Source organism: Vanessa atalanta, chromosome 16 (assembly GCF_905147765.1).
Source record: "Vanessa atalanta chromosome 16, ilVanAtal1.2, whole genome shotgun sequence".
NCBI classification, from domain to species: Eukaryota; Metazoa; Arthropoda; class Insecta; order Lepidoptera; family Nymphalidae; genus Vanessa; species Vanessa atalanta.
Window position 1 is genome coordinate 679730 of NC_061886.1, and position 470883 is coordinate 1150612.

Genomic DNA, 470883 nt, shown 5'->3' on the forward strand with positions numbered 1-470883 from the left:
TCACGATGAGTTTTTTATAGTTAATGTTAAATAAATTATTTTTTATTTACTTTACTAGCAGTTGATTATTTATTGTATAATAAACATAGCTTTACAACTATAAATGCTAATTTTAAGTCTATTTTTAATTCGTATGGTATATCTATTTGTCCTTTTAGTCAACCATCGTTGTAGTGGCTCTTGAAATTCTTCTATGCAGATATATATTTAATTGATTAGTTATTTATTTAAATATATTACTCGTACATCAAAGGGTATATTGAATCAACAAAATTATATTCATAGTACAGAAAAATAAATATATAAATAAATACATATGCGTTAGCTAAATTATTTAAAAGATAGATAGTCCAGACTCGGCTGACATATACCTATATTATTATATGTTATACTTTTATATATTATTGTTAATGAGAAAATAAAAAACTTAAATAAATCCAAGTCATTGTATCTCCCAGGTGGGCCCTCGCTCGAGACGGATGTTCTGCAGATGTTTGCAAGAGATACGGGAATGCGACGTGCCACTTTTAATTGCAGTTTTCACTCAACGCTATCAGAAACTGTCTAGTGTGATGTATCTACACTTTTACGGAATAGAAACCGGAATGTATGTTTAAAATAATACATAAATTTGACATAAGTGTTGATTATGATTTTGAAGCGGGCAACACTATAAAAAAAAAGAAAAAACACTTATTGGCGGGAAAATGACAAAATCTGTTCTGGATGCTGGAACCAAGATTGTTATAAATTTATCTTACGTAAATATATGATTTTAAAGACAAATAACTATTACATTATATGATTAAACCACTATTTATCTAAATAATTTTAAATGAAGAGATGTATTTTTTTAATACAAATAAAAATGAACCATACTTACAATAAGTTCAGTTAAAGGTTTGTATGTAATTTGTGCATAGTATAAATCCTAGCCACTTTACGCCGTCTGTACGCTAAACTACGCAATGTGTTTTAATGCATTTTATATAAATAAACAGAGTGATTCAAGAGAAGGGTTATATGTATAATATACAACGCACCAAACACACCACATAAGGAATTAAGATAATTTTTACAGTTATTTAAAATATATAAGTAAATAAATAATAAATATCATGTTTTCGCATATCATGTAAATGATTTATAAATAGTTTGTTATTCTTGCGTTTATTCCGTTTTTTAAATCAAAACGTAATTTTTCATTGCAAATATTATATTTTAACCATAAACTAAAACGTATCTCCGGAAAGTACTTTCGTGTTTGGTTTCCAAAAGCGTGTCCGTATGGCACGTATGGTAAGAAATTTCGGAGACACATTTTTTATCTACCAAACCACGTATTAACAATATTGAAATGTATATATTCGTATTCCATAAATAATACTTATTGTACTAGTATTCTTTTGTTTTTAATGGCAAGCAGATAAGTGAATGAGTCACGCGATGGTAGGTGGTCACCGTTGACCATGACATTGATATTGTATAGCGTTAGCCATGACATTGTGAATAATTTGCAAACCATGACATTTTATTATACAATATGTAAGTAGATCTGTATCAGATTATTGCAATTCGACATTATTTGTCTGATTGAAAAAAAAATGGTACTTAAATATGAGTTCATTGTAAGCCTTTCAACTGATAACCATGACTATTCTATACTTATTAAAGACGTAAAAGTATTTATTACCAGAAAATATTTAAATCTTTGCTATCATAAGGTTAAAAAAAACCGTTAAAGAAAGTCTGTGTTAATAACCTTATCGGTTATTAACGACCTCTTGGGAATGAAACGATCGCCTCCAGGTCATTTAAAAACATGATTTTTTGCCAAAAATTAGAAAAAAAAAATAAAATAATCCTGAGTTCCTTTCGCAGATTTGAGGTGTCTTCGAGCCGTTGGTAGAAATTTGTCCATCAATAAGAAAGTGTAATACTCTTTGTTGAATAAATATATTTGAATTTTTTTTTGTATGTAGGGTTCATCTTCAGCACGAATGATCCATTTTTTTATCATTGTGTGATTTGACATTATTCCTGAGTGCTATAGGGTATTATTTATATCATAATATTTTCTTTATGCCCCGTGCGAGTCACTTGTAATAGGTATAGCCTTGCCAGATTTAGTTGGTCTACTAAAATTAACCTGGGATTAGCTCACACCCTCAGTACCGAAACCGAAATACCCTAACTAATAAATATAGCATAGCAGCATAGCAACCACGATTGAGTAATACATACTCAATGTGGATTTAGATTCGTCACTAGAATACATAAAGTTCAATTAATTTTATAAAGAACTTTCAAAAAACGATAAAATATTTTAAAATTAAGTCTAAATACTTTGTTAAAGTTTCATCAGTCTACTACTAGACTTCCAGTTAATAGTAGATCGTTTGCCAAGATATTTTTTTTTATTTTAATGTGATATTGTATCTACTGTTGGTTGTCCTACTGAAAATAAAATAAAACAAAATCAGTCTAATATTATAAGCGCAAAAAAATATCTCTATCCGATTGTTTACTCGTTAAAACAAAGCCGTTAAACTATTCAACCGATCGTAATTTAATTCGCCGGAGGTAGCCTTAAACTTGGAAATAAGTATAGAGATATTTTATGGAATTCATGTAAACATATTGATGTAGTCTGAGATGCGATGCTAGTTCAGAATTTAATGTTATATGCCATCACAACAATCTGATAAAAATCTCTAGAAATTTTATAAAAATTAAATTGTATATTCCTTTTATTTATAATATAACAGTTTTTGTAAAGGTTTGGCGCATTGGTGTTTTAAGGAGTGGTTAATATTAACGACGCCAACGTCTATTGATGAGGGTGATCACTTACTATCAGGTAGGCTGTTTACCCGTCCGCTTAAATCAATCATAAAAAAAATTATCCAACGTATCAAACATGTAAAAATCGTAAATAATATAATGTAAGGTATGTTAAAGGCTAGGCTTAGATGACCCAATGAGCTCAGCGGGTAATTATAACATTACATAGTATAAAACAAAGTCGCTTACCGCTGTATGTCCATAAATATGCTTAGATCTTTTAAATTACACAACGGATTTTGATGCGGTTTCTTTTAATAGATAGAATGATACAAGAGGAAGGTGTATATGTCTAATACATGCAAAATATAGTAGAGAAACACTGATATTTTTAGAGTCTAAAGACTGAAAAACTGTGAACGTTGTAAGACGTGTAGTATATTTAGTATAAGCATTGCACCCATGCGAAGCCGGGGCGGGTCGCTAGTATATATATAAAAGTATGCTACGTTGTCTGATTTATATACATCCATATTATTTTAATAAAATACATACGAGCAAATGGACCATCTTAAAATGGTCATGCAACCGCTCAAAAATATTGGTGCTTTAAAAAAAATATTAACCATTTCCAACCAAATGCTCGTAAAGCAATGGCTCACTCACCCATCAAATCAGTACTCAACAATACTAAGTATAACTGTTTAGCTAGAATATATGACAGTAGATCGTCCAGACGTACCATCATATGATATATGATAATAATAATAATAAATTAATAAATATCCTGGCAACCAACCAATATGTCAACATGTAAAAATTTGGGCTGTCATAATATTATTTAAAGAAATTTATTTAAAATAGTTTAAATCTAATTTTTAAAACTGAAAAAGTGTAAAACAGATATTTTAAGACCAATCATAATAAAATATACATACCTATATACAAACATGAATGAATATATATCAACAATAATGTGGATTCTAACAAAAATTAAAGTGACAGTGTCATAACAAAAATAATGTTTAAAATCGAAGAACATGTTGACAAGAGCCAGACAACGAGCGCACAACAATCCATCTCCGGACTCGCCGCTCAGCTCCGCCTCACAGGCACAGGACCCCACACAAGGAACTAATCTAGTGTCTGCAATTGCGTCGAGCTCGAGCGACGAGTACTTCTCCCCGCCGATGTCGCCAACACCTGTACGTCGAGCGGGGAGACGCCGGCCACCGACGGGCTTGGGAGCCAGAGGCCAACCGGCCTCGAACGGAGTCCCCGCTTTCGGTGGTGGTGTGCAGCGCATGCGATGGACACAACCCATTAATGAAAATGTCATGCGCGCATACTATGGGGCTACAGAGGGGGGAACTAACCTCACGGCGTACCGTGTTAGGATGCTCTCTCTGTTTCAGGCGCTTGAACCGGCTATCAACGTCTCGGCTCAACGACTGTCGGATCAGGTGCGGGTCATTCTGCGTAACAACAGGCTGAGTGACACCGTGCTTGATCGGATTCGCTCAGAAGTGAGTAATAGCGATGTCACTTCCGCCCCGTCACAGCCTGTGGTTGAGGGACCACTTCCTGCAACACCACAGGGCTCGGATCATGTTGATGAAGGCGAGGGTGATATGGCTATTACAACAAGTAAGTACAGTGATCAACTGAGGAGCGCACTGGGGGATGCGATTCGGGAGTATCGTAACACTTCCGCTGAGCTTAGGCCACGGTTGCCACGTTTGCCCATGACTAAACGGAATAGGGACCTAGTGTGCACTCTGGATTCACTGCTCGCAGATTATTTTGAGAGCAGTGAAAATCTCGAAGATACACACTCAATTCTGTTTTGTGCGGCTGTTGCAGCATGTCGTGTAGCCGGTGTTACATTTGAAGATACCGAACGAGCTACACGACCAAAGGCTGCTGCACCGGCCTGGCAGAGCAGGATTGAGAAGCGTATTAATGAGACCAGAGTGCTCATTGGAAAACTATATTGTTTTAAGGAGGGGAATACGCGTCCACGTGTAATGCGTTACGTGGGGCGGGCCTTCTTGGGGACTGGTATCATTCCGCAAGAATATCCGTCCCATGTCGTGGAGCGTATTGACTTCCTAAAACAAAAAGTTTATGCATGGGCGAGCCGCATCCGTCGGTACAGGCGGCGAGTGGACCGTTATTACTTGAATCGCATGTTCCAGAACGATCAAAGGTGGGTGTACAGAACGTGGGAGCGACTCGACCAGGGTGTGAGCGATGGGTGTCGCCCAGATGATGACGCCACGAGTACATTTTGGCGCAACATCTGGTCGGTGCCCGTCGACCACATTGAAGGTGACTGGATGCGGGAGGTCAGGCAAGCATGCGAGCCTTTGGAAGCGATGGGAGAAATTTCCATCGCTTCTGAAGATGTAGCCGCTGCAGTTCGGTCCGTTCCCAACTGGAAGTCTCCGGGACCGGACGGGCTGCATAGCTTTTGGCTAAAATGGCTGCGCAGCTCGCATGAATGCTTGGCATCTCAGTTCCAGTCAGCTCTAGAGTCTGGGTCGCTACCACAGTTTCTTACCACTGGAGTCACCCACCTGCTCCATAAGTCAGGTAGTGCAACGGATCCTAAAAACTATAGACCGATTACTTGTTTACCGACGGTCTATAAACTTCTTACCTCCATTCTGAGAGATAAGATTAATAGTCACATACAGAATAATAGTATTTTGTCTGTCTCTCAGAATGGATGTAGGGGTGGATCACAAGGCACTAAGGAGCTACTCCTCATTGATATGATCATTAGCCAACAGGTCCGTCGTTTTCGAAAGAGTCTGTCGACATGCTGGATAGATTACAAGAAGGCCTATGATTCCGTGCCGCATACATGGCTCTTGAGGGTGCTGGAGTTGTATAAATTAGATACAACTCTATGCAGTTTCTTGAAATCATGTATGGGGCAATGGCGGACAGTCCTTCGCTATCCAGGATGTCGAACGATTCATGGTAATGACGAACCGATAAGGATTGAGCGGGGAATATTTCAGGGCGATAGTTTGAGTCCATTGTGGTTTTGTTTAGCCTTGAACCCTCTAAGTACTCTGTTGGAGGGTTCAAGGTTAGGCTATCGTTTGCGGAGAGGAGGTAAAGTAATATCCCACCTACTTTACATGGATGACTTAAAGCTCTTTGCACCTTCAGGTTCACAATTAATGGAGTTACTAAAGGTAACAGAAACTTTTAGTAATTCTATTAGAATGGAATTTGGAGTTGACAAGTGCGCGGTTATGCATGTAGAGCGAGGACAGATTATGGAATCTGACGGATTACAACTTTCAGATTCCATAAACTTTAGATCACTGTCCGCAAACGAATCATACAAATACTTGGGTGTGTCGGAAGCGTTAGGCATCAATGTGACCGACATGAAACAATCACTGCAGGAGCGTTTCTTTGGTCGCCTGAAAAAAGTGCTCAAAAGTCTTTTGTCGGGTGGCAATAAGGTTCGCGCTTTCAATGGTTGGGTCATGCCGGTCTTGATGTACTCTTTCGGCATACTCAAGTGGACTCAAAAAGAACTAGACGCCTTGGATAGGAGAGTCCGTGTCCTGCTGACTGCATATCGGATGCATCATCCTCGGTCTTCGGTGATGAGATTGTATATCCCACGGAGATGTGGTGGCCGAGGCTTTTTAAATGCCAAGACCCTACATAACCGTGAAGTATACAAACTCAGGGAGTATTTTCTCCACACTGACTTGGATATGCACCGAGATGTAGTTACAATGGACAAGGGGCTAACTCCGCTCTCCTTAGGCAAAGAGAACTGGCGCACACCCGTAGTACTAAGTACTGAGAATCGCAAGGGGGTATGGAAGAGCAAGGAGTTACATGGACGCTTCTATCGGGCCCTTCATGGACCCGATGTGGACTTTATGGCGTCCGTTTCTTGGCTACGGTTCGGTAACCTATTCGGTGAAACCGAAGGTTTTGTCTGTGCAATTATGGACGAAGTTATCATGACGAACAATTACCGGAAGTATATTGTGAGGGATGGCACGGTGGACATATGTCGGGCGTGTCACACTCCGGGCGAATCCCTTAGACATATTATTTCCGGTTGTTCTCGTCTTGCTAACGGAGAGTATTTGCACAGGCATAATCAAGTGGCCAAGATTATCCATCAACAACTTGCACTTCGATACGATCTTGTGGTATCAGAGGTACCATACTACAGGTATGTGCCCGACCCAGTTCTCGAGAATGGTCGTATCACACTGTACTGGGACCGATCTATAATCACTGACAGGGCTGTTGTCGCCAACAAGCCTGATATAGTGGTGATAGATCGGTCAGAGCGCCGCACGATAATTGTTGACGTCACCATCCCTCATGACGAGAATCTCGTGAAGGCTGAGAAAGATAAGCAAATAAAATATCTCGACTTAGCTCACGAGGTTGTCGACATGTGGGATGTGGATACAGCAGTTATTGTGCCAATAGTCGTTTCAGCGAATGGCCTAATGGCCAAGAGCCTCGACCAACACCTTAAGAGGCTCTCGTTAGGCAGCTGGGTCAAGGGCTTGATGCAGAAGGCAGTACTCCTCGGCACGGCACGTATTGTGAGGAAGTTCCTCTCTCTGGAGCCCTGACCACCGGTGGCTTGGACCCTGTTCCCGCCACTGGTTGGCCTCTGTATTCTATATTTTTAAATATATTTTATAAATTTGTATTTTATATTTAAAAATGTTATTATACATGAGTAAAAATAAATAAAAATAATAAACTTTATTTAAGATAATTAGCATCCAGTGGGTTAGTAAAAATAATTAAAAGCTTACAGTCTATGTAAGTAAAATCTTTATTATAAATTAATATTTCGTCACAAGTTCGTTGCCGGTTATACATAAACGAACGATATGATGCACAATTGGAGAATCATATCTCTTAGCTATCTTCTTTAGGATAAAACATATATAAACAGCACCTACATACTTGTAAAGCAATTATTTACGAAAAATCATAAATCGTAATTTAACTTGTTATTTTAAAATAATAATCTTTTATAATTATCTTATATATACAACTATATACTTAATTACATACGACTCTTTAGTTGTTAAGTTAAAATAATATATATATGTTCAGACAGGTTGGTTAATTGATGGCTACGAATCGTTGATCAAGATAATGGAAGTCTTCGACTGGTTGTGTAGGCTTTTATCTAGATTAGATGCCTGTTAGGAAGGAAGAAATAAGTTTACATCGTAATAAACATTTATAATTAACGTACATTGTTGTATTTTATCATGTTAATTTGTACTGTTAGTAACCGATCAAAGGAAAAATTACGGATGTACATTAAAAAATATTTATTAACCTTTAATAAATATACAATTATTTAAATTTAAAGCATGTACAAAAAAAAAACAGTTTCTTTTTTGAATATAATAAACATTTTAAAATTAGGATGATATAGATTTGTTTTTTATAAAATAATCTAAATAGTAATAAAGAGTGGAACCATTATTGAATTGCTTACCGGTTCTTCTTGGTAGAATCTACATTTCGAACCGGTTTTAATATCTATCGATGTCTAAAGTTCAGTGAGGCTATTGGAACAAAGTTTATTTTGATTTTGTTTATTTTAAATATATATATATATATTTATTTTAACTGCGATACCAATGATGATATTTATATTTGTCTCAAACACAAAATTGAAAAAACATGAAACTCAATTAATGTGACATTTTATATTTAGAAGAAAATTATAATCTCAATTAAATTCATATCTCACTGCGGCTAAACTAACCTTAACATATTATATTATCTATGGTAAAGGAGTTGCATGCTTGGCGTTTTATTGGAACATAAACGTATTTATCGACAATTCATCTCATTATGGATCGAGATCAAGACATGTGAAAGTGGCAGGTTCGATTTGGGTCACAGGTCCGCTCCGGACCCCTTGGCTATAGCCCACTACGCCAATCGTAACACTTAGTAGGAAAAGTAGGAATATTGATACACTTTGCATTGTTTAATTACAATATTGTTAAAAAATATATCAGAACTCATACATAAGAGACATTTTATATTTTTATTTATACGAAGAATGGTAAATTAGTTATAATATCGTATTGATGATTATCACCGTCCATAGCCCACCTTAGGTCCTATAATGCTATATGCTTTATGCCTGTAATAATATTGTTTAACAGTGGACAATTTTATGAGCTTGTTGAACTCTTCCTCTCTATAATAAGACCTCTCCTTTTAGACAGTCTTGGAACTTTTCCACCACGACGCACGATGAGTTTTTGGTTACATGTATTTCAACATTTCAGCGTACATATGCACGAAATATAGTAACCAGTATTTGTACATAAAAACATCATACGAATAAAAAAATAAGAACATAGCAGCAGAACCAAAGAACTTTAAAAATAAATCGACTTAAAAAATAACTACCTGTTAGCCCTAAAAAGTATGTAATAGTTTAAATAGGCTTTTTTTTTAAACTATTAATACTATATAGATTAAGTAAATTACACTGTATATAGTAAAATAGTGTATACTTACAAAGGCGAGCGTCTCTAAGTCAGTAATAAGGTAATCAGTACAACTGACCTCTAGTTTTTGTAACGCTAGTCAAAGTTAAATAAACTAATTTAGATCGAATATAGACCCTCATTGGTCAATAACGCGTCATCGGCGGCCATTAACCAATAACAATATAATGACCGAAACACGCGACGAATGTATAAACTCCTCCTTTATTATGTAAAATTAAAACTTAAGCAATAAAGGAATTGAAAAGTACACAGAGTAACTATTTAGTTTCTTGCCGGTTCTTCTCGTTAGAATCTAATGACGATTCAAAAGTGCTTTAATGGGCCTACTCGAATAAAGAATATTTTGATTTTGATATTAGTTGCAATATTTGCAATTATAGGTCATAAATAATTATATAAGTACATTCTCAGTTCCCGGTTTCTTTTTTCTTTGCCAATCAACGTTGATAAATAAATATTTACAAAAAATACAAAAATGTTGCACATTGAAATGCTTATAGACACTCCGTGTAAAGATCAAATGCCAGATGTCAAGGTTATTTATGTCGTAATTCGTTCTATATGAGATATGTCGCAATGAACGTCGACATAATATTGTGCAAACCCACTTACGAATTTCAATTTAAATACATACTCAATACAATTATAACTAAATATAAATACTAATATATACTAATATTAAATACAATTATAAATAAAGCTACTATATCCTGATATTTTTTAGTAAAGTATTATAAAGTAAAATTAAAATACAAAAGAAACAGCCTCAAATTGTCTCGCTGTTGGTCAAATCGACCTTTTGAGAATGGAGTTTGAAGCTTGGCTTGTTTCCAACATCACGCTGCTCAAATGCGGAGTTGGTGAGTAAACTTAAGGCAGAAGAATATCATCTAACACATGGATTTCCTCTTATTGTATTCTTTATCAGCGAGATTAATTTTAAGCACACATTAAGCACATGAGGAACGAGTCAGTTTTTACGTAGTAATATTAAATATTAATTAATCCGCTTAAGTTATTTAATAGTATCATAATAATATTCTCCACTAATATAACGCTATTTTGATTGATCAATCTAATGATTGAAGCTTTTGCAATCGTTAAACCATCGCAGTCAATTAAAATTCATCGTTATACAAACGGCACGTGTTTAGGGTTAAAAGTACCGAGGTTGAAATAAAAATAAATATTAGGGTGATTCAAGCGCCTTACTAATTACACAGTTCTTAACTTTTACTTATAACGAGCTGAATCTTTTATTTAAGTTGTTATTGTATATACTTAAAGTAATAGCAACGTCCTGTAAATGTACAACATTTGGGCTAAGCCCTCCTTTTCCCTTTAACAAGGAGGTAATATAATTAAGTTAATTTTTCTAAGTATATTAATTTTAGAATATGATATTGACTTGGTTTTATAATAATAAGAGTATATAGGAATATGTTAATCGTTGGTTAAAATATGTATTATTAAGGTTTTTATTCTACAGAATTAAAAACATATTGTAACTAAGAGTCAGGTTGACTTACAGACAACAATTATAGTACCTATATACGTAGACCTTATTGAAAGCCGCAAGTACATTTTTTAACATAACAAACTTAACCTAAGTGCGTTGAATAAAGACGCAAAATCCTTAACTCTATTGTTCACTCACCTTCCAAGTACTTGACACCCTGAGTGAGGGGTGAGTGGAAATCAATGCACGATTTTGATTAAAATATACATAAATCAAAATTTTACTAAAATAGACTTTATGATACGTGTATTAAGATATATTTCTTGATACTCATAAATAATTGTCTGAAGATGTGCAGCGTCAATTTTGTCGTATTGTTGGCTATAAGTAATTAATATTATGTAATATAATAAATGTTCTTCATATTGGTTTTTGATTTTTAAATTTGCAAATTAATCTGAAAAGGGGAAAAGAATTACTACTGCAGAGATCTACTTTTACAGAAGAAGCTTTTTTAAGCAGAGTTATTCTGTAACGACAAATTTAACATATATTATTTATAGCATGAGAGCCGAGATGGCCCAGTGGTTAGAACGCGTGCATCTTAACCGATGATTTCGGGTGCAAACACAGGCAGGCACCACTGAATTTTCATGTGCTTAATTTGTGTTTATAATTCATCTCGTGTTCGGCGGTGAAGGAAAACATCGCGAGGAAACCTACTTGTGTCTAGTTTCAACGAAATTCTGCCACATGTGTATTCCACCAACACGCATTGGAGCAGCGTGGTGCTCCAAACCTTCTCCTCGAAGGGAGAGGAGGCCTTAGCCCAGCAGTGGGAAATTTACAGGCTGCTAATGTAATGTAATTTATAGCATAGCCAGGAAGACGGGCTAATGAGCCACCTTATTGTAAGTAGTACCATTGCTCATAGACATTGACGCCGTAAGAAATTTTAACCTTTCTAATACCTCACCAACATTGGGAACTGAGATTTTATTTCCCTTGTTAGTTAAACTTACTCGGCCTACAAACTGATTTGAAAAAATGGTGGTACCTATATGGGCTTGCTCAAAGCCCTACCACCAAGCTAAATCTTGATAAACTATAATAATAATTTTAACATCATATTGTGATGCCTATAAGAACTGCGTAGTATTGGTAACTACAGGCGTTGACACAAGTGACATAACATCTCGGAGCACCGACGTGTATGGTGACCACATACCATCATGTGGTACATTAGCCATTTCGCCTCTGTTTTATAAAAAAATACAATGTATATAAATTACACGATTTACTACCAAATATATTTAACAACGGTATCGTTGAATAAATTTCCACCGTTTCAGCGTTAAACTGATGAAAATATCTGATCACACACCCTATTTAGTGTGTAAGTCGGTTTTAATCACTCCACGTATAAGTTACGAACCGATTTCATCCAAGATATAAAGAAATGCAAATTTTAATTATACATTATGTACGTAAAGCTTTATTTTTTTAATTTATACTAATATTTATATATTATGTAATATTACAAATGTGAAAGTAACTATGTCTGGCTGTCTGTCGCTCTTTCACTGCCAAACCAATGAACCGAATTTGACGAAATTTGATATGAAGCAAACTTGAGCTCCAAGGAAGGACGTAAACTACTTTCTTGCCTAACACATGACAACCAACCCCCAAACCGCGAGCGAAGAAGCAGGCGACAACTAGTTCAAAATATAAAAGATGTGTTGGCTGTTTGTTGATGTTATAATATACGACTATAATCAGAATCGGTCCTTATTTTCTTTTTACTAAACACATTACGATGATACTTATTGATGCTACGTGTACCCTCATCCCGAGGACCGCCTCTCGATCACGTCCCAGACGCCTCGATGAATGATGAATGAACGATAAATGAATGGCTTTCAATTCAATAGGATATCCCTTTTATTTTACATTTTAATAACCTTTGACGCGCGCCGTATCACGATTTGGTTTTTCTTTTGGTAAAAGGAACTATAAAAATAGTATTTTTTACAAAGGGCTAAAGAATTATTATAATTGTGAAGCATATCTTTGCAATGGCTTTATAATATTTGATGTAAACGTATTTAGTTACATTAAAGTAACTGCCCGTAATTGTCCTGCTGCTGGTGTTTGGCCTCTTTTCCGTTAAAGTAGAGGGTTATCTAAAGTAGGAGCTTATCCTACCACGTTGCTCCAATGCGCATTGGTAAATAAGACTGACGCAGGTTTCATCACGATGTTTTACTTCACTGCCAAGCATGAGATGAATTACAGACAAATTAAGCAGATGAAAATTCAGTAGCGGGTGTTAACATACCTGGTGGTTTTGAACCCACAATCATGATTAGTTATCCAGTGGTTAGAACGCTTGCATCAAGCGATCAAGGTCAAGATCATCTCGGCTTTTTATCCAAAACACACAGGTTTTCTCACGATGTTTAATATAAAGCATATATATTTACTGAATTTATACTATAATAAAAAAAGTAACAGCCTTCAATAATCCCATGTCATATTATTTAATATAAAGGCTAAAAAAATCCATATAGTGTTCAAAGTGTAACTTTTAATATTGTCGTTTAAAAAACGCTGCGCTTAATTTGTGCTTAACGAATGGGAAAACTAATAAAATATACGACCGTTGATACTTATTCACTATCAGAACTTTGGATTGGATTTGGAACACATAAAAGTCGAAATTTAAAATTTATTGATAAATAACAAGTACAGTCGTCCAATCGAAGTAAAGTGTCTCAAAGGGATTTAGTAACACTAAGATATTACTTTATAGATGTAATAAGAGTTTGATTATAATAATAAATGTTTACAGCGAAGGTAAACACACACATAATAAAGCTCACACGTACAGCTGCGATGTGTTTAAACATAACGGACTAATTACTTGGTGGTAAGGCTAGGATCCACCCACTCATCATATATCCCAACGCCATCGCTAATACTCAGTATTGTTGAGTTCCGGTTTAAGGGGTGAGTGAGCCAGTGTAATTACAGTCACAGGTTACATAATATCTTAGTTTCCAAGATTGGTGGTACATGTATGGAATAGTTAATATTTCTTACGACACCAATATATGTTCAAAGGTGACCACATATCTTCAGATGGTCCAGTTGCCAGTCGCCATTAAATGTATATTTTTTATAATTTATACACTTGGCTTAATAAATATATTTAGCAACAGAAGCTTTAATAAAATTTAATTCAACGTTAATTTTCTAAAAAAAAATAAAAAATCACAAAATTTTATAAATGCATAAACAGTTTTGGTGTGTTTGAGTTGACATTTATGATATTAGTAAGGTTATATAGAATATCTTAATAAAGCCTTATTATATATTCACACATTAATAATCATTTTACGGAATATCAATCATAAATAAAGTTTTATTGTATCGTCACGCTTCATCACAATTTGCAATACACATACAGATAGACAATCATTTCTCTACCCGTCGCGTCGTTCCCACTTGACGGTTCCCAGCGATTCCCGTAATTTTCGCTTGATCGACTGCTCGGTATTTCTATAATATATTTACAATATTTGAATAGTCAATTTACAGTATTCATTTAGATATAAAACTGCCACCAATGGTTTAATATAATTATTTATTTCTATCAATTGAATTGTAGCTCCAAGAAAGTACCGTGCCGTTTTTTATTTACTTTATATATTTAAATATAACTATATATTTCATTAAATATAAATAAGAGGAGTATGCAAAACTTTAGGTAAAATTAATTTCAGTTGTGTTGCTAATGCAGACCAGTTCACGTGTAATTTGAGCGTGATTGTGTTACAAATATGAAAATAATAATATGCATACATGTTTGTTGGACGCATATTAATAGCATGTATTAGCAAAATTAAATTGATACCGTAAAAATAAAATTTTAAGGTAATCCTTAAAATTTTATTTTTACGGTATCAATCTAGGTAAGATAATCCTTTGTACTGTAATAACACTTTTAATTTATTTTACCTAAAATTTACAACTAATGTGTTTGTTGTTGTACCACATTAATTAGTTTCTAAATATCTTCGAATGGAATACATATATGGTATCTGGAAGGAATCGTTAGTTAGGCATAATATAATCCATAGTCGTTTGGTAATACGTTATTATTTATTAGACCTACGCAATTTTTCGTATTTTTACTATGTGGTGTAGTTTTATATTACTAATTATGACAATATGTTTATGAATATATGTCTTTATATTATTTTATTCTATATTATCTAGTTTAATATATGTAATGTGTAATTATATATCGATTATTTTTAACCAACTTACTTATTTCGTACCTTTATTAAAGTTAGATTTATTTTTACTTTACACTTCATATATTATAAATAAAATATAGAATTACCAACAGATATACATTAAATAATGTATAAATTTTGCCTCGCTTACATCAATTTATCTTAAGGCGATACATTTGATAGATTTTTTGATGAACATCAGTAGTTGGAGATGTATAATATCCACCGATTATTATTGAGTAGAGATTTAGATTAAAAAATAATCGACTATTTTAAGCCTTTATCATTAAATAAACAGAACATATATATATAAATTTAAAATGAAAAGTAGAGAAATAAAGAATACATGCACTTTCTGAGTTATGTCACATTAAAGCGACTTTTATATAGCAATAAGAAATCCATTCTCACAAGTACATTGTACTCGATAACATTGCGATGTCCCTACAACTTTTTCGAAGCCTAAAATCGCTGTACGAACTAACCATTTTTTTCCTGTCTCTTTCAGACGCACGTATCAATAGCCCGTGGGAGTGAGAAGGGAAACTCTAGCGACGCCTCAGTTTACAACCGTCTGTCCCGCGAGGAGGTTGTTGCCGATTTGCTATTGTTAAAGTTTTTGCGGCATTTTCTAGAAAAGTGATACAAAGTGCTGGATACAAGTGTTGAGATGGAGAGGTGATAAAGTGATTGTGTTATTGTGAAGTGTTCCAGTGTGATAGAGTGTTTCATTGGATGTACGGCAGGTGAGCGGTTATGTGTAGTCTTGTATCGCTTCGTATATTTCGATAAATGTTTTAATTCGTTCCAGCGATATTTTTTTCCGTAGGTTTCTTTAAACTTATTAAGTTTGCCGTATATAGAATTATTATTAGTTTAACACTCACATATTTTACGCTCAAACATGGAACTACATTCTTTCCAATAAGCATATTATTTTACTTTTGTAAAATGATAAATAAATCTATAGTTTTAATATAAAATTAAATGTACTGCTCAAATAGATAGAGAAAACATATTGATAAGATATGAGGCACGATGCTCAAGGAAGGAGCTTAGAGTCTACGACGCAATTTTTTAATTTGGGTTATATATACATATGTATATGATAATAAATAGATAATTTGATAAATTTATGTTTTTTTAATGATATCGTTATATTATCGTAAAGGTCGTAAAGCTAAAATAAGCAATAAAAATAAATCAACAACCTGTGAATGTTCAAATCAACCAACTCTATTATTTATTATAAAGATATACATCTCATGGCGTTGCTCTACTTTTATATTTCGACACAATTTTGTTGTGAATACTGTAGGCTATTGTTATGTTGACAGTGAATACTAAAATAAATATAACATATATTTATTAACAATCGTACTTAACCGGCATATTCCTACTTCGCCTCCTGGTGACGCAATATACTTTACATTTTAGGTACTATAGTTAGAATCACGTATCTGTATAATAAAATGGATTGAACTTTTTGCAGTACCAATGTTTATGGATAGAGCTTAGTTTACTTGCCCGTGTGTCTTTTTAAGAGAATAAAGGTAGATTTAAACCATTTTCAAATCTAACGTTAATTCCTTAAAAGAAAAAGTCACGTTACAAATTCTTCTAAAAAACATAAATAATAACGACTCTACAATTTACACATTTTAACTAAACAAATAAGCTCCGACGTGGTATTTATTTCTTATCATTATAATATGCTGGTGTCATATATAAAATCTTTAACGATCAGTAAAAATAAATGATATTACATATTATACTCGTTACGCTATCAGATGATCTAAGATCATAGCGAAGACATCAACGCGCTCGAGTCCCGTCACACAATATATGTAATACCATAGAAAATATTAATCGTTCTTGTACTAACATAATACGACATGCATTATAATAAAGATGTTTTTATATTCTTTTATATGCCATAATTACTTTGATCATATCATGTCATACGGATAGTTTTTCTTAAGGATTTAAGCCTGCGATTATGATTATGCGATATTTGTGCAGATCTATGAAACATTTTGCATCATAAACGTTGCGTTCAATTATTTTTGGTATTTTACTGACACCTAATAAAACAACACTCCGATATATACATATATATTCCTTACTAAAATTTCATTTCCGCCTGCAATGTGACGGCCATCGTAAAATTATAGTAGGTACACTACGATAATAATCTTATTCGTTTTGCATAAATATTTACACTAATAAAATATAACGGCTAATATATTATTTATTGAATTTAATTAATACCTGATTTACAGGTAATTTATGTATTTATAATATTCAAATAAAATATTGAAATTATTTGGTATAATTTAATAGGCTTTTGTTTTCTTATACAACTATATTCCAAATAGAAATAAATTATATAAGAAAAATCACTATCAAAACATACTTTACATATTTATGTAATACTTACAAAATATATATATTTACTTATGTAAAAAAGACTTATTGATTACTGATTTAACTATAAGACTTTGAAATGTTAAACCTTCATCTTGTAATGTTAAGACGTAGGGACATATAAATAATTTTGTGAATGTTCCATTTTAAGAGAACACAGATCCACCATAGTTTTAAAAATCCATTTATTATATCGTGCTGTCCAACCTTAATTAATTTTATTTAATGCTAGTTATTCTATAATATTATATCTTAATAAAATTAAATGTTACTAGTTTTTAAACTGAGAAGCCTGATAATTCAATCTCAATTTTTCGAATTATTTTAATAAAAATAACCAAAGTACTACTTTACTTAAACGCTCCATCGTAGCAACCATGATAAAGGTTACATATTGATACGAACAAAAATACTAAAAGAGTTGCTCCAAATAATTCAGATTGCAGAGACCGTATAATAAATATGTTAGCACAAAACAACCTCATAAACAAATCAATTTTATCTCAAACACTACACACGTAATAAAATATACGTTGGCTTTTTATTTTAACAAAACTTTTCGTGACCAATGTATATGAAGACATGAAAACGTCACAGACGCCCATAAAACGCATTACGATTCTAAAATATATATTCAAAACGAAATTGCGATTTAGAATCTTATTACAACTGAATAAGCTTCAAAATGACACATGCAATATTAGAAAATACATCGCTTGCAACGATTAAAGTTCAACGCATCTAACTTTAAATACGTCCTTATGTCGCAGACGATAAGGTTCAAATTAATTTCTCGATTTCAAATAATCGATATTATAGACTGTGATTTTATTATTTGCAATGAAATTAGAAACTTAATTATTTGCGGAGGTTTTTACAATAATATATTGGCAGGGGTTCAATTCCAAAATTAGGAATAGTTTATGAATAAATTAAACTTTTTCTTTTTCCTGTATATATCTGGAAGATATAAAATATAACTATAAAACACTATAAAATTACTGGTATTTAGGGTCGTTTAATATTTTTAACGTTACATTAATACTATTTAAAATTGTACCAAAAACTTAAGATCACAAAGTAATGGATATTTTAACTCAATTGTATGTGGATTTGTTACTTTAAGACTCTGACTAGTAATGATTTACTATTCATGAATCATTGCGTATAAGTTTAAGCTGATTGGAAAGACCTCAGTCGCATTTAACTTTAAAGCAAATGCGTTGATTATAATTTATATATGTATTATTAATGGCTTCGGTCACGGCGGCTAATCACAAGGGCCAGAGAACTACACAGAACATATTCTAGTGCACGACTGTGTGTGCATATCCTAGTGCACTCACTCCACTCTCATAATCCGATGGGACGGCAAATCCTTCACGTCCGATAAGAATTAAGGCACAGGACCGTTTTTGGGTGCTTTCCGAGACACGGCGCACTTGCAACATCCAGACTCCGGGCTGTTACTGAGAATTTTTCTATGGAGAACCCAATAACTTTTTACTGACCCGAATTGGGGTTTAAACTCATTACCTCGGGACCTGTGGCATTATGTCTAGCCACTGGACCAACGAGGCAGTGTACGTTCCAGTTTTACTATTTAATCATTTAATATCCCATTAAACATACAAAATAATACAGTATTAGAATATTGTTTTATTATCGGTATTGAACAGTTTTTATTTTGAGTTGAAGTTTAGGTTTTTATGATGACTTTAAGTACCTACAACAAAAGCGTTAAATTTTTAGATTATCGTTACGTTCCTAATATCATAGTTTTAGAGCATTTTTTTGAATATCTTAGGTATTTTTTAAATAAATGTATTTGTATTAAAATAAATATTTCAATGAAAATCAAGTTAAGAAAAAAAAGAACAAATTATTTTACATTACCTTTAAACTCCCATAACATTATTACATGAAGTTTAATAATAGTTGTAATATTACAGTATAGAGAATAATAATTATTTTTTGCATAATATATTACTTATATAATTTAAACGATTTTGTATTAAGCAAATTATTTATTAAGAAATTCTGCTAGCATTCTTGCCAACATTCCACGCGGTCAACATTTTTACAGTAATTATTTTTAATTTATATTTTTATATATTTAAGTACTTAATGTTAATAATTCTTATGTAAACAATTACATCAGGAAACAAACAGTGAATTTATTATTGAGCTAATTTTCTATATATAGCTTTAATATCTTATCAACGCCATTAAAAATGTTTATGTGTGTACATTACAAACACATAGTCAAATTGTATTAAAGAGATTACTCATTACTTTTTGTAATTACATATTCAAACGATATAGCATCAATTGAGGCTTGAGGTCCTGAAGATCTGATGTATAGTATCTATGATTTTAGACACCTGTCTCCACAATTATATGTTAATGTAGCTAGGTGATTAGACTTAGTTAATAAATATGTTCATTATTTGTAACGATTATGTTCAGGTTTTGTAAAATCGATGACAGTGTTTAATTTTAAATTAATTTGAATACAAGATATTTATAGTTTTATCAAACCTGACATAAATTATTTATTAAAAACATTACTCATTGAAAATTTAATACATATGTATATACTTTACAATATTGTACACTGCAATCAGGATTTTATAAAAATATATTCATAAATATTAATGAAGATTAAGGAGGTTTGAGTAAAAAAGTTCAAAAAAGAAAAACGTCTTCGCATTTAACTTATTTATTTTTAAGTGATTTTCAATGAATTCTTATCACAAAATATCCTAAATTATTAGAAATGAAATAAAATAAAAGAGTCGATAAAACGTGTCGTGTTTTTTGTAACTTTTTGTCTTTTCAAACAGGCCTACTGGTGGCAATTTCTTTTTCTTTATTAATAAATATTCTTAAATTAAAAATATATACCTATATTCGATTGTATATTTAGATTTTTTCTTGAGATCATCTTCGAAGAAGTCAGCAGGGCTAAGTATATGCTAAACCGTTATATCTCTATACAAAGCGGACCCACCCTTTCTTGCTAAATATCATGGGTAAGAAAATTTCATCGTACGTGCGCACAATTTACTTGTACTTAATAATCTAATAGTCCGCTTCTTAAAAAAAACAGCTTACTCGAACAACGTTACCTAATCCACTTACTTCACAAATCTATTTGAATAAAAGACAGGTTTTTTTTTTTTGATTTCCTAACTGAAAAATCAACTACTACACAAATATAATTGCCTAGTTGCCTAATAATAGATAGCGTTGGTAGGCTATTAAATCGCGACAACGTTTTGTATTATCAAATACCATAAGTTTAGAAACAAATTTGAATTTACAATCGTCCCTTCGACGACAACGACGTCCTAAGCCGAGGTCCGGCCTCGCAGTATGACCCTTAGGACGCGGCTATTCTGAGCCATTAAGTGGGTTCCCAACATCCAGGGATTGACTAATTTAACCCGCCTACTCCGCCCGGAGACGCTGTGTCCATTAGAGCCATCAGCAATACAAATTTCGAAAAAAAAAATTACAATCTAGAATTCAAAACAGTAATTCACTTATATTAAAGTACCACGGCTTGAAACAATCAGTGAGTGTTAAAGTAATATACATAAAAATTACACCAGGAGAAGCAGCGCGTTTTGGAGAAAGTTTTAGCATATAATATTATTATGTAAGTGGCTGCACTTCAGAGTTTCACCTGCGCTAAATTTACACTATAGACGTGACAAGCGTGAATTTCATATTCGTGTTTTATATACATTGAAAACTTAAATATATATATACTCGTTTATATATATATATATATATATATATATATAGTGCAACATTTTCATTTCAAATTAAAACTGGATTTGATACCAACAAATATAATAATCCAATTCGTTTTATAATTCAATACAAAAATAAATCAAACAAGAACCAAACGAAACGATAAGGTCCAATAAAACGAGCCACAATTAATACAACCATTTCGCTTACACGGTCACTGACCCTGTCCACTTTTTGTCCGTCTGTTCGGACAACATTTTTCAACCAGCCACATGTACGTACGATATTAACACCAACAATAATTGCGGACAATTACAATACTTGCTACTTGGTAATAGGAGACAAAATGGCGTGTCAGCATTTAGACAATTTAACAAGCACACGCGTGTACGATAAATCTCTCTACAAATCACCGTATTAATTAGACCAAAACTTGTTTATTTCTATAATTCTTACACCAATTATCTTATTTGACACCTGCCTAGTTATAATATAACTATCTCCTATATAATATACCAGCTGGGCCCGCGACTTCGTGCGAGATTGAATTAAACAAAAAAGTTATTGTTAGTTTACTCCTTAAAGCATCAGCCTAAGTTACTCCTTAAAACATCAGCTTTCTCTAGTGAAAGTCCCATCAAAATCGATCCAAAGATTAGCCGGAACAAACAGACAGACAGACAAAAATTGATAAAAATGTTATTTAATTTTTATATGTACCGTGTATACATACATATGCATTTAGTAAAAAGCGGTTATTTTAATATTACAATCAGACACTCCAATTTTATTATATGTATAGATATAGATGTATTCTGATTATACTTGGTCACCTTCGCTCATTGACACTGTAAAATGTATAAAACACTTTTCACACGAACTGCGCTGCGCTGCCAAACACAAGACCTAAGATGTAATGTCCCTTATGCCAATTACACGAACCAGGGTCCATCATTTAAACCGGAATATAACCAAACAGACATTACGTGTAGTTTTTGAAATGAAGAATATAATGATCATAACTTATATTTATATATGTATCATAATTTATATACGAATATAAAATTATTAATATATAAAATTTTCAGTAGACATTTTTTAAATGAATAGAATTCAAATAAAAATAGAGTCAACATTGGCCAGTGGATGAAATACCCTTGTGCTCATTCATCTCTCAGTAAATTATGAAAAACAATATTGTATATTGTAAATAAACATATATGTATGACTGTATGTGTTTAATAAAAATCTTCCTACCACCAATCCGCATTTTAACATCTTGGAATAAGCTCTCGTAAAAAACGATACAGAGTAACAGCCTGTAAATTTCCCACTACTCGGCTAAGGCTTCCTCTCCCTTTGAGGGGAAGGTTTGGAGCATATTCCACCATGCTGCTGCAATGCGGGTTCGTGGATACATCCAGAATTTTGTTGAAGTTAGACTCATGCAGGTTTCCTCACGTACGTCAGAAAGTATATTTTTACTTATAATTTTTTTTTAATAAAAAACATTTTTTATTTCCGTAATATTTAATAAAATAATATTATTAAAAAAATATTAAACTATATATTTTTTGTATTATATATATATAGAAGATTATTTACACTGAAATAACTATAAACCTGTTATATGTCACCACATATTGACAGAACATAAAATTATTTAATGTTGGATTACATTTAATTTGGATGAAACACAGTGTACTTATGTTACATGCTCCACCACCAGGAAGTTCCTGGGACAAACCACTTATCTCTCAAGTACGAATAGGTCGGTAACCAGCTGTATGTACTCTCGGTAACGGGATACGGGTTCGGTATGAACTTCGGCAATTCCTCCTTACCGAAGAGAGTGACCTCTAGCGTCGCTTTGAACGAAAAGTAGAAACGAAACTCGATGAAAGTCACGCTTTTGAAGTATACGAAACAATCTCGTCTGTAAAAGATAAATAATATTTATAAATATAATACTTAATGAGCGGGGATGTGTCATTGGTTAGAACGCGTACATGTTAACCGATGATTGCGGGTTCAAACCGGGTTGAATACAATAATGGTAACTAACGGTCTAACGTCCTTAAAATATGCTCCCTGGCGGTCGCCCGTGTAGTCGCGGTGGCAATGGTGCTCGATCCACACCGCCGCGTTGGTGCGCGAACTCACGTCCAGGACGATCGTGGCGCAGTTCACTTGCGCCACTTGAGCCATAGACATCTATACGAGGAATAGTATAACAATTAAACTTTCGCGGTATACATACTTATTTTGGCGATATTATTCTGATAGCCAGAACTCAAACTCAAATTCCTTTACTATTTATAGAAAAATACACTTACTTATTGATAGTCAAATGAAATACTACCACCGGTTCGGAAAAGAAAACACCCTGACCTGAGAAGAACCGGCGAAAGAAACTCAGAGTTTGTACTCAATGTGAGCGAAAAAATGTGTTTATTTACGACATCGCATTATAAACCTCTAAATGCATAATGTATCTCTACTATATTATGCATGTATTATACATATAAACCTTCCTCTTGAATCATTCTATCTATTAAAAAAGACCGCATCAAACTCCGCAAGATCTGTTGCGTAGTTTTAAATATCTAAGCATATAACCATATAAGGACAGACAAACAGGGGGAAGCGACTTTGTTATATCATATATAGTGATGCAAAAGTTTGGGTGGATGTTTGTTACGGAATAACGCAGAACGGATGACGGATCTCAATGAAATTTGGCAAAGGTCGGATCGGTAGATCGATTATATCGGCAATAGCAAACAAATAAATGTATAAAAATATTACGTTTGTTTCTAACTTACAAAGAAAAATCCTTGAGCAAAATTCTTATTGACAAGTAACTCAGAATTATCCTTGTAGAGTACAGCCCCTCTGGTCCTTCGATCACATGCACCAATTTCTTTCGGGACTTGGAGTTTAGCTTAAAATAAAATTAAAATCTTTTAATTATAAGCCCTGTCTAGGTAGATCATAATATAATCTACCACCAAGTAGGAATACTATGTTAATAATTAATAGTATTATTGTGTTCCCGTTTTAAGGGTAGTGAGCCAGTGTAACTACAGGCACAAGTTACACGTCATCATAGTTGCCAAGGTTTTCAACGCATTGACAATGTAAGGAATTGTTAATGTTTCTTTTTTTTATGGCATTGGTTGGCGGACGAGCACATGAGCCACCTGATAGTAAGTGGTCACCACCGCCCATAGACAAAGGCGCTGTAAGAAATATTAACCATTCCTTACATCACCTATGCGCCACCAACCTTGGAAACTAAGACGTAATGTCCCTTGTGCATGTGATTACACTGGCTCACTCACTCTTCTAACCGGAACACAACAATACAGTGTACTGTTATTTGGCGGTAGAATATCTGATGAGTGGGTGGTACCTACCCAGACGGGCTTGCACAAAGCCCTACCACCAAGTAAACCATTTTTGACCACTTACACTCAAGAACCCATATGGTGGCAAAAACCCTACCACCGACTAGATAGGTATACCGTTAATTTACCGTTTATTCGACCGCTGAACATATACATGATAGTGGGTCTCTATTAAAAAAAATATCGTATTTAATTTGATATTCAATTATATTTACCGTTATACATAATAAGTTTGATTGGAGACACTCTTCTGAATATAAGCGCTTGGTCCTCCTCCCTGAGTGTGTGAGGAACATATGAGATGATTTCATCGATCCACTGCAGGTAGTCGTGTATATAGAGAAACCGAGTGGGTGCTCCGCAGCCTGGACCGCGAACGCTGAATCCCAACTATAAATCACGTGTAGGTTAACATGTATACATACTTTTTACTGTTTATTATAAACAAGAAAACATTTTTTTTTTGCTTACGGATAGAAAACCTGTCTATGATGGTATTTAGAAGCTACCATTGGCTGTCCCTTACTTAACAGGAGGCTACGCTTGTATTAAAGGCTAGGCTGTGCTAGTATTTCAATAAAATTGAACGTAAAATAGATTATACTGTACACTATCCATGAGCAAAACTATTAATGTAAAACTCCTTAGGCAGATTCAATAGGTGGATTTTTCACGATTCAGTACATGAGAGAGAAGATAGATATGAAGTAAGAAAGAGACAGCGATGAACATATTAGAAAAGTTTCAATTCAATCGCGGTGCGACACGAGCTATTTGTTGTATCATCACGTAACTATCACAAAGAGCGTTACGTGTTACGTGTCTGCTTAAAATATGCCCAGCGTGCCAACATAATCGTCGCGACCGAAGTTATCGTACTCGTACTACGTTCGCAGTAAGATATTACTGCAATTCAAAGCAGTATGTATATGCGCTTGCAACGAAACGTCGACCTGCACTGACTTATGTAACACTCGGAAGCTTTATTCGGAAAACCGACTAGCGGTCGGAGCATGAACGTCCAAAACGTTGAGGCATTAATAAACACATTGTAACACGTAACAAAACGTTTATACGAAACAGTAGTGCTATTAGGAACTGAGGTACTCAGTAAACAAGTAAGAAGTACCGAGGAACTCAATTACATATACGAAAAGACTCACTTCGATATAAATTTTAATGTATTCTATTTAGTAATTTTATGTTACTCGGCACTCTTCTTGTCTGAAGATTAATGTATCGACATTTCAAACTTTCGCCTTGGTTTTAAAGTAATCAATTTTGTCGCACTGCTGCCAAATGCCTCTTAACACCTCATAAATCATTTAACCCGATCTATTAAATTTGAGTTAAAGACAAGAAAGACACAAAGATTTTCCTTCTCTAAATATACAAAATACTCACAAGTGTCCAGTAGCCCCAAGACTGTCGCGTCACGAGCGCCGCGCCGCCGTCCCACACGCAGGGCCGCGTCTGAGTGGACACCGCGCACAGCGGGTTCTTTGGAGACATCAGCTTGTGGTTCAACTGTAAATTATATCGAATACGAAAAATATTAAACTGCCTTCAATGATAACAGAAAATGTGCTAAAATATAGATATATTTTACATTATAATCTTCGTGTTCATTTCGAGTAGAAAGCAAAAAAACAGACAGACAGACTGAGAATTCCACGAACACCAATAACACCCCAAGAAAGACAATATTTCAAGGCAATTAATAAGTCCCAAAAAACTCACACAAGAACAACTGCTATACTTAAATTGTAAAGATTTGTTCATAAAAAAATATTAGAGGATAAATTAATTTGTGGTTTTAATTAAATACTTGATAGTATAATAAGGTATAAAAGGATACTTAATGATACTTAAAGATAAAGGATACAAATAATCATTTTTTACGATGTTTCTAATACCTTGTGCTGAAAGTAAAATTCTGCACACTCCTGATTGCCCATGTAGTTCATTTTCAACATTTCCTTCTCAACTTCACCTGTCTCTGCGATTAAAAGATAGATAGATTGCATTAATTTTGCCGATAGTCCGAGCATCCAGAAAAAAACACGAAGAAAAAGCCTGCGTCTATAGTAAAATTTACTTACATAATTTATACGGGTAGGTCTAGAAGATTAAATTAAATGAATGGTAGGGCTTTTCCCAAGTCTGGGTAGTGATACTAGTCAAATATTCTACCACGAGCAGCAATACTTAGCGTTGTGTTCCGATTTGAAGGGCGAGTGACCAAGGAACTACATACATAAGGTACATAACACCTCAGTTCTCAAAGTTGATGAAGCATTACATAAACAGCCTGTAAATTTCCCACTGCTGGGCTAAGGCCTCCTCTCCCTTTGAGGAGAAGGTTTGGAGCATATTCCACCACGCTGCTCCAATGCGGGTTGGTGGAATACACATGTGGCAGAATTTCGTTGAAATTAGACACATGCAGGTTTCCTCACGATGTTTTCCTTCACCGCCGAGCACGAGACGAATTATAAACACAAATTAAGCACATGAAAATTCAGTGGCGCTTGCCTGGGTTTGAACCCGAAATCATCGGTTAAGATGCACGCCTTCTCACCACTGGGCCATCTTGGCTCCCTCGATGACGCATTGGCGATGTGGTAAATGCTTAAAATTTCTTACGTCCCTCTACCAATGCTAAAAGAATGTAGAATGTATATCCGACCAGCGAGAAATGCAGTTCGTTTCCACCAATTAAATTATTTAGTTATGTTAATTAGATACAATTACCTAAATCATTATATATCCTGCACGATAACACGCATTTTTATCGTCTGAGTAATCTTTATTAGGTAAAACGCTTTATTTATTAATGTATTTTTAACATGAGATTTAAGTTTATTGATTGGCAAAGATAAAAGGATTTTGGATATAACATTATAAGATCGATTACCTTACTCAGAGAAGGTTGAATTGATTTTGAGGAGACGGAAACCCGTTGTTACAACACACGGTTATGTTTTTTCTCCATTTTTGTTTTCACCTTGCTATAAGTTTACTTTGATGGTAATGTTATTGTGAATATTGCTACATCCCGAAGGGACTCTACATCGAGTAAATTGCCCGAACATTTTTTAAGAATGAAAACATTTTGTATCTTTATCATTACTCTAATACATCATAACATACTATACTATGTAATAAGAAATTTTAATGATACCTTTTGTTCACCAATGCACCACCAAACTTGGGAACTGATATGTTATGTTTCTAGTTCTGTAATTACGCTAGCTCACTCATCCTTCAAATTGGAATACAACAACACAAAGTAGTGCTACTTGGCTGTAGATTAGTGGGTGGTACCGTTCCGTAGGTTTCGTTCCATTATCACAAATAATTCTAGGTAACTCAATGAGTGCAGTAATCCGATAGCAGCAAGAGCGCTGTTCAGCGGGATCACAGTTTATAATCATCTGTGAACAACTTACCATCTGACATTTTGACTACAAACAAATCTGTGAAAGTCCCCGCGCCTTTTATTGGCAAACATACCGGCAGCACTGGTGCTGAAAATATTTAAAGATATTTTTCTAGTGACCATATCCTTCAATTGGCATCAACTTTGTACTACACGCCCTCTATCCTCATCATCAAGCCAGTTTATTAAAGACAACGACAACAAAATAGCAGTCAATAATTATCCTACAGCTGCCCAAAACCTTCCCTCGTCTTTTGGATAAAGTTTTGAACTTATTCCACCTCACTGCTCTTAATACATATGGAAACGCGTGGCAGTACTAAATTCCACACATACAGATTTTCTCATGATCTTTACCTTATCCAACGAGCATGACATTTAAATTATAAACAAAATATAAGCACGTGATTCTTGCGTTGCCTGGGTTTGATTACACAATTTTCGATTAAGATCTTATAACTAGGTCGTCGTGGTTTTGATTTATATAATTATTGAGTATGCTTACCCCCCGAGCCTCCTCCATACTTTTGTATTTGTAACAAAGCTATACTCGCTAATGTGACTCCCTCGGTGTACTCCGACGGGAGATAATAACTTTCTAAGTCCAGAGAAAATTTCTCAGTTTTGCTCTGCCATACGATGTATTTCGTATTATTCCTGTTAGAATAACAAATAATTTGTCATATTTAGATTTATCCATAGATGTTGTATAAAGTCGGAAAAGAGTAACTACTGAATTTCTAAAATTTTATTTTTGAAACAAATGCTGCTAAAATTCTTCTGTCCACTGTCAAATCAATGATGACAGAACAACAACACCCGTTTATTTATTAATGCCTACTACTAATATAGGCTTGATATTTAGAACAGACTTCAAAGGATGGAACATTAGCATGTAAATTTTCCCACTGCAGGGCTAAAGGCCTCCTCTCCCTTTGAGGAGAAGGTTTGGAGCATATTCCACCACGCTGCTCCAATGCGGGTTGGCGGAATACACATGTGGCAGAATTTCGTTGAAATTAGACACATGCAGGTTTTCTCACGATGTTTTCCTTCACCGCCGAGCACGAGATGAATTATAAACACAAATTAAGCACATGAAAATTCAGTGGTGCCTGCCTGGGTTTGAACCCGAAATCATCGGTCAAGATGCACGCGTTCTAACCACTGGGAGGACATTCATGATTCGTCGGGTTTTTTTTCATACATCCACAACACATTGTGCGATTTCAATATTTTTTTTGTTTCCTGTATAAAAATAGGTAAAGATAAAAGAATCAATTGGAACATAATTAAGCTCTTATCTAGCTCATATCTAGACTTTTAAAATACTATGACGTATCAATATTTGAATGGATAAAATGAGTTGTTTCATCCATTAAATCTCTTATGTGGTCAAAACTATAATTTTACTGAATCGGGACGGAAAAAAATTAGTGAGGTTAAGGCCGCTCTATAAAATCAACACCGATGAAGCGAAACCGCATTGTGTAAAACCACAACAGATTATATATCTTTGCAAACCACAGTTTTTTTTTTTTACATTATATAATTACAACTATTACAGAACTATGAGTGAGTGAAAACAAACTGTTAAGAATAAAAGTAAAAGTCTTAGATTATATATATATATAGCTAGATAGACTACAACAAATGAACTAAAACAAACGATCCAACTTTATTATCTTGGTGTGCGTGACAGCTACACGTGAAACTCGCCAAAAATTATACTACTTTACTTTACTAGTGTGCGTGTATTTAGTTGCCAACTATCTATCTAGACATATATATAGCCAAAGGTATATAAATATATTATTTACATTAGACGTTCAGGCTGTATGCGAGCGATATCTTCAGCGGGTGCTATTACGTAATTTGGATGAATAAGAACTCCATTAGTCACTGCAAATCTGGTCTCACCCCCTAAATCTACAATTAAAAACAAATAAATTTGAATAATAATTTCTACTTTCCCTTTCTCTGTCTTAAATTCCGTTTTTTAGTATTCATTATTTATTAACTTCTGTACTACTTTAAAATTTTTGGCAAAACACTTAGTCTTAAGGTAGTGTTTAAATGTTAATATAGTTACTGGATAATTGTATGCCCAGTTAATTTAATCCCAATAAAATCCACGAAAAATTATAGCAAACAAACAAAAGAATTGTTTTTTTTAATAACAAGCGTAAACCCGCAGTGGTACGCAGAGTGTTTTATAGCAAGTGTAACCACGCAGTGGTACGCAATTCAATTGAACACCGGCGTTAACAATTATCTGAGTGACATATATATTATCCATTTCACTTTATCTATTATTAAATAAAACAGCTCTTGACGATGAAATTTTACATAAAAAACAGAAAAACAATTATCAAATTATCAGTAAAATAATTTTATGAAGAATATAAATTTAAACCAAGATAGTAGAGTAGTTGGAACACGTAAATCTTAGCTGAAGGTTGCGAATTCAAAAATAAGCGCGCTGATAAAGGAAAACATTCTGAGAAAATTCAAGAGCAGATGAGACTTTCGCTTAACGGGACATTTACAGGCTGTTACATGGTCTTTTTTTTCAATTGTATTCCCACAATACTGGTGTAATTAGTAACGCTTTGACGCCTCCAAATTCATCATCTTAATGATGATGAAGGCGAGACTATAATTCAGAGCAGAAATAAAGATACATCATTCATAAGATTTGAAGTTCCAAAAAATATACTCTACGTAATTGCTTTTAATATACGTTTTTTTTATTCTTTCTACAAATACTACGTGAAGCAAGCGAACAAATAATTATTACTGTAGTAATCTGATTGGAAACTGGCACAAGAGACACAACATCCTTAATAACAATGTTACTGTCGCGTTTAGGATATAATATGATTAATGTTTTTGACAGTGCTAATACTTATAGTGACCACTTGTCATCGGGTGGCCCATTTGCCAGTCTACCGGTATATAAAAAAAATTAGAATACTCATATCCACTTTAATTTTAACCAAGATCTCGACTAACGATATCTTGTCAATTCCCTGTCAAAGTCGTTTATTTGTCTTTGCTTCCCCGTGATTGGATAAGACTATAGATAGAATGATCACACATATCTTCTCTATAAATAAACTTACAAAATGAGTGTTGAACTATTCCAAACCACGGAAATCGGCCTATATCTGGAACTTTGCCTTCTGGCGTTGCTTGCTCTGCGTCTGGGGCACAATGCATGCTCTCCCATTTCACAGCACACAAACTCGCTGTAATACGAAGTCTCTATAATAGTATATGTAATAATAGAAACCTTACTTTAAGGGTATAACCAATAGGAGAATTATGCAAGACTCCACCACCTATATAAATGGACTTCATCACATTTCTATCAAAATGTCAAGAACCGTAAGTAACGGCTTACGAAATGTTCTTATTATAAAAAATGCCCTCAATCTTCTAAAATAACGAAAACGGATCTACTGAACCCTCAACACTTAACTTATGTTTGGTCGTTAAATTAAATGCAAAGTTATTTTCTTTTTTTAGTAAGTAGGTTGCTACCAATTAGAGACAAGATACATTAAATCGGTCATTGGTTTAGTTGCTAGCTATGGGTGCAGATCTCGCGTTTCTGAGTTCAAATTCTGGGTCAGATCTGTAATTGAGTTTTTCTGTCAATAATATTCTCGGTAAAAGCCCGGAAATTAGAAGTTGGCAGATTTTATAGATCCGTTTCTTGGAAAGGTGTTGTAACATCGCCTAAACTCCCTCTGGTCATCTGACTACCGTCTCGTTGGATTAGAGGGAAAATCGAATAATATTTGTTAATCAGACCGATTACAGTCCGGGATGTCCCCTATGGCCAATCCACTAGACCAACGAGGTTGTCTCTTGACCTTTATGGTCTGACGTATTAATAATTAATACATACTCATTTGATTAAAATATCGACGTGTTTGTCATATTGGATCTTCAATTAATTATGTTAATTTATTTTTTATTAAAAAAGATTATAATATTATCAGGAGTATCAATGCTTTAAAATAAAAAAAAAAATGTTACAAGAATATAAATATAAAAAGTCAGCCTGGTATAAATTAAGTTATAGAGTGTTTAAATTAGGGTTAATAGATATTATTGAATTTATATTCCTGATCGAATATGACTTTTGTGACCAAGCTGAAAGGTTATAAGTAATTGTATAAGAATACACAAGTGACAAACACAGTGGATTCCCTCGCTTTCGTAGTCAGATGGAACGAAAATCGTACACAACGAAGACGACCGTTGACGAGTAGCCCCGGGTTCGATTCCCGGCCGAGTCGATGTAGTTATCTATGTTGTCTTGGGTCTGGGTGTATCTGGCACCGTCGTTACTTCTGATACCCATAACACAAGTGCTTTAGATACTTACTTTGGAATCAGAGTAATGTTTGTGATGTTGTTCAATATTTTTTTTTTTTTATGGAATTGCTTGGTGGACGAGCTTATGGGCCACCTGATGGTAAGTGGTCACCACCGCCCATAGACAAAGGCGCTGTAAAAAATATTAACCATTCCTTACATCACCTATGCGCCACCAACCTTGGGAACAAAGATGTTATGTCCCTTGTGCCTGTGATTACACTGGCTCACTCACCCTTCTAACCGAAACACAACAATACAGTGTACTGTTATTTGGCAGTAGAATATCTGATGAGTGGGTGGTACCTACCCAGACGGGCTTGCACAAAACCCTACCACCAAGAAATTTATTTATTGATTATTATTTAAATGAATACTGTTATTGTTATAAAATAGTTACATTCACCTAACAACTGGAGATAGAAGCGTAAGGCCGGCTTCAGTTGTTACCCAATCACGAGACTAGTATCATTCACGAGAGTAAAACTTTCCTTATGCATCACATACATTCAAATCTGTTGATGCATTTAAAAGGCATCTTGGAATTATTACAACATTTTTAGGCAGTAAAAACGCTTGAATAAAAACTAAGTTATAATAAAGATTTTTTTAATAATAATAAATATATAGAGCTTAAAATAAAACTTACCATTTAATCGTGATAATAAAAATAAAATAAACAAATATCGTTTTAACATTTCCGTTGATGTGATAAAAAACTTTATATCAACGCTCTTACGTAACTCACATTTATAATAAAATAATATCAACTATATGTCCATGGCATATATATTTAACTAACATAGTTATTAACTTTACTTATATCTGATGTTTCTTAAGTTCTATTAGAAACTAAATGGCACACACTTTTGGAAACTAAATGTTTACTTTTGTTTACGAATACAGTGAAGCATATTCTCACGGAAAAACGACGGTACGTTTCATAAATTTCCGGAGTTTATAATAACGACAGTTTTGGGAACTGAAATTTGACTAACTGCCCATCCCGACTTCGTACGTCTAGAATTTACGGTTTGATATAGCCGCAGCAATGTTTAAGCAGTTAACGATTCCTAAACTCAATAAAATGTAACATCCCTCTGTTAGAGTATAATATTACGCTTATTTACAAGCAAAATAAATATATCTTAGCCTGAGTTTTTGCTAGAATAACACAGCACCCGTGTATATAGATGTCTTAAAAAAATACATAATTTGTATTGTTTATGTATTTTTCAAGATAGTAAATCAATGAAATGTTCAATATTTAGGCATAAGATGTACAGAAACGATTATCATGTCATAAAGAAAGTATGGAAGAACAACATTACAGTGTTAGAGAAAACGAAAAAACATACACATTGCGTGTACATTCGAACTCTCTAGAGCAAATAGAAATCTTTTCTTTACAGTTTAGTGATTGGGCAATAAGTTTATGCCGTGTTCAACAATGGTATCAACTGACAATAGATAATATTTTTTATAACATACTAATCAGCTATTAGAACATTGTCGTCGTGACAGATCTTTCATCAATCACACAATATGCAGACATACATAAATACAATATCATTATTATTTTTTTAAATAAACAAATACCCATCGCCGTGTTGGTCGTGTCGTTGTTGTTTATATAATTTAGGTTTTTTTTTTTAATATTGCTAAGTGGATGAGCAAAGGATAATGGTAAGTGGTCACCACCGTCCATATAAATAAACATGCATATGCATGGCAGTGTAAAAATTTTTAACATTTCCTTATGTCACACCAGTGCGCTAAGTATTTCTTTTTGGCGGTAGAATATCTGATGAGGGGTTGATACCCATCCAGACGGGCTTACACATAGGCCTAACATCAAGTAAGTATTTTATTCAATGCCACAAAAATTATTAGTGATAGTCTCGCGCTTATATTAGCTTCACGTGTATATATTTAATTCAGTATATAATAAAACAAGAAAAAATGTTCTTAAGTTACTTTTGAATGTTAGATTGATCTGAATGGTTAAGAGTATCCGATCAAACACTGGCTCGTGGAAACGGGACTCATGCCTACTGGTACTCGAGTTTAGGCATATTTGGTGTGATCGACGAGTGCTATTCTCACTTGGTAAAACATTACAGTCGCACACACTATTTTAAATTATATTTAATACTAGCTGTGCCCGCGACTTCGTGCGCGTTTGAATTTAATAAAAAAGCGTGACTTTATTATTATTTTACATATAATTCTAAAATAAGTAGCCTAAGTTACTCCTTATTACATCAGCTATCTGCCAGTGAAAATCCCGCAAAGTCGGTCCAGCCGTTCCAGAGATTAGCCGAAACAAACAGACAGACAGACAAAAATTGTAAAAAATGTCATTTAGGTATATGTACCGTACATACACATGCATTTAGTAACACACAGTTATTTTAATATTACAAACAGACACTCCAATTTTATTATATGTATAGATACACACGTTCTCGTTAATAGCACATACTTAATAAATATATAAAACTTTGATTTTTTTATATCTAGTTATAATCTCTAAGCTGAGAACGCGTCGAAAAAATTGTGACCAACCGTTGATCACTAAGGACACGCGCACTAGTAAAGTAATATGATGTTTGGAGAGTGTCAACGTATCTCACGCACACCAAGAAAATAAAATTGACTCTATATTTAAGTCTTTTGTAGTGCGATATCTATATAAAAATAACCTAAGATATAATATAATATTTATTTTTACATATAAATATTCATTCAATATCAGCAAACAAAACAACACTGAATTAAACAGTCAGGTCCGTTTAATAAGCATGCCATTATCGATCACGAAGTTCGACCCTGTAACGGACTTTGCTTTATCACTTGCCAGATACAAAATCATATCTGCAATTTCGTCCGGCTCGGATACTCTGTTCAGAATAGTTTTCGGCATAAAATCGTCCCACGACCCAGTCGTTCCATAAAAGTCCTTAACATTGTCCATAAAATCAGTCCGAACCGGTCCAGGACTTATCACGTTTACTCGCACACCGTGTGGTCCCAACTCCTTCGCAGCACAGACTGTGAAATGATTCAATGCTGCTTTTGAGACGTAATAGTTAGTTAGGCCTGGACCGATGGGAGGTATAGTTCCAGCAATACTTGATATGTTCACAATGTTGCCCTTAGTTTTGACCAAGTATGGTGCAGCCAAGTTAGATAAATGAACAACGGCTCTAAGATTAGTGTTCATAATAGTGTCGTAAGATTTCATCATATCGGTGCCGAGTATACCACCATTAGCCATAGTCATACCAGCATTGTTGACCAATACATCGATATGACCATTCTTCTTAACGGTTTGATCAATAATGCGTCTAGCGTCGTCGTCGTTGGAAACATCTGCGCGAAGCACGAGCGGTGAATTACACTGGGCGGCCACGGCTGCAAGTTTGGTCTCGTTGCGTCCCACCATCACCACGCGAGCGCCCTCTTTGCTGAACATTTTGGACGCGGCAGCACCAATACCTGAGCTGGCTCCCGTCACGATCACAACTTTGTTCTTGAAACTCATTGTGATGATGTTACTGCAATACTTCGACCATGAATAAAGCTGATCAATTTAGATCTGCCCTATTTATTAATCTGATTCAAGATCACTGTACAGTCAATTGAACTCTGTAGATAAACGTTATCATAGAATAATTACTCAATTCTAATTGTATTATTTTTAGAATCTCGTGCACTTTTTGTATCGATATATTTGTTTTTATCTATCTATTTATCATCAACACTTATGTTGTTAACGTTACTTTTATAGGCCGTAATGATAAAGAGAGAAGCATACATTATAAATAAAAGAGACATTTCTCATTCGTTTCAAAAAAAGGATATCGTCTCCCATTTAAAAAGTTAACAATGTTTTGCAATACGATATGTGTTTTGTTCAGTCGCATTGATTGATTAGTTAATATATTGTTACGCCCTCATTATTTAAATTTCTCAAACTTCACAACACTTTACACTATAACACTTCTTTCTCGTTTGTGTCCAGACAAACGAATGGCTGGTTGTCCGACTCTAATTATAATCTTAATTTCTAGTCAAAATAAAAACCGTATTATTAATCAAAATAAATATTTAAATCTTAACGGAAAGAATCGATTGAAATACTAAAATATTTTAAGGATATAGTTTGTGATTTATTAAAGTATCGTATATTTCCGCAATGTATTTAAATCTAAATAACTAAAGTCAATAACAATATGTATGTGCCTAATAATAACAGATGACATTGTTTTAATGTTTTTTTTTTACGGAATATTTTAGTTATACTGGTCAGAGGTTAAATATTTAGCGATAACGAGGATCTGTTGTTTTCGACTGTCAACCTCCTCGAGGTAATATCACCGGACATACCTTAGTATTTAAAATCGTATTATTTTATTTGATAGTAGTCAATTTATGTTTCGTTATAACTTCGGTAAATTGAGCTAACATTGTTTACGTTGGTTTTAGAAAGTATATTCAATTGTTGTACTTCTAAGTTGTAAGTATTAAAAATACATACAGATAAATTCACAGCAGTTTCTATATATTTCTTCTTTTATTTCTTTTATAGATAAATTGATATTTGATAATTTATAGGAACATAATAAAATCGGAAAAATTAAGAGACTTTTTTATTTATATATATATTTATATATATATATATATATATTCACTCGTAAAAGAAAATAATCTTTTTATTATTCTAAAACTATCGGTTCGAATTATTTACAAAAAATATTTTTAATGAATCTAGTAGTATGTTAATTAATTAAAATTAAAATCACATTAATACTATTTGCAAATAATATCAAACTAAATTTAATTAATAATTTTTTGATATCTGATCTTGATCTTTGACTTCATTATTTGTATGAGTTGAACCCTTTACCTCATTTTTATGCGATAAGATAAAACTCAATTTATGTCAATATTATTATCACTGAGCTACATTGCGTAATTACATAAAACATAAGAATGTAGATCTATTATGTACGCTAAATACCAAGTTTGTTATCAGAGGATCATATGATCTCAGAAATAAATCGGTAAGTTTTCACAACTATGATTTATATTGATCGCTTACAGGGCCGGATTGAGGGGAGAGAAACCGGAGCAACTGCCCTGAGGCCTGCATATGACAGGGGCCCCACAACAGATTCCGACGAGTTCGTCGGAATCTAGGAATCTAACTAATATCTAGTATTATAATATTAGTTGATGATTCCGACGAACGTTAAACGTTAAAGTATAATAATGCTACTAATCATTGTTTTAAAAGTTACCGATACAAGTAGATAAATTATAAATTACTGACAGAAATTCAAATTAATTCATAATATAATAATTAAGGCCCCACTTCTTTGTGGCCCCAGGGCCTTCAGACTTTTAAATCCAATTATGATCGCTTAACAAGAAATATTAAACATTTTTACATCGCCAATACGCCACTAGACTTAAGAACTAAAATTGTATGTCCCTTGTTAGTAGTAGTTACGCTGAACCTTCAAACCTGAATAAAACAATACCTGAATACTGATGCTTGGCAGTAGAATATCTGATGAGGTATTCTATTCTGGGTAGGTACCACACCTACCCAGACGGGCTGGCAACAATCCATTTTGTGTAATATAACCGAAAAAAAAACATTTCATAATCTATTACAATGAAAATAACTTATTAACTTTGAATATAAATCATATATTATAAATCAGATACTTTTTTATTATCATTATGAGAACAATTTAAAAAAATATACTGAACCTTTTTTGAATTATATCAACTATTAGCCTCAACACTTTTTGATTAAATAACTTTGATAACGCTTCGTGAACCCTAATAAATCGTCTGTCAAGAGAATTAATTTGCTCTTAAGAGCATTGTTAATTAAAATACGTCTCGTCCGCAGGGAATATTGTCTTTAAAAGAATAATTAGGACCGACTTTGATATTCAGTAAATAAATGTTCATGAAAAATCTTTATTTTGTTGAAATTACTGAAGTATGGGGTCCGGATTTACTAAAATATATTCTCAAGTAATTCAAGGAAGCTAAGCTAATCTAAGGATATCAAGAGTAATGCCGACTGTTGTGTAAATATATATTAAACAAGTTGTTTTATATATTAAACAATAGAAAAAAAATATGTTCAAAACATACAAAAATCATAAGTGTATTCCCAAATTTGGAAAATGTTTTTTGTTCGAATTTCGACCACTGACCGTACTCTAATTTATATAATCTTGATACTTGTAAAGTTTCTTTACGTATATTTCATGTTTACATATAATCTTGATACTTGTAAAGTTTCTATACGCTTACTTCGTGTTTATAATGGATAGTAAAGTTAAAATACATTATATACAAATGTCCATTGTCTCCTCGACCCACCCACGTGCTTTGCTTGCTTTGCTTGCAGTAGTTAATATTTCTTTGACCTCAGAATACAGAGTACAATATAAATGACATAAGAGTATATGACAGTTGAGTACGCACGCGGATGCACTTTAGGTTTTTTTTTTTTTTTTTTTATGTCATAAGGTGGCAAACGAGCAGGAGGCTCACCTGATGGAAAGTGACTACCACCGCCCATGGACATCTGCAACACCGGGGGGCTTGCAGGTGCGTTGCCGGCCTTTCAGGAAAGAGTACGCTCTTTTCTTGAAGGTTCCCAAGTCGTATCGGTTCGGAAAAACCGCCGGCGAAAGCTGGTTCCACAGAGTGGTTGTGCGAGGCAGAAAATGTCTTAAAAATCGCGCTGTTGTTGATTTTCGGACATCTAGGTGGTGCGGGTGATATTTGGAATTTTGACGAGATGTCCGAAGGTGAAATTCAGCAGCCGGGATTAATTCGAACAATTCCTCGGAACATTCCCCGTGATAAATTCTGTAGAAGATGCAGAGCGATCCAACATCTCTACGCAAAGCCAAAGGATCAAGCAGATCGGAAAGGGCTTGATCGTCGATAATTCGAGCCGCTCTACGTTGGATACGGTCAAATGGAAGGAGCTGGTACTGGGGAGCACCCGCCCAGAGGTGAGAGCAGTATTCCATGTGAGGCCGAATTTGCGCCTTGTATAGTCTTAGACGATGGGCCGACGTGAAATACTGTCTTGCCTTGCTGAGCACACCAAGCTTTTTTGATGCCAATTTGGCTTTGCCTTCCAATTGACCGCGGAACTGAACGAGACTCGAAACATCAACGCCAAGTATTCCGATACTAGCTGTAGCGGCTAACGGAATGTTCTCGAATCGTGGAGATACGACAAATGGTGTTTTTTTAGCAGTTAACGCGCAAACTTGCGTCTTTTTGGGGTTGAAGTGAACTAGGTTTAGCCGACCCCAGTTCGAGACTTTGTTTAACGAAGACTCGATTTCAGATACAAGTTTGTTCCGGTTTTCTTCGACGTTTTCCCGAGAAATATTAGCACGGCCGGTGTATGAGGTGTCTACGGTGCTGTCGTCTGCATAGCAATGAATGTTACTGATTTGCAACAAGTCATTGATATGCAGAAGAAACAGAGTGGGTGATAGAACGCAGCCTTGTGGAACACCAGCATTGACGAATTTTAAGTCAGAGCATGCACCGTCGACAACGACCTTGATGCTCCGATCTGCCAAAAAACTGGTAATCCAATTGCATAATTTCCCGGGAAGCCCATAGGAAGGAAGCTTCGAAAGAAGCGCTTTGTGCCACACGCGATCGAAGGCCTTCGCTATGTCCAGACTGGCTGCTAATGCCTCCCCTTTGCTCTCAACTGCTTCCGCCCATCTATGAGTAAGGTAAACTAGAAGATCACCGGCTGAGCGACCCCGACGGAAACCGTACTGGCGGTCGCTAATCAGCTGGTACTCCTCTAGGTACCGCAGGAGCTGGCAGTTTATAATGGACTCCATTACCTTGGAGAACAAGGAGGTGATGGCTATAGGCCTATAATTGGACGGGTCTGAGCGGTTGCCCTTTTTAGGGATCGGATGCACCAAAGCAGTCTTCCAGGAGTTCGGGACGACGCCGAATGCATAGAATTGCCGGAAAAGACGCGTTAAGACCGGCGCCAACTCGGGAGCACAAGTCCGTAGCACGATTGGAGGGATGCCATCGGGTCCACTCGACTTATGAATATCCAAGGAAAGGAGTGCTTTACGAACTGCACTTTGCCGGAATTTAACCTCCGGCATCGTGGTATCACACCGCGGGATTGTTGGTGGTGACTTTCCTCGGTCATCCAGAGTCGAGTTCGCTGCGAAGAGAGAGCCTAAAAGATCAGCCTTCTCCTTCGCTGTATGGGCCAATGACTCACCGTCCTTGTGCAGAGATGGTAAGGAAGGCTGACAGAAATTCCCTAAGACAGCCTTGGCGAGAGACCAGAACGCACGTGTTCCTGAAGGGAGGCGCACCAGTCTCTCGCCAATTCTGCCAATGTACTCCGTTTTCGCCTTAGCAATCACGTTTTTGAAGGACCTAGAGGCAGAGTTATATTCCTTTCTGATTGCGCTGGTATTTACATCACGAGACGCTGATGCGTTAGCCCAGTCTTGGTAGCGTTCCCATTTTCTGCGTGAAGCCGTTTTCCAGAAACGACCAAACCAGGGCTGGGACTTGCCACCGATGGGGACCGCAGAATACGGAATGAATAGTTCCATACCCTGAAGTACCACATCGGCAACAGAGTCAGCAACAACACTCGGATCATCCGGCGAGAAACAAACCTGCCCCCATGGGTAGGATGCAAAGAAGGACCGCATCCCATCCCAATCTGCTGACCTGTAGTGCCACACTCGGCGGCAGCCCACGAAACGAGGTCGTGAGTAACGCGCAACCGGCACTGTACTTCGGACGAGACAGTGGTCCGACGAGCCCAGAGGGGGTTCGACGATAACCTGGTAGCCATCCGGATGGGAAGTCAGCAGAAGGTCCAACAGGGAAGGTGTATGATCCTCCACGTCTGGTATTCGCGTTGGCGAGGGGACTAGTTGTGTCAAATCATATGCTAAAGCGAAGACGAGAACAGATCTACCCGCATGATCGGTAGTGCGCGATCCAAGCCATTCGGCATGGTGGGCATTAAAATCGCCAAGAATAACGATCTCTGCGGATGGGATCTGCTGCAGTACGGAATCTGTAGCCATTTGGACGTGCTCAACCAGTCGGTCGGTTTCGGCATTACCGCTATGGGACCTATAAAGGCAAGCGTAGATTCGCGGATGGTCGTCACAATCTACACGCAGCCAGATAATTGATAGGTCCTGTCCTTCAAGGCTGCCGAGGCGTCGAGAGCAGATATCATCTCTGACGTAAACGCACACCCCAGCTCGTGGTACAAAGGAATGTTCCAATTTATACCCGGGGTAGGAAAGAAAAGTCGTATCGGCAGGAGAAGATATCTGAGTCTCGGTAAGAAAGAGCAAGGCCGGCTTCGCCGTCTCAAGGTGAAAGTGGACGGCGTTCAAGTTCGAGTTGAGTCCCCTTATGTTGCAGAAGTCCACAGTGAGGGTGGTAGGGGTTGCCTTATGATGCCTGCTCCGCTTACCCCGAACAGTGGCGAGCGCAAAATTGCCCCCCCCAGAATTCGGAGGGCAGCCTGGGCATCCCTGCTCAGGTGGTGTATGTCCTGAGCATGGATGCCCAGAGAGGGATTCTCCACCGCAGTCGCTGATGGTACCCTCCTGGGGTAATGTAACCAAATTCTGCACAACCATCATGTTTAAGGGGGGGGGGGGTATCGGGCCTCCGGGACTCTCACATACCAGACGAAACGCGGTAACATAGCTACCACTTCACGCCGATTTTAAGTGAGAGAGTGGTACTTCCCCGGGCGTGCCGGCCCATTCGGCTGCAACCCGAAGGTATGCAGTGTGGCACCACTTACATACATACCACTTACTTACATTAGTGCGCATAAGAGCCACGAGCATTTAAACAGAACGAAAAGGTGAGATGTGGACAATATTTTGATTTAACAAACGACCTTACGATATTGGCAATAACACTGATCTTTCTTTGTTTATTCTATTTATTATACACAAAGTAAAAATTAAAAACTTAATGCTATTTAAATGATGCGTGTAGAAATGCGTGACTTATGTCAGAAATAGTTTTATGCCAATCAACCTTTAGACTAGCGGGTAAGATTAATGGTATTAAAATCATTATATATATCTTTCAGTGAATTATACATAAAAATATAGCTCAGTTCAATGTACGTAGTTGCATCATTTAACGGATGCTTTCTCGCGTCTGATTTAATAATAGGAAATGATGGAGATTTCCGGATTTCAGGCGATAAATTAATACAAACGCAGTTACGTACTAACAGTCGTAAAACTTAAAGTTCATTAAATTAAATGCAATATTAATTTCAATAGAAAAATATACAATTATCTATGACGCACACTTCTAACACAAATATTAAAAAAAAAACAATATCTATACACAACAGTACTATCGTGAAGATATCGTTTTACATGTGACGCGAGAGTTCATGACATTAATAAAGATTGTTTGACGTATATCTCTAATTAACTAATTATTCTCTTCATATAAAAACCGATGAGTACTTTGTAATTCAACAAATATCACGAGCAATTATACTTGTTTAATTAATATTCGCCGTGACTTTTCTATTGTGTGGGACATATTTCAAATAACCACTCGAATGGAATATTCTGATGACTTTTTTACCCTTGATAGGCTTGCGTTTGTCCGTTGTCTTGCCTGATGTTAAGCATCGACACGGTCTACGATGTCACACTTGCCTATAGCTTAGAAGATACCTGTTAACTCTATATTTGAAGACTCAGACAGTGATTAATCATAATATTATATTTCATTTATTTAAAGAAAGCAGACTTATAATCTGTATGTATATATGTGTTACTTCTATACATATTTAATGAGTCGCCAATGACATCTAAAGCATTATTTTTCTTATGCCTTTTACACTGGCTCACTCACGATTCAATTAGAAAAACAAGAAAATTGAATTTACTATTATATCTTCTGTCACAATCCAAATGTTTTATCCACTAGATTATTTTAATTTTGTACCTGATCAAATAATGTATCATCAACTTCAAACAAAGGAAGGCCCTGTTCGGTTGTCTAAGACAAAAGGTACATGCGTTAATATAAGCTAAACAACACTTACGGATTTGAATGGTTTGTTTAAATACCTCGAGTTTGTCTACTAAGATATTGTTTCAACAGAACGTCTTGGGTCGATTTTGAAACACTTTCTCCTGAGATGGATATCGTCGTGATAAAAATTATAATATATAAATCGTTTAAATATTTATACATATGTGATATTTGTGCTAGGTATATATACTTATAAATAAAGTCCTGTGTCAGTTGCAGTTGAAACACTTTGAAGTATTATACAAAACATCTATCCAGTCCTATAACTACTGGTAAGGCTGTTTATTTTTTTCCTTTTTTATAAAAATAGTTAGACAAATATATCATGATTATAAACATTGGCGCTATAAGAAATATTAACCATTCCTTAAAGATATAAGGACTAGGATAGGATATAACATCTTAGTTCCCAAAGTTAGCGGCGCATCGGTAATATGAAGAATGACTAATGTTACTAACAGTACACTGGTACTGTTGACACTGGTCAATGGACAATGTTGACCACTTACCACATGTGGCCTACTTGCCAGTCCTCCTACCATGACATAAACAAATACAGATATAAACAATTAATCGGACGGTTATGTTATTTATATATTGTTCAGAAAACTCACAATTATCTTCACAGCTTATCCATATTAAATAAATGCAATATTAAAAATAAAACAAACATTTATTCACACTGTAAGTGTGCGCCTGCGCGTGTTTCTGTTTGTACGTTTGTGTGCGTGTATCAGATATAAGATAAAATAAATATGCCAAAGAAAAAATAATACTATTAAGCCGAAATATTCTTGACACACGATCTTGCAACATCACCCTACATTAAAATAAACCTTTATGCATTTAATACATCTCGCATTAATTACAAGGCGCTCTTCCAATGATAGGTTACTATTATCCGCTGTCATGATGTGTCAGGCGTCATGCGAATTTACACTTAATGTCCGTTCCGTAAAATATATATTCGATTAATTTAATACGATCTTCTCTGACAGAAGATGATTGGTATTATTTTAATGTGTTTAGGGATCCGCGTCCTTATTTCAAACTTCGAATCGTTTTTAATATATTAACTTTTTTTAGACACATTCCGAAGCGATGGTAATACCAGGTAGATTTGGTATGACGTGTTAATGAAATGACTACACAAAAGCTTGCAAACCAATTAAATTTAGAATATTAAATTTGAACTTGAAATTAGTTTTTAGAATAAGTTTTACTCCCGCAGTATATTAATCAATATCGAAAACCACTTATTAATTGCAAGAAACACTTTCAAACGTCTACTAAGAATAACTTGTTCGACAAACAATTTTTTTTTTAATACGGGCTTACTGATCTTTTCCAGCACAAATTCCGGATTTAAATCACGTTGATATACCAAGATCGAATTATTTAAGTACTGCTCAGTTCTCAAGATTATGTAATTCATAAAAAAGAATAAATGATGGTTGATTTTAATACTGGATTAAATGAAATTGTACATAATTAGAAAAAAAATATCAATATATACTCTCAAATATGAAAATATATTAAATTTCACGCAGACTTTTGTTTGATGTGCAATTAAGTTTACCAGGCCTGAAAGCCTCCTGTCCCGTGTGATGTGTCTGAACTCTCAGTCCGTTTACAGTCCCATCCCATAAGAACTGCTCAATCTGCCTGGTCGAAATTCGAACCTAGCATTAGCATTATTAGCATTAGCAGCCTGTAAATTTTCCCACTGCTGAGCTAAAGGCCTCCTCTCCCTTTGAGAAGGCAGTTGGCGGAATACACATGTGGCAGAATTTCGTTGAAATTAGATACATGCAGGTTTCCTCACGATGTTTTCCTTCACCGCCGAGCACGAGAGGAATTATAAATACAAATTAAGCACATGAAAATTCAGTGGTGCCTGCCTGGGTTTGAACCCGAAATCATCGGTTAAGATGCACGCGTTCTAACCACTGGGCCATCTCGGCTCTTGTTTTTTTCAATTTAAACCTAAGTATTCTCTATTAATGGTCTTTTTCATTTCATAACTCACTCAACTTTATAGTCTCTAACAACAAATATATCTTTATAGCTAATCTTACAACATAAAAAAGATTACATTATTATTTATTTTAAAACGAATAGTTGAATGTAGGAATCAAAACAATACAAATCCATAACAATAAGTCTATTAAATAATTCTTACAATAAAACATGTTAAGCCCACGCGTATTTTTACGATCGATGTGAATTTTGAAATACGATTGAGATTCGAAGATGGTCGTTGTACGATTTAAGCCGTGTCCGTTATGGGAGTTTTAAATACAAAAATTACTTGCGTTAAATCGATATGAAGAAACGTGTCTTGACTATATCGTTTATTAAATAGCGTTTCTCTAGGCAACTTTTCCGCTTACGTGAACGTGAGTTAGCATTTAGACTCGATTAGCAATAATGTTTACTGTCCGACCAAAGATCGACTTCTAGTAGTCAAAGCCAATTAATCGACTACCGCCACAACCTTAAAGAAGGCTAAAAGTAAGTAAAATAATGTTCTTCAAGTCAATGGTAACTGTATATAAAGAACTTAATCAGTTGATTTGAGGCCTTTAGCCATTATATTTTTCTATGCTTATTATTATATTCTTTATTGCACTAAAATATGTTACAATCATGGTACAGTAATATATGTACAGGCAAAGGTGGACTTATCTCTAAAAGAGATTTCTTCCAGTCAACCTATGGAGGTGAGTGACAGGGTGATGTAGCGGGCAAAATAGTGCATACTGTAGTATAAAGAAATATGAAAATATAAATACTTACATAAATAAAAATATAATACATAAACATACATAAAAATACAATACACAAAATACATATACTACGTATATTATTTATATATACTATATAAATACATATACATACATATTTACAAATCGGTGTTAATTTAATATGCAAAATAAAACAGAAAAGACATGGGGAGAAGTAAGGTTAAGATGAAGGGTTAGCTTGTGAGAGAAAATAATGTTTCAAGCGGCTTTTAAATAAATCAATACTACTACTGTTTTGGATGGATTTCGGCAGGTTATTCCACAGTATCGGAGCTCGTACTGTAAACGATTGCAGACGAAATTTTGTATTACTCCTAGGCACATCAAGCATCGAAGTGATGCAAGAGCGCCTGGAGCGTATGGGAGTGGGTAGGAGGTTGATCCGGGAGCTAAGGTACGAAGGAGTATGCGGGTTATTGAGTATGTTGAACAGGACTGAAAGGATGTGCATATCTCGGCGAAATCGGATAGGGAGCCATTTAAGTTGAGCGCGGAAATGAGAAACATGGTCATACTTACGTAGCCCGAAAATAAAACGAATAGCGAGGTTTTGTAGGCGCTCTAACTTATTAAGTTGCTCCTCCGTCACATCTAGAAAGCAGGCATCGGCGTAGTCAATAATTGGGAGAAGAAGTGATTGAGCGAGCATAATTTTGGTATTGAAGGGGAGAAAATATTGGAGACGTTTGAGAGAGTGAAAAGTGTAATGAAAACGCTTACTGATATCGTTGAGGTGAGCAGTCCAGGACATGTTGCAGTCTATGATCAGGCCCAAATTTTTTACTTTGTCATGGTATGCTATTGGAACCCCAGCATACATGACACAGGGTACAGATGACCAGTCTATTTTACTTCTTAATCTACTGCTACCAACAATCATGGCCTGAGATTTGTCGGGGTTAACCAATAAACCAAAGGATTTAGCCCAGGACTGAACAGCCGAAAGATCTTCATTAAGGCAATTAACAGTGTCAGACAGCTCACTCAACTCAAAATGACGATACAACTGCAAATCATCTGCATACAGATGAAAGGGAGAAGAAATAACACGCGATATATTATTAATAAAAATAGAGAAGAGCAGAGGTGAGAGAACGCCACCTTGAGGAACACCGGCAGTAAGGTTTGTCCAATCAGAGGATGAATCCTTTGTTTTTACACATTGCCGGCGCCCGAAGAGATAGGAGTGGAACCAATCAATGGTAGTTGAAGAGATGTTAACTGCTCGGAGGACACCGAGAAGAATGTCAAAATCAACAGAGTTGAAGGCATTGCTGAAGTCCAACAAGGCAATTACAGTAAGCTTGGTATTATCCATAGCATACCGCATGTCCTCAGTTATATTCAGCAGTGCTCCAACAGTGCTGTGGGAAGGTCGGAAGCCGGATTGGTAAGGACACAAGAGGTTGTTGATGGTGAAATAGGAATAGAGTTGCTTGTGAACCACAGACTCTAGGACTTTAGAAAGGATGGGCAGTATAGATATGGGTCGGAATTGCGAAGGGGAGGAGGGATTGGAGGTTTTTGGTAATGGAATGACATAGGCATTCCTCCACAGTGATGGAAAGACATTGCACGATAGTGAGAAATTAATAATGTGTGTGATCACAGGTGCAATATCCTCCAGCACAGGAAGAATCATGTCCAGGCTGAGATTGTCACTGCCGATGGCTTTCGTGGAGATAGACCTGACATTCCTCTTTACGGTATCCTCCGAAACTGGTTCAAAAGTGAAAGGGGGTAGGTCTGGTGGGACAAGACGAGACAAATAAGACAGGGTAGCTGTTTTAGTGTCATTATCTAGTGTGATAGGCGGAGTGGTAAAGTGATGATTTAAAGCATTGAGATCCACAACAGTTTGACAACTATCCGTGGTTTTGCCCACACCTAAAGACCGTAAGAATCCCCAAACTTGCGCTTGAGAAAGATTCTGAAGCGTTAAGTGAATATAGCGGCGTTTGGCATCCCTACACATTCTGTTGCAGATGTTACGAAGTTTTTTGTATGCGTCAAGGCCTTCCTGCGATGGAAATTTTTTGTGTCGGGCTTTTGCTCTATCGCGTTTAGCCATGGTTCTTCTGATCACCGGCGTTAACCAGAGAGCAGGCGCGTGTTTCATTCGCACTGGGCGAACAGGTGCATGGACATCATATAAACGTATCAGTTCAGCAGTCAGTGATTCAACCATGTCATCAATATTATTAGTTGACAATAGAGGTCCCCAGTCAATATTTTTTACATCCTCTCTCAAGCGTTCCAGGTCCATATGCTTAAAGTCGCGTAGAAGAAAAACCTTGCCTCTAATCTTGGGAGGTCGCACTTTGTAAGTGATGAAAATTAGGTCGTGATACGAGAATGGAGAAGTCATTTGACCGTGAGAGAAAACAAAATTGGGGTTAGAGACAGTGATTAGATCAAGTTGTGTAGGCCTGCTGCTTGGAAAGTAATGAGTTGGAGAAGTCATGGGAAGAAGGTTTAAATTCAAAGATGACATTAGCGTTTTCAAGGTTTGTGCTCTGGAGTCATTTTTCAAAAGGCAAGTGTTTAAGTCACCCATGCATATAATGTGATCGTACAAGGGGACAAAATTTTCAAGAAGGCTTTCTAATGTGTTAAAATAATTTATCTTATCACTTGGACAATATAGCACTCCAAGCAAAATTTTTTTATGATGTACGACTACCTCCAAGAAAAGATACTCAAGATAGCCTGTGTATTGAGAAGGGGAAGAAGAGACTACACTGACAGGAATGTTGCTGCGAAGGTAAATACCAACGCCACCACCACCCTGAGCAGTGCGATCATTGCGGAATAACTGATAACCTGGAAGAGCACAACTGGTAGATGGAATTGACGGTTTCAACCAGGTTTCGGACACAAGAATTCCGTCAACCACGCCGGTACTGAAAGATGTGAGAAGATCAGAGTAGTGAGCTACTAAGCTCTGTGCGTTAATATGCACTAAGGAGAGGAGGTTAGTAGTATTATCAAATATTTTTGACAATTTCACTTCAAGTGTTTCAGAGTCTGAAATTGACGTGTTGTTGCTACTTGAAACACTCATAAATTCATCCGATGAACAAGAAAAATATTCTTCATCCAACATTATATAAAATATATAATATATTAAAAATATATATATCTATGTATTTAAAATAAATATATAAGTATTTAAAATAAATAAATACAAAATTGCTAATTAAAAACATTACACAAACCTCAGACATAAGTTGACCTTTAAAAAAAAAAATCCATTACACTTAAGAAATGAACACAATGTACATCAAATATAAATAAAAATAAAAGTAAGTTTTACCAAAAAAACAAAATAATTAAAAGTAAGTATCAAAGTAAATCTAATATTAAAATGACAAAAAAAAAGGTATCTAGTATACATAAACAAAGATAGACTTAAAATTTGTACAGGCTCAAAAGGTCAGAATCCATAGCAGTAAATAGTGACATTTGACAGTAGTTGTTATATGAACATCAAATTAATAGGACAGGTAGTTAAAAATAAAGTTATAAAACGTTAATATAGTTCAAAATAAAAGTTAAGTTACAATAATATAAATTAGCAATACCCTGCAATGTAAAAGACAGCGGCAGAGTGATATAAACCGACCGAATTGCGAAGTTATAAACAAAGTACCCGTGATCAGTTGTGGCAATTTGGATGCTGAGCGAATAATTGTTTGAGCTCGGAAGATGATGTAATCTTTTTCCGGGTATTGTTTGGAAGAAGGATGACAATTTCGCCGTCTACTGACCAACACTTCTTTATTCCAAAATATTTCCGAGCTTCTACGAAAACAGCTTGACGGGACTTGGTCAGAAATTCTGTGACTGTTATTTTGGAACCCTTCAGCGCCGTCTTGGCCTTCCATACTCTGGAGCGAAAGTGTACGGAGGTGAAACGAATTAATATAGGACGCGGAGCATCCCTCTTCACCCCCAAGCGATGGCAGCAGTCGATCACTTCAGGTGCAGCATCTGACATCTTCAATTGGCCAGTTAATACAGCTAACGTTTTCTTCATGACCTCTTCGCCTTGGTCTTCTTTAACACCATGGAGGAGAAGAACCTTCCTACGACACTGAGAGTCTATGCGATCCAACCCATTTGCAACAATCTCGATCTGGGCTTTGAGTAGTCCGAGCGATTTCCACACAAGGGACTTGAATGTGTAAAACTCGGCAGACAAGGACTTTATTGTTGGATTCGTAGGAGCAGAGGCGCTTGATGGTACCAAATTTCTTTCAAATTCTTCCATTCTTTGGCTGAACATCGCAGAGAGTTCCTCCATCCCTTTAACCAGCTGTTCAACAGGAGTATCCATTTCTCAGTGGTGTAATAACTTATGTGAGAGTGTAGTGATGGTCCACTAATGCTTAGGTAGTGTAAGTATTAAAACATAGGCACTAATGTATTTAATAAAATTAAATAAAGATAGAGCTTTGAAAAGTACGACTGTATATTTTCACTATACCCGCAAAAAAAAAAAAAAGCTTTACTTTTTTTTATTGAATAGTGTTGTAATTACTTGTAGTGGTGTTTCATTTAAATTAATTAATTAAAATCAATTGATCAAAAACCCTTCGACTTCGGCGAAAACTTCCCGTCTTAGGTTTGGGCGGATATCAAATCCGGCAAACATTCGGTCGACCAATAATAAAATATGTGATCCAATTGACAATGGGAGTGACTTTCCGCCATAACGAGCCAATCGTCATAGATGGAGTAAACAAGTTTTTATTTAATAATATAGGTATTCATTTCAGTTTTAATTTACAATTTTTGAATCGGTTTTTTTTATTATATAGGTACGCTGACGAGCAAATGGGCCCCAATATGTTGAGTGGTCACCACTGACCATAGACATTGGCGCTACAAGAAATAAACAGTAACCATTCCTTACATCGCCAATGCGCCACCAATCTTGGGAACTAAGATGTTCGTCCCTTGTACCTGTAGTTACACTTACTCGACCCTTCAAATCGGAATACAACAATACTGCTATTTCGTGGTAGAACATCTGATGAGTGGGCAGACAGTCTAGAACACAGGCCTACCACCAAATAACCACTAGGCAGCCATATAATACTGATATAATATCAAACGTACACTGAACGAAATATAAAGGCCTATTGTTCTGATAAATAGCTAAAAAAAAGCTTAAATTAGGATAGACTAACAGTTATTAATACAATAAAATGTTTAATATAATAATTTAATAAGGCCAGATAACGTATAATATCAGAAACTTGATAAGATTAATAAATTATTATCCACTGGTATCTGACCGCGTATGGTTTGAGGACGAGGGTGTGCAGGTGTTGGAGATAAAAAGTACCATATGTGCTATTCCAGACACCCTATCACCTATTCATCCCGAATTTCATTCAAATGCGTCCAGCTGTTCTGGCGGGATTTGATGAACAAACATGCATCAATCAGAACTTTCGCAATTATAATATCAAAATATAATGAATGATGTCCGCGAGTGCTCGTGACCACAACAGATGTTAGTTACATTGTCGAAACGTCGAGCAAAATAACATAACATATACGTGTGTATATATATTTTCATTAGCCAAGTAATGTCGTTAAGATATATAAGGTAAATCTTAAGATTTTCCAGTAAAACCTAAGATTTACCGACATGAGTTAGACTTCTAACATTCCTACCTTACCTTACCTAACATATAAATCATTAAATTTACCAAGTGAATGACGGTAAAAGTTCAAATCCCAAAGTTTTTTGGACATTTACCATTCATAATCGGTAAATCTTAGGTTTTACCGGAAAATCTTGAGATTTACCGTAGTTCGAGCATTTACAGTAACATGTATATCTTATCGTTGGTTTTGTAGGTGGGTAATTTGCAAGTCATCGTTTTATACAATGGGTAATCGAAATGAAAGTGAAATAAAGGTATCTTAATGCTATGCTGGCCTAAAGCTGCTTCTCTCTCTCTCTCTCTCGTCTCTTTTTGAAGAGAAGTTTTGATGTAATTATTGAACATAATATTGATTTTGTTGACTAGCCATTTTAACCTAACAGATTTTTTACTAGAACTATCCTATTTTATAGTTAACGGTAAATTTACCAAAGCCATAAAAAAGAAACATTTCATACTCTTTTGTTTACACACGAAATGGAAATAATTTTACGACCGGCAAAGATTTTGTGACTGCTTTATTGTTCACACTAATAAAATGGTAGCTATAAAACTACTAATTAGGTTGTAAAATAAATATCAAATAAAGTTAATACTGACTTTGAACCAATATAGATTAACGTAATTTAACGAATATATCTCCTGCGATTTAAGTATAAATCATTAGAAAAACTGGAAGTTACAAAAAAATCCGTAAAAGTTAATTTACGATAGTCTACTCAATGGTAGGACTATATATAAATTTACGTATTCCACACGAGTCGCTTATAGCTCTGTAATGTTATGCACAACTAACAGTTCTAGATTAATCTTTGTTTATAATACAATAGTATTTCTCGTGACTTTATAAGCGCTTCAAATTTACTTCCAAAATACCAAAGACATCCTCACAGACATTCTATTATTCTTCCGAATATATACTACAGATTTGATTTTAAACAACAACTTAAAGTCAAAATTGCTCCCTCCTGCAATTGGAAACAATTATGAGCTATAATCATAATACAACTCCCTCCTTGGCTAATTCATAAGGCGATAAAACCTGAACTACTGAGGTCAAATCACAGACCACCCAAAAAAAAGTAGTACGATGGTTAATTTAAGGTATTTCTGAAATTAAATTCTCAGTTGCGGTAAAAATGACAGGTTCATAAAGCCATGTAAATCTATACTAATATTAAAAAGTGCGAAAATAACTGTTACCTAATGTTGTCTTAGATTTTCGCGATTATTACACATTGAAATAAAACTAGTTTTTAACGGATTTAATCGCGTTCGTGGTCACGGTCAGTCTGCCCGTGACCACGAACACTGCAAAGTGCTCGAAACGTCGGGATGTTAAAAAAATAAAAATAATTAATATACGCGATTAAATCCGTTAAAAACTAGTTTTATTTTAACTGTTACCTCACTAACCGATTTAAATAAAATTTTATATGGAGATAGTTTGAGTCCCGGAGAACTTTTTTTAAATTCACCTCGAGGGAGTAAAATGGGGAGTGAGCGTTTGTGTGCTATTGTATACTCAATAAACAAGACACAACAATACTAAGTATTGAGGTATGGCGGTAGAAGAAATGATGAGCGCATGGTACCTGCCTGGATATGCCTGCAGAAAGCCCTACCACTAAATAAGTATAGAGTCTCGTGTGCTTTTCGAGTGCACAGGTTAATAATTCTTTTTTAGGACAAAATATTAGCTCTTAAAATAGGATCCTAGAAAACATTCAGAAATTATCAATTGTTAAATTAAAAAAAAATTGTTCATTGTAAATTTTGACAATTAAAATTAATAAAGAGTCTCATTTGACTTTGAGTATTTGATATCTCAAATAGACGAAGGCTTTCATCCTTCCGAACGCTAATTAATCCCTATATATACAATGTGAAAAACATGCATTTAATTTTATTTTTAAAAGCAAAATTTTTCACGTACCATTATTTATTCCGAAACAAGTTTATATCGAGCTGCGGCCGTTTCATTTGTCTCTTTCACTTTCTTCAAGCACAAAAGAGAACAAAATACGAGTATCATTGAAGCACGCATGTCCAAATACGGCGAGGAAAGTTAAAGATCTCTTTACCGGGTGCGCGGGCGCACGCTGACTTTAAGGCTAAGGTTAATTGATATACAAACAGCAACGGTTTACTAATACTTTACCGATTTCTAGAAGGATTATTTTTTGTAAACATTTTTTAAAACGATCATGAATGGTTTTGTTGTGGGTGCATGTTTACATAGTTAAATTTATTTATGTAAGCACCTTGAAATTCCAATGAAGTTATGGTCAAATGAAACGTATTTAAAAAAAACATTCGACTACAACATTTACAAAATCATTGCTGATAAATTTTGTAAGCCTGTGAACGCCTACTCAAGTAGCTTACGAGTAAGTGAATTTTCATTTCATAATAATAATTTTTAAAAATGTTTAAGGGGAGGGGGATTAATTTAATCCATACGTCGGACAGACAACTAGTTTCATATAAAGCTACCTTTGGTCATATCATTAGATATCTATTCACTCAAAATCAAATATAATCTTCAGCTAAGTATGTTCTATGTTGCTAGTTTATACATCCAATCCACGTATACAGGAAAAAGTTAAACATCTTATGTCTCATGGAGTGTGTAAAGAGTAGTGTGCAGCTATTACAGAGCTAGCGTCAATCTGAAGATGGCCTCAGGTGACCTATCAGTTCGTCTGCCTATCTTAAACAAACTTAAAAAACCAAACACACTGAAATCGTTGAAAACCTCTATTATACAAATCCTACAATCCAATTTCTATCTTCAACGATTTAAAATGTATTGTGTATTATTACCTTTAGGGCTAATAATGATTCTATCTAATATTATTAACTTGAAAGTGAGTTTGTTTATTTGTTACGCTTTCACGTCTTAACCACTCAACCGACCATCACGAAATTTGACATACACGTCATCAGGGATACAAAAGTGATATTGAAGATGTGGACGGCAACATTTTTAAATTAACTAAGACTAAACATACGTTTGATTCTCTGGACATAAAATCTAATCTCATAACATAATACGTCACTCGACATGATACTTTGACATCACAATAACTTATCATTCAAGATGTTCGGATTAACATATATTATACTAGCAGATCAGCCAGTTTCTGTGGCTCCGTTATGAATTGAATTATATTGTACTATATATATATGAAAACCTGGCTGCGCTCGGGTAAAATAAATAAAACTGAACAACTACGTTTTATCCTTTACATTTCATATAACATATAACTTTTCCATAAACGTTGATCTATAATTTATTGTAGATCTACAGTACCCTGCACGATATTTTTATTTGGAACACACTTTCTGAACACACCGGTAAACGTCAAACATGGCCGCCTGTTGAACTGTCATGTCAGTTTTATGGATTTAATATCGAAATTGCCATTAAAATAAGAATTGAATTAATATAGAAATATAACGATTATACGAATTTTACAGATATATATTGTTGATTATTTTTTTTACGATCCATAATTGTGGATATTCGGTCGGGTGTATCGTAGACCTGCACATAATTATCAGTATAGATGGTGTTTAGCCAAAAACCTGCTCTGAAACACGCTGTACATAATGATAAACATTTCTTTCAGCGTTTATGGCGTGATATTTTTGTTGATATATATCATCACACCACCCACTGGATTAATTAAACTACCATACTTGTAGTGTACACATATCTGTAATAACATAATTAGTATTATATTTATATTTCATATGAATATATATTATCTGTGTATTTATGTATCTGTCATTTCGAGTGACACACATCGCGAAAAGCGCGGGAAATTGAGATATATAAAAAATGGCGCGCGGTGAAGACGGTGTGTGTGCACAGCGAGCTGATATTAAAATATAATATCTATTTAATGTAACTTGTAAATCGACCTTACATGTGAACATTACAATACTCATTACAATTCATTTTATTGACAAGAACTTATAGTACTATGACATTATTTACACAAAACGTCAGCTCGATTTAAAAGACTAGTAATGCCATCTAGACAAATAAAAATAAAACTAACTCACGTAAATTAAATTAAATATTTTAGACAATAGATCATATCATGCAAGTTGTATATTTCATATGAAAAAGAGTAAAAGAAAAACGTTCGACTCAAGAGTTTATTAAGACGTACAAGTATGATAGTTACTTCAACAGGTATCAATATTTTTACTTAAACATTTTAATTAATTAGTATTACTTTACTTAAACCGTATGGTAAATAAAGTACGTGAATTCACACATAATAAATGAAAATATATATTACCAAGTATTTTTACAAATAATATACAAAAATAATCGGTTACATTAAAACGACTTATTTATGGTACGCGGTTTAATGGATTCATTCAAGCCCAGGTAACCATCAATGAATTTTCAAGTGCTTAAATCAAAGAATGAGGTCTTTGACTATGTCTGGGACTGACTATAAATAATTATTATTTAAAACGATACGAAAAAATATTAAGCATATCCGTAAATAAATATTGCCATTTTAGTATCAATAAAAACGTTTTTGGCATTTACAATATCAAACGTGTTTTTCTCAATTAGATAAAAGATAAGATTTGAATTATTCAATATATTTTTTTCTATTTATATATACTAATTTATACCTTGAATTATACGTGTCGTGTGCTAATTATATTGATTTTTTGAAAAAAAAAAACTATCTATGGAAATGCCATAACCATCTTTATTTTAGACTAAATAACATCAGCTTATGAACGGTCGAAAATATGAAACTCTGATACTGGCATAAAATTACATAAATATACTGTACACGCATTCCAAAAAATTAAAAATATAATTAAGAAAGAGATAGAAACAAGAATTCTGTACTAACGTTCCGTTATCTCTTGCTAGAAATTCCTTCCAGATAACCTTTGCTTTAGGATAATATATTCGAAACGAAATATTAAAAAATTGGATAGATTATTTAATATATATATATATACGTATATATATTTCGTTGTTGATTATTATATATCTATTCAATATGTAACACTATTCCACTTAACGATTTATACTCACTTTAATTTTACTTCCAACTTTTCGATAACAGTTATGTCGTCATTCAAACGTCATTATTTCGCGAATCCATAGTGAATACCACAGTATTTAAACTCCCGTCCAATTATATCGAGTCAATTCAATGACAAATATTATTTATTTATCTGTATTCCTGTTTTGGTTGGAAGAGGGGGAGACCGCTAGTCCTGTGTGCAGCATTGGTTGCGATTGGTTGGAGGATTTTAATGTGAATTTTCGTTTCCAACTGATTTAAATTTAATTGTAAAACTTGACCCACATATTCTGAAAGTAAAGTATATTACACCACGCGGCTCTAATATGGGGTGGACACACATGTGGTAGAATTTCATTGAAATTAAACATTTGCAGGTTTCCTTAAGATCCGCCGAGCACAAGATGAATTTTAAACCCAAATTAAGCACACGTTCTTTTTAGCATTAGCAGCCTGTAAATGTCCCACTGCTGGGAAAAAGGCCTCCTCTCCCTTTGAGGAGAAGGTTTGGAGCATATTCCACCACGCTGCTCCAATGCGGGTTGGCGGAATACACATGTGGCAGAATTTCGTTGAAATTAGACACATGCAGGTTTCCTCACGATGTTTTCCTTCACCGCCGAGCACGAGATGAATTATTATAAACATAAATTAAGCACATGAAACTTCAGTGGTGCCTGCCTGGGTTTGAACCCGAAATCATCGGTTAAGATGCACGCGTTCTAACCACTGGGCCATCTCGGCTCTCGTTCTTATCAAGGTGTAAATAAATATTTTCAAAAATATACAGTATGAATGTATTAATGAAAATAATCACCAGAATTCGACTTTAAACTATAATTCGTTTTAATTATGAACACCATAGAGTTTCCATCTACAGTTGTAATAGTTTCCTATAGGCATCACTGACTTATAAGGAAAGATGCCACGCCTATAGTATAAATTGTTTCTTTCATACTAGGAACCTAGATCTTGCTATGACTAGAATAACTTAGAACTTAATCGATTCTTAGACCTGTTGACGTGCACTGAAGTTCCCTTATACACGTCAGCTTGACATTTAACGTATTGGTATAATTAAAAGCTCACGATGGGTGGAGTTTCCGTTTATTGACTATCGACCGTAAACTATTTCAATTCATCTAAAGCCTTATTTACTTTACAGCTCTGTGCAAGTCTGTGTAGGTACCACTCAATCATTAATTATTCTAATGTTGCACAGTACTGCTTAGTATTGTTGAGTTATGGTTTGAAACGTGTGTGTGGCGATATAAGGAATGATTAATCTTTATCATAGAACCAATATCTATGGGTGGTTGTCGCCGCCATCGGGTCAGTCAGTCTGACTATTGTTCAAAAAATGTTTCAATCGATCATTCATTACCGCCTTTAATTTTGTATTGTTGTAATTATTACCTGAACGATTATTTATGAGCAATTGGCTTCCTCGTCCAGCCGTTTAATTTAACACTCTGTAGTTCCGGGTACAAACCAAAAGTCAGGCACGTGAAAAGAATGAGTTTTTCCAGCGTAAAATTTGAAGTGCTTTCCGACGAATGAAAATTTCAACACTGGCAACAGGCTTTAGTAATTACTGACTTTAATAACTAGAATACTATACTAATCAGTACCTTGACTGTTATTTTCGATACAATTTATATTCCGAGGTAGCTTCTAAATATAAATTAAATCATAATTAAAAGTTCGTTATTTAATGCCCTTCTTTAATAAAGAATGTTAGTTTTAGTAACAAATTAGCAGCCCGTAAATGTCCCACTGCTGGGATAAAGGCCTCCTCTCCTTTGAGGAGAAGGTTTGGAGCATATTCCACCACGCTGCTCCAATGCGGGTTGGCGGAATACACATGTGGCAGAATTTCTTTGAAATTAGACACATGCAGGTTTCCTCACGATGTTTTCCTTCACCGCCGAGCACGAGATGAATTATAAACACAAATTAAGCACATGAAATTTCAGTGGTGCCTGCCTGGGTTTGAACCCGAAATCATCGGTTAAGATGCACGCGTTCTAACCACTGGGCCATCTCGACTCTTTAGTAACAAAGTCAACAAGTATTTCGATATCATATATGTATTTTGTAGCTAAGAGTTTCTGTCATCGATAATTCATTAAAAACACATAATAAAAACACCATAAGTGTCATATCTTTTTTTTATCCGTTCGCTGCACGTCTCTATCTTGAAATGATTTTTTTTTATCGTGATGTGGTTCGACGGGAGTTTTCTCTTCATACACTGTTGTCATATAATTCTTGACTTGACACGACTTGTATCATTATTTGTGGCATAAATATGTCACATTATAATATCATTCCTTTTGTGCTTGTCTTTTTTTTATGGCGTAGGTTGGCGAACGAGCAAATGGGCGGCCTGATGATAAGTAGCCACTGCCATAGACAATGGCTCTGTAAGAAATATTAACCATTCCTTACGTCGCCAATGCGCCCCCAACCTTAGGAACTAAGATGTTATGTCCTTTGTGCCTGTAGTTACACTAGCTCACTCACCCTTCAAACCGGAACACAACAATACTGAGTACTGCTGTTTGGCGGCAGAATATCTGATAAGTGGGTTCCAACCCAGACGGGCTTGCACAAAGACCTACCACCAAGTAAATAGTTCGAATTCTTAGTTACATTATATTTATAAATATGATATCATAATAATAGACACATATTAAGTAAAGTAACTTTTGATTGTTTCGAAATACAAACAAAATATAATTTATTGAAATGAGCTATTCGAAGCACTTTAAAAAAAAAACTTTTGAAATGCCATTTTACACGATTTAATGAGCTTCAGTTTTTTGGTAGATTAAACGCCAAAAGAATAAAATAGAAACTCAGTAGTTACTCTGCTAATCAAACAACATTTTCATTAAATAAATATTGAAATGAAATAAAGTTTTTTTTTATTAATAAAGTAAATAAAAAACCTTAATTTATCTTTTGTATAAATCTTACATTCCATTAACAGATATTCCTTACATATAATATATAATTGAATAGAATTCGTCGTTAAGGCATTATATAAATAATGTTAACTAGATAAGCAGCGCCTTAACGTGTCGTAAGGCGTATTAAATAACTCATGGGACGTATTACCATCAGATAAGATGATGTACTCATTAACACCGGCCGTATGAGACGCGATCTCCTTAAGGCCTTATTAATTCCTACTCATGGTCTTCGTACAGAGTATATTTACATTATACTTTTATTTACTTATCTTAATAGTATATTTAAAATTAAATTAAATCTATAATCTACTTTGCTGTGTACGTATGCATATAAAATGTATTCTTTATATTAATATATTAAGTTACTAAAACTTAACATGACTTCGAAACTTAGTTAAATGTATTCTACTGTATTTACTTAAAGTTATAAATTAAATAGGAGTCTGTGAATGACCGATTGCTTGGCTAAAGCCTCCTCTCCCTCTGTGTTTATTATGATAAATGGATATAAATCAAACACGCTGCTCCAATGCTGTTTGGTGGATATACATGTAGCAGAATTTCTTTGAAATAATACGCATGTAGATTTTCTGGCAATATTTTCCTTTACCGCACAGTACGAGATATAGATACTTGTCTGGATTTGAACCCTAAATTAACCATTAAGATGCAACTATTCTAACCACTGAGCCATATCTGCTCTTTATTTTATAGCAGTGGGAGAAAATATTTATCTAGATTATTCTGTGTGCAGCTAATCTGTGTTATAGTTAACGAGGTTACATAACATCTCGGACTCGGCCCCACATGGTGTTAATCTGTATTTTACCAAATTAAGACGTTATCTTCTTAACGACCAGTTTTACTGCTTATGTCAAAACAAGTAAGCCTCTTAAAAGTTCATCATAACTTTATAAATGATACACTTTTTATGCTATTTAAAATTCCGGTTTGAATAGTACTCTGCTAGTGACGAACCGTTTCAAAATTTGAAGCATGCGTGTGAAAGAGAAAAAATATAGAAAAAAATAAAAACGTTAGTCGAGTGGGCCTTAATAATCCTAAAAAAGTAGCAAGTTCGTTTCATTTTCAACGAATCAAATTAAAAAAGACATATCCAAGAAGAATTGTACTTACTTATTGATTGTCAAGGGGAAAATCTACTACCGCTCCGGAAAAAAAAACACTGCAGATCTGAGAAGAACCAGCGAAAGAAACTCTGAAGAGAATCACAAAATCGAAACAACGAGTATACCAACGGGATAACTATATTTATTATAAACTAAATCGATGACACAGCTCATATACGAATTATAATAGCTTAAATTCACAAACCTCTCACCTATAACCTATCGTAGTATCATATAGTCTCAACAAACACACACACGTTTCAAAGATACATTCATTATTTTTATTCATAGCAAATCTCTGATTTCTCAACCGCTTTAATGTACTATATTAGAAATATTATATTATTAGATATTAGAAATTTAAATGTACTATATTAAATGCAAAATTTTTCTTTGAACATCGTTTTTGGTATAATATACGTCCTATATAAAGTCATAGATTTTTTTAAATGGCGTCGGATTTCATTTTTCGTTCTTTTAAATCAACAAAAACTAACAAAAAACCAAATTCTAAACAGATAAATTAGTCAAATGAATAGTGTTATACAGACAAATTAATTATGCACAAATAAATCCGACCCAATACATTCTAATTATTTATTGAGTCTCAATTTCCATGTTCTGTGTAATTTTATGTTTAATTTACATAAATACGAATATTAATACATAAATTACGCGTAATAAATTAATAGCTGTATAACATAATTATCAAAAAGGCGGATTATGTCCGACGAGATTAACATTTTTATAAGTAGAAGACTTATTCAGAACAAAAATGTCTAAATATCTTTCTGTGAGGCCCTACAGGTCAATGGAAATTTGACAGATTAATTAACTTTTAACGATATCTTCCTTCTGATGGGAAACAGCGATGAGGCCAGTGAAAAGTCTCTCAGCGGAGACTGGCTACTCGGGATGATACAATAAAATACAAAAGTGTGTGCATGTGTGTGTGAGCCTACTCCCTCATGTTTGTAGTCAGATTTGAAGATAATCCGATAACACTGAAGGGAATATTGGTATAGACTTTATGTGGTTTTCGAGACAAGGATTACAATACCACAAATTTAGACGCCTATAAACCTAATACCCAATACATTTGGTACCATGGACCTCACAATCTTTCTCCTAAATCAATCTACTAGTTGGCAACACACCAGTATTGATAAAATAATCGTTTTGCGACGGTTGCTAACTCTCAATTTAACTTGGTACAAACCGTTTCAGTAGATATCACCTATATTCTAGCAGCAGTAGTTGACTATACATACCTTAGTTCCCAAATTGGTGGCGCCAACCTATGAGTGGTGGTTACCATGTACCGTCAGATGGCATATTAATCGGTCCACCGGGCATATTCGGGCATATTTAAAAAAATAATCTTAAACAATATAATTGAAAGCATGAATGTTTTTTTTTAACATTTGACCAATCTTCTTTCAAGTTACGCAGACTAATCCTATAAAAGTAAACACTACATTATTACTTGCCTAGTCATTATTTATATGAGCACGACAATAATTTCCATTTATGTGTTTACTGTTTGCCTTAATCTGTTTCTATATTTTGTGAAGCTTAACTTTAATTTTAACAAACAAAATCAACAATCGCTGGATTGGAACAGTAAAACCTACGCTTTGAATGAGTTAAGTCTGTAATAAAATCGCTAAAACTTTTCGACGGCGACAATAAATTTGAGCAAAAGCCTTTTGAAGTATGCATCTGTCGCATTATGTGTAAATTTATGGCCTGTCATATGTTCAATTCGTTATAAGATTTTATTTTCAAATATCCATGAATTAGCTTTACATCCAGGCATAACACGGAGTTAATAAAACTCGTGTTCCTCAAAGAGTTTATTACGTAAAATGTTACGTAATAAATCAAAAAGAAACTTTATTACAATTGGAACTTAATTTTGTCCACTTTTTCGTCGTATTTTTTTTATTGTGAACGAGATGAAATTCAACCTAAAGTTAAATATTTAATTAAATGTATAAAACTATTGTAGCAATTGTGCTAACATTTTTGGGTAACACCCATTTACCAGTTATTCTACTGCCAAGAAATTGCTCAGTTCCATTTTGAAGTTTTAGTGGACCAGTATCATTCGTTCGGTGGTGAGTTATTGTGCAAGCCCGTCTGGGCAGGTACCACTCATCATATTATATTCTTCCACCATTCAGTTGTGTTTCGGTTTGAAGTAGTATCTCTACTACTAATCCTCAAGTCCATCAAGACATAACATTTTAGGTCCTACAGTTGGTTGTGGATTACCCTGTTAAAAATTGTCTAAAATTTTTGTCAGAGCTAAAGGCTATGGGGCTAAAACTTATATATCACGTCTGCCATTTTCTATGAACACCTATTTTTTTTAAATTCATTAAACTGCCTATGACGTAACACTTAAAATTTCACATCTGTACTAATAGGATAAAGTCGAAAGTAACTCTTTCTGTTACCGCTTAACGCCTAAACCGCTGAACTGACGGTTTGTTAAGCGGTTAAAGATTTATAAATTTTGCACGACTAAAGCCGCAGGTTCAACTAGTATGGAAATAAGTCTACAGGCAATGCAGGTTACCCAAAAAACTCTTATAAATATATATAATGTTTCTGATAATTTATCCCATCGAGTCCACGGCTATTATACAATAACATATGTAATAAATATAGTAAATATGGGTATAAGATATAGGCAGTGAATCTTCTAATACCTAAACCTTATCGTATATTAATCATCACAAATAGTTTTATTGTATTACAAACTTAATGCTTACCTACTAATTCAAAATGGCCGTCACGCCCACCACGTCTCACCCACATCTGTCAGATATTTATGACGTCACAGTATCGTAGTTTGCATTATTTATACGATTGTAACGCAAGAATGTGGTCACATAAATTATAATGTTATGTAAACGGGCGTTTTTAATAAAATTGGATTAGAGTCGGTTGGACGCAATAAAAAAATTAATGAGTTTATAAACGAATTGTAGAGTAAACATACTTACTGAATATTTTTTTAACATCATTTTATATTAATTAAAAAACTAACTGCATTATTAGTCTAGCAGCTAGATATAGGGCCTCAGATCTCGAGGTCCTAGATTCAAACCCCAGGTCAAATCGATAAAAATATATGTTATTGAAATATTTAATATGGGATTTCTCCATCGAAAAATTCTCAGTGACAGCCCGGGTTCTGGAAGTTGGAAGTGTGTAAAATCCCGTGCTTCGGAAAGCACGTAAAACCGTTGTTCCTGAGCCTCAACTCTTTCCGGCCGTGTCGGATTAGCCTTCATCGGATAGAGAGTACATCTATGTTTGCACACACAGGTTTACACTGCAATATATCCTTCGTAGCTGCCTGATCTCCCTGAAGATTGGCCGACATAGCCGAAATTAATAAGTACGACATAATTATATTAATTAAATGAAATATTTTAAAATTGTAAAATTGAAAAGACATGTAGTCTCAATTCCGACCGAGTTCAGACCAGCAATTTTAGCAGTACCAATACTTTCTCATGCTTTCCGAGACGGGAATGTAACGATGCCTACTTTCTAACTCGAGATTTCTATACAGACAAACTCAATTACTTCTTAAGGGGTAAAACCTGAGTCAGACCCAGGGTTTAAACTCAGGACGGTATCAGCAGCTTTATAAGCTACTCGACATGAGACAGCTATAAGCAATCTTGCCACCCAAGCAGGCTGATTCGAATCGATTGTCATTAGTGGGATAATATTTACCGACACCGCACGCTTTTACGTTTAAGGTAAAAGTCGTTACTTAGCGCACAATTTGCAATAAAAGTCAAATATCAAGCGTTCATGGCCAATTTAGTTCTCATATTGTTTTTGCTTTCATTTATTAAAGCTTCCGCGTGCCACGCCATGGAATTTAAATGAGTTTTTTCATCATTCACACACTCCGATTATATCGGTATGGGTTTTTTATTATGCAAACATCGTATTTAATGTATTGATCTCAATGTGTGATATTTGTTCAACGGCTTTTATAGATGGCTTTTTTTTATTCCATACAAGAATTCAAGTCTGTCTGTTTCGCTACAGAATTTTTAAATAAAAAAAATACTGAATATAAAGATTAGAAAAAAGTTTTCTTTTCAATTATTTCTGTTTAATCTATTCCGAATGTTCTGAATAGATTAGTGAATTGAAGACATCGCGTGTTTCTTAGCCGGAGATTGTGTTCAAATCTACACAAGCACCATTAATATTGCATGTTCTCTTGTGTTTATTGTAATGAGCACATGCTTATCAATCATGTCACAGTGGAGTAATGTCGTAGAATATGCTCTAGACCTTCTATAGAGCAAAGAAGACATTATATTCTGTTCCAGGGCATAGGTAATTTCTATCCATTTTCATTAGAGTTCTTCTATCCGAGAGTACTTAGGTAACAAATATCCAAAACATATATTCTTTCGAAATTATCATACTATAGTAAGATTTGCGAACCGCCTCAGTATCACACAGCTGCAATTTATTAATATAGGAAATTGTATATACATATATTTTAAGTCCTATAGCACGCAGAAATAATGTAAAAAAAAATTTGAATATGATCATTAGCTCCGCCGATTACCCTCTACGTACAAACAAACAGATTTTACCTCTATATATTATTATAATTGATTATTATTTATGTTTAACATACATTCTATAGCCATAGCCGAGATGGCCCAGGGGTTAGAACGCGTGCATCTTAACCGATGATTTCGGGTTCAAAACCAGACAGGCACCACTGAAATTTCATGTGCTTAATTTGTGTTTATAATTCATCTCGTGCTCGGCGGTGAAGGAAAACATCGTGAGGAAACCTGCATGTGTCTAATTTCAACGAAATTCAGCCACATGTGTATTCCGCCAACCCGCATTGGAGCAGCGTGGTGGAATATGCTCCAAACCTTCTCCTCCAAGGGAGAGGAGGCCTTTATCCCAGCAGTGGGACATTTACGGGCTGCTAATGCTAAAAAAAAAACATTCTATACGTATGGCATATGTATTGAGAAATAATTTTCTAATATCAAATAAATTTTAGCTTTATTACTTAAAACATTTGTGGAGACTTTATGAAAGGCACATGACATAACATATTATATAATAGCGAAACATATAAGTTATATCTAGCTTATTCGGTTTTATATTAAATTTACAGGAAACCAATAATAATATGAAAATAACTAACATTTAAGTTGTTATCCTGGAGCGCACTTCTCTAAGATCTACCACGTCAAATGTTGAAATGTCTTACTGGGATACGTTAAATCAAAATATATCTATTCAAGTAGGCTTTTACAAGCACTTTTGAATAGTTATTTTACACAAATGTGTAATATGTTAAGCTACCACCAGTTCGGAATGTAGATTCTACAGAGCTGAACAAACAGAAAAACTCTGAAGTTACTCTTTTTCAACATTTGAAATACTAAGTTATGTCAGTTACATACAATATAAATATATTTCAGCGTAAAATTATAAATACCGTTAGATTATAATCTATCTCGCGAGATTGTGAACTGACAAAATAAACTCGGAGCTGAGAAGAACCGGCGACAGAAACTCAGTGGGATTTTTTTAAATGACTAATTTTACAATTATTGTTTTCATACAATAATGAAAAATATATTTTTGTTATTTGAAACAGCCTGGAAGCGATCATCGTATCATCATCAAAATAATATAAAGAATCAGTATCAGCTCGACGTTTTTTTATCACATCTATAATATTCATTTGGATAATACACAAGTCACATTTCGTTCATATGTAATAATTATTTTAGCCATCTCGTATATCATAGTCTGATATTTCACAATGATATTCTACGGTGAGTATCCAGTTCCTTCGTACGGACTTATTATCATATACTATTACTTGGTGGTAGCACTTTGTGCAAGCTGGTTAGCCATCACCACTCATCAGATATTTAACCGCCAAATAACAATACTTAGTATTTTTTTGTTCCGATTTGACCCAGCCAGTGATACAAGGTACCAGGGACATAAATCTAAGGTGTTACGGTTGGTGGCATGTTGGAGATGTAAGAAATGTCTAATATGTCTTAAGCGCTAATGTCTATTCTGTCTCTGGGCGGTGGTGACCACTTACCATGAGTTGGCTGTTCTGCCTGCCCACCATATTTTTTTTTTTTTTTTTTTTTTATGTCATAAGGTGGCAAACGAGCAGGAGGCTCACCTGATGGAAAGTGACTACCACCGCCCATGGACATCTGCAACACCGGGGGGCTTGCAGGTGCGTTGCCGGCCTTTCAGGAAAGAGTACGCTCTTTTCTTGAAGGTTCCCAAGTCGTATCGGTTCGGAAAAACCGCCGGCGAAAGCTGGTTCCACAGAGTGGTTGTGCGAGGCAGAAAATGTCTTAAAAATCGCGCTGTTGTGGATTTTCGGACATCTAGGTGGTGCGGGTGATATTTGGAATTTTGACGAGATGTCCGAAGGTGAAATTCAGCAGCCGGGATTAATTCGAACAATTCCTCGGAACATTCCCCGTGATAAATTCTGTAGAAGATGCAGAGCGATCCAACATCTCTACGCAAAGCCAAAGGATCAAGCAGATCGGAAAGGGCTTGATCGTCGATAATTCGAGCCGCTCTACGTTGGATACGGTCAAATGGAAGGAGCTGGTACTGGGGAGCACCCGCCCAGAGGTGAGAGCAGTATTCCATGTGAGGCCGAATTTGCGCCTTGTATAGTCTTAGACGATGGGCCGACGTGAAATACTGTCTTGCCTTGCTGAGCACACCAAGCTTTTTTGATGCCAATTTGGCTTTGCCTTCCAATTGACCGCGGAACTGAACGAGACTCGAAACATCAACGCCAAGTATTCCGATACTAGCTTTAGCGGCTAACGGAATGTTCTCGAATCGTGGAGATACGACAAATGGTGTTTTTTTAGCGGTTAACGCGCAAACTTGCGTCTTTTTGGGGTTGAAGTGAACTAAGTTTAGCCGACCCCAGTTCGAGACTTTGTTTAACGAAGACTCGATTTCAGATACAAGTTTGTTCCGGTTTTCTTCGACGTTTTCCCGAGAAATATTAGCACGGCCGGTGTATGAGGTGTCTACGGTGCTGTCGTCTGCATAGCAATGAATGTTACTGATTTGCAACAAGTCATTGATATGCAGAAGAAACAGAGTGGGTGATAGAACGCAGCCTTGTGGAACACCAGCATTGACGAATTTTAAGTCAGAGCATGCACCGTCGACAACGACCTTGATGCTCCGATCTGCCAAAAAACTGGTAATCCAATTGCATAATTTTCCGGGAAGCCCATAGGAAGGAAGCTTCGAAAGAAGCGCTTTGTGCCACACGCGATCGAAGGCCTTCGCTATGTCCAGACTGGCTGCTAATGCCTCCCCTTTGCTCTCAACTGCTTCCGCCCATCTATGAGTAAGGTAAACTAGAAGATCACCGGCTGAGCGACCCCGACGGAAACCGTACTGGCGGTCGCTAATCAGCTGGTACTCCTCTAGGTACCGCAGGATCTGGCAGTTTATAATGGACTCCATTACCTTGGAGAACAAGGAGGTGATGGCTATAGGCCTATAATTGGACGGGTCTGAGCGGTTGCCCTTTTTAGGGATCGGATGCACCAAAGCAGTCTTCCAGGAGTTCGGGACGACGCCGAATGCATAGGATTGCCGGAAAAGACGCGTTAAGACCGGCGCCAACTCGGGAGCACAAGTCCGTAGCACGATTGGAGGGATGCCATCGGGTCCACTCGACTTATGAATATCCAAGGAAAGAAGTGCTTTACGAACTGCACTTTGCCGGAATTTAACCTCCGGCATCGTGGTATCACACCGCGGGATTGTTGGTGGTGACTTTCCTCGGTCATCCAGAGTCGAGTTCGCTGCGAAGAGAGAGCCTAAAAGATCAGCCTTCTCCTTCGCTGTATGGGCCAATGACTCACCGTCCTTGTGCAGAGATGGTAAGGAAGGCTGACAGAAATTCCCTAAGACAGCCTTGGCGAGAGACCAGAACGCACGTGTTCCTGAAGGGAGGCGCACCAGTCTCTCGCCAATTCTGCCAATGTACTCCGTCTTCGCCTTAGCAATCACGTTTTTGAAGGACCTAGAGGCAGAGTTATATTCCTTTCTGATTGCGCTGGTATTTACATCACGAGACGCTGATGCGTTAGCCCAGTCTTGGTAGCGTTCCCATTTTCTGCGTGAAGCCGTTTTGCAGAAACGACCAAACCAGGGCTGGGACTTGCCACCGATGGGGACCGCAGAATACGGAATGAATAGTTCCATACCCTGAAGTACCACATCGGCAACAGAGTCAGCAACAACACTCGGATCATCCGGCGAGAAACAAACCTGCCCCCATGGGTAGGATGCAAAGAAGGACCGCATCCCATCCCAATCTGCTGACCTGTAGTGCCACACTCGGCGGCAGCCCACGAAACGAGGTCGTGAGTAACGCGCAACCGGCACTGTACTTCGGACGAGACAGTGGTCCGACGAGCCCAGAGGGGGTTCGACGATAACCTGGTAGCCATCCGGATGGGAAGTCAGCAGAAGGTCCAACAGGGAAGGTGTATGATCCTCCACGTCTGGTATTCGCGTTGGCGAGGGGACTAGTTGTGTCAAATCATATGCTAAAGCGAAGTCGAGAACAGATCTACCCGCATGATCGGTAGTGCGCGATCCAAGCCATTCGGCATGGTGGGCATTAAAATCGCCAAGAATAACGATCTCTGCGGATGGGATCTGCTGCAGTACGGAATCTGTAGCCATTTGGACGTGCTCAACCAGTCGGTCGGTTTCGGCATTACCGCTATGGGACCTATAAAGGCAAGCGTAGATTCGCGGATGGTCGTCACAATCTACACGCAGCCAGATAATTGATAGGTCCTGTCCTTCAAGGCTGCCGAGGCGTCGAGAGCAGATATCATCTCTGACGTAAACGCACACCCCAGCTCGTGGTACAAAGGAATGTTCCAATTTATACCCGGGGTAGGAAAGAAAAGTCGTATCGGCAGGAGAAGATATCTGAGTCTCGGTAAGAAAGAGCAAGGCCGGCTTCGCCGTCTCAAGGTGAAAGTGGACGGCGTTCAAGTTCGAGTTGAGTCCCCTTATGTTGCAGAAGTCCACAGTGAGGGTGGTAGGGGTTGCCTTATGATGCCTGCTCCGCTTGCCCCGAACAGTGGCGAGCGCAAAATTGCCCCCCCCAGAATTCGGAGGGCAGCCTGGGCATCCCTGCTCAGGTGGTGTATGTCCTGAGCATGGATGCCCAGAGAGGGATTCTCCACCGCAGTCGCTGATGGTACCCTCCTGGGGTAATGTAACCAAATTCTGCACAACCATCATGTTTAAGGGGGGGGGGGGTATCGGGCCTCCGGGACTCTCACATACCAGACGAAACGCGGTAACATAGCTACCACTTCACGCCGATTTTAAGTGAGAGAGTGGTACTTCCCCGGGCGTGCCGGCCCATTCGGCTGCAACCCGAAGGTATGCAGTGTGGCACTACCACTTATTGGTACTATAAGAAAAAGTCAGTGTTAAGGTATACACACGGATATTTTAGGACACTACACGGAAAATATCAGTATATTTAATTAATTACACTAAACTAAAAGACAATATGTATATTCATAATATAATAACGAAACTGGTTAAGATTCTATTGGATATTTTGGCCGACACATGTCGACAGGTGAAGTTGATTAAATGATTGTGAAACAGTAAATGTCAGAGCTATTTTAATCACGAGTTCTGCTTTCACAACTGCAGTCCTTGCAAAATTTAACAATGTTATATTTTGTGATTCGTAAATAATTAAGATGAATGTGGATTAAAACACAAGCAAGCACCGCTGATATTCAAATACATATTAAAATGGACATTCGAAACGCTGATAGTTTAATATATAAAATTTAATAAAATATTTATACTCTAAACGAAGCAATTTAAAAAAATGTTTTCAGATAAGCCTAACAAATTACCCTTTTATATGAACGCAAAATGTATTGACTGAATGTTATTCAGACCGCTGGTTAAGCGGCGCTGTTTAGTAAAATGGCTCGGCTATTAATTAAATGACTAATTAAACTAGTTTTATGTAATATTTCTACCAACCCGCCTTGGCACAGCGCGCCGCTGGAGCCAAAACGCTGCGGCGTGGTGCTTCTTTTTATAGAATTGTCCGAGTCAAGTGCTTAGTCCAGCCGTGGAATATTTATGAGCTGTAACTAATAGTCGAAAAAAGGCAACTTAATTCAATTAAATAAATAAAAGCGGAGCCGCTGATAAACTCTAGACATTATTTAAAACAGAATTTTATATTTTATCGCCGATACAAGCATCAGCCTAGACGCAAATTACACGTATAATCTAGTTAAACCTGTCTCGTGTGACTTGTTTTCTTCGTGGAATCTCTAAAAGGTGAAAAATTCATAGCCAATAGAGTCATTAAATATACTATAATGAGATAAATTTAAAAGCACTATTATCATCTCTATGTAAATAAGTATTAATGTTGCTGATAAAATGAATTGGGACAAATTGCATTTGAAACTTATAACCGTTTATTTTCGACACTAAAAATTCGTAATATTTTAAAATTGTTCATAAATTTATACAAATATTATAAATAAAGTAAATTTGTTTGTATTTATGTAATGACCGGAACTAATAATCTTATTCTAAACTTTTCAACTGATACTAAGCTTATTGCTGAGTTCTATATGATATAAATTATAGACATTTGTATCACGCCATTTTCTTTTTTAATAAATTGCCCCCGTGTAAAGCCGGGTTGAGCCGCTCGTGTATTATATTCTTAATATGTTTTTGTTATCTGTGCGTAAACCTTTTTAACACGGTCATCGCTGTGGACAAGTTCTATAAATAAGCATAACTTTATCAATTTATTTTCGCGTAGCGTTGATGATGGTGGATTTGTTAAACTGAAAATACAAATAGCCAATTCCAGTGGAAGTAGGAAATAAGATAAATAAACATAAATCTTACCTAATTTTAGATAAATATACATAAATTTACGTCTTTCATTTGATTTGCTAATAACTCAGTTATATTGTGTATTAATAAGAGTTTATGATTAATATATCTCTATTTATAATACAACACTATTGCTCTTAACTACTTATTTCCACTTTTTATTTTACTTCCAAAATTTCTGATAAGAGTTTCGTCGACGTTCAAAACGCCATTTTTTCGCAAATCCTTAGTGAATATCATAGATTAATCAAGCTCTCGACCAATTATATCGCGTTAATTTGCTATCAAATGTTGTATATCTGGCTTTTTTCCTATTATGATTGAAATACAGTATATAATGAGAACTACAGCTTACAAAATGATACAATATAGAGTCCATTATAAATACTGAAATTAAGATTGTGATGCTGTTTAGTTTTGACATAGGCAAATGGGACACTTAATAGATATTGGTCACAACTGTCTATAAATCTTGGCGCCAATAACCATTTCTTACAAAACCAATTCGCAAACGACCTTAGGAAGTCAGCTGCCTTTTGCCTGCAGTTACACTGGTTTACTCACCCTTGAAGCTGAAACAACAATACTAAATGAACCCTTGAAGCTGAAACAACAATACTAAATAAACCCATTCATCATATATCCTACATATATGATGAATGGGTGGTACACATATAAAAATAACTGAAATCAAAATAAAGGAAAAGTAAACATTTGGATACTCAATAATTCTAAAGCTAAACAGTTCACATAGTTCACGGCGCATTTACCACTTTCCAAAGTGGCTTACATGCGCGTCTGTTTTTTTTCCAAAAAATTTAAAAACTGTAATTACAAAGAGCCGACATAGCTCAGTGGCTAATTCGTGTCCGAGGACCGGTTTGGCGGTGACGGAAAACACGGTGAGGAAACTGTCACATATCTGACGAAACTCTGCCACGTGTGTCTCTAACCCGCATTGGTTTCTTCACGCTGCGTTGAAATAAATTGCAAACATTCTCTTCAAAAGAAGATAAAGCCGTTGCGAAGCAATAGAACAATTATAGACTGTAACTTTTTTTTTTTATAAAACCGTAGTCAAGTTTAAAGCCCAGTTAATACTATGTTCAAAAAACTTCAATATATGACAATAAAACCAAACAAAACGTAAATAAGTTTATTGCTATATAAAATATGTTACGTATAAAAAACATAAACTTGTAACTTGTATCAAATTCATTCGTCATAAATTTTTTGTCAAATAAACATTATATTTTGTTTGATACGGTTAATTTATTTTTTTGTGAATTGTGCAAATCGTGTTAGTTAAATAATTTTAGCAATCACTGTATACATATATATATTACTGTTGTATTATTAAAAGTAAGATTATAGTTTTATTAATGTACTATAGATATAAAATAATAAAAATAAACACATTTTTTTATGGTATTTTTGATTTGATTTTTCTCTAATTTTATTGTAAATTGTAAACACTATTTTTTTTTTAAATAATTCAGTAAGGGCAACAAAAACAAAATAATGCTGAAGCTTATTAAAACACAAGTTTGTTTAAAATTTCGTAACGAATAACAGTTTGTATTATATAAAAAAAACTTTTAAGAATTGTCTTTCAAATTGTCCTCTCTATTTTTTTGGATTTTTAATATAATAAATTCAAATATAGTATAAAGTTGGTTGAACTCATTTTATGCGGAGTTAAACATGATTTTTTTTTGTGCCGAATCAAGGTAGGTTTATAAATAATACAAACTCTCTTTTGAGATACGCATAAAATTATTTTATTTACATTTATTTGATGATATTTTTAATAGTGATTCTTCTGAGGTATTATCCTGTGACTGACGTGACCTAATGGTCTTCCTCTATTTTATACCACGGAAGGGCTAGGGCCCACTCGAGCGTATATAATACCTTATTGTTAAGAAGCTAAGTCTTCCTGTTGCAACGGGTGTGCATTTGCGACATAAGCGAAAGCGGTTTACACGTTTGCATAGACAATGTTTAGTTTGATATTTAGTTTTAATGTGAAATATCTTTCAGCGCACGTTGGGGGTTACACTGACTCGTATCGTATGACGTAACGGCAAGCGGCATGACGCTCTCTTTTAAATAATCATCTGTCAGATTATGTCCTTGTCACAAAGTTAAACAAGACTTAATATCATGATTAGACAATAATCAACCTTAATAAGTGCTGTTAATACCGAATAGTTGATGATTCATAATTTAATAACACTAATTTCAAGTCGAGATAATAAAGATTCAATTACATTTAAAATAGTTATAAAACCCCGATTAATCATCGGATTAATATCGTATCAATATCGAATCACATACAGGCCCGTGTTAATTTTACCATGTGACCCCCCACGGTTGTTTTAACGAAGTAAAAGTATTAAGAGACGTCATGGGGCCTAAATGTTGCTTGTTACAAGCAGGTCCCGTAACTATATACAATATTTACAAAAACAACTCGATCACTGAATAATTATTCTATATTTATTTAATATGGAAGCAATATACTTACATTTTGATAGTACATTAGAAATTACTATCAAGTCTGCAAAGAAAATACTCAGATCCAATACCGGTGACGGACACTCACTTTTTTTTTATTTATGGTTGCTTACCATTTAATTTTTATAGTAATCCTCAAGACTCATACTCACTCTACCCAATATGTCATACATAAATACATCAATCAAATTTAAATTGCAAATAAATAAACTTAATAAAATATTAAATAATTATTGCACCAAACCACATGGTAGAAGTTAGGTGGAATACGATACTTCCTTAAGAGGAGAGGAATACCATTAATAAGATATTTATGAAGAATTCCTTCAATTCATTTGACTTAGTTCACTTAAATACCAACAAATCGACGTCACTGTCAATCTGACGTCACATCGTTTATTAAAACATTTGACAGTTAATATAATCGCTAGCGCTTATATGCAACCGCAACCTAATTACATCGAAAGATAATCGATAAATATGTAACATGATCGAAACAATAGCAGTATCGATCGAGATGCGCGCGCGATTACATTCGTAACGTTTTGCATATGACAACATATAATTTCAAATACGAGGTGAGTTCGAATAATTGAGCCTTGTGACACTGTGGTTATAGAATACGCGAATTTAAAATATTTATTATTAGAGTGCTTTTAGAGTGTTTAGTAGTTCTTGTCTATCTAACCTTATATCCTATCTTTATAATATTATATATATTTATAACCTATCTTTATAATTTGTGATAGGTGTGTAACTACAATTTACAAATAAAAAAAATCCATGCCTTTTAAGATTTGCATCAAAACATATTAATGAAACAGTCTCCTTTTAAGAATCTTAGTGGTTAGGGTTTGTACAAGTCCGCCTGGGTAACTACCACCCACTCATAACATATTCTACCGCCAAACAGCATGAGCGTGAGCTCGTGTAACTGCAAGCACAAGGGACATAACATCTTAGTTCCTACTTTATAAAACAAAAAAGAAGTTTAGCAACGTAGTCCACCACTGTGGTATATAATGCTGCATAGCTACACGTGTGCTTCTGTTTTTTTATGAATTACTGAATATTCCTATTTACCCTTACTTTGCTATTGACAATTAAGTAGACAGTGATACTATAACAATGTTAAGATCCGCGCATTATCCACTGGGCCAAAATGGCTCTGTACATTCAAAAAATCAACTCCCTTGTACGTTTTCCACTACCCGCAGAGCCGGATCTACCATATGGCTTTTTGGGCTTCAGACCAGGGCCCCGTGGATTCAAGGAGGCCACAGCTAAGTCAATTCAAAGTCAAAAATAGACGATAATGCGAAAGACTGAAAGATAACTTTATTAAATTAAACAGATGTAGGTACGTATGGCTTGTAGCCCTGTGAGTCCTGCAACTCATTCAATTAATTGAATTCAAGTCTACGTTCAGGTATGTCTTAAATAGTGATAGCCCAGGTCCCCTTAAACTTACGGTCCGGCCCTGACTACCCGAGAACTGCAATAAAGCATAACGTTCCGAAAGTCTGTATATATCCAATATATATCGGAGTATACCAACCATTAATGTGATGAACAAAACTGTTTTTCATACAAATTTTATTTAAGTTTATACGGTTTAACAGGCTCTAAATAACGAAGCGTCTATAAATTAATTAAAACTATATATCATACATTATGTAATTTAATTGTTAACAACGTATCCAGCCGTATATAGTAGTCACGGTAACCGCAGTCGTTATGAGAAAAAATCAAAACAAATCGTTCCCAACGATTTATTAACGCATGCGCAGAGCATTCTTTAACGCCATCACCGTATTCAACGGACAAGATAAATTACATCGGCACATTAATCAAAACATTATTTATTAGTTCATAAATCTTTTAAGCTTAATGCGATATCTCATATCGACATTTTAACGCGCTTATATAACCGCGTATGTGAGTATGTGTTAAGAGATTTTTAACGGTAAAGTACTTACGAGTATAGTTTATTCAATTATAAGTTACTAACTAACTCCTCGGCTTCCCACGGGTGTAATTTGTTTATAATAAAGAAAAGGTTTTGATACGTATATAAATATAATTCGTTCGTTTTAGCATTCAGAAATAGAATATGTAGCTTAATTCCAGTGAAATTAAAAAAAAAAAATGGGTTATTAGTATCGGAATTTACCCTCTAACAAATGAACAACATACAAACAAATAAATTTAGCTTTTTATAATATCGATGTAGATAAAAAAACTTAGGGGCTCACGTGTTACGAGCCCTATGTTTCTTTCTGTTACCTTGACAACGTGTACGTACTTACTACGTACTTCTCATAACGGACTATACTCAAAGTTTAAATAAAAAAATCAATTACAGGTGGTCTTAACATGATGAGCATAATATGAGGAATAAATGCGCTTCCAAATACTTTATGCGTTATGAATTTAAATGAAATAGCAGGCGGTCGGAGGTAGGAATGTAAACAACGCGTGCATTCGTTAACTAAACGATTCAAATTGTAACAAATGTATGTTATGTAGACATGTGACCAGCGAGTAGTAAATCTTGTATATTTATATTTATTTATTCAATGAAAAAAAGAGGGAAAGATCGATGGAATTCACGACGTTTCCGAATCTATATCTATCTATAAATATAATCTATGATATTACATACGTGCAGTTCACGTCATTGAACACACAAAGAAAAAATACTTTAACATGTATACGTATAGTTTATTATATTTCTGACTTCAACTGATAGACTAAGGGCTGCTACTGAGAAAATTTTGATAGAATCACCAAGATCTTATATCAGCCCGACCTAGGATTTTACCTCAGGATCTACGCCCACTAAACCGACTTAATATTGTTTTTCGTTAAAAATTAGCTAACCTTAGTGATAGTCGATAGACAGGGCTGGATTTAGGGGAAAATAATCAGGGTCTCCACAATACTAGATTTGATTTTTTTCACTAGACATTAATAACGAAACACTTATAATAACGCTGATATTTGAATATTCATTTACTAATAAAATATGTAACAATTTTTTCCCTTTAATTACTACTTTTCTTTACTGATAATATTTATAACAATTTTATTAATTTAAATATAATTAATATGAATTAATTGTTTCAGTGATGGCGTAACCGCATGGGAGGGGGCGCGCTGCTCGAGGCGGCTGCGCGCGGAGACGCGGGCCGCGTGGCTAGTCTGATCCGCTCCGGCGCAGACGTCGATGCGACTGACGAGGTAAGTAATCCTATTATATTAAAAGACAATATACACAATACCCATACCAACCGTGTCCCGTTCAGTGAATTTTCCATTTAATGTTAAACCATCTGACCTTTTAAATATTCCTATGTTTAAATCTTTGGTCGCATCGAGCAATTAATTCCGAGTAAACGTAAATGGGACTAAATACATCGAACTTCTAAGTTCTTGATTCACATTCCGTATCGTCCGTAATCCGTTGGGATATAAATTTCGTAAAATGTAAATTATGTAAATTACGAACTTCCCTACAAACTTTTCAACCATCCCGCATAGGAGCAAAGTGGTGGAATATGCTCCAAATCTTCTCCTAAAAGGGAGGCCTTAGCCCAGCTGTGGGAAATTTACAGACTGTTACTGTTGTATACAAACTTTTATCTCCAAATTTAAAGCACAATAGTGCGTTATCTTAAGCTAAAAGTTTTAAGAGTTTTATTTAATCGATAGGAACAATTTCTTATTTTAAGTATTTTTCACGTAATACGTTCTCCAGCAAAAGTCTGACATGGAGATTTACTTTAAATGCCGCGTTCTCCGAATGGCGTGCAAATTGATAGCACAAACACACCTCTATCTGTAAATGGCGCATTCTTTAGTTAATCTAGATCAAAGCCTATTCAGTACTTCTCGAGATAAACCCAAACCCAAAAGTGTAGACGGCCTGGCTACATTTTAGTGTACTCTATAACTACGTAATATATCGTATGCTATGTAGTTAAAATTCGATAATTTTTACAAAATTATATATGCAGTATCTCCAAATAATATATGTTTATGGCTCAGTCTCGTATCAGAAAAATAAACTTAAAGGTCGGATCCGTTACGGAAAAGTCGAAGCGAAGAAACAGCGTAAATATCGCCTCTTATTCCTAATTATATCTTTGTTCAGCTTACAATTGAAACACTTGACCTTTGCCACCGCTTTAAGCCTCATTGACGTAGTTAGATTGGAAGCCAGCATGTTTCTCACAATGAACAGCGTTGTATGCTCGCACAATAGAGCAACACTGTACGCATAAACTCGAAAGCATACCATCGTCAAGTGCAAAAAGTAATAACATTGACAATAATACATATAACATAATATAAAAACTACACGCATCATAATAGCTAAGGTATTATTGTAAAGTTAACACTTATGGGTGAGATACGAAAGATATTTATAGTGAGTTCTCCCAGGGTATATTCGAAATACAAGAGGAGTAAACACAAATAAACAACTTTGACATTTGATTGACGCGTTCGCATCGGTCAAGATCTAGAATAGTCTATGGTTTTCATTATGTACGGCGTTTTCAAGTCGTCGAAGTTATTATCGAAATTTTGGAAGTATAATTAAAGAGGATATAATTAGTGGGAAAGTATTGTATAATTTTGTTATTAATTAAAAATACAGGTTAATTAATTATAATTATAAAGCAAGTCAATTCATTTCGTAGTTTACCAACACAAATGTCATTACTATGAAAAGAAAATGTTGTTTATATATTTTTGTTATCTAAAGAGTTTTTAATAATTCAACATTTTATAAATAAAGATATATTGATCAGTAACTGTTTATATTGCACATCATAGATGAATTATTTCAAGATCGTATGGAATATGAAATTCTAAGGTGTGTTTACACGTGATTCGTTCGGAATAGGCTATAGTAACGTCTCCACGTCTCCGCGTGGACTCTTAGAGAGCGCAATTGTGAGGCACTGCGCTTTGATCTAACCGCCCCGCATCTGTAAGAAGTATGCACATTGCACACTTATACAAATGCGCTCCGGTTTACCGGCTTAGGCTTCAGTCCGCTTCAGTTAAAGAACAGTCGTTTAACAATTATCGCTGATCTAATTTCTAATCTGTTAACTTATTAACAGTAAATAATAGGTTGCGCTTTACTTAGTTATGTGTGCGCCGGTCCTTAACACTTGCCTCTAAACAAACTAACCATGCTTTGCACGGAATACGTAAAAAAAGCATTTAAATAATTTTCACAGACTTAACTACACAAACAGTGAAATTTGCAACATAGTTGCATTTGTAAAGGTCCTCTTTCATGTTTAATAAACATAAGTATTATTACCATAATGAGCATTACAGAAAGAAATGCCCTACGCCATATTAATCCTTTCATCGAAATATACAGAATGAATAAAAAACCCATCAAAACACGTCCATGAATCTTATTACCACATATAATTTGCCACATGTAATAAAACGAGATGTTACTCTGAATTCTGCTTTGTCAGATGCCTCAAAACCAATTACCTAGTAGCAATATACATGTTTAATGTACAGACGCCCCGTGGCGAATGAATTTTATAGTCTTGCATTCGAATATATTTCACAAAATCTATTTTATTTGCTCTGTTATAGAGACTACAATTGCAAACGCTTATTTTAATCTTTTAGGGATGTGCAGACATAAATCAAGATGATGATTTTTTTATCATTTAAGTTTCAGAAACAATGCACAATACATTTGATTTGATCTATTTAAAAAAAAAAATATGTCAAAAAGTATTGTTGTTCTGTGGAAACTTTATGAGGTCATAAGTAACATGGCGGATTTAAGTTACAATATTATTGAATATATCCATATAATAACTAAATTCAATTTCCAAATGTTATTTTCCATGCATCTACTAAATCACATTCTAATATGATTTAATGCCCATTTAAATTACAAATAACAAAAGTATTAAAATATGAATGAAATAAATTACTAATATAAAAGTAAATGATTAGGATGTTGTCCAAAAATTCAAACAATTAAAAAATTAACAATCAAAGGTGTATAAAATAAAATTCCCAAATCAAACTACATAAATTTAAATATAGTAATATTATGCTACAAATATTAAAAATAAATTTCTGAACTAAATCTCACACGCAATTGCAATGACGTTGTATTTATTAGTTTATTTTGCAATCAATAAGAAAGTCTCGTAGTCGATGAAACCTAGAATACGCTTGTGAAAATAAAAAGAACCTTCGATCAAACGTAACCTCGAGGCGTAACATTGGTCTGAACCAATTTGCTTTTAAATATCTTTAATTCTTCTTAATAATGTAAGTTATTGAGTTAAAGACATACGATTTAATTTATTACATGTACTATTACAAATAACGTTTAGTATATTTGTATTGTAACCAGCATCAATTTCAGTAATGTCGGTAAAGCGGAGAGTTTCAAATAATTAATGTTTAAAATTGACTGTCAGATTAAATCAAGTAAAAATCCTAGAAAAGCTTATTAATTATCGGTGTTGCAAAAGCATAATTTATATTTTAACGGTTCAGCATGAAAATAATATACCTTCAAGAGCGAACAAAAGATATTTCAATTTCGAAATAACAAAAATGTGAACGATTGTAGTATTGTTAATTTTATTTTAAATTCTGACTAATCATTTCAGCTTGAATTACAAACTTTTCACTGGCAACCTTCACAGAGACTACATGTTTTTTTTTTTTAAATTAATTACAAATCTAGTATCATCTATCTCAATAGTAAAAATAATATAAAAAAATAAACCTAAAATCCTTTTTTCACAACGTTTCAAGCTCTTATACGATTAATGTTTGTAACAATTTCTCACCACTAAGAAAATACATCCAAGTTAAATCCTGATATCGAGATACTGCTGTTGTCTCAAGGAATATTTGATGAGCGAATGAAACCTGTCCAGGCGGACATACGAAGTCAAAAAAATACTAGCTATATTAATAGACCATGACTGACTGAGAAACTCAGGAGAGTTATTACAAAAATAAACAAAGTTAATTGTTGATCTATAATTGTCGGTCGCTCATTTTTCCCATGGCGGGTTCCTCATCAATCATCAAGTCGACGCTTACAAGCGCTGTGTTGCCATCGTTCAAATATATTCAAAGTAATAAATAAGAACTGTCGACTACAGATAATTTAAAATAATTTGATTGTTCCTTTTTTGAATATCAAACAATAATGAATGGAACTTTAGAATTTCGTTTTCATGCTTCGTTTCTCAAAAATACGACGCCTTCATTTAATTACTAGTTTATCTTTTGGTTAGAAAATAAGTACAGATTAAAATCTTTATTAGGGAAAGATATACTTTGTTTTGTTAAACTTGATTGAAGTATTTCTTTATAATTCACTACGATAATGCGTATACGATTCTTCTTTTTAAAAAGACAATATTTAACCATACAGCCAGAAGTTAAGTTTGAGTATGAGAATTTAAACAGAAACTGTATAAAAATATCTTTATAACAAGGGGAAATATTAACAAAAGTCGCCAATCCACGACGTCAAAAATTGTACTCCTCTTTAAGCATTACAATTCTTTTAAAGTATTCATTAACTGAACTATAAGCCTTATACCTAACATCTAAAAGCAGGAATCACAAACTCCAGTTAGATAAGCTATCGAAACAGTTTTCAAACATAAGATCAAATAATTATTTCGTCAAAAAACAAATAAAAATAATTGATAGTGTATTAATATACTCGTATATTTTATAATAAGAAATTTTAGTCGTGTTGTTAAAATAATGTATTGCCTTATTAGAGAACTACTCTATCATGAATATTAATTTAATTCATAACCAAAAAAAAAGTATTAAATATATATATTTTTTAAACAACTAACGACAACGTTTTTCTAACATAATTAATAGCGCGCTGTCGACAAATCATGACGGCCATGTAATATACGGCGGCAGAACACTACAATTATATCAAAATAATTTGCATATCACATGATTTAATTTAAAATTCGTCGAGATTAACTTTTACTTTACTTTGATGATGGCTACTCAAATGGATTTTGATTATATGTATCAATTTCGATATATCGAAGCTTTCAAGTGGCTCTTATTAACATAATAGGACCCTTGTTGCTTTAAAATAGGTATTCAAATTGTACACGAGCAACTTGTCTGATGGTTAGCTGTCGTCTTCGCCCCCCAATAATACACACCGAATGAAAATTCTTATAACCAGGATATATTATATACATATATAATTGTATATACCTAATAACTTTGTATTTTAAATTTTGGAAAAAGAGTAACTACTAAGTTTCTTGTCGGTTCTTCAAGGTAGAATCTACATGCCGAACCGGTGGTAGCTTAACTTATTTATTTAACTTAATATAGTTTTTAAAATGACGATTCAAATGGGCTCATAAAAACCTACTTTAATAAAGTAGATTTTGATGTCGTAAGGAGTTTATACAACTACTTCCAATGTCAATGTGCTATCAATTTAAAATGTTCCTTCAATTGTTTTATGTTAATTACACTGACTTACTCATTCTGCAAATCGGAATGCAGTTACACAAATTATATTAGAGAAATTCTTTAAGAAAATATTTCGACAGATATTCAAGACTCTTTATTTCGTAGAAGCCTTGGTTGATATTTAATACGCAGTTCCTGTTTCCTGCTTTTTATGAATAGATTACGTTACAAAATATTTATTTGACGTTCTTCAAATATAATATTTTTATTTGATTGCGTAAGGAACTTGTTCATATTTCTACTTTCTAGCCTACACCGTCGTTAACTTTCAGATTTAGTTGCGATTGTCGATATTGAATCTGTGGAATTCATGTTTTAGAACGGACTAAAAATATTTTACTGCGATGTTTTTTTTTTATATATAGTAAAAATATAATTCAACCGTGATTCATTATATATTCGTATGAAATTTACAAATAAAACGGTTTCTATAATTTAACCGTTTTTGTTTTTCTTTTGCATAAAACAAAACACAGTTATAACATAGTAACATTATTCGTGCAAAATTCCAGTTAAAAAAAATCCAAACATCTACGCACATACACAAACTTACACGATGTATTATATACACATATAAATATCGGTTATCTCTTGGTTATATTCATAATAAATCCTCACAATCTATAACTAAAGAGGTCAAGTGTTAAGTTTGAATCAAATAAACGTTGTACATGATTGCAATCATCAAAAAATGTATTGATTTTCGTTAAAAACCACGTTACGTTTATTTATTCGATATCGGAAATGTTATCATATGTCATCTAGGCGCAACTGAGACCATATCAGGGGGACCGGGATCATTAAAAAAACTAGTTCAGTAACGCTGACCGGTTTAAGTCTTGTTAAACTTTTTCTTGTATTGACGCTAGGGCTACCAAGCTTTCTGTCGAACTTAACACATTTTCAAATCATGTAGCTAATTCATTTGTAAAATGTCAAACATTTTTTTTTTTAATAATTTGACTGAGGTATATTCTATACATACATAAATATTTTCCATTTGTTTCAACGTATTTCATTATACTTCATAATAAATATGGTGGGACACAGTAATCCTAACTATAGGTTTTACGGCTAGATAGAAATAAAGAAGGATTTAACCAGCGACTGACACATTTCGTGCTAGGTAATTTCACTATGGCTTAAGGCACTTTAAAATATATTATTGTATGCACAAATTTATAACAAATAAATTGTTAAAAAAATGAAATTATGAAATGCCTTTTAGGATTTTACAATGTTATTTCTTTGAGTATTAATTCTCTAGTTTTTATTATTGGTGCTACGGACATTTTATAAAATAAAATAAAATATTATATATATTTATATTTTTTATGCAATATGACAATTTCAAAAATTCATATTTCTAGCCAGTTTGTCCGGATAAGTTTCTATTCAAAATAAACTAACCACAGATTCACATATAAATATTACCGATACGAACCGTAATCGCAAACAAAAATACATTTTAAAATAAGAATAAATATTTTTAAATTTTTATATTTATATATTTTAGATTGGTCAATTAAAATTCGTTTCATACAAATAAACTAATAGCAGATAAAAAAAATTCAAAAGAGTAAAAACGTAATTTATTATGAAGATTCCTGGAAGATTATTTAATTACTTTAAAGCCATTAGTAACGTTATAATAATTATTTTTAAGCGGCATAGCAAGCAAAGAACTGCCAAAAAGGCAAAAGGCCACTGATTTAAGTGGTGATGTTAGCATCACTAATAACTTACCACTGCGTGAATTATAAATAATGACATTTACTATAGTATATTTTGTTCCCTCTTATCGCCAGTAGCATCTTATATGTAACATGCACCTCTAATTACACTAGCTCACTCAACTTCATAAATCATACCGGAATAGAGCACCACTACGGTGCAGGAAGCTACCTTATAACCAAAGTCCTGTCAACATGTTTGCTAGCTATAAGAAATTGTTTTTAAAAAGAATAATATAAGAAAAAGCTAAGACATGCGCCAACCCTCGGTTTAGTGACGTTATATTTTATAGTAAAATAGCAGAACCCGGCAGACGTTTTCCAGTCGGTGTATATTTACTAATTGTCAGGACTATCGGTTAAATGTTTTAGACGTATGGTTAAATAATCTGTATTCTCATACAAAGTACATTATTTTACTTGGTAGAGCTTTGTTCCAGCACGTCTGGGTACATACCACCCACTTAACAAATATTCTACTAATAAACACCAAATCTTAATATTCTTGTGATCCAGTTTGAAAGGCGAGTGAGCCAGTGTAACTAATTGTTAATTCTCTAGGTTGGTTGCAAATTAGTTATGTAAGAAATGTTTAAAATACGTCACTAATGTGGTGACATCGTTTGTCTCTTTTGCCAGTCCGCCCAACGATGCAATAAAAAAAAAAAAACAGAATAACAATTTTATTAAGTTCAGTTTAACTGAGCACACAAAAATATCAACAATTGTATAGTTACAGCAAAATGGATGATATATATCGCAGCCAACTGATTAAATTAGCCATTTAATTAACAGCCTAGACTCTTTACTAAATAGCGCCTTTCAACTAGCGGCCACAGAAAAAAGGTATATTATGCTTTTGAATATGGGCGTGTATGTGCGTATTTGTGAACTTTCGTATGCGTGTGTGTGCGTGAAACACTAATGAGTCAATCTAACGAGTATGCATTAAACCGTCCCATACATAAAAGCTATAAATGAAAAATATTCCTCGACAGAATTTACATCCTTAATAATTCTTTTAATGATAATGATAAATTTTATAATTTAATTTTTCGAACAGTAAAAACACTGGAAATGCTACGTTTATACCAAATTACTTTTTTTAGAGTTGCCAGTCAATATTTAAAAACAAGATCGTTATATAGATAATAAAAAACGCGTAAAATATATATTAATTAATATCAATGCAATTCGATTCCTTTCAGAAATATTAAATTAATTAAAACTAGTATACTCCTACCAGTTATCGATTTTAAAAATAAATTAATATTTCGTTCTGCAATAGACGTTTTTGTTATTCTGGAGCGTTTTAAATGCGCCTGTAATTGGCACTTAATTAAGACAGCATAAAACTAGTTTCGTTTCTAGACAAATTCAATTACTTTTTTTCAATAAAAACTCAATTTGTACTATATTATTAGATTAGTAATAACGCTCTTATGAAGTTATTTCAATGAATTATGTCTTTAGGTTAAACATCCACTGATAGCTTTACGCAACGGAACTATCACTAGTTTTCATATTCAGAAATAGTAACCTACTGCATAAAATATTCCTTATATAGTGTCCTTCCTTGATATATTATAGATGATATATTTTTATAATATTTATATGTCACTCGCCCGCTAGGTCTTACAAGCATCTCTCTGTGTGGCTTCTGGAAGAGGTAACTTTTTTTAGGGACCGCCTTTTGCATGCATTACCGTCTGTAGCATATGGGTTTATGGGGCACGTTCATAGGGCCCTCATTGTCAAGGCCCCTCGAAAGACTTACACTCGGTACGGCTCACATTGAAGGCTCCGTGAAGTAACATACGACAAAAAAACAATTAAAAAAATATGTCGTGTGCCAGGGCCCTATATTTCCGTGTGACCTAGGGCTCCGGCATGGACTGAGATGGCACTGTGTGCATATTTTATTTAAGCGATATTATGTATTAGTGTTCTTGTTGATATTATGTATCTTTTAATGCAGAGATTAAATTTTACTTCAATGTTAGATGCACATACGGAAAGATGTACTCGTACATTCTATCATTAGTATTGAGTTTAACACGGTCTTATTTTTTTTCTAAATATAAATCTGTTAAAAGTTGTAATAATATCTTGGTAATGTAATTAAAAAAAATGTTCCTATATAACCTCATATATATATATAATATAACCTTTTCAAAAATAAATGTGAACTTAAATGTCGTTTTACGCAACTTCCTTAAGCATGTCATATTATATTCAAATAATAGTAAAACAACAATAGTAGAAAAGGATAGTATATCTTTTAAGTTATATAATATTTTCCTATTAAATATATTCTATACGTATGCTATACTATTCTTTGCTATAATTCACTGGTCGGTCGGACTTCCTGTTCACGCTTATAAACGAGAAACCGAAAGTATTATGACTATATTAACTGCTAAGAAATTTTACATTCATTTTTAATTTATCTAATTTACATCTTTAATAAAAAAGGCGAGAATTAAATGCAGCTTCACTAATTCGTTTTATATTTAAACGTTTTTTTCACATCTCAACGGATTCTTTATAAATGACAACAGTTAGAAATTATTTCTAAATTTAATACTTAGTTTAATTTTAAAAGTCGTAAACTGAAGATTGGAGCTTAGTGCAGGTTTGTGAATACACATTTGGTAAAATTTCCCAGTTTGGCAATTGGACAATTAGACTGTAAAGATACTACTAAGTAACGTTGCTAGTGGTGGATTCAAGGAAGGTCTACCATGCTCAAATCAAAAGCACGTGAATGCTTCAGTGACAAATCTTAAATTAAACTTGATAGTTATTATTGGAAAACCTCTTTAACAACTTATTTCCAAAACTAGAAATCATTGAGAAATTTACGAAAAGTAGTCCAACGAGGCGTGTAATGTTTTAAGCAAAATAAAAAAATCATGTGCATCTGCAACTAATCAAAGATAATAACATTTGGACATAGACAATTTTAACAACAACGATAACCATGCGAGAGGCGGGGTTATTACCAACTCTGATAAAACGAAATACGATCCATATTGCATCTATTCAAAATACCTGAAATTTGAATCACCAGTACAAAAAACAACTCGATATAATTATTTATATGAACATCTCCAAAATCTCTTAATACGTCACTCCCTAAAATCCAAGCCATACATACATATAAACGCTAATTTACCAACACAATAATCATTAAGTTATTTAAAATCATAATCAGATAACAGGTTCGCGCTCGTTACTAATGTGTATCGGAACAACAAGAAATGTTATAAGCGAGTTTCGTACTTTTTGTGTCCCCTTAATTAACGGAGCGGCATTTTGTACAGACGTGTTTTAATTTATAAAACATAATATGCAAAGTACGATTAAGCCGGCTGTCCATTGATACGAATCGCTATACGAAGCGTCTGGATATATATTATATACTATACAGCGCAGCACAACTCTACCTGCGTCTTTCTTTATTTTGAATAAATAGGCAGGCTGGTAGATGGGCCACTTGATCATAAGTGGTCAAAACCATACATATTGACAGGGCCGGATCTACAGTATGGCTTTTTGAGCTTCAGCTCAGGTTCTCGTGGATTTTAGGGTCCTCGGGTAAGTCAAGTCAAGTCAAAGTCATAAATAGACGATAATGCGAAAGAATCCATAATTTTATTAAATTAAGCAGAACGTATGGTTTGCGAATCCTGCAATTAATCAAACCCATTCAATAATTTTAATTCAAGTCTACGTTCAGATGTGTCTCCAGTATGTGTCTTAGTGGAGCCCCTAAGTAGTATTAGCCCAGGGCCCCCTAAACTCACGGTCCGGCTCTGCATACTGATAATTTAAGAAAAATAACCTAAGATGCCCAACGCGCTACTTCTGACTGTTGCTACATTGGGTCACTTAACTTTCAATCAATAGGAACAGCTGATCCTTAAATTATTTTAATCATAATCAATTCAGTGGCGCAATTATGACGGCGAAGATAATAATCAATGAATTGTAAAAAAAGTGGTAAGCGACTACAAAATAACAAACGTTGATTTTAACCTATCAGGGGCACAATTCTACTAACAAATTGGGACAATTGTTATATCAATCGAATCGAAGCGTAAGCGTTGCCGTTTCCTATTTTAATAATACAACGATCCAGTTGCGGTTGGAATAGAATCGGGAACATAACGCAACCGTTATAAGTAAGTGGAATTCGCAACTATACTCAAGAACCACGATGAAAAATGCAATCCGTGAAATTCTAAAAGGAAATTAGCCAATTCCACAGGAGGTAAATATTGTAGAATACAAATGCACTCTATGCCGTCTTTCACAGTCTGATGGAACAGCAATCTGATAGTTAGGAACTAACGCTATACTAACACTTAGCTGACAATGAAGGAGGAAGCTAACAAGCCGATTCAGTTACTAGCTGTTGGTATCTCGATGATTAAAGAGTTTTTATAGTCCATGCTTATCATTATATGCAGTAGCATTAAACAATCGAGGACAAGAAATCCAAAAGTAGAGTACACTTTGGCACCATTTTCTAAAATCAAGCTTAAAATTGTCATTTCTTGAAACCAAATATCCCCTAATTTTAGATGGTATATTATGTACCATGGAAAACGGTAAAAGTGGAATACGCTACTACTTGGGGTCTACTGGGAGTCCGGCTTCAACGAGTATAGGACTCAATGTTCCCGAATATGAGGTCAAAATTATATGTAATTTCCGTACACATTCTGTTATTCATAACATACTTACTATATTATGATATCTAACTCAGGTGTGGCTGCAGCACCCATACGAAGCCTTAGTAAAAAAAAGGATATCTGCCTAGCTTTTGTCCTCACTGAGTAACAACAATACCACTACCACTAGTGGGCAAAGAATATTTTTTGTTAGAAAACGAATTCAAGGTTCAAACCCCTTGAATTTAAACATGGATATTACCAGTATACGTCACCATATCAATCATGAACAGAAATCATACAATTAAAATATTAATCATTGGTTCAAATCTGCGATCGCATTTGCAGATTCCATTCTTTCCACTGGACCATCCCGTATGAATATTACTATAGATTATAACCGCAAATGTAATTCCGAGATGACTCCAACTCTAACGGTAGTTTAACGACTCATAGACGGAACTTATTACTTTGAAAATTGCAAATATTGTTTAAAGCGTAATTTTATTACGTTACTCACTAACGACTTGCCCATAACTATCTTTATATATATATATATATATATAAAGTACATCTACTAATACATCTACTATACATGTGTATGTAGCGAACTCCTCTCATACAGTAAGACCTATTTTTTCACAAAAACGTTAGGTTTATAGGTCAGTGGTCACCGTTGCCTATAGACTTTGACGCCGTAAGAATTTTCCTTCCGTACATCTTCAATCGCGATATATTTGATAAGTCGGTGGTACTTCCCAATCGGGCTTGCACAAAGCGCTACAAATAAATATATGTCAGTGTAAATAATAACACAGAAGTTTTCTTAATAAACAGCCGAAAGCTTTAACGCTGATTAAGAGCGGTCTCCAAATTAACAGTTTAATTTTCATTCTACTAAGCAATGACTGTCCATATGATCAATGCTACATATATACAAATAAATAACAAGACAACATACCAGGGCTGTCATAGCCCATTCCGGGGTATTCCCTAGGGCATAAGGAATTATGGAGAATTGATGGACGACCTTTCTTGACTCATACCTTTTCATGGCTCCAAATTGCGCAGCACCGCCAGTAACATTACAGAAAAAAATGACATATGACCTGACAGGGATATTTTGGGGCTAGACATGAGCGATATTATGGTAAAGTCGGTAAAATATTATACGATGAAAGAATCTGAAATACACCAGCCAAGCCGTATCCGCTCCGCCAATACTTAGTCTATTTTTTAACCGCGAATGTAGCTGAGCTGAATCTCGCTAATCCATTAACATGGAAGCCGCATTGCAGTTTGGTATCAAAAGTTGCTGTAGCTATATTATCTATACATTTTTGTTGGTAGAAACGTTCGTTTGTACATTTTAAAATTAAAATTATGAAAAACAAATTAAACCTAAAAATATTAGATTCGAAGTTATAGCATAAGTTCCAAACCTTCTTAAGAGTGAAGGCATTTGCCCAACAGTGGAATATTTACAGAGTATTACTACATTCAATATAGAAAAATTAGTCATACTATATATAGTTAATTATATATTCTTAAAAATCCTATATTGATTAAATTATCAGAAAACAATAACATTAAAATATTATAATTTAATAGTAAAGTTAATTTATTAATCGTAAGATTCGTGCTTAAATATAGGTTATCATTGTTAACGTTACCATGAATTATTGTATTATAATTATAAAGACCGGTCGTAGGGTTCGTAAACACTGGTCTCGGTGAATACCTAGCCAATTACTACCAAACAATAACACTTTACGTATACTTTTCCAGTTTGAAGGATGAGTGAGCCAGTGTAATTACATGCACATCGCGTTAACGGTTTATGAAGTAATTGTTCATTACTATAGTTCCCGAGTTTAATGGTGAAGGTAACCACTTACTTTATTGCATATTTGCTAGGCATCTTTTCTAAACAAAAGAAAAATAATAATCACCACAGATTATAAAACAGAAGGTAGACGGAGTGCATGATATGTTAAAGCGAACCAACAAAATAAAATACAAAATGTGATGTTGTCCAATATTTATTATTATTATTAAAATTAAAAGCGAATGAAAATTCCATGTTAGTGCGAAATGACACGTCTTTTTGTTAATACGTCGATAGTTTTGTCACATAAATTAATAATTATAGATGTATTAACAAATTATTTATTCTGAACTACATTAATTTCATTCGCTTTTTATCTTATTGCTCTCCTTTAAAGTTCCGTGCGCACCATCTATTTGCGCGCGCATTTTGTTTTATAATCTGTGATGTACACTATTTAGTCTTCTTTCACGTTACGAGCTTTTAACGTTACAACAGAAAAAAAACCGTTACGAAATACATATTCACGTGTTTTAAACGAGCGGTACAAAGTATTTATTTTACTGCAAAACAAACATAAATTATTAAAACAATTCGTAAAGCTTTCGCCTATGGATCAACTGTTTAAGAACGCCATTTTGTTTTTTTACAAACAACAACATCGTATTAATGACATTTCGTAACGTTTTCTCAGCTATGCAATAATTACGCAAGGTGTCGTTATATGAAGGACAAAAAACGAATAAAAATAACTATAACCTTTTCTACATACATATATATAAAATATATGAACATATTTGATAAAGCGGTATAGTTAATAATATTTTTAGTACCGTTAATATCAAAACTAATTTTCGATTAACATATTCCATACGATTTTCATCACACAATCACTTTCTATCGATTCGCCACCTGCCCGTTTGCCACCTATACTATAAAAAAAATATATATCTTCTATATTATTACATTCAATTTTATATATATACCACTTTAATTTTACTTCTACTTCCGATCTACGTCAACTATTAAAACACAATTTTTTTGTGAATTCGATAAACTAATCACGTCAATTTAATCTGAGTTATTTTTTTTTCTCGTCCTGTGGTAGGAAAATTGCTAAAAATATTTTTATTTTTTTAAAATGATTCAACTTTTAAGCAAAAACTTTTTATTTTGTGCACTCTAAGCTAATAAATAATTTCGTCGTGTTTCACAGAATGGATGCAGCGTTTTACAACGTGCCGCAGCGGACGGGCACGTGGACGTCGTGCGTGTTCTTCTGGAAAATGGTGCAGATCCCAACAAACAGGATAATGTGGTAAGTCTACCTTATTTATATCGTGTATCGATTTTATATCAAATATTTGGATTCATAAGCGTCATGCCTTACAATGGATGCTTTTTTATTATTAAAATATGTATGTAATTATTAAAACACGCTTAAAACTCCAGCATCATTAAACAAAAAAATATTTATTTATATAATTATTATTATGATGAACAGGAGATACATATATCTGTTATATTTGCTAAATTATCAAAAAATAATATTTTTGAAATATACTTGTTTTTATTTTTCGACTATTAAGATTTACAACAAACACTTCATAAAACTGTGTAGCGTTAAATGTCTATTATAGTCCAGTAAAATAAGTATATCGTAGTTAAAGATTATATTCTTTTCATTCCAATTCTCAATAAAGGAATAATTGGACTGTGTTGTGCGGAAATGTAGCCCAATTAGAAGCACTTATAAAGAGGAAATCTCTATTATAGTAACAGTAATCCTGTAAAATTATATAATATTATTTACAAAAATATAATATATTATTTTAAAGACATTTCTTAACATATTTCATTTCATATCTTTGATTTTCTCTTTAAATCTTAACAAGTTTTGGTTTAACTTTTACATCTTCTATCACGCAGCACGGCAACACTGCGGCGCACGAGGCGGCGTGGAAGGGCTACTCTCGCACGGTGGCGCTGCTGGCGCGCCGTGGGGAGCTGGGCGCGCGCAACGCGGCCGGCTTCGTGCCGCTGCACCTCGCCACGCAGAACGGGCACAACCAGTCCGCCAGGGAGATCCTGCTGGCGGGCGCGCCGCCGGACTTGCAGAACAACGTGAGATTCATCCTCTATCCTTGTTTATTAATTTATATAAAATTAAAGGATTATGTCAAATAAAAATAATTATCATAAATAGGTTCATAATTGCCTATAAGGTTTTTCAAATATGAATAAACATTAGAAACTTCTAAGAATACATTTCTCACGTTACAGTACGGTGACACATCTCTCCATACCGCGGCACGCTACGGCCACGCTGGAGTCACTCGTATCCTCATCTCCGCACAATGCCGTGTGTCCGAGCAAAACAAAAACGGAGACACCGCCCTACACATAGCCGCAGCCATGGGTAGGCGAAAACTAACTCGAATACTCCTCGAGGCCGGCTGCGACAAATCCCTGAGAAACCACCAGGGCGAAACCGCTAGAGACATCGCTGCAAGAAAAGGGCTAGAAGAAATCATCAACATCCTTAACACGCCTGTAGCGAAGCAGCCCAAAAAGAAAGAGAGGCATAGAGATAAAAGTAAAGAAAGGACAATTGATGAACCGGACGATGCGAAGAAAAGAGACAAGAGTAAGGATAAAAAGAAAAAGAATGTTCACTTTGAGAACCCGGCACAAGTTCATTGGTCTCCATACGGCTGTCATTACTATCCGGATCCTAAATATTTCCCGAAGCCGAAGTTAAGCTCGTTACCCACCGAACCGTTAAAAAAAGGCGAGCAGTACTATTTGGACTTAGCGGGTAATATCAAAAAAGGTCCAATCGGAGCTGGGTATACGTGTTACTGTGCACCGTTTTTCAGGCATATGGAGGAAAAACTGAATGAAGACAAGAAAGATTTGAAACGCCATATAGATAGAGCTCATGAGAAATTAGACCAAAAAGTGACAGATTTGGAAATGAAAACTCAAGGGCAGATATCTGAATTGACTAGATTTGTAGCTGCAGAAAGAGCTATGTGCAAAGAAAGACATAAGCACCTGGAGCAGTGGTTGACAAGAGGCATGATGTTCAGAGCGTCGGAGAGGGTTAAAAAATTAGATTTCAGTCCAAAAGGTTCTGTAGATATTCCACCGATAAAAAGAACAAGAAGTTTAGAACTCTTAGATGCGAATAACGAAGAATGGAATGATGTTAATAGAATTATTCAGAGTTTTAACGAAAATGTAGAACAATGTGAAAGTATTGCCAAAGACCTGGATCAAAAACCAACTTCTAAGAGCTCAGATGGCCTTGACAGTAGATCACCACCCAGTCCAAGAAGAAAGCATTTACTAAAAAATTCAAAAAGTAGTGATCAATTAGACGCAGGATCTGCATGCTCCAGATCTCCTTACAACCTTACACCGTATGCAAATTGCAGTCAAGACTTATCTCATAATATTACAGCGGAAATACACGTTAAATCAAATAAAGTTTCACTTTCACAATCACCGGTATCAGACGTGCCAATATATAATGACAGATATATTGCCCCTTGTCGACAATCTGCCACAATTTCGCCGAGTAGCAGCAATAGATATTCGGAATACAAAGCTAACGATCCTGATGACGATCCCAAATTAAATCAGCCATCGGAAACCCGTAATGAAACCACATGGAAAAGTCAAGTATTACAGAGGACTGCGGATGACATCCGTAAAAGGGTGATTCTCGAAAAAGAAATGGCGGATGTGTTATCAAGACATACAAAGACATTGGACATATCTCAAGATGGATACATAAAATTTCCAAAACAACCCGATTACCGAGAAGAAATTAACGTTGAAAAAGAACCTCGTAAATCGGTGCAAGAGCTAGTAGCACAAGTAGAACATCAACAGAGGTGCACTTCACCAGAACGTCTGCCCTTACAAAGAAAAGTTATTGAAAAAGAGATATCAATGCAAGTTGCTCAGCCGAGTGTCTTAAAAATGCCTCAACAACCAATGCGACCGGCACCTGTATTGAAAGAAAAACCACCGAAATCCAAAAGATTTAGCCTACATAACCTCATACCATTCCCAACGAGAAAGACTTTCCAAACCCCACCCAAGGAAAATGGGAACAACTCGGAAAGTAGCGATGATGAAGATAATCCAATTAGAAGTACAAATCAACCAGGTCCCATGAGAAACACTAACCTACTCCAAACTCTACCTCTACCGAACTACGAGACTATGTCTACAAATTCTCAATCACCAGCTCCTCAAGCACAACCTCAAAGTTATCCGCATGACGCTAGGATGATTCCAAAAGACGCTTATTTCCACGACATATCAAACAGGCCTGTACACCATCAGATGCCTTACAGAGATATCGAAAATGGACTACCGTATCCACAATATCCTTGTCAGAAGCAATACGAGTACAGTGAACCCGGAGTGCAACAAAATCAAGTCCAAGGTCGAAATAGAAACCCTATATACCATCACCAGACCGGAGTCTTCAACGCAATGATGCAAGATCATATAATGCGGGAAATAGAACGGATACCACATTGTTACAGTGACCATTTAGATCAGAATACAGAGGTGGAGATTGCTAATCAGAATGATCACTTTCGCAGTAATTACTACGATAACCGTCCGCCAATGTACCCAGGATTCAGAGGAAATCCACATGGTTTGAGAAAACCAGCACCAGATCATAACTTGTTGCATAGCCGTCTTCAATCTCTGGCCATAAATACACATTTGACGGAAACTCAAAGTCAAACTGATAGAGAGTCACATAACGATTCTGGATACAGCACAAAAGTTTATGGCAGTTCACAAGGACCGTCTCCAAGTCTATCTGGTCACGTGGATGACAACTTATCAGGGCAGCGAATTAGCGTTCTGCCTAATAAAGATGGCGGACAACTGGGTGCTTCGAGCTTAGTCTGAAAGACAAAATTATATACGTAATGTTAAAGTCTGAGCCGGCCATATTAAAAAACCTATTTGTTTTTTTTTTTTAATATTAAAAAATTAAATTCGACCGTTTTTATCGCACGCGCACATTCTAATTAGTGACATATACTAATATAATGAAATTGAAAAATAATAATTACTTAAAAAACATCATTTTTTTTATATAATTTTAAATAAAGTACAAATTTTAATTAGAAACGAAAGATGCCATGTTTCACAATAATTTGTTAAGTTAATTAATGTAATAAGTAGGTGTAGTGACTTATACGTTTTGTAAAAAAAAATGTAAAATAATTATTGTTTTGTACGTAATTCAGTCAATTTGTTTCTCGAATTTCAAAAGAATTTGAACAATTTATATTCTAAATCACTTTTACTGTATTGTCAAGATATCTTATAAAAAAGAACCGTAATCAAAGAATACGAATAGAAGCTAAAACTAAAAAAAATTATGTTATCATTTATTTTCAGAGACTTTTAATTTTGTAATTTGTGCAGATTCTCTTGAAATTGACGATAACCATTTTAAGTGTTTGGATTTTGTGTATACTTATATTTATTATATTATCTGTGAATGTTTGTACTGATTTTATTTTAATAAATGCACTTTGAGTGACACATCTGTAAATTTTGTTTTTTTACTAATCTCTATTTTGAAATTAGAACACGCGTCATTTTTAAAGAACAACACTTCGAAAATTTACTAAATAACAGATTAAATACGATGCTATATTTTCGAAAATCCTACGGAATTTTTAAGGATACACAGAGAGCAATAGTTAAATTAAGCACAAAATCGTCAATGACATACGCGCGCTCCATACTATCCAATGAGTACATAAATACTGCCAAAACATGAAATCACAATGCTAATATGATTTAAGTTGATTCTGAGTGTTGAAATATTATTGCCCAAGTTAAATATTATTACATACAAGGATTTTTGACTATAAAAAGGTGAACATACATTAAAAATAAACATTGTTGCTCTAAATTATTTATTTACAGTTCAATAAAAATATTTACAAAATATTGATTTAGGAAACAATAAAATATAATGTATATTATATTCTTAAAGCAGCTCTCTCCCCCCAACTGTATTCCTTATAAAACTCCCTAATAGTCGTGTGATAAAGGGGCACGCCTGTTAGAACCGAACACCTCGCTGAAACGATTCTGACCCCGACGTAGTCCCCAGGCTTCGCACGCCTCATGCCTTCCTCCGAGGGTATTTCGGTCTGATCGAACACCACTTTTATGTAGAATTCATTCCTACCCATTATCTGCCCTGTTTTTGGTACAACGCCTTCAACTAAAACTAGGTGAACGTTTCCTATTTCCGCGTCGTTCAATTTTTGACATTTCCGCCTGTATAGTTCAATCATTCGACTGTGTCTCTCTTTTTTTACCGACTCCGGTACGTCGTCTTTATAACGCCGATACGCTGTTGTTTTCTGAAAATATTAACGTCACGTTAGTTTTATTGATATCGATTTTAGGTACCGATGATAAAGTAGCCGATGATTATGGCTAAGGCGCACATTCTTGACGGATATTATCTTACTACCAAAAAGTTATATTGCACAATTGTACAGTACTCCTTATTTAATTTATCTTTAGGAAAAATTTAGTACGTTAAGGAACTTCGAAATAGATGATTTTTGGGTGAGTTTATTATCAAGGACGACCAGTAAAAATATGAAGTAAACATGTGGAATGTTGGCATAAAAAAAATGCCTTCAAGACATACCCCCAAGGTGCGCCAATAATTGTTTCACTTGAAAAAATAAATTTTTATTGACCCGACCTAGGATTTTAACCCACCCTGGATGAGAGTTTGAAGTTCCAATTTGATTTTAATAATATCATAAAAAAGTTACATTTTGATGTCCTTATCTACATTTCAAAAAAAGTTAAATGGGCAACTCAATTGGACGTTACTTCTGATTTTTAAAGTTAGTCTACATTTAACATTTACGTAGCCACTTGTGACTGTATCCTGACAGGCAAAGTTAAAATACACGTATTGGATTATTAACCAATATAGTTACCTCTCTCATGCTGTAAGGGAAAAGGAACGCGACGTTGTATTCGACAATGTCCATCAAGGAGAGCGTTTCTTCGAACTCTTCGTCCGTCTCGCCGCAGAACCCGCAGATCATGTCCGTGGACAAGCCGACTGAGAATAAACGATATATTTTAAACATTAGTTACATTAAGTGAACATATTTTAAATGCCGGACAAAACCTTCGAAATCAACCCGATACCGGAGAACCGGTTCGTGTGAACCCACCAAAATTTATATAAGGTCTTCTTTGAAACAGATCAGAGAGGACACGGGGTCGTCTTTGTTACGCACACGATGCTCCTCTCATGTAAACTTCATGAAGTCCATATTTTTTGCACTGATAATTTAATCTAATAATAAATGTCGCAATGACGATAGGCTTTTTGCGAAACTTCAGAGGCAACACTGGTAGATTCTCGGTAGGCTGTGGTAACCTGGACGAGATTTTGGCCCGACTGGGATTCGAAACTGGAACGTGACAATGGTCTGGAACACGCACCGCCGGGGATGGCGGCGCGCACGCGCTGCACGAGGCGCAGGTAGGCGTCGCGCCCGTAGCCGCGCCGCATGCGCGCCAGCACCGCGCTGCTGCCCGACTGCGCCGGCAGGTGCACGCTCTTGCACACGTTGGCGCGCTCGCGCACCACCCGCAGCACCTGCGCCACACACATCAGCGCCCGCACACGCGTCGCGCTGCGCCGGTCTTACGGCTACCCTGCCCGGTTTGTCGTAAAACCCGGCAGGGGATCAATAATATCTGACCGCGATTGTGAAATGTTTAAATATATCAAAAGGGTACGTATTCATCGGGCGTAAATGAGGTGAACCGTATATGTTTGTATATTGGCCTAAACATAGTGGACCGGTTCGTGGAACGCTCGGGAACAGAACCGCAAAGTTGAGCTACATGACCCGAAAATTCTCTTGAATGTCAAAAATTACTAATCCCGTTCCCGATTTTTGACTTTTTGATAGAAACCATTTCAGGCTTATGTCGATGTCGATACTTGCCTTTTTAAAATACTCAATTTAAATATAATCATGGAAAACTCGCACAGTCGACTATGTACATTATATATTATCAAAATAGGTCCCTATCGTTCGGGTTGCCCAGCGTATTGTACAAAATGGACAACTACACAAGCTTGGGTGAAATATCAAGAAATCATTGGACCGATTCTCATGAAACTGGACATGGTAGCTCATCATGTTTTTGATCTGCTACGTTACTACTTATTTCTACGAGATGCAAAAGCTGAATTGGTAACTACAGAGTTACCTTTATATGAAAATATAAAGGTCAAAAAATCAACAGCAAAAACGTACATATAATTACGTAATGATGCATGTATATGTAGGGTTGGTGCATGTTAACGATTTCAGAAATGGTTAATATCTAATAAAATGTATATAGACCGTGATGACCACGTGGCTTCTTGTGACCCAATTACGATACGATAAAAGACGGTATGTATGTACATTTATAATGTATCATCATCATTATCTACCTATTGCTGTCCACTGCTGGACATGAGCCTCCCCCAGAGCACGCCACGTTGCTTGCCTCTGCTTCCCTCATCCAGCTAATAATTTTAATGTATCCATAAATCAAACTTACCTCATCGGGAAAATCTTTGGGATGTGCGGCGGTAAATCTTATTCTCATTTCTGGATCAACGGAAGACACTTTATCTAATAAATCCGCAAACCTGAGCCCACCTTTCTTGTGTTTATACACTGTTTTGAACCCTGACAAAATAATACATGTTTTTGATATAAGTGAGACACTTACATGCTGTTACTCTATATTGTACTTTAAGTTTACTTTATTTTTTTACCTTCAGCTAAGTGAGTATCAAATTTCTCAGTAGGTTGAGTGACGTCCCTGTAACTGTTCACATTCTGTCCCAGTAGGGTGACCTCCTTCACTCCACTCTCGGAGAGATGCCGCACTTCGTCCACTATAGAGGACACCGGACGCGAACGTTCCCGGCCGCGAGTGAACGGCACGATGCAGTACGTGCACATATTGTCACAGCCGCGCATTATTGAGCTGAAATATATAACAACATTCATATTATATAAATACATATAGAGTCTAAATATATGGAACCCCTTAAAGTCGAAATTTCTAAATATTCTTTCATAACAGTTGTTGAAATATAAACCTACACCCATATATCAACTTTCTTTCATCCATATAATCAGTTTGACAAATATATACTAATATGTATTATATATGCGTGAGTAACTCTGTCTGCCCCAAATGCATCCACATTCCCCTAATCAAATCCTAAACAACACTTTAAAAATGTGCACCTACAGTTACATTCACTACATTCTATTTACATTGAAAAACACTTATTTTTACATACAAATGTAAACTGAATAAAAAGCTTGCAAAACTTCTATTTTTTTTAAATTCTGGGGCCTCATTCAGCTTTACTGCCCTGGGCCGCTGACAGGCTTAGTCCATCACTGCATAGGCTCACTTTTATAATTTGTTGATTTGTGTGATATAGGTATACTTGTATAAATTTCGTGCTAGTATAGCTGCATGGGCAGCTCCTGATTTTATAAGTATAAACCAACATACATAAAAGCAGAAATGTTATCTTGATTCAATCTAACGGGTACAACATCTGCATAGGTTTCATCTAATGACAAGAGCACATTGACTGCTGTTTGTCCGCTCTCAGTCAATGCTAATAAGCGTGGTAGATCTCTGTAACTGTCTGGTCCGGCGACTAAAAATATAAAAAAAAATAATTATAAACAAAATCTAATGTAAAATATTAACTCTTTTATAAACTTAATAACAATGTTTCACCTAATATGGTTGAAATAAGTTTTTGTTAACAAAATATCCTACATCACAAAGCTGTTATGAGAACTTAGGAATTCATTTAAATTCGATATATATGTACTTAGTGTTTTATTATAAAATAATCAAGAACTGATGTAATAAGAAAGAATAGTGCGCAATATAGCTGAGCTATAAGAAAATTGCAGGGTATAAATAAATCTAAGGTTTGTTTAATATTCAAGTAGGCTTTTACAAGTGATTTTGAATCAAAATTTTACAGAATTATATCGAGTTAAGCTACCACTAGTATGTAGATTCTAACTAGAAGAACTCAGTCTACCGATAAACTCAGTTGTTAACACCATCCAACATTTAAAATACAAAGTTAAGTTAGTAAAACACAATTTTATATAATATATTCTGCCTGACAGTGAATAAGTGTTAGTTCCACCTTTTTTGAAGGCTATATTATCTTGTGTTGAATAATATGCTTTATTTATTAAAGTTTTTTGTTTAATCTATATTCTTTATTCAGTACTTAATTATATTTTGCAGTTTATGAATTCTTGCAGTAATCAAACAGTAATATCTGAATAGAGAAACATACCCACATCCACAGCCTTTTCTTTTTCAATTAACTTCTCCTTCAATCTCTCTGCCATACAACCCAGAATCCCAATCTTCACAGGATTGTTTCGATTTTTTGATAAGGCACGTCTGTTCTTGAAACCCCTCAAATGGTCTAAGCGGTGCCATATCTTATTCTCAGCTCCCTCTCTGATCGCACAAGTCATAACTAGGAATATATCCGCTTCCTCTTCTACTTCAGTCTTCTCAAATCCTTCATTTTTTAATATAGACCAGACGATTTCAGTGTCGTTCAAATTCATTTGACAACCGTAAACATCAAAATAAACCCTTCGTTTTGAAGTATTCTGAATGTTATCCGGCAAATATGGTATATGAGGTGGATGTGTAAGCACTTCCGGAACTTCACTTGAATTTACAATAAATTCTTTTAATCCAGGACCTTCTTTTAACTTATTTTTTAAAGTGCTAAGTGGTGCATTTGATTTGCACCGACATTTATATGATGCCCGGACGTATCTCAAAAGTCGCTTTCCATTTTGCAAAAATAACATTGTGGTTAGTGTATTAAAACAAATATGAAATTATACTTGTGTCTTTTATTCTATAACAAATATTACAAAATGTAGTAATCAAAATAACCTATAAGTAAAACCATAACATCTGACATTGACACTTGACAGTTGACACAAAAATCGTAACATTATGTCATAAGTGTAAATCTCACCGCATAATCTTCTTTAATATAAAACTAATTTTTTTTTTTACTTACATTACTTTCACTCATGTGTTGAATAACTGTCTACGAATGAATATAATGTCATATTATTAAAGTAATTTAAGCCCAAATAATAATATTCCACTGAATTATAATCTTTATTAATACTAAAATTAATAAAAAGTAAGTAAAAAAACACCATTTCGAAATTTAAGTAAGAGTTCAAAGTTATTTAATAATATTTAAAAAATCTATAACAACATGCAACTTTCATGTAATGTAAAACGCATTAAAAATAAAAAAACAAAATGGCCGTTTGTTGAGTTATCATTCTGAAATCTTTATTTGCGTTGTATAGAAAATGCAAATACCAATCTGTTTCTTTTTCTTTAATGATTGAAAAATAAGGAAGATAATTAAGATGAGCAGTCGCTACAAAGAACACAAAGGTATTCGAATGTAGATATTGTAAAATGTAAAAATTAAAGCAACCTTTCACTAGATCTTTTACTTAAATATATATATTTTTATTTATCTTTGCCAGTGTTTTCGCATTGGCAGGGTCTTCGCGATCAACGCGTGATGATTATAGAAAGTACAAGGAGAAAGATGAGAAGCGGTCGAAGTCCAGATCGAGGTCTCCTAGGCGAAATCGTTCGCCGCCATCTGCCTACAAAAATTTATCTGAAAGACCTAGCAAAAGTCGCGACAAAGGAATAGAATATGAAGGTACAAAATTATCTACTCAAATTTTCTATTTCTGTTTTTATTTAAATACATTATGGTATTAGAATTATTCAAATGAAGTTAGTAGCTTTAAAATGAACAGTGATTTTAAAGAATTTCAAAGAATTTAAAGTTTTATTTATAAATACTCAAAAAAAGAATTCCACAATAATTGGAAGTTATGTATTATATTGTTTTGTCCAATGTTTTCTTAAATAACGTAAAAGGATTCCAACCAAACAAATAATTATTTTAGACAAGAGACGATATTCTGGCGATACATGGGAGGACTCTGATGAAGAAGTACCAGCACCACCTCCTCCACCTCGTATCAGCAAAATTTCCATTGGTTTTTCTAAATCTAAAGCACCAATAAAGATGACTCTCGGTGCATCATCAAAGCCCATGGATAAACCAAAGGCAACAGTAGCGTCTGTGTTCAATGCTGATGATGATGATGATGAACCTGAGGAAATGCCAGCTGAAGCAAAGATGAGGATGAGAAATATTGGCAGGTCTGTATTCCACATTTTGTATGTCTTCAAGCCCTTAATCAACAAGAATTTATTGTTTTTATAAACTAATTTTGACTCAATAATTTCCACAGAGAGACACCAACTTCAGCAGGCCCCAACTCGTTTGGAAAAACCAAACAAGGCTTCTGCGATGCCAAGAAAGTATTTGAGAAGAATCTAAAACAGGCATTAGAAACTGCAGATAAACCACAAATCAAGTTCCCTCAGACAATCTATAAGATTAAAGGGCCATGATAATTAATTTATAGTCTGTATGTAGAATTTATATAATTTGTTCATCTTATTAATTAGAATGTAATCATTTTAATAATATATATTTCTGACTAAAAAAACACCCTTATTTCAACTACATTACTAAGAAACTTAGCGCAAGTCATAGTTTTCAATAAATTAGCAAAATCATTCAAGAATTGATTGTTTATTAATTAATTTTAAGGGATATCATTCTGGAAAATTCTATCTGCAATCATGTTGTAACATTCCTTTTTTTATTATGCTTGTTATAGATATTCGTCAATAATTTATCATAATATCCTCAAAGCAATTGATCTTGTTTGGAAAGAACCTAACATTTTATTTTTAGGAAATAATCAATTCTCTTGCAATGCAATAATCTATTAAGAATTTACAAACATATATTTAAATTAGTATTAAATATAGTTTTTCTGGATAATAGATTGTGTATTTATATTTTGAATTGAAGCTAGAATTGAGCCATGTATTGGATTCAACTCTGTTAATAAATTTTTGTTTTTAAAATATTGTTAGCCATAACTATTGTGCACCTACTAAACATATTGAGTCTGTTTCAATTTAATTTGTAGAAATAGTAAAGCAATTAGATAAATTCTAACTTGTTTGGTTTCTTTTTTATGAAATATAATACAAATACATATTTTTAAGTATTTTAACTAATTAATTTGAAACGGGCATTAAACAGTAAAATTTAGAAAGCAATGGATAGTTTTATTACATAAGCATTATTGTATATTATTTTGAAATCTGACTCATTATAAGACTCGAAATGAATACCTACTGTCTTTTATTTGGTGTTTTATCCAATTTCTAATTTTTTTTATGGCATTGTTTGGCAGACGAGCATATGGGCCACCTGATGGTAAGGGGTCACCACCGCCCATAAACAAAGGTGCTTTAAGAAATATTAACCATTCCTTACATCACCTATGCGCCACCAACCTTGGGAACTAAGATGTTATGTCCCTTGTGCCTGTGATTACACTGGCTCACTCACTCTTTTAACCAGAACACAATACAGTGTACTGTTATTTGGCAGTAGAATATCTGATGAGTGGGTGGTACCTACCCAGATGGGCTTGCACAAAGCCCTACCAGCAAGTGAAACATTACATATATTACTTACTTACATACATATATATATTTCCTAATCAATGTTTTGAGAATAGAATGAAGTATTTTTTGCTTCCAAACCTAATACTTTTGTCTCCCTAGTAGTCATTGCCAGGAATTGTTTGACACAACTAAATTTAATGATTAAATGTGAAATTACTAATGCTGATATTGTTACGTTATAATTACATATTTAATGTATATTATGCAATGAATAGATTATAACAAGTTTAACTTTATTGTAAGAAAGGGATTTCAATATTAATAATATTCAAATATAAATATAATATGTTGCACAAAAAGTATGTGCCAGATCTGTTTCAAGTATAAATAAAACAACTTGCTTGGGTTTTACATTAATTTTTTAATTAAAATTTACTTCCTCTGCACATTTTGCGGTCTCGCCATGTCCCTTGGGAAGGTACTCTTGGGTGGTGTACGAATACGCCTGTCCTTCTTAGACCTGTTACGGACTACCTTACTGTGGATAGCACATGAGACGCAATAGTGCAACTTTGCATACAGCTTAGGGAGCTGGAATGCTGAAAGTAAAAGAAGTTATTGTTATAGAAAAATTATAAAAATATGATATGTGTATATTATATATATCAGTTGTAGATTGATTAATCAATTATGTTGTGTTTATTCATTCTTAGGTTATCCTACTATATATAAAAGGCACTAAGGAAAGAATATAAGAATATAGGCCTCAGACTTTAATTTAAACAACAATCATCAATATTTTTATTATAGCTGATTTTTGTTTGAAGTATTAATTCATTCTTATTAATGTTTTCATAGTTAATAAAAATATTCATTTTTATTGACTATGAAAACTGATTGGTATGAAGGAAAATTCACCAAGAATATTTCTAAAGATACTACAGAACATTTATACAAAAAATATTAAAATACATCATTAATATACTTACAAGCATAAACGGAGGCCTCGTTGATGTCTCTGACAGCAGCCGCTTCAACAATGTTTCTGATCACAAACTTTTTGATAGCCTTATCCTTTGGCACGCAACGCGCGCAGTTGGTACATCTTACAGCCTTAACGTGCCCACGCCCATGTTTGGCCCGTCCTCCGTTACGGCGTTTGCGAGTCTGAAAACAAAATTTCTTCCTTGTAGCCACATGTCTTTAGTGCTCGACAACCACCACGCGTTCAATTTTTTATCAATATCACTGAAATTTCTTATTAATTTGCACTAGACGCTATTTATATTAAATTTCCATTTGGTTAAAAAGTTTTTGAAAGATATTTTATTGACAATATATTAATATTTTAAATAAAAAGTTACGCACCATTTTTCTAACCTCCGATACGGTAAACGAAGAACGACGGAAAAGAATCTTTTGACAGAGACAATTGCGAATGAACGATGTCAAATTTCCGGTCATAGAGTTATGTTAGTTGTCTATAGAGTTTGTCTATCGCTTCGCTACAAACCCTTTTTTATTATTATAAATTGTATTCATAACCTTAGACTATACTGATAAAATTATGATGCGCTGTGTTAAATTTAATACAATTAATGCATTTTTTTAACACACTGTTGATTTAATTTTATGATACTTTTTAATACGCGTTATGAGGTGAAGTTTGTAAATGCTAAACCATTCGTTCATTCTACTTATGAACTCCGAAAATTATAAGTTATCTGTTCTTTTTACCTTTTATTTTACGTTTTTGTATATTCTGTCGTCATTTCATTAAAAAAATATTTCATTCAATCGTTGCATGTAATATTATTTTTGTTGCTAAATAGAGCTAGATTTGTATAAATTATATTTGTTTAGCTTTTTCTCGAATTTTGAATAATATTACTAATATAGCTTCACTTCGTTTTTTTAAAACCGTGCAAAAATATTTGTGTGTCGTCATTGAGTGATCATCTGAGTGCATAATATCCATTTTATCATAATCAGTGCTATAAAAATTCTTCAAATTGCGATGTGGCGCAGGTAGTTAATATTAATAACCGCGTGTGAAATGTCACAACATGGATGCCCGGAGAGACTTTCGAATAGATCGAAGGGCTTTCAGGAAGATGGGACGAGCCAACCCACGATGGAAGTTTTGGTCGAAACCCTCACTGGCACCGCGTTTGAAATGACCGTATCGCCTTCAGACACCATTTTCGCGATTAAGTCCAAGATATTTAGAGTAGAAGGTGGGTTTTAGCATATTCGTATTACACAATCTTATTTCTAGGTAAGAAAACGACTTGTTTATTATGCGTCATTCCAACAAAGGATGGCTTTGTGCTACGTAAATTTAAACAAATGCAATATAAATTAATGTTGAAAAAACATTTATGGAACATAATTATATGAATATTATTATTATAAATACATATCAGTTCAAAATAATAATTCTTAAATATGTTTTTTGTAAAGAAAATGGAAATATTTGTTTATAGAAAAATGTTTACATAATTATTTAAAATAACTTAATGAGTTGAATATATCATTCAATAAGTAAGTCGGATTGTTTTTCTGTTTTAATGTGGCAAGGAATAATTTCCACAAAGTTTGATGGAATTGTTGTCTTGAGTTTCAAAACCAACTCATTCCTCATATAAGTAATTATAATAAAATTAAGGTAATAGTCAATTATGATACCTACCATTTCATCAGTTGTAGGTGTAATTGGACAGTCTAGTTCATGAATGTTCCAACCTACAGAAACATTAATAAAATTTCTGGCACAGTTTGAGCGAGATGTCATGCTCCACTTCACTATATGGTATGGGTCAAATTGACATTCTAAAAATAGACAATTTTCAAATATTGTTTCGGTGTATTTGTAATGGCCTCTAAAAACTTAATGTTATCGAGAGATAAACCCTTCAATACAATCATCCAGCTTGCCAATAACATTAGAAGAGTTTGATTTTCTTATTAATTCCTCAGAAGTGTTGCAATAAAATCTAATTTAATATATAAGACATGATATTATTATTAATTAAAACAAAAAGATATTTGTATTGAACTATCATGAAACAGATAATATTTTAAACACATTTTAATGGTTTTTCTCTTTTAAATATTAATAATTCTTATTATGAAATGTTTAAAACTATTGGGGAACTTAACTAAACGAGTGTCTTACAAATACACAATATATTTTTTAAACATTTTGATATTGAAATAATCTATATATTCATAATTTTATTATATTAGAATGCTATTATAATATCATTAATAAAAGTTTTTTTTTATAGATTATTATTAGGTACAAAAAACTTACACAAATAATAAAGAAACTAAAATTATTTATGAAATTACATTTTAAATTATTTTTATTTTGTTGTTCATGAGGTTGAATTTAATTGTTTTTATTGTTCCATTTATTATTAAATAAAATAAAAGAATTATAATGTCACCATCTGCAATAAATATTGGTAAGCTTATTCCACACAGGATTAAGAAAATTGGCAATTTAATTCTGTGTGTTTTGGCTGTATACATGTCAAATTCAATTGCTAAATTAATCAAATTGGCTGACCGTGTGGTGACAATTGAGTTCTTTATAGTTATTAGACACATTCAATCATTATAAGAACATTATTCTTCATTGTTTTACAATAACTCTACAACTGTTCATTGAATATTTTGAACCAATTAAACAGTTTCATTTGGCCAAGATGACAATTTCAATTTCATATATATTATTAACTATTATTCATAATATGTGTTATGAAACAAACTTAACAATACAAGTGTATTGATAATCAAATAGTAAGGTTTGATAATTGGTTTTAGATTTTTTTAATTTACAATAATTAATTTAGTGTTCATGACTTTTTACGCAAAGGTCACTGTGATTTCATGCCTTATTTTTACAAGATTGAATGAGTGCCAATTCACCTGTTTCAAATTGTACAACACGAGGAAATGAAAATATTTGTTCTTAATATAAATACTAGTATTTAAAATATTTTTAAAGAAGCTGCAGACAAACAAGCTATATAAAGTATGAACAAATATTATATGTTATATAGTTATCATATGTTTTATAGTTTATCAACCTGAAGCTATAAAATATATATATTGTTGTTATTATACTTGTTAAATATGTATAAAACTATATTGAAACAATAATTATATGAATGACAGACGGTGAGTCAATGATTCATTCAGATGTATTTCCTCATTGCTTTCTTGTTATGTGGCAGAATGTTTTGTATGATAAACGATTGAATGATGTTGATAGATTTAATATGAAATGAACAAATAATTAATTTGAACAACTTCATTTTCTTTTTTAGCTACATATATTTATTAATACTATGTACTCTGCTTACTGCAGCACTAGATCTAATTTGGATCGAGCCAGTAAAAGTAATGAAATCTATCGATGAAGTTTGAGTGGTTCCCCCGTGCTGGTTGCAGGCATCCCGGTGTCGCAGCAGCACCTGCTGTACAACCTGCGCGAGCTGGACGACGCGCGCTCGCTGCGGGAGCACGCGGTGGGCGACGGCGCGCGCCTGCGCCTCGTGCTGGGCCTGCGCGGCGGGCCCGTCTCCACGCGCCGCCTGCCGCCCGCCGACCCGCTGCGCGACATCGAGCGCTTCCTCTACCCCAACAGATCGGATGAGTGCGTTACGAACGCTTTATTATATCATTCATTCCCGGTCCCGGATGTGCACAGGTACAACCAAACAAAAAAAAGATCTAGTTTTTGTGCCAGGAATCTTCACATACATATAAAAACTTACCAAATTTTTCCAATTCCAAGCACATGGCGGACAGATGTACTAACATTAGTTTATATCTATATAGAAGATTATACATTTCATTTTTGCTGTTTCTCGAGATTAGTTTTTCCTATATATACCAATATATATCTTACTATGTATAACCAAGTTCGAAGCTTCCGAACTGTCACATTTCATTACCGTCTGTTTTGGTTGAGTCATGATGACACACAGCTGAGTTACTTTCACATTTATTGTATTATTTAAGATCTTGTTACAACTTGCAAAAAAAAAACGGATCCGTTAAAATCCATACCTTTACTAATTTTGCAAAGAGGTTAATTTGGTTTGTCTGTATGTTAGGGTTAATTTCCGGAATTAAAAATTTAAATAGTAATTTAATGATTTTACTGCTTGAAAGCCTTATTATTCCTGAGTGCTACAGGACATTTATCATTGTTCTTATTAATAATTTTCGTCCGAATTTGGGGCGGGTAGCTAATACCGTAGTGGTACACAGGTGTGGTCCGAGTAATGCCCCAAAATTGAACCTTAAAAAAAAAGGTCACATTTGAAAAAAAAAAAATTTAAAAAAATGTGCAAATAATTTATAAATCTTTCTTGTATTTGAGATCATATCTCGTCTATGTAAAAGCAAGCAAAAATGACCATTAGATGACTTAAATATCAACTGACTAATAAGCATATAAGACTTCTATATGAACTCATATTTAATAAGATTGGTAAGTTCATTAGCTGCGACTGCTTCTGGCTGTATATAAAATAAACTTCAATCATATCATATAACAGTAAATAGAGGGAAATAAACTTGAATCATATTTTAAAACGGTAAATAGGGGGACAAAGAATTTGAATACTTCTCCAAATGTATCGATGAATAAGAATGAATCTACTACTTCCTATTGATAATTATACAACACAATGGATGGACGCTATGTGGATGACTTAACATTTAAGTCATTGCAAATTTTTTTTTAAATCGTAAAAAGAATTCAATTGATTTTGTCCAAAAAAATATCCGATCGCCATAGTAATTTCCGGGTCTATAATTCTTAACCCACGTTCATAGGCCGTGAATAGTATTCAATTTTGTAATGAACTACGTTTCCTGGGCTTTGTGCGAAACCATCATTCTACCTCCGAACGAAAGTACTTATGCCTGTGGTTAAACTGCCTCACTCACTCTCCAAACCGGCGCGAGCGAATGGATGAATACCCGACGAGTGGGTCGCGCCCAAGCATGCGCACAATATACGGTGACTGGTGCGTTCCCCGCAGGGAGGAGGGCGAGCGCGGCTGCAAAGCCACGGTGCTCGTGTTCCGCGAGGGCGAGCGCGTCAACCTCGTGCGCGTGCGCGAGAACCGCGACGGCACCTACTCGCCGCTCGAGCGCGCCAAGTGTGAGTACACTATTAATTTTTTTTTCTGTGCTCTGAGTCACGTACATGAAAAATGTATTTTTTGTTTATCTCGAAAGGAATAGGGTTTATAAAAATGATGTGACGATGATCAGGGAATGTCACATCGTATTTAAAATTACTTAAAATTCTCCTCTCGTCATAGATTCGTCGTCCCCTAGCCGACCGAGCGCGAGCGGCGCGACCGGCGGAGGGGGGGAGGGGGGCGCACTGCGGGACAACGCCGTGACGCTGGGCAAGATGCTGGAGCTGCGGAGACGCATGGAGACGCTCTCCGTGCGCCGGCGCGCCGACCACCGCCACGGTCAGTGCTCCGGGGCGCCGCCCGAGGTCAGCGGGCCGGCCGACGGTACTGACCCCCCACCTGCCCCCGCAGGCGAGGCGCACGACATCCAGAAGACGCGGAGCGAGGAGACGCTGTCGGCGCCGTCGCTGCTGGAGGACGCGCACTTCGCGCCGCTCTACGACGGCCGCTACACGCGCTACGACTACGACTGCTCCTTCGCCGACCGCTACACGCTGCTGCCGCCCATCGCCACGCGCGCCGACTCCGACCAGTCCATCCAGGACTCCGTCGTCGAGGTGCGTAGCGAGCGGTGATTCCACCCTCGAAGGGTCACCACGTGCACCATCTTTTATTCTATCATTTTAATGCTCCTATAACGACTCGGCCGTGTGCGCAGGCGTCGCTGTCGGAGGCCTTGGCGGGTTCCATATTGGTGAAGGCGCGCGAGGACGAGCCTGCCATCCTAGAGGAGTGCGACGACCCGGAACCGCTCGCTGCGGACCTGCCCGCTGAATACGGTGAGCGTCACATTTGGATGAAAAATTGATTCATATAAATCAACACGGAGCCCCTTCGGCGCCTCGCGGGGCCGATAAAGCGAGACCTCCAGTGGGACTAACGTACCCCCCCCGCTCCGCAGGCGCGCCCGGCGGCGCGTGGCGCGCGCGCGGCTTCGGCTCCAGCTGCGCGCTGGCCGGCGCGCCGCCGCCCGCCGCGCCGCGACACGCGCGCTTCTCCTCCTCCACCTCCGACCTCGAGCAGCTCAAGCGGAACAGGTACGCGCCCGCCCCGCCCCCCGCCCGCCGCCCGCGCGCCCTCGCTCACCGCCCTCGCTCCCGCAGGATGCTGCCGGCGCTGAGCCGCCACCGCAACCGCGAGCACCTGCACCTGAGCGACGACGGGCTGGACCTGCGCCCCGCGCGCCGCGCGCCGCCCGCCACGCCCGCGCCCCCCGCCGCGCCCGCCGCGCCCGCGTCCCCGCGCAAGGCGGCGCGCGCGCGCTGCGGGCTGTGCCGCAAGCGCCTGAGCGTGGCGACGGAGCACCGCTGCCGCTGCGGGGCGCAGTTCTGCGCGCCGCACCGCTACGCGGAGGTGCACGGCTGCGCGTACGACTACAAGGCGGACGCGCCGCGCCACCTGCGCCGCGACAACCCGCTCGTGAGCGCGCCCAAGCTGCCCAAGATATAGGCGCGGGGCGCGCGGGGCGCGCGGGGCGGGCGGGGCGCGGGGCCGCCGGAACACTTTCGTCGTAAATCATCTTCATGTAATTTTTGGGAGGCGAGACTCTGTACGCTTCGAACGTCCTTCTCGAACATTTGAGTGTGTCTGGACTGATTTTGAGTCGTCTTCGGACGGACACTCGCTCGATTTTATTTTTTAAAATTTGCAGCGAGTCCGTGGGAGTTGAACGAATTGTGATATAATTGACCTAAATTAAGATTAAAAAAATGTTAAAAAATCATCTGCCATGTGTGTTTTTCGTAATGAAATTTAATTGAGAAAAAATTATCAAAAAAAAAATTATATAAATAGAAAATTAATGTTACAAATCCTCCATATCGCCCTTAGTCGATGGAGGTGCTTCGTTTGTGCTAGAACACTGATTTCTATTTTGTTGTATATTAAATGTAATGTTAGATTAATTGCTTGTAACGATTATAATTTTTGCGTGTAGCGGAACGTATGTGCCCAGAGATGTATCGCATACGGCCCGTGGGTCGGTATGGCCTGGTCACGCTCCGCGGGTGCCGAATGGGCCAAATTTATTATTATCTGTGGTATACTTTTGTGGTTATTTTTTATTATTATTATTAGAAATTTCATGATTTGTATTAATTTAGAATCTTTACTTTATCGTATTTAGGAAATTTATTTTTGTAATGTGTATTATAGTATCGTTTTCACTAACCATTATTAATGACGAAATCAAATCTATAAATTGTCATGCTTGAAGGTTGCTGTTATTAAAAATATATTTTATATATAAAAATATATTTTGAATCGTACACCTAGTTACAAAACGTTTTTCTTTTCAACACAATATGCTTTTCCTAATAAGGCAACAAAAAAAGTTCCTATTTCATAACTAAATTGTCCGCACGACGAAGTACATGTTTGATGATATTACGAAAGAATTTACTGTTGTTTAAATATTGAATTTTCACGATTTAATATAACAAGACTGTTGACAAATGTACAATTTATAAACTTATATTTTATGTATAGGGCATTCGACTATTCCTAAACTGAAAATAACATAAAATTCTATTAATAAAGACATGTTACTTTACGTACATGTTTCACGCGTTTATAGGGTTGCCATATATTTTATTACTGTTTTTTTTTTTGTTTAATTTCAAAAATTTAATTAATAGCATGAGCTGCTTACTAGATAGATACAGAAGTGCCGGCTTAATTACGGCAGAGAAGTTACAATTAAATACGATCTTGGATTTTTGAGCATCTCGCCAAGTAACTTAAATGAACAAAAATTTTTGTTGTAATACATTATTTTTATTTATTAAATAAACCAATATAAATGCAATGTTAAATAACGTCAGAATAACTGTGATAGAACCATAATCAAGGTTTTGCGCATACGATAGATAAGAGATTAAAGATCCGTATGAAGTAAAAATAGTATTAACTGGGAGAGCGAACTTGATTATACTTCGCAGTTTTATCTTTGACCGTTACTAAATTGTTTATCTTTGAAATTCGAAATAATTTTAATTTGTTAATCTTTGCTACTTATATATATTTGGCTTTAAAAATATAATAAAATGTTCTTTAAATAAAGAAAAACTCCTAATATGGCAACCTTAAATGTTTTATGTATTATACGAATATATTTTTTAAATAAATTCGATATAAAACCGTACCGTTTTCCGTTTGGGATTATTTATCTTCGCAGATAAGATTCATAGATTGATGTGTAGGAATCGTCTAATATCTTGTATTGAATGTCCCTTATTGCATATGCATAGAGTTCATTTTAGACCGTTCGGCGCCACGGTTTCATTCTAGACGATATTTTATGTTAATACATTTTATTTGGATAATAGTTTTGGCTGATTTCGAAAATAAATATTTTAAATGCGAAAGCGAAATATCACCTCTTTTATTAAAACAAATTACAATATTAAGTACTGATTTTTATAAATATACAATTGTTTTATTTAAATAACAACGCCATATACCTTAATTTATCGTTTCTCAAACTCATTGTCACGAATATGTCAATAAAAACCCAGTGTTGGAACTCATCGGGGATTTTGGGATTTACTCAAGGGTGCAGATTAACATAAGGGTGCATCTTGCACCCTGTTTACCTCCACCAAAGGACAGCCGACCAGAATAGTAAAAAAATATATACATCATATAACCTTTTCTTTTCTACCCTCTAAACTTCAATAACCAAAGGTTCAACGCTCGAGTAAATCCGCATTTAGCATCGTGCGCTTCCGTTCTATAAGAACCATAAGTAAGTAACCGCTAGTAAATGGTCACCACTAGACAAATCAACGACGCTGCTCCCGTGCAGGCTGGAGGACAGCGGCTGCACGTGTGGCTGAATGTCATGGTCACGTTTTTAAAAGTTTGAGAAAGGATGGCTTAATTATTAAAAAATAATATTTACAAAGAAATACAACTTAATATGTAGCAACAGTTATAAAATATAATCTGAGACATTTCTCTGTCATTTAGAAAATTAATTATGAATAAAATTGGCACATTTTTTTCATTTATAGGATTATTTTCGAACAATACTGTACAAATAAATTTGGCACAACGAAGACATTTAAAATAAACCATTATTTGAATATATCTTGGAGCACAGATAACTTATATGTTATCACATAATGAAAAATGACCCTAAAATAATTTTAATAAATGCCTATTAATATATATTATTCAAGGTTTGCATCACAAAACCAGTCGGTTTTAGTCATTTAGTATATTTGACGTCGGATATTTTTATGCCACAAGTAAATATCATGGCGTTTTACCCTTCGTCCCGATAAATCGGTAACAAGGAAAATTATTATCAGAAAACCTGATCGTCGGTCTCTCTCAATAAAGATTCAAATATTTCAACTAAGCTGTCTATTCCGTCTCTGAAATTAGTGTCAACTTTTGCTTCGTCCTCGTCATTGAAGAAAGCGTGCACGAAGTCTATTATCTTCACGGTCCCCCACGGGTTCGGGTTCGGGGAGTCGCTCGACAGCTGATCCAACAACGCCCTGTAGTTCATTTTGATCTTCGACAATTTGTCTTCGTAATTATGCTCGAAGGAGTGGCTGTTGTTCAGCTTCTCCAGGGCCTCGGTCCAAGGAGACCTGATCGGGGGAGGCGAGGAGAAGGACTCCCTGGTGAGACTCATCGGAGATATGGGGACGGAATTGACTTTTCTGTAAACGGGGCCCTTGGAGGAGATCTGACCGCTAAAGTTGGAACCCGCCACGGGACTGTGCATCGAATGAATCGATTTTCTCCGGGGTATCGACGGCTGGCGACATTGCATACGTGATCTGAAACAGAGAAACTGCCGGATGACAAAAATAGGACGCAGCATTCGACTGCCGACATCCATGTCATGTCATGGCACTCGATTCATTCCAAATTTCGTAAGATCGGCGGTCGCTCGACACTCACGCGGGCGGCTCGTCGCAGCAGGCGCGCAGGCGGGCGGCGTCGTACACGAGCAGCAGCGACGCGGCGAACAGCGACAGCGGCCGCGCGCGCGCCGCCCAGCGCTGCAGCGCCCACAGCGCCGCCAGCAGCTGCAGCAGCAGCGCGCGGCACACCGCGCCGCCCGCACCCCCCGCGCCGCCCCCGCCGCCCCCGCCGTTCAGGAAGTTCTTCACGGCTGCGCCGAGAATTATCGTTACTACGCGTTCTGAGTTGTCGGAGTCGCAGTGAGGCCGAGCGCTACGCCGCGTCGTCTCCCTGAAGCCCGAAGATCTTTAGACGACCGAAGAGGATAACGACAGTTCAACGATTCGTTAACCTGTTACATATGTTGTATGATTTCTGTTTATGTGCGCTCTCCGCGGCACAATCTGAGAGCACCCCGACGGCATATTAACGTTGATTATACGAGCCTGCTACTCTAATAGGTGACGTTCCAAAAAGGCGTTCGGTGCGAATTCTAAAAAGACGAACCCCGGGAAGACCTCCTTTTTAGAAAATCACTACATCATCATACTTATACCGAGCACATTTAAAGCAATACTAATTACCCACCCATCAGTTACAAGTCTCAACTTTTTTTTTTTTTTTCTCGCTGGAAAAACGCGTTACGCGCTTCCCCCACGTGATGGAAGGTGGGGGGGGGGTGGGACTCCCCGGAGCCCTGGACGCCGAGTGCGCCGGGATCGCTTGCGCATGCTACCGTGACGCCCTGAAATATACAAGTCTCACCTGTCCTAACCATGGTCCCATGTAATTTCTTTCCGTAGTCCTTGTTGTACTTCTGCAGCTTACCCGTGGCTAGCTTGTACACTTGGTAGCCGGGTATGCAGAAACCATATTCTTCTTTACATTGTTTGTACTTGCTTTGTTCTTTCTTAATCTTCTCTTCTGTTGCGAGCGGATCCCATGTTCTTCTGCCTATAGTTTTATCAGATATGATTTATATAACATAAATCTATTATAGTATGACATAGCTCGTTTATGAAGACCATAAATGTAGCTACAATTCTTACATTTATGCAAAGTTTTTCGTTGCATATTTTCATAAAAGATTAAATTAAAAATATAAAATCACAATAAATAGATTTATTTAACACTGTACCCAAATTCCTATTATGCAACTGAATTTCGCGCTTGTTCTACCTAACCGGATGAACTCAAATCTTCGACATTTAAGGCTTTTATCAATACTGTCTAATATGAGTGTGGGTCCAAACTAAGGTAAACACTACTAAGATTTCATGAGCTCATTTGTTTTTATAATTCATCTCGTCCTTGGTGATGAAGGAAAACATCGTGAGGATTTTTATGTCTATTTATCCAAAACCTATTTATTAAGTAGATAGCCTTTTTTTTATGCAGTGGAAACATTCAGAACGATACGTGGGCCTTAACTAAGGAGTGAACTCACGTTGGGTATTCTTAAACTAACCAAAAAATAACCACTACGATGGCCATCTTCGACAAGGACCGGAGCGACCGCTTTTCTCCACTCGTGGCTTGGCGGAGCTCTCTTCTTAAGAGGGGTAACAACGTAACCCGTTTTGGAGTAGCGTTGTAATCTTCTCAAGCGAAAGACATTTACACGCCGTTACGTTACTTGGTCTAATTACTGACTTGGGAATATTTACCAATTTTCACATCCATAATACACGGTTCCAGCATCCTCTCTGTTAAATCTTCTAGCATGATGTACTCCTGTTCGTATCCATTGTAAGTGAACTTCTTGCAGCCGTAATACTTTGGGATGTACTTCCTAAGTTCCACCAGATCTGGATCATTGGAAGACCACACCCGGGAATAGAAATCTACTTCTCGCTTCTGGCATTCCTTTATGATTGGTTTGAGGACTCTGCCGTTGCTACATTGGAGTAATCCTGTGTGATATATTATTCTTGTTAGAAGGTATAGTTATGAGTTTTTAATTTGATTACAAGGCGCCTGCCTAGTAGTAGTAGTAGTAGTAGCTATATGGTATTGTAACCTGACTGACTGCGCGATGATATTGCACACACGTACTCTATTTCCTCAGTTCAATTATCAACTGGGACGGGAAACTGCCACAACTGACGAATAAGACGAATATTTATTAATCTAGATTGCCCCCCACCTTGAAATAACTACTAATTTCTTTCTCCGGTCTACTATTTTCGCAATGACCTAATTAGTTCGATTATCCTCCGATATATCTACACAAACAGAAAAGTCAGTCGATTTTTACAACCTTTAAAACCTCAATAGCACGAGGGTATATGGGTCGAGCAACAAATGAAGTAGCTGATAGGGCAAGACAGTGCAATGCAAATGCAAGATGAAGCGCAACTTATTAAGAAAAAACGCAATTTATATTTTTTTGTAATTTATTATATATTGTTTTAAACGAAAAGGATAAGGTCGTCTACGATTTCTATACAGTTGAGTATCAACCTCTATCGTCAATTACATGTTTTTTTTTTAATTCGTCGCCGCAAAAGTAGCAATTTCGATCCTAATCAATGACAAACCTGACACTTAACTATTGTCTTCTCTTCTCCTATATTCCGTTTCCTACATTTTTACGCTTATCTGATGGTGCTAACAGGAATATTAATAGCACCTCGATAAATGCATAACTGTTTGAAAAAATTCGTTACCCATGTACCGCGTGTCGGTCTTGTCATTCTTGTGTCCAGCGACTTGCAGCTCGAAGGCGTGCACCTGCAGCGGGCCCGACGGCATGGCGAGCGGCTTGGCCATCATCTCGTCCTCTCTCGGGCGGAGACTGTAATGCACCTGAGAAATATTTCATTTTTAATACGAGCAACACTCGTGACTAAAGTGAAACTACTTTTTGCTGCCAGAAATGAGTCAGATTTCTAAAGCGTTTTACAATTAACTTTTTTACTCTAATCTTGCCCAAGATTACTTCGAAACAAATTATATTTAGGAACATATTTATTTTTTCTAGGAACGCTATTGAGATGTTTTTTTATTTATTGTCAAACCTACGTAATACCGAGGGGTCATATCAAAACAAATTGTTGGGTTACGCGTATTTTAGAATTCCTTGTTAATTTCTTGGTACTTAAGTTTTTTTTTTATCATATTACATATCTTACTTCGCTCGTTAATATTTCGTAACAGGATATTTAATAATCACCACCAAAAATGGACATTATCTTACTTAATTTTCCTACTTTGATTCACGGTTGGGATTCCCTCTACTATCAAAATACAGAATTAAATAATAGCAAATTTTTTTTTAAACATTTTTGGTTGAGTATCAATAGAATATTTTAATTATTCATAAAGTTCATTGTAAACATAAATTTTAAAAAAAAACCGTATTTACCTGATAAATAGACCTTTGCCTTCGCACCGGTCTTCGAGTCTTCGGTCTTTCGCCCACATCACTCATTTATTTCTTTCTGTAATAAACACGTTAAAATATAAATAACGCTTTTTTTCGTCACACACAGTTTAATGAATAGAGTAAAAAAATTAAATTGTCCAAAGAATAATTTTTATTAGAAGAAACACAATGAAATCAAAGTAGGTAGATGTTAAAAATGTTAAACGTCGGTTGTTAAGCTTTATTTGTTATAATATACATTAACAAATGATAGTTATAATAATGATGATGTCATAATAAACTGTTGATTTTAGAATAAATAAAATAAGATCTGTATTGTTAACGGTCAGGTCAAATTAGATTCAGAGTCACAATATATTTAAAAAAAAAACATAGATGTATTAAAAAAAATACGTTAATCATTTATTTTATTCAAACGAAGATTATTTGTAAAACTACATTATATTAATTTTACAAAATTGAAATATAATATATAAAATATTCAAACATGAGTCGTATTGTATATCTGTAATTCATTACAAGCTCTTCACGCAATGATTGAAACAGTTCTTACCTAAAGGATAACTATACAGTTATAGTTTTAAAAAATATAAATAACACAAAGTAACTATTTACCTTATAATAAACGTTGAAGTTACTATTTTTTAGACACTTTTGATTGTTTTCTTTTATAAAAACTGACTGATAAAAGAGTGATATATATATTTATCTAATCTGCTATAAATCAACGTTGTCGGAAATTTATCGGTTTTATAATTCGCTCATCGATAACAGGATATTTTAAAGAAAAATTGTGAAACGTATCTACCGTGTCTTACTGATTTTTTTTATCAACATCTTCACATATTTAGAATAAGACATTTTTTTATAAAATAACAAAGTATATGGCTTATCTGGTGGTAAGTGTAGCCATATTTTGTTGACTAAAGTTATATGATTTGTGCCTATATTACAATAATTGTTTTTAAAAAATATAAACAAAATAACGGATTGCTAGATATACCACTTATGTCCATAGATTTATCTTAAAAAATTCTCTCTTATGTATTTAAAATTCTACGGATTAAATCTAATCTGTATGTATGAATAGAACCAGTTAATATTGTAAGATAAACTCTTATCGATATAAATAATAAACTACTTAACACAACTTTAGTACTCATCGTAAAACTGAATTTGTTTTATAATAATGATACTATTCGTATAATCTACATTTTTGTACCTTATACGGTTTCCTTTGTGACATTGGCATTGAGAGCAAAAAAAAATTTACTGCGGAAGTTTATCAACACAAGCATTGGTATAGTATAACTTATCGATATAATAGGATTTTTTAATAGATAATTTCTAAAAGGAAACAGCTATATTTCAAAATTCGCCTTATAAATAAAAGACTATTCAATCAAATACATATTTATTTATCTATCTAAATAAAACCATATACAACTTTTTCTGTACGTAACTCGATCATAAAGTCCCATTTCGTTCTTGACCACATTAACCCTTTCATTAATTCTTTACACGGCTTGAATTATCTAAGTATAAATATCACATTTTGCAAATTATAATTTTTTTTAAACTGGTCCCAAGATATAAGGCAATGGATTTAATTAGTCTTTCTAGAGAAAAAAGATTGATTAATTATTGTATTTATAAATTCCTTCCCCACTCTTTCTTCCATATTTCCCTTCGCTAACCAATTTGTCTATAATTGTTACTTGTCTAAACACGGGGTTGCCAGTTTTCTCTAACATTACAGCTAAAATAGATTTCTTGTTGTCTAAACCAGTGAAGTCAGCTAACTCCAATGGACCCATAGGATAACCTGCACCTAACTTCATAGCTGTATCGATATCACGAGCTGAGGCATCACCTGAAATATGTTTAAAATTTATTAGAGGTAGGTATACCGAAATGTAAAAGCTACTCCACACATTCTATAGTACACATTAAGTATAATGTATATTGATTGTTTTTATTTATGTGTTATATACATATGGAGATGTAACTCACCAGACATAGTTCATATAATACCTGGCCTCCTCATACACGCATCAATATAATAAATAAAAACATCAGTAGCTATTCTACTCATTTTATTTATTCAAAAAAAAAGTAGCTTATCATAAATAAATACAACAGTGTTACCACATTAAACTGTTTATTTGTTCGCTCATCTCAGCATTATGTCGGTGGTTTTTTTGAAAATATACTTATTAATCAGAGAATATTTTAAAATTGTTACATACGCAACATTTTTTACTCATATGGACAAAGAGAAAATTTGTCTTGATTTTTTTTTACAAAAATCTATTGTCACTGGCTATAAATTTACTTAGTAGTTTTATATTGTATCGCGTTATCAAAGCCGGCGGATACCTATATTATTTATTATTATTATTATTTATTATATTTCCATAAATGGATGCACTGAACATTTTATTGAATTATTGTGTAAAGTAATAAAAAAATCCTTATATGACTGACCAAAATCGAATATAATTATCATCGTCATCATTCAAAATTAAATTTAAAATATTCTTTATTCAAGTATTCAATAAAAGCACATGAATCGTCTTTTTACAGAGTTGAATTTATTTGTCATCGCCACTGCCACTTCACCCACTGCTCGGTATAGGCGTCTTGTATGTGCCACGTATCACCAGCCAGCCATCTTATTTGTTTCTTTCTTTTTGTTTTTATATTAACAATAAATATGTTTGATTTGATATATATTTTTTAATTATATTCATTCAATTTAGCGCTTTTCCACCTGTTATACTTCCTTTTTTTTTATTCATAGGCGAACGCGAAAATGGGCCATCCGATAAGAGGTCACAGTCGTATCAAATTTTAACCATTTCTTACATAATGAATGCGCGTCCAACTGAGATGTTATGTCCCTTGTGCCTATAATTACTGACTCGATTCAATCTTTCCTATTGAAATTACTATATTTAGTAATTTCAATGGCTTCTCGTACCAGTCGGGGTATGTAATGGATTTCTGTCGCGAGTATCTGAGCATTATGAAACTCGATCCAATGGTTCTGGAAGCCGGGCCGAAAGGGTTTCAACTGTCGAAAGTATGGAATCCAGTGATAAAGTTACGCAAACCTTTGAATAATAATATAAAAAATTCGCGAATTGATACGGTGAGTTTCGTTTGTAAAACACGGGATCGAGTTTCGAGTGCAAAGTGTGTAGAGTGTAGTGGTAACCAGTGTTTACGCAGCAAACGTACAAGAAAGGAGGTAGTCCGATATGGACACTTCTAACGCCGTCAAAATCTACCTGCAAACGTCAGTCTCGTGAACAAGACATTCGTAGATAATGTCGAAATATCGAGCTCCACCAAATAAAAATAAAAATGTTATTTTAAAAACTTACATATATAGTTATTATTTATTAGTCATTACTATACAATGTCAGAATATAATTACAAATACATTGAATATAAAGGGAAAGTTGTAATTACGTTACGATAAGGCAAACGAACGAACTCAAATTATTTTAAATGCACAAGGTCAGATAAAGACGTTGATAAAAACAAGCGAAATTGTTGTATAGAAATATAATAAATTCGCTTCGAATTATTCATGACTTTACATTAAGCTTTCAAAAATTACAACATAATATAAGCATTTTCTTTAATTTAAAAGTTGCTAGGTGATCTGGTAAACGAACCACACGACGGTAAGTGGTCACCATCGCTAATAGACATTGGCAATGTACGAAATGTATTCGTTAGTAAAATAACTATTAATTAAATTAAAAAAAAAAGTTAACTGTTTTCTTTCTGATTGAGTAATATCTGATTTTCTATTGAGGGGAGGGGTGTCATTACTAAGGCTTTGAAATCGTATCCCTGGACGTGGTCGGTATGATATGGAGCGCTGCTGTTCGTAACAAATTTAGTGAGTCTTTATCACAATAAATGTTTTCCTATGATTGGAGCGTTAGCAACAATTATGTTATCGTCGTTGTCCTGCACGCTTCAGTCTGTTTGATAGGTAATCTACCCACGTGGGTACCTAAAGCAGACATTGTATGCGCCACCTATCGTACGCAGATGGTTCTATTTTAGTCGTAGTGCACATCACGCAAGCGATATATACTTATTAAAACGCTAGTTACCATATTGCGTAATCGAAAACTAGGGGGGGTTTTGTTACTAATAATAATAAAAAGCAATGATACAAATATAAAATATTTAACCAAAACATTAATTATAAATATCTGAATACAAAAATTGATTTATATTAAACATTAGAAATATAGCAATCATTTCGTATATTTATAAAATCCCTCCCCAGTCTTGATTCCAAGTTTTCCCTCAGCAACCATCTTCTCTAACAAGTCTATTGGTTTGAATACGGGGTTATTGGTCTTCTCGTACAGAACTTGTAGGACAAATTTGTTAGTATCCAAGCCTGTGTAATCTGCTAACTCAAGCGGGCCCATGGGCAATGACGCACCTAACTTCATTCCAATATCTATATCCTCCTTTGACGCGTCACCTGGGAAAACAGATAAAATAAAATGTTCAAGATACAATTACAATTTAATTCTTTATAAATTTTAATATTTATAAACAAAATATATATATAATTTATTGTATATATGTTATATAAAAGCCATCAATTCATAATGCCTAATTATATATTAAAAGAATAACAATAAATATACTTACATTATATAATAATTATTTGGAATCATGCATTCATATATATTATTTATATCACTCAAACAAAGCCCCAAGTCCAAATAAAGTATATAATAAATACATACAAATTATAATTATAGTATAACCATATATTTGTATAGAATACACAGCAAAGCCCCTAGTATTGTTTGCAAACTTTCTTATCTACCCATATAATGTGATGTGCAGGTAAAACTTGTGAGCAGAAGAAAGCTTAATTATTATTTTTTATTTATAACAGGAATGCTAACAAATAAACACCTGAGGATAAGTTACAACCATCCACGCAATAACACTTTGGAAAATATTAATTATTCCCTACTCCACATACCAATCGTCATAAACATTGTGCAGACGGTGTTTAGTTGAACAACATTGACTTCTATGTATTTGAAAAAATATGTTGAAAAATGTTTTCTTTTTTGTCTCATATGATTTGTCATTTCAAAGAAGAAAACAGTCATTTTACTAATCAGTCCCTAAGCAACTTATATATAGCTGATAACTTTGCTGGTTAGGTACAAGTGCCACCAACCCACACAAGCATGAGTAAGTCCTTCTTCCATATAATTAAAATAAACATGTGCAATTTAATATATGTGGCAGCAGTAAAACCGATATGCCTATTACCTATCAAATATACACTGCACCCCAATGCATGTGTTACTCTGTTCACGCCCAAAAAAAAAACAAATGTTTTGAATTTGAATGGGTATACGAATGATGTATATATATAATGACCCAATTGATATTTGTTATGATAATGTATAAAGCACCATACAAAACAAAATGAAATTTAAAAATAAACATGTATAGAAGAAAAATCATAGTAATATAAATTACACATCTCAAGGTACAAGACAGATTAAACATTATTAAAAAAAAAAATTCAAGTTTCAATCTACATTTACAAGAAAACTTTTGTAGTAAATTATGTAATGTATGTAAATTTATGAATCATATTTTCTTTCTCATACATATGTTATATTCATAACCTAGTACTAAAAAGACCAATATCAATAACCCTTAATTTTGTTAATAAGAAAAGTAACAATGAACTATTTGTTGGTTTATGTATCATATGCCTTTTTGCATGCATGGATGAATTTAATTATTTATTATTTACCTCTCTCATACATCCTTAGTGCCTCAGCACTGTACGGTCCGAGCAATCTGTTGACCACAAATCCAGGAGTGTCTTTGCAAGTAATACAAGTCTTTCCAACAGATTTGCCCCAGGCCATCATAGTTTGGTATGTTTCTTCAGATATATGATCACCCTTAATGACTTCCAAGAGACGCATCACGGGTACAGGGTTGAAGAAATGAAGACCTCCAAATCTGAATATAACATTAACATCATATTGTTAACTTTTAGATAATTATGGGTTATGGCTCGGGGCTTTTTGGCCTTGGCTTTTTAAACTATAATTTTTTGTGGCTATCTAATCATGTCTAATGACATTTTTTTATTAAGGCATTGGTTGGCGGACGAGCATATGGGCCACCTGATGGTAAGAGGTCACCACCGCCCATAGACAAAGGCGCTGTAAGAAATATTAACATCCAATTCTTTACATCTATATCACCGATGCGCCACCAACCTTGGGAACTAAGATGTTATGTCCCTTGTGCTTGTGATTACACTGGCTCACTCACCCTTCTAACCGAAACACAACAATACAGTGTACTGTTATTTGGCGGTAGAATATCTGATGAGTGGGTGGTACCTACCCAGACGGGCTTGCACAAAACCCTACCACTCGGTGGTAGGGCTTTGTGCAAGCGGCAAGCGGCGGCGGAAGTGGTAAGGTTTTGGCGAGACTGGAACAAGACCCCTCTTATACAGAGACTTTCTTAAAGCATAATTATTTGATCTCATGATTTGAATTAGTAAATTATGTTTTGTATTAAATACTAGTTTCTGTGTGTTAGGAGAGTGACGGGGGTGTTAAGTACATTTTTCCAGGATGAAAAGTAACCAATATCAGGCTACAATTTATATCCATGCTGTTTTATTCAGATTCATTCAGTCTGCAATGACTACCAGCCATATCTATCCAAACTATAAAATGTATATATTAGTTAGATACCTGTCCTTCCTTTTGATACCCGCTCCAATCTCATTAATTGAAATTGATGATGTGTTACTTGCAAGAATGGTATTTTCAGGACATAGCTGAAAAGAAAATGTATGGATTATTGGACTGTATATCAAGGAGTGGATAACTGCTGGTTCATAACTGGGCATCCCACCAGTACTTACTTTTATAATTATTCTTCTGCTCAGCGGTGAAGCAAAACATCATGAGAAAACAGTTTTGAATTATGCAAAATGTTTATTCTCCAATGCAATGTATGAATTAATTAGATCCAAACTTTTATTTTTAGTGGAAAGACATTTGTTTAGAAGAGCAACATTTACAGTCCACAATATTTTACTATTAGTACAATAATCGTTAACAAGTTTACATATATATATTAATCATGTGCAAGTAATTTGTTATAAAAAATTATTATACCATAAAACAAGAGGTTAGTTTTTTGTTTAATACTTTTAATATCAGTTACAGAAACCAGAGAGAAATCACATATAACAACTAGTTAAAACTAGATCAAAAGAAATTAGTATTTGAAGACATACCTGATCGAGTTTGTTGAACAACTCTTGCTTAACATCGAGCCTCTCAACAATAGCTTCAACAATTAGATCAACATTAACTCCATCTTCTATTTTAGTTGAAATTTTAATTCTGTCACTTGCTTCTTTAACAAAAGCTTCAATCTTTGCTGGGTCATCTTTATACGCTTTTCTAGCGACCCGATTAAGATTATTCTGAATAGATTTCTGAGCTTTCTCCAGTAATTCTGGTTTTAGATCTATTATTGTTACATTTTGGCCAGCTTGTGCTGCGACCTATTGACAAAATAGGTAGTAAAGAATATATACAAATATTTTAATGCAAATATAATTTAATGTTCTATTTAAACATATGTTTAAATAGAACATTAAATTATATTTGCTTAATTTGAATATTTAAGTTGTACAAACATGTTTTAATACTTTTTTAGAAAAAAAAAAGAATATTATATATACGTTCACTCAAAAATCTATGATGAATATGTTTATACAGTTTAAAATATAGAAATAAAGCATTTCATATGAATAAAGTAAAATGAACTAGATTAAAATAAAATTAAGATTGTTTTTTTTTTTTCAAAAATTAACTTACCTGAGCAATGCCAGATCCCATAAGACCCCCTCCGACAACCGTGACCGTTTTAATAGCATTTAAGGACGTGGAATTAGAAAAGTTTCTAGTAATTCCTATTAATTTGTTCATTTTGTATTTAAATATATTGAAATGGCGACGCGATAACTTGCTACTAAACCGGTATAATGTCTAATTCAAAGTCCATTCACTCACTCCGTTTGTTGTACGAGATAATAAAATAAATTTACACGCCTAAGTTGAATAATAATATCACTTACCTGCCATATATTGTAGCGATACGGCAACGTAAACAACACATTTTATCAACCGTGAGATAACTAATTATCACTAAATGATAAAAAAAAAAAAATTATGTATTTGTTAATATAGTTTTAATTCACTTTTACAGTAATATAAGTTTTTGTTCGTTGTTATAAAGTAAATTTACTATATAAAGCACATCTTGTTACTATCCATAAATAACAAATCACAATATATTTTAAAACTAAATTTTCGAATTAACTATACTAAAATGGAAAATTTATGAACTTTATTTAATAATCATATTAACATTTAAAGCGGTACGAAAAATCAACACAATTGTTAATTGTTGTAGTTAAGTTGTCAAAGTTTATATAATCTTTGCTATTGTTATAAGATGCGAGCCCACTAGAAAAATTCACACAGTAGTTCTAAATTCATACGCATTTCTAGCAGTCTACTCCTTCCCTAGGGTTGGATTTCTCTAGGAAGAGTAGGCCCAGGCGGGCCTAGAATGGCAAAACTTGGGCAGCTTCTGCAATAGGCCCAGCAACGTATTAAATATCAGGAGAGGCACCCGAGGTGTCAAACCTGCCCCTATCGTTTCCGATCAATGGAAAGAATCTGTAGAGTTATATGTTGTGTAAAACCAAGGAAACCTAGAAATCAGCCTACAGGTTACAAAATGACGTCCTTATCAATTTATCAAATTCTGACTGTCTGTCTATTTAAAACCGAGAACATTGTTGAGACCAAACAGAAACTAATTGATGAGCATTTCATTTCATTCATGTACACCAAATAGCCAAGTATATGAAGATATTTCAAAGGACTTCTCGTTGAACATCAACGTCACCTACTTTATACTACTAATTCTGATAATATTAACTACAAATCCTATGATTGCCTAGCAGACCTGGCAGATCTATAGAAGGGGTCCCTCAGGGTTCCATAATATCTCCTATATTATAGTCACTATTAACAAATGACAAATCTAATATAAATGACAATGCTGAGTTAACTCAAAGCGTGATACGGTACTAAAGGCGACGAAACCTTCCACGGATGTTGTAAGCATAGTTTTCCAACTTAAATAAATAAGGCAATCCGGAAAAAAATCCTGCGTAATCTCAAATCTATTCGAATATCTAAGAAATATTTTAATTCAGAATGCATATAGGTGCATGATTATAGTGGTCGATTTTTAACTGTCGCCATTATATAGACTTTTAAATGCCATACTAAAATTATCTGCAATAAAGCAGCGTTCGTACGTCCATGTTATAAACTTAAAATTTGCGGCGACAAGCGACGGATGGGTCACACGAATCTTATAGCTTATACAATTGTATGTTTCATAAATACACATAAGTATAGCAAGATCTGACCTCGGTCGTGCGACTTTAGGTGTTTAATTAGCTACCAAGCAAACCAAGTAATTAAAGACAATGAAAAAATAAAATCTTACATAATATACACACTAGGCTCTAATTATCAGAATAAGTGATAATCATTGTATGTGCAGGAGACGTATTTTCTAAAATATTATAGATAGGAGTTATTCAAACATATATAATATTAATTTAAATTATATTTCAAAAATTATAATAAAGGCATGATATATAATTTGTTTGATTTGTAAGATAGCTACCAAATATCGCCGTATATGCTGATTGTCTTGTATGTACTCGGCCTTATTACAAAAGTTATCTTATATTTTTTAGTTGGACTTTGGAATACTTTTTTTTTATTCATATACTTAGAAGTTTTTCTTTGAACCGGTACACCGGTTCTAACTACTGTGCATCTTTATTAAATATAATCTTTTAAGTAATTGGTAGTAACAAAATAAATCAAAATGATCCAGTTCGGAGTAATTGCAAGAAACTTTTCTAGTTCTTCAGCAGTACAAAGTGCAATTAAAAATGTTACAGTTATTGGAGGTGGTTTGATGGGATCTGGAATTGCTCAGGTATTCAACATTTGTGTTAATAATATTTTTAATACTTTACTTTACCGGCGATGTGCAGACTTGTCTTGGAGGACTCGACTATCCTCTAAGACTCATCTGTTAAGCGAAATAAATGCTTCGTATTGCCGTAGTTCTCTAGAGTCGGTGAATGACCTGGAGTAAATGTAGGTATTAGAGATCAACGTGTTCCCAGCCAGATTGATGGTTTAAGCATATGTTTGAGCTTCTTGCAGGCAACGTGATCGACACGGCTCGTTTGTCATCGAAGACCAAAACTACAATTACAAACATTAGTAATCATTACATATATGTACTTTTTTTTAGGTCTCTGCTCAAGCTGGTCAAAATGTGATTCTAGTAGATGTCAGTTCAGATGTTTTAGCAAAGTCACAAAAATCAATTGGCAACAACTTGGGCAGAGTGGCCAAGAAGATTTACAAGGATAACCCTAAAGAAGGAGAAAAGTTTGTGTCTGAGTCCATGGCTAGAATCAAAACAGCAACAGATGCTGTGAGTGCAAGTCAAGGCGCTGATCTTGTGGTTGAAGCTATTGTTGAAAACATGGACATCAAACATCAGCTCTTCAAAAAACTGGATGCGGTAAACATTAACATTTAGCTTTTAAATTTCCATTTTTTTTAAATGTTATTATTGAATTTCCACAAACAGTGCTGTTAGTGCTATTGTTATATCTTATTTTTGTGATTTTAATGTGATTGCATGTTTTTTTTTAATATTGAATTCATGTTTAATTCCAGGCTGCTCCAAACCACACCATATTCGCATCTAACACCTCCTCTCTCTCTATCAATGAAATTGCAGCAGCTGTAAAGAGGAAAGACAAGTAAGTTGATATGCATACATTTCTCTGTTCACCCTTCTTATTTATTACAGGTAGACTCTCTTCTCTTTGCTCAATCAAGCATGACCAAAAATACACGCTGTCCACACTTTCTGTGGCACTGTAGTGTATTATTTATTTAACATTATTAAAATAGAAACAAAACATTATCAAAGAAAATTTAGTGTAGTATGCTGGCATCTATCTAACCCTTCCAAGGCTACTAATAATTGAACCTGATGATGAATCACCACTATGGTGCTTACAATCACAACCAATCCAATCGTACAACAACCAATCTTCGGAATTGAGATGTTATGTCCCTTAAGCCTGTAATTACACTCATTCTACCTTCAAACTGTAACAAAACAATACTAAGTATTGCTATTTGACGGTAAATATGTGATACCAAGTACCTATATCAATGTCTTATAATATTATCATTCCAGGGAGACTAATGATGAATATATTAAAGTTCTATCAAAGTTTAACAAGTTTTTGTCAGCTTGTCCTCCTTTTTCACTTTAATTATCACTAATTTCATGAATTAATTTATTTCAAAAATGAATATTAATTTATGGAAAGTCGTTTAAAATTAACAAAAATGATAAACTAAATTAATTAATATGTATCAATTAGTATTACAATATTTTTATACATTACTTTGCAATTTTTCTTAACAAACAAAATATACAATATACTAACTATGAATAAAGCCAAGCCAGTGGGTCTGAGTGTCTGGGGGGAGTGGGAAATCATAATATGTGGATCTAAGTTGAAGGTCTGGTTGAAATCCGGAGTCTTATCTTATTATGTGATTTATTTGTGTTTAAAATTCATAAAGACACATAAATATGTATGATAAATAACACTTTAAAAAACGAATAAAACTAAGATATTAAATTTCCAAGGTTTTCATTTTAAGATAGTTGCATTCAATGAAATTCTACATATACCCAATTTTCTTTACAGTTAAATAGCATAGTGTTTTAATACTTCCTCTAAATTGCCATAACAGATGCACATGGAACAGCATGCTGTTTCCTTTTTAACAATATTATGATATTACTAAATTATTTATAAAATGACAGGTTTGGAGGTCTTCACTTTTTCAATCCAGTTCCTGTGATGCGGCTTTTAGAAGTGGTCAAAGGTGCAGAGACATCTACAGCCACATACGAAACAATGATGGCATGGGGCAAGAGTGTTGGCAAGACCTGCATCACCTGCAAAGATACACCCGGCTTTGTTGTTAACAGATTGCTGGTACCATACATTGCTGAGGCAATTCGTCTGTTCGAACGAGGTATATATACTTTTTTAGTTTTATCATAAAAAGCATCCAACATATTCATTTTACAATTATTATATTATTGATTACAGTATGTCAAATACAAATTATATAATTATATCCTCTATAATAACTATGGAAGTACCTTTCAAATTAAAATCTCACTTTTGTGTGTATATTATGTTAATTATTTATTATTTAAACAATAAAGTACACATTCAGATAAATGGGCCTATTTAGCTCTTCTAGGGTCTCCACCATATCAGTTTCTTTGAACTTTTATTTATTTAAATAATAAATTCTGATAAATGAGAAAAAATTTAACAATAAGAAAAGTATCTTATTTTTATATTAACTTTTTTTTTACCATTGTTTGAATTTGAATTAATTTATTGAAAATAAATAATTCAGCTTTTTAATAATTTATTTTAACCTAGTTCAAAAATAAATCAAGACTTTCTATTAATTTTCGCTCCAAGACTCAAGGCATATGATTCTGGCCCTATATGTAGATTTTGAAAATTAATTTCGTTATTCTTTATTTTATAGGTGATGCATCAGCTCGTGACATCGACATTGCGATGAAGTTAGGAGCAGGCTATCCCATGGGACCACTAGAATTGGCTGACTATGTTGGTTTGGATACAAACAAGTTCATCTTAGACGGATGGCACAAAAAGTACCCACAAGAAACCTTATTTAACCCGATTCCTTTACTCAACAAGCTGGTATCTGAAGGAAAACTCGGTGTTAAGACTGGAGAAGGTTTTTACAAGTATGAAAAGAAATAAATAAATGAGTTTGTTACAAGTTGAAATTTTATAAATATTTTTCTAGTATTGTTGTAAGAGTAATCGATTGGTATATTATATTTATTGAACTTCATATTATAACTTTATTAAAAACTTTATATTTTTTAATGATGTTTTCTTTATAAATAATCATTAGCTTAAGTGATATGATTTGCCATGTTTTACGGCTGATATGAACCATTTCTGATAATGATAATATTTGGAGCCGAAATTCTAATCTAAAGCTAATAAGAATGTTCATTAATACCATTACATTTAACTTTCGTTATACAATTAGAATGTGATTAAAAAAATGTGGAATAAAACAATAGCAAGCAGCTGATCTTCAGCAAATAACTTGTTTTTATATTGTAATGGATATTTTAACCAACTTCAAAATACATCTTTCAAGATGAATTGATAAAAAGAAATACTAATATCCCTATTTAACTACTTCAGTTGAATACAAATCTCAAAAATGGCTAAAATATTTGTGCCTTAAGTGGTCTATCGAATTTGCTATTTCCATATTACCGGGGGACTCATATATTGTTGAGATATTATAATTACGTTATATTTATTGTCAGTGTTGACTTTGTTTTTTTAAATGTTGAAAAAGAGTAACTACAGAGTTTCTTGCAGCTTCTTCTCGGTAGAATCTGCATTCCAAACCAGTGGTAGCTTCACTTATACTAATTTATGATAAATATTTTGATTGTGATAAATGGTGTTTTTAGAAAATATTTAGTTGAGCTAGTAAACCTCATTTTAAAATTCGATTACCAATTCCGAATTTACATTTTGACACTAGCATTTCTTTCTTTCTACAGATAATATTCTATGTATATAGCTTTTGTTTTAAATAGATATCAAATTGTTACATACATGTTCAAGGAATGAATAGTAAACAATTATTTTGTTAATAAAAACTTTAATAATATTATCTTTAACTATTTAAACCTAGTTACATATCATAATCATCATCTTCACGTTTCCTTTTTTGAGATACTTCGTCAACTTCCATTTTGATAGGGCCTTGTGATGATGGCCCTGCTGTCACACGAACTGCTGGCTTGGCAACCACCTGTAAGATATAAATCACAATTATGTTTTATATCTTAATATGTTATCCTTAAAGTAACCATCTGCTCAGATGTTACTGTGCATGAGTGTTGAAACAAATAGAATGGAATGAATTTAATTTTCCTCTTGGATGGGAGTCAACGTTGCCAATTTTCTATTGTAATATATAATGAGGCAAATAATAAAAATATGAAAGTATATCATTTTCTATATAACATTACTGTATATCTGCCTCTTTGATACCTCATCCCAACTAACAGAACACAAAACAGATTGCAATTAAATTACGCATTAGGTAGACATGTCTGAATAAGGACAAATAAATGACATGAATGGCAAGAAAATATTGTCACTCATACATTACAAATATAAGATTATCTCTCAATTATTTAACACATATTGATTGAGACATTTGTTAGCAATGTAGTACAAGTGTGTTTTTAAATTGTAGTCATCGCAATTTTATGTGACAAGTTTGTTTCTAAATGATATAAAGTATGTTATTAGAAATACATATTCAAATTCCCACACACCTTACTGCTTGATGTGAACTTCAACACAGGTTTTGGCACAACACTAGGTTTAGATGTGACATTAACTATGGCTCCCGGTGGTCTTTTAACAACAACATTCTGTGGTCCTCCAGGTTTTGATGTGGTCACTGTTTTTATGGTTGGTGTGGTGGGTATTGATGATTTTACAACCACTTTCTTTGTGGCTGGTTTCAAACGGTAATTACATGCAGATAAGCAATAGCTGAAAAATAGGGAGTCATATGAATAGAATATAAATATAGGAATTTGTATGGATTGAAATATGTTAACTACTCTTGCATTCTACGAGATAAGAAAATATTGTATAGAATGGTGATTAGACAATCTATTAAAGATCATGGCATAATCGAGGTACTACTTTTTTCCTAATTAAAGCAAACTATTTTAACACATACGTAATAAGGACACATTGAGTTGCACCACAAGATTAAAGACAATAAATGAAAATAATGGAATAGTAATTAAATTCAAGATGTTTAAGAGTTAAAATTAAATCTTACCGATCTGGCGGCAAACGTAGTCCACAGTGTGGTTTAATTAATGGAAGTGGATTCACATTTTTAACTCTAGCCAGTTCTAAGAGTACTTCTCTTGGAGGTGGACTCGTGAACGATTTGTCTAATTGCATTTGAACCGCCAATCTCACGTCGTCCAAGTCAATCGTCTTCTTCTTCGCGTGGTTAGCAAAAACCCTTGCATCGTCTAGCACTGAGGTAACATACCGATATGTGAATTCTAGGAGCTGGTTTACGACTCTTGGTTCGTATTCCGCTATACCAACTTCTTTCATTATGGACATAATAACTTGCGCGTCTTTGGGTATGTGTTTCATTTGTGTGCTAACTTTCGATTTGTCTTTTTCCGCCATTTTTTCTTCTTGCAGATTAACTTAATAGTACACAAAATAATTAAAGTTTGTTAAACTTATTATTTTAATTTAGAATACTTTTGTTTATAACATTTGTTTTCTGATTCGTGTTTTGGTAAAAATAACAAATTCACGTCCGTCTACGAAATTAGCGTTAGCGATGACAATTGACAGTTGACAATTGACATTAGAGATCATCAAATTTCATTCATTGGATCTTTCATACAGCCAACTCATACAGACATAACTATTCGATTTATATTATCGGGTTGTTTATTTTTTTTTTTGCAAAAATATCATCAATTTAGTTCTTTAATTGGCGATTGTAGAAAAGCATTATATAAAAATTTGCCCTTGTAAAATATACTCTTTATCCAAAGTTTGATTAGTTTTTTTTGTAAATTTTGCCGAATAAATTGCTTGAATCCGAATGCATAATATTTAGAATATATTTTACATATATCTCATTGATATTTCCTTATATTATTTTTTCATCAATAAATATTAAGATGACTGAAACTTAAGCCACCGTGAAATTATTATTCCTTCGTTTTTGTTCTAATACAGGATAAATTATCGAAATATGATAAACTAAATAAATAAATAAACCGAATTCAGTGTACATTATTACATGTTATCCAATCCACCCAGATATCTACCGACTCGCCTGTTATCATGTACTTTCGTCCACTTGTCAACTTTTCCTAATATTACACTGCCTGCTATCTTATTCATAATTTAAGATGTATGATAATTTATTTCCCAAAATAATATAACAATTCACTTATATGAGAAATTATATTTTCTAATAATGTAATCTTACGCCAATCGAATCATGCGATAATGTCTATAATTTTATATGTCGTATAGACACGACAATTTTAAAGTTTTATTATAAATTTAATTAAATAAAGTATTCAAATTATTATTAAAAATATAATTAATAAAAATAATCTCTGTCAAGGTAGTCAATTCAATAATTGATGTAATCGCACCCTACCTTGTCACTATATTTAATAAATGTGTCCTTAGTGGCGTGTTTCCTGACCTCATGAAACATAGTAGAGTATTACCAATATTTAAATCAGGTAGTACATCAGACCCCAACAACTATAGGCCCATCTCTGTACTACCAACTCTTAGCAAGATCTTTGAAAAGTTATTACTAAATCAAATGCTAGTTCATTTTAACAATAACAAGTTGCTACACAAGAAACAATTTGGATTTACAAGGGGTCGCTCGACAACTGACGCTGGTGTTGAGCTCGTTAAAAATATTTACAGGGCCTGGGAGGAGTCACAGGATGCCTTAGGGATATTTTGTGATTTATCTAAGGCCTTTGATTGTGTGCAACACGAAACTTTGGTCAGGAAGCTACGTCATTATGGAATTAGGGACACTGCACTCAGTCTTCTGATTTCGTATCTGAGCAATCGCATTCAGAGGGTTGATGTAAATGGAAAGAGATCTCCCGGGTCTCCAGTTACTGTGGGGGTCCCTCAAGGATCAATTCTTGGACCATTTCTTTTCCTTGTTTATATAAATGACCTGCCACATCTCCTAGGTGATAAACTCGAGATAATATTGTTTGCTGATGATACTTCTTTAATTTTTAAAATAAAAAGACGTTTTTCAATATATGACGATGTGAACAATACTCTCTCTGAAATAGTAAATTGGTTTAGTGTTAATAATTTAATTTTAAATAGTAAAAAGACTAAATGTTTTAAATTCACTACTCCCAATGTAAGATGTGTCAAAACGAGTGTACGTTTAAACGGGGAAGCATTGTTTTATATGGGGAACGATGTTTTAGAATCAACAGAGTTCCTTGGTATGACAATAGACTCTAAGCTCCAATGGGGCCCCCATATAAATAAATTGGCGAATAGACTTAGCTCTGCAGCCTATGCGGTAAAAAAAATTAGACTTTTGACTGATGTGGATACGGCACGCCTTGTGTACTTCAGTTATTTCCATAGTATAATGTCGTATGGCATCCTACTCTGGGGTAATGCAGCTGACATTAATACTATTTTTGTACTGCAGAAGAGGGCTATTCGTGCAATTTATAACCTGGTCCCAAAAAATTCGTTAAGAGGTAAATTTAAAGAAATTAAAATAACGACTGTCGCTTCTCAATTTGTTTTTGATAATGTTATGTATGTACGCAAAAACATGAATGATTTTCCCAGAAATTGTGACGTACATTCTATTAACACTAGGAACAAGAATAAACTTGTTACTCCAAGTACCCGATTACACAGGGTTAGTAACTCTTTTTTGGGGCAATGTATACGTTTTTACAACAGGATCCCAGAAAACGTTCAAAATTATTCAATTATAAAATTCAAAAGAGTCGTTAAAGAGCGTTTGTGTGCTAAAGGATATTACAACACTAATGACTTTTTAGTTGACTGCACACCTTGGGAATGAAGTGATCGCCTCCAGGCTGTTTCAAACAACTAAAATATACTTATCATTGTACCTACATGGAAAATGGTTAAAAAAAATTAAAAAAAATATATCCCGCTGAGTTTCTTTCGCCGGTTCTTCTCAGGTCCGAGGTGCTAAATTCCGAACCGGTGGTAGATTTTTGACAATCAATAAGCAAGTGCAAACACCTCTATATTGAATAAAGATTTTTGACTTTGACTTTGACTTTAATAAAAAGTACTCATGTGTAGGCATTCTTTGATTTAACATCTCTTTAATTCTTTATACTTTTTAATAACAATAAATCGCGTTACAAAATTAGTGGAAATAGTTAAATTATCGTCCGGAGTCGTTTAAAAAAATAAAATATATTTTACTTTATGGCAGGGGTTTTGTGCAAGCCTGTCTGGGTAAGTATCATCCACTCATCACATATTCTACTATTAAACAGCAATTTTTAGTATTTTTGTGTTCCGTTTTCAAGAGTGAGTAAACTAGTATATCAACAGGCACAAGAGACAAAACATCTTAGCTTCCAAGGTTAGTGAAGCATTAGAGTATATATAAGTAGCTGGCCCGATCCTCTTCCTTCCTTGGCAAACAATTAAAGGCCAACAAACACCAACCTCAGGGGAGAAAGGGCCTTTAATAATAATAATAATAATATGTTTATTTCAAGAAATTAGATCCCATAGTTTTGTTAGTAGAATGTAACTTATATTTAAATGTTAGTAAATTTATAAACTATTACAATTACAAAAATATTTATTACAATTACAAAAATTAAAAATCAATACGATAGCTGGGAGCATGCAGTCCACAGCAATACAACATATAGGGACAGTCTAGTCTTCCTGCTATCATTTTTAGGATGTTGTTTGGGCTGTCACGCACTCGCTGTACAAGAGATGCCGCTCTCCTCCTCATTATAGTCCAAAGCAGTGTACACGAGCCTCTGCAAACATGGTGGAGGCACTGCAAGAACGAGACAGCCCCATCAGCACCCTAAAAGCGTCATTGTATTGAGCACGAAGGGCTCCATATGCTCGTTTCGTATAATTCCTCCACAAAGAACAGGTGTAGAAAGTATTACAAAAAGCTCTAAACAATGTAATTTTCACTTCTTTTGCACACTTACCAAACCTGCGGAATATCATGTTAGCTCTGGCCGACAGAGCCCTTCGTTCTCGTTCAATATCCATATTGTCCTTGAGATCTGGGGCGAGTATATGGCCGAGATACTTAAATGTATGAACTCTTTCTTTAGCCCAGCTGTGGGAAATTTACAGGCTGCTAATGCTAAAAAAGGCCAACTAATACGTAATGGGTACTTTTTTAAGATAATCCTGTCTTCCTAACTTCTCTTGTTACCCGTTTTACTTTAAGTTAAGACGTTAAGACTACTATCTTTTACTCATCAAAATTCCAGCCAAAATTCAAGATTGTTGTTTAATGGTTCCAGATATGATTCTCATGACAACATTGTTGTACCTAAGCCAAGATAATTTTAACTTGTAAATACAATAGTATAATTACCAAATATTAGGAAGTTTACACAATAAGGTGGTACTTTGTAGTAGAGCTGTGAACCGTCTGGGTAATAACCATTAGTGTTGCATATCGATAGTCCACTATCGATAGTTAAGGTGTTAGAGATAGTGTCGATAGTCTTGTCACGTGTCAATACTATCGATATTCTATCGATAGTACCGATAGTATCGATAGTTCCCCATGAGCAATACTATCGATAGTATTACTTTTAACCTAAACTATCGATAGTCCAAAGCTATCGACACTATCGATACTATCGATAGTCACAATAGTATCGCTACTACCAATAGTATTGCTTACAGAGAACTAGCGATACTATCGAGAGTATTGCTGACAGAGAGCTATCGATACTATCGATAGTACTATCGATATCCTGAATAGTTTTCGAGGTCAACTATCGATAGTTCAACTATCAATATCTATGGACGGTAGTGACCAATTATGATCGTTTCTTACTTATATCATAAAAATAAACAAGGTGATAAATCAAACAAACTATGTATAATAACCATTTTGATTTATTCAGTTAAAATATGAAATAACTTACGTGTACAGTAAAAATAAGTTGTTAAAGATAGTCATCCAAGTGTCAAACCAAGTACCGCTAGAAGCCGCTCGGCCTGCGTTCAACGTTGCTACTACCTTAACCCTTGTTTTAATACTAAATACATTCTAAAGATTACATTATTGTAATTTGCAATAGGTACATTAACATATAAATGGACAATTTGGACGTACAGTTGTGAATTATTTATTTACTATAGCGATAAACAGAATGTCCTATAGATAGCGCATGTTCTCTTCACTTTCGTTCCATTCAACTTATTTTACATGTTTATATTTACACATCCCTACTTACATTTAGATATTCTTTTAATTATTGTATACAATGATCTTCATAGACTTTCATATTGCTGATACCAAATATATATTTTTTTACTACTAATTGAACAATTGTTCATAGTATTATTATTGTTAGCTTTTTCGTCCGCTTCATAACATTCCTTCTTATGAAAGCGACTGCAATAGCTAACAATAATATAGAATTTATTTGTTTATATAATTTCATATACGATTTCAGCCGATAAAAGTGTGACAGAGATAACGATCATTATTTCATACATTAATATGTGTGGTAAATATAATTATCTCGTTCTGTCGTTAAACCACAAACATAATGCATGGAAGGCATTACCAGAGACATCGTTATCTTTTTCTTTTTTGTAACGGCTTTTGACATAAACTTTTCCCGCTCATTCAGTATAACAAAATGTCAATGTCACAATGACGTACGACATGGAACAAAAGTAAAGTAACATATCTCTATATGGAGCGGCAATTGAATCAAACGGTTTGCTTGTAACAGTAAATTAACCTATCTATTGAAACGTCCTTGATATGTTTCGTACAAGAAATAAGCGAATCGGCAATTTTTGCGCTCGAGGAGGGAAAATTGGAAATGTATTATTGCTTTCGATTTATAATATTATAAGTCGTATCTCAAACTTGATTTCGTTTATCGCATACTTAACAATATCTCAATACGACGTTGACATCGTAATGTCGGCGCTACACATTCGCGATTAGGTTTCGTACGAATCTTCGTCGAATGAGTGGCATTAGAGATAAAAATGCTCTTGTATTTTTTACATATAGTTTAGTATACGGTAAACTCTTCTTCACATACATCTCCGCCCAGCATTATTCTATAGCTAATAAATTGTGCTATTTGCTGAAACCACCCGATAAAGACTATCAACATTCTTTGTTTTCACTTATCATATAATTATATCACCTAGTGAGGTTTCAAACAATAACCTACGACGTACCTCACACGTTAAGCCATGTATAATTTCCGTTTCATAAAAACTGTATATATATCTAAATATACATTATAATAATGTCATATTCGGCTTCTAATTTCGATAGAAACATTTCACTACATTTTATAACTTTAAGAATAATATTTGGTTAACAAAAGCTGTCAACGTATCGGTGTGTCCTCGGCCTTAACGCGTGAGACCATCTATTACACTACTTAGGTAAAAATGTACTTATTCAACTACATCCGTACATTCGATACGATATCGTCAACAACGCAACTAGGTTTACAAACTACTTATGGAAAACTATGAACATCACAAAATCCCGAGTGACTATCTCATGTGTGTCTACGAAACAGATCGTGAAGTAATCGAATGACCTCGGAAGTCGGCACGCACGCAAACACAACGGCACTACCTCACTAACGAAACGGCGAGTACGCGAGTACGTAGCGAATACACAAAATGGCACTGCACTTTTAATTCGTTCTGATATTCATCGATATATTGGCAAAATGGGATCAGAAAATAGATTTTTCACGGCTCAGTAATTTGCAATATTTCATACTTACAGGTCAATAATAATAATATAGTAAAAAAAAAACGGATCGCGTGATTAAAAACAACATAACAAATATCAAGCTCAACTCTTTTATTTCTAATAAAATTAAATAAAGAATAAAATAAACTTGCAAACGGAAAAAACGCTTTCGTCACGCCGCCATCGATAATATATTACAAAAATATCCAAACGTATCAAATTCAGTCCGTATCGTGAAAAATCACCAATATTTTATTAGCAAATTGCGAAAGGCACTCCTTCATGCAAATCAACTCGGGGTATACGTTTAGCAAAATCTGTAATGTCACTAGTGGGTCGAAGATGGCGCCTCGTTATATTATTTCCTAATAAAATACACGATTTCACCCCGCGGCCAGTTCCTACTCACAATCGAATTCTCCGTCGAGCTCGAAACAAAGGAACGAGTAATATATATACGCAAACATAACTTACCCTATATATTATTTAGAAACAGGAAGAAACTACAATTAATAGACAAGATAACAGTTCCCGAGCGAACCGAGCGAGTCGACTTACATCGTTACTGGAGCGAGACCTCGCGGGCCCCGACGTCGTTATTGCACATTAAACCGCAATAAATATATACATCAGTTTATTTATTAACAGATTGATTGGAATCGATCACAGCCCGTCCGCGCCCAGACTCTCGGCTCACGTCTCGGCGGTCAGCTCCACTGGCACCTGCGGACATTGAGGGGCGTTAAGCCACGGAACATGTTAGATGAGCCCAAGGGCGGGGGGGCACGCACCTACGTGGTGAGCGCGGGCTGCCCGTGGTCGGGCGGCGGCGCGGCGAGCCTGTGGGGAGGGGGCCTCAGGGGGCACGCACCTATGTGGTGAGCGCGGGCTGCGCGTGGTCGGGCGGCGGCGCGGCGTGCGCGGCGGGCGGCGGCGCGGCGTGCCTGTGGGGAGGGGGCCTCAGGGGGCACGCACCTATGTGGTGAGCGCGGGCTGCGCGTGGTCGGGCGGCGGCGCGGCGTGCGCGGCGGGCGGCGGCGCGGCGTACTCCACCACCTCCTGGTAGATGAGCTGCTTCCACTGCTCCACCGTGTGCTCGCGCTCGTCCACCGAGTGGTCGTAGGACGCGGGCGCCGGCGCGTTGACCTCGCCCTCGTCGTACCACACGTTGATGTAGGGGTGCAGCAGCGCCTCGTCCACCGAGATGCGGCGCTCGGGGTCGATGACCAGCATGCGCGACAGCAGGTCCCGCGCCTGCGACGCCTTGAGGCGGTTGTGCTCGCTGGAGTCGGAGGGGAACAGGATGTCGGGGAACAGGCGCTCGAAGCTGTAGCCGGCGTAGCGCGGCCGGTTCTCCACGTAGTTGCGCACGGTGGGCTGCAGGCGCGCCATGAAGGCGGCCGACGGCGTGCCCAGTTGCTCTGCGGACGGCGAGGCTCGCATCAGAGAGGTCCGCTTGGCGACACTCCGGTCGGTGGGTGGTCGAACCCCACGTTCGACCCCACGTTTTATTACAATTGTATACAATGTCTCGTCGTCAATCGTTTCGTTTAATAAATTTAGTTGAAATCTGTTTCTACTGATACTTGCGGAGAGGTTTCCGACATTAGTTATTCTCGACACTTAAGGTGCGCCAGTTGTACTAGATAATTAATTACATAATTATGTAAAAGCTATTTTAAACTTTGTTTGACAATAAATATGTCAAAAATAAGTTCTTTAAAATGAACAAAGTATCATGTTATTACGAAATGCCATGTGAGTCTTTTAAACATTAAAATTTTAATTAAGTTGTATCAGCATCAGCAGCATCTCATAGAGACATTTTTATCATTTGGTTATTACGTGCTATACAAGTATTGCTGAACTATCCAATTAGCCCAAAAATGGCCAATTAAATTTATTTTTCCATTATTAGACCTATTACTTATGTTTGGTAGATTGGTTACTTGGTTTATGATAATCTCGAGTATGCCAGTTACCTATAATTTTGTTCCACTGGTCGATGTGGTCGGTCCCCGGGAAGAGCACTCCACCGCGAATCATCTCCCCCATGATGCAGCCGACCGACCATATGTCCACGTTCTCCGTGTAGCCCATACCGAGGATTACCTGACACGATTGAATGCAAAACTCATTGTACATACGGATTTTATTCCAGATTGAAATTACTTACTAGTTCCTAGAATAACATTAATTTCAAATTTTATAGGTAACAACACTTCCTCGTTATTAGAGACAATGTTGCCATTGTATCATGTATCATATTATAAATCAGCAGATTTAAAATTACTATAATATTTTTCTAATGGTCTGTACTGATTATCTTATTTTTGGCTAAGGGCACTAATCCATAATATGATTTTAATCAGTAAAAAATATGCTATAACTTTTTCTGCTGAGTTTCTTAACTGATCTTCTCAGCAGAATATTTGTTCCAAGCCTTTACTTTAAATTTTAAACTTCTAAAATGATTCAAAAGTGCCTGTAGAAGTCTACTTGAACAATGAACATATTTATGATGATATAATGTACTTAAAGCTATAAGATAAAATAACGCTTAAAAGCTCACCTCAGGCGCACGATAATATCTGGTGACGACGTATGGAGTCATCATGAAGGTAGTGCCAGCGGTACGCGCCAGACCGAAGTCGAGGATCTTAAGCGTGCAGTCGCTTTTTACCACTATGTTGGACGGCTTCAGGTCCTGCAGCAATGTATTTTACATTTATTAATTATTTTATATACATTTACATAAAGAAGAAAAAGAACTTATCAAATAATTTAGGCCGTTTTTAAGCAAAATTATAATAATAATAACTTAAAAATGAATATTTAAAAAAATCTTATCATTTTTTATTTCTCTTTAAAACTTTTCGTTTTAAAAATACTGTTTGGAATAAAAATCTTACCCGATGTATAATTCCAGCAAGATGAAGATGCTTGATGCCACACAGCATTTGATAGAGCAAGTAGCTCATACGCTCGTGATCCAAATCCATTTGAATCACTTGGCATAAATTGGCATCCATCAGCTCCATCACCAAATATACGTCCTGAAACTCCTCAAGGCTCTTCTGTGGCGTGAACGCATTTAAGAGACCGATTATCTGAAAATATTTCATTGGTTGTGATATAACTTACTAAAAACCACGAATCGAAATTCACGAGAGATCTCGAGGAAATAAATTTAGGATGATATCGTGAGTTTTGAGAAAACTACGATAGGAGTTAGATTGCTTGTGAAACTTACATTTTTATGATTGACAAGTTTCATAAGTTTGAATTCGCGGTAGGCGCGTTTCGCGTGCGTCACGTTCTGGAAAGGCCGGGATAGCTTCTTGATCGCGACATTCTGCTGTGTCACCGTGTCATACGCGGCGCTGGAAGACGGATCACTTTCTCATTACCTCAGTACATTTTCAGCGAATTTAAGAAATTATTCGCGTTCTTTAAACACCTTAGGTTAAGTTATAATAATACGTATATAAAATAAAACCAGAAGAAAACCATAAAATAGACATATTTAATTATAATTATAAATGCCAAACGATAAAAAATAAATAGATATAATAACATAAATTTAAAAAGCCATGCTAAAGAAATATATTTTAATAAAGTAACAACATAAAAAATACGTAAATTCCTTATTGTTGAGACATGTGCCCGATCGCATATATGTATATTTTTGCTATTGTCACGTGGACCGATGAGCTTCTTTTTTAATATTTGTGTGGGCACAGGTTAATCATACATCAGCAAATTTTTCTTAGATTATTTTTATTCATTTAAATGAAACAAGTTTATTTTAAAACTTTTTGAATTATATAATATATTATACTATATTGAGGACAAGCGGTTGTTATATAAATGTTGTATTTTCTTAAATGTAACATTTTAATAAAAATACATAAATTGGAATTAAAATACGCTTGATAAAGGATCCAGAATTTTGTAGTTTAAAAAAAATATGGAACTAGTTCAATTTAACTATGTTATGACTTTTTCTATAGTACTTTTAGAAGTAAACTCATGCATTTGTTATTGGGTTTTGCAGTTAAATGACTTTGTGTTGAACAATTCGAATTCAATAAAATTTAAAGGAGGAAAAGGGTAAAATTGTTATTAGATACCATAAGGCTAGCTGAAAATGATGGTAAATATGCATCTGTTAGTCAGAAAGACATGTTATATGAATAATAGTAGATTGATGATATTGTAACGTTAATACCTTTCTGTCTTCTTCTAAAAAAATCATAATAGACATGATGAAGTCAAACTAAGCAAAGATTTGTTCAGCTCGTCCTAATCGATATAAGTATGAATGGAATATGAAGTCGATCATTTATGAAATAACTTTGTAAATAGAAGATTTGGAAGTCAAACATAACACGTTTAAAATTGGACATCCCTTTTTATCTCAGACCAAAAGTACCAGATAGACGGAACTCGTAGAACTTTTGAATTACCAATCATCTTGAACACCATATCTTAAAAATTACCGAAAATTAATCTTTCGATCGATCGAATCGAATCTTTTTTTTAAATTTATATTTCATAAAATAGGTATACGCGGCTAACCTTGTAAATACACGTCTGCCACGCACACTAACAGCTTAATTTGGCTTAACTAGTTTGTTCTACGTGCGCTGTTATTCTTTTGATCTGAGGATAAAGTTTATGGATAAACGCGAATTCAATACCTCAATGTCCCAAGTCTATAAGCAATGATAATAATGAGTGATTTTTTCTTTTGTTTCGAATATAATTTTGGTTTAGACAATTTGCAAGACTGATCCAAACAAGAACTCTTAAAATACGAGAAGAGAGAAATCTCGATCACCAATGGCAACCTTAAATGAAACCTCGAAGACGTTGCGACGAATATTAAGAAAAATTAGTTTTCACAACCAAAGCGGGGTATGAGTGGAAACATTGAAGCACAAGCGTTTTCCAACTGCGTCGCTTACCACACCATGCCCTGCGCGCCCGCGCCTCGACGCACGAGCTCTGTGTACCGCGTCGGTATCGTGAACACCGTGTCACCGAGTGTGACAGAGTAATACTGAACCATTTCTACTCAGCTAACGTTATAACTGGATCAGCTATAAAGAGAAATATACTTTATATGGACAGCCGGTGGGCTGAGTTTCGGTATGTTTCTGAACGACACTTTCTGTCATTAAATATTTGTGTACCTAAGATATTTTTTGTGTATTATCTTTGTAAGAGGAGACAGATTTATCGTGTAAACGAAATTACAGATTCGAAACATTCATTAATATGGCATGCCTTCATAAGTAGGAGAAATTAGAAGAGTTTTGATAATCACAAAGGTTTAATCAAGTCCAAAAATTTGTTGAGTTTCATTTGGAATTGTTTGCGTAACGGAAGGGAAGGAGAACATTGATCAATGATCGAATGGATTCTATATGAGATTTCAAGAACAGTGCAAATACGTGCATGCAGAGAAATGATGGCGTGCGGAATTCATGTGCATTACAGTGACATATGTATATCTATCAAGTATAAGCTGAGAAAAGTAAGAAATAATTTCGACAAAACACGAATACGTACATAAAAAATAAAAAAATATCACTATAGAAACATAAAATTAAATCAAAGACAAAATAAATAGTTCTATAACATACACTCAGATCTTTTACATAAATGACGTAATATATGTATTTTGTAAATTAACTAAGATCTTCTTTCTGAAAAGCTGAAAACAATGCACAAGAGAAATATTATTGCAAGTAGTTGTACTTATAAATTCCCAGATCATGCGATGATATTCATATTCTGATGTGTCTGTATGTACACGTCATACACGTCATGCATGTATTCTACAATATTTTGTCATATCTTAAATTTTACAAAAATCCCAAAAAGATGTTATACAATTGAAAATCAATTTTGGCAGCAAGAAAACTATATCTAGAGATAAACTATTTTCGTACAAGACGTTCCTCCCCACCCGATACCCTTTTTCCTCATCATAACCGTAATCTATATGCCTACGTCCATATCCATGTTCCAGGCTATATCATTGGCAAATTTCATTACGATCACTTCAGTGGTTTAAATCGTGATCAAGTTACAAACATGGGTTACCTTTACATTTACGATATTAATAAAAGTATATGTAGATTATTTTAAATCTTAAAATCTCATCAGTAGTTTTTTCGAAACAAAATTGTCTAAATAGGACACAACATTTATTTAAGAAGTTTTAGAGCCACTGTATAATAAAGCTAAGGAATTGTAATTAACTCACCATACTATGCCCTGTGCTCCGGAACCGATAGGCTTAAGGTTCTGGTAACGTTTGAGGATCGTGAAGCGCGTGTCGCCGACCTCGACCGTGTAGAAGTGTGGGTGGCGCGGCGGGGCCGACATGGCGGTAGCTGGCGCCGCGTGGGGCATGGACCACCCCTAGCTGTTGAAGACAGCGAAATTATGTTGTTTGAAGAAAAAGAAGAAGCAATAAAACGTAATAAAGTAAAAAAAAAACTCTTGTAGAATTTAATAACGCTTTTAATATAAAAAAATGGTCTCGTTCAAATTTTCGTTATTCGTTCACCTGAATTTTATTTTTAACGTAGGCTTATTTTCATTTCTTTTATTATTGTAGCAACTATTTCTACGATTAATTTTTAGTTTCTAACAGAATTAACAGCCTCAGCCAGCAAATAAAATGCAAGTGAAATGTCTTTCCGCTGGCCTAATATGAAACTTTTTGAAGGATAAATTTCGTACTCTAGCAATGCTTTCAGGCAAGAAATATATAAGCTAGGCCTCAAATATGCCTTCTACTATTTTTGAAAGTTTGTGTGTCTATTTGATATAATATATCTATGATCATTATTGTATAACGATTTAAGTTTATTAAAGAAAAAAAATATATAAATATTAATATAAATGAATTTTTATAACAGGAAATTTGTATCTGTACAAATAGAAATGGAATGATAGAGCAAGTAATTAAGTAAGTCACACAATGCCTAGATTCTAATAAGATCTTAACCCAACCCAACCTACAATTCTCTTTTACGTGACGCCGCTTGGTTTTAAACTAATAACATTATACAATATTTGAAGTACCTTACTTTTAATAAATGGTCCGTAGAGAAGGAGCGCCGGTCTCCATAAAGCGTGCCACGTAAGTCGGTCTTGCTGTCACACGGTACGGCAGTTGAGACACTTCGCTGAGATTATTATCTGTAAATAAATAATTAAAACGGAAAAATTAATATATTTAAATTTATAAGATATTTTATTTTTCAAAGTAATGAGAACGCTCGGGTTCACATACGCGAATTACAATAGAGTTACATAATTATATGAATTTTAATAAAATTCCATTTTAATATTTTAAAATCTTTTAATCAGTAGTAGTTTATTCGAGGAGATCTTTAGAGATCCTTGTTGCTGAATGTTTCAATATGACTCGAGACGTTAACGCGGCCTCGAATAACGAAATGCACGAGAAAGACGTCAGAAAATATGATTAGAGCATTAAAAATATGATTTCGCAACTCATTTCGGTTTGTGATGAAATTGCTAATTTGCATCTTCAAGTGGCAATCTGACGTCGCCGGGAACTCGCGCTGATAAAATGCGATACAATTATAACATATATTTATTTATATTAAAATCATGTTTGATTATTATAAAAAAAAAATCAAAATCAAAATATACTTTATTCAAGTAGGCTTTTACAAGCACTTTTGAATCATCATTTAACAAACTATTTAAAGTAACGCTACCATCGGTTCGGAATGTAGATTCTACCGAAAAGAACCGGCAAGAGTCACAGTAGATACTCTTTTTCAACATCTAAAAATACTGCCATGTTAGTTAAATACAATTATATATACATATCACATAAATAATGTTAATAATTTTCATAATTCGAGTAGATGAAATTTGTGGTGCTTTTTTGCATGCACTTGGTGGCAGGGCGTTTTGCAAGCCTGCATATGTGCGGGTGCGGTACAACACAGTTAATAGATATTCCTGCCATATAGTTATAATTGGTATTATTGCTTTTCGGTTTGTGAGCCGGTGTAACTATAAGAACATAACGCCTATTTCCGATGTTGGTGGCGCATGGGCGATGTAATGTATGGTTAAAATTTCTTATTACAGCGCCAACGTATTTGAGCAGTGATGAGCACATACCATCAGGTGGTCCATTTGTGCTTCCATGTGAAAAAAAAATTCTTATAAATATTTTTCTAAATTTAAACCTAAAATCATGCCTAATTCAAGATATAAATGAATTTTTTTATAGACATTGAATGGTTCATATTCAGTCGATGTGCCGTGTTCATATCGTCAATAGCGTGGACTGTAACAGCTGGGTCGCATTAACATACAAACTCACGCCAGACCGATTTGCATTTAACAGTACGTTGGCTCAAGTTCGGTTTAACTTCAGTTATATTGCAGGCTAGATTTAGAAGACTATCTTGAATGTGTAAATTATATACACGGTCGGGAATCTGTAGGTCTTGTTTTACTCTATGCTAGGCCAGAAATGGAAATAGGCTAAAAATGGTTGGTGACCATTTTTACCAACCGTTTATTGGAGTAGTGATACGCCTACATATGTTACAAAAATAACATAAGCTTTTATTATATCTATCCGAGTTTATACGTCAGAAGCAGTTCTTTTCAAACTAAATCTCCTGAGTAATGGCTCACCCGTTTCTTTTGATGACGAAGAAAATGTATCTTACAATGATAACAATGCCTTTGAAACGAGTAATATCTCTCTGTAGTTTCTCAAGTAATTCGTAAAATGAATATCTATTCTAGCTATTGTCTATGGCTACGAGTAGGTGAGTTTAGGACAGTTGATAAGGCGCGATTCACAACTATCTATCGAAAAAAAAGGTTAGAAAGTGTTCAGAAAAGATTTATCTGTCATTTAATCTACAGTCTCAAATTAGCTAAAAACCTCAAAGCTATGAAGAGAAGCTATCGTTTTTCCAACTACCTTCGCTTCAAAACCGTGGACGCGTACTAGACCACTCATTTATATTCAAATTAGTCAATGGGGTCAATATAATCATCTGTTGTCTAAAATAATGTTTCGTGCTCCTACAAGATGCAAATCAAATCAAAATATACTTTATTCAAGTAGGCTTTTACAAGCACTTTTGAATCGTCATTTAACAAACTATTTAAAGTAAATCTACCACCGGTTCGGAATGTAGATGATATACCGAGAAGAACCGGCAAGACACTCAGTAGTTACTCTTTTTCAACATCTAAAAATACAGTCATGTTAGTTAAATACAATTATATATGTATGTTATGTCTTCTGACTGGAAGTCAACAAGCATGTCTCCACGCATGCTTCAGAGCATCTACTTCAGAGCACATCTTTTATCGAAATATTTGCTCATTCACGTTATGGTCATCCATCCCCAACGAATAGATTAATTACTACCTACAATAGTATATGTAAAATTGCAAATTCCTTACCTTATAAATAATAAGGACAAAAATAATTCAACGGTTCATCCGGACATTGACATTTTTAATGACAATAAACGTAATTTTAATAAAAAAGCAATAGTGTATTATATTGTACATAAATAATAATTTAAAGCCTATACTAATATATTAACTCTTAATATTTATCCTGGTTTTAAAGTTTGAACATTTAATAATAATTCAAATCTTATATTTCCATGATGACATTTTACAAATTCTAACAATGTATTTAAATTCACAATCGTTTATTTTATTATTATTATTTTTAATTTTATAATGTTTTATTTTAACAATTAACTTTTTATAATTATCGTTTTTACAATGTTCACTTTTATGTCATTTTCCAAGTAATTTTAGAACAACTGTAAAAAAGTAGGTAATTACCAAATTAGTTATGATGACTCTTGGTTTATTGTGTATTTTTGTTGTACTACTTGTTGGTGCTGTCAAATAAATAAATAAACGAAAGAAATAAACATGAATATATATTATATATGATATTAATATTTAACCATTTGGTTTAGTGGATAACCTATAAATGAGCAGAATCCGTATTCCTAGAAGCAAAGGCCGGGTTGGACCTGTTGATATTTAGGTGGAAATAAATAAACGATTACTTTGAAAATGCAACGAACGTATATTGTTAGCACAAAGGTTACAAGCTTACGTGTAAATCACCGATTAAGACAGAGGAAAAAAAAAAGTGGTCAACTTATAATAAATAAGGTTACGTTCTTATATGCCGACAGGGCCAGTAAAAGGTAATCGGGGTTTTCTGTCATTAAATTCTCAGTAACAGTCCGGAGTTTGAAAGTTGGCACCATTTATACTTCCCTGTCTTGGAAAGCACACCGCGCACACACAAAAAGACTACAGTCTTTTCAAATAAAAACCATGAAGGCTACTTTTAAACATTTTGCCATCAAATGCACTCATAATTTGTCTGTATTTAAATTTTAATACTTTTTACATTCGCTTCACGCAAGAAACATTTAATATGAAGTTCTTTAGAGCCCCTGTTTGTTGAACTTCAAAAGGGAGGATTATATATAACGAGGTATTCACTTGATTTGCGTTTGAAATGGAGTTGTAAGACAATATTAATCGTTACAGTGGCAGTAATATTTTCGTGAAGGACTGTTTGGTTTTTTTATTCAAATCTGTGTTTACCTCTTTTGAACACTTACTTTAGGCGGTAGGGCTATGTGCAGGGCCGTCTGGGTGGGTATAACTTAAAAAGAGAACTCAATTATTCTATCACCAAATTTACCTACGAAGTAGACGAATTTGGAGGTTTACTTTACAAAAATACCATTTAGTAGTTTTTTAAACGGTCCAGACATATAATATGTATGATATATACATATGTACAACGCACTGGACGTGGCGTTCCGAACGATCGCTGTGTTCGACTGAAATGAACTGCAGACTGTTCACCTGACATTAGTGTGGTTTTGCCATTAATTCAGTGTAGGGTGATTAATAATTCGAAAATCCGTATTAAAGTATGAATCTGGATTTAAACAAAAATTATCCAGTCAAGTAAGTAAAATTACTCGTTGTATAAGTGGTAAAAGACTACAACACTGTTAAAATACGTTTAACGAAAAGCGAGTCATGATATTTCCGGCGCTTACGACATATTGGTCGTAATAAAACTTTAACCTTATAAGCGATCTTGCGCTCTTTTAATAGTTTGATTAGATGACAATGAAGATTTATCGCTGCAGCGAACTTAAATTCTAACTCTAACCAGTAAATAAACAAATTATTTAGATAAACATTTTTCTCCATCGTATATACTGTCAATGGTAATGTACTTCAAATTAGTATTCAATGTAAAATTAGTATTCAATATAAACAGTTCTCTAAAGGGTAAGAAGGTGTACGTTCATCTCGTGTTAAATTTTGTAGTGCATTTGAGTCGCCTTTGACACGTCATATGTGAAACTAACATGAAGTAGCCTTAAGCGTCACTTGTTTATTAAAAGAGGTTTTATGTAAGAAATTATTTTTATGTGAATTTTCGAGAATTAAAAAAGTAAAAATATTGTGCAACTTGTATTATTACCTATATTTTTTACAATGAAACTCTTGACACTGATGTTAATATCATTATATGATGTTAACATTGTTAAATTAAAAAAAAAAAATATCGGTCAAGAGTTTTATTGAAAAAATGCCTTTTCATACAGCCAATTAAAATAAAAAAAAAATATCTTCTCCGAGTGCACCTCGTTCCGTTTATGTGTCAAGCGCCGTCAACTCGAGCTCAGAGGTAGATAATATTATGAAAATTGTATGAGAGAAAATTAAAAACATATATTTAGATTAAAACCGACGAGGAATAATATGTACGACGTGGGTGGACATCAATATAAAACACTAAAGAGAAACTACTTATAAAACACAGTTGCTTTGAGTGGTAGTGACAATTTACTTAAACTAACATTGCGATCTGACTGGTCAGATCTGTTTGATTAAATAAATAATATTAGTGTGAAACGGTTTCTATTGTGTGGTAGATTTTCATGAAACATATACAACTTTTTGAGTAACTACAACGGTTTAAACTTGTAACTCTCGTTTACTTTAGGAGACGCTAAAGCAAATTATGGTTGAATGTGATTCAAGCCGCTGATTGGCGTCGTTTGGTAGAAAGGCTAGGCTCTTAATTGAATGGTTTATTAAGTTTTTTTTGTGGTAACGGTATGCGGATGAGCAAATGGGCCACCTGATGGTAAGTGGTCACCACCGCCCAAAGACAATGGCGCTGTAAGAAATATTAACCATTCCTTACATCACCAATGCGCCACCAACCTTGGGAACTAAGTTACACTGGCTCACTTACCCTTCAAACCGGAACACAACCATACTGAGTACTACTGCTTGGCGGTAGAATATCTGATAAATGGGTGGTACCTACCCAGACGGGTTTGCACAAAGCCCTATCACCAAGTAGGTTTTTCTAAGTATCATTATAATGTAATTACAATCAGTCTGTCTCAAAGTTTACAGTATTCATTAATAACGCCTCGGGAAATGAATAACAAATGCAATTAATTGTAAACTTTAACTAGATTAAGGTTTCCCAGTTGCGATGTTGGATGAAAATTAATATTTACGGGTACTTTGACTTTCTTGGAACAGGAATGAGGACTTGCAAAAGTCATCGATGTTTAGAGCGCAGGCAAAGTTTGTCAGTGAACAGTGTTGATGTTCACTCCACCGAGTGGCTCAATGGATGGAACACGTACGGCGTAAGTAGTAGCGTCTTCGATCTTGGACTTTAGGGCACACAACATTAGCCCCTATTGGAAAGTAAAAAAAGACCAAGAGCCAGTCGAATTCGTGCACAGTTAAAAAAGTCCTCATTGACTTGCATGTTAATTTTTGTTGGACTTTATAAAATATAAATATACTGTGAAGATTTTGGGGCTCTCGTAAGAATACGCGAGGGCCTTGCCTCAGGCCCAGTTAGCCCATTATGGTAAAGACGGCACTGATCTTAATCTAATAATCGTTTTTACTGGAATCTTTGGTTGGCGATAAAGCCACCGCACTTTGGTGATGCAAATGTCCGTAGGCGATGGTAGTGACTTTCAAACAGGTGAGCCTCCTGCTCGATTGCCACCTATGCCATATGCCTGCGTATCTCTGTGTGTGACTCACATAGTTATTTTTTTCTTTTTTATTGTAGTAACTACATAATTCCCTTCACTACATGTCACAGAGTAAATGTTAAATGAAAGTGTTTAAAACTGATACGTTTAATAATAATTTTACTCTACCTACGTTATAACTACAGTTTCGCGCTGCCATTTTCGCACACACGTGTAATTTGTATCATACGAATACGAGCACTCGTTCACACACCTAGACGACACATAAAAACGTCAATCTTGCGTTGTCAATATTCGAATGCAATTTACAGCGTGACGTGACGTACGCTGTACGACACATATAGAATGGTTTGGATTTTACCTAGCGAATATACTCTATTATGAATTTACATTATCAATACATAAACACAACTATTATATATATAAGAATAGTTTCATGGTCTATTATGTACTAAAGTCATTTAATTATTGATAAGTATTCATACATTACATACACTAGAGAAATCGCGTGCTTGCGAACACAAGAGAATCAGAGTTGTTTGTTTTTTATAATTATAATAATCAGCGTTATAATTATGAGCTTTTCTATTTGACTCTATAGGTACACTAGGTTCAATTGGATGGATTTTAGTCGTAGTTGACCCCGGTTGTTCGTTACATTATTGAAATAAATTTAGTTGCCACCACACATAAGATATTTGTATAATTTGTAGATAACGACGTCAATAAAACAAGATGTTTACTACATATATAAATATATATATTTCACGTATATTTATGAGATGAAATCCCTAATCGTGATTGCACCCAATAATTCAACGCTGACGTTTATTCTCGCGTCGAATCGAATCCCAAAAAATATTATTTTTCATTGCCCTCACAGCTACGGTTTGAAATAGGATTTTTAGATTCAGACTCAGCCCCTTATGATTATTTACGACCGTCCTGTCCCATTGACGGGAAAGGGTCTGATGGTGGATTCCGACCAATTTTGTACTAACTTAAAATTGAGAATCTTGCCTTATTACTATTTTCTAATCGACAATATTATTTAGAAAAAGGCAAACAAGTACTAAATGTTTTTTTTTTAAATGAGATGAATATATCGTTTTAAGTACGTCATACAATTTACTTTTTAAGCGACTTCAAAAAAAGGTGAACTATTTGCTTTTACGAATAATTCAACAAATACAATAAACATCTTTATTACGTTACTTACAAGTCAATCTTTAAATATATGTTAATAAAAAAAAACAAAGGAGGTTTTATACCGGAATACTATATAAACTATTAAGTATATAATAAAGGAAAGTATAATCTTGAATTTATCATTCAGACAAAACTTTCTGAATGATATTCTCATTGGCATAAACTTATATATCTCTAACATATTGTATTGTTAACTTTAAAGGTTAAAACTAGAAGCTGAGTTTCAAAGCGGTCATAAAACACAAACTTTGTCGTCGGATACGTTTCTGCATTTTATTAATAAAAGGACTTATATAATTATATTGACAATGTTAACGTTTAAGTATAGTGTAGTTCTTATGTCTTTTTAGGTATAATTAAGTCATCTTTGTTGCCATTCGTTAATGTGTTTTGACAAGTAGCGGAATCTGCAACGAACTTAGCTTATGAATGGTTGGATGGTTAGTTAACTACCTTTTTAAAAAGAATTTCGTTAAAGTTGGACACATGCCTGTTTCCTCACGATGTTTTCTTTCCGCCATTCACAAAATGAACTATAAATTAAGTACCCAAGCAAAAATCTGTGCCTGCCTCGAACCCGTAATCAGTGGTTAAGATGTACGCGAATCATCTTATACGAATCTATTTCTATATAAATGTGAATTAATGTGTCGTTGATTGTAATCTATACATTTCAAAATTCGTCGTCGTTAGTCCAAAAGTCAAACACTATTAATTTGAGTCAACAAAGTAAGTATAGTTGAGGATTTATGAAGTATCAGGACGTGGGTGAAGGTTTCCGGATTATTAATATCAATGTACAATAGGTGTCACGTGAGTTGGGATTTAGAGGTATTGAAACGTACTCTGGGTATTAGTATTTAGGGGTATTGTAGTGTCGGAAAGAAGTTAGTAGATATGTACATACAAGATAGAGATAGCTATAGTACATTACTAAGATTGTATAGACTTTATAAGTATTTATTATTTTAATTTCATTACTAAGAGGTGATTACTAAGAGGTGATACTTACACAGAATTTACTAAATTTCCCTCAAACAATTTTAATAGAGAAAACTATAAATAAATCTGTACAAGTTATACATTGATTCTGTAACTACATTTATTGTTACATCTTCACGCTTAAATTGCTAAATCGATTTAGATGAAATTTTATATGGAGATAGTTTGAGTCCCGGGGCAGGACTGGGTTACTTTTTTAATTCACTCCTCTGGGAAGGGATGAAATGGCGAGTGACGGTTTGTGTGCTGTAAGTAAAGGTTTATAAATGTCGCGCGGGTAAGGGCAGGTTCAGCTAATTTACAATATAAATTAAAATGTTTGAGGTATATCAATAACGTAATATTATATCATAAAATGTTTAAATTTTATGTTTTAAAAATAACCTTAGTCTAATAATACCAAGATCGTGTAGGCAGGGCAATTACTTATCCAATCTGCCCCTAGGGCGAGGCGTCGACGGAATCTTGATACACAGAATCAATACGAATGAGTTTATCTATTTTACTTTTAAACGCGTTATTTGTCACGGATCATTCGCCTGTACAACTTTATTTAATGAATAATATGAGGTTTTTCATATACAAGAAAACCTTCGACGATCGTTGTCAGCCTATATTTAACATCGAAACTTTTTCCATAAAACCTTACCTTTGAAACCTTTTCCAAAAATATCTCCTCGTTTAGCGTAAGCGTTATTTATTTGAATAAAAATTAATTTAATTTTGTTGTCGATTATAAATCACAATCACACAGATTAATTTTAACATCTATAAGCACTTTTGATAGATTGTATTATAAGTATTTATTTAAAATAATATAAGTATGTAATGGGTTATTTAGTTAGGGGGGTACAACCTACCTTCGTGTAGGAATACTAGTAGGGTCAGTGGTCAATTGTCATGTCCTTACTCTGTATGATGATTTATCTAGCTCTCGGCTTTGAAGAAAAACATCGTAAGGGAACGTGTACGTGCCAGTTGGAAATCTTTTATGTACCACCAATCCTTGGTATCAATCCTTATTAGAGCAGAGTGATGGGATAAAGTTTTTTTTTTTCAAATAGAGAGGAGACCTAAGCACAGCATTGGCACTTTTATAATCAGGTCTTAGTCTTTTTTTTCTTTACTTTCTTGTTATAACAAAAGTAATCTTATTTTTAAACTATGTTATGAGTGGGTACCTACGAAGATGGGCTTGCACAAAGCCTTACTATTAAGTCTACTAAACAAGAGGCTCGTGCCGACTCCGTTCTATTTTTTTTGTTAAATATAACCTGGATTCCGATCCACCTATCATTCCCAGTCCAAAAAAACAAAAAAAATCCGTTTAATGACACATACACACACGCGTACAGAAGATTATATCTTTAAAGATACTAAATAAATGTACAAGTACTAGGAGTGCATATAAGCGGAGATATAGAATCATTTATTCGCGCCCCGCCGGCTATCATCGCGGGTTACGCGCGGGGCGATCTTTGAATGCTAATTCTGCAATCGATACGTTTAGCTTGTCGACTCGTTACTTCGCCCTCCTCTATTATATTAGTACTCGCCTTTTAGTCAACTTTATTCAGAGGAATAAAATAGCCGTTTTCACAAATATTCTATACAAAATAAATAATTAAATATATAACCATTTACTAGATAGTAAATATTTAAACACGATTGGCTTATTATATAGCGACGAAACTCGAATAACCAATACCATCTTGTTAATACACCCAAATCTAGGACAGAGCATTCAATGAAAACATACTAGTTTGACGTATTACGACGACACTGCGAACGCTGTAATGAAGTAATCGATACCATACAGCACGTACATGTTGCAACGGATATTAAGTTTACGCTACCAACGATAAGCTTTGATATCAATTTACAGGATCGTAGGTTCGAATTCAGTTATGCACTTACGGTTATTTATTTATCTGTAAATTCGATTAAATTTCATATGAAGGAAGCCTGAACCCCGAGGATCCTATTTTGATATACAAACATACATACATGTCCACCACCGACTAACCCCTAAAATGTAAGCGAATACGCAGGTGACATCTAGCAATATACGATAGTATAGTGATGTCCTTGTTGAAAGTTTCTACCTTTGCTATAGGATAATTTAAAAAAAAAAAACAATGTTTCAAGGCTAGTTCTCATATTAAATTATAGATTATATTAAAGACGGGCTTTCCCCGTTCCAACTCCACCCATCAATTTGTACATAAATCTTTCGTGGGGAGAGAACAAAACGTTCTAACTAGCGCTGAGCTGAACGAAAACCGTGAGTAAACAATGGGGCTGGTGTGTTTAAATGGTGTTTAGGGTGCGGTTGCCAGCCAATATTCTTTTCAAGCATAAACGAGGGTATTTTTGGATTTAACTTTGAACTTCTGGTATGTGGTTTGCGGGCGATTGGTTTCGCATTTCATCACAATATGACTGACGTGCAATTTAAAAGTTTGTAATCTAAAAGATTTTCTGAGATTTAATTCAAGATTTTTTATTTATAATAGAATAAAACTTATTGGTTTGTCCTTTTTTGGGAAAAATGCACAGAAGAAATGAGGTTACGGTTAGATACTAGTCTAGAAATTAATGAAATTTGGTATGAAACTTGAATCGCAAGGACATCGGCTACTTTTTTATATCTAAACGACGACTGCACGACTGCACTCCGTCCTCCTCCCCTCACACGTGGGCGAAGGCTAGTACGAAATATTTTTTAATTTCTTACATTTTTTTAAATTACTACCGTAGATATATATTTAAAATTAAAACATTTTTTTTATAATAACAGCTTTTTCAAGAGAAAAAATAATATTTACATGTTCAAATTCCACTCGAATAACCTCATGCGCTGCAGCCTCTCAGAGAATGATTCGAAAGCAAATATAAATTTTCAGCAAACATATCTGCAGCTTCGTTCAAAACCCCTTGGGAACTATCACATAATCCTCCAGCGCTCTAATACTGATTACTTTCTTTTCTAAGAACATATACGTTTTTTATTTACTTTTTCTTAAATATAGAAGGAGGTTAATTGTTTCTAGTGTTTAAATCTATAAAATTTGTTATATATTACTAGAGTTCCCGTCGCAGGTTAAAGTATTTATATTAATTTAGTAAAAATAATATATACAGTCTAAATAAATATGAACGCTGATTATTAAATCAAATTATAAGCTATATTATGGAAGTCAACCAATCAGTTTTGGTTCTCTAATTGGGGGATGATGACAGAATTCCTTACGATACTTTTCATCAAGAGATGATCAGTACGTGAAGCTTTTAATTAGGAAATAACAGGTAATGTACGAACAATATGTTTAAAACGTTGTGGGTGAAGCGTCAAATATACAGCGATTGGCAGGTACAATGTCTAGCGAATAAAGATAGATAAGAATCAAAGAAGCAGCCAGCCAGAGGATTTGATAAATCGCTCCACCGCCCACGAAGATCCGACCGTATATCTTGATGCGCCTATTTTTGTCACGGAGGAAAATTATAACAAAAAATATCTTGACGGCCGTCGGTCCTAAGCAAAGCTTTATTTTATTTTTGATTGATGTATTTTTTATAAAATATAAGCAAACTTATATGGACTAGTTTCTATCAGCGGCTTCACTTGCGTTTAAATTGAGGGGCTAGGGATCTAGGGATCTAGGGCTGATCCTGACCAGACGTCGGTACCAAAGTGCCCAGGTACCCAATATTATTTTCTGTATACCTTACAACGTGTATGAAACATTTCATATTAATTCGTTGAGAACGTTAAGACGTTAAAGCGTAACAGACATACAAACCCTTTTACGCAATTATAATATAAGGATAAGTTAAATTCACCTCAACGTCTCAGCCAACAGCACAATATTACAAACCGAACTTACATGCAGATTTCCTTTCAGAAACTTTAATTACGAGCTTCCATTTAACTTAACGTATTTGTATGTTTGTAAATCTTGCAATTGAATTTACAACCAGTTCAGAAATCATTCGATTCAAGTTTGTACAAAATTTTGGTGCTGGCTATCAATAGATAGGTATAATCTATATATATAATGTTTTTTTTCTTTGTACCTCTATCACGTGAAAACCATTGAGACTAAGACCTATCGACGCGGAATCGTCCGTAGTTGCTTATTGACTATTAATCTTTGAATTCCCTTTTTCTTTTTTATATATACATAATAGCGGCCGGTTCTGGCTTCGCTCGGGTGCAATGCTGATACTTAATATATATCATATAATTATACATCCTTATTGAGGGCTATCTCTAAGAGATAGACATATACCATCGTGGACTTTTTTTAGACCTTTTTACGGTGTACAATAATGTATTACATTATTTTGATCTATCTCATAGGGTTCGGCCAACGTTTACAATGTAATGTATGTAATGTCGTAAATAGATTACGACATCACATTAGAAACCTCTAAAATTATCAGTATTTTCTTCGACTTCAACCACTCTATCTATTAAAAAACCGCATCAAAATCAGTTGCTTATTATTACAGATCTAAGCATATATAAGAAGGGAAGGAACAGACAGTGGGAAGAGACTTTGTTTTATATTATGTACCACGATGATACCAGAAAACCCGATAACAATTTATCGGATCGACTCGAGGGTTAAACCCATAACCTTAGGATCTGCGCACTTATAAGCTGGATAGACCAAAGAGGCACTCAGGGTATTAAAATAATATATACAACTCGAATAGGCTACATCATAGTGAGGTTAGAATAGTATAGAATTGAAACAATGTTATGTTAACCGTTGCCATTAGGAATCCTTTATTTATAACCACATATTCTCGGTATAACGATGCATTTCCAGTGGTCGAACAAGAAATATTATACATATTTTAGAGCCACGTCACAATGGCGGGCGTGGGTGATGTCTCATATATTTTAATATCAAGCCAAGCAAGTACGTAGCGTGTCCATATGATGTGGACTTAACGGTTTTTTTTGTTGTCTTGAAAGATTCGATGCAAACATATATTTGAAGAAAATAAACAACTTAAGAGAATTAATATAATTAAGTTTACAGTAAAAGTAAAGAGATAATGCAATGATGGAAATAGAAACGATTACTACGAGAAGCTGTAACTGTGGGTCTACGCATACCGTAGCGCTGCTACGAATGTGTACGAGCTACGTTCGGTATTTGTTTGAAAATTCTAGTAATGTTTCTCTTTGTGAGAATAAATTTGAAAAATGTAATATTTTAGAAAACAAAATCCTACCATCACTATTTGCCCTACCATCTACCATCGGTACATATCAAGAATGTTTACCATTGTGTAAAACTTCAAAAAGTACCATTATGAAAACAGATCAAAGTTTTATATACTACTTTTATTTAGATACTTATATAAAATTATATTGTAATAATATTCTCACCTAGAATGTGATTAGAAATATTTTAGGCTATTGTGACGTAATCCTCCTTTATACATATATATATTATATGTACGTCCTATACTTGCAAACACTTTGACCTTTTCAAGAACACGTCCGCATGCGGAACGAAATGAGATATTCATTCCGTTGCGAGGCTTGTTCTGAATTAGACATGTCTGTCTTGTCCTCCGGACTCTAAAAATAGCAAATGCTGAATGTCTCTGATTATGGTATTTCTTTTAAGAATGCAAAAATTGTTTTGCTTTTATCACATAGTATATTTAGAGGGTCTGTACGTTTATCTATCAAGATCTTTACTGAGTAAGAAAATTTGAACTGTTTCATTCTGAGCACGTTTAGCCGTGGATATGCCTGAAATATTTTCAGCTTTGTGTTACAGTATATGCCTCGGAAAGCACGAAGGCTGTGGTCCATGTATCGAATATATTTTTGAGTGTGTCTGATGACTACTTACTTTGTGAAATATTTTTTTAATAAATATATACATATATATTAAGGCGAAGTTATCCTACTTCAAATAGAAATACATTTACTTTGTTTTTATCATACAGAAACTCTAGAAAAGTCAAACATAAACCCAAAGATTAAAAAATGCAAAAATTACGAAAAAAAAATCTTATTAAAGTTATCTATTAAAAAAAAATTAAAAACTTGAAATCTGTTTTTCCTTTCTAACGTATAAATCATAACGTGACTGACGTGACGTGGACGTTATGAAGGCAATACAAATATTAATATCGAACGCCATTTATTTCCATGTAAATGAACGACATTCAGTTGATATGACTAAATTATACCAAAATCTAAAGACACACATATTACCATAGAAAAAACATCAACAAACAGATAAATCCCTCGACACCCCAGGAAGAAATCAAATATAATTTACGACTCACCATAAATTAAACGCATCCATTTTGCGACATGAAATCTCGTTTACAATGGGAGCGCGACATCTGTAACAATAAATGGTACTTTGAATATAAGTCTCATTGAGTTTATCTTTTTTTTTTTAATACGATACGAACAACCTTCTATGTGAGGCGAGATGAGTCCGTAGTCTGTACCGGGCAAGCGATATTGTAATATATTTCGCTCAGCGTTGAAGGAAAACATTGTGAGGAATTTTCTATGCGTCTGAGGAAATTCTCTCACATTCCTGTGTGTAATGTACATATTTTAACCAAACATCCATACAATAGAGTAGAAGAGGATCTAATCCTTTAGAAGAGAAGGCCAGTGGTGGGATATTTTAATGTCAGTCAATTATCTATTTTACAAACTGGTGTTGTACATACATGTAACTCTTAATGTAAGTTACGTTTGTAGTTTATTCCTTGCACGGTTATGAAAATCGGTTCAGTATATAAGACATGTTGTTACATCATGTTTTTGTGTAAAATAACTGGTGATTTTACGGTTACTATTGCGATAAACCAGTAAAGGCACTTTGCTAAAAATTGTTGTTAATATTTAATTATTTTCTATTACAAAGCTTGTCAATATAAGTTGCAAGTTTATTGAAACAGTGTCGTTTGAAACACGCCAGGCTTTAAACTGAGGGGTACCCTTTTGTCGGATATGTCACTACAGTGGACGTCAGCCTTCATGTATTATTTTTGGGACATGTCACTGCTCTGGACGTGAGTACATGTATTAATTATTTGTAAGCTTGTCCTATACATTTGTCGTATAATGTAGGTCAAATTTTTATACATGAGTATTTATTTAATACATCGTTTTAATAACCAATATTTGCTGTTTCAACTTAAAAAAAAGCCTTTTTTGAGGATTGCCAGACCAAACATATGTATTATATTTTATGCGCTTTGAGGGTAAGACGGCCAACATCTTGACGCCCTCTTATGCCATCATGCCTTTTCGCCACCTCTCTACAAACCCATTTATTATTAACTAAGCTCTATTTTTAGGGTTCCGTACGTTTAAAAGAAAAGAGGAAAAAAGGTCGGTTTTTGTCAGCAGCGCAGAGGTATATAAAGTTGAAACGAATACCAAATACTGAGATCTGCGGTCCCAAGGAACTGAAAAATCATATCTCTAAGTCTACGCAATATCGCATTTCCCATACCTTCGACGGGAAGCAAAGAAGCAATATATTGTAGTTCAAGTATAGGAAAGGATCCGAAAACCGTAAATTCGTTGTTACATCATTATCAGTTTGTCTACCTGTCTGGGGGGAATGGAGCCCTCAGTGCGCGAGTTCGAAGAGCACTTGCCAGGTGTTTTTTTAATTTATTTTCTCCATATATATATAATGGTTATTTTCAATTATAAAATATTTCCATAAACATAATTATAGATGAGATTGATTTTGATGCTCCCAAATGATCTAATTGGTTGCACAAATATTTGATAAGGTATTATTAATTATGGAGATTAGCGGATTATTGTGTTTTATTATGTGTGATTATGCAAAATTATGATCAAGTATTCATGATGACAGTTGAAGCTAATAATCGGATCATTTAATAAAACTATACACTATTTATCGTAAATAAATTCCATAGAATTCTCGCACTCGCTATGAGCACACAGCAATTTTTTTCCACGTGTCGTCTGCGTAGGTTATGACCGGTAGGACGAACTGGTTGAAGACTCGTTCAGGCACTGGTGTATTGGCGATGTGAAGACTTGACGTATTTTCCCAAACACTTCCCAGCCCAGCTGAAGCCTTCTATTAGCTTCCCTCCCGAAGTTGTTTTTACCTAACTATTTACCCGAGGTATACGTACTCTTGAACAACTTTAAGAAGTATAACGTTTACAGAGATCGGCTCTAGAAAATTATAAAATACAAATTCAACAATGTCTGCTCTCTATTCCCTAACTCATGTAATCCGATAAGACATCAAATCCGAAGTAGTCGAAGAGTACTGGCAGTTCAAGTAGCAAACGTTTTACATGCTTTTCTAGGTAGATATTGTATAATACGAATTTACAATTTAAATTCTATAACAGAAATAAACCAGTAATACTTTAGAGACTCGACCAGGGAATCGAACTTAGGCCCTCAGTATCTAGAGCCTTAAAATCTGGCCACCAGACCAATGAGGCAGTTAATATCCATATCAAGAGAATATCAGTAACATTCATTGAACATATATTTGAATTCATTGAATTTGATTTTAATCTGATTAATTTAACATTTAACTTTTGGGTCTAGTCGCTTTTAGTTGATCGGTTACGATAAACCTCAATTTCTTGTAAAGTCAGCTTTTATAAGGAGACAAGTAAAATAATATATTTTAAATAGACTTAAATAAAAAATATTGGGGCAGATCAGACCCACTCATCAGATATTCTACCACATACATACATTAACATGCCTGTAAATTTTCCACTGCTGGGCTAACGCCTCCTCTCTCTTTGAGAAAAAGGTTTAGAGCATATTCCACCACGCAGCTCAAATCCGGGTTGGTGAATACACACGGGAATTCATTCAGAATTTTGTTGAAATTAGATACATGCAAGTTTCCTCGCGATATTTTCCTTCACTGCCGAGCACGGGATGAATTATAAACACAAATTAAGCACATGAAAATTCAGTGGTGCTTGCCTGGGTTTAAGTCTACAATCATCGGTTAAGATGCACGCCTTCTAACCACTGAGGCATCTCCGCTCTGATATTTTACCGTTAAGAAGAAATACTTAAAACTGTTGTGGTTTGAAAGATGACTAGGGCAACTACACGAGGCAGAATATCTTAGCTACCAAAGTGAGTAGAGCATGGGCTATTGGCGATGGTGACCAGTGCTATTTTAATTGTTTAATTTGTGTGCCCGCAACATGACGTGCAACACTAAATCTTCTAGCGTAATGTCCCGTGTCATTGTCGTGCCATCTGACACCCAGTGTAGTCATATACGCAACGTGCCTCTTAATACGTCCCGCAAGGTGTACTCTTGCCTCTACTTTTTTTTCTATTTTGATCTATATTATCTCTCTCTATGCATGTCTTTTCCCACTATCATCTATATGCTGATGATTTTCAAAATAACCTACCGAATATTATATAATATATATAAATATTCTGCAAAAATATGTAAATAGTGTAAATACATTAATATAAAAAAAACACGTCTGTTCCATCAAATATATTTTGCCATTAACATAATATTAGTATTAATATTTTGTAATAATATAAAATCAATTTTTCCAAAATGTATACCAATAGTAACAACCCCTTCAAGTACGTTCAAAGCGCGATGTTTATCCGTTCGAAATAATTTCTGGCTCGTGGACCTTTATGATGGGCGGAAAGGATGCTCGATTAGAGGTAATCGAATATCGATATACCGGAACACCCCTAAATATATCCAAACAATGTAATCTTTTTGTACAAAGAAGTTATTTGATTTTTTATTTTGTATTGTTTGCTCATCAAAATCTCGAGATGGGTTTCCACTGAAAAAGCTATTCGTAAGACTTTTCGAAATAACAACAACATTGTGAATATTTTTTTGCTAACAATTTTAACATAAAAACACATCGATGTTACGGAAATTGCCAATATTTCTATTGTAATATTAAACTTTGTAAATATTTATTGTAAAAATTAAAAAAGTACATTTTATCAATATAATTAAATAAGTTGCGACTTTATTAAGGAGATTCGATCGTCGAACCTTAAATTTAACACACCTAAGCACACGCCACTGCCACCTAACAATTATAACGTAAATTGAAAAAAGCAGATAATGTGTGGAAATAAAGTTCCTGCGAGTTTACCAACCGCTTCAAATCCTTTCGATTTACCGCAACTTCAGGCTAATATCAGACCGAATCAGCTCAATAAATATTGTCAGTTTTCAATTTTAACAGAGTTTATCGTAGAACGCTTTTCAATTGATTAGAGCTTTGAAATTTAATTTAGATTGAACAATAATGGAAGTCCATCAATTTAGTTCTGCGGTTGCGTGAAACATTCCTAAATATAATCAAATACGTATCTGTGTAGGCATAATGTAGTTGAATAACTGTGAAAATTTAAAATCATATTAATCAAACATGTAAACATTCGGGGGTAGCTACACTTTACTGCTTCAGTCTACTTGAATAAAGTATATTTTGATTTTGTATGGCATCATATATACATAGATTTATGATCCATTAATAGGACAATGTTATTAAATATCTAAAACAGCGGTTTATTGGTAGTTTATTTTAGATCCCATTCATAAACTAGGTCTTAGTCGAGACCTTGATAATTTTACAAATAGTCGAATGATAAAACTTCCTCTGTGATGTATCAAAATTTTTAATTAAATGTCTTTATGTTTGCTATTATTATTTTTATACATACTTATTATGGTTCCAGCCAAAATTACGAAAGTTAAAGGTTAGTTTCGAGATTATCTATTGGCTTATACACGTACAGATCTTCTACGAAGCTTGTAGGTTCAAAACCGGTCACAAGCTATTGACTTTTCATGTTACTTTTTGTTTAAATGGTTTATGTTTTAAACATTATATTACTTTAATTAATGTATCGAAACTAGATAGTAACTCGCCCAAACCCTAAATGAAATTCGATTAACCGAAATCCGATCTATAAACGGATGAAAATAGGACGTTGTACTTAATACTAATTCAAAAACTTCGAGCCTAAAACTTTCTCTGAACAAAATCCTCGTTACACTTATAATGATACTAGCTGTTCGCTTCAATTATATTAAAATTATACTCCGTGATTTATTCAAATACACGATTTTATATAGAATAATAAAGTACGCTGAATACAAATGGAATCAATCAAAATTATCTACATTCAATTTGGCTCTTACAAGCGTTTTTGAATCGTCATTTCAGAAGATTAGAACAGCCATGTTCATTTCTTTCCGCTAATTAAATTACACACACACACACACACACACACATATATATATATATATATATATATATATATATATATATATATATATATATATATATATATATATATATATATATATATATATATATATATATATATATATTCAACCCTATTACTCTATGTATATTTATATATCCTTAACGAATATCACCAAATTGTTATATTTTAGTGTGCCTACATGTTCGAGTTTATGTTTGACAACAAAGTGTTTTCAATATTTCTTCGAGGGATATTCAATCATTCCGAACAAAAGTCAAACAATATAATATTATAAAGTACTCTATTTGTACAAAATTACGACACAAGTCGTTATTATAAATAAAACAAAACTTAAGCCGAATATCTGAGGTGATAACAAGCGAAGCATGTGATAATCGTTCATTGAACTGTTATATGTCTTTGAAGTTGAAACCACTCTTAAAGGGTTTTGTTCGTCAATTTATGCTACCGGGTTAATGACCGAAAATGATTTTTTTTTTAATATGGTGTATGCGGTCATTGTTTGTACTTACTAATATTACGAAAACATTAAGTACTTAAATATGTTTTCATAGTATTAATAAATAAAATATATAAACATGTATTTCATGCTGACAGTTTCCTGTAGATATGCCTGAACGGTGACGGTTACCAGAACAAAAAAATATACCTTTGATAATTTTTTAAGCTATATATTACGCAGGTAATCACGCAATGATGGCAATCATTTAAATATATAATTAAAAATTATTTTAAAACGTGCCCTAAGTCTTGGCCTACCTGCGAAACCCTTAGTGAATTGGCTACGCTGCCGTATAGATAATACCGCCCTGTGAAAAATCCTTAAACATATAATATCAGTAATTTGATATTTATTATTCGATCTCGTTGTCACAAAAGGCTATATTCTCCGTAATACTATCAAAGGCAATTTTTATGATACATCTCGATGTGAAAACTGCCTTAAATCGTATAAAACAACGTCACTTAAACCTCCCGTAAAAATCTCATAATCCTCGTTATGTTAATTTATTTCGAGAGCTGAAAAAATAAAATCTCTTTCGTCTCGCTGATTCTATTTTTATTTGACAAATAAAGCGGGAAACTAGACTCTCGTTTATACTGAGTTTTTCGACTTTTCCTCTTCCATTCAATTCTTATTTTTAATGAAAATCCTATTAACATAATCGTATTCAATTTAAGAGAATAATAAATAATTGGCACACTTAAGTGTTTGTTCTTTGAACAAATTTATAAATAGTTCTATACAACATAGAAGTACAGTTTTATGTTATTAAAATTCGTAAATTTTCGTTTAGATAGTATTTAATATAAGATTAGATTTATTAATTAATTTAATATCTTCTCGACCCGACTCCGAATGGGATTTCATCTTGAAATATTATTTAACCAAAGAACGATTAAGACATCATTGAATAACACAATATGAGACGTGCTGAGGTGCTGGAACTTAACTTCGAAAGTCGAAGAAATTGATATCGGTTAACAGCACCATCGATGCCCAGTAGGGGCACGTCTATCGCTAAATCATTGCAAGAACCACCATGACCTCATTAGTACAAAAAATATTTTATCACAACCAGTCGAGTCATTTGGAATATGAGTCACAGTTTTGCAAACATCATAGGTAACAACTTTGTAAAAATATATTTTTATCTTATTCGTAAATTAAAATTGAAAGTGTGTTTTTATTTTAAGCATAAAGCTTGTGCTATGACAAAAGCTGAAGTAGCGAGTATCGAACGAGATATATTAAGTGTTTGATTTTATACATATTTTTTTGAAATAATCATTTTTCTATAGAAGTGTTGTTCATGACCCTATATCTTTTAAACCGACTTAAAAAATTCGGAGGTTATCAATTTGGATGTATTGTTTTTTTTTTGTTTGTTACCTCAGAATCTCTCATATCTGAATCGATTTGATTTTTTTGAAGTTTGCCTTATTCAATTTGGAGTTAGTTTATTTTAATTAGAAATTTGGTCCTATCCTATGCTATATTCAAGTGCTTTTCTAATCCTACGCTAAATAAAAATAATAATTGTGTGCACTCTATATGCAATCTAAAAAAAAAACTACGCAGTATGTAGATATTTAATAGTCCTTATGCAAATATAACTGATGTAAATGAGCCAATTTTAAGATTTACCTTAGTTCGAGCTTTTACAGTAACATATACACATTTTCAAAGGCAAAATGATGCCAAACGGACCGCGACTAACGCGTGCCATTAACAAAATGGTTTTAGAGAGAGATATTGAATAGCCGTTCGAATTGTATTGGTTCCAAGCGATAAACAGATCAGTCTTAATCTATTGTTATTCGTAAATATCTACAAAACGAAGATTACGTTCATTGAACGACCTTTTTTTTAAATGGGTATTCAGTTGAGATAATGAGGCAACTCATAGTAAGTGGTCCCCTGCCCCGTAGAAATTGGCTCAGTAAGCGTTATTAATCATTCTTTACATCGCCAATGTGCTAAGCTAAAGCTAAGATATTATCTCACTCGTGCCTGTAATTACACTGGCTCACTCAATATACCGGAGCACAACAGTATTGCTATTTGACGTTAGAATTTGTGATGAATGGGTGGTACCTTACTTACCTCCAAATAAATTCTAAGCTTTGTAAAAGTCGGGTGACGAGAGCAAGTTTTCTGGATATTACTTACATAAACACAAGAACCTAAATGGATGTTAGTATATTATTGTTACGATTAATATCCTTAGGAACCATTAGAAAAATCACTAGAATTATTTACACGTATATGAATTTCTTATGGAGAAGGCTTTTATAAGTTAGCGTGACAATAATTTGATATATCTCCAAAAAACAGAGACTATACGTCGTGTCGTTGTTATTAACATGATGAATTCGTTTTGATGTAATTACTTGTACGATTCCATCGGCGGGGTCGCCATAAATCATTTGTAATTCAATCGCACGTGCGTGTGGAATAACGGCTGAGTGGCGGGATCGATACCCGAGCAAGGCCATGACACGCGTTATACACGCATATTTAATAAATAATGTTCAATATACGTTGTTTGTTCTATTGAATAGCTTGTGTATCAAAAATTCACTTCATTGAAATAGGATCTTAATATGTTGTGTGGTAATCTGTTCTTAATTTATGCTACAGACAAACAGCAATAATATAAAACACCAAGGTGGGTAGTGCGATGTTGGTGTAAGGGAAGGCTTAAAGCGCCAATGACTATGGTTTGTGGTGATCACTTACCATGAGGACGTCCATTTAAAATCAAAATCGAAATATTCTTCATTCGAGTAGACTCATCAAAATCATTTTTAAATCATGTTATCATGTGTCATGTAACAGTGTTAAATTAAATATAAAGCTAATTAACGATAATAATTATAGCGCGTTAGTATCAATTCGAAATGTAGACTCTATCGAGTACCGATAAACCGCCAAAGAACTCATTATAAACTACTCTTTTTATTACATCAGACCCTTCGCTGGTTCCCTGATCCCAATTGCCTTTAATTTCAACCGCCACCAACCACCTGAGGCTATTTTTTAATAAATAAACCAGCAACGTATATTTTCAAGAAAATCCCAATACGTATCATCCCCTCCAGTGGAGCGAACTTATATTAGGAAACGCGATCTTACGTCTCGCCGTTAGCCAGGCCGCATATTGTTGAACCACTGACTCTTCATTTTACTAATACTAATATAAATGCGAAAGTTTCTATGGCTGGATGTTTGGTACTTAACCACCAGAACAGTTGAACAGATCTGATTGAAACGTGGCAGAGACAGATCTGGAATAGGACGTAAATTGCTTTTTATCTTGGAAAAATATATCAAACACTTGCTCTATTCGTCCCCCCCCCCCACGGGCGAAGCCAAAGGCATTAAGTAGTACCCAATAAGAACTTCAACCAAATAACTTTGCCTGACTATGTCTCTCTTACGTACACTTCACTTCATCATCGGTTTCATTGTCCAAATTAAAATGAAGAACACGGACTACCTTCCATTAACATAATATGATCTTTGTATAATCTAATTACGATCTTTTAAAAGAAATAAAGGAAGACAACGTCGTAAGTGGGAAGACGCCATAAAAAGAATAGCAGGTTTTACTCGGAGAAGAAAGACACAAGATCGTACTGTGGCAAGCTTTATGGGAAGGGTATGGTGGGAAGCAAGACAATCTTGGCGAAACTGGTGTCCAATATTAAAATTTAGTATTTAAGAAAGAAATGTATGTATTATATAAGATTGTTAAATAAAGGCAATAATTATTATCTTAATCAAGACGTCTTCGATAAAATTAATCAACAAACTTTGCTGAAATCAGGGTTAAAAACAATTAATTTCTAAGTAATAATTGTATAAATATATTTGAGATATTTTTAGTATATTGAACTCACAATATAGTAATATTATTTATTACTTTCCGGTTTGAATATTGTGCGAGCCAGCGTTATTACCGGCACTACGTAGTTATTAAAATTACATTTAAGATCGCGAGGTTTTCAGCGCAATGACGGTGTAAGATGATTAGGTAATATAGCTTTTATGTGTTATGGTTGGAGGCGACCTTTATTTAGACGGTTATTTCAAAAATATAACAATAAATAAAAAAAAGGGCTCCCTAAGACTAACGATATAACTATTACGTCTCTCTATAAGATGTTTTTACAAACGAAGTCGCGTGCGTTTAGAGCATTATTTACAATTGATTGCGATCTAATCGGCGACATTTACGGTTTTTGTTCGCACTCGATCGAATTTATCAAAACAGCCTACCTTGCCAAGAACTGCCCACTTAAACTTATCCATAAAAGCATCAGACAAATTACAACTCTATCTCGAAATATATATGGTTGAAGTTCGTGCGTCATAGTTGAAAATAATTATGCCCTTAAATTTAGAAAAAACTGGTTAGGGAATCTCGCCTTTCTGTGACGGCTATAAGGTTGAAAATAAACGTTGATAAAAAATATTAAAAAAAATGTGTTAGAAGGTGATATGTTTTCTTGCCGCAATGTCAGAGGTCAGAGTCTAAAATAATTTTCATTTAAAAAAGCTGTTTATAAAAGTATTCAAGATGTAGTAATTTAAAACCGAGTTCAAATTATACATATCAATTCGATTGTATTGAAAGGAAGGAAAGTGCTATGCTCCCCCCACCCGTCCAGGCGGCCTGTTTCTCTCCTTCACTCTATTTCTCTCTATTATTTACGGATTTATATAACATTATTTTTTATTAATAATATTTTTATTTCTTTTTATTAATTTATTCTCAAAAGTTAATTATTTATTCCAGATTATAATTGATTCAATTATGAAGTTTGTTACTTCTGAACTTTTATGAACCGATTTAAATTACGGAATAGCCCATTAGGAAGTAGGTAGTAGACGGTAAGCATTATAAGGACAACCCTTCTACTCTCTACCAAGCTTATCAACAAAAACCTCGTAATGGCCACATGCATAGTACATGATCCGGTGGCTTAGTGTTCCTGAATAAGAAATCTAAAGGTTGGTAACATTGTATAATTTATGAATTTCAGTATCACGATCATGCAACAATGCTTTCACTTGGTGGTAGGGCTTTGTGCAAGCCCACTGCGTAGGTACTATCCACTCAGATATTTAATCGCCAAACAACAAACTTAATATTATTGGGTTCCAGTTTGAAGGGTCGAATGAGCCAGTGTAACTACATGAAAAATGGACGTATATGTAATATCTTCCCAAGGTTGGCGCACTGGCTATTTGAAGAATGGTTAATATTTTTACATCGCCAATGTCTATGGGATGGTGGTGACCACTGACCGTCAAGTGTCCAATTTGCCAGTTCCAACTACCAATATAGAAAGATATAAAGATACAATACAACGAGCAGTTATGTCCCTCCGCTTAGAGCAAATGAAGCGTCTATTGAAATCCGGGCGGGGTGAGGTAAGTCGGATTGGCAGGCGGCAGGGAGTATCCTATACGCTGTATTATTATGGATTCTGTCGTATAAGAGACATAAGCTTGTTAATGAACTCTGAACTACTTGTACTACATGGGCTCGATCATGAGGTGCCTTGTGCCTGGGCCGTAAACTTCATAACAAAAATAGTATAATATTTTATAATAATGGTGTAATGACCTATAAATATAATCTTATTTCAAATAATATTTCACTCTTGTATATCATGCGAACCCGTTTGAGTAGGTAACCCCCCAGTCGTCATATATTTCATTGCCAAACAGCAATATTTGTGTATTGTTTTATTCCGGTTTGAAAGGTGAGTGACTCAGTGTAACTACAGGCACAGTGGGCATAACATATCAGTTCCCAAGTTTGATCGCATTGGTTATGTAATAAATGGTTCAAATTTCGCACGCATTGTCTGTGGGTAGCGGTCACCCTTTCAGGTAGACCATTTGACGGTCTACTTATAGATGAATAAAAAAAATTCACTCGGTGGAATTGAATAACGAAACCGTTCCAACATAATAAATTATATCAACATTTTCTAACAATGCTGGACGAAAAATCCAAAGAGATAAGTTGCTGGCGATAAATTTCGACCGAACATAAACCAGACTGAAGGTTCAGGGGGAGAATACATTTATATCTGACGTGACGTAATCGTTGTGATTTATTTTGTGAAAATATTCTAGATTCATCGGCTGTCTAGACAATATATATATATATATATAAATATCCAACAAGATCTGCCTATTGTTTGTAGGTTAACCCTCAATTGCTTTGATTCCAATTTTACTTTAGTACAACTTATTTCTATGAAAACCTCAAAAAGTTACTCTTTGTTGACGGCGCTTGGATATTTAAAACTTTATTAACTACGACTCTAACGGTTGAATTAATTTAATTATTACGATTATTATTTTCTGTGTTTCAAATAAAATAAAAATTTGACTCCTTCAACATACGCTAAACTTTTTACGGTAGTTTACTTTCTGTATTATTTTAAGTTGAATTGACATAAAAAATAGACCAAGTAAAAAATATATATATGTTTATTTTTACTAATTAGCTACTGGAAATAAAAATAATAATTTAACAATTTCCCCTCCTCGTCATCGAGTCGTGTCGTATACGTCTCGTACGATATAAGTGCATTTAAAACTCTTGAAACCCGCAAAGTATGCGAGGGCGCAATGCGTAATTGGACACGTGACGTCAGCACCTCGCTACGAGATTTCCGTAACGAAACAAAGCAGTTTTACGAAGTGCTTGCCATGTAAGAAAATGGTTCCCAATATATATTTTCATTATATCTGTACATATATAAGAGCCAGCTAAATACTTTACATGCATTTATTATTATATATTTTTCTAATTTAGTCTGCATTCGTAGTAGTGTTTTTGATTGCGAGCGAACTAATGTCTTACCTTGAGGTAAACAAAATTGGGATTAATTCATTCAATTTTTTCTTTTAAAGTTAGCATACAAAAACAGTCTTCAACTTGGTGATATTAAAATAAATTGACTAGCTCGGGACCTGCGGCTCTATACCTAGACAATGAACTGGTAGTCAAGTTACGTTATAAAAGTATCATGATATATTCCGTTCCAATTTATTCGAGCACTCCTACGTTTTAAGATTTCCATTTTTGTAAGTATAAGTTGAAAATGTTCAGAAACTCGACGATAATGATATTTCAATTTCGATGATCCGGATCGAAGCTACCCCCAGACATATTTAAGGGCGATATCACAGTGACAACACAGTGATATGAAACATTAAATGAAACCATTATAATGCCTTATGAGAGAAAGGGATAAAAAATTGGAAATAGCGTAACTTTTTCAATTTAAATTTAACACAATTAAATTTTTGCGGTAAATGTTTGCTATTATGCTTTATGATAACATAAAAACTAGTTTAAAACTTCATATAACTTTAAAGATTAAAGTCGACATCGTAAAACAAATTAAAATATGTAATTTGACGAACACAGTCGTTTATAAAAATGTAACAGCCTATACCTATCCCACAGCTGGGTTAACGCCTCGTCTCCTTTAAAGGAAATGACTTGAGCTTTTTCCACGTTGCTCTAGTGTGGCTTTCTGGATGCACGTGTTTTAGAATTTCATCTGTCAGATGCAGTTGTTCCTACGATGTTTTCCTTAACTGCCGAATACGAGATACCTAAATTTATATATCTTTCTCCATCTGAGAGTCGTATATAGTTTTTTTATTCATATCAACGCGTGATTAAAATGGACGCGATCATGGTTACAAGAAATATTATTTTCTACATCCTCATAATACTATACAGCCACTTAATATCCGACTTGGGTCTACGTCCACAATAGGCATTATGATTGAATTATTCTGAATCTGTTCGTCTATGTCCACGGAGATTACTATTCTAATGAAATTTTCGCGTAACATTGAATATGTTATACAACACATTCAAAGCTATATAGCGCTATATTTTCAGTGGAAGACTGGTCGAAGGGTGTACGGTTATTCCCTTGTTTTACGATATATTGTTATGCTTATTTGAAGTCGGGTCTGAGTGCATTTTGCTGTTGCGCTAATAAACTGTCCGCCATTCAAATTGTACATAATATTTCATTGATGCTATATAACTATTAATAGAACTAACTTTATTTTAGACACAGGCCTGACGACTACGGTACTTTTCACTTTTAATGATACTTGAGTTTTTTACCGGTTCTTCTCGATATCTTCACTTTAAATATGACTTGTCAAAAGTACTTGTACGATCCTGTTTAAATAAATAACTTATACTTTACACGTTCAAAATCTTCACAATATGGAGAAACGTTACATTTCCTTATTGATTGTAGAAAATATATCCTCAGACATAAGAAGAAAAGTTCATCCTTTTTTTTTTATTTAATTTGAAATGAAGCACAAACTACGTGGCTACGATGGAGGTTTTACTAATTTCCAATCTCAATAACCTCCCCATTTCCTTTCTAAAACACGAAGCCCTACGGTTACGAAAGAACTCAGTTACGCAGCGATCTTAATTTTTTTGTGTTGTTTATTAATGAATTTCAAAAATCTACCGCTGACTTTTAATAAGACAAAAGGACTTTTTTTAAGCAAAACACTCATTGCAAATCTTTAAGTAATTCATCAAACATCAAAACTTATAATATTTTTTTGTAGCTTACGTATGTATTATACTACTAAGAGAAAAAAACATTTAATAGATATACCATAATATTGTTTAGGACCGAGTTGATGAGTGCTTAGACAAGAATGCTAGCCGAAACACTAGCGGATTCAAACCCGGATTAATAAACAGTCCTTGCTCGGGAATAAACGAATATATCGTGAAGAAACCTGCATGCGTCGTTTTAAATTGTGCCAAAATATGTATATCGTTTAATTTTCCTCGTGAAAATACAAAAAAAATCTTAAAAATAGTTTCTATGATCAGCGCTAACATATGTATATCTAACGAGTGACTTTAACTGAACATGTTTTGATATAATTGCATTAAAGTAAACTTTAAAGTACAATCCACTTGGATCTTATACGATATGTCAAAAGTTACGATAAAGACTGACTTCCTTCAAACGTAATAAAGTTAAAATTCTATGGCGCCATATACCCAGCTACTTCATTCCGAACTATTAAGATAAGTGTTCCTAACACCGCATTGAGATGAATCACGGAGTAGTGCACCGACAGATTTTATTTCTCATTTTAGGGTTCCGTACCTATAAAGGAAAATTTGAACCCTTATAAGATCACTTAGTTGTTCGTCTGTCTATCCGTCAAGACCGTTTTTCTCGGGAATGCGTAGAGGTATAAAGTTAATACCAAATACTGCGGTCCCTTAGAACTTTGAAAAGAGCCTTTTGAGCCTTAGAGCCTTGAAAAAAACAAAGCTCTAACTGCTCAATCACGCAAATAAAGGCTACGCAATCAAAAGATATGATAGTTTTTGTCGCAATTCCCATAAATGCGTATTAACGGGAATCAAAACTTATACGGTACTTGTCGTTGTCTGTTTGTCTATCTGTCTAGTGGTATGGAACCCTCAGATCACGAGTCCGAATCGCACTTGCCCGGTTTTGTTATATCAAATTGCTGTGCCATTTATATAAAATCTATTTCACACACCACTAACGGGTAGCAGCGTGGTAGAGCTCCATTATTGCCATAAATTTAAAGTCAGCATCAAGTGAGATTCTAATATTTATAGTACTTGCACGGCACGAAGAAATTTCAATGAACAATACTTAACTTTATGCTAAGTAAATATACAAATATATAAAAATATATTGAAGAACTCAGAATCACGTTGACGGTTATAAAACTGTGTTACGTACGAATTTTTAAATTATATTAATGCTGAAGTATTGCATTAAGTTTCAAACCATCTATACACTTAAGCATGTATAAAACTAATCTTCCAATACCTGCTAAAATACAGGTACCAACCGGTGCTTACTTCAGCGGCATTGGCTTTGGCTTTGTATGCTTAAAATAGATCTAGAAGACTTAATTAAGCATATTTTCTTTACAACATTTAGTAACAGTCAGCTCGAAACTCGGACGAAACCGAAATAAATAGCTTTATAAAAAAAACTCTTCATAAAACTAAAGACTGCGTGCAGACGCTGGATTCAGGAATAAAAACGTGACTTAATCTAATATCACTCTAATGGATTCCTATCCTGAATGATAAGCCGTCGCAGAGGTTAATGGACGCATTTATAATTCCCATATAATTACAACTGTACCTTCATACTTGCTTTAATGAACTCTTATAAAGAGTTACCAGTCGAATTCAATTATCAAATAAAGGGGTCAAGTGGAGAAAACCGCTACGCTTTTATGTCTATAATTTTAATTTAGAACTATTTTTTATTCGCATCTTCGCCCTCTGAGGGGTTCGTAGATGTTAGGATTAAGGTGTAAAAAGCATATGTCCTTCCTGAGTTCAAGCTTGTTTCATGCCAAATTTCATCAGATTCGGTTCAGTGGTTTAGTCGTGAAAGCGTATAATATTAGTAAAGATTAATTTCATGTCCGACAATGAAGAAAAATATTGTTAGGAAATCACGAATAACCCCGCAGAGGTGGAACAAAAATAAATAAATAAATAAATAAATAAACAAGCTTCAAATCTCCGTAACAGGAGGCCTTTATCCAATAATGGAACATTTTGCGGGCTGTCTTTGACTTTGACAATTATCTAAAATGAGGGGGCATGGGGGCTGTGCAGTTCATCACCGATAGCAACTGACTCCTTGTAACTTTAAATTCATATATAATCCTAGTAGCCACGAGTACTGTTAATAGTCCACGTCTAAGAAGAAAAGACTATAAACAAAATAAAAACTATAATTATTATAAGTTATGAAAATTAAAAAAGTACAAAAACTACAAAAATTAATTATTATAAGTTATGAAAATTAAAAAAGTACCTCTGTACATAATTCAATAACATTGCTACAATTAAAAATGAAAATTACTTGTAAATTAAACAAAAAAAAAATCAGCTTTTCATAACAATATATTACGAGAGCATATGACCCACTTCGTATTGAAACAATAATAAAAACATTCATTTTATGTTCTCATTCAAAAAAAAAAAACATACAAAAAGTAGCTTCACGCTCAACGCTAAACTGGCGAGTGCTATAATCGTTGCATTCCACCGGTAGAGCTGTAATGGGTCGTCAAGACCGCGTGCCGTTGTGTCGAACGTGCCAACGCCCGCTGAACCACGTAAGAGCGCTGCAATTTAAGCGCTTAACGTTCTAGTTCAGTGTGCCGGTCTATTGCAGTTGATTTTTGTAATTAAAAACGAATTTCCCTTACAAAACTTTTCTTTACATTTTTAAGTGAAATTTGTTGAAATTCTTTTAAATCTTATATAGGTAGTTGTTGAAATTTTTTTAGAACTCGTTGACCTATATTCATCAAAGTTACTATTAAACTTATTTAGTTATAACGACGATTGAAAGCCATCACAACATTATTAATTTGAACGTAAGTATTTTTATCATTAGTGCCCTCAATGTCTTAAATAACAATTAAAAGTCACGTATTAACAAATGACAACAAATATTATTTTAATATTTAAATAATTATAAATGAAATTAAACAAAAACTAATATCAAAAAACGTATAGATGAAAAATATTTTATAATTGATGAAAAACAGCCACATGTTTTAGACTAACTGTGTCTCTATTTTCATTATTAATTAGCGATTACATTTTTTCAATCAAACCGATTAATAAAAAAATAATATCTATAGTTAAAAAAAATTTACAACATATACATATAATATAAATAAATAATAAGGTACTTAAAGCACGTTGAATATTACGTTGCACTAATGTTCGACGATGAAATTTTATTCTTTCCGTAAAGATGAATGATAGAATATATTTTCGAAATTCACATTGGCGTGAGAGGGGTACATGACGGGACAACGACCTCGTAACAAGGTCACGAGTGCAGTGGTTCCCTACATTGACTACGCTTTGCCGAGTGCAACGACAGGGTTAGCTCGCGATGAGAATGTAACAATCATTTTAAGCACATTTAAAGTAATATCAAATCGGCTTATCGATAACGCTATATTCCTTATTATGTATTTGAAAACAATTTAATATCTTTGCAAGTTAAATTTTAGGGTTATGTCTAACGAAAATTACTAGCTTGCTAAATGGTTTAGTGACATAAAAGTTTTTAAATGTTCCGCTGTTGGGCTAAGGCTTCATCTTCTTTTGAGGAAATTGTTTGGGGCTTATTTCACCACGATCCTCTCATACGTGTTGATGGATAAACATTTAGCAGATTTTCACCTGACACATGCAGGTCTTATCATGATACTTTCCTTCACAGCCGAGCCACAAAATGAATTAAAAGCACAAAATGACCACATTTTTTATTTATTTTAAGTTACACCATCAACTTATCACTAAGTACTTAACTAATTTTAATGCTTGTCCGGGTTTGAAACCATAATCTTATTTTAAGATTTACGTGTTCTAATCTGTACTATTTTGCACACACATTTAAAAATGTATTTATAAGAAATCCCTCACAAATTAACCACCAGTAGTAGCACCACAATTTATTAGGGCTTTGTGTAAGCCCGTCTGGCTAGGTATAACCCATTCATTAGATATTCTTTCACCAAACAGCAATACTTTTTATTGTTGTTTTTGTTTAAGTTTGAAGGGTGAGTAAGATTGGTGGCGCACTGGCGATGTAAGGAATGGTTAATATTTCTTAAAGCGCGAATGTCTATGGGCGTTGGCTTCGACTTAACATCAGGTGGCTAATTAGCTCCTATATCTACTATTATAATCATATATCGTCTCTACCCATGTCATAAAAAGTATTGTTTAGTGACAAGCTTTATTTTTTTCGTTTAATTAAGTAGTGGAATTAATATCGGTGAATACATTATTGTTTATAATTTGTAACGTTGCGTTACAATTCGTTGCGAATTACTTTTCTGTTGTTGTGATGGAGCGTAAATTACTTCGCCAGAATCCATTATTCAAATATCATGGTACTTTTTTACGATTAAAGCATTTTGTAGGAACTTCCATTCCATTTATTTTTCGCTCAATAATTCTTTGGATGTAAATCAACGTTACAAACAACAGCCGTGATAGTCTAGTGGTTACAAGACGTAAATCAGAACCGATGACTGAGTTCGAAACCGGACCATCAAGCATCACTGAATTAATGTGCTTAATTTATATTTATAGTTCATCTCGTATTCGACGGTGGAGTAAAAAAATCGTGAGATAATCTCCAAGTGGTGGATGAGAATCTGCGAGGTGTTCAATCCGCACCTTTGGACCTTCTCCAAAGGGAAGAGAAGGCCTTAGCCCAGCAGTAGGAAATGTCCTAAAGCTGTTACTTATACCTACATACGTAGCATATAGGAGACAAGCCGAAACACAATTCAACTATATAAAAATAAGCTAAAAAATCACAACAAGTTTGCGCATCATTAGCTCGAAATGACTCAGCACAAAATTCTACCACATTTATAACTATTGTACTATCTTTTTAAGAGGGTAATTTTTAGTGCTGGTTCAGTTTAATTATTAATTAGAAAAAGTACTTGCGACGCTGAGGACTGACGAGAGGACGGGGCAGAAGTCTATCGAATGGAGAGCCCTTCAATACGCATCCCTAGATTTAAGTACAATTCGACAGCGGATTGCGGTTAGCATTTCTGTAAAATTTTAAACCTTAACACAAACTTAATAAGGTTGAATTTTGCGTACAAAATTTTAACTTGTCGTATAAGTACATAACTCATTCACAATTTTTTATGATATATTTTTGAATTTAAATTTCTCGTTTTCAGAAAAAAAAAAACTTTTCAGCTGAAGTTGTCGGATAATTTTGGAAGTATTACGCATACTTTGACAATAGTTTTTATTTGAATTTTACGGAATGTTTTAAACACTAGAAAAATGAGAAAATAATTGTTTTAACACTATTTTTGAATAAAATGTATCTACACGTATTATATATGTACGTGTATAACACATACATAATAAATAAGGTCCTACTTTAAATGGTTAAACAATTCCAATATCGTAAGGTTGACGAGCGTAAGGCTAAATCACATAATGGATTCAATCTTCAAAGTAAGGGTTTCCTTCCAAGGACAAGTTGAGAGCTAGTAGATAAAGGGTAGCCTAACATGAGGAGCGAGGGCTCTTCAATGCTTATTGGCTGCATATCGGAGATTGCGTCACAGTAGTGAAGTTTGCGGAGAAATGAGAGAGATCAATACAAATGCTACTGGCTCTGGAGACAATGAGGATTAGGCCAGATTTTATCTTAGTCATTGGAACTGTTGGATCTATTTCCGAAATATTATCATAACGGTGCAAAGTTTTATCTATATAAGTTTAATATTAGTAATAACTTATATAATTTGAACATATTTTAAATTTTCGAATATATATTTTTTAATTTATTTTCTTTGTTTTGAATTATGGTAATAATCTTCCCTCGAGTTCCTAAAAAGCTGATCAGAGTAAGATTAACTAATGCGACTAAAAACTGAACGCTTATTGATCGACTATATCGCATGCCATCGACCGATGACAATTCAGACTTCACTGGAATTAATTGATCTGACTTTAATTAGCGTTTCAGAATATTAATAAGAAATGAATTAATAGTAAACGGCGTATGATTCGGCAGACCGAACGAATTTATAATTACGAAGATAATATTTTTAAATTTGGAACTAGAAACTAACTTGGTTGATAGTTATAATATGGTCTTCCAGTAATTGGAACTTCAGCTCCAAGTGACGTGGAAGATGGCGAGCCAGAGAAGTTATTTATAGTTGCTGACATCAAGGCTGTAGCATTTCTGTTGGACGTTGCGCAATTTTCAACTGCAGCCGTTACATAAAAGCCAGTTAACAGGCGGCCATGATGGGAGCGGATATTGTAAAGAGCGCTCCTATTTACTTGTTTATAAAGTTGAATGTTATTTTATAAGACTTTAAATTACCATATTCACACTTTGAATGATAGATCTCGCTGGTGCTCCATCATACAATATGTTTATGTATTCACATCGGGTTTTAAACTAAAAACTTTTATATTTAAGCGTATTATATATCAACATTTCGGAATATATCTATCGAGAAAAACTATCAAGAAACAGTTGTTACTCTTTTTTAACAGTTAAATAACATTGGTGCGTCGTATCTCCACTAACTTCTTACTTATATATTTAGTTTACTTTAAAAGAGAGATTATAAACAAAATCTCTACCAATAAATAAGTATTTTTTATTTATTGGTAGAAAATAGTAAATACTAAGCTAATATACCAGAAGAAGCCGCAAGTTTCGGCGGTTTGAGTATGTATTATGTATTATTTGAACGTATCTGCGTTTTTTTTTATAATGCTTAACTGAAAATAGTACTTAACAAATGTACATAAAACTTACACCAGAAATTGGAGCGCTTTTTGAAGGTTCGACCTTATATAATTATTATAATAAGCAGCCAATCGTCAATTAACGTAACTTTCATGTTCTTGGGGATTAAAAAAAAATGTCTGTTTTCAAGAGTACAATAAAATAAAATAAATAAAAGAAAACATTAAAGCTACTCAATTTTCTCGACTAACGAAATCTCAAGTTTACATACCTCCATTGTTACGTTAGTAATTCCTCAATAGGACTTTAAGTTACGCTCGCGATATGAATGCGAGTAAAGGGTCCTACGAGATATAAAAGACGAGTGCAAGTACTGCACTGTTTCGAAGAGACAAAACATCTCTGAAGGAGGCTAACATTGAGATTTTGGCACAATAAGATTCTACATGTAAGATTGTTTTGATTTTAATGGGCCGACATTTTCGGTGTAGATCTGGGGAATTTCAAATGCAAAAACTATTTTGGGATAGAGTGTCGACTCAAATCCATATGTTTATCAACCACCTTGCGGTGTAGCGTGGTGGTTAAAGGGGTTCTCGACCCAACAGTGGGACATTTACTGTTAGTGTATTATGTGTATAAAGTGGTTTTTTATCATTAACATTTAACATTGAACAGCAAATGTAAAATATTAATGTTATTTTTTATGTTTTTTATCCTCTTATATGTGTTTCATTGCAATTGTTCACAATCATTATTTTTTTCCTTTGTGAAGATGGTTTGTGATCCATCAGTGCGGGCTAGAAAAAATATTAGCAGATATTTGTGACACGCATAGATTTCCTCACGATGTTCCCTAAGCACAAGAAAATTCAGTTGTACTTGCCTGGGTTTCAACCCACAACGTCTGTTAAGATAAACCACGCATTCTAACCAAGACCTATGAACTATTTTATACTGTATAACTAAGTCTTCCGTACATTAATTTGCTCCAGATGGCAACAATATAAGTAATTCTGTCGAAGAAGATCGAGTACCCAAGTTACGTATAACAAAAACTTAGTAGAAATCTCTAGTTTTATTCCCTATTGTACTTTTAATAACGGAAACAATAAAACATTGTTATCACAAATATAAAAGGAGGAATGGAGAGTGCGCGCGAAGACGATTATTTCTGAATAATAAACCATTCGTATAGAAAATACAAAGAATATTTTAGACTGGGACAAGGAATGAGAAAATGTGGCAAGGCTTCGCGAGGAACGAACGACCTACTTGCTTCCGTCCTATCATTTATAAGGATATTATATAATACTAATATTTTCATGTAAATCTCGTTGAGCGTGATATGTATAAAATTCAAATACATTCAAGTGTTAGTAACGGTAATCAAATTTGACCTTTAAGTATTTATTTGGTGGTATTTGTATTTTAAAAAAATGTGGTCTAGAGTTTTAATTTTTAATAACTTAACTTGTGTTCGGCGATAACGAAAACGTCGTGAGAAAAACTGAAAGCATCAGATAAAAATCTGACATATATGTTGGTATTAGAATGGATTGTTTCAACGTGGTGGAATAGTTCCAAAACATTCTTCAATGACCTAACCTAACAAGCTTTCACTAATAATACTAACTGTAAAAATATAAGAGTTTCAAAGAGTTCCAACAACGGCATCACCATCACGAAAGTGTATACAAACGAAAAAGCGAGCAGAGGAGCCGACTACACAAACACAGATAGCTGAAATAAAAAGGTTCCAAGGATGTGTAAAGAGCGAACGCAATGAACGCGCACAAAAGGATTACAGGCGAAGGAACTCGAATAATATTATATCCTACAAAGCCTGGCCTACTTCCTTAAAATATTGAATATTGTTTAACACTATTTTATATAGAAAAAAAAAACGCCTGGTTTTTGGTTCGGTTTCCATCACAGGACACTAATTATTGTGAAAAAACAGCATTGTAAATCTGTTTATTTAAAAAGAGCAACTATGCGAGTTTCTTGCCGTTTCTTCTCGCTGGAGGCTGCTTTCCGAAACGGTGGTAGTATTTTAATATTGACGATTCAAAAACGCTTCGTTGTGAAGTTTACTTGAATAAACTTGATTTGATTTGATTTATTCGATGTTAGAAGATAACTAACTATAAAAGTATGCTTATCTCTTGAAGGGATTTCTTCTAGCACATCCACGAAGGATGAATAATAAGACAGGTAAATTAGAAGTGTATATTTATAATTTCAAAGACTTATTGTTTTAAAAAACATTTAAGATATTCCTATCATCTCCAAGTATGTTCCGAGACCAATTTCAAAATATTCATTTTTTTTAGAATAACTTACAAACGAAAATGACTCTTGTCTGTGATTTAAGAGTAACCGTATCATAAATATTTTACAAATATTGGTCTAATCTCGTGCAGAAAAATTTGCGATTTTAAGCGAGACATGTAATTTATTTACAGTCACCGCTGCGGGCATTTCGTAAATAACGCCGCTAAAACTAGAACAGAACCTCGGAAACTACAGGCAGGGGAAATGTAGATCTTAAAAACGTCTATTGAAAAGCCAACAACACCGCGTGCATAACTTTCCAACACACCACGGTAACATTAGGTTTATAAATAGAAAATAAGTGTCTCAAAACTAAAACGGTATAAAAGTCGAGTCATACCATATTAAAGCTTACATTTTGACTCCTTGGGAATTAAAATAAAATGTATTTAACATTACATAAAATAAATCCTTCTTGAATCCTTATTGAAAAACAACCAATACTTTTTACTGATTCCGATTCTTCCGATTGAAAACCGAAATCTTTAGACTTAAAGTCGACTTCTTCTTCTTCTTCGTGTGCTTCATTACTGAAAGTCGTGCTTGTTCTGAAATGCTTTCACCATGTGGCGACTAGCTTCCTCCACTAGTCTCAGGGCAGTCGGAATATTGAGTCCCGTTATATTTTGAATCTTGTCGGACCAGTGACAATTACAGCCGACTATTTAATCAAAAAAGTGATAATGGAATATGTACCAGTAACGAAAGATACATATTGCTATTCGGAATTAAATATTGGAACAGACGTTAGTTTTTATAAATATTATATATTAAAATTTGCACAATTAAAGTATCATGCAATGAAGGCACAGAAGGACTTAAAAACTAGGCTAAGGAGTGCTGAATGTCTCCTCTCAAGCCTGCCCCACTTTCTCGACAATATTGCGAGAATAGATATTTCTTATGCATAAAGCTTTGAGATTTTCATCCAAGTTCGACGTCCTTCGAAATCAATAAGGCTTGCGGAAAGTTTCTCAGAGAAAATCAGTTTTAAAATTTAGGACGACTTAAACATAAATAAGTACCATTATATCGTTTAGTATAATTATTGTTGTTTAAATAAAATATTCAAGAGTATTTCAGTTATAATTATCTGAATAAAATAATAAGATTTTTTAGTCTAGTTAAGAGTATTGTAAGGATAAAATCAATTAATTTTAACGATTGCTCTCCTTTGTGTCGGGAATACGAATAACCTTATTCGCTGGTATAACGTTAATAGGCTTTTGACCTGTAAGTGTGTAGGCCGATTGCTTAGTTGGTGTAGCTCGCTAATGGTTAGCTTATCAGGCCTAAGATCTCGAGGTTCTGGATTCATAGGCAATGGTTTCGTCAATAAATTTGCAATGTTGAAATTGATAGTGATTACACTGCCGCGTAGAGATGAGCACTTAACTATTTCTGGTTGATGAGAATAAGGGAATAGGTTGTGTATTATGATCGGAGCTGTCTTGTTGTCCAAATCGTCGTGTCCAAAATAAGTCAGGAGGATAACATGATCATCACATAATCTATTATAATGTTACAGCTACATGGGGTATCATTTAAATTCAGCGTTGGCTTTTGGAAACCAACTTGGAAGCTGAATGGTTTAAATGGAAATTTAGGACTATTTATTTACTATTAGGATGTTTTTTAATTAAGTATTGTATGTTAAAAAATTTTTGTCAGGTTTGTTATTAATTTTTGTTTTTTCAATTGTGCCGTGTCTTAAATAAACTTTTCCTTCTTTCTTTCATTACCTAACAATCGGGTTACAGAACACAGAACAATACAAAAAACTTTTCTCATTTTAAAATTCATAATTTCATAAACATAAATTTGGGGTGAGTCTACTACTCCTGATCGATGTTATGTTATGTGATGTCAACCTGAATGATTCCGGCCGCGGCGGAATATCTCAAGAGACCAGCCAGTTGGCTAGTAGTTAGCCACATAGTTACGTGGGACATGTTATATACTATATACTGTAGACAAGTGCGCAATGAGTTCGAGATACAGGACTATAGACAGTTCAACTTTCAGACTCCGGGCTATTTTTGAAAATTTTTCTACAGAAAAACAAAACAGCTCTTTATCCAGCCGACCCAAAACATGGGGTTTATACTCAGGAACTCGTGATCTGCGGCCTTATCTAGTCACTCGACCAACGAGACAGTCACACAACACATACATTCATATATACATATGTGTTAGATGTGACTGCCTCGTAATGGTATTTGTGAAAGTCAAAAGTGCTTTTAACAGGGATTTCATTATACAAAATTCCTTGGCAAAATCCATTTCGAAAAATAATTCTATCACCAGGTGGAAATTGATGGTAGGCGACCAACTCACGTCACGTGACCTCCAAGTAGCTTTTAACCTCCGTACATAGGTCGAATAATTGCTGAAAGGTTTCTCATTAACCGTCTGAGAAAATACATTATTGCCGTTAATAGACCATTTCCTCTGCCCCAAGGTTGCCTGGAAGAGATCGCTCTTCAGCGATAAGGCCGCCTTTTGTGCCATGCTTTATTTTGTTAAATTTATTTCCTGTGTGTTTTACTTATCTTGGTGTACAATAAAGAATATATTATTATTATTATATTATTATTATTTTATAAATTTCGTGAAAACATTGTTTGTTATGTCGTGCGTGGGTGTCGACCTTTGATTTATATTGTAAGGTTATATAGGACAAGCTGAGCCGTTTGAAGATAACTTAAAAAAATATATGTGTATTTTCATTGTTGTTCCTCTGCGCGACTCATGATGTATCTGAGACATCACTGAGTGATGAAAACTTTACGATTTTTTTCAATAATCATTTGTACTCTTGTTAGTTCACGGAATTAAGATTGTTTGCAAACAGCCGTAACGATAATACAATTTAGTTCAATTGTGTTCATTTCAAGAATTGATTTAATATGATGGAAACGTAATAACATCATCAAAATAGTCCAAAAACATATACCATCAAACAAGTATGAGGCTTGAAAACACTGCCTTGTGAAAATATTCACTAATTGCTCCCTATTTCGAATGGCTATCGTACTCAGTGTCATTAAAATATAATAAAAAAAAAAAAAACAAAAGATTGTGGAGCATCGTGATGGAATAAGCTCTTAATCTCTTCAAAATGGGGGAAGACCTTAGCCCAGGAATGAGTTATTCACGGGATGTTATTTTACTTATCTTTAATCATAATTTGTGTGTGTGTTTATAGACTGGTATTAATACTCGGTATAATTAATCGAAAAAAACTCTAGGTCGATGTGACTGTCTCGTCATGTGTATACTTAATGTAAATAATGAACGGACGGACTGCAGTGTGTAATAATGCAAAGTCATGTTTAATCTAATATGCGAGGCCAAAAGGTTCGGCTACAGTGATTGCTGCTATCATCCTTACATAGTATAAAACAAAGTCGCTTACCGCTGTCTGTCCCTTTGTATGCTTAGTTACGCTTTTTACTAAATGCATACGTACATATGTACACAGTACATATCAAAACAACATTTTTTTTTATTTCAATTTTTGTCTGTCAGTTTGTTCCACATAATCTCTGGTCCGATTTTGACGGGACTTTCACTGGCAGATAGCTGATGCAATAATGAGTAACTTAGGCTACAACAATAACTTTTTGTTAAATTCAAACGCACACGAAGTCACGGTCACAGCTAGTTGTAATATTTTAATTGTTTCAATATAGGGTATCAGTCGGAATGCAACTTTTATGTAGAAAATAAACAACTAAATTTATTTAAATAAATAGCGAGTACAATACAGATATGTTCTTAATTTATGAAAAACAGATACCAATTGTATTCTAGTACCATATTACTAGTAGATATTGAGTTAAATATTTTTATATAGATACTTACAGATAACTGAAATGAAGATGAATTATATAGAGACTTGTGTGTGTTGTGTAGAAAGTAAAACAAAAAGAAATATTTCTTTGTGTGTGTTCTCTTTCAAAATGTTTTACGTTGATTCTTATTCTACCCGTGTGAATTCGAGACGGATAACTAGTTAATTATCAAAGTTTAGCGTCTTAAGCAATTCGTCTGACATCCCTCTACACCGTAGCAACCGCTGCCATTATTGTTTATTATTATTACTCTTTGTTACCATTTAGTACTTTTATCACACGTCGGTTACCAAAAATTATAATTACTTACTATACGGTTCTAATTCAGCAGAAATTATCATTTTCGTTATAACAGAAACTTTATGTTATTACATATGGATATTATAACCCGCTGTCAGTTGGACTCAACCTTTTCCCGTCAACCATTCTGCCAGCGCTGTTTATATAAAATTTATACTAAAATGGACACGGCGTACTTTTAACCTTTCAGAAAATCATATAGGTTGCTCTGTCAATTTTAATTATTTATATATCACTTGGTGTCGCCCGCGGATTCGCGGATTTTAGATATAAAAAATGTAGCTTACGTCCATTCTCGGGGTTCAAGCTTCATACGAAATTTCATCAAATATTTAGTTGTTCAGCCGTGAAAGCGTAACAGACAGATTTACTCTCGCATTTATAATATTAGTATAAATATAGAAACAAACTATGACATGTTTCATCAGACCTATATAATTAAATATAATACAAAGAGTAACCACTTACTTTTTAACTTATTCTTCTCTACCTTCTGAACCAGTTAGCTCTACATTTTATTAATCTTAATCTTATTACTTAAATAAAGAATTATTCGAGTTTTGAATGACTTAAAGAGACGTATTGGAATATCCTATAACAATGAAACAATGTAACTTACTTGCCGAAAGTGTTAATATGCTTTGATATTACAGCCACTACTTAAACATAATCACTGGTTGTAAGAATAACACCTAAAAGTTCATAATTGAATAGACGGGTCGGGTAGTAGCCGAAATAGAAACAATTTATAAATTCAGATACAAAATGTTTCCAAAACTAAATACATTCACACTATGAGCGGTTGAGGAACAAAATTGAAACCGAGACAGCTCTAACGAATCCCCGGCGCTCAATTCCCGGGACATGCCATCCGCATGGCTCTATCCAGTGACGCGTGAAACTCACAATTACACGTCCAATGTCAGACTGACATTGAACTAACCATTATGAACCTTCCCACGATAGAAATAAGATCGTGTAATCAAAGGAGGAAATATTTATTAATATTGCGCTTTCCGTTTGTTTGGGCTGCAGAATTGAGGTTGTTGAACTTCCTTTATCAGAATAGAGTTTTGTTCGACCGAATTGCGGTTAAATGTATTAGAAGAATAATTTAAACTTCTGCTTACTAGCAATCCGTACTAAAATCATAAATGTGACGTTGATAACGTGTAACCCTCTACAAAGTACGGTATTCTCAATTCGACATTAGTGAAATTGACAAACTGGCAAAATTGTACAGGACGAAATATTGTGTAAATAGATTTTATATACAAATAAAAAACTTAAAGTTACAACATAATTAGAACCTGCTATCAATTGAATTGAATTGATCAATCAATTGAATCCAATACGCTTTTAAAAATACATACATTTTATTTTAACCAATCGAAAGGAAGATAAACGTCATTTAATTGTAGGTATCCTTACCAATCTGTTGATAACGTTCAGGAACGGAATCTGTAACAAAAATAAAAACTGTATTTAATATTTTCCATTAATTTCATTTTTAATTAAATATCTTAATTTAGGCGCGAAATATTAAATAAAGAAATCTAATTTAAATATATTTATGTCATCATAAAACTTAACTATTTACGTTATCCCAGATATATGTATATAGATTAGATAGATAACTATTACATTGCGGTTAGCACAAAATTCCTTTTCCTTGTATCTGCGACACCTGGTTGAGAGTATTCTATTCCACGCTGGAGGAACCTCATAGAAATATATATATAGACGAATTTAGACGGATGTACATATCACTTCAGTTTCGACGACAATGAATTTTTATGTTTAGCATAAAATATGTTTTGAGTATGGATGTGGATGGATATAGAGGTAGGGGACGACCCAAGAAACGATGGATGGATTGTGTGAAAGACGATATGGTTAGAAAGAATGTTACTTGTGAGATGACGTCTGACAGAGAAGTATGGAAGAAGAAGACATGCTACGTCGACCCCAAGTAAAATTGGGATAAGGGCAGGAGGATGATGATGTTTAGCATGAAATAACTTTACAACCAGGATTGGCTCCAGAAACTCTCCAACAGTATAGATATGATAGTTTTTATACTAAAAGCTTGTTCTTTTTTCAATTGGGTTTTATAGCGGTCGGTTAATATAAGAGTTTCGAATAAATTGTCCAAATATATTTTTTTCTGTTCCATTTATATAGACAGTGTTAGCACAAAGAATGTTTTATTTGCAAGGAACTAATGATATCTGTGGATTTATAAAATATTAATCAAATTAAAAGGTATCCACCTGACGATTTCTTAATGAGATAATTGATAATGGATGATAATGAGATAAATGTGTGAAAATTCTTTAACTAAATATTAACTTCAAACTCCAAATAAACGAACTATCATCCAGTGAATATTGAGATTAAAACTACCTCGCGAAATGTTACTTTAAGCTTAGAAGTTGTTTTCATAATATCAGTTATTTCAGGATATTAAACGAAAACTTTCACGCTACTCTTTAAGTACAAGTACGATACGAATATTACTAACAACTTCAAAATTAAATTAAATAATTATATATTTGGTGATACTTCGTCCTTTTTAAAATTATTTTTATGACCCGCACGGCTTTGAACGGGTGCGATTTTTTTTTAAAGAAAAGTTGTATATAATATGGTACAAATATAATTTATCTCCCGTAGCACTCAGGAATATTATAGCTTTCAACCAGTAAATAATATTTAGGATCGGAGCATTAGTTTCGAAGATTATCCTCTACATATAAAAGACAATTTTTACCTCTTTATAAAATCAGTACAGAAGTAAAGATGCGACAATTTTTTAGATTTAACTGGGATTTATATATAAATTAATTAATCAATATTCATACATTACATTACATTAGCAGCCTGTAAATTTCCCACTGCTGGGCTAAGGCCTTCTTTCTCTTCGAGGAGAAGGTTTGGAGCATATTCCACCACGCTGCTCCAATGCAGTTGGTGGAATACACATGTGGCAGAATTTCGTTGAAATTAGATACATACAGGTTTCCTCACGATGTTTTCCTTCGCCTTCGAGCACGAGATGAATTATAAACACAAATTAAGCACATGAAAATTCAGTGGTGCCTGCCTTTGAACCCGAAATCATCGGTTAAGATGCACGCGTTCTAACCACTGGGCCATCTCGGCTCTTCATACATACGAGCAATGAAAGAAATATAAATAACTTCTAAAACCGTCAATGCGTCGCCAAAAATTTATTTATACTAATAATATAAATGCGAAACGGACTCTGTCTGTCTGTTGTTTTTTCAGAGCCAAACCAGTGAACCGAATTTGTTGATTTTTCTTATGAAGCAAGCTTGAATCCCAAGTAAGGATATAAACTAAAACACAAGCGAAGCCGCGGACGACAACTAGTATAATATAGTAGAGGAATATTTAGTTGAGACACAGACACAGACTTGTCATAGTTTTATATATAAAGCCTAGAAACAGTTCGTAAATTCATTGTAGTGGCACGATAGCGACCAAGAGCAAGTTAAGCCCTTTGACAGCGAATAATCTGTAATACGAATTGTTGTTGAGTATAATTAAATGAAACTATTGCAGCTCAAATATCTGCATTCCTATAAAATTAGGTTTCATATTCGGGAATAGGCAATTTAATTATGGTGGCAACAGGCTTTAGCCGAACATATTTAAGTACCACCAATGCATCAGTTATTCTGCTACCAACCCAAAGGCCATAATAACGCAAAGATTTCATAAGAATATAAATACTTGGTGGTAGGGCTTTGTGCAAGCCCGTCTGGGTAGGTACCACCCACCCATCATATATTCTACCGCCAAATAACAGTACTTTGTATTGTTGTGTTCCGGTTAGAGCGGTGAGTGAGCCAGTAATCACAGGCACAAGGGACATAACATCTTAGTTCCCAAGGTTGGTGGCGCATAGGTGATGTAAGGAATGGTTAATATTTCTTACAGCGCTTTTGTCTACGGGCGTTGGTGACCACTTACCATCAGATGACCCATATGCTCGTCCGCCAACTAATACTATAAAAAAAACCCAATAGTTAACAAGTCACACATATACACAATAAATTGCCTTAACCTATACGAACCACATACTAAAACGAAAAAGAAAAAAAAATTAAACACTAAAATTAAAAATAATAATAAAATAAAGTTTAATTCTCGCAAGGACTGGTTTACACCTCTAACAAATATACATGTCTATGGTCGTTGGTCCGCCGTTAGTGGCCCACGTTTGCCTTCTTACCCGTGTTTTATTTTTCAGATCAGTTACACTTTAGGGCGCATTTTCATTGGTCGATAAGGCCCGCATTCGGGGTGCGGGAGATTTCTGTAACGCATGCCATAGGGCCCGCAAAGAGTTTATCGTTTTCACTGGTCGTCAGAGCCCGCATACGGGGTGCGGGTGATTTCTATAACGCATATATAAATATCAATATATGAATGCGGATATCACCCGCACACGTTTAATCGACCGAGTTATCGACCAGTGGATTTCATTGGTTGTTAGCTCGCATGCGGGTACTCCCCGCAATCGGGCTAACTACCGACTTATCGACCAATGAAAATGCGCCTTTATTTTGAATGTCAATATAGTTTGATAATAATCATTACTTAGACAGCTATTATAAATGCAAAAGTACTGTAAAAACATAATGAAATTTGACATAGCGGCCGGACATAGACATATAAATATATAAAGTCGTTGTGAAATATTTTGAATAAAAAAACTATCTAGATTATCCCCCTTAATACTCTTGCATCCAACGGATGGAAGCTCTGGCCTAATTGAATCGGCCGATGTAATTGACCTATCAAAGCTTACGCATATCCTGTTAATTATTCAAATGCACTCTGTCTCGTAGAATTTTAATGACTTTTTTTTTACTTTTATTCAATGCTAGCTGAATCGCGAGTTTCATCCGCGTTAAAAATGACAGGTCGTGACACCTCATGGAACGTTGCGTTTGTTGGAATGTTTATAGAGCATACATTCCTGTCCAAAAAATGGTCTATCAAATACAGAATATATATTTTTGAATGCGACTTTCAGTTTAAGTTACTAGCTCATATAAATAAAAAGTGTCCCATCCGGTTATTATCCGTTTATGGATTTGACCCGGTAAGTGGCCTTGCGGTCGGGTTCTACGACTTTTTATTAACAAAAAATATATAATCTCAATTCACCCATACGGAGTCGGGACTAGCAGCTAGTTTTGTATAAATCCAATGTGATTCGTAAAGGCAGCATTATTGATGAAACCTAGATAACTACAATAAGGAGCCTTAGTCGAAATCTGTTAGTCTCAGCTATTGTAGAATGAAAATCCCTTACTTATAATCAATCGTGCTTGAAACCTCTGACAGTATTAAAGGTCGATAATCCTTTGACATCGTAAAAAAGACTAAAGCTAGGGATCTCATCTCTTTACATTTTTACAATTGAAACGAGCATATTGTACCCACATTCGATGGTATTACGAATCCGAAATACGAAAATACGAAATCGTTATTTTTTGGTTCGGTTAAATTATCTTTTGTTTAAAAATAAATTAATCTTCAGTATTCAGAGAATATTGTCCTAATTCGAAAAATCGATAAAAAACGGTTCCTCGCTCTTTAGGTTCTAAAGTTGGTGGCGAAATACGAATATACATATAATTAAAACTTACGCCGTTTATATAAACGTTTTAAATATTATATCATGGATAAGTGTCTCGAACAACGTTCGAGTATCCGATTAAGTTAGAGTAGTATTTTCGCAGTATTGTAAAATAAAATGTTATGATCGCGGTTAAAACTCGATTTTATCAAAATGTTGCAAGGAATTGGTAAATGTCAGAAAGTGCCAATTTGATTTTTTGTGATCGAGATAAAATAAAAAATATAAGAACTTTAACCAAGTAGGTTCTTACAAGCAGTTTTGAATCGTTATTTTACAATATTCAATGTTATTTTTTTTGTATGTCATAGGTGGCAAACGAGCAGGAGGCTCATCTGATGGAAAGTAACTACCACCGCCCATGGACATCTGCAACATCGAGGGGCTTGCAGGTGCGTTGCCGGCCTTTAAGGAATGAGTACGCTTTTTTCTTGGTTCCCAAGTCGTATCGGTTCAAAAAAACCGTCGGCGAAAGCTGGTTCCACAGAGTTGTTGTGCGACGCAGAAAATGTATTAAAAATCGCGCTGTAGTGGATTTTCGGACATCTAGGTGGTGCGGGTGAAACAAAGAATTTTGACGAGATGTCCGAAGCTGAAATTCAACAGCCGTAATTAATGTAATCACCGTATCATGGAAAGTAAGGGGCCGTAAATGTTACACGGGCTACGGTCTGCTTCCCTTTTGAGAAGTATGGAGCTAATTCCACCACTCTGCTATAATGCGAGTTGGTTGATAAACATGTGGCAGAAGTTTATTGAAATTAGACATATGCAGGTTTCCTCGCTATGTTTTACTTAACCTGTATAACCTGAATTATAACCAACGCGTACGAGCATCCGATAAGAAAACTATTATTAACTTTTCCCTAAAAATTAAATTACACAAGTATATTAATTAAAAATAATTAAGATATTAAAAAATACAGATTTTTAAATTCAAATTTATTTTAAAGTCTAGACTCTAGACTATTACGCTATATACGCAAGGATGCGGCGAATGTATTAACGACTGACAAAGGCTCTACAAATAGTTCGTGCACTTCGGACACAAGCCGGACTTGTATCGAGTTAATTGCATCGCCCTATAAAGGTATATACTTATGTAGCGTATCAATTTCCGCTTGTCTGTAGAAACCATCAATATCAATTGATCAACCGGGTATATACTTTAGATTTTGCACTAAAATATTTTTGCTTCGAGTGCGATATTTCTACACATTACATATTTATAGATACAATTTTTCTTAGCTAAAGGAGTTTTACTTACGTCACAAGAGCTAAGTGCATAGCAGATATGTGTATTAATATAAAAGAATTTGGTGCGAGTATAAGTCGATTTTTAAACTTAAATCAACACCAACATTATTAAATTAAGTAAGTAGTCGCAGAGATATTTCCTTTATATTAAAACATTCATTTAATCTTTTAGTAGTTGTCAACTGAAACAAATTTCCAAATCAGTTGCAAAGTTTGGTATCGCGTTGGTTAATGAAGCCTAAGCTGTGTATTAAAGATTCATGACTGAAAACTTCATAAAGTTTTCATCGAGATATTTTCCTTTGGAACACAGCGTAAGGGAAATTGTTTACATAGAAATTAGTCTGTCCCGTCTTCGTACGGCTGAATAAGGTTCTAAATAAAACGTTTCTTTCGTAATACCATATAACTGCATTGGTTCACAAGGCAAGCGTTCTCCCATTCGGCGTGATGTTCTCCGACATCTTAAAAAATCGTTGTCATATTTAAAAAAAAATCCACAATTCCATAAAGAATTATATACAACTAATATTTCTGTATAAATACGTCCATTTGCGATTGATTGAAAATCCGTTTGGTAGTTTTTTAGTTAAGACCGACTGACGCGGCGGGAGGATTTTGTTTGTGTACTGCATAGTAAAAATACATATATTTTCATAAATTTTAAAGATTTTAGTATTTTAGTGTGTGAAAATTCTAAGAATAAACTGCAGATATTTCTTCGTAAATTAACTTAAAACATATATTTGAAAAGATAAGATTTGTGCGATTGATTTTTCTTAAATACGTACGTGAGTGTACACATAACAATTATTTACATCCATTAAAAAAAGTTTACCAACAATTCGAACAACTGTCAAATATCACACTACACTACAAAGTGGTTTAAGAGTCAACATAAATCACATAACTCTCGAAGTATGATTTATATTCAAGATAACGCGCACTTTATGAATATTCAGTGCGGGGTCGCGAATAAACATAGACGCTATGTGTTTAGACAGAGATCATCCCGTTTGTATGTTTATTGATATACGTGATATCTACACGATAAGCAATGTGCAATGTTTAATGTGTACTATCATCGTCGGAACTGTCATACTAAATTGTTATCAGCAGCGATAGTTGCGTAGAATATGACGGTTAGACGCTCTTATATATATATATATAGATCTCTTTTGATTATAATTATGTATGTCTAGATGACAGCATTCGAGAGCCGAGATAGCCCAGCGGTTAGAACGCGTGCATCTTAACCGATGATTGCGGGTTCAAACACAGACAAGTACCACTGAATTTTCATGTGCTTAATTTGTGTTTATAATTCATATCGTGATCGGCGGTGAAGGAAAACCTCGTTAGGAAACCTACATGTGTCTAATTTCAAAAAAAATCTAGAACATGTGAATCCATCAAATTTGAATATGCTCCAAACCTCCTCCTCAAAGGGAGAGGAGGCCCAAGCCCAGCAGTGGGAAATACAGGCTGTTATAGTAAAAAAAAAATGTGTTTGTAACATTTACATATATTTCAGCCTTGTTGATAGAATTCCAGAAGCTTAACTTTATTTCAAATCCAAGCGAGCATCAACTTCAATTCCTAAAGGGTTTAAGGTATACGTAATTACACTATACTATACTACACACTCGAAATTTAAATATATTTAAAGTAAAACATTAAAAATATATATTAAATATATAAACTAGCCGATAAGACAACACAATAAGCAAAGTACATTCATTCGTTTAATTAAAACAAGTATCTTATGCGTGTCAGTAAAGAAGACCGATCGAAATAGAGATTCACGCTACATTCGAGTCGCCATCTGTAACAGCCGTCATTAACCCTAGATCAGTCAAGAGCTTCCTCTTTTTAAGAAGAAGATTTAGACCTTATGCCACCGCGCTACTGCAAAACTGGATTGACTTGTGGCCCTTGGCCGGTTTTATTTAACATATGATGGCGTAGTTTCGTTGAATGCCTTCAAATAAGGTTAACGTGTTCTAATCATTAGACTATCCCGGCTTTTTGTTGTAACCCAACATAAAAAACACTTCACAGATACTATATTGCAAGCGTATCGTCGTAGTTTACATAAAATACCACGCTACAGTCTATCACCCTTTGCTTCGCTCTATCGCGCCATCGATCGCTACTTTTAACCATTTACATCTTGAAAATAAAACGGTAGTTATGTTGAAGTTGATGTATAGAATAAACTTCTATGCTTCCCCTTAAGAATAAAACTATATAAAACAACTAGTTACCGACCGCGGCTTTGCTTGCGTGTAAGGGGGAGCGAAAAGGTGTTAATTACTTAATGTCCTTTGTATATGGAAAAGTTTATAACCAAAATATTATTCTCATAATTACGGTGCTTTAATTGTATCGTTAAGGAGTGTCTCAGGGAGATCTAATTAAAATATTCTTCATCATCATCATCAGAGCTCACATTGAACAAATGGAAAGTCTGCGATCTTATAAGGTAGCCACACGACAAAGAGCGTAGTCGAATACATTACACTTGAGACCAAAAAAAAACACAAATATTAAACAAGATATTACTCAGAATATTTGTGTTATGAATATTTTGTTATAACCATTTAAAAGAATCATAACAAATAATTTACTTTAAAGGCCACACTATGCATACGTATAACAGCTGTCGTAGGAAAATCAAAAGAATAAATATACAAAGAATTAATTTCTACGTTCTACTATAAAGTACAAAATTTTCACATACAACCTTTTACACAAAAAGTAACGATATGTTAAAAAGTAGAAACTGAAATGATTTTTAAATTCATAAAGTGAATGAGTTCAAATCCCATCCATTTGGAGATCTACTCTGTGTTATCAAACCCACTCGCTTTGATTACGAGATCGTATCTCGAATGTACATATGTCTGATGAAAATGGACCCTATATAAATGCTATCGTCCGGACATAACCGACGTGAAGCACCGTTTACGATAGGAGTGCATACATGCAAGTGCGTAATTTGTATTGTAATTATAAAATGGTATTTTAGTTATTATAAGTATTTAAAACGAGATATTAAATATGTTTTTTATTTGGTGGAGTTTCTTGTTCACGAGAGTCACGTGAGACTCGTGAACAAGACAGACTACAAGAATTGTTGGGAAATATCCCGTTTTAAATACTTATTGTAATAAAAATAACCAAGTTAATTTAAAATCTGGTATTTTTGTTGTACTAGTGATTGATTTTTTTTTTATTTATAACAGTCAGCAAAACGTCCTCCACCTAAGGCTTGAGTTTGAACCCACAATCTTCTCTTAAGAGTCAAGTGTAAGTTGCATTTATATTATCTCGACTCTATATTTAGGCACGCTATACTGTAACGATCTATAAACTGTAATAAAACAAATCTTTAATAAATTATATTCATATCTGTCGACATAAATAAGTAATAAGTGATTGTTGATACAAAGTTTTCATTATAGCTGTTAATTTAAAATATAATTACGGATATGAAAAATAAAATTAATTAATTTAAAATAATAATGAAGCGTTTTGCCGATATTCGATTAAAACTATCTGTAGGGGCTTTTATGTTGAAGAAAAAATGATTTAAGTCTGTGTAGTACTGAAAGACCAGTCGAATCAGATCCTCTGGGACGGTAATAACTGGCGATATTATGATGTCCTCTTGAACGATTTCGATGACGACGGCAACGACGGATATTTTCAATGGCCAGCTGAGATATATTTTGAATCCTCAAGTGTATGCGCGCTAACAATATATTTATGATGTGATACGTGTTACATAAGTTAGTGATAAAAAATCAAATCAAAATATACTTTATTCAAGTAGGCTTTTAAAAGCACTTTTGAATCGTCATTTAACAAACTATTTAAAGTAAAGCTACCACCGGTTCGGAATGTAGATTCTACCGAGAAGAACCGGCAAGAAACACAGTAGTTACTCTTTTTCAACAAAAATACAATGTTAGTTAAATACAATTATATATTTATATTATGTTAAAAATACATACATTTTCCTACATCATATATTATAAATTAAAATACAAAGTGGGATCCGGTCGAGGTTTAGCCGGCGGCAAAAGAAAGGTGGGGCAGCTATACTATGTGGCCTATGTAAGTCCAGCAATAAGTTATCTTTACAAAAAATTTGGATGGATGGATGAATACAAAAAAACCCTTCAAATTATAATATTAGTACGATAATAGGATATAACTATGCATAGAACAAAAATATAACTATAGCTAGTAGTAAAAAAAACCTTCCTGGACTTAACAAATATATCTTCTTTTAAAGTAGAAAGATTACGAAACTTTATACCCCTCACCACCCCACGCTACCCGGCGGTTTGACGGATAATACATACATGTTTCACAATTTCACGACACACATGCAGCTTTTCTCACGATGTTTTCCTTCACCGCAGGCCACGAGATGAATTGTAAACACATCACTTAAAAGAAGTCCGTGCGAGCGGTGTGTCGGTTTCTAAACTCAACTTAATGGTTATAAAAATAACAATAGTAATTCATCGCTGAGATTTTCTTTATATTATAATATGTATCTAAAAGTAAAAAGAATAATTTCAAAATTTAAATTTGGAATTTCAGAAAAAAATATCAATACAATGGTATCAACCTATTATTCCTAAAATTACAATTCCGGTTAGGTTTATTGGCTACACAACACCTAAAAATTTTACTTAAATAAGTCTCAAAGAAAAAAAGCAAGGCAAAAACACGTGCTTCGACATAAAATCGCCAGTAAACCACGTTAACCGTAATTCGAGCCTTTGAAGGGTGAGGGACGTTGTTACTTCATTTTCTACACCTTTAAGAAACATTGCGGTTATCGATGTTATTTGTAAGCTTAAAAATATCGTAGTTGTAGCTGTGATTTTATCAAGTTTTGTGCTTGTTCTAGCCTATCTGAATCTATAATGTAAAATATATTATAAATGTGAAAATAACTCTGTCTGTTACCGCTTCACGTTTAAATCGCTGAACCAATTTAGATGAAATTTGCGATGGAGATAGTTTGAGTCCCGTGGAAAAACATAAGTCATTATTTTTAATTTATCTTTTGTGTAATAAAAAGTAAAAGTTTAATAAATTTTGCGCGGGTAAAGCCGCAGGTTCTGCTAGTATTAACTTGATTTTAGGATATCGAACAGCGTAATCAACAACATATAAATTTTATAGTAAACGATAAATGCACTATACATATATGCTTATAAAATCGATTTTCCTGATACTGAGCTACTAAGCGCAGAGAGTTAAAATTCTAAATTCAAAGAGATAATGTTCCGTTAGAAGTAGGAACGGTCAGCTCGGTAAAAATAATTTATATTCTATTTTTAAAACAATGAGTTAATATCAACACGAAAATCAGTAATAAAATAAACGACACACATTCGTCAGATAACTTTAGATTATACTTTTACTTAAAACGTCTATTGTATCGTATTCGATTTGAAGAGCATCATGTTTAGTAACTAGAATCAACCACTTCACGATAAAAATACCTTCGTACGTTCATCCCTTCAGTGAATTACACTCTTCTACGTTATACCGATCTCACCGAAGTACATAAGCTACACACTACTCATATACTCGTAGGTCGTGTGCGTCACATTCTAGTCTATAAAATAATATTCAGGCCGTACATTCAGTTTTTATACATAGTACTTTTTATTTTTACTACTTTTTTATACCATATATACTGCTACTATACTTACTTACTTATATATATATATGTATACTATAGGTGATAAGTGGGCAACACCACACATAGACATGTCCGCTGTAAGGAATATTAACTACTCCCTACATCGTCAATACAACGCCAACTTTGGAGCAAAGATATTATGTTCCTCGTGCTTTTAATTACACTGGTTCACTCATTCTTCAACCTAGAAAACAACAATATTTATTGCTGTTTGTCGAATATGGGCGACTTCACCTGATCAAAATTTATAAAACTTTACCTATAGCACACAAACCGTCACTTGCATTTAACCACCAGGAGGGTTAAATTAAAAAAAGTAGCTTATGAACTCAAACTATCTCAATCCTAAATTTCATCTAAATTGGTTCAGCAGTTTAAGTCTGGAGAGGTAACAGTCAGAGTGTGTATTTGAAAATATATAATTATTATTACATTTTGCATTTTTTTAGATTTCGTTATATTAGTAAATTTAAAAAAAAACATATAAGGTTAGGTTAGGTCAGTAAGGTAGGTTAGTTTACAGTTTAATATAATGATACTACATAGGATTGAAGACTATCACATGGTGCAACAGGCAATTGCAGTTTCAGTCAATGGGTGAACGTGACCACTTAGCGGAAAGTAATGCCTCAGCTCGTCTGCCTTTAAAAAAAAACTGAATAGTTATTCTATACTGGCTTTGGTATATGCTACTTCTATTTCAACCATCCCTACAGGCTCACTAGGTCTATCACCAACATTAGACTTTAACTTAACTCCTTAATGGGAACACCGATAGACGGACAAACTACTTAATGAGCATAACACGTCACTACTTATAGTTTCATTATATATAATACGCGAACAAGTGCCGAAAGCGGTGAAATTATTCACCGGCACGGCCTCAAAGCCGCGTCGTTAGTATGCGAGCGAGTCGCGATCGTAATTAAACACGACGGAATAAGTGAATTTTGAATAATTCAGCTGCCGCGGACTTCGGGGGCTTAACTAGATTACTTTCATCCCTGAAATATTGATATGTAATATACATAAACATACTTCACCGGGTACTAACTTTCAGTATTCGAGTCCGTTAAAAAAATAGTGAAATTGCTTTGGACGTAAGATATACATACCTACAACTACATATATGATTAAATTTAAGTGATATTGACAAACCTAAGGTTAAAGATTGATTTCAAGGTATAAATACCCACTATTGTGTACAAAGCGATTATTATACAATTAATGCGTTAATGATTAGTATCATGTATCATTTGGTAATTAAACGATTGCCTCCTTGCTAATTCTTTGTGATTTGATCACAAATGACAAAAAGCCGCTGATTTTCACTCCCTTTCACCGGGAACTGTTAGTAGCATTTGATTTGACGATCAACATTGAACAAAGGATTAATTTGACTTAATTCTTACTTATGGTAGTATCTTAATGAAACTTGTAATAATTTATAATTATTATAATTTACTTGGTGGTAGGGCTTTGTGAAAACCCGTCTGGGAAGGTACCTAGACGGGGTTTTACCTACCACCCACTCAACAGACATTCTGCGGCCAAGCAGAAATACTTGGTATTGTTGTGTTCCGGTTTGAGGGGTGAATGTGCCAGTGTAAATACAGGCACAAGGGACGTAACATCTTAGTTCCCCAGGTTGGTGGCGCATTGGCGAAATAAGGAATGGTTTAAATTTATAACAGCGCCGATGTCTATCGGCGGTGATGACCACTAAATATCTAGTCGCCCATTTGCAGGTTTCCCCTTCCTATTACATAAAAAAAAAATACTTTAATTATACTCAAAAATACGATGATAATAAGTGTTATTTATTAATACATAAACAATACATTCGTTTCACCTAACTTCACAGTACACGCTATGTTTTGCTAGAAGTTTTTTAAACAATATTTAAATTAATTCGCGACGAGACGTCGGAGACTCGCCAACGGAAATAAAAAATATATATGATATTTTCAGCGCGCTTCGTTTATATAATTCTAAAAAGTATATGAAGTTTATTCGCCTTGATGTGGTATAAGGAATTTCACGAGTATGTTTGATTAAGACAAAAATTAAAGTGCCTCCTCTACTTTACAAAATGGACACCCCCTCCTTAAATTATAAAAAAAACTGTATGGTATGGTATAGTGTTTAGACGCTTTATTGAATTTCAAGTCATTTAATTGCATTGAATTAAGAGTCCACCGAGTAAGTCGTCCTCATGGATGATGCCTTTCATATTCACAAGAGGATCCTAAGAAACGTTTACAAATAATCAATTGTAAAATTTCAAGGAATCGTTAAAGGACTTTACGTGTTATATTACAAAACAAATGAACGAAAATTGTATAGGAATGCAAACAATCCAAGTCATTTCAAATAACATTAATTATATAGATCTTGTTGTGAAACTATAATTTTAATATTTGAAGTTTAAAAAACCCGCTGGGATTTTTTTCCCGATACGGTTTTAGGTTTTAGATTTGTTTATTTCCGAACCAAAGACAATGTTGTCAATCAATGACCATGAGAATACTTCTATATTAAAAACGAATTTAGATTTTCACGGTGATACATAGTACAGTGTTAATGTAATCAGAGGTAGCTTACCGCTGGTACGTAGTCGGGTTGAAGCTTTATATGTAGTATTAAAGCGGTTTTAATAACGACGTAAAAATAAAGTAAAGACGCAGTCCTCCCACTCTCTCAGTCCACAATTTCTCTTAATTAAAAATGCAAATCAGAGAATCCGGAGCAGGTAGAACGAGACGGTCGATATCCTCATCCCTCAGGGTGTAAAGGGGTGAAGGGATAAATATTCAGAACAATAATGACGCGCCCCACGCTCCTAGCAGGATAACAAACTGCCTATCTACTCTATGTGGAGGGAAATTATATGAGAACGTAGTTAACCTTATATTCGTCAAAGTCCTATCCACATTGTTAAAAGAAAAACCTGATAGTGATAATATTAAATTGAAAAAACCTTATTTAGCTAAAACTTAGGAATTTTAAAATTTCGTCAAAGAACCATAAAAATGCTTTGAAATCATTTCTTTACATTGAATAAGTTTCATTAAAATAACTTTTATTAAATCTTAGAACAAAAACAAATAAAATTATGAATACTAGATTGTGCTGTTACCTACTCACTGTCAACATTGTGAGCGAAATTAAAACTTGATTCAGTTGCTTTGGAAATTTTATAAAACTTAATAAATAATATGCATTTGGTACACACATACTAAACACACGAAGTTAAATAAAATCTTTTAAAAAAAGCGCGAGCATTACTTTGATTTTCATTGTACATAGGTGTACATATATACAGGATACATAAATTTAATTGTAGATTTTTTTTATGTCACAGGTGGCAAACGGGCCGGAGGCCCACCTTATGGAAAGTGACTACCACCGCCCATGGACATCTGTTAAAGATAAAATATACTTCAATCAAATTTGCTTTTCCTTTCTACAAATTTTTAAATTACATTTAATAATTTATTAGAAAAAAAAGGTAACTACTGTGTACCGGAGCTAGCATTAAGCTAAGTCTACGAGGTAATTATTTTATGAGCCCACGTTTAAGCATAATATGCTATTTTATAGACACTCCTATTCGAGTATAGTTTAGTTTCTTGATTATTTTATTTTTATTTATACCAAACAAGTTTCAACAGTCAGTTTTATTTCATTTAGTTTATATTAAATTGAATCTTCTATCCCGTGCAACCGATCACCATCCCAAATGAAAATCACATCACAATTGATAGATAAACGTGTCGAGTTTTGCTAGGCTATATAACTTTATACGACCATAAGGAGGAGAGCAGTAAACATAAACTTGAACAAGGGCACTCATCGTGTATTTGAAACTGGTCGGTTAGTTCTAAATTAAACGCAGACGCGACGGTGGGCGCAGATAAACAATTTAATAATTCCTGTGCCTCAAGTCACGTGTGAGTAGTGTAAATCTTTGTCTGCAGGGAGGACGTGCAGCGTTGGGAAGTCTACACACGTACTAGTGTAGAGAGACATATTTACGATGCCTATTCAGCAGTATTTAATTTACGAATATTACTTGTATCTCACTAATATAAACAACTACGCTAAACTGAAGGCTGAAAGGATCTAAATTATATTTGACTTATTATGTCTAAAATCTATCACCACCCCACTCCAAACGCAGGCGAAGCGGTAGGCGGAAACTATTGGTATATCCATCAAAGATTCTTTTCTATAAGAAATATAATAAGCCTTCTCAAATTACTTTCATTCATTCAATATTCATTTCAATATAAATAGTCGATTTTTTTCCAGTATCGCATTACCATTTAAATCAATTATATTATTAGATATTTATAATCATATTTTTAAATTAACAAGTGATATATCTTTGCTTCTTACTTTGAATGGAAATGTCTACAGTACGTAATTATGTATATAATACAATTATAATGAAACAGAAAAAAAAAGCCGTTACCTCATAGCTAAATGCAGCGGAAACATTAAAATAATTTTACAAATTTTCTTTGAGTAACTTTCAAAATAAGAATAGCAAATACAAGCAAAAAAAAAACATTTAATTTTCGACACCATGAATGTAATTAATCACCTCAAGCGGTATAATGACAGCTAATTGATATTGAATGAATTCGATGCATTCGATGCAGGATCGATATACCCTACGACAAAAAAATAACAACCAAAAACCTCTAATCCCTATCATTTTTTATGACAAGTATAATATTACTTACAATATTCACCCTATTACAATTCCAAGCCCCGTGAACGTAACACAACGTTATAACTACATTAACTCAACACAAATTACGAAAATTAAAATGAATTTAATTTAAAAACCACTCAGTAATCTCGTTCCGTCTCTGAAAAGGCTTTTGACCTGTATTCATTGAAGCCGTGGCAAAGATTCTACTTACAACAGAACAGACAAATTTTAGAAGTGAAATTGTGCAGGCATTTAGCTGTTTAAGCACTACAAACATTGTATACCATTGTATTTGCTTCGAAATTTCGTTATGTACATGTTTTTTTATCATATAGGTTGACGGTTATATATTTATTACTTATTTTTTGTATATGCGGGCGAGCAAATGGGCCACCTGGTGGTAAATAGACATTAACACAGTAAGAAATATTTACCATTCCTTACATCAATAATGTGCCACCAACCTGAGGATGTTGTGTACCTTGTGCCTGTAGTTACACTGACTAACTCACCCTTACACACAACAATAGTAAAACAATAAAAATATATTGCTGTTTAGCGGTAGAATATCTGTAATAATGCAAAATAGTAGGAAAGAGTAATGATCATATACCATTAATCACTAGTTTTAAAACTTTGAATTTTCATTTGTATTTTATTCTTTGTATCACACGAAATAAATAATATATAACAGAAAATAATGCCATTTCTATTCATTCATGTTCTGGCTACAAACACGGATTATTTTCATTATTATTGCAGTCAGCGCTTATCTCTACAAGAGTGGAAAAGGTATAATGAAGTGAGAGAGAGAAAGGGATAGAATGATATATTTCTTATATTTTGTTAATAAAGATTATACATGTAAAAAATTTAAGTATACAATGTAAATTGCATAAAACGAATTATAATTCGAGTACTTATTTCTTATTGAAGAATAATTACTAATCTCTCATACGTCTATTTTATGTACGCAAGGAAAACATTACACGCCTAACAGCGTCCGAAACGATTACCCCGGTTAGTGATGTGCCGCAAACGGAGTAACGAACCAAGTGCTACGAGAAGCGTTCTCGACCCTATCCGAGGTACGATCACATAGATCTCACCCTCAGGATTTACTATTACTGTTTACTGTTATTCGGAAGAAGAGGAAAGTGGTCTGACGTCAAAATTAAAGACGAAGTCTGCTATTCACACTATGTTCGATAACGCTGTAACGTTAATAATTCACCCCTAAACCGAAACTCAGTAAGTGTATGTTGATTTAAAAAACTATATTAATAACGAGCTATACAAAGCCACCCCTTACTCTTTCAAAATATTAGATCAATGAGGACGTTTCAATTGAATTAAATATTTATACAACTATATAAAATACTATTTACACTTTAGATAAATAAATAAATAATTTATACATCAATCCTAACATTCACGCAGCACAATTGTTTTTCTTGATTTAAGCGACATAATACGTCAGTCCTTCTCAGCATTAACGAAACATTTCAAAATGAAATTTCTACAATCCCGACGTTAATTCAATAAAACAATTTAATCTAGCAAATAGCGAGTAGCCAAGTAAATACAACTTCCCACCGGACCCCGACGCCAGGCGTCAATGTACTTGACAATTACTGGACATCGGACAAACACGAGCTGGATACAGCGATGTTAGACGTTTATTAAATCTGCAGTCTCGGTTGGTTATTTTTAAAAGGCTATATTTTATTATTTATTATTGAAAAATTGACGGCAACCGTTGTCTGTCAAGTATTAAACTAAAACCTTCTCCGTAACGTGTTAAATCGTCTATGTATATTATATATATTTTATGTATATTGGTATATAGTAGGTTTTTCAGTAAGATAATGTAAAAAAAGTCTCCTCATATATTATAGATTTAAAGATGCTTTTTAATATTAATATCTTTGTATACTATATAGTAAGTCGCCAGTAAGTCAGTTCATGTTAGTGATGTTAATAAAAACACGTTGGAAATAGAAATAAAAAAAAATTGAAACAAATATTAAAAAATAATTGTCTAATTTCGACCATAGGGCGAACACTACTTTATTTAATATGTCTTGTTAAGGCTTACTTCGTGGCGGGGCATGTATTCTACCGCCAAGCAGCAATACTTAGTATTCTTATCTTCCGGTTTGAAGGGCGAGCGAGGAAGTGTGGTTATCGGCACAAGACATAACATCTTAGTTCCCAAAAAATATATGCTTCACAGTTGGCGCTGGACAGTTGTGACCACTCACTACCCGGTGTCCTTTTTGCTGCTTGCCTACCTTTGTCACATAAACAAAAGTTAAATAATAGCAAGTTTATATAGTTCATGTATTAAGGCATAAGTTAAAATCCCAGATCGGGTAAGTAAAAAGTTACGAGGTTATATCGTAGTTCGTCTGTTAGGTTATTATCATCATCATCATCCAATACTTGTTTACTGCTGGCCGTAGGCTTCTCCTATTGCATGCCACTGTGATCTACCTTCGGCAACTCCAGCTCCTGCAAGCCTTGCGCAAATCGTCACACCACCGTGCCTAAGGACGTCCTACACTACGTTTGCCGAGACGCGGTCTCCACTCTAGAACACGTTTTCCCCGACGGTTATCGGTTCTACGACAACTTTGTTAGGTTATGCGATACACTAATTACCATTGTAAGTTAATATTCAAACCGAATTTATTATTCATTAATTTACACTTGTGTTTCTAAAATTATAATAATAAGTAACTATATATAATAAAATTTTCCTTCTTTAAAAATAGCCTCTCCTAACGTCCTTTATTTTCTTGTGACGTAAATAGAGGCAGCCATTTCGGACGCAAGTGTCGAGTGTCAATGAACTACGCAATTACTGGACCGGGCATGTGAACGTAATGTCTGTTTTTGACACATGTTCTATGTATGGAAATGTACGTGAAACGTATATACGTGGGGTAATTATTTTTAGATAATATTACTTTTAATTCAATGTTAAACACATTGAAACATTGTAGTACTTATCAATTATATTTGCAGTTACGTCACGATTTATTTTTATTTCATGATATTGAATATAGTATACCAGTTGAAATATAATATTTTGTTTTATGAAGTAAAGTTATTTATTTATACTTCCAAGGTAATGAATGCCCCCTCCATTAAAGAACTGCTTAATTTTACACTACTAGAGATAGAGAACTTAATTTAGTAATTATCAAGCAATTTCCATAATCTTGTTTGAGAGAAGGGTTTACAAGGACAGCTACAAAGGAACCGACGTCATGAAGAAATTTATGACTGCAATTAAGGAGGGACCGGTTACGTTTAGGTATCCATTTTATCTATGTCCCACTCAATTTCGTTGCATTACAGCCATTTGAAGATTATAATCAATACAATAAAAATGTTCAATCATTATCTATAAAATTTAAATCTTAATATTTTTTTTATGTACATTTTATTCACCACGCTTAAACGGCTGAACCGATTAAGATGAAATTTGGTGTGGAGTATTTGACTCCTGGGGTAGGACATATGCTACTTATAATTTATATTAATTCACCCATTCTCGAGAGGGTAAAATAAAGAGGGAGGTGACGGTTTTTGTATATTTTTATTTTATTTTTTATGGATCTATAAGTTAAGTTTTACAAATTTCGCGATGGTTAAACCGTTGGTTCAGCTAGTTATTAATAAATATTTAATATAACAGTAAAATGTTTATGCAAAAAGGAAACTCAAAAACTAACGGTCGGTATAAGGAATAAATATGTATAAAAAATCCATATAATATATAAAATGATTACCTGCCTTTGTTGTCTGTGCATCAAGCGTTAATCTCTAGATGAACAGAGCGGCAGTTGCCAAGTGAGCGTACATAGATAAAAACATATTAAAAACGAATTTAATATAAAATATAATTTCACAATAGACAATGAACGAAATATAGAAGTTGGTACCAGGGAAAGGTTTTTCAATTTCATTTATTTTTCAGAGATTCAAATTAAGAAAAAAGTTTATCAACTAATATTTTATTTCGTACAGAGTCGAGACTACATTAAAGAAGTCACATTTTTTATTACAATACATATTTTCGTATAATACGTAAAATATTATTCGGTGTCCTTCTTATCTTCTTAAGTTACTGGCTTAAAGCAACAAAAATATAAATTATCTCAGCATATCTGCAACATCTGTTATGTAATAGTTGATTCTAATTAATACATATTTATTATCGAAATAATTTTAATAATTTTCGCCCTGCTAGCACAAAAAAAAAGTGACTATAAATTGTGTCCAATCCAATGGCAGTAATATGAAAATTTTATTTTAAATTTACTACGCAGTAAATTAGATTAAATAACGAACAGCAAATTAACCGCAGGCTGCAAAATTAGGTGAAAAATATCATCTATTAAAAATTATTATTGACATTTCCTGATTTAGTAAAACTTACAAGAATATACTACAATACATCAAACATCTTCCTCTATTGTTAATATTACAAGGTATTACTATCAAAATACGGAAAATATAATGAGTAATTTACGACGTCTCGCAAGCTACGAAGCGTAGCTACTAAATAGCTACGCGATGTAGAGCTTTACTTTATTATTAAGAACATTTTATGGTAGAGATAAAACATATTTCGACCTTTATTAAACGTATTCTTTTAACTTTACATAATATAAAATGTATGTATTTATATTTTATAGCACAAATAGAAAGGCAACAGTATAAGTAAATATTTAAGACCTTTACGTAGTGAGATTATACTTACTTCTATCAAGCTACGAGTATATGACTATGCTATGTTTTGAATATATTTTAATGCTCGTAATAGATTTTGGCTCCATTTCTGAACTATTCCAAATCGCGTCGGATTCATTGCCAATGAAGGAAAGGAGGAGACGAGATAAGATTGAAAAAATAGAGACTGCACTTGTGTTCTTGCTAACATGTGCACTATCATATATCCTGCGCAGTTAGATGGTGATGGATGAAGTTAGATGGCGCCGTGGCCGAAAAGATGACGAAGTCAACCACAGTCTTAGAGTATAATCTTACAATAATATCATACGCAATTGAATACTTCTAGTTTGAAAATGGAATAAAAATAGCATACATTACACAGATACAATTGAAAATGTCCTTGTTAGCAATTTATACACTCGTAAATTCTAAGAACATGTGTTTACTTCACACACTAATATAGGCCATATGCTTCAGCAATATGAACTAAAATCGGCAAACGAAACATAATTTATAACGTGGCCACTTTCAGTCGCCTCGTAAAAAACAATACAATCCCTGGCGACCCAATTTCTATTTACGAAATGTACACGGGTACACGTTTGTTATTTGGAGAACCTCCTAATTGGCTTCGTTTCCACATCTGTAGGCTTGCCCGCCATTTTATTATTTGTGTAGTATGGACTTGGTACAAAATATGATTGTGTTAATACAATCTGTAAGGCGTAACACAACATACGCAAATAACGGTTTTAGTAAATACGTTTTGTTGTAAAAATATTTCTCACAAAATAAATTAAACAAAAGCTCACATTAGAGAATTTCAAAATAACAAAATGTTCAATACATTGAAATACGGTGAAAGGTAGATAAAGCTACGAGGTACCTACATTAATTTTGTTCCGAAAATAAAACATGCCTAAATTTCGGTCATTCAACTCCGCCGAAGCTTTACCCCCAGAATTAGGATACAGCGTTTATAGCTACATGATAATTGGAAGGGACACAGCTGACAGAGGAGCACCGATTTCATGTTGTCTTTATCTTATAAATAATATGTAAAAACATATCCGCACAACTTATTTAAAATTAAATGTACCTTTAATTATTATCTTAAAATACTTTATATATGTCAAATAACATAAAATAAAAAAAAAGCAAAACAAACTAGAAAATAAACATAAATTAAGATCATGAAAACTCAGTGGGTGTATTGTAGGTTTGAATCTTCGTTTAAGATCCACGTGTGCTAGCTACTGATTCATTTGCGCTCATTTTTAAATCGTATGAAACTGAAAATCCGGATGCACATCATGGTTTATTCAAAATTTAAATGAAAAAGCGGAATGGAAAGACGCTGTGAATTCGAATGCGAAATACCAAAAAAACACAGTTTTAAAAAAAGCTCTATTACTAGCCCCGCGCTGGAGGCAGTTTGAAAGGAAAGTAGAGCGAAAGTAATTAATGAACTGTTGAATCACTGAATAAAACACGACGAGATACTACACCGTGTCACGGGTGATTATCATAATTAATGTTATACGTGAGTTGAAGTTATTCACGTTGGAAAGCAAGGCTGACGCGTACGTAGCTATTTGTTAAAGTCAATAAAAAGCCGGCTGTTTGAACAACAGTGTTTAAGCAACCTCAAAAATAATATTTGCATTACCAGAGAAATTATTAAAAATATCCGAATTATTATTTTTTTTTTACCATATTTCTTACAGTCTACGACAGTGCTACGATATGTAGAGCCATTGGTAATAAATAAATGAAAAAACGCAGAAACTTTACCTACCGTATTAAATTTTGTGAAACTAATTTGCAATTTAATTACATCCAATTTACATTTCCTACGGCCGACTTCAACCCATTGTTAAGCCGATTAAACCTATAAAAGTAAAAAAAAGGAAGCTCGCGATAATTATTTTTTTCTGTTGCAAAATATAAAAACTGGGGAATGAATTCATTTAATTAATTGATAATAATAACAACGTATTATCCTCTTTAAAAGAACTTTACATATCTTGTACATATAAGTGAAACTGTGCGGTGTATGTTTGTTTTGCATCAATGGAAATCTTTATAACTGACTCAACAATAGATACATACATACATTTTTTAAATATAATTAAAGGTGTAAAATAAAGATTTCTAATTTTTTCATTCACAGATGAATGACTGTTTTATCTTGATGCAATACTTAATATATTTACGTAATGAAGTCTTTATTTTATTATAACTATTATATGAATAAAAAGAAACAAAGAAAAAAAAAAACAATTTTTGTCTATTAATATTTGCACCTGTAAGGTTTTTGAGCTTGCATTATTTCGAAGAGACCAGCTGAACCGTGTTTATTCTCGAGCTATACTAAGCTGGCTACATTTGCCACACAACATTCAAAGCGAAATTTAATTTTTCGTTGTTTGTTAAGTTATGTAACGTGACCATAAAAACATGCTTTTACGTTAGTTAGTAATACCGTTATCATGTTTTGCGATAATTTATATTTTTTTGATAATTCTTAGGTTAGGTGAATTCGTCCGTACTGTAAGCATATTATATATTGTACTTTTTCTCGCGAAATTGTACACTGTCGAATGATTGAACTGATGAATGAACCATAATGTCTTCTATATCAATAATTTCGTTCAGGTCTACGACAGACCCGATCGAAACCTATCCACAATTATAATTCTTTAAAAACTATTGTTTTTTTAGTCGATAACATATATCCGCAAAATTCGTATAATCGAGTAATTTCGATATTGAATCCATAAGATTCAATGACATGACAGTTCAACGGGCGGCCATGTTTGACGTTTATGGGTGATGGTAAAAATGTTTGATAATCACAACGTTTATGAATTAGTTATATTGTTATACGAAAACTAAATGATAAACCACTTTTGTTCAGTTTTATTTAGTTTACTCGAGCGAAGTTGGGTTTTCATCTAGTACTGTTTATAATTTAACGCATTATTTTTAGATAAATTATAATTTATCAAAGTCGATATCAGTTAAATATTAATAAACAGTAACCTGAGCGAAATATTATAAAAAATTCTTTGTTTACAATCTTTCATCAGACAATCTCGTGAGATAGATTATAATCTAACGGTATTCACAATTTTACGGTGATATATACGCTTAAAGTAATAATGTTTAATTGATACTCTAAATCGCTTTTATATAATAAACATGAAGTATTATTTCGTAAGCCTTAATTAGTTTTAAGATTATTCTGAAACAAGAGATCCTTATATTGAGTGTCACTATTGATATGGTAGTCTAAAGCACAATATATCATCGAGTGATGACTCGTTTTACAGACAAACAATCATGTTTCGAAACGACCGCAGACAAGTAAACAGCGCCAGGGGAGGGCAAGGTAACATCGCGCTGTTGTTTGAGAGGGTGCGACGAGGGACGAGGGATTACATATATAGAGTATAACAATTTGGTAAAATTTTAACCAGCACGCACTGCACTGCACTGGACTGAATCGAAAGTGATCCTGATTGCGTGCACCGAAACAAAAAAAGTACGATTCGTTTATTTTCAAACCGATCATGTGCTTCGACTGTCAGAACGAACACAACTACCATTAAAGTAAATAAATCTACACTAGTAATTCAAACACCGTTGTTTGTTTACCTTTGAAACGCAATGAGTGTGTGTTTTTTTATAAAGTAAAAGTTACGTAAAATACCTGTTACAAAAACTATTAAAAATGAATAGTAAAATTGTTATGTTTATATCGTCCTGACCGATTTCGGCCACGGTCATATATTTCAAGCGAGTCTAGCAGCGTGAGTAGGCCTCCCACAAGACGTTCCGACGACCTGGTGAAGGTCACGGGAAGCCGCTGGTTGCGGGCTGCACAAAACCGGTCATTGTTGCGATCTTTGGAGCAGTTTGAACCTAGTATCTCGGGATCTGCAGCCTTATATCTAGCCATTAGTTCAACGATGCAGTTACGTAAAACTGTAACAACTACACAAACACATTTATACACAACAAATAATATATCAATAATTCAAAGTAATAATAAAAATAATCTTATCATCGATTCGTTATGTGTATAGGAAAAACCAGAAATAATCTTCCGGAAATAGTTTCTCTTGATAAACATATACACGCATATCTATATATATCAACATATGAGTCTTATTATTATTAATAAACCACAATGTTTCTAGTAATGAATATTTATTTAATATAAAATAAATGACGGTTCTAGTGTATTGTTGAATAACCAAACTTTTATATTTATTAATAATAATTTTTTCATTTTCATTTTATAAAATATTCAAATAACTACTTGTCAGACAACTATTTGTCAAAGATTTAAAAAAATCAAGAACGAGATACGGGATCGTTGTCATTTAATTCGAAATCTCTCTGGAATCTAATTCCATGCACATTACACCGCATAGTACACTACAAGTAGATTAGAATCGAAATTCTAGCATGAACAAAAACGTCTAAAATTTATTCAACCCGAAATTAAGCTGGCAATATACTAGGGTTACCACTTTGGAGATAAGATTACTGAGCACACATTAGCAACCCCTCGCTAGCGTGGCTCCCTAAACGTGGTGACGTTACACAATCTGAGGGATGATCAATAATTCAAATGTTACGGTCTAGCCTGACTTTTCTAATACCTTTACAGATTGAGAATAATAAGTTCTGTCTAGACGAAACTGTTTTTGGTAACCCTAATGCGCGCTTAATGTTCGAAATACGACGAACTCGCTTTGATATTATTAACGCTTACATATCTCACTGAATTAGTAGTATAATACTATAATAATATATCATATAATACTATAATAATAGTATAATAGTATAATTACTGGTTACTTGTACAATTTTCACTTATTACACTGAAAGCTTATTTTAACTGTTTTTTTTTTAATAATTCTTTAATCTTAAAACAATAAATAAGATAAGGCACGTTATTTGAAAAAAAAATATCGTTAAATGAACGTCGAATGTACTTAATATATTTTTATTCATATAAATTGTAAATAATGATGAACTTCAAAATTCTTACATGTATATAAATTAATTATAAATAAATAAATATTGGACAACATCACATACATTACTCTGATCCCAATGTAACTAAAGCACTTGTGTTATGGAAATCAGAAGTAACGACGGTACCACAAACACCCAGACCCAAGACAACATAGAAAACTAATGAACTTATTCTACATCGAGTCGACCGGGGATGGAACCCGGGACCTCGGAGTGGCGTACCCATGAAAAACCGGTGTACACACTACTCGACCACGGAGGTCGTTATGTTGAATGTATCTTATATAAAAAGTTATCATATTCATCAAATAATACAGAATAAAATACGCGTTCGAGGATCGTGCCCTTTTCGCCTAAAGTTTCGTCAGTTACGTTTCGCTATTCAGTAATAAGGTATAATTATCTTACGGATATATAATTGTGTTACAGTCGCAAGCTTATACATATTACTAACTTATATATAAGGAAGATTGGATTAAAACTCATGTGTAATTACAATTCGAACTTCAAGCAAAATACTCTACAAGTATTACCTACCGTACACCAAGTGGTCCACTGTACACGCGCCGAATACATCTGGCGCCAAGTCTAGACTACTATCATTCACCTTGACGACGAATGCTGAAATCGTTCTCAATTTAATCAATTGTGTGAAGCATTTGGCTTTTGTCTTTTGAAAATTTGTGTTACCGACTTGGTGGAATGAGGTAATGTTATATCATATAAATACAAAGTTTTTATACATTTTTGGTCGTAATAAAAACCGACATCATCATTTTAGTGATATACTGACTCCAGCGAACAACAAACGTCATTATACTGGATGAAATGCAAACTTTAATTCAAGCCTGCAGATAATACGAATACTATATAATATTATAAATGCGAAAGTAAGTCTGTCTGTCTGTCTGTCGCTCTTTCGCTGCCAAACCAATGAACCGAATTTGACAAAATCTAGTACGAACTTAACTTGAACTCCAAGGAAGGACATAGGCTCCTTATTTTGCATAACACATGACATCCAACCCCTAAAACGCGAACGAAGCCGCGGGCGACAACTAGTTATAATTATAATATATTTAACAAAGAAAAACCGACATCAAAAGCATATAGCATAGCACGTAGCGAACAGCCATCGCGGTTGATTTGTTTTATTAACCTTTTTTAACTAGAACACAAAAAAAATTAAAAAAAAATCCAAACGAATTAAAAATCTCCTTATTATTGAACTCGATTAAAACAAAAAAAAAATTTTCAACATCTAATTACATACATAAAAATATTATTCAATGAAAAAAAAAATACATAAGAATATTATTATGTATTCTTAACAGAATACTTAGATGAAATTCCTTAAAAGATAAGTAAAATAAGCGAAGGTTTATACGCCATCATAAATTCCGCGTCGATAAGTGTTTCGCTACTGGAGGATAAAGAGCGAGAGTTGTTTTTTTTATACTTTTAGGGGCTGCCAATTGAAAATGCTGACCATTCTCATGTCGTTTTCTTTGTACTCGATATTTAAAAAGACATAATTTTACTTTGTAGCCTATGTACCTTTTCTTTTTTTATTAATAAAAGAAAAAGTACATAGGCTACTTTTGTATGCCTATCTCCTGACGACCAACACTTAAAACGCGAGCGAAGCCACGCGCCAACTAGTTTTATATGTTTATAAATAGAACAGTATAAGAATTATGTCCAAATATCTTGCGCACAATTTGAATCACGTGTTTTACATTCCTTATATTTATCGGTGACGTAATTAAGGAAACATAAGGACGAAAATAATAATTCACTAATAAAACGTACTAAATACGAACACCACCACAACCACTATTTCATTAAAACTTCTAGTGATTTGATCGTGATGACATATCGAAGCATTAAGGATATTCCAAATAAAAATTAAAAAAAAACTATATTTGTAGCGGGACATCCGATTGGACAGAAGGACATTCACTAAATACGATGTTTGAAATAACAGACAAATTTTAAAAAGTTAATAACGTGTCAGAATAATTCAATGACAATGACAAAAGCGTTATTAAAGATCCGATGTGAATAACAAGAATAACAATAATAATTTTATATAAAATAGAATAAAGATGGGGGAAAGACTGGACCCCATAACGCTTTCTCCTTACGTGACGATGTCTGCAAATTAACTCTACTGTAAGCCGCTTAAAATAACTTCATTCCAAAAAGATCATTTCGTTTTAAAACATTGAATGTTAAAAAAGGTTTTAAAATATAATCTTTAACAACCCAACCGTTCCAACCTAATAACTAAACAGGAAACGAATTCCTCAAAACATCACTTAACATAATAAAATGATAAAGATTTCAAAATATCATATTGTTGGAAAGCATTTAAGCACCTGAGATAAATCCATTCAACATTAATGATACGCCTGTCGTTACGTTCTAAGCTCAATCCTTTCATACGTGGAACGTGTACTCGATGTATATTAGAAAGTTCTAGATGTCTAGACTACGAACTTTGAATTTTAAAATATGCTAAAGTATAAAGTGTTCTTGAAACTTTAAAATAAATATCTACATAATTATATACAAGATGATATTTTTATTTCTTACATATAATAAATACAGTATGGAATTTTCGATCTGGTTTAAGAATATTCGATGTTCAACTTTGTGTCTCGAGCTATTCGTGTAATAAACTTTACGATCATACGAAAACAAAATCATTCAAACCGAGTATCTTATAAACCCTTTCTGATTCGTAAATTGTGATTATTATATTTTGTGCTGAGAATACCACTGAATTTTCTTGTCAATGTCAATTTGTGTCTGTAGGTAATACCGTCTTGAAGGTAATTTTCGTATCGAAAACAGAACGTTGCAGGTCAAATTTTGACACATCTGCATCTCATCATCATGCTCATAGTTACGTGGTAGAATGAGCAGTTTTTTTGTCATACTCCTATGACTTATGCCTCCGCAAACGAGCAGGAGGTTCACCTGATGGAAAATGACTACCACCGCCCATGGACATCTGCAACACCGGGGGGCTTGCAGGTGCGTTGCCGGCCTTTAGTATCAACTGTCTCCTTAAAAAAATACTTCTCGGCTCATCAGTGAAACATTTACGGGCTTTTACAAAATTCGTTAAACCTTAAGTAACCTCTGGGTCGGAATGTAGAATCTCAAAGGGTAAGAGTACCAACAGAAAAAAAACTTTAATGACGATTAAAAACAAAAATCTTAAATTTAATTTTATTACTACCTAAACATAAACTTCAAACAAAAACGACAAATAAGTCTACCTTATTTAATTTGAGGTCAGGTGAAAATAGTAAAAAAAAATGTTATATGAATTATATTCCAACTCGGGAAGCCGAGTAATTTAATTTCTATCATTCGAAAGAAGATAGCCAGAGACAGTTCCCGAGAGATGAAACACAGCGTTTTAACTTTAGGCTCACGATTCCAGACGAGTCACGCCACAGGGCACATCTCCGTCTATATATCCCGCTCTGCCGTAGCGTTTCATAATTTTCCTTTTCGCTCTTGCAATGAAATGGTAAAGCAATCTTAACAGGCTTTAGGAACGATATCCGAGTCAAATACAAATGGCATTATCTAATACAATTTGCTCAAAATATGTGCGAAGAAATGTCACATATATTTTATATGATAAATTGGTTGAATTCCGTTTCGGAAATGATTAAATATGAACGATATTTGAGTCAAACACAAATTGAATGATCTAATATAATAACAGCTGTAAGTGAACAAACGGCATATCTAATCCAATCTAAAGGATGAATTGATTGAATTAATCTTCAGAAATTAAGGAATATATAACGTCGAAGCTCTAAAATATTATGAAAAAAATATATAGTTGTGATTCAGTTACTTTCTAAATATATTAAAAATCAATACAAATACATAATATAAAAGACTTTTAAAATCCACAATGGTGAAAAGAAGTTAGAAAATTACGTATCTGGCTGAAATTCGCTATAGTTGTTTTCTGTTTTATAGATAATTAACATAGCCGCCCCTAACAGCCTGCTAATGTTCCAAAGTTTGCTGAGCAAAGGATATATCTTCTCTTAGCGATAAGAAGATTAGTATACACGCTCCTTCAACGCGATAAGTACATAAAAAAACATCCCGTATTTTGTCACTCTTAAGGGCGTTTTTCTTCAAATCTGACCAATACGAGAAAAATACCCAAAACAAAAAAATATTTTTTTACAAATCTGTTCATAAGTGGCGGAGTTCTGGGATAACAAATATTAAAAAAATATAACCGAATTGATAACCTTCTTCTTTTATTGGAGTCAGTTAAAAAACCGACAAGATTTTAAAACCTGGTGATAACATAAAATTTCAATGTTTATTTTTAAATTATCAATTTTTCAACGCAACCCATAAAAATTGATATACGTTACGTTATAATTACAAATGTCGAGGAACAAAATAATAATTATTAAAAAAAAAAAACAATTCTAACAAAACACTAAAAGACAGTTATTTCCCATCAGTCATGGATTCGATTTACGAAAATCTTAGTAGCAGGCAGGAGTAAGGAAGATAGGACTCCTGATCAAAAAAACTAAAACCAAAAACTCTGATCTACTCTCTCTCTAAAGTGCACTTTGTTTGCGAACACAATCATATAAAAAAAAAAATACATCAAAAATCTTGTTTCACATCTATATGATCAAAAGCTATAGCTTTAACTATCAATAAATTGGCTTTGACAAACCTATCCAGCAACCCTGAAGACCCAAATTATATTGTTCCGGAAAGAGACGCTGAAGGGCGTTATAATCAGCAATATTTTATCGAGCCGTCAACTATGGTTAGCGAGGCAAAAACCGTGATACAAGGGTCCCTTTGAGCGATCCCGGAATAACTACACTTCGAAAGTGACTTTTTGTCGCTTTTTGATGAAGTTTTTTACGTCACACACATGTTACAGTGAGGTATGGAATATGAGAAATTAGATTAAAAACTACTTCCAACCTTACGTGCTTTTGAATCTTTGAACCGCTCGTAGAAAATTATACTATTCGTATAAACGATTCGTTTGTTGAATATCGCAATAGAACATAAATTGATATAAAGACTTTTTTAATTTTCTTGTATGAATATTTAGATTTTTTATTTTTTACTTGATATCAAGAGTGTGCATTTTGTCATCGCGAATATGAACAGCTTGTATACGGACACCGCGGTCGTCTAGACCAAACTGGTACTCGTCTAGGTTGTAAGTGACATTGGCGCGAAGAAGCCACAAATAAACATCACGTGGATAGAACTCAAACTTTCCTTTAATTAATTTAAGTTCGAAAGTAAGTTTTCGAAGACGAACCGTATTGCGCCACGGTCGAGACCTGCTAAGGTTCTATCTTATTCAAGAAATTTCGAGAAATTTCCCTGCGCCTTTAGAATCATTAACTAGTTCAGTTTCACTTACTTCACTTCATGTAGCTCTTACATCCGATACATTAAGCGAGTCTAAGTATTTCTCTACTGATAGTTTAAACACGACTGCGTCTGACGTCACAGAGGGTCATGGCACTGCTTGTACAAGTTTGTTTTGTGATAAAATACAGCCATTCACTTAACGTCATGTACTATATTACCATACGAACTGACTATCCAATTTCGTTCACTCACTCACTCATTTATATGTACGTCACATATAAAAACACAAACATTGGATAGCGGTTTAACGATTAAGCCTGACAAGTAACCTTGGCTAACCATAGTTGCTTTCCATCATTTCTTTTTTATAAATAACTTAATCTAAAACTCGGTCCAATCATGCAATATACAAAAAACACCTTAGAGAACTAAAAGTCATTCAAGTCGATTAAAACTGTGACTTCCACCCTCCCCTTTACAAGTGAAACGTCTTAGTCGAAACTTCCGTTTTCCAAACTTTTCTCCGTTTAATATTTGAGGGATAAATTCTATACATAGCAACCGAAGTTAATTTCCCCCGGGGACCACTAATCTTAAGGTGTATGCAGGAAACGAATTGTTACCCAGAGATATCGTCTATCGTATTGCTGAAACTAACACTAAAATTACTATTATCTCTATAATAATATTTATTTATCTCTGGATGTAGATTTTTTTTTTAATAATAATATTATTTGCAATGTATGTGCATTTATATAAATAAGTGGTCGCCCATTGGTCTAAATTCGACCTTATATATCATTATCTATATACATTATACATATATATATATCATTGCTAATAAAATATTAGATGCGTTGATTTGAAAGATATTTAGAAAAAGTGAGGGTCAACGGGATGATACCTTGTCCTACATAGTCCAATGAAATGTTATATGGGCTGAACATATTTTAGAGGACACATAAGTCACTTAAACATAATTGTAGGCAAAGCAATTCTCTACAAAATATGTCTTTACAGATTTTTTGTAAGATTGATAGTTTCCGAGATATCGCGAAAAACGTGTTTTCACCACTTTCTCCAAGATGGAGGCCGGGGGTCAAGTTCGGCAATCCCACAAACTTGGGGTTAAGCTTGTATTGACCCCCATACATATTCCACAAATAAAATTGCGTCCTCTAAGAAATGTTCAGTTTGGCTCTCAAATTGTAAGCGGACTAACAAGAAAAAAATTCAAAAGTGTAATGTTTATTTTTATTTGATAGTAGGTACTCTCAACGAATACTTTATAAAAATATCAGCTTTCTGCACTACTTATCCACATAGAACGCATCTTTTTAAAAAAAATAGTGGTACAAAAATATCGCTTCACGTATTAATATTTAGATAAATAAATTTTACTTAATACTTCAACAGCTAAATGCTTTATCTACTAATAATAATAATAATTCTGAATAAATTATCATGTATTACAGCATTCCTTTATTCCATATTCTAGTAATTACTTAAAATATTAGTGTTGTCTGAAATATCAAAATTTTACCTACTCACCTGTTTTATAGCTTCAAAAACAAACGACTACAAGTAAAAAAAACTTACCAAGAAACTCCGAGAGCTGATCTTTACCTGTCGATAGAGATAATATTATTAATTCACAAGCTACATTTTGTGGCATCGCCTGCATTACATTAGTTTGGCTTTGATCCCAGTAGGTTTGTCGCAGTGCCACATGGGTTATGTGGCATAGCCAGATCAATTCAAATTTTTTACATCTACGAGCGGTACTAAATACATATATGTACTAATTTCACTTGTATTCCGTTACAGTGTTAATAATAATAGCAGAATTAAAAAAGTATATTAATTGTGTTCGTATATAATACGTTTCGTAGGTATATGTGTGACGTTAAAACTTAGATGACATTAACGACTCGTTAATCGTAACTGTAACGATTGGTCACCAATGTAAAATAACGGTTTGTTTAATATTGTAACCGGACATAAACCAAGAAAACAGACGTAAAATCTTAAGGGAACATTTCGATATGCAAAAGCGCACTAAGAACCGTTTTATGGAAATTATTGATTTTAACCGCAAAGCGTACTTTTGATAAGTATGAGTTAAGAATTGTTCTAAAAACTGGTCGGGCAAGGTTTAGAGTCTCAATAGAAAACCAATACAATTTGAAGGCCAAACGTTAATACAAAGTTCATACGCGATAAAATATACAAAGATATATCGAATCATAATATATAATCATACACATTAATTAAAAATTATATTGTTATTGCACAACGATAATTTAACGTTTAGGTGCGCGTCTTTGTAACTGAACAGATCTATGACAGTTCCAAAGAAATAACGACTTACCAGTATCGCCAGAGTCTAACGAACCACGTATATATCCTAAGCTCTGAAATACAATTGAAAGCGATCTCAATTGTATGAAACACAGAAATTCTATTGCTATAATGACACGTATCTTAACTGGAATAATCGACAGAGGGTCTAACTTACCAACAAATGAATCAAAATTATATTTTAACTCGAATATTTTTAAACAATACGTAACAAATTATGTATAAATTGTTGTTAATATTATAGTCGGAGAATCTAGCAAATTAGAGTAAGATAAAACTTATCGTCAAGAAATTCTCAATAGTCTTCTATTGAGAATTTCTTGACGTAAACGATGATAACTTAACTTAACTTGACGATTTAATAGTTTCGGAAAACACGTAAAGCCTACTCCTGCACTTGAACTCTTTGTAGTCGCACTTGCCATCCTATCGGATTAGAATAGGAAGGGAATAGCCAGACCTAAGTTTCCATGAGAATAACCACCGTAGTCAAAATCAATAGTCATAGCTTCCGAATAGTTTAGTATTCCGCGCTTCTATATGATTGAAGTTCTAAATCCCATCCTGTAAATTATTAACAAACTATGCTACTATATATAACCATCTTATATAAATAATAACAAGAAAACCATTATTAATTTCCATTAAAGATTTGTCGTTGAACGTAGCTTTCATTAATCATCGTCTACAATTAATCATCTTTGTAATAAAATCTGAACTTTAAGTTATATAGAGTATCGGTGCCAAGTATTCTGTTAGGAAAATTGTTAGAAAGGCGCTTAAAATGGAACGAATTGGAAAAAGCTTAGCAAGGAAGGAACACACACAAGGAAAGTCGTCCACATATTGAAAGTCGCACTAAGTCGCAGCATAGAAAGGAATAAAAGTTCGGTTTGGAGTTTCTTGGAGAAAAGCTTTGCTGAATTCATGGACATTGTTCGGAAATATGTATTTGATTCAAGATATCAAGTCCCTTCCTTAATTGACACCCAAAAATATTACGTCATCGCTTCATCGCTGTTTCAATTTCAGACATCAAAACTTTATTTAAAACAAATGAATAGTCACCAACTTCTCCTTTAGAAGAGAAACGAAAAAAAAATATCAGAGAGAATTTGAATAAAAAAATTAACTTTCTCTCTTAAAAAATGTGAAATTCAGAGCTATCGAATCGTATTACTCTAGCTCTAATTAGAAAAACCACTGCAATCTGAGGGAATACATTCATAATTACTCGTGACTTCGATTCAGACGCGTACATTTCATTTCATTAAAAATTAGCGAAGGTTATAGCGGCAATATAACTTTTCCTTTTTCAACGAATCAGACAAGTTTATACGTTCAACGCAAATTCAGATGGAAATTTAACCCATTTTTTTATTTCTTCATTAAAACTGTTCGAGTATTTCTGTGGGTGTGCGCAGAGGTTAATAATTTTGATGGTTTTTTTCACCCGATATAATTTGAATAGATCCAGTGCTCATCAAGCTTACAGAGGATAAAATATTTGACCTTACTGATACATTTAGGTTAGTGAGTGACCACTTTTAATATAAGCGTTGTATTTCACGAGCCATTTCCTGTAAGTCTACTATAAAAACACTATGTTATATAATGGTAAAATATCACAATCGTGGTATTGTCTGAATATAATATAAATCTGGGTTCAATGAACAACGAATATCAATTTATTAAGTTATAATTATATATTAATTGATATTGCTTTAATAGAAATCAACATGAACATTCAGAAATTTATTTTTTATTATTAAAAATGCAATATATGTATATGTAACAGATGAAAGAGAAAAAAAACTTCTTGTCTGTAAGAATTTACAAGATTTTTTATTGATAAAAAAACAAAGGCTGATACAGAGTATGGAAGCGTTTATGCAAACTCCATTACAGGCGAGTGGCTGTAGCAATTTCCTGACGGGCGATGTTTACTAAAACCCTTTGGAGGCGGCATTTATCCTTGCTCTTAATACCTTTGTCGAATTAATGACATCATTTGAAACACGTTAGAACATGTCTGATCGTTGAGTAGAGAAAATTTGGAGACATGTCTCATTTTAATTTGAACTTAATTTGGGTAAGAATAACTTTCTACAAAGGAATAAATTAACTTCAATTGGAAATTGAATAATTCTAAACACGTTAACAATTATTATTTATCAAACCTTCGTTCATATTATGACAGCTTACACATACCAATTACCTTGGCCTACAATAAATTTTGATCGTATATTCCACGAGATTAATATAATTACGGCATAACCGTAGTAGGATAAATTTGTTGATCCGGGAACTTTGAATTAATATCATTTCAAATCTAGGATCTAAACACAATTGTGTTGGCACAGTCAAGTTTTATGGTAGATAGTAAATTCGGTGATAGCAGAACAAGAAAACATCCTATCGTAGACAAATGCTACGCGCTACGCGAAACCAATGAACTTTCATAATTATTTAACAAGTTTAAAAAGTTCATACGTAAAAAATTATTATTATCTTTAACCCTAGTTTGTTGACGGTTCTTTTAAATACATTCCGTATTCCGAACGAGTAGCTTTACTGCAAACCAATTGAAAAGTAACGATTCTAGACTTGTCTCTTTCAAGTAAAATCATATATACCTATTTTGATTTCATTTCTTTATAAATAAATTTAAAATAGGTATAATAACATCATACTAACTATTGGTAGCGATAAGACAGATACAGAACAATCGTCTTACGCAGAGTAGTTACGTTTACGTCATAGCCATCTGAGCTGTGCCAAGTTTCGATTTTTTTTCATGGTCACACTGATTTCGGCACAATGATTGTAATCCTGGTACTTAGAATATAAAATTTTAAGATTATTAGACTATATCTAAATAACACATCGTAAAATAAATCAAATCAAATTAACGAGTATGTTTTAGTAAGGGTCTATTGGAATCCAAAAAGTTATTTTTTATTAAAACTGTATCAAATTATAAAAAAATATATCTAAATATTAATTTAATACAGTTTTAATTCGAATATATATGTATATCAATGGTAGTTTATTGTTTCACTATTTGCTGGTTACGAAAAATACGCATAATTTTGATCTTACATAATCATTTACACTTTTTGGACCAAATTACACCTGCGATCGTTAATCGACAATAATATTATGTAAATTTAAGTATCATGAATTTGGGAAATAAAAATTCAAACGTAACGATAATCAATAGCTTATATCAATTACTAGGTTAGCTTAGTTTTACACACCGGCTTTACCTGGGTTAAATTAATAAACAACCTCATGTATTCCACGACATAATTCTTAGCAATCAAATGATATCTATAATTGATCACCTGGTAGAAAGGTACACCTTCGCCCTTAGACACTTGAAACTGTCAAAATACTACAACAATGCGCCTCTAGCTAGAGGATAAATGAATTTATATCCTTTGTGTCTGTTACACAGCTTACTCATTCAAACTATGTTGATATGTTGATGTTTGGCAGTAGAATAATTGATATGGGCCTACGTCTACCCTGCGTGGGTACCGCTAAGGAGAAAATAACATCATGTATATACATATATAATGATTTGGCAAACTTTTACCAGCCGCCTACCTGATGCTACCCCCGGGAATTCTTATACTGGATAATTGAGTTCACACCACTACACGGATGGTTAAGGCGCTTGCTTAATTAATGGATGCTGTTAACAAAAATTCTCTTACACGAATCTTGCAAGGAAGGGTTCTAATGGGATGGTTTTGTACCATAATGCCGAAACCAAACGACTTAAATTAAAAAAAAATATGTATCAAAACAAATTAATTTATATAAAACCTTCATACTATTTGGTATAAAATGGAAATATTTATATATAATTTCATTTTAAAACTTGTAATATAACTAATTAAGATTCTAATGTTATTTTATTACAAATCTATAATAGCCTTAAAATGTCGCATTGGAAGGTAACTCTCCGTAAGGAAAAGCATTGGAATTTATTGCGCCGCGCTATTTCAGAGCGGTTTGGAGGATAATGAGAACGATACAGTAATAGATTACCAATTTTCGTGACCGAATTCCTTTGTTCATTACATATAAACTTACTAAAGTAAGTTCTTAAGTTTAGAAAGTAAACAATCTGTATTTTACAATACTAACCGTACGTATAGTTTTTTTAAATACTATTTATAGAACGTTTATTATTTACTTGAAAAGAAACACGTTACGCTATTGTCTAATTGGCTTACATGTACAGTTCAATGTTAATAGACCGATTATTAAATGGGCTTTGTTAAAAACCTATCGATTTAAAGGTTAAGTCGGTTAGGGCACAGTTTTCACGTGTGAGCGGATAAATATCAATATATATATAAAATATCTTAAAATTTCCTAGAAGAAACTTCAATACCTTCTATATATAAATAATACCATTTATACTTATATGATAAATAAGTTATTTCCTTAAAAAAGTGCCCACATAACCATTACGACTGCAATACGGACGCGGCGAAACAGCGCCATCTAGCGACGAATTACGACATCTCGCAATAAAACCGCCAACTTACCACTGTTCGTAGTTTTTCAAAAGGCACAGCCACTAATGTATGATCACTATTTTGAATATTGTCACCGATAACACGTAAAATCCGATCCGGATATTTAAATATAAAAAATATACAGTGGTCGCGTACGATCAGCCCGGGTGGCGCGGGCGGACTGCCGCGGTGCCTGCGCCGCGGGCTGCGCGAAAAACTAACCCCATTCCGACTCTTAACAAAGAGTAAGTCAAGTGCAGATGTGTTACGTGATGTCATCATAGAATTTTAATATATGTAGGTATGTCATTATAGCTTTCTTTGATTAAAATAATACGCTGGTTATTAAAAAGATAACATCGACGCATGTGTACTTAGATGGATGTTAATTTACTTAAACATTTTAGGACATAACTCTTTAGTTCTGACTAAATTCATACAGAAGAAAAAATTTGCTAAAGCGTATATATACAAAAAACAAATGCTTTATACGTAGCAGCTAATTCAAATTTTACATAAAATGAGATATTATTTCAATTACAATTCGTTTATTTAATACAGGATCGAAAAACATTTCATTCAAGCACTTACGAATAGTCAGGTTATAAGATTATTAACGTAAAGATACTAACCGTTCACAAAGTAGACTACCGAGGAGAACTGACCTATTTGTTTTATTTATATAATGATGCCATCCCGACCGATTTCGGCTACAGCGGCCAATCTCGAGGGAAACCAGCCATTTACGCAGGAAATATCATTGTGCTGAACTATGTGCGCAGCAAACACAGGTGTACTTTCCCTCACTCTCATAATCCGGCGGCAAATCAGACACGACAGATTTCAGATGAAGGAACAACGACTTAACGTGCTTTCCAGGGCACGGAAATGGACACACATCCAACTCCCAGAGTCCGAGCTGTTACTGAGAATATTTCGATAGAAAAAACCAATAACTTTTTATCGCCCCGACCTAGGGATTTGAACCTAGAACCTCTTCGGAATCTACGGCCTTATATCTAGCCACTAGACCAACGAGTATTTATATAATATAGGTTCGTGGACGGATAAATGGGCCACCTTGTATGTTATAATCACCCCCCACAGACATTGGCGCTGTAAAAGAATATTAACCATTCCATATGAAGCCACTGCGCCACCAACCTTGGGAATTAGAGTCTAGTGCTTGTGTTACACCACATTAGTGAAAACTTTGACAAACATTACTTTATTAGCAAAGCATATCTTTATACAATATGTGATTCGATGATATTATAAACTTAAATATAATTGAATGCACATTTTGCGTATATAATTGAATGTCAATTATAGCACGATTTAAAGAACTATGTACGCCATCTATTAACGAAAAAAATAAACTGTTTTATTAACAAAGCATGCCGCCCGCCAAAGACCGATGGACGTTTAATAATGATGTATGTATAGTATAGTATATACGCTAAACCCCTAGATTTGGCTGCGATAAACAACATAAAACGTTATATTTATAGACACAGTAACAAATGGTCCTTTCTGCTATACAAACATAATAAGAAAATAAATAAACCCTTTATTTGACAAAATAATGAACGACGAACCGGTAAAAATCGACGAATCCTCGCATTATTTAATAACAAATGATATCACTAATAAGCATCTATAATTAATAAAATACATCTTTATTTATTTTTAGACATTCGGAATTTACCCTAATCAAAGTTTTTGCTCGAAGTGACTGCCCTTATTGCCTACGCCAAGACGCATTATTAATGCATATGGGTGTTTAGATTATCGCAAATAGTCACCCCTATCACTTCCTAACGGGAACACGTCGAATTACCAATAACCCTGTATAATTAAATATATAATATAAAAATTTATTTATTTTTTTATTTAACAATTCCCGCCGTCGAGATTATGTGCTTTGTCTAAGCGTTGACACAAGAATTTATAACGTACGTTTAGTCCACCTTTTGTTCAATGTATTTGTTTGCGATTAATAAAGTTTGATGTAAAAATCTGCACATTTAGTAAAAATGTACGCTATATTTATGAATATATATAAATATTTAAATGAATTGAGTGCATTTAGATTAAAGCACTCAACTATTAAAGCAAACTCAACGATATATCGATCAAGTACGCTGGGTAAAGTCACTTTCGTAGCAGGTGCTACGAAATCGCTACATGAGCGTAGCCATTTTAAACTATGGACGTTCAATAAGATTTTTTCCGTAATGGCTTTCGTTGAGTCAATTTATAAACTTCACCAAAGCCACATAGGTCTTAACTGTATTTAATTCTTACTTTGCAATAACAAACGTGCTATTTAGAAATGTCTGAAGCGAAACATGTTGATATCAGAAACGTTTCACTCAGACATTACGTAAAATCGTTGCTCACAGGTTCCACACTGAACTTTCACTTTCGTTTCTTAATTTTAAAAAAAGCTATAAATATTAAAAATTCAAAATGTAATTATTTACGTATCTACAATTAATATAATGTTCTTTTTAATACAAGAGTATTACCCGCGCCAGGAGTAGCGACCTCAAAAGTAATTTTCTCTTAATATACGTTTACATAAGCTGTAACCTCTTAAAAGGCATATTCATATTACCATACTGCATAACATAGTATATAAATATACGTTCTATCATGAAACTATAAGCAAAGCATTTAAGTTATTATGAAGTAGTATGTCAATATTCAATACTGATATAAAACTAAACCATTACTGATAAATCTATATATAAATAAACTGAGACAAAATATTTCAGTACATTTATCTCATCTGTCGGTCAACGGTTTTTGTTACTTAGTTAACGAGCTGACGAATTTAAATATAAATTATCGGCACGTGCTCAATATTGATTCAAGTATTAATTATTCATTAATTGGAAGATTTTTAAGAAATTTCCGTGTAATATTATCCATACATTTTTTTTAAACAGAGCTATCAATTTCAATTTTAATCAATAAATTAAAAATAAACATGGCTGTCAAATCTATTATTCAAACAGCTACCTGGTCGTGAGAAACGACACATGTCAACGATTTACTTTTCACGGTCTCAAGGTCAAAACACCTATCATCCATATAATAGGTGTTTCAACCTAGAACATAAACAACAATTATTACATTACGAATTGTTCATAATTGCTTTTATAATAATTATAAATTACCCAGACACTCTTTACTTCACTTATTCTACTGCCAAACAGCAATACCCTGTATTACCAATAAGGTAGGTAGGTAATGAACCAATGTATATACAACATACACAATGGAGCTTAGCAAAGGTGACTTAAAGATGGATCTTTTACTTGTGCGCCTAAAGAAAATTAAAAAAAAAAAACTGTGTTCAAACAAGACAGTATTTACTTTATTCTTTATATCCTCCTGAGCACATGAAAACAAAAACGGCTAACCAAATAGCCTAGCCTGGCGAAGGTTATATTATGCAGCACGAGTACAAAGACTTGCAGACTAATCTGGCAAAAAGACACGAAGCTGGTAAATTAATTTATCGATCACAATGTTTAATATAAAGTATCTGGAAAACATTAATATTTCAAAAGAAAGGAATAAAATCATTTCTAAAGAAAACTATGCAGCAGAGTTTATTGTTAAGATGATCATAAATTAACGACCGTTTATCGTTAATGGTCAAAATATACTTTTACTGTACACATACTCGACACAGAACGTTTTTGTGTTAACTATGACATGCATACATTTCCAAATGTACTTCTTTATAAGCCTTTTCTTACAATACAAATACGAACCTAACTGCTGTCTAACGACATGACTAACCCCATGATACAACCTCTGAATATCTAGGTCCTAGGTTGAATTGGAGCAAACCAGTGAAAAGCAGTAAAATTTATTCGACAAAAATCAGTAACCAGGAAAATAGTACACTCTCGCGCCTCGGAAAATATGAAAAGGTTTTGGTCCTGCGTCTAATCTCTCTCGTTCAATCGGATTGCCATCCCATCGAAGTATAAGAGAGCGGGAATCGCGAATCTATATCTGCGCTCACACTAGTTCATTATAAAATCTGCGGAGATAGTTAGAAGTACTTATACGAGCTATTACAGAGATAAATTAAGGATAAAGTTATTGCCATAATTGGCATAATATACCATGGGATGCACGCCATCTTTAATTAGTTTATCAATCGCAAGCCATCGGAGCTATCAAAATCCAACAAGTTCATGATATCATATTAAAATTTCGCGCTCAGAGGACGGCAGTTTGATTCAATTATCTTTGCACGTTCGAGTAATCGGTTATCGGAGTAAGGGTTTGTGCACACGGCTGATCACATGAACTATGTAAATGCTGTGCTCGGTTGTTGGAAGCTAGTAAGCCAGTGGAACTCAAAGCACATGGGTATAACCGGGACAGCAATACTAAGTATTGCTGCTTGGTGGTATAATATATTATGACTGCGTGACAGTCTACCACCAAGTATAATTGTAAGCATAATCGTAAAATTATGCCAATACTTTTACTATACCAATAAATAAGGTATGCAAATATGTAGACATTGTCATGTACTATCGGAATCACATTTGTTTTTTTTTGTTGTTTACCTTCATGCTATTGATTAAAAATGTAGTTCATTAGACTCGATAGAAAAAAAAAAAAATATGCTTGCTATCTTTTTCTAAAATACAGGGTTAAAAAAGTAAGCCTTTTGGTCCTATCAGATAGATTTTTTAAACAACAGAATGTACATACCCAGTTAGAATAAGCTTATATTAAAGCATTATTAAACCGAGATAGGGTAGTATGGGATAGAACACGCAGATCATAATTAAATTAACCTCTTAACGCTGTTAACCTTGAACCGCATGGGGTCATATTCGGGAAAGCACCGAATTTTCGATTGCTTAATTTGTATTTATAAACATCGTGAGGAAAGCTGCATGTGTCGAATGAAATAGTTACACGTGTCGATTCAACAACCGGCAATGAAGAAGGGTGTTATAATATCCGAATAATTACATAACAGGTCTTTGTCCAGCATTGGGATATTTACGTTTTTTTACATTAAAGCATATTCAAAAACTAAATATCAATGTCCACGTCATATTCACTTGAGTGTATATAAAACTTTTACAGCGTGTGTATATGAAATGTTAAGAGAACATTGTAAATCTAAAATGGGTTGAGGGACGTTTTAAGCGTCCCAATCTTCAGTGGCGCGTTTAATTTTATTGCCGTCCTGAAAGTAGAATACACATAACGAATAATTTATTGTTTTCGAAACAACATTTTTAATTACCGTTCATTTTCACAGTAACCTTTATTTACCGTTTTGTAGAAAACCGTAACAATGTATATATGTAAATGTATATATTTTTATGACATTTTATAATAATAAGTGATCGTCTTATCTCCTACTAAAACGTCGATCAATGTCAGTTTAATTAATCCGAATCATCATTGGTGGATAGTAGCTGATGTCGCTATAGGCGACCAATGAGCGAACAGTATTTAGTAATATTAATAAATCTGGCTTTAATCAGCGTTTCAGGAACTAGAAGTACATACGTAATTCACTAATAAATCATATTACTTTATTATTTTTTTTAAAAAAGTATTTAGCCCGTCTACTTACGCAAACAATTTAGTACACCATATTGTTTCGTCACCAGCACCAAAAATTTATGCAAAATCTCAATTCAATTGGTTTAGTGGGCCAGTTTCTTAGAAACAGATTTCATCCACATATAATAACTGACGCATTTAAATAAATAAACAAAATAAAACCATTTCACATTAGTTTAATAAATTTAGACACCCGTAACCGATAAAATATATGAGAAAAGTTGCAAAAAACAGACGATATAGAATTTAATATCATGTCATAAGAACTACGTATATGTATATACTTTAGGATATATCCGAAACCTGTGTCCCGGGCGAGGCGTACTTCCTGCAGCGGTGACGTCAAAGCGATCAATGGGCCTGACGTCGACACCCCCTCTCCCCACCACACCGCACAATAGCAGAGGGTAAGACGCCGTGGAATGCTCCACGAAATTATTCCTCGATAGCTTATTGATGTTTAGGTCTATTAAATTGTACTTAGAGAGTTCTTGGCGTGTTTTCTCAATGATATAATTATACTTTTAAAGATGATCGCCACTGTATATAGAAGTATTAAAATAATAACTGTACACTTACATTATTCATTGAAGTTTGCGCAAAATGTTTCGGAACGATTTTAATATGAATGATGGTACCGTCTGTAAAACTTCGACATTTTGGTCTTACCAAAACACAAGCATGAGTTTGTATAAGACTAATAATGATTCAGTAAGACTGTAAATGACTATATACTATATACTATAAATGATACAAAAATATTAAGTATAATTGTGATTAACAAGATTCAAGGCTTCTCTACCGGGAGCCACTGAAAATCAGTTTTGAGATCTTCTGAGTTCAATATCAAGCTGAGTGAATGTCCCTCGTGGGGAAATTGCACTGCGGTGTTTATTTATTTTTTATGGCCTTTTATGTAACTTTTTGGTCACTGTAACCGCTGCTTTCCTAAATATTATTATAAGTTTCTTAATTTCTTTCATTGTGATTCTCAAAAAAAAAATTACGTATAAACAACAATGAACGTAAATAATTTAATTTAGTTACATTCAAATCCGTTTCAACTGACTGACATATTTAAATATGTTTATATTTAAAGATGTCGGTCAGATGACGTACAATCTATACGACCCGATTTAGGTTTCTATCTAATCAATACAGGCCCTTCAGTTGTAATCTACGCAAACGAATCTTAACATTTATCTATGAAGAGCAGATATGGATGGAGAACGTGCGAATCTGAACCGAAGTTTACGGGTTCAAATCCAAACGTCACAGTATTTTATACATGTGCTAAATTTGTATTTATAATTATAAAAATTAATTATAAATCATATCGTGCTCAGCGTTGAAGGGAAACATCGGTTGAAGGGGAACGACATGTATCTTTCAAATAATATTGCTTGAAACAGCAGCGTGGTTGAATAATAATAACATGTTTTACTACATCAAAAGGAGAGGACGCCTTAGCCCAGCAGTGGAACATTCAGGCTGTTACATTATTTTTATCAAATTCAATGAGGTCAGAATATAGTTTAGATGGAATCTGGAATTCTGTGGTCTGACACGGAGGAAGCATTCTTAGACAGTATCACACAGAATGCAAGTAATTCACAGCTGCACTGCTGTTGAGCTTAATAATCTCACAGGATACGTGTGGCCTTTCACAAAATATACCTACTATATAACATACCAAGGATTTCTTAACATATCGCCATGATATACATATATTATAGAGAGTAAATGCTTGTAAATTTGTTGGTGTAAAATTGTTTGTCTTTTATATAACTCGAAGCGAAGCGGGGCTGTGCTGTAATATTGATATAAAATAAAAATCGCGATTCACATCATTAATTTCCTCAAACAACTTTATAAAGCCAACCAGAATTATAAAAAAAAAAACTACACTAATGGCAAGAGGATAGTAAAATAAATAAATCTGACTAAGTTACTTTATTTATATCCGTGTCGATGTAAAACTCAAATGGTTTTTTTGTGACGTTGCTTTCAATATATGCTTTCGAAATATATACTTGGTGGTAGGGCTTTGTGCAAGCCCGTCTGGGTAGGTACCACCCACTCATCAGATATTCTACCGCCAAATAACAGTACACTGTATTGTTGTGTTCCGGTTAGAAGGGTGAGTGAGCCAGTGTAATCACAGGCACAAGGGACATAACATCTTAGTTCCCAAGGTTGGTGGCGCATAGGTGATGTAAGGAATGTTTAATATTTCTTACAGCGGCTTTGTCTATGGGCGGTGCAGATCACTTAGCATCAGGTGGCCCATATGCTCGTCCGCCAACCAATGCCATAAAAAAAAAAACAAAAAATATACGTTAAGACATAACTACAACATTTGTCGGAATAAATGTGTCGATTCAATCTAAACTTAACCATCTCGTAGTGTAGTGCACGATGACAATAACGACTCGTGAATACCGTATCAATGTCAAGGATGGAATTGGAAACATGGACACGTGCCAAGGATCCTTAAAGAATAGCAAATATATCGGGAAAAAATAAAAAAATTCAAAGAAATTTTGTGTAAGATTTGCGTCAAAGGACATTAATAATCAGATCACATTTTACCTTTAGAAACGATAAGACTACCAGGAACAGCAATTCTTATAATTAGAATAAGAATTATTACAAGAACAGCCATTCGTCATGAACGAAACGATTCATTAATTCGCTTGACACAGAATAGAATACCGTAGAAATGGCATGGAGTTGCATTTAATCTCTACATACATGATTGACGTCTTGAATAATTTGTAATATTCTCCAAACCTTCTTCTCAAAGGGACAGAAGGCCTTAGCCCCGCAGTAGGAAATTTACAGGCTGCTAATGTAAATAAAAAACAAATGTTTTTTTTACATGGATTTGCGAAGAGTGTGTTTTGAAATTCGGGGAAATTGCTATCGGAACTCGGGCAACTAAGTTAAAGTGGACATGTGTATTGAAGGGGAATAGTTTTAAATTAATCAAGATCTGTCTAGTGCATAATAAAGCAGAGTTTTAAGCAAATCTAAAGGAATATGTAAACCTAAGTTTTGTTTATTAAACTCCTTATTCGATTGTAATAACACTTTGTTTTATGATATACCTAAATCATCTGAATGCAGCCCAAACTGAAACCTGACCAAAACTTACTCTCCATGGTCACGGTGAATGGGTTGATAAATATATTACATAAAAATCGTAACTGTTTATTCATCAAAGATCGAATCGGAAGTCAGATCATTAATAAAAAGGTACCAAAATCATAAAACATATAATTACTTCTTTTTCTTTTGGAGACATATTCGTATAATCAAACATGACAATGTATAGAGGATATTATTTGCAAAAACGTAACAAGTAACACAAATACCAAGTACAGTTATCGCCTTTTTACGTTCGTTATGGTTGGTTAAGCAATATTTTTACACGACTATTTTTTTAAATGAGTATATCGAGTTTTACCAGCCGTATCACCGCTGCAGTTAATTGGACGCATAGTTTAATTAACGGCCTATTTGACGCAGAGTAACTTACTCAGTATCCTGAAATGTTTTTCATGAACTCGTAATTAAAACATGTTTTTTGGGCATTTTATTATTACGATATTCAAGTATTTCTATATTCAAGCCATTTCTAAGATGTTTCACAGTTATGCTTAGGTTACGTACAACCTTATTATAAGGAAACCATGTAAATTTCAAACTTATCGTGGACAAAATTCAAGTATTTCGTGGACGAATGCCAATTACATCTGTAGGACATTCTAAATTATATAAACTCGGTTCTAGGGGCACGGGGCGCCCTTTTAACGTGGGCGTATCGAACGGTATCCCTCTCTCTCACACATATCCCTTTCTTTCTCTAACCGATCACGATATTTTAGCCCCTACGTAACTGTCACGGGAGCTTTTCACGACCGCCTTTTCATTGATGTCACTTGCAAGTAAGATAATAAGCCTATAGAGGAGACGCGGCAATGTAAACGGAACAATAGATAGTGGACCAGGTTCGATCTACATACGGGCCGTGGTGACGTCCAGGAAATATACAGACACATAACTAAATTGCAAAGTATCATTCACGTAAGAACATTGATTTTGTAAACGCTTACAATACGCAACCGGTCTTTGTTACACTTTTATCGAATGACCATTTTGTTATTGGATTATTATATTCCGTGGCGAACTTTGCTCATGACACTGTTTGAACTTTCAGCATGGGATAACAATATCTCGACTAACCCTAGAGAACAATTTATTTGCCGCAATACGTAATTGGACCAACCTGCAATGGTGCAACGTTGTGGAATATGCTCCAAACCTTCTCCGCAAAGGGAGAGGAGGCCTTAGCCCAGCAGTGGAAAATTTACAGGCTAGTAATGTAAAAAAAAAAATGTTTATTACAGGAGTTGATAAGAGTTGATTTTAAGAAATAGACTGTGTGTGATAATAGTCATGTTACTATTTCAGCCGCTACCCCCCGGTACCGAGTAATTTGATCTATAAATACAGTATAATTTGATTTTTACATAACATAACACGAATTAAGTACCTATACTTTATAAATTTTACTTAAATTAATTCGCAAATACTTTTTATCGTGGGATATAAATATTAACCGGAAGTATAATGATTGATAGTGTTGTATTTTAACGTAATTTAAATACCTTCCGTTACTTTTTTTATTAATCTTTCCCCACATCACCGATGGGGCACCAACCATGGTATCTAAGGATATTACGTCACTTGAGACTCTAGTCAAACTGAACTCTGACTCAAACTGGAACACAACAAATCTAAGTATTGCTGTTGGCGATAGAATATAGAATCAGAGAGAGAGAGAGAGAGAGATTAAATAACCTACCATGAATGCAGAGACAAACACATGGACAAAGCTCTAACACCAAGTAAAATTCATTCTCGTCGTATTTTTTTTATAATTGACACTTTAATCCTGAAAATTTGAATTAAATTTTCTTCAATCATCGTAAATGATAGATTAAAATGTTAAATATATTATCCGACTAGGGTTTTCTTGTGGAAAATAAATGTATCCAAGTAGACTTTTATGCCGGGCTGAATTAGATTGACATTTCAAGGTTAGACCACTTTGTCGTATCCATTAAATAAAACTGTCCCCTGAAAAATTGTAAGATACTATTCAATAAAATCACAATCTTAATAATATTTACTATGAGATATTAATATATGATCTATTTAATCTTTGATACCCTGGAATAAAAACAAAGGAGACACTAATATTTTTAATTTTTATAAAAACTAGTTGTCACCCTCGACTTCGCTTGACCAACATCGTAACAAAGTAGACTTTGTCCTTTATTGAACTTCAAGCTTGCTTTAAATCTAAGAAAGAACATATATTTTCCAGATTTCATGAATTTCGGTTCAGTGGTTTAGGCGTGAGAGTCAGACAGACAGACAGAGTGATGTCGCATTTATAGTATTTATACAAATTAATAATGAGAAATTAAAAACGTGTTACGAAACAATGCTTTAGATTAATTAGTATAGACAATCTTTTTTCTCTACAAATATTGTAAAGGCCCCTTTGTTCTGGAGCTCCTGTTGTTCTCCCCTAAATCCGGCTCTGGGGTAGATCAATATGAGGATCGAATGGGGAAAATGAAAAGATAGTCTAGTGGATAAACCTTATGATAGTAGGTTCAAATCCCTGCAGTCACTGAGTTTTCTCATACTTGATATGAAATTGTACAATTCGCAAAGTGCGAACGAAAATATCGTGATGCTTAACATTCGCATAATTTCATTACAAGCCAGCTTAAAAGTAGCAGTACTAAGCTCTGTACCTAACAGGAATGGAGACATGCCCAGCAGTGGGATGGTACTGGAAAATACAGCACCAATTACTATGGCAGACCGTAAAGTGGCACCAGATGGTAAATAGTACCCTACGATTGCTACAACCAAACAGAAAAACAAATTAATGCTTTTTTTTTAAATTACCAGCTAGTATATTTTTTATTCTATCAAGATTAACTTGGTTAAAATTTTTTTACCATCAGTTTTTTTACTCTACCATAAGGTTGCCTGAAATGGATCACTGTTTTAAAAAGAAGGCACCCCCTTGCACTTTTCTTGAATGTGATTTATACATGTGTTTATTGGTGCATAATAAAGAGTAATTTGAATTAAAACTAATTTTAACTCGTGACTCTTAATAATAAACAATAGACATTCAATTCAATATCATATAAGAAATAGCATATATTTTTTAATGACTGCTATTATTATTCAATTCTTGACAAGAGACGTTAAGTGGCATAAGTCACATGACTGTGTTTATTATGAATGATATATTAGTATTGAACAAAACAAATAATAACCTTGTCATTCCTCATACAATGTCAAACTAAGAAAGACAGAAATTTCTCTCATGTATAGATAGATACATACTGTATATTTAAAAGCAAAAATACACAGTTGGTATTACATTCTAAACAATCATAATATATTTTTGAAAAACAAAAAGTTCTGAGAAACTTGGACATTATATTCATTTTAGACATCAATAATTTTTATAAAAATATATCAATTTAGTTGAAAATGTAAAAATTATAAACAGTGGTATTCTCTTTCCTTCCCCTTTGTTATATATTTTTATTTTCAATATGAATATATAACTAATATTTAGTAATTTGTGCTAAAATGGCATAAGCTTAACATAAGTAATAGTAACAATATTACACAAAAATGCATATTGAATCATATCAAAGGCGTTATATGAAACTACCGACATTTGTTCATTGTTACAAACTGGTTTTCCAATTACTGATATTCTGGTTACCAAAATAGAGACAATTCCATGAGATATAATTATATTAATTAATTATATATAGGTATTATAATAAAAACAATGAGTGAAAATATTTATTCTTATAGGTTTAAATCAGGTATGTTGTGGATATGTAACAACATTTTACAGATTTTAATTTTTCATTATGAATATTACATTATTAAGAACTTGTAAAAGATAAAATTACAAAGTAACGGTTCGACTTTATTTCTAGGCTTTAATTTGGTGTTAGGCAATCACAGAAGAAAACAAATAGCCTTAAAAACAATTTTAGATTCTCTAAAGTATAACACTATGCAAAGCATAAAGTTTAATCATTTTTATATTCAGATACAGATACAGATTCCAATAAATCTTTACTTTAGATATTTGATTTTTTGGTTATGGTTATGTTAGCATACCTGACATAAATAACAATCATACATCACAAATCAACATAAATCTAATTGGAATGTTATTAATGAAGGGACATTTTCATTGATTTATATTCATGCAAACATGTGTCATTGAAATTTAGTCACACAATGTAGGGAAATGCTATTACCTTAGTTTACATTAAAGATATAAAAGCTGTGGATAATCATTGTAGTTATAATCAGTAATGATAAATTATACATATTATGACAGTTATCATTGATAGATAATCAAAACATAATACTATGTATCAAACATACAAAAAAACAATAATTTCCATGAAATAAGATATGTTATTTGTTTAAAAAACTGTGATATTAAGTCGAAGTCAAACTATTTCCATCGCTAGAAAATCGTAAACTCGAAATAAGTGGGATAAAGTTATTGATTAATGGATTAAGATCGAATAAGAATCGTCCGCGATTTTTTACAAAGGTTTTTTTTTATGTATTGGCGATTATTATGAACGTCAGAAATACTAGTAATAAATTCATACGTGGTATTTAGTACTCGCAAGATAAATAACCGAGAATTGAAGAAATTTGATCTATTTCGGCATTTGATATATTAATTTAACCAAACAATACAAAACACTTACCGGTTACAGCAAAATCTGGTAAATATAGAAAATTTATATGTTCTATAAAATCACGAGTTCACAATTGTCCAATTATTTTCTATAATTTGGTGATAGTTTAATATTTTTTGTGTCGACTGTCGACAAATGTCGGTCTTTGACTTTTATCGTTGTTGTTGCCAGTTTTCAGTTTTAGGAGGAATATAAATTAGCCCACGAATGTTTTAAACCATTTTTATGGGTTAAAATAAAGTAATATAAGTTTTTAAAGCCAAGCCGTTTTAAATGATGTCTAATACCTAACATATTTAAATTATAATAAAATTCAGAATAGATATTACAAAAATAAATAACTATGGTTGGTACTATTTCCGTTTGTCTATGGCACAATGTTTTCATCCATTCCTCTTCATTCGTGTATCCGTATCTGACAAACCGTTCGACGTTCAGTAACCTCTTTCCGCTAGGTGCCTTCGTAGAATTTAGAATGCCGAGTTGGACGCCATTTTGTAGCTGATTTATAAGTGCATTGTGCGCAGAAGGTTTTCTGTGATAATATCGTGTAAATTTCTAATTGTCTGTGTTAATTAGTGATATATAAGTTGCAAAAATAGGTAAGTATATTTGTTTATATCCGATATCGATTAACAACCATCCGTCGGTAGTAAAGACTTTGGCATGGACGCTGCTGACTCATTTCGTGAAATTATGTATGCGTTTCAGAATCTAAAATGCCGGGCGCCGGTACTTTCAAAATCTTCGTCGGGAACCTTTCCGATAAAACGACGGACGCCGATCTCAGACCGCTGTTTGAAAAGTTCGGTACGGTCGTAGAATGCGATATCGTCAGAAATTACGGTTTCGTACACATGGAAAATGAGCAAGTCGGACGCGAAGCCATTCAGAACCTTAACGGAGAAATAGTTCATGGACAGGCGATCAAAATAGAAGCGGCCAAGAGCCGAAAGGCGCCGTCGACGCCGACCACTAAAATATTCGTCGGTAACCTAACGGACAAGACGCGCGCGCCCGAAGTCCGCGAGCTGTTTCAGAAGTTCGGCACGGTCGTCGAGTGCGATATCGTTCGTAACTACGGCTTCGTACACTTGGACGCGTCGGGCGACGTGAATGAGGCTATCAAAGAGCTGAACGGTATGATGGTGGACGGGCAGCCCATGAAGGTGCAGCTCTCCACGAGCCGCGTCCGCCAGCGCCCGGGCATGGGCGATCCGGAACAGTGCTACCGCTGCGGACGCGGCGGTCACTGGTCCAAGGAATGCCCCAAGGCGCTGGGGCCCGACCGCAACGGTTTCCGCGATCGAGCGTTTGGCCGCGACCCGTACCCCCCACCGCCGCCGCCGCCGTTCCTCCGCGATCGCATGATGGGAGGATTTGGGGTAACGCGCTCTCCTTTACTTTACTCGTAACGTCGGTTCACGTCGCATCAATTACGCCGAGTGTGGGCACTCCGCACGCGTTCCTATTCCTCGGCCGATACGATCGCTGCGGGCTCGATGATGCTACTGTAGCTTCCCAAATTCTACTCATACTCCGTTATTAGATTCGTTCGGAAAAATTTAATATATTTATTAAAATAGATGACACACTATAACTTAATTTTTTGTATGCTAAGCCTTTCTTTGTTGATGACAGGATCCTTACGATGGATACTATGATAGAGCTCGATTTGGTGAGAGTCCTCGTGATTTATTCGAGCGACGCTATCCAGTCGGAGCTTCCCGGGGACTAGACATGGGTGCTTCGCGTGCGCGAGGAGACTTCGTGTCGCCACCTCTGCGCAGGGAGCCCATGCCACCCATGCCCAACTTACCACCCATGCGAAGCAGTATGGGCTCTATGAGATCGTCTTACGACGCAATGTACAGCCGAAGAAGTCCCCCACGAGGACCACAAATGTCACGAGGGTATGTAAAAGATTTCTCTGAAAGATGAAATATTAATATTTCTTTATGTATTTTGCTTGCTGAATAAACTGTCTTTAAAAAGAGTAAATATATTTTACTTAAGTACTATGTTTATAATTCCAGAATGTATGAAGACTTCAGCAGAGACACATTTGATGACAGAAGGTAGGTTTCCATTACTTCATTATTGTTATAATCTGTTAGTAAAATGATAACTCTTAAAAAGCATTTGAGTACTCATCACAAAAAATATGCCTCTTGATAGTTGATAAGAATCAAAATTAATGATTGGCATTGTTAGAGATTAATTCCTTACATATGTGCCACCACAACAACTGGTCATTTCTCGTGTCTATAATTACACTGGCTTATGTACCCTTTAAACTGAAACATACAAAAGGATATTTGAAGACTAAATAATGACTGATTGGTACTGGTAAAGGTAAACATAAAACAACCATGTTGAGAAAATAGTATTTATTTAGAGAAGTGACATACAAAATAATACCCTTCCAGTTGTCAGATGTTAGGCATAAGAAAGTAGCCGCCTATATCCTTCCTTAGTATAGCTTGTTACATACAAAATATCATCAAATTCAGTTCAATGGTTTGGCCATGAATGAGCAATGAACAAACAGAGTGACTTTCGCATTTATAATATTACAAAAGGCGCTTTATAAACTAAGGAACACATGTTTCATTATTAATACTAAAATATTAACAAATTTACTCCCCAAATGGTAGGTAGTGTTACTGTAGTCCTATCAACAACAATACAATTTGTGCAGGAAACGTGCAAATTGTCTGCTTATTTAATTTTGAAATCATTTAATTTAACAGCTTTAATAAGCTAAGCTGAATATATTAAATTATTAATTTAATATTCGCTGAGTTTATAACATTACAGAGCCCATAACACATTACTGCTAAATATCTGAAACTTTCACTTTTGACATGATATCCTACATGTGAACTCCATAATCAAAAATAATTATCGCCTTACTAACATGTACAGTTGCTTTGTCTTCTTATTTCGAATAATAAAGACAAGTAAACTGTTATTAGCTGTAGTTTTTTTATATAAAAAATAAATCATTATTTATATTTAATTTACAATTAACTTTTTCAATCATGTATTTAATTGTGCACAATTTTTGTATAATCGTTTTCTGTATAACTAACAATTTCATTTTACTAGAAAGTTAAAAAAAGTAGAAATTGCAAATAAGTAAAAACAACAAATAATTTTAACATAAACTCTCTTAACATCCTTACAATTTTTGGTAATAAAACAATTTATTATCAAGCTGACATAGCAACAACACTGAATGTAAATTTTGTTTGTTTTGTTTGCAGGCCGGGTATGAGAGGTCCGTCGCCTTCCAGAAGATACGCCCCTTATTGAAAAAAGAAGAATTGACATGTGTTAACTAGAATTAATTTGACAGTCCAAGGAATCGGTACAGTGGAGCTATACGAATATTTTTCACTTTTCGTATCGTTGTCAAACAAATATACATGTTTCATATGTTATACATACGCCATTTCGTTTCCAGACGAATGATATTATATTTTAAATACATATGGATTGGAGGTATATTTTTAACTATTAACTGAGATGACTTTACGTATAGAATACATTAGAAAATGTAAAAATATCCCCACTAGCTCCACAGACAGGACAATATTATAGTTAAGTGACTGACTTGCAACTGAAACATAGGTAGTATTTTATATGGCTGCGTTCATGTGTTGAAATGTGATGAGAAGAGTGTAAATAGGTTAATAATAAATTTCTCTTTAAGTATTGTTGTGGTTTTATTGCATTGGGTTTGGATTTTGGAATAAGGTTTTCTTTTGTTTTTGTTGTTTTATTAGGCAGACGGTCGAATGGGCCACCTACTGGTATGCGGTACCTTTTAATAATTAACACTGGTTTTGTGAAAAATATTAGCCCTTTCTTAAATCGCCAAAGCAATGAGCGAAACTGAAATGTTAAGTCCATTGTTTCTAGTTACTCTGGTTCACCCTTTCTACTTGATTAGCAATATATGTATCTGAAAATTGGGCGGTACATATTCAGATGGGCTACCACAAGTACTACTACAAAGTGTAAAAAAGTATATGTTTAAATAAGCTTATAGATTAATCTAAGTATGTAACAATGATACGAGGTTAGCAGAAGGGGTTATAAGCGGATCGAAGTAGATTGTTGCGGCGAAGTGTGGGGGTTTTATAGGATAACACACTATTAGAATTGAGAACAAACGATCCAAATATTCAACCTTTGTTTCATTTTATGTCTTTCATTAGCAGTTGAAACCTTTGAGAAAAAGTAAAAAAACCTTTTTTAAAAGCACGACTCTTACTGCCCACTAGTGACTGGTTCATTTTACCCAGAGGATTGAAATTGATTCTACGGAGAAATGCTGCTAGTATTCGTGCCACCATTCGACGCGGTCATGATTTACAAAGTCAATTTAATATTCTTATTTGTATGTATATAATTAAGGCCTTATTGTCAATAAGTAATTCATCTGAGTAATATTGCAAACAAATTTATTCATCAAAAAAGAGTTGTTTTAAACTCACGCCTTTAGTGATTCATCTGAGTAATTATTTATACTAACTGGGACAACATCTTAGTTCCCAAGGTTGGCCCATTGGCTACGTAAGGATTTGTAAATATTTCTTGTAACGCCAATATCTATGAACTGCTGTTTCCACTTACCATCAAGTGACCTATTTGTCCGTCTACCTATGTTAAAAAACAAAAAAAGCTTATTATTACCTATTTCTCCATATCTATTGAGGATAAATTTAATAATTGAAAAGTAGCTATTGAGTTATTGTCGGTTCTTTCCGATAGAACCGAAAATCCGATCCGGTGGTAAATTCAACTTGGACCTAAAAAATGATTGAATAAACAAAGTATATTTTGATTTCAACTTCCCTGAACTTTTATGTCAACTATGTTAGTGTCTCGCAATAATTCCTGAAACGCTAAAATTTTTTTCAAAACCTTAAATCCTTAAAAATATTTTTTACAGATGAGATGGGATCTAAAAATTAATCCCAATAAAGGTCCAAGTCTATTTTTTTATCCTTTAAATAAAATGTATCTATACTTTATATTATTTATCAAACTGTTTGTTAAACAGAATTTTATGTTTTTTTTAAGTATAACAATAATTTTATTTCATCAGTACAGACAACATAAAGAAATAGTTCAAGCTGTAACCTACTGTCACTAAAATATATTTTATTTATTTACAGCACAACAAAAATGGTGTACTGACCATAGATAATACACTAATACTAGCTAGTACTGACCTTATGAATACCAGTGTTACTTGGATACAAAAATATAGAACGTTGTCCTAGTTAATAAATACCATAGACAAACAATTAAATAATACCTCGTCCATCTTGAAAGTATAATTATCATAATTTAAAACGTCAACGAGTGTGCCTACTGAATAATAATTCGTTTAAGTTTTATGTAACGTTTAAAATTTTGAGTTTTAGTGGAGAACATTTGTCAAAAAAATATAATTATAAAAAAATGACTTGTATGAAAATTTGTCAGCGATTTAAAAATCGGGACATAATTAAAAAAAATGTATCAAGTTCAAGTGAACTTTATATGAAAAATAAGGTACGTTTGGAGGCTATTTAGAGCTGGTATTGCCATATCGCTGTTTCAATGACTACATTTAAAAAAAATATAAATAAAATAAAACTATGTATGTAATAAAAAGCGTGTTGTTTGTCCATTAATATTTTATTTGTAACTTAATTAGCAACATGTATTAGGTACTAGTCTATCGCTATATATACACAACACTGTACAGGCGCGCACGCACACTAAATGCAGGCGATCACTTAGTTTGGAATTCGATTTCGAATATATTTTATCTGTGACTTTAATTCTTATTTACAAAGTATTACAAATATACGATGAGATTTGAGATTTTTATTACATTTCATTTGCATTGTACATGTATTTAGTAAATTTGATATTCTATTTTGAAAGAACTCACGTGACATATTATACAGTGATTATATCACAGTACGTTTGTTTCTTGCGAGTGAAATCGAGTTCCAAACCGAGAGCGTCGCAATACAAAACGTCATGTTAATACTAATCGAAGGCATCTCATAAGACACTGCACTTGACCGTCTATCGCTAATACTTTCCACAATCGTAGTCTTTCGATCACCTTAAGTACAAACGAACTAATACGCGATGTTACTCTCAGACATTTTCTTGACTTTTTCGAATCCGAACGGTTCACACGAGATAATTTGAAATAAAATCATTTCCCTTATTGTCGAAATATCACAATTCACGTCGCGTACTTCGTCTCGACCGGATCGCCGATTCCGAGCATTTCACGACCGCGACCACCGCCCCGAGCTGCCATCGAGCGAGTCGCTCGTCGAAACGGAAGACAATAAAATTTTTTACAAAACCATCCTTACCCTAAATAATACGTAAGTTAACAACATGACAGGAGGCGGCCCGGCGGCCGCTACACGAGCTTGACGGCGCCCTCGGCGCGCGCGCGCGCCAGCGTCTTCTTGACGCGCAGCGCCGTGAGCCGCACGGGCGGGTTGTGGTGCCAGCACTCCGCCATGAGCGCCGACGCGGCGGCCAGCGCGGGCTCGGCCCGCCAGCGCGCCGGCCGCGCGGGCCGCACCCGCCGCGCCACCACCACGCCGTGCATGTCCTCGAACGACGGGTCGGGCGGCACGTGCTCGTGGTAGGGCAGCGCGTAGGGCTCCGCGTGCTGCGCCTTGTCGCCCGTGGCGCACCGGCGGCACATCTCCCACAGCACGAGGCCGAGCGAGTACATGTCGGCCATCTTGAAGGCCTCGAAGTTAGTGACGTCGAGCTTCTCGTCGAGCACCTCGGGCGCCATGTAGCGGCGCGTGCCGACGCGCGTGTTGGGCGCGATGTCGACCTCGTTCCGCTCGGCCACGTACCGCACGGCGAGCCCGAAGTCGGCGATGGCGCACTGCCCGTTCCTCTTCACGAGTATGTTTTTGCTCTTGATGTCCCGGTGCGCTATCGCGGGTTTCCCTTTCGTGCCGAATATGTCCATGTGCAGGTGAGCCAGGCCGCTGACTATGGAGTAGGCCATCGTCATCAACGAGTTCGTGTCGAGCACCACCGTCTGAAGGTAGTCGTGCAAAGATCCGTTCTCGTGATAGTCGGTGATCAGCAGCATCTGAGTCCACGAGCCGGTCCCCTTGATATCTGCCGCGATGAACCCGAGAATGTTTTCGTGTCGCATTAGAACAGTCTGATAAATTTCAGTCTCTCGGAACCAGGAAGCCTCCTCCGTGGTGAAAAACACCTTGACGGCGACTTTCTCACCGCGCCAGCGAGCTAGCCAGACCTCACCGTAGCGGCCTTTCCCTATCGACTCTACCATTTGAATCTGTTTCGCGACCGTCCTCTGCACGAGCAAAGGTAACCCGGACCCGGAGCCCGAAGAAATTTCCGCGTGATGTGTCGGAGCCGGCGGTGATGGAGGTCGCTTGCACCCCCTGCGACGTTTCCTAAAGAGCAGCCAAAATGCTGCGAGGAAGGCGAGCAACGCGACGCATAGCGCTGCCGCCATTAAAATAGTCTGACTCGTGGGTGCGGCTGGTCGTGGACCTGGAGCATCCGTCATGTCGGGCGGGGGTTCTGGTAACTGTGGCCGAAGACGCCGATTGCAGAGGTCTTTTTCGCAGCATTCTATTACCTTAGGGGTCTGATGGGGTACTTGTGAGCTTTTGCACTGTAATAAAGAAAAAGGGTCCCATAAGCATTTATAAACATAATATTATTTAGCGAATCAATTATAGATTATATTTTAAACATTATGCCTAATTTTTTTATCATGTGTAGTGTGAGCGTACCTGCATAAATCCAGACTCGTCCGGCGGCAGGCAGCCGGCCGTGCGCTCTGGTACCATAATGCCATTTTCATCGTATAACTCCTCGACTGTGACGAAGCAGTACCCGCCGGGCTGAGTGGTGCAAGTGCCATTGAGAGCGCCGTCGGGGCACGCGCTCACACCTGCGCACTCGCACACTATGCCCCGACCTAGAATTAACAAAAACAATACCGTAAGTATTTGTTGGGATTGTCCTAAGATACTGCTGAAATATAACTTCACTATGTTTGTCGTTGCTTTGCTTCGTAATTATAATTTTAATGAATTAGCGCGTTAAGGCTTCGCGATCACACGACTCGTGTCGCTCGCATTAAATTAAGATACCATAATTTTTGTTCTGATTTTAATTAATATAACAGAAATAAACGATCTTTTAAGTGCAAAATTTGCATAAAACCTGACTCAGGCCAGACTTCAAAACAACGTTACAACTTATGTTACATGTATATCCATATAGATATATATCTCTATATATATATAGCTGTAATTGTTATGTTATTCGTGTAACACAAACATAAAGTACAACGAAGTAATAAATACATTTTTTGAACAGGGTTACTATATAGCACACGAGATTATTTTGTTCCGACCCGGGACCGCATGCTTAACAAGACCTACACCATAGACCAACGACGCAGTCATAGTAACACAGAAATAATGAACTTTTCTTTCATTCGTAGAATCGGACTTATACAGAAAGTACTAAATATATTAGTTGCCGGGATGTGATTAAATAAAAATGCAGGAATAAGTAAGATTAGAAAAGGTATGACAATGTACGTTAACATGACCTAGGCAAACTTGGACGCTTGCCACGGATGCGGAAACGCAGCACAAATGTACTAGGAGCTGATTCATTTAGAAATACTTATAAAATAGAAAACTTACGTGGTACACGAGCGTTGGATGTTTACATATGCAAGCGTCTTAATTAACTTGTTATTATATCTCCGCATAACCGAGTACGCGTACCACGTAAAATTATCGGAATATTTAAAGACACTGACAGACGAAACCGCATTTTAGTATACGAAAATAAATCGATAATATTATCGTTAAAAAGATAGTCACACAATGTATTATAAAACTATTTATAAAACACACTTACAAGGACAAAAACAACTAATTTAATCATAAAAACAACAATCTGTGTTTAATGATAAAGTGATAATTAGTGTCGATCAATTAAAAACGGACTTTAAATGTCTGTATTTAAAGACCATATTAAGAACTGGTCAATTGTAAACGTTGAAAGAAGGATATCAGGTGAACGACAAGACCAGCACGCGCTTGACGCAATATTATTACTATGAAAATTGAACATGAGGATACTTCGTTGAATAGTTTAAAAGGAAAACACTTGTTCTAATTACCGGTTTATGACACACCAATAATTAAGTCAGATATTACTAATGTTGGGTTGGGTACCAAGAAAACGAAAAAAAATTTAAAAATCCGAAGATAAATCCTAAAATATTTTTAGAGGCTTCGTGGAAACTGCTACTTGCATCATAGTTGAAATAAACTGATATAAATCGTTAAGTACTTTACGCCACGAATCAATTTAATAAACTTTCTCTGTATTAATCTAACGTTTAGTTAGGATTTGCATTTATATTTTGCTTAACTGATTGAAATACTTGTTAGAAAACGCGCTTTAAAGAAGTTACATATTGAGCGACGTGTCGACATATTTAGAATAATCTAGAATCAAGATGTTTATATTTATATAAATTTAATTTGTAAGGGGTAACGTCAACGCTGCTATTTTTATTGAGATATAGGAATTCATAAACAATAACTACTTTTCTTCATTAACACAGAATTATTGATCCTTTCGGTTTTGGTCTGTCCTTGCGTTGCTCTTTGAAAATGTTTCTTGCTTATAAATAATTTATTAATAAATATTAGTTATTTGTCATGTTTATCCAAACTAATAATATCTGTCTGTCTGATACGCTTTCGTGGCATAACAACTGAACCGACTTTGATGAAATTTGGCGTGAAGCAATCTTGAACCCTAACAAAGAATATTGGCAACTTTTTTTGTCCCTAAAACCTACGACCGCTCGGACGAAAACTAGTTTATATTTTCGGATCGTCTGTTCTTATTTGTCAGTTACGGTGATCAAATTATACTTATCGATGATAAAAGGATCACATTAAAGATACCACGATTAGCTTAGCATTAAAATATTATATATCACCACGAATTGGATTATCAAACTTAAAATCATAAGCTACTAATTCTACTTATTATTCTGTTACTTCTTCCGAATCTGTCTTAGATGGATATACTTAAATATTTATTATTATTACATACTTATTCTATTAAAATTTTTGTCGTGTCCATCTAAACGTGTCACTAAATATGAAAATGTCAAATTACGAAAACAATTTAGTTCATCTACATTATTTTTGTTATTGTCATTTACATGATTTTAAATAAAATCACCAGCTTAATATATTAAATCTCACCGTGTTGCTTAACCAAACAATTATGGCAATTTATAAAAAGTGATCTAATCTACATTATCGAGTTAGAAGCTCGAGTATAGAGTGCAGTGCTACTTATTCGTAACGTAACATTTGTAGCCATATAAGACGTATTTAAAAAAGTATCGTCTATCGTTAGCTAATGCCTAAACTTAGTATTGATTTTTTTAGTTGATTACATATGTACATGGTATTTATAATGGTTTAATTATATTTCTTTAGAGTATTTTACGGTATCATCGTTCATTAGGACTGATGGTATGAGTATGCAACCAAGGGATAAAAGATTTTAAATTCATAAAAAAAAAATTAAATTATTTCGCTTCAATAAATAAAACAAACACAATAAAATGATCAGCGATGTATAATGAATGAAGTAATAATGTTATGAGATGATTATTTAATTATTTAATAAAAAGTCGTTTTTAAAGAGTGTGATTTCATTTTCTCTATTAATGTCTGAGCATTTTCACTAAACATTACTTAGAATAGAGGCTATATATTATGTTAAAAATATTATCACTCAAGATGACACTTTTATTGAAATTGTCTTTATAGTAATGAATAATTAAAGGATATCTGTATAAACTAAAGATATAGTTTTTGTAGTAAATAACAACTTAGCCAAAGCAGACAAAATACGATAACACTAAAATCATCTCCTAAGTCTATTTTGGATATGCAATGTGTTTACACTTGTCGCGGTCCGCGCATTTTGCACGCTATAAATCTTCAAAGATAGGATGTAGGATGTCGGACATCCTGCGACGCAGTCAGAGGGAGCGAAATCAAATTGTTGTTCGATGATGCGTCTTACGTGTAAGATATTCAGAGTTCCTCGATAATCTTTATCGGCTGCATCTTATCGATAATTACGAGGTAATAACATTACCTTCAGATAATTGACACTAAAAGGAAATCGGATGATGATAAATACTTGATTATTGGAAATACGCGTTCAAGTTATACACGGAACACGGTACACTTAGTCGTGATATGAAAATGTATATTGATATTTTTTTCTGGAAAGCGATCGGGCCTACGAATTTATATACTTGAATAGAATTTAAGTTTTTTGGCACGTCAGCTCGACAGGTACCAGTCAGCCCTTCGACCCATATAAGGACGGCGTGAGATACACAACAAAAGGTTTTAAGAACAACAATAGGGATGGCAGGTAGAGCTCTGCGGCGCATAGATAATAAAATGAAAATAAAACTTCGAATAAATTGTACAAGTTTAGTGTTTTTATGATTTTCAAGATTCGGAACAATATGTTACAAACTAAATTATTGCGTTCAACACTATTATACACAAAAACAATATTGTAAGATTTATATTTTCGATTACAAAAATAATTTCGGTTTTGTGAATTGATAAAATCGCATGCAGTAATGCAAACAGCATTGATGTAATGATATCTTATGCATTGTAAATCAGGCGAGAGGGTTCGACAAACTCTTAAATTCAATACAGGATTTAAAAATGGTTGATTGAAGATTAATCTCGGACAAAATGGAAAACATGTTCTTCAATGGAACACATTGTAACTTACAAGATTATTCATCAACACTAATATCAAATATGTCAGTTGAGACGGACCGTAAGGTTACACGTAATCGTAAGCACAAGATAGCTAATAATGTATTGTTACTCATTTATCATTTAATTATACAATCCTATCACGACCATTAGACCTTATTAACAATCTCTAGACTCTACTTACGACTCGCCCGTCTTAAATACCAAAACTGGGATTGATAACCTCTCACGATGTGAAAATCAGAACGGAAATCTGACCACTTTGAGAACACAAATCATCGAAAGCGAATCGTCGAACGAGATTGACACATTTCCAACACAGATGCTCGCAAGAGACCGCACATTTGTAAACACTCGAGAGTTCTAAATAAACGAAGCTTACGCTACATAATTAAGGCAGATCGAATATATTGATACGAAGGTTTCACATACTTAGTCTCATGTCGGAGAGCGTACGAGACGAGACCGGCACGACGTCCGCGATATCATTTAAATTTAACTCGAGACACCGCCGTCTGTCGCCGGCTTTATTTTTACACCGGCGATGTTATGCGCGGATGGTGACAACGCACGCCGTCTCACGGGAGACAGGAAGAGCGTGGACTTTAAGAGACGTCGCGTGCGTCACCGGCAACGCTCGCGATGCGAATGACTGGCGTGCGGTGCGAGGCGTCCCCCTGGGCCCGCGTCTCCCCCCGCCCCTAGACCCGCGCTCTCCGTGCATTATGCACCGCTGCAGCCTCCACATGGTCGAAGATAACATGGGCCAACCGCGAACGGTGTCAGGACGCAAGCGATTCGGGGCACGCGAGTCGAACACGATTCATTGACGCCGCTCGAGATAATGCCAACCGTTTGTACAACACGTAAACATTAGATCGGCATACGGCCAAATAATAACAATCTAGTGTGGCGGAGTTCACGTCGATTACGCGTGAAAAAGCTAACTTTTACCGAAACTTACATATTTGCGTGTACTATTTGCGCGTACTGTGAGTAATGATATCACTAAACATACTCACGACTGCGAATCTGACGTGTGCAAACATAATAATGAGAACAAAATGTCTAAAATTAGCGATAAACGTTTCCGATTTAATCATCTATAAAATTTTTAACGTATATTTTACAGCCAACATTTATTCTTCCTGTAACCGTCGTAGGAGAAAACACATTAAATAATAATATATCATCCAATAAATATTATGACGCTGAGCTGATCAAGAAGCCATTAAAGAGATTCTTTTACGACTGCCTCGCGTTTTATCGTTTCTTCCTTCTTTTGGCTTCGTAGCAAGTAAGCTCTTTTCATCTACTGTTAGAGTATCTGCAAACATTCAATGAATATTTGAATATTAAAGTGAATTTAATTACGCTTCAGTTTATATTAAAACCTTTATAGTCTACATCGCGTTCGTATTAGAGCTCCGACTGTTCAAATTAATCATATATATATAATTTAAAATTGTTCACATTTTGCATTTTATTAGTAGAACTAAAACATCTGGTAAAATTTCACGTTGCCAGACCGGATGGACATCGGAATAAATGTATGTCACTTTAAGTCTAATCTGCTAGTACTCGGTACCAATTAAGAATAATAGCCGCTGTTGTATAACACTCAACGAATACTACTAACGTCTACCTCACGTGATTTTAATCTAATTTATTATAATTACTTTCACCTCGAATATTTCTAAAATTCACCCTAATTACGCAATTAACTGCACAATCATTAATTAATCATTTAAACTATCCGTAGTCATCTCTTATGACTTTTCTTAATCGTACAAGATTTAATGACATTTCCTGCATCGTTAATTAAGTCTAAAATATTTATGGCACTATAAATTATTGCATGTTTATTTACGAGATACAAAAAAATCGTGAAACAATTCAGAAGAATAGGCGATCGTTTGGAATAATAACGGGAAAATTAAAAAAAAAAAGTGCTGTAAAATGCAATATGCGAATCGTCCAAAATACATCGACGCTCAAGTTGTGGAGACGTTATCTCGATGCCGATATGCGTCTCACGTGCTCGTCCAATTGCCGCAATGAATAACGGTAATACCGTATCATCGACATTAATGCTACTCAAGGATGTTCGCCAAATTCACCAACATCCATCGGCTATAGGTTTATACGAATTTATTATTTATTAATAAAGTTGTATGCACTGATTGGTAATGCGATGTTTGAATTAGTGCAATAATTATTATTAGAAATAACGTAACGGAAATTCTGCTGTATAATAAGAAAACTTAATAACAATACCAAAATGGTCTAATTTGTAGGCGGTGACAAAAGTATTTAGTCTACTTAAGCCATCATCTATTACGTGCCCTTTCACTATACATTCGGGGTCACCGCAATGGTTTTCTTATGCATAAATTTCGATGTCTATGTATATGCTCAGTTATTTCACACATATCCATACACAAGACCATCCAATATTTGCAGTCATTCTCATTTGATGACAGGTGTTTATGCTAGCCCGTTTCTTAACTCATCATATAATTTACCTTCTTATTTTCCGGTTCAAAGGGAGTTTTTGTTCAAAGGGATTGGTTGAGTGGCACACAAAATAACTACAGGCACAAGGGACATAACACCTTAGTCCTTAAGATTAGTAGTGGCTTTGTGATACGAGGAATTGTTAATATTTCTTACAGTACAAATGTCTGATGGCAGTGGTTAGGTGGTTAGGTAACGCTTACAATCAAGTGACCCATTTGTTACTCCACCGACATTCATGACCTTCAAAAAAAATCTTCATTCACATCAAACATACTCCTAGTAATATGACCACCATAACTCCGAATTACTATAAATAGAAGTATCTTACTCTCTGCAGAGTACTCATTTCATGATAATCCTCAGATTTTCTATCAATGTAGCAAATTTTAAACTTTTTACGTGCAGTTGCAGTAAGTTATAAGTAGATTGATACTTGCGATTCGTTTTAAAACACTTTTCAAAAAACCCTTAATATATAGTACCTATCTTGTGCAGTTTGAAGTACTTTTCGGAAAAGTTAATCATGATATATACGTTCACATGTCTATATGTATGACAATAAGTAATTCATTCAGCCTCAAATTTGAAATATTTTATCTTGATTTTATATTTTGTTTACTAAAATACGCTGTAACAGTTTTTCAGATATCAGAACGCAGGTTAATAATTAACGATTTTATCAACTCCATTGACTACATTAACATAAATTGTAATGTTTTATTTAAACTTAAACGAGATGGAAAAATCTCTTCTAATTTAGATTCTTCGTTCTCGCATAAATTTATAAAAGAAACAAACTTGTACGTTTGTTTACATAAGTTAGATGCTATCAGAATGAAACCTTTGATTTACTATCACACGAGAAAAGTATCGCGAGCTCCGTTCGAGTGTCAGAAGCTTCATGTAACCACGTATGTTTGAAGTGAGGTAGATAAGATCAAAAATTATCCTCTATTATATTCCCACATTATTTTATTCAGAATAATGGTATATTTACTTTTGTATTTTTCTCAAAGATAACGCGAGAAAAAAGGCGCACCTGCGTACGTGCGTAATGAATACTTAGTCGGAACCACCTGATGTTAAATCGACACCTTAGCCCATATTCAAGCATTGCGGAGATATTCTTGGAGCATCATCGCGCCGCCATCTATTGGACTTGAGATGTTATGACCCTTATGCCTTTTATTACTGGTTTACTAACGTTTTAAGCCGAAAAAATACAATCGGAAGCACTGATGTTGGCACTTAAAATCTAATGAGCATGTGGTATCCACACAAGTGTAGATCTCATCAGATTACTGACTGCACGAAGACTTACCAATTTTTTAAACATGAATTAAACTAAATGCTACATCCAAACTCGACCAATTAAATAAATATGGTCACACAAGTCACGACAAACAGACCTAGTACGTGGTTAAGTAGATCGCCAACATGAGCGCGATTTAACAAACAAGCCACTTTCCCGTGGGAATACCCGGGCGACGTTGGTGCGGAGAACCATCGCGATTGTGTCTAACGGATGCACGAATCTCTGTCCAAAAACACTCGTGTCAATAATAAAAAAACAACTGTGAATCGTGTATTGAAATTGTCAATAATTTGGTTTTAACATTAGGAATTAGTTCATTCGGCTCTTGTGGTTTTGTATGTGGTATTTGTCCTCTGTTCCAAATATTATTATTTTATTGAAACTATATATAACACCTAAAATATAAATCAATGCCATGAAGTTCATCTACATTCATTAAATAATCTTACTTATATTATAAATGAGCAGAATCAGAATCACACCAGAGCGGCTGAACGGATTTGAATCATTCTTGGCAAAGGGATAGATTATCGTTTGGAATTGTACATAGGTAACTTTACCCGAAAAAATGTACCTAACACCTGCACCCCTCTCACGAGGACGACGCTGCGGTTAAAAACTAGTCGGCAAATATGAAATATGTTTGTGTTCATTAATTTCATTGCTGTGTTTGAGATAATAATCGGTTTGAACTTATCTTATATACATCTACATTCTTGTATTGATTTTTAGAAAGCAACTGATAATCACTTATACAATCTCACAACGGTGAAGATATTGATAGTCTCTGTTAGGACACTTCAAGACTTAGGGGGCTAAGGCTTAGGATTTCTCTCGTTTTGAGGATAATGATTGGAACCAATGCTCCGCAGAGAAGAAAATACCTCTATTTATATAAATAAATTTACTTTTGCTTTTTATAAGCGTAAAATGATGAAAGGTTGAATTATAACTAATTTTTGAGCATTTTGTTAATGTCGAATTAAAAATTTACAATTAATATTGAAATAATTACGAAATTATAATATATCTAAATAATTTCCAAAATCAATATCGGTAAAGTCTTGGCGAATAGAGCCGTTCCAATGCGCACGCACAGCTTTCAATTTAGTGAACGACACAGTTATTTCTGATAACTATATCGATTAAATGAACGTGAACGAATCGAGTGCCCACGGCTACCGATAAATCGATTTGTAATAAAGATACGACCAAAGAGCGCTCCGTCGAGATTGTACTGATGTATGTACACCGCGTCTCACTCCATCAGATTTAGATATGAGTAACCGGACTGGCCCATGTTTTCCGAAATGTTTCGTGTCTATAGAAATACTTCGACCATACTTTCAATTCTATGGAAGGAATATATATGTAGTATCTATGTTACATCAATCAGCTCCTATAAAGGGATAACAATGAGATTAAAATGTGACTGTCGGATGTACAAATCAAATCAAATCTAATCAAAATATACTTTATTCAAGTAGGCTTTTACAAGCACTTTTGAATCGTCACTTAACAAACTATATTGAGTATAGCTACCGCCGGTTCGGAATGTAGATTCTACCGAGAAGAACCAGCAAGAAACTCAGTAGTTACTCTTTTTCAACATCTAAAAATATAAGTCATGTTAGTTGAGTACAATTATATATGTATGTTATGTATCCTGCCTGGAAGTCAACAAGCACTAACTCCACGGTTTTTTATCATCTATATAATCTTGTATCGAATAATATGCATTCTTCACCAATGTATTTTTACAAATGATTTGAATCTATGTAACGGCAAAGTTAAAAATGAATATATGAGTAAACGATATTTGTTAACAATTCGATGCTGTTTCGCCACGATAAAATTGGTAAATACATTGCACCAATAAATAAATAATTATCCCTTTATAAACAGTAGACGAATAGTAAATAGACATGCAGCACTTGAACTTTAAGATTTCTATTGTTCTCGGAATAGTACCAAGCGACTTTTCGATTTGCGGTTAAGATCTGCGAGTAATATCCACTGAACCATCTCGTCTTAATACAACAGTAACTTTCTCGATTCAATTCGTACACAATAACGGTCAACGAGATACTAATTAAACAGGGCACGGCGTGTCACGGGTTTTATTATCTGTGGAGTCGTGACTATTGCAAATGGCATTCGGTTCCGATCATGCTCGGGGCTCGGGGTACGGGGGTCAGCGTAGCTCGCGGCGCCGGCCATCTAGCGACCTCTCGGATTATCCAACTAGATCGATAAGGAGGGTTAGGTTAGACCAAAGAGTAAAATTCGTGCCGAGCGTTTATGAAACGTGTATATCGCCTTTGTTGTGTTTAAATATAATGTTATGTACTTAGATTAGAATAGGGAGTATGTTGGACGATATTATGTAAGAATTATGTCTAAATTTTCCACTAATTATAAATGTTTACTTTACTATCGCTAATTAAAGCACCACCTGTTACTATGTTTCTATTCATTATCAAATACTAAATACACCAACAGATTAAAACGTAAATAATTAAACGAGATAATAAATAACATACATAAACAAGTATCACAGCAGCGGCGGTTCAGGAGTCTAAGGGGGTTCAAGACCCCCAAAAAGATCTAAATTCTTCCATGACAAATCTTAAAGTGAACTTTTTAATCTAATTAATAATAATAAACTTTTTATCAAGCATTACACAACTTAAAGAAAAATAAAATGTGTGCTTTTTGATTTTTGAAATTTTACCAAAATCTATTCTCAAGGAGGTCAAGCCCTTCCCAAACGACAATCCTGGATCCACATTGTATCACAGAGCATTATTTCATTGGTCTGATGTAATGAAAGCTATTAACGTTTCTAAATTTTGAATCTGAAAACAATTTTAATGCATTGCACTTGTCTACGAACTTGGCCTAATTCGGCGGCAATGCGGCGCGTCCTGTTTACGCCCCGCCCCCCAGGCGCTTACCCAAACTGGATTCGATATTTTTTTGTCGTCTTGAATTAAGGAGTATCGGACTAAATGCAGGTTAGGTAATAGATTTTACACACCCTCAATCACGCTGGCCCACGCGCCCCGCGGCTTTTATCAACATTTTATTCCATTTTTAAATCTCTTTTGATTTTTTTTATTATAAATTATGACCTCACGTATATGGGGTGAAGATTTTCATGTTCGACGTCACAGACAAAACGTTTTATAATTTAAATATGAATAATGGATTAGAAATTAACCGTTACAAATTTATCTCAACGTCTAACGCTAAGTCGGTTATTTCAAAATCTGATAGAAGCTTGGAGTCATGGAACGATAAGGATTTACTGATAGAGATAGCGGAGCATACCCTTTAGCGAAACATAAACAAAATACATTAATATATAAATAAAACTACAATATACCGCAGTTTCGTGCGTTTTATTACTTAATTTATAAAAACCCTAACAACAAGTAACTTATGACAAATATCAGTATATTAATTGAAAGTTAATTTAACTGAGAGCACTGATGATTTCTGAGTCGATGTCATCCCGCATCCGGTCAGTATTCTATTCTTTCCTTTTTCCTAAGGATACACATATAGCAAATCTTCATCCACCGAAAAACACGGGAAAATTGTAATCAGATATGGCGATTACCATACATTTCCAATCCATTACGATCCAATATATTAAAAGAGTTAATTGAAACGCCAAGTACATATGGAATGTTGCATATTCTTTTAATTTCATTAACACTTATTTTTGTTATTCAAGATTAGCAGATACCCAATCACAAGTGTATCGAAAGATATATTTCGCAACAGCATGAACTATTTCAGCAAGTTCATTGAATCCAATGTAAATAACAGTATCTCAATATTTACAAAAACTGCGAGTCGTTATCTTGTTACCTGAGTCGAGAATTATTACGTGTTTGTTTATCTCTTACAAATGTATCGGGTTTAAGAACCTCTTATTGCGAGCTATCGGCTATCATTGATACTTCTTCAATAAATATGTTTCATTTCATACTAACTGTTAATCGCTTTGGTAGACATCAATATTATTTAATAAAAAAAAAATATTGTTTTTTATTAGTAAAACGTCTTCAAAAATTAAATCAAATGAACGTTGAAAACACTAAGTTCTGTCTTTTATGAAAAGGTTTTAAATGTAATACAAAACTGTCTGAAATCAAACCCAGACATGTTCTAAAAAAAAAAAAATTAACAAAAAATTTATGAACTATTATTCTATACTGAAAATTGGAATCCATTTTATCCATGTATTAGTTTAATTAATAAATATACGAACACATAAGCTGTCGCTTTTTTAATAAAAGTCACTATTCTAAAAAATATTAATTTTATGTAAAAACACAAATATTCTTTAGGAGATTGTATGGAAGATATCAGTCCGGGATATAAGTAATCATATTCTCAAAGGAATAAAACAGTACACCCTAATCTTTACATGTCGACTGTTTTATAAACGATTGAATTATTTTGAGCTAGTTAAAGCAAGCAAATAACACCGGCTTCAAAACTGGCTGGTTATAATACATATTATTTTAAATATTGATATAAAATATGTTTTGTATTGTTCTTGAAACAATCGCAGTATCGGTTCACGTAAGTATTTTTTAAAGTTGGACAATGACAATTTTTTTTTTTTAAAGAAACTTAATTTCGTTTATGTCTCTTTAAGAGTTTAACAACGTTAAGGATAAATATTATATTAGATAAATATAAATGGATTTCTTTAATTAGATTTTTTTTTTTGTAATTTTCTTTAAGTACCAGGTTGTTTACCGTTTCAACAAATCGGTCTAATTTTGTTGACTCACTGTAAAGGCAGTGTTTAACTTGCCTGAGTGTTTTTGATACAACTTAATTTTACCATATATGCGGTGTAATCGTATATATAACAAGCACATCATCTACTTATGGATCATAGTAATAACTCAAATACGCCAAACTATTTGCTTGCACTAAACGTAACACCGGTGTAACATTACTGACCGAAGTACGAAACAACAACGCAAATATTTATCTTATTCGACTTCCATGCCTAACTATACTCCGACAAATAAACGGAACGAAACCACGTATTTGCCATTTGCCATATTTGTGCAAAAGGCAAAATGTGCAAAATTTGGCGTGTCCAGCGATTAATGTAATTACGAAAACGACAACTGCCGAATCCAGTTTCGTCATAAGATTATCAATACTGATAGATAGATTGTCGTCGTTTTCACAATGAATATATACAAAAGTAGAGTTCTATTTATGAAATTGATGAAATTAAAATAAAACAAAATCATTGATTAGTTATTAATATTGCAGTGATAGCGTCGGCGGCCCGTGGCGCGTGTCACGTAAGCGTTATGATTTCTTGGGATACTCAAACGTTCTAATTTTGTATTGATTATGATTATCATATACATATAGATAAGATGTGTTGTAATTTTATTATAGCCTAATAAAAGGGACGAGGAATTTTGAACCTTGAACAAAGGCCATACGGTTTATATTGTAACATCAATCGTAGATAATAGTGACAGACCTCGACATACGGTTTACAAATTCTAAATACAATACTATTGTTCTAGTGAAAGGTCGGTCTTATCGAGTAAGATATCATGTATATTCGATCAGTGTATTTTTAATGATTGGTGACTTATACAATTAAGATATAAATTTAATTCGGCAACAAACATATACAATAAAATAACTGTAACAGCTTGTAAATATACCCAACCGAGCAAGGGTTATTCCACCGCCAGGTCCAATTTTGATGGATATTGGGATACATCTGACACATTCCGCAGATTTCCGCAGACGATTCTTCTGCACCATTAAGCACGAGAAGAATTAGAAGTATAAATAGGAACTTAGGTCGTGAAATCAGTGGTCGTGATGACAGATCTTTGGTTATGAATTGTCATCCACTCTGTCTCACCCTTTATATAGCCTATCTCAGAATTAAAAAAAAAAAACATTACATAAACTATATTCAAAGAGACATTAACGCAATTCGCAGTGTACGGATCGCCTAAAGATGTCCAAATTGATAGATCATGAGGGATAAGAGTCACAGGTTCAATATTGACCCCTTGAGCTTAGGAACGTTACTAATACCTGAAGAAATATAATGGCTACTATAAAAAATACAAGATATAATTAATATTCAAATAATACACTTCGCATCATAGTAGGACAGGAGAGAGCACGAGCAGTAACATAGCGTTCATACTAATATTTCATCACCTCACAAGTCCAGGAATAAGTTTTTTATTTACAACGTCAAGTTTGTAAAGAACGCAACGTCGTTAATTTTTAGACGATAAATTTATTTAGCTCTCCGAGTTGTATATGTATTATGTCCGCGTAAAACGTCGACACCGTCGTTGCTAATGCGTTTTACTTGTTTAAGAAAGGGGATCACCTGAGTTGTTACTACAAAATCGACTTAGTTCATTGTCTGAGTATTAAATGTTTCTGGTTTGATAACATTTATATCACTATTTATAGCTTAGAGTCATTTTAAGAAAAAATATAATCAAGCTTTTCCTTAAACCAGACCGACCGAGTTACTTCCGGATTTATAATATTAGTGACAATATTCTATACTTTTATCCGTATTTAAAAACAAATGCGTGCACAAATCTCTTTAAAGAAAGATTTAACTCTGAACTTTTTATAAAAATATATGCCTTATTATCATTGCTTATTAGATTAAAATAAAACTTTCATATGAAATTTAATTTTTAAATTACTATAGTATCGTAGAAACGAATAGCGCAAGTACACATATTATATACTTATATGAAAATATTCCCAATACACATCACTCGTAATCATGTACTAATGTATAAATAACAGCACAGAACAAATACCACTGATAACATTATAATGTAAACGGTCTATAATCTGTCTTTACATGCCCCAAATACTCGAAGGAGACAGGTTGACTTGATATTTCAATAACACATCATACAAATTATGTAATTGTACTACGTTAAGTTTCTTAAGTATTCTTGTTTCTTTTTTATAGCATAGGAATATGGACGGATAAATTACCTTATTTTAAGTGGTCACCATTGCCTATTTCATATACCCCGTAATGTAATTTTAACCATTTCATACATAACCAATTCACAACCAAAATTGGGAACTGAGATGTTATGCCTTTACCGGCTCGCTCACCCCTCAAACCGGAATGCTACTTGACCGTAGAATATATGCACGTGGTACCTTCCCAGACGGGCTTGCACAGAAACCTACCCAGTAAGTTGCTTTTAAATATTAGGAACGCAGACGAGGCATCCTGGAATATGACTCCTATAATATGACTATGTGACATATAAACTCTTTATTTTGATCATTGCAATCGTTACTCTTTTATTATATGATATAGGTTGATCGAAGGGCAAATGAGCCACCTGATGATAAGCGGTCACTACTGTCCATAGTGCTGTAGGAAATATTAAACATGCCTTACATCACCAATGCGTTACCAACCTTGGGGGCTAAGATGTCCCTTGTACCCTAGTTACTCAAAAATCAAAGTATACTTCATTCAAGTAGGCTTAACTCTGGCTCACTCATGCTTCAAGTCGAAAAACATCTATACATAGTAATCGGAACAAATCGCAGGTTGATCGTCACATATATATTTCATAATTTATTTACCACACTAGAGTCCGAAGATGAGTACATATCTATCATATAATCTGTTAATTTATTGTTATGACTAAGATATTATAATTGTATTTGATTGTGAAGGATATGATAAGGCTGCCAAAACAAAATAGAATACTGTACAAACTGTTACTGTTTCGCGGTAGAATTAAATCGTAAGTGAACAATACCCAGACAGGTCGGGCGTGTGTAACAAAGGAATATTTGTTTGGCCAATTTTAAATCAAAACAATTATTTTCGAAGCTACATCCAATTCGATGTAGAAAGTGCAATTACTAAACGATACGGTTCACAGTCGCCATAACAAACCGGCACTATCTGCAATGAATGGTCGGCTGCAATCGATTACAAATGGACGAGATAACAATACGAAGCGTCACAAACACTATTCGCATTGAACATAATGCATTCACGCATGAAGCACACTTATCAATTGCGTCATTGGACGTTTCCGTCCTGAGACTTTAAATCATATTATATCGTAAACTTTTCTTCTTATCATTGTCTTAAAATTATATTAATTCGGAAGTGGAAGTGAATTACGATCTTCTATTTTTAATCGTGGAATAATTAACGAAATTGACCCATTACGGGTTTAGTTATTATTACATTACATTACTCATGACTTAAATTCAATGCTCCTATTTTTGCCCAGCTCCCAGCAATCAGCTATTTCTCCTGACAGATGCCGACAATGGCGTCTATTCTGAACGGAGACTGGTAAACGTGAAATTCTGAGTTGTTACAGATAATTTCTTGAGGAGAAAATTAAATATATGTTTATTGGCCCAACCCGCGAGGTTTGAACACAGAACCTGAGAATCTGGGTTAAGTACTCAGACTTGCAGAAAGCCCTACTATCTGTATACGGAGTTCCGGAAATACGTAACAAAATGAACACAAAGAATAATGTCGTTCATTAGACAGATAAAAAATTAAGATACTCACAACAAACAGTACAATCATACAAAATTATCATTATCAGTTATAAATAGGCCCTAACTTTAATTTTTGGATCTTCATTTTGTAAGATAAATTTAATGTCAAGCTAGTATTGGTTAGAAATGTCGATTCTATCGAGCAGAACCGATAAAAAACTCAATAAATATACAACAGATAATAAAAGTAAACATGCAATGGAATATAACAATCCTACAATCAACGACTCAACTCAAAATCAACGACTACAACTCCTTGCTCTTCACCAACTATACAATCTTTTACAGAATAATTTGCAAAAGCAAATTTTAAAACCGAACTCGTTCGATATATTTTAAGCGATTATTTCAATTTAGCGGCGGCCATGTTTTTATTACGTTTTTTGTGTCAGATACTCCTAATAACGTGTGTTTATGACGGAAAAGTAGGTCTTTCGAATTAATCTTTGAAATTTATTGAGGATGAAGATATAATTTTTAATCTGTGAAGTGTTGTTTATAGGCTTTAATCTTCTTCATTTTTAATCTGTACTATATTTTGCCCGAGGCTTAACTGGCGTATAATTGAAAAAAAAAGCGAATTATTTATAATGATCATGGGCACTATGTTTTTATGTGACTGAGTAGTAGAATTATGTTACTCTTTGAGGCCGTATAATCCGTAGATACATTATCCTGAAGCCAGTTACAGTAGCAAGTCGGAAAGTTAATTAAATGTTGTTTATTGAAATTGCCCAATTAGTTAATTATTCGTCACTATCGAACGAAAATTTCAATATTATATATACATATATACATATATACATACGCTAATTTGTTCATTCGTCTTAATTTACTATTTTAGTGTGATTTAGGATTGGCGATAAAACGCTGATTAATACTGCCCGACTGTAATTTTGCCCCTTTTCTAAATGTACCTGAACTTATTAAGAATGAGAACTTTCGTTGACTCGTGAGAAAACAAGTCTCTAAACCATACCTGTTATAGAGAACTATTTATTTACGTGTAAAGCGAAAATCTTAGTACAACTCTATTATTAGGTATTAAAACTAAAATGAAATTAGTAGTAAAGCTATATATAGTATCCCTATATATATCTTTAAAATATTTTCAAATTCCGTGACGTGAGCATGAATATTCCCAACGGACTAATGGAGAGAAGACCTTGACCAAAATCTCAAGTTTAATTTCATGTTTATGTACAGGCCAGCACCAATGAATTTTCGTTAGAAAAGTCTTCTGAGCAATAACACATTTGCGGAAATTGCGTACGGAGCATGCATGCTACCCTAATCGTTTTAGAAGATATCTCCTTTAATGTCGTTCCAAAAGACAGTGCGCAGTTTGTTTTATCGGCTAAGTGTCCAGATAATCTTAATTAGAGGGCGCGGCCGTTATCGGTGTCAGAGAAGCCTATCAGGTGGCTGGATGCTTCTTGATAAGGCTATTTCGGTCGTATCACGCGCCAGATAGTGACAAACATGGAGTACAAAATAATCGACAAATTTCACAACTTCATTACAAGTATTTACGCAGCGATAAGTTAATACAAATAATAAAAAAAGTATTACAACGTCAGGGATTATTTTGAAACATTTTATATATTTATTGACGTCATAGAAAAAAATATTGTACCGATTTTTGACAGGTTTTAAAAAATTACATTATTTATAGATATTTTCTCCTATACCCAGAAAAAATGTAATAAATACAGCTTTAAATTTAACTATGATTACCTTAAACAGTCACGTTCCGCTGATTAGGGTATATGTATATTTAGCTCCCAAATATATGTTAAGCATCTGATGATAATTTAACCCAAAGCAAGATTATAATGCCACCCCACGTGGATGGCATCATCAAGATTCCTTGCCTAGTATCTGGTAAGAGTCTTCATGGAAAACGATCTAAATACGTATTCATTGATAAAATTAAGTATCATCACGTCAGTGGTCATACATATGAAACATGAATAACACGTAGAATTGAAAATTTGGCAACCAAACAAGGTTACGAGATACGTTCATTCTGATAAAGTGTAACTGCGCAGTTTCAGCTAGTGATCATACCCAATTCTATACATACTCGTATGGAACAAAGAGACGTAATCGAATGCCGATAAGCGTTAGGTTGTTATCTTATCGATTATTCAGATTACGAAATAGTCGTACCTGGTAATAATGCAATTGCATACTATAAAATAACCATTTACTGAACACCAGAAATTATATTATTTTATATTAAAAAACACAGGATACTGTGCAAAAAAAACCTATAAAGAATGCGAGTATTTTCTCACTTAAACGAATACGGTTTTCAATTATCTTCTGACAAACGCAGGTCACGCTTATTTTATATTACTGCGTAGTCATGTAATTGACTGCAGACAAAAAAAAAATTGGCATGATTTGTATGAAAAACGGAATGACGCTTTATTCTTGAGTAATCACACGTAATCTTTCCTCGGGCATCTCACAATCGGCACGATTCTAAATAAATCCAAAATAAGAAATGTCTAATAAAAAATCTAGAGCAGTTATAGTCGTCGCAATGACTTTTAATTTTATTGAAAACTTTTAAAAAAAGATACATTAGTACGTATACCGCATTTGGAACATTCAATAGCAAAAATACCGACCCACTCGTGAATGTAAAGATTAATCGAGCAGATACAGTTGAATGGTGGGTGATAATGCTCCGAGAACGAACAAACACCGCCTGCCAGTCAAACTGATCCGTGTCAGATGTATCAAAAGCCACTGACTGACAATGGACAAATGCTTTTAAATGAAACGACAAAAAGTCACAATTATGTATTAGATCGCCTACATGGTCTCGAGTTCGAATGGACAAACGGTTTGAATTAGAGAATACTGTAGTAGCATATTTAGGTGTGTCTTAATCTTCTCGTGACTATTTATTATATTACAAAAATATATATTTTATTAACGAGTATACTCTCCTACTCTTGATTAAACACATGGTCTTAAATCGAGATTTAATTAAGACGATGAAAAAAGAAACATTTACGAATCTTTTTTATTGTTTCCATAAAATTTCCGTTTTATTGTTAAATGATTCATCAAAAACAAGCTTTAATATAATCTTTATACTATATAACTAACAAACTGTAAGCATTACATATATGTATAGGGTATTGTCACCGGCACAAAAACTGCTGTACAATACTTGAGCCGATTGACGGTTAGTCCACATTACACTTTAAAATAAAGTTGCAAAATCTGACCTACACAAGCCAACAGGTGAAGTTAAATAAAACGATGTAAAAACATTCCGTTGCGTCTGTCTTGTATAGTTCGTATATTTAAAGAATTCTGATCAAACTTTGTAGGAAACTATTTGATAGTTATTGATTACTACTTAAGCGACCCCAATATAAAATCAGTATTACTAGCTCAGACTGTATTTCTATACTAGCGATTCATCGCTAGTGGGCGAAATGTTGAAATAGCATCTATTTTAAATCTTATTGTTATGATATAAGGTCTAATATTGTTGAAACTTGAAATAAAATAAACTAAGTAGATGATAATAGTAAAGCACGACAGGTGACGCCCACGGAGCGTGAAAGTCGCTATCGTCTGGGATACCGAATATAGTTAAAAGATAGCCTAGAATCGTTAGGCAAAAATGAAACAGTTAAAATTGACAGAATTGTTGAAAGCAATTAATTGTTAGAATTGAAATAGTCCCCAAAATTATCATATTTTTGACATTATCACCGTTCGCACCTTTGTTGATATGCGGTTTAAAAAAAAATTATGAAGATGAAAAAACCATCACGATGGTTGAATACCTCGAAGGAATAATACGAATTTAATAAAGATGAAAAAACTATAACACCGAGCACTTTCACATAATTATAGTTACAGTTTCGAAATGGATCTTTGCTACGAAGTAAGTTTTCAATTTGTACATTTTATTAAATGTACCATGTATAGTTACGTAAAGGTATGTTATAGAGAATTTCGTCAGTCCGGACGCAGTTTTTTAACGAGCGATGGCAATCTGTATCAAATTAACTACAATTTAGCAATTTTTAGATAAATCTTAAAAATATCTAAAAATATGTTCGCGTGGATCAATAAAATATCTAAAATCCTTGAACATCATATATAAGTTACCTAAAATGTACTTTTTTAACTAGTATGAAATTAAATCGAATTATTAATATATATAAATGGTATTAGTAATGATCCATTTCAAATAAATTATACATTAAACATTTTTTTTTTCACTTGCAACCAGCATGCAACTGTGGAATTTGGAAAAGCGGAGGCATCCAATGTTTTTGAGAAGCTGAAGCTGGCGGCCATAAGTAGTTTTTGATGAAAATTTGATTTTGTTACGTCGGCCTTATAACGGAACATGAACATTACTTCGAATTTACATAAGTCCTATATAAATTGATTTAGATAAAACCCTAACAAATATATTTTGTTCACCCTTCGTATAAAATTAAAAATACGTTTGAATAAAATCGTAATTTTATTTGCGTGTGAAGCCCGAGCAGGTAGCTAAAAAAATTATCCTGATTAATTGTAACTCTTTCACTCTCCCAATGTTTTCTTGCCACCTCAGCAGCAAGATAAATCAGATATAATTGAATTCGTGACCACGGGTGATTTGTCAAATGTCATGTTATAATATTTCATAAACATGTAGTGTAGATACGAGAATAATTCATACGACTACCTTACCGTTGTAAATAATAATGTTCGTACGTCAGCTCGGCAAAACATCGGCATTACCAGTTTCTATCAGTCCAGCTTAATATCTATCATTAGTTGACGCTGCGTCGTAAATATTTACAGCTTCTACATTTTCTAAAATCAATCAATCAGCTAGAGAACTTCGTTCACACAGACTTGCAGCTCGGACGGGACTCGACTTTCTTGTAGACTCAGATGATTAAATGTAGCAAAATTATTAGAATATTGTAATTAATGTGCAATCTCAACCAACAATTAAAACTTTTGAGGCTTACCATGTAAGAGCTCAGCACTTAGTAACAAAATTAGACTTTAAAGGGTTAGTTTGACTTCGTATTTGCACCAAACTTCGAATTTATGAGTAAATCTTTACTAAGTCGATAGTGAAATTGATACCTCGGTAACGTTTCTGATTATAATGAGGGTACATCTTCGATTTTCAACATCTAACATTGGTAACCTGAGCAGTTCCATATCCACGAAATTATATTATTAAAACTTGCATAATTTTAAAAGTTAATAAAAATATATTCTACGCTTATAAACATTGCAGTTGAGAAATAAACTTACGAATATCATATAATCATAATTTTATCTATACAATAACGCATTTTACATTTGAGATAAATTTAAAAGGTAACTTGATCTTATTGATATCGAAACTTATCAAAACGAAAATTATATTAGTGAGGTTAAAAAGTTCAACGGCGTTAAGTGCGAGCCGAATACATTATCGGACGACTTCTGACACGCTCCGTACCAATTAAATCGGAAAAGTTGTCACGACAAGTCTCGTATAAAACTGTAGGAGGGTCATAAGTTACAGATGTTTGTCACGGATTGGCTTGTTGGTACCAATACATCTCGTGAATGTTCGCGTGGGTGACGATACGACGAACTTTTGACCGTACATTGGACGTTTGGGTGTGTTTTTCCGGTGTCTTATGAATTCCTTAACAAATTAATATAATCTAAAATGGAATAGTAAATTAAAACAATTTGTTTATGAACAAAACATAACATAATATACTTAATTTTAATTAATAGGTACATTCATTCGTTGTTAAAGGCCAACCGTCATAATTCTATTGATTGAATGAGTATCACTATCCATCAATTTTTGATTACTAATCAACCAAAAACTCCTGCATAAAACCAATCGTGTTTTTTTTCCATAAGTAACCCTTGCTATATAAACTATCAAAATAGAGAGCGGCATGAATGTATAGTTAGCTGTGAGACAACACAATGAACTCGTCTGGTGGGAAATTACTATCCAAACAATCTAATTCTACTGACGAAATAAAAATCAAAAAACCAACTAAATATTTTTAAGTATCTGTTAAGGTAAAATATTCTCACCTCTTGGGAATTTTTGGGGCTTCACGGCGATTTAATGATATCATAGATACACAAGCGGCAGATATTTCATAAATTAAAAATTAAATTTGAAATTCCATAAATTCTGCGGCTCTTGTGCTGGTTTTAACCCGAATTCAACCCGCTTCATTCATACGATCTCACCACTGTATCATCTCAGTTCATCAACATATACAATTAAATTCGAGATGTGCAAAGAAGTTTATATATTACTTTGAAAACAACGTATACTAAAGTCTCGAAATGTTATGTCCTGTATGATCTTGGATTGCGCAACAGCCCCTACTTTTTTTACACAACATTTAAATTTGTCCATCCGTTAAAAACAAAAACGTGCCACGTATTTCGTATCCGTATTCGAAATCTAACCGTAAGTACCTCACTCCCTAAAAGATGGAAAAATTAAGTAATCGTATCAAAATTTTCGAGTAGGCCATTATGATGTACTTTATTCAAAAAATGGAACTATTATCTAAATTCAAAAATCGTATTAATTTGAATCGTAATGGCCTTTTAGAGAAATGTGACCGAAAGAAATGAAGGGGCGACGAAGTATCGTTCACCGTTTCTGATTGAACTTTTTAATCGCGTAGTGGGCGTCTTCCGTGTCATTAGGAGACTGGCAGACTACTTAACAGCGCGCCCCCGACCGGCAAATGGCCATCAAAACTGTTATTGTATCTTAAAATGTTATCTATACGCAAATCTACTTTAATCTTCTAACAAATTAACATTTATTTTGTTTTTGTTTTAAGGTCTCGTAGACTTTAATTACAATAAAGTTTTATTAATGCGCCCTGATATTCCTTTTTATGGAGTGATTATTTATATTTTATTAGATCACAAAATTTCGATTTTCTTGTGGTTATTACAAATATTAATGTAACATATTAAGGAAGAAGTTAGTATAAATAATGTTCTTAGTATATTTTAGAGATGCTTATGAAATAAAATCAAATATATTTCGTGCTAAGCTCGAAGGCGTAACGCGATATTATCGAAGACAGCGTATTCGAACCCACTTGTTTTATAAAAAAACCTGGCCACGAAAAACACTCATGTTTCCTTACGATTCTTAGATTTTTTGTAAAGTGTAACGAAATATGCTTAATCCACATCTGCGGTGAAATCGAGATCCTATTCCAAAAATAAAACACAATAATATTTTACGGTAACTTTAATATTTGGTGACGCTGTAATTACAAGAGATTTTTGATACGATCGATCGATTCCACAATAACGATACCCGAGATCGGTTACAGAACATAACGATGCCATATAAATTTTGTAATACTAGACATTGTATGACAGTCGTGTTTTAACAGCTATCGGCGTAGGAAATATAGTTTTCATTCTGATAATCGCCGCCAACGCAAAAAACGTTAGGTAACCTCTCAGTCCGTACTACATCGGAGGATTGCCTTAGAAAGCCGACCCACGCGAGCGAGAGGTCAAACACCCACGCACCCCTTCGCTCCGGCAGCAGAGCTGGAGACACACACGAGCGTTTAGCGACTCACTAAATTAATTAGAAGGCGCCAAACCGATTTGCATAAACATTTTTATATTTTTTTATATCAAATTTATGGTTAACATATGTGATTAGAAATCTTTATTATCTTATTCGTTTAAAACTTTTATATTTAACAAACTTTTCCCTTAAAGTCAATTTTTATTATAGAAGCATTACCTACTAATAAAATCACTGGGAAAACTGGCGAAAGATCGGAAACTCATCGGTTTCTTTTCTTGATTTATGATGATTCACATTTAAAATCGAACATAAAATATTAAAAAGAAACAGCCAGGAGACGATCACTCGAATAAGAAGTTTTTTCAATCAATATTGTATCTGTTTTCTTCTAATTAATCGTGTTTAACGTCTCGTTCGAATGAAAAATGAAGACGATTTATTTCCCGCCTTCACTTCGTGACTGCAAGCCATATGAATTCTGATCAGGTTCTCGAGAAACACGAGTCTGAGGTGCAGCAATTACGGCTGTAATTGATGATCATTGCGAAATGACGTGTAAGTGCAGCCTATTAGCGATGCAGCTGGGGGCGGAGCCCGACAGCTTGCTGTATATTAGGGTATTTTTCACACACACAATAAATCTACGATACAAATCCGCTGTCTTCGTCATTACGATACCCGAACGACTAAGTTAATTATGTAACTGCAAGATATGATGAACTGGGACCGGTAAAACTTTTTCATTTGACTTATTCTATACATAAGAAATCTTACAAAACTGAGCACGTTTGTACTTTTGACGTTGAACTTATACTAAATAGAAAAAAAGACATAAATCCTGCTTATGCCATGTGTGTGTCATGAAAAAAAAGCCACAAAACGAAGCGAGTTGGTAAAAGGTAGTTAACTATAATAAATTGAAGTTAATGTTAACAAGATTATATTCACCGGCACATTCAACAGGTCGAAACGCCACTGCGTTCACATAAATTATACTTACATTCATACATATGACTGATATCGTATACCCGTATAAAGTAGGCGGGCAACGATATTAAAAGTAAGACTTCCAATTTTGTTCCTAATCAGATCGATTTACGTACAAGTTATCCTGGGGGTACAATTTTCCACTGTATTTTAAGTTGATATTTCTCGTGGAGTTTTACGGAAATGAATGAAATCTAGTAAATCTATTTGTCGAACGACTCTTATATAAAAGTTTTTGAGCCAGGCGTGTAATTATTAATATTATAACGTCACAAAGCAATGTGACGTAACGCTGTCTACCATTCAGCTCGTTGTTGAGGATGATACCTCAACGCTGGCGGCTATACGCAAAAAGTTTGTGACAATAATTAATACAACATATTAAAAACAAATGGAATGCGTATTCAATAATAATCGATAAAAACTACTGGGAACGGAAACTGAAAATAAAGCAATAACTTTCATATTCTACACATCATTGCTTACAGAGTTTTTAAAATATCTATTGAAGAGAGAGAATATATATTTCATTATAAGTTAGTTATAAATGAATTAAGTTCTAGTTAAATTTAATGTAGAATAATTTCTAGCGCATTGAAACTACGTTCAGTAACTTCCGATGAGTCGTATTCTCCCTAGAGTTGTACTCATTCTCCGCGTCTTCCTGTATGATGCAAACTTAACCTTCCCAAAATATAAACAGTATAAGAAACATTAATCTTCGTGAGTCGTAACACACAACACAAATATTAGTAGGTTAAATAAATATTTAACTCTCTTTTTAGTGTGACGCACAGGAAAATTTGGAAGATAGAAAAATATCATAGACTTGTGGGAGGCCAGTGCTATCGGCGTCTTAGACACAGATCGGATAGGACGTGGGATGTTCTCGTGCGAGGCTACGGTCGTGTCTTGACTCCGCTTTATTATGATACAGGTAGGGGGATAGACAAATCGACCACCTGATGGTAAGTTGTCACCACCAACATTGAAAGCGCCAATCTCAACGCATATACAACGGCTCTGTTTAGAAAATATTTACCATTCCTTTCATCGCCAATGCACCACCAATTTTGGAAATTGAGATCCCTGGTGCCTGTAAGTGTGTCTTCACAATTCCAACTTCCAGACTCCGGGCTTTTTCTGAGAAATTTTCGACAGAAACCCCGAATAACTTTATAATGGCCGGACCTGGTATTTGAACCCAGAACTTCAGGATCTCTGGCCTTTTGGCCATTAGACAGACATAGCAGACATGACAGATACGTCCATTAGACCGATGAAGCTGTACAAATCAAGAATCAAGGTCAACTATTCTTTAGCTTTTATTTGGTATTTTTAAACGTAATAACGCAAGAACGAATCTCGTTTCGGAATTTTTTTCCATATCGTTCTAATGATGATTGCGTCGCCCACCTATGACCCGGCACGCGACTTCCCCATCTACAAGTTTTCTCAAAAACATGTCGAGATGTGCCTTTCTAAAATTGTCGAATCGTATTCTGTTATTCCGTTATTATAACGCTTTGTTGCTAAAGTCATGACCCGCGGCAGGAAATCACTGGATAATATAGATGATAGACCTGTATCACCTCCATTAAATTTTTATTTACTGTCGAAATGAATGGATCGTAATTTAAATAATGATTATATACATATATATTTATGGATTAAGTTTATACCTAATGTACAACTAAGACAACAACAAAGATTGCAGTTAATAGTGATTTATTTACATAGTTTTTGTACTTACGCCGTTTTTCCTGTAGCTACTAGAACTTATTAATATCTTGCTACGATTCGTTAAATTTTGGACTTTAGTAAGAGTTTAGAATCCATTAGTGGTTTATTATTTGAATAATTATTTTTTAAATAAAAGTATGAATTATATACGAGGCTTACTAAACACGAATTACGCTAATATAAATATATTAGCGTAATTCGTGTTTAGATTAGGTAAATAAAGCCTCGTATATAATTCATACTTTTATTTTAAAAAAATATATTCAAATAATAAACCACACTTGAGATATAGCCAGCAAGACTTAGTAATTTATAATTATATAAAAAAAAGTATATACGAAAAAAACAACAGTAGACGTTCAGTATTCGAAAATCGCTGAATACGCATACCGCAACAACTATATTATATATATACATTTGTAAAAGTACAAACAATAGCATAAACACTGTCTGTCTGCGTCTGATTTAAATATAAATACTCCGAATGTCTTCACGGCCGTTTGCGTTAAATTTATCTTTTACAGTTTGAAATTGAACGTTGAATATCTTTTTGGTGCTGTACTTTTATTTTATGTAATCAACAAATGTAGGTAATGCAGCCAGGTAGAATAAAGGCCTAAAACAGGTGGAAATACTATTTAATTCGAAAGGGCGAAGACCTTTGACTGTATTTATAGTTTATAACCATTGTTCAACGACTTAGTTTTTAATTAAATTACTATTATAGTCATTAAGTTATTTTTTTTATTGTCTGTGTAAGAAGTTAAATATCATCCTCATACAAAATTATAATTAAAATGTCATTCTGGCAAGATTTTTATTAAATTTATGGATGTCACCACCCATAAATAATATGTGGTAAAAAATATCTGAAACAATATCATGAGGAAAATGAATGATTTCTCAACAACGAAATACGAGATGAATTATAAACAACAACGAAGAAATTAGGCAAAAATACAATTTTGCTTGCCCGGAGTCACACTCGCGGTCTTCGGTTTCCACATCTTCTATACTCTTCCAAAAACCTTGATAAAATAGAAAAAAAAAGGATAAACATAAACAATGAACATTGCAACAATACAGTGACGAACATCTGCCATATTAAATATTAAACTTGGGACGTCATGAAACATTTACGATGCAAATTCTAAAATACCGCACGTCACCGATGAGACAGGACGGCGTGACGCGCGACGTCCGTTTAGATACCACGCTTTTGACAGTTCCAACATTCAACTCCACAGCTTGATATTGCTATTTTACAGTAACAATAAAAAAAGTAATTCTTTATTACAGATAAACACCACACGTGTGTATCAATAAATGAAAATACTTTATATTTAATCGAAGTGCCTCAATTGTTCGTCTATCTATCCATAATAGATAAAAAAGGATGATATATCCGCCCTAATAATTTTTGGTCTCAAGTAGTGTACAAGTGTGTACAAAAAGTCTATTCCGACCTACCGATTAACTGCTGGAAAAGAAATCCGAAACGATTAGCGAGAGTTCCATTGGACCAGGACCAATGGCTGTGTCACACAAAGTCACACCACGACAACTTTACACACTAGCAACTTCAAATCTCAGGCTGCTTGAAAGAATTTCTCGAATACAATAACTTTAAACCCGGGTTTTGATCCATGATCTGCGGATCTTCGGCCCTACAAGCTAATAGATAAACGAGTTAGTCAACAACAACAACAACAACAAAAAAGGCAACACTATGTACGCACGGTTATTATTACACGGACGTCATTAGACACCTGCCAAAAAAAAAATTATCTCGCTGAATACAAAAATGTCACCGTCGCACAAACCCGTTCAGACTTATTAATAATACCCCGGCCGTGAAGTTTTTCTTCAAAACTGACACCTCTCATTAAGAAATTTCACAAAACATTTATTTACGTTCAATCAAAATTCTTCTTAAAATTATGCTTCTGTCATCCGAACAGTAGTTATTAAGACAATTTTATTTTTTGCTTTTATCACTACAATTATATTACCTTTCACTGACATTTTATATGAAGGTATTTAAAATAAAATCTATACTAATATTATTAATACGAAAGTCAGTCTTTACGTCTGTTTCTCATTCACGGCCAAACCACTGAACCGAATTTGATGAAATTTGGTATGAAGCAAGCTTCAGCTCTAAGGAAGGACATAGTCTACTTTATGCCTAGCTGCAACTAACACAAACTAAAACGCGGGCGACCACTAGTTATCTATATTACGAACTTTCTTTATTTTACATTCCTATTGATATTCGTCCGAATATTGTACACACTGTTTAACTAAGTTTTAGTTATATGCCAATATAAAATACTATGAAATTCATCAAGAATGCAACTGATACTTAAAATTTGTTACCACTGTGACAATCCAAGATTTACATTTCTTTTTCTACGTTGAAAGGTGACGTCACTTCATTGACCACGTCACTCAAGTTTTCGTTCTACAATAGTACATAAATAAAATGAGTGTTTGTTGATGCATGACATAGCACCCCTGCTCGCTTTCCTGCAAACCGTGGGAGTGATTTTGTGAAAATGATATGAGATGGTACCAATCCATTTTCCGAGAGTCAGATTCCAGATGTTCAGATTTGATTGATAATCACAAGCGACTTCAGTAAGTTTCGCTCATTTTTTTACTGATATTTTCGTTCGTTTTCTACACGTTCAGGCATCGTTTATACGATTGGGTGAATTTTGTCGGTTTCACTTGCGATTATTTCTGGCATGGTGAATTCAACAGACGTATCTTTAATATTTAAATAAATAAGAGCCATTGAAACATATTGTTAGCATTCATGAGTGTAGTATCTAATAACCCTTTCCTTCCACAGTTTACTACAAGGTTGAATTTTACTTGGTGGTTTGTCCAATCCGTCAAACATCAATACTGAGTATTGTAATGTTTTTATTTGAAGAGTGAGTGGTCAATGTAACAGCTCCCAAGGTTGGTGGTGCGTTGGCGATGTAAGGAATAGCTTATATATCTTACAGCACCAATGTGTATGGGCGATGGTCACAACTTACAATCAGGTGTTCCATACTATACGCCTTCCATTTTAATAGATATATTAGAACTTCGCAGCATTCCCATTAATCTCTTAGCCGTCAGGTCGTTTAGATAAAGCCCGGTATATAAACAAGCGATGACACGAAGACACGAATCGAAAGCCCGCTCCGGCGATACGACACGGAATTAATGGAAAAATCTAATATTTCAACAACTTCTACTTCAAATCGTAGAATCAAAGCTTCAATAGATAATCAGCTTAAATCACTTAGTGATGTGAAAGTTGCAGGTTTAATCCTGACCTTTTGGGCTATTATCGTAACCATACCTAGAACAAGATTTACACTCGGTTGGATGGAAATCGGAATTTTAATTATACCTTACAGATTATGGGTTCAAATGTTAAGAATAATAAGAACAACCATTGCAGCGAGTTATATAACAATTTTGGTATAAAAATAACTCATATCGGATTATCAGAGGTAATCAATCAAAACCAAATCAATTATACTTTATTCGTACAGTCTCAATCGTAATTTTGAACAAATACTGAAATCTATCCAATTTTTCTAGACTATTCTTATGTAAAATCGATCTTGGAGGACTAGCTAATTGCGCACTATAAAATCAGTGCACCAGTGTGTGCGAACGTGCACTTTCTATTCCCTCACTCCGATGATCCGATGGGAAGTCGATCCGACACGTCCGAAGAGATAAATTGTGGAATCAACGGGTGCTTTTTGAGGCACAGTATAACACTGAAAACTTCGTAACTACGGACCATTACTGAGAATGTCCTACCAGAAAGAACTAATCTATTATATATATAAATAACACTAATCCTATTTTGATATATAAGAAAAAAAAAATACACCGGAAAACAAATTACTTATAACCGAGTTCGAATTTCAACGGTTGTTTAAAGCCATACTTATCTCATTACAATATGTTAAGATCGTACATCAACATCCGACATATTCGACACACGGATACTTGTATGTAGGTATTAAAACACGCCTACCAGTATACCGACGAGTTAATGAATGAAGATTGTTGAAATGAGGCAATTTATGCAAACAGGCTGGTTCCATTGACGGGGCATCGAGTGGCCTACCGTCAGAACAAACACATCTTTAGAATTGCCATGCGTTTTATTTGTAGAAATAGTATTCATAGATCTACTCACTCACGAAGACGCGCCCCTCTACGCTAAATTATCGGCGTGCATTAGTGTGTGACGCTTACAAGATCTTAGTGTGCATGAGATGACTAATGTAAGAATTAAAAACAGCACAACATTTGTTAATGTTAATTAATTTGACGTGAAGGGTGCGTCTGGTCTGTTCACACCAAATATCTAATACTTAGCCAACTAAGTTTACATTAATGAATTAAAACAAAGAAAGATGTAAAATTAAAATATACACGAGGAAATCGAATTACGAAAGACGCATGAGGTGCAAGAGACGGCCTTATTGCAAAATTAGCGATCCCTTCCGGGCAAGTTGAGCCGTGACCTGATTATAAAACACGTGGGAAGGGTTGCAAACATAATATAAAAATAAATAAATTATTGAAAAGATTTTTAATCTGATAATGTAGATAACATTATATTATTCTAAACAAATTAAAACATTGATTAATAGTGGTCTGATCTTATAAATAATTTGCTAATTTTGGAACTTTATCGTGACGTTTCCTCTGAACGTGATAACAATGAGAAATTAATTATCTGTGATATTGAATGAAAATATGTATTCGATTAATTATGATTACAAATGAAAGTGTTATTTCCAAAAATAAAATCGAGGATAGATATCGATCAGTTGTAGATATTAAAAGGTTTTAAGATAACTTATCTTAAACGAGCAACCGATGAAATCAAATAAACTTACAGTTTAATAATTAACGACTAGCCACCCGGCCCGACCTTACATAGAGTAAAATTTATATTTTCACTGTTTATTCATTCGCCCGTTCTATACGAATGCATCGTCATACAAAACTCGTAAGTAATTTTTCTAAGACTACTTATTTTTATATGTATGAAACCTTTAACAACGCCAACAGCGTCAAAATTAAATTTCAATAGATTTTTAGAAACATAAGACATGAATGTAAAATTCTTTTCTAATAATTTAAAGACATATACATATGTAAATATGTTGGAGACACTTCCACCATCCTCGTGTTCTGTGTTTATAACGGTCCGAAGACTGGTGATCGTGGCACTTGTATGTATAAGAATCTGACGTTAAACAAATTCTGATAACGAGTTTTTTATCAAACACGTTATACTTATTTATAAAATGAGGTTTATTTGATATTTGTTTAAATATTAAGATTATTAAAGCAATATATGCTTTCAAACGCAATTCATTTCGAATATACAAATATTTCCTGATCTATTTTTGAACTAACATAAAATGTCAATGGTAGGTGGGAAAAAATGCAATACATTGAACTGTTTCAAAAGGTGATTGAAGCAGTATATTCGCAAGCAAAAGGAACTGAAGTTGACCAAGCATTAATGGTATTAGAAGTGGATTGTATATCTTAAAGCGCCAATTCTATGGACGAAGGTCCACTAACATAAGGCGACTGATTTGCTCATCTACCTTTCTAAGACGAATTAAGCGATGAAAAGCGGCTGAATGATGTTGATTAGTGGAAATATACATCAATAAGTATTGGTATCGTAAAGGCCATTAAGCTGACATCAATAAGACTCATGTTTCATACTTTAAATGTTGCTATTGGCTCGTACAATAATTGTTATGAGTGGTTCAATGAAGGCTCAGAACTTGATATTGATATGCATTAAAAAGTCATATACATATCCTGAAACGTTCAGTGTGCCAAAAAATTTGAGACCTATCTATTACCAAACGTACTACCAACCAAAAAGGCAATGGATATCGACAAATTAAATTGACCAGTGATTGATTTTATTATGATGATAATATCAAGTCATAGCATTAATGTAACATATATAACTCCTTTTAAGTCTTTATGGTCTGAAGACCAAAAATTAGTTCAATTTTCATCTTCAATCAAATTCAATCTTTGAAAAACAAAATTAGATATATCATTTAATTCATCTGATGTTGCAGCTAATAAGAATCAAGTATTGGAAATAAATTTTAGCTTTTAATTTTATGAAAAGAAATACTTAAAATAGCACTTATTTATAAATTATCGTTTAACACATATCGAATATCGACACACAATTACACCTATGGTATGTTCGTATGTGTATTTTAATTTAATTAGACTTTGAGTCTTATTTACTATTCAATTAAGGTTTAGTTCAGCTTAGCTCATCGCGATCACTTATCCTCGTAAAACTTACCTGCTTTATAATTCCTATGTATATCACACACACACTCCATGTAATGTTGCAATAATTATATATTTTAGTGAAAAAAAAAAACTTTATCTCAAGTTCCAATCACATTCACAGTAAAAAAATTACCTTAAAAATCATTAAATCGTTTTTAATTAGAACATTATCTGTTTATTCTCTTAATTAGAAGACATAAATAGGACATTATCAATATGATTATATTTTTATCAGACGTTATTTAATCAAGTCTAGTCATGTAGACACTCGAGAGGTCTCGCGGAACCAGTTTGCAAAATTTCATTGAAAAAAAAAACCAACAAACACTACTAATGTTTATTTCATCCGATAAATTATTTAATATTCTTAACACCTGTGCAAATTTTATTAATATTAATATATACTACGCCTTAATACAACCATTAGTGGTTTTCGACAAAATACATCCTGGATTAAATGATATATAGTATGTTTTATAATTTTATTTTTAATCTTTAAATTAAGAATCAACGTATTCGTTCAGTTATTAAATTCGATATTAAATTTTAATTTATATCTCGTATAGTTTCTGTTAGCAAAGGTCAAATTAATATAACATTGCACACTTTCTCTTGTCTGCCGATCATCCGAGAATAATCTTGCATTTCGTTACTCAAACCGCGTAATAAACATCAATATGTAATAGAAATCATCATAAGAACATAGGTATTTAAGTATTGAGGTTATCTTCTTAAATAAAAAACAAAATCTATCAATATTTTCATGGAAAGTAAACTTTGTAAGTGACCGTCTCGCTATAGACATAACTTTGCACGTGGGAGACATAACATCACGCGTTCCAATTGTATCAGACCTGGACATCATGAGTATAGGAATGACTTCATAATTTCTCCCTCACACCAATAAAACGTGTACGGCTGGGTCACTCACACACGGTGAGTTTCCGGCCGCATCTGTGAATGACGCGTACGCATGTTTACTACAACGCTGTCGATCATTTCTGGTCGCGGTTACGTCACCGCTCATTATAACTACTTCGTGAGCCAATTATATCGCAGCTAGCTTCGTTTGGGGTTCACTGTTCTTGCATAATGACTATTAATTAAATAATTCGACAGAAATAAGACCATTGATTCTCAAAATTACTAAAAAAAAACAGGATGTTGTTAATTAATTACATCCATAATTTAAATTATATATTTATTAATTGGTATAAACTTCTTTGATAAAATTTTTAATCTAAAAACTACCAGACTAATATTTCTTCTTTTAAGTATAAAATGCCACATTATGAATTCTATATCAGATTCTAGTTGTGTTTTTTTGTTTATTATATATAAATTATATATAACTGATATATTGGGTGATCCAGCTATTAAAGTAGTAAATATATCTTTCACGATGATACTGGCTCGGCTGTCAGTCGGGGAAACTTGAAAGCTAACCCGATCGCACTTCCGACCAGACGCTCCGCAAATAGCGTCCGACAGCTTTTCTTTTCGAAACTTTCTCACGCCTGGCAATAAAAAGAACTGTCGAGTATTTCACAATTGTCCCATATTACTCAGACAATCTTAAAATACAACATCCGAAATAAATTAACCAGACGGGATTATTATAATTTTAAGTAGGTATATATATATATATATATATAATATGCGAACGTTTCGAAATTCGTTTTAACGGTTGCGAATTTTAAAAGAAATGGCTTATTAGGATGTTTAGCGGAAGACAATAAAAATAAAGCTCTGTTATTTTACGTAGTCATTATTTACAATTCTTATATTTCTAACTAGCTGTGCCCGCGACTTCGTGCGCGTTTGAATTTAATAAGAAAGCGTGACTTTATTATTATTTTACATATAATTTTAAAGTAAAAGTAGCCTTAGTTACTCCTTATTACATAAGCTATCTGCAAGTGAAAGTCCCGTCAAAATCAGTCAAGCCGTTCCAGAGATTAGCCGAAACAAACAGACAGACAGACAGACAAAAATTGTAAAAAAAATTGTTTAGGTATATGACATATGCATTTAGTAAAACACGGTTATTTTAATATTAAAAACGACACTCCAATTTTATTATATGTATAGATTCAACACTTTTATCGTGATATTATTGTGCAGTTATTCTATCAGCAAACATGAAACATTAGGATTACTACTCTAAGGATAAATAATAATTATTTTTTAATTCAAATTATATCTATGATAACAAAGCGTGCACTTAGATTTGTTGATTTCTATATCAATTTAATTGTACTTGATTGACATACTCGGTAATTAAATTGGTGGAAAAGAGTAACTACTGAGTTTCTTGTCCGGTCTTCTCGATAGAATCTACTTTCCGAACCGGTGGTGGCTTTACATTTAATTGAACACTGTAAATCGACGATTAATATTTTGACTAGGTAATCAGCAGTTTATACTTGGTAACGATGGTGTCTTTCATCAATGGTACCCTAAAGCGTCTTACTTGCTTAGTTAGTACTCCTAAAATAAACACAAAAACCAGTTAATTATGACATTTAAAGATAATCCAATTAGCTTTTGTCATTTCGAAACGAAATGTAGAGCACAGGTCCAGAAGACGCCGAGTCGGAGCTAATTACTACCGATGAGTGTTAGGCAGTCAGACGGGCCGGCGCGTACGGGCAGAAATAAAGCGACACTTGGCATTACACCTTTAGTATCAAACTAAACAGCTAACAGCTTGTTAGCATTACACTTGATTAAGGAGTACGTCATTTATTCTTCGCATCAACAAACCGTATACGAGCTGAGATGCTAACATTTATCATTGAAATCCTTTTAAATAGTAAATATATTTTAAATTAAATAAGATGAAATCTTATGACACTTTCATTTACATCTAAACAACAATCTCGAAGATTATAAAACACCAAAAATACTTCGTCGCTTTGGATGTATTTATATAATTCACGTAGTTTAAACTCACGGTAGTAAAACATTGATTTACGTCACTCCCGAATCGACAAAGGACATAAAAGAGAAAAATCAATGCACACATAACCGAAAACCGCTTTAAATAAGCACGAGATCACACAAAGGGGAACATTTTTACGATCTACGGGCACAGGTATAAAATCTATTTAAGATGCACATGTGCACCAAAACGTAGGAATTCTCAGAAAATCACATAATCTTCAAGTAAAAACACAATAGCAGACGCATCTGGCAGACTCGCTGTCGTCGTGAGTCGAACAATAGATTGAGTGGAATTGTTGGATACATTGTGAATACTCGTGGAGCACAAAGGAATACCTGTCCTACCTCCGCCTTCTACCTGCAGGCGCGATAGACACAGTGAGAGGTGTTACACCATATATTGCGTACTGTATTCCATTTGATTATATATTTTAACCAAATTTCATATCAATAATTACATACACTTATCAGAGTTTTCATTAAATTTTTAATAAGTTTGAAGAACATGTTGCACAGCTGGGCTTATTGAATTAGTCTTGATTTAAGAGGATTTCGAGCTCATATCGCCACGCTGCTCCAGCGCAGATTTGTTACTTGGATACCTCATATGACGTCGAATATTACCTGACACATGCATCTCCGTGCAAAAAATAAAGCATAGACACATATGAAGTAGATGAAAAATCAGTTTCGCTTGGCTCTATTGGACAGCACTCAGCACAGTCTGTTAGACATATGGGATAATTGCGCTGTGATTATGTACTATCATAGTAATCTTTGAAATACTATATAAAAACTAATTCATAGGTAATGATCATGTCGTTTAATAAGATTTATATATAGACCTTAAAGACAAATGTTAGTCTACATAAAATATAATTTCGGTTTTCTGTGATACTCATACTGCAAGCGATACGTTATTATCTATTTCATTAGCAGTCTGTAAATTTCCCACTGCTGGGCTAAGGCCTCCTCTCCCTTAGAGGAAAAGGTTTGGAGCATATTCCACAACGGTGCTCCAATGCGGGTTGGTGGAATACACCAGTTTTGACAAACAAGACAAAATTTTGTTGAAATTAGACACATGCAGGTTGTTCACGATGTTTTCCTTCACCGCCAAGCACGAAATTGAATTATAAACACATATTAAGCACAAAAATGTGGTGCCTGCCTGGGTTTGAACCCTAAATCATCGGATAAGATGCACACGTTCCAACCACTGGGCCATCTCGGCTCTCTTCATAGAATATTATTAGAGAACTAATGAACGAAACTGAAACTATCATACATACTGTCTGCAGATTCGAATACTAACAAAACATTTTTAAAATTTATCATTAAAATTATAAATAAACTCAAAGAAGTACACAAATTATCGAGATATTCGAACGTAACGTTACAGGTATTCATTCAACAAAATCAAAAAGACAATAGATCGTTGGACGCGTCGAACATCAACGAACGGAAGCATCAGAACAATTCGCATAAACCATTTCAAATGCATCGTGACACAATGGCGTTCGTTACGCAGCGCAAAAATAACATATTATCGAAAGAAAAAAATAATCAATAACAATTATTCATCAACGGAAACATCAAATAATTCACCGCTTGGCTGAAAAGTTATAACTCGTAAGAAATATTATACGTTAGAGACGGTACTGACGACAAGCGAGCTACCGAAATAACTGTCTGGACATGTGACGATACCGACATATGCCTTATGCAACCTGCAACAAGTGTCACATAACGAGCTTTACTAAAGTAATTAATGCAGTCGCAAAATTAGAAACGTGTTTTAACGTGCTTTAAGATTTATGATTAATATACTCAAATTAATCATACAAAACTTAACGATTTAATATCAATATGACTTTAATTTAATGAGTTAGTATATTTCATATTGCGTGTAAATAGCGACAGTAATTTTTATTAAGTATAAAATGAAAGATGCATAATGTTATCGTCTCAAATGTAGGAAAACAAAATCGGGAGCTAAATGGTTCGATGTTCAAATTCAAAGTACAAAGAGCGTCGTAGGCGGATCCTTTGATACACCATTAATTATATTCACACCTTTGCAGACCGTCGGTGTGTTTGGGTTTTTTAAAACGACAACTTCTCGGAAAGATGGCGGCGAGGGGAGCAAAAAAAAAGCGGCTAAGCGCGCACGAGCGGTCTGAATGTAGGAATGTTTAGGTCGCGACACGAATCTTGGTACATAGACTAGATTTTATGGCTGTTAATTGGAAGAACAGTATCATTTATAACTTTTTATCTTTGTATTTTAATTTAATCTTTAGTAGCAGTCAATGTTTATTTTTTATTTAATTTTATTAAAGGAAGATTTCTTAAGTCACATACAACATAAGCTTTTCTTCTGAGAAAAGTAAAAATATATCTTAGAACCGATTTGTTATAGGTAAATATGTATTTTTTGGTATTGAAAAGCTATTCTTTTATGTGATATGTATCCGTTTTGGCTTCACACGAATACAATAAAGGTCTATATTCAACTTCTACACCAGGAGAGTTGAAATTCTGGGCTTTTTTTCTAAACGGGTACATTTAAAAAAAACACAAATCTACGAGAAATCCTACTTCGTTAGGAACGATTCGTCAGATCTATTTCCTGATAATGTTATATTCATTAAACAAGTAGCTCCGCATAATCGCACAATAATCTTTATGTCTACATAAAGCTAAGTTTAGTGAGGTTTCAATGCGCGATGACCCTGGAGATTTTGCGGAATGTAAGACATGTCTTAAACATGGCCCTGAGGATGCGAGGTAGGTATTTTATGGAATTCCAAGAGACGCTTCATCAACACAACAAAGACGGATTCCGTGAAAGCGTACGAACGGAACTGTGAATTGTTGAATGTCAAGTTTGGTTTTGCCATCGCGCCAGACACATATTTATTTCACACCGATTTGGTTAAAATAAGGATCGGCATTGTTTCCATCCATAGTTTCGTTTTATTTTCAACATAACAATTTACTTTCGATTCTTCGGCGTAAATATTCCAATAAAAAACGTTTTAAACCCAATAAATTGCCCGACGAAGAAGAAAATTTATTGGGGGTTATTGTTTTAAATCATCGCTGACATCGATTTGAGAAACGAAAGATCAGTAGTGATTGGAGCAACAAATAAAAAAAATCGGAAATCAGACTACGGAAAAGAATACAGAAACATGACAAACATTGATGTTTTACAATATAGCAGTTAATTTTCGCCGAACTAGTTCTAATGACATCATGGTTTAAGCTTCAGGTGCTATGGTATGCTAATGCAGAATAATTACATCATCCCATTCTTCGTGATCGTTGAACAATGACGGATCTTAGATACAATAACCTTTAGCAGCACTATTTAAGTATGTATATAGGTTTTTATATCATGTATGCGAAATAATAGTAACATATTTTATTAAAATCTATAAATTTAAAAAGGGATGACTTTTTAGTCTTGCACGTCATTAAAAAATTGGAAGCATATAAAAGAGTTACCAGATCACTTACGGAAAATACGTCATTCTTCATAATTGTTGATCACGTGACGTTTTGAAAACGTATGGTTTAATATGGAATATTTCATAGATTATTAACCGTTGTCTAAATTCTCCGTTCTAATGAAACAGCAGACAGGTCGACGCTCGTATCGGCTCATGAACTTCTCACTATCGTCCCGCTATTTACGCTCCGTGAACGTTGTAATGATTTGTCATTTTATTGATTTGTCAGCTTGTTTATGATCGAAGATTAAATCCTATTTTGGCTCTTGTTCAAACCTCAGACTTGGTTTAACTGATCGTGTAATTTGTAGATAAATAATAATAAATAATTTGTTAAATTGATTAAGATTCGTTCATTAATAAAAGTCAATGATACTCGAAACGAAACAAATCAAAGGCTTTTAAAAGTATATTTGGATTCATGTTAGCAAACTATGAGCGAACAAGTCTGTGTAAATATCAACATCATAAATACCAAGGTTGGCTTTGCATTTAAGGTGTAAGGTAAGGCATTGCAGTGCGCTTACAATCAGGTAGCGTATTAGTTCGTCTACATTCGTAAAATAAATATCAATTATATTCCTTTTGTAACTTTCAACAATCGCCATGGTACATATTAAACCAGTTACTTTCAACGCAAATATAATAAGTTTTCTTATAATTGAGCGGATGTGCTTTAAAATACAATACAATTCAAGCAATGAAGCAAGCAACGTTTTTTTGCAGTATTCCTTAGAACCGATCGCTATTGTAATGATCGAACAATTTGAATACTTCCTCATAGGGAATGTAAAAACTCAGTGGACCGTGATGACCACTGTAAATGGTAACACGGGCACGGGATGAAAGAGTACTTTTTATCTAATTATCGAACGAATCGAATAAATTATTATTCAAACTGAACTTAATTACACAACACATAAAAAATGTGCATAAGATGGGCTCAATGCGATATGCATTATGTACCACCACACCAGAAAGTGCAGGAAAAGTGTTTACCACAGACATTAAAACACTCACACATGCAAATACACATACGACACACATATATAAACACAAACAATATGATAATAGTTACCAAACTTTTCATAAAATAAAAAACAACTCGATGAATTTAAATAAGTTTTATAGTTAAGTTACAATTTTTTTACCGAAAGAGCGTTTGAACTTTTAAATATTTCAATTGCAAGTACTTTCCTACTACATTTATCGACTGGAATAATATTAGTCTATAAAATAAACCACACCACCACACTGCAGGGATCAAGCATCGAGCGACATAGACTAAACTATTATGACGTTAACCAGATATCACAACGCGAACCCTTTATTTCTTTTTCTTTAACATTTCACAGAATCGCACCTCCGTTTCAGTTTATACGATTTATTTAAAGCTCGTGTCGAAATGAATTCCTTTGGCATTAAATGTGGGATAAAGATGAAATTCAAAAGATTAAAATTCAAGTTCCATAAGTCAGCGCTATCGCTGAACAATCACAATAATCACAGAACGTTCTGCCCGCAGCTGGATATTCGTTACATTTATATTAAACTAGCTGAACCTGCGGCTTTACCCGCGCCAAATTTATAATACACAAACCACCAACCGCGGTTTTACCCCTTTAGGGGTAAAACTGACAGTAAATATCCCACTACTGAACAAAGGTCTGCTCTGGATTTAAGGAGAAGATTGGGAACTGGATCCAATACGCTGGTCCAATGCGGCTTGGATACACATATAACAGATTTTAATTAGACTCACCTTTGGGCAGTAAAGGTGTGTCTAATTATCACACCCCAGCAAGACGTACAATATAATGAAAAACAAACCAAAAAAACCTCAACGGCGCGTTATACCTGAATACATTTCTTATTGTTTAATATTGTCTTTTTTAAATATTTTTTTGTTGACATCCTTGTTATAGAAAAATACCAGGCTGTTATATTTGACGTTAAGATTTTTAATCATTTTAATCGTCATTTTTAATTAAATAATCTACAAGCTACATCAGCAAAATACTGAAATTAACGCATACATCACGCGCCGTACATTCCTAGACTGGTGCCTAGATGCAACATTTTACCATAAGGAATGCTAGGTTGGGAGAATTCTAGGTATTCGTGGGTGACGACGTCCTGGTCGTCTGATATTAAAAGTTTATTATATGAGTTTCAATGAAAATTACATAACAATATTTGTTATGTAACTTTTTTTAAAAGACAAATTTTATTATAGCAGCACCGTATTAAGAAATGCGCTAATTGCACCAGTATCTACAACCAGAAAACACAAATCAAAATCTTGACTTATTATTTTCCAGACACATAATGACGCACGACGCATAAAAATATAACATTTCGTACGGAAACAATAAAGATATACCACGTTGATTACATTAATCTATGGCCCGGAAACATACCTGCAACAAAACAAACACATTTAAAATTATTATAAATGTTTGTAAATTGATAATGTTATCGTTATTAATTTAAGGCTTCAATTGCTTATCGGCACAACACGCACACCAGTGGCAGGGCTTTGTGCAGGCCGGTCTGGGTTAGCACTATTCACTTATAGTTTTAGTACCACAACACAATCATGTTTTGCTATGTTCGAGTTTAAAGAACAAGTGAGCCAGGAATTGCAGGCATAATGTAGGTATGTCAAAATGGTGGGTCTTCCACCAAGTGAAAAGCATTCATTTTTACTTGGTGGAAGAGATTTGTACAAGCCCGTATGTGTAGGTACCACCTTTTCATCACATATTTTACCTCCTAACAACAATATCCAGATTGAAGGGTGAGTGAACCAGTATAAATACAATCACAAGGGACATGAGTACACAAGGTTAGCGGCGATTTGTCATTGAGAAAGGAATTAATATTTCTTAGGAACAGCACCAATGTCTATGGACGGTGATGACCGTTTACCAATTAACCCGTCTAGCAAAAATATCAAATAAAAAAGGGATATTGCCAAGGACCACGTTAATAACCACATACTATTAGTTAGTTTAGTTATTTGCCAGTCAACCCTCCTTATTTAATACAAAGGCAAATAACGATGAATAGTCACAAGTCACATCATGGTCCGCAACTCACGTCGTTCTCGCTACAAAACAAACTACAACACTATCGTGTACTTATTGGAGAGAAAATATAAATGTTAGTTTTTTGGTTTTTTTTTTTAAATTTTGGGACTTTTGTCCGACACAGGTACAAATGTTAGTTATTTTATAAAATTAGATATTGTCACTTAATATATTAAATATCCACAAACATTGATTATATTAGTGTGTCGGAACGTCAAATCGAACTATCAAATTAGCTACAGGGATATATAACAACTGTCACAGAAAATATTGATAGCGTGATTCAGGTATGCCAAACATGAAGCGTCGAAAAGCAAAAACTATACCGAATAAACGATAATAGTATTTTCATTAATTTATTCAATGGATATTCAAGAGACAAATTTAAATGTTTCCTTGTAATGGGTTTATTAATATATTTATAAACTTGTGTTAGATAAAATGAATATAAAATAAAACGGGTGACATAATCACGTAGATAATATGATTAAGATTACTTTATAATCAAAATATAACATTCATCGTATACTGATTCATTTCTATATATAGGATTTATGAATTTATTTAAAATTGAAAAAAAAAAAAAATTGTCGACATTTTCCATGTATATGGTTTAATATTATTTATTTAGTAGTTAGCTACAAAATCTATTGAAGTAAACTGTACCGTTTCAATGTGGGCTCATAAGTGTAAACCTATCCTAATTCCCAGTCTCTCGAAATGGTCACGTCAACCTGTATGCCACCTTAAAAGGTAGACAAAGAAACGTCAGAGCCGGTCCACAGATAACACAGATAGGAGGTAAACATAGAGGCTCATTGGACTGAACAAACACACGGGACGGACTCATGTTTGCTCTGCGCTTACGCAAATATTTGATGGCAATTTGAAGGAACAACGCCTAGCGCGTGTCAATTACCTCATGTCGAGAAAATTATTTATTTTTTAAGGTATTATTTAAATGTAGTCGCTTCATATGTGTCTTAATATTAATACATAATTTTTTAATATATATATATATATATGTATAGAATACTAATATTAAAAGAGACAGAAAAAAAATTGATATTAATAAATCGAAATAAAACCTTAAGTTTCGTTTCTTTGTATATAGTCATATATTAAAAAAGAGAAGGTATATAACCCGAAGCAATTTTCCATACATAATCAAAATGACATACAAACATCCGAACACAAAAACGTACATACGTAACGAACAAAGAAACGGCTATTAATTACATTGCGAGGCTCCCTTTGGACGGAATCGGTTCCAACTGACAAATTAGCTTCGAGTTCGACCTGATTAATGTTGGGATTTCGTCTCTAACGAGCTTATAATTTCTGTTAGCTGGGAAGCAAAAACGAATATCCAATTCTGCAACAGACATGGAAGCTGCGTACGCCCAAGCTCCATATAAATCCGATGATAAATGACGGACAGGCAAGGCTCATATGTTGCCGGCCCTTTATGGTATCCTAAGGGTTACTGCACCTATTCTCAGAAATAATTAGGTACTAAAATGGATCTAACAACTTATGTTGACAGTTTTACATGCACAGTGAATTAGATAACGTACGGAATAATATTTCAAGTACTGTACTTATTCGAGATTAATGTTTGTCTATTCTCGTCGTTCTAACGACTTTATCTAGTGCCAAAATTGCTCAAACTAATTGTAGTCTTTAAAGTATGATTGTAATATCATGCAATAAATCTCAATTAACGTTTCATTTCATAGCTTGTTGTCTATTATAAAATAAACATAGCTAAAACATGTTCAAACATATAACTATAGCTTCATTTATCCATTACTTATCACATATAGACTATATATAAAGCGGGTGGAACTGCGAAGACCTACTTATATAATAATATATACTTAAACCTCCGAATCGCGTTGCATCATCTGAAATGTTATTTTATAATAATCGTATTTTCAGTTAGAGCTTACAAAATGTCTTTTCATTCATAAAATATAAACAAAAAGTGTACCAAGTTATTTTTGTTTTTTTCGCAACTCTTAACAAAATGCAAACATAATTTACAACAGTTAAGGAAAGCTAAATTAATTAAAAACATAAGTACATTGATGTAATGTGTACGTATAAACAAATACGGCATATCAACAACACGAGCGCAAACACAATTCAGGACGTGTGGCATATGTCCAATCTCGTATCAGCACGGGAGCGAGCGCGCTCACTCCATCTAGATACAGGCCGCACACCGAGTCGCATTTGCTATTCAACCGCGCCCCGCCTGGCGCCGACGCCCTTGTTAATCCCTTGTCCATCGCGAGCGAGTCCAAAAAGAAGTAACACAAGACCCGCTCGAATAAAAACGCAAGGATATATGATACCGGTCCCGATACAATGGCATCGAAAGCGGACGGTTATAATAAATCTTTAAACGTTAAATATAACGAATATTTACTACGTATGTGATTACATCTGCAATGATCGAAGGAAAGTTAGTTCACAAATACTTCTTTAATTTTGACATATATTATTTTCTTACCTATTAACTAGTAAATTGGACAATTATCTAAATATAACTTAGTTTAATCCTAAATTATATGCGAGAAATTGTAAATCACAAATTATTAACGGATATATTTTAAATAATCAAATTGAGATCACGACATATCTGCGAATGCTTACACGGCTACATATAGTAATATCATAAATGTTTCGTCGAAAAAGAATGCAGTACAAAAAACGACGCAGACGCATCACTCGTAGTTTTCAAAGGCGACGACGTATTTTTAAATCGTCGTCTGTCCGAAAAATTCTCGCACAGAACGCAACACGAAACAGTCGATGGAAATCAGTTGGCTCGTTTAAATTCCCCGCGACGCGAGGTGGGAAATCGGGAACGAGAAAAACGAGAGACACACGACAAACACACAAAAATTCTGGCTCAGCCGGAGAGCAAACCCGTGTTGGAATGTTAGCGAGCACGCCGGGCGGCGGGATCGGACACGTCCTTATTAAGTGCTCCCTTTGAACCGACACCCGCCGCGCCACATTTCCATATAAAACGAATAAAACACGATTGTCCTCTCTCTAGTTCCTCTTTAATGGTCAACGCAATTACGCCGACGCTAAAATTAGGCTGAATATTTATGCGCGATGTACTTATTCTACCACCATGCTATCCGAACCATATGTGAATCGGATTTCTTTACATTGTCGTTTTCTTTTTTGGCTTCCTTTTTAGATCTACTTAAGCTAGTGACAAAGTAAACGTATCATTGAATAGATTGTAATATACTATGTACTATAAGAATTGGTTTGGCATGATACGATGATATATTTATTAAATAATAATAGCAATACCCCATTTTTATTGAATTACTAGGAATTAGGAATATTATTCCTATTTACACCGACAATTAATCTTATAGCTTGTCTTAGAAGTGGGAACGACAATAGCCAACAATAACCGTTACGTTATTCACGCTTAAGTTATATTATTTTAAAGTTTTTAGTTTTCTGAGTAAATCATTTAAATTGTCCAAATATTGTCATTATCTAATTTTTGTTATAGACAGAGAGATCCCCTTTACATCTCGCATACCTCCTACAATTAAACTTAATACAGTAACACATTCGAATTGGATTAACTTCCGACCAGATCTTATCAAACATAAAGTGGATTTGATAATAACCGATGCAGAAGATTATTGTCTATATAAAATAATCGATTCGTTTTGCTTACGGATGGTAGATTTTTCTACGAGGAAAGTGATTTTCGTTAAGTGTGATATAAAAACTTTAACGGCTCGTTACTGAAAAACGATAGGTAACATGCGTACAACAGCGATACTTTCTGCTCTGCCACAGTGCCAACAGTCCAGACAATTTGCAAGCATTAAACGAATTTCAGTGAACGGAATATTAAAACTCGTTTGTTTTTTAAAGGACTCTCAGTAATCATATCATTGGTGTGGATTTTGATTCAGTAATCTCCCAATTAATTTGGCATTAACAAAACATACCGCCATCTCTTTCTCGTGTATAGGCTTGAAAAGAATAGTAAATCTCCGCACTATTGCATTATTATATACATCTAAACTTATTACACAGTCGCTACCAAAGCGACTAATAACATTAAACAACGCCTAAGTTCGTTGTGAAATCGTACTTCGCTGATAATTTAGTAGCATTGTAATGTAAGCAGAAATTAGCTATAGTAAATCTGTTATTATCTTAATACTATAAATAAGGTTCGGATAATGAGTTTACTAGTTTCATTTAGATCATGATGAATTAATCTATAGATTTTATACTGACCTAGTGTAATTTGTTTTAAGGCTTTTTTGTCAATAGTTCTATAATATAAATCTATCTGAAATTACCTACTTGTTAGAAGGTATGGCTCTTAATCATGTATCGCACGTTTAAATCAGAGGAAGCAATAATAAGTTTTCATTCAAGTTATTAGATCAGTTAATATTTGTTCAAGTTCAGTAAAAAGATATCTCGGGCTTAAGCGTAATATACAAGTAATAAAATCAATTCAAAATAGTATTTATTGATCGACGGAGCACTATTAGCACAATCGTAAAAGAAATATAATAAAAAATCGTAAGAGTACAATAAATGTATACTAAAAATAAACCTTTTTTATTGCCACGAACTCCAGAACTGAACAAATAATTTCAATTTAAATTTCACGTATAATATTGCATGGCAAAAGGCTCAGTATAGCTGAGTCGAAATATATAAATAAATATACTAAATCTTTTGTCATTAACAATAACAAGTCAGCGTCAGGGACCTCAAAACATTTTAAAAAGGAAAAGATCAATATAAAAAAAACTACCTTTTATGTTATATAAAAATAAATTCACATCCACTTGATTTATCGATAAACGTGACGCGCGACCAGACGCATCAAAACATTCATGAATTTTATTGTAGGCTATTGAAAGTATTCTAAAAGTCGCCATAAATCGTGCGAGATTTCTATGGAGTACAATAACGTATCACGAATTGAAGCATTTTATAGCGAGCGCTATTCAAATTCGATTATAGTTTTTTTATTGTTTTATGAAAGGGTTTTCAGCGAAGGAGTCGTAAACCGCGTGAACATTTACGTTCAAATTGCTATGATTATTCGGAAAAGGTGTTGCAAGCTCTACAACCCTCCACCGGCGATGTGAGCGAGCGGGAAAAAAGTTATCGCCGCTGGAATTGTAAAGTATTCCGTTTTAAAACGATGTCGGCTCTGAAAGGAGCACGATTGCGGGAGCTTTCGACGTGAACGTGGCGTGCATGCGAACCATTAAGAAGCGGAAACACAACCGCGGCGATCTGGGCAGATATATTACAATTCTCTACAACAGCACAGACGTGATGATATTTTAGGTCATCGACCAGCTTCCTGCTGCTCGTTACGCTAACTGTAAAAATTGTATTTCGTTCATTTCACTCAATTGAAATTACTTCTTCATAGAAAATGATTTAAAGAGTAATCGGAATACATGATATTCACTAAATAATATTTAATTCATTTGTTGGTATTAACTGCCGAGTTGGTCAAGTCGCTAGAGCCAGATATCCTACAATTCATTATAATAAAGAGTGATCGGGTTTTTTTGACAATACAGTAAGCAGGTAGCAAGTAGCTCGGAGTTTAGTAGTCGGCTGTGTACACATTACTGTGAAAAGTACGTAAAGACTTTGGTCCTGTGACTGAACCCTCTCTGGTCATATAGACCTGTGTTTACCCTACTTTTGCCTTACAATTAACGCAGCGTCGGTAGCTCGTCTCCGTTGAAATTGGCCGGGATATTAAATATGGTTGGTATTTAAAACACAATAATTTTCTTGGCATGATATTATGTATTATTCTTCCGAATACATTTATTTAAATAACAATGACATGTAATCGATCAATCTCGTGTCAGTCAATAGGAACGAAAGGGTCTTAAAGACGTTTACTGCATAATCTTGGTAGTCGATTATAAATTCAAATTGTCTAAACAAGTCGACAAGCTCGAGGCGGTTGTCAGTAATATCTCGTAATGGCCGGTTTTGGCGTTAAAGTCCTCTCGGATATAAGTTACAAGTCTGACTGGCAAATGATCACTCCGACAACACTTGGCATCTTACAGGTGCATGTAATTGTACGGTTGAGATAATTCAAGGGAACGAACGAGGGCGATACGTAGGATGTAACGGTTACAATAATAACTATTATTTTGTAAAACAGTTTCAACCAAATATTTATTATATTTGATTAAATAATAAGTTTATTTAGTACGTATTCATATCTCAACTTTTATAGGGTGTTCCAACACTCTTTATCCTTAAAAGGTTCTGATTTGGTCAATAAAATAGTAATGCGTGTTGGAGCATCTGTCGTTGGTGGTGAGTACTTACTATTCTACTACAAAACGCAGGCATGATATCAAACGTACCGTATAACGAGTAGCAATATTTTCTCAGATTCTTTCCTGTCTATGATCTATTTATTCGTATAGCCTTTAAAGAGGAAACAGGGACTTCTAAGGCCAGTTAATTATCATCACATTCCAAGCTATTATTTTTATTTGTATTTTTACTTATGGCGCAAACCAAAAATATCTTAGATCAACTAACAAAACAACGAACGTACCTGTCTATATTTGGAACATTAAAAACAAACACTGCATAATGAGATTGATGAGATGCGATACATAGATAGCGTCTTGAACATTTCGCCTGAATCCTGACGATGCTCTAGTTTCTGAGGCATACGTGCATCGGATTCGCGATGTTTGAATAAAGCCAATTGTCCACCCACAAGCTAAGCACAGATGTCATTCTTAATAGCAGCCATGCGTATGTAGGTGCGAGGTTATGCGGGAACGTGCAAAGCTTTATTCTCACGAGTTATGCCACTTATGGATGTGCATGGGTTGCCATGAATAGTGTACTCAATTTATCTGATAAACATTTTTACTTGAACGCATACCATGAATTGAAAAAATGATTTGCATACATATTGCTCTGCTGTAAGATCTTTAGTTACTACCAAGTAACAATCCCTACCAATAGGTAGGGCTTTGTGCAAGCCCATCTAGCTAGCTACCTCTCACTCATGAGATATTATACACCAAAAAGCAATACTTAGTAATATTGTGTTTCGGTTTTAAGGATGAGTGTGCCAGTGGTTGGCGTATTATCGTTGTAAGGAATGGTTAATATTTATCTTTGGACGACGGTGACCACTTACATACAATGGAAAGGGCTAATTGATATGCCACACGTAATAAATTATAACTTCGACCACACTAACATTTATCCTCGATCGTAATAATAACTTACATTCAACAACGAAGGTACTACAGGCAAGTACATCAATTAATTATTACTATTAAGGGGTGTGACAAAAGCCCATACTTTGTTTCCCATTGTCTTTAATGGTGAACAGAATTGTCAGGGTATTATTATAAAGCGTCATACTTGAACTTTTATATCCATGTAACAAAAATTAGATCTATCCAACAATATCTAGTGAGGTGAATACAGATTATCGTAACACGAAATCGAATCCGATGACTTTAAAATGTCAACATAATAAATCTTATAGGTCAAAAAATAGATTTCTCCATTTTGGTCGTCGAAAGTAACTACGTTATCTGCGTCCAGCTTTCACCACGCCTCCAAAGAGTCGCTCAGGAAACATCAAACCATTGGCACGTTAAAACTAAAAGTTAAAACTTTGCGGACACGCATTGATTTGCTCAAATAATCATCGAGCGCTCCGGGTCATTTAGAAATAACAGCCTCAGACGTGTCATCAATCACCATTACGTTCAACTGAGAAAACTGGAAACGTTGGAAGTTTCAACCGTAATAATGTAGACGTGTCGGTACGGGTGACCCGACGCGAACTACATGACGCGTCATACTTCGAATGTATGATCGTAATGGTGAATAATTTGAATAGTTTTTCCGTAAATTGATCTGCTCAGAGTAGGTATTATATATAATGAAAATCAATAAAACAAGGCCTTACAAAAATATGTTAATTACATTCAAGTCGATCGTCAAACGTATCAATATAATATCTATGCTAATATTATTTAAATTATCTTGTTAAGAATTTAAAATGTTATGTTCGAAAAAATATACTGACTTTGGGTGAGTTTGTCACACTCGTAGCAATTATATAAAAAAAAACACACACACGTTTCTCCTGTCACTACGACTTCATACCAGTAAAATCTTTTGTGGGACAATTGTATACGTCACAGGATGCGAGAATACAAACAAACTACATCGGTCTAATCAAAAAAAAAAACAAATATAATATTGAACGTTTGATGTGTAAGACATTTATAAGAAATACATTTCTATCAAATCAAGAATATTATAATGCGAAGATTATATTTATGATAGACTCTTTCTAATTATCTTTAAACGTATTTGTAGCGCTACCGGATTGAGCTATTTTATTATTTAGTGATTAATTTTAGCACAGAAGCAACACAATTTCGGTGGCCACATGTTTTATACAAATAATAAACACAGTCAGTAGTGACACAAGATACGTTTGAATTAATACTTTCCATTACTATCTGAAAGCAAATTATGCCCAGGACGTAGGACATCGACTGACATCATCGAATCATCAACCAATCAGATCAATTGAAACCAGTAATCTCTGCGCGACCATTTATCGAGGACCCGCATTTGATAAGCGGAAAATAATTGAAAGATGGCCGGAAACCAATTGAGGACCCTCAGGGTGGCTGCATCCGTCATCATCTCGGGAGACAATCTCAATTGAAATTAAATTGGTAACGTCTCATTGGTAAATTAATTAATTAGTAAGTAGTAGTAGTAATTGGTGGTTGGTTCAGATTTCCTCAGTTCACGATGCACGTGAACTGAGGAAATCTGAACTTATACAAGTCATTTTGGATAATATTCAAACGTGATATAATAATACGACTCACAAAAAGCTAGAAGATATATTCTGCTGATATTATAAAATTTGTATGTTTAGTTTTTTTTTTATTCATCACACAAAACGGCTTTACAGATAGGGATGACATTTTAAATAGAGCTTATACTGTGACATAGGTTACCTAATACCTGACCCAGCCCTCCTCTCATACTCGGAAAAAATCGTTGTTCTTAATTGTAATAATCATCAAATTCATTGTTTTAAATAAATACATTTGATTTATGCTCACAACTATTTAAAAAAAGGAACATTGCTTGAACGTAAGTTACAAGCATCAATAAATGATAAGACCTAAAACGCTTTAGTTGTTAAAACTGTACTAAATAAAGTAATATAGCTTGTGATCTACTCGTATAGAATAAATCTCCTATTTGTAAACTTTTACGACATAACGATATCGCTACAAACACTAATCTTATATTTACATGAAAATACCTTATACAATCTCTTCTCTCCGCTGGATTAAAATAGGGACATGTTAATTTATTCATTAATTAATATTCCCGACAGTAAAGTCGAAATGAAAAGTTATTCGACAGTTCCCCCATACACAGTACTTATAAAGCTAGTATATTTTATTTTTGGAATTCCTTTGATTTTGTCACATTTCATTAGCTACTTAATCACAAGGTGTCAGTACGTTGTGTTCTGGCGACAGAAATTATCTTTTAATTATTATTTAAAATTTGTGAAAGAAAAAAAAAACAAAATAAATTTAGCATTAGAAATAATTACAGTAAAAAAAGTAATAGCTTTAAAATACAACTAGCTCTCATTTTAAGTATAACACTATGCAAAAATTCAATAACACTTAAAACCAACACCAATAAGTAGAAAAAGACTAACAATGACAAAGGTCTAGAATAAATAAAAGAAAAAAGAAGCGTTGAGAACAAAATAAATGTTCTACTCAAAAGATACCAACAATGTAACATATACAGTTTGTTACTAAACAAACATCTGCTACCTATTTCAAAAAGGCAATATTTAAGTTCAATAAAACAAAAATATTAATGTAATCACTCTGAGTCCTTTTAAGGTGGCGCATTACAAGAGTCACATTCTAAAGACAAAAATACAATATAAATAGCTTCTTAAAATATGGTTATTTTAATAAGCTATTTATTTTTTAGCAAGCGTTGCGAAATGAAGATTGATGACGCCAGTTGAGGCGATTTGTCTTGAAGGATTACCGTAATTGGGCATTCGGCGAGGATGACAAAAACAAGCTATATTGCGTAATAATCGTCAAGTTTTTGATATATCGTGTTAATCATTGAATTATATTTTAGTCCAACTGAAACAGGAAAAATGTCACCTAGTTTATTACCACTAAGCAATCAATTATATACCAACACGACACGTGTTAGGTACTTGAAATTCAAATTTTCTATTTGAATATACTTCAAGAGTTTTAATATATTATTCTTCTTATAATTCTGTGGCCTGGTGCTAGAAGGGCCAATATCAATTTATTTTAGTAATCAGAATGGAAACATACATAAAATAGGCATTTTAGCGTAATATTGTTGGTATTACTAGTAAGTGTTAATCTTATGCCCTTTTAGCACTGGGTCACCAAATTATTTTACGGCTTTCGACGAGTGAAACATACGATTTAGTCCTTGTAACGTTAAATTCGCATTCACAACATTCTCAATTGATAATTAAAATTTATTTTAAACGCAATTCGGCCCCGAAATCGTGTACTTAAAACGATTAAACCGCATTCAATAAATGTGGAATTTGGATAATGGGCAAGGCTTTCGCCTCTCATTTACAATTCCGATCGTTATCAAAATTATTCCGAGTCAGATGTTAAGTGGAGACAAGTGTAAAGACCATAATTATTTAGTAACAATTGCCGTACACTCCATATTAAAATGTTGATAAGTTGAGTTAAAACTAAATGAATTAAACTGGTATCTTGGAAAGGTCACACTGCTGGAGAGCTTTTGAGGAGCAGGAAACCTATTGAACAATACTATTAAAATGGGAATTTTGGAAGGCAGAACCCGTGTTTAAAAAACCTACATAAATATAATACATGGCAAAGTTTCATCCGACACATTCCTAATTCCTTTTCCGTTTTTGTTCAAAATTGGGCAAGGTGAATTATAATCACAGAATAAGAACATAATAAATTTAGTGGTACTTGCCTGGACTTATTTTTTTTATCTTCGGCCAAGATTTACATTTTCTGGGTAGAACAGTGGGTACCGAGCCATCTTGACCAATTTGGGATAGTTGAAATTTTAATACAAATAAAATCATTACTTAGATACATTCTAAGTAATGATTTTATTTGACCAAATCCTTAAGTAAGTACTCTCAACAAATTCTTTGTTACATTATTCAGAGAAACTAAATATATGAAACACGAGCATCAACTCGATCTTATCAAGGAATGAATGTAAACATCGTAAACATATATGATCAGAGCTCTGCTACACGACACCCGGATTATCCTTAGATAACGGATACCCGTGGAAGCCGACCGTTTTGAGCTGCTTTTGAATTTTTACTGACTTATCGCGGAATAATATGGTAAGAAAAAAAAAACGAAATTGTTTAAAGAGACTCGTTTCAGTTTTATTTTTATTCTGAATGTTAAAAGACACTTAATATAGAATAATAAGAATATAATTATTTATATGTAAATTACTGAAAAATATCAATACATATTTTAGAGTCTTCCGACGACTGCCTGTAGGTATATACATACGTTCCCGCAAATTCCAGGAACCACACAGGGGACTTACCAGTTTTCCCTAATTGACAAATCGATTCAAGTGAAAGTGAATACGTTATATTTCTTATAACGTGCATGTAATATGTATAATGCACGTAAGATAAAAGATATATTTATGAACATTTAGTGCAATATTTGCAAATATTTGTCGAATAATATTTGTCTTACTGTTCCTCGCAAACATCCCCGAAGTTACTTAACAAAAATATTCCATACTCCTATCACGAAAACTCATCTTGGAAAACTGGCTCCGATAGTGCGCATATGTGCTCAACATAATGAATTGACTAAAGTTATACATGGCATTGACATCTTTCATGATAGCTTCATTACTTTTAAAAAAAAGCTCATGGATTACTTCTTGTCAGCTAAATAGTGCGTTAAATTCCTTGTTTTTTGTTTTCTTTTGTTTTTCTTTTATAATATGTAGTTATTGTGTTTGTAAACGACGATAGCATAGGCCAATAATCTTAAAATTTTAAAATTGTATAATATATTTTAGTTTCAACTTAATTTAAACTTTATTTTACATGTTGACACCATACACTGTGAATGTTATGTACACTTGTAATCGATGTACATATCAGAAGTTGATTTTCTTTTTTGGATGTTGTGTAAACCATCAATTAATATGTATATTGTTAGTGTACTTATTAAATAAATAAAAAAAATAAAAAAAAAATAAGATAAAAGATATATTTATGAACATTTAGTGCAATATTTGCAAATATTTGTCGAATAAGACATTAAAAAACGTATCTATATTTATCCTTCATACTTCTCCTGCGTTTACGTCGATTAAGTTATGTTAAAAATATACATACAGTTATCTACCATTCATGCAAAACGGTTTTAAAAACGAGCTACACTTGTCCGTGCGAAGCCGAAACGAGTTGCCAGTTAAAAATAAATAAAACTTATTCCAATAGACCTTAGATTGAAACATTCGAAGCTATTCAATTACAATTCCAAAGTAAAACACAGTATGTCTAATGGAGAAATAAGTTAACTCCAGTCCCCGCTTGTAATCCAGCGCATAGACGATAAATTTGCGGTCGGTCTTTCGCTATGTGATACTCGTGGTAATGCCTAATCATGTCAAACCTGTCCGCTTACTCGTCGATGACTTCGTATCGGGTTATAGTAAGATACTTACAATGTTTTAGATATTCTTCAATTCCTGCTTTCATTACATAATAAATACCTTTAAAATCAAATGAGTAGTTTGAATTATATAAATGATTCGTTTTTTTTTATATAAAATAGGAAGACAGACTGCCAAACAGTCCACCTGATGGTAAGTCACCACCACCCTGAGATTGTTATGGCACGTTAAGTAATATGAAACCATCACTTTGTCTCGTCAATGTACCACCAACCTTAGAAACTGAGATGTTATGTTCCTTGTAGACCTAGACGGACTTGCAGTTGACCCACTCAGTGATAGGTTTTTAAAATTTCTTATAGATTTAGACTACATAAAGATACTCTCTAAAATACTTTATAGATACATTTTAATGCACTATTATAGTGCACTAATGTGTGTACAAGCCCAAGTGCTCTCTCTAAACCTACCATAATCCGGTTTCAGATGTAACACTAATTTAAAGCCTCAAGAAAGAGCCTTAGTCAAGTTTTTTTTTTTAGAAAAATCGATTCACAAGCCTCCTTTTTATTATTCATGTGATCAATACGTATCGAATAACCCGTACGAGATATATTAACTAATTTATCTCGTGTCGAGTTCACAAACCGCGAAATTCTTGCCGTGAACAACAATATTAGCCTTAATGATCGCTCGTGTGTGATTTATATTGAGGGATCACGAAGTAGATGCCTACTGTATGATTAAAATCTAATCATTGTTTTGTTATACAGGGAGTTTATCTTAATTCATGAATCTCTTATTTTTATGTAATAATTTTTAACCAAAGCTAACGGCCCGTTTTAAATGTAACATCGTTACTATGTCATAAAAATTTCGTATATTATATTTTAGTATTTAAATATAAGGTGAAAATTAAACATATACCTTTATTACATACATACATATTTTATGTATAACCTACTTTTCAATTAAACAAGAAAACATCGAATTGTGACAAAAATACCTAATATTAAATTTTAGTTGAAACATAACATATCAATTATTTTTCTTCAAATTTAAATGGATAGATATGTTTCACATATACATAAACACTATTTGTCGGCTTTGAACGCCTATTGAGGAATTTGGATTTGTCTTTCCTTGGGCTTGCATCATAAAAGTAAAAGGCTGTTAATGTCCTATGCCGTGTTAAGGCCTCCTGTCCTTTGGAGAAGATTTGGAGCTAAATCCCTTGCTTCATAAACAAGCTTGAAAGGAAGGATTTAGTTTGCAAAATTTGATTAAATTCGGTTAAACGGTTTGACAGTGAAAGCGCAACAAACAGACTGGTGAGTTGATTTATAATATTAGAATAGATTATCTTAGCTTAGCTCAACATTATACAGCATGAATATTATAAGTGTATAAGGGGCTATGGCAGCCCCTTATACATTTATAATACTGCTATGAATCTAACAAACGGTCGGTTGAAACTTTACGACTATTATTTTATCCGAACCAATTTAAATTTAAATCATGTATAGGTACCTACTAGTCGTAACTAAGATTATATGGCGAAAGTAAGTTTACTTTTTTGTCTGTTACACTTTCACGTCGTAAATACTGTACCGATAATCATGAAATTTTGCATAACAGAACAGAACAGGATATACGATAGCTAATAACAGCTCTCCCCCCCCCCCCCCCACACTCACACACGAGCGCGCGCTGTGAAACAGGTATTTTAATAAAAGAACCAACATCTAAAATCCGCAACCTAACCCAGCTCCCCGTATACATAATATTATTGACAGCTAAATAGAAATCAAATTAAAAAAGTAACGAGGTGGAACCGAATTAAAAAGAGCGTGGGAACGGTTATCGCAGATGCTGGAGATTAAAATACTTAAAAGCAATTCGCATCGGTATAACTGTGATGTATACGGTAACGGGACGCATGCAAACAAGTGAATCGACATCGGTTAATTAGCGATGATGTCGGTAGCGTGATGGATAAGTCGCGGTTTCCGGTGCGGCGCGAGTTTTAGTGAGAACGTACGGCTGCCGACATGGGACACGTGTAGCATATTCAAATTAAATAAATAAAAAAAAGAATGAATTTAAGTACTTTAAAAATATTGTCCACCTGATGATACAATTGTGTCTATTAGAAAGGCAACTGCATTTTATTGACGCAAGCTGTGATGGCTTGTATAATTTTTATGCCGGGAAATAAAGGAACACTCCGCGTGTAGTGTCTAAATAGATCTCTTACGTAAACCGGGCACCTACCTGTAGCAATTCAGAGGCATTTAATTATATAATTACATTAATTATAATTACGAAATTTCTTCTTAACAAAGGCAATGAAACCAAAATATTTTAATACATACATTCCAAAGTTAAAAAATTAGACATCCTGTTCCTCGTTGGTCTAGTGGCTTATAAGACTGCAGTTACCGTGGTTGTGGAGTCTGGCCGATGAAAAGTTACTGGGTTCGAAAAAAAATCTCAAACACATAAAACTCTTTTCGTTTGTATCGAAATTGCCATCTCATTTGCTTTTCATAGTGAGGGAATAGAAAGTGCACTTGGGCACAATATCTAGAATACATAATGCACTCTCAACTCCAGCAATCTGGTACCCCAAATCTACTACTTGATCTACTTGATCCGATTACTATCAAAGTAATAAGTAGATCAATAACTTATATACATACACCCGAAACAAACCACAGGCAAATCATTAAAAAATAGAACATTAGGAAAAGCTAGAAAGTGACGATGATGAACAAACAAAATATAATAACATTTTCTGATCAACGTACGAAAAAAAGCATAACGTAGACTGAAAAGAATTAAATTCAAATGAAACAAAATTAGACCATTTCTTTTCAAAGCAATTCTCATCTAACTGAATCGACGATAACACTAGCAAAAACAATCGAGTTTACTAAAAAAAAATTGTTTCAAGCTATCCGGCCCTATTCAGTTCAATTAATTTGTCGCCATCGCCAGTGAAGCGGGTTCATCGCATTAAAAAATCACTATACACTGTCAACGCGTTGAACGACACTTGATACGGCACAGATTACATGTAACTCAATACTTGATGGCCGACGACGTTATTAAACAGACCACACTACGTAATAACACATATCTAAGCTATAAAATAAATTCTTGTGTGACTTTCGATGATGACGTCAGAGTAATTCCTATATCATTGTGAAAGATTTCATGGAGATCAGTAAAAAACTATTTATTGAAATTAGTTGCAACTATGAAAAAATAATAAGTTGCAGATATCGTTCAGCTAAAAAATCAAGCCCAATGTGACAAGCTGATAAGACATATCAATGCTAAAATACATAAAGATGAAGCGGAGACAAATATCCAAAAAATAAGGACAAAACCGACTCTTTTGCTGACTTCTAAAATTTGCATGACATTTGACGTGAATGAATGATTAGAAAATAGAACAGCACCTTGAATGAAAATAAACGATCAATCAATCAAAGACAATAAATTCCGAACGAACGCCTTATGCTAATTAAGTAATGGTCACCCTTCTAAAACTGGCAATGCTGCGGAATTTATTAGAATCATGCAAATGTTATACATAATACATGCAATATCTGCACCTGGTCAAAGTGTTTGTTAGAATGTTACATCGAAACGAGGTCCTGCTGTCCGCTCCCACCCACAAATTAAATAGCAATGATATATTTTACAATATTCAACACGATCTCGTTGGAATTTGTTAATAGGTCGATTTAATCATATATTTGAATAATTGAATTGCCATACCTATCTTAATGATTTAATGAATATTTAATTGAAATATCATTTTCGTATTGGCTTTATGTATTATCATACATATATGAATGTGACGTCATCCACGATCGCTTATTATAATGATGATGATACGTGAATCCCAAGGGAGTCTAGAGACTCGCATAGGACATAATACGGTAAGGTTGCGTGCAAATGGACTCTCAATACCCTCGCAATCACGATCCGATGAGGGCAGCATATCCGACGTAAAATGCTTTGATTGTAAACTGTAACCGTACACATTAACTTTGTAGAAGCTAGTATAGGACCTCGGGATGTATGCAGAGTAGAAAGTAACTTATTATATAGATGGATACGGTATAAACAACATGCATATATATTTATTTCTAATATCTAGGTTCCCCATAGGAGTGTTTTACGAAAAACTGACTTTGGTTGGCGTTTCACAATTAGTTTTACCTAATCGCGTGAAACCGAAAAACACGCGACATTCGACACGGCACTTAAATTTTTTTTTCTAACCAAAACGTCTCCGAGAAACCGAGATCATAACCGGTACGCATCGCCACGAAGGACCTTTTTTGTAAAAACACGAAACTATCTTGCTGCATTTACGAGAATCGATAATATACGAAAGACACAATCTGCTTCGAAGAAAAGTCTTAAAACGTTTGGTCTCCGCTTCTACAACAGCAGTAGGTATAGTTTTTTTTATTATATCGGTAGGCGGAGCAAGCAAATGGGCCACCAGATGGTAAGTGGTCACCACCGCCCATAGACAATGGCGTTGTAAGAAATACTAATCATTCCTTACATCACCAATGCGCCACCAACCTTGGGAACTAAGATGTTACGTCTCTTGTGCCTGTAGTTACATTGGCTCACTCAATCAATCAATCACAATATCTGATGAGTGGGTGGTACCTACACAGACGGGCTTGCAGAAAGCCCTACCACCCAGTAGTAGTGTAACCGGTGATAGGTGTATGCCATCCGTGTCCGTTTCCGTGATACTTTATTCATCTGGTATCGTTATCATTACGTGATTATAAACAAAAAGTCGTATACAAACATTCTTAGTTGAAAAGTAACAAAATACACTTATCAGTCATAACAAATAAAAAACAGAAACTCGTACATCGTTTTAAGCAGCAAAATATACCTCACTGATTTTATTGATCTATTGCCTGGAAACACATACCTGTAACAAAAAAATAATAATTAATTATTTTAAAGTCGATAATCATAACAAAATGGTTGCATGATAATTTCTGTAAATTAATTCAAAGAAACAATTCGTCAATCACGTACACAAAAAATTAAGAAAAGCAAACGAAATTTATTTTAAATTGAATACGGTAACAGGTTTCTATTCACATATATTTTATAAGATAATCATGTAATTGCATGAAATGTAGTTTGATACACAGACAGACAGATTATATGGTATGTAGGTAACATTTATTGCACAAAATAGGCAAACAAATATATCTATTTAATAACATTTTAATTCTATATGATAATAGAGCCGAAATGGCCCAGTGGTTAGAACGCGTACATCTTAACCGATGATTTCGGGTTCAAACACAGGTAAGCAATTTTCATGTGCTTAATTTGTGTTTATAATTCATCTCGTGCGAGGCGGTGAAGGAAATCATCGTGAGGAAATCTGCATGTGTCTAATTTCAACGAAATTCTGCCACATGTGAATTCCACCAATCCGCATTGGAGCAGCGTAGTGGAATATGCTCCAAGACCTTCTCCTCAAAGGGAGAGGATGCCTTAGCCCAGGAGTGGCAAATTTACAGGCTGTCAATGTAATAAAAAATAAATATTTTCACTCTAACTTTCTATGTCTGCTCGTTTGCCTTTATGTTAACATTAAAAAAATAGTGAAAATCAACTAAAAAAAATCAAAAAAGGTCAAAGAAGTACAATATCGAAATTATTTGAATACGCATAATACGCTTATCGCGTTAAAATATACACAAAAGAAAACATAACTCCGAGCTTTAATGTCATCGTAAAATTAAATATAAATACTTCTTGAGCAAATAAAAAGTTCAAAATACATTGGCTACAATGTACAACAGAGCGCTGGCTTATCATAAAGGCGGATTTAAGAATAAAACCCCATTTTATAACCGGGAACGACTGTGAATGGGCCATTTCGTGAAAGTAACAAACATTTTGGCTCCAACTCAAATGCTTAAATAGGAAATTTAAGACTTTAAACACAATGTTCAGTACTATTGATGTACTAAATTTCAAGGAAAACTATTTGTTTTTTTTTTTGACATTGGGATGTTTTGTCGTGGTGTAAAATTCGTTTATTAATAGAAACGTTGGCCAATAAAAAATGCTTCTAGAAAGTTCAATGGTAGATTCATTTAATCGTTTTCTTGGTGTATAAAACATGATTGGAAGAACATTAATTCGTTTAATTTACCTACCGAATATATACAAACGAAACACTGTGATTCCTATACGTACTAGTACTACCCGAAGCCTCATGCGCGGATAGTTACAAAAATATATTAACACGACTTCGGTACGACTAGTCTAATAATTTTAATTTGTATCGATAACTTTGAATGAGGTTTTAACTTTGTCTAAATCATTAGTGTGTGGAGAACATAACAAAACAATGATCTCCTTCAAAGTCCATGTCACTGTTTCTTATAGTCAAATGAATCAGGACATTGCTCTTTACATTTAAGTATATAATAATCGAATGAACAAAATAACAATTTCGATCATCAAATCGTATAAATACGCTCTTTAATTAAATTCAGTCTCAGTACATAACGTAACAGAAAAACATGCAACGCACATTAGCATGTTAATAACGATCAAGTTTCCAACGATCACAATACATGTCAATCACATGCGAGTGGATACCGGCGCGGTTGGTTCGCAAAACAATTAATCAATGCGCCCGCGCCGCCGCGCCGACGTCGATCTATCATCGCTCATCATACGTCATCAGCTCGCCTGTCAGACATCCTTAATAGCAATTTAATTCAATTGTTAACTAGGGATACACGAAATAAATCATACTCAACTATTTATTAAGATTTTTATTGTAAATACTATTAAACGATTTATTATCAAATAATAAGCCCAAAAAAATATAATATTGAAAACTGATTTTGAATCCTAAATTTCAGTAATAAATAATTTTAAAATTCGAAATTATTATTCAATTTATTTATCGGAACAAAAAAGTAGCCACTAACCTAATGACCTAAACACACTTTCTATATTTTATAATTACCAAGGCGTTGCTTATTACGAAAGGGTTTCCCAGAGCCGCGCATGAGATAAAACAGTGCACAAATGCATGCCCACACATGCCTTTGCTCCTTTATATTCAAAACGGAAAAGAATAAGACACAAGATCAATGTTTTTGAGTAAAAAACGATCAACACCGAACAGCTACCGAGAGGTACTTGACAAAAAAATATACCATAACTTATTGGACCACAACCCATCATTTCAACCTGACACCTCGGGATCTGGATCCTATTATCACGTCGATCGGGCAACCTGTATAGCGTTTATATTTATTCAGTGCCTATTTGCATCTGAAAACATAAATGCATTCAGAATATCTTAGACTTCAATATTACTCAACGTGCTCCAATTGGCCTCACGCGGCGCGACCGACGCAGATATTTCGTGGCATGCCCGTGCCCAATCACTAATCGCCGAGAGAGCCTTTGGCACGAACTCGCTTGTAAGCTTTAATAGCAAAATTTCTAAACACATTCTCGTTCTATAATATTTAAATAACAATGACTAATAATCATAAAACAGCCACGCTGCGAAAACTTTTTCAATGTTTATATAAATGAGATATCTATATTATATACTAGTGTACCCTGGCTTCACATTGGTGAAATTTATTATTAATATCATAGCAATTTCAATATAATTTATACCCAGGCACTCGGGAATAATGTAGCTTTATACCAACTTTTTTTTTAATGTATACTTTGTTCCGAAAGTCACCAAACATGCAAACAAACAAATTTAACCTGTTTCTATGATGTACTATTTATTATTTCAGCTAATTAGAGAACTTTAAAACAGAATAAAAAAGGGCCACAGTTCTTTAAACAAAATATATTCAACTACTACATTAATTTAACATATATATACAAGTGAACCGAGTGTATCGAATATTCCTAATTATAAAGTGACTTTGTCTTAGATTTTCGCATTTTATTACACATTGAAATAAAACTAGTTTTTAACGGATTTAATCGCGTATATTAATTATTTTAACATCCCGTGCCTCGCCAGCATCGCAGAAGCCGTATCAAGCCACCCACAGTTGAGCGACAACCTGCATTTCTACCATATGTGAAGGGAGTTACAGACAGGATTGGCAATATCTTGAAGCTTCGATTAAAACCATTTACAAGCCTCATAAGAAAGTGAGCCAGTTCTTGAGACCTATCAAGAGTAATATCCCTTTACAAACTGCGGGAGTATATAAACTCGAATGTGAGTGTGGTTTATCTTACATAGGCCAAACAAAGAGAAGTATCGGTACTAGGGTCAAGGAACATATAGGAGATGTCAAAAATAGGCGTTCTTCAAAGTCTGCAGTCTGTGAACATGCTCTGGATAAACCTAACCATTTTATTCAATTTGATAAACCACAGATCCTCGCTAGAGAACACAGATTCATTCCTAGAATGATACGCGAGGCTATTGAAATTCAAAAACATCCGAACTTCAATAGAGAAGATGGTTGGAGACTTTCTAACACTTGGGATCCACTTATTAAAAATTTAAAATCCCAAATCCAACAGACTGCAAGACCTAAAGATACAGTTAGTGCCTTCTGCGTGCAACCGGAACGCTACTCAAGATACCAATTAAGAAATCGTTGGCGGTAGTTGTAAATAATATTTCTTTTTAATTCGAACAGACAAATGTCACCTTAGTCTGCCCGTGACCACGAACACTGCAAAGTGCTCGAAACGTCGGGATGTTAAAATAATTAATATACGCGATTAAATCCGTTAAAAACTAGTTTTATTTCAATATAAAGTGACTTTTAAGACACAGAAACCCATCAAGATATTTACTCGTTATTTCAAAACGGTTCATGAAACCGCTATGAATTTCTCCATTTACCATATAACAGTCGAGGAATCATAAAATATCTTAAGCAGAGTACGTCCGAGAGTGTTAACCAATAAGATATGCAATTTGCTCACAGAGACAGATTTACTGTGACGAAGTACCAGCAATATATAATAAAGCGGAACGGTCCGTTGCGTTCCCTACGATATTCTAATGGAACTGACTATATTAACGAAAATGTCGACTTAATCGTGAATTTCATTTACATGATTTACAAATTCTTAGTCAGTCAGTTTATACAATGGAATTTATTTAACTTTGTATCGATAAAATGTGTGCTTTTAATACGCGTATATAAATCAAATCAATTTTTCTTTAGTTTAAACGCTAACACCAGTTCGGAAAAGCAAATAGAAGATATACCCTGACGATCTCGTGATAGAAACTCAGCGGGGTTTTTTTTCATAATTTGACATATATTCAATATCAAAAACAAATAACCAGGAGGCGATCATTCCCTTCCCAAGGTGTGCTATCAACCATGAACTCACTAATATATCAGTGCTGTATATGTGTTTTCATCTTGTTATTTCCATCTTCATAAGAGGATTAAATGTAGTTCAGCTGATGTTTACAATGAAACTTCGAGATTCAGAATGTGGGCTTTGTGTAGACGAAACATTAGATGCTATGTTTTGTAATTACCTAATAACTTCAGTTTAGCAAATCGTTATTCATAACTTTCAAAAGTTATTTATGCGTACAAATTTTTATATATATTTTTGGTAAGAACTCATGATCTGCTTTTATAGTTGCAAATCTATGTACACAGATCCCGGGTGAACATCCCTTATCAGGCCATTTCTTTATGTCATAATTTAAACGGCCAGTCAAATGTAAAATATTAACCATTCCTTACATAGTCCATACGCCACAAACCTTGAGAACTGAGATGTTGTGTACCTTGTCCCTGTAGTTACACATTCTCACTCAACATTCAAACCGGAACACAACAATACTAAGTATTGCTGCTTGGAGGTAGAATATATAATGATTGGATGGTACCTACCACCCCTTACCACCATATATAAAAGAAATAATTACTGGTTCTTTTTTTAAAAAAATCTCAGTATATGCTCGGTGTCAAGAAGAAGCCAGTACAAAAGCGTAGTAAAAACGCAACGTTGTTGGTTCTGCGTTTGAAATCCGAAAATCTGAAATGTCTCTCTAGTCGTTAATCTGGAGGAACGTTTCGGATTTTCATTACCTCAGACTATTTGAGAGTGCACTTATTTTTGGACCTTACATTCTTCTCCGAAAGGTGTCATATACGACAGTAGCCGAAAATCGTAGGAAAACATAACAGAGAATATTTTAAGGAGTAAAAATCACATAGCAATAATAAGTCATCTTAATAAAACCAAAAATAAAAATCACATCGAACACCAACGAAATATCAACCAATCTTGAAAATTCAGCAGCTCATTTTGCTATCTCGATGTTATTACAATTCTCCCTAAAATAAACCACGAGAACCGTCCACAATAAACTAAGTGCAAATCATCGCTCAACGCTGATATTCAGTCTTCCACCCTAACATAAATAGAAACCGCAATTACAGTCCAACAAGTTATTTGAAGGGTGAACTCCCTCAAAGTTATTAGCATGCGGAACATCTCTGAGATTAATCATAGCCTTCCATTATAGAAACTGGTTTTTTTTTGTTTGTAATGTTTTTCCAACAAAGTATAGGTGATCAATTAGTTGAAAAAAAAAACAGCTGGATTTTATTCGATCATCAAAATCAACTCGCCTCATAAATAAATTAGATTCATTAATTCAAAATAAGTTTTTTTTTGCAAGAAATATTTTGATTTATTTGATACTAAAAATCTATAATGGTACACAGACCTATGCGTAGTGATGTGAAAAGCGCAGGCTCTGATAAAAATAGTAAAATAATAAACCGTCTAAAAACTCATGATACAATAAATTATTTTTTTACTTTTTAATACTGTTGCAAAATAATTAAAGTCAAAAGAAACATTTAGGTATCTTATTAAAATGTAAACTGATTCACACGTCCCACATCTAAATGTTCGACCAAATGTTCGACCGATCAATTCGCTCGAAAGCATACACTAAACAAAAAGGTTATAAGTCACCGGAAACAAAACAGCTTCTAAATAACAGGCGTCATCCACATCCGTTCTCTAATTTCACTAATAAATACATCGATCGGTTCGAGTGGTAGCGACGTTTGTCTTTTTCATCATTAATAGATATTCAATAGACATTACCGCAGGATTTATCGATCGTAGCCTTTAACGCCACTGATAGCATTACAATGTTCGTAGCGTATAATTTGCACTGAATAGGTCAATAGATAAAAACAACATCCTAGCCGATAAATCACCGAACATCTACGTGATGGAATAAGACTTGGGCACACAAAGTTTTATCGAAAAGCTTCGCACTATGCTATTTAATATTGTCACATAAAAAATATTTTTAAGTGCTCTTAAAATGTAAGTATGAAGTGCTAGTAAAATTATAACATAAATATTTTCTATTATTTCAACGATTATTATTCATAATGTATATTTATATGATACTACCACGGCTGCTCTCGATATCGACACCGAGTACATTCCGAACCGGCATTACAATTAATTTAATAATTTATAAATTAATTCTAAAACGATTTAAAAGTACTTGCAAGAACCTACTTGAATAAGAGTACATTTGCTTCTTTTAATTTCCGTTTACACGGATAGTTTTCAACTCGAGAACTATAATTCATATCACAAATAATACACTTATAGCCGGCTAACTAAGCCAATGTGCGCTAAACTTACACATTAGGTATTCCTCGCACCGTCGCTCGTAGCGGACCATTCATGAGTCCGTGGGACACATTTCAATCAATTATTGAGCATGTGTACGCGGCCTGGTTTCTGTAATCTACGTGCATCCAGCTAATTACCCGTTACTAGACGTGTGCTAAACGATGTATATTTTACGAGGTTCAAGATTGTTTGCAATATCCATTTTAACTTTTAAAAAAATATATTGATTTTTTTGCATATTCTTCAAGTGCCCGAGCAAACAAACTATGCACGTCAACTACACGAAAAGTCCATAATCATTTCCTACGTAATCGTATATCATGTGATATCAAATGTATGTTATGAAGCAAACAATACGCTTATAGAGAATAGTATTACGTAAATTATCTATCCATTCAACCTCTCACCGATCCGACTTACCTCACCCCTCACGGATATCAATAGAGACATCATATTCATCAAGCGGAGATACTTAAACACGTAGAGAAATGCGTGCGTGTTGTAATGTAATTTGTTTTTATGTAAATAGCGAAACCGACTTACTAATAATAGTATTTATCACATTAATCGATATGGTAGTTACTTTTAAAATGTACAGTTGCTTGTCTTCAATGAAACACGACAACTCAATTATGTAATTTCAAAAATCTAAAAAGATTTTCTTATTCACACAGACATAGACCGCCACCGTTCATGTAGGTACTCAATCCTATGCATGTGGTGATTAAGGGGCGTTTCATTCATTATTTTCGAAATATTAAAATATAAAGATTAGACTACAAAAACATATAGTTGTGTTGCAGATCTCCTTGTGCGGTGGGAGTCAGTTTCCATCAGGTCAGCCTCATGCTCATTTGCCAATTATAGAATAAAAAAGTCCGAATAAATAATTGAAAATGCCCTAAAAATGAAAATAATTATTTTATGTTTCTTTTTAAAAGTACTACAAAACTGCTAAAATCATTACGAAGCCTTATAAAATTACCTGCTGTGTCCCACCTTTCAATATAAACAACTTAAACTTGGTACGTAGATAAACTCCAAAAAAAATAAATCAATATACGCCTCGGGCTTACTAGTGTAAGAACTAATGTTCGTGTAACCTATACGAAAAAACGTGAACGCTAACAAACATACACATAGTCGATTAAAAATTACTAAATTTCCTACAAAACAAAGTTCGTTTATAATTAAATTACAACAAATATTTGGTTAATGTCACAGAATCATCGTACACGTCAAATTACAACGAAACGATCCTACATCAAATTGGAACTATAAAATAAATTAATGTAATAGCACCGCCCAGTAGAACTAATTTCAAATTCAAATGTGAAGTCTCCCAATTAAAAGAACTCTATCGCGTTTCATTATAAATTAATAGTAATATTACTAAAGATCGGATATAAACTCTTGCGCTGTTGAGCGAAACGAAAGCGCCAGAACTGTAGAATCATCTATAAGGGTACGGATACACTTGCGGGTCTAGACAAAGCTGTAAATTTATTGAGGGATTCGTTTGTAGAAAAACCGTAATGAATAATGTCATATATCACGTAAACATGATCAACGACTTACAAATGAAAAATTACGCAAGCTTTACTTTGTAAGTATTCACAACCTTCAATGTATTTCTACATTACATTCATGTAAAAATATCAACATTGACAAAGAATATGTAGGAATTTAGGATTCGCGTCAACAATTACCATTAAAGTCTAAACCACTGTGTTGCTGCTCTATTATAGTTATTCTGTTTGGTCGCACGCCTCACAGATAACTCCGTAGTTGCGAGACGTTCCGCTTTGCTGTATCACGCAGGTATGTCCGATCCTTTAGAATTGCGTTGAAATGATACTTAACAAACCGTATTCCGCCCACGACAATGCAATTAGACAACTTTTGTAGTGTTTGTAGATATTAATCAAATTGTTCGGATACACGCGTTTATTCATTCGACGAAGTAATAAAATTTTACTAATCATGCTTCCTCAGCAAGTACCTTTATTAACCGCTTAATTAAACGGTAATTAAAAAACGAGCATCTGATAATGAAATATAAACTGCAGATAATCTCAAAACTACCTCTTTTAACATTAATAAAATGTTTTAATTACGAAAAAATGTTTCGAATAGTTACAAACAAAATAAAAAGATTTCTGTGTTAAATCGAGACTAATATTTACAAAACAGTTAATAAAAATCTTTGACAGCATCGTTCAAAGGTTAATAGACGTCCAAACAAACGTCTGCGTCCGCGCCCGCGCCGTACATCACATCAAAGGGTAAGCTCCAAGCGTTAAATTCGTGCTATAGAAATTTGTGTTGTAATAATAAATAGAACGCAAATAAAACATGAATAAGATGATGTATAAACAAATTAAAGCGTAAAATATAATATTACCAACGTTAAAAATACAAATTAAAGTATATAGCTATTAATAAAAATTTTACTTGGACTTTATGCAAGCCTGGGTTGGCTCTACCAACTCATCAGATATTCTACCGCCAAACAGCAATAATCAGTATTCACGTGGATTGAAGAGTAAGTGAGCCAGTGTTTATTACGGATACCTGGGACAACATCTGAGTTGCCAAGGTAATGTAAGAATACGTTATTATATTGTTACAGCGCCTACGTCTATGGTTTGAACACATACCAATACAAAAAAATCTACTGCTGAGATCAAATGTCCCTCTGTTCTTTATATGAAAGTTAGAAGTTCGTTTCACCACGCTGCTCTTATTAATAAAGTTAGTGAAGTTGAAAAAATCCAAATTGGTAATCCCTTCTTTTTGAAGTCGGTTCAAATACACAGTTGAGCTGTAACTTTTTCATTATTTTCAATTGGACATACAGTAACTATTTGCATTGCTTTCAATATTGTTCGTTTGAGCTTTCGATATGGACGAACACAGTGATAGGATGGAGACATATTTAGTGTCTGGTAGTTCAATAATAAAATTAGGTACTAGTTCATGTATAGAATGCTTCATCTTCATACATATAAAGGTAGATAATTATTTAAAATCAATATTATTAATAGTAATAATGTAGATTACAACCGGTTGAGTATTGTGAACTGACGCATTATAATGCGTATAAAAAAAAGGCAATGTTTGTTATAGCGAGCTGGCTGGCTCACCTGTTACTAAGTAAGTACAACCGCACATGGACCTATGCAACAGCAGAGAGCTTACAGATGCGTTGCCAAAACTAAATTACCTATTATCTAACAATAAAATAATTTCATTTCATGCTTGAAACGTTTTGTCATTGTTTAATGTTCGAAACGTATAAATATATGTTAAGTGTAAAGGACGGCATTGGAGGGATTCAAGTAAGTATCCCACATAACCAGATATCCCCCGGCATCCATTCACTTATTGAAGGTTTAGGTCTAAGTAACATCTTACAAAATTAAAAAAGTCGTATTACGCTATTGCTTTAGTCATGACATAAAAAAAATACTTTTTACGTTAATCTAAATACGAATCTGGGTGACGTTAAAATATATGAACGGAAAAAATAACAATAAAAATAATATCTATTATGTAAACTGTTTCATTCTAACCGATAAAAAGCGCGTTCGCAATATCGGGAAAATCCGATGTATTACAGCGAACCGAGGAGGTCACTGATCTCGTGGCCCGAGGGACGTACGGAGTACAGACCTTCGGAATGTTTACTTTATAAATTAAAATTCACTTACAACTTTAGGAGGCTTTTTTAAAAATCTTCTGCTCCAAACATGGTTCGTGACACTTAAGTCGTAACTTTGCCACACGGTTATAAAATAAAATGTCTCAAGCTTGTACGTTTGTTCGAACTCATTTTGCGTGTACTTGTGATTTTTTTTTTTATTGTAACCAATATCCGGTTAAGTTATCAACTTTTTTATACTCTATATGTTTTGAAATAGCAACCCGTAAATATAACCTTATGTTCAAAGCAAATTCAATCCGCCAAGCATATAGGTACAGAAGGCAAAACATAAAGGATCTCGAAAAAAATCCTTTTTAAACTTATTTAAAATGCGCTGATTTAACATCAATGCGCCGCCAACAATCTTTAACCTATCCCAATCGAAGATGAAGTTTCAATAAACTTCAGATACACATATTCTATGCAATTGGCTTAATTCTCTGCTATATCATAGACTAAAACAGTTCTGTTTAATTCTTATTTATTTATAATACAATGCAATTGAACTTATATCCACTTTGACTTCCGATAACAAATACAAATCAAATCAAAGCGCAATTTATCACGACTAATATTGAATATCGTAGATTATTTAAATGTCGGTCAATGATAATTGTACTCGTCGTGTGATCGGGATAAACTATAAGTTGTTCTCATTTGTAATTTACTTGGTTACTTACACACTTATCAGAAAGTCACTTGACGAAGTCGAAGAGCAATTCAAAGATAGAAGGAAGACTGGGAATTTTAACCCTTTTACTAGCAGCTATTCTTTCGTACATGATTTTTGCGAAACTAACCGTTAACGTTGCGCTCGTAACGAAAACTCTGAAAAGACATAATTTGCTCCCGTTTTGCAACATTTTTATTAATACTCCGCTCATTTTAAATCGTCGTAGGATGATGGTATATAGCCTATAGCCTTCCTCAATAAATGGGCTATCAAACATTGAAAAAACTTTTGACATCCGACCATTACAAACAAACTCTTCAGCTTAAATTATTAGTAAAGATTATAAAAAAATTATAATACTATAAACTGGTCTCATATCTCAGTTCCATTGAGATAAAATTAAAACAATCTACCCTTTTCCCAAAATAAACATGAATAGAACAATATCTTATCCGCCGTCAGTATAATAACTATAAGTTGTAAACAGACGGTCGCGTACAAAACAATCTAGAGAACATGAATTACGATGATGACATCAGGCGGGTAAGTAATCAATGAAACAATAAATAAATGAATTATACACAAACGATAACCCAACCCAAATTCACAATTTAGGTATTAAATTATCTGTAAACAAATCTAATACCGAAAGCCACTAATGTTGTAAGACATTTAACATAGCACGATATTTGCATTATGTATTCGGTAATTATGGAAATTATTGTATCGATATTATCGAGTATCGATAGTTTTAGTATGTAAAACGGATATATTTATAGATTCTCATGACGGATAAAAAAACAGCCTTGGATGTAAGGGAAGGCGAACCGGACCCGAGCGCTAATTTCTATATATTTTAAAACTTGTTTCAATATACCATCCAACAAATTGTTAAGTGATGTTTATTATTATTTTCTAAATAAAATGTCCCAACTATCCCTCCCTCCCTGTCTCAATATTATAAATTGTCCCTGTAAAAAATATTAACCATTCCTAACATCGACTATAAGCCTCCAACTTAAAACATGTGACTTAAATTACACTGGCTCACTCATATTCCTAACCGGAATACAACAATTTAAAGTAATGCTGCTTAGCAGTAGAATAACTGATAATTGATGAAACCCACCAAAACGGGCGTTCACAAAACTCTACAACTAAAAATTAGACCAATAGTTTTCTAAGCGTTGTACAGAGTTAGTCGCTCATGAAGGAGGGGCGCGGCTTCGTGATTAAACAAATCTATAGACGCTAAAATATTTAAAGAAAAATGTTTCAGAGACACACTACCTTCACTTATATTCCAATTATAATAAACCTTAAACTTATAATTGAACAGATATTCGACAATTGAATTATTTACAAATCATTTTCTCTTTACAATTTTGTCTGGTATAATCCTACTTTTTTAAGACTTAAAAGTGAGACGAATCTGAGATACCTTTTTGGGAGACTGGTTCCTGAGAAGAAAAACATATATTACATCATTTGACTTAATAAAGCAACTTGATTTATTATTTATATATATTTTAAACACAAGTTTGGAACAAATCAAATAAAAGCTAATATCATAGCTTAAATGAAAACATTAGCTATGCTATCGATGTTTATTTGTTTAGTAATACTTTTTTTAAATTTCAAGGTCAAGTTGAATGCCATTATTTCATAATATGTAACGTTATAGAAAAGAAAAAGTAATGTAAATACGACTTTACATCCATTGTTTACATATTTAACAATAATAAAGAAATGTGTAGTTTTTCAAGAGACCAATGGAAGTCACGAGGAAAGGCCGTGCCAAAACACGACACTGTCTTCCAACACTGGAATTATTCCCGATGTAGGAAAGAATAGCTGATTGGGGCTAGGCGGTAACATTAGCAAAATGCACTGCGAGACATCAGTTATATTCAAGTTTTTAACGCAGACGAAGACGTCGAGGCTCTCCTGAAAAGCGGTGAAGTGATCGATGACTTTTACTGGGATTAGATGGAGTTGGCTAGTCACTCAAATCAATGGAAAGAAAATAATGAGACCCTTGTCCAGCAGTGGGACTCGATAGAAGAAATTATTACATACATTCCGATATAAGCCAGTTTAACTTTTATATTACTTTAGGCTTTTATTTACTGCAGAGGTCAATATTATGAACGGATAAAGTAAGAAAGCTATGCTATTTAGTCCACAAGGAAGTAATTTCTGTACAAAGTCTTTGTTTGTTGTACAATCAGCGCAGAATGATTACCGGTATGCAACACTACAAGCTGGTCACCCTGTTTTGGTCAAAATCCATATACGGTAAACAACGAAACGCTTATAATGGACGCTTTGTTATATGTACGTAGAAGCTATGCTGACGACTTTGTCCGTAAATACTTAAGACTGAATAGAATTGTCATTTTCTGAGACAACTTCTGTTTATCTGACTTCTGGATGGTTTATATGCAACTTTGACATCGAACTCAGACAAAAATTAAATTGTAATGAACCCTAAAAACTAAAAATGGTTTGTATGTGGGACGCAGTTTCAAATATAGTCTAGCTTATAGTTTGTGGGAAAACCATTCTAAGAGTTAAGTTTAGTCAAATGTACTCATTATAGCCATCAGCCAGCACTGGAACAATGACGTGGAAAAAACCTTATGCTTAATAGAAATACAGAGATTTTTCCCAGTTTTGGAACACTAACTAACATACAGAACCTCAGATCTAGTGTGAAATACAAAGAACAAAGTTCCGAGTATAAAATAAAATAATCGTCACACAGGCCACTTAGCCACCTGACGAGCGTCACGTAACGACCGTAGAACGACATTGTTGTGGTACAAAATTACTTCTGCATAACCGGTAACACTCAGAACGCGACTGGGAGAAATGGCATTAACACGGTAATGGACCACAAATAAAATTGAACACATAAAAAAAAATGACGTCACATTTAAAAATAAATACTAGGAATGTCCTAAATGAATTAAGGAATTACTAAAATTTCTATTTACCTTTTAAACATATCACTCGTGTTAGTAGTGGGTAAGATAATAGTCCAAGGGGTCAGGGCTAGGCAATCCGTAAACCATTGCGCTTTTGACGCTTCTAAAAATTTTCATCCTCATTGGTACACATTTGACCACAATAGCTGGGAGTTCTAAACGGCTTTTGGACACATTTGATATGATTTTCAAAAACTATAAGTTATTGTCCCTTTGATATACGATTGAATTACATTATAATCCGTGTTCAAAATACTAATTGCGATACAATACAAAACATATATTTTTTTAATTACTTTGCATAAAAATTAATTAACAAATAAAACAAAACTATAATCAATACCCATTCATTTGAGAGATATCTCTCAATTAATTTTATGTCATTACGGTACCATCACAATGACACTTCCAGTACACTCTTTGTTGTAAGGTATCAAGCTGCGCTGCCGTTTACGGCAAGTCGATTACATCTACGTACTGCCTACGAGAAAACTCGTAAGCCGGATAATATTTGTCGAACTCAAAATAATTGTTTGTTTATATGCGATAACTGCGCATAGCGGCCTGTTTCAAAGTTCAACATTTATTACGTTTATAAACCAACGAATCGATTTTACGAATTTGCTTTGACGTTTCGTACAGTTAACGATCATAAACACTGTGTTTTCAAATTTCTTAATTGTAGATGTTGGACTTACGTGAAATATAATAGGCAAAAGCAAAGATCATTACTTAGAGACCTGTAGTTATTATCATTATAAGAGCATTGAGTAAACGTAAATAATTAATTATTACTTATATACAACACAATGCCAAAAGCAAAAATAAATTACGCTATATTTATTACAATAATCGTTTTCATAAAGGGTTAATATACCAAAACTGGAACAAATCCTTCGATTCGAAATGCCAATTCGATGGATCGAATCGAGTCGATTAACAAACTAAATACATAAAGGTAACTTCTATTCCCGATAGTACATTGAACAAGTAAATTATCTATAGGCATTAAAAGCATTATACAATTATTATCTTTATTGTATGCAAATAAGAGCTAAAATAGTCTGCGAGATTGTGCTCAGTGAGGCGGGATAGTATTGTAAGGAGTATCCAATGAGTCGTGAACAAAGACTGGTTTACATAAATAGTTTTTCTCTCGAGACCCAGACGTTGTTTTACGGTGATTGAACAATTCGTTGAAGATTTAAATCTTATTTAGAAGACACCGACTACATAGAGTTTAATTTGGATTTGCGACAGTGTGAGACGCCATGAAACAGCTCACGAAGTTTAAATACTTCCTGTGTTTAAATCAAAACAATATATTGTATTATCACAATGTTTATTTTATTAATGTTAAAATATTACAAGGAATCTTTGAAAGGTGTTTAAGATTCTAGATATAGCCGTGCTAAAAAATCAATTCAATTGTATGTATCGAGCATACCGTAACTGGGCGTAATCAACTCGCTAATAAGCAACGCGACTAGAATTTTAATAGCGACCAATCTGATTCCAACAGCATTTATCGAATATTTACAAACTTTGTTGTTGATATTTCATATAGTCCATATTATCCGAGAGCGTTAAATAAATCCCGCGAAACGCCCGAATGACAGATGGGAGGCAGAGGAACGAGCAAACATTTGTCCGTTTATTATCTCTCGCTGTGTTTACAGTTGCATTCGTTACTAGAGCTGCGCAGGCGCCGCGCGGACGGCGTCACCACAGCGCTTGGATAATTCATAAGGGCCGGGCTACCGGACCGATTTGCGAGGGAACCAGCCTTCCGGGCTTCCATATGTGCCTTTATAGCATACCTAAAACGGCTACTTTATAATACATAGTATTAAATTAAAGTCATTTAATACTACGTGTAGCCGAATGGAAAAAATCATATGTGTGGAACGTGTAAGGTGTTATGTTAATGGTCAGGAACACGTTACCGCTTAGCGAATAACGATCGTTGACAATGACATTGACGAAGTTATGAACGCACGGTAAGCTTACGTGTTTGGTTTATGTTAACGAAAGTTGCTCTTTTTATAATTGTCTTATAAATATTGTAGGAGTTTACCAAACTGACATGCATTATTATAGTCACAGCTAGCTTCGTTATTGCTTCGTAAATCATTCGGCTTCTATAACGACCGAAATGATTTATGCGCGTAACTACAGTTTCTCGTTACAACGAAGACATTGTTATCAGTTGCAAAACGTTGCAAGCAAGATTAATTTACCAAATTAAGAAGACACTTATATCGTCACCGTATCATCACTAATTCGCAAATGGTACAATTTGAATCCTTATTGAGTAGAAATAAAAACTAAGGTTGTTTAAGAGTCCATTGGCATCAAGTCCGCTGGCGCCAGAACCTTTAGGTTTTGTTGTTTCCTTTACTTAAATGGAGCATATTTCACCGTAACGCTCGCGCTTGACTTTTATGGCACATGAGTCCGGTGAAATGGGGTTTTTATAAATGGATACGGACTTGAAGCAATTTAAATTCAAAATATCCCAAAAAAAAGATAAGGTCGATCGAGGTGAGATAGCTGCTCAAGGATTTGTGTTTACGGTTACATAATATTTCATCTAAAGAAACATTAAATATCACAGTATAAGTACAAATATAGAGTACGTACAAACATAAAAAATACGGTTCAACAAAAAATAACTAATTAAAAAATATATATAACTTAGAAAGATAAGGTTGTTGTCCTCGGAGATAAATAAAAAATAAAAATAAACGTGATTTAATTTCAAAGAGAGAACTTAAAATTCTACGAGGTCTGCACTCCGTTCTCAGTAAACATTTCCAATGATGCGTGCTCGATCTCATGGCTCGTCTCTGTGGGCGATTGGAGAAAAAACCTCGTCAGCCTAATAAGGACCTACTAGCTAGTACGTGCTTGGACACTACCGTTTGCGATTATCTCACGGCCTGCGGAACGAGGTCATATGGGAACGAAATTGCCGCTTCTGTACTTAACGACCGCTTTTAAAATAAATAATTTTCAGGTAAAGTCACGGAATCCGTACTAGTCGTGTGTGATTTAAATGATAAACCTTTTTAGAGGCACGAATGAAAAACATGACTAAACAAAGTAGTAGGTACTTAATAATGGTAACGTGACTCTCGTAACTACATTTATTTTATTTAGATCGAGATGAAGTAAATCTAACCATCAGCAAGTTGAGGAGGCATTACAAATTCGCAGCTTTCCAGATAACGTTATTCAATTAAGATTAACAAACGTTTTAGGAATGCTATATGCAATATCGTTAATAAACAATTATATCCACATCGATCCGTTTGTTATTCCTCGATCGTATCAATTAATCAATGGCAAGGAATTGTTGAATTGTTATGAGTAATAGTCTTTGTGTATTTAATAAAATTGTTAATACTATAATAAAAACAAAGAATACCAGAAAATTCAACATTGTGACACTACAGTTACCATTAAACAAACCTTATGGGAAACAGCGTGAATGCAATGTCTCATTTAAAGCTATTAATAAGCAAATAAAAACTACAAAAATAAGCTAGTTTGCCTTTCCAAGTCGAAACCTAAGCGAGATATCAAGCAAGTTTAGTATTTACAATTTTAGCAAAGGTATAGACCGTAATTAACAACTTTAATGATTTTAATATGCAGTATAACAAGTCTAGTGCCTTGTTTAGATCTTGAATAATAAATATTAATTGCAGTTACGAAGCCTTATTAAGTAGTTAGATAAAATGTCTCAATGGCAAAAACAAACTCGAAACGACTTTACTGAACCAATTGAAATAGGTTCTTATGGGATAACTTTCGACGACATTTTTTGTGTTAATATCGTTTGAAGAATTTTCTTCTTATTTTATTGAGCTCAAGTGGTCCTTCAAAGTACGTATCGAGATGGTCCGGTCCATAAACGAAAAAGGAACCGGTTTACATTATCGATGGCGAGCCGCGATAGGGGGCGAGGCGCCTAACCGACGACCACCGCCGTCAGAATAATTGGACGCCACAGGACTTCACACCATCCTCGCAACCATTTCTCCAAACACCTGCTATGTCTCGCTCGACCCCTTAAAGGTTATTCGAGTTGGAAAGAGACGGATGAAAAATATCTAAAAAAACGTATCACTATAACTGAATACGGAATTTGACGATTCGAATTCGAACGAATGTAATATATGATCCAGGAATGGAATTTGTAGATGTTAATTTTAATCGAAATGTTTTCATCTACTGTTTATTACCTGTTTTATCGAGCCAACGTAAAATACTATCAAATAAAGCCTAACAGTTTAACGACGAAGTACGGATTAAGGGATTATCAATCACTAGTTTAAGGGCGATGAACGTCGCGACACATCGATAAATTGGTTTAATTATATTTCTCATGTCGTATTTCTGAGAGCATCAATCAATAAAATACGATCTATCAAAACATAATTAATAACGATCAGTCACTCGATGACCCTAAAAAATCACAAGTTAATATTATCGAGGTATGTATTTCATTAGGAGTTCGTCGACCCATCGAGACGTCGCGGAATCTAGCAGGCGACCGTGTATTTCGGTACGAGCGGATGCTCATAGGCTTCCTCGGCCGTAAATCCACAAATATATAAATAACCCATCGTTTTCATACGGCGAACAGCATAAACTTTATGCAGACTTCTACGACGAGAGCAGCCGATAAGGCCGTCCTTTACGAGTTCACCGATTACGCTCATTCAGCGAACTATAACGGAGACCCGCCGATATCTATGAAGGGCTTCTCGAGTCATATTACTATAACCGGAAGATTCATAATAGATGTGTGTAAGGTCGTTATAAACTGGCGAAGATTCCCTCAGGCGAAGCAATATGTACATTGTAATAGCATTTATATTTTAACGTCTACTTGGAATCGGACAATACATAAACTAACATTCATACTTAAAACATATAAAAATAAATGTTACAGATAACGACGTTTTTGTACTTACACGACATAATATTCATTAAATTATTTAGATGCCAATAAATCTAAAAACCCATTAAATACGTAACAGTATTTATCATTTAAGTCATTCCAATTACTAACACGGAAGTTTTACCTTCAATTCAAGCTTTCCGAAAATCATCCCAGTTATCTTCCGCGGTATATTTTTATCAATGACAAATTTTATTAATATAATTAAATATTTAAAAATAAAACTACATAACTTTTGCTCATCACATATGGCGGTTTCACCAGGTAACAACGTTCTACCAAAGAAATAAAAGGAAATGAAAAGGTGCCAGTTTTATATGAGCGTGGGAGTGGAGCGGGTAGCGGTGTAGGTGATTTCGACACAACCAACTAATTAAAAGGATTTTGTTAGTGTCAACTCAAGATAAAAGTGCCTTTGAAGTCGCCGCTTTAGTGATCGCATTATAGCCAGATCAAATATATTAAACGGAGTTCCGAAAAAGATCACAAAGTAATCAGGTTAAATAAAAAAAAAAATGGAAGCAATGATTTTAACTACCCGTTTTAGATACGGCGACTCCGATTTGTTTTTGTTAATTTAAATTAGAAAGCTATGAATTATCAAATGTTCCCTTTTAAAAAGGAATTAGAATTAATTATTTATACAAGTAATTTGCCAAAATCACCTAATACTTAAAAAAACGATTTTTTGGAAAACGAAATATTTTTTTGCGCATTTGTCGTGGAATTCAATTGAAGCTACACGTTTAGCAATACAAGACACCCACGATGACATCATATCAATAGCACTAACAATAGTTAAGTAAATATTTGGCCGGACGATGTGTGTCATGCTTTGATTAGGACCAACATTCGTCTCAATTGTCGCTCATTGTAGCAATGCATGATTTGCAAACGTAAATATCCATACATCGTTACAATGAAGCTATATAGCACTCTAAATTCTCTTATATATAAAAATACTAACGCCACATGTTTCCAATATATATGGCATAAAAATTAAGATCAAAATCTTTGTTCTTTGAGAACGAAACCTATACCTACAAGCACATGGGTATTATTTAAAATATATATAGCATTTAAATAATTATTGATGTATATACTTTTTTAATCCCTCGCAAACGGGCCGGAATCAAGAAAATGCTATTAAAACAAAACCGTCGTAACAAAAAAATTGTAATATGGGAAAATAAAGAATAAATTATATCCTAAGTGTAACCAGACGAAGAAGAGAAATATGAAGCAGAACAACGTTACAGATACATATCAATGATGATCCTTTTTCGGAACTATAATTATAATAATCTAATGATGTCCTTTTACTTTACTTTTCAATTTGTAGGTCGATTCGAAATCAGATTAAATATTCTCCAAAGAATTCCTATTTAAGGTTTGAATAAATTTTCTGCGTTTCGTTTCCTTTCCACGAAGAGTCTCGTTTTAGTTAAACATTAAAAGACCTAAGTCTTTGAAAAATTGAGTTTAGGGATAACACAATAATACAATTCGGGTCACCTATCCAAATGACATATTGTGGTTATAAATAACGATACTTTTTCATCGCTTGAAGAGGTCGAGTCTCGGAATCGTGAACCCAACAATAGAGGTCTAACGAAAGGATTAGGTCCGGTGTTGGATTTTGTTAATGAGAACCTTTGTGAGACGCCTCCGCGACCAAGAGGCGACGGGAAATCATTTATTAAGGTGTAACGAATGGACATTTACACTTTTTCTTATTTTTTCCACTTACGATGGTCTAACTTTCTTTAAAAAAGTGCAATCTTGAAATCACATTTTAAATTAACTTCTTATAACATACTTAACTTATAACATCTTATAACTAATTCATAGATCACTAGCGCAATTTATAAAACAAGGCATTGTTGCACTCTTGTATTAATACATAATATATTATAATCAACAACAATTTAAATATTAATAACAGAAATACATACTCCATTTTCCAAAAGACTTATAAAACGTATGTAAAATAATATAAAGTTTATAGATAATTATTGATAAACGCATAAAATTAGTTTTATCGCAAGTAAATATCCCAATTCATCCAAACCTATTAAGTATACTCAACTCTGAATATTCTATAGATCATAACAATGGATACAAGAAAAAAATTAGTAACATTAAAATGGTATAGTACCCGAGACTGGCGCCTGCCGTCAATCAAACAGACTGACGCGTTCATTTCCAAACACCTTACTAACGTCCGTTGCTTTAACAGAACAACTTTAAAATTGCCACCAATTTTGTATCGTGATATACATACATACATACATAGCAGCCCGTAAATGTCCCACTGCTGGGATAAAGGCCTCCTCTCCCTTTGAGGAGAAGGTTTGGAGCATATTCCACCACGCTGCTCCAATGCGGGTTGGCGGAATACACATGTGGCTGAATTTCGTTGAAATTAGACACATGCAGGTTTCCTCACGATGTTTTCCTTCACCGCCGAGCACGAGATGAATTATAAACACAAATTAAGCACATGAAATTTCAGTGATGCCTGCCTGGGTTTGAACCCGAAATCATCGGTTAAGATGACTCGTGATATACATGGCCATATAAATTTAACTTCATTGCTTTACGTAAATTACTACTGCAACACAAAAAAAAATCACAATCGAATAAATCTTACCAACAATAGGAAGATTAATATTAAAAAAAAACGAACAATAAAGAAATAATTGTTTAATCACACAATACAACGAACGAATATCTAAATTAAGTTAACGAACATTTATTTACGAATTCGACGGCAACACGAGACTTTAACAAATCAAAGTTAATTAACGTAAATGCCTTCAAATTATACAATTAAAACGAAAAATATTCGAGAAATTTAAGACAATTAAAATAATCCAGCGCATTTTACAAAGCAATGTGAGAATGGCTCATCATTATCAAGTATAAAATAATACAATTATAAATTAATATAATCTAGAAATATTATTCTATTGATCCAAATCTGTGCTATTTTTAACTATGTATGAAAAAATACTATATTTTAATGACGTTTGAATACGAATTACTCGAGAAGCAAGATGTATGTGTAGATTGCTTCTCGAAGCTTATTTCTTATGATCTTAGCCAGTGGACTTGTTAAGCATTAAGAGCGACCCACGTTAAAGTCCAAAGATCTAACGAAGCAGCTGCGACGTCAATCAAACCATTTATTCAACGTGGACAAAGTCCCGACCGTGCTTTTGAAGCAGAAATCGTTATCGTCAAATCCATTTATTTCGATTTGTAATATTTTTTAATTTCTTAATATCAAATGTTGAATACTTAAAATTAGATTAAATGAGATTCGAGGTCGCTTTATTATTATAGGACACCGGTATGAAGACTTATGTAGATTTTGCAAGATAGATATGTAGTGTAATTGAGAAGTTTTGCTTGCACACGCGGTTATTATGAACTTAAAGCTCACCTTTTATATATATATATGTTCTTTAATAATCAACAGCACAAATCCAATCCATCCTATACTTAGACAACAAAATATAACATAAGAAAAAACTTAATACTGATATAGAAGAATAACGCATTTAACTAAAGCATAACAAAAATCAAATTAATCAACTCTCAGTAAGCACCTTTGAATAGTCAATTATAAAGATTAAAATAAATTGAAAAGTACCGCTTAGACGGAAAGTAGATCCTACCGCGAACCGACATGCGCCTTGAAAATCGGTCGTTATATAATAATAACACAGGTATGTTAATTATATAGATTAATATATCCTGCGTGAAATGCAACGATAGGCTACGCTTTTTATCAGCTTCATCGTTAAAGTTTTTGAACGTAAGATTTAAATTTTTAAATTTATTAATTGGTAACGATAGAAGTTAAAACAATAAGGTACTGTAACTCATACTAAGCCACGTGCAATAAAATGACTAACAATGAGCATATAATCAACAATTTCAATGCAAAAACATACAACTTACTCAACAAGAATTCTTAACATACAAACATAATAAAAATAATCGAGCGCGTGTGTACGACTAAGAGACAACAAAATCAACTTTTATGTTTCCGGTGTAGATAAAGAAATAGCGTGCACAGTTACTATTAATGAAAATTATATATCTAAACAAGAAAACATTGCTTTACATAAATTCGATGAAATTGTTTTAGTCATCTGATTTGCATAACGTCGTAAAAGGCATAATAACGGCGACAACAGATTCCAGTAGGACTGGCATTTCCGAACTGAAACACAGTTTAATGTCAATTTGCTTATTTAATTACTGGGTCCAAGCATTTTGCATAATTGATACGATACAAAAAAGGCAGTTCTTTGTAATAGGTGTGTAAAAAACAGAATGTTCGCTTTGATAATAACGCGGGTTGGCGCATGGCTGTTAGCAAAGTGTTTATGATTGGTCGAATGATACTAATTTATGTTAAAGCGAAGATTCATAATTGAACCTTACCTCTCGTATATTTTACTGGAGAATATACAAACGAAATAGTTTCTAAAAATAACAAAATATATACATCGCAAAACTAAATCACTGTTTATCGTTCACGTAATCGTTTATAAAATAAAATCCAATAAAATACAGGTTATTTTATTGGATTTTATTTTGGAAGTATATCGTGACAGATATTTGATCATTATGCACAGGAAGTCTTAGTTTCTGTGTAAAAAAATTGCCAAGATTTTATAGTCGAAGATATATTTTTTAAAAATCATATTACTTTCCTCTTATAAAATAATATCAAAGCTTTTTAAGATATTGTTAAATGCATATGTTTTATTCAATACCTAGTCACCTACGTTTTAAGGATTGGTCGTCAATTGTGTTTGTTATAAAAAGTCTATGTTCTTCTTTGGAGTTCAAGATTCCTTTATACCAAATTTCATGAAATTGTCTTCAGTGAAAACTTAGCAGGAAGGCAGACAGACACTGTTACTTCCGCATTTATATTATTAGTATTGATTTAAACATTAAACGGAAAAGAAAACACCGAGACCTAATCAAAAATTACCGAATGAAATTAACGATTTATAATAATAAATGATAATCTCATTTCAATGTAATATTTATTATTGTTCGAATTCTTCTCCTTAAGAGTCAGACGTTTTTACTAAAATACTATATTTATTCCATCTGTTGATGAGGTATATTTGTGTAAAAACACACACGTTCATAGAACTAAACGAAGAGAATTTGATTTATTCGTTTACAACCGCTTCAAAACATCACAAAGTTCGAAAATGAAACTTATACGCTTGTAATAAAGTATTTAATAACCGCATTATGAATTTTTGGACGACCGACGCAGGCGCCACAAGTGGAGTTTTTTCACTAAGAGATTTATTTCATTTTATAATTTGATATGGGATCGGCATACCGATTATTGGAACCTTCGGGTTTATGAATACAACAGGTAGAATCGTATTTAAAAACTTAATATTAATGGCTAATAAAATATACAAAGTTGATGCATTTGTAGTCGATTTAATATTTAAGCTATGAATTTATTTATGGATATTTTTTGCAGTCTATAACTCAGTATCAGTCCAGCAATATTTGTAAAGATTAGGAGCATACTCCATCACACTGTTCCGTTGTTTACAACAGTCGATTAGAAAAGGCATCCTACTAAATTGAAATTTTGGGGATTGGTGAATAAATATGTAAAAACAGCCACCATGGACATAACGGTTAACATTTTTTACCCTGCCATTTCTATGGGCGGTGGTAACTACTTATAATCAGGTGGCACTCACCCATCCTCTTACTAATTCTATAAAAAATAAATAAATAACCATAATTAAGAATACATTTAGACGTAGCTTCTTATAATTAAGTACGAAATATTATCATTGTGAAAACACTCCAAGGTTCCTCGTCGTCCTGTTCGAGAACAAGTTTGTGGACTGTAAAGATAATATCATCGCTGACATTTTTATCAAAAACGTAAGTTATAGCCTTGTTAAGGCTACTGTTTTCAAGATATTGGCTACAATGATCCTCTTTGTATTAATTATCATCGTTTAATTTTAGCAATGTATTAATAACGTTATCTTTTAACTCTTACTTTGTATTAGGCATTATATACAAACAAATAATGTTAAATTACAATAAAGAAAACATTGAAGTACAAATGTAGGTAGACTGAGCAATAGGTTTTCTGATGGTAAGTAGTCACCACCGTCCTTGGACTGTAATAAATACATATTAACTATCCCATAGCCAATGCTCCACTAACATTGGGACTTAAAGCTTTATGTCCCTTGTGCCTGTAGTTACGCTGGCTCAAACATAAATGCATGTAATTATTGAAACCACTATTTCAATTATAAAAAAAATATTAAAACATTATAAAATTAATACATATTAAAAAAAATTGTCATATAAATAAAATGAATCGAAAAAATGGGTCAACAAATTACCTGTATCTATATGGTCAGAGACAACCAGGTATTAAGGTATTTGGTAACCCATCCGGGGATCGGTCGACTGTAATTTTGTAATTTAACAGTAGCGAGCGTTTATCTAAAGAGCCGAATTCGGGTCGTCGTGTTCTTTCTTTTACAACTAACTATTATTCTATATTTGAATTCGAATCATCATTCGATTTTAAAAACTTCTATTCGATTTTTTTTTAATCTACTGTTATAGTTATATGTTTATATAACTATAACAGTAAGTAGTATTGAAAAATAAACGATGCATTGCAATTTCAGCCAGTCGAAAGATTTTATCTTTAATTAGAGAAAGTAAACAATCTTAAGACCTTTACATTAATTCACCGTGTTAATATCTGTAGATAAGATAAAATGTTCATTTAAGTTTCTTACAAGAGAACAAAAATAAAAACTACAGTTGTAGTAGTCGACTCAAAATATTATATAAGTAAAAGGCGTCATTTTATATTTCAGTAATGAATACTATTTTTAGACGACCACAATTCGTGTCTTCTACATCACTTACTAAATCATCAATTTTTTTCGATATCTTATATATTAATAGAGTAAGCCGATTTTTCTCCCAGTGATAATGGGACGATTGCTGCATATAAAAAATCGGTTAGTCTCATTTTAAAGAGCTCCAGCCGTAGTTGTGCAGACAATTAAAGAGGATTCTTGATTGCAATTTACTAAATTGTTACGATTTATCAAATAATTTATTTTAGAGACCGGAAAAAAGTTACTGGCTGGTTAAAAAGCGGTATTACGGCTGTATAAGAAAAAAAAATAAAACGTAAATATTCTAACTGAACTTTAGCATTTTTTTTTAGCATTAGCAGCCCGTAAATGTCCCACTGCTGGGATAAAGGCCTCCTCTCCCTTTGAGGAGAAGGTTTGGAGCATATTCCACCACGCTGCTCCAATGCGGGTTGGCGGAATACACATGTGGCAGAATTTCGTTGAAATTAGACACATGCAGGTTTCCTCACGATGTTTTCCTTCACCGCCGAGCACGAGATGAATTATAAACACAAATTAAGCACATGAAATTTCAGTGGTGCCTGCCTGGGTTTGAACCCGAAATCATCGGTTAAGATGCACGCGTTCTAACCGCTGGGCCATCTCGGCTCTGAACTAATGTGTACTAATTGATATTAAAAAAATCCTTTAAAAGAGGTTTCATCATTTTGGCGCCAAATGTAGATGAGTGACTTGCAGCTTACAATGAAATTAAATCAAAACAAAACATGCCATAGGTTTCGATATTCCTATAAAAATCCGTTGTATAAACGCGAAGTTTCGCAGGAGACCAACTAGTATATATGTACTTAATAAATTAAAACGAGATATCTATTTTACTACTTTTTTTAATAAACCTAAGGTTTATCTTTTCCTTTTGAACGTAAATATTAATAATAGATATACAAAGTGAAAATTTATAACAATTTAATAATTACGATAATGTTACAAATAAAAACTAATTTGTATTTTTTTGCTGTCCTTACTCCTAGTCGTTTCACGCACACTACTACATCTTGTGAGCACGAGCGTAACTCACTCGTACTAATGCGCGCCGATATTTATTTAACGTGGAGGGGCGCGTCCTCGTGAGTGAACATATCTATAAACCTTGTCAAAGAATAATTCTTATATCCACATATAATTTAATTACCCGCGTTAAAAGTTGACATGTAACGTAATGTAATAATGTCTACGCTTGAACAAAGTCCAGGGAACTGTTCGCGTGTATATTGTGACACATCTCCCTAATTATGAAAGACATTATATGTTCATTGAAACGTGTTCAAGATAACCTGAGGTCACATTCATAAGAAAATCAATTAAGTCGATAATGGTAGAATGCGACGATATACTTACGGAAGTTCTTAGAAATTTAAACAAACGTATTTCATAATTGCCGCCAAAAAAATCCACATTCTTATAAGAACTACTTGTACCTTATCTTACACGCTTCGAACATTTCTTTTAAACAATTTATTTATTTTTAAGTTTGCGATTAGATAAGTTTTATTCCGTGTTTCATGTTTTTTTTTTTTCAATTATCCCACTTTTTAATGACGGTGACATCAACCTCATCGTTACATTGTAAATTAATTTAATGTTAATCACCAATGTATTTTTATCAAAATATGTTTTCAAGTAAAATCTAGTACGAATAAATAGCAAGGTCAGACGGCGCCAGCGCTGCCCCCGAGCCCAAAGTCGACTACAAATAACAGCGCAATAAACACTAATTATAAATCGCTAATTAAACAACATCAATAAAACAACAAAATTATAATGGTTATTTAATATTACAACATAATATTATATTATGAACAACATCGAAACTAAAAAAAGTCGGAACGGAATTCTTCAGCCCTAACATAATCGATTGTCAACGGAGCAGCAGGGAAAAATTAAACGACACTTTTTGGTGGACAAAACTCCGACGCAATAAATTGATCGGCCCCGACACAAAAACACGACCAAAAAGAGTTAAGCGTTCGGGAGATCTTCGAATACAGATTACTGGGCGCAGGTGTTAAATAAAAATAATAAAATTCGACGCGGACGATGTAAAAAGAGGAGTAGATACGGCCGCGCGGCGCCGAACGAGGCATAATTTCGTTTGCAACGCCCGACCAACAAAAAACGACGTGTACCCCATCGAGTTAACCAAAGCCCGAGCACGCCTCGGCATTCGCCATTCAGAGTCAATCTGCAGTGTCGGCGACTATTTTCATACCTTATAAGCGTGCCCATATCTCCTACGAGCACTCACTTCCCTAATAGGAAATCAAATTATCAAGATTCTATAAAATCTTAAATGGTTACATGAGAAATCGAGTTAGTCAACTGCGCGAGTACGAACAAATGGAATGTCACCCTTCATCGATCTTTATTGCATATAATCAAACGTACCGGAGAATGATTACCAAACCGTACACTTCCGAGAAGCGCATACGAGGCAAGAAATGAAAATTATGCGATATGAACACAACTGTCGGCGGAGCGCGCGCAAACTGCAATTAGGAAAGGCAATCCCTCTTCGCACGTACGAACAAATTGCAGGCAATAGTCGACCCATTCAGCGCTCGACCGCAAAAACTGCTTCAACATTCGCTGCACGCACATTGCCGATATAAAATCTTGTGGAGTAACGCATCAGTTTGTGTTTGGGATAAACGCTGTACAATCAGTTCAAAGAAATCAATTCGGAATTCATAAGTATCGAATCACTTCGTGTCGATTTCGAATAATCCTAAAAATATTCAATTCACTAGAAAACACGAAGAAGATTAAAGAAAACATTATGTAAACAGATGAGACACATACGAACAGTATGTGGACTAGATGTTTTCGTAAGGCTGTAACCCTTCAAACATAAGGCGACGGAAATAGGCCATAAAGTAGAGCTTAACATCGCAAGAATTCATGGGAGATCCTTAAATAAATACTTGTAAATGTGCCGGTATTAGTGGAGGTTGGTCTGAGCCCGTCTAATTAGGTGCGTGGGGAGGACGAATAAATATAAGGATTATCGTAAGATCTCCTTGATCGCGCGCATACGTTTAAAGGCAGGGACATATAACGTTTGACACAAATCTCCCATGTTTCAACGGTTGAGGCTCATATATTTTAGAACGTCTTCAGTTTATCTTTATTTCTCCATCAGATATTACGGACCAGCTACATAAAATTTCCAACAACTATCGTGTATAAGCTGTGAAGTACATAAAGTGTTCGTTCACACTTCGTGCTTACTTGTAACTAATGCTATTTTAGTCACAAGAATTATTAAAAAATATTTTTACTTCTTCGATAATAAAATTAAAATTTTACTTGTTTACATAATAAGTTAGATTAATGTTAATGGCATCGACTTTAGATTGTTATCTAAAATAAGCTGTTAGTGTTTCAATTTCTTTAAGATTTTTTTTGGTTACTTAAATAAATGTCGTAATAAAGAAAGATTTATAATTAGAATGATTTTTTGAATATTTATAACTATTACGTCTATTAGACGTAATAGTTACGAAATTTGTATAGTATAGGTATATGTGTTTTTTATAATTATCTACATACATAGATATGAATTAAATAAACAAGAAACACTCTCGAAGTCTATGTCCGTAATAAATGATACTTTTAAGCATACGCCCACATTATCCGAGTTCGGATTTAATCCAGATACAATAAATTAAAGTTTAGACAAAGATCTATGTTACAATCAGTAATATAGATATATCTAATGATTACAATTAATAATTTAGTTTATAATTCGATAACCTGAAACTAAAAGAAGAACATATTTTGGACCATTTAACTGGAAACTGGAACGATTGCTTTGGTAATAAAAATAATTTCAAAAAATACAATTATTTCAGTATAAAATTGTATCTTGGGCTATCATTTGGAATGAAAAAAGCACTGGAAACAAATATTAAAAAAAATGCAATGTTATGTAACTATTGACTGTCTGAAGAAAGCAAGCAGTCATTAACGCATAATTACGATATATTTCATTGGCAACGCACAGTAGGAAGTAATCGCCGTGTTTCGTGACCATTTAGCACACTGAGCGCAAAACATCCAGCATTAGATGAGTAATAATGTTTGTACAAAATTCGTAAGGAAATCCGAACGGAATGCGATGCGATGTTTATAATTTGAACAACGCATTGTTGTTACAAATACCTCATTTTAGAGGGGTAACGGCCCAGATTGTAAACTGTGTTATGCTTAAAACAATACGTTCTTAGTATTTTCTCTAAAGGTCATCGACACGTAAATATACGAGTATACGTACGTTGTTGGTACGATACAACTGTATCGTAAGTATTCGTGACGTAAGCGAACATTTCTGCGGACATTCGGAATATTTTTATACAAAGCCTTGAAAACCGATGTGAATTTATAAGTATTTCACTCTTTAAATGAGGCAAAACGTTTTTATTGAGTCACCTTTAAAAAAACAAAAAAAATCTTAACTGATAACCATCAATGGCTTAAATATCACTCGGTTGTGGCTTTTATTAATACGGAATATTTTAATCTATATTAAAATGCGAAAGTACTCTGAAACTCTGTCTGTCTGTTGCTCTTTCACGGCCAAACCAAGTAACGAATTTGTTGAAATTTGGTTTAAAGCAAGCTTGAACTCCAATGGAAGTTATGGTCTACCTTTTTCTGCCTAACACCTAAAGACCGGGTCTCTAAAATGGAAGCGAATCCGCGGGCGACGGGTAGTTGTCTATATATATTTTTTACGAATATTAAAAAATATGTTATATTGAGATATCGTTTCCACTAAACTCATCATAATAAATTGTCATCGTAAAGATTTGACGACTGAATACAAATCACCGCAAAAAAAAGTCCACCGTATTATTAAAATTATCAAAAAAAATCTGGAGGTTGTAAAACAGCAATGAATCAAAATAAGTTATATATTATTCACGAGAGAGACCTCTTATAAGTGTGGCTCAATTCTTAATTTAATGCACTTCAACTAAAACATATGCATATTAATTGTATGTTTAAATACAATTTGTATGTTGATTGTATATTTAGATATTTTAAAGCCAATGTTTGATTTTATTATAAATATTGTATTAAAATACTGTACTTCTTTTGCTAACACTTCTTATCAACTACTTTTAATCTACTAGGTGGTATGGTGTAACTGGGTATGATCAACCGTCTCATCAGATATTAGAAGCTAATGTACATCATCATCATATATATATACATATATACATACATACATACATACACATACATCAATACTAAGTATTGTTGTGTTTCAGGTACAAGGGACATGACATCTCAGTTTCCAAGGTTGGTGCATTGGCGATAGAAGAAGCGATATATGCCAATGCCGGAAGCCATAAGCGATGGTGATACACGCTTTAAATTAAAAAAAAAGAATAACGTTATCATCTAAACGTGTTGCTAATATTACAATTAAAACATCCCACCAAAGTGATACTTCTAACCCATTTCTGAATAGAACAATCACATGAAATACAACAACAGCGAGTATACATAAATATATACAACAAAAAAGTGCCGGCAAAGGAATAAAATTACGACAACACGAACACATTACAGACAGTTTCCAATTCGTCTCGGCAAAAGTAAATGACCATTGATAATGTTTTACATTATCCGATCCTAATTGCCTTCAAGATTGCCTCCAGCATTATATTTTTAAACTGATTTCCATCGAAATTATTACGTGAATTTTGTTCATTCTAGATACTCATGATCGATATTTTTGTTTTATTTTATTTTTTTATTTTATTTTATTTTGTTTGGTACAGTAACAGATAACAGATTAAAACATTTAGATACATGAGATAGTACTTAACATATTTAACAATAAATCTGCTTTCCAATTACAACTGTACACAGCACTTCAGTGTGTAAGAGATGTAATCACAACTAGACGCAATCAACAAAAGGGAAAAAAATTAAAAAAAAATAAATAAAAATGACTTAAATTACTACAAAAGGATAAAAAAAAAAAAAAAAAAAATAAGATCTAACAACTTAATTCCAATTTATACAAAGACAATTTAAAAGAATTAAAGCTGCCTTTAAACAAATCACAATGACATTCCAAATTATTGTATTGCTTACACATTCTGTGAATAGGATTATTCTGTGATGCTTTATTGGTTGTAGGTGGTATGCTAAATAGCTGAGGTCGACGTACTGATCTGTTGGGGATTTTAAAAGATAGGTTTTCCAATATTGGACAGTCCAGACCACCATTAGCTACCTTGTGTAGGATACACAAGTCTGTTATAATTCGACGGTCCTTAAGACTTTTTAAATTATATTTTTGAAGTCTTTCTTCATAAGTGGGTAATTTACGTCGAAGACCCTGTTTGCCACTTAGTATTCTGAGAAATCGCCGCTGGATAGACTCAATGCGATCTATATGGGTATGGTATATTGGTGACCATATTGTAGAGCAATATTCCAAAATGCTTCGAACTAAAGATGTGTACAGAATAATCCAAGACTTCGAGTTTCTAAAGGGCTGAGCGGTGCGAATAATAAAGCCTAATAATCTATTTGCTTTACTTGTGATGTAGTCATAATGGTTTTTGAAAGATAAAGTAGAATCAAATAATATACCCAAGTCACGAATTGTATTTACTTTAGAGACTGCAATATTTTTAATTGTATAATTGTATGTAATAAAATTTTTGTTCTTTGTAAAAGAAATTGCGAAGCATTTTTCATTATTTAATTTCATTAAATTATCGTTACACCAACTCTGAATAATGTCGAGGTCCTGTTGAAGCATTACACAGTCAGAATAATTTAATATACGACGAAAGATTTTTATATCATCAGCATAAGCTAGGCATTCGCTCTTTATTAATGGAAAAAGATCATTGATAAAAATTAAAAATAATAAGGGCCCAAGATTTGAACCTTGAGGAACACCTGAAGTGGCTAAGATAGGAGTAGACTCATATCCATGTAAAGCAACCAATTGAGAACGATTGGACAGATAGGAGCAAAGCCAACGATAGAGACTACCATGTATACCCATATGGCTGGCCTTTTGCAATAAAATATTATGATCGACTCGATCAAAAGCTTTAGAAAAATCTATATATATTGAGTCAACCTGTTGTCTCTTGTTAAATGATTCGAATAGATAATTTGAATATACTAGCAAGTTTGTATTTGTTGAGCGACCAGATATAAAACCGTGTTGATTAATATTAAGGTTTTGTTTAACATGGTTGTAAATATAATCATAGATCATACTTTCGAATATTTTTGCAAAACAGTTAAGAATACTTATAGGGCGATAGTTTTTAACGTCATTCTTATCACCTGTCTTAAATATGGGAGTAATTTTAGCAACTTTCCATAAAGAAGGAAATACTCCATATAATAAAGACTTATTATAAATGATCGATAAAGGCTTGACTAAAGCTGTGGAACATTTATTTATAAAGACAGGTGGAATTCCATCAAGACCTGCTCCTTTAGTAATATCCACAGATTTAAGTCTAGATAGTATCGAATCTTCGCAAAATTGAATTTTGCTGATTGATGCATTATGTACAATAAAATTTGGCGTATAATTGTTTGGTTTTACTTTATCATAGACGCTCGAGAAGTAATAGGCGAAAAGATTAACTATATCACCTCCGGTGTCCGCAGTTCGATTATTAAAATACATATGATTTGGAATGTTATTAGTGACGCGTTTATTCTTTGTGTATCGCCAAAAAGCTTTTATATTTGAAACTAGATCGCACTCAACAGTACATATATATGTTTTGAAACATATATCTATTTGAAGCTTAGCGCGCTTCCTTAAGAGAGCAAATGTGTCGTAATCACGAGGATTATTGTATATTTTAAATCTTAAATGGTATTTTTCTTTATTCTTAATCAACCTGATTAGGTCTTTAGAGAACCATTGAGGATAGTTTTTCTTTCTCTGCTTAGATTTAGGTGTGTATTTTTCAATAATGGTATATAAGGTATTATAAAATAATTGGACGAATCCTTCACAGTCAAGAACCGTAGAGTGATATTCCCAATCGAATTGTTTTAGTTCTTTTATACAATTTTCATAATCACATTTATAAAAACAAAATTTACCTAAGGGAATTTTATCAATCAGCATTGAAGTTTTATCGCAGAAAAAATTGAGTTCTAGAGCAGGATGGTGAGAATCCAGTCTACTAAGTGGCATAGATTTTGAAAGCTTGAAATTATCACGATGGTCTGTCAGAACAAGATCAAGAATTTTACCATTAAGATTTGTTATCATATTAAGTTGTCGTAGCGCAGTCATGTGTAGAAGATCATAGAAAATTTTTGATTTGTCACAAGTAAAATTTTGAGGACAGCCTGAAGCCTCGTTCCAGATAAGGTCTGGAAAATTAAAGTCTCCTAATATGCATGTAATGCAATTAGGGGACATACTCATAATGTGTTTACATTTATTTATAAATTCATTAAAAACATTGAAAGGTATATAATTTGGAATATAAACAGTACATAAATTTAGAATATAACGGTTATTTATTTTAATTTGTACCCATAGATCTTCTAGTAGGTCAGAATTCCAATCATTCCTAATATTTAAAATTAGCTTTCTAGAGACAGCCATTAGCACACCACCTCCATGACATTTATTAAAACGTTTAAGAAAACGATTATCACGATCCCTGCGAATTACCTGATACCTGTCATCAAAAAATTCGGTTGATAAAATGGAATTATCAAGCCAGGTTTCACTAAAGCTAAGTATATTATAATTTTGACATAAAATAGCATTATGTATATCAACAGATTTACTTTTCATGCCTCGAATATTTTGGTAATAAATACTAAAAGCCATTTTGAAACAAAAAATGATAAAAAAAAAAAAAAACACTTCAACATAATAAATAGAAAAAAAAAAACCATAATCAGTGAAGTGAATCAAGGCTGGTCTTATTCTTAATATGGATGAAAGGAGAATTAATATCTTTTCTAACGTAAATGCGACTATTTCGTACCCATGTAAACCTATATGAGAGTTCTTTGGCTTTCTTCCGTGTAGCAGCATGCAAAAATTTGTTGGCAGGGGAAAGATGTTCCGATACATACACAGGTTTCTTATCTCCGGACATTCCTAATAACGATGTATTAAGCTTGTTGTCAGGATTGGACTTATTATAACGATAAACTGCTGAGTAAAATTCATCGCGACGCCTGACATTTTTAAATTTAACGATAATAGAGCGTGGTTGCTTATTTTCTTTATTTAGCTTAGCCACTCTAGTGCAGTTTATGATATCGTCATCAGTCAATTTATGGCCGATGACATTAGCACACTGGTGTATTATGTTTGGAATGTTTTCCTTGTGATGTTCCGGTATGCCATTAAACTCCAAGTTGTCTTGGCGAAGGTGCTGTTCGATGGTATTAATACGATCAGATAGGTCAGACACGGTCATATGGAGTTGATTATTTTCATTTTGAAGAAGCTTATTATTATTGGTGAGCTCCTGAATTTTTAATTTCATATCATCATGCTCCTCACTGAGAAAAGCCACAGACTTGCATAATTCGTGAACATCGTTTGATAGGTCGGATAACTCAGTTTTTAGTACCTTAGATAGCATACTAGGTAATTCGATTTTAATTGCTGTGAGAACTCTTTCGCAGATCGTTGAGATTAGGTTCTCATCACCACTAATTTTAGGAGGAGTTAAATTCATAGTAGGTTCGCTATACACTTCGTACTGTGGGGAATGTGTGGAATCCTTTGTACTAACTAGAGCCGATTTTCGAGTTTCGGCATCATATAAGATACTTGTTTTTATAGTTCGAGCTGGAATATTGGTATTATCAAGTTTCGGCTGTTTGTTTATACATACTTGACATTTCCAAATATGTTTTACATCTTTGGCCAAAGGATTATTAAATCTTTTTTCCGAGTAATTAGCACACAGTAAGTCATATATCTGGTGACATTGAGAGCATTTGAGATATTTGTTGTTTTCAATTTTCTTCAAGCAACCAGCACACTTTAGTCTTTCAGTTGACATATCTAATTATTAATTGAAATTGCTTGTGTAGTGATGCTAAATAATTTCAAAATAGATGTGGAAAAAAAAAAAAAAATGTAAAAAAAAAAAAAAAAAGAAAAATAAATCTATTTGACTCTAGGCTTGATCCTGCGACTTCTGATTGCATGCAGCGCCGCGGACTGCACCTAAACCGCAAGGCCACTGTCGCTTGTAATACTTTGTTGAATTTTGCAGTCGCAATCAGTTGAGCTTCAGTCGCTTAATGAGGTTGATGACCGCTCGTCCTCCAGTGTAATTACAGAGGCCAAAGTTCACTCACAATCCACAAGTTAATTCACAATAACGAATATTTTTCAAATGTTTATTTGCTTCTATTTTAATAACTGTCCACAAAGTACAATAACTATTTACACAAATGTTTTGCACTTATAACACTGAACAAAATGATATAATTTTTTACTCAATGTGATAACTTTTAAACACTAATTGAGAATTTTAACAACGGAGCAAAATAAGTACGTCTAGTTGCATTGCGATGCGTATCAATTTGTCTACTTTCTAAAATCTTACCATTTCAAATAACGAAACAAAGTAAAATCAAAAAGGTAATGAGTCTATCGGTAATCACCAAAGATTTTGTTTTGCTGTATTCACCGTTAATAGGTGAGTTAGTATAATTATGAACCAGAGAAACAATAACATTAACATTAACATATTATTATAGTTTTAAATTGATAGTAAATATATGATTACCATTTTCTTATAATAATAAATAAAATCACGATAAGATGTTTATCTAATTTCGATGCAAATTTTGATACAAAATGGTACCATTAGTGTGATGGATGTGTTACATATATTTGTATATTTATTTAAACATCATCCGATACACTCTCGTAACATAGTCTTATGTATTTTTGAACTGTAATATTAAGCTACATAAACCTTCCGTATACACTAGACCAAGATTTATCTTTACAACCTACAACAGAAAAAAATTAAATCACATTTAATCTATATATTGAAGTTTTGGTAGATTTAATTAAATTTCCCCGATGTTAGCACGTTATCTGGTTAAATCTAAGTCTTTGAAGTTATTAAGTTTGAATTTCCTCGCTGGCTCGGCTGTACGTAGGACGCGAATAGATAACCAGTCATTTTTCATCCTACGCCCTGAAAAGCAACTAATGAGCTGTTATGTAAGTGTATTCCGTACAAAAGCTTTAGCATTTCATCGAGGAGTTATAATCTACGTCCATTAATAGACTCATTTTGATATACCTTCTCGTACCACGAAGACAGGGTGGTCTATGTGGTACTGTTGTGTTGATGTTATCTTGTAATATTAAGAAATATATTATGATGACATTATTTTTTTTTTATTCTTATTTTTAAATTAAAAAAAACTTAAGATTGAAGCATCTGCAAATGTTTTTATATCTGTAAAAAATTAATTTAACTCTTTAAACCGTTAGTTAGTACAATTTAGAGGATTACTAATAACTTGAAAATTTTCTCTGTATTCGGCATGCGGCTTTTAGCTTTTACTTTGTCCATTCGTATTATTCAAATATTCATATGATAAAAAGCGTGGAGCTAATACTTGTTGACTTTCAAGCAGGAATTATTATATATAATTCTATTTAACTGGCATAACTTTCTATTTCACATGTTCTAAAAGAGTAACTACTAAGTTTCTTGCTGGTTCTTTTCAATAAAATCTACATTTCGATCCGGTCGTAGCTTTACATTTAACAAAGTTCTTTAATATGACGATTCAAAAGCGTTTGTAAAAGCCTACTTGAATAAAGCATATTGTGATTTTAATTTTGCTGGTACATCAGTTTATAACAAAAAAACTCACATATTCAATTTCAAGCCCGTCAATCAGATATTCTACCGCCAAATAACAGTACACTGTATTGTTGTGTTCCGGTTAGAATGGTGAGTGAGTCAGTGTAATCACAGGCACAAGGGACATAACATCTTAGTTCCCAAGGTTGGTGGCGCATAGGTGATGTAAGGAATGGTTAATATTTCTTACAGCGGCTTTGTCTATGGGCGGTGGTGACCACTTACCATCAGGTGGCCCATATGCTCGTCCGCCAACCTATGCCATAAAAAAAAAAAAAACATTATTATAATACCTTTATGACTTTCCGATAACTTAGCAAGGACAAAATCATAATCGTTATGCGGCAGTTATATAGTATAGAAGGAAAATATACGTATAAACTACGTGTTGAATTCTACCCGAGATGCTTTGGTGTAGAGGAACAATAGTTGGATCAGCGAAGGGCGTCCATTGTCGCGAGGTGTCGGCTCCGAGCTCTATGGAAAAACGAAAGAAAGCGCGACTCACTTTAAGGGCTGTGCTATAAAAGTAATTTAACTACATTTTTACATAAAAATATATATATTACACTGTTCTGTTCGTTTTTTTTTTAATTAAAAAAAAAACCTTTAAAACTTTACCTTTACCATTTAAATTATACAGAAAAAAATAGAAGAATAATTATAAACGAATTATAATTATTACGATTAATTTAATTAATTAATTAATTAAAAATTAAATGTGTAAATAAAGATAATAATAATCACATGCACTTACTATTACATGATTTTTACGCGACCTAACATTATGTTTTATAGTAATTTTATCTTTTGTTTATAATAATAATAAAACAAAACAGATATTATGTAAAAGGCTGCAAGTGTGACGTCATATATTTGAAAACATAGCACTTTACGGAGGTAAACACGGAATATAATTCACCTCGTGACACTTAGCTGCTAATTAACCACATTTACATACGTAATTGAATATAATCACGGGAAAAACATTTCCACGTCGACCGTTGCGAGACGAAATGAATCGAGAGTCGAGACTCGATCCCAATAATTGATCTAAAATTTCATGGAACTATATGAATCATGGTGTGATTAATAAATATACATCATGAATGAATTTATAATTAGCTTTAGTTTTTGTTTCCCAATTGAATATCGTATATAATAATATAAATTTTCGTAAATAATGTTTTACTTATAAATACTAAGTCGTCGGTCAATGGTTCTTGTGATTGAATTAGAAACCATTGCCATTATAATAATAGATATGCCCCCCGAATTATTTTTATAATAATTTTTAATGCAATGACAAAATTTAATATGGTTTACTTTGTGGGAAGGCTTTGTTATTGTTGAGTTCCAGTTTGAAGTTAGAGTGAGCCAGTGTAACTACATGGACGAGGGACATGGCATCTCAGTTTCTAAGGGTGGTGGTGCATCGGCGACGAAAGGATTGGTAAATTTCTTACCGCAATGTCTATAGGTGGTGGTTACCACTTAATATAAGGTGGCCCATTTACCAAACCATATACCAATTTCATAAAAAAATATATATACATATGTCATGTTAATTAAATATAAATATACCGATCGGAATGTTGATTCTTCCTAGAAGAATCAACAAGAAACTTAATGGTTTCTGTAATTTACAAATGAAGTATGTAACGTCAACTACTGAGATATACATTTTTTATTAATCTCCACGTGGTTGTGACACAATGCACATTATAGATTATGATATTTGTAGCATAGAACACACATCACTAAAGCGCAAAGAATGTATAGTCTTGTCTAGTGTATAGTAATATTATATCTAAAAGGGTAATATTTATGTTTTACGAACTAACCTTGGTATAATACTACCAGTCCCTTATGAATAATTGTTAATCATTGATTTTGCGATCGAATGATATAACTTCACGTTACGAACGTAAATAGCAAAGAAGTTATCAAATACGACATAATATATTGAATATTTAACGCGACTAAAGCCCACGTGCTATCTCTACATTATATAAACCAAAGTCACTTCCCGCTGTCTGTATTGTTGTAATGCTTCCGTCACTAAACAGAGTGATACAAAGGGAAGGTTAGTATGTATAGTACATGCATATTAAAGTAGAGAAAAGCTGAGAATTTCATTTTTTCTAGCTGGGTAAAATATTCTTAAAATTGATCTTCAATCTAAAACTTGTATACATTATTTCCAAGCGACGTTTTTAGCTATTGCGTTTAAATATGTATTATATTGTATATATAAAATTATTTCACGTGGCAACCCTATCAACTTTCCTGCTATTGTTATTACAAAATGACCCATCTCAATGTCGAACGATTCCCAGAATCGAATCCTCGCTCGCCTTCGACTACCGTGACCAAAATTTTGAACATTTAGGACAAATAAATCAGAGAATAGGTTATTATATTTTTACGTATAACAACTTACTACTGATAGGTCTTCCCAGTAGTATATTATTTATGTGACTAATTTCCCACCTGTGTTTTTACCTAGAACTCTTCGTTAAATTACGACACAACTAATAACAATGCTTAATAGGACACAAATAGAATAGATGACATGAACAGGGGGGGTTAAGCTCTAAAATATTAATATACTATATTTCAACGACTCTTGCCCGCAGCTGTTTATTTTTTCGGTACAATAATAACAGGTGTCGCTCTCGAGCCATCACCTATCAAAAAAAGGTAATCCTTCAATGCTGCGTACAAAAATAAAAAAGTCAACACTCAAACTTTCGCATTTAGAATACTCGTAGCCGTGACATAACAATACCTACTTTAAAATTATGTAATACATATTTCCGGACATACCAAAAAACATTGTTACCCTAACCTTAATATATATCGTAAACGCTTTTGAACATTTTATAAAGGCTTATTTCTGACACCACGAATGAAACATGGCGTCTAACAAATGCGTACGCGCATTGATGTCGGGGGCCGTAAAAGAGCATCGAGTCAAAATTCCAAATTAGTTACGACCTTTAGTGTGAGACTAAGATAATAATCATATTATAAAAGTGATCCTTTAGACCGCGATTCTATTTCCATTAAAATTGACCAGTCTGTAAGATTTATAATTAACAATTAACATTATAGACACACATACTATGTCTTATTCATAGACAAGAATTTAGAGATGCTAATTCTACAACACACAATTATCTAATTTCAGGGCTCAGACTCATCATCCTCTTTAATCCCACACACAAGAATTGGATACCAATATAATATCAACATCAGGTAAGGAATCCGTGAATGTTTACAAAAATTCAAATTAAATTAATAAGGTTATTAATAAATAGTAAATTAGTGATGATGTAAATATAAATAATTAATTAATAAGTAATATAAATGTAAGAGAGCCAAAAAATAAAACACAAAATAAGATCAATGGGAAACTTAAAAAATGTGCATACAAGAATCTGGGGATAATGAAAAATATAGGTTGGCAATGTGTTTAGTTAATCAATAATTGAGATTTACAACAATATTAATGTCAAGTGGTAGTTAAAGAAATGATATACAGATAATAAATTATATTGGTATAATAACTGTAGTCATAATCAGAATTCTGTAGTAATCTACTAAATAAAACAGATGGCTTTATTAATAATTATTTAAATAATACAGTGACCTCTTTTGAGATGTTATTTTTTATAAAAAATTTGCTCTAATTGTTGTTTAGCTTAAGAACCTACTCTACTGAACAATGTTAATAAGTATAGCTGATGTTTCAGAGATGATTGTTTTGATCGATATGAAATATGATAATTCGTTTAATAACTTTTTTATAACAGTACTCTTAGATTTATTGTATGTAAAAAAAAAAAATTTTTAGAAAAACAACATCAATTTATAATACGTAAATAGTACTAGTAAACATTTATAGTAAAAATTTTATAAATTAAATATTTTTACTTTAAGCAACATTGATTTTGAAAAAAACTCCATGCAATGTATTAATTCTATTTCATTTGCAGCAATTAATCATTTTATGTAAAAAAAGTGAATTATTTTATTTTATTTGCACATGTTGATGTTGAAAATGGAAGTTTGAAGTCAATAAAATAATGAAACTTTTAGACATACTAAAGAAATTACCTATGTTATTCTTATATGTTTTAATGTTTACAAATAACCGGTCAATAATTATTTTAGTATATACTATCATTCGCTTCTAATCGCGATAAGGAACGCCATCTGTTGTCAAAAAAGCAAACTAAGCAACGATGAAAACATAACATGACAGCGATATATTAAAAATGCGTTTAATTGATAAATATAAAATACTATGAAAAATGTATATAAGAATGTAGAAAACTAAGTTTAATTACAGAGATATTCAAATTATGTACATCGAAAATAATATATAGGAAAACAAAATTATGTATACAGACTGTATCAATTCAATTCAATGCGTAACAAAATATCATTAGAACACATTTTGCTAGTTTAATATCACGTTAATATACATACAATATGCTTCGAAAATATTTAAAAATGTAATTACTGAACTAATTAATTCCATGTTTTGATTGTAAGACAACCCAATCATCTGTTATCTGCTTTGGAATGTCAATGACTAAGAAGATCATTAGAGTAGTATGTTATTTGGTGACGAGTGATATATTTTTAATGAAAACTAATATTCACTTACCCATTTTTTCTTTAGTATATTCGAAAAACACGATTTTTCTCAAATTTAAACACAAACACCAAAAACATCACACAATGGCAGCCATTTTACTAACCTTGTAATCAATATTGCCACAACAAATTAAAACAAATTAGAATTATTGAAGTATATAACGCTATTTTGTACCTTATTATCAGGAATCATATAATGCTATAAAGTTAATATACTTGTATAATATTTTAAGAAATTAATGTAAAACTATTCATTTACTAAATATTTTATAAACAAAAAACTTCTAATATTACAAATATTTATAAAGATTTCCTTAGCTTTTCTTTAAAATAATTAACAAAAATAGGTACACAAAGTTTTATAAAATCATTATTTAATTGTAAACCATAATAGATAATTTCAGTAAAGCTTTTAAATTCCATAATTACTAGCAACATTACCAAGCTAGCATTGAAATGTTGCCATAAAAAATTTGTTGTTATTCTTTTCTTGTTAACAGCTGTCAAAAAGGTACGGATTTGGTGCAAGTGCAAAGAAATCGAATTAAATCGAGCTTTTATTATTGAAAATATTACCGGTGCTATGGTGATTTAATAAGTTCAGTGCTTGTTACACATAATTTACTTTATATTTCAGCTTCAAAATGGTACAGCGACTTACGTTTAGGCGACGTTTGTCGTACAACACCAAGTCAAACCAAAGGAGAATGTGAGTGTATATTTCATTATTTCTAAAATAACTCGTGGTCATTACGTGTAATTTAAAGTAATTTCTTCAATACCTCTTTAAAAACTTAGAATTCATAATGATATTTCATCAATAATTATACATAACCTCAAACTTTCCGGCAATGAACTTTAGTTTCATTTTGAGTACATGTCAGCTTTCTATTTTAAACATTATAACTATATGTAAGTCAACAGCACTCTGTTAAACCAAGAACAATATTGTGACTTAGAACAGGATACTATATGTTATAGTATAAAACCACTTAGTAGTTAGGGATATGCTAAATGATATTTACCTGCTAATATTGATAGGGAAGAGACATGTTTAAAGGAAATATGTTTTCTTTTTCCCTCAATTCACTTACAGTTGTAAGTATGGACTCCAAAAGTCTAAACAGAATTATAATAAATACAATCCAGTTGCAATTAATCTTTATCAATATTATTCAACTGTTTATCACACTCTGAAATATCAGAACGACATATATATATATTTATACATATGGTTAATGGGTATCTTATTTTATTATTTACAATCTCTCAGCAAAATCAATCATTATTTTCAGTGTACGAACTCCTGGTGGACGTCTTGTCTATCAGTACGTCAAGAAGCCCAAGAAGATCCCAAGATGTGGCCAGTGCAAAAGCAAACTCAGAGGTATCCAGCCTGCCAGACCCGCAGAGCGCTCAAGACTTTGCTACCGCAAGAAGACCGTTAAGAGAGTGTATGGTGGTGTACTCTGCCACAAGTGTGTTAAACAGCGCATTGTGAGAGCTTTCTTAATTGAAGAACAAAAGATTGTTAAGGTTCTTAAGGCACAACAAGCGACTGTTAAGTCTGGCAAGAAGGCCGCAAAATGAACATTAGGGTGTAAATAAAATTATTAAAAAACTATTTTTGTTTTCTTAATAACCATAAGAATCATTCAGTATTTTACAAATTCATATAGGAATAGGTACACCAATTGCTTTTGTTGAGATATTGTCGAATGCACTGTATACATACTAAATTCAGTTATCTTTTCATTTTAGTAATTCCAAACTAAGTAAACAAAGAGGATAAAAGACTTATTAAAATGAGGGATTTAAAAGATTGTTAGAGCTAATTTTACTGCCCTACTCTAATAAGGGTTGGTGATACACATGTGACATGACCCATAACAGAATTTTTATGTTTTCCACCGAAAATGAAATTAAACACTATAATTCCGTAGTACACGTAATTAAACCTGCAATCTAAGGTAAGATAATATTCACGTGCCGCTGGTACATTTCGGCTCGGACAAAGGAATGAATTCAAATGTTGAACACTTAAGCATCTCAAATAAGGAAGTTAGTTGAAAGAAAATCGAGAGCAACACCATTTTTATAAATTTAATCCGTTGTCGTAACATTAATTAACATTTTATTGGTTCTGCCAAGATACATTTTTAAGGATTTTAAATCATTGTTGTATTAACTATTAATATATTATTTTGTACGATTCATTACATGTATTCAAAGTTAACCAATAAAAGCGAATGCAATTCCCAGTAGTACGTTTCTAGTTAATGTGTATTTACCTTTCCTCTCGGCTCTCGCTTTCCTGCAATATGTTGTAGTGAATAGTTCTTTGATTAAAATGAAACGGAAATGTGTAACAGGAAGCCGGAGAAGCGCGCGCTATTTGCCTCTACAAAAATCAACTTTTCTAGGAACATATCTAACGTCTGGATAGGTCTATTATATTACTTAATATTGTCACATACTCAGTAGAGTCAACTGTGACCATACAATCATAAGTAAAAAAATCCTTGAAGAAATGGGGCTCAATGTATCTTTGAGCTAGAGTTGCTACTAGTACTAATGCATTGTTTTAGGATTTCGCAGGTTAGTTTATTGAGGTGACCATAAAGGTGGAAAATTTTGTGTGGCAAACGTAATTCAAGCTGATAAAACGAGAAAACTTTTTGTGAAAATATAGATAACTGACGAGTTTTCTGTATAATTAGTGTAAATCTTGCCTGGTCGAACTTTTTCATTCATTTATTAACTAAAACTGAACTCAGAATCTGTTTCAGATTATTTAAATCGTGGAAATCACAATACAAGCGACTCAAAATTCAGTTAATATACAAACAATAAAATTGCTGTGAACAGAGCCCAAATTGCGATTTGTGATTAAATATAATAAAATTCCAAGGTAAGACCTAGCTGTTCTATCAAATTCAAAATTCTCTACAAATCAAACTTTCGGGAAACATATCTATAATGTTCAGATAATATTTAAAATACAGTAACTTTAATTCTTAATACGGAGTACTATTTATTTTACAATGTTCAATATTTTAGTCTGTCCTATAATACTTCAATTCAATTAATTTGACAAGTATCGACTAATTATATATTTTTCTTTATCTGTGGTGAAAATAAAATTACTTTGATTGAAGTGAACTATACACAATATTGTGAAATAAAATTTTAATTACGTACAAATCTAAACATATATTTATTTTAGCAACTATTTTAAAACTGTGATATACTTTTAATTTATTTAAGATGTCGAATCCCTGGAAGAAAGTTTCTGTGCCCTCTGATACGCAAAACTTGTCTGATATTATGTCAGAGGAATATGCTAAGGGTCTGCAGGTTAAAGAGGAGATAAAGTTTGCTGAACAAATATCAGATAACCATTTTAGTGCAGAATCTACAGAACTGTCACCTGATATTGTACGGCAAATAGAGGCGTCTAATGTGAAAGAGTATTGCGATTCAGATGCTATTATTGCAAAAGTTTTGCAATGTCAGTTCGATAAAGAATATGATGACGAAATAAAAAGAGTTGAAAAAAAGCGAAATGGAGACGCTAAGGTATCTGTATCGTTTGATAATTATCGCAATGTTCCTGAACATTTAGTATACGACTCTGAATCTGACGACGAGGATGTTGGTTTCTCTCATAAAAAAGATTGGGATAGATTTGAAACAAACGAGAAAGAGTTCGCCAGCCTTCCTAAGCGAGGATATATTATGAAAGATGGTGAGATGGTCACCAAACATGATAGCACTATTAATGGGAGGAGAAATGCTTGCAAAGTAATGGCGTTTCCACCTGAAGTATGCACAGGTGATGGTGCCGGATTCGACATGAAACTATCAAATTCTGTGTTTAACCAATTGAAAGAGCATACTCGTTGGAACCAAGCTCGTAAACACAAGATGTTGGACAGAAAAGAGAGCCAAGCCACTGCCGAAATGGGTCTTGATGAAGCAACAAGACTTATTCTTTTTAAGCTTATCAATAATGGTATGTTAGAAGACATTAATGGTGTTATATCAACTGGTAAAGAATCAGTTGTGTTGCACGCTAATAGTGATCAGTCATACCCAGAGATGGTTTTACCTAAAGAATGTGCAATAAAAGTCTTTAAGACTACTCTAAATGAGTTCAAAACTCGTGACAAATATATAGAAGCAGACTACAGATTTAAGGATCGCTTTTCTAAGCAGAATCCAAGGAAAATTGTACATATGTGGGCAGAGAAAGAGATGCACAACATGATGAGAATACAGAAGATTGGTTTGAACTGCCCTGAAATGGTTTGCTTGAAGAAGCATATACTTGTGATGTCTTTTATTGGTAAAGATAATAAACCTGCACCAAAACTGAGAGATGTTATTATGAAGCCAGATAAGTGGCCCAGTGTTTACAATGAAGTTATAGAGGCCATGCATAAATTATACAATGTTGGGCACTTAGTGCACGCAGATTTGTCTGAATACAATATTCTTTGGTGGGAAAACAAATGTTGGTTTATAGATGTCTCCCAGTCAGTGCAGCCAGATCATCCTAATGGTCTAGAATTCCTCTTGAGGGACTGCCGTAATATTATCAATGTAAGTAATAAACTGAATATTAAATTCAATAGTGTTAATTAAGATATTGCTTTATATCTTTTAATTTGTTTTTTTTTGTACAGTTCTTCGAAAGGAAAGGAGTTCCGGATATTATCACCGCTGAAGATTTATTCAAGTCTATCACTGGATTTGAAGAGGTTGACGTCAATATGTTGGAAGGTGTGCATACCACCTACAATTCCTTATCTTCGCGTTTCGAGATTGCTCCAGATGACAACAGGAATATCAGCTACCCATTTGAGTATTGCTGGCAAAAAACCAGTGAAACCAAGAAAGGAAAAAGTGACAACAGTGATGAGGAAGATGATGATTTTGATGAAATGTGGTCTCGTTCTAAAGATAATGAAATTGTTGATAGTTCTGCCAACTTTGGTAATGAACTCAAGGTTGACAATTGTCTGATTGATAAAAAAGTCAACTTTGGTGATGTAATAGATGTCGCTATACTTAAAAATCATGGGGATATAAGTAGTAGTGACATAGATAAAAAATCTTAATAGTTCCATTCATTATGTATCTTGAAATAAAATATTATAAGTGTTGTTTTTAGAAACACTTTAAGAGAGAAGAAAAATGGTGCATAAAACTAGAAAAAGACAAAAAAAGGAAGTGGTATCAAATAAAATGACTAAACCAGCTGAGTTTTTTATTGTTTATTTCCTCTGAATCATAAGGGTTTTTTTTTTATTTTAAATAAATAGTATATGTTACATTATAAACAATACTTTAAAGAATCAAAGCAGCAGTTGCAAATTATAAAATCTTATGCAACATTATTATTTATAACAATAAGAGAAAAAACTGCTTTGCATTATCATTCAGACTTCTTTTCAATAATCGTTTCCAGCAACTCTCTCTGTTCCATGGTAAAATATGGTTTAATATCAGAAGCTATACTAATTAGAGATTGTTGATCCATACACCTGCTGGAGATAATAATAGACTGTAGTTTTAACCTTAAATCAATGTTGAATGGAATGGCTGGAAAAAAAAATTTAATTGATATTTTGTTACAAATGTATCACATTTATTGCACAACATTTAAATGTGTACAAATTCTATCAAATTCTGTAATTACCATCACTATCTTCATCATACAGCAAATTATCCAACATTTGTTTTAATGATACAGATTTTGTATCTTCGTCAGGATCCACTAAAAGGACCAAAAGAACTCTGCTGACTTGTAGCCTATAAATAAAAAGATATGTAAAATTTACCACTGACTGAGTGATCAATCCTAGGCAAAATTAATAACATAAATATTATACCAGATTATTCTAGTAGAGTGGAGTAAAACCACCCAGTCTACTCTTCTCCTCCATGTTACCAAGATGATTGCGAATTATTTTGTTAAGTGCAACATCAATCAATAATGGGATGCAGCCAACAGTGATCATCTGGCTTATTTTGTTATTTAGTTCCTACCATAAACATGTAGGTTTTATATAATATATATTTAAATTTATATAACATATAATTAAGTACTAAGAAAAAATATGATTATTTAATTAAACTTACAACTTATATTTAACTTACTCTGTCAAAATACCATCAGGGATGTAAATATTAGAATCGCAAACTTTGTTTGCAGTCTCCAATGCTATATCATATTTTCCTAAAAGTGAAACAATTAGGTTAATTTATTTTTATTAAGAACCAGTTTGTAAAATGGTATGATGGTGATATAATATAAATTTTGATCAACAAAATGATTTAATACATTTTTAAATTTGTTCTATGGTAGTCTCATAAGTGATTTTACTTTCTTATTTAGAAAAAAAAACAGATTTATATAAACCATACCACACTTGATGAGTAAGTTCACTAAGTTCCTCATGCACATTAATTTCATTGTGCTGTCTTCAATTATATCAACTGCTTGCTCATAATAGGCCAAGGCCTCATGTTTATGGTCCAGTTCTATTAGCTCATTAGCCAATTCTAATAGTATTGATGTGCGGATGGCAGACTTTGCTGGATATTTGGTTAGAGCTTGCATATAGCAACCTATAGCTGCCTGAAAGATATTATTATATTTTTAATTTTAATCCATAAATATATACTATTTAATATATATTAATCATAATAATAAAAGCAATTTTTTGTTGTTTATCAGATTTCTTATCAGTTTATATCTTATTAAGTTGTAATGAGTTTCAAATTAAGTTCAAGTGTAAAATCAAAGAAATTAGGTAAATAAAAGCTATTCAAACTAATTCACCTCCAAGTTTTCTCTATCTGGACTGTAGAATTTCAATGCTGCTAGTTTTTTTTCAGCTTTCATAAATTGTCTAGCTGCGGCAACATACTGTTCAGCTTCACCCAGGAAATTTCCTGCTGATGCTTCACACTTTGCCGCTCCAATGTACGTTTGACCAGCAAACGCAGGCTGCTCTAAGTGTTCACATTGTATCGCGAGAGCTATGAATTCATTTGTAGCCTCAGATATATTTGGTTTACGCATGAACCTCCTGTAAACATAGAATAAGTAAATGATACCTACAATTAAGTGATTACAGCACTTAAACTCTTAGTCGTACTTTTTCAGCTTCGTATTAATATTGATGTATTGTTCATTAAAACTAGCACTTAAATCTGTAGCCATTATTATATGGCGTATCGTAAGTTCTCAAGATGCAAGTTATATGTAAATATTTTGCTAAAATCTAAACAACTGTTGGCAGTAATTCGTATTGTGTGCAACAAATTACGAACTAAAAACAATAACAATTTGAATTTTATTTGTTGACATTGATTAATGAATTGTCAATTGTAAATTGAGTCAATTGAGAAGGGTGTTAATTTAACAACGATTCGATTATTTTGTGTATTAATATCGATAGTATTTGATTGTGGTTAACATAATCTTACTTAAAAAATATGTTAACTATTTTTCTATGTTACGCATTGTTGTATGTAATGATTTTATTTTAGAAATTTACTATATTAATTAAATCACTGTAGGTTTTTCATATAATACGTACTATAAAAGTTACGAATGTACCAATTTTATCCCTCTATATTATTTTAAGTAATATAGTAAAGTAAAAAACTACTTCATATTTTAATTAACCTAATTTTAATTGGCTCAATTCAATTGAAAAAATTCTTTTACTATAATAATATATACTCAGGGTCTATTCCTAGTTTTTTCCAAAAACTCAGTAGATAAATCCAGATATCTTTATCTTCTGGTCGATAGTGAATAATTTAATACTAATATATATTTGTTATGACTTAATGTTATGATTTGTATCGAATACTCGATTCCATTAGCACAGAATAATAATAATTCACAACATGTCATTGATATCCACTGACAACTAAACAATTGTCAATTTAGTTATACCCTGACGTGTCGTTGAAATAAATATTGCTGTGGTTTTTCTAATATATCGATATGTTTCACTTAGAATAACAAATAAAACGATAGCCAATAGTGGGAGACACTCGTACAAAATGGATTTCTTAAAAAGTGGACTGAAAACGGTGCTCGGGGCACCCGAACCTGGACAACAGCCGTCGGTTGCTGAAACGGTGACGATTTTCAGATATTTTGAGTATTAAGAATTAATTGACCTATTTATAAACTTAGCAGTAAATAGATTTCAGCATTTAACAACGTGGGTGTAGATGGTATATTTATGTGTCACTGCAAACTTATTACTTGTCTATGTGATTTCGTTTGATGATTTAACTTCCTTAGATGTCTTAACATGAAAATGCTCCAGCTCGATAAATAAGTAAATAATAAAAAAATTAAACAGATAATAAATATATGAATGAATTGTTTTATAAATTGTCACACAGCTTATACAAAATTTAATTTAATTGTAAAAAATTATTTCATACAAGAGAGCAACAACTGATTGGTCTCAGTCGAATCTTAATTGTGAAAAATCTATAGCATTCTTGGCCTACTGGTTTGAGAGGCATCTGATGTTTAAGGGGGCCCAGCCGGTTGTTAGTGCTGCCTTATGTATATTTAACAAAACTTTGATCATCCCAGTCTCATGACAAATTGTGTATTTTTCGAAGACCATCAACCACTACATTTTCTATATGTATCTTGATATAATTTATCTTGAATTATATCAAGTATACCTCATCCATATGTATCAAAAATGTGACCTTTGGTTTGTATTAATATTTACTTAAAATTGGTGGGATATCTATATATATATACTCCATCTCTCTGAGAGGTGATCACATACCATAAGGCAACATTGAGTCATCTCTGCTCACAATTAAAAATTCATTTTGTATATGTGTAATTTCATATTTTAACAGGTGGAAAGGCTTGTGGAACGAGCAAGTAATTCTACTTTGCTTGAAGATCGCAGAGATGCTTGCAGGGCATTGAAGGCCATGTCCAGGAAGTACCGCCTAGAAGTTGGTGCTCAGGGCCTCGACACATTGAGACAGGTATAAAAAAATGTTTTTTTTTTTAATTTCAGATATAGTATATATATGTTGTTTATTACAAATGTACCCAATACTTAACCCAATGTTAGTATTCCATTACTTGTAACAATAACTATAAATTTATACTGAATAGAATAAAATATTATAAAACTTGTATTAAACTCTATTCCTTCCTAGTTATATGTATTCAATATATACTTAAATGCCTGTTTTTGTTGGTATAATTCTAGCTTTAATTTCATATTTACAGATTTTAGAACTTGACAAGGCTGACAATGAAACAGTTAACTATGCACTGGACACTCTCAACAATATTGTGTCACCTTCACAATTCGAAGAGGAGGAAGATAAGCCTCACATACCGATGAATATTGGTGATCAATTCACAGAAATGTTTATAAAGGATCCACATAATATACAACTACTTCTAGACCTCTTAGACGAATATGATTTTCGAGTCAGACTCTCTACTGTACAGCTTTTAATATCTCTATTAACCAATAGGACTAAAGATATACAGGAAATTATTCTCGACAAACCGATGGGTGTCTCTAAAATGATGGATCTTCTATCAGATAATAGAGAGGTGATCAGAAACGAAACTCTTCTATTACTAATTAAATTAACAAAAGGGAATGCCAATATCCAGAAAATAGTCGCTTTCGAAAACGCATTCGACAGACTGTTCGAAATATTGTGCACCGAAGGTTACTCTGATGGTGGAATAATAGTCGAAGATTGTCTTTTGCTTATGCTCAATTTGTTGAAAAATAACAGCAGTAATATTAACTTTTTCAAAGAGGGTAGTTACATACAGAAGATGCTCCCAATGTTCAACATTCCCGACAACTCCGAAGAAGCCGGCTGGTCTCCACAGAAAGTGTCAAACGTACACTGCATGCTGCAACTGGTCAGGACATTGGTCTCTCCGAGCAACTCCGCTCAGATCGTTTCAAACTGTCAAAAGATAATGAACAATGCGGGACTTTTGAATGCGTTGTGTAACATTCTAATGGCAAGCGGCGTCCCGGCGGATATCTTAACGGAAACTATAAATACCGTGGGCGAAGTGGTCAGAGGAGACGCGACCAACCAGGAGTTCATCGGGACCGTGATCGCCCCCTCGTACCCGCCGCGGCCGGCCATCATAGTGCTCCTTATGTCGATGGTCAATGAGAAGCAACCGTTTCCCCTAAGGTAAGAATGTAAAAATATAAAAGGAATAGAAATTTGCGTGCGATAAAGTTGATAGTAATTCATAGAACATTATAGAACAGTACTAATTACAGAATGTATTCTAAATCTTATTTGACTGGAAAACTCTTAAGTCTTGTATAGTTTCAACTGATTATAAATAAGTATGGTATTTTAAAAAAGGTGCGCTGTACTCTACTGCTTCCAATGCTACCTCTACCGCAACGAGGTCAGCCAAGCGAACCTGGTCCAAACTCTCCTGCCGTCTTCCACTGACGTGTCCAGCCTCACCAGCGGGCAGATCCTTTGCGGAGGCCTCTTTTCGTCCGACCTCCTCTCCAACTGGTTCTCAGCGGTTGCTCTCATGCACGCTCTCATAGACAACACGACTCAGAAAGAGCAGCTGTTGAGGGTGCTACTCGCTACCAACATCGGAAGTACCCCCGTATCGTTGTTGCACCAGTGTACGTTGTTGTTGCAACAAACGACCAAGTTACAGTCAAAGGTAAGTGAACGTGAGTCTCTTAATTTTGTAGACAATAAAAAGTAAGACAATCCACATCACGAATGAGAGATGTTTTGGAGACTTTTGTCGTGAGATTGGGTAATTTACTTGGTAGTTGCTCTATATTTTGCTTATAATATAGTTTCTAACCCAAAATGATCCCATACACATAAGAAAGAGATAGCAATATTTTTAGTCTATATTCTTTAGTGTGATTATATGTACAAGGGGAACATCTGAGGTTACATAGCTGGGGTGAAGTGGCATTGTAAAAGTGTGTACTTCTTACAGTACCGGTATCTGGACGAATGTGACCACTCAACATCAGATATACTAGTCGTCCGTCGTCGTAGACAACTACGATATAAAAATAATTACAACAAAGTCCCATTTAAATTTTTTTCGTTCAACCAAATCGCGATAGAGGATGTTAAGACTCTCGGGCACTTTGCCAGTTCAACTTCGATCTTCAATTCTCGCCTTGGCGAATGTTAAGGGCATTGGGAATTGGATCTACATATTTCGACCTCGTTTATAATAATTTAGTATAATAATATGAATAATTGGTTTTTGTATTATTTAGCTACTTTGATTAAATTTCAACCAACGGTTAGGGAGCTGGGCAACGATTTGATAAATTATTTCACATGTTAGATATATGCAGAAGTAAAGCTCAAATAAATACGAATCTATTTGATTCAGTCAACTGAGCTACGTATGGGACAAAAACATGAAATAAATATTCGTCGTATAAAAGATTTAATCATGTTTGTAGGCTTAAAATATCACGAAACAGACACACAAATAAAACTATTCTTGCGTATTCAAAACGCTGCACTCTTGAAGTTACTAAAGGTGTAATCTTTGCTACAAGAACGTCCGCTACAATGATATCATATTAGAAAAAGGTTGATCTTTCAACTTGTACTGAAATTCAGCCACGAGATAAGCTCAAAAGAGCCGCAATGCGCGCAGGTGGCGCTGCTGATGCTGCTGGCGCAGTGGACGGCGCACTGCCCGGCCGCCGTGGCGTGCTTCCTGCGCGCCAGCGGCGCCGTCGCCTGCCTCGTCAACCACACGAGCTGCAACGAGCACGACGACAACGACTGCCTGCTGCAGGGTGAGCCGCGACCCCCACCCCTCTCCACAGGCACACCCTCACGGAGCCACTTGTACGTGTTAGCTTTGTCGAGAGGCCAGTGGGCCAGTGAGACGGCAAACACGAGAGGCAACTCTAATGAGAAAAACTAAAGTAAAAAGTAAAAATGGCCTCACTATTTCTATAATTTATATAAATAAATAAGAAGACTTTTTTTGTGTCACCTAATTGAAAAAAATACTGTACCAATACACGTAGTACTTGTACCAAAAGATGCAGAGCGTTTTCGAGTCGAGTTTTAGTATAAGGTCGGCCGACGGTTTGTCCACTCTGTAGATCCACTAGGTAGATCATCAATAGATCAAGAGTAGGTCGAGTCAAAATGCCCGTAAGTAATATACATAAAAAGGCCTAATGAACGCCATTCTTTATGAATATTTGTTACGCTCCGTAATGATTGCATCTCCTCCTACATTTCGTCGCACAAAATGCGAGCCAATGTTCCGCTGGCGCAGGGCTGTCGGCGTTCCTGCTGGCCATCTGCATCCACTTCAACGACGACTCGGTGCCGAGCCAGTCGGCGGACTCGCTGCGCCAGCTGCTGCTGAAGCGCGTGGGGCTGGAGACGTTCACGGCCAAGCTGGGCGAGGTGTCGCGCCACGAGCTGTACAACCGCGCCGCCAAGCACCCGCAGCTGCGCGGCGCCGCGCCCGCCGACGTGCTCGTCGACTACGAGTTCTGCAGGCTCTTCAAGAGCCTCGAAGGTGCGCCTAAACCTTAGCTTCCGGGGGTCTGATATCACCCGGGTGAGATATTTAAATTGATACTTTTTATTCCAGGCGTTCTCATTCAGAGTGTACAGATGAAACAGGAGAACGGAGTGAACGAGGAGAGGCAGTCGTCCGAGGCAGACCTGCAGCAGTACAAGCAGGTTATTCGCTTGCAAGACGCCCGTCTCAGCGAGCTGCTGCAGCAGCTGGAGGCGCTGGCGGGGCAAGCCGCCTCGCTGCAGGTACACACTTATACACAACTCTCGAGATACTTTGCACTTCTTTGTAATTACACTAAAAGTCCTACAAGATTTACAATATTATCTGAAATATTACTTATGTTCTATTTATTAAAATGTGAACAGTAAATTATGTTCTAAATTTTTTTAGTATTCTATACTAATATCATAAAAACTTTGTGTGTTTTTTTGAATACTTTAATTACAAGATTTGCCAGTCCCAAATAATGTGTTAGGTAATCCATTTACTGAGAAAGGTTGTAGACTAAGGTTATATTGTCACACTATGACTTATGGAGAGGGACTGTCACATTTATCAAGGGGAAAAATGCTCGAAGTAGCTAGTATATATAAGAATAGGGAAACAGAAACATATTTTTTTTCAAAGGTATTCTGACATTTGTGCAAAAAATAGATGAATGTTGACCATAACCATTACATATTAGCAAAATACAGATTTCATAAAAAAAAAAAATTTAATTAAATTAATAATTATGAAACATAATTTTATCAATAAATTAATTACTAATATATGTGAGGCGTAAAATTTTCAAGATTCATAACATAATACTAATAAAATTATTCATTAAAAACTGATACAATAATTTATTTCCAGAGCGCTTTGAATGATTCATTGGCAGCTAACTCTCTTCTCAAGGACGAGAACACGCTACTCAAAGCCCAAGTATCTGCTAATTCCTTGCCACAATCACAACCTAACCTGGTTCAACCACCGGACCCTAGAATTGGCGAGTACGAGGCTAGGATACAGCAGCTCACAGATGAAGTGACACGGTTGACCAGAGATCTAAATGTGGTTAGAGAGAGTCAGAAGAATTCCGCTGAGGAGTTGGAGAAAATGAAGAAGGATCAAGATGATTTGTTAGAGTTGCTCGCTGATCAGGTAAGACACTGTTGATATGGGTAAAACTTTATTGTTATATAAAAGTAACAATGTTTTCCTTCTTTGCCAATTAATACCAGAAAACAATAAGGAAAACACATAATCTATACATACATATAAACATATAATATGTAAAGAGTGGCACCGACGTTATCATATTAAAATAAAGGCTGATAAAATTATCGAAAAAACAAATAGACGAAAAATAAAAGAGATAAGTTTTCGAACCAATTTATTTTCACAAACGGCTATGGACGTGCCCGCTCCCCCCGCTCCCCCGCTCCCCCGCTCCCCGCACAGTCCTCTTTGATTTCAGCCGGCATTACTTTAGGTTAATAATTTATGAATGAATAGTTCGGTTCGGCAACATTCGACCTGTTTTGGCCGTACGTTATTGACCCGCTGGTATTTATGTAACAATAATTACGATAATTTTGCAGGATGTTGTAAAATAATGAAATAAAACAAAATATCCTGTAGCTAAGTTAATGAATGTATTTGATTGTTATTTTGTGTTTGGTCTTAAAACGCGATATATTACTAGGCGTATGATTTAATACGTTGGCGCCAAAGCCACATTGTATATAAAATCCATGCAATGTTAATATAATAATCGCATCTTAACTGTTAATAGATATTAATTTATAAACAAAAAATATAAATAAATATTAGACAACATCACACACATTACTCTGAAACCAATGTAAGTAGCTAAAGCACTTGTACCACCACTACACCAACCCACAAACACCCAGACCCAAGAAAATATAGAAAATTAATGAACTTTTTCTACATCGACTCCGTCGGGAATCGAACCCGGGGCCTCGGAGTGGCGTACACATGAAAACCGGTATACACACTACTCGACCACGGAGGTCATCAAACAAATGAAGACAATAATTATCTCTGTTAATTAATCTTTGTTTTTAATTATTTTTTGTACAATATTTGTTTATGTCTTACAGGATTTAAAACTTAACGAATATAACATGAAACTATTGAGTATGGGATCTTCAATCGAGGAAGACAATGTCATAGAACCAGAAGAAAACTCAACGTAGTGCTGCCAGTTATGAATAATGCGTTATGAATAAGATTAAAGACTAGTGCTCTAAAATTATACGCATTTTGCTTGAAACCTTTTTTGAATTCTAATAGATTTCTGTTAAATAATAGTCAGGTTAATGTCTTAAGATGACTTTTTTTTATTGTTTTATTTCTAGTCTTAAAACAGCCTAAATTTTTAATAATTTTACATTTATAAAAAAAAAACACAAAAACTACAATCTTAATCAATTTCTAGAAAAATAATGTAGATATTGAAACCTGACCTTTAAGGGACCATAAATAAGGTTGCTTTTGTCTCAAACCAATAAACAATTTCTAATTTGAATGTCAATTTTTTTTTATAATGTAATTAATAACTTGAATATGACGAAACTTTAAAACTTACAACTAGGGCTTAAAACTTTTTAGTCAACTCCAAACACAAGAGTGTTATTAATTATCTGTAAATGAAAAAGTGTTAATAGTTTATTTGTAAAAGTACATATATAATTATATAGTATCTTATAATAAATGTATAATATGTAATATCAATAAAAATCAATTAATAAATAATTTATTGTATAGATTTTTTTATTAAAATCCTAGCTAACTTGCTTTGTCCTTGCTGACTGGTGATCAAATAATTTTATTTTTGTAAATTTAATTTTATTATTCGTATTCATATACGAATAATAAAATTAAATTTACCAAAAATAACCAAACTACTAACTACTACTAACCGAACTAGCCAAGACAGACCTTAGGCAACAATATATTATCCTGTTATAAGAAGAAATGATATTTTATGTAGTTACAAATAAATTTTAGGAAGGACCATTGTACTTGGCACCCATTTAGATCTCAGTTCTTTTGTCGTTGAAGTCAACAACCCAGGTATATATCATAATATTGGACTTGGCTCTCATTTTTACATTTATGTTTTTGATGGGATTCACCCTTTTACACCGGAACACAAGTATTGCTGTTTGGCTGTAGAATATCTAATGATTGGATGAACCTTCCCAGATGGGCATATAAAAAAGCTTACTTGACGTTGACCATTATAACTCTATAGCCTATTCCAAAGAAAAACAAACCTTAGATTTACGTATTTCTTGTGATTTGCTAATAACTCAGCTATATTGTGCACTACTAAGAGTTTATGATTAATATATCTTTGTCTATAATACAACACTATTACACTTAACTATGTATTTATTTCCACTTTAATTTTCTTCCAAAATTCCGCAGTTTCGTCGCCGTTCAAAACGCCCTTTTTTCGCAAATCCATAATAAATATCACAGATTAATCAAGCTCTCGACCAATGATATTTCAAATGTTGTTTATTAGACTTTTTTCCTCATGGTTGAAATAGAGTATAGTGTGACTGAGTTAGCTTAAGCACCAAAGTGTCAATTAGTTAATCTTTAAAAAAAAGACTTGAAATGGCATCGTTCCACTTAAACTTACCACGGTTATATATGCTTAATAAGCAAGATTTGTTTTATATAATAAATAAATAAAAAGTTGAAATTATATTATTGAAGGAAAATAAGGGATATCAAAAAGTATAAACAAATTTTTTGACATCAGAAATTTATTATCATATAAACAAAAGCTTAGCGAGAATTTAAGAATCTATCTACAATTTTCTAGCTATAGTATATGACAGTCTCTCATAAGAATAATAATACAGATATACACAAAATATTAACGAAATGACAATTAACATAGTTACCTATGAAGAACAATAGCGACATCACCCACTTATAAACTAGAAATTAATCTATTAAATAATTTAATTATTAATATATATTAATGATTAGTGTTGCTACTGAGCAGATATCTGATACTAAAATACCCCTCCGTAATTACAGTTGTGTTTTGCTAAGTATGGTATATACCTTTTTTAATTTAAAATAGGTAGACAGACCGGTCTAATTTCCAGTATTACTCTAACACCGCACCACAGTACGGTGGTCACTAAGTGGATAACAAACGGTTATAACTTATCTACGAATATAAATGTCTATGGCCAGAATTACATTAGGCCCTAGAAATTTAAATTTAATTATCGATTACTCTATGTATATCTATGTTAATATTTTGCTTTAGCTGTGATTATATGGAATTTATTACTAAGATACTTTAAAAAAAGTTAATAATTCACAAATAAATAATCTTAAAGGTATTTTAATTACAAATTAAATGTTATTATAAATTATTAATCAATCTTTTACATGTCTTTATACCGTTGATAGTCACGTGACGTGTTGGAAATTTTCAAATTTAGAATGTGCATTTTCATAATTATAGTTTATACTCTGTGTTTCCTAACTTTTGTATAATATTACACCTAGAATATGAAATATCTATTTTAATAAGAAAATAAACTGTCTAAGAAATAAAACCGTTACAGTGATATAATAAAAAATTCAAACGATCACAGATAAATAATAATTCTTACATCTAACGCCACTAGATTAAAGTGAATAAAGTGCCATTTTAACTGCTTATTAAATGTAATACGTCGATTTAAAATAAAAGTAACAATGAAGTTTCCTTATTTAATTTATTTTTATCTTATTAATAGGATTAAGGAGATCGCATCGCAGCGTGTGAAGCGCCGACCGGGCGCCACGGCGGCGGAATTTAATCCGCAACGTGTTTCCATAAATGATTCAAATAGCATATTACACTAACGAAGTAGATAGAACTAGTTTTAATTATTTCTCGTCATGAAGTGAGAATATTACCCACATCGTCAGGGGTAACATCGTCGGTACCCAACCGTCGGCCGCAGGCGCTCAGATGGAGAACAGCCACCGCAGACACATGCGCTCGTCGCGGTTGAGCACCAGGTATATGAGGTTCTCGAGGCGCCGGAACATGTACACGAAGTACACCGCCGTCATGGTCGTGACGGAGCCCGCCACGAGCCCGATGCCGAAGCTGGCCAGCGGCCCGATGGGCGGGTCGGCGCGCCGGCGCGGGCCTGGGCCGGGCGCCGGGCCGGGCCCGCAGGCGGCGCCCGGCGCGGCCGCGTGCTAGGGCGCGTAGGCGTACAGCGCGCCCGCGCCCAGCGCCAGCAGCGCCAGCAGCAGCAGCGCCAGCACGGCGCGCTCGCGCAGCAGCCGCATCAGCATGCTGTTCATGAGCCGCGACGAGCGGTTCAGCTGTGCGTCCGTCTCGCGCAGCTGCGGGCGCGAATATTCGAATTCATTAATACGGTAAAGTTCTCGTTCGCTGTTCGAGCTTACGGTGTACCACAGTCATAGGTTATTCAGAAAATACGACTGACCCGTCCGCGAGACCTCTGAATCGTTTCCCTCTGAGCGTTCAAGTCTTGGAGCACCGCAGCCCCGATCTGTTCGGTTTCCAGCAACACCTTGTAGCCCTCGGTGAGATTCTTGCCGGATCTCTCTAGTCGTTCCGTATTATCTAGCAGCTTCCGTCGCTGGTCGTTGACCATCGACCAGTCGTCATATTCCTCTTGATCTATATTATCTGGGAATTATTTTAATAAACTATAGCGTAACAATACCTACTAAACTGCGTCGCCACTTCCATATGATAAGAACACATTATTACGCATGCGTTTATATTTTGTCGCTTGCGTATGTTATGTATATATATGTCAAGTAATAAGAAAATAAATATAATGTTATTTCATGAATGTACTGCACGCACTCGTGTTCACACACAGTAACAATATTACACGAATGTGTTATGCTTCTGAAAATGCAGTACCAAAACTTAATTTCTCATAGTTAGCATTTTCCTTTTACATTGTTGAGATATTTAAAGCAAAGCTAATTTGAATATACTTACAAGCTGCACTATTGCTCGCCACCGATCGGTATTCTTCTCTTACTCGCTGCAGCTCAGCCCTGTAGGCGCCTACCCTCGACCCAGAGCCAGCTCCTCTGTATTCCAACTCCAACTGTTCAAGCTGGGAAAACAAATTTTAATTCAATAAGTAATTTAATTCAATAAGCGTCATATATAACCCAAAAAATATTTAGAGAGAAAATAAGGGAGTACTTTAATTGTCTGGCAACACTTAAAAGTAATAATAATTGCCACTAGAGGACAAAACCTGACGAAATATCATGTGTAGAGCTAACTTAAATCATCTATGACATTTATTATTGATTTTCGAACAAATGGCGCGAAAAAGGTACTTGGTCAGTTTTATAATCCCCATCAGGACCACATATTCTCGAATTTTCTAGGGCTCCGGAGTTGGCTAAGATGGCCCTGAGTATTATATCCTGAGTAATTTTAAAACCAATGACATATACACATTTCCTTAGCAATTTATTCGCCTGTATTTTGTAAAGCTTCGTACAGCCCCCGTGTAATTTATCATTATAATAGCAAATCGTATCATATAGATCATAGTTTGGATAGTTTCGCTGCATTTTATTCTAAATCGTCCGGAGCTCCAATTTATGATATATAGAGTTTTAGTCAAATAAATAGATTAAAAATTGTACATTCAGGTTATTTTTAACTTCTACTTCTGGAGTGAAAATATTGCATTAAACACCTACAAGGTCACCATCTGAAGGTAATCACACTCATGAGTCTACACTATTTTAGATGGCAAGATCCATATTTTTAGGCTCTTAAATAACAACCTCGTGAAAGAACCATTGAATTATTAAATCTATGTAGGCACACTTCAAGGTTCACACACCAATTACTTTTATAGAGAGACAGCAGAAGCCCATCGAACATGGATTGTTGCAGCCTATGTAGTAATTATACCATACTTATTTCAAAATAAAATAAAAATAATATTTTTTTAAAGTATGCTCTTATTAGCACTTTAGAATCATGTCAAAGAATTAAATGCAATGCTACCTAGAGTTTCAACCAAGTTCAACCGATAGGAACTAGAAAGAAACTAAACAGTTAATCTATGATTAATGAAAAAAAAAAAATTAATCCATAAATAGAATTTAACTAATAAAAAAATCAATCTTATTTATCATTTTATATAAATGCTTTTCTTGTAAGAAGCATTATCTATTAATGTTTTTTAACTAAAGTTTAAAATTCATTTTTTAATTAATTCAAGTAAAATATAAGTGATAATAATTATGGTCTAAATCATAGAATTAACTTGGAACTTGAAATAAAATATTTCAGATTATTATATTATTTTATAATATATTTTGTCTTGAAAGGATCTCTTAACATTCATGCTTAAATTATAAAATATTAATGTTACTTTTTTTACTTGATGAGTCGATAGTTGAGGGAAAATATTAAAAAGCCAATAAAAAAGAAAATACATACCAAATCATTTGCTTCTTCGAAATTCGACTGGATTTCTCTTGACAAATGATCACGATCGTCTGAAAAATTATTAATATCCTAAAAACTACTATGTATATAAAAAAAAAATATTTAGTACAATTTATTATATATTGCAGCATTTAATTTATAGAAAGTAAGCAACTACAAGTCTTAATTATATGAATTGGTTCATATAATTAAGACTTGTAGCTGCTGCTACAGAACCCTTCCACCCTTTCAAGTCAAAATAAAATAAAATAATTACTAAAAACAATGTTACCTACAAACAGACATTAAGTCTAATGATAATTGATATAGAATATGACACAACAAATCATTCAAATGTAATATTTAAAGTACCGCTTACCGTCGCTAGCAGATTTTAATCGCCCTATTTTAGCTGTTATATCAGCTGTTAGGACAGAGTACTGCTGCTCGTATGACTGAATTAAAGTAGACATTATAACTAAGTAACGCCAAATAACATCATACCACTAACATCAATGTACATTTATACGAAAATACTTTCCATTAAATTAACAAAAATATAATTGCAATATAATTTTATTGTTAATCAACGTCAAAACCTCCCTTACTATCAATAATTATAATTTATAAGTCAATAACAGACCATAGTGTTGCTACTTGCTAGTTCAATAAATCTTAAAATTATATAAAATCGATACTATTATTTAATACATTCGATAATGGAGTAATTAAATAGTATTATTACATTCATACAAAAATAAATTATTAAGCAATTAATCACTGCATTTTGAGATCACAATGACGAATGAGATCATTTTTACAAACGCATTATTAATTTTTCGTTAAGTAACATAAAATGTTATAATGTAAAATTTACTATCCATTAAACAAGGAAACTTATATAAAATATAATAATTAGTTTTATTTAATCGATTAATATATTTAACAAATGTGACTCTTTTATTAAACCACAAAATAACATGGCTTAATCTGAGTAAGTACTACAGAGGTTTTGTGTTTTTAAGACGTAATTAAGATTTTTCATCAACATATTATTTTGATGGTTAAGGATGGTTTATGTATATTGCATACGTGTGTAGAATAAAATTGAGTAAATTTTCAAATATGAAGGATGAGGAATCCTTTATGCGGAAGACTTGATACCAGTACTATCTTATTTCCTTAGATTATTATTTTAAGGATTATTCTATATAATATTCTGATTTTAATGTGTTTACTATGTGTTTACTACCTACTTAAATATAATATTTATATCATGAGTTTAGATTAATAATTATTATTGTACAAGTTATCAAAATAATTCGACTCTTTTGTTACTATATTATAGGCATTCTTTTGTCAAAGCTTTTTATAAAACTATGCACTTATTATACTGCTTGCACCCTGGAGTATTGAACAAGATTGTTTAATGATTATAACGAATACTCATGGTAACAATAGCAACACTAAATAGTTAGAAAGTTTAAAAAAAAACATCGAGTCAAGCAACAAGTGAAATAAAAACGACAGGTTGAAGTTGAGCTGTTATTTACAATTTTGCTTTCAAATTTATGTAAATATGAGTTAATAATTGTAAAATGTAAGAAATTTTGGAGTAACTATTTATAACTATTCGATTTGGAGAATAGATGTATTCATATGATAGTAAGTATTTTGTAAGCTGCGAAGTTTATTATATATAATTATATTGTATAATAATTTAAAATATATGAATCATTAATAACGTTTACATCGTTACTATAAACGACCAAGGCGAACTACTTTGAGAACTTACATATTAATCATATCGTTAGACGATTCTTAAAAAAGAGCTTAGTTGCATTCCTTGTTAACTTACTTAGTCATGAATAAGACTTTTATTTGCATCATTAATAATTATGTTAATTGCCTTCACTTTTCAGTAAAAAAAAATGCCTCGAAATTGTGATGAAGACTCTGGACGAAGTTCTTGCTCAGCGACCTCAATAACACTAAGTCCAGTTTTCGACATCCATCAAATGGAGCCAAGAAAAATGTCGAAAGAAAAGAAATTCTCAACAGATCTCAAAGTCTGTACGCAGCCTAGAAATTTCGCTAATATTTTAAAATCTCCCGACGAAAGAGACCCCTTTCCTAGTTGCAGATTAACAAGGAACCATAGAAAAGCAGTGTTCACAGTTTTCGATACACCAAGACTAGGGGGCTTAAGTAATGCCCATTCTTCAATAAATATAGCCTGCAGTACACAAATTGAAACAAACATTCCAGATACAGTGTCTATGACCGCACTAAATAAAGAGGAAGATTATAGTAAAAAAAAGAATTTTAATTCCAACTTTAGATCTGGAAAACCTGTTCAAAGAGCAGCTTCAAGACTCTATAGAGCAGAGAGCCTGAAAGGCAAAGAAGGTTGTGTAGGGCCAGAATTCATCGTCAGAGCTTCTCAACCTGTAAAACATTTAGATTTAACTATCTCAGCTTTATGTGATAAGAAAGTTATAACAGTCGTGCTTCTAAACGGCCAGAGGATTGAAGTTATTTGTGATCCTAATACAATCACTGCTGGACAAATATTTGAAGCTTTAGTTTTAAGTGAAAAATATGAACATAACTTTATGCTTGGTATTGCAATATTGATTGGTGGAGATTTCATATTTTTACCAGATGACTATAAAATAAAGAAAGTTGTTCCTGATCAATGGCATAAAACAAGCAGCAAGCTCAGTAAAGGTACTGAAGAGATATCTGTCTCATTATTTTTAAGAATAAAGTTTTTTCTACCTATCAATGTGTCCAATAACATACAAGACGGGGAATGGAGGCATAGAGTTTATTTACAGCTTCGACGAGCAATTGTTGAAGGACAGATGTTCTCGACAATACAGAATCTCATTTTATTAGCAGGATATGCACTACATATAGAGTTTGGTGAATTTTCTTATAGAGAACATGGAACTGCAGATTATTTTTTATTAGAACATTATTTACCTGAATCTCTTATTATAAATGACATGACAGATGTCAAATTTCGAATGAAACGAGCTCACGAATCTAGACGTGGATTGGACAGGAGTAAGGCCATTATAAATTACATAACTCTAGCTCAAACTTTTAGAGATTACGGTGCACACTTTTATTCTGCTATATGGGCAACTAGAGATGGATTTTGTAGGGATGTATGGCTTTCTATTGGACCAAGAGGTGTGACCATTTATTCAAGAACCAATAATAATTCTGATGAGTCAAGTTCTAATCCAAATCGCATTGTGTTGCAGAGCTTACCCTGGCATCACATACACACATTCTATTATAACAAAAAGAGTCTTTACATAATGCCTAATGCCTACTCTGGTCTGTCTAAAATAGGAATCAAATATAAACTTAAAATGACAGATAATAAGAGTTATTTTGCATTTTGGTTAGTATCACTACACCACAGACTGTATTTAAAACTATATGCAAAAGATGATTTTGTGAATTATTTGTCAAGTGAATTAAATTGCCCCTTAAATGTTCAAAATAGTCCTAAGAAAGTAGATTGCAGTAACTATCAAGACAGTTATAATCTTGCTGTAAGGAATCCTAGAGTAAAAAGGCCAATCAAAAGAAGGTTTAAAGTGGACCTTTTCAGTGATAAAAAGTCCCAGAATAAAGAAAATGAAAAGCCTTCCACAGAACAGTTATTGAGACAAATATTATCACCTCAACCAAGTGATGAGAGTATTATAAGCTCACCAAATAGATATGGTCAAAGGAGTTCCTCAAATGAGGGTCTGTCTTCATCAGAAAGTAGCTTACCAAGGAGACATGGGGTGAAAATGGGTACAAGAGTCTTCAATGGTATGAAGTCTACATTAGATGGCAAATATGCAGGCTCACCCTCAAAACTTTTAACAGTGAGATCAGATGGTGATTTAGCAACTGCACATAGTGATTCTGATGATCTGAGCTCTGAGCAGAGGCAACATTGTAATATAAATAGTATGCAATTGCTACCAGAGAGATGCTATAGTCAGAACATGATTCAAGCACCCACTGCTTATGTTCTAGAATCCCCAAAAGTTTATTCAGATGTATATAGTTATGATACTGGAAATGAATCTTGTGTGAATACATCCATATTTGAAAGGCTTGATAACATGGAATGTGTTCAAGGAGAAAGAGTTTTTGTTACAGCTGTTTTAGAAAGAGATAAGACAAATGCTTTGGGTTTACAAGTTGCTGAGGGTTCTGATGGCAATGTGTACATAAAATCTATAACTCCTGGAAGTGCTGCTGATGTATGTGGAAAACTTCTACCTGGAGACCAAATAATATCTGTCAATGGACAAACATTACTTAATTTAAAATATGACAAAGCATTAAATATGTTGCAATCAGCACCACAATTAGTAGAACTTATTGTATTGCAAAATACTTCCAAAAACACAATTTGTGATTCACAGTTAGATAATACTCTACATGCAAAAGAAAAAACTAGTAGAGGTTTGGAAAATAGTTTAAGACATAGTATTGCTAGTGCATTAGATGTAGAAATAACAGATGACGAATTATTAAATGAAGAAGCACTAAAAACTATATACGCGCTTATTAAACTAACAAAAGAAAAAGTCATAAGTAGAATGAAAGAAAAATCTGTAAAAGAAAACATTATTATAGGAAGCAACTTGCAGAAATGTCAATCAGAGATTAAAGTTTACGAAAAGTCAGATTTAGGTAATTATTCGTCCCACGAGGACACGCCGCAGAAGAAATCGGCTCAGAAATTCAACACATGGCGTGGCCAACTGACTAACAGTAGACCAAAACGACGACCCTTAAGTTTAAGCATTCCAACCGACGTCCACATACCCGATGATTATTTAAATGAAAAAACGAACAATCCACTGACGCGAAAGTCTATTCAATCATCTATTAATAGCCTCGATCAATCAGTCAAGAGTTCCTCGATAAAGAATGTAGCTTTGCCAAGGAACTTCGGTCTTAGTAGACGATGGCTTGGACCAGTGAGGTATCCAGTAACACCTTGTAAAAACAGCAATATTATCGATACTGAATGTGCAATTGATGGCAATGTTGTAAGAAGACATTTTATTTATGGTACCGGTGATTCGGACGAGGAACAAATATTTTTGTAAATTTAATTATTATATTTTTTATAATTATAACAATAGCTGTATAATATTTTATATTAATAATTTTAATGTATATTCGATTAATATCCGTGTACCTGTTAAATAATATAGAATTATTTTTAAGTTACTGTATAAACCTAAATATGTTTATACTTATGTCATTAATGTTATATAGGTTACTACTATTGATTTTTTACTATGTTAGTAATATTGAATATAATATTAACTTGAATGTAAAACTTCATTGTGTATAAAATTCAGTGATTTCAGAGACAAGTTAACAGACGACAAATTTTTAATAATTGTGTTTTATTTTGATCTTGACAACTCGTAACAATTTTTTATATCAAATAAGTTGTATTCAAATCGAAAAACAATGTAATGGAAATTACTAAGTATTATAGCTTGGCGGTAGAATATATTATGATGATGGGTGGTTCCTACCTCGACAATCTATCATAAAGCCCTACCACCAAGTAAACCTTGGAATAGCTCATTTTTGTCACAACATCTAACGTATTTTTTATTTTTCCAAGCACTGACGTTTATATAATAAATATAACTTCTTATTTGTTACAACATTAATACCGTATATAATTTGATACTTAATACAGTATGTTGAAAAAATAACAAGGCATTTGGTAATTGTGGGTATATAATTACATAATAAAATCATTAGACTGGTATAGACTAATCATTTCATTACAAATTATTTGGGCTCAAGATTTTTTAATAATTTATTTTATAAAACATTAATATTTTTTTGTACTTTTAACGAATGTCGAATTATAACTTAATTAAATAATTAAAATTGGTAGAAATCGTGTCTTACACAAGAAGTTGGTAACGATGTTATCAAAAACTATTTGTACTGATAAGAAAAGCTTAAACGTTACGATAACTGTATCTTCAGTTCGTAAAATTAGTTGAAATTAAATAAATCTGATTTATGCAATCGCTGTCTGTATGTAATAACGATGAAACGATACCTAGCTGCTTGCAAATTACGCAAAAAGGCAACAACATTATACAGATGTCGTATTCAGCAAATTTTGCACTACCGCTGTACATACAATATTATGTCACCCATCGCGTATGCTTTGCATTAATTTATTTTGCAAGCAAATTAAACGAAATTATGGAATTAACGTACCGTAACGTACCCAAAGATTGACGAAAATAAATAGTTAAATAAGTACATAGGCCCGTTGAATAGTTTTTTTCTTAGACAACACATATTGAATAAAGATTTTTGACTTTGATACATAGTAGGTAACACAAAGCCAATTTATCTTTGAACTTACAATAAATTTATGCTAGATAATACTGCTTATAACTGGTTATCTATTGAGACAACCATAAATAGTGACGGTGCCTATGTATTTAGATTCGTTTTGTTCGCATAAGTTCAAGTTGGAATATTATTTAGGTCGTTGACTTAAGCTTTCGTTCAATATTCAAGAAATCTCAGATATTTTACTTTACAGATAAAGAGTTATTATTCAAAAATCAAAATGTAGTTAACGTTTTATTTCGTTAAAATATTATTGTGGATCTTTTAGGTTATATATTTTTCGTTCAGCTATTTATGAAGAAGTGTAAATGGGCTACTTGATGGTTAATGGCCATACAGTGTTTATAGACAATTTCGCCGTAGTTTTAACCATTTCCTAGATAACAAACACTCCACCAACTTCGCGAAATGAGATGTTATGTCTCTTATGGCTGTAGTTACACTGGTTCACTCACCCTTCAAACTGAAACACAACCACACTATGTATTGCTGCTTAGCGGTAGATAATATGGAGAGTTGGTGGTACATACCCAGATAGGCTTGCACAAAACCCTACCGCCAAGTTCTATTTCTTAAAATAATAACAAATAAAACAAAATATGGATAACATTTATTTATTTTAAAAAATAACACCTTGCTCCACTGAAGCAAATATTAAACTAAATATTTCTAAGACAGCCGTCTCTATTCTAACACAATCAGACTCAATAATAAGAAAAATAATCATTCACTGCACAATTGTAATTCATTCATTCATTGCAATACCTTTAACAGGTGATGTAACTAATATAGTTCTGTACACCTTAAATGCATATTAAGTCCTTAGCAAGTTTACATCATTCCTCCCATTCCGCCCATACCTCCCATGCCACCCATGCCTCCCATACCTGCCATGGGGTTTGCTTCCTTTTCTTGTGGCATATCGCAAATAACAGCCTCTGCTGTTGTGAGGAGAGATGCAACTCCAGATGCGTCTGTAAGTGCTGTTCTAACAACCTTTGTTGGGTCAATAATTCCCTTTTCAATCATGTTAACATATTCATTGTTCAAAGCATCATATCCAAATTCAGGACCAAGATCTTCTACTTTAGCAACTACTACTGATCCATCGATACCAGCATTTGTAGCGATTGTCATACATGGCATTCTGAGGGCCTTCTTAATGATTTCAACACCAGTAGCTTGGTCAGAGTTTGCAGTTTTCAGCTGATCAAGGACTGGGATGCACCTAAGGAGAGCGGAACCACCTCCAGGTACAATACCTTCTTCAACTGCAGCCCGGGTTGCATTCAAAGCATCATTGACACGGTCTTTCTTTTCATTGACTTCAACTTCGCTGGATCCACCAACATGTAAAACTGCAACTCCTGAAGCTAATCTCGCAAGACGCTCCTGCAGTTTTTCTTTTTCATACTCTGAATTTGTTTCCTGAATCTGGTCACGGATCTGCTCTGCTCTCCTGTCAATATCAGACTTTTTGCCCTTACCTTTAAGAATCAAAGTGTCGTCCTTTGTGATAATAACTTCACCAACTTGTCCCAGGTCTGAGAGCTGAACATCTTCTAACCTAATGAGGTTGGCATCATCTCCAAATACAACACCACCTGCAGCAATGGCCATATCACTAAGTGTAGCTTTCCTGTTGTCACCGAAACCTGGGGCCTTAACAGCAGCAACTTGCAAACCAATCTTCAACCTGTTCACAACGAGAGTTGACAGTGCTTCTCCATCAACATCTTCAGCAATGATCACTAAGGGCTTTCTCTGCTGGTTAGCTAATTCCAATGCTGGGATGATTGTCTGTACATTGCTAATTTTCTTTTCCGAGAAGAGAACCAGAGCATCTTGGAACTCGACTTTAGCTCCTTTAGATGAGTTGATGAAATATGGTGAAATATAACCTCTGTCGAATTTCATACCTTCGATGACTTCTAATTCATCGGTAAGTGTCTTGCCGTCCTTGACAGTGATGACACCGTCGCGACCGACCTTCTTCATTGCATCAGCGATAAGCTTGCCGATAGCCGTATCACCGTTTGCAGAGATGGTGGCGACCTGCGCGATCTCCTCTGGTGTTGTAACAGGCTTGGACATATTCTTTAACTTGTCTTTCACAGAGTCTACGGCCATCATCACACCTCGGCGAATTTCAATAGGATTAGCACCCTTTGAAATTTTTTCGAAACCTTCTTTTGCAATAGCCCTGGCAAGGACCGTAGCTGTGGTGGTTCCATCGCCGGCTTCTTCGTTTGTATTATTCGCTACATTTTGTACGAGTTTCGCTCCAATATTCTGGAATTTATCTTTAAGCTCTACACCTTTTGCAACAGTCACACCGTCTTTGGTTATTTTTGGTGAACCCCAGGACTGTTCCAAAATAACGTTCCTACCTTTGGGACCCATTGTGACTGCAACAGCATCGGCGAGGACGTCGACGCCCTGAAGCATGAGGGCTCTTACATCAGCACCGAACCTCACATCTTTGGCATATAATCTGGAGAACTGATGAGATTTATTTAAAGAAACAGTTTGTCGGACTACACGAGGCAAGCGCAACATTTTTTAAGTTATATGGAATGATATATTGGACTTCACAGAATATTGAAAGTACTCTGAGCTCGTACTTCTCGAAGATTCTCGTCGAAATCGCGAAACGTGATTCTTATGTGCCGGTTATAGGTTATGTCATAGTCACAGATAATGGTAAAACGAGAAATATTTTTTTCCAATAATTTTGAATCGTTGTTGCATCATATTATATAATTATTTTAATGTTATGTAAACGAATGCAATATTTTGGAAATGAATATTATATTTCATTTTAATTTTTTAAAAAAAAAGTAATGAATAGTAGATAATACCGAAAATAAAAGTGGAATGTTTGTTTTAGAAGAAAGAAAATAAAATATTTAACTTAATATTATTTGGAATAATAATAATATTCAAAGCAGTGTTTAGTTAATAAAAAATAAAAAGTCTAAAAGTGACAGCAAAATGTCAATTCACATTCACAGAATATAAATTTACATTTTTTACCTATTCCTCGGTGAGCTTGGAGAGCGTGAGCACGTTTTACAATTGTAAAGATAAACATGCGGTGAATTCTTGCGCGACAGTGTTAATTTAATTTTGTTAAAATAATACAATCACATACATTTTATAACATATACTTGATAGAATTCAAAGTTTTATTTGTTGTGTAATTATATTACATAATGGATTCTAGGTGAGCGAATTTTTTGCTTATTATGCTTCCTTCTCCGGCGAATTTAATTTGCATGAACTAGTGCGTCTCGAATTAACCACATTTATGCACTAAGTAGGCATTTGCACTAAATTTTCAGGCGATTTATCGCTGTAATAACACCAATTTCTTACTTAATATTTTTTTAAATTAATACTATCTGATCAGACAAAAAAAAAAACAAAAAAAATGCTATGTACATACTTGTTATTATACTATATTTAAGTCAGTGAGATCAGCCACAAATAAATGTATAAATGATTTTTTAATCAATTATATTTAAAAAATATGTTTATTTCAGCTGCCCATGTGATAAGGAAGGTATGCTTGTGGGAATAGGAAATCCCTTGTTAGATATATCAGCTATAGTGGATGAGGAATTGCTCAAAAAGTATGGTCTACATCCAGATGATGCTATAATGGCCGAGGCTAAACACATGCCACTTTACAGGGAGCTTGTAGAAAAGTAAGTATAACTTTAAAATTTTACTGTAACATAATAATTATTATTATTTCCTAACATCTATTTCATTACACTTCTTAGTTATTAAATTTAATTGTAAATTAAGAGTATTTTTAATATTTACTCCAAATAAAAAAATTACAGTTTAATTTTTTTTTTAGATATAATGCTGAATTTATAGCTGGAGGCAGCGTGCAGAACTCTCTCAGGGGAGCGCAATGGATATTAAAAAAACCTAATATATGCAGTTACTTTGGCTGCGTTGGAAATGATGATTACGCTAAGATTTTAAGTGAGAGAGCTATGTGAGTTGATTATAATCTAACTAAAATTATGTTTTAATTTTTTTTATTTAAAGATTTTAAATAGTGCCAATCAGAATTTTTCCAATCAAATATATTTTTTAAAGTTAGAATGACAAAGATGTTGTTGTTTAAAGTTGAATTGACTTTACAGTTTTGCTTTAAATTTTATAGATACTACAAAAAACATTTGTTTAATACCATCAATGATATCCAATACTAAGGGTATTAGTTAAATAAAATATATACTTTATTCTAAACATTATCTTCTCCAAGTGACATCTCAATTATATAATCCTAAATAGAATAATTAAATTAAGCCTTATTCATTTTCATTCCTCAGAGTATTTTGAAATCTCTGTATCTCATATCTAACATATAAAAATCGATAAGGATTATCTTAGATATTGTAGTTGAGAAATATCTGTATTGAGATATTTTTTATCAAGGTTATTTTTTGTCAAAATGTTTTGAGAGCAATAGTCCTATGGTTAATCTACATCTCATATATTCAATCCTATATGTTATATAAGTTATTACATAACATTTAACATTTTTTTGGAATTACCATTCTGATTTGAAAGATGTACGTAATTAACAAAAAAAAGAACCTTCAAATAATTTTTTTTTTGAGAATAAAAATTCTAATAAAAATATTTATGGATAATGACTAGGGTGATATTTTTTTTAATTTAAAATGGGACTAAACAAGAAGTATGGTTCACAAAACATAGACTGATTTTTTTATTAGTTCATAAATGATAGTTATGTGGTACTAAAGAGAAACAAACGAATCAGAACCATTTTTTTTGTTTGAAGAAAATATTTTTGCATTGATTATAATAGCACTACAGCACACTGGGGCAGAGAGTAATGTTTAATGTGTGTTAAACCACGCGGATCAGCTAGTATAGTATATTTGTTATATTATAACAATTAAGGTAATTTTAATAAAGGATCTAAGAAAATCTACTTTAAACGTTGTTGACTCACGTATAAGCCCTTTTTTTTTTAAATAAAAACTCGAAGATCCAAAAACATTAATTTAATGTTACATTATTTAATGGGCGTAATAACTATTTTTGTATAAACTTATTTGAATTTTATATCTTATCTAACGTCAAAATGCTACTCAACGATGATGAAAAATATCAATATTTGAACGAATACAGTCAATTTTCGACCCGTAACTGCGCTACGCTCTCGTTGGCTGATAAACAGATAACATTTGCCCGTGCTATCGTGGAGACGGCGAGTGTTATTTATAGTTTCGCAGGAATGTTAAAATTAATCTATACAAATAGATGACGATTGTTTTTTTTGTAACGCCTAACTTAAAAATCGGTTAAACTAATGTTAATATTATATACATAAAACTTATACCAGATGGCGCGTTTCGGAGTTTTTAATATATACGCGGTCAACAAGCTCGACAAAGTGTGCTTACGGTTTTGCTTGTAAAATATGTTACCTAATGGTAAATTGGTTCCACTAAATTTTATTATATATAAAATTTTATATTAAATAACAAATGTAAGAAGAAAAATTCTTCTTTTTTTCGGCTAGAAAATCTAAAATTTTTGACTTTTCTCTACTATAATATCAACATCTTCATCATCAACATCTTTGTTGACGAAAACCGCATTATCCGTTGTGTAGTTTAAAAGATCCAAGCGCGAAAACGGCGGGAAGCAACTTGGTATTGATAAATAAAATTAAAATAAAACCGGTTTCTATTTTGCGTGGAATTTGAAGATAAAGTTTTTTGACTAAGAATGCTTAGGTATGAACATACATCTGTACTAATATTATTAATTCGAAATTGATTCTGTCTGTCTGTTGGTCTTTTACGGCCATACCACTAGAACGAATTTTATGAAATTTGGTATAAAGGAAGCTTAAACTCCAAGAAAGTACATAGGCTATTTTTTATGCCTAACACGTGTTGCAAGCACAGCCGCGGGCGACAACTAGTATTTAATATATCGCTCGATAAGACTAAATAAGAACTAATTAAAAATTTACAATATTAGATAAGTATATTGATTCACAGCCAACTATAAGGGCAATGCAACATAAATTAATGTCATCTTTGTAATTTCATTATGAAACAATGACATAATACGCAACAGAGTTAAATAAAAATGAAAATAAAATATTAAGTATATGTCTTAGTTTATTTATCCATATATACTGTTAAAACTGAGGACGCTTCGAAAAGAATAATGGCCAACGGCTGATCACTATTACACGCACACTAATAAAATAGTTTGACGTACGATGCTCTATCTAAGTATATATGTAAATAATCTAAGTTGTATATAATTATTTCGTATTTATAATTTGGTAACTCCTGAACGTGTGTAATTTTAACATATTTGGTGAGGCTTTATGTTCACATTAGAGTCGGTAAATAAATCTAGTCATAACTATAAAAAATCGCAATTTTGCTTTTTCAAATGATAAGAGGATTCAGCGATGGATTCGTAGAAACCGAGATATTAGCTATCGCGTTTCATCTAAGAATATCAAATACAAGATTATGTGAAGTGGAAGAATAAATGACATACATTTTTAACATTAAAATCGTCTAGAAACTCATTGTCGTATTTTTTTCACTAGCATTTATTGCTGTAATGCTCGAAAATTATGTTTTTTTTTTTACTGAATAAATATGAAAGGCAAAGGTAACCCTTTACTTATCATTAGAACTCGTACATTAAATTTACAAAAGATGATTTTACTACCCAACTACTACTAATATTGTAAATGAGAAAGTACACGGTGTACGTCTGTCTTTTACGTAACTAACCTCTGACCCGAATTTCTGGTATGAATTAAAAAAAATTATAAAGCAATTTCATCCCCAAGTAAGGTCATAGTTTACTATACAGAAACCGACGACCCTTCCACGCCGGCGAATTATATAATACAAATAAAGATTGTAAATAATTCTTATGAAATTATCTAAATATTTTATCATGTTATCTAACATTAAACTATAAAATATATATTCAGAGTAGTTAATTTGCTATAGCGTTTCTTTTTTTTAAATTTCTAATTAAAGATTTGTTCAGCGAATGCGATATTATATATTATATATTTTTTTATTTGACTTTGTTAGTCGGATTAGAGAAATAAGAATAAAAGGTTTAAAATAAAAAAAGAGGTTCTTAATTTAAAACTTCGAACATAAATCGGGCAATCTAGAGCATTTATTTTTTTAATGTTGTATGAATTAGAGTTTTGGTATATCCAACCCGTAAATGCGATGTTTTTCGTATTATATTATTTAATCTATTAAATTTAGATGAAGTTTTTTATATATTATTATTACTAAAGCATAACTTATTAATATTAATTGCACCGAATACTGTTAAAAAACCGTTTCGTATTGATTTGCAAATTACCGTATAAAGTAGGTAATCTCAATCGCATTTTTTCAGATCTATTGTTAATTTTGTTGGCCTTGATTTTTAATAAAGCATGATATATAACAATGGTTCATGCTATTTTAGTATTATAGCCTATAACCAGCCTTATCACTATCGCTTTCTTAGTCTTATTTAGTTACTATTAACAGATGTATACTGATTATTACATAATAAATATAACCTTCTGGCATACCGTCATATATTATCTTTCTTTTAGCAACAATTTGTGTACAAAGCTTTCGTTTTATTGTTCGGGTAGAACTAATTTAATTGAGAATTCAGTTGCTAGATTAAATCTATAAATACGAACGGATTACGTTTGATTGTAGCGTTTAAAATAAATATAATGCTAAAATTGTTACGCAAGCGAATTTATGATACTATAGTCCGTCAAAATTAAAAAGAAAGCTGGGCGTGATATGGCGGGTCGCCAAACATCAATTCATATTCCCGGTTGCTTTTAAATAATAATGACATATAAATTCACGTTGGTATGGCTTTGTGCAACCCCTTCTGGCTGGCTACCAAATACCTATATCCGCTACTCTACCGTCATTGTCCATACTTTGTACGATAGAGTTCCGGTTCAGTGAGTTAGTGGATTTAAAGCCACTCTGCCACAAGTGTCTTAATAACACGATTGTCTTCATACGAATATATAACTTATTCTGTATTTTTTGAAATGTGATGGCCAAGCGGTTACAAAGTGGAGTAAGCTCCAATCCTTCTCTTCAAAAGGGAGATGAAGCTTTTGCCACCAGCCCATCATTGGGACGTTAACAGTTTGTTACTTTCTGTTTATTTAACGAAAAGACAAAAAAACTAAAGACGGTTTAGTATACCAAATATAAATCATGTATTTGTTTTATCAATAAAATGAAAACATAGAAATATCGTAATATGTAGTAGGTAATTTTAATTTAAATCGGATGATATAACGCACTCATTATTAATACTATTTGTACAAGTGTTTCATGAGTTTCATTATACAAGCTCAATAGAAGATGCATTGTCTGGTTGTTATGATATTCAAGGTTAATAAATAAATGTTGTATAATATAACATAAAATAAATGTCAAGTTTTTTTTTTTAATTCGCTTTATTTGTCGGGTTAATGAAATAAAAATAATAGGTTCTTAATTCAAAACCGATATCATAAATCAGGCATTGCGTTCGCTGCTGATATAGTCTTAGTAATAATTGTCCAATTTACACGAGGTGCATTATTATACATCCAGGCTCTTTTCAAACGAATGTTGCCATAACAATAATATATACGAAATAAACCTATGAGAGATTTGTATGTTTCCAAAATGAGAAGCGAAAACTACAGAAAAGTCAGCGATTGCTTATATCCTATATAATATCCAGTACTAGAGAATAATGGAGCATTTTACCAGCATATTTTTTGATGGATGTTGTATATAAAAACAAATTTAACATGTTTACAATATTAGTATAGTTAAAGCATAATTTGATAACGCATTAAATACATTCGTAATCCATTGTTTGTTTTGTAATTATTGACTAAAGTTGTGTCATTATTCATTCATCCTAAAGAAGAAACATAAGTTATAATAAAGGCGACACGTGTACTGTAGTTTCGTTTCTTATAACGATTGTTCAAACAAATAAAGTTCAATGAACGTCTTATTTTAAGCAGGATAATATGAAAATGTTAAAATTATTTCGTTATTATGTTTCGTGTAATGTGATACAAGACAACTTCAAATTGTAATTGTTGTTTTTTCATGTGATATTGTGTCTACTGTTCTACTAAAATAAATATAGCTTGATACGGCTAAAGCTTGAAGCATTACAGTTTATTGTAAGTTAAGACTAAAATAAAATAACTAAGTTTAAATGAATTACTGTATAAAATATAGACATAGGAATGAAATCCATGATCCATCCATGATTAGGTTGTCAACTCATTGTAGGTTACGATGTTCAGTTTAATAGCTTCACGTTCAAGCTGAAACCATTTTTAGCCTAAACCAAACCAGTTCTAAATTTTTAACGTTATGTAAAAATAAAAGACTGATTTATAACATTTATACGAAAATGCTTTTGGTCCTAAATTCGAAAATATTTATTTTAGTGCTGAGGGTGTAACCGTCCACTACCAAGTGACTGAAGAGGCTCCAACGGGAACATGTGCAGTTCTTGTGACGGGCACACATCGTTCGCTGTGTGCAAACCTGGCGGCGGCACAGAAGTTCACTCCGGACCATCTGGCTAAAGGGGAGTGTCGGAAGAGCATTGAAAGCGCAAAGTTCTTTTATGCATCAGTGAGTTTGAGATAATTCGTTTTTCTAATATCTTATTAAAATGATTTCTCCTGTCTCTGTTGCCTAACTACTCTGTTACCACTGAGGCCAAGAATACTCACCTGCGTGTCAAGAGAGAGAGAGAGAGAGAGAGAGAGAGAGAGAGAGAGAGAGAGAGAGAGAGAGAGAGAGAGAGAGAGATATTATTATCATCATCGGTCCAAAAAAGTATGTAGCCACTCGTCCGGTCTTTGCATACAAAAAAAAATATTTTTAATTGTCGCAGAATACTTCACCAAAGTTTTATCACAATTATACGATGAGTATTATACAAATGCATCCAGGAAAAGTATTAATTTTTTTTTATTAAGATTTTCAAAATTCTTCCAGGGCTTCTTTGTGGCGGTGTCGCCGGAATCTATAATGTTGCTCGCGAAGCACGCGCACGAGAAGAAGCACACGTTCATCATGAACTTGAGTGCGCCCTTCGTGTCGCAGTTCTACAAAGAGCCTTTGGAAGAGATGTTGCCCTACGTCGATGTTTTGTTCGGAAATGAATCGGTAAGAATATTCTCTTTGCTAGTATTTATATTTGAACAGTTTGTATGAACGCGCTTATTTTAGGATTTACATAGTCCGATAAAGATGGTCCGTTTATTAAGATTATACACTTAAGCCTATTTCAACGGCTAAAGATGTAAAGATATACAAACCTTAAGTTTACATATTCCATTGCTAATAGCTCTGCTATATTATGCACTAGAACATATATTTTTTTATAATACTCTATTCAACTTTTTCGTCAAAAAAAAATAATCCTATAATTTGTTATCCGATATAACAAATTATAGGATTATTAAAACGTTTTTGTTACTTAAATATCATGTGTACATATAAACGAAATTAATTAATTAAATAAATTTTATTGAAAGTTGATATGAACATTTTGCACGAAGTCGGGTTCAAATCCAGGCAAATTCTAGTTACATTTATTAGAATTTAAAACTAGTAGTCACCAATTATTATTTAGAAACAATAATACATATATTTATTTAATTGAATGCTGAGTGAGCCAGTGTAATAACTGATTGTATATCTAAGCAAATGTAGGCTCTATATGCGAAGCGTGTGGACAAAAAATGGGCATTTTTAGCGAAACAGCACACGTTTCAATAGGTGGATATGGTCACGCACGCACACATTACTAAAATCACCGCCACAACATATACACTATGCTGAAGGACACACATTTATATGCTATCGTTATTTATCACTAAAGTAAATGTCAGGTGAGTGAGGTATTCCAATATAATTGAAATTTAACAAGCTCATATGACGTTACAGGAAGCAGATGCATTCGCTAAAGCGTTCAACATCACAGAAACCGATCTTCAAGGGGTAGCTTTGAAAATAGCGGCGCTACCCAAAATCAACTCGTCTAGGCAACGAGTCGTTGTGATAACCCAGGGTAAAGACCCAGTGATTCTGGTAGAGGGATCGAAGGTGACCCTGGTTCCCGTTGAAAAACTATCCAGAGAGCAAATTGTGGATACAAATGGGGCAGGGGATGCTTTCACAGGGGGTTTCCTAAGTCAAATGGTCCTGGAGAAACCTTGGGAGACTTGTGTCAAGTGTGGTATATACTGTGCGACTCATGTGATACAACATTCTGGTTGTACATACAGCGGTATCAGTGACTTTAGAGAAAGTTAATAATTTAGGATTAATAGCTCAAAGACATATCAAATTGCAATACCAACTAATAGGGGTTGAAAATAACACAAATTGTACAATTATATAATATAATATAACATGTTTTTTTCACAGTTTATTAGTGTCTGTAGTAGTCATCGGATGTTATTACTACATTTTAGTTACATGTAGACATAGAATACAAAAGTAATTTTTTGAATCATTAAGTTGTCAGTTGGGTAAGAAATAATATATTATAATTTTTGCAAACTAAATCCCTTTTAAAACCAATAATATGCAAAACATTTGTAAAATAATGTTTCACTACAAATTTTAATTTGAAGCGATGTACAGACAAATAATTTGCTTTACATTTACTTAAATAATTATTTACTAATCCTGTTTAAACATGGCAATTGTTTACAGTTAATATTATATATTAGTAATCAACCATAGCATGTTTATATATTTATACTGATGCCTGTTCTGACTTCGTACAAATGATTTTTTTTTTTTTAAATAAATCCTAGAATACGATCGTTGCGCCATCTACGGGGTCTAATTTATTCCACCCGAGAGATGAGAGACCTACTCAAATACAAAAAAAACATCAAAATCAATGCAACCGATTAGCGAGTTCAGTGACATGCACATATACATGAGAATTATATGTATAATATGATGGGCAGATGTTTTGTATACCTTGTAGTTTATATATAGATAAAGAGTTCGTAAAGCTATAATTAATATTTTGAGTATTAGAAATACTTAATATTAAATAAACTTACCACAAAGTCATACTGTTAATGTGATACACATGTATTGATATTTCTTGGGTTTTTTTTATTACCATACTAACCTAGTTTTGTCAAACTTAAGCCTATTTTTCGTCTTTTTCAAATAAGTCGAAATTTAAAATAAGAAAATAAATTAAAAGTTATACAAGCTTATACTAGTGTCCAAAAAATAATATTTATGAATTATGATCGAATTTCGGCAACTGTCGCCGACTTAATAAACAGTTGTAATATTCTCGTATAATATAATGCTGGAGGAGGAAATGCTTCTTTACTCACCATATATTTGTGTCACGTAGACACCAGTAAACTTCTACTTGTTATGCTATATGAGAATGCTCTTGAGTTCTTGAAATAAATAAGACTAATGATTCAAATATAAGTTAATGTTTTATATTTCTAACCATAATGTTAATCCTTATTATGATCATTTAAAAGTACTTCCATTGCGAAAAGTTCTCTAAACTAAACAAGAATTTGTTTAATTTTCAAACATTTATAAGACTATTACCGGTGGATACAAGAAAACAAAATTTGCATATATTTTGAGTAGTCAATGAAAGTTTTAAATGATTAAATCATTAAGAGGCTGAGTCTTAAGACCCTTCTCCCCTTAGGTTAGTAGCATTTATACCTTAGATATATATAATCAAAGCTTAATTAACCCAATTTTAATATCTTGGCACTTAAAAATAATTAACGAAAAGTTGATCCTTTCTTAATCATTAATCAAATGAAATTATTTTTAAATTTCTTTCTCACTGGCTGTTTGACCTCACCCAAAGGCTTATATTACCCATTAGTATTTTAAATAGATCTGATAACAGAAATAACGAATAAATAGTGTTTATAACAATACTGCAGGAAATTGTTTTACATTGAAATACTAATAAAACAAGTTTATTTGGATATTCAGTTTTTTGTAATAAAAACTAGGTAGACCGACCAATTTAAACAAAATAGCTTTTAACATTTATAAACTAAAATTACATATATAATATGTCAAAAAAACAAAGTAAGAAAACTATAACAATTATAATGTTAGTAACAAGACAATCAAACAATAGTAATAAATGGCATATAAACTATTAAATGTTTTTAAGCTTTTATATGTACATACTTAACAAGTTGAAAATGGAAATATTTTTTTAAATGCAGAATTTGATTGTTGATAATAGTGATATACAGTTAATGTGTACGATTTAAATGATACCTCAATTTCTGTTAAGGGACTTAAATAAATCCCTCTTAGTTAGTTGTCTCACTTTTTATTTACTTTAAATATCTATCTGTTTAAATACTATCGAATACTTTATCAGATGGACTTGCCAATTTGGCACATTTCCTTCGTCACCCAAAAGAGGCATACATCTATACACCTCGACAATGGTGAAATCTTTTAAAGAGTTCATTATTTTACTAATGCTACGCGTTACCCGAATTGAATATATGTCTGGATTTATCCTGCAAATGAAATTGGGTATTTCATTTCGATCTTTAGCCTTCAGTAGTACATTCCTGTTTTTCCTGTAAGGTAACAGCAATAAATAGATGTGTGACTTTAATTTAGTTAAATATTGTGTATTCGAAATGCAGAATCACTTTAAAAGTAATATTATTGTTGTACTTATGTTTATATTAATAATTGATGTGAATAAAACTTTTTCTACTATTTCTGTTTTTTTTTTTTCTCCGAATGACGTTTTATTGTAAGAGAAGATATTATGAGGCTTTATTACCTAAATTTCAAGATTTATAGTTTGATGCAATTTACACATATTGGGCTAAATTATTAAGTATAACTTACGTAATTGAAGAAAATATGTATATATTTTAAAAAGCGTAAGTTTATAAGTATAAGAATTTGTTTAATATTTTAGTGGTAATATTTGTACAGTAAGGTACTTAGCAAAAAATGATCTTACCCCATTTTGATTAATAAATTGCGTGATTCTCATTAAGCTTATCTGATTCTATATTTTAAAGTAAATGAGGTGGTGATTAGAAAATTCCTTCTTTATTAAATTGTGATTATGATAAAACACTTTTTTTTCAGCCTACATATATTGAATAAAAAGAAAGTAAAAAATACGTTACTTTGTTTACAAAATAAACTTTCATAAAAAACCCGCTAATTTTAATGACGATTGACATTGCTATTTTTTAACAACGAATATACATGGACTAGGTGCCTGTGTTTTAAAATAATAATTACAAAAATAAATTATAAATGTATTAAATGTCATCATTTATTATAACTGATTAATTCGAATAAATATTATAATAATATAAAAAAATTGGAAGCAATTGAAAAGCGAAATCTTATTAGAATAATTTTATATTTAGCTGGAGTGAAATAATCATTCCCAATAATAGAAATAATTTATTCCCAATTAATACAATATGAAACTTCATATATTTATATACATAGTAATACTTAATTGAAACAATTTTTTTGGTGATTTATTGATATTTTTTAATTAAAACCTATCATTAAGGATGAATTGTCTTAATATTTAGTCCTGTAATCCTGTTGGAAAATTGTTGTTTAATGACAACATAAACGGTCTTAAATACACGTCTTACAATTATGGGTTATGACGTGGGCCTGAGCTTCTCTTTACGTTCTAAGCCGCTACTGTCGCTGCGATCGAGGGATACCCGAGTGCGACAAATATGACGACGGTCGCGCATGCGTATCACACGGGCATTGAATCCAAACATTCATAATATATCCTATACATTCCGTTTTATAATGAAAAAAAAACAAGGTTAGTGAATAATATAATTAAGCAAAACCAGTATGTACGTATTTTAGGTGAAATTAAAAAAAAGACATCAACTTTTTTTTTAAGTACTTTTCTAGCGCTAGGCTTGCAATGAGTCCCCATTTACAATAGTTGGAGTGGGATCAAATCTGAAATGTTTCTTTTTTTATACAATCGGAATTTTGAAAGTCAAATTAAAGTGGAAATATTTAGTTAAGTGTAATAGTTGTATTATAAATAAAGATATATTAATCGTAACCTCTTAGTAGTACACAATATAGCTGAGTTATTAGCAAATCGCATGAAATACGTAAATCTAAGGTTTGTTTATCTTTTTTTACTTTTATTGGAAAAGGCTCTTTGAATCTGTCCTCGGCTGACAATAAGTGAATATTTAATTTACCTAAACCTTCATGTATTGAAATTTGGTCAAAATGTCAGGGAGATCGCTCAGGGAATCCAATGTTAGCCAAAGATTCACTAGATTGTTGCTTACGAAATTCCCTTGGACAAATAACACACATTTTTTGTCCTTCAACAATAATCCGCCCTCGGCCTAAAAATTGACTTCACGTTGGTCAACTCGCCAACGCGAATCCCGGTTGTGGAGGCTCATACACCTTCTGCTGACTTCTTATCCAGGCGGCTACCAGGTTAACGTCGATTCCCTTCTGGGAGCTTTTTGGCAGATTGGAGCATCAAGGTCGTTGACGACGGTGCATGCTCCGACTTAAAATTCATCGATTCTGATTTTTCAAAAGGCTGCGTACTATCCACTCTATTTTTTTTGCATATCAATGAGTTGTTGAAAATCACGAACATTCACTGCTATGCCGACGACAGTATCGTAGACATCTTATACACTAGCCGTGCTAATATTTCTCGGGAAAAAGTTGACGAAAACCGTAACAAACTAGTATCTGAAATCCAGTCTTTGTTAAACAACGCCTGGGACTGGGGCCTCCTGAATTTAACCTTCGGACATTTCGTCAATATTTCAAGTTTCACCCGAACCACTTCTATGTCTGAAAATCCAGAACAGCGCGATTTCTAAGACACTTTCTGTCTCGCACAAACACTATGTGGAACAAGCTTTCGCCAGCAGGTTTTCCGAATTGATACGACTTGGGAACCTTCAAGAAAAGAGCGTACACATTTCTTTATGGCCGACAACATACCTGCAGATTGTAGATGCCCATGGGCGGTGGTAGCCACTTTGCATCAGATGAGCACTATGTGACCCTTTTGCCCACTATAGCGTAAAAACAAAACAGTTAGTCGTTGATATTTGTAAAAAACCTGTGAAAAAATAACAGGATGGACATTAAGTATTACATCTATTGTGCAATATATCATAAACTTCAATAATGTCGTTTTTCTAATAACTAATATATTTCATATCCAACATCACTACATGTATTTAAGAATTTACCACTGCGATAATTCGTGCTTTTTCGTTTTGCCTGATGTATATCTTCGGAGATTGTGCTGTTGTTTGAAATGTTTTTTTATACACATATGAAATTAATAGTCTCTTGGAAATAGCACACTTCGATGGCACTTTGAAGACCGAACATTTCATTTTTACTACAATAATATTTACGAAACCAACGAAACGGCATCCTTGATCGCAGCGCCACCTGGATTTTTCTTCAACAGTGGAGTCACTCCCTTGACCCTACTATTTGAATTCTGCTGAGTCGCAGGACTTGTAGTAAGGCTGATTAAATTAAATTAATTAAATAAAATGTTGCCATAACGTTCACAAATTTATTTAAATGTTGTTACTACATGAATGTTACTAACAGTTTTTAAAATAATTTATATTATTAATACGTATATTATAAGCAATAACATTAATATTCAATTGAATTGTTTTATTTATTATATTAGATCACATATTTTTGTCATAGTAACTTTACTTAAACTTGAATATCCATAGACAATCAAAAGATCATTAATTATGAAGTAAATTTCAATTAAAAATGGCAATACAATTGTGACGGACAGGATATCAAAATTATTTTTTCTTATAGCAAGGAAACTGATTGATAGCCATTTTGAAGAGCCTTTTGTTAGTGTTTTGTGAATGTTTTCAACAAAATTTTGCAAAATTTAAATTACATGACTATTATTATGCATCATTATAATGCAAAATAATAATAAAATATTAATCTAATAGAAACTACATAACTGTGTTGTTTGTTTGGTGAAGGCGCATTGTGAAAAAAGAACCGGAACGAACTTTGCCGTATTTTAGTTTTATTTTCATATTTGTGAAACTTAGTTCGTTAATTGTGATGGTGGAAGTCGTTATTTGATGAATATAGTGAACTTGTTAATTGTAGTAACATTATTTACGTCGCGTGTATTTGTTCGCTACGTAAATTGAGATCGCCACAAGATGGCCGCCGTCGGATGCTCGCTCCGCCAAAACCCGCTCGCGAGGCCCGATGTGTCATCCACTGGCGACGGTGTTTGGGACATGCTGTAAACTGGCGTCCCTCACCGCGGCCGAATTTACCGGTCGCTTCCGGCGAAGTTCCATTTTATAAAATGGAATTTCGCTCGAGGCGCCAAAATACGATGGGTGTTGACACATCTCTAGCTGCAATACCGTACCGTTACTTTGACGGCCGAACAAAATAATTGTTGACAAAAATGAGCGAACCAGACGACGTCGGAAAAGAAGTGTGGAAGCGATGGATTCTTGAGGCGATACATAAGATAAGGTCTCAAAAGCAGAGGCCGAGTGTGGAGAGGATATGTCATGCGATCAGACAGCACCATAATTATCATGAGGATGTTGTGTCGGAGCGGTTGGAGCGGGCAGTGCGTGAGGGTGTTGTTTTGAAGGTTTATAACAAGGGACAGAGTTCGTACAAGGATCCAGGAGGTTTGCAGAATAAAGTTTTGCGAATCGCTTCCGATGTGGACGTTTCGCGAGCGGTCGCGAAAGCAGTGCGTGAGTTAGGGGAGCGAGACGGTTCCAACTTAAAGACAATCGAGAAACATTTACGACAAGCTTACCAAGTTTCAGTTGAAGATAATACGGACGTGCGGAATATACTACGGGCGGCTGCAAAGAGAGCTGTAGCTAGGGGTCTGTTGCTTCACCACGCGGGAAACTATAAGGCGACTGATCGTCCACTCACAGCAACAGACCGAATAGCAAAACAAAGGAAATTGCAGGAAAGTCCGGAGAATGTAAGTTGTATACAAACATTATTTCCATTTAAAATATATTAAACAACAAGTCTAATATAAACAAGCATTTATAATAAATTAGCATTGCATAATATTGCATGTGAAAAACAAATATTTATTTAAAATATATTATAAGTTTCAAATAGACATCATTTAATTCATAACCATACTTTCATTGATACAACTCTATCAATAAATAAAAACAAATGATACGACTCATTCAAAACTATGGATTAATGAAATACATATTTGTAAGTGTATAATAGTTGTCATAGATATATTTTACTTTGAAAATACATATAAAGATAATATAAAATGTATTTCTGATTCAATTTTTTTATATCAGTTACATTTTTAGTACTAAAATATAACACATGTTTTTGTTAAATAATGGCTCGGTGATTTTGTGTGATAAGTGCAATAATTGATATTTTTAGGCTATCTTCTGAGGTTTTGCTACTTATTCTACAAACTGGGGTTAAAGAATTTTATTATTATATTTATACATGACATTTTTGTAATTCTTTCAGCAATTGTATAAATAAATATAATAATACTCATTGAATTGCATTATATAACAAAAACAAAAAGCTATTATAGTAAGTTACTTAATTTGTTTTTAAACAGATAATATTTAGTATATCCAATATAAAAACCATACAAAGTTCCCATTTTTTGATAATTAAAAAAAAAAAAATTACTAATTTCAGCAACTAAGCCCAGGAGGTGTTCCGGTGTGTGCAGAGTGTCTTGGTACAGATGCTAGAAACCGTCTTGGAGTGAATGAGGCACTCATCTGCTGCTTCCAGTGCAAGTCATATGCACATCCGACTTGCCTCAATATACTTGAATACATAAATTTGACAACTTTAAAGGTAAGCATTAATCTTTGAACTAATCATGTAATAATATGTTACTTGGTGGTTCGATTTTGTGCAAGCATTTCTGAATAGCTATCACTCTCATGTTATATTATTGGGTTAAGTGTGAGTGAGCTAGTGTAGCTACAGGCTAGAGGGACATAACATCTTAGTTCCTAAAGTTGGTGACGCATTGGCAATATAAGGAATGGTTAATATTTCTTATAGCTCCCATGTCTATGGACAGTGGTGAACACTTTACATAAGGTGCTCATTTGCTCGTTTGCCTAGCTATATCACCAAAAAAAAATAATTCAAGGATAAAGTCATAAATTTGAAGTCATAGTCATATATAAAGATTATGTTATTCAAGAAGTCTCTCATAAACACTTTTGAATCATTATTTTATGTACCATTTGTAGATGCCAAGAATCAGCAAGAAACTTAGCAGTTACTATTATTTGTTAAATTTATACATTGTGCATGGAAAATAATAATAAACTTTTTAACTCCAGATATCTTTATAGTCCGAATAATCTACAGACTAATATGCCTTTTACTAATTAGTAATATGTTTTCTCTGTCATTGACTCGACCTATATTATCTATAAAATCTATATATTTTGTAGTAATGAGATTGAAAATGATTTTCCTTATTTTTGTCGAGTTTATTGTATGAAAATTAATTTATAACAATAGAGCTATTAAAGAAGAGATGCCAATTACATTTTAATAAAAGGATTATTTATCTTCCTGTAATAAAACATTTTGTGATTTTGCTAAACAAAATTATCTGTGATGAAAATGATAAACAATAAGTGAAAATATTTTTATTTATTTTATTGCTGGTTCTTTTAATACATACATTTTGTTTTGTAATTAGCCTTGCAAAATTGTTTATATTAAACACAGTAACACTAAGATGAATTTTAGATCAGTCAGCAATTTTTAGTAATCCTCCTTATCAGTGAAAGTAACCAAAGCTCTCTGTCCCAACAATAATCAAATATTTCCTTTTCTTTAATTGTTTTGATTTGCTTTTTGCGCAATAGAGAAGTAGTGCTGTCATGTGTTCAAATCAGAAATATAAATAAATAAATATTACTGAGGTAATCCATCCCTCTTGTGCCATTAACAAAAAGCAAAACAAGACACAGACAGACACCCTTTTGATCCTTACCTAATATTTGAATGGTAATTATTTCTTTTAGCTTGCTTATTAGTTTTGAGCTTATTTAGGATATTACAGTGATTTTAAATGATATGTGTTTGGATCAAATCTTGCAAATGCTATGGTGACCACATTAAGAATATTATAAAAATATTAGTTTTAGTAAAGAGATTAAATAAAAGTTTGTTATTATAAAGAAAAAATCATCTTAATATATTTTCAAGATTATTTATACTCGGACAAACTGCAGTAGACATTAGTTAGTTATATAAATTGTTCAAACACCGAATGAACCTGTTTACATTGTACAATATAAACATCAGTTATGGACAATTTGCTCAGCAGTAATTATATTGTTTGCATTGCTAGTTAAATTCGTTCTATACATTTTTTTTTTTTAGACTTAGTCATGGAAGTTCATAGAAGTTATTAGACTCATGTCAAAATAAGTCATTGAGTGTAAAAATAATAAAAAAATATATTTAAATGTTCATACATCTTTTATGCATTACTATTATTGCTTTTATTGTGTGGGTATTGAATAGATCTCAAATATTATTATTTATTCAAATTATAAAATAGTATTAATATAAATAGTAAAGTTTATTTACTTTGGCTTTGTATCTTAATGTTATGCTATCCCATCGGAGTATTAAGCTAAAGACAAAGAATCTTATAAATAATTGTTGATCCATCTTAATATTGTACATGCCATCAAAGCACCTTACAGTCTTATAAACGATTAGGTCAAAGAATTTGAGATTGTTTATTTTATGTTGTATTAAAAAGAGCACCATTATTATGTATGAAACGTAAAAATGCTGTAAATTAATAGCATTATGAAATTAAGAATTGTTTAGATTTAATATTTTCACTCTTATAATGAAAAATGTAATGCATAGATTTATCTATATTCCAAATCCATCCTCATGCGTATTGATGCAGAGACTGTTAAGAAATTAAAGCATACAACCACCTTCAAATCTTATAGTTATCACTGGGTTGGAAATTAAATTCTTCTGAGTGTGAGAATATTTGTGTAAGGTAGTCGACAAATACTTATTAGACAGTGATGCCAACTTGGGGGTTTTCCCCCCAAATTGATGCATTTATTTAGGGGAGATGTTTTAGGCGGAAAATGAACAAACGAGGACTATAAAAAAGTAATAATATTGTATGAAAAGAATATGAGGAATAAGTAAAATCAATGTATGCAAATAAAAGTTAAGGAAAACTAAAGTAAAGTAAAATTTCCTCTCAAAGAGGATGTATAATAAAACCTTTGGGGGTTTTTAATCAATATGATGCATGATTTGGAGAATTTGAAGTAGGTTTTTCTCACAAAATATTAACCCGTGCCCCGTCGCGGCCGCAGAGCGCGCGCTGGTGCTGCGGCGAGTGCGCGCGCTGCAGCGCGTGCGGCCTGAGCGGCGAGTGGGCGTCGCGCTGCGCCGCGTGTGCGCGCACGGCGCACGCGCGCTGCCGCCGCCCGCCCTGGCGCTGCGACCTGTGCACGGACAAGCCGCACACGCCTCGGTTAGCTCGCTGCCACCTGCTTACAGATATTCTTTTTACTTTTACTTTGTCTTATATCTGCGACGAGGTGCTTCGTGGAGTTAAAATCTGATGAAAAATCGTTTCATTTCAGAACGACCATGGGTGGAACGCCGAAGAAGCGGAAACCGAAGACGCCGGCGCGACGCATCGACTCGGACGACGAGCCCTCCGACGGTAATGACTCGCCGTACGCCCGCCTCCCGTCCGAACAGAGAATGTCAAAGGAGAAGCAGAAGTTTTTCAGATTCTCCGCTTTCAATCTCGTCAAACGGCGCCGGTGTAGGGAGTCCTCGAGCGAGTGGGAGGGGTGGGAGGGGTCGCAGTGGGGTGGCGTGCGCGTCACTCGCGTGCAGCGACTCGAGCTGCGTCTCGAGCACCGGCAGCGCCCCGATCGCTCCGACCAATCGGAACGCTCGTCCTCCGACAGCGACCCGCCACTCGCGCTTCCGTCCCGCGCCGCACCGCCCGCGCCTCCTCTCCGAGCCCGTCCCGTGCCCACTATTTTCGAGCGTCTCGCCTCCGACGCAGGTCCCGACGGCACGTGGGGTTTCGCCGCCGAAGCGCAGAAACAACGCCTTGTTGATGAACCCGCAAGTCGGTCGCCCGAGAAAACGCGGTCATCCGACAAACGGAGATCATCCGAAAATCGGCTTTCGCCTGAGATTCTCCTGTCCCACGAAAAACGCCGATCACCGGAAACGCGGGAGTTAAATGATAAAAAAAGCTCGCCCACCAAGCGACATTCTCCTGAACATCAACTTTCGCTCGAAAAGCGACGATCTTTAGAAAAGCAGGGGTCATATAATAAAAGACGTTCGCCTAGTAGACGTCTTTCCCCTGAAAACCGGCGTTCCCTGGAAAAGAAACGGTCGCCCGACTTACGGCGTTCGTCCGAGCCACTTCTGACGCCCGAGAAGCGGTCATCAAAAAATCGTTGTACCCCCGAGCCGCAACAAACGTCTGCAACGCAGCAGTCGCCAGTGTCACGGGAGACGGGTTCGCCCGAGAGAGCCGGGCGCAGACGACGGAGCAGATGTGGCGATAGATTACTCACTACGCTATTCGACGGGCTCTCAGAGTTCTATTCGGTGCGAACGGCGTCCCGCTCGCAGTCGCGGCACCGGCCCGTGGAGCGCGAGCGTCAGCGTGAGCGTGAGCGCGAGAGCGAGAGCGAGAGTCGGCAGGTGTTAAAAGAGACGCGGAGCACGTTCAAGCGGTACCAGGCGGCGCTGTCGCGAGCGAGCGCGCGGCCCCGGGGCCGGACGCGAGAGCGCAGTGCGTCGGCGGCGCGAGAGAGCGCGGACGGGGTAGGGCTGCGGTTGAGCGCGTCGGCGCTGGTGGTGCGCGCGGCGGAGGGCAAGCGCGGCGGGGGCTCGGCGGAGGAGGCGCAGGCGCACAAGCTGTCGCGCGCGCTCGGCCCGGCCACCAATCAGACGGGTAAGATGGGTTCGGGAGGCGCGGTGAAAGTGTCGTGGTGGATCTGACCGTCGCTCGCTCTGATTGATGGCCGGCGCTCCGCTGTCTCTCTCGCGCTCGCTTTTCCAATCTATCGAATTCTCTGTTCGGACTCGGTGAGTGCAATCGGCTTCGCTTCTCCGTTCGGACGCCGGGCGCCGACGGAACTTTCGTTATTCGGGTGTCGGCAGTATCCACACGTGCACTTTCGCTCGCGCTTCTCGCCGTCGAAGCGAATATAGAATCGATTAGCTCGCTTGGTGTGCGCCCATCTCCTTGTTCCTTTTGTTTTCGTTTTTATTTTATTTTTGCTGCTTTATATCAATGTGGCTCGAATGTTTATTTCGCAACATTGTGGTAACCAGTTATTTATTAATGCCTTGTTTTTTATTTGTCATCCATTTGGCTTAACTCTTCGGTTTCATTTTAACAGTCTTCCTGCCCGAGCTAGTGTATTTCAGTCGTGTGAGCGTTCGGACATAGCGATCAGTGTACTGTTGTTTTCCCCAGAGGGTAAGAGACTCCCCCCCGGGGTGACGGAGGCGGACGCGGAGCTGTTCTCGCAGGCGCGCGCGTCGTCGGGCGCGGAGGGCGAGGCGGCGGCGACGCCGGGCCCGGGCGCGGCGGGCGGCCCGCCTCCGCCGAGGTGTCCTTCCGCCATTGAATTCGGGCAGTGGGAGATCGAGACGTGGTATTCGAGTCCTTTCCCCCAGGAATATGCCAGGTATTTATTTTTATATTTCATGTTATAATTTACTACCACCTTTGAAGAACATTATTTATGATTTTTTTCCTTCACCTTCCAGGTTGCCAAAGTTATTCCTCTGCGAGTTTTGTCTGAAGTATGCGAAAAGTCGAGCTGTGTTAATGCGGCATTTAGACAAGTGCCTGTGGCGACACCCGCCCGCCACGGAAATATACCGATGCGGGGACATTTCCGTTTTTGAAGTCGATGGGAATGCTAATAAGATATACTGTCAGAATCTCTGTCTACTCGCGAAGCTATTTTTGGACCACAAAACACTTTATTATGACGTAGAGCCGTTTTTATTTTATGTACTAACGAAAAATGACAGCAAAGGATGTCATTTGGTTGGCTATTTCTCGAAAGAAAAGCATTGTCAGCAGAAATACAATGTCTCTTGTATAATGACGATGCCTCAGTATCAAAGACAGGGATATGGGAGATTTCTCATCCATTTTAGTGAGTGGTGGAATTATTTTTGTATATTTTTATATCAAATGAAATATTTATTTTTAGTATTCTATTAAGATGATTACTAATTTTTGTTTATTTTTTAAGGTTACTTGCTATCGAAGGAGGAAGGGCAGCCAGGCACACCAGAAAAACCACTTTCAGATCTGGGAAGAGTTTCATATCATGCCTATTGGAAATCTGTTATTTTGGAGTTTCTCCATGATCATAAAGATCGTCCATTTACATTTGAAGATATAGCATTGACAACGGGAATGCATATGAATGATGTTGCTGTAACATTTCAACTTCTCGGCTTCATGAGATACGTTCCAAACAATGAATCTGTTAAACTGGGAATATGTGTAGATTGGAATAGGGTGGAAAATCATATGAAAAAATTGAACAGTAGGCCACGTCTCGAAATCGACCCGGAATGTCTTAGATGGACACCGTTACTGGCGCCAACAATTAATCCATTCAGATCGCCAGAAGAAGGATCTGGGGACCAAGACACTGAAAACGACGATACTGAAATGAAAACAGAAAGTGAAAACACAGAAACTGAACCAGAAACTTCGGCATCAAAATCGGAAATGAAGTCTCAACATGATAAGGATGTTGCTGAACCAGTTGAAGTTACTTCATCCGGTAGAAGACGAACTCGACCGCTTAAATACAGTGAAACTACTTATCAAACTACACCTACACTTGGCGATGGAAACCGTAAGAGAAAACGTGAATCTAGCAGAAAAATGTCAGAAAGTGTGGAAGAGGAAAAGAAGGAGATAGAGGCAACACCAAGAAGACAGAGAAGTAAAAGTATAGCGAGTAGATCAAAAGCCACCCAAGACGAAATTACTGAAGAATCTCTACCAAGAAACAGGAGGAAAACCCTCAAAGAACCTGCTTACATTTCAGATAGTCAAGAAAGTCAAGAGAGCAATGATGTTCATAATGAAATTACTGATATACCTGCTAGCACAACAAAAGCAAAGAGTAAGAGACAAGGTCGTTGGAAGGGCCGCAAGCGTCAGAAAGGAAGTAAACCTTCTCCAAAAATCAGTGGCACACCAGTTGCCAAGAAAGCAAAAGTTGATGATAATAAGCAGGACCAGAATGACTATAAAACTGATGATTCTGTTGAAGAGACAGTAAATAACATACCTTCCAAAGTTCAAAATCATGCAGTTAAGAATCAAAGTGAAAATAAACCAGATGCGACCAATAAAAATACTGGTGACAGTTCAGAAGATTCTTCAGGGGAGGCTGATGATGAGATGGACGTAGAAGAGGGAGAGGACAGAACTAGTGTTCCCAGCAAGCCGGCGACCCCTCGCCCTGTAGAAGAGAACAGTACAGACCATCACACTAGCGACATGGAACTTGATAGTATCCACATGGATTCACCAAAATCACTAGCAGAAAAAGATCAAGTTATAAATGAAACTAATAAAGATAAAACCGAGGAAGATAGTGCTGTCGTCGAAAATGGACCAACTGTAGGCGTAACGTCGGATAACATTGTAGAAACTAAAAGTAATAAAGACAGTACTGAAAACGAAAAAATACCAGAAACAAGGAATGGTGAATTAAAGTCTCCTACTAAAGCTCAGCTTGATGATAAGGATACTATCGTGATATCAGAATCTGATGATAACAACAGCCAAAGCTGTCCCTTGCCATCGCCTAAACCTAACGACTTCATTCCAGCACAGAGCAACGAATACAAGGCTAAAGAAGTTCCCGAAAAAGAAAGTCCATCGAAAGTATTACCAGTTGTGTCAACAGAAAATGCTCATATTGTTTTAGATGCTAAAGGTTCAGGGGAAGCTATACTAGCTCGACCGCCTGTTGATCTTATTGTACCGCGCTTACATCAAATCGAGACTATAGTGGTCGAGGGAGAACCGGATAATGCTATTTCATCACATACTGTTGTCTCACCTAAAAAAATCGACAAGACAGTAATAAGTGAGTCACCTAAGCAAAAGAAATTAGCTGAGAAAGTAAACATTGAGATGACGTGTGAGCTAAAAAAATGTGAGATGAGGAAGGAGACCGTAATCCAGCATCAAACTATTGAAGAAACTAAAGTGCCCGAGAAGAAGTCGCCTACGAAAATCGAAACTATTATACAGAATTTAGATCCTCATAGAGATCTCTCTAACAGTTTGAAAAAACCAGATCCACCTAAAATCGATTCTTACAATGAAATAGATACTAGAAAATTACAGATGCCCATTGCAAGTAAAGAAAGTGAAATACCGTTCAGAAATGACATGATGCATACTAGAAAGGATGAAATTGTTGTTTCGCGAAGTATAATAGAAAACACTATTCCTAATTACCACAATTCCGTAAGTAATTCGATGACAATACAACCAATTAACTCTTTACAACTTCAGCATCCCTACTTGAACCATAGAACTAGCGTGAGTAAGGAATCACAAGCAGTTCAAACTGACAAAGTGCTTATCAAATCTAGTGACTCTAGTAGAACGATTAACAGTATGTCTGAACCTTCACCAGTGATAAGTAAGAGTACTACGAAATTAGAAGTGCCCCATCCCATAACGTCGCCTGTCGTAAATCCAGTGATACCAAAAGTGCCCAATGTTACTGATATTAGTTTTTTACCGAGGTGCCAAAGTGCTAATGCAGCTGTTAATTTAGGCATGGAACGAACTGAATTAGATCCTAGTTTCACCAGTAATGCCTTGCATAACACCCTGAGCGGTTCTATGAGTATAGTTCAAACAAACACTCAAGATAAAAACGATCATAATCAAAAACCTAGAGAAAAGAGCAAACTTCGGGATGTAAGAGTAAATTCGGCCCACAGCAAATTGGAAAAGACTGAGAAAAAATCAACAAAAAATGAAACACCAAGAAGCACGCCGGAGCCTAAGTTGTTTTTTCCAGAACAAAATACAAATGTAAGAAAACCTGAAACCTCTGTTCCTATAAATGTAATAAATACGGTCTCTGTGACTAGTAAATTAGAGACGAAAGCTAGCGAGGCACCAAAGAAACAAGATTTTTTTAAGAAAGAGAAGTCTAATGCATCAAAGTGTGAATCAAAGAATGCGTCCATTAAACATGATAAAAGTTGTTCAACTCAACTCAACTTAAAGGCAGCTGAACAGAACGATATAAATAAAATGATGCCTAAATTTAAGTATGACAATGAGCTTGTTCCGAAAGGCGACTATGGAATGAATCAAATCCCCAACTATCACACAACGCCCGCACAATATCCTATGTCACAGTGGCCGCCATGGGACCCCACCAGAACGTGGGATCATAACAGGTTTTTGGACATGAAAAATAACGAAAAGAACTACCTGGATAAATTTCAAGGTTTCAATCTGCCGCATTTAGATCAGATGCAAAAGTCGCCACAGAAGTTGCATCCGAAATATGATCAAAAAGATTTACATAATATCGCTTACGGAGCTCTATCGAGTGGGATATATGCTACGACAGGTCTACCTCATTTTAAAGAAACTAAAGCACCGACCTCGAAAGCTTCAGATTGCACCCAGAAAAACGAATGCAAACCTACGAAGCAGTCTAAGACAACAACAGCGTGTCAAACGCAATGCGAGAATAAAAAATCACAGTCTCACAATACGACAGAGGCTCAAATGAAGCAAATGATGCAGCGTCAGGTTAACAAACAGCAAGATGTGGTCACGAGTTGTGCCGAGTTCCGGCAGCAGAGCCCACAGGTGTTGACGTCGCCCGGATGCAAGACTCCGTTCAACCAGAATGGCCCGTGTGGACAAGAGAAGGTCGAGATAGAGAAGAAGTCACGGCAGCATTCCAAAAAGGACGAGTCTCCAAAGGATACGAACAAGGAAGAAATGTGCGAAGCCGTCAGTCCCGCTTTACAATCGATGGGGGTGTACACACCGGATTCGACGAGTAACTCTGTACATTCAGTGCAATATCCGGTGTGCGAGTTGGACGTCAGCCAGTTGGGTCTCGAGTCACCCACGAGCATCGGGTCGGATCTGGCGTCGCCCTGCTCCATGATGCACATGCACCCCGCGCCCAGTCCGCAGTACCCACATTCGTCCATACACATACCCTCCATCATGAGTCAGCCGAATCAACCGACGAAGCAGCAGAAAATAAATAACAGAAATAGGTAAGTCACTTTCAGCCTGGCTAGGTTTAGTAAAATTGACTGCCATTTACGTCTTTCGAATAGTCATGTAACACTAAAATGCTTTCTACGCCAGGAACAACACGGCGAGCAGCTCGAGCGCGGGCGACAACAAGGCCGTGCGCGGCGCCGCCACGCCGCCCGCGCGCCACCGCGCCACGCCGCCGCACCCCGCGCCGCACGGTGCGTACCGCTCCCCTCTCCAATACTTAATCTCTCTGGCTTGTATCATTTACAAATCTAATTCAAATCTTAAATGTCGGCTTCCTCGAATTCAGGGTCGGGGGCTAATAATTTTTTTTAGGTTTTACTGTCTTCGTAACATACCATTGTTAGAACTTGAAGTTGGCAGTGTTATAATCCCATACTGTGAAAACCTTAGAGAGCCGTTCGTCCTGCGTATGTTCTCTTCGGTCATGTTTGGCCTACTTATCGGGCTAGGAAAAACACACTTATGTACTATATTAACTGTGCATCTGGCTTGTATTTAAGCTTGACTGTTGTGTCTTGTGAAATTCAAATAGAACATTATTATTTATTTAATTTTTATTTGTCACTTGTTCATGTTAATTGAATTGATTTCAAATTGCTTACATTGCTTTCAGGCGGCGGAGTAATGCAAGGCAGTTCGAGTGGAAGTGGCGGAGCAGGATACCAGGGCGGCTATTTGTCGTTCCAGCAGCAGCAGCAGTACCATGGAGGATGGGCACCTTCTTGCTCCTTGGCTAAGCTGCAGCAGATGGCCGACGCACCGCAGCACCCTCCACACACGCCGCCGGCTCCACCACAGGTACTATGCTTTAAGTCGCCTAGTAGTCGCTATGACTAAACATATGTGTTTTAAATAGACATGTTAAGGCATTCTTACAACTAATGTTTTGAAGCAAAGACCTCATTTATACCATTATAATGACAGCAGCAATTTCTTAATTTATCTCCCTCAGCTCGGGTTGTCTGGAAGAGTTATCTAATTAGCTATAAGACAATTTTTGTAGTCCTGAGTAATTTTCCCTTTTGTATTTTTGTTTTGTATAATAAAGTAAATATATCTTATAAAAAATATAATATATTCTTAAAGAATAACATTGTTTCTTTAGCAACTTATTAAAAAAATCATACTCCCTTAAAATAGATTGATTTTATTTTGTATTGAATGAATAATCACAGAAATAATTACATCGTAATAGTACAACGTGTTCCAGTACGGACAGCAGGCGGGTACGCCGCCAGCCAGCCACTACCACGCGCCTAAGTACTACGCGCCCGCTCACAATCAGCTTGAGTCGCCAAGGAACACGCGTAATGCTACCAGTCAGTAATTCATGTTATTTTTTAATTTAACTTTATGATGTTGAATATAATTTATACTATAATCTTTCAGCAATAGCACAAATGTATTATATAACATATAACAATATTTCCAGGTAATCTAAGTCCAATGCAGCATGTCCAGATGGGTCCTGGGTCGAGAATGTCGCCGAATCTAAATACTCACATCATAAGCCAATATGGACTAAATGGTTATCGGGTTCCACCTCAGCAGCAGTTTAACAACCTCCCCGTCCAAATGATGAATGTTCAACCTGGTGTGCAGTACCCTGGACCAGACCCCAGAGCTCAGCAACCAAATGTTTATGCTTATGCAGGTTACATTAACCCTCCACCACCTCTGGCGATGCAAACATTAAACTCTACTATGCGTCGGTAGCCTCGACCAAAAACCCAGTGCCGGAAACAGTGATAGTGTTTAGTGAGTGATGAATAATTGGACGGTGACTACCGATACGACTGTGAACTCACTCGGCAAACTTATATTTTGGTGTTTCTATCAGTTTACAAATTGCCTTTTATGGACATAATTTTTTAAAAGAAACCCTGACCAAAAATCGGATTGTATGATAATTATCTATAAGGCATAGTACAAATAAAAACATAACGCTTTTAAGACCTTGTTTGTATATAACGTTTATGTATTAATGTAATTAACGATTAACACCACTTCAGTTGCCTTATCCTCCGCACTAGTGGACCCTCACCCTTCTGTTGTAACAGTGAAGTAATGGCAGCTTTATTATTTTGTATATGATTGTAAATGTTGTATCCTTGAGAATACATAGTGCCCGGTATTGAAGCTGAATAAAGTACAAAATTGCTGATAAAATGTATTTAGAAACTGTTGTATAATATGAAAACTATGTCAGGGAAATGTAGCATAATAAAATAGTGCAATAAGAGTAGGATTTTTTAAAATTGCATGTTTTTATATCGTCCAGCAATCAAGTATTGTTAAGCTCGGGTTAATCAGCACTAATACTGTGATAATCTCTCGATTGTCATCGATGTAGAAGGCGCCTGTTGATAACATGATAAATTATTAATATTAATTCTTAATTTCCCAAAGAAACAACTATTTAAGTATGTCAGAATTGAAGTGCAATCATTTTCAACACAATAAATTGTATTTTGGATCTAAAAAATTCAAGCGAGAACTTATATTTTGTATGTATATCATGTAATTTATCTTTTTTTTTTAATGTTGAAGTCTGTACAGTTTTGTATGTAATTATGATTTTCATAATTTTTTTCTCTTCTCAGAAGTGCCTCTTTCTCGTCCCTTATGCTTAATTTTCATGTAAGATATTGTAAATGTACTGCTTCTACTTAACACAAGGCTGTATACATAGAATCGTAACATTAGTATTACTGTATTAAAAAAAAATAACGATTTTTAATTTTATCAATGTGATAGTATTAAAAGGATACAAATAGATTGATCCCTCTGGGCTCATTGCATAGACAGGCCTAAATGATGGTTAATTTTTTTTTATTTTAGATTAAATTAAACTATAATTTCTTTTTATACGCTTCGCACTTAAGGATTATTTTCGTGTTATCCTCGTTAATTTATTGCCAAATGTTATTAACACTTATCTTGCAAGTTATATTAAGTTAGTTGAGTTTAGAATCTGTCTTTGAACATAGGTTTACGTTACGAAGCAAGCGCGGGCGCCCCCCGTACTCGTTGGATCAGTAAATTATTTTTTAAGATCTGCTCCTGTAAGGTTATAAATGTTATTTGTTACTAATGTGTAGTATATAAAATATTGTAAATATATAACATTAAGACTTGTAGCAGGTGTTATCACACAAAATATAATTTTGTGAAAAAAATTGCATTGTCTTTAATTTATCCTTTATAGTTTTAAAATAATTATGTTTTCTAATTATATTTCCTATTATTTATTGCATTTGTCCCCTTTGATGACGGATAATTTCCGACTGTTGTTCTAGCTGTTTGGTCACCGCCAAACTTTTGGTAACTTTTGGCAAAAATTGGTACCAAAAGAACACGAGATGCCTGTAATAAATTTAATTGAATCGGCTATATTCCAGACTTCACCATATTTGGCGTTTATACTAATTTGAATTAAGTATTATATTATAAACAGTAGGTTCTTACAAATTAAATAAAATTGGAAATATAATTACATTGCATTTTAAATAAATATTAGATCACAGAAATCCTATACAGAATTATAGCAAATACATAACATTTTCAGCTTAAATTTTTAATTACTTAATGTCAAATGCGAATATTTCTTGAATAATTTGTAGTTTTTTATTTATAGGTATAAAACCTTTCGTTCTATATTTAATTATTGGGTACTAAGAAACTAAACGAGTGGATTAACGAGGTAAAGCTGAGGAACTATACCAATTATTATCCATATACCATATTAATACCATCCTACAGACAATGTCATGTTAACATAATCTGATTAATTCGTTTTTAATAAAAGGAACACCAGAAAAAAAGAAGAAAATTCATTTATTAAATTATAAAATACATTTTTCAATGTAAAATTTAAACTATTCAATAGAAAAGCCACAAAATGCAATCTCAATACTTAATTTAGACAATAATGAACATTCACATATAGTTGTATCTAAATTGGGTACTCAGCAATATTAAGTAATTATATATTACTTATAAAAGTGTTTGACTAGAATATGACCTTATTTATTCTTATATTTTTAATTTGTTTATTGTTTATTGCACAGGTAAATAAGTCTCTATTTTTAAGATTTAATATTTATAGTTAACAGTCATATATTTTGTCAATAAATATTTACAAACAAAAGAAAAGTATAGAATTTTTTTTTTTTTTTAAATACAAACAGACAATGATTGCACTAATTAATATCTTTATTTTGAGTTTTCCAACTTTAGACGACGATATATTTAACAAAAGAAAAAAAGTGATTAGAACATTGTTAGCCAATAAAAAAAATGTGAAGCTTATTTTCCATTTACTGTAATTACAAATTGTTACTCATTTATTTGCAATCAGATCAGAGGGGTATAAGAGGATGTTGTACTGATTTTTAATTTATAGTAAGAAGTTTTATTAATAAAATATAATAATCACAAATTTAGTATAAATCTGAAATTTCTTCTTAGCTTCACATCACTAAAAGTTGTTCAGTTTGTTGGGCTCATAGATGTCGGAAAAGATTAGGCACAATCACTGATTAAAATAAAATTCTTTATAATTATTATAGAACAAGCTTTTATCATGTGGTTTTACTCCAAGAATATATTTGTTTAAGAATTATTTATAAAACATTTAACTTACAGAAAATATAAATTAAACTTATATACACATAAAAAATCCACACAACCGTCAAATCTGCACATTTAAAGGTACGGGGGGAATTTCTGCAGGCCTCCTGTCTAAGTGTACTCTATTTCTCATTAGACGGAGACTATTCTCCGTTACTTTTGTACATCCTCTTATAAGCAGACCCTCTAGTTTGTGGCAGTGTAAGGCAAGGGCTCTGAAAAAAATATTTAATATAAATAATATTTTTGCATTGTTGATGCCATAAAAACAAAATATTGAATCTATTAATTTATAAAAAGTTCTTTACTAATGTTAATATTTTAGATATCCAAACTTACATGATACCCTTGTCGGAAATTTCACAGCAACCTCCTAAATTAAGAAGCTTCAAGGATTTACTATACTTGGACATTGTGTAGAGGCATTTATCGGTAACCTGTACATTGCCTTCCAAATTCAAAGTTTTCAATTGTCTAAATTTTTTAATGAACACAAGTATACAGCTCTCTGAAATTGAGACACAGAAAGCCAAATCTACATCCTCTAATTGGTTTTGATGAAGGGCAAGTGCTTCCATAGCACCAGTTGTTAGCCAGGAACATTTGGATAGCTTTAAAACTCTCAAATTATTGCAATACAATATAGCTGGTTGAAGACATTTCGCAGTCAAGTTTTTACATTGGCTCAAATTCAAGTTGATAAGTTCTGGATTGCGTCGGAGCATAGGAATCAGGTCTGTATCAGTAATGGATACACATCGGCTCAAATTTAAAAGTTCTAGCCTTCTGCATGTCAATGCGAATACCTACAACAATTATAGGAAAATAGTCATTACAAAATAACATTTACGAACTCTTTTTTATATGGTATAGGTAAGGGGATGGGCAAATAGGCTATCTGATGGTAAGTGGTCACCACCCATAGACAATGATGCTTTAAGAAATATTAACCATTCCTTACATCGCCAATGCGCTTCCAACCCTGAGAATTAAGATGTTATGTCCCACGTGCCTGTTGACACTGGCTCACTCACCATTCAAACCGGGAACAAAACAATCCTAAGTATTACTGTTTCACAGAAGAATATCAGATGAGCGAATAGTATCTGGACCCAAATGGGCTTGCACAATACCAAGTTAACTTTCAAAAAAACTCACTTCAAATGTATGCGGCGAAAATCCTTTATTCATCAATTTTAAAGATTTTAACTTCGCAAAATACATATCAGTTATTTGGAGGCAAGTTCTAGATACGCAGCGAAAATTAAAGCACTCCCTAATTGTTAAGAAGGGCATGATCCTTGACACTAGTATATCTTCCCAATACAAATCGAAAAAATGCTTGTTTCTCTTTATGTTCATGTTTGTAATTGTAAATTTAAAGTAAAATAGAAATATAAATATGTTTATTTCTTCTCTGACATTAGTAGTAAACAATATTGCAGATGCAGGGCTGCCAGAAGTGCCAGACCTGACATTATACAAAATCTTATTTTATAAACCAAGAAAACAGTTGAAAAATAATCTGTAAAAAATACAATTATTAATTGTAACTTTGATTTAATACGAATAAAATATATATAAATTTTAGGATTTTTTACTGATTGCGAATAATTTCAGCATATTAATCTATGTCAGAGATCCTCAAACATTATAGCCGTAGAGCACGAATTTCAGCGTTCAATTTAAACACCAATTAATATTTAGTAGCGTTGTAAGGGTATCAGAAACTTTTTGACGATATTACATAACGAAGTAAATAAAATAAATACTGCTACATTGTAAATTAACATTAAATTCAGTATAAAAATAGTATATACCTGAACCTGCTGCTGTAACCTCACAAAATTCTTAAAATTTTACCACACACACCGTCACCCTCCATTTTGATTGAAAAAAGTGTTAAGTCTATGTCCTATGAATCGATTTAATAGGACATAGGCTTAACACTAAGCGTGAAGAGGTGACAGCCAAGACTTACTTTCGTATTTATAATATTAGTATAGATAAGCTATGTCTGTCTGAGGGGCAATTAAATTTTTTATTTACCCAATCACTTGATAGCCAAAAATCTTGTTCAGACAACTTATAACTGCGTGAATTTTTTAACTGTTCATCTAACAGCTCTGCAAGTTACTCAGTGTTTTTTAAATATTTCTTTTATTTATGACGGCTTGAAGATATTAGAGCAATCCATCTCTTAAATTTCATGCATGAATTATACGGCGAGCATCAGGAATTGCAGGAAAGAAGGTTTATTGTCGGTGAGTGGAAGAAAAACAGGCTCATATTAATATATAAAAATTACACCTACACCCACGTATATATCTCCCCACCGACTACGTTCTGAGCCGAGGTGGGATCTCATAGAAGATACCCTCAGGACGAACGTCACTCTCGAGCCCAAAAGGGTTTACCTTAAGGCAGAGTTTTAACACTCGCCCCAACGTTCGGTGTAAAGGCCAGTAGGGCCAACAGCACTACTTCAAACATGATACAAAAAAAAACTACGTATATAGAGTATTTGGGCTATTTAGAAATTGAAAATGTTTTTTTTATGTTATAAGGGGCAAACGAGCAGGAGGCTCACCTGATGGAAAGTGATTACCACCGCCCATTGACATCTGCAACACCAGGGGGGTTGCAGGTACGATGCCGGCCTTATTAAGCCGGTTAAGGTAAATCGACCGAAACGACATTACTCATTTTATGTGTCCCAAAAGCCATGTAGTTATTAAATAGCTCGTGTGTCTCTTACCTTATTTTTAACATATTCGAGTAACTAATTTTAAAAATTAATTTGTAAAAAAGTAACTCACAGGAGTTACTTTAAATTCACTAATTAAATATTTAATTTGTAAGTAACTTTGATTTTTACCTTAATTATATGCCTTCAACTTTACAAATGATTTACAAAAGAAGACACATACAGTTTTTAATTACGTTTTATTTGTATTTTATCATATTTAGTTACAACAACAAACTACAATTAAAGAACAAACTATATAACTAGAAGTTTAGTAACTAATTGAAAATAATATAATGAATATGGAATACTAACACGTTGTCAAACACTTTATAAAACTACTTTAGTTCACAGTAGAATGTAGTGCGGTGTACGCTGAATAAGTGCATCTGATAACGGACATCAAACATACGAAACTCAGCGCCGACAGACCTCCGGCTGATAGCATCAAAGTCTTCTGCGAATTTTGGAGGATCAAAAGAACAGACCTCTGATTAGAAGCATTGTAATTTTCCCATTGACAGCTATATACTGCATTTTCGAATACAATACCTGCATCTATCAGTCTCTGCCCTATCAAACAATCCATAAATACTTGGTTCAAGCTGTACGGCAGTTCAAAGTAAGTGTTCTCCAAGCCACCGAGCAGTTCAGTTACGATACCGATCATTACGAAGAGAAATTCTATCACATATATAAAACGAAATTTAGCCTCGACAATGTGTTGAAGAGTTATGCCAACTATATGGAATTTGATAATCTCTCTCAGACGATGTTTAATGTATACATTTTTTATGTCATATGGTGAAACAGTTTTGATAATATCTATCTCTTTCTCACTGAATTCTTCGTAGAATTTTTCACTGTCGTCCCATAGTTTAATTAAATCCTCACTCAAAGCTAGCATTTGGGCTTCAATGTAGCCAATAGTCACACAAATCAGAAGTCTGTAGTTTGCAAGCGTCAAAACACCAAATATAACAGCGAGCGTCATTAGAATTGTTGCTATTTCGAAATTAGGTGATTCAAACATTGGTTCCAATCCTAAAAATAAATCATATTTAAAGTAGAGTTTTTTGCAGTATTGTACTAAGTACTTTAGGACAGAAAGCAATAGTTCTGGTGCATTAAGGTAAACTAAACAACAATAAATTAGGCTTTTGTGCATAATATTAATCGGGATTTTAAAAAAAATGCGATTTCACATGTTTTTACCATAAGTAACGTATAAGTCTTCAGTCAGATGACGCCCTGGCTTTAAAAAAGGAGTCGTGATGTAAACGACTCCGTTAAGCGCTAGAGCGCTCCATGTCAGTATGGCTCTTTTCTTGACAATTCTTAGTTTCTTTTTGAGATTTTCAGCAAAACGAGAACTGGGGTCAACGCGGGCATCGCATTTTAGATATTCATCAATTAAATTCGTGACTGCCTTGCTACAAATAATATCTTAATATTATACACTCTTTGAAAGTATAATTTTTCCAGGAGTAGAAGCAACTTGCGAGACGAAACTCTGATCTGATTAAATCTTTTCAGTCTAAGCTGAACATAATGCCAATGTAGCAATTTATTTATAACAGTTAAGAAGACAAACAAATGGTCCATTTAATGGTAAATGGTCACAATTAATATAGATTCGCATTGTATTAACTGAAACTGACAAAAAATCGCCAAGTTAGTCCTTAATTTTTTCTAAGATACTTTCTAATAACCCAGGCTCATTCGATTCGAACATTTATGAGTTGGAAATTAAGAATTGAATCAACCTTCAAACTTACCTGTCTAATTTCAAATAAATAAATTTTAAGATGGACGTCCCGCTGCAAACTGCGAGCGAGAACTCAACTGAAGCAGCAATGTAATCTCCTGTTTGAGGAAACCTTACAAACACAAACCAGACAGCAGAAAATATGTACACGTAGAAGTAGCATGCTGCCCCTATGACGTTCAGGACTTCAGTCATCCAAGAAATGGCTGTAAAAATAGTTTTTTGTATTAAGTCAAAATTCAGAAAAATCTATCCACAGTAAATTTTTGAAATTAATACGTTAGACTTTTGCTTAACGGATGGAAAAAAAAACTTGAATGCTATTAATACTATGAAGCAATTATTTATTTATTAGTATTATAAGGCAAGTTAATTTCATTTAAAAATAGAAAATAGATTTTCTAATTTTAAATTAATCTTTTAAAAAAAATATATTACTGCTGCTGTGGGCTACAGCCCAATTATCTATACATACTTATGTATATGATAATACAAATTTGTTATGTTACTCGTGATTTATAACTTGACTATTAAATAACTTACGTTCATGATCTCTGCTGTCTATTTTAATTGATGAATATCTTAATATTCTCGCTAAGTTGTTTATCATAGTAGGATAGTCGGTGTGTTTTAAACTGTACTTTTCGAAATCTCCCAATTTTCCGTGGACGGATGCCATGATTCCAAATTGGTCAATACTAATAATATTTCAAATTAAATTATGTTATTATAAAGGTGTGTTTCTAAAACAATATCGTTATTTAAAAGTAAAATAAATACAAGTAACTTTCAATATCAGAACGTAGATAGTGGCATTCTACTAGATAGCAAATTCTTGTGAAGTAAATTTTCTCGAATTAAGAATTCATTATGAGTAGATCGACGTTAAAATTATGTACTTAATCGGTGTTATTAAATGCGCATTTTTAATATTCCAAGCTAGTAAATATTTAAATAGAAAAAAAGGTTGGTTATTTATTAGTTTTTTAATTTTATAGTATTATGTTATTAATAATGCGTTTTTGAAGCAATATATATATTTATTTTTATTTATGGGGGGGGGGGGGTATTTTTAAACATAGTTTTTTATCAGTATTTTTTGGGTTGTGTCATTTTGGAAATAGAAAGTATTTAATATTAAACACTTTGAAACAAACAAAAGTGTCATATCTTATCCTATATATTACAACTAGCCGTTAACAACTACTAGGCAAAGTAAATTAAAAATTATTTATGTCGTATTATAAATAAAAGCTATTAGCATTATCTATTAACAAGCTAATAATAGCCAATATCATTCGAATCCATTCGTAAGTTTTAGCGCGATATCTACAAATGGTTGTATTTATATCAGCTTCTTTTTTTACAAAATGTAACATTCAGTCGGGCCGAGGAGGGAGGGGTAATTGGGTTATTCGAGATTTGACGCCTTCGCCTTCGTGTAGACCCAATAAACATGCTCCTAGCTGTGTGTATACAGGATCATAGACAATTCCGGGGCAAGCATAGGATATGGGGCCGAGGACTGTATTTTTTTTCGATTCCTTTTCAAAATGGTATAAATATTCAAAATTGTTTTTTGGTGGCCTTTGGGATCCCCCTACCCTTACCTGAACTAAAGACGGCGCAACAGAAGTACGTCAACTTCTATAATAACGGTATAGTAACAGCCACTGAACTTTAAGGAGAAGCTTTGGAGCAAGAGTAATTCACCAAACTGCTCCAATACGCGTCGATGGAAACTTGTGAAAAAATAATTGAAATTAGCCACATGCAGGTTTTCCTTAATCGCTTCGCACGAGATGAAATGTAAGCACAAATTAAGCACATGGCAATTCAGTGGTGCTACCTGGGGTTGCTTAGTAATCATCAGTTAAGATGCACGCGTTTAAAGACTCGGCCATCTCAGCTCTTCGCCGTCATAAATACATTGTCAAGCGATTTAGAAGTCATTTATTTCAAACAGATAAACTGACCATAATGTTTATATATTTTACGTATATGATTATGTTGTTTTAACTCGTCTGAAACCTAAGAAGATATCTTGACGTCGTTTATATTTATTTAATATGGCCAAGCAAGTGACGATTCCCTCTACCAAGTAGGTTTTAAAGAATGTAAACAATTATAGAACTAATACGCTTTATGGACTGATGTCATTTACAATCGTTAAAAATAAATTATTTTCTGATAAAGCGACAGTCGAATCAGTATCAACGAGCCAATTTTAAGATTTCTTATGATACTGGCCTGAGTATCCGACTGAAATGAAAATACCGTTTTTTGATGTATATACAATGAACGATGAATTTTGAGTGTTAATTAAGTAGCGTACGATAATTATTTATAAATAGAAAAAATGAAGGGCATTTTCCACCAACGCCCTGTTGACTGTGAAAAATATAAACCATTCCTTACATGTCAGTGCCTTATTTGGAAAACAAGATTTTATGTCTAACGTAACTGTAGTTACACCGTCTTAACCATCTGTCTTACCGAAATGGGTATTATTGCTTTAGGAGATAAAATATGTGATGAGTAGTTAGCTTATACCCAGACTTGTATATAACCTTGTTACAAAGTTTTAATTTATATTTTAAAATCCAGAGTAAAGAATATATAAGAATTTTATACAAATGGAATATTAGATTTGAATAAAACATTACCAATAGACTTAAAAAATTAAATATTATCGAAAAGAATTACACACGAATCTTCGTAAAACAAAAACTTATCTCAACAACAATTAAATTTGCATAGTATTTCTTTTATTTATGCAAACAGTCATTTTAAGATGTAAACTTTCTCTGTAAAATCAAGAACTTTTATCATCTGAAATTAGAATGAACGAGATTGTCCGGTAAAATTAATTTTAGTTTGAATTTATTATAATTTCATCGAACTCCAAATTAAATTACATGATCAGAGAATATGGAGTATAAATAAAAAAACCTGTTTTGGAAATTGGTCTACACTTTTGGTCACTTATGGTAACTATCGATCGAATAAAAACAAAGTAGTTTATTAGATACCTGAATTTCAATTCCAAAATATTTATCAACGCCTCAAAGTGTTGTATAAAAAAAACGTTTAAAATAAATTAGTGAATGGAGATTTTAAGAATACTGCTCGCATTATTATTTTTTGCGATACCGTTGCATCGTTAAGTGATAAAACACTGGAATCCTTACACGAAAATCTTGCATTGGCAAATCCAGCATCTATACTTCAAGTTCTGCCTATCCACAATTATTTTTTACAGGTTAAAGATGAGGACACTCATGCCGGCATTTTGTCATTCTCTAGCGGGTCTGTTACTGGCATTGATGGTATCACATCAAAACATGTTAAAGATCTCATGAGTGCCTCATTATATTATTATTATTATTTATTATATATTAAATAGCATTTCAGGCATTTGTTCACAAATTTCAAACTCAAATCATTCCAAAAACCAAATGTTAAGGTGGCGCTACAGAAATGGTTGTTCAATTGCACTAATGGTGCAACCAGTGTTGCACATTACCCTCTAAAAATGTCGGGACACTTTTAGACAATTAATGTTTCGGTATATCAATTGGTGTCTGACACTGCTGTGCTTTGAGTACAGATGCTCGTATGGAAGGAAGGTAGACTTTTTCGTTTTACATGGTCTTTTTGTCCAAGGAGTTTATGTAGACTTGTTCACCACGGTTCTTTTAATGATACAATAAAAAGGGCTCTTGCCACCATCGACGTTTCCACTCCTACTGAGACTTGTGGAATTAGCCGTAATGATGATAAGGGACCTGATGGACTGACATTGGTTTCCTGGGAACGGGGACGGGCCCTTGTGATACTACTCTATATATTCTGATTATTTTCTTATTATTTAGCATTCTCGTTGATATATTTTAATCCATTTTTATTTTTCATAAAAGAGTGTTGAACGGAGAATGTAGTTGAGTGTCATTAAGTTTAATTTCCGGTCCGAGGTGCTTATTTTCGAACCGGTGATAGATTTTTGACAGTCAAGTATGTGTACTAAGACTCTTATGTTAAATAAAGATTTTTGACTTTGACTTTTTACAAAAAGTAAAATAAATGTACCTATTTTCATTAGTTAAAACTTTTAGTTACATCTGGACATGTAAAATTTACAGCATGTTAATTACAACATAATAAATAAATCTAAAATAGTTACTTTTAATACAAACAAAAGATCCAATAGATTTTATAAAAGATAACGTATGTTTTAATAGTAAAGGGACATGCAGAATCGATCGAGGAAACTAAATAAGTTTGTTTTGTCGGTAAACGATTTAGTGTTTTCTGTGAAACTACATTCACGATGGAATCCTTGAAGTATAGCGTTAGTTCAAGACACTATATATTATAAAGAACGAAATAAATCGGGTTGTTGGGTCGCAGTTAATATATAATATTTCAATTTTGTGTATATTGACATATTATAAATATAATAAAAAAATGGCTATATATAAGCCACGTAAATGCATATAAATACCATATAATTAGCACGGAATATGCAATTTTATTTAGAAAATAATATATAGTATGTCGTAATATGCATTACGTGTTTTCAATTTATGCCGATGTAATTATGTAATATTTTGGAATGGAAACATTATACAGTTTTAAACATTGCTTTAAATATGCAATTTGGCGCTGTACTAGCTATGAAGCATAAGTTTTTATGTTGGAATATATCAATAATATATCACTTACTAAAAGTAACATAATTAGGAAGATTCTTGATTCTTGATTGGGAAGAAGAAATTAAATTAATTACTAATATTAACTATAATATTTAAAATTAAATCATGAAATCGAATATTTGGCTAAATTTGTGGGCGAAGATCAAGAAATTTGGCCTGGAATATGATGACTTTCCCACCACGATTGAAAATGTTTCTCTTCTGTTGCGGATTCTGACTATTGATCTTTACAAAAAATCTGATAAACGTAAGTAAATTAATCGAATCGTACTCGTACAGTTATTGTAAAAAATTAACAACCTGTATATATTTCACTGCTAGACCATCTCGTCAACAGTACAGGAGACCTTTACTGAGTTCACAACACTGCTCCAATGCGGCAACGATATAGAATTTAACAATTTTTTCGCACAGTACAGAACTTCACAAAGATGGGCCCGTCAGGAAGGGGAGGCGCGTTGTCTGGGATTCTTACGCACTAAAACAACTGTCTTCAGTACAGATCGTAGTGGCTACGGGTTGCTGTCGATGTGATGCATCCATGTCTCCACTCATAGCTCAGTGGAGCTCTCCTTGAGCGACATAGGTGGTTGTAACCACCAGAACTCGACGCTCACGTTACTGTACTGTAAATTTTGTCTTTTTTGTTTATTTTCAGGCATTCCCTTGATTTTCCACGTTATGACTGCCATCGCGGGACTGAGCTTCTTCTATGGTTATATATTCTCTATGCTCTGGCTGGTTTTCTTCCGCTATGGTTTATCGAATGTAAAGTCAGCATCTGCAGCCCTTGCTTTTTGCACCTGCAGTATTACATGCATCACAAAATTTCTTTACATAAAATTGCATTCGTAAGTATTTCATATATCATTAACAATATAAAGTAAAACACAGTACAAAGTTTAATCGAATAAATGCAGAGATCATTTGTTTATACTACTTTTATCATATTATGTGTTTTTAAATAACGGGTCAAATTGAGTATATTAATTTAGTCGGTTTATTATGAAACACATAAACGAAACCATAGAGGAAAATCGTGTATATACCTATAACATACTTAAATGTAATGACTAATTACAAGTAAACATATCATGGATATAATACGAAAAATATTCAAGTTAAACTTACCTTAATTTTAGATACTTTACAAATTCGTATTGATATTATACGACTGAGTTTTATCGTCTACAAATCGAAGCATCTATATGTAAATAGGTATTAACTAAACATTTTATTACTTTTTTTTCCCCTTGTTTGTCAAACGAATGTATTTATTTAACTGAGGATAAGCTTTAGTAATATCAATACTTTACTAACTACTAAAAAAATAAATTTGATTTCTGATTTATTTAATGTAAACAGGGAAGATGTGAGGAATACTGTCGACAGATTTTTAAAATGCGACTCTCAAGTAATATCCGACACAAGATTTTATAAAAATCTGCGTAAGTATCTCAGAGTTGTTAAGAGACGAGCTACAGTTATTTGGGTATTTCTAATCTCTGATGGCGCCGTGTACATCATTATACCATTTGTGGTCCCTGGAAGACTATTTACAGTTGATATCATCGTAATTTATGGTAAGAAATTGGTAATTATTATTGTATTTGTAATATGTATTATATTTTACATCTCAAATTTTATATATAAAGATAAAGTTTTGAAGTAAACTTCCTGATTATTATTATTTTCGACATGTGCTCCACTTGGTTGTCAAATCAAATCAAATCAAAATATCTATACTTTATTCAAGTAGGCTTTTACAAGCACTTTTGAATCGTCATTTAACAAACTATTTAAAGTAAAGCTACCACCGGTTCGGAAGGTAGATTCTACCGAGAAGAACCAGCAAGAAAATCAATAGTTACTCTTTTTCAACATCTAAAAATACAGTCATTGTAAGAAATACTAATTATCCCTTACATCGTCAATGAATAACCAAACCTGGGAACTCAGAGTTCATGTCCCTTGTGCCTTAATCCCATGTGTTTTAATCCCAGATTTGTATGTCTCCAGCTCCAGCTCTGCCAGTGTGGCACACTCCCCCTTTAAATCTGAACATAACAATAATAATTACTTCTGATTAGTGCTAGAATATGCACTGATTGGGTGATATCGAACCTGATAGGCTTACAAAAAGCCCTAACAACCAGTTAAGACAGTTAACATTTATTAATATTGCGTATGTTTTCACAGGTCTAGAACCCATGTTGGAGACACCCAATTACGAAATAGCAACTTTCATCACGACTTTAAGCGTTGGTTTTGCAGTGTACACAATGGTCAGTGTAGCGGTATACGTCATTGTTATCGTTGGTTACAACGAGGCACAATTGCATGCACTCAGCGAAGAGCTATTAAACGTATGGGATGATAGTCAATACTTCTACAATAACATGAAACATAGGATAACTGATAAAGTACACGCTGTATACATACGAAACAAAATAATTAATGAATTCATAAGAATCCGTCTGAGAGATATCATAAAGTTTCACATTGCAAATATTAATCTTATGCGTGAATTTGATCACGACATTCGATCTACTTTAGCTATTGAATATACTATAAATACTATTTCTATAATAACCGAACTACTCGGTGGTCTAGAAAATACGTATCTTCAATTACCATATACAGCAGTTCACATATTAATGGTCTGTCTTGCTGGACAGCGGATAATAGACGCGTGTGACCATTTCGAGAAATCCGTATACTCTTGCAAATGGGAAAACTTTAACACAAGCAATCGAAGAACTGTATATTTGATGTTGATTATGTCACAGAAAACTCTGATGTTATCAGCTGGTGGTGTCGTCAAATTGAATTTTACTTGCATGATGAATATTCTAAGGTCAACGTATTCTACATATACGACACTGAAATCGATGGTGAAATAATTACTGTATAAATGAAAACAGCTAAATGTGTTGTATGTCAATTGTACGAGGATGATTTTGATATATGACGTGTATCCTCTTTTGATGACTGGATCTGTTTAAGTGCTGTCATGTAGTGCAACTTGCACAATAAGTAATATAACACTAGTGTATTATTTGATGATAAAAATATTATTAAGTTTTAATTTGTAAAGTGATATGTATTGTATATGGAAATTGAAGTATTAAATTGTTTTTCTGTTCTAAAAATAGATTTAATAAAACCGTTTCATTATTAATAAACAAAAAACGACATTTTCTTTATGACTAAGATTAAGCGACGCAATGACATCATGCAACATAAAATACTCATTAGGTCACGTTGCTGTGGCAATGGGAAAGTTGTACTATTTATTTTTTTCATTATAAATAGAAAAACCTCCTCTTAGAATTCAGAAAAAATATGGGGTTTCTCAAGGTACCATCCATGGTCCATTTCTCTTCCTCATTTATAAAAATAAAATCGATTTTCCTTGTCTTTTAGGTAATATTTTTTGGTTGGCGGACGAGCAAATGGGCCACCTGAAGGTAAGTGGTCACCACCGCCCATAGACAATGGCGTTGTAAGAAATATTAACCATTCCTTACATCACCAATTCGCCACCAACCTTAGGAACTAAGATGTTACGTCCCTTGTGCCTGTAGTTACACTGGCTCACAACTGCAACACAACAATACTGAGTACTGTTGTTTGGCAGTAGATTTAGAATTTGGTAAATTTATTTCTCTATACGTAAAATGTATACATTGGAGAAGCGTTAGAAATTCTAGACGCAATCCTGGTTTCTTGGCCTCACTTTATACATGTAAAGCTGTATTCTTATAGGCTTGGCGAGTAGTTTCATTTCTAAAGCATTTTCAGTTAGGAATTCCGATTTGTTATTAATGTGTAAACAGCCAGTTGGTGTATTTTATTTACTAAATCAGTATATTGTTTCATGGCATTCGACTACAGGATAATTTAGCCTATATACGATATAGAATACGACAAGAAAAATACTACTAGAACAGTTTATAACATGGGCTTTAAAGATTAAATACAATAAATAATTTTTCTTTCCTATATAGGTTGGTAATATTTGATAATTTTATTTTTATAGTAATAAAGAATGTAGCGGTGGCTTGGTGACAGTAATACAATAATAACATCAATGTATGTAACCCAGTGAATCAGACCTTTGAATGATTAAATTGAAAAATAATAACACGGATAATAAAATAAACAGATTATAGATCAATAAAGTTAGCTATTAGCCATAAATTATTAAAGGATATTATTTAAAATAGCAATAAATTTAAAAAATCTATGAAAAGTTAAAAGTATATTCTTCAAGTAAGTTATTTTATATCATACAAACGACCTATACATACATATAAACACAAGAGTCAAAAAAATCTATTTAATATTCTTTGCACAGTGAATTTCATCATCACCATCATCATCATGTCAGCCGTAAAACGTCCACTGCTGAACATAGGCCTCTCCCAATGACTTTCACCTTGACCGGTGAGTAAAGGCCTGCATCCAGCGATACCCCGTGGACTTGACCAGATCGTCTGTCCATCTCGCGGTGGGACGCCCTCCGCTGCACTTGCCTGTACGTGGTCTCCACTCGAGAACTTTTTTGCTCCATTAGCCAAAAAATGTATGCCAATGAATTTCAAATGTATCAAAATTGCACAGATGACTTCTTGAGGAAACCTGCATTCTGCAGTCTGTTTATAAGGTAAGGTTAAATATTCTTTTGTCTTCTTTTCGAAAAAATTACCCTTATTTATAGGCTATTTTTTTTAATTTTAAGTATGGTTGTATATAACTCGGCGGTAGAGCAAACCCGTCTGGGTCGGTACCTTCCGCTCATCATATATTCTAACACCAAATAGCAATACTTGGTATTTTTGTGTTCTGATTTGAGTGAGTCATTACACTATAGACATTTATGTCTGTAGTGCACTGACTGAGGGGCTCACTGACTGACATTGGGAGGGTTGGACCCACATTGGTGAATTAAGGAACGGTGAATAATTCTTACAATGGCAATGTCTATTGGTAATGGTGACCATTTACCATCAATCGGCATGTATGTAAGTGGGTAAGGTATCTCTTGCTCGGAGGCCCGAGTAAGCGGGTCAACCGTCGGGGCGTCACGGTTGTATACACATCACTTTTTTTTTTTATGGCGTTGGTTGGCGGGCGTGCATATGGGCCACCTGATGGTAAGTGGTCACCACCGCCCATAGACAAAGGCGCTGTAAGAAATATTAACCATTCCTTACATCACCTATGCGCCACCAACCTGGGGAACTAAGATGTTATGTCCCTTGTGCCTGTGATTACACTGGCTCACTCACCCTTCTAGCCGGAACACAACAATACAGAGTACTGTTATTTGGCGGTAGAATATCTGATGAGTGGGTGGTACCTACCCAGACGGGCTTGCACAAAGCCCTACCACCAAGATCCTACATACGCCGATGAGTCCCACTTCAAGTGAGACAAAGCGTAGTTTTTCCAGCGAATAAAAAAAATGGTAAGGGCTAGTTATAGTCATCTATAAAACAGCGGCCAATAATTTTACTAGACCAAGATTAATGGAAGTTTTAGCTTAAGAGTAATTATGAGTGAACCAGTGTAACTACAGGCACAAGGGATATAACATCTCAATTTCAGGTTGGTGCCATTTTAGTTTTATAAGATATAACTCAAATTTCACACGACGTCATGTGTACCGTCTATGACGCAATTAAAAGAATATATATAAGCAATCATCAGGAACTTGCAACAACGTTGTCAGTGTTACAGAAAATGGCACAGCGTACCTAATACCTGCCCCTCCTCACACGTGAGCAAAGCCAGGGGCGAAAAGTAATAATAAATATATCTCAAATCATGCTGTTATACAAACTATATTTTTTTATAAAATTAGAATGATTCGAAAGATAATCATTGAATGTTGTATCAGTGAATGGACACAAGGAATCGATTTAGCAAACTGTAAATAAATGCATTGTATAAACAAACCGCGAGCTATTTTCTTTGAAGTCACGTTTACAATTTGACTCGAAGCCTTGCGTTGGTACCCTTTGTTTGGAAACATTTTGTTTGGTAACTAAACTTTCTGGTAATTAGTCGCAAGGGAAAAGTTGAGCCATAAATTAATTTATTAAGTGGTAGCTTTGCGTACGCCCGTCTAGATAGGTACCACCCACTGATTCAGCATAAACAGCCTGTTAAACAGCATTTAGAATTGAAGTGACCTGGTTTTTAGGAGTGAGGCAGTGTACACAGGAACAGGGGACACAACCTTATTTTAAAGTTTGTGTCGTTTTGGTGATATTAGGAATGGTTAACGGCAGCAATATCTATTGAACATGGTGACCAATTACCACTAGGTGGCTCATTTGCCAGGCTGCAATATATAATATAATTATTTTATATGTGATACTTTCATAAAAAGTGTTTATATGCTACAGTAGAATAAATGTTTTTGAATTATTGATTTTTGTCCAGCGCCATTAGTTGCCCTATTACAAGGAAATGAAGTCCAGTATTTGGGCAAATTTCTGGGCGAAGCTCAAGACATTTGGTCTGGATCATAATGACTTTCCCACCATGATGGAAAATGTTGCTCTTCTTTTGAGAATTATGACTATTAATATCTACAAAAATTCTGTTGAACGTAAGTAGAGTATTACTATAATAAATGATTTGAGTACTAGTCCCTATTCCAACCAGAACTATTTTTATTAATGGTCGAGATTTCTAACTAATCTAATAGTTTATGAAAACATTATGTTTGCGAAAATATGGTTCAAAGTTCATATTTAAAGTGTATTGTATTATAAAGATATATATATTAATCAAGAACTTTTTGTAGTTCATAATAAAGCAGAGCTAAACGCAAGTAGTAGCAAAACGCATGGAATATGGAAATCTATGTCTCGTTCACGCCTACTTATTCGATTAGAATAGGTTATACGTTATTTATTGAGGAGTGTTCGATGTTTCGGGGTATGCAGACAAGATTGCGCGCACATTCAACTTATTGCACTCTCTTAAACATTTTTTTACCATCAAGTGCAATATGAGGAATTTGTTTGGTGCCTTTTTATTTAGCGTTTAAATTAATGAATACCCCAATACTTCTATCCGACTATCTTTAAAAAAATCTTCCTTGCAGGTATTCATTTGTTCTTCTACATAATAACATTAATCGCGGGCGTAAGTTACTTCTATACTTACATTGTCTCCATGTTCTGGATGGTGTTCTTCCGCTACGGTCGATCGGATATACAAGCGACAGCTATAGCTATTGCCTTTAGCACCTGCAGCGTCACTTGTATCACGAAGTTCGTTTTCATGATATTGTATGCGTAAGTAAAAGGTTGTTATTTCTAACGATAGAGACCAATGACTTTCGGGAAGTAAATTACATTTATTTATTCGAAAGTGCATTCAAAATTATAAAATTGTTATTTATTTAATTTTTTCGTTCGGTGTAATAACTTTAAACGGGTAAAATAAAGATTTTATCCGTAGATATTTTTTAAGCAATAAGAGATTATTAATAATGAGTTTCATGTATAAAGAAAAAAAATGAATGTATTGTAATTCGGAAAAATAAGGATATCATGTTTTTAATAGGATAAATCCGAAAAAAATCATAGAAATTATTATCTGGATGTCAAGGGCTTACACGAGTTATATTGTATAAATACATACTTATTTTATATTTTAGTCCAAATTGTAACTTATTGTCGTATTAAAACAATATAATGCATTCAATAAAAACTCTAATTGAATCTATACAAATATTTGCACAGCAAAGAATTGAGGAACACTGTCCATAAATTTTTAAAATGCGATTCTCAAGTCATACCCAACACAAGATTTGCTAAGAATCTGCGTAAGGAGCTTCGAGTTGTCAAGAAACGGGCGGCAGCTATTTGGGTATTTCTCGTCTCTGATGGTGGCATTTTCATGGTAATACCATTTATCGTTCCTGGAAGGCACTTTACCGTCGAAGTCTACCTACTTTATGGTAAGTAAATAACTATATTGCTACTTTATAAACAAAACTAGTAAATATGATAGATTTATTTTCGATATTTAAAATTAAATTACTACAAAATTTTTATTAATTATATTCTATAATACATTTAAAATGTCTAATTTCTCAGGTTTAGAACCCATGCTGGAGACACCCAATTACGAAATAGCAATTTGCATCACGACTTTAAGTGTTGGGTTTGCCGTTTACATAATGGTCAGTGTGGCGGTATACGTCATAGTTATCGTTGGATACAATGAAGCACAATTAAATGCTCTCAGCGAAGAACTAAATAACGTATGGGATGATAGTAAAAACTTCTACAATCACGTTAAGCATAGAGTAACCGATAAAGTACACGCTGTATACATCCAAAAGCAAATAATGAATGAATTCATAAGAATCCGTCTGAGAGATATCATAAAGTTTCACATTGCAAATATTAATCTTCTACACGAATTGGATGAAGAGTTTGGACCCACACTAGCAGTTGAATACAGTATTATGGCAATTTCTATGATAGCTGGACTACTTGGTGGATTAGAAAATACGTATCTTCAACTGCCATATGCAATTGTCCAAATATTTATGGACTGTCTGGCTGGACAGCGATTGATGGATGCTTGTGATAATTTTGAGAAATCCGTTTATTCTTGTCAATGGGAAAACTTCAACGTAAGCAATCAGAGAACTATACGCTTGATGTTGATGATGTCACAGAAAACTCTGATGCTATCAGCCGGTGGAGTCGCTAAGTTGAATTTTAATTGCTTGATGATTATATTTAAGTCGACTTATTCGACATATACGACATTAAAATCAACGGTGAAGTAATATTGTTATAATACAACTTTATTGTTTGTTATACTCAATGTAAAATAATAAACTTATTATGCCAAGTTTCCGGCATTCTTTAGGGTTCAACTATTCGTACTTACGGTAAAGTCTCGCTGACGTTCATAAATGACGGGGCTCTTTATAGATATCGATGATAGGCAAAATGTATGTATCATAAAAGAGGCAGTGCTCGTTGATTGTATGCGAGATATAATTTTATTAAACCACTCTTGACATCGTCCGAATGAAATATGAATTTTATTTACTTCCCGATCGCAGCGCTGGCAGCGCCACTGGGTCCAATCTAAACCAACCCAAGTACTTCATTTCACTTAGTGGTATAGGTATGTGCAAGCCAGTCTGGGTAGATACCTCCCAGTTATCGGATATTCTGCCACCAATGATCAGAATTGTAGTGTGAGTGAGCTAGTTTAACTACAGGCGCAAGGCACAGAACATCTTAGTCCCCAAGGTTGATGGTGCATTGGCGATGTTAGGAGTGGTTAATATTTCTTACAGCGCCAGTGACTATGGGCTGTTGTGACCACTTACCATCAAGTGAAACTGCTCTTCAAAAATGGTCCAACCGCTTAGGATTTCAGTTACATATATATATAAAGATGGATATCTTATATGTACTTTTATCTATAACAAGCAATAACTCTAGAGCTTCTGTCTGGTTCTTTTAATCTTTTAAATGACTTATGTGTTTGACAAAGGCTAATTAAATAAATATATGACCTAATTAAAAAAAATGATTAACATAGAAATGTAACGTATGTAAATTTAAACGAATGTCGAAATATTTTTATAATATATAATTATAAATATGAACAAACAATCTTCTCTTTTTATGACATTAGACAGATAATGGTAGAATGGTCATCAGCGAATGTTCATAAGAAATCGATTACGTAAACTGTAAATAAAATTAATGGTTGTATACAAACAAATTCTCATTGTATGTGAAATTACGTCATACAGTCGCAATTTGTCACCTTTATGAAAAAACGTATAAGTTTTGGTCATTTGGTCTCAGGAATATTTGGATGTTCATTTGGTCTTGAATTAAATATAAAAAAAAATACTTCATAATATCAAACTGAAAATATTGATTTGGATTTTAAAAATCTATACTTATAATTTTCTTAATAATAATTAAATAACGTCACGGAAATCACGGCGAAGATTAAAGTATTTTGTCTGGAATATGAAGACTTTTCTAGCATGATAGAAAATGTTGCTATTCTGCCGAAGATTATGACTAATAATACCTACAAAACTTCTGTGAAATTGGTATTGAGGGCAATCGTGTATGGTGGAAAGTTAAATTGAGGTCTAGGTTTGACCGCGCTCGCTCACACACACTCGCTGGATAGTCATAGCATTAGCAGCCCGTAAATGTCCCACTGCTGGGATAAAGGCCTCCTCTCCCTTTGAGGAGAAGGGAGAAGGTTTGGAGCATATTCCATCACGCTGCTCCAATGCGGGTTGGCGGAATACACATGTGGCAGAATTTCGTTGAAATTAGACACATGCAGGTTTCCTCACGATGTTTTCCTTCACCGCCGAGCACGAGATGAATTATAAACACAAATTAAGCACATGAGATTTCAGTGGTGCCTGCCTGGATTTGAACCCGAAATCATCGGTTAAGATGCACGCGTTCGAACCACTGGGCCATCTCGGCTCTGGATAGTCATAAGGGCATACAAATTATTCGTATATTCGGACCAGGTCTACAGATACATAATAGGGTTTGTAGCAAATCCGGTTTGTATTAAAAACGGCGAGGAAAAACGATTTGTGGGTGGTAAGGTGGTTGGATAACCATATGTCACAAATCAAGACCTTTCGTCGTTCCATGGTGGATAAGCCAAGGTAAGAAAAATAATATCCTGTAAAAAACTGATAAAGCTTACATTTGGCGATCTGACCTGAAAACCTCCGGTGTTGATGGTCATTTATTCAAACACATTGCAGAACCATAAAATATCATTCTAGGTGATAAATACAATGACGTTTTCATTTAAGGTGATTTCTCTATCTCCATAAGATATGGATAATGCGTACTACGAGTTTACAGAATAATTTCCCTTATATGTGAAGATACATATATTTTTTGTTAATAGCATAATCTGAAATGGTTCTAAAGTGAATAATAAAATCATTTCAGTGAGCGTTTTATTATTTACATGTAAAGGAAACCAAATTAAATGCTAGTATTAATTAAACAAAGGTGAGTGCGATTTATAACTAAAGGAATGTTGCCTTAAATGTGATTAAAGAAATCTTTAGATGCTGTTTTAACCAACAGATGATTGCAGCGTCGTGTAAAATGAGTACGTGGATTTTATTACAGACATTAGACACACGAAGTCTAACGTGGTTAGTCCTCCAGCAGTGAGCTTTAGCGGTTTCTGTGCATTTTGCAGTATCAGCAGAATTGTCTTCATATTTGATTTATTAAAATTCTCCCATTTGCAATCATAAACAGCTCTTTCGAAAACAAAACTCGCATCAATCAACCTTTGGCCTATAAAACAGTCGACATAAATTTGAATCAACGTGTATGGTAGTTCCATAAAAGTGTTCTCAATACGTCCTAGTAATTCTGCAACTATACCAATAATTATAAGCCCAAATTCCACTGCCATGGTAATTCTAAATAGTGTTTCGAATTCATTCAGAAGATTGATATTTGATATATGAAAAGGTATAATTTGTTTTAAGCGATTTGCAATATGCTCATTTATAATTTTCAATTTTAACTCCTCTTCTTGTGTCGTTGAGTTATATGCGATTGATCTTTTTGAATTATTGTAATATTTTTCAGCATCATCCCAAAGGTTAAGCATTTCGTCGCTAAGAGCAAGCATTTGAGCTTCAATATATCCGATTATAATTAGAATAAATGCAGTGACACAGGCTAAGGTGTAAGTGCCCACGATAATCGTTATCGTCTCCGAAATTAATGCTATTTCGTAGTTAGGAGATTCAAACATTGGTTCCAAGCCTGTTGATAGAAATTTTAATAAAAAAATATTTTACATTAATACTAGAAACTTTTAAGCTATCTGGAAACCGACTATCTTGGTATGGGCATGTTATGCAGAGGAATGAGGACTATGTTGTGAGAAAGGTTTTGAGAATGGATGTGGTAGGGGACGACCCAAGAAACGATGGATGGATTGTGTGAAAGACAATATGGTTAGAAAGAATGTTACTTGTGAGATGAAGTCCGACAGAGAAGTATGAAAGATTAAGACATGCTGCGCCGACCCCGAGTAAAATTGGGATAAGGGAGGATGAGGATGATGACTAGAAACTCTTAAGGCGACAATATGTGTTAAGTCTCACCATAAACAACATACAAGTCCTCTGCAAAATGTCTCCCTGGTAATAGAATAGGTTGTAGAGAGTATGATATGCCCATCACTATTAAGAAAACCGATACTGCCATTGTTCTTTTTTTAATTTTAATAAGTTTCTTTTGTAAGTTATCGTAGAATCGAGTTCCTTTTTCCACTTGCTTGTCACATTCCAGATATCTTTGTACTATGTCTTGTACTGTTTTCCTAGAACAGTAATATATGATAATAATATTCTGGTAATAAATAATTTAATGTATGTGGCAAATCTGTTTGTTTTATTTGATCAATTTCCTAAAATTTATTTTAAAATCTATTCTAGAAAGAACGACTAATAGGCAACTTGGTTTAAGTAGTTACCGTCGCATCATACGGTACAAAAGAGAAAAGATCTTATGAAGTATCATTTCGAATACTGGCGATGCAACCACAATATCTTTGATGTTTTGTCCCTTTAGTGTAATAAAGAGTTTATTTATTAGGGACTCGAATCTGGTAAATAAAAGTATATATTAAAAGTTATCACTTGTAAATGATCATGAATATCAACTTAGTGGCGCAAGTCTCGCTATTAGTTCCAAGTGAGAAGACCACAGCTGCCGCTGTGAAGTCGCCCGTCTGCCTGCAGCGGACGAACACGAACCAGAACATGGAGATAATATATATGTAGATATAGCATACCGCAGCTATGGTCACGATTACGTAGTTCACGAATGGTATACCTTGAACAAAAATATTTTAGGTTGAAAGGAATTGGAAAAGTCAAATTCATACACATGAAAGATTTTATTACGATGTTTTCTTTTATCAGATAACAATTTATTTAAGTGTTTTCGAAGACCTTAATCGAGTTAATGTCGTCAATGAATTTTTTTTAACAAATTATTTTATCTGTATAAGCTGGTTTAATATTGATTTGGTAGTTTTACCGTTTATGTTTAATATTCAATGTTTATTTTATAAAAGAGATCACGCTTTAAGCAAAATGATCACTTTTTTTATGAGCTTTTTGTTTCTCATACTTGAGTATTGGAAGCTTAGTGCATCATAAAAATTTAAATTTTCATCATATTTTAAAAGTATTCGGTATAATATTTATAATATACTTACGATATAATTGGTGTTTGGTGATTATAATGAAGTGTGACTTACGTTTTTTATAGTGCCTATCGATGTTGATGGTTATGAAGCGTAAGAAAAATGCGACATTGGAGAACAACGTCGGCAAGTCGCAATGCTTCAGTCCAAATTTACCGAGGGAGAGCTTCATCATTCATTAAGTCCTTTATCTTTAAATGAATTAAGAAATATTCATGATTAATTGATAAATATTTAACAAGCTCTAACATTGATGTCTTTAACATGTTTTTTTTGCTACGGTGTGATTTCTATATAATGTTTTAATACGAAAATCGGGTATTTATGCTAATACTAATTCCACAATTTTACATTTGGTTTTATTTCATATATAATTGTTATTCGAGATGAGCAAAATTTTTTAATAGTATTTATTTTTTAGTAGTAATAAATATTTATCTAATGGATTTGTTGCTCATTTGACTAACATTCGGTAGCTCAGTTTTTACCTTAGAAGAATTTGAAGCCTAATGCTCACATAACTCAAAAAAATTGACGTTTTTTAAGTCCCTTTTAACACCTTATCTCCTGGTGTCGTTCAATATGGCAAAAGATACTAGCCATCGAAACTTGTTATATTTTGGACGCTTAAATGTCACTAACCGTTTTATTGAAAGGTCTTGAAACTTAACTAACATATACCTATATATTAATAAGAAGGATTTTTTTTTCAAATAATCTATTAATATATTTTTAAAGCTGACATGAGATGATATTAAATATTATGTAGAATTGAAATTGAATGGAGAAAAAGTGGCTGATATAATTAAAACGTTTTAATAATATTTATATTATCTTTGGTTTTTAAATATCGAACTAAATAAAAAAAAAGGTTCCTATAATACCACTAAAATGAATAGTAAATACCGTTGCACAACAAACATCTTCAGTTGGTGATGTCTCAAAAGGTTGGATTTTAAATGACAATAAATTCGTTTGTTACTGGCTAGATTGGCGTCACTTTGACGTTTATATTTAATCAATTCTTATTTAATTACTTTATCCATTGTCACTTATTTTAATAACGAGAAAATTAATTCAGGTGATATTATATTATATTGAAAATTGGAAATCGGTCAGTTTATATCGACAGAAGTAGTATTTACTGTTTATAAGGCATTTTCTTAATTTCGTTAAATTTAGAGATATTAATGTATCTGTTTTTCTTTTCATCCATTAAGATACTTCATTCATATTAATAACTAGTTTTCAAGCGGGACGGTATTTCGTCTATGCCCATCTTTGGGAATAAAGCTTGCTGCAAATTTGGTTAAGTAAGTTTGTCGTTAAAGCGTGACAGACAGACAAATAAACAGTTACTTTCTTCTAATGTATGACTGTTATTTTTTAAATATTTATGAAAACAAAGCAGGTGGAGTTTGTTAGTATAGTTCTAATAGGCAATAAAATTACATGACACCTTTAATAATGTAACGAACTATGTATGTATGCAGAAAAGATAATTAATTGTCTATGGCCACCGCCATGTTTGTTTGTTAAGTAATGTCTTTATTAAATTCAACTAACGTTTGACCGTGGTTTTAGTCACATGATATATTTTTTAGATTTTTGTAAATATACAAAAAATAAAAATAATGTCATGCTTTTTTAAATTACAATACATCCACGGGCGCACAGTTGCTCGTGACTCTTTGGTTTCAGTTAGGTGGCAATTTTTGGTTTATAATTTTTCTTATTTACTGAACATCAGCAGATCTTCGCTGGAGTTAGAGCTTATGTTTTACTTTATAGTAACAGCATATATTCACTATAAGTTAAGTAGTTTTTGACGTCAACGACAAAAAAAGCCTATAGCTTCAGGATGAAAGACATTATTAATATTTTAAGTAGTGTATAGGTCGTAATAGGTTTTATCAAACTTAACTACTTTATGGGCCAAATTTGAATTAAAAAAGCTTAGTGTGCTCAAGAAGGCAAGACGGTACTTCACGTCGGCCCATCGCCTAAAACTATACAAGGCGCAAATTCGGCCTCACATGGAGTATTGTTCTCACGTCTGTGCGGGTGCTCCTCAGTACCAGATTCTTCCATTTGACCGTATTCAAAGCAGAGCGTCTTGAATTATCGACGATCCAACCCTAACCGATCTGCTTGATCCTTTGGCTTTGCGTAGAGATGTTGGATCACGCTGTATCTTCTACCGCATTTTTCACGGGGAATGTTCCGAGGAATTGTTTGAATTAATCTAGGCTGCTGAATTTCACCTTTGGATATTGCGTCAAAATTCCAAGTTTCACCCGCAGCACCTAAATGTTCAATAATCCACAACAGTGCAATTTCTAAGGCATTTTCTGTCTCATACACTCAAACTATGGAACCAGTTTTCGCCGGCGGTTTTTCTTAACCGAAACGACTTGGGAAACTTACACATTTCTTAAAGGCCGGCAATGCACCTGCAAGCTCCCCGGTGTTCCAGATGTCCATGGGCGATGGTAGTCAATTTCCATCAGGTGAGCCTCATGCTCGTTTGCCTATACCACAGAAAAAGAAATACCGTTGGTGCAAAACGGGATTTCTCTTTTACTTTGTGCGTCAATATGTTTTTATAATAGAAGAGAACTTAAGATTAACCCTTGAGGTACGCCCGCAGTATAAGAACCTTTGTGTTGTAAGAACCTGTATGTTTATGTTACCCCTTTATAGAAAATAGTTATTTATTGACACGAAGCAATTAAATCGAATACGATTTCTTCTATTCATCGTATAATATATTATTTTAAGTAAATAAATGCTTACGTCATAGTACGGCGGCATTTTGTGTGTCAAATTTCATTTAGATCTGCTTAGGCGGCTTTACATAGATTGAGTAACAAGTATACATACATTCATACCATGCATGCTAATTATCACATTTATAATATTAGTAGGATAAGATTTAAGTAGAACTATTATAAAAAAGGAATATTAACGTAAATTATAGTTTTTTTATTTATTTAATAGTACTTATTGTTGGTCATTTTTCATCGGACAGCTTTCTGATGACCTGATAAAAAATTGCATTCAAATTAAGTCTTCACCAATTTACGGACTTTAACGACTACGTACTATAAGAAAGGTATCATTAATCTTGTTCGTAAAATAAATGACTGACTCAAAATATAAATTTACCAACCGATATATACACACCAAAGAATATATCTTATTATTAATTATTATTGTTTTAAAAACAATTTATTTTATTTTCAGTAGGACAACCAACAGTAGATAAAATATCACATCAAAATAAAAAAAATATATTTTAAAATTATCTTGCCAAATGTTCTACAATATAATTATCTAATATGTATTGAAAATATTAAATAAACATAATCAATGATTAGAGATAAGAATTATATATATTTTTTTTAACTATTATATATTAAATAATAATTAATAAAAACAATAAGATATATCATAAAATTACTATATAATATGTTTAAAAATTACTAAAACGAAAATCACCGTGACATCAAAATTTGGCGTTTCATGAGTTAACTTTAAAGATTACCACAACATAAACTGCAAACCCAATTTTTGCAAGTAATGCAATGAATGATATAAAAAGTACCTTGAACTACAGTTTTTGATGATTTCCAGGTGCTCCTAACGGTTTTATAGCCATCGCTCTCTAATGGCATTACATTTGCCCGTATTCTAGATATTTTAAGAGTCTCTAAATCTACATTTCGTTTTAAGCCTGTCATTAGATGTACTAGGTTCTTTAATATTGTATTCAGGACTACAGAGCAAAATATAATTTTGTGGTATGAAAGTAGATAAAGCTTCTAGGTCATTGGTAACATCAAACATTGATCCGTAATATTAAATGTTGTTGTCTTATAAATATATATTCTAATCAGAAAAACAGTCTACTTTCAGATATATGAATAAATTAACAAATCGTATGACTCTTTTTTAAATAAGTCTGGAAATTAAGCCCTGTTAAGTGCCTTACTTTAGATTGTTTCTAGCAATCTATTTTGTAAATACTTAATAATACAATTTTTAATACATAGTACAGAAAAGTAGAGGAAGGGTTGAAACTGTTCCACAGGACGGTCATCGAAATAAAACTCCAAAAGGACTACTTATATTTCTTCGTTTCAAGTTTTTATGCAATATGTGACACTGAAACCAAAGAATTATTCCTATTGTTTTAATTTATGTAACTAGAACTTCAATGCTGATTTTAACATCGTGTATATAAAATACGTCGAATTTATTATATTCATTAGTAAATTGAAATTTAATTTCGTGACTCCACCGGCTGCTAGCATCAGAGTTTTCAGTACTATCTTCAACATCCAACAAACATTTCTCTGATTGCTTGAGTTGATTTTTTCCCATTTACAAGATTACACGGATATCTGAAACTGATTGTACGTGTGTGTGGGTTTATCAGTCGCTGTCCAGACAGGCAGTTCATAAATATTTGAATAATCGTTTACGGTTATTTTAGTAACGTAATCAACATACATAATATTGCATTAACATGAAAATATCTCACTGTATTTTGCTGATTTATTGAATATTTTTAATAAAAAATTGAGATATGTGAAGATTTTATTAGTTAAGCACAAAATCTATACATCTATAAATCTATAATGATAATTAGTTCTCCAGAATCAGTGCTAAATAAAATATTTATAGAATTAAATATGAGATCAATTAAGGGAGAATGATACACTGTTTGTCCATCGTTATGTTTTTAAAGTGAGATTTTATATAAAGTTGTTACAACCGAAACGAACAGGATTCGAACTCTTAGCAAATTTTTAAAACTATCCCATCAAATCAAATTCAAAATAAAAATACTTGACACTTACTTTTCTTGGTGGAAAGGCTTTGTGAAAACCCGTCTGGGTAGGTACCACCCATTCATCAGATATTCTGTCGCCAAGCAGCCATACTTGGTTTTGTTGTGTTCCGGTTTTAAGAGTGAGTGTGCCAGTGTAACTACAGGCACAAGGGACATAACGCTAATAAGGTTGGTGGCGCATTAGCGAAGTAGGGGATGGTTATATATCTTACAGCGCCTATGTCTATGGGCGGTGGTGACCACTTAACATTAGGCGCCTGTTACAATACTAATACACATTAAAATATTGGTTTAACAGGGGGCCGTTCGATAACAGACCAAAATTTTAAAGTTGAAAGGAAAGTATGTTGAAGCGGATGCTCTTGCGAACTCTCTCTGATCGTTTCGGACTTGCCAACCAAACCAAAAGAAAAAAACAAGAGTTTGTATTTGTGTGTCAGTGCATATTTGTGCACTGTAAATAAGTACTGAACGGTTGCCACTCTCCTTAAACATAGCCTTGTTAGTGGTAAAGTACGTTATTATATTATGTTATATAGCTGATAGAAAGGCGTGCAGCTAATACTTGTTGACTTCCAGACTATATTCTAGGATATATTATATATATATCTAACTGTATTTGGCTAACATCAATTTGTATTTTAAATGTTAAAAAAAGAACTACTCTGTTTCTTGGCGGTTCTTCTCGGTAGAATCTACATTCCTAATCGGTAGTAGATTCATTTAATATAGTTTAAAATCAAAAGTACTTGTAAAAGCCTACTTGAATAAAGTATATTTTGATTTTGGTTTTTATGTCATGACAATAAAATAAACTGATGAGTTTACTTTCATGACATATTTGAAACTTATTGGTTTTCAAATTATGACAAAAAATAATTTTTATTCAAATAGATAACTAATGGTTTTGTTGTTATAATTTTCTATTTATATTGTTAATGATCCATTAAACACATGTAACACAAAATTTTATTTAATATTTAATTGTGCAGTTACATTTTATTGCAAAAATCCAACTTTACACTGTTCTTCCTAATTTACGATCAATTTATTGGCTAAAATAGGTATGCGACGAATTACGACGACGACGACGACGAATTACGACGATCACTTTGGTTTTTTTCTTCTTCATCGCTTTGACGTGAGTCCATTTCGTCGCTTGTTTTTGCAATTTAAACGTAAATTTTTGTAATATCAACATTTTCCATTCCATAACCTTTCTCCTGCTATCTGATTGCGTGCTGTTTTTGTAATGCTAGATATTGGTTTTAATAATTATATTAGCTGTGATATGTTTTTTTATGTTTATTTGTCATTTAATACTTTTCCATATTTGAGATTGCATTCAGTCAACAGTCGATTTCAGTGTCGTATAAAATGAGAATGTGGATTTGACTACAGACATAAGACAGACGAAGTCTAGCGTGGTTAATCCTCCAGCAGTGAGCTTTAGCGGTTTCTGTGCATTTTGCAGTATAAACAAAACAATTTTCATATTTGAATTATCGAAATTCTCCCATTTGCAACTGTATACAGCATTCTCGAAAACGTTACTGGCGTTGATCATTTTTTGACCTATTAAACAACTGACAAACAGTTGAATAAACGTGTAAGGCAGTTCCATAAAAGTATTTTCTACACGCCCCAGTAGTACCGCAACTATACCAATAATTATAAGTCCAAATTCGACGGCCATGGTGACTCGGAATAGACTCTCGAAGTCATTTAAAAGATTTATATTGGTTGTATGAAAAGTTATAATTTGTTTTAGGTGATCCGCTACGTGTTCATTAATAATTTTTGTTCTCAAATAATCTTTTTGTGTCTTGGAAACCATCAATATTGATTGGTTAGTATTATTATAATGTTTTTCAGCATCATCCCAAACGTTCAGCATTTCTCCACTGAGAGCAATCATTTGAGCTTCGATATATCCGATTACTATGATAATAAATGCGCTAACATCTGCTAAGGTATAATTACACACCAAGACTATTAATAACTCTGAGGTCAGTACTATTTCGTAGTTAGGAGTTTCAATCATAGGTTCCAGTCCTGTTAAAAATGTTGCCATTTATAAATTTATTTCTATATAAGTATAAAATGATAAAATTAGAGATTGTGTAAATGTTATGATCAATTGATTGAATTGTTATGAACTTTACAAGTGGAAGCTTTAACCAAACCTAGCCCCAGATAGATTTGTTCAAAGGCAACGACCGAATACTTTGACTTGGACGGTTATATTTGCTCGAAGCTATTCCGCCTAACCGAAATGGTTTTGCATAAAGACGACGATCCATCAGTTATTCAACCGCCAAATATCAATTCTTTGAATCTGGTCAGCTTGAATGCCAGCTATATATTCAGTGGCGATTGTATGATATAGTATCCAATTGTCTACAAAACTGGATACACTTTGTTTATATTACTATTGATTATCATTAGCACATAATGGAGTAAAGAAAAATTAACATTTCCATCTAAATTCACACATGTGTCTATCTGAAAAAAAAGTACATATTGTTCAATGTCTTACCATAAATAACAAACAAATCCTCTGGAAAATGTCTTCCCGGTAAAAGTAAAGGTAGCGCAGCGTACGCTATGGCAAGTGTTACGAAGAAGGACCATGTTAACATGACTCTTTTTTTAATCTTAAGTAGACTCTTTTGTAGATTATCATATAAACGACTTCCTGGTATAACTTTCTTGTCGCATTCCAGATATCTTTGTACAATGTCTTGCACGCTTTTGCTAAAATAATAAAATATTATGTATCGATGCATAAAATAATCAAGTTTATATATCAGGACAAATGCCGAAACGCCTCAGTTAAAATTCAAAGAAAGTTATGTGTTATATAATGAGTAGTTTATTTATTGTAACATAGAAAAATTAAATGATTTGTTAGCAAAAGCAACAAGCTTTGGATGAAAAGATGGAATGAATATTTTAAATAGAAATATTAATGTGCATTGATTCAATTATTTTTAAATTTAAATTTCGAAAACATATTACGTTATATTATTGTTACATGACTGTCTGATAAGGATAGGGCCTCCAAAAATTAGAAAATTTGTGTGATCTAATTAATGGATGGCCTTTGAGACGCATAAATGCCATCGGCATTTAGTACAATAACTATTCGTATGGTGTCTGAACCAACCGATCACCAAAAGTAAGAGCTAATGTGTCTCCTAATTTAGTCAAGGAATGGTACCACATTTAGAATATTTTGTGGTCTCGTCGTTTGTGCATAATTTTAATTTAATTGAGGTTGAATTGCGATTCGTCGAATTCCGCTTCTATGCCGATCCAAGTTCGACCAAACTGAAACTAGATCGCTGAGTTATTAAAGTAGAATAATTTTATACTATTAGTATTACTTGTAAATTGTCATGAATATAAACTTTGTGATACAAGTTTCGCTGACAGTTCCGAGCGAGAAGACCACAGCTGCCGCAGTGAAGTCGCCCGTCTGTCTGCAGCGGATGAATACGAACCAGAACATGGAGAAAATGTATATGTAGACAAAGCAGACCGCAGTTATAGTCACGACTACGTAGCTCACGAATGATACACCTTGAACAGTAATATTTTAGATTGAAAGGTTGTTGTTGTTGTTGGGAGAAAGTTGTTCTTAAGGTACTAAATTATTTTAGAATTGTTTTATCTCAAAACATCATTCTTTATCTGTTACAAAAATGTATGAGAAACATATAAGGCTGCAAGTCATATAATGTTTTCTTTTGTATTAGTAACAACAGAAAAGGCTTCAATGTCAGTTCAAATCACAAAATCAGCGGTTAACCCAAACTTTCTGGATCTTTTTTTGATTCTATTTTTGAGAACGAATGGCAGAAATTTGAATGTTTTTACGTTATAATCCGTATTTAAAACTGTGCCTTTTGTTTGATTAACATCGCATCTTAATATAAAGAGTTTGTAATGGGAACTGTATTGAGACTGTATTAAATATACTATATGTCACAGTAAAAACCCGTATTTAGTTAGAACGCATTTTTACTAGTTGAAACTGTTTTTGGAAAATCTAGAATATATTTTTATGGGGTTATGATGAATTAAATATTATTTGGAATAAATTAGTATACCTGCAAAACAATTTATCTAGCATCTCATATTTGCTTCCAATCGAATACCCTATTCAGCCTTTTGAAACACTACTCCAATAATATTATCAATATCTATCTGAGCTCTGTCAACACGACAAATTGATAAAATTATACTATCAACGATTTTTTAGTAGAATAAAGGAAAAATCTGTAGCTGTTTTTATTTGTGAGACAACAGCTTTTGTATCAATTCATAAAATAGACAAATCATGAATTATATAGATAATTTCGTCTAAATATAAACTTATTTCTAATTCTTCGTAGATTCTCAATTGTCAAAATCTTTGGCATTCCGCGGTTTACAGTAGAGTGAACTGCCAGAAATCGTCACATAAAGAAAAAGTATTATGGCGACCTTTTGCCCTTTTCCCCTTTTTCACTTTCTCAGTCGATTATTTTATTAATTTTTAATGAAAGTTTGTTATTTTATTATTTTCAAACGTTGTCAATGAATTTTATTGTTTGTGTTATTTAAGACATGATTATATATCGAAAGCATCTTTGTTCCAATCGATCGTCCCAAGATACTTCTAGTTTTTTTTTTCTAGGTGCTCTTTAAATCCCCTCATGACATATCCTTTGTCGTAAGATTGAATGATTTTATTTTTTCATTTATTGTCAATTTGAAATACCACTCTGTAAAATTGCCCGGTTATCACGCTTGTTTTATCAAAGTCTAAACTAGTTTAAATTTGTTAAATGTATTTTAAGGATTTTAAAACCCTTAATTAATTAATTGTGACATATACATATGACATATACATTATTTTATCTTCTTGTAGCAACGGTTTTTTGGAAGACATTATGTTACCTACTACTACCAGTTATTACGATTATTATTATTTTTTCTTTAAGGTTTTTGTATTGAGTGTTTAAAACATGGTTGGACATGATTGAAAAATAAATCACTTACGTTTATTGCCGTTCTTATGGATGTTGATGGTTACGAGGCGTAAGAAAAATGCGACGTTGGAGAACATTGTCGGTAGATCGCAATGCTTCAGTCCGAATTCGCCGAGAGAGAGCTTCATCTTTCTTAACTTCTATACTTCAGTTGGGTTTAGAAATATTCTTCGTTAATTTAAATTAGCTAGCGAAATATATTTTGACAAATATTCTTCGTTTGGTCGTGACGTGGTATCGTCTTAAAGGGTTGTGTCTGAAATGACACAACGTGTAAGTTGCTCCAATTGCGTCACGTCAACCATAATCGATGTTTAATAATTTCTTGTTAAATTGCTTCGTCCAATCATATGAATGTTATATTAAACATTTAAAAATAATTCATATAAACATAGCGGCGTCGAAGCGATTTTTAACGGATAAAGCCAGTGAGGAATTTTCATAATTGTATGGTTTTTTCTCTTCTTATATATTATGTACGTATCGAGAGCCTTGAATGGTAAATTACACTTTATTATCACTTTTATGTTTATAATAATTGCAAAAACTTGTCTATAGTTTGATGACTTATAAGCCTTTTTTATCCCGCTCTAACATGACTTATTTTATAATTATCAGTAAGAAAACCTTTCAAATATTGTTAGTATATTTCTAATTGGAATAAATAGTGACGGTAATTAATATAAAGAGCTTATAGTTTAGATCAAAATTATACAAAACGAGCTATTAAATACTGTGCACAATTTAACATGATATAATGTGTCTTGGATAGAAAAAGTAAGATTATAAGGGATGTTAATTATTACGAAGTTCAATCACATATTTTCAAACAGTCCTCTCAATCGGACGGAGCGATTGCGACTGATTTAAAAAAAAAAAACAGATATGAAAAGATATGATGTATGTTTGAATAAGCAATGATATACGACAGAAAAGAATGTAGCGGAAATAAAATGTAGGAATCACTGAAAAGAATTACGATGTTACTGTTTAAAGCTTTTTTTTTGGAATAAATATAAATCGAAGGGGATTCATAAGAAAAAAAGTCAACCTAGATGTTTTTTTTAGCTCAATGACGTTAGAGCGTTTTGTAATATGGTAATTTCTTGATAATTTTCCATAATGAACATTTCATTATTTTATGTTACAGATAAATGTCAATCCTTGAAATTATAATGTTAATAGCAACATTTTTTTTAAACTATGAACAAGTTTGGTCTTGAAAGTCAAGGCAAATATTAGCAATTTAGTTCTATAACTAATATAATAAATGCGAAAGTAACTCTGTCTGTCTGTTACGTTTTCGGTTAAATTAGTAAACCGAATTTGATATGAAGCAAGCTTGAATTCCAAGGTTTCTTTCTTATACATAAAACCTCCGGCCACGGGTGGAATCTAGTATTATATAAGCTAGCCGACTTATATTAGAGTCGACGTTTTTAAATTATATAGTAGTAGTTTATACTGTGACTCCGTTTTCTAAGAGAGAATGAAATTATTATTTATAAGTTAATAGACACGACAGTCTTATGAACTAAACAGAACGCTTTTCAAATAAACGAATAGGGAAATACTGGTCCAATGTACTGTTTGAAAGTGTGGCCATGTTGGTTTTCTAGTGACGTCATAAATAAAGTCTAATATTTGAACGTGATTTAATTTGAAAACTAACAACTAATATTATGATCGACTGATAATAAAATCATTCGTCTTGTCACAGTCCTGTCACTGATATTGTAGAAGTGAGTAAGTGAGTCAGTTTATAATACTGTCTAATATAATGTAAAAGTTTGTTTGTTACGTTTTCACGTAATAAGTACTCGAGTGATTAACATGAAATTTTGGGTACAATTTCTCAGTATAGAAAATGGATTAGGGTAATTACTGCACTGCGTTTAAATTCTGAGGAAACCACAGTCGGAAACTTGTTTTGAATTTCGACCACGCTGGTAGAGTACCAACTTAGCAGTAAATAGGACGCATTGGTGATGTAAGGAATGGTTAACTTTACGAAGAGCGTCCATGTCTATGGACGTTGGTGACCTTGGTGATTCTTATGTGTGAAATATCTTCCATTAAACCTCAATTAATAAGATTCCTTGTGTGAACTTGGTATGTACAAGGATAAAATTATATATAGCATCTGTCGCTTTGTCACGACAAAAATAATATAATGTCGTCCGAATCGATTTCGAACACCGCCGTCAATTTCAAGGGTGACCAGTCAACTGGTCAGAAAATTTGTATAGTGCATAAGTGTGTGATTAAACACAGTGCACTCTCTGATCCCTTACACTTATAGTCCGATGGGACAACGGCAAATCCGATTCGACCGGAAAGAGTTCCGGTGCAGGACCAACTGTTTTAGGAGCTTTCCTTACACTAGGCTGCTGCTAAGATTTTTTTCTGAAAAACCCAATAATTTTTAACCCGACCCGACCTGGGGTTTGAATCTAGAATCTCGTGATCTGTAGCCTTATATCTAGTCACTAGATCAACGAAGCAGATAAGTTTATCCTTAGACACTACTCTGTGAACATGGCTTAAAAAATTTAAAGCCATGTATATATAGCCATAAAAATAACTGTATAATACGGTAGTGTACTTAAACGTAGCCGTCGTCGTGTGCTAAAAAATAAAATTAAAGATAAGATCTTATCTTTCTTTTGAGCGTGTACGAGAAATAAGAAATGCAGAGAGAAAAAAACGTAGAGCTGACGACAAATTACACGAGGAAGAATATTTTTATCATATATTTCATATCATATTCGACTGAAATTTTTAACATTAAAATACGTATTTTTTGTATAAATGAATTTCAACTTCAATGGTAGAAACGAAGAATGTAACAGTGATTACTTTATAATGTTTGGTTGTATTAAACAAACAAGAAGAGTATACAATAGAACAGGCGGCCTTAATTGTACAGCATTTTTATGAAACAACTCTATACAGACATAATTATATTTGTGTAATTTATTTCTGTTCTTTCCATTTAGTTGATATGTCAAAGCTAAAAGGTACGCATTCATATGTCGAATGCAAATATAACAAAAATTAAGGTTGTAAAAAAATATTTTCTATCGAAAGGAGTACCAGAATTGGAAATGGAAAAATGTTCTGTTCATATATAAATTGGGCCTAAAACTAGTACTGAGGGTCTTAGTTTGATTCAGTCATAAAAATATGAAATTTTTGCAAAGTTGAAACTCAATTCAAGCAAATATGTAAGTATGTATATGTATGTGTGCATGGTTGGCTATGTTGAACATACATTGCAGTTAAATGATGTTGGTCCATTTTTATAACACTTCAGGTCATACGGCATATGTTAAAAGCTGTTAAGTTTGTAGAGGGTGATTTTTTTTAAGAATATCATTAATATTTTTACCATATTTTAAATTTACACTTATTTTAATATGATGAATTTGGCAAATGATCCTTTTAGGCATAAGCGTAAAGCAACTTCCAAATGTCCCATTGCTGGATAAGGCCTCTCTTATAGAGGTTTTTTGTATAGGATAGGTAGGCGGATGGGTATATGGACTAACTGATGGTAAGTGTTAACCATCGTTAACACATGAACCGTTCCTTGCAATGCCAATGCTCCTCCAACTTTCTATGATCTAAGATGTTACGTCTTTTGTGCCTGTAGTGACTGGTTCCTTCGCCCTTTTAATTAGAACGCAATAATACAAAGTACTGAAGTTTGACGGCAAAATATCTGTGTGAGTCAATGGTACCTACCGAGACAGGATTTTAAAAAGCCTTCACCAATTAAATATATAACATGTCCATGAAATATGTGATGAAATTATTAAATTAATCATTTTCTATCACGAAGCTTCAGTGCGGCTTTAGCGTGTTTACATTAAAAGGTAAGTTTCGCTAAGTATTTAAAATGATAACCTCCCATTTTGATAGTCCTGTCAACTTTTACAGAGCATAATCAACTGCACTAATATTATAGTCCACAAAGCGCAGGCATAGGAGGATTTATGCCTTCGCTCTCGTAATCTGATGGAACAGCTTATCCGACTCATCCAGAAAGAGTTCAGGCGCAGGACCAACGGCTCTACGTGCTTTCCAAAGCAAGGAAGTATAAACTGACACCTAAAAACTTCAAGATTTCAAGATTAATTAATAATGTCTTACACAGGAAAACCGAATTACTTTTTTTTTAGTTTTGACATGACTTGAACCTAGGACCCCGGTATCTGTAGCCTTATAAGCTATCCACTTGATCGATGAGGTAGACAATTTAAATATATATATATCATCTGTGGTATATATAAAATCGAATACGAATATATAAAAATGCCCTGACTATTTTTACACCAACGGCAATGTGATGAAAAGTGGGCATGATGGCGTACGAATCTTACCCATCCTTACAAGGCAAAACAATTCAAATCAAGTTGTTTCTCAAAAATGCTTTTATTAATTTCCCCTTTTTTACATTACATTAACAGCCTGTAAATTTCCCACTGCTGGGCTAAGGCCACCTCTCCCTTTGAGGAGAAGGTTTGGAGCATATTCCACCACGCTGCTCCAATGTGGGTTGGTGGAATACACATGTGGCAGAATTTCGTGGGAATTAGATACATGCAGGTTTCCTCACGAAGTTTTCCTTTACCGCCGAGCACGAGAAGAATTATAAACACATATTAAGCACATGAAAACACAGTAGTGCCTGCCTGGGTTTGAACCCGAAAGCATCGGTTAAGATGTACGCGTTCTCGTTGCGTTACGGTAGCATGCACAGACGATCCATTGATACTTCCTGAAAAAAACGGAGAGGGTGCCGCAGGTTTTTGAATGCTTTGAGTGAGTGACTCCCACATACCCCACCACTTCATGTGGGCTGAAAAGCGTAAATCCATTTCTCCAGCGAAAATAAAAAAAAAATACTTGGAGTACACCTTTAGTGTCCATTTTTTTTTTTTTTTTTTTTTTTTTTTTTTTATGTCATAAGGTGGCAAACGAGCAGGAGGCTCACCTGATGGAAAGTGACTACCACCGCCCATGGACATCTGCAACACCGGGGGGCTTGCAGGTGCGTTGCCGGCCTTTCAGGAAAGAGTACGCTCTTTTCTTGAAGGTTCCCAAGTCGTATCGGTTCGGAAAAACCGCCGGCGAAAGCTGGTTCCACAGAGTGGTTGTGCGAGGCAGAAAATGTCTTAAAAATCGCGCTGTTGTGGATTTTCGGACATCTAGGTGGTGCGGGTGATATTTGGAATTTTGACGAGATGTCCGAAGGTGAAATTCAGCAGCCGGGATTAATTCGAACAATTCCTCGGAACATTCCCCGTGATAAATTCTGTAGAAGATGCAGAGCGATCCAACATCTCTACGCAAAGCCAAAGGATCAAGCAGATCGGAAAGGGCTTGATCGTCGATAATTCGAGCCGCTCTACGTTGGATACGGTCAAATGGAAGGAGCTGGTACTGGGGAGCACCCGCCCAGAGGTGAGAGCAGTATTCCATGTGAGGCCGAATTTGCGCCTTGTATAGTCTTAGACGATGGGCCGACGTGAAATACTGTCTTGCCTTGCTGAGCACACCAAGCTTTTTTGATGCCAATTTGGCTTTGCCTTCCAATTGACCGCGGAACTGAACGAGACTCGAAACATCAACGCCAAGTATTCCGATACTAGCTGTAGCGGCTAACGGAATGTTCTCGAATCGTGGAGATACGACAAATGGTGTTTTTGAATGCTTTGAATTTGCCAACACGTCAGTGATATTAAATTTTCACTTGCTTATTTTATTTTTATAATTTCTATTCTGTTCGGTGGTGGTGTAAAACATCGCGAAGAAGCCTTCGCGTGTCAAATTTCAATGAAATTCTGCCCCGTGTGTATCCTGCATTGGAGCAGCGTGTAGGAATTTGTTTTAAACATTCTCCTTAAAGTGAGAGGCAGCTTAGCACTGAGACATTTACATACTATTAGTTACTTACCTAAATTGAATTAATAGAAAAAAAAAATGAACAATTGTTCAGCTAAAATACATATACAATTGGATAGTTTTATAAGACTAAATTAATCATTCAATCTTATAATTAATTAAAATTATATTTAATTGTAACGTATTATAGAAAAAAACCCCTGCATTTAGGCTTGGCTTCCATCACAGGACTGATTGATCACAAATTGTGAATAACAGCATTGTAAATCTATTTGTTTCAAAAGAGAAACTTTACGAATATCTTGCCGTTTCTTCTAGCTGGAGGCTGCTTTCCGAAACAGTGGTAGTGTTTAAATATTGACGATTCAAAAACACTTCATTGTAAACTTAATTGAATAAAATACATTTGATTTGATTTCATATTCTACATATTAAATGTATCCGGTTTAGAAGCACTGTACGATGCAACCATTATTGGTACCTAAATTCCTTCCAAAAACTCTAACGGTTTGTGATCAGACGCGAATAAAACCACGTTTAAACTTTAGTAAACTTTAATTATAGCGTCTCTAAGAAACAATCCAGGCGACAGATATAAACGGAGTCTCAACATTGGTCAAAAAAATAGCGAGATAATTGTTAATAATTTATTTTCTTATATTCAATTCACGCTCCTGTCTCTATTGACCTCATATTTAATTCTTCATAAGTGTTCAACGGTCGAATATACAGTTTTGCATAAGTAGTTACATTGTTATATGTGTTACATAATTTCAATCGTAATTATTCCTTTTACATTATCTATTAGGTATTCATGAATCGATTAATACCATACTATTCAAATCCAACTGCTTCTCTTTCATAAATTTAAAATAAATCAGATAATTCCAAACAAAGATTGATATTCGTTTTTATACAATTATTATTAACAATATTAGTTATCTAGACATATAATAAAATAGTGATAATAAAACTTTTTCAGGCTTTATAAAAAGGGAAGATTATCCTAACTGCTTATAACCGGTAAAAACCGCTTCGATCCGCCGTTATATAAACTGGCCGATTTCTCAATTTTACATCATTGTTATCCATATGATTATCTTAATATATAAGTTACATTTAACGCTATAATTAAATACGAAATAATTAAACACCATCATTTAAGTATCGGAAATCGGCCGGCTTATACATATTGTATGCGTCGCAATGCGATGTCATTTAAAGGAGAACCATTAAAGAAATCAACTAAATTATACTAGTTAATGATAAATATTTCTTAATTAACTTTAAATTTTAGGTGTTGATGAATGATGAAGCTTTCTCTCGGTAAATTTGGACTGCAGCATTGCGACCTGCCGACAATGTTTGCTAACGTCGCAGTTTTACTACGCCTTATCACCATCAAAATCAACCATCGCTTCAGCAAACGTAAGTCTGGGCTCCCTTAGATCGTAGGAATTAAATCTTGCTGCTCAGAAAGTCATCTTGGTTGAAATAAAAAAAACAGAAAAACTGCACCGACGAAAACAAATACAATTAGGACGGACTCGAGTGCTATTTTTTTTTCTTTTAGATTTCAAGCCCATTGATTTTGAGTTTAAGATTTATACAGATGCATAAAAATACTGATTACGAAATCGATTTTGCCAAGTATGAAAGTCGTTAAAATTACCAAAACTAAAAAAAATAAATGAAGAGACACGTTACGCCTTGATAGCGATGGAAAGAAAGAACAGTTTGAAGAAATCTAGCAGAAAAGGAGAAGACATGAAGTAGAGTTAAAGATTAAAAATCATCTCCTTGGTGGCATTGATTGTCATTTGATTATTTTCTTTTGCAGGCATTCCTTTGATTTTCTATATAACGACTTCTATTGCGGGATTGACTTACTCTTATGCCTACATCGTCTCTATGATCTGGTTGGTGATCTTTCGTTACGGTAAAGCAAATATAGAGGCGGCATCAGTGGCCCTTGCTTTTGGCACATGTAATGTTACTACCGTAACTAAGTTCGTTTACATGAAACTCTATGCGTAAGTTCATGGCTTTTTAGTGATAATATATAAACCAAGAAAATTTTGGATCGCATTAATTCTAAATTAAAATATAGAGAAGATTATATCATAACCTGATCAGAATATTCTTAACCTTTTAAATTACTTACTTTTATTTTTTATATTTGAAACAAATGAAATGATTTATACAAAATATTATTTCAATTAAATTTGTGAAATATTTTTAATGAATACAGGAAAGAAATAGAGAACTTCGTTGATAAGTTTTTACAATGTGACTCTCGTGTCACACCAAACACAAGATTTGCTAAAAATCTGCGTAAGATGCTTAAAGTCGTTAAGAGAAGAGCAACAGTTATTTGGGTGCTTCTCGTTTCCGATGGTGTTATTTACCTCTTGATACCATTTTTACTTCCCGGGAGACAACTAACTGTTGACGTCTACATATTTTATGGTAAAAACAAGGGCACAAATTAAAGATTCGATTTTTTAATTTAATTGTTTAATATAGCTAATAATACAATGGTATTTGTTTTCTCAGGTCTAGAACCCATGTTAGAGACACCCAATTACGAAATAGCAAACTTTGTCATGATTGTGGGCATTGGTTTTGCAGTTTATACAATGGTCAGTGTAATGGCATATATCATTGTTATCGTTGGTTACAACGAGGCACAATTGCATGCCCTCAGCGAAGAACTATTAAACGTATGGGATGATAGTCAATACTTCTACAATAACATCGAACATAGGATAACTGATGATCAAGAATCATACACTCAAAATCAAATAATGAATGAATATGTCAGAATCAGTCTTAAAAATATCACGAAATTTCACATTGCAAATATTAATCTTACGCATGAATTGGACTACGATATGAGACCTATACTGGCATTTGAATATAGTATTAAAACTGTTTCTATAATATCTGGACTGCTCGGTGGACTAGAGAATACGTTTCTTCAATTACCGTATACGATTGTGCAAATATTTATGGACTGCCTGTCTGGACAGCGGCTGATAGACGCGTGTGACCAGTTTGAGAAATCCGTGTATTCATGCAAATGGGAAAAATTCAACGTAAGCAATCAAAGAACTGTACGTTTGATGTTAATGATGTCACAGAAAACTCTGATGCTATCAGCCGGTGGTGTTGCGAAATTGAATTTTAACTTCTTCATGAATATACTAAAGTCAACGTATTCTGTATACACGACATTAAAATCAACAGTAAACTAATTGTGAAAATAATAAGTGAATACAATGGAAATAAAACTTTTTTATTTTAGTTTATTATATAAAATATTTTGGGCAGAAAAAATATGAGCGATCTGTTTGGAGGTTTTTTTCCAATGAGCATTCAGTGGAGTAGTTATTCCCTTTTTCGTAAAGAAAATTCCTACAATGTATAATAATCATGGTGTTTTAATTTATTTGCAAAATATTTCTGAGAAATGCTATCTAAAATAAACATTGTATTGGAAAAAAATATGTCTACTTTAAGACAGTTATCGTGCTTAGTTATATACAAAAAGTAAAAACTTTTATTTGCTTTTTTTTTATTAAGAACTCAAGGTAAAACTCATTGAAACTCTTTCTTAAAAGTGATCAGAAATATTTTTCTTCTTTTTTAATTTCTCGCAGGCGCTTAAACAATCACTTTCGAAAAGCGCATAAGTGCGCGACAGTTTATCAACAGACTCGCGTCCTCCGTCAGAATGGCGAAAGCGCAACCCCTCCGAGTGCTTCCGAGACGTTGAAGCAGCGGGAACGCTGGAGGGCTCTAGTGATAGGAAAGGTACGCGCGCAAACGCATCGTTGCTGCCACCATTCTGCCGGCCTTCGAAGCCTGGATGAGACGAGTTACATTTCGACTTAGGCAGGCAATGATTGGCCACGGTGGTATTGGAGGATACCTGTAAGATCGGAGGTGAAGCGACGACTTTGTGTCACCACTGTGGCGTTTACCAGAAAGCCCAACATACGGAAATTCTGGCGATGTTGGCGATGCTTTGAAGGGAAGGAGAGCTCTGCCGAGCCATGAGCGAAGCTCTGATCAGTAGGCTATAAAATTATATCTGATGAAGTAACTTAAATTTCCTGGTGAGAAATTGAAATACGGTCCGAAAAAATTGTTTAAGTCTTTTAAATTTAGGTTTTCCGTAGGCCTTTGATCTAGTATCGTATGATAATTACAATGTAGTGTAAATTAAAAACAAATAGATTGGCAGACAGATATTAGGTAACTTAATCTTAACATAAATAATCTAAGCAAACTCTTAGAATTGTAGAATCTGAATTGCGATGTCAGGTTGCATAGATTCGTGTTCGCTTTTGCTGTCACTCTGTATGTGAACGCGCTGATTGAACGACAATTGAATGCTGGTAACAGCTACCTACACGGAACATGTTTTATAGACCTCAGGCCTGATACTGATGGCATGGCCTCCAACATTGCTTGCTATATGTGAATGATACGATGTCATGATCATGATTCAAATAATACAGATTTTATGATCTTTTGGGTGATTTCCAAGTGTCTAACTAACACGACATAAATGAAAATTATGATGCTTACAATCGAATTTCTCCTGGGCATAATTACACAAGGTACAACAACCTCGATAAAATAATATGTCGATAAACCAAATGTACGGACAACACGTCTGTGGAAATTAGAGAGACGATTTGTTGTTAATGAATAGAATGGGCAAGTGGGCTATCTGATGGTAAGTAGTCGCCACCACCCACCATAGATATTGTTGCCTTTAGAAATTTTGACCATCTCATAGACATCGCCAATGCACCAATAATCTTGAGGACTAATGTTGTGTCTCTTGTGCCTGTAGTGACACTGGCTCACACACCCTTCAAACCCAAACACAAACATATAGTGTGCTAGTGCTTGGTGGTAAGTACATAATCTACTGTTCTTCATATATGAACATGACCTGCTCCTCTTTAAGCATCCTCCAATATATATAACCTTGAACGGAAAATAACATTTCATTTTGACATCCTTATTATTTTTTTAAGATCATAATGATATAGAATGGAATATATTTTGACGACGAGCGTATTATATACTGTCCTGACAATTTATGTTTTATATATATGACAGTAAATAAGTCTCATTTATAAGTATAGCACTAATTGATTCTTGAATAGCGATGGTAGTTACGGTATTAAACGTAAAAGGGCTGATGATTGCGATTGAAATTAGACACCTATTATAATGTAATGAGTTCTGCAAAACGGTGTTCCATACTAAAATATTTATCAGAAATGATACATTTTGAGAGCCTATTGTGAATTAAATAAAAATAAAAAAATATTTTCATTGCACTTGCGTTACACTTACTTATTGATAGTCAAATGAAACACTACCACCAGTTCGAAAAAGAAAACACCCCGACCTGAGAAGAACCGGCGAAAGAAACTCAAAGGGGCGTCTTTTTTTGTCTATTTTATTATTTACACAATTGAATATGTTCATTCCCAAGATAATACAGTTACTAATAGATTATAAACCATAAGTATCCCTTGTTCCACCATAATTATCCGCCCGCTACACTTGTAAACGGATATATAAACATAGAATTCATTCTTTAAATAGGATTAGCTTTAACTTCTTTTTTTCCAATCAATAGTCGATTTCAGTGTATGGTGAAGACATTAGACATCTATTCACAGAATCTATCCATTAATTCGTAGTTATTTAAAATTTTCTAAATGCATGATTAAGTTTATGTCAGACAAAAAGTATTGTTTTGAGAAAGATTAGTTTCATCTGTCTTTGCGATAAATAATGGTGGCAATTTGTGCCAGTAAATGTGAAATAAATATATTTATAACTATGATATTATGTCAATTTTTATTCTATTAGGTAATATTACTTGTATATTGTCATGAATATAAACATTGTGATACAAGTTTCGCTGATAGTTCCGAGCGAGAATACCACAGCTGCCGCAGTGAAGGCACCCGTCTGTCTGCAGCGGATGATCGCAAATCAGAACATGGAGAAAATGTATATGTAGACATAGCAGACCGCAGTTATAATCACGAGTACGTAGGTCACGAATGGCATATCTTGAACAAGAATTTTGAGCTAAGGGTATTGTGGATAGAAGACTCGATGAAAAGTAATATTACCTTAACTACTTCAGAAGGAAAGCCAGCATTAATTAGCATTAGCAGCCTGTAAATTTTCCTATTGCTCCCACTGAGCATATTCCACCACGCTGCTCCAATGCGGGTTGGCGGAATGCACATGTGGCAGAATTTCGTTGAAATTAGACACATGTAGGTTTCCTCACGATGTTTTCCTTCACCGCCGAGCATGAGATGAATTATAAATACAAATAAAGCACATGAAAATTCAGTAGTGCCTGCCTGGGTTTGAACCCGAAATCATCGGTTAAGATGCACGCGTTCTAACCACTGGGCCATCCTATCCTATGGCAAAGTAGAGAGAGTCCACATTGCTGTAATTGTAAAAGATATTTACTTATCATATTGAGAATTGCTAGAAACAACAAAACAAGACTCGCAATATTGCTTTCTTTGGTTCTTTTCAGGTCAAGGATTTTCTTTTACGAACCCAGTAGTTGTTTTTAAAACGACTACTCAATAGCAGTAGTTAAATATTATGTTTCTACATTAAATAAAGAAATTCGAATTCGAATATACGTATTCCTAAATATAAACATGGATTATTATACGATATTTCACATCGTATCATCACATGTATGTTGGCACTAAAATGTTTCGATTGCTCATAGAGTTCAATTCATGTTTTAAACTAGCGAAATGTATTATTTTTTCTATTCACACGCTTATTATTATCAATCAGGATCTTAATTGTCTAAATCAGTTATTAAAAATGAACATGTTTGAAATTGAGTCGAGTTTAAATTTTATGCTGTTGCATACAGCATAAAATTTAATATACACAGGAGGACGGAAGGGGCGGCACGCCCCGCGACTCTTCGGGCATTCGCGCTTCTCTGATCAAATCCTAAGCAAGACTTTAAAAATGTGCTTAGTACCTACATAATTTCATCAAGATCAAAATACTACACTCTACAGCCATCTAGACTTTTTACACATAAACATAAATAAATAAATATATATATATATATATAATAAAGTAAAATAAAATGTAAAATGAGTAAAAAGCTTGTAACACTATAATTTTTTAAAGCTGGCCTCAGTCCGCTTTACCGCCCGGACCTCTGATGGGATTAGTCCGCCACTGGCTGTAAGAAATATCTACACTTTTTTTGGACTTTTAATTTGTTACGTTTTTTAGTCTACAGAGCACATCGTTCTCTAAACGATGTGAATTTTTTGTAGAACACTGCTGTTGTGTCTGATCAATTTTTTAACTTGTAACGTGATTAGGCTGTATTGATTTTTTTAGGTATGATTGGGCAAATGTATCTCCTGGTGGTAATAAACCGCCCGTAGACATTGGCTATGGTAAAAATAAATAACGGCGGTTGATATATATATATATATAATTAATAAATTATAATTAATAAAATCGTCGATAATTAGTATAATAGTATAGTTGTAATTAAAATAGTGCTTGTAATTGTAATAATGTAACAATTTTAATAAATTATTAATAAATGTTTGGTTATATCGTTGGACAGTATAAAACAAACTCGCTTACCGCTATCTGTCTCTGTGTATATATGCTTTGATTTTTAAATTACACAACGGATATAGATGCGGTTTTTTTTCAATAGATAGATTGATTCAAGAGTAAGGTTTATATGTATAATACGCGCACAATTTAGTAGAAAAACGCTAATTATTTTGGAGGTTTCTAAAGCGATGTCGTAAATAAACACATTCTTTGCGCTTACATCGCAAACGCTGGCTGAACCCTATGAGATAGATCCAAATATTGTACTACAGTATTGTACACCTTAAAAAGGTCTACAAATAAGTTCGCGATGGTATATGTGTATCTCTTAGGATAACCCACCATAACCATTTTTTATCTTTGACTTTTTAATCCTCCAATAAAGTTTCTTAAATACATTGTGCATTTAATATAGATAAATATGGGGCCCTTTACAGCATGTAATTTAAATGAATTTTTTTTGAAGTTATTACAGATTTTAAAAGCAGACATCTACGGGTCTGTATTGTCTAATGACGTAAAAGCTGTGAACGTTTTAAGATATTTAGTATCATTGCACCTATGCGAAGCCGGGGCGGTTCGCTAGTTATGTTTATAAAAATCAACAAATAGTTTTTAAGAAAATAAGAACTGAATACAACTGAATGTAAAAAGTATCGCGTTTGTTTTAATGTTTGTTTTGTGTGACGTCATAAGTATAGTCTTACCGACCGGAATTGTTACAGCACCGTTACGTGTTGAATTACCAAGAGAATATTAACTAAGTGTAGTACATTTATTTACAGTACCATATTTCATTTCAATTGAAGTTCGTCCTTCCAGGGCATGCAATTAAGTTCAATTTTCATTAAAGTATGAGAGAAAGGTTAACAGACATGTTGAAAAAGAATATCAATTCTTCGATGTGAGCCTTCTCCTGGCAACATTAAAGTGGCATATGAAAGAGCTGTTGGAAGTCTGGATTCAGAAAGTGGTATCATTAGTATTGCTGGTAATTGCCGTCAACACTTGCCGTCTCACACGTAAATTCCTGTCATGGCTTAACTCTACAAAGACTGATACACATACATACACTTGGCTTAGGCTCGTGTATCTGTTTTATTACCCCTTCAAAAGGGAGAAAAAAAGAGAAAGAAACTAATAATAATAATAAATAAATATTGGACAACATCACATACATTACTCTGATCCTAATGTAAGTAGCTAAAGCACTAGTGTTATGGAAAATCAGAAGTAACGATGGTACCACAAACACTCAGACCCAAGACAACATAGAAAACTAGTGAACTTTTTCTACATCAACTCGGCCGGGAATCGGACCCGGGAGCTCGGAGTGGCGTACCCATGAAAACCGGTGTACACTCGACGGAGGTCGTAATAATGCAACATTGGAACTCTCCTGAAAGCAACCAGAAGACAGCAGCAAAAGCATTCCTGATATTGACGTCGTTGACTATTATATGTATTAAGGTTTGTCGATGACGTCAGATTTTCCAATCAAGAATTTAAGACTGACCTTGACTGAATGACGTACTTACTTATTGACTGCAGCACTTATTTTCCTTCTGATCGATTTGTAATTCAGGCATGCCATTATTTGCGCAGGACATTTTATATTTATTTTAAGTGGAAATTTGATTGATTTATGTTTTTCTTATATATGTTTATTACTATAAAGTGTAATTGTAAATAAAAATAACTGAGCACGATACGGTTTTTGCAAAATGCAAAACTCTATCTGTGTGTTTGTTAGGCTTTCATGGCTATACCAAATTTGACGAAATCTTGTTTGACGCTTCAAACAAGATTTACATTTTAAATACATAGACATTTTTAACTACAGAATTAATTTAAACGAAAGAATTCGCAATATAAAAAATCCCATTCGTTCAACTCAAGCAGACATTTAAGAGATGTCCTTTATTTATTTGTTTCAATTAGTTAAAAAGTTTACCGAAATGATATTTAGTGGGCAATTGAAATAAAAATCTAAAAAATCGTCGTAGAATTCGTTCGAGAAATGTTGATAAATGTCAGATGAGTGTCGATTAAAGTTCTGCCACATGTTTATTGTTTATTCATCAAAACACATTGTAACAGCTTCAGTGGCAGCTCCAGGATCGTCCTTTGCGATGGTTTTGACCTCGCTGAAATTTTTGTAAACGTTTTAGCATCATGTAAGGTTTATTTAAAAAATTATCCTAAATTTAAAGTAGCTTTACCGGGAAAATGTATTTTTTATATGAACTGGGCACACTGGTGGCCGCTCGGAGGAGCGGGGCATCTAAACAAGATGGCGGTTGGTTACCAAGCGCGGGAAGCGATATTTTAAAAGTTACTGTATTGTATTTCAAGAAATATAGTCATTGTCAGCTAAATATTTGCGTTTAACTATAACCTTTGTCGACACGTTCAGTGACATAAAGGGGATTTATTTTTACATCTCAGAAGTGGGATAAACCAATAAAAATGTAAGTACACGCCTACAACTTAATTATGACTTATAAAGTCCGATTGTTAATCTTTGTAGTTTGTTTTCACGATTAGAAGTATATTATAGTGATATATATGATCCGAACCAAAAGCCAAAGCATGTTGAAACCGTCTTGTTAAATAGACTACCTACATTGAACGCATGATATTCACGAAATGCCACTTACCTTCGAAGTTCAAGCTGATGTTATACTTCCCATCTAATTCTAAAAAGTTTTATCGTATAAACTAAGAAAAGTTTAAATTGAAAGTAAAAAAAAAAAAAAATCTTTATATAATAATGGGTATTAAATATAAAAAAATAAAGGTATTATATATAATTTATAAGGTGGATCAAAATTTCGTTATTTTTGCGTAGGACGCATACTTTTCATGATATTAAGGATTTTGTCCTTTCAATAAAAATCACGTTGCCCGATTTTATATCTAATGCACACAATTTCCGGCTACGAGTTTCAGATGATGGAATCAAACGATGTTGGCCGGACGGCAGAAACTCCCCGACGCGGCCGATCGCGCTCCAGGCGCAGCCTTACTCTCGGGCGTGATCGGCGCAGCCGTAGTTACTGCCGCCGGCTGCAGGATCGCGAAGAGGCGCTGAGGAAAGAACAGAAGCGGGTTCGCCAACTGGAGCTCGAGCTGCAACGAGAACTAGACGTGGAGCAACGTCGTCAGCGGAGCGTACGCCGCGGGTCGCCACAAAGGGCGACGCGGGAGAGCCGCAGCCGCAACCGAAGCCGTAGCCGTAGCCGTAGCCGCAGCTGTAGCCGTAGCCGCAGCTGTAGCCTTAGCCGCAGTCGTGGTCGCAGAAGTGGCCACGAACGCGGCCAACACCGCAGCAGCAGTCGCGTACCCGAGCGAGACTACCGAGGAGATTCTAAAAGGTCACGTAGCCCATCCTTTTCTTCTAAAGACGTAACTCAAATAATTAAGTCTATTAAAGATATCTTTCCGTCACAGCCGAGCCATAGCACACAAATTTCGAATAGAGATAGCAAAAACATCATACCGGAGTTTAACCCTTCGGAGAGAAACCAGCGTATGGATATTTGGCTAAAAAAAAGTTAACGAATGTGCGATGGTCTATGGCTGGGACGAGAAGAGCACAGTACATTTTGCTATGCAAAAATTGTCCGGGTTAGCTAAAATATGGTACGAAAGTCAGAGCTCGATTTTGTACAGCTGGTCGGAATGGCAAACAAAATTATTAAACGCCTTCCCTTGCGAACAAAATTATGGGCAATTACTCGAAGACATGTTAAAGCGCAAAAGTAAGATTAACGAACCTATCCAAAACTATTTTTACGAAAAACTTTCACTACTTAACCAATGCGATATAAGCGGCAGGCGTGCAGTCGACTGCGTTATCCACGGCATCAGCGATAGGACCACAAGGTCCAGCGCATTAGCGCTACGGTGCGATGAACCTGACGATCTATTGAAGTTCCTAATTAGCAATAATAGAGATTCTTACACTCCTCAACCATTGTTTTTGAAGGATCGTAATTTCAATACGAATGACGATAAAGTAAATAACCGTTCTAATATGAAAACCAATCCTGGGTTATTTTGCTACAATTGCAAAGAGAAAGGGCACCCGTTTTCAAGATGCCCAAAACCTCTAGTGAAATGTAGTCGTTGTGACAAAGTGGGACATAAAGCTGAACTTTGTCGTTCCAAACAAGAGACGGGATCGAGGGAAACCGACGGGGTGGCGAAAACCATGATCATAAGTAGTTCAAAGTCTAACAATAAATTTACGAAGGAAGTAATTGTAGAAGACATTCCATACCAAGCGTACATTGATCTGGGCAGTGAGGTGACCTTAATCGCACAGTCGTGTTTGGCAAAACTCGGGTTGTCTCACGACCAGATTCCATCCACTATGAAGGGTTTCGGCAATAACCTTGTGAATTCATTGGGCTCTGTAAATCTAAACGTGTCTATAGACGGTGTGGGAGCGACAGTTTGTTGCCGCGTAGTAGAGGACCAGTTCTTAGAGAAGGACTTGCTTATAGGACAAACTTTCACTGAACAACCTCAAGTAGTTGTTTTTAAAGACGTGAATAGACTACAATTTATACATGTTGACTCAGTACTACCTAACTTTATTCAAAATGATGACAATGAACGGTTTCAGAAGGTCAGTATTGTAGCACGCTGTAACCTCCAAGGAATTGCTAGCGTCAAGGTCAGAACTGGAACGCTATTTACCGGCAGTATGATAGTTGATACGAAGGTAGTGGGCAAACTAGGTGAGCAATACATTATTCACGGCGGAGTTTACAAAGTCAGAAACGGTTCATTCTACGTCACAGTGCAACCCTGCGCCGTCCCATGTAAGCTTCAGGAAAACTTGGTGGTTGCCAGGACCGAAAGAATAGAATTGGTTTATAGACTTGCGAGCGAGGAGATTTCTACAGCTATGGGCACTCGCACCGAGTCTACCTCAGCTAAGAAATTCGATGAAAGTCTAGTACAAGTAGACGAGATGGTTTCTGATGAAGCCAGGACCAAGCTTCTAGACGTGCTGCGGCGCCATGAACAGTGTTTTGCGCATAGCTTGGCAGACCTTGGATGTACTAACATGGTAGAAATGAAAATAGAATTGAGCAGCCAGCGCCCTGTAGTTTATAGGCCGTATCGCCTGTCTCACTACGAGAGAGAGAAGGTTCGTGAAATGGTCGACGAGATATTAGAAGCGGGTATCATTCGAGAGTCAACTTCTAACTACGCTAGCCCAATAATACTCGTGCGGAAAAAGAACGGTGGCTTACGACTATGCGTAGATTATAGACTGCTCAATTCCCTGACCATAAAAGAGAGATACCCCATCCCGATAATAGAGGACGAAGTGGCGAGGCTATCGGGACAGGCGTGGTTCATTACTCTTGATCTCATGTCAGGTTATTATCAAGTACCGATATCGGAGGACAGCAAGCATTTGACTGCTTTTGTGACCCCCGACGGTCACTACGAATATAATCGTATGCCGTTCGGACTGGCAAATGCTCCAGCTGTTTTCCAAAGGATGATGAACCACGTTCTGGGACAGGCTCGGTTTAATAAAGCCACAGTGTATTTAGATGACTTATTGATTTTTGGTGAAACTCCGTTTGAATGTATAACTCGTTTAGAAGAAGTCTTAATATTGTTAGAAAAGGCGCAGTTGAAACTTAATTTATCTAAATGCAGCTTCTTGCAAACCGAAATCGACTACTTGGGGTACGAAATTAGCGCGGCTGGCATGCGCCCAGGTTCTGCCAAAATTCAGAGCGTAGCGGATTTTCCCTTGCCACAAAATGTGCACAACGTGCGCCAGTTTTTAGGACTTGTGAGTTATTTCCGGAAATTTATACAGTCATTTGCCCAGATAGCACACCCACTTACTAAGTTGTTAAAGAAAAATGCAACGTGGGAGTGGACGACTGAGCAGAAAGACTCATTCGATGTCCTGAAGTCCAAACTGATAGAAAGGCCTGTCTTGGCATTGTATGATCCTACAGCCGAAACAGAACTCCACACGGATGCGAGCAAAGTAGGAGTTGGAGGGATATTGCTCCAGCGTCCAATGGGAAGTCAAGACGCATTTCATCCCGTGGCGTATTACAGCCGCCAGACGACCCCAGAAGAAAGGAACTTCCACTCGTATGAGTTAGAAACTCTTGCAGTTATATGCGCATTGAAGAAGTTCCGGGTTTACCTCTTAGGGAAGCCATTCAAAGTGGTTACTGATTGCAGCGCACTGCGCTCTACTTTTGAAAAACGTGACCTGATACCCCGGATTGCCCGCTGGTGGATTGCCTTGCAGGAGTTTGACTGTCATATCGAGTATAGACCAGGTACAAGAATGGGTCATGTGGACGCCCTTTCCCGGAATCCTACATACGATACGGACACTACAGACCACGTAAGATATCCACCAGTACTGGCAATTTCCGACGAGGATTGGCTACTGACTTTACAACTAGGGGACCCTGAATTGTGTAGGATTAGGGATATTGTCAGTAGTAAACTAGATCCTAAAGGACTAGCTTACATAAGAGACAACTATGTGTTAAAGGATAACAAGTTATTTAGGTGCCTTGGGAGCGATAAAGAGAACGTCAGATGGGTGGTTCCGAAGGGTGCTAGGTGGCAGCTGTGTAAGATGAATCACGATGATATAGGTCACGTCGGTTATGAAAAAACCCTGGAACGCATGAAGAAAAGTTATTGGTTTTCAAAAATGAAACGGTTTACGAAAAAGTATGTCAGTGCATGTATAGATTGTGCCTATGCTAAGAAGGCTGCCAATGGGCGAGAGGGATTGTTACACCCCATAGAAAAAGTTGCGATTCCATTTCATACGTTGCACGTCGACCACCTTGGACCCTTTGTGAAATCGAAAAGGGGGTTTACACATACGCTAAATGTCGTGGACTCCTTCACTAAGTTCTTGTTTATCAAGCCTGTACGGAGTACTAGTACTGCAAATGTTATAAAAGCGTTGCAAGACATTTTCAACATATTTCGAGCACCTGATAGATTGATTAGCGATCGAGGTACTTGCTTCACTGCTCATGCATTCCGAAGGTTCTGTCTTGAGCGAGGCATAAGACACGTGTTGAACGCAGTGGCAAGTCCTAGGGCCAACGGTCAAGTAGAGCGCTACAACAGGACCATACTTGACTGCTTGACAGCCCAAAATTTACGCGACAATGAGAAGGATTGGGACAATAAAATTGGGAAAATACAATGGGGCTTGAACAACACCATACAAAAAACTACAGGAAAGACACCAGCTGAAATCATGTTCGGTACGGCAATGTATAGTGAAGTCAAGCCAGCCTTAAACGCAGTCGTGAATGATACTCGCGATATCACTAACTTATCTGATCTCCGCACTGAAGTCAAGGAAAAGATCGATGAAGCCCAAACTGTGCAAAAGGAGCAGTACGATCGGAATAGGCATGCTGCTCGTACATATAGAAAGGGTGATCTAGTTAAAATAACAAAGGTTGCGTTTCAAGGTAAAGGTCAAAGCACAAAGCTAATGCCTTCTTACGAGGGGCCTTTTAGGGTCATTAAGGTTATAGGGAACGATCGTTACAGGGTTGCTCCAATCGCGGGTTTTGTGGGTATGAAAGGGAAACGCAAGACCACGGTTGCCGCCGACAGAATGAAACCATGGATTCATGTAGCTTCGTTAAGTTTAGATGAAACAGACAACGAACAAAGTGATACTGAATCAATTGAATGATTATGCTCTCATGTCTTCAAGTTCCTTCCGACCAGTTTCAAACTACCCAGAGCATAAATACAATTTTAGTTTAATGTATGTACGTTGTGATTTAAATGAAATGTTATGCGAGGATGTTGTTTTGTGGTGTTTCAGGTCGGGCGCGAGCTACAGACACATTCGCGCCTGGCCTGATGCCGCACAAAACAATCGCCAGAATTTATATTTAGAAATTAGATAGGACGCTATTGTGATTTAGCCCTGTCTAACTGTTGTCTAAAAACATATTCATGAATTTGAGATAAATTGTGTAAATATTACTTCGAGTTTTGGTAAATAATTTATGCTATTATTTATATATAAATATTTATGCTATATATAGTGATTACAATAAATCTTTCCGATTTTAAGATGATTTTACGATTATAAAGTTAGTTATAAATGGTTATAAGTTTTCAAGGATTGTTATAAGTGGTTACAAGGTTACAAGGATAGTTATGAGTAGTTATAAGGTTACAAGGTTACAAGGATAGTTATAAGTAGTTATAAGGTTACAAGGTTACAAGGTTACAAGGATAGTTATAACTAGTTATAAGGTTACAAGGTTACAAGGATAGTTATAAGTGGTTATAAGGTTACAAGGTTACAAGGATAGTTATAAGTGGTTATAAGGTTACAAGGATAGTAAAGTTATAAGTTTATATTTGGTTTAAAAGATGAAAATAAGTTTTTGTTAAATTATATAGCGAAATTATCGTTACCGTTAGTTCATTTACTTGCATTATGTCTCTTGCTAATTTATTGATGATGAATAAATTTTAATTAACGGTTAGTTTATTATTATATATTTGCAAATACAAAAAAAAAATACTGTAATTATTATAATGAGTATTATAAAATCGAATAGTGTATAGTATATTATTTGAATGCCTCGTTCTGCCAAGTGTAAGGTTTTATATGGTTCCACCTGGTGCATGCATGAGGACATGCATGTTATCAGGATGGTCGAGTGTAAGGTTTATTTAAAAAATTATCCTAAATTTAAAGTAGCTTTACCGGGAAAATGTATTTTTTATATGAACTGGGCACACTGGTGGCCGCTCGGAGGAGCGGGGCATCTAAACAAGATGGCGGTTGGTTACCAAGCGCGGGAAGCGATATTTTAAAAGTTACTGTATTGTATTTCAAGAAATATAGTCATTGTCAGCTAAATATTTGCGTTTAACTATAACCTTTGTCGACACGTTCAGTGACATAAAGGGGATTTATTTTTACAATCATAATGAATTTAATAAATTTATTAGAATAATCTTTATCAAGTTCCTTCTAAGATTTGTTGTTGAAGAACTTGTTCAAACATTCAGTTTAAGGGAAGATTCTAGCAGAAGTTGTCACGTAAGGAGCATTATGCGCCCTCGAGGCGACTTTCCTCTCTTTCTCTATTTCTATAGTATACGTTTATGTTATATGGTTTTGTTTAAACTTATTTTATATTATTGTTTTTATTCATATGCCGTTATTAATAGCAATTTTATTTAGCAATTGTATTTAAATAGTCTCAAAAGTTGCTATTTTACACATATATAGCGAAAGTGGGTATCCCACGACACTTCTCAGTTTTTAAATTTTTTGTACTTCTAATATTTTGTAAGACATCCTTAGTTCACTTGCCTACTTACCTTTCTATGAAACAAAATACATGTTTATTGATACTTGATTTTATATTAAATTCTTATTTTTTGTATAATAAATTCTGAAATACAATTATCATTTGAATATCGAATTCAATATTTGCTCGAACTCCATTTGCGCACCCTTTGGTTCTTCAAATCAAATAGTTTACTGAACTTGTTGAAATCGGATTGGACTCTCGATGATAGTTTGCGCGCTTGTACGCGATTGTTCACGACTGCACGATTGTTTGCTCAAATTTACGATGAGTTTGAGTGTTTCATTGAGAGAACTTATTGATCTAAAATAGAGATTAATGTACTGTTTTGATCAATCAAGAATAAATGTAAATTTTATTCATTGTCTGATTTTTAGATAGTAATCAATTATATTAATATTTATAAATGCAAAAGTAAATCTGTTCGTCTATCTGTCTGTTGGCCTTTAACGGCCAAACCACTGATCCGAATTTGATGAAATTTGGTATAAATTTAGTTTGAACTGAAAGGAAGCATATAAGGTAAGTATTCCATATATTTTTTATATATTTTAGGGATAAAAGGTAAGTATCTCCATCTCTATCTATTCCCTAATTTAAGACTATAATCTATCTCTGCGCTAAAGTTCATCTAGATCTGCTCAGGCGTTCGGGCGCGATTGAGTAACAAAAATACACTCATGCAAACTTTCGCATTTATAATATTAGTAAGATTAACACGTTGCAGTATAGTTATTTATCAGAAGTTTTAATTGAATCTGATCTCATTAAATTTAAATATTAAATGTCTTTCAAGCGCTGTTAGCAAGCGCTACCAACGCTTTGCAATTGC

At 34.0% G+C, this 470883-nt stretch overlaps 29 protein-coding genes and 1 long non-coding RNA gene across 42 annotated transcripts; 14 read left to right on the forward strand and 16 right to left on the reverse strand.

Annotated features, from left to right (window-relative positions):
• Nucleotides 1-15691: 15691 nt before the first annotated feature.
• Nucleotides 15692-96667, forward strand: LOC125069940 (ankyrin repeat domain-containing protein 6). Its single transcript, XM_047679568.1, has 5 exons — nucleotides 15692-15853; nucleotides 78031-78144; nucleotides 92905-93006; nucleotides 93618-93812; nucleotides 93972-96667. The coding sequence occupies exons 2-5, from the start codon at nucleotides 78046-78048 to the stop codon at nucleotides 96630-96632; spliced, it is 3057 nt and encodes a 1018-aa protein (XP_047535524.1). The 5' UTR covers nucleotides 15692-15853; nucleotides 78031-78045; the 3' UTR covers nucleotides 96633-96667.
• On the reverse strand, nucleotides 35323-36093 carry LOC125069941 (3-oxoacyl-[acyl-carrier-protein] reductase FabG-like). The gene has a single exon (XM_047679569.1). It carries the CDS (start codon nucleotides 36082-36084, stop codon nucleotides 35323-35325), a length of 762 nt encoding a protein of 253 aa, XP_047535525.1. The 5' UTR covers nucleotides 36085-36093.
• A 973-nt stretch (nucleotides 96668-97640) lies between the features above and the next one.
• On the reverse strand, nucleotides 97641-102777 carry LOC125069778 (mitochondrial tRNA methylthiotransferase CDK5RAP1). The gene is made up of 7 exons (XM_047679350.1): nucleotides 102142-102777; nucleotides 101325-101475; nucleotides 100567-100781; nucleotides 100347-100477; nucleotides 99228-99384; nucleotides 98711-98838; nucleotides 97641-98113 (listed from the first exon to the last, which is right to left on the reverse strand). The coding sequence occupies exons 1-7, from the start codon at nucleotides 102674-102676 to the stop codon at nucleotides 97724-97726; spliced, it is 1707 nt and encodes a 568-aa protein (XP_047535306.1). The 5' UTR covers nucleotides 102677-102777; the 3' UTR covers nucleotides 97641-97723.
• Nucleotides 102778-103130: 353 nt separating this feature from the next.
• LOC125069813 (PEST proteolytic signal-containing nuclear protein-like) lies at nucleotides 103131-105082 on the forward strand. The gene is made up of 4 exons (XM_047679392.1): nucleotides 103131-103289; nucleotides 103402-103569; nucleotides 103823-104081; nucleotides 104174-105082. Exons 1-4 carry the CDS (start codon nucleotides 103262-103264, stop codon nucleotides 104334-104336), a joined length of 618 nt encoding a protein of 205 aa, XP_047535348.1. The 5' UTR covers nucleotides 103131-103261; the 3' UTR covers nucleotides 104337-105082.
• Nucleotides 105083-105814: 732 nt separating this feature from the next.
• Nucleotides 105815-106867, reverse strand: LOC125070073 (40S ribosomal protein S26). Its single transcript, XM_047679765.1, has 3 exons — nucleotides 106782-106867; nucleotides 106403-106580; nucleotides 105815-106012 (listed from the first exon to the last, which is right to left on the reverse strand). Exons 1-3 carry the CDS (start codon nucleotides 106782-106784, stop codon nucleotides 105846-105848), a joined length of 348 nt encoding a protein of 115 aa, XP_047535721.1. The 5' UTR covers nucleotides 106785-106867; the 3' UTR covers nucleotides 105815-105845.
• A 344-nt stretch (nucleotides 106868-107211) lies between these two features.
• LOC125070070 (AN1-type zinc finger protein 4-like) lies at nucleotides 107212-114174 on the forward strand. 4 transcript variants are annotated; one of them, XM_047679756.1, is made up of 8 exons: nucleotides 107212-107650; nucleotides 109875-110079; nucleotides 111479-111600; nucleotides 111764-111922; nucleotides 111995-112200; nucleotides 112302-112423; nucleotides 112623-112680; nucleotides 112747-114174. In XM_047679756.1, the coding sequence occupies exons 1-8, from the start codon at nucleotides 107470-107472 to the stop codon at nucleotides 113155-113157; spliced, it is 1464 nt and encodes a 487-aa protein (XP_047535712.1). In that variant the 5' UTR covers nucleotides 107212-107469; the 3' UTR covers nucleotides 113158-114174. The 4 variants fall into 4 exon arrangements, with proteins under 4 accessions (XP_047535712.1, XP_047535710.1, XP_047535713.1 ...); XM_047679754.1 differs by having other exon boundaries at nucleotides 112302-112422; nucleotides 112545-112680; XM_047679757.1 differs by having other exon boundaries at nucleotides 112302-112422; nucleotides 112631-112680.
• An 829-nt stretch (nucleotides 114175-115003) lies between these two features.
• LOC125070071 (inositol polyphosphate multikinase) lies at nucleotides 115004-128441 on the reverse strand. 3 transcript variants are annotated; one of them, XM_047679759.1, is made up of 7 exons: nucleotides 128149-128441; nucleotides 119931-120006; nucleotides 119233-119371; nucleotides 118231-118476; nucleotides 117329-117517; nucleotides 116561-116774; nucleotides 115004-116436 (listed from the first exon to the last, which is right to left on the reverse strand). In XM_047679759.1, the coding sequence occupies exons 2-7, from the start codon at nucleotides 119994-119996 to the stop codon at nucleotides 115953-115955; spliced, it is 1338 nt and encodes a 445-aa protein (XP_047535715.1). In that variant the 5' UTR covers nucleotides 119997-120006; nucleotides 128149-128441; the 3' UTR covers nucleotides 115004-115952. The 3 variants fall into 3 exon arrangements, with proteins under 3 accessions (XP_047535715.1, XP_047535714.1, XP_047535718.1); XM_047679758.1 differs by lacking the exon at nucleotides 128149-128441 and adding an exon at nucleotides 120567-120779; XM_047679762.1 differs by lacking the exon at nucleotides 128149-128441 and adding an exon at nucleotides 120119-120151.
• On the reverse strand, nucleotides 121401-128139 carry LOC125070072 (probable 3-hydroxyacyl-CoA dehydrogenase B0272.3). Of its 2 annotated transcripts, none has more exons than XM_047679764.1 (5): nucleotides 127889-128139; nucleotides 127300-127572; nucleotides 126749-126834; nucleotides 125782-125996; nucleotides 121401-121824 (listed from the first exon to the last, which is right to left on the reverse strand). In XM_047679764.1, the coding sequence occupies exons 1-5, from the start codon at nucleotides 127997-127999 to the stop codon at nucleotides 121589-121591; spliced, it is 921 nt and encodes a 306-aa protein (XP_047535720.1). In that variant the 5' UTR covers nucleotides 128000-128139; the 3' UTR covers nucleotides 121401-121588. The 2 variants fall into 2 exon arrangements, with proteins under 2 accessions (XP_047535720.1, XP_047535719.1); XM_047679763.1 differs by lacking the exon at nucleotides 121401-121824 and adding an exon at nucleotides 124148-124470 and having other exon boundaries at nucleotides 127889-128128.
• Nucleotides 128442-129850: 1409 nt separating the features above from the next.
• LOC125069743 (hydroxyacyl-coenzyme A dehydrogenase, mitochondrial-like) lies at nucleotides 129851-133155 on the forward strand. The gene is made up of 5 exons (XM_047679309.1): nucleotides 129851-130103; nucleotides 130428-130703; nucleotides 130862-130947; nucleotides 132036-132250; nucleotides 132785-133155. The coding sequence occupies exons 1-5, from the start codon at nucleotides 129990-129992 to the stop codon at nucleotides 133024-133026; spliced, it is 933 nt and encodes a 310-aa protein (XP_047535265.1). The 5' UTR covers nucleotides 129851-129989; the 3' UTR covers nucleotides 133027-133155.
• Nucleotides 133156-133955: 800 nt separating this feature from the next.
• LOC125069791 (transcription initiation factor TFIID subunit 9) lies at nucleotides 133956-135686 on the reverse strand. The gene is made up of 3 exons (XM_047679367.1): nucleotides 135164-135686; nucleotides 134643-134865; nucleotides 133956-134110 (listed from the first exon to the last, which is right to left on the reverse strand). The coding sequence occupies exons 1-3, from the start codon at nucleotides 135529-135531 to the stop codon at nucleotides 133991-133993; spliced, it is 711 nt and encodes a 236-aa protein (XP_047535323.1). The 5' UTR covers nucleotides 135532-135686; the 3' UTR covers nucleotides 133956-133990.
• Nucleotides 135687-140019: 4333 nt separating this feature from the next.
• Nucleotides 140020-244029, reverse strand: LOC125069789 (stress-activated protein kinase JNK). 2 transcript variants are annotated; one of them, XM_047679364.1, is made up of 13 exons: nucleotides 243896-244029; nucleotides 225124-225150; nucleotides 192361-192390; nucleotides 163552-163611; nucleotides 148988-149104; nucleotides 148161-148322; nucleotides 146854-146988; nucleotides 145137-145266; nucleotides 144796-144993; nucleotides 144456-144590; nucleotides 143866-143995; nucleotides 142859-143304; nucleotides 140020-142606 (listed from the first exon to the last, which is right to left on the reverse strand). In XM_047679364.1, the coding sequence occupies exons 7-12, from the start codon at nucleotides 146955-146957 to the stop codon at nucleotides 142859-142861; spliced, it is 1143 nt and encodes a 380-aa protein (XP_047535320.1). In that variant the 5' UTR covers nucleotides 146958-146988; nucleotides 148161-148322; nucleotides 148988-149104; nucleotides 163552-163611; nucleotides 192361-192390; nucleotides 225124-225150; nucleotides 243896-244029; the 3' UTR covers nucleotides 140020-142606. The 2 variants fall into 2 exon arrangements, with proteins under 2 accessions (XP_047535320.1, XP_047535319.1); XM_047679363.1 differs by lacking the exon at nucleotides 146854-146988 and having other exon boundaries at nucleotides 148993-149104.
• A 285-nt stretch (nucleotides 244030-244314) lies between these two features.
• On the forward strand, nucleotides 244315-247607 carry LOC125069790 (RNA-binding protein lark). The gene is made up of 5 exons (XM_047679365.1): nucleotides 244315-244488; nucleotides 244598-245271; nucleotides 245528-245799; nucleotides 245923-245964; nucleotides 247156-247607. The coding sequence occupies exons 2-5, from the start codon at nucleotides 244606-244608 to the stop codon at nucleotides 247202-247204; spliced, it is 1029 nt and encodes a 342-aa protein (XP_047535321.1). The 5' UTR covers nucleotides 244315-244488; nucleotides 244598-244605; the 3' UTR covers nucleotides 247205-247607.
• Nucleotides 247608-249564: 1957 nt separating this feature from the next.
• Nucleotides 249565-355032, reverse strand: LOC125069787 (bone morphogenetic protein receptor type-1B). Of its 2 annotated transcripts, none has more exons than XM_047679362.1 (3): nucleotides 354920-355032; nucleotides 251713-251900; nucleotides 249565-251591 (listed from the first exon to the last, which is right to left on the reverse strand). In XM_047679362.1, exons 1-3 carry the CDS (start codon nucleotides 354921-354923, stop codon nucleotides 250335-250337), a joined length of 1449 nt encoding a protein of 482 aa, XP_047535318.1. In that variant the 5' UTR covers nucleotides 354924-355032; the 3' UTR covers nucleotides 249565-250334. The 2 variants fall into 2 exon arrangements, with proteins under 2 accessions (XP_047535318.1, XP_047535317.1); XM_047679361.1 differs by lacking the exon at nucleotides 354920-355032 and adding an exon at nucleotides 256222-256443.
• Nucleotides 355033-355343: 311 nt separating this feature from the next.
• On the forward strand, nucleotides 355344-356535 carry LOC125069786 (60S ribosomal protein L34-like). Of its 2 annotated transcripts, XM_047679360.1 has the most exons (3): nucleotides 355344-355420; nucleotides 355547-355618; nucleotides 356205-356535. In XM_047679360.1, exons 2-3 carry the CDS (start codon nucleotides 355554-355556, stop codon nucleotides 356497-356499), a joined length of 360 nt encoding a protein of 119 aa, XP_047535316.1. In that variant the 5' UTR covers nucleotides 355344-355420; nucleotides 355547-355553; the 3' UTR covers nucleotides 356500-356535. The 2 variants fall into 2 exon arrangements, with proteins under 2 accessions (XP_047535316.1, XP_047535315.1); XM_047679359.1 differs by lacking the exon at nucleotides 355344-355420 and having other exon boundaries at nucleotides 355433-355618.
• A 1512-nt stretch (nucleotides 356536-358047) lies between these two features.
• LOC125069721 (serine/threonine-protein kinase RIO3) lies at nucleotides 358048-360143 on the forward strand. Its single transcript, XM_047679277.1, has 2 exons — nucleotides 358048-359514; nucleotides 359598-360143. The coding sequence occupies exons 1-2, from the start codon at nucleotides 358177-358179 to the stop codon at nucleotides 360030-360032; spliced, it is 1773 nt and encodes a 590-aa protein (XP_047535233.1). The 5' UTR covers nucleotides 358048-358176; the 3' UTR covers nucleotides 360033-360143.
• Nucleotides 360144-360203: 60 nt separating this feature from the next.
• LOC125069862 (40-kDa huntingtin-associated protein) lies at nucleotides 360204-362292 on the reverse strand. Its single transcript, XM_047679460.1, has 6 exons — nucleotides 362079-362292; nucleotides 361760-362009; nucleotides 361342-361555; nucleotides 361075-361153; nucleotides 360614-360726; nucleotides 360204-360516 (listed from the first exon to the last, which is right to left on the reverse strand). The coding sequence occupies exons 1-6, from the start codon at nucleotides 362141-362143 to the stop codon at nucleotides 360350-360352; spliced, it is 888 nt and encodes a 295-aa protein (XP_047535416.1). The 5' UTR covers nucleotides 362144-362292; the 3' UTR covers nucleotides 360204-360349.
• A 589-nt stretch (nucleotides 362293-362881) lies between these two features.
• On the forward strand, nucleotides 362882-369792 carry LOC125069827 (general vesicular transport factor p115). 2 transcript variants are annotated; one of them, XM_047679416.1, is made up of 9 exons: nucleotides 362882-363075; nucleotides 363829-363963; nucleotides 364214-365160; nucleotides 365341-365662; nucleotides 366638-366782; nucleotides 367277-367525; nucleotides 367601-367773; nucleotides 368387-368674; nucleotides 369640-369792. In XM_047679416.1, the coding sequence occupies exons 1-9, from the start codon at nucleotides 362998-363000 to the stop codon at nucleotides 369733-369735; spliced, it is 2433 nt and encodes an 810-aa protein (XP_047535372.1). In that variant the 5' UTR covers nucleotides 362882-362997; the 3' UTR covers nucleotides 369736-369792. The 2 variants fall into 2 exon arrangements, with proteins under 2 accessions (XP_047535372.1, XP_047535373.1); XM_047679417.1 differs by having other exon boundaries at nucleotides 366638-366642; nucleotides 367359-367525.
• A 1529-nt stretch (nucleotides 369793-371321) lies between these two features.
• Nucleotides 371322-375626, reverse strand: LOC125069775 (vesicle transport through interaction with t-SNAREs homolog 1A). Its single transcript, XM_047679347.1, has 6 exons — nucleotides 375397-375626; nucleotides 375030-375088; nucleotides 373554-373674; nucleotides 373024-373229; nucleotides 372876-372919; nucleotides 371322-372596 (listed from the first exon to the last, which is right to left on the reverse strand). Exons 1-6 carry the CDS (start codon nucleotides 375488-375490, stop codon nucleotides 372530-372532), a joined length of 591 nt encoding a protein of 196 aa, XP_047535303.1. The 5' UTR covers nucleotides 375491-375626; the 3' UTR covers nucleotides 371322-372529.
• An 896-nt stretch (nucleotides 375627-376522) lies between these two features.
• Nucleotides 376523-380342, forward strand: LOC125070000 (tyrosine-protein phosphatase non-receptor type 13-like). Its single transcript, XM_047679663.1, has 2 exons — nucleotides 376523-376682; nucleotides 376940-380342. The coding sequence occupies exon 2, from the start codon at nucleotides 376949-376951 to the stop codon at nucleotides 380153-380155; it is 3207 nt and encodes a 1068-aa protein (XP_047535619.1). The 5' UTR covers nucleotides 376523-376682; nucleotides 376940-376948; the 3' UTR covers nucleotides 380156-380342.
• A 1704-nt stretch (nucleotides 380343-382046) lies between these two features.
• Nucleotides 382047-384121, reverse strand: LOC125070151 (heat shock protein 60A-like). Its single transcript, XM_047679882.1, has one exon. It carries the CDS (start codon nucleotides 384003-384005, stop codon nucleotides 382278-382280), a length of 1728 nt encoding a protein of 575 aa, XP_047535838.1. The 5' UTR covers nucleotides 384006-384121; the 3' UTR covers nucleotides 382047-382277.
• A 344-nt stretch (nucleotides 384122-384465) lies between these two features.
• Nucleotides 384466-393570, forward strand: LOC125070152 (adenosine kinase). Its single transcript, XM_047679883.1, has 6 exons — nucleotides 384466-384672; nucleotides 384992-385156; nucleotides 385315-385458; nucleotides 390991-391180; nucleotides 391550-391720; nucleotides 392504-393570. The coding sequence occupies exons 1-6, from the start codon at nucleotides 384662-384664 to the stop codon at nucleotides 392870-392872; spliced, it is 1050 nt and encodes a 349-aa protein (XP_047535839.1). The 5' UTR covers nucleotides 384466-384661; the 3' UTR covers nucleotides 392873-393570.
• A 1238-nt stretch (nucleotides 393571-394808) lies between these two features.
• On the reverse strand, nucleotides 394809-395773 carry LOC125070153. The gene is made up of 2 exons (XR_007119869.1): nucleotides 395574-395773; nucleotides 394809-395175 (listed from the first exon to the last, which is right to left on the reverse strand). It is a non-coding gene; the product is annotated as an uncharacterized LOC125070153 (long non-coding RNA).
• A 2695-nt stretch (nucleotides 395774-398468) lies between these two features.
• On the forward strand, nucleotides 398469-413182 carry LOC125069854 (histone acetyltransferase KAT6A). Of its 3 annotated transcripts, none has more exons than XM_047679449.1 (11): nucleotides 398469-399623; nucleotides 400334-400498; nucleotides 403030-403190; nucleotides 403303-404648; nucleotides 405177-405390; nucleotides 405473-405870; nucleotides 405970-410017; nucleotides 410112-410218; nucleotides 410641-410825; nucleotides 411223-411346; nucleotides 411460-413182. In XM_047679449.1, exons 1-11 carry the CDS (start codon nucleotides 399078-399080, stop codon nucleotides 411741-411743), a joined length of 7578 nt encoding a protein of 2525 aa, XP_047535405.1. In that variant the 5' UTR covers nucleotides 398469-399077; the 3' UTR covers nucleotides 411744-413182. The 3 variants fall into 3 exon arrangements, with proteins under 3 accessions (XP_047535405.1, XP_047535406.1, XP_047535407.1); XM_047679450.1 differs by having other exon boundaries at nucleotides 411238-411346; XM_047679451.1 differs by having other exon boundaries at nucleotides 403303-403385.
• A 1067-nt stretch (nucleotides 413183-414249) lies between these two features.
• On the reverse strand, nucleotides 414250-416109 carry LOC125069855 (F-box/LRR-repeat protein 15). The gene is made up of 3 exons (XM_047679452.1): nucleotides 415818-416109; nucleotides 414999-415465; nucleotides 414250-414874 (listed from the first exon to the last, which is right to left on the reverse strand). The coding sequence occupies exons 1-3, from the start codon at nucleotides 416019-416021 to the stop codon at nucleotides 414721-414723; spliced, it is 825 nt and encodes a 274-aa protein (XP_047535408.1). The 5' UTR covers nucleotides 416022-416109; the 3' UTR covers nucleotides 414250-414720.
• A 1639-nt stretch (nucleotides 416110-417748) lies between these two features.
• On the reverse strand, nucleotides 417749-419810 carry LOC125070094 (odorant receptor 2a-like). The gene is made up of 4 exons (XM_047679793.1): nucleotides 419717-419810; nucleotides 419184-419379; nucleotides 418621-418838; nucleotides 417749-418449 (listed from the first exon to the last, which is right to left on the reverse strand). Exons 1-4 carry the CDS (start codon nucleotides 419781-419783, stop codon nucleotides 417749-417751), a joined length of 1182 nt encoding a protein of 393 aa, XP_047535749.1. The 5' UTR covers nucleotides 419784-419810.
• Nucleotides 419811-423993: 4183 nt separating this feature from the next.
• On the forward strand, nucleotides 423994-426791 carry LOC125070095. The gene is made up of 4 exons (XM_047679795.1): nucleotides 423994-424135; nucleotides 424547-424661; nucleotides 425350-425471; nucleotides 426088-426791. The coding sequence occupies exons 1-4, from the start codon at nucleotides 423994-423996 to the stop codon at nucleotides 426789-426791; spliced, it is 1083 nt and encodes a 360-aa protein (XP_047535751.1).
• A 3577-nt stretch (nucleotides 426792-430368) lies between these two features.
• Nucleotides 430369-432715, forward strand: LOC125070096. The gene is made up of 4 exons (XM_047679796.1): nucleotides 430369-430510; nucleotides 431012-431180; nucleotides 431655-431872; nucleotides 432012-432715. The coding sequence occupies exons 1-4, from the start codon at nucleotides 430369-430371 to the stop codon at nucleotides 432713-432715; spliced, it is 1233 nt and encodes a 410-aa protein (XP_047535752.1).
• Nucleotides 432716-435024: 2309 nt separating this feature from the next.
• LOC125070097 (odorant receptor Or2-like) lies at nucleotides 435025-437362 on the reverse strand. The gene is made up of 4 exons (XM_047679797.1): nucleotides 437242-437362; nucleotides 436616-436811; nucleotides 436079-436296; nucleotides 435025-435734 (listed from the first exon to the last, which is right to left on the reverse strand). Exons 1-4 carry the CDS (start codon nucleotides 437360-437362, stop codon nucleotides 435025-435027), a joined length of 1245 nt encoding a protein of 414 aa, XP_047535753.1.
• Nucleotides 437363-443390: 6028 nt separating this feature from the next.
• Nucleotides 443391-447212, reverse strand: LOC125070098. The gene is made up of 4 exons (XM_047679798.1): nucleotides 447095-447212; nucleotides 445435-445630; nucleotides 444585-444802; nucleotides 443391-444100 (listed from the first exon to the last, which is right to left on the reverse strand). Exons 1-4 carry the CDS (start codon nucleotides 447210-447212, stop codon nucleotides 443391-443393), a joined length of 1242 nt encoding a protein of 413 aa, XP_047535754.1.
• Nucleotides 447213-454301: 7089 nt separating this feature from the next.
• LOC125070099 lies at nucleotides 454302-456251 on the forward strand. Its single transcript, XM_047679799.1, has 4 exons — nucleotides 454302-454422; nucleotides 454835-454913; nucleotides 455246-455463; nucleotides 455551-456251. The coding sequence occupies exons 1-4, from the start codon at nucleotides 454302-454304 to the stop codon at nucleotides 456249-456251; spliced, it is 1119 nt and encodes a 372-aa protein (XP_047535755.1).
• The last annotated feature ends 14632 nt before the right edge of the window (nucleotides 456252-470883 follow it).

Bases quoted from the DNA above. Each gene is read 5' to 3' on its own strand.
- LOC125069941 (XM_047679569.1), bottom strand. From the start codon at position 36,084: ATGAGTTTCAAGAACAAAGTTGTGATCGTGACGGGAGCCAGCTCAGGT.
- LOC125069940 (XM_047679568.1), top strand. From the start codon at position 78,046: ATGGGAGGGGGCGCGCTGCTCGAGGCGGCTGCGCGCGGAGACGCGGGC. The intron at 78,145-92,904 runs GTAAGTAATCCT...CGTGTTTCACAG, and splicing joins ACGTCGATGCGACTGACGAG to AATGGATGCAGCGTTTTACA. The intron at 93,813-93,971 runs GTGAGATTCATC...CTCACGTTACAG, and splicing joins CGCCGGACTTGCAGAACAAC to TACGGTGACACATCTCTCCA.
- LOC125069778 (XM_047679350.1), bottom strand. From the start codon at position 102,676: ATGTTATTTTTGCAAAATGGAAAGCGACTTTTGAGATACGTCCGGGCA. The intron at 101,476-102,141 runs GTATGTTTCTCT...TTATATTTTTAG, and splicing joins AGAAAAGGCTGTGGATGTGG to TCGCCGGACCAGACAGTTAC. The intron at 99,385-100,346 runs GTAAGTTTGATT...TGTGTGGCGCAG, and splicing joins CCAAAGATTTTCCCGATGAG to GTGCTGCGGGTGGTGCGCGA.
- LOC125069813 (XM_047679392.1), top strand. From the start codon at position 103,262: ATGAGCAGTCGCTACAAAGAACACAAAG. The intron at 103,290-103,401 runs GTATTCGAATGT...TCGCATTGGCAG, and splicing joins TCGCTACAAAGAACACAAAG to GGTCTTCGCGATCAACGCGT. The intron at 104,082-104,173 runs GTCTGTATTCCA...TAATTTCCACAG, and splicing joins AGGATGAGAAATATTGGCAG to AGAGACACCAACTTCAGCAG.
- LOC125070073 (XM_047679765.1), bottom strand. The intron at 106,013-106,402 runs GTAAGTATATTA...TTTTACTTTCAG, and splicing joins CGAGGCCTCCGTTTATGCTT to CATTCCAGCTCCCTAAGCTG.
- LOC125070070 (XM_047679754.1), top strand. From the start codon at position 107,470: ATGTCACAACATGGATGCCCGGAGAGACTTTCGAATAGATCGAAGGGC. The intron at 110,080-111,478 runs GTGCGTTACGAA...CGTTCCCCGCAG, and splicing joins TACCCCAACAGATCGGATGA to GGAGGAGGGCGAGCGCGGCT. The intron at 112,423-112,544 runs GTGAGCGTCACA...CCCGCTCCGCAG, and splicing joins GGACCTGCCCGCTGAATACG to GCGCGCCCGGCGGCGCGTGG.
- LOC125070071 (XM_047679759.1), bottom strand. From the start codon at position 119,996: ATGAGTGATGTGGGCGAAAGACCGAAGACTCGAAGACCGGTGCGAAGG. The intron at 118,477-119,232 runs GTAACGAATTTT...TATATCACACAG, and splicing joins GACCGACACGCGGTACATGG to GATTACTCCAATGTAGCAAC. The intron at 116,775-117,328 runs GTGAGACTTGTA...TTCTCGGCGCAG, and splicing joins TGGGACCATGGTTAGGACAG to CCGTGAAGAACTTCCTGAAC.
- LOC125070072 (XM_047679764.1), bottom strand. From the start codon at position 127,999: ATGAACAAATTAATAGGAATTACTAGAAACTTTTCTAATTCCACGTCC. The intron at 127,573-127,888 runs GTAAGTTAATTT...TTTTGTCAATAG, and splicing joins TGGGATCTGGCATTGCTCAG to GTCGCAGCACAAGCTGGCCA. The intron at 126,835-127,299 runs GTATGTCTTCAA...TTTTCTTTTCAG, and splicing joins TGTTCAACAAACTCGATCAG to CTATGTCCTGAAAATACCAT.
- LOC125069743 (XM_047679309.1), top strand. From the start codon at position 129,990: ATGATCCAGTTCGGAGTAATTGCAAGAAACTTTTCTAGTTCTTCAGCA. The intron at 130,704-130,861 runs GTAAACATTAAC...GTTTAATTCCAG, and splicing joins TCTTCAAAAAACTGGATGCG to GCTGCTCCAAACCACACCAT. The intron at 130,948-132,035 runs GTAAGTTGATAT...ATAAAATGACAG, and splicing joins GCTGTAAAGAGGAAAGACAA to GTTTGGAGGTCTTCACTTTT.
- LOC125069791 (XM_047679367.1), bottom strand. From the start codon at position 135,531: ATGGCGGAAAAAGACAAATCGAAAGTTAGCACACAAATGAAACACATA. The intron at 134,866-135,163 runs GTAAGATTTAAT...CCTATTTTTCAG, and splicing joins CTACGTTTGCCGCCAGATCG to CTATTGCTTATCTGCATGTA. The intron at 134,111-134,642 runs GTGTGTGGGAAT...TATATCTTACAG, and splicing joins AGTTCACATCAAGCAGTAAG to GTGGTTGCCAAGCCAGCAGT.
- LOC125069789 (XM_047679363.1), bottom strand. From the start codon at position 148,309: ATGCCCCACGCGGCGCCAGCTACCGCCATGTCGGCCCCGCCGCGCCAC. The intron at 145,267-148,160 runs GTGAGTTAATTA...TCCGTCTTCCAG, and splicing joins GGAGCACAGGGCATAGTATG to CGCCGCGTATGACACGGTGA. The intron at 144,591-144,795 runs GTAAGATTTTTA...ACATTGCTGCAG, and splicing joins TTGCTGGAATTATACATCGG to GACCTGAAGCCGTCCAACAT.
- LOC125069790 (XM_047679365.1), top strand. From the start codon at position 244,606: ATGCCGGGCGCCGGTACTTTCAAAATCTTCGTCGGGAACCTTTCCGAT. The intron at 245,800-245,922 runs GTATGTAAAAGA...TTATAATTCCAG, and splicing joins GGACCACAAATGTCACGAGG to AATGTATGAAGACTTCAGCA. The intron at 245,965-247,155 runs GTAGGTTTCCAT...TTTTGTTTGCAG, and splicing joins GACACATTTGATGACAGAAG to GCCGGGTATGAGAGGTCCGT.
- LOC125069787 (XM_047679361.1), bottom strand. The intron at 251,592-251,712 runs GTACGCTCACAC...TCTTTATTACAG, and splicing joins ACGAGTCTGGATTTATGCAG to TGCAAAAGCTCACAAGTACC.
- LOC125069786 (XM_047679360.1), top strand. From the start codon at position 355,554: ATGGTACAGCGACTTACGTTTAGGCGACGTTTGTCGTACAACACCAAG. The intron at 355,619-356,204 runs GTGAGTGTATAT...CATTATTTTCAG, and splicing joins AAGTCAAACCAAAGGAGAAT to TGTACGAACTCCTGGTGGAC.
- LOC125069721 (XM_047679277.1), top strand. From the start codon at position 358,177: ATGTCGAATCCCTGGAAGAAAGTTTCTGTGCCCTCTGATACGCAAAAC. The intron at 359,515-359,597 runs GTAAGTAATAAA...TTTTTTGTACAG, and splicing joins ACTGCCGTAATATTATCAAT to TTCTTCGAAAGGAAAGGAGT.
- LOC125069862 (XM_047679460.1), bottom strand. From the start codon at position 362,143: ATGGCTACAGATTTAAGTGCTAGTTTTAATGAACAATACATCAATATT. The intron at 361,556-361,759 runs GTGAATTAGTTT...AATATCTTTCAG, and splicing joins CAGATAGAGAAAACTTGGAG to GCAGCTATAGGTTGCTATAT. The intron at 360,517-360,613 runs GTAATTACAGAA...TTTTTTTTCCAG, and splicing joins GTATGATGAAGATAGTGATG to CCATTCCATTCAACATTGAT.
- LOC125069827 (XM_047679416.1), top strand. From the start codon at position 362,998: ATGGATTTCTTAAAAAGTGGACTGAAAACGGTGCTCGGGGCACCCGAA. The intron at 365,663-366,637 runs GTAAGTGAACGT...CAATGCGCGCAG, and splicing joins CGACCAAGTTACAGTCAAAG to GTGGCGCTGCTGATGCTGCT. The intron at 368,675-369,639 runs GTAAGACACTGT...TATGTCTTACAG, and splicing joins TAGAGTTGCTCGCTGATCAG to GATTTAAAACTTAACGAATA.
- LOC125069775 (XM_047679347.1), bottom strand. From the start codon at position 375,490: ATGTCTACTTTAATTCAGTCATACGAGCAGCAGTACTCTGTCCTAACA. The intron at 375,089-375,396 runs GTAAGCGGTACT...ATAATTTTTCAG, and splicing joins ATTAAAATCTGCTAGCGACG to ACGATCGTGATCATTTGTCA. The intron at 372,920-373,023 runs GTCAGTCGTATT...TCGCGCCCGCAG, and splicing joins TTCAGAGGTCTCGCGGACGG to CTGCGCGAGACGGACGCACA.
- LOC125070000 (XM_047679663.1), top strand. From the start codon at position 376,949: ATGCCTCGAAATTGTGATGAAGACTCTGGACGAAGTTCTTGCTCAGCG.
- LOC125070151 (XM_047679882.1), bottom strand. From the start codon at position 384,005: ATGTTGCGCTTGCCTCGTGTAGTCCGACAAACTGTTTCTTTAAATAAA.
- LOC125070152 (XM_047679883.1), top strand. The intron at 385,157-385,314 runs GTAAGTATAACT...TTTTTTTTTTAG, and splicing joins TACAGGGAGCTTGTAGAAAA to ATATAATGCTGAATTTATAG. The intron at 385,459-390,990 runs GTGAGTTGATTA...TATTTATTTTAG, and splicing joins ATTTTAAGTGAGAGAGCTAT to TGCTGAGGGTGTAACCGTCC.
- LOC125069854 (XM_047679449.1), top strand. From the start codon at position 399,078: ATGAGCGAACCAGACGACGTCGGAAAAGAAGTGTGGAAGCGATGGATT. The intron at 399,624-400,333 runs GTAAGTTGTATA...TACTAATTTCAG, and splicing joins TGCAGGAAAGTCCGGAGAAT to CAACTAAGCCCAGGAGGTGT. The intron at 405,871-405,969 runs GTGAGTGGTGGA...TTATTTTTTAAG, and splicing joins GAGATTTCTCATCCATTTTA to GTTACTTGCTATCGAAGGAG.
- LOC125069855 (XM_047679452.1), bottom strand. From the start codon at position 416,021: ATGAACATAAAGAGAAACAAGCATTTTTTCGATTTGTATTGGGAAGAT. The intron at 415,466-415,817 runs GTGAGTTTTTTT...TAATTGTTGTAG, and splicing joins TTTCGCCGCATACATTTGAA to GTATTCGCATTGACATGCAG. The intron at 414,875-414,998 runs GTAAGTTTGGAT...TATTTTTTTCAG, and splicing joins ATTTCCGACAAGGGTATCAT to AGCCCTTGCCTTACACTGCC.
- LOC125070094 (XM_047679793.1), bottom strand. From the start codon at position 419,783: ATGATAAACAACTTAGCGAGAATATTAAGATATTCATCAATTAAAATA. The intron at 419,380-419,716 runs GTAAGTTATTTA...CTATTTTTACAG, and splicing joins AGACAGCAGAGATCATGAAC to CCATTTCTTGGATGACTGAA. The intron at 418,839-419,183 runs GTAAGTTTGAAG...TATTATTTGTAG, and splicing joins ATTTATTTGAAATTAGACAG to CAAGGCAGTCACGAATTTAA.
- LOC125070095 (XM_047679795.1), top strand. From the start codon at position 423,994: ATGAAATCGAATATTTGGCTAAATTTGTGGGCGAAGATCAAGAAATTT. The intron at 424,136-424,546 runs GTAAGTAAATTA...GTTTATTTTCAG, and splicing joins TTACAAAAAATCTGATAAAC to GCATTCCCTTGATTTTCCAC. The intron at 424,662-425,349 runs GTCAGCATCTGC...TAAGTATCTCAG, and splicing joins TATGGTTTATCGAATGTAAA to AGTTGTTAAGAGACGAGCTA.
- LOC125070096 (XM_047679796.1), top strand. From the start codon at position 430,369: ATGAAGTCCAGTATTTGGGCAAATTTCTGGGCGAAGCTCAAGACATTT. The intron at 430,511-431,011 runs GTAAGTAGAGTA...TCTTCCTTGCAG, and splicing joins CTACAAAAATTCTGTTGAAC to GTATTCATTTGTTCTTCTAC. The intron at 431,181-431,654 runs GTTCGTTTTCAT...ATATTTGCACAG, and splicing joins AGCGTCACTTGTATCACGAA to CAAAGAATTGAGGAACACTG.
- LOC125070097 (XM_047679797.1), bottom strand. From the start codon at position 437,362: ATGATGAAGCTCTCCCTCGGTAAATTTGGACTGAAGCATTGCGACTTG. The intron at 436,297-436,615 runs GTGATAACTTTT...TTACTGTTCTAG, and splicing joins ATATTCATGATCATTTACAA to GAAAACAGTACAAGACATAG. The intron at 435,735-436,078 runs GTGAGACTTAAC...TTCTATCAACAG, and splicing joins GGACTTGTATGTTGTTTATG to GCTTGGAACCAATGTTTGAA.
- LOC125070098 (XM_047679798.1), bottom strand. From the start codon at position 447,212: ATGAAGCTCTCTCTCGGCGAATTCGGACTGAAGCATTGCGATCTACCG. The intron at 444,803-445,434 runs GTAATACTAATA...TTATTATTTTAG, and splicing joins ATATTCATGACAATTTACAA to CAAAAGCGTGCAAGACATTG. The intron at 444,101-444,584 runs GTAAGACATTGA...CATTTTTAACAG, and splicing joins GGATTTGTTTGTTATTTATG to GACTGGAACCTATGATTGAA.
- LOC125070099 (XM_047679799.1), top strand. From the start codon at position 454,302: ATGATGAAGCTTTCTCTCGGTAAATTTGGACTGCAGCATTGCGACCTG. The intron at 454,423-454,834 runs GTAAGTCTGGGC...TTTCTTTTGCAG, and splicing joins CAACCATCGCTTCAGCAAAC to GCATTCCTTTGATTTTCTAT. The intron at 454,914-455,245 runs GTTGGTGATCTT...TAATGAATACAG, and splicing joins TACATCGTCTCTATGATCTG to GAAAGAAATAGAGAACTTCG.